This window comes from Zootoca vivipara, chromosome 4, assembly GCF_965207765.1.
Source record: "Zootoca vivipara chromosome 4, rZooViv2.hap1.1, whole genome shotgun sequence".
Lineage (NCBI taxonomy): Eukaryota > Metazoa > Chordata > Lepidosauria > Squamata > Lacertidae > Zootoca > Zootoca vivipara.
Window position 1 is genome coordinate 31,707,663 of NC_142587.1, and position 460,440 is coordinate 32,168,102.

Sequence of the window (460,440 nt, forward strand, 5' to 3'; positions counted from 1 at the left end):
CTCACAAACACTCAGGGCTATTTGAATGAACAACCTCTTGCCTACAGAACAGGGACTCCCTCAACTCAGATTCCTACTGTATCAGTCTGCCATATCACCCTGGCAAACTTGTGGCACTCTAGGTTTTCACCATACTGCCCTTCCTGTGTGACTCTAAGACACAAACTATCTCCTTTTCCTTAGGTAAGTTTTGCCCTTTTCTGAGTCTCCACCTCTGTGAGTTTTAATACGCTGCTGGAATAACCAAGACGATACTCTTTGGCAGAAAAAGAAGATGAATTTTACTTTCTTGAGAACATAGGTTTTTCTTTTCTTCATGATGCACAAGTTTACAAGCTTAGTTACTGTTATACATTAACACTGTCAGACTTTGACTTCAAGTTATCCTAAGCCTAACCTAAAACCACCACTATCCTGGCCTCACACTCTTCTTCTTCCCTCTTCGTCACCAACCTCCCACTCTTCCAACTGCCCAACTGCCAAAACGGTTATTTCCTCCTTTTTAAACTGGGCACCGTCCCGCCTCCTAAGGATGCGCTGTCAGTTAAGATGGAGGTGGGTTAACTCTTTCTAATCCAGGGTATAATAAATCTTCCACCCTGGGGCTAATCCGTTACAGAAGCCCAATGCCCCCCCTCAAAGAATTCTGGGCACTGTAGTCCCCTCTCATACCGTAGTTACAATTCCCAGTCACCCTACAGTCTTCTGAATACTTTGAGGGGGACAACGGGCTTCAATTTTGCTTTAAAGGTATAGCCCAGTTTAGTTTTAGCACAATTGTTATACTCAGCCAGTGCAGCAGTCCTTCACTTGATCCTACAGATGATTAGCAACAATCTTTTGCCTCTGCAGACAGGGTTGAATAATAGAACACTGATTCATTTTGAGAATTATGTTTCCTACATCTGAAGCTGCCGAGCTTCAGAAAACAACACGTGAGGTTGAATCAAGCATTAGTGGAACAACAAAGAAGCCATGTTGGGTACATGTAAGCATACAGAGTCCCTCCACCTGCTCAAAAAGTTCCTGCTTGATCTAATCCTACCAAACTAGTGTTCTTGACATTGCTGCTATTCTTTTCTGAATGGCCACATGTTGCTACTGATTCTAAGGTGATCACTTCAAATATGTAGGAAGGTGCACATTAGAAACCATGCTGAGGTACCTAATTATCCTCCTGCCTTTGCCAACAAAGCCATTATCCACACCCTCCCAAAAGAATGCTTACAGCTTACAGAATGCTACAAGATTCTGAAGTATAATGTAAAAATTACATTCACTCTCTGTGTGTTTTGATGATTTTTTTGTCTTCTTATAAAGAAGGCAAAAACAAAACCTCAAAACGCACAGTGGAATTTTTTTTCTTTTTTTGGTAGATTTATTTCGTCCCACAAATATGATATTCAGACTTAAAGGCCCCAAGACTCTAAAGTGTAAACAACACATGTAAAAGAATGAACTTGAACTAGAAATCACTTAAAGTTCTGTCCCCAAATAAATTTAATTCACAATTAGTTCAACCAGCAATTATGGCTATTACTTTCAGGTGTCCAGATATTTTTGAATTAGTTCAGTGAACTTTGTTGAACAGCACTAGTTCATTCCAGGCACTGATATATACATATTTTGTTTGCAGTCTCTGTCCACATCCTAGGCACTCTTATTTACTGTCCTCATTTGTCATGAGTGCAAACTATTTTAGCCATTTTTGTTTTGCTTGCCCAAATACTCCTCATATTTTAAATGAAGCTTTTAAAGACACTGTTCCCTTGAATATTGTCATAGTTCAGAAAGATACATTGCTATTTTAGCCTTTTTTGTTTTGCTTGCCCAAATACTCTTCATATTTTAAACGAAGTTTTTAAAGGCACTGTTCCCTTGAATATTGTGATAGTTCAGAAAGATACATTGCTTGAACACTAGGAAATCCTTTTAAAAAACTATTCTGTACACTATTTTTAAGTCAAACTATCTGCCAACAAATCTGAAGAAGTGTGCATGCACACGAAAGCTCATACCAAAATATAAACTTAGTTGGTCTTTAAGGTGCTACCGAAGGAATTTTTTTATCTGCCAACAAATCTAGTATGAAGAGATGTGGAATCATAGTTGCATAGAATTAAAAGATAGAATCACGGGGGAGATTGCTTGTCCACCGATAGAAATTTGGAGCTGAACAACACTAGCTGTAAGATAACATTCGACTGGAATTAAACGGATGTCAGAGATTGAGTTGACTGAGTTAAAATTTAATTTGTGATTCCTGAAGAAGTTTGTCATTCATGAAATGGTGCCACATCAGAATGCAAAGCATTAAGCAGTCTCAGTGTTATCAAGGTAATTTAGCACAGATCTTTATTCTATCGAGAGGAATTTATTAGTTTTCTCAGATATATCGCATGTGATTTGCTTGCTTGCTTAAAGGCATTTTTATCTCAACCTTCAATCACATTCACTTACAAGAAAGATTTTTTAAAAAATTAAGGGCACATTTTATGGTCTCTTACAAAGCATCCAGAGGCTATAGGATTTTGCAGATCTCTCTCTCCATGAAAAAAAAAGACTTTTTTAAAAATAATTTCATTTCATTTATTTATTATTACGGTCGAGGACCAGTTCATAGAAAAATATAAAATACAGATAAAAATAAAATACTGTGAGTCCCTTTTGAAAGAACAGTTTCAGGGAGCATAGCATGTATATGACATTTTGTGGAACATTTAAAATACATTGTTAATTATATATACAATGCTGAAAGTTTAACCCTTAAAATAGAAGCTGCAGAAAACTGAGCCTAACTCGCTCGGGTACCATATGTTGGGAAATTCAGGCGGACTCGGGAGAAAGTCTGTGTCTGCATAGTTGGGCACAGAATCTGGCAACCGCCCTGGTTATCTCCTGGTCTTTGCCTAGCAGGAGCATGTTGTATAATTGCTTTTCCGGCAGGCTTGCTAACCTCACCAGTATGGGATCCAGGATCTCCCTTCGAGCTTCTTCATAGAGGGGGCATCTGAAGAGGAAGTGCTCTGGGCTTCCTATTTCCCCTAGAGGGCATACGCAGAGTCTTTGGGCGTATGGGATTTTTTTGTAAAGCCCCTCCAGCACAGGCGTGGGCAATGCCGCACTTCTGGCAAGTGTAAAAGCCCTTCTTGCGTTTTTTGACAGGAGAAATGAGAAATAAGGTGCCGGGGCGGCTATGTATCTCTCAATTTCTCCAGATCTATATTCAGGACAACTTGAGCAGTCCTGTTGTCTTTCAATATCAATGAGTCGTTGTCTGACCATTGCTTTTGGCTTGTCTTAGATCCAATCTTAGAAGGGCTTGGGGGGCAAGGCCCATTTTCCGGAGAGAGTTCAGAACCGCTAGCTGCCAACCGGACTGGAACTGGTCGCGTAGGATCAAAGGCGCAATACCTTGGGGTCTCAGATTTAGAGCCAGCCATTTATAAATTGATGATAGGCAGATTAAGGCCTCCACTCTCATCGTTCCCGTTTCAAGTCTAACCCATGCGTTAGATACGCATCTGGGGACTTGTAGGAGGGCTCTGAGGAATTTCGATTGTACGAGCTCCAAGGGAGAGAAAGAGGAGGAGGGCGGGCCTAGAAAAGCTCCCTAAAGGAGCTGGGCCAATGTTTTGGCCTTAAATAGCTTAAGGGCCGCAGGAACAAAGAAGCCCCCTTGTGTTCTGTAAAATTTGAGAATGCAGTTTGCGGTTTTTTCCGCTGAGCTTCCGATAGAATTTATGTGCAGTTTGTTGGATCCTGTGGCCTGTACTGCCATTCCGAGGTATTTGTAGTTGGAAACTTGCTCTAATCTGTGTCCTTGCAGTTCCCAGCTTCTGGGCTTTGATTTTTTCCCAAACGCTATTACCTTAGTTTTTTGGTAATTTATTTTGAGGCGTTCTGTGTCACAGTAAGTGGCAAGCCTCCTTAGTGCCCTTTTGAGTCTGATAGGTGTTCTAGATAGAATGACCGCATCGTCGGCATATAATAAGACAGGGATGTGCCGGTTTGCGAGCTTTGGTGGATGGAAATCTAAATCAGTTAGTGCAGCTACTAGGTTATTTAAGTAAAAGTTAAAAAGTAGTGGAGCCAGAAGGCACCCTTGTCTGACGCCCTTGTGGGTTTTGATGGGATCTGTTAGGTGTCCTAGATGGCTGCACCTAACTCTGAGGGCCGTGTTTGCGTGGAGTGCCTGAATAAGTAATAGGAGCCGTTTGTCAATTGATGTGTCCTGCAGTCTGTCCCAGAGTCTGGTTCTGGACACGGTGTCAAAGGCTGCTTTTAAATCTACGAAGGCGGCATACAAAGAGGCCTGGTCTCTTGATTTATATTTGTCTATGAGATGTTGTAACGTTAGACAGTGATCCAACGTGGACCGGCCGGGTCGAAATCCCGCTTGTTCGATTGCCAGAATGTCTTCCTTCTCTAACCAGTCTGAGAACTTGGTGAGTAGGTGCTTTGCGTAGAGCTTACTGGTCACGCTTAGTAGGCTGATCGGCCTGTAGTTTGCTGGGTCCCTTCTATTGCCCTTTTTGAAGAATGGCACTATTATGGCTGTTCCCCGATCTCTGGGGATGCGCCCAGAGTCGTCTATATACGTAAAGAGGGCGGCTAGATACGGTGCCCACCAATCCACTTGTGCTTTTAGCATTTCTGGCGTAATGCCATCTAGGCCTGGGGCTTTGGCCGATTTCAGTTGGTTGATGTAGGTTTTCATTTCAGTTACTGTTACTGGGGGCCATTTTGCCAGTTGTTCTATTTTGCAGGTCTGGGGTGGTGGTTCAGTGTCCTCATAAAGAGATTGGAAATACGAAACCCAGAGATTTGGTGGGATTTGTGAGGTTAGGGGAGAGTTGGTCTTGCGGATGCCAGGGGCCGCCAGTTTCCAAAATAGGGTTTGGTTTTTGGATTTCGCCGCACTAATTAATTCAGTCCAGCATTTCATAATTTGACATTTGATATTTCAAAAAACCATTGAAGCATCTAAGTAGTCATTATAGGAAAATGAGAACTTGGTTAAGACTTCCATGCATTCCACTGCACATTCTTCTGTCCCCCCCTTTTTTTTACTACTTATCAGATCCCGTCATGTTACACATGACATACATTTCAGCATGCATGTAAGTTTTCTGTGTCATTTCAAACAATAACATTTTAGTTTATGGTTTAGTATGCATTCTATTCCCCCCCCCAATGATTTTTTATTGTTTTCTCAGATTTCTTTACATCAACAAATACAGTTTACATTTATACAGCAAATAACTTTGTCAAGCTTTGACTCCACCCCTCCCTTAAGCAGGTAATTTCTTTCGCTTTACTCGCACATTTTACAATTTTTCGATACTAAATACTAACTCAATACCAAATACTGTATCAATGCTGAATCAATATTGTAGGGTCTAATTTATACCCACCAGGGTCTTTAAGTTCTTATAATTCTCCTTTGCATAATCCATAAATTTACTCCATTCTTTTCTGAATTTTGTGTCCTCTTGATCTTGGATTCTGCATGTCAGTTTGGCCAACTCTAAATATTCCAAGCATGGATTCTATTTTGAATTACATATGAGGGACACCATAATCTTTTCAGTGCTTAGTGCCTCTAAAGGTCTTAATCCAGCTTTGTCTGTACCTTTCTCCTCTATAACTATCTCTCCTACATCATGGGGTTTTGATAGTGGGTAGTGAGAAAATGAGGTGTTCTGGAGGCAAGTTGGGGGGAGATCAGGGAAGGCTTTGGGTTTGCTAGATCTGAAAGGAAGGGTGAGGAGAGAGCTATGAGGAGAGAGCCAGTGTGGTGTAGTGGTTAAAAGCGGTAGACTTGTAATCTGGGGAACCGGGTTCGCATCTCCGCTCCTCCACATGCAGCTGCTGGGTGACCTTGGGCTAGTCACACTTCTCTGAAGTCTCTCAGCCCCACCCACCTCACAGGGTGTCTGTTGTGGAGGAGGAGGTGGAAAGGAGATTGTTAGCTGCTTTGAGACTCCTTCGGGTAGTGATAAAGTGGGATATCAAATCCAAACTCTTCTATGTCAGTTCTAGGACTGGCATACATATATATTCTCCCACTGAAACCTTTGGGGTGTCAGGGATTGGAGTCAAGAGGGCGAAATGGAAGAGGAGTGGTGGAGATCCCCTCCCCCCTTCTCCTGACGCTGGAGGAAAAGGGGGAAGGCAGCATTGATTTACGGCAGGGCTTTAAGGAGTTTGAGGGAACATAAGAGTTGGGGAAGTTTTAGAAGAGGGGGGGGGGATTGCGACACGGCAGCCTGCTGACATGTTGTCACTGGAGAGTATTTCAGACCCCCCCTTCTCCCAGAACTCAGCGTTCATTAAGGGTGCAGGAACAACGGAATCAGAGACTTTTGGCCACAAACAGCCACCGTAAGGAGACATGTTGCCGCTAGGAATGTGGGAGGTGGAGCCCAGTTTGGACCTACGCCATGTTAAGGCTTGTTGCGTTCTTTTGTCTCTCACTGTTAGGATTGAATAAAACTAATTAAAAATGACTCTTCTTGTTTTTTTAAGCTCTTGCTGCAACCGGGGGAGGAATAGCTTTCCTGAAGCCTTAGCAGAGCCTTGACATGGGGAGAAAACACTTTTTTAAAAAAGCTGAAGAAAGGGAATGGGGAAATACAAAATACCCTGCCCACCACTAAGGAATGGGGAGGAAATTCAGTACAGTTTATATAATGTAATTTACATTTCCAAAACCACTGGAAGGCAGCTAGCCTTTGAAATATGCACTTTTCTGAATGCGGTGATACAGTTCTGAATATATCTATCATCTATCTATCATCTATAGCACAAAAAATGTGTTTTAGGCAAAAGTGGGGTGTGCATGCATGTGTGTAAGTAGCATACAAAAATGCATAATATAGGGGGAAACTGAAAAAAACATATTTGCAAAATTGCATAGAAAAATATGTACGTAGACAGTGGTACCTCAGTTTACAAACCTGATCCATTCCGGAAGTCCGCTCTTAAACCGAAATCATTCTTAAATGAAGGCGCGCTTTCCCTAATGAGGCCTCCCACCGCCGGTGCCCTTCCACCATTCAGATTCCGTTCTTAGACCGAGGTAAAGTTGCAAACACTACTTCTGGTTTTGCGGAGTTTGTAAACCGAATCGTTCATAAACACGACTGTTCTTAAAACGAGGTACCACTGTATTAAGACAAACGCTAATATAGTTTTGTGAGATTTAATAAATAAATAAATAAATAAATCGTGAACTGATGTGGAAATGTAATGAACTGTACATTGGAAAAATGAGGAACTGAGAGAAATCATGAACTTTGTTTATCTCTATACACCACCTTTTGCCTTGTTGATGTGAGCTTGGCAGGCCTTTGGATTTGGCAGTTCTTTCATCTTGGGTCCTTTTTCCTCCTTTGCCTTTATAGATCCCGCTCCACAAAAGCCCATAATAAACTAAAATGCCACAAAATCATAAAGCAGCATAAAACAGTCATCAAGATGGTTGTTATCATGATCCTTTTTAATTAACATTATATGAGTACCTATTGAAGAACTGTTCTAAGACTGATTGTATGAAATCCAGGTGGCTTACAAAATAATAGGAAATACATGATATTTAAAGATACAAAATACAATCAGATTAAAATTGTACCTCTAAAGCTTAGGGAATTTTTTAAAAATGTTGCAAAAGCAAGCTACAGTGGTACCTCTGGTTACAAACAGGATCTGTTCCAGAGGCCCAGCCGCATCCCAAAAACTTTGTAACCGGAGGCACCCTTCTGAGCATGCGCATGGCATGATTGAGCACTTCTGCGCACAGAGCACTTCTGCGTGCACACATTGCACACAGAACGCTTCTGCATATGCACATGCGGGGAAACCCAGAAGTATACACTTCCGGGGTTGTCGCATTTGCAACCTGAGGTTTACGTTACCCGAAGGTAACTTAACCCGAGGGTCCACTGTACTGGGCAAAGTATTTGGGGGGGGGAGTGTTCTGTTACCTCTCTCTGCTAGTCACCTGCATCACCTCAGATGTCAAGGACACCCCATAGTTGGATCTCAACCAAAGATCTTAAGGGAGATATAGAGACAGATAGTCCCTGTTGGATCAATCCATCAATCTCTGATGGATGATTTAGAAGGATTGGGTCCGGCATCACTTTTGCTGCGTGTGTGTGTGCCAGTATCCATACTCAGCAGTTACAACTCAATGCAGCTCCTTCCTTGGAAGCATCTTCAAGGTTGAAAGTACACAGTAGGCAATAAAATAAAGATTCAGTCACGTGTAGAGGTTTGCTTGACAGGAATAAAAGCAAATTGGTAGCAAATATATACAGACATTCACCACTGCCATGGTCAAGGCATGCTTAGAGTCCAACAAGAGTCCAAGACTCTCTCTCTGCTTCTCTCACTGCACGACGCAAGCAAGAGACTCACCACAAGTTAAAGTGTATCAACCATATTTGCAGTTTTGAAAAGACTGCATTGGGGAGAAAATTCACTTTAAAATATTAGGTTCAGCATCCTCCCCCAGACAATACAATTAAGATATTAGATTCCAAACCTTAGTTTGGGGAAGTGAAGAGGACAGTACAGTATTTGCCAATTCAGTGGTGCGTTGGTCATTGGTTAGCAACTCCATTGATAATGCAGATTGCAAAATGTCAGGTTTAACATTCCATACTGCTGTTGGGGAAACCTCAGGCAAAGAAATGAATTTATAAAATAATTTCTTGGTAAATCAAACAACTGCAAGTCTGAATGCGCACTGAAGGAAGATTAAAGTTCTTATTTCAACCAAATGCTTTTCAGCATTGCAGGGTTATTACTGAAACAAAGTAGCCTTCAGATATGTCTCGCGTTGCGAAAGCACTTTCTGTGTTACTACAAGGGAAGATGACACACTTCGTGTTTGCAAAGGCTCTGATCTACCCACTGCTGAAGTTCATTCATGTGAGGGCACTTTTGTATCTCTTCTGTTACAACAATGGACTTGTAAGACTTCAAAAAGGGTCTGGCTTTTAGATGTCAACACTGACCCAGTTGCAAACCTCAGGAGTTGGTGGAAGTAGCTGTGAAAGCTTTACTTTCCCCTTTGAATGTGCTTCATATCTAAAGAGGCCAAGTTCTCAGGAAGTAGGAAGCACTCTTTTGAACTTGCATATGTTAGTGACTGGGGGGGGAGGTCTGACAACATCACACCCACTTGCCAAGTAACAGCATTTTTCAATGAGTATTTGGATGGATAGCCTACTTCTAACAAGATGTGGTTGTTTGCAGGTAACACATTCATTATTTTTTTCACAACAGATGGTGCTGTGTAAACAATGCCAGTGATAGATATGGCGTGGCACCTTTGCTGCAGCAACTGATGGGCTGGGTATTGTGTGGCGCTGCAGGGCATTGAAACTATGATGTAGTGCAGGGGTAGGCAGCCTAAGGCCCAGGGGCCAGATGAGGCCCAATCACCTTCTAAATCTGGCCCGCAGATGGTCCGGGAATCAGCGTGTTTTTACATGAGTAGAATGTGTCCTTAAAAAATAAAACAGTAATAATAAATTTTTATTAGTTTCTTTCTCTAAAAACATTGACACACAACATGTTTACAAAAAAAAATTCTACATACAAAAATCATTTACAATAGAAAAAGAAAAAAGGAACAAAAATATAAATTAAACCATCATTTACGTCTTCTCTATTCTTCTCTCTGTAATTTACATATATTTACCTTATTATATCGCACAATTCTTATTCTATTAGCAGATAATCTTCTAGCATATAATCTTCCCTTTAACTTCGATTTAGATTCAATTTTGTTCTGCCGTTTGGATTTAGGATATCCCATTATTCAATATATACTCATCAAAGATCCTCCATTCCTTTTTAATTTTTTGTTTTGTTTGTCCTCTAATTCTTCCAGTAAATTTTGCTAGCTGTGAATATTTTTTCATTAAGTAGAATGAGTAGAATGTGTCCTTTTATTTAAAATGCATCTCTGCATCTCTGGGTTATTTGTGGGGAATAGGAATTCGTTCATTTATATATAGATGATAGATAGATAGATGATAGATAGATAGATAGATAGATAGATAGATAGATAGATAGATAGATAGATGATAGATAGATAGATAATCTGGCCCACCACATGGTCTGAGGGATGGTAGACCGGCCCACGGCTGAAAAAGGTTGCTGACCCCCCTGATGTAGTGCACTGAGTGGAACAGAAGAGGAGAGGTGGGGAGGGGGTGCTGAATTTTGGCCTCACAGAGGCCGATGCTGAAATGTGAAATACCCAAGTCCACCCCTGCTCTGGGCTTTAATAGCATGTGCTTTCCAGTTTTCCAGCAAAATAGTATTGCCTCACGTTTAAATGCATACCAAACATGGAAAGCGTTAGAATGTAATTTGTATAAGGGCAATTAACAGATGAAAAAATGTACAGTAACCTTTCTCGACGAATGTAATCTGCATTTTTTATCATTCAACTTGTGCTTGTTTTCTTGTCACTATTATTGTATTGAATGCCCTTTCTTGACAATAAATTTACATGGCATTTGCCTGCCTTTGTTTGGGGATTTCAAAGAAGAAATAATTGCCTGTGTAATTAAATTATTTGAATTGCAGGTGTAATTAATAAATTAAATAATGTGGAGGGTATTAATTCTTCACACCTTTCTGAGAATGTTCCTGAGAATATTTAGAGTCAGCATTTAGTAGGGCTATGTGTTCTGTTTTGGTGGATCTGAAATCCCAAGCCAAATCCAGCCCCTTCAAAAAGATTTGGGGTTCTTCTTCTGAGATGAATCGGGTGTCCTCTGAGGTATCACAGACTGAACTGAGTTGCTCCTGAAGTCCTTGTGGCCATTCAGAGCTTTGTAGAGGAGTTCCGAGAGAACTTTAAAATGACTACAGTGGTACCTCTACTTACGAATTTAATGCGTTCCGAACGCACATTCGTAAGTCGGAAAAAATTGTAAGTCGAATCCCATAGGAATGCATTGGGAGAAAAAAAATTGTAAGTAGAAGCAACCCTATCTAAAAATTCGTAAGTAGAAAAAATCCAATCTAAACAGCATCTAAGATGGCAGACGGAGCTCCATTCGTAAGTAGAAACATTCGTAAGTAGAAACATTCGTAAGTAGAGGTACCACTGTACATATCTTCAAGCTCTCCATATGAAGACCAGGGGTGGAGGGGAAAGGGTGAGAAAGAAGAGGGCGGTGCAGTTTTATGAGTGAAAGTTTTGGCTTCCAACTAAGGGATAACTTAGTCATCCTTTCACTTGCAGTCAGAGTGCTTTAGGAAGGGATGCAGAAGAACTCAGCTTATCAGTTGGTGTCAATTAAGTAGACAACACAAAGAAAAGCCTCAAACTGATTTTTCATTCAGTATGGCTCCCTAACCCCTGCCCCAATCCTACTGAAATGTAGGTTATTTTAGCACAAGTGACTCACCCAGAGAAGTGGAGCCACAATGTTAGGCCAACACAATGTAAGTGCATCCGCAGGAGCAATGGATTGTCATCACCAATGTCCCTTCCTTCTCATCTCTCCCCAATGGTAAACAGCAGTGGCAGAACTGCTGCTAATCTTGCATTGTGAATCTGCCCCACCTCTGTTATTTACCAAGGGTCCCATTTAAGACAGATGCTATTTTCATAGAAATGACATTCAAACCACAACAAGTAAGCAAACCTCTTCACTCCATACTCATCCACAAAAACATTCAAAGTAATCATTCTGAACTTTTTCCTGTTACTTACCTAAGATCACCTCTACAGTCTTTGCTGTTTTCAAATAAATTGCCCCCAAGCCCACAGGGGGAGTAAGCAAGTCCCTTTCCACCAGAACTTTAACAGTTCTCCTTGCACACACATACATCTATCTGTCTGAAATTTGGCAGGCTTCATCTTCTCAAAAAGTGCTTCTATGCCAACAAATGTCATTCATTTTGTTATAAATTGTTATGGCTATTTGTTGTTCTCTCCACTACAGTTAAGTATCAGATTTTCCAAGGTGAAGTGAGGTTTTGAAAACCAATCGGAAATGACTATTGCTGAGGTGGTCTTTTCTGAAGCAACCAACCTTCCAAAATCTTGTCTTCAGCACATACTCCTAGTATTTAAGCTAGAGATGGGTGAACTACCCCCACTACCACCAGTTCAAGGTGGATTTCCTCAAACATAAGCTGGTTGATTTGCAAAGGGGGGGGAATCAGAAATTAGCTTGCCATATTTCCGAGACAATCCAAATCCACTCCACCCATCACCCACCATCCTGAGTTTCCAAACTTCCTTTCCCTTGTACACTTACTAAGTCCATTTCTCTTCCCTTATCCATCAAATCCCCAAACTGCTTTCCTTCAACTCCAGCCATCATGCTGGATATTCAACAACCTAGAACGTATTTTGTGGAGAACCTAAGAGTCTGCTAAGTTTGTTCATCACATACTGTTGCTGAGCAACCCAAATGTATTTCAAAGAGGTTTGTGGAGAAGCAACTAATCATTGTTTAAGCTCTTTAGCCCTGTTGATAATCCACAAAATGATTTTGTCTCAGAAATGAGAGCTCTGCTGTTGCTGTATCACATTTGTTTCCTCATATATTTTGAAATTTCCTTCCTGTCATGATATATCACCTCCCAATAAATCCTTGGCTGAATCCAGGTCTTAAGTATGCCATAAGGTTGACAACTCTTCCTATTTTGTACATTCTAACCCAGTTGGTGGGGTTTTCCTCCTCTTACTTAGAGAGGTGTCTAGGTGGGAATGAACATGTTACCAGTTACATAGTACAAAGAAATGAAATAAATCTGATTTCCCTGTTATCACTGATCCATTTTCTAAAAATTGTCTAGCTGAAATTGTCTTGGGGAGAAATCATTTTTTAAAAAAATAATGCACTGTTACGTTTCCCTAAATTCAGCTACCACCTAATTATTCCATCTCAGGTTACTGCTTTCATGCTAGTGCCGGTTTTCTCAGGCCAGGTATAGACAACTTTGATTTCCAATTTTAATTTATGACAATGAGGAAACACAAAGAAACAAAAACACAGAGCTTTCATTTATAAAGCAACAGAGAACTTCAGGGGACAGTTCCATGTGAAGTCTTTCTCTCTCTCTCTTTCCACCTGAATTAACATGAACTCTGAAATGTAATTTTGAAAGTAAAGCTGATGAGCGAATGTCTGTGTTTCTGCTAATTCTTCATAATTGCCCACATTTTTTTCCTGCAACAGGTATCATCTTTAAAAGCAAACACAAAAATGCAGTTTCTTCAAGCAGTACATGGAAAAATGGAATATTCTGGGAGTTGTAGTCTTTCAAACAGAGCTTTGCAAGTATATACCTGTATTGGAACACTACAGCTCCAGGAACTTCCTAGTGTCACAGGCTGTGAAACCAACTCCATCGTGACTAGAGTAGGGGGGAAGTTGAGGACAACCAGCACAGTGTTGGAGTAAGTGAGAACTGGAATGTACAGTCAGTGGTGTACCGTGCTTTGTGGGAACAAAGCAGAGTTTATCCTAGCCTTCCTGGTTCTTCTTCTTTTTTCTTTTCTTTTTTGCCATTTGAATGTGTACAGCTCAGCCTCAGAGCAAGGCAGAGGGGGCTTTTAAAAATGTGCATGCATTTGAATTAATTAAGATATGCAAATGAGTTCTGACTGCCTGGTTTCCTTTCTTTTGAGTGAGGTGAATTGTAAGATGGAGGGGGAAAACACTTGTTAAGCCATTGAACTCAGAGTATTTGCATTAGGCCAAAGCCTCTGTACAAATACGCTCCAGAGTTCCCTCAGCCGTTTGTCTGTTGGCTTTCTTCACAAAATGGCAGGAGACTTACGACATCCTTCCCTCTGTAACAGTTAATACATTCAATCTTAAAACTTGGAACTTCTGAACGTCTGTATAATGTGGATTGAGCAACTGGATTTAGAAATATGCCATGCACACAAAATGAATCTCTTGAGCTGGGAAGGCAGAACTGAGCAACTCATTCCTCTTATGAGCGCGGCTGGTCTCCCAGATATGACAAGGATATCATTCACTTGGAAAATAGACTTCATTTTTGAGAAATGCCACAGTGCAGCAAAATATGGAATTACAGAGTTCTGAACACTGTGTTTCTTTCTGAGCTTTGCATTTTACCATTGTGCGTCTCAAACTGCTGTCGTATGATAAGCGGGGTTAAGAGTGATATATCATAGCCAAAAAGGTTTCAAATCCCATCAGGTTCCATTGGCCATAGCGCCTGGAACTGATGAAGATGAGAGTCTAACAACTTCTGGAGGGTCATATGTTATCAAGCCTTGTCCTACAGCATCCCTAGTGCTGTCAACATATAGCAACCACAACAGAATACTGAGTTAGCTCAGAGATCCAAGGGCACACGATCAGGCCCCAATTGCCCATTCTTATGGACTGCTATTCCTATTCATCAGTTAATAAAATCAAGCTATTGGGTTATAGTTGGGTGGCAAAAATAGGGTCATTCCACAGATGATTTATATACCACATACTTTGAATTAGTGTTTTTTTTTTCTTTAAAAAATGTTTAGGGGTACTCTCATTCTGACTCAAGAAAACCACCATTTTATACTTCAAATCAGGGAAAATAAATACAGTAAATGGACAAAAATACAAAGATTCACAAAATGTTTAGGATACCCTGTGTACCCCCAGAAAAAAGCACTGCTTTGAATAAATACGTTGCAAACCAGAGGGTGGTCAAACTATAGTGAGGTTCATTCTTGGGAAAATCCAAGAATTTGTGTGCTTTCCACGTGCTTTCTCACTGTGAAACATGTCTGTCTGATGCTCACCTGGAGCTGATTTTGACCATGTGAAAGGTTCCGGAATAAAACATCTAATGTTTTGGTCTAATGCAGCTGGGAAAGAACTGACCCCCCCCAAAAAAAGAATGTTCCTCTGGAAGAACAGAACTGGTTCACTTGAGGTTGAGTAGGTATGCTTAAACATATACATTAGGCAACGTCAAGCTATGTGTTCAACTATTTTTGCCCTACATGCACGATGAATAAGCTCCATAACTACTGCACTTACATAGCAAAGGAAAGCTGTATTTACCATTAATACTCTGTTGAACTAGGAAACGTCAGTTTATGTTTGAAATGTGGCATGCTAGGTTTCAAGTAAACTGTGAGAGAAACTATAATGTGCTCACACAAACTGCATTTGGACTCTACATTTTTGAAATGCTAGAAACAATATGGCAGCCTACATTTGAAGCTCTGTTTCTGATAATTTCCAGGGTGTGTGGGTGTGTGTAACCTATTGTTTGAACAACAAGTGCTAACTGAAATTGTGGTGACTGAGATCCATAGGAAGGGCCTTAGTTTGGCAGAAAAGTATCTTTTTTGGTTCCAGCAGGTCCCAGGCTCAATCCCTGCCATACCCAGGTACGCGAGAGAGAGAGACCCCCTTCTAAAACTCCAGAGAATCACTGCTCCCCGTCAGTAGAGACAATGCTGAGCTAGATGTATCTACAGTTTGATTCAGTTTAAGGCAGGGGTAAGAAAACTCAGGCCCGTGGGCTGGATGCGGCCCAATCGCCTTCTCAATCCAGCCCACAGACGGTCCGGGAATCAGCGTGTTTTTACATGAGTAGAATGTGTGCTTTTATTTAAAATGCATCTCTGGGTTATTTGTGGGGCCTGCCTGGTGTTTTTACATGAATAGAATGTGTGCTTTTATTTAAAATGCATCTCTGGGTTATTTGTGGGGCATAGGAATTCATTCATTTCCCCCCCCCCCCAAAATATAGTCCGGCCCACCACATGGTCTGAGGGACAGTGGACCGGCCCACAGCTGAAAAAGGTCGCTGACCCCTGGTTTAAGGCAGCATTCTGCATTCTGTGTTTGGAATCGGAGCTCTTTCACATAATGCAAATGGGAGGATTTACTAGTGTGGGTAAGGAAACGACATTGGAAACTGCTGTCAAAAAAGGGATGTTCTAATGAATGTAAGAATATAAGAAAATAGTCTTGCTGAGGAGTAATGACACCACCAACAAATATGGAAGCTTAACTGACTCCCTGTCCCGGGACTGGCATGATATTTCGTAAATAACACCTAAAAGCTGAAGCCCCTCTTGTAAATTAAAGCCAAAAACTAAAAAAGGAATGCTAACTGCCTCATCTGTAACAAAAAACAAACTGAGATTTACATGATTATTTCAGAGAGAGAGCACTCCTCCTTCACAGGTGTTATAAGAAGAAACTGCTTCGCCACCCCCCCCAAGAGCCAGTATAGAGTCCGTATGTAGGTTCTCTATTGGTAGGAGAAAATAACAGAGGCCAACCAGAGAATTATTATCGTTATTATTATTATTATTAAAGATTTTCTTGATTCACAAAAATATGTGCAATGTCTCTCATAACATTTTTACAAATCAGTTTCATTTGTTGAGACATTGGGAAGAAAACGGGGAAAGGGGTAGATGGGGGAAAGATGGGCGGGGGTGGGGGTGTTTCTATGTTTCTACTTAATATATGTGGGTTTTTTGTCAGCTTCGCTTGTGTAGGTTCGCTTGTGTTCCTTTGGTGGTAAGAGATGTTGGGGTTGGCCTAGGATATGGCTGTTTATTTGTGGTTGGCTGTGGTGGTCTTTGTTTTGTGTGTGAGTGGGGTGGGTGGGTGGGTGTTTTGGATCAGGTTAGCCATATTGATTTGTACGCTGTTGATGGATTTTTGTCATTGTCTTGTTGGGCTGTGTATGTGATAAAGGGGAGCCATCCCAGGGTGAAGCTGTCTTCTTCTATTTGTCCCCATGTCAGTTTCAGCTTATTAGTTAGTTTTTCTAGTAAGGCTGTTTCCCATACTATTTGGTACCATTGGTCCATGCTTACTCCTGACAGGACTCTCCAGTGTCTGGTTATGGTGTTTCTGGCTGCTGAGAGTAAGTGGGTTATGAGTTCTTTATGATGTAGGTTAGGCATCCCCAACTGCGGCCCTCCAGATGTTTCGGCCTACAACTCCCATGATCTCTAGCTAACAGGACCAGCGGTCAGGGATGATGGGAATTGTAGTCCAAAACATCTGGAGGGCCGAAGTTTGGGGATGCCTGATGTAGGTGGTTGTCTTATGGTTGTTGTCCAGAATAGTTGGATTTTGGGGCACTCCCACCACATGTGGAAATATGTGCCTGCTGAGGTGCACCCTCTCCACAATATTGAGAAGCAGAGCAACTAGTAAGCATGATCTTTATTAAACTGTTGCAACAGGGTCCCTCGCTCACCCCACGCAGGGAGGGAGGAGAGGAACCCAGAACACTGATGTGCAAGCTCTTATATAGACTTTTGAAATTGCCTACCCTGTAGCTCGAAACACCCTCCCCCCCCCCAAAAAAAACACCATACATACATCACAGAAAGAGGTGGTCCGCAGCAGAAATTTGAGTGTGTTGCTTCTCTCCTGTCTGCCAGGATACCTGATAATGCCTTTATCTGATTGCCTTTTCTGGGTAGCCTGGCCATTCCTTTGAGATGGTAAATAGTTCCTGAATCTCATAGGCATATTGATAGTGTGCTCAGCTTAACAGATACTTGCCAGACTGTATTTACAGGGAGGTGAAAGCCCCTACAGTCCAAAGACAATTGGAAAGCTTTTCCCATTTCCTTCCTCTTTGCAGAGAAATATTTGAGGTCAATTTGGGAGAGTCAAAATGGCTTCAGGATTGTTCTCCTGTACTATTTCAGATACGTGCTCCATATACTTGCGTATGTGTTTGCCTTGTACATTTATGAACATTTATTATACTATATATATATATATATATATATATATATATATATATATATATATAATGTGTGTGTGTGTGTGTGTGTGTGTGTGTGTGACCTTAGAATTCCTATAACACAGGGAAATCTAGGAACTGTAGGGGCAGGGCTTCTTTTTTAGGCAGAACTAACCGGAACTCGTCTTCGGCACCCCTTGGGTGGACACAATTGCCATTATAAGAGAACAAGGGAGGCACTCCTTTGGAGAGTTCTGGCACCTCCTTTTCTAGAAAAATAGCACTGTGTAAGGGAATAGGGAAAACAATTTTCAGCACCCTTCACAAACTACAGTCCCCAAAATGACTATTTAAAGTGGAATGGTGTTTTAAAAGTGTGATGTTGCCTCAGTTTCCGTAAACATATGAGAAAATACACTGAAACTCATATAGACATGGCATCTTACCCCTAACAAATTAAATTATACTAGCAACACTTTAAATAAAAAGTGATATAGGGTATGAGATACATAAGGAAGATTGCGTAGCTATAAATCATTTAAATCATTTTGACATGAAGTATTTTGTGAAAGTGATAATAGGTCGGCAAATGCAATAAATTCCACAACTGGTTTTATTATCAATTTTTGATGGTTCAAATTCTATCTTGCATTCCAAGGATTCAATAACATTTCTGATGGTGGTTGCTTGTCAGTTGAAAAGTAAGCATGGGGTGGGGGGAATAGAAAAGGCTTAAGTTTAAATAGATGATATGTAAGAGTTTGGTAGCTTTCTTTACCTTTTAGCTTTTTGACAGGGCAAGTGAAGGAGACGCGAAGACACAAGGACACCTTGGGCATAACTGTCTCTGTTTCCTTAGCCATATCAATAAGTCACAACACCAGCATGAACCGCCATCTGCACACATGGTGATTTATTGAAAGACACTTTGGCTTAGACTTGGGGACAGTATGGCAAATGTAACCGTGAATGGATGTGCTGAGATATTATGTTGTTTTACACCTATCTCTGTATATTTGTAGTGGGGAAAATTAAATAAAAATATTCTAAGAAGAAGGCCCTTGCTGGATCAGAAGATCCATCTAGTCTTGCGTTCTGTTCCCCACATGATATTCTGTAGAATCCTCCAACTCAGGCTGTTAATGAACATAAGTGAAGAATAGCATCTACATATTTTGCCTAATATTTCTGATCCCACAAGAGTTAGGAACTTGAATGTTTGTTTGTTTGTTTGTTTGTTTGTATGAAATTAAAGCAGGGCTTCCAGGGCACCTAATGGTGCAGATAGTTAATAGTTGGCTGAGTCAGATTAGACCATTTAAGTGGTCTGATAAGGATAGAATCCAGGTTGAAGCTGGCTACCTGCTATACTCACAATGACTGGCAAAGGCATTTTTCTTTGTAGTAAAAAAAAAAAAAAAACCACCCTCCAATTCTGCAGTCCTACAAAAAGATTTCCTCTCTCCCAGAAGAAAAAAGATGAACACAGACAGCAAATTCCAAGGTGTGTGAAATAGAAATGAATTGCTTCTTGTCCTTTATCAATGAATTGTGAATTAAAGGCAGGGGAAGCTAGTGATGCTTTAAAAAAAAAAAGTTAAAGAGTTTTGAAGAATGGTAGGAAAATAAATAAATAAGCCCGGGGGGGGGGGGGATTCAGAATAACACAATCCATAATTTTGCTTGGCAGGCCATGTTTCCGCTCCATCAGATGGCAAAAACAAAGGCCTCCCACTTTAGCGAAATGATTTCTATACAGTACAGCCGAATATGGCAATTGCTAGGTCAGGTCAGCCTATTTAAGTGGCCTGCTTCCAGCACTTCTCAAAACCTTATAATTCCAGGAAGGTCATGTAGGTAATATTTATAAAGTCAGCTGTCCACAAAGGAAATTGCTTTCTATGCATTTATAGTGGCATTGCCACTATGGGGGTTATTGGGTTGTTGTTTTTATTTTGATTATAAATTTTGTGGTTTTATATTTTGATTTTGTTCTGTGAACCGTCCTGAGACCTCCGGGTATAGGGCAGTATATTATTATTATTATTATTATTATTATTATTATTATTCCTAAGATTTTGAATTCAGTCCCTCATATTTATAAAATTTCTGAGAACTGCTCTTTCACATGACAGCATAGCAACATAGCACCTAATTTTCTCCGACAAACCTTGGAAGGAGGGTGGTCTAGTTGCCACCCCCCCCAAAAGTATGTGCTCCGCCATTTGGCTAAGAAAAGATTAATTTTAAGAGAATGAGACTTCGTTATTAGAGGATTAGGAAATGTCTTGACATTTTATAGCTGCAGAGGATATTTTACAGTGGCAATTTTGCAACGAAGCACAGTTTGAAAAGTTTTTAGATATACTTTGATACACCTTTTTATACTTGTGACGGTGGTTGTGGTGGCGATTTTGGCTCAGAACAGAAGCAGTTTCGTTTAAAAATGCAAATTTGAAAGGCTCTTCCTAATGCTAGAGAAATGCTACCTTTACCTTTGAGACACTTGTATATAAATATTCACAGAAGTGATTTTTCACATGAAAAGGAATTCATGTGGGGAAAACATCACACCTGACTTGACTCTGCCTTGCAGGACTTCAAAAGTTATATAAATTAGGAGTGTTCCTACACGGAATTCAATGAATGTGCAATCTCTGTACCTGTATGCACAGATAGTTGAATTGTACAAAACAATAAGTGTACTTTATTTCATGCAAACACTTGTCCATGGCTCAAATAGGGATGTCAGAGAATTCTGACAAGAATAGAAATAGGAGCAGAATTTGCAGCTGTTCCCTTATTTGTCTCAAGTTTGGAATGGAGGTCAATCCATCTAATGAAATGGGGATTCACTCATGTTGTTTTCAGCTGCAAAACGTTTTATTGTATCTCAACCCTATTTGGAGTAAAACACCCCTTTTTCAGGACCTTTGGACAAAAACCATGGACATAATTAATCCAATTATTCTTTACAATACGACATAAGTAACAAAAATTAAATTCAACCATATCATACTTAAGAATTTCAGTGACAAATGTGGGACTATATAAAGTATGGTTGTTGATTGTTAAATCTGTCCGATATTAGACTTGCTATGTGGTGCTTTAAGTGCAGGTTGGTTTGTTTATTAATTCCATTTGTAGGCTGCTTTTCCATATAAATATGTTTAAAATGGCTCACAACACAACAGAAAATGCAAATCAATACATCATGATGATAGCGCTCAAATGCTAGATCACTTTCAAACATAATATGACAATCCAAAGAATTCCATTTGATAATATAAACTGTAGGAAAAGTTAAATTATTATAAAATAAACCATAAGTAAAATGTAGCAATATCAATCAAATATAATAAGCATACAGTAAGGTTGCATTCCCATTGAAGATAAATGGCTGTATATTGTTTAGAGAAATTAAGGTTTTAAAGCAGGCATAGTCAAACTACATTTGGGACTACAATCCCCATCACCCCTAGCTAACAGGACCAGTGGTCAGGGATGATGGGAATTGTAGTCCCAAACATCTGGAGGGCCGGAGTTTGCCTATGCTTGTTTTAAAGACTTCATGGTGAAGTGAGTTCCAAGCAAGTTTTGTCTCTCTTTCCTGCCTCTTTTTGCTGGTCTGTTCCTGGATGGAAAAGCACCTTGGAACCTTCCACATGGCAGAAGAAAGGCGGGCTGTAAACTTTATTTAAATAAAAAGAGTCATCACGCATGGAAACTTGTTTCCATATACTGGGTTTATTGGAAGGGCATAGCATTAGAAACTATCTCTGTTCTAGATAAAAGGTCATCTGAGCTCTATGGCAATATGAAGAATGCACAATTAAAGCCACATTTTGAAAGCCACCCAACTGTGAGCTACGGAACTTCGCATGGAAGTAGGTCCTATTTTATACATTGGGATGTACATACAAGTAAACATGCATATTCTCTGGGTACCAGAAGGCTTGGGCAGTTTATGAGTAACTTACTATTTCTCCTTACACCAGGCAGCTCCCAACAGATTTACATGGGTGATGCACTGGTACCTATTTCGCAGTCGTCTAAAGTGATAAAGAGCATGTGCTTTTTTTAATTTGGCGAACTCCTATCTCAGGTCTGAGGCTTAGCCAGCTTTAAAAATCCTTGGGTTTGTATCATCTGCAGAACCAGAAGCATTAGTCTCTCTTATCAGATAGTGAGTGTCAGAAGCAATTGGAGTCTTCTCATTTCTAAAATTCCCAGCCTCTTAGATTAGATCTCAGCCGGTCTCATTGTCCTCCTAAAACCAAAGCAAGCCCTGGTTTGTAGACAAGTTGTGCAAATATACATGCATATTCCCTTCCTAGTCATAAGATGAAGCAAGAGAAGCAATGTAACAGATTCTTAAACACACATATTCATGCCATCCAGGTAGGGGCGTAGGAAGGGGAGGGTGGGCACCCCAGGTGCCATCATGGAGGGGGGTGACAAATTATCAAGGAACAATTACTGCCCTACTAGGGCAGTTCATAAAAACCCTTTTTTTAAAAAAAAAATGCCTGCTCTAATGGTCTTATCTTACTACACTAGGGATTATATAGCTATATATGAAATTTCATGCATATCAGTTGATATCTTGACCCTCCTCCACGAAAATAGCTGTTTACTTGGCCATTTTCCTATGTCGTGAAGGCTGAAATTTCAATTCAGTGGAGCAGGGTCAAGATATTAACTGATATGCATGAAATTTCAGACATAGCTATATAATCCCTAGTTTAGTAAGATAAGACCTTTGGAGCAGGCTTTTTTTTAAAAAAAAAAAAGGGGGGGGGTTGAACTGCCCTACTCCCCTACCCTCTGCTGGGTTTCCCTCCCCCACCTCCAGTCTCCATTGTTGTGTCTTTATCCATTCTGTGTCCTGGCTGAGGGGAAAAACAGAAGAAGGATGTCCATCAGTCAGGGATGGTCTAGTTGTCAAAATTTATCTCCCCCCCCCACCTCCAATCTCCGTCGTTGTGTGTCCTGGCTGAGGGAGAAAACAGAAGGCAAATGGCCATCGGTCAGGGATGGTCTAGTTGAGATTCCTGCATTGCCCCAGGGGGTTGGCTAGATGACCCCCCAGGGGTCCCTTCCAACTCTACAATTCTCTGGCACAGGCTTGTGCAGAGTTTTAGGTACAAGTTGGATGCAAGGGGTGCATAGGATTGCAGCCCATTTTATGCACCGTCGGCTCAGGAATAAGTCCCACTGATCACGATGAGACTAGATTGCTGCTGTGCAGTCCTGTTTTTTAAATCAATGTTTTCCTCTTCAGATAATACAGAGCATGGTGAAATCACAATAAATAAAACCTCCCCTTCAGTAGTTACAAGCACTACTACAGGTTCCACATAATATCTGTACTGCGTTGTTTACTGTGACAGCACCTGTACTTTGTAACTCCCCGCCTATTACAACAAAGCATGTGCCTTTGCTAGACTCTTTCTGGGCACCTGCTAAAAGCATTCTTTAGGCAAGCATACCTAGATGCTTAGGAAGTTGAAGTAATTTTAATTTTAATATTTTAGCTTTTGTATGTTTTAAGGTAGGATTGTTAATTTTTCTTGATTTTACTGCTGGGGTTTTTTTGGGTTTTTTTGGTAAACCACTTTGCAGGTTTTTTGAAATAAATTTTATTAAATAAACAATAAAGGTAAATAAAATAACACAAGCCAAAACACAATCCATCCTGTAGATTTAAGTAACTGTCCATAGTCGAAACAAAAACAACCACAAAAAATTCCTTCCAGTAGCACCTTAGAGACCAACTAAGTCATTGGTATGAGCTTTCGTGTGCATGCACACTTCTTCAGATCCCTTCTTCAGGTATCTGAAGAAGTGTGCATGCACATGAAAGCTCATACCAATGACAAACTTAGTTGGTCTCTAAGGTGCTACTGGAAGGATTTATTTTTTTATTATTATTTTTGTTTCGACTACGTCAGACCAACACGGCTACCTACCTGTAACTGTCCATAGTCGCCTACCTGTTATCAGAGGCCCAGAATCCACATTCCTTTGTAGGAAAATATGAAATATCGTAAAACCGTTTTTGCAGGCAAAAAAAAAGTAAGATTTTTTTTTTAAAAAAATCAATGTGTGTGGGGGTGACAAGAAATTTTCCGCACCAGGTACCACCTGACCGTCCTACGCCTCTGCATCCAGAAACTACTTTTTGAATCACAGCAGTCTTAACTTCCATTTTAAAATATGGGAGCACATGCATGTGATTATCTGGATAACAGGGTGTTAGACGTTCTGTCCTCCCTTGAACAATAATCAGCTCCTTGCACCTACTTAACCTTTAAAATTCTGATATTTTTTAGTGGAAAAGGTGGGCGGCAAAAGGTGGAAAGGGTGATGGTTTCTCATCAGATCACATGGAATCCATCTCTATTCAGATAGCTAATTTACATACAGAACTTAAAAAAAACATTGGGGGAGGGCAGGGCACCTTCCAAGCATTAGATCCAACCCATCCAACCCACAGAGAAGACAAAATCAGAAATGTCAGAAACTGGAATTTATCACACTGAACAAATAAAAAATTTAGTTTGAGAGACTTGCTCCTAAAGCTGGCTGACTAGGCACCAGAAGATCCATATCTGTGGTTTAATTGGCCAGGCTAGGCAGAGAGCCTGATCAATTTTCTATTGGAAGGGTGGAAAAACTTGGTGCCATATGGGGAGACAGCCCAGATGGGCACTGAAAAGGCTCCTAGAAGCCTGGGTCTCTGCCCAAAAGAAAATGCTCTTCCCCAGGAAGAGCAAATATTGTATTCAGCCGCAGTTAAAGAAAAACTAACCAAGGTGTTAAGGGGAAAGGGACAGACTGCGGATGAAGGGAAACCAATACTATTTTTGCAAGACTTGAGTGTCGATGCATTCCATTGCAGGAAAGTCTGATACACATCCTGAACCTGAAAATTCTTTGGAAGAGGGCTGTCCTCAGAAGTAAGACACATGGCCACCCTAGCTACACCCCAGCTTTTCATGTCCAGGACAGCTGGCATATTAAGAGGACATTGATATCGCTCCATCCCTTGCCATGAGAAAGCCTCTGAACATAGTAAATGAGGCCTAGCACAGCCTATCCTCAAATGTTATCTGCCCTGCTTTGTAGCCTTTGCTACTCCAGAGCCATGGAAATTTGTGGCCGAGGGACATTCCAGTATGCCCATTCATATGCCGTTTGTAGAATAGGCCTGAAACCATCCACAAAGCAGGATTAATGCTCCAGAAGGTGGTGCTGGACTACAACTCCCATCATTCCTATCCAGCATGGCCAGTGGTTGGGGATGATGGGAGTTGTAGTCCAACAACATCTAAAGACCCAGTGTTGAAAAAGGCTAACCTATAGGGTCACAGGTAAGCTCTGTTCTAGCACTAAGGAGGCCCCAGTAGAGGGAAGTTGGAGGAGAAGCGATGGGACAAAGAGAAGGGATGTTACTCTATCCACCAGCAATTATCATAGGGCAACTCTTGTATATTCTGTATGGAATGGGCATAGCATTTAGTCTTAAAATTGTCTGAGTTTTCTCCATTTCCCCCAGTGCAATTGTCATTTTTTAAACTGAGCAACATGGTCTAAGTGGGCTATGGGTTTAATCCACATATATGAAGATTATGAATAGAAAAGTTAAATTGATGTTAGGAAATACTGTCTAGAAGAATTAAATCCATTACCTTTCTAAATTATAGGATTGCCATATATCTGATGAGTCCTTCTCTTCTAACCAAATTTAAGCCTTGTGTGTGTGTGTGTGTGAGAGAGAGAGAGAGAGAGAGAGAGAGAGAGAGAGAGAGAGAGAGAGAGAGAGAGAGAGAGAGAGAGAGAGAGAGAGAGAATTTTGGCATTTGGCTATCTAGCCATAATGGGTGTTAATACTCTTCTAAAGTCATCTTCGGTCACTAAATAACTTCCAACAAACCTTCCAAAAATATTAATTAAGGTGGATTAAATTCCACACAGCCATGTGTTAAGAGCAGAGATAGTGGCTAGTATCAACACTGTCTCCATTATACTGCCTTTCTCAAAAATATATCTCACATCTTTGTCTGCAAAGGAGTCATTGATCTTGAAATTTATTTTTGAACTTGCAACGTGACTGTAACCTCAATTTTGTTGCAGCACATTTCTCTGACAATGAATTCCCTGCTGTCTTAAATGAATGTCTGACAGTAACACCAAGGCCACCTTTCTTAAAATGTTCTTGATTAATCAAGCTGGTTTTCACACCTCTTTCCAGGGTTATTAACACCCACACTTTTAATCTTTATTAAGGCCATTTTTAAAACTATCATTTTAAAATAATAATAATAATAATGTACGTTGAATTTTCCATCAGCTGGCAGGGTTCCAAAATAAAGCTACCTCGAAACATCAGAGTTGCCCATTGAGACTCATATCACACCTATGAGTAAGAATGATGTCCCCCCAGAGGTCTTCTGGCTGGTCAAGTCACAATTTCTCATCCCTTCATAGAATGTTTCATGGAAAGATAAGGCTGCTAGGGATCAAGAAAAGGCAGGACTGTCTTTCTTCCTTTGTTGCTGTTTCCAGACAGAGGGGATGAAAATGCATCTTCATGTGAAGCTCAGCATGATTTCTTCCACATGCCCCTCTGCCCCCACCTCTCTATCATTCTGTTTGCAGTTGTGATGCCAAACTCAGAAACATAAAATACATTTGAGGGTTGTTTTCCTTATGCCACTTGCCTCTAGTCCCCTCTTGACTTTCGCTGCCATTTTGATCCCACCCAATTCCTCTTCACTCTTTTCTTCCCGACTTTCTGGGAAAGGCCAAGAGATGACAGAACAGAACAATATGAGAGGATGAGAATTCTCTTCTTTATCTGCCTCTCTAGTCATCCATCCTTTGCAATTCCGGGCTTGGAAATAGCTTAAGAAAGCAAGAGAAGATGGGGTGAGAGAAGGCCGGAGGGAGAAGGGGATGAGAGTTCTTCATTGTCTTTTCAAGCTAGAAATAGCTTGGATGGAACCGAGGTAGAGAGAGTTGTTTGCAGAATCCTGGTTTTGCAAGCGTCGTGTGGAGGGGCAAATGGATTGGCAACTGGCATGTGGTAGGGATGGGGGAGAGATGCAGTTCAAATTTAAATGCAAACCTACCATATAAAATAAAGTGAAACACAGTCACCCTCTGAAATTCAAACTTCTCTGGATTGTGCAATGCAATGGAGTTCTCAATGCAGTGCGCATATAAATGCATATATTAATGAATATAATAAACAAACCATATGGGGGAAATAATTTGCAAAATGTGTACATTAGTCAAAACTGCATACAAAAATAAGTTTGGAATCATGGAATTGCAGACTTGGAAGGGGCGCTTAGAATAAATTTAGTGTAAATTTAGTATAAATTTATTGTGTGGCAATGTCCCTCCCTCCCCGTGAAATAAGATACAAGACACAAAGAATAAGTTTAAGTGGGTGGAAAAGGCCACAACTTTATTGGTTTCGGATGTGGAGCGGTATTGGCTTAGGCATTGGAACCTAACCGGCTATATCCGACTGTAACCCGTGTGTTACAGTCTGGGAGAAATTAATGACCAGAAAGGAGCCCAGTGATGTACATCTACTGGGACACCTCCTGTGGCCACCGTTGGGGGGTGCCATAAGGCCCTGACCTCTGCAGGCTCAGGACAAAGCTACCGCCCCCGGAACCCCTTTAACAGAATTAATTCTCCAATTTCTGGGCAGAGGATGACGTAATCTGCCCCTCTTTCTTCTTTTATGCAAATTTCCAATGCCTAGCTGGGAGCCAGGGCAGAAGAGGTTGAGTTCCCGCCTCCAGCTTGCTTAAAAATAGTGAAACCCCGCCTCCCGGCCGACCCTATTGATCGGTCCGGGTCTGACAGAGGCGGGAACTCCCCCCTCGCGAGGGGGCTGAGCTCCCAGCCCCCATCGTGAGAGTTCGGTCGGGGCCAGCCCACAACACCACCTCCGTGGGAATGCGGAAGTGGTTTTATGGTGAATTTATACTAAAATGCTGGTGAATTTTCAGGCGGGTTTTTTTAATATAAAAAAATGCAATGCAGATAACTGAAGTTAAGATTGGGGGGGGGGAGAGAAACTCGAAGGTCCAAAATTGACAGATTTCTCCCTCCATATGTGGGGGTGGGAAAGTGAGTTTTCATAATCATGTCTGGGCGACATATGCAGCAAACAGGGGGGAAATGTGAGAATTTGAACTAGAATCTGGTGGTAAAAAGCATGGGAGCTCATAGGTGAATAATCCAAACACAAGCATGAAGGAACGTATATCTTTGCAAAGTAAAAGACACAAAAGACATGTGAAACAGTCTGCTGATTGTTGCTTGGTTTTTGTTCATTTTAAAAATGAAAAGTAGCTGACGGAGGCTACAAATCTGATCAGAGAAGGAGTGGGAGAAGGGCTGCTTCACCATTTTATCTGGTTGTTTCCCACTCAGATCCTACCCTCAACTGCTTTCCTATCTATATGATAAATGATAAAGGTACTCACATCTTCCATAGTTTAAAAGCAGCTTGATGATAGCAACTTTGATTAGCAAAGTAGCATAAGGAGGAAAGGTTAAGTGCTCCTCCCCTTTCTTGCTCCTAATCAAACCTGCATTCTCACAGTCTCCTGAGAATAGTTTTCCTGTTGGAACAATGAAAGGATGGTGTAGTCTATGTTTTTGAGACACCTCAAATATTTTTCTAGCATTACCAAAATAATAATTATTATTATCTATTCCGCTTCATCAAGGCTACATTTCATCCCCCTCTGTAGGAACAAATTTGTCATATGGTGTTTGTTGTTGTCAATTTACCGTTAATTAGCTAACAAGTGCCAGCACAAATGAACAGAAGTCAAAGGAAGGCGGAAGAGCTATATTAAACAATAGCTGCTATCTGCAAATGTGGAGAGAGAAACAATTTCAGCATCGGAAACTGCTTGATGGGTTTTTAAATTGCAGCATTAAGTGTTTCACGTAAAAAAATAAAATCTTCTTAATAAAAAAAATTAATGGAAAAAGACCAGCCAGGAACTCTGCTTAAGTTATAAGAACACAAGAATAGCCTGCTAGATCAGGCCAATGGCCCATCTAATCCAGCTTCCTGTTCTCCCAGTGGCCAGCCAGATACCCAGTGCTAGATTTAGAGTAGTGCGGCAGGTTCCCCATCACAGGGTGGCAAGCCAAGGAGCGCAAAATTGAGAAGATCCATTTGGGAGTGCCCAGTTTTGCCCTTTCCCATGGTGCCATATTATGTATACTTTTTATTAAGTTTTTCTATTTTACATTTTAGAATATTCATTTGAACAACCTTAAAATATCAATGACTTCCCTTCTTCTCCTTCCATGGTTCAATTTGCATGCCATCGATCCCTGCATATTTTACATAAACTAAACCATTCAGTATTCCATTTTTACTTCCATCAAAACTTATTTACACTGTTGAATTTATCTTAATGCTGCCAGCGTTTTCAAATTTACACAGTTTTCGCCCATTCATTAAACATTTTCCAATCTTCTTTAAAGGTATATTCTTCTTGTTCTCTTATTCTATAAGTTAAAGTCTGCCAGCTGCGCATATTCCATCAATTTAAGTTGCCATTCTTCTTTAGTTGGGACCTCACTCATTTTCCATTTTGGGGCTAACAAAACAAGGGCCACAGTAGTGGCAGACATAGCCTTTTTTGACACCTGGGAATTGCCATCTGAATTATCATCCAACTGTGGAGGCAGAGCATAACCATCATGACTAGTAGAAATTGATAGCCTTATACTCCATGAATTTCTTTAATCATCTTTTAAAGCCATCCAAACCAAATTGGTGGACATCACTGCCTCATAACAGGAGCAAGTTCCATAGTTCAATGTGCGCTGCTTGAAAGATGACTTTCTATTGTCTGTCCTGAATTTTCCAAAGTTCAACTTTATTGAATGTTGTTCACATATTTTAGTGTTATGAGAGAGAGAGAAACTTTTCTCTACCACCCTGTGTTGTTCATCCGCATATGACTTGCTTGTTTGCTTATACAGTCATTTGTATCCCACCTTTTCAGCTCTAAGCATGGCCCTTGAGGCACCTTGCAAGTCATATATAAGCAATATTAAAATGATCAATAAATCAAAATCCTAGAAGAGCAACACAGAAAAAAGCCTTCCACATCCCCATGCAACTACAAAACATCAGAAGTCAGAATCAAAAGATGCTTTATCCCAGGCATCCCCAACCTTCAGCCCTCCAGATGTTTTGGACTACAATTCCCATCATCCCTGACCACTGGTCCTGTTAGCTAGGGATCATGGGAGTTGTAGGCCAAAAGATCTGGAGGATCTATCCCTAAGCTATGGTCCTGCTCCTTGATGGACTAGGTTCTCCATCCCTGAATTTGAAAAATGGTCAGCAGAGAGGTTAGTTGTTGTTTTATAATAGGCATTCATTCATTCATTCATTCATTCATTTCCTGCCTTTTTCCTGGCTCAAAATGACTAAAAGCTAAAACAGAAACACCTAAAATTACATAAGGGAAAAGGTATAATTAAAAAAAACAATTAAACATTGATAGAATATTATTAATATCATTAATAGAATGTTAATGCTTAATATATCATAATGCAATACAATATATATGATCCATTAAAAAAATTAAATAGACCAACAGAAAAAAAATGAGTTGCATGCCAAGATGAAGTGATGTAATTATAAGAGAGCAGTAATGAAGAAAGGATGTAGAGATGGAATTAAGTCCAGTTTCCCTGTTATATTCCACACATCCCATTGTGTTTGCCTAGATTGCAATCCAGAATGCTATGCATCCCTCATTCTTTTCATTGGCAATATAAAAGTGCCCTGGCTCCCCCCTTTTTTTTAACATCTCACCAATTCAAATGTAAGCACCTCTCAAGCACATTCCTGCTTTTTAATGACTTACTTGCAGATTAAAAACCTCTGGTACCAGTTGGTGGGTACATGTTTTTTCAACTGGGGAGAGCAGCCTAATTTATTTGTCATGGAATGGATACATTTTCTGAAGAGCCGAACTCGGTAGCTAAGCTACCATAATTAAATCAGAGCAGTTGCAAAGTCTGCCTTCATTTGCATAGTTACAAAGGCAGATAACTTTTCTAGTGAAAGTTAGGGGTTGATGGTGTGGGCGAGTGTGCATCTCTTTCTGTAAGATCTTTAGCAAACAGGCTAAGTAAATGTTCATACTGCTAACAAAGAGCAATTTATAACCCAGCTATTCCCCCCCCCCCAATAATCTCAAAAAGGAGTAGGACAGTGACAGCTTTTGTAGAAATACCTGCTTTATTGCCAACCGCAAGGCTACAGCACAGTGAATTGATCTTGGAACCCATCTTCCATACTTGCAAACTTGTTTGTGACAGTGAAGTCTTAAAGATAGCTAAATTTATGCTCCCAAGGCAGCTTTGTGGTCTCAAAGCTAAGTGAACATTACTCCTGCAGGAAACGAACTGCACCTGAAAGTCCTAAAAGCTGCACTTTGCTGTCCCTTAAGTCTCGACACCAGTTCCCTTTCCATGCCAAGTTTCCAATCACTCTCTTTGATCACACTTTCCAGTGTTTTTCTTTCAAAATGGGCTTTCTGGTGTATCCCCAAACTCTGGGATAAATATCTCCCAATTGTATACTATAAGTTTAACAGATTTTTTTCAGTGAATCTGGGGACACTTTTCAACTTCAATGGATTTTGTATGGGGACTGATTTGTAAATCCGGGGACTGTCCCCAGGAAATGGGGACGTCTAGTAACCTTAGTATACTAGCCAATTCTAGCCAACAACTTCAGGCACCATTGAAACAGGGGTGTGTGCAAGACCCTCAAGTAGACACCACTCGTTTGACCTGATCATGGTTTCATCAAAATTAGTGGGGCAAAAGTGCACATTCAAAGGCATTGGGACCATTGACTGCAATGGAATTTAGTCGTGAATGAGCTGCTGACCAATAGATGATTTCCAACCCATTCCAATGTTGACTGATCACGTGGATTTGAGTTATGAATGTTTTCCTGGTGGACCTGAACACAGCCCCACTGAAAAATGTGGAACCTCAGTACAGTCATACCTCGGTTTAAGTACGCTTCGGTTTGAGTACTTTGAGTTTAAGTACTCTGTGGACCCATCTGGAACAGATTAATCCACTTTCCATTACTTTCAATGGGAAAGTTTGCTTCAGGTTAAGTACACTTCAGGTTAAGTATGGACTTCCAGAACCAATTACACTCATACTTTGGATTAAGTACGCTTCAGGTTGAGTACTTTGCGGACCCGTCGGGAACGGATTAATCCACTTTCCATTACTTTCAATGGGAAAGTTTGCTTCAGTTTATGAACACTTCAGTTAAAGTACTCCGCGGAGTGTCTGGAACAGATTAATCCACTTTCCATTACTTTCAATGGGAAAGTTTGCTTCAGTTTATGAACACTTCAGTTAAAGTACTCCGCGGAGTGTCTGGAACGGATTAATCCACTTTCCATTACTTTCAATGGGAAAGTTTGCTTCAGTTTATGAACACTTCAGTTAAAGTACTCCGCGGAGTGTCTGGAACGGATTAATCCACTTTCCATTACTTTCAATGGGAAAGTTTGCTTCAGTTTATGAACACTTCAGTTAAAGTACTCCGCGGAGTATCTGGAACGGATTAATCCACTTTCCATTACTTTCAATGGGAAAGTTTGCTTCAGTTTATGAACACTTCAGTTAAAGTACTCCGCGGAGTGTCTGGAACAGATTAATCCACTTTCCATTACTTTCAATGGGAAAGTTTGCTTCAGTTTATGAACACTTCAGTTAAAGTACTCCGCGGAGTGTCTGGAACGGATTAATCCACTTTCCATTACTTTCAATGGGAAAGTTTGCTTCAGTTTATGAACACTTCAGGTTAAGTACAGACTTCCAGAACCAATTGTGTACTTAAACCAAGGTTTTGGGTCCCACTGATTGCAATGACATTGAGTAGCAAAGAACATTCACTAGACTGAGCCCGAAGAATGCCATATTCTATTATTTTTTGTCTGGAATTTAATTTTTATTTTTGCCACAACCCCAGATGTTTTTTCAGCTCCTGTGCTGCTGATTTGTTTGGGGGGGTGGCAGTGGAGCCTATGTAATTTCTTGACTTCATCCATTTTATCATCCTCTACAGGAGGAAGAGAAGTCAAGAGATTATCACTTCACTTCACGAAGCTATATAGCCAAAATCAGTCCTCTACTTCTGCATAAAAGCTTCAGTTTCCATCGAAAATGTTTCAATGCAAGGGCAAAGGACATTAAATTTCTTTAAAATATATTGACCGAAATACACTGAAAGAAGCTGAGGGAGGTGTGCTGAATGCATGGCCTCAATTTTTACTCTAATGGAAAGGAAGCAAAAGGGGATGGGATAAATATCTGTGTTTCCTTGAAAATTGTGCAGCTATTTGCAGCAAGTTAATCTCAGGGGAAATTTGTAATAATAAAAAAATACAAAAATTGTATTTTATACTTAACAGCTCTTTTGCTGCTATATGGCTAGGGTTCCTGTAGTTTCTAAATCATAAATGTTTATACAGTACATAATTATATAGTGACATTTTAATATATATAAAGCTACGACTCACTGTGCCTCATTGGTTAAATAAAAATTTTCCCCTGGTTCTCAAAAGCCAGACAAATTCCTCTACCTACAGTCAATTGCTGGACACCCTCTTCAATTCAACTTTTATCTTTTAAAAATTTTTTTAAATCTTTTGTCTTTTTTTTTGTTTCAAATGTTTAAATATTTTCCTTTGCTATTATATTGTTTAATTTTCCTGTTGGATTTTTAGAAACTGCTTTGTGAATTACTCATTTGTTAAAATTAACAAATGGTTTAGGTCCAGGATACCTTAAAGACTCCTGCCAACCTAGCAGTTCGAAAGCATGTCAAAGTGCAAGTAGATAAATAGGTACTGCTACAGCGGGAAGGTAAACGGTGTTTCCGTGTGCTGCTCTGGTTCGCCAGAAGCGGCTTTGTCATGCTGGCCACATGACCCGGAAGCTGTACGCCGGCTACCTTGGACAGTAAAGGAAGATGAGCGCCACAACCCCAGAGTTGATCACGACTGGACCTAATGGTCAGGGGTCCCTTTACCTTTACCTTAAAGACTGTGTCCCAGGGTACTTTAATTGCCATATCATTCTGCCTCATGTTGGTAGATCCTAATAAAGCCATTGCCCAGTTCTGAATTTTAAAATGTTAACGACTGAGTTGGGTATAGATGGGTTTGTGGGTGGGAGGGTGAGAGAGAGCTGGTTAATTAACTGATAAGTTTGCCATCTTCTTTTATGGACAGTGGCTCTATGAATTAACAGCTGAAAAACAGGCAGTGCTTTGCTGGGGCTGACTTATTCAGCTTCTAATCTCTATCTTTGAACTAAATCCATAAGTTAGGGGATCGTCCACACTTCAGCATGACTGTGGTTTAGAAAGCATGAGTCCAAGGCGTTTTTCCACTTAGTCCACTTTCTAGGCACGGGTTCAAGCACTTTTGTCTTTGCCCTTCCACTGTCTCCTGGAAAATTTGCTCGCTAGCTCCAAATTGGAACAAACAGTAACCCCAATTGCTGTTTGTTCTGATTCAGGGCCATATGAGCCAGCTCCCAGGAGCCAAGGCAGTCCCCCCCCCCCCGCGATTATTATTTTTAGGGGTTGGGTCCTCTCAATGTTCAGAGAGCATTCAGCAATGCCCCTTCGCTCCTCACAACACTGTTCTTGCAGTGTCAAGAAGTTGTGTCAGGCCCCCTCAGTCAACTTGAGAAGACAGCACCCTTGTTCATCGTTAAAGATCGGGTTTCCCTGGGGGGAAGCAGTGGGGCAAACAGAAGGTTGAATAAGCCCTTAGTCTTGTGACTACAACATCCAGCCTATGATTGTAACAACAACAAAAAGAATTCTCACCTTTCACCAATCCCATGCTATCTGCAGCATGAGTGGAAGAGTTCTGAAGAACTCAAAGGCTTGCAACAAATTTTTGTGACATTTTAGTGGGTTCTTATAAAGGCATTTTCCACCTGTGGATTTTCTTAAGCCTTTGAAGCTTAAATAATCCTACAAAAAGTGAGGAATGTGGAAAATCAGTGTGGTGAATAGACAACGTTACATGCCCGTTGTGTGGCGCTATTACAGAGAATAATTTTTCAGCAGGCTTCATGTGGGGTATTAACATTTGAATTAGCTCCACAAATGAGTCGATCAAGTAGATGGAAAACATGGCAGTGGAATAAAGGCAGGATTTTCTCTCATTAACATTTTGACTGGCCACCCACCACACAAACTGCTTTATACTTACTGCAGAAAAGTTGAGATCTCTATCATTTGCCAGCAAGATATCAAAAATGATTGCAAATAAATACATGAAATCCATGAACCCAGCAAGCCTTCCACAGTTGGCAGGAGCTCATCGGCGCAGCCTTTGATTGTGAAGAAGGCAGAAATATTGCCAAGGTTTTGCTGTATGTTGTTTACCCAGCATGCCTGCGCAGCCCTTTCACACTCAAAGGAAGGTGAATAATATTTAACAGAACATTTAATTTTAACTGAGTGGAAATGGTCTTGTCTCCGTTACACCTGGTGCTCATGTGCATATAATTGTTTTTGGACTGGATGGTGCTGTATTATGGATATAGTAGGAAGGGTAATTATGCATATCGTCAGGATAATGCCCAATGGGCAAGTACTTGCCGGAGGGGAAATTCTATCTTTCATTATGTATGGTAATAACAAGCTACAATGAAACATCAAGGTAGAGAAGAATGTGTCAGCCCTTCACAAAAGCATCCCTTGCTTCTTTGTGAACTGTACAAAATATTCAGGGGAAGGGCTGTAGCTCAGTGGTAAAGCATTTGCCTTGGGTGCAAAGGGTCTTAGGTTCAATCCCTAACATCTCTAGGTAGGGCTAAAGTAGATCCTGGAGATCCACTGCCAATATTGATGAGTCTTGAGTGCAGCTTCCTATGTTCCTATGTAAAATATCGAGGTGGCAGGACAGGATCTGCTAATGGCCTGCCATGGATTCATGGTGGGAATGTGTCCTTCTCTGCAGGGACAATCCTCTGTTTGAATGGATCCTCTGTTGGACAGTTGTCTGGACAAAGTGCAGTTAAAGATAAGTAGGGCCTTGAAAGGACCATTAGTTGTTAGCATCTGGAATGAATAAGCACACCTGTCACTAGGTGACTATCTTCTGCATCATGGTGAGATCTGCTATATTCTATTTACATTATACAGTCATACCTCATGTTACGTCCACTGCAGGTTACGTCTTTTCAGGTTATGGACGCACCAAACCTAGAAGTCCTGGAACGGGTTACTTCCAGGTTCGGCATGCACGCACGCGCAGAAGCACTAAATCGTGCTTTGCACATGTGCAGAAGTGCCGAGTTGCGTCACACACATGCGCAGACGCGGCGCTTCAGGATGTGGCCTTTTCATGTTGCGAACGGGCCTCCAGAACGGATCCTGTTCACAACCAGCGGTACCACTGTAGTAATTATCTTTACATTTCCATCATTTTGTACAAATAAGCAGTCTGCGTCCTCTGTTTTTGGTGGCATGTAACTACCTACATGGAGTTTTGCGGTGGGTGGCACCTGTGCACTTCACAGCAAACTGACAACCTTGGAGTAGCTCAAAGACTGGCAAGTTGCTGGTAGGGTTAGGTAACTGCTTCCTTCACCCTAAGAGCCCAGTTCTTTTCAGGGCTAAAGATATGCATGAAAACCTATGACTCAGCTACACAGCTGCAAATAAAACATTTTAATTGTGTTGTGAAGTGCAATATACAAATGTGGCACTAGATGGTGACATTGAGCTATGCAAAAATCAATGTGTTTTTCAAAACTTTTCTTTTTTTTTTAAAGCATTTTCACAGCGTTTTTTATGTGTGTAGATTCCACCCTGGAAATAATGAGAAGCCTCCAGAAAGTAGCAGGAATATTATGTGCCAGAGCCATCTAGTCTTTTTCTCTCAGAGACTGGGTTCTTGCTACTTCTGTCCATTCGAGCCAATGGAAGAGAGGAGGTGTGCTCATCAAATAGTTTAATGCCAATACTAAGGATGATGTCCCTCAAGAGGTAATGGAAGGCTCTGGACGCTGGCTTGGGTGGAAGGCAAGAAATGAGACTGTTGTGTATTGCCAAAATGAAACCAGATAAGGGCTCAGTTCACACTTCTGAAACCCCTGATACAACTGACTGCATAACAACAGTATTGTGACTTCGTGTGCATGGATGGCTCTACACTGTTTCCTACTTGCAAGACTTGGAGTTTCATTTTTCAAGCAGTCACAATCTTGGGAATGCTGTTTCATAAAACAGGTTTGTCCACCCGATTGCCACTGAACTGTGAACCCACAGACTCCTACAGGTGATCATTTAGGGGCCAGCGAAGGACGAACCAAGCCAAACCATTAACTGGGCCAACTAATGAATGGCAAGAGAAAGATGCAATTTTCCACTGAAAATGGAAACAACTTCAAGCCCTAAAATCACTCACTCTTCTAGAAGTTGTGGACACGTTAAAGATTAATTCTTGCTTAACCGTGAATCCTTTAAAATAATCTGCCTGACAGAACAGTAAATTACCATCTCGGCCGTCTTGCCAATCAGCAGACTGTGAAACCATAAACAGTTTTCATTCACTTGAAAAAAAAAAGAAAATCCGTCATAACTGTGACTCGGGAACATTGATTGAAAATAAATGAATGCAGCAGTCCAAAAACACTTGTAAATTTAAAGAGATCACAGATTAACATGTTGTTGACATCTTTCATGCTGTAATGTTACTTGAGACAATGAATTAAAGGAAGGAAGATTTCATTAGAATATGGTAATGAATAATTGTGCTGAAAAGAAGGATAATATCATCACCACCACCACCATTATAATTATCTTCCAGAAGACTAGTGTGTTGGAACAAACACTTTAGAACTTTAAATAATATATATGCGTAAGTTTTAGTGGAATGATGGTGATTTGCTATTAAACATCCTCCTGCAACTGTTATCTGATGGTCTCTGATTGTACTTTTTAATGTGTTTTTAAAATTATACATAGATTTTATTGTGAACTGCTTTGATATTTTTATATATTTTAAGTGTTATATGTTCAAGACCACATAACACCGGTCTTGAAAGATCTACATTGGCTCCCAGTACGTTTCCGAGCACAGTTCAAAGTGTTGGTGCTGACCTTTAAAGCCCTAAATGGCCTCGGTCCAGTATACCTGAAGGAGCGTCTCCACCCCCATCGTTCTGCCCGGACACTGAGGTCCAGTACCGAGGGCCTTCTGGCGGTTCCCTCGTTGCGAGAAGCCAAGTTGCAGGGAACCAGGCAGAGGGCCTTCTCGGTGGTGGCGCCCGCCCTGTGGAATGCCCTCCCATCAGATGTCAAAGAAAAAAACAGCTACCAGATTTTTAGAAGACATCTGAAGGCAGCCCTCTTTAGGGAGGCTTTTAATGTTTAATAGATTATTTTATTTCATTTTTCTGTTGGAAGCCGGGGTATAAATATTATTATTATTATTATTATTATTATTATTATTATTATTATTATATTCTATATATATTAAAATGAAAATAGAGGCAGAGCTCCACCACTGCACCCGAACCACACCAACCTCCCCGCTGCCTTCCCCCCTCTCCATCCTGGTAAACCCATTGTAGGAAGGCAGCAATGCAGCTCCACCCCACCGGCATGTAACTATGTACACACAGGGCTCTGTACATAAATTAGAACCTGTAAGCTGCCTTGAGGTGGGGTATGTATAAACCAGGCATCCCCAAACTCTGCCCTCCAGATGTTTTGGGACTACAACTCCCATACTGTAATCTCTAGCTAACAGGACCAGTGGTCAGGGATGATGGGAAATGTAGTCCCAAAACATCTCGAGGGCCAAATTTGGGGGTGCCTGGTATAAACAAACAAGCCAATAAATAAATAAATGTCTATACACTGGTTTCACTTACTTGAGAGACCAGACCAGGTGATTTAGAAATCAAAAATCTGGAGACGAATTCTGTTGAGAAGTTCAAAAGCATCGTAGCCATTTTCAGTGGCAACTCTGGTATCACATGATGCTAAAGCTGGCTTGGTTCAAAAATTCATCATCACCAGAATGGTAACAACGACATTTATATAGTAGTATACTATTGATTGTGCTGGAGTTATATATAGTCAATAATGTTGAAGAGAAAGATTTCAAGATTTGTATGGCAGGGAAAGCCCCCAAGGATAAAGCACAAATTGTTAATAGACAAAAAAGAACGGGGAGGCTTTGCCCTGCCAGACTTAAAAACATATTATGAGGCCGCCTGTCTTGTCTGGGCTAGGGAATGGATGGCTTTAAAAGATGTTGACTTACTAGACCTGGAAGGTTTTAAGAACAGGTACGGGTGGCACTCGTACCTGTGGTATAATAAGGTAAAAAAGTGCACAAAGGATTCTTATCACACGTATTCATAAAGCCTATTTATGAAGTGTGGGAAAGGTATAAAAACTTACTAGAAAGAAAGACCCCTTTGTGGTTATCACCAACTGAAGCCTTGACAGTTAAGAAAAAAAATATGGAAACTAACTGGTTAACATATGGCGACATAATAATAAGATCAGATGAAGGCTGGAAAATTAGACCCTATGATCAATTAAAATCTAAAATAACCAGCTGGCTACAGTACTACCAGGTTGTAGACTTATTCAAGGAAGATAATAGGAGGAATGGTTTTGAAAGGGAGAAATCTAAATTTCAAATAGAAATCGTGGAAGGAAACAAAAAGATGTTGTCAAACATGTATGAATTTATTCTCGAATGGAATACCAAGGACGAAGAAACAAAAGACGTCATGATCAAATGGGCAAGGGACATCGGCCACAACATAGAAATTGATCTCTGGTTAAAACTATGGAATTCTAATATCAAGTTCACCGCGTGTACGATATTAAAAGAAAACATTATGAAACTTATGTACCGTTGGTATCTGACCCCAGTCAAGCTAGCGAGAATTTATAAGAAACAGGACAGGAAATGCTGGAAGTGCAGGGAGGAGGTTGGAGAAATATATCACATGTGGTGGCAATGCAAAACAGTTAAACCCTTTTGGGAGGCGATTTATAATGAGTTTAAAAAATTGTTAAAATACACATTCCCAAAGAAACCTGAATTATGTTTGTTGGGCTTAATTGGGAAGGAAATAAGAAAAGAAGATGTAAGAATATTTATGTATGCCACCACAGCAGCCAGGGTGCTCCTAGCCCAGAAATGGAAATCCACTATGGTACCATCAATAGCGGACTGGAAAGAGAAAATGGTAGAATATATAGAGCTAGCTAAGCTGACTGGAAGAGTAAGAGACCAAAAAGATCAGAAAATCGAGAAAGAATGGGGAAAATTTACGGAATATCTTAAAACACACTGCGAAACACCAATTGTATCTTTTGTGACTTCATGATACCTGCATCTGTAAATTATGGAGATTACATAGAGGATGATAAGATGTAAGAACACTAATAAGAATCTGTTTTATATGAGCGCAAGTCGTAAAAACCTGATTAATAAAACCAAGGATGGGAGAAAGGGGAAGCCGTGTTCGGCAGAACAAATGTAAAATATGTTGTAATTAAAGGAGATATCCCTAAAAAGGTATAATCAGGGATATATTTTTCAACTTAAGTTGTGATTATGTAAGAATATTTGATTATGTTTATTTATGAAGAAACAATAAAAATTATGGTTAAAAAAAAAATGTTGAAGAGCCATTAAGGCTGCATATCTATAAACCCACTTAAAAAGGGAGGAAACATCACCAAGTAGACATGCATTGCAAATCTGTGAAATCTTGTACATCTCTACTCAAAAGTAAGTCACATTGAATTCAATGGAGCATAGGATTGCAGCCTAAGGTATTAAAATTTATTCCGAAGTTATATGAAAAGTGTGACACGAATCTAATGCAAAAGTTTAACATCGTGGAATGTTTACCATGCATTTGATTAAAATAATCTTTTAATTTACAGATGGCTATCCTCAAGAAGAAATGATTTATAGATGGAGAAAAAACTCAGTAGAAGCTGCAGACCAGAAATCCTGGAGACTCTATCAGTTTGACTTCATGGGCCTCAGAAATACCTCTGATATCGTGCAAACATCTGCAGGTAGGTACAATGCGATAACAATGAACTTTCTGGTCTGAAGGTTTAGGGGTTCAGTACAGCCCTTTCCTACATCAATAAATGTGGAACATGGGTCAATATAACAAGCACAGTACTGAAAAGTAGTGGGCAGCCATTGCCTTTAGTAGCCCTCACATTATGCAACTGCCATCATGACTGCCAGGGCTGATAGGAGTTAGAGTCCAACAGGGTCATAGCTTCCCTCCCCGCAGAATAAGAGAAAATACTTCCCCGGGAAACAATTAACTTACTGAAATTACTGCTACAAGCTGCAGTGATGGCCCTTAGTGCATATTTTTTTTTAAAGAGTTGGATAAATTAATGGGAGATCAACCTATCAACTTGGAAGCTCAATGAATGAAGCTCCATTTACGGAGATAGTATGCCTTCAACAACCAGATGCTAGGCATGGCAACTATCTTTGTGTCCGATGTGTATGCTTCCAGAGGCATCTGGCTGGTTTCTGCTGGAACAGAATCCTGGATTCAATGGACATTGGTCAGACCCAGCAGGACTGTTCAAATGTTTCTGTGTTGTCAGCTTGACAGCCCTGGCCATCTGTCACATTGAAGGAGAGAGTTAGGATTCTCATACACAGTCTGTTGCTATACAGAAACATTTTCCCGCTGAAAGTGTCATGCCCAGTTGAATAGCCCAGTCTAATGAGATCTCCTAGCACTAGCCATTGGAACCCAGACACCTGTGGACCACATCACAATAGAGTCCTTGCACCTGCATCAAGATCCAATCCCAGCTCAATAGTTGGCGTACCAATAGACCTTTGCTGACATATCTAACAACATGCTTTTATGTTATAATGCTTGCCCTCTATGTGCCGTGTATGAGCTGCATAAGGATGCCTTTATGAGGTTGGCCAGGATAGGGCAAAACTGAGTCGTGTGGTGGGCTGTGCACAAGATATGTTTAGGGGTTGTTTAGCTATGACCAGGCTCAAAAGGGATTTCCCAGCTCTGCTAGGAATATCACAAACGAATTCCCAAGGCATTAATGCAAACAATAAATGTCCCACATGCTTCAACTGTAGGTCTTTTTCAGAGCATATCCATACACTGCATTGATATGAAATATATTATACATGGCAAAGCTTGTATATGAAATTGAAGTGTGGTGGTAGGGTTGCCAGACTCAATAGAGGACAGGACTTCTGTGCCTTCAATTGCCCTGCTCTCTTTTGAGTCTGGAAACCTTAAAGGGAAACCAGCAGACCCTTTGTTTAATTTCTAAGCAAAGGGTCTGCTGGTTTCTCTTTAAGGTTTCCAGACTCAAAAGAGAGCAGGGCAATTAAAGGCACAGAAATCCTGTCCTCTATTGAGTCTGGCAACCCTACGTGGTGGGCTTCACTGCTGCACCCTCCCAGCTTGGCCCCTTGGCCCCTTACCATACCTGACTTTAAGAGGGGCAGGATGATGCACCATCAGGGGGGGGGGAGTCAATCGCTGATGTTTGCACTGTCCATTTTAAATGTTCTCACAATCCCTCTGGACCCTCGATATAGTGTCACCCAGGAGTGAGGAAATTAAAATGGCAGGTGCCAGGCACATCACTGAGAAGAGGGCAGAGCCTGTGTGACGGTACTGTTATTTCGGATTAGCAGCAGGGTGATCAGTGGGTCCTCCTGAGAATTCAGTGGCAAAAGCAGCACCCACCCTTTCTTGGTAACCCGAAGGAACCCTGGCATTAGGGAAGCCTGCTAAGTAGCCTAGCCTCATCCCACCCTGCCCCACCGACTGCTACTGAGCCTAAGCTGATCGGTAGCAAAAAGTACCTTGCGAATAACTCCTAGGACTTAAAACTAATGTTGTGTAATGAAATATCTGCTGCACTTGGTAGACTGAAAAGCTCATTCAAGCTAAGCACCATCTAAAAGTTATAAATGACTCTGAAGTATGTTAGATGGATCAATATGTCACGGCAAGTCCTACAGCCATGCATTGTCAGTAACAGTCTGCTAATTTAATATGAAGTGATGGATTCTTCAAAGATGAAATTAAACAGATCAAGCTTTCCCTATTGGGACACATTGCACAGAAAGAACAAAACACCCATCTGCAAGCCAATGATTTATGGGTTACCCAGTCACATCAATAATGCATCTTTGTGGTTAAAGACCATTTCCTCACTAAAATGCAATTAACATACTGTATTACTAAATCTTGTGATCATATGGTTCAGTTGAAGCGATCATTAACAAATGAAGCCACTATAAAAGCAGAGTTCTAACATTTTGCGAGGAAATTCGAATGCCAGTATGTAAGGATGTGTTTCTGACCTGGAACATGAGCTCTGTATGTCTGTATCAAGATGGAGTCTAGCATTTTGAAAGCAGGGGGTATTCTCCTCCTCCCTGTCACTTACAGACCCTGTGTAGGGATGAGGAAGATTCCAGTTTGCTCTGTGTCTGGAGCAAACCTTCCATTCACAGATCAGAATATTGATCTGAATATTAAGCCACATGATCATTGGCCTGAGATATGCCTGGACCTGTACTTTACTCACAGCATGGTCTGAGGGCTGCCTCATTCTTTTAGCTTTTGGAGCAGCACCATGACTGCATTCTAAAGCATGTCTTTGAAATTGCTCCCAAGTAGTGATTGTATGCAGAAATGTAATTGAATTTAAGGTAGGAAAAACAAGAAACCAAAATTAACTGATTTGTCCATCTCTACTGGCTATAACCCATCAGCTCTAATGCAGGTAAAATATATGCAACCAATAGCTTCAAGCCTATGCATATTAACCCAGATTGTTCAGGTAAAGAAAAATGTGCCTATTATAGCAGCCCAAGTCCCTCTGAAAGCAATTTACTATTTGAAATTTACTTTTACCTGGACCAGTGTCTTTGTTTCTTTTCTTATCTGTGATGTATTTTTAAAATAATTAAAAACAAATGGCTGAGCCTTGTCCAAGGATGAAGAAATCATAGACAATGCCCAAAGAGCAAAGTTGTAAAGCTTTAAAAAGCAAAGAACATGAATTCTTCTCCTCCACCAGCTATGCAAACTGAGTGGATGTATTTATTCACATTCATGAATTCTGAAATGTTTTTCATGCATATGAAATGACTAGTTCGTTTCAGCTCTACTAAAGAGTTTTATGTGTGAAACTACTAGAATTTATAGGTTTAATTTATGGGGGCATGCCCAGATATATGTATGTCTAGTTAGCAGAGAAAAGGAATAATAAGATCGCTTGAATAATGCAAGCATAGAAATGATATCATTCAGGGCACACAGGTTCGCATTTTTTCATCTTGGTGTCCTAAACCAGTGTTTGCACATTAAAAAGTTCTTGTTTGGTTTACTCCTCCCTGCTTTTTTAAAGTTTGTAGACCACATGGCTTTTCCCCACAGAACATCATATTCTGAACCATCGAGCACTGCCCCTATTATAAGCAATAGTTTCCATTTAAATGGAAGTACAAGATGTTTTGTGTGAATTATCATTGCATGGTTTTTGTGATAATCTGTGAAGAATGGCCTAGCTCCTTCCCTGCCTCAATTGTATGCCGTTAGTTGCTCAAACATGTCATTATTTCATAGGAAATTGTGTGCTAAAGGAATTAGACACTATATGATATGATACATACATACATTTATTAACACAATTTATATACCGCTTCCTTGTCAAAAAGCCTTGAAGTGGTTTATAAGCATACATATATATGCAATTATATATATATATATATATATATATATATATATATATATATATATATATATATGTACTTCTGAATTGGCTTTCATACAGATCTGTCACAAAGCCAGACAGCCATATATGCCAGAGACATTTATTTTATGAATATTAGCTGGTCTCATCTACTTACAAATGTGCCTGACATATTTCAAAGCCACAGTGGCTCCCACTGAGTCCTGATGGTGCATTAGGAAAACTCCTGTCACAGGAATGCTCTTAAAAGGATCAACACTCTGGGGATTGCAGGGCTTTTTATATGGCATGATTTGAAAACTACAGCATGTGCCAGTAGCATCTTTGAGGTTAACAATTTTTTTTAACACATCCATTTGATGAGTCTAAAGTGGTGTTCACGTACATTTAAGTTCTAATCCAAGCAGTTGGCTGAGTTGTAAAATTGAAACTATAGTCTGTTTTAGCCACTTTTTTTACCCCTAGGGTCCACCCATACTAAAGCTCTCTTTTACTACTTTAACAGCTATGTTGTTGGTGTTGCTTAGTCATTTAGCCGTGTCTGACTCTTCGTGACCCCATGGACCAGAGCACGCCAGTCACTCCTGTCTTCCACTGCCTCCCACAGTTTGGTTAGACTCATGTTAGTAGCTTCGAGAACACTGTCCAACCATCTCATCCTCTTCTCCTTGTGCCCTCCATCTTTCCCAGCATCAGGGTCTTTTCCAGGGAGTCTTCTCTTCTCATGAGATGGCCAAAGTATTGGAGCCTCAGCTTCAGGATCTGTCCTTCCAGTGAGCACTCAGGGCTGATTTCCTTCAGAATGGATAGGTTTGATCTTCTTGCAGTCCATGGGACTCTCAAGAGTCTCCTCCAGCACTATTCTTCGGCGATCAGCCATCTTTATGTTCCAGCTATGACTTCCCCCAAAGAATCATGGGAGCTGTAGTTTGTCAAGGGTGTGATTTGTCAATGGGAGACCCCCTGTTTCCTTCACAGAGCTATACAGTGGTACCTCGCTAGACGAATTTAATTCGTTCCAGGACTCAATTCATCCTCCAAAAAATTCGTCTAGCGAGTCCCGGTTTCCCATAGGAATGCATTGAAACTTAATCAATGCATTCCTATGGGCTCTGGGGGACTGGCGGTGGGGAAGGCAGGCAGGCACTTGCTCTCTTGCCTGCCTGCCTTCCCCACCGCCTGTCACATGAAGATCGGCGGGCGCTGCTTGCCGGGGCTTGTCAACCCCGGCAAGCAGCGCCCTCCACTCTTCAACTCTAGGGGACAGAGCCGAAGAGTGGCGGACACTGCTTGCGGGGTTGACAAGCCCCGCAAGCAGCGCCCGCCAATCTTCATGTGACAGGCGGGGTGGGGAAAAGGCGGAGGATTGTTCCTCCGCCTTTCCCCCACACCGCCCAACAGAGCCGGGATTGGACGAGGGTCCTCCCGCGCTAGTGTTCCGCTGGTCTCTGCCGGTTGCCCCTCACTGCTCGCGGCAACCGGCAGAGACCAGCAGAACACAAAGGGGAACCAGCTGTAGCACAGGAAGAAGGCAAAGGAAGGTGAGAAGCGCTGACAGCTCATCTTCCTTTGCCTTCTTCTCACGCTACAGCTGGTTCCCCTTTTGCTAGAGGAATGCCCTGTAGGTTTTGTGATTGGAGGTTTTTATGGCCACGCTTCGCAAGACAAAGCGGTGGCCATAGAAAACCTCGTCGTCTTGCGAGGCAACCTCCAATTGCAAAATCTCTTCGTTAAGCAAAAAAATCGTCTAACAGGGCATTCGTCTAGCGAGGCACCACTGTAATTTCCATAGCAGTTTTATCAACCCATCTCTCTTCTCAGGGAACTCTGAGAGTTGTAGTACAGGCATCCCCCCCACTTATGTGGGGGTAATGTTCCTCGCCTTCATGCGCATAACTGAAATCCCTTAAAGCAGGGAGCATTCTCTTTTAAAGCCCCCCAATGCTGGATTTGGTCCCCAATCCTGACCAAAATATACTGAGTTAAAGCTCTTGGGCTGGGTGGAGTCTGAAGGATGTGTGGGAAAGTGGTTCTGACTGCGCTACCCTATGTGTCAGCTGTTAGGTGGGGTTGCTGAGCAGCCGAAACAAAGCCTCAGGTCTCCTCCACCACCACTGACATCCATTCCAGGCTCCAGGGAGTATCTCCTTGCAAGCCATGAGGACTCTCCAGCTCTCTTCTGCCATTTCTGGGTTTGAATTAAAGACAGTGGTGCCTCGCTAGACGAAATTAATTCGTTCCACGGGTCAATTCGTGTAACGAATTCTTCGTCTAGCGAGTCCCGGTTTCCCATAGGAATGCATTGAAACTTAATTAATGTGTTCCTATGGGCTCCAGGGGACTGGCGGCGGGGAAGGCAGGCAGGTGCTTGCTCTCTTGCCTGCCTGCCTGCCTTCCCCACCGCCTGTCACACGAAGATGGGGGGCGCTGCTTGCCGGGGCTTGTCAACCCCGGCAAACAGCGCCCACCGATGTTCGGATCTGTCCCCCAATGCACTATGGCTCGGAGAAGCAGGCAGGGAGACGGCAACAGCCCGCAGCTTCCCGGATTGTTGCTATCTCCCTGCCTGCTTCCCCGAGCCAAAGCGCATTGGGGGAGGGAGCCAAATTCCTCCCCTTCTTCCCGCTGCTGCCAAGCCAGTCCCTGAGCGGAAGTGCGGCGCGGGAGGGGGCTTTTCGTCGTTTGCCTCCCCCTTGGGGGAATGCAAACGGCGAAAAGCCCCCGCTGCTGACTGCCTTCGGCTGAGGGACTGGCTGGGCGACAGCGGGAAGAAGGGGAGGAATTTGGCTCTGCTTTCCCACACACACACTGCCCGGGGATCGGACGAGGCTTGAGAAGCCTTGTCCCATCCCCGCAGTGTCGGGCGGTGGGGGGGGGAGCCGGATGTCAAGCCCTCTACAATCCCCGCTGTGTGACAGGCAGGATGGGGGGGGAAGACAGGAAAGATCCTGCCTCCCCCCCCCATCCCGCCCAACACACAGCGGGGGATCGTAGGGGCGCCGGGCGGGTCTCTTTGCTGTGAGGGGGCAAAGCGTCGGCGGCGGCTCAGTGCACCCCGGGAAAAGAGACCCGCCGCCATAGACGCGGGTCTCTTTGCCCGGGGAGGTGCGCTTAGCCTCCAGGCGCCGCCATCGCTCCCTCACAGCGAAGCGGCGGCGGCTCAGCGCACCCCGGGCAAAGAGACCCGCCGCCATAGACGCGGGTCTCTTTGCCCAGGGAGGTGCGCTTAGCCTCCGGTCGCCGTCGCCGCCACCTGTCAGCTGTTGAGTGGCTTCAGGCCGCTCTCCAGAGGCACACACACGCCTCAGGATAGCGGCCTGAAGCCGCTCAGCAGGTGACAGGCGTAGTGGAGGCGCCCCCAGGCACCCCGGCTTTCTCAGGGAAGGCAAGCGGGGGACATGTAGCCCACCCACTTGCCTTCCCCGAGAAGGCAGTCAGCAGCGGGGGCTTTTCGTCGTTTGCGTTCCCCCAAGGGGGAGGCAAATGACGAACAACTCCTGCAGCTCACTGCCTTCGGCTTGGGGACTGGCTGGGTGACAGCGGGAAGAAGGGGAGGAATTCCTACCCTTCTTCCCGCTGTCGCCCAGCCAGTCCCCCAGCCGAAGTGTGATGCGGGAGGCGGCTTTTCATTGTTTGCCTCCCCCTTGGGGGAATGCAAACGGCGAAAAGCCCCCGCTGCTGACTGGCTTGGCGGTGGCGGGATGAAGGGGAGGAATTCCTCCCTTCTTCCCGCCGCCAAGCCAAAGCCGCCTTCCCTCGGCAGCAGCCACCACTTTGTGCCGGGCGGCGGCGGGAGAAGCGGTTCCTCTGCTTCTCCCGCCGCCGCCTGGCACAAAGCCGGTTTCACTTCCCTTGGCAGCCGCTGCCTGGCTTCAGACGACGGCTGCCAAGGGAAGCAGCTGTGTGCCAGGTGGCGGCGGGAGAAGCGGCTCCTCCCCTTCTCCCACTGCTGCCTGGCACAAAGCCGACAACGGACGGGGCTTCGGAGAGGCGCAGTGCTTCTCCGAAGCCCCGTCTGATGCTCCCGGGTGTCCATGGTGTGGTAGTGGGGGGAGAAGTGGGGGAACGGATCAGTTCCTCCACTTCCCCCCCTTCTTCCCGCGCTACAGCCCTTTGTATTCCGCTGGTCTCTGCCAGTTGCCCCTCACCGGCAGAGACCAGCGGAACACAAAGGGGAACGAACTGCAGCGCAGGAAGAAGGCAAAGGAAGATCAGCTGAGAGGCGGTGACAGCTGTCAGCGCCTATCAGCTGATCTTCCTTTGCCTTCTTCCTGTGCTGCAGCTCATTCCCCTTTGCTAGACGAATGCGCCTAGGTTTTGCAATCGGAGGTTTTTATGACCACATTTCGCAAGATGAAGCGGTGGCCATAAAAAATCTCATCGTCTTGCGAGGCAACCTCCGATCGCAAAACCTATTCGTATAGCGGAAAATTCGTCTTACAGGGCATTCGTCTAGCGAGGCACCACTATTTATTTCCCAGTGTCATGCATAAGTGTGGGAGGGGGAGAAACGCCTGCACTATGAAGGGAACTAGGGGGTCTCTTCACAATCCTCGGCACCCTTAACAAACTGCAGTTATGGAGGAAACCATAGCTGTTAAAGTGGTGCAAGAGTGTTTTAAATGGAAGGCCCAGTCCTAGTTGGAGCACTGAAATTTTTCACTGCAAATTAAACAGAAAACATAGTGAACTTAATTCAGACCATTCTACCAAGAAGTAAGACAGTATCACTTGATTTCATACATTTCTAAGGTCTTCCAATTAAGAACCTCCCACAAGTCTGTATCTCATTTAGAAATTTGAATTTATATTTATAAAAACAAAACAAAAACCTTCCATCCATTTAAACTCTTACGCATGGGTTTATCTCTCCCCAAGGGAAATCCAGCTGGAAGTGAAAAATAGAACAAATATGCTCTATTGAGGCTTTATTGAGCACAAGTGCTCTGTAACTGGGTGTTACCTATCACATTAGGCATGGCAGGTAGTTTCTGCCTAGACACAGTTCCAGAAGACTGGGCCAATGTAAACTTTGTCTAAATGAATGACTACTAGAGAAGCCCCACTGTACGACATGGAAATGATAGAGGAGCTTATTGCAAATAAAACACTTTTTCAGTTGCTGCAGTCTTCAGAGGGAGGGTAAAGAGAACTGCTCTGAAGTGGATCCAAAATGTACAGGATCCCCGATTTCTTTGCTTTTTTATTTACTACATTTATATTCCAGCTTTCCTCCAAGGAACTCACGGTGGCCTACGCGGTTCTGCTCCCCATTTTAACTTCACAACAAACCTGGGAGACAGTTTAGGCTGAGAGAGGTGTCTTGCCAAAGGCCACTCAACCTTCATAGCCATGTGGGGATTTGAACTTTGGGTTCCCAGGTCCTAATCTGAGAACCGAAGCACTACACCATGATGGCTCTCCTATCTAAATGAAGGGATAAGCTCTTTTTAAAATACAGCGCCAAATTAATGTTATATTTCCCTATTTCTTACCAGGTAAAGTGAACTCACCAATTAGGGGAAATCCTCTGGTCGGCGGATTTAGCAGGGCTCGCGGTAGATCCCACAGCCCTTAGCCAGCAGTACTGGAGTATATGATTCTGCCCTCGATCTGATCTCTACTTCACTGTCATAAGTAGCGAAACCATTGAGACCATCTCCTGTAAGAAACATATCAAATAGTAGTTAGTGGTCAGAACTAATGATCATTTTAATCTTGCCATTTTTCCAGCTTTGCAAAATGTAGCAAATCTCACCTTAATTTGCATTCTTATTAAAATTGTAATTCTCCACAATATCTTATTTCTACTTTGATATGTTTCTCATTCTTGGTGTCTTCTCTATAGAAGAATGTGCAATAAAAATGTAAATATGGAAGCATTTTAATCTATTAAGAAAAACTACAGTCTCTGAAAAATAATATTATTAAATACTAAAATTTACTAAACCATATGATTAAAGTAGCTGCATCGTGTGTGTGTGTGTTTCCCTACAATGTGATTTCTTCCATCTCACAAAGTAAATGCCTACTGAAGTTACGCATACCTAGCCAGAGTTGTTTTGGGGAGAATGGGGGGGGTAGCAAAGCCTATACTAAAATGGGGGATTGAGGAAGGGTCAGTTGTGGAGGGGAGTGAGAAATGTCCCTATTTTCATCTGAGGAAGGTACATCTATGAACTTTCTCTCTGTGCCTGCCCACCATCACTTCCTGGAATCACAAGCTATTTTCTTACACCTGACTCCTGACCTCCATTTCACCATTTTGGTTCAACTGTGCTGAGAAACTACAAAAGGCAAACAAAATAAGAATCGGCTTGGGCCAAAGTGTGGGCCCCTTTTCAGCAGCTTAAATGTACCACAAAAATTTATCAGTGCTGAAATGTACCACCCAAGCTCCCATAAAAAGGAAATTATCGTTTTATGATGGGTGTTTTCATAATAGCAAGAATAATAAAATAAAATTATTGACCATCATGCAATATGATCATTGAACTTTTACATGCTATGGCTGATCTGTTCCAAACAGATGACCTTGAGCAGTCATTAATATAAACCTGAATGCCCTCATTATCCTCCAAAGTAGCATTCTGAATAAATTGGTTAGCTGTATTTGCAGGGAGAAATAGGTCATCTAGATGAGTAAACATTCAAACAGCATAATCCAAAAAGGGGAGAGAAAAGGGAGAGGGGAAACCACTTAATTTTAGTAAGATTAGATGTGGAAGAAAAACCAGACTCTAAAACTCAATCGGGAATCAAAGCTCCATTGTGCTAGAAATTGTACACAATATATATATAATAACCCTTGCCTCAGAGTAACATATGAAATATAATTCTGCTCCAGGCAACATTTTTATTGACTTGTTACAGATTTGGACCATGATACAAAATGGATGATTTTGCAAACTATGCCACATTTTCAAATAAATCTTGTAACTGTTTCAAATCACTGAAAAACAAATTAGAAAGATGTTCCTGTGAAATGTATTCCAATGAAGGGCAAAGTCTCACACTGGCAGAGACCGGAATCTTTCTGTGACATTAGGTCACTCGTATGATAGCATCATTCTTGGATTGAAAGGGCTAATTACACTGTAATGTCACCACTGGAGATTATTCATACTTGTTTGATGAATCAGAGTGTAAACAGTTAGAAGGGATGGCTTTCTGCACCGGATGGCTTGGTGCATTTCAATCATAGTTGCGGATGGTGGTAATGTTGGCATGTGGAATCTGGTTTGAAGAAAGAACCCTGTTTTCTCAATCCTCATTAGGTTTATATTAGGGCACCTCTCAATTGCCAGTATTTTGTGGAATGTAACAAATCTACTTGAAAAAAGAAACACACTTTCTGAAGTTAGGAAAATGCAATGAAATGTACAGAATGAACAAATGATTAGTGAGAAGATTGCAAACACCCTGCAAGCAGTTAGGATGAATGCTCATTGTCATATAACCTCCCCACAAACCATACAGAATGAACCAGGCAGATGGCCTTCTCAGTAGTGGCACCCACCCTGTGGAATGCCCTCCCATCAGATGTCAAGGAAATAAACCACTACCTGACAAGACATCTGAAGGCAGCCCTGTTTAGAGAAGTTTTTGATGTTTGATGTTTTATTGCGTATTTATTATTATTATTATTATTATTATTATTATTATTATTATTATTATTATTTTGGGAGCCGCCCAGAGTGGCTGGGGGAACCCAGCCAAATGGGTGGGGTATAAATAATAAATTATTTATTTATTATTATTATTATTATTATTATTATTATTATTATTATTATGCTCAGCCAAATCTGGCTGTAATCTTACCTCTGTGTAAGTTTTGTGCAAGCAAATGAGGATGAATGTTTAATAAACAGGCTATCTGGAGGACCCCTTTCTTTAGCTCCTGGGGTCTTTCTATTGGTTCTCTGTTACATCTATCTCAGTATTGACACTCTATCAATCCCCATCAACACTATCTCATCTGTTACCACATAGTAGTGGGGTTTCCATAGCTTCCATTCCATATTTTTGCCCTCTCTACCGCTACAGCGGGAAGGTAAACGGCATTTCTGTGCGCTGCTCTGGTTCACCAGAAGCGGCTTAGTCATGCTGGCCACATGACCCGGAAGCTGTCTGCGGACGAATGCCGGCTCACTCAGCCTATAGAGCGAGATGAGCACTGCAACCCAGAGTCGTCCACGACTGGACCTAATGGTCAGGGGTACCTTTACCTTTACCTTTAAAACTGCAACCTAACCTTATACATGTCCACACAAACATCAGTTCACATTTCCTATGATGTGGATTCTTCTTGGTTTTTCATGCATCAATCCAAAATGGCAAAGACTTTCTAGAGAAAGCTTAACAAGGCCTGAATGGATGCTGAATGGATTTATAAAGCTGACCAGTCCACCTTTGGGGGGGGGGAAGCAGGGAGATGCTGACACATTCTAACTTGAATTATGCACCAGAGCCCCATTAAATTGCAAAAGCAAACAAAAAATAAGGGTGTCCTTGAGAGATCTGTCAATTTTCATTTGACATCCATCCATATTGTTGCCCCCATCTTTGGCAAGAAACCAACGAAAGCCAGGATTAAATATTGATGGGAAAAACAAACTTACTTATATTACAAGTGACTCTTCAAGGATGCAAGCCCAAGCACTTCGGAAGCTGAGCTCCATCAATTTCTACCTACTTCTTGCTACCTTCTGCTATTAGGCGCTGACCCTAGCATCTGAGGAATACATTTTACAGTATGCAGTAACACAATATGCCCTGGAGGATGCTCCCAGTTAACCATTGCTGCCACAAAGATCCTTGTTGAAAAAGCCAAGGGAAGGATGGAGGTGCAGCCCACAATGCTTTGCTCCTCAGCAATCTCTGTTCAAGTGGACTATAATAGTAGAATTTTGCCTTAGCTGTTACTGTGAGATGCAGAAATGATCAGCCAACAGAGGCAGATCAGTGAGAAAACTACCCATCAACATGATGCACTATCATTTCAATATACCACCAACTGATACATGTTAAACCTGCAAAATAAAATGAGTGGTGGTGGTGTTTTCCGTTTTCTTATTGTTATTTACATATATTTATTTATAGCATTCCTGCCAACCTAGCAGTTCGAAAGCACGTCAAAATGCAAGTAGATAAATAGGAACCGCTACAGCGGGAAGGTAAACGGCGTTTCCATGTGCTGCTCTGGTTTGCCAGAAGCGGCTTTGTCATGCTGGCCACATGACCTGGAAGCTATACGCCGGCTCCCTCGGCCAATAATGCGAGATGAGCGCGCAACCCCAGAGTCGGTCACGACTGGACCTAATGGTCAGGGGTCCCTTTACCTTTACCTTATTTAGAGCATAACAAAGTATAACAACAGATGCCATGTAAAAACAAAATAGAAAGAGCTAACTAAAACATATAGCAGCAAATTTTCAAACCAAAGCTGAACATAATAAATTATCTCCATAAGCTTCCAAGTAACACAAATGAGTTTCCATTATCCTAAATTTTATTGCTCCAGAAAGTTACTTATTACTTAAGACTCCATTTCACAAGAAATACACTATCTTGTTGTCTGCACTTTCTGGTTCTCACCGTGTGTGTAAGCTTAACCATGTGGACTATGCCCCAGATTTTAGTTATCCATTCACTGTTTGCTTGTTTGTTTTAAAAGGGGAAGTTTTGATGGAAAGCAAGACCTATATATATTAGGGATGTGTGCCAGGCTTGAGCCAAATGGGGTATATTTGGAGGAACTCAGGCATCAGGCAAGTTGCGTACAGACAGCCACAGATCACTATAAGTCAAGTTGGCTATGGCTGTGTGGACATGAATCAGTGAACCAAATGCAAAGTAAGGAAAAATGGCGGCATAAGAGAAGATTCTCTCTAGACAGAATAACACAGAGATATGGTTGCCATCTATTGGGTTTAATAAAGGGACACAGAATTTGTAATCCATCAAGTAACAAACAGGCCACCACTCACTAATGATGGTCCACCAGAGTCCAGTCAATGAATCTCCTGGGATTTGGTGTTTGCCTGGTGCTGCAAAACAGATGCATCATCAAGCCCCCAGCAAGTCATTGGGCTACAAGTCACCTTGGTGGATTTCAATAGTCATTGTCTATTAGAGACTTCCAGCATAAAGCATTTAGCTCAATCTCTCTGAGCAATCTCATCAGAAAATCAAACCATTCTTTAAAAAAAATGTTATTGGGTTTCCTTATCAATCCAGAATTAGCAAAGTGATCTCATGGAGCCATCGTAGTGAGACAGTGAAGGAAAGCTTCATTGCTGAAACATATGTCTTACCTGTCTTTCTTTCTCTTTCTAAATATAGGACTTCATTTTTCTTTCCTGTCAGTGAGCCCCTTTAGAAGGACCAATTTTACTGGAAGACTGAGTTAGTTGACTTTGTGCATCCGTAGCTTTCTCTTAATGGAAAGCTGCTTAATAAATCCTCTTGAGCAAATCAGGTCCATGCGCATTACACGTTTGCATGGTAACTCTCTGCATGTCCTTAAGGTTCCATTTAATCACCTTGCAAATTTGTAAGAGGTAAGGAAAGCCAGATTTCAGAGAGGTGGTTTTGTTAAGTTTTTTTTTAAAAAAAAGTGTGTCCTAATCTAACCTTTATCTCACAAGTTCCAAAGCATAGTAATATATTGTATATGCATTAGAGTTCATTTGAGAAACAATATGCCAGTATATCTCCTTTATTTATAGTTTACCTATACTTTTATTTATACTTACGCACCACCCAAGTTAAGGTAAGTAAGTTTTATACAAAACTGCATGGAGGTGTAATTCACAATAGCTGCAGTGTCCAGCCATTTTAGAATGCTAATGAAGAGGCAGCATCTGTGAAATGAATTGTCTCAGGGTGCGCATTTGTGTGTAGAACATGGAGTGGGGGACCTGTGGTCCACCAGACATAAGCCCCAGCCAGTATGATCAGTGGTCAGAGCCATTGTTCAAAAAAACAAGAACTGCCTACATGTATCCTGAAATTGTAATTTATGCTAGCCTGATGCCTGAGTTCCTCCAAATATACCCCTTTGGACTCAAGCCTGGCACACATCCCTAATATATATAGGTCTTGCTTTCCATCAAAACTTCCCCTTTAAAACAAGCAAGCAAACAGAGAAGGGATAACAAAAATCTGGGACATACAGTGGTACTTCGGTTTGCGAATGCAATCCATTCCGCGGAGGCATTCACTCACAGAGGTATTTGCTTGCCGAAGGCACGCTTCTGCGCGTGCGCAAAGCGCCAATAGAGCGCTTCTGCGCATGCACGCACTGCGCAGTTCACTTCTGCGCATGCGCGAGCTGCGCAGATCACGTCTGTGTATTCGGTGCCGCGGAACCCGGATGTAAACACTTCCGGGTCTGCGGCGTTTGTAAATGGAGGTTTTCGTAAACGGAGGTAGTCATAAACCGAGGTTCCACTGTAGTATACATGGTTAAGCTTACATATATGGTGAGAACCAGAGAGTGCAGACAACAAGATAGTGTATTTCTTGTGAAATGGATTATTAAGTAATATGTAACCTTCTGGAGCAATAAGATTCAGGATAATGGAAACTTTTTGTGTTATTAGGCTATCCTGCTAACCTGTTTACAGTGACTTTTAAAATAGTCTACAAATATTTTCCAATCTTCCTTATATATTCTATCATCTTGATCTCTTATTCTGCTAGAGTATGCTAACTCTACATACTCCAACATCTTAAGATGCCATTCCTCCTTCTCCAATATTTCCTCCGTTTTCCATTTGGGGGCGAATAACATCCGAACTGCCACAGTCGCATACAGAAGCAGATTCTTCTGACTCTTAGGGACCCTCAATGGGTTATGAGGGTGAGAGAAGCCAGCCTCTAAACTGAGCCTAGGATGTGTCACGGCCCATCTTCCCCCTGGGCCCATTAGGGACCCCCCGTTTACTATGTTGATCCTGCCCAATGTCATTTCCGTCATGACGCACAAGTCCCAACACCACCTAACAAAAGTAAGCCTTACATCACCATGGGACAAGTAAACAACATAACAACAAACAAACAAACAACTATAACCACCACGGGGCCAATTAAGGTTGGGGAGGGATTCTTTCTGGCCCTATCAACCAGTGACCCAAATAAACCAGTATAACACAGGGGGTGGGCAGGAAGCTCACTAGCGGCAAAATGGCCCCAGACACACGTGGGCAAGGCCTTTTATTGTCTTGGCACGCATGCAAAATCTTGTGGGACACCATCACCCTGTAAGAGATCACGGCGGAGGGACGGGACACAAACATGCCTCCTCCATCATTCTCTGGTCCCCATCCCAGCAAGCAAAGTCACCCCACACCCAGAGGCACCCAGAGCGAGGCTACTCAATAAACAGCCTCAGAAGAAAGCTGCTAACTTATGACAGGCTTTCCTTGCATTTTTTATTTCTAGGCAAGGTTGTTTCTCTCTGCCTCATGTGGCGTTTAACTATTCAAAGGAAGTGCTATATTGGGAACCACCTTTTCATCATTAAAGTATTAATATTTCAATAAGTGTAAATATTACAGCCAAAGAACAACTGGGACCTTTGAAGACATTTCAGAGGCACCGTTCCCAAGTTCAGCACTCTCTTTCAACTTAAAAGGTGAAAGGCATTTGACTACGTACAGGGGGAAAAACAGGCGGCCACTTTTGAAACCTTAGACGGTGTCATTCAAGAAAACATTGACATTTTCCTTGAGCCTGTGGAAATGCTAGTGCCCTCCCAAAGAAATGAAAGATTACTGCCTGCAGAAGAACAAATAGCATCAAATGTAAATTACTTGATACTGACTCATATCATATAAACAACATCTAGCTCCAAGTACAACTTCAGCTCTAAATGTCACAATTTTCTTCCTAATATTATTGCCCACGGGAAACGGCAGGTCTAAAAATAACCCGTAAATATTTAAACACAGAAACATTTCAATTCTGGTGTCTAATTTAGAGAGCAATTCCGCCCTTTGAAAGCCGCTGTAAATATTTCATCCACTTTTCAGTCATTAAACTTCTTTTACTGAGGTAAGAGGTTCAGTTCAGCCTGTTTATTCTGACCATTTGGTTAGAACTAAAGAAGCAGTTGTAATAAAATTAGAATAATTTATAAAGTTATAATGAAAGGAGGTGCAATATCTTTTTTCCATGAAAACAATCCATCATATGCTCATTTAAAACAATTTGTGAGATATCTGTAGCTGCAAATGCAAAAGAGGCCACTTTTTTCTCCAATATATTTCTCTCCCTTTTGGCAAACAGATATTTAATATTTTGCTGGTTTGACCAGCAGTTCTGCTTAGCAAGGAGATATTTCAAATACAGTACTGAGATCTCAGAATGAAGCCTATTCTGGAGAACTTCTTAAATTGCCATTTATTCCTCTTTTGCCTTCTCTCCAGAAAGCTGAAGATGCTCCCATCAACCATTTGTTTCAGAGAGTGGGGAAGAATCCCCAAATAGCAATAAGAGCTAACATGTCAAATTATCCAACTGCCAGTTGTCCAAACATGTTTTCAGGTTACCAGAAATCTAAGAAAGAAAAAAGTGATCTGTGTCTGTGTCCTTTAACAAGTGATGGCTAATTAGTCTTATTTCAAATGTTTCTTTGTGCAACCCACAAACATCTCAGGTTCACATGGGCAGAGAGAGAGAGAGAATTCATATAACAGAAATGATATTTTCCTAGGCCAATAGAGTGTGGGGGATTCTCATTGCTTAAATTAAGAATAACACCATTTATACAACAATTAAAATAGGAGGGGAGACCACCAGATATAGCCCTGTTCAATTCCTCTGGTGGCCACAGTATGCTTTGTTGACTAATCTGAAGAAGCCAGTCTTCATTTAACAAATACAACAATTAGCAGCAGCTTAAAGTGCTTTGATTAATCTAGTGCTTTTTAATGAACAGTCTAGCGAAGAATTTAGCCTACACTCTTAATTGATAGAACCAATTTATGGAGCCTTCAGGGTCTCAAAGTCTGCATATTCACTGCCCTTCTTAAAACAGGAAGGTTTGCAAAAGATTACCTGAAATGAAAAAAAAAAAATCCTGAATCAAGAAATCTGACACAATCCTTGCTTTGCTGTTTATTTATTTATATTTTATTTAATTAAGTTATCACAGGGAGGTTTACAGTATATTGTTTGCCGCAGTCAAAACCTTCTAGCCTCTAAGGAAGGAAAATGACTTTGCCATTAATACAAATTAGGCTGACAACACATTAATAGCTGGGTTGGTCTTTTCATCTCCTTTCTTAAAGATGATGACCATGATCTTCATATTCCCACCCTATGGTATATTTCCAGAGTAATTTATAACGTCAAAATCTTCAGCATTCATAGGAAGCCACCAGTCTCCAGATGATCTTTGAATAATTCAGTGGGAATACTATCTTCCTCCACCTCCAGGGTCTTATTGTATGCTAAAGATTCCAGAAGTTTAACAAGCTTCTTCTCTGAAATCCACTGCTAGAGGTCAAGTAAGTCTACTAGATCCTCATTAAAATCCAGGGCATTTTTAAAAGCTTTGAAAATGTTTTCTCCATATGCAATTAGACTCTTGTTCCTCATCTCCATGACTGATGATCTGATAAAGCTCTACAGCCTAGTGCTATTTCTTTCAGTTTCTTTTCAGATATGCATTTAGCTTATTGCAAGCGTTTAATCATCTTTCCTTCTATTGAAGCTTCTTCAGCTTCCCCTAAATCGGAAGGTGTAATCTCCTTAAAGATTGTTCAACTGATCTTTTAGCAGTCTTACACTTTTGGCGCTGTGGGTTAAACCACAGAGTCTAGGTCGGCGGTTCAAATCCCTGCAATGGGGTGAGTTCCCGTTGCTCGGTCCCAGCTCCTGCCCACCTAGCAGTTCGAAAGCACATTAAAGTGCAAGTAGATAAATAGGGACCACTCCGGCGGGAAGGTAAACGGCGTTTCCATGCGCTGCTCTGGTTCGCCAGAAGCAGCTTTGTCATGCTGGCTACATGACCCGGAAGCTGTCTGTGGACAAACGCCGGCTCCCTCGGCCTATAGAGCGAGATGAGTGCCGCAACCCCAGACACAACTGGACCTGATGTTCAGGGGCCCCTTTACCTTCACCTTTACACTTTTGGCTAAACCATTTTGTACCCTTTCTCAAAAGATCTAGAAGCATTATATAATAGCCCAGGCAAATATTTGACCTGTATTAAAAAATCATTGGAATAAATCCGTCAGATTTACAGGAGCATTAAGTTCCTAACCACAAAAGTTGTGGGTAGGTTTCTTCATCCTGCCGACTGACATTTGACCTGGAACTCCATGGTTAATTTGCCAACCCACCCACAACCTTTCTTTTTCTTTCTTTCTTTCTTTCTTTCTTTCTTTCTTTCTTTCTTTCTTTCTTTTGTACATGGTTTGAAGCAAAAAGGAGAACAAACAAATCAATCTGGTATTAAAAATAGGCACCATAAAATTAACTTTAATAGGTGGATGACTGCCACTTTCAATAGCAGAAACTCAAAATCAGAATGTTGGAAATATAAATTAATATAACCAAAGGCACCTGTACCTTTAGACAAAATAAAAGTGAAATTTACACATTGGCAAAGGAGTCTTGGCTGATGAATCAAAGCTTAGGCTGTCCTCAACCGCTCTCATAGGTGATCAGTGTTGTCAAAATTGATAAGTTGCAAGTAACATGCAAATGTTCATAGGAACTATCTGCACAATACCAAATACTGAAACTGCAGACCCAGCCTACAACCCATTTGTGCAGCTATGTTAGTGGACCTGATTCATGATCCAGTTTGGGTTAGTTTACGTGGTCCCTTAATATCAAGAAGTCCGCTCACCCTCTTTGGTGGGTGCCATTGCGGGCTGGCATTTCCCTGTGTGTTGGGATCCGATGTGAGAAGTAGCCTGTTTCCCAGGCAGGAAAGGAAGCCTCTGGGTCCAGTTTGCTGCCAGGATCATTGGTCCCACCCGCTTGCTTAATCAGTGAATTATGAGCTGGCATGGGCCATGGTGGGCAGGCTTAGCCTGCTCCTCCAGTATATAACATAGCCCCTGGCTTTCTCTGCAGCCACTTTTTGTTGGGTCTACCCAATGTATATGCCAAACGTCTTACATCTGTTGTCAATAAAGTTGTGGCCTAATTTCACCCAAATATTGGTTGTCATGTCTCTTATTCATATTATTGGGGAGGACTGAAGAGTAGGGAGGGATACCTTGCCACAGTCAAACATCAGGTCCTTGAACAAGGGTATGAATTCCAGTTAACAACCTAGTCCAGCTGAAGTTCATGGATTTAACCCATCATAGTTCCTTGAGTAAATCAGAAATAATTGAAGTCTAGGAAAGAAAAAGATCTTACAGGTGAAACTTGGAAAATTAGAATATCGTCGAAAAGTGCATTTATTTCAGTAATGCAACTTATTCCATTTATAATTGACCCGCCTAACAACAAATAATTACAATTACAACAAATAAAGGCTTGACATATCTTGCTTTGCATGTCATGCATCTATCTCATATATTGGTTCACCTTTTAAGTTGCGTTACTGAAATAAATCACTTTTCGGCGATATTCTAATTTTCCAAGTTTCACCTGTACATCTAAGTACAGTACTGTGTGATTTTCACCGCCCTGTAAAGGCTCTCCATGCCATTTAATCAGGATGGAGAACAACAACTCCCATCATCCCTGATCATTGGCCATGCTGGTTGCATGGGAGTTGGAGTCCAACAACGTCTGGAGGGCCAGGCATCTACAGGGCCACAGGTTCCCTATCCCTCTTAGATGTTGTGTGTGTGGTGTGTGGGTGTGGGTGTGGGTGTGTATTTAAGGTGAAATATTCATACTCCTAAGCACAAACTTGGGATCTACTTGGAGTTCAAATATATGATAGGTTTAGTCCTTCAACCAATGTAGTAAATCTGTACTTAAATGATAATTCTCTACAGTTTCAGGGCAGTGGGAGGCCTTTAATAAACACTTTTCCTCAGAGTGTGTGTTTATATCCTTTCGTGGAAGCCATCAAAAGATGAGGTGCCTTTCTTAAGGAATTTGAGTTTGAGCTAAATGGGAAGCAGCTACTAGCACAAGAGGTTGCCAGCGTGAAAATTGCAGCCCATTGTATAGAAGGAATGAAATAAGCAGTTATGTCAGAGAAAGACTGAACAGAAGGAGAATGTGCTTGTAAAAGGAAATTAGGAAAAATGGAAGATAGCCTTAGATACAATTGCCACTTGAGGATCTCCTCCTTGAATCAATTTAACTATTTACTGACAAGTGGATGGGTCATCAGAGGTCATATTGACCAGCCCTTTGTCAATGCAGGAAACCCATTACTGCAGCATCCCAAATAGGCTCAGCCTCTGCTTAAAAACCTTATCTTTGCCATCCTTTTCCTATATCACATCACAATAAAACACTGCCCCCACAAAAAAAAGTTATCTACTCTCTTCCTAGACCACTTCTTGGCCGTAGCAGCTTCCAATGTGATTTACAAGGAAAGTTGGGTTAAAGAGTTCACAATTCAATCAGTTAAAGTCTAATAACTAATCAGAAAGCTACCTTTTGCATAATTTTGTCTGGAAAGAGGCTGTCTGTAGAACTTCCAGTGCGAAGGAGTTCCAAAAAACAGGGGCCAGTAAAGAAAACACATTGTTCTCCAGGTGTTCAGAAAGAGGATAACCTACTGGGAAATGTTGGGGATTGAACCTGGAATCCTCTGTATGCAAGATGTTGTACCACTGAGCTATGGTCTGATATACTCAGGACCTAATTCATTTAGGGTTTGAAAGATCACTGCCACCACTTTGAACCCAATATGAAAAGGAACCGACAGCCACTGCTGACATTTCAAAGTAGATGTTTTCACTACAGCTTAGTCTTATCATCAAATAAGCAAACTCTTGAACCAGCTCAAGTTCTGATCACCGTTAATGGCAGCCCCGTGTAAAGGTGCAGTACAGCATTAATAATACAAACATAAGTGACTGCTGCTAGATCAGAATCGTAGAGTTGGAAGTAACCCCAAGGGTCACCTAATCCAACCCCCTGCAATGCAGGAATCTCAACTAGATTATACATGACGGATGGCCATCCAACCTCTGCTTAAAAACCTCAAAGGAAGGTGAACCCACAACCTCCCAAGGGAGTCCGTTCCACTGTCAAATAGCTCTTACCAGATGTTGAGTTACATTCTTCCTGATGCTGAGTTGGAATCTCCTTTCTTGTAACTTGAATCTGTTGGTTTGAGTTCTACCTTCCAGAGCCGGAGAAACCAATCTTCCATGTGACAGCCCTTTAGATATTTAGATACCATATTTCCTCTTAGTCGCCTCCTCTCCAAACTAAACATACCCAACTCCCTCAACTATTCCTCATAAGGCTTTGTTTCTAGACCCTTTATTGTCTTGGTCATCCTCCTCTGCACCCGTTCCAGCTTCTTAAATTATAGCGCCCAGAATGAAACACAGTATTTCAGGTGTGGCCCAAATAAGGCAGAATAGAGTAGATCTCTGCATGATTAAGAATCCTTGAAGATCAGAGTTCCATACCACACAATAAGCCTATTTGAGTAGAGCAGGCTTACCAGTGCAAAAATTTATCCCCACTGGTTCTCATTTAAATGACTTTAGAAGCTAATATTAATTGTGCTAGAAGGAAGCTAAGTAGTGAATAAGGATTATGTCCCACAATATTTCCATTCTGTCATTGTTGTTGAATCTGCACCATTAACTCAAAAGAGCTAGATTCAGGTAGGTAGGTAGTTGGTCTGACGCAGTCGAAATAAATAAAACAATTTTAAAAATTGTCCGGTAGCACCTTAGAGACCAATTAAGTTTGTTCTGGGTATGAGCTTTCGTGTGCATGCACAGTTCTTCAGATACACTGAAACAGAAGCCACCAGAACCTTATATATGGTGGGAGGGTGGGGAGGGGTATTACTCAGAAGGGTAGTGGGAGATGGGTGATTGACTCAATGGGTATGGTAAACCTGTTGATGACTGTTAATGACTGCAGTTAGTCCTACAGGTCATCTGCATACTATCCCTTGCTTTTTCCTAAGGTGCTGCTGGAAATTTTTTTGATTTTCTTCAAAAAATTATCCAGTAGCACCTTAGGATTTTTTAAATTTATTTCAAAAGAGCTAGTTGACATTCTTCTAGGAGCCACCTACTCTTTTTTTTTCTAATTAACATTATTCACTTGCTCTCTTTGCTCACCTTTCCTTATTTGTCAAACACTTGCCTCTTTCCTGGTCCCATGTACATCTCGTTCAAATCCTGCTACAAAGTCCTTCAGTCGTGTAATTGCATCCTCTCTGAATACGGTAGTCTTACTACGAGCTGACTTAATTTTATTTATAAGTTTCTTCAAAGCTGGGAACATGATCCCTTATTAAAAGGCACATTTTTATCAGTCAACTCATTTCCTGTGTTGTTTCTTTTGTGCTATAATGTTATCTCTATATATTACTGAGATCAATAACATGCTAAAAATGAAGAGAAGTGGTAAGAAGCCTGGGGCCACATTACATTATTCAAATAATACATTATTTAAATTTGTAAGCCTAAACATAATTCCTCCCTTTCAAGTTATTATTGAATCTCTCTCTCTCTCTCTCTCTCTCTCTCTCTCTCTCTCTCTCTCTCTCTCTCTCTCTCTCTTTCATTTTATATTTTGCCAGGTGAAGTAATTATTTCACACTTCTGTTGCACTTCATGTAAAGAGCTGCTTTGTCACATAATCAGAAAATACAAATTACATGTACTGCAAAAACTACACTGCATATTGTCTAAGCCTGGTGGATAAAACTCACTTTCTTTGACAACCTTCTGTTCAGTAATAAGGAATCAAGATTCTTGAAATTAAGCCCACTCATTTCAAAGAAAGCTTACTTTCACATAGTCTCTCACCACAATTCCATTGCGTTAGACTATACTGTTGCACAACCTATTTGAATCTATTGATTTAAAATTCATTTGCCTCTTAGACATCAGGCTCCAGAGACGAAAATAGAAAGCAGCACTTAGCAATTTCAGACATAAGGCCTGGGAGCCTGAGCAGACCCCTTGGGGAGTCCCCAGTGTGCCCTATGCCACCCACAACATTAAAAATACTTTACCAATGGTGGCGTTATCTTCAAGGCTACTGTGGGCTGGGGTGGGGACTGAGGCATACATCTGGTCTGATAGCAGCTTTGGAAGGGCACAGCAGTATTTTTCCTTAGGGTTCCAGGTCACATCCAGGACATTATGTATATACCTAGTAACTTTATGTTATTATATTTGTGCTGTACATGTTTCAGATTATATAAGTTGCCATATTCAAATACAGTGGTACCTCGGGTTACAAACGCTTCAGGTTACAAACGCTTCAGGTTACAAACCCTTCAGGTTACAGACTCCGCTAACCCAGAAATAGTACCTCGGGTTAAGAACTTTGCTTCAGGATGAGAACAGAAATCATGCTCCAGCGGCCCAGCGGCCCCATTAGCTAAAGTGGTGTCTTAGGTTAAGAACAGACCTCCGGAACGAATTAAGTTCTTAACCAGAGGTACCACTGTAGATCAAATTAGGGGTGGCTTGCCCATGAAGCGGGATGCGGCAGCTGCTTTGGGCAGCAAATCTGGACCCCCTGGGAAGAGTGGTGGATTTGCCCTGTGCTGCTTCAGCCGCCACCACCTGCTCCTCCTCTCCCCCTCCCCCCTTTCATTCCCAAGCTGATCTTCACTCCTCTGAACTGGTGGTAGTGCACTATTTTGTAGTTTGTCTCAGGTGCCAAAATGTGTTGGGCTTCCTGTGTTTCAAATTTTAGATTCTGCTGAACATAACGTTGATGTCAAATTCAGGAGTTGGGGTTTTTGTAGTAAAAAAAATTAATGGGTGTGGGCCCTGGAAAAGTTTGGAAAGTTTGGCTCTCCAACCCCAGTTGATCTTGCCATCACTGATATATATTCTATATTCCAAGCACTGTGTCGCCCATGAATGTTAACACTGTAAGTCATTACAGCAATGTTCTCTGTTTCCTTCTTCATGTGACCAGACTCCCACTGGATTCTACAAGCCAGTTACCAAATTATACAATTTCTTTATTCTTGCAGGTGATTATATAGTCATGACTATATACTTCGATTTAAGTAGAAGAATGGGGTACTTCACTATTCAAACATACATTCCCTGTATATTAACAGTTGTCTTATCCTGGGTATCGTTTTGGATTAAAAAGGATGCCACACCAGCAAGAACAGCCCTAGGTAAGTTCTTGGAATTTTTTTTGTGTCATGGTGGATTTGAATCCTGCCTGTGTTCTTTGTCACTGGAGAAATTCAATCTAATTTCCAGTGAACAATTGCTTCATGGCAAATATATATGTCAGAGAGAGAGAGAGATTGAGAAGTGGGGACGGGGGGGGGGGAGAAAAAGACAGCTTGCATCCTGCAAATTTGGATATTCTGTTCCTGCCTGAGTAGTTTAACCATCAATCCCTCTTCCTGGGGAACTCTGGGAACTGTAGCTCTGTGAGGGGAGTCTTCCTAAAAACTCTCAGCACCCTTAACAAACCAGTTTCCAGGACTTCTTAAAGTGGTATAATAGGGATTTAATAGTGCAGATTAGAACAGGGTTTCTTGGATTGCAAACTCTATCTTTCTCATTGTTTCTGAAGCGCTCTAAGAATTCTCATACAACAATGAATGTGTATATGACTGGGAACCCCATCCCTGGGTGATCGCTACACGATTTCTCTAGCACTGCTGCTGCTTTCACTGCCCCACACCAGTTCCCTGGGTTATAGATACAACCAGTCAATACATTTCATACATCTATGGGGCAGGGTATTGCATTTTGGGTAACTTAAAATGGCAGGCAGCCACCACAGATGGGAGCTGAGCTTGGCTCCCCTTCAAAAGTGGCACCACCACCCGCCATCGCTGCTGCTGCTGTAAAGCACCCAGGCTCCTAGCAGATAGGCAATGAATGGCAGTGTGGCCAGGCACACAGGTCGCTTGACCACGGACCAGTTTGGCCCAGTGCTGGTGCCAGATCTAGTTTAAAGTACCGTGGGACATGCAAAATGATGGTCACACTCACACAAACCCAAAATCCAAACCTTAGAAGAAAATGAAGTACTTTCACTGCTAATGGTGAGTTCAACCCCTTACCCCAAGAAAATGTTGGAGAATTTCTTCTCCTCCTAGGGAAATCCCCCATTAGTAAAAAATGTCCCCACAATTTATTTGCCCACACATAGGGTGGATCATTGTGCACACCTCTAGTTTGGATTTGTTGTGGTTAACTATGCAAATGTATTGGTGCAGTCTCCTCCTTACGATATTACACTGTCCGCGTTATTAATCCAAGCTGCTAAGACTACCATCGCAAGGTATCCTGAATGCAGCGTTCTTAGAACAAGTCCACGCAGGCAGATATGAATGAATGGGGCATGGTGGTAGATCCAACACAACAGGCGGAACTTTCAAATACTGTATCTCACCTCAAAGCACAATGAATGAGGTTTCTCCAATTCATCTACTCAGCTGTGAGTCATCAAACAATGAGAAATCAAAGTGAACCAACCCCAAGAGATTGGTCATCATGAGGGAGATCAAGCAGACTGGAAAGGAATCCTGATGCCCTTTATTACTTTGCTGAATGGGTCGCACTGTGAAAAGCACTAGCATTGTTGTAGCATGAAGTTATTAGGGGCAGTAGAAGGAGGACTCTGGACTGACTCGGAGCTCCTTTTCATGAACAGTGATGGCAAAGTACGGTAGTACCGTAGTTACTGCATTTGGGTAACTGTGAGAAACCAGAGCCACAAGCAGACACAATTTAATGGCATGCAAAATAAGGCTGTGCATCCATTCTGGACAAATCCCAAACCAATTGGTCCCAAACCAATTGCCCTTTCACGTGGTCAGGAAGCACCACTATCCATACACAGAGTTGTATGTACACGCAACCATTATACAACCACTCATGGCAGTTCACAAGCCCTGTAGATACCAAATCTTTCATCTCCTATACCAGTATCTAGCTCAAATGCAACCATCCAGTAAGCCCCCACTGTTCCCAGTTTCTCCTGCTGCTGCTCCTGCTTGCCTCTCCTTCCTGCAGAAGGACCATTTGTTGGTGAGGGAGGATTTCTTCCAGATAGCACTAATATCCCACACAATTTCACCCACTTATTAGAAAAGCCAATATATACAGATGGAGATTCTGCCTCCCTGTGGCTGCATCTTATCTGCAAAACAGTAAATCAGGGTGACTTAATATCTGATCTTCCAGATGTCTACGGGGCTATAGTCAGGGGTGATGGGAGCTGTCGTTCATAATATATAAGTCAAAGGGTAAAAAAAATCACACAGGAGGAACGGATTTAAAAATGCAGCCATCGGATAGCATCAAAAGTATAACATCTGTAGTGTATGTCATGGGTTTAATTTCAAGGTGAAGAAGTAGAACTTGTGGCATTCCAGATGATGCCAAACAACGATGCCCATCAGCCCCTGCCAGTATGACCAATGGGCAGGAGTGATGGGAGTTGTACTCCAACAATTTCTGGAGGAATTTTGGTTATCTACCCCCATGAAAGACTCTGATTTTCCAAGGGCTGCTAGTGCAATACATATGCAAAAAAACGCCACAAACACACAGTTCAGCATACATATGCATGTCACATTGGCTTACTTCTGGGTAATTATGTACAGGATTGCACACTTATGCCCCATATAAAGCATGTTTCACAGATATAGAAAGGGGAAGAGGTGTGTAATACTCTTGAGGGACAAATATTAAAACTTTGCTATTGCCACTACTGCGGTATTGAAGAGGGGGATGAGAAATAGGCATTGCTAAATTTCTGTTCCCCCCCCCAACTTTAGATTAGGCATAGTTTTAGAAATGAGAAATGATTGGGTACAGTTGTGAATAACATTTCTCTATCAAAAGTGTGATGGAATGATGAGAGAGCATGCTCTTGAATTAGATTTTCACAATGTTCAACTTTCTAGGGAAGAACAAAGATCGTGTAAATGTCAAGTGGTTTTTAGCAGGCAGCAAAGCCCTCTGGCCCTGGCTTTCCACAAGCAGCTTGCTTATCACTGCAAACCTCTGTTATCAGTCTGATCAAAGGGAGGCATGGGTTAGAAGTTTAATCAGAGGATACTATTATCTTTTAAACATTTGAATGCTCAAGGGGAAATGAGAAGGTTAGGAGATATTTGGCTGCAGAGGTGCAAATCAGAATTCAAGACTGCCCCGGGGAGATACCGGTATCTGCAGCAGATTTGTGGGGCAGGGTAATGTCCTGGTTATCAAGATCCCATCCTCAACCAAGAGCAGATATGTTAATCATTAGGTCTTGGACATCTTTTTGTAAGGAAATGTGCACCCTTCTTGTCCTGAGTCAATAGATGAGATCCAAAACCTGGATTGAAATAGGGTCACCACATAATGAATTGCAAACTTCAACATTGATCTACGAACCCTTTGTGCAAAAATCCAGACAGCATCTTGAGAACATTGCAGGCGAGGCTTGCATGCACACCCCTTCCCATCTCCAGTTCTGTCTTTTGCATGTTCAGGTGAATGTCTGAATGCAGTTTGAAGTGTTAAAGCCCTTGCTGTCTGCCTTCCCCCTGCCTCAAGACAGTAGGAAGCAGGAGGTTGCTAGGGTGGGTTGCAGGATCAGGGTGAACACAGTCCTGCTCACCCTACTTACATCAGCTGTGGACAGGGTTGTATTTTGGTATGAGCTTTCGTGTGCATGCACACTTCTTCAGATACACTAGAAACAGAAGTGTCAGACCCTATATATATACAGAGGGTGGTGGGGGTGGGTGGGAATGGGTGGTGGGCTGATGGGAGTGGTAAACCTGGAGATGGCTGTTAATGGCTGCTGATGGCTGCAATTAGTCCTGGGCTGAGGTGCTAAAGAGAGCTTGATCATGCATAATGAGATAAGAATCCGATGTCTCTATTCATCCCAGGTGCTTCCATGGTTTTAAGCTTGGTAATGATTTCCAATTCAGCAACTTCTCTTTCCAGTCTGTTCCTGAAATTTCTCTGTAATAAAACAGCTGCTTTATTGGACATAAATCTGACATCAGGAACCATAAGACTGAAAAACCAGTAGGAGAACACTTCAATCTCCCAGGACATTCTATACAAGATCTCAAAGCAGCTGTTTTATTACAGAGAAATTTCAGGAACAGACTGGAAAGAGAAGTTGCTGAATTGGAAATCATTACCAAGCTTAAAACCATGGAAGCACCTGGGATGAATAGAGACATCGGATTCTTATCTCATTATGCATGATCAAGCTCTCTTTAGCACCTCAGCCCAGGACTAATTGCAGCCATCAGCAGCCATTAACAGCCATCTCCAGGTTTACCACTCCCATCAGCCCACCACCCATTCCCACCCACTCCCACCACCCTCTGTATATATATAGGGTCTGACACTTCTGTTTCTAGTGTATCTGAAGAAGTGTGCATGCACACGAAAGCTCATACCAAAATATAAACTTAGTTGGTCTTTAAGGTGCTACTGAAGGAATTTTTTTATTTTGCTTTGACTCAGACCAACACAGCTACCTACCTGTAACTAGGACAGGGTTGTGTTCACCCCAGTCCTGCTCTGAAGCATTTGATCAGGGGTCCTTATGCTTGCATGTGCCCTTAACGGATCACTTGAGACACCCTTTCCTGTGTGTGGCCTGAATCAAGTCACTGTGTCCTCATTCTCCATCTGTAAAACAACAGTGAGAACAACATGGCTCCCGGGACCTGTGGGATGGCACACTAACCAATTACCATCAGTAGCCAAAAGCACATCTACATGAAACTGAACTTATAGGGATGAATCAGATTTTTATGTATGTATTTATTATTGCATTTATAGCCTGACTTTTTTCCAAGCATGTCAAGATGGCACACATGGTTCTCTTTCTTCCCATGTTATCCTCACAAGAACCCTGTGAGGTAACCTAGGCTGAGAGACTGTTCTTGGCCAAAGGTCATGTGGCGAGTTCCATGGCTGAATGGGGATTTGAACCCTGGTCTGCCTAGTCCTAGTGGTTCCCAAACTTTTTCAAGGCAGTGCCCCCTTGGCTCCATAAACTCATCCCCAGTGCCCCCTAACCTGCCTATAAAAGGCATTATTCAAACTGGCAAACGGAATGAACCACTAAGGAAGATAATAAAACAAGAACATTCAAAACAGTAGCAATTATTTGCACATTTGCTCAAAATCCAGTTGAAACTATTTAGTTCGATTAATTCCACAAAGCTGGTGAACTTGAACCAGTGATTCCAGCTTTTTGAAGTCTAATAGTCATCTCCTGTGCCCCACTGCTGCCCCCCCCCCGGCTTTCAGTGCTCCCCTAGGTAATCCCACCCCCCCAGGGGGCAGTACTGCCCACTTGGGGAGCCACTGTTTGAGTCCAATACTCTAAGCACAACATTATGTCGTGTAATCCAATACATACCCACTCAAAAGTAAGTCCCATTAAGTTCAGTGGCGCTTATTCCTGGGCAAATAGGGATAGAATGGCAGTCTAAAGGTCTTCTATTAAAGCACCCATCCACGATTCCACTGTGGTCATTTTCAGGCAAGCTTTTTTTTTAAAGGACAGCCATCAGTTCTGTTTGTTTCATAGTTGGGCATTTATTTAAGTCTGAAAGTGGAAACCCTCCCAGGTGAAATAGTAAAGAGTGCCTGATTCCAAAAATACATTTGTTTACAATACGGCCAAAGGCTACCTGCTGAAAACATCCTTATGCCTCTATATCATTAAAGTTAATTAGACAGAATGAATAGAGAGTCTCAGTGGGCCAAAAGCTCCCTGGGTGTAACTCCTATTAACCTCAGTTGAGATACATCAGAGAGAAATTTCGCTCAGTGAAATTAATTAGTGAAAATACCAGTGCTCTTGGCAGCTGCTCTTGGTGGTATGAAGAGAGGGCTTTATCCCCTTCAGCAAAGGTCTTAGTATGCGGTGCTTTTTATGATGAAATAATGAAGATAATCAGAAAGTGGATAGGGAGTAGGGGAGAGAAATGGGAAATAATTCATTTTATCTGGAGCTCTCAAATCATTTGATTAAGGTATAATACTACAGCAGGCATCCCCAAACTGCGGCCCTCCAGATGTTTTGGCCTACAACTCCCATGATCCCTAGCTAACAGGACCAGTGGTCAGGGAAGATGGGAATTGTAGTCCAAAACATCTGGAGGGCCGAAGCTTGGGGATGCCTGTACTACAGTATATGATACCTTGAGATCTTTGGCCATGGGCGTACCCAGGATCAAAACTAGGGGGGGCAAGGGGAGGGGCCAAGGCACGGAAGGGGAGGGGACACAAAGTGGGCGGGAACGGCGAACTCGCGCTCCGCCGGGCTGTGCCCCTCCCTAGAAGCAGGGCTGGTGGGCGGAGGCGGAGCCCAGCCCAGCGGAGCGCGAGTTCGGCGTTCCCGCCCGCCGCGCCGCGCTCTCTGGTTCCCCGCTGCGCTTGGCCTTGCCAGAGGGCACGACAGGGAGCTGGAGGGAGGGCGCAGCGCGACGGGCGGGAACGCCGAACTCGCGCTCCGCTGGGCTGGGCTCCGCCTCCCCTCACCAGCCCTGCTTCTAGGGAGGGGCACAGCCCAGCGGAGTGCGAGTTCGGCGTTCCCGCCCGCCGCGCCGCGCTCTCTGGTTCCCCGCTGCGCTTGGCCTTGCCAGAGGGCGCGACAGGGAGCTGGAGGGAGGGGGCAGCGCGGCGGGCGGGAACGGCGAACTCGCGCTCCGCCGGGCTGTGCCCCTCCCAAGAAGCAGGGCTGGTGGGCGGAGGCGGAGCCCAGCCCAGCGGAGCACGAGTTCGGCGTTCCCGCCCACCGCGCCGCGCTCCCTGGTTCCCCGCCGTGCTTGGCCTTGCCTGAGGGCGCGCCGGGGAGCTGGAGGGAGGGCGCGGCGCTGCGGGAATGGCGAACTCACGCTCTGCCGGGCTGTGCTCCGCCTCTGCCCACCAGCCCTGCTTCTAGAGTAGGGCAGCTGCCCTAACTTGCCCCGTGGTGGGTACGCCCTTGTCTTTGGCATATGTCAGAAGCAAGCAACATAAGACATGTAGGTTATACCTGATCTGTTGAGGCTTTCCACCAGAAAACCACCTGTTGCTCTTTTTCTGTTTTAGTAACATTGTAGCACCCACCGATTGGAACAACCAGTTTTTCCAGTGGAACCACAAGAGCTCAGAAACCTGCTCCACACTAACTTGGAGCAGGGCTTTTTCTATGCCTCCCCCTCTTCTGTTGAATAGCACTGCTGTTGAGATATCTGCGGGGGCCACTATTTGCACTGTCTGGAAACAATTGAAGACACTTCCCCCAAGTTGACAGGCTTCCCAAGCTAAATAAATGAACCTTTGCTATGAGCGTCCACTTGTTCTAGTTTTAGAAACTTTTGCTGTTTCATCATTTTTAACTGTTTCTAATTATCTTATGTGCAAATCGCCTTGGGATGGTGGCTTAGGCAGTGATTGATAAATCAACAGTAATAGTAATTGATTGTTTGTAATCCAGCCGCACAATTTAGACTGCGCAGATTGATGGGAAAGCCAATCAAAAAATGACATTTGCCAATCAAAAAATGACAAGTGGCACTGATTGTTTAAATAAAAAGGGGCAAATCCCTCCTTTCTGTTCTGTTTTGGCTCCACACTGATCTGCTTTTCTTTTCTTTACAAAAAAATATATATATATTGCGACCGTGAAACCCATGAAGAATGAAGTCATCTTTCTTCAAAGAGGGAACCATAATTGAATCACAGTTCTGTTCTGCATCTGGGTGTGTTTTCCTTTCAAAAACATGAAAAGACATGCTTTCACTTGCAGGTATCACCACCGTGTTAACCATGACCACTCTCAGCACCATTGCAAGAAACTCATTGCCCCGTGTTTCCTACGTCACTGCCATGGACCTCTTTGTGACTGTGTGCTTCTTATTTGTGTTTGCCGCTCTGATGGAATATGCCACCCTCAACTACTACTCGAGTTGCAGAAAGCCACATTGCACAAAGAAGAAAAAGTCGGTAATATGAGGTGGGGGGAAGTGGGGAACTAGACCTGAATTAACGGATGTTGAGTGGCACCCAACGTTTTCACTCCGCTGCAACATGCGGGAAATATTCAGATGCAGAAAATATTGTGCAGTTTTCCAAATTATTATGATAGTGCTTCTGTGCTGTTTTCCGATGTTCCTTTAACCCGTTGCATTATGGAAACGTAGCTTTTCGACTAATATGCTAGCATGTCACATTAAATTTCATTTGCACCAGTGAGTGTGCTGTGACACAACAATGAGCATTACTGAACATGAGAAACCAGGGCAGAAGGTTTGCATGGAAGTGTTGCTCCACTTGTTGGTATAATAATAACTCGTGCAATTCCCAGAGTGGTTTAACAGTCAGTACCTCTTTCTGGGGAACACTGGATAAGTGTAGCTCTGTGAGGTAAACAGAGGTCTCCTTACGACTCTCAAGACCTTTAGGAAACTACAGTCCCCAGAATTCTTTGGGGGGAATCCATGTCTGCTTAAAGTGGCACCACAGCTCTTTAAAAGGTGTGAAAGTGGCAGAAGAGAAGAATTGGAATACGGATTGCAACACGGTAGAACAGACGTTCCCAACCCGGTACTCTCCAGATGTTTTGTTCTACAACTCCTATCCTCCCTTGGCCATGTTGATTGGTGGATGGGAGTTGTAGTCCAGAACATCTGGCAGGCATAAAGTTGGTCAAATGCAGCAATTTTTCTATTCACAAGAGCATTTACACAGACCATATTGAAAATTTACAATTCTCACGGTTTTGTAGCCTTGGCTTTATATATATATATCTACATATATTACAAATAAAAAGGTATTGTGATCTTTTTTCCCCTCTAAGTCACAGGAGAGGGGTTAATATGTGCCTTTGCCTCCAGGCAGGACATTAATATGTAAAAGTTTCAAGTAGCTCAGTGATGTATTCATCCTTTTCTGAAGTAGTGATATCTATTCTTTCTTTAATGTTTTAATGCCATGGATGAATCATAGGAGCATCCCCATGTCACTAAACATAACAGCCTGATTCATGACCTGTGAATCCCATTGATTTTAAATTAAGCTCACATTTTATTGCTTCCCGTTGTAACCCATGGAAGTGAAAAGGGCTTAATTTGGGCTGGATCTTGCCTACAGACAGGATCTGGACAATTCAGTTTAGATACAGAATGTGAGGATCTTAGACATCTTATGGGATGTCTAAGATCCTCACATTCTGTATCGAAACTCCCCTCCTCTTTAATATTTGAGAAACTGGGGGGGGGAACGGTATAAACGTTTACACCATATTATGTGTATTCTAGTCATGTCATTTCTTCTAAGTTTTTCTTCTTATTCTCTGATTTCTTTTACCTGAGCTACCTGATGTCAGTTTTGGGCACATGATGGTGAGTATGGTTTTTAAACTTCTTTTAAAAAATTAATACAGCCTAACATGTTGCTATGAATGGAAATATTTTCTTCTGCTTTCTTCTTCCCCCGAGCTTTATGAATACAAATTGAAATAAAACTGAAGTCAATAAATGCTTCACCTTGATGCTTCTTTACACTTTGCCTTAATACAATAACACCGGTTTTTATTCAACAAAAAGAATGTGTCTATTAACCTTAAGACTTCAGTTGTTAGTATTCAGCATGAGCCCACTGTGCAGCTTTTCAACATGCAGAGTTTATCAATGAACGCTATGGACATGGTACAATTAATAATAATAATAATTTATTATTTATACCCCGCCCATCTGGCGCCCACTCTGGGCGGCTTCCAACAGAATAAAATAATTGATTAAAGATTAAAAGCCTCCCTAAACAGGGCTGCCTTCAGATGTCCTCTAAAAATCTGGTTGCTGTTTTTCTCTTTGACATCTGATGGGAGGGCGTTCCACAGGGTGGGCGCCACTACTGAGAAGGCCCTCTGCCTGCTTCCCTGCAACTTGGCTTCTTGCAACAAGGGAACCATCAGAAGGCCCTCGGTACTGGACCTCAGTGTCCAGGCAGAATGATGGGGGTGGAGACGACTCCTTCAAGTATACTGGACCGAGGCCATATAGGGCTTTAAAGGTCAGCACCAACACTTTGAACTGTGCTCGGAAACGTACTGGGAGCCAATGTAGATCTTTCAAGACCGGTGTTATGTGGTCTTGGCGGCCACTCCCAGTCACCAGTCTAGCTGCTGCATTCTGGATTAGTTGTAGTTTCCGGGTCACCTTCAAAGGTAGCCCCACGTAGAGCGCATTGTAAGCTGTAACATTCCTTCCTGAATGCTGAAGTGGTACAGTCCTAGGGGGATGTCTGCACTCCATGATTTCTCTGCTTTTCATAGACCAGCCCAAAGTATCTGCATGCCAAAACTCTGATGTCCCTATAGTTGCCAAGGTGCTATCTCTTCTGTCCTCTCTTTCCCCCCTAGAACTATTCTGTACTAGAGATGAGACCTCCTCCTACAGTCATCGCATTGAATAATGCCATGTACTGGCAAGAATTTGAAGACAATTGTATCTATGAATGTCTGGATGGGAAGGACTGCCAGAGCTTTTTCTGCTGTTACGAAGAATGTAAATCTGGTTCATGGCGGAAAGGAAGGATACACATAGACATCTTAGAACTAGACTCTTATTCGAGGGTCTTCTTCCCTACATCATTCCTGCTGTTTAACTTGGTGTACTGGGTTGGATACCTCTATCTCTAGAAACGGTGACGGAAACTGTGTTTTCACACTTCTTAGGGATGGAGAACATGTGGAAGATAAGGACCTGGCCAGTGTCATCGCACAGAGTAAAGGTCACCTTACACTTTGTCATCAGAGAAAGAGAAGATTTTATTTACACCTTTGCCTGAAAAAACAAAACAAAAATAAAATATTCATTTCAAGTATGAGATTATTAAAAAAAAATTTGCTAAGTACACCAGACACTATTGTATAACAAATGTTCATTTATTGTTCCTACATACCGTGTTTCTCATATTATAAGACATGTCTTATATTTATTTTTTCCTCAAAAAAACACACTAAGGCTTCTTTTCAAGGGATGTCTTATTTTTTTCCTCCTCCTCCTGCCGCGGCCGGCATTGCTGCTGCGCCTATCACTATGTCTTATTTTCGGGGTATGGCTTATATTCCTTGAATGCTTAAAAATCCTGCTATGGCTTATTTTATGGGTATGTCTTAAAATATGAGAAACAGGGTAATGGAGGATTTGCTGGTGTGCTGTTTTTTTCCTGGGTTACCAATTGCTATGTAGCGTTCAGGCAAGAAGGATGAAGACAAGTACTCATTCGTACATTAATCCCACCAACTTTTAAATACGTTCTGGGAGCAAATGTTTATTGGTGCGGACTATCCATGATGTTCATTGAAAAGCCACTGGTATTCGTTTCATGGGATTTATAATATTTTTGTCTTGGTTTTAATTTGAGGGTTTTTTTAAAAAAATGTATGATTGAATGGAAACCTAAACATTTGCTTCTCGTGAATATAGAGGTGTTGGTGTTACTAACGTAGCACCCCTTTAATACAAGGTGTGAAATTAATCTGACTGGTCGAACACTGCAGGAAATTATTTCTAGAATAACGTACTTGAATCTTGATAAGGCTTAGCTTGTTTATGGTAGTGTATCAGATTGTAGCTGATTGGGTGTACGGTTCACTATATAATAGCACTAGGGGGATGTAATTAATTGCAGGCTACCATTAAATTTCTTCCATACATTAGAGTTTCTTTTTCATGGATATTTAGGAGTAAGGGAAAGCTACTGATCCAGCCTGTTTTGTTTTATTCTGCCCAGGCAGAATAAAACTCATGTACCTCAGACTGCAATTCTATACCCGAGTTATGCCAGCTGACTGGACTTAGGAAGTGGCAAAAATGCCACTCTGACAGTGGAGATGACGTCATGCCAACAGATGACCAACATAAATGTGAGTATAGAATTGCTCTGGCTATCACCATTCCATGTGAGCTCAAATGTTATCCCTTGCACATTCAAGGGCCCCCATTCATTCTAGTGGAAAGCCCAATCTGTATGTGCTATCCTTTGAGTTCATGAATTGGATACGAATGGGGGGGGAGTGCTTGTTAGTGAGGAATTCCACACACTTTGGAGTAGCAGCACTGGTAAGCATTCCTCTGTATTGGCACAACAGAAGCCTTATGTGTTCAAACAGGATTTTCTTGGGAAAGAAGTGAAATACACTGCAGCTTCAGTTGTAATAAACAGTGAAGAGATATTGGGATTTTTTTAAAAAAACTACTAATAGATTTTAAACTGGAAATGTGTTTTGTACTTTTGGAACACAGACATTAAATTGCTGAAAGTGTCGCATTTTTTGTGTTGTGCAAACTGTTCATTATTGTGAAGCCCTTCATATCCCTTCCAAGAGTCCTGTATAAATGTGCCAAAATATCTACATTTTCTTTTTTAAAAGTTTTAAGTATTACTTCTGTCAAAAAAATTCCGCCAACTTTGAATTGAATGGCATTTTCAAAAGTGTACTCTCAATACCATCGAATGCCTTTTTCTGTCAATTTGTACCCTTAATTTTGCTTATTCCAAAATGGATATGATTGCCTGCAGTGCACAGTTCATATTGTTCTATTTATTTTCATTTTCTTCTGAAATTGGGAAGGAGAGAATGAGTCTCAAGAGCATGTTGGAAACAATAGTTTGAGAAATATAGGAAATGGAATTTTCTTGAATTAATTTTTTTAAGGAAGGAATACTTAATTTCAAACACCGTATTATTATTATTTTTACAAAATTAAGTGAAGTTCTGACATGGAAGCAGAGAAAATTAAGGGAAGGGCCACAGCTCAGTGGTAGAGCATTGTGGTCATTTTGCAAACAAAAGGTCCCAAGTTCAATCTGGCATCTCTTCAGGGTTTTACATAGGACCAGCTCCCATTGTGAAATCCCAGAGAACCATTACCAGTCATGGAAAATGATACTTGCTATTGGTCTGACTTGGTAAAAAGCAGCCTCCTACGTTTCTAATACGTTAAATGAATTCCGTTGTTGAGAGCAAAAACTCCATCACAAGGATAGAGTGTAGTTCAACACATACAATAGTCTTAATTATCTAGCTGGCTGGTTCAAGAATTTAGGAGTGCACTTCATTAAACTCTGTCCTAAAATAATCTGAAATATTTATCTTAGACCAAAATATTAATTTGTTTGGGTTATGCTACTGGTTTTTTAAAAAAATAATAATCAAAAGACTTCAGCCTTTTCTTCTTACGTAGGTTTATGGATGGGGATGTGTTTTTGAGTTCAGTTCATATTTTTCTTAAAGCTGTGAAATGTAGAAGAGTCTACACACATGTGTACTAAAAGTCATGCACATCTGGTAAGAACAACATGAGCCATCATTGAAAAAACAAAGAAATAAAAAAAACACCCCTGAATTGCTAACATAAGTATGAAAACCAAGCTAGTTATTGCCTAGCAACAGATCCTGCAAACACTCTATCCAATGAAAATCTGTGCATTTCAGTGGACCACATTAGATTCTGATCATTGGTAACTGCACTGAGCCTTTCTTTGAAAAAGTACAAAAATGTAATCTAGCTCCATGACCTTCAACAGAAATTTAGACATTCATTTGTATAGAAGGGCGGTAGTGAAGCTGTGGCACTTCAGATATTGCTGGACTATAAGTCTCATCACCCCTGACCATAAACTATGCTGGCTGGGGGCTGATGGGAGTTGAAATCCAACAGCAAATGGAGGGCCAAAGGCTTCTCACCTCTGTTATAGAAGGGGGAAAGACACACTCCCCCCCCCCAATTACATAAAAATATGTAAACAGAACTCTCATTTTATAGGACAGTAGTTTTATAGTCTAGCATTAGTTTTCTATTGGGATTCAGTCACAATACCGTGCCTTATCTGGACAATTAATTGTGCAATTAACAAACAACATCATTTGCGGCTTAAAATGCTCTTTTACCAAAGTACCTCATCTGATCAGAAGTGACTGATTTCCTAACTTTGGCACACACAAAAAAGAAACCTCACAGAAATCTTGGTCAGCCTGGGTGGTAAAGACCTGACCCCTGTGCCACACATTCATGCAAGGCATTTATCCTCTCTTGTTACAAAACAAGTGTGTTACGAAAATAGTGCAGACAATGAATCTACAGGCCAACATTTCAGGGGTCTGAAAGTCTCTTAAACCAATTTTCTTGTGAAAATTGGCTTTCAATTTTCATCCTTCACCCAATAAGAGAGATTTCTTCCTATGAATCATTGAGCATGGCAGATCTAAATTTGTACACATCCATAAACTGAGCTTTTAATATAACCAAATGTAGACAGGAATCCTCATCCTCAAAAATTCAACAATGCTTCCAAACACAGGTGGAAGCCAATGATAGCACCTGGAGAGAATTAAACTATTATTTGCATTGAAATCAATGAAACTTAAAAATATTTATCTTTGGCAGGATTGTGGTCATTCCCCTCCCTCCCCCCCAAATAAAACCCACCATGGCATCTGCCCTCTGAAAACAGTCATTGACTTGGTTTATGATACCATACTGGCATTTGTGTGGTAGACTGCTTATGAGATATGTTCTTCATTGCCCTCGTTTCCATTATTGACCCATTGAATTCATTACTGATTCCTTTGCTTGCCTTCCAAATTCCTGTGCCTGTATTTCTGGAACCAGATAGCTATTTCATGGCTTGAGTATAGCAAGACTTTGGCGATCTGCCACAGCTTAAAATAAATTGTTCGCTTTAAACAATAATGCACCTAGAGAAACTAGATTCAGGTAAGTGGTCATTGACCAAAACCCCACTTCCAACAAAACAGAACTCATAGAAACATTGCCTATTTTCCTTGTGTGTTATGAATTACCTCTGAATGGAGTATCAAGCACAACAAAACCACATGGAGACAAGCATGCAATTCACTTAATCTCAGTGGGATCAGCATGAAGTAAAATGATTTGCAATTTGGGTATGCAATGTCATAATTATAACAGCATGAGGATGCCCTCTTTAGGGAGTAATGGACAGTTCAAGGGCCTATGTAAGCTTCTCAGCTCTTCCCTAGCATTTTTCATAACTGTGCACTGTTAAGCTCGTGTTAGTTCTGGTAATTATTGTACACAAGAAGGCATGTCCAACCAACTCATATTCAAAGCTGACCCATTGAAATCAATGGGTTTCAGCTACTCCAATGTTTGATGTCACCCTGTGTGATAGGAATTTCCTTCAGTGAATGAAGTTTAGCCAATTGATCACTAGTGCTGGAGGACATTGAAACAACCACTTTCCCAGCCTTTCTTCTTTCCTAGGATGCATTCTTCAAGTAGCTTATAGAGAGATGTGAAAAAGCATATGGCCTTGAGCTAACTTTTGCCTTGATCTGTTTGTCCCAGAATTAAGCATGGGCCGCAGCTGACTTTGTGCCAGAACACTGACTTTTGCCAGGACTGAAACCATTTCTAGAATGGATCCGGGTCCTGTTGTTTTCCGGAGCATTAGACCTGATCTGGAAATTGTAGCGATGGAGCTACAGCCAGTGGTTCAGCGGACTGTTTGAATGATGCTGCAGTCAGAGATTACTGTGAGTGAGAAGAAAAATGCCTCTGGAATGACATGGATGTAACGTCATTTAAGCAGAGGCATAACAGGCTGTGACTATGGCAGGCTGTGAATTGCAACGCTGTTGCCATAAGCAGAGGTGCCCCCACCCCATTTCACTGCCTCACCCCTGTACTACTGCCCCTCCAACACCAAAAGCCTCGTTTATCAGGGTCACATGACAGCAGCACACTTGCCAGGCCAAGTGGAGCATCCGCGGGGGCCCTGCCCCATGTTATTCCATTGCCTAATGTGGCTGCTTCAGTGGGCCAATAAGCTAAAGGAAGAGCCCAACCCAGAGAAGCTGATGGCAGTGCCACCTACACTAATTATCATAGGAAGATCCCCTCCCACAATGAAACAAGCTTTTTTAAAATACAAAAAACCCGAGAACGGAGTAAAAAAAATGCTGCTCCACTTTCAGGGCTCACGTAGAGAAAATAGGGTTCAGCACTAAGAGCTCCAGCTTGCTGTATCCTACTGAAATGAAGATGCCTGTTTGGGCTTCCACGATCCATTCTAGTGATCTGGCTGAGTAAGAATATAAGACGAGCCTGCTGGATCAGGCCAATGGTCCATCTAGTCCAGCCTCCTGTTTTCACAGTGGTCAACTAGATGGCTGGCAAAATAATGCTACACCCTTCCCTGAAAATATTCAGTGGAAAGAAATGTAGCAGTAATTTTACCCCATATAAACATAACTGTGCAAGTCATTTATTTGGCTCATTCCCACTAATGACAAGGAGGTGCCATTTTAATCCAACTGTGATATTTGAGAATCCCTGTTGCAGTTCTAACTGGTGTTGTGATATCTCTTCCAAGCAACTGCTAACGCGTCCCTTGGCTTTTGAAAATAATGGAAGGAAAGAAACATAAATCGCAGGCATCGGTGACAATGCTTGTCCAAGTATTTTATATTTTATTTTGCCACATAGAAGCAATTAAAAGTTTTAAAGGAAAGGGGAAGTGGAATTCATTATGATAAAACCCTTGTTTTATCATTAAGATATGCTGCAAAATAAGCAACAAAGATCTTCTGCTCTTTATTGCCAATTTTTGTCCAGTAGAAGCGAACGTTTCACATATCAAAACTCCCCCCATTGTGGAACCTTATGTCAACTGGCAACCAGCAATCATGTTTCCCCATAATATTAAAAGCAGTATTTGTGTGGCATTTAGTGCCTTGTAGAAGCATTCTTGTTTTTATGGAATTCATCGCTCAATTATCCACCAATGCCAAATTCATTTTCCCCCCCCCCCATAAAAAAATAAACCCCATCCGCACTCACAGGCAGATGAACGTAACTGCACTTTACAATATTCTGTGGATCCAGCCCATTGACTGTAATTTACAAGCTGCACAAGAACTGCAGCTCCCCATGCCCTTGGTTCTCTTTTTTTTTTTTTTTTTAAATATTTTTATTAATTTTCCAATTAAAACCAATTATATCACATTCAATATTTCAAATTATACACATATATATATCAATCAGACCGAATGTTATGCCAAATCATCTAAAGAATTTTTTATTTGGGTTCCCATGCTTCAAGAAATTGGGAATTCCTCGCAACTGTCCACTGCCGTCTTTTTTCTAAAGTTCAAATCGTCCTTCAAGTTCATAATAATCCAGATCTTCCCCTTACAGTCACATAGATGTTTTCCACTTTCACGATTGTTTCCCAGCTGCTGATATAAATATCAAACAAAGTCTCACAGATGTTCTTTCTCCTGTGTGAGTTAATCAGTCCAGCCTCCCCATAAATCTTCTTAATGGAGCTCCTGTTGCGTTGAAGCAATTCGAAGTAGCGCCATCTTAAAAAGCTCAAATCACTTTCGCTTTCCTCTCATGGCCATGAAAATTTACGATCATTATAGAATTTACAGCTTTTCCAGGCAGGAGACCCAAACATCAAACCATAGACTCTTGGTAAATTAATGGATCTCCTTGCCCTATAGCTGAACTTAGCTTCAGGTCGCTGCTCCAATTTAAAGTGCGTCACAGCTCATAAATCCTCCGAACGCATTCAGAACTCCTTCCGTCCGACTAGGGGGGGGCTTTTCTCATCGGCAACTCCACATCTTTAAAAAAATATGCTCAGTAACAACAGTTATAAGGTTCAACTCACACAGTCTTTTGCTTCTCTTTCACTCCAAACAAGCCAGGACATCGCGTCCGGGAAGGTACGAGGCAACAATATGAAGAAAAAAAATAAAATAAAAACTCACTCCCCTTATCGCTCCGTCCCCATCAATCCTTCTTCCAGATGCAGTACAATCTTTGACTCCTCTCACTCGGCAGCATAAATTTCTCAGCAGTAAACAGCGCTTCTTTCCCTCCTTCTGAAGTATGTCCATAGATTTAAGCCTAATTATCTTCTTTAACCATGGAAATCCCCGCCATGCAGATTAGCGTCCGGGAGTCCTGGCCCCTGTAAGTGCTCAGCCCAAGCTCCCCCCACTCCAAAAACAGTCGGAGTGGGTCTGGGGGCATCGCGGGCCAGCGGCCCCTCTCCGTAACCCCCGGAGAGGGTAGGGGGTTGCCATTTACTCCCCTAGCAACCGCCAAATTCCTTACAAAGGTCAGAGAGATGGAAAACAGGTCCGCCATTCCTGCAGGCGGAAACCGGAACCAGCCCCCATGCCCTTGGTTCTCAAATAAGCAGCACTACACTAAGTGGTCCTTGTACTAGAGCCTTATGAGCTAAAATGCTATACAGCATGTCTGCATTAATTGGTGTATTGATTTCTCATTTGTTTCCATTTCCAACTATTCTTTGTCATTTATTTCTCCCAAGGAAATGAAGCCTCAGTGATCCCTTCAAAATGGGATTCGCAGGGGGAAATGTGTTCAAAGACACAGAAGCCAACTCAAATGATTTTAGAATATTATTTTTTATGCTCTTAATACGGTATATAGCATTTGGAACTAATCTCACTACTATAAGTGGACATAGGCCAAAATACATCCTTCTCCAAAAGGGGGAGGATAGTCAAAGGGCAGTTTTGCATGGCATTGTAAGCCTGCAGACTTCCTTGACTACAGCTTGGGGTTAGTGAGGCAATTGCTTAACCAGGAGCCCTAGTATGGAAGATGCTGAGCCAAAACATGAGCTCCTCTCTGGGAACCTGCATATTTATGCAGTCTTGTTAAACAATGGTTTGGTGACCGTGTCATGCAAATCAGATTAAACGCCGTAAAAGGAGCAGGTTGTAGAATACAATGTGACTCTGCTGAGTTGATCTACCGCAGCTTAATATAAATTGTTCAGAATTCAAGAAGCCCACTTCCTTACTATTATAGCTAGTTGACACAAATTTGTATGGCCTTTGTAATATCAATGGACCAAAAAGGTCTAGAGAGGGGAAGCTGTTCCCTTCTGCCTTCCCTCTAGAACTGACAACACCTCACAACTGACCTATAATGAGTGATAGAGCAGGGGCAGGAGGCAGGAGGCAGCTGTCAGTGTGGAAGTACTGGTGGCTGCTGTGGTGGGGGGACTGGAGTCCAGTTCCATCACCAACAGAAGGACGCCAGTATCAATGCCAGGATCTTAGTCCACAATTGTATGGGAAATTTTCTTAGCACAGTGATGAACAGAATTGGTCCAAACTTTTAAAACTATGCTTTAGGGGGAAATAATAATATTTGGACTACATATGAAACAATGACATTTTGTGCTGCTGTATTCCTGTGTAAAGTATGTGCAGGTAAACTTCACTTATTGGTTGAGCAGCATCTAAAGCAAGGTTGGGGAAACCTGTAGCCCTCCAGAGGTTGTTGCACTACAACTCCCATAATCCCTGAACATTTGGCATACTAACTGGGGCTGGTGGGAAGTTCTCCAGTCCTGTTATGTTATTCAAAGATAATCAGTGAAGTTCCTCTCGTAGAACATCTTCATTCAGTGAGGAAAGCTCAGATTATTCAGACATTTGATGACTACCATTATCCCAAAGTACGAAACTGAGATTTTCCTTCGGCCTTTATTTTTTGAAGCGATAAAGTATCCACATAGTAATTCCATGGTGATTCTTTCACTTTTAAAAAATGCTACTTAAGACAAAGGGACACAGGTGGCGCTGTGAGTTAAACCACAGAGCCCAGGGCTTGTCGATCAGAAGGTCGGCGGTTCGAATCCCCGTGACAGGGTGAGCTCCTGTTGCTCGGTCCCTGCTCCTGCCCACCTAGCAGTTCGAAAGCACTTCAAAGTGGAAGTAGATAAATAGGTACTACTCCGGCGGGAAAGTAAACGGTGTTTCCGTGCGCTGCTCTGGTTCACCAGAAGCGGCTTAGTCATGCTGGCCACATGACCCGGAAGCTGTACGCCGGCTCCCTCAGCCAATAAAGCAAGATCAGCGCCGCAACCCCAGAGCCATCCACGACTGGACCTAATGGTCAGGGGTCCCTTTACCTTTACTTTACTTTACTTTACTTGCTTTCAAGAGAAGAAATGTAAAAGTACTATAAAATATTTTTATATGCTGCCTACACACCTTACTTTGGATATGTGACTCATGTAGCTTGCAGAACTCACATTTCCCAGACCAAGATGTCTTTATGGACCATTGGAGGAAGAAGACAATCCAATTAGAACCACCCACCAACCTTTTCTCTTCCTCTTATTTTCAAATTGAATTAGTTTCTCATCCCCCACAAGACATGCACATATCCAAAAATGACCACAATGCCTCAAGACCTCATCATTAACCTTATCAATGCTAAAGTCCCAGGTAGAGATGAGCCAGTAGAAAAGGATTTGAAAGAAAGGAGGTGAATGACTGAGCTTTTCAGTTTTGTTTCAGAGTTCCGTGGGTAGTCCTCTCTTTTTCCTTCATTCCAAATATTTTTGCTCAGTCAAAGAGGTAGAAATTAGTGTTTGGCATTTCATCGTCACATTGATAATCTACCAAAGATGAATTAGGAAGTGTTGCAAGGCAGTTGTATAGACTGAAGATAGGTCTATCAAGAACTATCAGCCATGACAATGAAATGCAACCTTCCCATTCAGTGGCAGTAGAGCACTGACTATCAGATGGAAGAAACAAAGAATAAGATGGTGGTCATTTGCATCATAGCTTGTTGTGTACTCCCAGAAGCATCATCTAGCTCTTTTGAAGGCAGAAAATTGGGAACTGTTGGGAACAGAATGCTGAACTAGACTGACCTTGCTTAAATCCAGTGAGACAAGTCTTTCGTATGCCTGCCTCTGGATCACTGAGCAATGTGTCATGTCTACCCAATTTAATGGTCTATACAAAAGTTGTGCGAACTCTCTACAGCTTGCTACAAATTATTCTCTAAATTATCCACACTCAAAAAAAAACCCCTCCCCAAATTGCTTCAGTTGACTTGCAATATTACAAGGTTAAAGAAAATAATTTAACATCAGATCAGGAAGAAAAATCTGTCCACTCCCTTGTCAATTTTGACAGAGCCATATAATGTGCCAATATATTTATGGTTTAAGTACCCCAAAATGAAATTAAACTCTTGTGGAGGTTCTACATACACAGATTTTAAAATTAGTTATCAGGAAGAAGCCAAAAATACACTTCTGGATCTATCCATATTAAGGGATCTGACTCGCTTTTTAAATATCTTTGAAAGCCAATGTATGCATCTTCTTTTTACTGTGACACTTCAGAAAGAACCAAATAATCAAAATTGTACACAAAAGGAACAAACAGGCTTGAAAATATTCTTGGATGGAGAATTTGCAGGATCAAACTCTCTACTTGTGTTGTCATTCACTGCAAGATATTGTACCATAATAATACAACAATTAAAGTTATAGTTAACTTAGTCAAAAGAAAGCCACACACCTAACTGTACTGTTTCTTTTGCAGCTTACCTTATAGTCATTTTGATCTGGAATACTGTTGAACTACAACACATATTTTTCAAAAAATAATAATAATAATTACATACAAAAATTACAGAAGGTTCATTATTTTAAAACTGGTTTTCCCTTCTTCATTAGCAGTACAGCTTGTGATGTTTTAGTGAACTGAAAGTATAATTCTGTGCCCAAAATGTGCCTTGATTAATACAGGTAGCACTAGTGCCAGTATGCCATTTTAGCTTAGGTAGCAATTTTAGTAATGTCCACATAAAGACCCAACCAGTCCAATAAAGCCAGCCATCTTTTATTCCCTACACAAGCATTTCCAATAGAAAGCTGCCCTCTTAAAGACACATGCGTCCAATTTTGTGTTAAAGAGGTAGGGCTGTGCATCTAGACCAATATTTATATTTGTATTTTGATTCTAACATTTGTATTTCTGAATACAAATAAAAGCGCATATTATCAGAACTTGGTAATGTGTAACGTGGTTATTGATTCCTATGTCAGGCACACCATTTCTGGAGAACCATGTCACAGACGGAATAAAGGCAAACATCTGGGATGAGCCATGAGCTGTGGGATCAAGCTCCGAATCAGTCACAATTCAGGGGGCAGGGAGAGAGCATTGGGAACCAAGCTAGAAGTCAGGACTGAAGAGCAAACAAGGAGGAAGAAGGAAGAAGGAAGCGAGGAATATGACCACAAAACAAATCAGAGCTACAGGACAAACCAGGAGGCAGGAGGAAGGACCACAGAATAACCAAAGCTACAGAAATACACCGAAACAAGAAGCTTTCTTACACACCTTCCGGTCCAGAACTCTCAAATTGCCTGCCTGGTCGAGAACCTGAAAGTACTTTACAATTCTGTCCCTTGCAGTTCAATGGTTCACCATATGGAGGACAGATTTGGCTGCTCCCTGCACTCTGTGAATTTGGCCCTTAAGATTAAGTTGCTGGTTCTCTGTACCTTTAGGAAATATTACTTAGGGGGTACCTTATTCCTGCATTGCAGGGGATTGGACTAGATGACCCCCAAGGTCCCTACAGTTCTGTGATTCTGCAACCTTATCTTTGTTACCTAGCATTACAATGTCTGCAAATGGTTTTTCATATTTAGTTCAAGATTTCATTTAAAGGCAATCATGTCTGAGATAAAATGGATGAGAGATGAAACTATGTTCAACTATTTTATAAAGTCTATAAAAATACAGGCAACGTTATTGAAAGGTGCATATTTCCTCATTCTTTCTCTGCCTGGGATATATTCATACATAGGCAAGAACATTCTGCTTGCTACTTCAAAAATGGTCAAACGAAAATTCTGTCAATGCCTTTGCAACAAGTGAGAAAGCAATGTGGCGACTGGTGAAAAAAGGCCTGCAAAACTCATTCAATGCAACTCAGTTCAGATGCAGTTTCAGGTATGCCACTTACAGACTGTCAAATAACCCAAATAACTGGACACCAGTGGTCCCATCTGCACTATACATTGAAAGCACTATGGTACAACTTTAAATAGCCATGGCTTCCCCCAATGAATCCTGGAGATTGCAGTTTGTTAAGGATGCTCAGAGGAGACCCCTATTCCTCTCACGGAGTTACAATTCCAGAGATCTCTGGGAAGACAGACCGAATGTTAAACCACTCTGCAAATTACAGCCCTTTAAGACAAACAGAAATATAGATTGGTGTAATGGGCTTGATAAAGTTCTAAAATGGATTGTTTCTCTCATGGCCTTGAGAGAAAACCAAGATTGCACAGCCATAGTCTTCAGAAACGGACCACAAACACAGACTTAACTGGAGCATTTCTCTGGCAATGGTAGGTTGGCAAAGGTAGGTCACAAGCATGGCAATTAATGATTATGACCATTCCCTGTATGTATCTACTAAGGATTGTCCATCTAACTGTGGATCAATATTTATGATTATCTGTGGGGTTGTAGGAAAGAATAAGCACTATTTGTGTGAACCAACCCCTAGTTACAAAAACGTTAGCTGTTAAAATGTGGTTAATCATCAGGCTTTTGAGTGCCTGTTTTGGTTGAAAAATACACACGTGACCAGATGACTATTATTATTAGCCCTGCTTGGTGAACTGTCTTTTAATACAGTGGTACCTCGGAAGTTGAACAGAATCCGTTCCCGAAGTCCTTTCGACTTCCCAAAAATTCGGAAAACATTCTGATTGGTTTCCGATTGCGCAGGTGCACTGGAAACAATACAGGAAGCCATGCCAGATGTTCGGTTTCCAAAAATATATATACTGTATCCAAAAACCGGAACACTCACTTCCAGTTTTCGATCGTTCAGGAGCTGAAACATTCAACTCCCAAGGGTTTGAGAGCCGAGGTATGACTGTAATTCTATTTACATATTTTTCCATTAGATCACAACAATTTTAACAACTGCATTTTTATTTGCAGGTGTAGTTGCTTTTGACACACACACACATACACACACACACATTCATTGTTTGTTTTAAATTGTTTGCTGTACTGTATATGCCAAATAGTGTGTGTGTGTGTGTGTGTGTGTGTGTGTGTGTGTCTGTAAACAGAGACTACCGTATAGGGTTGAAACGCATTTGGTCATTATTCCATTTTGTTTTTTTGAGTAGTTTACAATCTATCTGTTTACAATCCCTCATTATTAGTTACATAAAACACTTGCATAACGCCAGCTCTATGCTAATTCAGTTGGCATCATTTGGAAGTTCAGATCCCGACTTGTTCATAATCACATCTCTTGGTTTGCTGGCACTTGCTTCCTTTTTATTTCACCTCATCATCTCCCAAAGCGGGGAAGATGTGATTTAAAAGATAGACCCTGTTTTAAGGCTCACAATCTAACAGATAAATAAAATAAGGGGAGAGAGGGAAGGGAGGGCTATGAAACTACAATACCAGTACATAAACAGGGCCTGCCCAATATCAGGGCTGTCCTTCCTATTGGGCTGACTGGTGTGGTGCGCCAGGGCACCCGCCCAGCAGGGGGCGCATCAAGGAGGCACACGGAGCCCCCGTGCCTCCGCCTCGCCTGCTCCGCTCCTTTCCCGGCAGCGGTGGCTGAAGCAAGGCGGCGGCGGCAGCGGAGCTGCCTCCTGGACCTGGGCTACCTTCCGCCCACACTCCTTCAAGTCACAGCGAGCACAGACAGTGCTGTTCCACAATGCTCCATGGGCACCTCATTTGCAGGTGGGCGGAGTGCGAGGGGCACCGGAGGAATCATCACAACACGGCACCTGGTACACTTAAGATGGCCCTGCCCAATATATTTTGCCACCAGAGGCAAAGGAGAAAATAGCAGCTTCTCCCATTTCTACATACATAATACAACTGGATTGGCAGATGGATTGTACTCCACCACTGTTCATGGGGTATCATCCTTCACCCCATCTGAGGCTGCAGGACAGATCAAGGGGACTAGGGAGTAGGATAAGGGAGAAGTTTGATTCAGTTTGCATTGAAAGGCAAAGTTACCTAATTCACACATTCCAAAACAATATCTGAACAGTATTCAATCAACTCACACTGATTTCAGTGGGAGAGTTAAGTGTGCACTCAAAATCTAACCCAATGAAACCAAGAGGAATGAAAAATCCTATGTTTCTACAAGTGTAATATTTTAGTTAAATGGAGAGCAACAGAGCAGGTCACACTATTTCTATCAGAAGCTCTTTTTGCAGACCTGGCTGCTCATTCTGCAAGGACCCAGTGGTTAGCACAATTGTCTGGGTTTCTGATCGCCATAAAATATGCCTATTAATAACAGCAGGTTGGCTCTGTGAATAGAAGCAGCAACATGAAAAACTGGTCCCCCGTGATCACCTGCATATTTTTACAAGGAGTTACCAAGTATATAATCTATTTCCTATGTGTTTTAAGTGGACAAATCATCTTGAAATGACATTAAAAGAATCAAGGAATAACACTTTCCATTGAACTAGTGATTTATTTCAATTTCATCCTTTTAAATATGCTTTCTTCTACCCCTTTTTCTTCTACCTGATTCCTTTTGCCATCAATACCATTGAACTCATTGGGTGGTGCTCACTGCTGTGTTTGATTATTCTGAGGTTTGCAAAAATTATCTCCATTTTTGTCAGGCCAGATTCTTTGCCCTGGGTCTCAGCCATTGTCGAGTTTCTGCAACACATGGGATAATTTCAAAATGAAGGCGATTATCTGTCTACAGTGATCTGTGCTTTGGTGACCTCCCAGTTGGATTACCATTATCCATTATATGTTTGGCTGCCCTTGAAGACAACGCAGAAGCTTCAATTAGTGAGAATTTGGCTGCCAGAATTTTAACAGGTACATATGGCCAGCCTCAGACATTTCACTCCCTGAAGCAGAGGATAAGATAGCACCCCCTCTTATCTCATCTACAAAGGGTGATAAGATCAGCGGTTGAATGCTTTGTCAACACTGGTCACAGGACCCCATACCTGGGGGCAGAAGGATGGCTTAGGACTTAGGTGTAGGACGACTTGTGCTGTACATACAGATTTGTCCTCAAGCCCCTCACTGCCACTCCAGCTCTTTAGCACCTGCCACCTAAGACAGCTGCTTTACTTTGCCTAGTGGTAGGGCTGGCCTTGCTGGTGCCACCAGGTTTGCTCATAATACTCAAATCATTGAAGAACCTCAATGGTTGCCTACACTGTTGGGTCCAATTGAAGGTGCTGAGATTTACATTTAAAATCTGTAACAAAATACCTGAGAGGGAGGCACCTCTTCCCATACCAGCCTGCCTACGTCTTAAGATCCTCAACACAGGCCCTGCCCTTCTCAAAAGTGCATGGTTTGAAGTACATATGAAGAAGAGGGTTTTTTCATTGGTGGTGCCTTTGCTTTGCAATATTTTTGGTACCAGGTTAAGATGTTTTTTATTTACCCAGACATTTTAATTTGTATAATCCCTCACCCAGTTTTTCACTAATGACTTCTGGCATAGTGGTTAATATTGTTGTTTTATTGTATTAGGATTTCAGTAATTTATAAGCTGAAGGTTGGATCCAGACTTAGGCAGTAAACCCATTTTTTTTTTTAAAGTCAGTTGCATAATATGACAGAGCACATGCAGCTTCCAGAAGTAGATGAAGATTGGCAGCTACTTTCTTCCAATGATGTCTGTCTCAATCCGAGCCAAAACAATATACCTCGTTTCATGTTCATTTTCGAAACTGTTGAAAAGAGTATTTCTTGATAATATTTTCTTCCATGCAAACTTCTCTCTCACTCAAAGCATATCCCTGATCTCTTTCTACTCTCCTTAGTTCCTCTGAACAACATACCATAACCAGGAACTGCTAGAAGTTGTAGTCCAAAACATATGGAGGGCACCAGGTTGGTCACTCCCTTAGAACAAAAAGAATCCACTATGTCTCTCACCAGGTAACTGAAGGTGCTACATATCACTTTCCTTCCTATAGTTTTCACTTTTCCTGCTAGTTGGTCACTGTGAAAACACGATGCTAGATTTGATAGGCCTTTGACCTGATCCATCAGAACTCTTCTCATGCCCTCAAGAAGGAGAAGTCAGAGAAGACTCCACACCAAACAATAACTCAGCAGATAGACCAGGAAAGGGAGCAGTGAGGCTATAATGTTACTTGGGCTCCTGCTTCCTACTGAATTTATTTGCCCAACTTCTGCTCCTGCTATGTATAGAGGTCTCTTGTTTGGCACCAACTCCAGACTAGATGCTGTCATGGACTGAAACGGTGGGAAGATTTCTCCTCTCGCTGGAGAAGTGTGGTGAAATGCCCCCCCCCCCAATTACTCTGCCCACAAACAGGGTGGGCGATTTGTAAAAGCCATCTGGACATAGCTAGGAACATAGGAAACTGCCTAACAATGAGTTGGTCCATCTACCTGCTACTGTCAAATAACCCAAATAACTGGACACCAGTGGTCCCATCTGCACTATACATTGAAAGCACTACAGTCTCTCTTCCTGCTACACTAACTGGTAGCAGCTGTCCAGAATTTCAGGCAGAAGTCGTTTCTGGTCCTCCTACCTGTGGATACTGAAGACTGAACCTAGGAGTTTCTGCATGCTGTGGAGCTGCTCTGCCACTAAGCTGTGGTCCTTCCCTTAAGAAAATCCAACTATCCATCACCATTGGCAATCTATGAAGATTTACGGTTTTATCATTTTAAGATACTGGAGAAAGCCTTCTTCTGGATCATTTAAGAGTTCAATCCTATGTCTGTTGACTCAGCTCAATTGAGTTTGATGGGTCTCACTGTGCAAAGCATTGCCCCTGAGTCAAATAGTCAAAGCACCCAATTTTTGTCTGATATTCAATCAAAACCAGGAATCAGGGGCGTAGCGAGGCACTGCAACACCTGGGGCGGCAAATTGCCATGCACCCAGGGGGTGCAGTGTCGCTAAGTAACGATGCATTCGTCACTATATTGCTGAGCGCCATGCTGAGCGGGCTTTCTACCTGGAGTTTTGTAGCTGGAGGCGCGCGGCTTTAGAGGCGCAGGGGGGCGGTGATACCCTGCTACGTAACACGCATGTACAGCGTAACGCATGCGTGTTACGTAGCGGGGTATCACCACCACCCCGGTGACTCCAATCCACGCGGTGCGGCGGGAGGGGTGCCACTTGGTGCCCCCATTCCCGTGACTCCCAAGCCGAGCCTCCAGCCTCCCGGTAAAAATTCCGCTTGTCGTGGACTTTTTACCGGGAGGCTGGAGGCTCGGCTTGGGACTCGCGGGGGTGGGGGCGCCAAGTGGCACACACCCCAGAGTGAAACCCGGGGTGGACCGCCCCCATTCCCCCCCCATTGCAATGCCCCTGCCAGGAATTTAATACATTAGGAAAGCGTCTTGCATTGTTTAGGCTACAATCCTTTGACTACTAAGCCGGGAAGGTTTACTTCTGAGTAAATATACATCTATTTGTGCCATAAATCCTTGTGTAACTGAAACTGAAAGCAGGAAAAAAATCCCAATCCTTGGGATCTGAAAATATTTTATGAAGAACAAAAAGACAGAAGGGAAAATGATATGACCATGATTTGTTAGTTTTTGTTTTTCACCTTTTGGGGGTGTTTTCGAAGGAAGCTTTGACAGCCAAATAACTTTTGGATTAGAGTAATATGAATTGTAGCTGTTTTGACAGCATGTTGCTTGAAGCTAATAAAAATATTGGAGCTGTGGTTGTCAGTAATATCGGGCTCTCTTCACCCTTCACCCCCTTCTCTCTCTCTGTCTCTTTACCTATCTGTTACATAATTTCATTCACTCTAAAAGCAAACTAGGATGATTCAAGGATTGGGGGAGGGGGATTGCATCCAGTTCACATTTAACAATGAACCTCGCTAATCCACACATTCCAAAACAAGAATCAAAACACAATCATCCTTTTGAAATGCACACCTTTTTTTCTGAATTTTTCAGTGCAATTCTCCATCCAAGTAATGTGTACAAAATGCACTGAGAAAGTGTGCATAAAGATGCATATGTATGTTAAATCACATACAAAATGCATTATATTGGGGAAAATTGCTTTGCAAAATTTTAGCCAAAATGGCTTAGAAGCATTTTTATATATGGGGAAATTGAACTCATTTCTAGGTCTCAAGCACCCCCCTTTTCCTATTCTAGACTGGATGCAGCCCTGAACAGATGCACTCCTCTAGGGGGCTGGGGATACCTTACATCGTCTTCCTGCCGGTCCCGCTAGTATATATGAATATCAGAAATCTCAGGCTCGCTGGAGATACTTTTAGCAGGGAATTTTTTAAAGCCAACTCTGTCTAACCAAGTGAATGGTGGACTTCTCAGGGGTGTTATTCAAAGTCTGGCAACAGGTTCTGGATAGGGGCATGCATCCTCAAACTTCAGCCCTCCAGATGTTTTGTACTACAATTCCCATCATCCCTGACCACTGGTCCTGTTAGCTAGGGATCATGGGAGCTGTAGGCCAAAACAACTGGAGGGCCGCAGTTTGGGGATGCCTGGGATAGGGCCTGCAACGGCCCTCCTGCAGTGTCAGAGAAGGGCAAACTCTGAAAGACAACTGCGTCCCTACCACTTAAATATTATCAGTTCATATCAGAATTTGCAAATATCAAATTCCTCATGCATCCCTACTTCCAGTTGCAGGAACTAATGCAGGAACACACCTTGATGCCCTTCTGCTCTTGAAAAGAAGAACTTTGAAGCCTGAATAGATGCACTCCATTGTGGCTCACAGTTATGTCCCGTTTTTGCACTCTGGATCTTTTTGTACAAGACCTGGAGTCTCTGACCCTTGTCTGATTCATGTCTCGATTCTAACCTGCTCTTCAAGCAGTTTGACCCTAACACAGTAGGTCCGGTATGTCTCCCTGCTGCCTTTGTGCTCCACTGCATAGCAAGAGGGTACCAGTTTTGCCTCTCCTTTTCATATATATACATACACATTGAAGTAGATATATTGATTTTCCAGGGCCAATTTCTTCCCGCCATCTCTCCCTTTCCTTCCCTCCCTCATTGCCATGGAAATTCTGCTGGGGAGAGAGCGAGAGCAGGGAGCCAAATCTGTTCAAATCTACACTGTTGCCACAAGCAGCACATACCATACTCTCACAGCAGAGGGTGCGGGGCAGGGGGAAGGAGGGAGAAAAGTGCCAGACGTTTTCTCCCATCCTATAACAAGTTCCGTTTAAAGAGCATGTGCACGACACAAGTTGCTGCTAACTCCATGGGGTTGGGTGGGAGAGACTTCCTTGATCAAAACAGTAGTCTTACGTGGGAACTTTGAAGAAAAACAACAGCAACAACCCTCAAAGCACAGTAAAATTTTGATCATGGATTGACCCAGGGCTGATTTCCCAAGTAAGTAGGCATTCAACTGTAGCCCCAGGGCTGGCAGGGAATCACAGGTCTTAAACAGTCTTCACTTCACAGCTGTAATCAGCTTCATTGCTGTTCTGCTTTTCCATGAGGGGTTTGTTCGCTATGCTGTGCGAGAGTGCACAACTCTCATATTCCATTCATTTTAATTCTTTGCTGCAAAGCTGAAAGCACACACAAAAATAAGCTCAAAGTTTCTCAGCATCTCATAGAACGACATAGCTGCCAAGTTATCCCCTTTTTTAAGGGATTTTCCCTTATGCTGAATAGGCTTCCTCGCGACAAAAGGGAAAACTTGGCAGCTATGTAGAACGAGAGCACTTTTTCAAGATTTGTGAACCAGAAGCTCAGCATTTAACTGAATGCATACCAGGAAGGAATTCATCTGGAGAAGCTTTTGGTGGAAAAGAAAGAGAACTTGCCGATTATCCGCCAGGTCTGCGATACTTCTGATCATCTTCTGAAAACAAATTTCAATGCAGGCTAAACCAAATAGCACCACAACTGGTAACAGACCACACACAACTACGCAAACGTATTAATAGTTCGCTCACTTCCCTACACTGTTACTCAAGTGTAGGGTCAGTGTAGGGTGGTGTGTTAACGCACTGCCAAAAAAGGAGACCGAAAGATGGCACCCATTTGCCTTAAATTTGCATATGGTAATTTATACTGCTAATCACAGCTTAAAGGCTTTGCGTGGAAAGTGGAACTTCATAGGAATGACGTCTATGCCCTTTGAGTCATTCTGAAGACTGGGTCAGTTTGGCTTATGAACCATAGATTGTTTTGTTTGTTTTGTTTTAAAATGTACACCCTACCGGAAAGTCATCCTCAAAGCAGCATACAAGACAACCAGTGAAGCTAAAGCCACAGTATATTAAGTTGGAATAGCACATTGGTGATGAGTGTAGTAAAGACATCTTACAACTTTTTTTTAAAAAAATGCAGGGACTGCTCATTCAAATGGTCTGAACAAGGATTAAGGCCATAGCTGCCAAGTTATCCCTTTTTTTAAGGGATTTCCCCTTATGCTGAATAGGCTTCCTCGCGAGAAAAGGGAAGACTTGGCAGCTATGATTAAGGCTGCAAATCAATCTTTATTGTACATGTTTTGTAAGATGTGATTGTCAATGACAAAATGCGTCTGTAAGGCAGTTTACTCTTTTCTATATAAAAAACCCCTTTGATCAGTGATTAAAAGTACTGTCATGTTTAAGAAAAAATACATTTCTACTAAAAGACTATGTAGACAGGAGACTAGGGACCCAGGTGGCGCTGTGGTTAAACCACTGAGCCTAGGGCTTGCTGATCAGAAGGTCGGCGGTTCGAATCCCTGTGACGGGGTGAGCTCCCGTTGCTTGGTCCCAGCTCCTGCCAACCTAGCAGTTCGAAAGCATGTCAAAATGCAAGTAGATAAATAGGAACCGCTACAGCGGGAAGGGAAACGGCGTTTCCATGTGCTGCTCTGGTTTGCCAGAAGCGGCTTTGTCATGCTGGCCACATGACCTGGAAGCTATACGCCAGCTCCCTCGGCCAATAATGCAAGATGAGCGCCGCAGCCCCAGAGTCGGTCACGACTGGACCTAATGGTCAGGGGTCCCTTTACCTTTACCTAGACAGGAGACTACAGGTGAAACTCGGAAAATTAGAATATCGAAAAGTGCATTTATTTCAGTAATGCAACTTATTATTTTTTATTTTTCTTTTAATTTTTACAAATCCTTTCTTTTGGAAATTCCACAGTAATAAAACAAATAGTTACAATAATAAACCTCGCTATTACATTTCATTAATTACATTCCATTTATAATTGACCCGCCTAATGACAAATAATTACAATCACAACAAATAAAGGCTTGACATATCTTGCTTTGCATGCCATGCATCTATCTCATATATTGGTTTCACCTTTTAAGTTGCATTACTGAAATAAATGCACTTTTCGACGATGTTCTAATATTCCGAGTTTCACCTGCATCATTTACTCTTATATTGAATCTTCTGTAAGAATGAAAGCAATAATAATGTTGATTGGATATCCACAGAACTGAATTATTGAATTCTTTAAGGAATATTACTGCTCCTGAGACATTGCTTCCCACTAAGTCAACAATTATAATTATAAATTAAAATCAGTGCCTGCTGTAAATAAATATCTAACTTCCCCAGAACACTTAAAACTCTTTCTCATTGACCTGGAGCCACTGCACACATGCAGCCATTCACTTCAATAGATAGAACATCTCCACATGCAAGAATGGGCATTCAAACACAGTTCTCTGCTTCACTGAAATTAACTGGACAGCACAGAGCACCTTCACCCACATCAGATCACCAGAATGGTGCACCCTGTGAGTAATTCATTGAAGGACCTTCTACTTGCATAAAATGCTTATGAAATAAGTAAGGAAAGTTTTGGTCAAAATTTCCTGTAGAATTTCAAATGAAACACTGTGAAATGGATGGCTGACTAAAGAGTCGCCATAATATATCAAGCCAAGTCACTTCCCCAACAGGTCATGTTTCATTAGTATTTTCACTGCAACCAGAAAAATAATTAGCTTCTAATATACTGTAGAACAAAATTGCTGAAGTACAAAGGATCAATAAAAGAGTCATTAGCAAGACCTCTTTCTGTCCCATTTTATTAATGTTGCTTGAATAAGCTGGGCTAAATTCAAAGAAATTCAGAACAGTCATACCCTTGCACCAAACAATTTTCTCCCATTTTGCACATTTCATTGGTGTGATCTATGATCAAATCTCAGTGTAGATCGTCTGGAAAAACTCACCTCATGTCTGACACCATTAGACAAAAAATAGTATGCATTTACTGATCCAAAGACTGATTTCCTCCTTTTATTTGAATCTGTGTAGACTGGTCAAACAGAAAATGGATGAAACTTATTCATCCATTCATTTATTCATTTAAAGAAAACAAAGTATGTATGAGACACCTTATCAGGAATGCAGTCAACATGCTTGCCAAATCTTTAACAGCTACCTTCACATTTCATATCTGTTAAGATTGTCGAGGTCAGATGAGATGATGGCGCTTTCCCCCCTACATTGATTAACAGTCTCTCTGACCATGGTTTTGAAGAAGAAAAATCACCTCCTTTGGAGTTATATAAAATAGGAATATGAAAGGCTCCCCACTGCTCCTGCCATAACAGAGGCAACAGTGTTCTTCTGGTAAACCTGTTTCTGTGAAAAGATGTTTGCTTCATTTTTAACTACAATACAGCTGTGGTGACTCTAGAGATCCCAGTGTCAATTAAATCCTATCCTTTAGGATCTTCAGCATTCGGAGAGGGGAGGGAGCAGTCATATTCCTTGCATGGTAAATGACAGTGAAATGTCATTTACTGATATTTAATTACTTTGGCCCCCAAACTTTTTCGATTTTGTACACCAGCATCGATACATCGGATTGGGCTCAATAGCATACCGGCAAGCAGTTCAAGAAATAATGATCCCATCTCATGTCCCCTTGGCATTCTGCAGCAGCTGCAACTTTCAGACCATCTTCAAGGGTAGCATGTGGAGCTACCCTTTGCAATAGTCCAATAGTGAGATTATCAGAGCATAGATTACTGAAGCCAGGGTATCCCTGTCCAGAAATCAATGCAACTGGTGAACCAGCCAGAGCTGGACATAGCCATTCCTCCTCAGACCACCTAGACCTCTAGTGTCATCCTAGAACCAAGGAGGACCTCAAAGCTACACACCTGGTCCTTCACAGAGAGTGCAACCCATCTAGCTTCAGAAAATGCTTTTTATAAGAATTCAGTCTCAGATTGTTGGCCTTTGCCACCCCATCTCTGCTGCAGGCATTGGTCCAGAACTTGCACACCTTGTCCTGATTCACATGAAATGGAGAGAGAGTTGGATACCACCAGCATACTGAATTACACCTTCCTGTGGTTTAGCATAGATATTAGTTGTAGCTAAACTATTTTTAAAGTACTTAGTGCCCCTCAATGCAGTCCCACAAGGCCGAAGCTCCAGGCCATTTATTCATGCTCTCTTTTTAACACACCTTGACTGAGCCCTTGCTCAAATGCGACACTGGTTGGTTGGTAGGGCCTTCTCGGTAGTGGCACCCGCCCTGTGGAACACCCTCTCACCAAATGTCAAAGATAAAAACAACTACCAGACTTTTAGAAGACATCTGAAGACAGTCCTGTTTAGGGAAGCTTTTAATGTTTAATATTCACTTGGAAGCCACCCAGAGTGGCTGGGGAAACCCAGCCAGATGGGTGGGGTATAAATTTATTATTATTATTATTATTAGTATTATTATTATTATTATTATTATATTGGTACAAGGGGATACGAAATTATTTTATTTTAGCTACAGAAAAGTTTGGTAATCTACTGCACATGGTGGTGGGTGAATCAAACCATGCATTCAGCCTCATCCTCCTGTTCCACATTTCAGCTTAACGGTAAAATATTTCACTTTGGTTTCCTAATGCAGCCATGCATTGTGGTCACCCTAGTGTGCTTTAAGACTGCATATTCTGCAAAGCCAAGCAAAACATACTGGTGTGACAAAGAAACAATAAAGCAATGAACAGGGTGGTGATACAATGACTACTGCAATCGACACCAGATAATATCACCAAGGCAACTATCTGTAAACAAACAATAAACATCAATAAAAATGGCAAAAGTAGTATCTTTCCAAAATAGGTTGTATCTTAAACAATTGCAAACACAGTAAATAGAGTTCACTTGTCATGTCAGCGGTTTCATCATTCCGGTAATCAGATTTTTTGTATTAGTGGGACTGAGGATATTAATTATGTATGGGCGAATAGACTAGTTATTGTCTCACCTTTATTCTTGTAGATATACCCCTGCTTTAAGTCATTTATATACTGTCTTCTCTTGTACATTATTTACTACAAAGGTATGTCTTAACTATGCATTCTCAATGTATTTTTAATCTTAATTTTCCTACTGTTTGTTTACAGATAGTTGCCATGGTGGTATTATCTTGTGTCGATTGGTGCGACAAAGAGGCACTCACTCCCATATGTTCCTTATGAGGCTCAAGGGGTGAGGTGTACACCCTTCTGAGATTCATTAAGTGGCTACCACAACCTCACTTGTTGCTCTTTCTCCCAAGCTGGGAGGTACTTAAGAACTGCACAAATCAATCTGATAGTTAAAAGGTAAACGGACCCCTGACCATTAGGTCCAGTCGTGACCGACTCTGGGGTTGCGGTGCTCATCTCGCGTTACTGGCCAAGGGAGCCGGCGTACAGCTTCCAGGTCATGTGGCCAGCGTGACAAAGCTGCTTCTGGCGAACCAGAGCAGCACACGGAAACGCCATTTACCTTCCCGCTGTAGCGGTTCCTATTTATCTACTTGCATTTTGACGTGCTTTCGAACTGCTCGGTTGGCAGGAGCTATCTTCTGAGAAGCTTGGCCTACATGAGTCAGTGTTATGGAAGGATGGAGTACTTGGCAGATATCGTGATTTTAAAAAGAAAGAGGATGGGAGCTATGGCATTTCATTGCATTTGTTCAAATGGGCATCCTATCCAATCAGAGCAACCTCATCAAGTTCTCTGGACTTGGGTTGGTTATTGAGATGCTTTTGAAGAAACTGATCCAATAATGAGTTTGCAATGTCTGCCAATGGATTTGGATTGTAGCACTTTGTCATAGTGTTGGAAATACATTTGCACAAAAAGGAAAAGGAAAACCTTTTGTTGTTGTTTCCATCATCATAATACTTATGGTACCTCCCTCTCCTAGCTAACTAGACTCCTTTCAGCAATAGTGTTCCTCCTGTATTTAGTTTTCATTTGTTCTTTCTAAATATTATGACTGTGTATGGCATGAAACATGACTGTCAGTAATTACAGAGTTTACGGGCATCCGTAATAATAACAAGGCAATTAGTACTTGATGATGCTAATTGAATTCCCTGGTTAATAACATTTCAGATGCTGTCCCAGCTCTTCGTGCTGAACATGCCAATAAAATACTGTATCCTAGTTTTATTCTTCATGTTATCAGAGGTGCCACTGCTGCCACATTAAGCTATTCTTTGCTATATAGCTGCCAATATCCCACATGAATCTCCCCACTGATGTTCACCTCTGATGCCCTGCTATGTCTCCCTTCACCTTCTGGAGTACAGTGGCAACCAAAAACAGGGCCTTCCCAGTTTAGCCCCCCATCTCTGGAATTCCCTCTTCAAAGAGGCTTACCTGCCATAGTGCTTGCAGATTGGTAGGGAGGAACAACTTCAGATGGAACCAGGGCCAATGAGAGGCAGAGCCACAGTGCTGATTGGTTATAAATAAGATAGCAGACAGGTGGGGGCTGGCTGAGGGCAGACTTAAATTGGGGAGAAAGTGCCACATTCCCCCTAATGGACCAGCCTCCACTGAGTTCTGGTTTTCTTTTCAGCCCCAGGCAAAGACCATTTTGATATTCTGGCCTTTTCTGTTTTCCAGTCTGCATATGTTGTTTTTATGCTGCTTTTAAAATCCAGTGTCCTTTGAGTTGCTTTGTCCAAGTGCCACTCCAGGGTGTTGTACTGTTTTACTTAATAAGTGACTCAGAGAGCTTTGGCTGAAAATCATCTCCATAAATCATTTCACAGTCACACTTAATGTTTAAATTGTGTTATGAAGGTTATTCCCATAGCTGCCAAGTTTTCCCTTTTCTCGCGAGGAAGCCTATTCAGCATAATGGAAAATCCCTTAAAAAAAGGGATAACTTGGCAGCTATGGTTATTCCTGGTCAGGGGTGGAGAACCCTCCAGATTTTTCTGTACTACTACAACTACCTGAATCTCTGTCCGTTCGCCACAATGGCTGAGGCTGAAGGGACTTAGATTCCAAAAAATAAAAAAAATAAAAAATCCAGAGGCCATAGATATTTTTTTAAGTCTGTTCCAGGCCACACTTCCAAGAGTGTATGACAGTCCTTTGCTATCTGAATTTGACTTCTTCAGGTAACAGGAGGAATGGGGTATGTTTAAATGCTAGGTGCTGACATAAGAGGATGGGTGACTGCTCTCTTTTAAAAGTCAGGACTTTTTCTGTTACCATTACATTTATTTTCACTACTGAGGAAGCATTTGATTTGGATTTTCTGCTTTAGATGTTATATATTTATTGCCCTGATTCTTAGAATCTAAGTCAAGGGTGGTCAACATGATGCCCTCAAGGTCTTTGGCCACGCTGATGGAAGCTGGAGTCCAAAAACATTTATAGGGCACTATGTTGGCTACCCGTATTATGGCTATTCGGTGTGAACATTAATTAACTAGGAAAATGGCCCTTCTGTTTGCTTAGAGGTTCTGGCTTCACTTACTCTTTTTACATTTCAGAAAAAGATTTTCTTTTTAAGCTAAAACTTGGCAAAAGCTGAACATTTTCTTGGCAGCCCTGTGATCTATTTGTTAATAATGTTCTGCTGCCTAAAATTCAGGACACTCATTCTCCTGCAAAGAGTTGACATTGGTTCAATTTTTGGAGATCTGTGTGAAAATATTTGAGTCTCTAGCTAAAGCACAAAACCATGTAGGACATTGCCAGAAATGAGAAAAACGAAGGCATGAGTCCAATCTTGTGAAGGGCATTGCAACATCCTAAGGCTAAGGAATGAGGCAGAACCCTCCAACTTTCTGCCCACCAAGGAGTCCCTCCAATCTCTTATAAATACCTAACACTTTAACAAACACAAGTTTCTTGGTATCTTATGAGGGGCGGGGTGGGGAGCTATGTCTATGGTTCCCTGCATGCATAGTCATCTTTCTTTCTTTCTTTCTTTCTTTCTTTCTTTCTTTCTTTCTTTCTTTCTTTCTTTTGCACTGTGTGTGTGCAGACTGAATGCAGATATGTACCTAAATGTGAAATGTGATTCCCCATCCTAGAATACACTACAAAGACGAAGGCTTATCTTCCCATTACTCTTGCAAATTGGACAGGGACATATGCATATACATATACCCATCTGAGCCAGAAATCACAAGCAACATCTTGTGCATAATCCACAGGACCAAGCACAATACAGAGAAAATTAAGTGCTGCAGTCCTCTCTGCATTCTTACCTGGATGTAAGCTCTGCTGTAAACAGTGGAACCTGCATAGGATTGTGATGCAGACATCTTGGAGAGTGAAGTCAAATGGGCCTTAGAAAGCACTGCTAATAACAAGGCCAGTGGAAGTGATGATATTCCAGCTGAACTATTTAAAATTTTAAAAGATGATGCTGTTAAGGTGCTACACCCAATATGCCAGCAAGTTTGGAAAACTCAGCAATGGCCAGAGGATTGGAGAAGATCAGTCTACATCCCAATCCCAAAGAAGGGCAGTGCCAAAGAATGCTCCAACTACCGCACAATTGCCCTCATTTCACACGCTAGCAAGGTTATGCTTAAAATTCTACAAGGCAGGCTTAGGCAGTATGTGGACCGAGAACTCCCAGAAGTGCAAGCTGGATTTCAAAAGGGCAGAGGAACCAGAGACCAAATAGCAAACATGCGCTGGATTATGGAGAAAGCTAGAGAGTTCCAGAAAAACGTCTACTTCTGCTTCATTGACTATGCAAAAGCCTTTGACTGCGTCGACCACAGCAAACTATGGCAAGTTCTTAAAGAAATGGGAGTGCCTGATCACCTCATCTGTCTCCTGAGAAATCTCTATGTGGGACAAGAAGCTACAGTTAGAACTGGATATGGAACAACTGATTGGTTCAAAATTGGGAAAGGAGTACGACAAGGTTGTATATTGTCTCCCTGTTTATTTAACTTATATGCAGAATTCATCATGCGAAAGGCTGGACTAGATGAATCCCAAGCCGGAATTAAGTTTGCCGGAAGAAATATCAACAACCTTAGATGTGCAGATGACACAACCTTGATGGCAGAAAGTGAGGAGGAATTAAAGAACCTATTAATGATTGTGAAAGAGGAGAGCAGAAAATATGGTCTGAAGCTCAACATCAAAAAAAACCAAGATGATGGCCACTGGTCCCATCACCTCCTGGCAAATAGAAGGGGAAGAAATGGAGGCAGTGAGAAATTTTACTTTCTTGGGCTCCTTGATCACTGCAGATGGTGACAGCAGTCACGAAATTAAAAGACGCCTGCTTCTTGGGAGAAAAGCAATGACAAACCTAGACAGCATCTTAAAAAGCAGTGACATCACCTTGCCGACAAAGGTCCGTATAGTTAAAGCTATGGTTTTCCCAGTAGTGATGTATAGAAGTGAGAGCTAGACCATAAAGAAGGCTGATCGCCAAAGAATTGATGCTTTTGAATTATGGTGCTGGAGGAGACTCTTGAGAGTCCCAAGGACTGCAAGAAGATCAAACCTATCCATTCTTAAGGAAATCAGCCCTGAGTGCTCCCTGGAAGGACAGATTGTGAAGCTGAGGCTCCAATACTTTGGCCACCTCATGAGAAGAGAAGAATCCTTGGAAAAGACCCTGATGTTGGGAAAGATTGAGGGCACTAGGAAAAGGGGACGACAGAGGGCGAGATGGTTGGACAGTGTTCTCGAAGCTACGAACATGACTTTGACCAAACTGCGGGAGGCAGTGGAAGACAGGAGTGCCTGGCGTGCTATGGTCCATGGGGTCACGAAGAGTCAGACACGACTAAACGACTAAACAACAAACAACAATAGTTGTGAAAGGGACGCGGGTGGCGCTGTGGGTTAAACCACTAAGCCTAGGGCTTGCTGATCAGAAGGTCAGTGGTTTGATTCCCCGCGACGGGGTGAGCTCCCATTGCTCGGTCACAGCTCCTGCCTACCTAGCAGTTCAAAAGCACGTCAAAGTGCAAGTAGATACAGCAGGGAAGGTTAACACCGTTTCCGTGCGCTGCTCTGGTTCACCAGAAGCGGCTTTGTCATGCTGGCCACATGACCTGGAAGCTGTACGCTAGCTCCCTCGGCCAAGAGTGCGAGATGAGCGCCGCAACCCCAGAGTCGGTCACGACTGGACCTAATGGCCAGGGGTCCCTTTTCCTTTACCTTATAGTTGTGAAAAGAAAGGGTCAATCCTCCCTGCTTAAAGGACCGGCTAGCAAAGATTCTGAAGACAAAAATCCCTACTTTCCTTTGTGGTTGACTCACTCCGGTGAACTTGCTAATGGGTGATGATGTCTATTGAAACAGCAATGCTTTGATCAGGCTGGCTCCATTTACCAGCAGATGCCCTGCACCTAAAGCCTCTGGGTGCAGCATAGCACACAGCCGAGCATCTTTCAGCCCCATTGAACAAGATTTACAGTTTCGTGTGCTGCTTCCTTCATAGCCAGATTACAGGGAGAGAATGTAGAGTGACATTTCTCATGCTGTTCATTAAACATGCCATTAATTTCCTGTTATTAACTGGTGAACCTCAGCTTCAGCTGAATTTCCACAGTATCCTTTCAATAAATGGCGCTGGTGTCACTTTTTACAAAAAAAAAAAAAAAGGATTTCCAAGTCTAATAACAGGAACTGAAATGTTGCTAGAGTGACAGGATTGCTCAGGTGGCATTTCCTGTACTCAACCTTGGGCTTCCTCCGAGGCAAGTAATGGACTAGTGGTGGGGCCTATGAACTGGATCTCACTCAGATCTTGATGGAAGCAAATCTTCTCTTGCTGGCATTTAGCAGTTGCCAGGCAACAGCTCCCACTGAGGTCCTCTGAAGCAAGGGAATGTCGGCTAAACAATTGGAAGTCATGTGACCCATGACAGAAGCATGTCTTCACTTGCTGGTATTTGCATAGCAACAGCTCCAACAAAAGGGCAATGGTTGGCATTCAAGTATGCCTTACTCAGAGCAGACTCATTGACATTAATGCACATAACCATGTTTGGTCCATTAATTTCAATAGTTCTGCTCTGAGTAAAACTTGAACACCACCCAATGCTTTCAACTCTCCCCATATGTTTCAAGCGTTGCACAATCTAGTCACATGAAGGCAATTAATTTTAAAATAATAATTATTGCACAAACAGGGCTGCTTATCAGCAAATGCTCTGTGGGTGGCTCACAGAAGAGTAAAATAAAATAAAATAAAATATGATAATTAAAATGCAATAAAAACGTGGCATACAATTTTCCTCCTAAAAGAGGAGAACAAAATCAAACATTTGCAGCTCAGAATATAACACCGAATCTCAGTCATTGAGAGGCCAGATTCCTACCCTCTCTCCCAGGTTTCCTTGAGCACATTGTTTAAAAGACTTTAAAGACAAATATTGAAGTCCCTCAATTATTATGTTCCCTTTGTGTGGAGCAAAGCTAGTGCATAATAATGTAAGAGGAGGCCTGCAGGCATTGGCAGAGCTTCATGCTCTGGCACCGGGGGGCAGAGAGCAGGCAGGGGCAGGGCTGGTGTGCATCCTGGGGGCGGGGCACGCCACCTGCAGGGGCGTGGCGCCCAGCACAGTCGGGGAAACTGCCCCGATGGCACCCTACCCCTGGCAGTGTGATCCCCCCCCCTACTCCTCTTCCTCCGCCAGTGCCTGCAGGATTGGGACCAGCCGGATGCCTATTGGAAGCCAGCAAACAAGTCCTGAGCACAAGAGCTCTATCCCAACTTGTGATTCCACATTGCCTCTGATACATAGCCATCGTGGCTTGTAGCCATCAATAGCTTCATCCTCCCTGAATTTAAGACTGTGTGAAAGAAATACAAGATGAATTTGAGCTGCAGCACAGACCGAACTCGCCACTGAAAATGGGACTCCCTAGGGTGAGCAATCTCTGCTGCTGCCTATAATGTCATCTACTCACTGCAATGACATCTGCCATCATCTTGTGTCTCAGCGCTCCAGCAAACATCAGGAGCAACGTTATAGCCAGTATGGGCATCCTGCACCACAGGGAGATCATTTTCTGTGTCATCCCTGTGTGATGAGAGAAACATGTAGCCCAGTCGTGTGGGTTTTTTTTTTTAAGTGCTTTGCATGAGCCAACTGCAACAGTGATATTTTTTTCCTTCCCAGGAATGCATGGCGCATTCTGTCTGAGACTAGAAAAGGAACACCACCAGACAGCTGGGAGAAGCCTAGACACAGCTTGAAGCAGCAGCAAAGCTGTCTGCCCCCATGTAATGTTGAAAGAAAGTTGTTCTGTAGCAGCCAAGGGATTTGAGTGGACTTGTGGCCTTTGACTAATTCTAGGGCCACTGCTGAGTGTCTTCAGACAGATCCATTATTCCAGTTTCTTGGGGTTCTGATTTTGAATCACAAAAGCTTTCTAGTCAGAGTGTATCTGCCCTGATCAATTTTAAGAGTAGAATTGAACTACAGTCATACCTCGGTTTATGTATGCCTCGGTTTGAGTATTTTCAGTTTAAGTACTCCGCGGACCTGTCTGGAACGGATTACAGTAATCCACTTTCCATTACTTTCAATGGGAAAGTTCGCTTCAGGTTAAGTACGCTTCAGGTTAAGTACAGACTTCTGGAACCAATTACACTCATACCTCGGGTTAAGTACACTTCAGGTTGAGTACTCCGCGGACCCTTCTGGAACGGATTAATCCACTTTCCATTACTTTCAATGGGAAAATTCGCTTCAGGTTAAGTACGCTTCAGGTTAAGTACAGACTTCCGGAACCAATTGTGTTTGTAAACTGAGGTACCACTATACAGTGGTGCCTCGCTAGACGAAATTAATTCGTTCCACGGGTCTTTTCTTGTAGCGAAAAATTCGTCTAGCGAATCCCATAGGAATGCACTGAATTTTTTTGACTTTTTTTTGCCCATAGGAGCGCATTAATTGAATTTCGATGCATTCCTATGGGAGAGCGCGATTCGCTAGACGAATTTTTCGTAAAACGCATTTGTCTAGCGAAGCAAGCTCCGCTCGAAAAATCCTTTCGTTAAGCGGAAATTTCGTTAAGCAGGGCATTCGTTAAGCGAGGCACCACTGTATATGTATATCTGCCTGTGCAAATTATTTTTCAACAGACTTTCCTTGGGAAAGTGTTTTGGAAAGGCTAGCAGCCGAAATTTAATTATCCTTTGGGAGGTTGCAAGGTAAGCGTTGTGCTGTTCCTGTGCATACTCTAAAGGGAACCTAATCGTATTTAGTTATTAATGGATTTTTCATGACAACCTTACTTCAGTTCCATACTTGGGTTATGAGCAACTGCCTGTAACAACAACTTTAAAAATCAATCTGAAATAATTGAGGCTATCCTGAAAACTTTAGTCAAGTGCTTTCACTTTCCATCGACCCTACCGGCATCTATGGGAACTCTGCCTTAGGTACTTCCTTCGCAGATTCTTGTCAGCTTTGCAAAATGATTCATACTGCAAGTCATTCCCCCACCGCCACCCCCGCTTTCTGGTTCCTATTTATAAAATTACATCAACTGCAGGAGATTAAAAGGTAAGTTTTATTTAATATTATAAATGCCCATGGTATTTGCAGGACATTTATAGGGTTATTTAAAATGCCTGCAGAGAAACCTGCGCAGCAGTAGGAAATCAGAGATGCTTTAATGGGCACAGGTGGCCTTTGCCGAAATTGTTAGAAACAACATTCCAAGCAGGCAGGACAAAAGCATTCAAAGGTACAAGATTCCTTGTCTAGAGATTCAGAAGGAATGACAAGAGGGAGAAGAGCAGTCCTAACCACCAAGGCAGCTGTACTCAAGGTATTTAGGCCTACAAGAATGTTGAGGGAAACTGAGGCTCTCCAGACATTGTTGGGTTAAACTCACATCATCCACAATGATGATGATTTTATACCCCACCCATCTGGTTGGGTTGATCAATGACAGGGGTGTGTTTCACTTGATGAATCTGTCAATATTGGGACGGATCTACACTCATGGTTTATAACGTTAAGGGTTAAGGAACATAGATCAGGGGTCCCCAAACTACGGCGCAGCGACGATCTAAAAAATACGATCTAAAACTACGGCGCAGCGCCGATCTAAAAAATCGGCAAAAAATTGCAGAAAATCCTTTGTGCGCATGCGTATGGGCCTCTCCCGACCCGGAAGAGGTCATTTCTGGTGCACTTCCGGGTCGGGGGAGGCCCATACGCATGCGCACAAGCGATTTTCGGCGATTTTTTTCCCGCCCGTGTGCGTGTGCGTGTGCGCATGCGCACGGGCGCGCACTCCCCCGCCCTCCGGCCCGCTGCGCACGCACTCCCCTACCCTCCAGCCCACCGTGCGGTCGGCGCGGTGGGCACCGGCCCGCCGCGCGGTAATTCTGGGGACCCCTGACATAGATGGACACATTACGTACGTTTTGCTTTTAACGTTCATAAGACAATATTAAAATGGGACACCAGAGGGTGATGTAGAGCAACCAGGAACTAGCAGTAGGGAAACAGCATTTCGACAGACAAAACAAGGTAAGAAGCGATTTAAAATTACAAGTCTGCCCTGTGACGTTTTGGAACGATATCTGTAATATCACCCTAACAACATTAAACAGGTCCGTGTAGATCCAGCCTTGGTTTCTCTCAGTTACTCATTTCTTCCAAACCTTATTTTGTTCTGTTTTCACATCACAGTTTATGGGTTTTTAAAATGAAAAGTCCACATGAAGATTTGTATGGCTTTATGTGCAGAGGAATATATGCATTTATGAATGCAGCACTGTCTAATATGAACTGGCCTGGACCCTGCAATAATCACCTTTGTGTGCCTCCTCCATGAGAGATCCGGAGGGAGCCAACATGAGAATGGGCCTTTTCTGAGATGGCTCCCCATTTGTGAAATGCTCTTCCCAGGGAGAATTACCTGATGCCTTCATTTTGGTGCCAGGCAAAACCATTCCTCTTTTTTCCAAACCTTTGCCTAATTAAAAAAAATATCTATGGCCTTTTAAAGGTGTTAATGGGAATGAGATTATTAATTTGCCGGGGGGGGTTGTTACCGTATGCATTTTGTGTTCTCATTTTGTATTTTTATGCTGTAGGCCACCCTGTGATCGTTGGGTGAAGGGCTGTATATATATAAATAAATAATATCTATATTGTTGCAAGCAATTTTTCCCTAATGCCATGCATTCTTGTGCAATGCATTTTTTTTACCAATATACACTCTTTTTTACCAATATACAGCCTCTGATCCCAAGTTGGACAGTTCTTATGCCTAGCCTTCCCCCCCCCAAAAAAAAAATAATGATATATTTTTTACAAGCTCTATAGGTTGGTGATCATCACCCCATCTTGTGGGGCACTCATGCTTTTTAGAGGAGAAAAGCTTGCTGCAGAGCACACTGCAGTCTTTTGGAGAAGTGGAAAGACATATTAATTTGGAAGCATAAATAATTCAGTCCTTTGGAAGACTTTGGCTAACTTCCAGCTGCTATTATAGATAGTAGTAGCTGCTTCCGAAAAAAAAGAGAGGCTTAAATTGCTTATAAATGTCAAGTTTACATAATGAAGTTATCCTGCTCTGAGTTCCGCTTCTTTATGCTTTTCTTTTTTGTAACGCCACCTGTTTTTCAGAGCACCCCATTTCCACCATGTCAACCCTCCCACTCACCCATGCCCCCAAATACCCCATAAAAGTCGAGTTCCTGCCACCACAATTCTGCAAGTAATCTTCTCACTGCACAGAAGGGATTTAGTCAATGTTCTTTTTGCCGCTTTAATTCAATTTAAAAGGGATAAGCTGAGAAGGAATGAAAGGTCCATCTTTCTCAAGTCTGGCACAAAAAGTGTCTTTCTCAAGACACAAAATAGGCATAATCTCTCTCTTTTATACTTAACACTACTATTTCCCAATGAAATACTGCAGGTCCTCTTTAAGAACTTCATGATAAAACAAACACCCAAATCTACTAAAAATCTGATTTTAAGGAATATGCAAAACACAAGTATGTTGACCATTATGGAGGGAAGAGGGAGAGAGGGAGAGAGGGAGAGAGAGAGAGAGAATTTCTGGCTTTTCTAGTACTGTATATGAAACTGCACAAGCAGGGTGGGGGAGAGGGAGGGGATTTGTGAAACATTTATAGATTTGTAACCAGGATATAGTCTTAACAAACCAAGATGGAAGATTCAAAAGCATTGGATGGCCAGGGGCAACTAGACAAGCCTACCCCCCTTTTTTCAAACATATTTAGACAGGGGTGAGGCCACATTCCATTCTGGGCAACTTTCTGAGGAAGCGTGCAGAGCAATTAATGTAAATTTTACCTTTACATAATAGCACACACCTCTCTCTGTCCTTCATCGAGATATGCAAGGGCAGCGGTGGGTGTGGCTTACAGACCAGTGTGTGGTTTTGGACGAGTCCTGGGGACCAAGGTAGAGAGACCCGGAGGGTGATATTTGAACCCTGGGGAGACCCCTGAGTGAGAAAATTGGGCTTGGAGGTGGGGAACCTCCATTCAGATCCCACTCACCTGTGTACCTCTCTAGGCTCTTTTCAGGAAAGTCACAAAGTAATTTTATTACACTTGTATCCCATTTAGGGCCCCATCCACACTATGCATTTAAAGCAGTATCATCACACTTTAAATAGTCATGGCTTTCCCCCCACAGAATCCTGGGAAATGTGGTTCATTAAGGGTGTGGAAGTGCGCGCTGGACCACAAAAAAAGGCTGATCACCGAAGAATTGATGCTTTTGAATTATGGTGTTGGAGGAGACTCTTGAGCAGGGCCGGCTCATCGTAGACCCCCAGTGGCGCAGGGCACCATGGCGCTGGCCCGTCGGTCCGCTGCGCAGCTGCGCGCGGCGCCCACCTGCCTACCGCGCTGGGAAACGGGGGCGGGAGGGCGCTGGAGAGATCGCGCTGTGTCTGCCCGCCCGCCGCGCAGTAGCACCATGCCCACCCGCCCACCGCACTGGGAAACGGGGCGGAAGGGCGCCAGAGAGATCCGGCGCACCATGGCGACAGGGGCGCTTAAGACGGCACTGCTCTTGAGAGTCCCATGGACTGCAAGAAGATCAAACCTATCCATTCTTAAGGAAATCAGCCCTGAGTGCTCCCTGGAAGGACAGATCGTGAAGCTGAGGCTCCAATACTTTGGCCACCTCATGAGAAGAGAAGAATCCTTGGAAAAGACCCTGATGTTGGGAAAGATTGAGGGCACTAGGAGAAGGGGACGACAGAGGACGAGATGGTTGGACAGTGTTCTCGAAGCTACGAACATGACTTTGACCAAACTGCGGGAGGCAGTGCAAGACAGGAGTGCCTGGTGTGCTATGGTCCATGGGGTCACGAAGAGTCGGACACGACTAAACAACAACAACAAGGGTGCTGAGTTGTTAGGAGGCTCTCATTCCCTCCACAGAGGTGCATTTCTCACAGTGGTTGAACAAATCAATCCCTCAGTGAACTCTGGGAATTGTAGTTCTGTGAGAAGCATGTGGGTCTCAAAATTATTCTCAAGCTACAGTTCTCAGGATTCTTTGTGGGAAGCCATGACTTGCTTAAAGTGGTATTATACTGCTATAAATGTATACTACAGGTGCAACCTAGGCTGCAAGCTGATATCCACCCCATGCCTTTTAAATCTAGCTCTGAACTGGGAACAAAGCATTAGTGGTGGTGTTTTCCAGTCAGCTTCCTGTCCTTGTTGAGACCAGTCATCTTCCCCTTCTTTGTGTCCTTCTCCTTTCAGTAGATGAGACTCCAGAAGAATCAACAGGTTACAGAACTAGGGTGTGCAAAGGGAATAAGGGACGACTACCTAGTCTCCCGATTCAGTGGTAAATTGAAAGATACAGGAGAAATTTTCAGGTTGCAACTGAACACACCTAAGTAAGGATGGAGCAAAACTGTGTTTCCTCCATATTTTTAAGCAAACCAACCTATTTCACGGTATGCATACAAAGGACATAATTATCCTTTGAATGTCACACTTTTGCAACGCATTCTTGGCTTTAGAAATGTAACCAAAAAAGGGTTTTAAAATGCATATTTTAGGGATTTCTTTTTAGAAATGCCAACATGGAGATAAAATACATATTTTAAAATGTTGCGATAAACTTGTTGGCCTCCATCTGTCTTGGGAGGAGTGCGCCTTTGGAAGTGAAGTCAGACTATTGGAATATTCAGCTCCTGCTATGTCTGTAGAGACCAACACAAAAGAGATGTTTTGTTGCAGCTGGGGCAGGGGAAGATGAACTATATGTATTTAAATACTTTTTTTTCTATTGATTTTCTAAAATAAAAAAGAATCCCAGATTAATGCAGAAATGGAACAGAAAGGATTTATGAATGAACACATGCAAAACTGACACAGACTGGAAATATACTAAACTGCCCATCCCTATTTTATACCTGAATGGAGCCTGATAAGTAGCTGCATCCATAGATAGATAGATAGATAGATAGATAGATAGATAGATAGATAGATAGAGATTAGATAGATACAGTCGTGCCTTGGTTCTCGAACAGAATCCATTCCGAAGTCCGTTCAATTTCCAAAAACGTTCTGAAACCAAGGCACAGCTTCTCAATCGGACGCCGCAGAAGCTGCTTCAGACGTTCAGCTTCCAAAAAATGTTCACAAACCGGAACAGTTACTTCCAGGTTTGCGGTGTTCGGGAGCCAAAACATTCAAGTCACAAGGCGTTCGAGAACCAAGGTGTGTGTGTGTGTGTGTGTGTGTGTGTGTGTGTGTGTGTGTGTGTGTGTGCATCCAGATATATATATGGATGCTGCATCCATATAGATTCCATTTAATGGGGTGCTGATCCCTCCCCCTAATATTTGTGTCTGAGTCACTGTTGACAGCAACAGGGCTGCTTCTTCTTCCTCATGCATATTTTTGATAATTATATTGTGCTCTCTTCACAGATGACACTGCCTTTTATAATTGTGTCCTACTCTCTCTAAAATAAACAAGCAAACAGATGGAACAAGACACCCTATTATGAAGAATATTTTTATAGTGTCATTGTTTTTGCATCCATCGCTGGCCCCTAAATAGTTGCCAGCCAATGCACTTGGTGCTCCCACTTGTTTATTTGAGCATTAAAAAATTGTTACGCTCACACCGCTATTTAATCCTTCTCTAAAATTACTGAAAACAGCAACATGAGCAAATGGATTGCAATGTGGAATTGCCAAACTTTTCACTGTCTTGATTTTGCATTCACATTTTGAAAGTTATCTCCCAAAATCCATTGGTTTTAGGCCGCAGTTGCTAGGAAATTGTGTATATCCTACCTTGCAGAGAGATGCACAAAGGATTGTTTCAGAGATCTAGTGCGTGGGAAATTAATCATGTTCTTTGTTGAGAGCCCAAGTGATCATCATTCAGCACATACACCAATGGAAATGGTGGTTTGTGCCCATTAAGACTGGTAGGGTGGAAGGCAGGGAGCCTAAGAGGGCATGGAGCCAGAGCCAGCCAACAAATTCTAGCGTTGTCCCCATCCTGCTCCCTTTGAGTTCTACAAGGGGCAGAAGAGTTCCAGAAGAGGGCAACCAAAATGGTCAAAGGCCTGGAAACGATGCCTTATGAGGAACGGCTTAGGGAGCTGGGTATGTTTAGCCTGGAGAAGAGAAGGTTAAGGGGTGATATGATAGCCATGTTCAAATATATAAAAGGATGTCATATAGAGGAGGGAGAAAGGTTGTTTTCTGCTGCTCCAGAGAAGCGGACACGGAGCAATGGATTCAAACTACAAGAAAGAAGATTCCACCTAAACATTAGGAAGAACTTCCTGACAGTAAGAGCTGTTCGGCAGTGGAATTTGCTGCCAAGGAGTGTGGTGGAGTCTCCTTCTTTGGAGGTCTTTAAGCAGAGGCTTGACAGGCATATGTCAAGAATGCTTTGGTGGTGTTTCCTGCTCGGCAGGGGGTTGGACTGGATGGCTCTTGTGGTCTCTTCCAACTCTATGATTCTATGATTCTAAGGGCAACTAAGGAGGATGAAACTGACAAGCAGTGCTGCTTTCTAAACTGGTTGTAAGTAAGAAGTCATACAAATAGGGGCCAACTGAAGGCAGACTAAGGTTGGTGAGAGTGTCTCCCCTTCATCCTACTGGACCGGCCCCACTGCCCAATGGAGCAATATGAATTAAACTGCTCTTCAGTCTTCTCAGTTTGACTCCATCGTGTTATATTCAAACATAGCTTGATAACTCAAAATACAGTGGTACCTTGGTTTTCAAACGTAATCCGTTCCAGAAGACCGCTTGAGTTTTAAATCGTTCAAAAACCGTAAACTTAATAGCTGACAGCTAGGCCTCAGGATCTTGCACTCAGCAGAAGCCATGTGCCATGCTCAACTTCCGAGGCGTGTTCAAAAACCAAAGCATTTACTTCTGGGTTTACGGTGTTTGAAAACTGAAATGTTCGTCAATGGAGACGTTCTAAAACCGAGGTACCACTGTATGTAGAGGTAGGAAGGATTGCTAAAATAAACCCTGTTGTTCCAGCAGGAATTTGGGTGCAGAATCCTGCTCTCCCTGTGCTTAAATCTATTAATGCACCAAACTAAAAGGCCAAATGGAAACACATAGCAGATACCCAAAGGCTACATGGGAGCTCTGCTCAAGAAGACCGGGATGCAAAGCTAAGATGTTGTCATTGTGGTTGTCATTTTGTTATCATTGTTGTTTTGTTATTATTATTTGAATTTATATACCACCCTATACCCGGAGGTATCAGGGCAGAATATAATCAAAATATGAAATATAAAATATTTATCACTTGGTAATATTGTTATATTCATATTGTTATATTCATATTATTTATTAAATTTGTATACTGCCCTATACCCGCAGGTCTCAATATAAAAGCACAAAATACATAATCAAAATAAAAACAACCCAATAACACCCCCCAAAACATTTTTTTAAGGGCATTGGATGTCAATCAGCCAAAGGCCTGGTTAAAAAGAAATGTTTTGGCCCGGCTCCTAAAGGTAGATGATGAAGGCGCCAGGCGAACCTCCCTGGGGAGAGCTTTCCACAAACAGAGAGCCACTGCAGAAAAGGCCTGTTCTCGTGTTGCCGCCCTCTGGACCTCTTGTAGTATGATATATATATTGCTTGACTATTTAGGTATGTGGTATACAGAACTGATTTTTTTGTGAACAGAATATCACAATCAAACATTCTCACTGTGTATGTTGTATTTCTATATCACAAGATCAAGTTCTATTGCAGCTACGGTTCAATGGATTGGGTTCCCTTCCTTCTTCTGCGATTTCTATCGCAGAAAGAGTCCTGTTAGAGGAAGGTAGATAGTATAAATACAACAGGTTTCTTTCCTATGTTCTAATTATTAGCTTTTCCTCTGTATTTTGGTCCTTGGAGATGGCATTTGTGATTATAATTGAAGATGCTTTTGGCGAGTGAGAATTATGCATCTCTGATGATAACTTGTCCTCTGTACTTTGGGTCCTCACCATGTCCCCAGGATCAGAATGCAAATACTCATTAGTGCTACAACGCAATCCTGTGCAGAATTAGGCTGCAACCTTCACAACCAGGAGTAGCCAATGTGGTGCCTTCCAGGTGTTTTGGACTACAACTCCCATCAGCCATCATGGTCAATGGTCTGGGATGATAGGAGTTGTAGTTCAAAACCTCATGAGAAAACCATGTTGGCTACCCCTACCATTTGCACTTACCGGTACTAGGGAATATGTCCAGTTTCTCTCTGTGGGGCTTACTTCTGAGCAGGCCTTATTAAGTGTGTACTGTTGAGGACGTAGCACTAAAGAAATACTGTAGCCCTTTATAAAAACCCAGCAGCACTAGGCAAGGGGGGGAGACTATTGCTGCAACCACAGCATGAGGGAAGGTTTATTTATTTATTTATCTGTGCAAAATTAATGGGTTGGACATGGTAAAGTCCACAATTAAGAAAGCACACTCCCAGGGGGTGAGTGGGTTTCAAGGAGGTAAAGCTTTGGTGGTGGTCTTTATTCACCTTGCAGACTTGTCACTTTCCTAGCAGGTATTGGCAAGCTACTTCATTATAGTAATGAGTTGAATTTCCACCCTGTTTCTGATCCACATGCCACTGGCCAGCCTCTGTTAATACATGCATGGCACCAAGCAGTTTGCAAAGATCATTTGTCTTTGTTGCAAAGTAATTAATGTCAAGGCAGCAGTGTGTGAGAATTAATGTTGTTGTAAAAGCACACAAAAAAAATATCTAGCATAGTAAATCAGTTCAAAAGTGCTCCATGGAATTAAACTCAGTCCAGTTCTCTTCTGCTTGCAGCAATACACACAACACTCCTGTAGATTATAATTTGTCCTTTTAGACATTGCACCGGAATAGAAATATATATTTCAAATTGAGATGGAACCAGTGTTGGTCAATGTTCGCAGCAAAGTCGAAGGAGAGGAAGGGCCATAGCTCAGTGGCTGAGCACATGCCTTGCAAGCAGAAAATCCCACGTTCGATTCTCAATGGCATCTCCAAGTGTGGCTGGGAAACAACCCTGCCTGAAGAGCTGCTGCCAGTCAGTGTAGACAATACACCGAGTCAATGATCAGACTCAGTATAATGCAGCTTCCTCCCACGGTATTTGAGTAGATGTCCCTGAGCGGCCCTGCATCAAAAGCTACCCAATGAGTGATATTGACTAGACTGTAGTCAGCTGTTTGAGATGAGTGAGGAGCCAGGAAGCAGGAGCTAGGAAATTGAGGGAGGAGTCAGGAATGAAGAGCAAAGCCAAAGGCAGGACGGAGAAATAAGGAAGAAGTTAGGGCTAAACAGGAAGCCAATACACCCACCTGAGCTCAGAAAGAACTCAGGTAAGGTATAACATGCACAAGTTTGGATCCAGGGGCGTAGCCAGGATGAAAATCAGGGAGGCAAGGGGCGGGGCCAAGGGGCGGGGGAGGGGCCACAGCGGGGCAAGGAAAGCTCCCTTCTCCCTTGCCAGCTTTCCCTCCTCACGCCCCGGCGATCGCGGAGGGGGAGGAGGGGATTGGAGCAGCCCGATTTTGGGCTGCTCCGACTCCCTCCTCCCCCTCCTCGAACGGCAGGGGCGAGGGGGCGCCGGGATCAGCCCGAAATCGGGCTGCTCCGACTCCCTCCTCCCCCTCTGCAATCGCCGGGGCAGGTGGAGGGAAAGCCCCAGAGCCGCGCAAAGCGGTTGCCTGGCTTTCCCTCCACCTCCCTTCTCCCTTGCTGGCTGTGGGGAGACGGCACCGGGCAGGCAGCGGGGCAGGCTGGCCAGCGGCCCTGCTTCTAGGGGGGGCAATTGCCCCCTCCTGCCCCCCCTGCCTACGCCCATGTTTGGATCCCTTCACAGAGATCATGGATCTTGTGCATTGGGTCTGTTTAGGCCATGAGATCGAAGTATACAGGTGATTAGATGATGATACATGTGGTAAATACACATAAAAAGAAATTACCATATATTGAGTGAAAGGATCTATCCTTCTTCCTACATCTAACATTGAATGTTTTAGTAGTCATCCTGACATTCATTGTAAAGATGAGCATTTCCTTGTTTTTTTTCTAGTGAGATACAATCACAAAATGCCACCAGAGAAGAAGTATGTTTCAATGTAAGTTATGGAAGCTCCATTGCTGAGCACCATTGAAACTTTATGGGGGAAATATCACTAATAGATTAATGATTAAAGGGAAACTGTGCTGCCCTACCAAGCAAGATGAATTAGGTGTCAAAGAAAGTATTTTCCCTCTCTAGATTTTATGATTTTCGTGTTAAGAAAACAAATTGCAAGTAATTTACTGGTCAATAAAGAAAAATCACAGGCTTCTTGATTGACAGATTAGTGCAATCTAGTATTCCTCATGGGGGAAATATCTGTGTGCAGCAATGCCAACATTCAAAGCTCATAAATTATAAAGCAAATCATAAAAGGCTCAGCTGCTTCAGAATGAAATAATATTTTTTTATATAGTCTAATCCTATGAGACTATCAGCCAAAAAGCCTTGGGGCCTCTATTCATCCAGGATTTCTCTTCAGAGTGCCACTGTCCACCCCACCATTCAGCCTAGTCTGGGATTGATTGATTTAGGTATGTTAGGGTGACTGCCTGCCCCACTCTGTAGAAGGCAGTCCTCTATTTGAAATATCTGCCCACTCCACATCTCGTCAAAGAAACATAAGATGGAAGAGCAGACGCCTTGACATTGCCCCGCCACACTTAGCAGTCCCCGGGCAGCAGAACAAGAAGATACAGGTCACCTGGGCTGGATCTAGACACATCAAAAAAGCGTTTCAGTTACCTTTGTATGAGAAATCGGGTTGGCAAAAATGGAACTCCACAGCGCCATCTGGCGTCACAGTGTTAGAATGCATATACAACGCATATAAAATGCTTTTCCTTTACCAATCAGGCTGAGTCTCTCGTTACAGCCTTCTTAACCACACTGCCACAGATCTGTTTAAATGATAGCAAATGTAAATCATTTCTAAATTTTCATAAATCAGCATAAAATACAAATGATTGCTTTTAATGCAAATCTATGTCCTCTTTTGTCCTTATTTTCAGCCTTTCCAGCTTTATTATTGAACAGCTTAGCTCGGTTTGTGTGGAACCCTTTGGAGCTCCCTTATATTCTTATTGTCTTCCATTATCCCTCTCTCATAAACCATTCCTTGTACCTGACCCTCATACAGTACCTATATCTGAAAACTGTTCCATTTCACTAGTCATCTGTCTTCCCCCTGCCTTCATATACCTTTTCTAAATCTATTATATCTTCCCAAGATGAGATCACCAGCCTTTTAAAGCACCTGTGTTAAATGCAGCAGAGTTATATTTGAGAGTATGGATGTTCTTTGCTAACCTTATCGTTTCATTGGACTTTATTTTTATGGTTATTTTGAAACTGAACAGCGGAAGGTTGAAAATTGCTTTTCACCATTTAGGAAAATGTATGTGCCAGCTCTTAGGTACCTTTCCACTCTTGTTTATTTGCCATTTTTCCTCTTTATTTCTTATTAGAGAGAGGGGTTGAAGCCAAATCAAGACCATCATTAGACTGCCTCTACATTTATTTTTTAGATGAAAACAAAACTTGTTTTTGTTTATCCAGGTAAAAGCTATGCAAAATTGATGGCCAGTCATCAGTAACAACACATTACGCTTTCAAAAATAAAGATCTTTGGTGTAGACAAAAAAGACGAAGGTTTATTCTCTCACTTTCCTTAAGGTTAATTATGCAGTCACACTTCATAAGGAAGCCTACATTTCAAAACTGAATCAGATTATAGGTTCTAATTGAAATAGAACATCCTAAATCCTGAGGGGTTTAGTTGCCCACATCTAAGTCCAGGTACTTGCAACTGACTTAATTGCAACAAATGTTTTTAGGACTAGGGGGAAAACCCAGTAGTCTATCCTAAACTGGTCTTATTAGCTTCAAAATGATTTCAGTAACCTAATGAGGGGCTAATCTTAAGAAACTGTGCACTAGCAAAACCGCCAATAACATCACATCAATGCCCACATTTTGCCTTTGTGTGGTGTAGCTAATGTGGTTCTCTCCAGATGTTGCAGGATTACAACTCCATCATCTTTGACTTTGGGCCATCCTGACTGGGGCTGATAGGAGTTGGGAGTCCAGCATCATCTGGCATGATGTTGGCTATTGTGGCATCACCTCCAGGAACATTCATGCACCTTCTGCTTACTCTCTTCCACATGTGTACCTGCTTTCCTGATCTCTATTTCAAACAGACTGTGGTACACAAATCTCAACCTTAAATGGCCAGCATGAGGCAGTCCTGCCAACATCTTGTACAAGCAACATTAAATCCAAGAACCCACCAATGGAACAAATTTGTGGATTAAGTACAAAACCCTAAATTTAGGTTACAGGTAATATACAAAATGGTGGGGAAATTGCATACCTATTGCTTGACAGAGCATTTGTGTCGATTGAGGTAGCTTTCTGAATGCTTCAACACAAACCACTAACTGCTGTCTCCTGCAATTCTTCAAGAAGTAGTTTGTATCATAATCTAGACCTGCATTGTCACATTCGTAGGACCAATTTTACGACTAGTAAAACCATAACAGGAAGTGATGGAAGCTGCTAGCTTTTGGAATAATGCAATATCAGCACAAAATTGTGCCTCTCCACATATGTGGAAAATTTCACAGGTTCTCAATTGTGTTATTTTCTTTAATTTTAAAATGAGTCTTAGGAGAAGAGGCTGCTGCATTCTGAATTCCATGGTTACCTGGGAGATGGCAGCACAAGGGACTTCATTTCAGAAGCAACAATGTGCCCTTTTTAATGTTGCAACAGTAATTGAGCTTCTTGATGAATCTGCCTATTTTCTTTTACAGTTCCTTGCAGTAGGGATTAATCCAAAGAACCAACTTCTTCCCCAGCCATCGTCACACAGATACAAATCAGTATGTGCAGCTACAGCATTTGAATAAATGTCTGCTTCCACTCTGGTGGCACAACTGCTCGCCATGTACCGTAGCTTAGCTGACACAGCTGGAACAACTATAAGTGACTTGAATGAATTAGATGGGAAATACGATATCCAACATCTTGTTTACCTGGTCCTCCTCATTCTCCTCAAACCACACCCCTCCCTCAAGCAAGACCTCTCACATCACCATGTTTGGGCCTGGCTGGAAAGTGTTCTGGAAGTCTTGCTTGTCTGGATGGAGGTTAGGGAAAAGGGTGTGTGCAGGAACCAGCCTAGGGTACAGAGGTAAAAAATGCTCTGCCACAACATTTGTTCTGGAACACCCTTTGTTCCTTAGCCAGCAAGGCAGTGCTGCAGAGTTACAAACATTATTCCTTTCCCTGATCTGTACAGAGATGAGAGGCACTGAATGGGGGAGCTTTTGCAGGAAAAGCAGGAGCTCAGTCAGTAGAGCATGAGAATCTCAGGGTCGTGGGTTCGAGCCCCACATTGGGCAAAAGATTCTTGCAATGCAGTGGGTTAAACTAAATCAGGGATCAGCAACCTTTTTCAGCCATGGGCCGGCCCACTGTCCCTCAGACCATGTGGTGGGCCAGACTATATTTTGGCGGGGAAATGAACGAATTCCTATGCCTCACAAATAACTCAGAGATGCATTTTAAATAAAAGGACACATTCTACTCATGAACAACACACTGATTCCCAGACTGTCCACGGGCCGTATTTAGGTGGCCATTGGGCCGCATCCGGCCCCTGGGCCTTAGGTTGCCTACCCCTGAACTAAATGACCCTCAAGCTCTACAATTCTATGAGTCTATGAGACAGAAGAAAATCTATGAGTCTGTGAGGTTGTGGGAGCTGGAAGAACAAAGATCAGTTCTCTAGCCCATCTAACCTCTGGTCCAGAAATGTCAGAGAATGTAGACAACTTGCGAAAATGCGAAGGTTCTAGGTTCGATAGTGGTTAAAAAGTACACCCCAACAGCAGTGCCGGGAAACCCAACAGCAGTGCTGGGAAACCTTTCTACCAGATGCAATGGAGAGGTGCTTCCCATAAGAAGAAAGAGGAATTAGATGGACTAATGCAGGCATCCCCAAACTGTGGCCCTCCAGATGTTTTGGCCTACAACTCCCATGATCCCTAGCTAACAGGACCAGTGGTCAGGGATGATGGGGATTGTAGTCCAAAACATCTGGAGTGTTGAAGTTTGGGGATGCCTGAACTAATGGTCTGCTTCAATATAGTGCAACCTCTTATTGTAGTGAGTGCTTCAGTCCCAAGCAAACTGCCCAGTAAAGCATTTGTCCTCTTCAGGCATTCTAGTTCCACATTAGGCAAGCATGGGGGGGGGGTTGCTCTCAATCACATTCCAGTCACCTTCCACAAATTGGAGGGCCAACCTCTGGAGCACGGAGTACTCACAGATGTTCCCTGTGCAATTTAGTACCCTGGAACATCAGGGCTCAAAAATGCACAGGGAGGCTCCACCGTCTTGACTGTTGACATTGTGGAACTGAGTTCTCGCTGAAAGCAATGGGTCTTATGTGAGTTTGTGACTGTCTTGCCCAGTTGATTTCAATGGTACCTAAGATTGTGAAGCTTGAGATTTGGGCCAAGTCCTGTCTCTCCATCAAATCTACATCATGTGATTGTTGTGAGGGTAAATAGGAATGAAGAAGAATCAGGCACCGCACTTTGAATTCCTTGAAGGAAAGGTGAAGATATAAGTGTAAAAGTGAAATAGAAAGAGAACTTCTGGATCCAACCCTAGCTCCAGCATTCAGTCACTTCAAAATGGAAGACATTGTGCACAGCAAATTAATATAATCACAAATAAGGCAGATATTCAATATACATGCACCTTCTACTAATTTCCCTTAGAACTGCAAAGGAAATTGTGATTTTGCTCCTGGAATGAGAAAGCAGGAGAAACATCAAAAGAGGTTCCAAATTCATCAATTAAATGATTGCTTTCTGATCTTAGCTTGGCTAGAGATACGAAGACTCTCTAAATAGAAACGAAACCTGCATGATTGCCAGCCAAATGGAAGATGACTTTTGTCCCCCTCAGCCATTGTTACTTAGGCAGTAAATTAGCACAGCACTATCACTGAGAGGCTTAGGTTCCTGCTACCATATGACTTTATATAACGGATGTCGGCTGCCTAAAGTTGATCAAATTTATGTGCTGCTAGTTTGAGATATGAAAGGTCTCTGCACACTAATCACTTGAGCTGTCAGATGGAGATAGCATGATTAATTTTCCATGTACTGTACCGGGCCTCTTCTGCAACCCCGTGTGTACCACCATGCATAAGAGATTTAAAAGTTCATTCTTGCCGCCGAGTTGGAAGGACAGTTTTTAATCTCTCTCTCCCTCCTCTAAGTATTTTCCAGCTACAAATTAGCCTTGTTGAAATTTAATTCTCTTAGAAATCCATAATGCACTTTCAAAAAAAAGTTTTGAAAAGTTATAATTAAACACAAGAAGAAAAAGGAGCAGCCCACTCTTTCTGATCCTCTTCTGTACAGAGACAGTGGCAGGCAATTATGATTCAGTTTTATAATTCAGGAATGCTGTGGCAAACTAAGTCCTTGAAGTAAAGGGTTACCCTAGAGCAGAAACTAAAATCTATAGATATTGGTGAATTTTCATTCTTGCTTCCCATTCAAATCGTTTCAATGAGAAATGATGGGGGGGATCAATTGTTTATACAGAATGTGAAATCTGCATATAAATACAATTACCTGATGTACATAGACATCTCTTGATGGTTTGATTTTGACAAACTTCTAATATGTAATCTCATCAACAGCCAGCTGTCAGTACTGTACCTTGTATTACGTTTACAAGCCCCAAACAAGTTAGGTCCAAGGGTACTTTAGAGGCCACCTGAGCCCTTATATTTCAGTCTCTGAGATCGTCTGCAGGAGCATCACAGGTAATTCCTTGAATTGGAAAGTTTCATTTGACAAGAATCTGAACTGTTAGTGTCACTGTCCCAGTTTTGTGCAATATTCTGCCAATAGAGATTCGGCAGGCACTTTCTGTTTCAACTTTTAAACACCTGCTGAAAAGTTTTCTACCTTGTCAGGCTTCTGCAGGCAATTAAGAATATATATATTTCCATAACAGCTGGTTGATTATTTTAAATTTTAAATTTCTTTATGGGGTCAGCCATTTACGTACAAATGGCTGTTACGGTACAGCTGGCCAAAGCCAGCATGGGGCAGGCGAGCCATAGGGCTTCCAACAGTGGCCTTAGGACGGCCACCTCAGTAGATTGATGTCTTGCAGAGGCCATTATGTGGGATGTAAAACTGCAGTCAAGTACAACATTCCTACAGTGGACATGTTAGGGCAGGCATCCCCAAACTGCGGCCCTCCAGATGTTTTGTCCTACAACTCCCATGATCCGTAGCTAACAGGACCAGTGGTCAGGGATGATGGGAATTGTAGTCCAAAACATCTGGAGGGCCGAAGTTTGGGGATGCCTGTGTTAGGGGATGTTTTGTACCACTCAGGAAAAAACTTCCTGTTTACTCATGAGCTGGGACAGACTTCCACTACATGTGGTCTGTTGTACTGTACTAGCATGGAGGAACACAAGGCCTCCGTGTTCTGATCAGTGTGTGTTCTCCATTTTGTATGTTGCTGTGTCTTTGGAGAAGTGACTGCTTAGTCGCAGTCACTTGGAACTAACTTCTTTATGGAATAGTTCTAGTTGTTATGTAACCTAAGCCTGCCTTCAGTCTGTGAACCTGAATGAATCTGTGAGTAAACTACTTTTACAGTAAGGTCAATCAGATTCTTATGTTTATTCTTTTTAAGAGGGATTAGAAGGGATTTTACCAGGAAGGAATCTTTAATAGTCAGACTCAGACGAGTCAGCAACAAGCTTATCGCTGCGTAATTTAAAAGGGGGCTGTTTGGAACTCTGCTAGAATATGGAACTTGCCAGCGCAAGTTAGGAAGGATATCATTAAATAATACATCCTCTCCTGCCTCCCTAATCATTCCCACACATAATGCACAGCAAGACCCTGAAGCAGTTCCAGCCCTCTGGCAAGAGGCTGAAATGGATGTACACCCAATGTCTAAGCCAAAGTTCCACCTATACCTATAATCAATAAAGTTGTGGCCATTTTTAATCCCGGCCATTTTGTGCTCTGCCTGAGTTTCTCCTGTCATAGAATTAGACCAGGGGAGATGGGGAGGCATTGCGACTGGGACCGCAATGAGAAATATCATGCAGTTGTTTGGCAATGTGTTGCTGCCTTCCTTCTGTTCAGTACAACCCCCAGAGGCACGATGAACTCACAGGCTCCAAAACATCCCAAGGCCATTCATTTATTTAAAGTCTTGGGATGGAGATTTTTTTAAAAAAAAATTGGGAAGGAAGGTTGTAATTAGTGACTCAAGTACAATTTTAACAGAGGGTCGTTTGAGCATCATTAGCGGATGGTTCTTCATTAGAAGCTTCTGTTATGGAGAGAGAGCAGCTCATTTTGGGAGGCAGGGTGTGCACTGCAAATGTGGGCTTTGATGATGGCTTTACTCCCCAGAGCGTCAACAAGAGTTCCTTCCCTAGACAATTGGTTTGCATTCATTCGGAGTGATGGAACAGGAGATGCATCCACCTCCTCGTGTCGCTTTGTGCTTGTTTTCCTCACTTAAAGCTGCAAATGTTCAAAATATTATTTCAGATTCTGCCAGTACTGAGAAAAAGCACCTGCTTCCAGTGGGAAATGTATTTAAATAGTGTCTTTGAGGCTTCTTGTGCCCCAGGGGATGGACGCCTCTCCCAACACCACAGAGAGAAAGAGAGAGACGGTGATAATCAGAAAACGGTGGAATTGCATTTTATGCATTCCTCTTAGGTTGGAAAAGGAACCTGGCTCTCACCTGCAGTTTGCCTGGCAGTCTGGCACTCGCTTGCCCATGGAATGTGAGGGCAGGCAAAGGCACTGGGTGCATGGAGCACTCTGACTGCCGTGACACACACACACACACACACACACACACACACACACACACACTCACACACCATCCCATTCCTGGAAGCACCAGTTACCCTGCTAATTAGTTTTTTTGGTTTTTTGGTTTTTAATTGGATTAAACTACAGGCCCGTGCTGGAGATGATGAGATAAGAAACTGTGAAAATGTTTTAGGATTTAAAAGGTTTGGATTGAGAGGGGATTTCCATCAGGAAAAGAGATGATGGGGGGAGAGGAGCCTACGGTTTGCTTATATCAAAGTTTTTCTCTACAGTGGTACCTCGACAAAGACAAAAATAAGTTTGTGTCTTTGAAATAATAGCAGAAAAAGGAGCTTGCCATTTTGAGTCGGGGTGTGTGAGAGTTCACAGAGCTGCAGGGGGACCCTTTTAAATTAAAATGAATGCTCCAGATCTAAATGGGAAAGTTCAGAGCATCCCTAATATATATTGAATGGCATGGAATGATTTTAGCTTTGTTCCCTAATACAGATGTGATGTACAATGACATGCATGGAGAACGTCATAAAACTTCTGCTCTGCCTGCTGTTGATATTCTATTACTCTGCCACGGAGGGAAAATCTGTTGCCCTTTTCTGATAGAAAAACATTCATTTTCTTGCACACCTAAGGCTATTGATATATGTATGTATGTTTGCCTTACTTGTGTGACTTCAGAAGGTGTTGAGAACATAAAGGATACGAGCACCTGTTATCCTTACAGTAATTAGCACAACATTTGTTGATTGACTGTGCTATGCATGTTTATGGAAACCACAAGCAAAAGCAGCGTACTCATTCTCAATTTTTAAATGGAAAAAACCCTGTAGCATGAAAAAAAAATGTATGAAGAATGAAATGCATATATTGTCTGGCTAAATATATATGACACATGGCTTGCATTTCGATTTATTACATACAATGAGTCAGCCTTCCCCAACATCTAAGTACCTTCCAGATGTTATAATAATTTTATACCCCGCCCATCTGGCCGGGTTGCTCCAGCCACTCTGGATGGCTTCCAACACATATAAAAACATAATCAAACATTAAAAAGTACCCCAAACATAGTTGCCTTCAGATGTGGCCAAGACTACACTTATTTTCATCTCCCCTCATAAGTATAGAAAGAAAGAAAGAAAGAAAGAAAGAAAGAAAGAAAGAAAGAAAGAAAGAAAGAAAGAAAGAGTTTTAAGTTCTGTAATTCTGTACAGTACACATAACAGCACAAACTACAGCATGAGACCCTTAATCTCAGGGTTGGGGGTTCATGCCCCACATTGGGCAAAAGATTCCTGAATTGCAGGGGGTTGGACTAGATGACCCTCATGGTCCCTTCAAACACTACAATTCTATGACTCTAGGACACAGGCATCCCCAAACTTCGGCCCTCCAGATGTTTTGGACTACAATTCCCATCTTCCCCAACCACTGGTCCTGCTAGCTAGGGATCATGGGAGTTGTAGGCCAAAACATCTGGAGGGCCGCAGTTTGGGGATGCCTACTCTAGGATTCTAACTCCAATCATTAGCCTCACAGGTTGGAGCTGATCAGAGTAGTAGGACATAACATTTGGTGGGCACCTTGTTGAGGAAGCTTGCAACAGATTGCATCCAATGATGATTTTGCATCTGGGGAAAACATATCTGTTTACTCAAGGATGAGCACCCAACATGTGACACTGTGTCTCTCATGCACTGCAGTCCCCCAAAGCAGCTTCTGGGGGTTGGGGGACACTTCAGAAAAGCAAGGGATATGGTGCAGACAGTTGCCTTTGATGAGGGAGATGGTTGAAAATCCAATGTCACGTCTTGCAGAAGGGGCAGTGCTTTCTACTAGAGCAGGCATCCCCAAACTTCAGCCCTCCAGATGTTCTGGACTATAATTCCCATCACCCCTGACCACTGGTCCTCTTAGCTAGGGATCATGGGAGTTGTCGCCCAAAACATCTGGAGGGCTACAGTTTGGGGGTGCCTGTACTAGAGGAAAGCCACTGCTGGGTATCTAACCTAATCAAATAGTTACTCCTAACCTGTTCCAGGTACAGAAGCTTAAGTACACATTCAGCTCCCCCAATTTCCTCCCCCTTATGCACCAACCAGTATTTGCTCTGGGGGTTGGAAGGACAGCACGTTGGGGGAGAGGAGAGATTTTTCTGTCTGCAAGTTGAAATGCTTGCAGATAGATTGACCGGAAGAGTGCAAAGTTGCATTCCACCCATGGCGATTTACTAGGTTTTACTTAGTGTACACCCACTTAAATCAATGGACCTAATTTAGTCATGTCCATTGATGTCAATGGATCTATATCCGAGTAAAACTGAATGTGACCTCTAGAAACATCTTCCTTGTGTATTCCAATGCAGGGAGTCAGTTTACAGATGGAAATTACCTAACAGTTTCAATTCAGCTTTCTGCATTAAAATAAATGTAGAAGAGATGTATTGTATGCACCTATGAGCACCTATGGATCTGGACTGATGTGATTATCATTAGACAGATCTTTTGAAAGGGGAGGAAGTGTCCCCCAGACTGAAATAAATAATTTCAAGCACGGTAATTGGTTTTCAGTTACCAGGTTAATATTTATTGGCTTAATATTTTATAACCCTGGGAGGAAATGTGCTGTATAAGCAAAACAAAATAAGTCTAAATTTTGCGTCTTGTTTTGTTCTTTAAAAGTACCATAGCGGCTACTTTGACTCAAATGTTTCAGATGCTAAACTTGAGAGAGTTGTATCAGTGTGTTGCCAATGGGCTTATTGAAACCATTTTCAGCGGGGTAGCCATGTGAAAACAGAAAAGAGTTTGGTGACACCTCAAAGCAGAGCTTTCCAAACTGTGTGTTGCAACCATAGCTGCCAAGTCCGGGTCGTAAAGATCCGGGATCGGCAGCGCGCGCATGACCGGAAGTTGCGTGACGCATGACCGGAAGTAGCGCTTCGCCCTTCTATGGGCATCAGAAAATGGCGGCGCCAGCGCCGGAAGTCGCTTCCGCGCATGACCGGAAACACGTAAAAGCGACTTCGGCGCAGGCGTCGCCATTTTCTGATGCCCATAGAAGGTCGAAGCGCCACCGGAAGTCGCGTCACGCAACTTCCGGTCATGCGCGGAAGCGACTTCCGGCGCCAGCGTCGCCATTTTCTGGTGCCCATAGAAGGGCAAAGCGGCACCAGAAAAATGGCCGCCGGGAAGAAGCGAATTTAAGGGAGAATGCCGGGATTTATCGCCAAACGGGATACCGCCGGGAAACAGTAAGAAAAAAGGGGTTTTCCCGGCGGATACGGGATACTTGGCAGCTATGGTTGCAACACATTAGTGTATTGGCTGCAGTGTGTAGGTGTGTCGCACAAACACTCCCCACGCTTCTTCCAGGACTGGAAAGGGAGTTAGTTTAACCTCCGGTTTGCTAGTAAAACTGAATTACTGTGTTCTGAAATGATGCATGTACCAAAGTGTGTCACCAACGGGAAAAGTTTGGAAAGCTCTGCCTTAAAGACTAGCAAAATTATTATGGCATAAGAGGCTGTTGCCTGCAGTCCACTTCATCGGCTTCATGAAGTGTTACCCTAAGATTCAGATACATAGGTTTGGTTGGGATGGGGTTTGTAAACAGTGAGATCAGAAACAAAATGAAATGAAGAAGAGTACAGAACATGACAATTACACATTGAACTGTGACCATTCACACACACACACAATTGCTAAAGGTGCTACAAGATTCCTTATTGTTAACCAATTGCCTTAGTCTGTGGTGCCACAAGTCAGTCTGTTGTGGAAAAGGCAAACACATTTTCGCTGTACCCTAAGCTCTCAAGAACCAGAAGCCACTTCATTTGATGCCTGCTACAGGTAAGATTTTAATGCTTGTATATTATTGCCATCAATACAAAGTAATGGGAAGTAAACATGCTTAATTATATTCAGTTATCACATTTCCATATATTGATGATTCAGACTGTCTTTCTTGTCTTTGGAAATGAAGTTATACCAAATTAAGACTTACACCTCTCTCTCCCTCCCTCCCTCCCTCTCTCTCTCTCTCAGTCCTCATCATAGTAATAGCGGCAAGTCGCTCTTGACAGTCAATACCTTTTACCTCTCCTGAGAAATAGTTGTGCCTGGTGCATCCTTTTGAAAATGAGGTTTTAATACAATTATGCCTTGTACATTTTTCCCCCCTGATAGTAAACGATAGACACATTACTAAGGAAAGGCACAAGCATCAGTGCAGCTCAGGGTAATATAATTTGCTGTGGGTCACTTCCCTGAACAGGCCTCCATAAAAAATGTTGCATGAAGAAGTTGGATTGTAGAACAGACCCACAGTGTGTAAAATAACTTCAGAACATTTTGAGGTTTTACATTTTAACTGCATAAAATGCAAAGGCTTGAATGTGTTTTTCCACAAGAACATAAGAACCACCATGCTGGATTGGGCCAAATCCTGCCCAGCATCTTGTTCTCACAATGGCCAAACAAATGATGGGAACCCTGCAAGTCGGATGCGAGTACAATAGCCCCCCCCCCTGTAATTTCCAGCATTTCCCCATTTATGTACGTTTTGCCACCAGATAAATAGGGGAAATTATTTCTACAAGGCTGCACTTTATCAGTCCACCTGAAGACTTCCCTGGGGCCTCCCTTAAGCCAATCAAGGTAGTGCATTTTTAGCTTTAGGGAGTAAGTAAAAGCTAAAAGTTTACTGTGGGGGACGGGACATGGAGTTGTAGGAGAAATATATTACAAGGGGAAATTACAGGAATCTTGCCAATTCCCAAATGGAACAAAACAACAAAATTAAGTAGATTAAAACACCATCTACTTTCCCTGAACTCAAACGGTCACTCACTTTATCAGATTCTGGGGGGGGGGGGGGAATCTCCTTTGTTAGTATCTCTGATGCTTTTTCATAACACACTGAGTTCTACCCTGAACTGCCCACTTCCAGACTAACTACATTTTTAAAGCCTTTTGACTATCTCCTCACTGCCAACATCACACTCCAATAATATTTCCCTATTTTCATCAGAGAAATTTTGGAGGGTGTGCACCCCTTGGGTTACAAAGCTCCTGGAAGTTTGGTGCTTTTCATTTTTCTGCCCTCAGACAAAACTAAGAAGGTCATAAGCTTAAAAAATAAATAGAAAGTTGGAACAGAATTTTTAAAAATAAACAATGCCAAACCTATGTCAGTATAAAATAAAATTAAAAAGCACAACTACGTACAAGGTGAGACTGTTACAACTTTTTGCAATACTCAGTATTGCCTACCTTCTCATTTCATCAATTATGTCAAAAGGGATACAAAGATTATGCTTAATTGCTTAATGGGTTGAATCCGGGTTGAATGTTTAGAGCAGACCTGTTGAAATCAATGGGAGTTATTTTTGTCTTGACTAACTTCACAAACTTGACTAATTTCAATGGATCTACTCTAAATCTGGATTCCACCTACAATGCCCTGGGGAAATGAAGACCTACTTTATTAGTAGCGTTCAAAAGTCACATTTCTGTATGGCACAGTCCATGACAATAAAAGCATAAAGAAAATCCAATGCATTCTTAGTGCATTATTACATATTATTTCCTGGATAAAAGGGGTTGTGATGGCATTAACACCTTTTCTTCTCCATTAAGAAGCCATAGTCTGAAATCTTCCTACACTCTTATGAGATGTCTTTTATCCTCACCAACTACCCATAAGACCACTTGTGCTTATGCTGATTTTGTCCCATGTTTAACTCCTCTTAAGTAGCCTGTGTGATCTTAACTTATTTCATCAGTTCTGATCCCACTATTCACCAGAGTCACAATGCAGAACAAAGTTGGGCACAAGTTACAATAGAATTTAGTATTGTGCATATGAATATGTAACTTTTCCTCCATCAATGACTTCCTATTTTATTAGAAACTGGTGCCAAGGAGTGACTTCATCATGAACCTGTGCAAAGGAGTCAGTAGTTTCTAGAGGCAATGCCATTTTCCTACTTCCAGCCTCCATCTCTGTGTGTCATTAACAATGTGACATGGTGTAATATCATTTCAGCTCTTTGCTTCAGGTGGAAAGCACTGCAAAGGTTGGTGAGCATTCTTTTTTTAACAGTATTGTGCTACATTAGGCCCTTTGCATCTATGAACAAGCTGCCATTGCTCTACATAAAAGCCCATCTCCTCACTAGATAGTTCCATAGACAAAAGAAGCTATCCTCTTATCTTAGCTGAATTTGCTTTGCTATCCACTTTCAGCCCACAATCTTGCTCATGGAACTATAATAAATCCAGTTCTGTTCTTATTTCTCCCATTTGGCTCATCACCCTTGGCACCCATTGCAGCTGACAGGTTCAAGTCTGGAGATGTGAGTGATTCTTGCTTTGGCAAAGATCCTCTAAGTCACACATCACAGAGGCTGACAGCAAAACTCTGCACTTGGGGCTGATGAATTATATTCAGTTCCACAGGCTCACTTTTAGTTTGAAGCCTGGAAATTCCCACAGATGCCTGTGTGAGGCTTTCTAACAGGTCCAGGAGCAGGGATTGGGAACCTGTGGCCTTCCAGATGTTGTTGAACAGCAACTCCCATCATTGGGGCATCCCTGACTATTGGCCATGCGGATGGGAGTTGAGTCCAGCAATGTCTGTCAGGACAGAGGTTTCCCAATCCTGGATTAGAGTGTGGGGTCTGATGAAGGTCTCTGTCCAACTCAGCAAAGACCCATGTCCTTTCATATCAGGTGTGGGGAACCTTTGCCCCTCCAGATGTTGCTCATCTACAACCCCCATTGTCCACAGTCATTGGCCATGCTTGCTGGGAGAGATGTTGAGTTGCAGTTCAGTAATATCTGGAGGGCCAAAGGTTCCCTACCACTGCCATAAAGGAATTGTTTTCAGAATGAGAGCCCTGGTTGGAACTTGAAGCTTGGCATATGGACAAAACACTTACTAGTGTGTGGTTTCACCTGGCCACCATCATATATAAACGCCAGTGCAGGACACACTGGTGCCACAGAGCCCTGTGATGCTGCCACTGTACTTGCAGAGTAGGGTAGGCTCCCACATGTGGTGGACAACAGTTCCCACCATCCCTGGCAATTGGCCATGTTGGCTGGGGCTGATGGGAGTTGTAGTCCTGGACATCTGGAGGTCAAACGTTTGGGTACCTCTGTACTTAAATGTGACACCCAGCATTGTAATGTTGTTGTTGTTTTAAAAAAGGATGTATGACCAAATCTGGACTAGTATGCATATGTAACTGGAACACAAGATTATTGGAGCATCATTTAATAGGAGATGACCAAATGCCTGTTTGATTTATATTTGGTATGGCAGTTTCCATGACATAATGATTAGCACACTATTAATTGCTATTAAATTTCTTTTTTCCTTTTTGCATACATGTGACACCAGGGCGTGAAGTGAAAAGTAAGGTTACCCCCATCGAGGGCCTATTATCAAGCATCATTAGTCTCCATTTAGGGTACTGTTCTTGACACTGCATATATTAATTCTCTGCACTAATTGCATGAATGAGGAAAGTGGTGTTGCTAACTCACACAATTGTTCCCAGAGCACAAACTGAAGCTGATGTGTTTTCCAAGACAGGCATTCATACAGTAATGGGCCAACTTCATAATTGCTAGATTCATTACAGTTTCGTTTCCCTAGTTTGTTAAATTCTCACCCAAATCTTCACTTTCTGTAGAATTAGGTGGAAAGCAACCAGCACTAATGAAAGAGGCAGAGGGGTTATGGCAATGGTGCCTAGGTTCAGAAAGCAATACAATGGCAGGAGCAAGCCTGAGGTCCAAAATAAGAGGCAACAATACAGGAAACACCAGAGCTTAGTCAGACCTGCTTGTTTATGCAAAGCTAAACAGAATAGGAAGTCATCTTTTGCTCCTTCCTTTCCAGGCAGGTTCAACAGCCAGTCTGGGTGGGCAAGAGTTAGTCCAGAGGCTGGAAGTACTTCACTGAGAAGCTGCTACCTGCAGTCCAAAGGTTTATTTATGAATTTCATTTATGAATTGCTTCCTATACAAAACATCCCAAAGCTCCGTGTGTCAATCAAAAGCATATAGGAAAACCATTCAAGTCCAGTACAGACACAAATTGGGATGAAAACCTTCACTTGAAAGGCTTGTTAGAAAAGGAAGATCTTCAAGAGGATAATAGACACAGTATCTAGTTACAGGTAGGTAGCCGTGTTGGTCTGAGTCAAAGCGAAATTTAAAAATTCTGACGAAGTGTGCATGCATGCACACGAAAGCTCATACCAAAATAAAAACTTAGTTGGTCTTTAAGGTGCAACTGAAGACACAGTATCTGTGCAATATGCCACTATATTAAAGGCACAATTCCTGCACCATATCATATCCTTCAACATCCCTCATATGAAAATAGGGACATTTCTCACTCCCCCACCAACTGACCCTCCTTGACTCCCCCCTCCCCATTTTAATCCCTGTCCCCACTGAGCATTTACTATTGGAAGAAGGGCAAGTACCTATACCACCTCACGAATAGGGCACAGCATACACATCCTCCACCATCCTGAGAAAACCCCTTAATCCCGGTTTTATTTTATTCTTTGGTAGATTTAGAAAAAGAAAAGCACCCAACTTTTAGAGACGGCCTAGCTTAGAGGCAGATGGACAAATATGATTCTTCTTCTTTTTAATCAAGACTCCTTGCGTTCTGTTCCACTTCGACTTCCTTCCCACCCAGGGTGCCCCTTCCCTCTGCCTGCCCCCCTGGAGCTGGTGCATCACACGCAGCTAGTCCTCGGTGGCCGCAGCCTCCCCTCCTCCTCCGCTCTCCAGCAGCCATTGCAAGTTGCCCAAGGGATGATTGAGAGGCAACGGGATGCTCCTTCTCAGCCGCTGCAGCTGCTGTTGCTCGGGACAAGCTCATCCTCCTCCTCAGGCTCAGACATGGTGGCACTGGTGGGGGAAATAGGTGCATTCTGACTTCAAATCAGAAACCAAGGTGGCTTTTGTAATTCCAGGACTGTCCCTGGAAAATCACCAGGGACCAGGGACCCTGTTGAGATGGTTTCTGCGGGAGGTCCTCTTCTGCAGAGTACATTGATTGGTTTGGTAAATAAAGAGTGAGGCCATCTTTTAGGTTCACCGCATTAGGGAACTACCTGGACACAGAACTTGCAGCTCCTGACAAATTAACCTCAGGCTGGTGACTGTCTGTTTAATAATAATAATAATTTATTATTTATACCCTGCCCACCTGGCTGTTTATTTCCTATGTAGCAGCCTGTTGAATGGGTTTATTCCTCAGCAATAATAATAATAATAATAATAATAATAATAATAATAATAATAATAATAATGCAGGTTCTCCTCTGCATAGATCTCCTTTGGTGAATCAGACCATCCATGTAGTACTCAAAGTATGAAGTACCTTCACGTTTTAATAAGGTTAAAAACTATCTTGAGTGATTACTACGAAGTTACTCAGCCTTTTTATTTATGGAGCTGTGGCTTGCAAACTATAAAAAGTCCTTGTAACATATTTTCATTTGATTAGAAGTAAACTCTGTTCTAAAAATAGCAGCAGAAAATGTGATAGAGTCACTCTTATTGATGGCTGGCCTGCCAGCTTTTTAAATGCTGTTGGCAAACCAATTTGACTTTTATGATAATTCATGATAATATCCCATCAACATCAAAAAAATAAGAGTATGTTGTGTATTATGCAGAGCGAGCAACTAAGCAATCAGGTTTTTTTTACAGGGGCTTGCCAATTTTTTGTCCCCAGCACATTAACAGAATTATTCAAAGTGCTCACAATCCAGTAGCAGCCTCATTAGCATTTGCATTCCTCCAAAATTTATGACCTTATTTTCAATAAAAAGCCATTTTTAAAATTAAAAAAATATTCCTGCCTATTGTCTTTTATTTTTTGTTTGCTGTGTGGGAGCTCATTATCCTTTGCCGATTTTACCCTTGGGAGAAGTTCAAGGGCCGTATTCACATTGGTCTGTGATGTTAGAGAATACAGAATTAATCACATCACACGGATACATTTTACTGCAAGTGACTCTCTGGGTGGGGCAGAGCTGCTATGCTAGCTTCCTGGCAGTTGAGTCACTGTTGCTTATCAAGAGGTAGAGGTGAAGGGCAGAGGTGGCGGACAGGTCCATATGGTGTATGTAAACATGCCAACAGGAGCATCAGATTGGCTCCACTGGTACATTTGTACCCAGTGACCCACCCTCCAACAAGGCTCTGCCCTACTTTGCAGTGGCTCTGCCCTACTCAGTGCAATGCTTCTGCCTTTTATCCCACATGTTGGATGAGCTAGTTATAGCATACCCATCAACCGTCCCGGGGAAAAACAGGACATCCAATATTTTTCCTCATTAGAAGACAGCAGCCAAAATGTCTGCCACAATCTCTCATAATTTCAGGCCACACTCGAGCTCATTTTGGGGCACTGTCCCTGGAAGAAGCACTTGGGGGGGGGCACATTCTAACATGAGTCACGTGATTCACACAAGAGTATGGCCCCAAAAGATGGCATCCCAGTATGGGGCTGCTTCATATTGGAGGGTATGTTATAGAATATAATGGGGTTAGCCTGGCATACTTACTGTGTCCTTGACTGACTGACTGACTGACTGACTGACTGACTGGACTGACTATATTTATTACCAGTCCTTCACCCAAAGGCCCCGGGATGGGTTACGTCAGAAGATGAAACCAGAAAAACGCAATATATCGTGTCCTCCCTCAAAGAGGGCACGTGTTGCGGTGAGACCTGGAAACTGACACCCTGTGTTGTAGGTGGGTAAGATTGGTCAGCCACAACACCCGATTGGTAGGTCCCTCAATGTTGGGTTCAATCTGACCAATGGGGCGCAGTCCAAACGGATCAAGGGACCTATATATGCCAATGCACATGACCCAGAGCTTTCTCTTTCGGTTTGTGCATTTGGAACAGCAACAGCATGTCCTCTGTGCAACTGAGAGCGCGAGTAATTTACTTTTGACTGATCGTCCCAGTGATCTCTTTCCTTTATTACCCCCTTTCCCCCTTGTTTTTCCCCAGTAGTTATTCTTCCCTCCTTGGTTAATTCCCTTCCTTGCCTTTCCCTTCCCCCCAGAAGGGCTTCGGCCCCTCGAGCGCTCCCGGTCTGTCGAGCTTGCCGCTGCTGTTTAATTGCCATGGGGCTTTTGTGCAGCAGCTTTTCCTTCTCCCAGCTGTGGCTGCAGCTTCGGGGCTTGGAAATTTGCTTTTATTTCTGTCCTACTTAAGGGGCTGGTGGGGAATTTGCAGGGCCGGGAACCACCACCACAACCACAACCACCACCACCCCCGCTTTAACGCGATCACCATTTTCTACCTTCTTGGGGTAGGGGAGGTCTTCACCCAGCTAATTTTGCTGAGAGCACCATCTTGTTTTGGTGGGAGCGCCATTTTGATTGTGGGGTGCTTTTCTGACTCCATTTGTATTTTCTGTAATTCCCCTTGTTTTCTGCATGCGCAGAACAGGCGCTTTGACATCTGAAGACCTCAACTTACGAAGACGATCCGTTCCGCGGTGCTCTTCGTAAGTCGAGGTACCACTGTACCTATTAAGAGGAATCCCAGTCCTGCTCTCCCTTCCAAAGGGTGATCAGAGGCCCTTTCTCAGTCACTGCGTTAAGCGCCCCCCCCCCAGTGGTTCCCCAGCATATGCTGGATCACTTGGGTGCAATTATGATCTGGAGTCTTTGGCTCAGCAGTTTGGAAGGCAGCCTGTTTCTCAACCTGGCCCTTCCTCATCCACTGGCAGAGCATTCCGGGGGTGGGGCACGCTGCCCGGAGGGGCGGGGCACACATTCTGGGGGCGGGGCGGGCAGCCGCCATGGTGCCCTCAGGATCATGCTGCCCGGGGCAGAGCGCCCCCATCGCCCCTCCCTTCCCTTCCATGTGTGAATTTATTTAGGGGGGAGGTTTCTGGGTCAGAACACGCAACTAAAATTACAGTAAAAATTATCGCAGCGGCATTATACAGTAGAGAAGGTAGCGATACAGAAGAGGGTGTAAAATGTCACCTCACCTCACTCCTCTTAAAGCCTGGACAAAGAAGTGCAACTTGACCTGCCAATGAAAACCGTACAATTCGACAACCTGGGAGCTGTCACTGAAAAGCTCCTCCCATGCACCACTGTCCCTCTTTTCACAGTGGCACCAGAAGCAAGGCTTCCTCAACACTCAGGCAGGCCTGTCAGTAGAGTTTATGAGTGGCTGCATGGTATTCCTCTCTCTCATTTGTCATAGTAATAAACCTTCACTTCTTGGATCCATTTCCAATTGACATGACATCCATTTGACACAGTCTGTGGAGTCTACAGCGTTGTGTGTGCACTGGAAACTGGAAAGCCGAGCATCAGTGGATGCCATTGGAAAACTTTATTGAACAAGGGTCAAAACTTGTATGAGATTAGTAAAAGAAACCTAGATATATGGGGGGGGGGGAACCAAACTTCTTATTGCAGAAAGTGGAAAGGTACTTACAGAAGGGCAGGTACTAAAGTTCACGTTTGCATTTGATTGTGAAAATCTGCCTTTGGGCAGATTTAAATTCTTGCCTGACTTTATCTTGCTCTCTGTAATAAGCTACCAAAATCCATGCACAGCTTTTCACTTGCTTTAAATTTCCACTGCCTAAAAGAATACCAATTTAACTATATATTTTTTTACTACTCCATAAGTAAAGGAGAAGTAGGAGGTAGGGACATTGGAAATTCAACCCTAAGTGGGTCTGAAAGCCTTCACTTCCTTGAGCCGATGAACTCACTGACCACACGGCAAGTTGCAAAACAAAGCGTAATAGAAGATGCTTGCAACAGAAATTGTTGGAGAGTGCTTTGCAATCTCCGATGAAAGCTACAATACTCCCAAATGGCACCAATAATTTGGCTTAGCAGAGAAGCTTTATACAGAATTAAGGACTACAAGGCTTATATCCTGCCAGATGCCAGACACTCATTTAATTAACAATATGCTAATTTAAACACCCAGAAAACAAATTACCAACAATTTTAAATACCTGTCCCTGAGTTCCATGCACACAAACACACAAAACTCGCCATCAAATCCCTATGAAAATATAAAATAATTAAACTTCTTCTAACTAGGTCTAGTCAGAAGCTCCAAGATTGCCAGCAGAAAAAATTAAGCGTAAAAGAGCTGAGAGGAATACCTAGCTTCTCAAATGAAAAGAAATGAAATGAAATAATGCACTTTTCATTTTTGAACTTCAGGCAACTGAAAGAGACTGAGGATCACCAGCTAACATAGGCAGCCTCAACAATATGCACAGTCATGGGTATTTAGGACTGTATTGCAGGGAAGCGTTGCACCTATAGGCTGAATTGCAGCCACATAGGGAAATAAGGAGGCAAGACACAAAGGTTAGGTGAACTGGGCCTGACTTATTTAATGCAACAGATCTGCAGTGCAGAAGCAAGGTGCACAAAGCAGACTGGGCGAGTCAACCCTGCCAAGGACAAGAGGCAATATTTAATCTACCCCTTCCCTTAAGCCCCACCCTTTCTGGTGACCAGAGAGACCTTCCAGGGCACCGCAACTCCAGGCAGGTGTTACAAAGCTGCTCCTTACCTTGCCAGGAAGTCCCATAGTACTGAAGGCAAGTCTTGGGATTACTACCCATCACCCTAAGGGTGCTCACCAAACCTTGATTACCTGATAACTTCCCACAACTTCCTGCCGAACTGGCCAACTAACCTATTTAAGAGTGACTACCTGCTAAAGGCAGGCTGGTGGCACTGTGGGTTAAAGCACAGAGCCTAGGGCTTGCCGATCAGAAGGTCGGTGGTTCGAATCCCCGCGACAGGGTGAGCTCCCGTTGCTTGGTCCCTGCTCCTGCCCACCTAGCAGTTCAAAAGCACCTCAAAGTGCAAGTAGATAAATAGGTACCGCTCCGGCGGGAAGGTAAATGGCGTTTCCATGCGCTGCTCTGGTTCGCCAGAAGCGGCTTAGTCATGCTGGCCACATGACCTGGAAGCTGTATGCCGGCTCCCTTGGCCAATAAGGTGAGATGAGCGCCACAACCCCAGAGTCGGTCTCGACTGGACCCAATGGTCAGGGATCCCTTTACCTTTTAACTATCAGTTTGATTTGTGCAGTTCTTAAGTACCTTTACCTTTACCTGCTAAAGGCACCGGTCACCAAACCAGTGCAGAGTAGACAAAAATCCAGCCAGCAAGGGCAATCAGCTGACAGCACCCCCCATAAAAAAAAATCCTACCCAACTTTTAAAAGGCAACTAAGCATTACCTATGCACTGAATACAGGGCTGGAAAGTGGGTGCCACAAAAATGCAGAAGACAGAGAAAAATGAGCAATGGGCTTAAGTAGCCCAGTGTCCAGCTCTCCCCGCCCCCTTTGGCACTGCCACAGTGCATGGATGAGGCAAGATGCCAGGCTGCATTTCCTACAAATGCTGTCTCGAGCCACAGCCATCTTTGGAGCAACAGCAGCAGAAGAAGAAGCTGGAGTCCTCTTTCCCCCAGTCCTAGACAACCAGCTTCCATATGCAGTGGCCCTATCTGTTTGAACCAAGTTTTTCCCATTTCTGTTACTACTGAACAAGTAGCTCTAACATCTGGAGCCCTCAACTAAATTCAGCTGCTCCCAACCATACAGGTTGGAACCTACTAAATCTGGTAGTCCTGGTTCAGAAATAATTCCTTTCCAGCCTGGATCCCTGAATCTGGCTTGGATTCTGATTGGGAAAGATATCCTTCCCATTCTGCTCTTTTATTCCGATTACTTCACATGCTTCCACACATTTTGTCAATTATAAATTTCACGAAATTGGCCACAGTAGAACGATGGCTAGTAATTGTTACAAACGGTATCATCTCATCAGGATTTCAGATACTCCATTTTATTTCTCATCCCTCTACTGCTTTCCACCACTGCATACTTAGCATTCAGTGCCCATTGAGCATGCTCATTCCTCATTAAGTATTGTGTGTGTGTGTGTGGCTGGGGTTTCCCCTGGGGATATTTTTTTACAAAGATTTCCCCCCCCCCTTGTCATCCAAAACACAGACTGCTTCTGCAAAATATTAGGATTCCTCCTCCACCCCACACACCTGTTAATACCTCCCTCTCTTGTGCATGCAAAATGCTGTTTTGTCTAGTAGCATACAGACAACTTAGAGCACTATCAATATATATGATTCTCCTACTTCAGCAAAGTGATCTAGAATGTTTTTGAAGGGATAAAGAAACACCATGATTAACAACAATTCCTCACTTGGCATTTAAATATAATTTCAAAAATTGCATATGTACTTACACACATATGCAGTGGTACCTTGGGTTACAAACGCTTCGTGTTACAAACACTTCAGGTTACAGACTCCGCTAACCCAGAAGTAGTACCTCGGGTTAAGAACTTTACCTCAGGATGAGAACAGGAATCGTGTGGCGGCAGCAGGAGGTGCCATTAGCTAAAGTGGTACCTCAGGTTAAGAACAGTTTCAGGTTAAGAACGGACCTCCGGAACGAATTAAGTTCTTTACCAGAGGTACCACTGTATTCATTAATTACAGGGTTAAACGTCAATCTGGTTATTTTTCTTTCCATCTATTTGTCCATAAACGTAGCTTTAATCCTCCCAATGAAGTACAGTGGTACCTCGGTTTTCGAACATAATCCATTCCGGAAGACCGTTTGAGTTCCAAAATGTCCGAAACCCAAAAACTCAAAATGGAAGCCTCAATACAGAAATCTCAATACGGAAGCCGCATGGCGTGTTCAACTTCCGAGGCACGTTCAAAAACCGAAGCACTTACTTCCAGGTTTACGGTATTCGAAAACCGAAATGTTTGTCAACGGAGACGTTCGAAAACCGAGGTACCACTGTAATGTGCTTGTTGTAATTTGCCTAAAGGAAATTAATGAATAAAACTAAATACACAAGGTTCAAGTTCCCTTCCCTGAGAAACATCAGATCAATCCATATACACAACAACTACAATAGTGTTTCCATGTTGATAGAAAATGAGCTTTTTCATATGCCCATTGACATGGCAACATGAAAACTGAGCCTAACTTTTTTTTCCCCATAGAAAGCATATGCTGTGCTACTGAGCTGCACCCCCTGCCCAGTCATAGTTGTTAACTAGATTCTGAGTTACAACAGTGGGACCAGCTTTTTAAAGCCAAATCAGAGCAAACAGCTATTCGGGTTTTCTGTGCATTGCCATTTGCTCCAATTCAGCTTTAAAGAGCAGGTTTTCATGGGAAAAGCTCCAGAGCAAGAAAAAAAGGGGGGATCATGGAGCTTTAAAATGCAGGCCATGCCTGGAAAGTGTGGAAGAAAGGGAAGTGTGGATAAGGTCAGTGTCTTTGTTTGAGCCTGGCCCTCACTCGACACCTTCCTTGCACCCCCAAATAAATAGCTGTGGGTGGTAAAAGGTGTAGTACTCAAAGGAAGCCCATGATGTTAAAACAGAGTCCTGTTGTTGTTATTTTTCCTTTGCAGGCAACCAGTGTAGTCAACCAGTGTGGGCAAATGGCATTTGAATAACCATTTGCAAAGAATGGTTATACATTACCATTTGTCTGCTCGTGCCACCACTGCTTCCCCACACCCCACAAATTAAATCTGTACCAAGTTAGAGGACAGCATGCATGTATCATTGAAACTAGACTGCGTCCTCTATAATAAGCTGTTGTTAATGATCTCTGCACTGCAAAGTTCTCATCAATTCTACTTAGGCTCCCATCTTCCAATATGCATGCGGTATTAATCACTCGCATTGCCGAGTTATCTCATTCTAAATATTGTTGCTTGACACTCTCACCCTTTGGAATGAGGCACAGCAGAGACTGTGGTGTCTTTAGGATATATGGTTTATCTATACATAATATATACACAACCTGAGCCCACGGTGGAGGGGTTCGCAGCATTAACACCCCAAGAGGGCTTTGCTTCTCCATAGCCGCAGCCTTGGATTCCAACAGAAATCAGGCATAGCTCTGTCTCTCAGCTGCCCAGGCTTCAGCCTTGCCAGCTTGCAGCTCACATAACTCAACCATCTGCCTTGGCCTTTGTCCTTCTAAGTACCAGCAAGTTGAGGGAGGGAACCCAGCCTATTTGTCCCCTGGCACAGAGCTACTTCCTTTGTTACCTTAATGGCCCATACTTAAGAGTGCCATTACCTCACCAGGAAGCTAGCCTGGCTCTTCCAGGAATTAGAAGAGCACCCAAGCATATAGCTGGTCCCCCCCACCCACCCAAGCTCATAACAACATGTCTCTGGCTGAAAGAAACGAGTGGTTCCAACTGCAGATGGAGTTTCAGCGAGCCTTTAATGCAAGGTGGGAATAACAGATTTCCAGGAAGCACTTCAGAAAACGTGTGTGTGGGGAGGGTGAATCAACAATTTCACAAAAGGTGCAGTCATCCCTTTCCACTCCTCCGGAAACATTCCTGGACAGCACAGGGAGGAGAGGTGGGGGTGAGGGTGAAGCTCACAATACGTGCCCACACCCCTCCCCTCCCCTCCCCTAGCAAGTCAGGATAGGGAAGAAATTTGGTCTGGGTCACATTTAAAGACGAACCTACCTAAGACTGCATTCAAACATGAGGTTTATTGCATTAGCTTTCCTGGTTGTATTACTAGTGCTTCTGTCCCGGTTTCTAACATTATTCTGAGGGTGTATTCAAATGTGGGGAATTAGTTAGTGTACCCGATTACAACGCTAATGCTTCTGTCCCATTTTCTAACTGCAGTAACTGTTGTGTTATGGACTATGGCTTTTTGACCATGTTGTGCTGAATCTCATTCACGCCAGTGTGTGTGGTGTGACACAACAATGGATGTCCTTGGACAATGTTGCTACTCTCTCACCCTTTCTGCATGTTTTTGCTTCTGTTCCACCATGAAAACAGCAGGAGAGAACTGTATGCTGCTATACCACCCCAAAGTTTGTCACGTTACTACCACAATTTTCTGAGTTAAGGGGGCTGGAAATGGATTTTTATTTTTGCAATCAAATAACATGGAAATGAGCACTGAACTTGTGCTATAGTCCATTAATTTTCCAGAAGTGGCTTGTACATGTGAAAGTTCAAATATAATGTGGAGATACCGTAAACAGGGAAATGTAAGGGAAATAGAATAAACTGCCAGGCGAGGCCAGCCTAACCCTGTTGCTCATTTCAGAACTGTGACTTTTTGACCACTGAACCAGTTTCTAGACTGTTGCCTATCAATGCAACTTTCAGAAACAATACTGTTTAGCTTCGGCAGCACAAGAGCTTCATGTGTCTCCAGAAATCAAATTTATCCCATTTGATTTTGCTCAGTATGTCTAACTAGCTACTGAGTTGTAATCTTACCGTTAAATCTATATTGGTTATGGGACAATGCAGCACAAAAAGAAAAAGGGAGCGCCGATGGAAAACCAAATCATCATCATCAACAACAACAACTGAAGAACTGCAAAAGAACAATCAGACTGCTTCTGGAATCTGAACAAAACACAGCAAAGGAAGACAAATGGACTTTATACAGTGTTCTTTTGCTAGATTAATCACTATGAAGTACTATGGCAAAAGACAGGGATTGGCTTGGTTCTCACAACAAAGACAATTCATTTGGAGGCGATCAATAATGTACTGTACCCACATCCATAAGTTACAGCTTCATTCACTGGAAAGAGACAGTTGTTTTTCATTCTTTGAAATGCTTCACCAAGCTGATGTCAATGCAAGGGCCTCCAGAGTTTGTTATTAAACTGACATTTGCAAATGTCAAAGCATTTGTTTCACATATGGGCAACCAAATGCAGAGCTTATCCATTCAGAGAGAGAGAGAACAAAATGAAGAATGGAAAGGAAGATATTTACAGACAGTGGCTGATGAAATCCAATGCCAAGCTTCCATCACTGGGTGTCTTACTCTGCTGTGCCAGACTTTGCAACGTTTCAAAGTAGAAATGTGTGCTTGGAACACCCCTACGCCTACAGATGGGATCCCCGCCCTCCCCATCAATTAGCTATAGCTAAAAATTCTTTTCCGCATGCTATATTTGGTATCCGTCATGCACTAATTTAAAAGCTGTGTGTGTGTGCTTCTATTGGGGGGGGGGAGAGACATAATCATCATGTTATTAGCATTTCAAACTGGGGAAATGCCATGGCTTAGCGACAGAGCATCCTCTTTGCATGAAGAAGATCTCAGGTTCAGTTGCCATTCTCCAGGTAAGGTTGGGGATGCCCCCATCTGAAACCCAGCAGAGCTGCTGTCAGACAGTGTGCAGACAATACTGAGGTAACTGGACCAATGGTCTGACTCGGCATGTAGCTTCCTATGTTCTTATGCAACCTCAGCAGCTGTGATGTGCAAAATCAAATGGCATTGTTTACATATAAAAGGATGTCATATAGAGGAGGGAGAAAGGTTGTTTTCTGCTGTTCCAGAGAAGCGGACACGGAGCAATGGATTCAAACTACAACAAAGAAGATTCCACCTAAACATTAGGAAGAACTTCCTGACAGTAAGAGCTGTTTGGCAGTAGAATTTACTGCCAAGGAGTGTGGTGGAGTCTCCTTCTTTGGAGGTCTTTAAGCAGAGGCTTGACAGGCATATGTCAAGAATGCTTTGATGGTGTTTCCTGCTTGGCAGGGGGTTGGACTGGATGGCCCTTGTGGTCTCTTCCAACGCTATGATATATATATTTGCAGCAAATTCAAGATGCAGCCCTATTTGCACATACTTGGATATTTAATTCCTAAAGACATGGTGGACATGGAGTCGGGAGACATGACAGCTCAGATATAAAGTTCACCAGGGTTATATTCACATGGCAGTTTATTCCACTTTTGTGACATTTCCCCAACTGTTAAGTTTCGCGATCTATTTGAGCTTTCACACAATGTAGATGTCACTTCCGAAAGTACAGTGGAAACATTAACCCTGCTCTGTCAAAATCCCTCGCAGATGACCGCAGTGTCTGTAGACAGACAGACAGACAGACAGGTTGTGCAATCCATAGCAGTGACCAGAAGAGGAATGACTGCTGAGAAAGGCACAGAGAGACAAAACGCCATGGTGCATCTGCAGCAGCACAACCGGATGCCTTTGTCTGCCCCAGCTGCAACAAAGCGCGTTCTCCAATCCGGGAGAGTGCGGGTTGAGGAAGGGTTAAAAAGACATCTCCCTGCGTTGGGGGCGGTGTTGGTTGAGAGGGAGTGCGTGTGATAGGACCCCTCTGGGTTGCTGGGGAAATTAGCATCTGGCAACTTTTGATTGACAGGAAGGGCTCCTTAAAACCTCAGCGTCCAGCTGTTAGTTTCACTTTGCAAAGTGCTTCAGATCTCCCTCCCACCCACCTCCTTTCCTCTAATGGTTTTGCCTGTCATGGGGTTGCTTGCTTTGCAAGGGCCCAGTAGGAATTTTGCCATTCGGCTGATTTGCTCTTGCCATTGGTTTTTGCCTACTGCTTAGCAAATCGTCACAACTTGCTAGGTTGGCGGCAGGGCCGACTAAAGCATGTCGGGCACCCGGGCACCGTGGTGCGGAGATCACTCCAGCGCGCCCCCGCCCCGCTTCTCACCGTGGCTGGTGGGCGGGCGCAGCGCCGCCCTGGTGCCCTGCGCCACCCAGCCTTCCCTTAGAGCCGGCCCTGGTTGGCGGTTAGGCATTGGTCAATAATTCTGGTTGGTGGAGGGGTATGGCATGGAGGTGCCTACCCCTCATAAAAATGCTGCTCCACAAAGTAGTATTCCATTAAAGGAACCCTGGGGCTCCGGGGCTCTAGTCCATACACCCCCACAACAGGCGGGACTGGGGCCATTACAGAGCACGAGCCTTGGGGAGCATTTCTGGTTGAAGGGAGAGTGCCTGGCCACAGCTACCTCCTCTCCCATGGGGTGTTTACTTGACTTCCCTATATGGCTAGGGAAGTCGGAGCTGATCTGTCCCAGGCGGGGGACAGATGGTTTAACCAATGCCTAAGCCAACACTCACATTTAATTGTATTTAAATAAAGTTGTGGCCAAATTAATGCCAAAACCCAAACTAAAAGTCTGTGTGTGGTGTGAGTTATTTGGGGGGGGGTGTCTGTGTGTGGTGTGAGTTATTTGGGGGGGGGTCTGGTAACCTCGTCACGCAAAGCAAATCCCTCCCATATTGGTCTCTACAGCCACAGCAAGCGCTGCAGCTTTATGACAGCTTGACTTCACTCCCAAAGCTGCACTCCTTCATTGTCCCCCAATATAGATGGATGCCAGCAACGTTCAGCAATAGTGGAATATAGCACACGTTTTGCACTCATTTCCATATTATTTGCAGATAGATTTCTTCCTTCCCCCCCCCCCCACCACCACTATAGTCCCAGAAGTGGTTTAATTTTGTGTGAATACTTAAATATAATGTAGACCTTAACAGCTGGAGAAGAGTAATGAAAACAGAATAAACCGCCATGTAAATACAGCCCAGGTGACCTTTGGCTGCCATTTTATTTCTCTCAGTGTCTCTCAGCCTATTTTACCATAGAAGGCTGTGGGAAAAAGGAGATGAATCCCATTTGTGCAACCATGGGCTGATTTGAGTGGATTTGGGGGGTGGGGTAGGGGACACATAATAAAACATTAGGAATGGGACATAGGAGGCTGCCTTGTACTTGGACAGACCAATTACCCATCTAGCTCAGTACTGTTGACTAGCAGTGGCTCTCAAGGGTTTCAGGTAGGGTACCCTCTCAGTCCTACCTAGTGATACCAAAGTTTGAACTTCCTACCTTCTTCATGAAAAGAAGATTCTCTACCACCAAGCTACAGCCTTCAGCTATGGAACCATTGGAGGTTATTATATCTGCAACTGACTCGGGACCTGGTGATAGCGATTCAGCAAATACTCTTGGTCACTGGCTCAGCATCACATCCTCTGTGCGACGCTTGTTCCTTCTGTTGTCGATGTGTTGTATTCCTTAGGGCCTACTTTATGTTCACATTATGGCTGTGAGGTTGCGTTGCTTAGCAACGCTACAGTTATGAGCTCTTGGAGCACGCCTCTTCAGAGAGACTTGTATACAAATATCTATTTATTACTAAGTAGAGCAATCAGATTTTCTCCCAAGCCATTTAACAACGTGAACATGCTTTTTCTTTTTCCCGGGACTAATTGAGCAAGCTTTGATCCCTCGTTCTGACATTTGTTCTAGAACCTACTAAAGGAAACAAAATTTAAAAACCACACCTCCTCGTAGGCCCCCCGAAGCTTGGCTATTAACAGAAAGAGCATAACCCTTGAGACAGCTTCAATTAAGAACATGTGCTTGCTTTCCTGTGATTAGCACTCTGTTTTAGTACCCCAACACTATCCAGCACTTCAGTAATTTTCCTAAAGAAGAGAGAATTATTTAAATCTTCTACTCCTAGCCCTGGTAAGTCAGTTTTCTGACTGCTTGTGAGACGTTTTCTGGAATTCGTGAGGTACTTGATACATGACATCTTCTTTAACGTAAATGTAATTAAAATAAATTATGTAGATTATTAGAAAGCAATGGGATGTGACTTCTCAGATCTTCCATTGACAATTCTTTGGAGGCTGAGGCAGCACAGCCAGCAATGGGAAGATATTCTGCAGAGATCAGAATAGGTATGCATCCCACACAGGGTATTGTGGTTAGACTTGTAATCCTGAAGCAGAAATCCTGTGCTGTAGGTTAATATTCCCCATGCTGCAGAATGAGCAGAAGAGTTGAGAGTGTGTGTGTGTGCCTTATTTTTAATTACTTTTCAAGTTTATGCCACAAGTTTTAAGTTACTGAATTATTCTCTCTCAGCCCTCCTTATACCTATATGCAGACTTAACTCAAATGAAAGGTAAAGGAAAAGGACCCCTGGACAGTTAAGTCCAGTCAAAGGCGACTCTGGGGTTGCGACGCTCATCTCGCTTTCAGGCCGAGGGAGCTGGCGTTTGTCTACAGACAGCTTTCCGGGTCATGTGGCCAGCATGACTAAACCGCTTCTGGTGCAATGGAACACTGTGACGGAAACCAGAGCGCATGGAAACGCTGTTTACCTTCCTGCCACAGCGGCACCTATTTATCTACTTGCACTTCGTGCTTTCGAACTGCTAGGTTGGCAGGAGCCGGGACAGAGAAACTGGATCTCACCGCATTGTGCGGATTCGAACTGCTGACCTTCTGATCGGCAAGCCCAAGAGGCTCAGTAGTTTAGACCACAGACCCACCTGCATCCTCAAACGTTACTCAAATGTAAGCCATATGTGAGCACTGGGGGTAGGAAAGAGTAGCTCTCTATAATATTGCAGTGGTAGCTCCTGTCATTGGCATGTCAGTTGTAAGACTTGCTTTAAGGTAATGTATATAAAGGACTCTGAACAACTGCATGTATCTTATACAATGATTTCTCTTCCTAAATTCACACAATGATTTCTCTTCCTAAATTCACACAATGCTCATCTCCACCCTAATATCAGCTGAAATGGGGAAGAAAGAGAAGGGGAGGGTATATCGGTATCAAGTTTATTGCTTATAGCCAAAGGCTGCTGCAATGTATACAATGTCATTTAGTAAAATATATACAAATTTGGAGAAGGGGAGGGGAAAAAATACCAGGAATGAAGCAGCAACACACCAGAATTATTTTTCTATTCTTAAATGGCGTATCTGCTCTTAAAATAAAAAAGACAGTTTTAGGGGTCAGAACCTTGTAAGTAAAGTGCACTCTCTGATCTGATAACCTACTCCATAGAGTATCCTGGTGACTCATTTGGAAATAAACTCCACTCTGCACATGTTCAAACAGCTGAAAGAACCTTTCTGCATGCCATAAGCAGACATTCCTGTTAAGAGTTGTTCAGTGGAATCCTGATTTGGACCTTGTGTAGAAACAAATTATCTCCACCACAACAAAAATGTGCTTCAAAGCTTTCAGACAACCTAAATACTAGTTACGATAAGACAGATGTTACAAAACAACAAAGTAGCACATTGCACACAAGCAATGAGGTCCAGTCTTTTATGCAGTTCAGAGGGAGATCCTAAGCTTGCGCAAAATTGCTGCTTCTTCTACTGTTGTTGTTTAGTCATTTATTCCTGTCCGACTCTTCGTGGCCCCATGGACCGGAGCACACCAGCTACTCCAGTCACTTCCAACAATCAAACAAAGGCTCCTCAAGTTTCAGCTTCCTGCTGTGGAAGCTCATGTTTCTGGAGATGAGTCACCAGGTAGCTTATCTCACTCTAATGAAAAAAATACCAACTTTCTCTGACGCTTTTGCCAGAATGCAACCCTTCCACCCAAGGTAAACTTCCTATCATAGCATCTTAAATACAGTGCATTCAAACACAGGTTTTTATGCACTTTAAATTTCTAATTTTAACACTTCCCAGTTTCATTCAGGAATTCCAAACTCAGAACTGTCAAGATGAACTTTAATGACAGGCAGCTTAGAAGTCTATCCAAAGTGAATAGAGATTCTGCTTACACTGCAACCCCAACTTTGCAACTTTCCTTGCACATACATTCCAGTAAGGTGACCACTGGTTCAACCATCAGTTTCCCCATTAATGCTAGCTTCCTTTTGGTGGTGGTGGAATTTTAATGATTTGTGTGTGGTCATTTTTCACCTAGGGACATGGGAGTAGCCAAGGGGGAGAAGGGAGGCAGTTCCCCCCCCCTTAATCAGTAACAATCAATACAAATCAATACAAATCTGAGGTTCTTGGGGAGGGGCAACAAAAATTCTATCTATGTCCATGCCTGGGGAGGAGGGCATTTGAAAAACAATTGCAAAGCTGTTCTAGATATCCACAACCATGCCAATGATGATGCCATAGGAATCATCTAATGAGCACCTTGCCCAGACAGCTGTTCCCCTGTTAAATCTGAGCCACACTGGAAAACTGCATACATGCATAGCTGCAGAAATCTACTCTGATGAGTGCCTTAACTGCTACACCTTTCTTTAACACTGGGATGAAAGACCGTAATGTAATTCCCTTCCAAATTATTCAATGGGGCATCTATTCGAACATGGTTCATTAATGTCTAGTGCTCATCTCTAAAGGCATTAGAAAAATCCAGGTGCATTGCAGAGCATTTCTTTCTCATCTATTTCTCACAGCAGAAATGTGTCAAGATGATGTATTACAGTTCCAAAAAATGGCATGAGACAAATAGATCAATCCAATAATTCCCCTTTTATCCCCCCCCCCTTGTCATCTTCAAAAGTGACCGAGTATCAAGTCAAAATCAGCCTGCGGTTAAAGAATGGCTTTGGCCCAAGGTATTTTCCAGGTTCCCTTGGGAGGTCACAACGATGAAAGGAAGTTGTCTTCCCTAAACACTAGCTTTTGAGGGTTTAGTCAGGTATAAAACCTGTAAGTACTATAGGCCAATATTTCAGCACCCTGTACTTGAATACGGTGCTATATACTCGCAGTGAAAATTGTTTAGTTTTGAATCACTCCTCAGTTTTGTACAGGTCTCAGCTTACATAAGTTTCAAGGCTGACGAAAATGCATTATTAGTTTTAAGAAGGATTGTTCTTTTGCACCCTATACCACAGTACAGAAACTAGGGTGCCCTCTGATGCAGCCAGTCCTAGTGCATGGTTGAGGATTTTTGTTTTGTTCTACAGTTTTCTCTACCTGCTGGCAGGGGAAACATCAGATTTCCCCATAGGCAGAACCAGGCTTTTCTAAGAAGTTAGAAATAAAATAAAACTATGAAGCTGAAAACCCCAGAGCAAGCAAAACTAGCTCTATCTTTACCAAAAAGAAGAAAAAGTGTGGAGTCCGCCCCCCCCCACCGCCACATATTCATTTAGTTTCCTTGTATCTTTGACACCTACACCAAAAAAAATCTTTAAACTTATTACAAATGATGCTTTAAACTTTATGACGAGAGCAATCCAAGCAAATTAGATGCTGCTTTTAAAAATAACCAGGAGCAATGGAACAATCAAAGTCAACTGTCTCCAGTTCTTCTGCTGGTCAAGATAATATATTATACAACTCATACTCATTCAGAGGTGCTCAGAAAATCCCAAAGCCAATAGGACTGTCGACTGATTACAAGTTGTAACTCATAATAGGCTCTACAGCCAAACCAGTCTATTCCCCTCCCACTCTCAAAAATGATCGGCAAGGAGGCACCACAATTTCTGGAGGGACAGGGATGAAATTTATGATGATGCAATTATGCAGCAAGATTAGCTCCACTGTTATTGCCAGATTGGTCCTCAAAAAAAACAAAAACAGGATTATGGTTTGACAAGAGCTGCGCCAGCAAATAAATGCTTAGGGGGAGGTTTCCCAACTGCTGTTATGTCAGCAGCACTGAAGGTAGAACCAACAGTTTTGGGAAAGGATATAAAGGACTTTTCTGGACAAATTTGTTAAGGAAACCGAAAGCTTCAGAGGTTGTCAGGCAAAAATGGGCGGTTCAGTGAAGGATGCTCATCAGCTGTCAAATCTTTTATGGTGCCTGGGAAGTGATCTGCATGAAAACATGCCCATTCCATGTCGATATTTGGTAGCAAATGATGATACCTTAAGGTGGTTGCAGTACAGTGCACCACTGTTTAATTTTAGAACACTGCATGGGTGGAATGCCTTTTTAATTCCTCCAGTCTTATATTCCTCCTGTCTTCCCGTGCTCTAGCATGTTTTTTACTTCTCTAGCCTTTCAAAGTTAATATGGAAAGGCTAGTTGAGTTGGACTTAAAATTAAATGTCCTTAGGTGGTTCATCAACTACAGTCCTTCCTAGACCCGGAGCCCATAGTCAGAGTCACCCATGCTAGCAATCTTCCAATTAAGACTACTATAGCATGCTCTATTTGGGGCATGACAGCAAGCAGGCAGTGCAGACCCTGGGTATTGAAGAACAGCAGCATGCTCTCAACTTCTTCAAAATCTCAACTATTTCTCATTGCAACCTGTGGGCGGGGCAGAGCAGAAACACTTGGATTGGTGGGAAAGGAACAAGGGTAATCTTACTGAGAATTATCCCTGGTTGCTGGCCCATCCAGGCCCAGGATTTGCCCGAGGAGAATATACAGTCCCAAGCACTTACAGTATTCAGGTTTCTGTTGCAAAAGTGTTTCTTCCATAATCATTCCTGTTTGTCTCCGAGACCCTCCGTGGGAGGCCGGCCCTTAGCTGGTTTTATATATGAATTAAGAAATAATCTCCAAATATGTCCCAGGAAGAGACACTTCTATGTCCCCTGGTGACCGGGGGGGGGGGGGAGAGAGAGAGAGAGATTAGGCTTTTAGTGTGCTAAAAGGGGTTTAGCCGAGAGATTCCCATTAACAATAGTGGGAGGCACATTGCAGAAATCTTATTACTTAAATAGAAATGGAACCGGGACACATTCTCTGCTAGAAAAGTAATATCTTAGCCCTTCAGGGGCACGAAGACTCAGCAGCAGAAAGTAACCACTGACCGAAGGACTTGTTTATACATGCAGCTGTGGGAAAGCTCCCTTTTAATGATGAGTGTGTTCTTATTCCACTGGCACAGAAATAAACTTTTTCTTCTCTGCATCTCTACAGACCTGACCTTTGCTATTATGCAGGAATGAGGGAGAAACATGAATTTTTCCATCATCACTCTTCCTACAACTGATAGGAGGAGCACTGCAGAAATCTGATCTATGCCTAGAAGTGTAATACAGTGGTGTTTATTTATTTTAATAAAATTTTAATAAAAATTATTAAATTATTTTAATATAATTAAAATAAAACACCAGGCATGTCATTTTCTTTTTTTTCTTGTTTGTGGTGCCACTCTATAATAAATAATAATAATAATAATAATAATAATAATAATAATAATAATAATAATTTATTTATACCCCGCCCATCTGGCTGGGTTTCCCCAGCCACTCTGGGCGGCTTCCAACAGAAAAATAAAACACAGTAATCTTTTAAACATTAAAAGCCTCCCTGAACAGGGCTGCCTTCAGATGTCTTCTAAAAGTCTGGTAGGTAGTTGTTTTCCTCTTTGACATCTGTTGGGAGGGTGTTCCACAGGGCAGGCGCCACCACCGAGAAGGCCCTCTGCCTAGTTCCCTGCAACTTGGCTTCTCGCAACGAGGGAACCGCCAGAAGGCCCTCGGTGCTGGACCTCAGTGTCCGGGCAGAATGATGGAGGTGGAGACGCTCCTTCTCTCTCTCTCTCTCTCTCTCTCTCACACACACACACACACACACACACACACAACACAGCCCTTGAACAGCACTAGCATATGCTCCAACATTTTCTATTCCAAATCTAGGGCACACACACACCCCTCATGCTGCCACCACCTCCAACCCTCACCAGCCCTGGCCACCTTGACCTCCTGTCACCCACAAACGTGCCCAGGCTGCCTTAGCCCACCACGCCCCAACCCACCCAGGTCAACTCAGCTTGCCACTGCCACCCAGCACCCTCCCATGCCTGCTGCCCACTGCCTTACCTTTACTGGCTCACCACTGCCATGAAGCCAAGGCTACCTTGAGTGGCTAGGGAAACTCAGCCAGGCGGGTGGGGTGGAAATAATAAATTATTATTTGGCATGTCCCTTTCGGATTACCAGTGTGCCTTCCCAGAAGGCGTCTTGGCAATCGTCAAAGGACACACCGGGGCAAAGGTCCTTCACCCTGGCACATTCCTACCAATGCCAAAGCGATCCCAGAAGGCACTCTGGAACTCATCAGCAGGGTCAGGCACAACTCTGCTGACTGATGCCAGGGTGCCAGTCTTAAACAGGACATTCCATAATCCAAACAGAAGCCGGGATTGGCTTCTGTGATCCGGGATGTCCCAGTTAAAATGGGGCAGTTGAGGGTATGCATTAGGCCCTAGACATTGTGAAAGCCGCAAAATGGCAGCAAGGCTCCCAACACAATGTCTGCTTCTGCCCCATTCAGCAGAAAACACAAACAAACAAACCTTGGGGGGGGGGGGGACAAAGCAGCTGTGCTACTGCCACTACTAATGTTGAGTTCCTCACCTGAGAAACTATTGAAGAATTCTGCCCCTGAGGAAATTGTCCTTCTAATTTCTCTGACCACAAATAGGTTGGAGAATTTCAAGAGGCTATTTACACACAAGTCTATAAAACAATTACCACAACTTGACCACCTCTGACCAGACTCACATGTGTGCTAAAGTTTTCCCATTGTGTGGGTAAAGGGAAAGAGACCCTTGACAGTTAAGGCCAGTCGCGAACGACTGATGTTGTGACACTCATCTTGCTTTACAGGCCGAGGGAGCCAGCATTTTTCCGCTCTGAGACAGTTTTTCTGGGTCATGTGGCCAGCATGACTAAGCCGCTTCTGGCGCAACGGAACACCAACACCAGAGCAGTGCACAGAAACACCGTTTAACTTCCTGCTGGAGTGGTACCTATTAATCTACTTCTTTGCACTTTTTCCTGCTAGGTTGGCAGGAACTGGGACCGAGCAACAGGAGCTCACCCCGTCACAGGGATTTGAACCGCCAACCTTTTGATCGGAAAGCCCAAGGCTCAGTGCTTTAGACCACAGTGCCACCCGCATCCCTGCATTGTGTGGGCAATACCAATTGCCTGCTTTACAAGTGGTTACATGCTTACCAGGGATAAGTGACCATGGGGTAAGTGGCTGTGTGTTGTGTCCTGTTACTCCCAACAGTAAATATCAGTATAAACTACGGCAACAAAGCAGAAACCATTTTTCAGCCATCCTTGATGTCCTTATCTAGTTTAAGCCAGAAAACACTTTTCAGTCTGACTAGGCCAGGATGTTCCAGCAAATATTGAAGCTCAAAAAGGATGAGCTAGAAATCTTAAGGCTTTGTTATATGAAACCCATATACTACATAATCCTTCCTGGCAGACAAAATCTGGCCACCTTATGAAATATGGCTCTCTGTCAACAGAAGAGACCTGTTTGGAAAAGTTTCGTGCATTCCAAAGTACAAAACCTTTGAGAGCACTGAAGCACTTTCTGTTGCCACAGCAATCTTCCCCCGTTGAGACATCTATCAAAAGATACCTACTAATGTTTTTTTTTTAATAGCCTGAGCACCTAAGCTATTGGATACGGGGGGGGGGGGCTGTTTCTGCATCCTTTCTGGCCAATGAAGCTTCTTGAATAAACCAAGGCTCCCTGCCAACAATATATAATATATAAAATAATATATAAAATGTAGAGTTGGAAGGGACCCTGAGGATCATCTAATCCAACCCCTTGCAATGCAGGAATGTACAGCTGTTCCATATGGGAATCGAACCTGTGACCTTGGTGTTATCAGAAACCTTGCTCTAACCAACTGAGCTATCCAATTGCCCAATCACATAGGCCACATCAGATGTGCCTAGATGGGTTGCCTGTTTGAAAACACCACTATGGGGGGGGGGGGTTTCCTATTTGTACAAAACTGCACATCAGCTAAGGGAATGCTTCTAGGTTTCGTAAGTGATGTTTATTTTATTTACATGTTTTATTTTTTTAAAAATATATATATATCACCTGATGGGCAATTATTTGCCCACAGTTCTGTTTAACCAGACAACCATGGACATCATACCTGAGGAAGGACCTCCATGGTGTTTGACCTTTATAATACCTTATTTGGCTTAAGACATTGGTCCTTGAGAAGTATTGCTACGACAAGAAGTATTGCTAATACAACTACAATTAGTAGTTCTAACGTGCAGCCCATGGACCCCCAATTTCAGTTATAACTTCATTTCAATGCAGACGCATGTTTACAATTAAATCTACACCCATATCTGCAGATCACCCTTACTTGGGGCGAATCTACCCTCATTGTTTAACTTTAAGGAAGGGTTAAGGAAGGATTTTGATAATGTAGGACGGACACTTGATGTCCTACTTTTTACATTCAATGATGTGTTATTACCATGTCTTTTTATTGCTTACTTTTTAATCGTTTTACATCAGTGAAAAACAGCTCCCTATGTAATGTTTTCGGTTGTTTTTTTTACTGCATTCAAACTCCGGACCCCCTCCAATAGTTTTCAAAGGGTGGTGTTCAGGGAGGGAGGGAGAGAGAGAGGATTAAAATGTGACACCAGAGGGCAGAGCAACTAGCCACACTGCCCTGTGACGTTTTAGAACGACATATCTAATATCGTTCTTATAGGGGGAAATAACATTAAACAGATCAGTGTAGATCCAGCCTCAATTAGAGAAATTGTAATTGTGGGTGGTGCTCTTTTCCTGTTACTGACCAGGCTGTTTTTATGACAATATTTATCCTGTGGACCAAGATGCTACTATAACACCAGGCCTGATCTAATATACATATGCCTCCCTCCTTGTGTAAGAGTGTGTTTTAAGAGAATAGTTATCAAAATAGTCTGCAAATATTTACTGGGGTTATGCTTTGCAACTGCATATGTATCAACAAAGCCTTCTGTTCATGTCCATGCCCTTTTCTAAAAAGAAGACTTTTAATTCTCTGATGTGAATCAGCTTAATGAAGTCAATCTATCGCCAGCAAGAGCTGTCATCTTCCAAAAGTGCTGCGGAATGTTCATAAGATAAACAAGGGCTTATTGTCGCAACTTGGAAGCAGAAGATTCTCTGTGGAGCAATGAGTTCTGCAAAATCTGAGCTGGCACATGCTTGCCCTTGGTTTCAGAGCAGCAGCAAAACCTCCAATGTTTGCTGGAGGGAATTTGGTGTGCTGCAGATGCAATATATTGTGATATAATTATATATAATTATTCATGGCTTCTAGGTACATTGTGATAGCCCACTTCCTATCCATGTTTAAAACCTTTACTGGATTTCCTGCGCTGCCTTAGCTGGTCCGCCATACTGTAGATAGTCTTGTTACAAATACAAAGAAGCTGGTTGTCTTCTAATGCAGAGGTGTCAGGAGGCCATCCTGAACAAATTGTCCTCAATACAAAAATAAATAAATAAAAATGAACATCCCAGCACATGAGATATAGACCTCCTATATTATGTATGTGCATTTTAACCTCTTTGTAACAGAGGCTTTGCAAGTACTTAGGTGTGAACAACTATTTTTTTGTATAGTAAGTTCTCTTTATATGGACACAATGCAACCTTTTGCACCTTTACTCGGATGTAAGTCCCTGTACTTTTAATCGGGCTTACTTGAGAGTAACTGTCTTACATTTGCAGCTTTATCAAAGGAGTTATTATTGTCCTAGGGAATGTTTGTGCTATTCCAGGATGCTTTGTGAATGGTGACTGTAATTATTTTCATATATATTTAAGCTTTAATACAATTATCATCATTGCTAACATTTTATTCCTCACCGTTTCGCTAAATCTGCATTGTGTGTGTGTGTGTGTGTGCGTGCGTGCGTGCGTGCAAGGTAGCATTATAACATTCCCTGAAACTGACAATGGGAAGGGCCAGCTGTGCGGGGGGGGGGGTTAGAGTGCTGCAAAGTGCTCAGTGGTAGAACACACACTCTGCATGCTCAAATCCTGGTAACGAGGTAGCATTGGAAAGATTCCTGCCCGACACCCTGGAGAGCTGTAGCCATTCACTGCCAACAGTACTGAGCTAAATGGAGCAACGGTGTGACTCACTGAAAGAAGGCAGCTTCTGGTGAAGTCCACAAAAAGCTGTGCTATAATAAATGTCTTATAGCACAATCCTAGCCAAGACTATTCAGATGCAAGTTGCACTGAATTCACGTAAGTGGAGTTAGGATTGCCGCTTAAGTCTTTTAGGCACGACATGGGTCTTTGTTGTTGTTTTTCCTAGAGGAAGATAATGCAAGAGCAGAAAGGTATTGTAGGTGCCATGACACTGTTGGCCCAATCCCTACATCATACAGAATGGACCTCCTGATGAGGATGGCATCTAAAGGCAGCCCTCACCCGTAGAGCACAGTGAACAATGTGGTATATAAGAGGCGAGGTAATTTTTCAGGTGTCCAGATCCCAAGCTATATAAGGCTTTAGACACCAAACCCAGCACTGGGAACTAAGCCCAGTTGTTCATTCGTAGCCAGTGCAATTCTTTCAGCTTGCTCTATGCTGCCATGTTAGCCTTTATCAAAACTTATCCAGAGATCTCAGTGTTGCCTGAGGGGTGCTCAGAGATATGCTTCTTGTCTGCCACTCCAGTTACCTGCCAATTTTATTCTGTTTGCTTTACTACATTTATATCCTTCCTGCCTTCCTATGAGCTAAATGTATCATATATGGTTTTCTTCTTCCCCATTGTAGATTAGCTGAGAAATGGGGACTGGTTCAAGGTGATCCAGTGACATCGTGGCTGAGTGGGAATTTGAACCCTGATCTCCCAGGTCCTATTCTAACACTAACCACTATACCACACTGTCTAGCTGCAGTGAATTAAGGACTAAATATAATTTCATTCTGTAGCATGCACTGATGCCAAGATTACGCGAGGAGAAGCTCAATTTCCACATCTAAGCTCTGCCTATAAAACTTGCTTTTGGCCACCAAAACCCAAAATTTGCTTCCTTGTATCCCATTTCTGGATTCAGTTGTTGATCAGAGGAGGGTGTCAAATCTACATAATACAACAATATTTCTCAATTATAGGGCATATTTTACTTATAAGGCTGTGAATTTGGAAGCCTGAATCACATGATACGATAGATATTTAACCTAAGAACAGCCCTCTCCCATTAAAAGTCGGTGTACAGACCTGCTTAGTGCCTGGATTAGTTTTAAAGCACATGTGAGTTCATTAACAAACAATTCCTTTCCTAATACACCTCCTTGCTTTGTAGTACCAATTATGAAGCGTTGGCTACAATCTGCCGCTGCCAGATGTAAAAGGTAAAAAATGCTAAAGGTTTGGACACTATTACTTAAGCTATACACACTGCCAGTGTTTTGATAATCCTGACGTTATCCAAAGAGGATTATGAGACAAACCCAAGTGCAAAGCCTCTGTTCGCCAACGTACAGCGTTGAAGGTGATGTATATTTGTAGGGGGCTGGCTGTCACTGAATTAATTTGGCCTGATTTTTTGTTTGAGCATATGAGACTTCTCAAAAGGAAGTGCCTTGTCTTTTGAGATGAAAGCAATTCAGCACCTCTGATCTCTGGGATGTTGTTTCCAAAGGATCTCCACTTTGCTTCCTGCTTGCTTTTTCTGTAGCACCTCCAGCAATGATCTCCCCCCCACCCCCCCACCACACGGAACCATGTTCTATTTTTGTAGCCTGACAAAGATTTGGCAACCTATTATTCGATTACTTCACCCTGCAGTGCCTTTCAAGATGATCTCTTAGCTTGTTATTTTCAGGCTAATGTACTTTGCCTGAGTTCTGCACAAATAAGTGCTCCTTAATGGTGGGGGGAGGGGGTAAGGATTGACATTATTACAAACACCAGCTTCCTGTTTCCAACGATTCTCAGATCAACTAGAAATACCTACAGAAGCTTTTGTACTGGACAGATTGTGGAATTGCTCATCACTTTAGAATCACAGCAGAAGCTAAAAAAACCAACAACAACATGAAGCATTTCAACCACCCTGTGTGGTTAAGAGCATAAGATAAGTCCTTCTGGATCAAACAAAAGACCCATTTAGTCTGCCATCCTGTTCCCACAGAGGCCAACCATAAATCTATGGGTAGCCAACAAGCAGGACATCAGGACATGAGCACAATAGTACTCTCACACATGTGATCCCCAGTAGTTGGTGTTCAGAAGTGTCCTGCCTCTGTTGTAACACTGATAGCCTTTATCCTGCATGAATTTGTCTAATGCTCTTTTAAAGTCGCCCAAGTTGATGGCCATCAATATATATTGGAGTAGCAAATTCCACAACTGAACTGTGCTTTGTGTGAAGAAGTACTTTGTTATGTCTGTCCTCAATCTCCTAACGTCCAGTCTCATTGAATGACACCTTTGCATGCTGGTTACATGCAGGCCTGTTCACAAAACTATAACTTTACTACAGATCATTGAAGGGAACACTATTCCTTTAGAAAAGATGGTACTTTGGGGGAGTTGTGTGGCTCTTGCTAAAGTAGCAAGATGCTTAGCTCTTGCTATCAAGAAACACCCAGAAAAAGAGTTTGCAAGGTGATGGGGTGGCCACAGGTAAGCTAGCCAACCATCATAGGTCACCCTTGAACGAAATCTGTTCACTACCCTGGGCTGCTCAGAACCCTCCTAATAATTTCAAAAATACAAAAAGCTTCGTTTTGGGATGGCACTAGCTTGTGTTTCTGGCAAAGGCCATGACTTATCTGAGAGGGGAAACAAACATGGCTGAGAAACAGGAAGGTGAGGAGAGACCGCAAAGGTCTTCATCTTGTTATGATGAAGTCTGGTTCTTGCAGGCATTCATAAGGTCAGAGCAGACTTGAAGAATAACGTGGAGCAGTCCAGCAAGCATAATAGCCAAAGGATGTAACCAGAGCAACATGACACTATGTCCCAGGCAGAAGACTGAACAAATTGGAACTGAGAGGTGCCTAATTATAGGAAAGAAGGTTCCAGAGAGGTGGTAACTTTAACACACAGGGTGATGTTGTTAAGGTCAGGGCTGGGCATAAAAGGCATTAAATGACAAAGAGTAGCAGGCTGTCAGCAGACATCACACTACACTTTTCCCCACTGTGGAGTGGAAAGATGGCCACAAGGGGTCACAGCCATATGACCAAAATGTTTCTCAAGGGGAAAGGTAGAAACCTTTCAAGGAAATCTATATTTAGGCAATTCAACTACTGATGAAAGAGATTGCTGCAAACCTTGGGTGCTATTCAAGGGCAAACCAATAAAGATTAATAGGTTAGGCTGATTAATTTCAATAGGTCTATTGTAAGTAAAACATAGTTGACTACCGTGCCTTATTGTTATTTTTCTAGAGTCAAATGAGCTAGATGGTGACATCTACTTGCGTTAGATATGATCAACATTTTGAGGATTTACAGAGCAACCCAGAAAACCCTTGTGCTAGATTGGAGGGGGGCGGGAGTCTGGATTAGGCAGACATGTCTCTCAGCTCTCCTAGCCAAATTGGCCTCCTGATTGCTGCTGAACATGGGAGGCCTGCTTTCAAAGTCTCATTATGCACAGCTGTTCTGGTGGGGAAATTCCCTGTATGGTAGCTACTGTGGAGGAAAGTATTGGTGGGAATCCCAAGGACTTTCCTTGCTAGGAAGTATCAAGGCAACTCAGGTATTTCAAACCCACAGTTGCCACCAATTCATCACAGAGGTTCCTGTTGTGGTTTGCTTATCCCGCCTTGTATTCGAGAACCCTACTATGTACAACAGATTAAAAGTACCTACTTGTGTTATGTCTGTTGTGTTCCCATCTCATCACTATTTCAACTAAACAATCTTAGTACTCCATTTGCACATAGAGTTTGCTGGGTCTAGGCAGGTCTAGGAGGGGGGTTTCCCAAGGATCTACAGAATGTACAGTTATGGAATCTGACAGATGTCCTTGTGTACATCTATTCTGCTGGATGAGGTAAGGTTACTCCTCGAGGATACTCTAAATCAGCGGTGGCCAAACTTGGCCCTCCAGCTGTTTTTGGACTACAACTCCCATTATCCCTAGCTAACAGGACCAGTGGCCAGGGATGATGGGAATTGTAGTCCCAAAACAGCTGGAGGGCCTGCTTGGAAGTCCTTGGACACACACAGACATACCCCGAACAATGTACAATTATGGAATCAGGTCTAGGCATGGGACAAACACACCAAGAGACTGGGCATTCAAAGTCAAAACAAATACATTATAATTTATTAAAGTTCACTGTAATATAAAGTAATAGGTTTATTTGTTCTACCAAAGGACTGTTGCTGACATTCCTTTGTCCCCTTGTAGACCTTCTGCCTTTCGTGAATTATGCTATTTAATAAGCTTCTGGCTACCACAAGAATCCCTCGGCACTCTTTCTCTGGATTGTAGCTAATCCCCCAGCAACAACAGCTGATCTCAACCCCAGATTCCTTCCAGACTTGCATGTCACCTCTTCTTAAGTCCCTTCTTAAGCTCCCCGATGATCCTTTTCATAAGACTGCCCAACTAACACCCTAAACACCTTTATTTTCTCCAGTCAGAACCCTCCAATCACTAGATTGTTATTGGAATTTTGCGACCTCATTGGCCTATAGCTATGGACCAATACGTTTGAACGAAATCTCTTCAAAATAACCTATTCTGGCTTTTCTGTATTCCGCTCCATCATATAAAAACCATGTTTTCCAGTCAACAGTCACAACTGAAACACCACAAGTTGCATAATAATCTATTCAACAACAGAACTAACTTGACTACGACTTGATAATAAACCCCAATTCACTGTATATCTTTTGGGCTTTAGATAGAAGATAAACATTTCCCTTTCACACAGGGAAAGGAAAATCCAACACTGTTTACAATCCAACAGTGTTTCTTACATTTAAATTTCTCCTCATACTCATATTGTTTCTTCACATTACTAATAAATGCTTTTTTGGATGGTAAGAAATAATGAGTAAACTTATTGAGCACAGAAGGCTAATTTAATCAGGCAATAAATCAGCATTTGTTTTTACCTCCTAGGGGTTTATATTCCTGCAACCACCTCTGTGTCAATTATTGCCATGCAGCATTTTAGTACATAATAAAATATGCTCTGTGTTAATATAAATGTTTTTTAAAAGGCAGCTTGGTGAAAGTCCTTCAGTATTGTGTTAATTTTTTTCCAGAAAGAGAAGATGGTAAATTATACTTACAAAATGAAACTTTTGAAGTAAACACGCTCCAATAATTGTCCAACAAAACTGATTTATGTTTAAAATCCAATTTGGATAATTAGGGATAATACTGTGAATATTAAATATGTATCACGGAGACTCTGCTAAACCAGAAATGATTTATATGTCTAGATTTAATTTTTCTTCCTTTCTTTTAGCCTGAGGATACTTTTTTTTGGAAATCAAAGAGCTTCTTGAACTTCTGCATTGTGAAGAAAAATGTCACTATATCTTGGTTTACCTTGAACACAGCTGACAAAATCAACCCAAATGTACAGTGGGAATTTCAATGAAATAGCTCCAGCTACAAAGCCACCCAGAACATCCTGAGTGAATTGGTTAGTTATATATGCAAGTTATCCTTTCTCCAAGGAGATCAGGGCATTGTTTAAGCCCCCAGACAATTCTTTTGCATAGTTGCTTAAGCAATTGGTCCTTCATGGATTTCAGTACAAAATGACCCAATCCTTTTCTTAGACAAATGTGCAGGTTGGAACTTAGCTATACGCCAACTTTCACACTTCCTGAGCATTTAAATACAGTTCTTGATACAATGAAGTATATAAAAAAAAATATTTTAAAACATGTATGCTGAGAGAAAATACATTTATAAATAGGTAGGTTGAGAGAAAGTGCTTTAAAAATGTTTTTTAAAAAAATCACAGATAAATGCCACAGAATGGGCTAAGAGTGAACATAAATTTCAACAGAATTATAATGATTCATCCATCACTATGACTTAGTGACATCTCCAATGAACTTCAAAACTACTTAGAGAATCTGAAGCTATATTTCCCGACACCAAAACCCAACACTTTGGCCACTGAATCATACAGCCCCCCCCCCAAAAAAAATAACTACTTTCCTACTCTCTGCCCCTATCCTGTTGTCAGGGTACAGCCCTGCCTGAACTGTGAACCTGAGGTCTCCTCAAATGAAGTTCAAAGGAAGCTGAACCCTCCAACAGATCTCCACACTGCCAATGAACCTGAGAAGCCGTCTGCATCTGAGCATCCCTGCTCCAAGATTAGAGGTCCCCAAACCAGCTGCATTGGTTTCTGGTTGCCTCTCAAGAGTATGTCAGACTCTCTCCCCCACTGCCACAGGAGCAGAGGAGACCATGAGCCAGTCAAGGATTTCAGAACCGCCACCAAAGTGCTCATGGGGCTACTCAAGAACAGACAAGAGCTCAACGAAACACCTGCATAAATTAGGGCCTGACTGGGAGTCAGGAAAGAGTAACGCCTCCAGCTGCTATCCAAGCTCCCAGCCTAAACTGCTTCCTTGCTAAAGTAATGGTTCCCATCATATTTCCAGTCAGTCTCTCTTGGGGAAACTGGGAATGAATACTGGACTCATGGGAGGGTTGTGTCTAGGACTAAGATAAAACTATGACATTCCCTTGTTGCTTTAACTATTGGATGTTAGTGTCATAGTCCCGTTGCTGAGCAACAACATGCAATGCAATAGGAGGCCAGCCAACCATAAAGGTCTCTGAGGTGTACTTACCTGGAGGCAGAGTCAGGTCCAGTCCTAGGGTCAAGCAAACAGCAATCCACATGGCCAGATGGTCCAGGGATCAGGGAATCCGATAATCATGCGGCTAAGGGTCACGATGAGCAAGGAGCAGCAAGGTAGGGCCAGCAACTACAAAATTTGTTTCCAGCCTCTGACTGCTGTTGGAAGCTCTGCTTTAGAAGGCTGAAGCCAGCTGGTTCTCATCAGCACTTTGTGTCCTTGAAGGCTGATCAGCTGCAGGTGGAGTCACTCTGCCTTCTCCCCCTTCAGGCTGCTGTTCAGCAAAAACTGACTCCTGACCCATGGCAGCTGCATGTTTAAGTAATCTTACTATATTTATAGTATTGAAATGTACTGATTTGTTGGTTTTTTGTATGTTGCGTGTGGAGACCCTTTAACCTGACCTAGAAATAAATTTAAACAGGACTCAAATTTTTGGTTTGGTTTTTGGCAGAATTTAGGCCACAACTTTATTGATTACAAATCAAATGAGTGGTTGCATAGGCTCTGGTTTGGCTAGCTTCCTGCAGCATTGCAGGCCGCGCTGACTCTGGGCAGCAGCCATCAGTCAGCCTTGGGTGAACACCTGGGACAGAGGCAGGCAGGGGTGTCTGCCACGCCTCCCCCAGATGAGCCCTGAACTCAGGCTCAGGGCACAACCCGGCCCGGGGAAGACCAACCACGAGTCCTTGGATTCCTTTTAAAGGAATACCCATTGCATAGGGATGGTTAGGCATCCTGCCACCCCTATCAACAAGAACCAGAGCCTATCCGCCAACAATTTGCTACGTGGCAGGCGAAACCCAAGTGGCACCAGCCAATCAGCCAAGTGGGGGAGATTCCTGCTGTGCCCCTGTCCCAAAGACAGCATAGCAAGGTTAAGCGCAAGCCCTAAAATTAGGGAGAGGTGGGCGGGTGATCTGGTGCACTGAGACCCGAAAGAGAATCTCAGGGTCACGTGCAGCAGTTAAATAGTGGTCCCTCTAACTACTTGACTGGCATGCCCTTAGCCCAATTGCTCTCCTGTTAAAGGGACCACCAATAGGGTGTTGTGGCTGCTCCAATGGTCCCGCCCCAACACCTAGGCCTGATTACTGGGTCCCACCGCAAAGCGTGCCGTCTTGTTAGGGAGGACCCGTTTTAGTATTTTTTGGGGGGGAAATGCTATGTTACAAAATGGCTAATATGTGATTGTTTTGCTATATTATGAAACTCGCTATGTTTTTATGAAATTGTTCTTGTAGTGTTTGTTTGAAATCGTATTCATTATTGTTGTTGGAGGCCACTTTGAGCATGATTCTTTTAAAAGAATGAATAAAATGAATGAATGAATTACATTAGTGACATGGGTGAAAAGTATAGATACGAAACCTGGTTTTGGATGCATGAATATAACAGAGGTGTAGTTAGGAGGTTGTATTTCAGCTGAGTTTCCTACTAGGTAAATGTGTATAGGATTGCAGCCCCAGGTACAGATGCACAGGCATGCATATTGTAGCATTGTGATCAGTTCTACTTTGTTTTGAATACATATACTAGCTTGCGTTCCTCATGCTCAAAAGGTAATGAGCTGACATTTTCAGTTTGCTCACCACAATATAACCCCACAGTTTCCTCGAACCATTACAGACCATTCCAAAGCAATTACTTTCTTAGTCTGGTTCGCTTACTATTACTCAGCTTCACGCAACATTTTCAACCTAGTATCACATTTCAGAGATCTCTATTAAAACTTTTCACAGTCTCCTTTAGGCTCGATTGTCTGGAATCCTTCATTGCCGTCCACAAACTTTACGTACCGCCATTCTCTCGTGTACTTTTTTAACTCCTCTTGTCAATGGTTCTGGAAATGAACAATTTTCTCCCTTTTCTGAAGCAATCTTTTGATGCTGGGAAATGGCTGTCTCATCCCAACTTCACTTTTCTGCAGAGCATCGGGAACCTTTATCCTACTTTATTGCAGCTATTTTATGGGTTGCCTTAGAAAGCAAGTCTTTAAAAAATATAATAATTCCCCCCAAAACTCACATTTGTTGGAAGCATAAAGGAAGGGGAAAGAATAACCTATCTTAGTTTGTGTGTGCGCGCACAGGGTGTACTCTTTAAAATGTATTTTAAAAGGATCCTGATTCTTTTTAACGGAAAGTAGTTCATTTTTTGCCTCATTTTTAATGCTTGTTTCATTACCATGTTCCATCCTAAAGTATAAAAACTGTATTTGACAGCAGCACCAAAAACTCTGAAATCAGAACATTCCAAAGAGTTAAGTGTATAAATCTGTCTTTGTGCAAGGTGAAAACTACATGACATTTTCCTTTCTGGTGACCTTTGCTTTATGTTCCACAGCAGACCTCCAGTAACCTCTCCCAGCCCTTCTGCTACCAGCCTCTGAGTTTCCATGACTTAATTTGTCAGAACAGTGTATGTTCCTAGACTTCCTATTTGAAAAGCTGTCTTGGCAAGGAACTAGTCTCTTTTCCCTCCAGTTTAATAAATCTGCTACCTAGCAAATGATTTTGATATATAGTTTGTCTGCCCTTCTCCTGCCTTTTATTGCGGGGGCTCGGAGGCAGGCCGGTGGAAGGGAGGTATCAGCTGAGTCACACTATTAAGGACATATCTGCCCTACCTTGAGCTCCTTGTTATAAACTCTGCTCCTCTTTTTACTCATTAGAAATTTGTTTAATTTCCAAGCAAAGGGTCTGCTGGTTTCTCTTTAAGGTTTCCAGACTCAAAAGAGAGCAGGGCAATTAAAGGCACAGAAGTCCTGTCCTCTATTGAGTCTGGCAACCCTAAGTGGGATTGTAGACCAGCGCTCTGCAATTTGGTGCAAGTTGTGGCAAATTAAATCATCATCCTCTTTGGTAAGGCTCTGCCACTATGTAGTCATTAACATCTTCTGGGTTCAGTTAAGGTTTGTTCGTGAGTCATGGCCTCTTGTAAAGAAGCTGGGGGTCACTCCCGGTCTAAAGGAAACAATTACAATATCACCTAAGAAACCCACATCTAGAGATTGTCTTGATGCATGAGTTGGACTGATGTTGTGTTGGAACAGTCCCATGCTTATCATAGCAGCCATGAAATCCTGAGCTTCCTCAAATAAGGCAGTCCCAGCAAGTGCCCCAGAAAAACTTTCCCCTACCAGATCTGAGACTCTCTCCATTGGCTCAGTCAGAGAAACCGCACGGCCGAAGTTCCTATCTCTCTTAGGTTTGTCTTAGTGGGTGGTGCAAACTGGGACTTGTGGTTAAACTCCATCCTCTATAACCCTGAGCTGTGAGGGAAAACAGCCACTGAATGCAGACTGCACCACTGAATGAGATGCACCAGTATAAAGGACCAGGGAGGACCAAGGCAGCTAAGCCATACTTTGGACTGCCATGCAAATATCTGTCCCAGCTTTCTAGGTTTTAGTCATTCATTTCATAAAATTTATGCACCTCTTGATTATAAAAAACAGCCCCCAAAGTAGTTTACAGAACTGGACTGAATAGAACTGAAACCATGATAACTAACGGCTTCACATGATATCTCTAGGGCTGCAGTCATATGTTTTTATGCACAATAAAGCCCAATTGCAATTAATGGGATTTTTATGTCTTTGGAAATAATGAGTAATTGCAAGCCAAATCAGCTGGGGAGATGTCAAGAAATGTTTACATCATGAAACAGCAGCAAACTCTGTTCAGTACTCAATCTGTCAATCAAGCATACATCAATCCAAGGACTGATTTCAGAGACCATGTGTGAGTCAGATGCTTTGCATTATACAGAGAGATAGAAACAGACAAAGAGACAGATGGATGGATTCTTCTACTGTTTGCCAGTGTTGCTACCAGTTGCAATTCTCTTGCAGTTGCAATCCATTCTAACTGTTTCAAACCTTGCACAGCTTCAACTGAGAACTTTTGACTTGAGCATCCCCAAGCTCATGTAAATGGCTGGAGGCCTTAAAGGATTCCAAATCTTATTGAGGGAACTATTAACCGTCTTTAAAATAGCTTTTTATGCCGGGTCTTCTTTGCAACTCAGTTTAGAAGCAGGTTGTTCTGTGTGCTAATAGGGGCAGCTCTCAGAAATCTGCTGCAGGCTTTTCCTGAGCAGAATGCAAGAGGACGTGGCACAAATACTAAACTCTGAATTACAGCTATTCTGTACACTCGCACACAAACATCATAATAGTTTTCAACTAAAATAAAATAGAGGAATTCGTGTCTGAAATGCGTCTCCTATTGTAAAACCTTAGCCTGGATTGCAGCACCTTTAGAGCGCTATAATGTGAGTTTAGAAAACATTATATGATTGTCCTTCCTCCTGTTTCCAAATGCTTGTTTTCTGTCATAAATTAGGCTATCTTCTCACATAGCATGGTAAACTAAAAACATTAGCATGTTCACATTTGCCCATCATTTGTACAAAGCAGCCATTTATCTGGAATGCTCCCTGCCACTACCGTTTGACTAAAAACCCATTTTGCAGAACTCTTAAAAGGTAAGCCTTTTGTAGGAGAAGGCCAAGTCTGGATTGCACAGCATCAAAGTACATGTATAAGAAATGCCCACTGCACCAAATTTATGGGCGAAAGTCATCTCATGGCCAGGGTGGCAAGCAGGAAGAGGTAGCAGCTAATCAGTGACAGCCTTCTACCCACATCCATATCAGGGTGGGAATAGGAAGCAATAGGGAGATATTAAAAGGGGGAGAAGAGTAAAAATACAAGTCAGCTAGGGACACAAAGTCAGACATCAATCTCCCAACACCATAAAACATGTACCTGAGAGACTTGTCTACATCTGAACATTATTTAGCTGTTAATCCACTTCCCTGCCCCCATTCAAATAAAAACAGAGTACTGTAGTCTTAAGGAAACAGTTTACTGTATAAGAAGTAAATAAGGGGGGCAGATACAGGATAAAGGAAGTGTTTTATATGGTTGTTTGTATTGTTGTATGTTATGTTCACTGTATGTTATGTTCATGTTTAATGAGGGTGGATTTGTGTATTGGGGGGAGGGGATTTGTGTTGTGTTGTAAATAAAATTCCAATAAAATTTAAAAAAATAAAAAAGAACAGAGTAGTCTTCACCTACACACATCTTCTAAGCACTGCAAGCTAGCAAGTCTCAAGTGCCATAATTTTTACTGCAAGACCAAACTTGGTGATTGACCCAAGGCTACTGTCTCACAATGGCACAGAAACACTTTCATTGAGACTAGCATGTTTTGCATAGCAATCCTTTTCTAGGAGTGCTCTTAATCCTTAAGCTAACTTGAACCTTTGCGTTTCAAATCTGTTGCAAAAGACAGAAATTGGTTCTGCTTGAGAGTACCCCAGAAGAGGAGTTCCTAATCAACATGGCTCAATAAACATAACTCTCTGTATCCCTTATTTTTTTATCTATTTAACTCTCTTTATCCCCTTTCCTGTATTTGGTGCTATCCTGTTTTTCATTTTTACAGCACAGCCTTCAACTTTTTTAATAGTCACACTTGCTCTCCAGGAAAACTAGAGAATTGCACATTCATCACCTAACAATTCCCAGGATTCTTTGATGGAAGCCATGACAGTGAATCTGCTATAAAAGCCAATATAAATTGATGGTTCAGATGTGCACCAATGACTTGGTCACTTAGGTCTCATATAACCCAAGAATGTTCAAATCAAATTTCACAGAACAGGAAGAGACATGATGAAATATATTTCCTTGTTTGTCCCCCAAACCACTTTCTGCTCAAGATAAGGTACTATATGTGGGATAAGAACAGCACTGAGCTTTTAAATGCAACCATCTCACAAGCAGTAATCAAATCACAGTAGTTTTCATTTTATAAAAATCAGAAGAAGAAAAATTGCAGTCTGCTGCTTGCCCACTTGAAAGCTTCTCGTCACATAGGAAATTCAATCTGGTGGCTGTAGTTCTTAGCGCTCTTTGCTCAATTGTCAACAGTACAAGAAACATCCCAGAGCATTAGTGCTCCCGAGTCTAGTCCATGAGAAACTTTTGCATTCAATTTACACTTCCAAGTAACTTGGTTCCAGACTTGCTGTGCTTTGGAATCTTTGCATGTCTAGCTTTGTAGCTTTGCACTTTTCAGAATGAACGATAGAACTGGCAGACAGAGAAGAATAGAAAACAATGCCAAGTTTTGCTTTGAAGTTCCTGGCACTAGCTGCCGTTCTTCAGAGCCTGCCTGGCTTTTGTTGCTACAAAGCCTACTGAATATTTTCTGCTCTCGAAGGCTGCTAAAAAAATATATCTTCCAAGTGGATGATAGAATGGACCATTTTTGTTTCAAAGAAAGCAAAAGATGTTAAAGGGCATCATGCTCCCATTAGAAAGCAATTATAGGGGAAAGTTGTAGGGTTGGTGGGGGGAAGGTAGATTGGAAACAAATGGAAATTATTCTGCTGATGGGCAGCTTATTTAGCACCATGTTGTATACAAGCAATGAGTTATATTGCTTAATTCATTATCTGTAAGAATTATAGCACTGCACACTGATGATGCTCAGCTTCAGCTAATTGGTGTGGGGAAGGTCTTCTATAATCTTTTGTTATGGGAATAGGACCAGCCAGTGTTCTAGAAAAGAACACAGTGTTGCTATTTTCTTGAGAAACTAGCAATAGGTCTACCACTCTGACTGCAAGAGGGTATCAGCTGGATGACCAGGAATAAGCACTGAAAATAATTACTTTTGATTACTGATTCATCAGGAAAAGAGTTGATTGAAAATCCTACAGCAAAACAGCTGATGCCTGCCATAGCAACAATAATGGCAGACCATAGCATCATTGTAATCAAGCTTGTACAACACAAGTTCTTTCCATGTCCGCAATGAATGACTGCCAAATATTTCTCTCACTCTGTGGTATAAAAGTGTTCTCCATCTTCTGATAATGGCCGCTCCACACAACAATGGGGGGCAACTTTTGCGTGGACATGTGCAGCCCCCTGATCCCAGAGGCGGCTGGCTCCCTGGTAGTTCGGGGCTGGCATCGCCTTCCCAGGTAGGATGCCAGGGGTCTCCGCCTACCCAAGCCCAGCATCCAATCCTGCCTGGGGAGGTGTTGCCAGGGGATGGCCAGGTAACGGGAGGGACTGCCTGGTTCACACAAGAGAATTTGAATCTTACCTCCAAGCACCAGTCGGTTCCAGAGCTTCTCCCACCCTCCACACCCTCATTCATGTTCTTTTGCAGGTTAACCTTTTCTCCACAGGTTCACAGGCGCTGCTATGTCAAGGCCACTGTTGAAGGGTTGGAAAGGAATTTTCCTGCCTCAGCAGGTTTCGCCTTTCCCGTAGCAATACGTCACAACTTTGGCGGTGTCAGGCCTTGGGCGGAAATCTTTGGCGATTTTCCTAGAGGGAGGGGCGTGAGGCGGAGACCTCACCCCCTTTATGGCAACAAGATTGGGGTATTGGGGGAAGCTTTGACCATGCCAATAGGCACCATCACTTCCCCCTTCCAGCGGCGGTGAACAGGGGGCGGGCTCTCTCTGCTTGAACATATGTTCTCCGGAGCCAGCCCCAACCCCCATACATTTAGATAACCCCAAAGCCTCCCAGAACCCCGGCTGGGGACTGGGAAGGATAACGCCCAATGCCTGAGCCAAGGTCTCCCTACATCTGAATCTTAATAAAGTTGTGGCCAATTTGAATCCCATAGCACGTTGTTATGTGTCTTTATTCCACTCAGCAGATTGCCTGGGGGTTTGGGGAACTCCGCCTGTCCACGCAAATACCAGACCCGCCTACCGTAAATGACCCTTAGGCTTTTCCTGTATAGCTTCTGTTTGTGGCATTCCAGCATGCAAGGGGAGTTTTTGAGGTGCTTACACCTTGAAAAGGGCAAATGATACACAGTGATATCACTCTGGGCTGGCTCTGAACTGCAGAAACATGATTGCCCTTTATCTGCACTGCAACAGGGCAAAAATTACAACAGATAAGTCCAGATGATATCACCGAAGCCCCACCTACCACCAAGAGGCCCCATTGTATCAACAGTCTGCTTTCATTCAAGACAGTGAGGGCCACAGTTATCTCATACAGTGGGCGGATTTTTTTATATATTGTAAATGCCTTTCAGAAATATTAATTTACTGCCTCAGTACTTCCATTATCTTCCAAACACTATCTCTTTGGTTTACTATTTGAACACCAATTGTCATTCATGTTAGAGAATTTTCATTTTTATAAAAGAGTTTTTGTCACAGTTCTTCCTTTACACCGAGAATAAAGCCAGAACAAGAGGCAACCACTGGATTTGCAGGCTATATATCTATATAACCATAATGCAGGGCAACATGCTGTTACTAGTGTGTCATAGAATCATAGAACTGTGGAGCTGGAAGGGACTCCATGGGTCATCTAGTCCAACCTCTTATAATGCAGGAATCTCAAAGCATTTGTGACAGATGGCCATCCAACCTCTGCTTAAATATCTCCAATGCAGGGCAGCTAAGCAATGGTTTTTTGCAGCTAAAACAGAATTTCTGCAGAAATTTGTGATTAAAAAAAATCCTCCTGAAAATTCTTCAGAATTTTAGTGCAAATTTATCCTAGTAAACATATTTTAATGGAGTTTTGGCTAATGTACACATATTTGCAAACAGTTTCTCCTATGCACATTTCCCCCTAATATATAGATTTTTGTAAGCATTGTTTGGTCGGAAAACTGCATTACAAAACTCAGATTTGTTACAGGCAGATTTTGATGGACGGTTGTGTTTTGGTTCTCTCATTGTTTCAGAAAGGGCACATTTGAAAACTTCAGCCTTAAATGCAAACTGAATCACATCCCAACTGTGGAGTAATAGGTGTTCTATCAATTGTTTTTTTAAAAAATAATAATAATAAGAGGGGTCGGGTGAGAAAGGGAGAGGGGGCGAGAATCTGAGAGTCCAATATAAAGAGCAAACCTGGGTTGCCAAAACAATTTTCTCTTGGTTGGCTGTTTTTCAATACAGGAGCTATATTAAAGCATTTTGCTCTCTTTAGGCAGCGGTTAGGGCAAAATACTTGTTTTTAAGCCTTTAATCATTTTGAATGATCTCACAGAGAATAGGCTTCAAAAATGGCTCAGTTCAGGCTGTTATGCCTTATATGCCACAAGGTAATTAATGGAATGACCTAGCTTCATAAATCCTTTTATCATGATATGCCCACTCTGCTTGTTATGGCCACGTTCCAATGTACTTTTGAAGTCAGTAGGCCTGCAGTGTTTTGTGCTCACCTAGAGACTGTGCTCAGATGCCCGGAGCCAGAGATGCATGGATACAGCATAAAAAAATTCCTTCCAGTAGCACCTTAGAGACCAACTAAGTTTGTCGTTGGTATGAGCTTTCGTGTGCAGTAGCAGACTGCATAACCACAGCTGGCATGAAGTGCATCTACTATTGCCTGGCCATCAAATGATCAAATCTGATAGCTCTGATCAGCTACTGGGTCAGAGATGGGGAACCTCAGGTCCAGGGAGCAAATGTGGCCCTCTATATGTCTTTGTCTGGCCCTCAGAAGTCTCCCCAGGTCACACACCTCTTCAGCCCTGCATTTCTCTCATCTTGGATAATTTGTGTACATTCTTTAACCATGGTTAGTAGCCATTGGCAGCCTTACCCTCCCCGAATTTGTGTAATCCTCTTTGTTACATGTTACCAATATCAAGTTAATAGAATCGTAGAATTGTAAAGTTGGAAGGAACCATGAGGGTTATCTAGTCCAACCCCCTGCAATGCAGAAGTATTTTGCCCAATGTGGGCCTCAAACCCACAACCCTGAGATTAAATGTCTCATGTTCTGCTAACTGAGCTATCTATAGATAACTAATTTCTTTCTCCCTCTATCTCTTTGGCTTACGTGTTCTCCCAGATCCATGTATAGTATTATATAATCTTCACTTACATTCCTTTACGTTGAATTCCCCAGATCAGAATTTTGATTGCTACAGTTGATCTGACCTTTTTTTAAAAAATGAGACATTTATTGCAACATGTTATAGTGCTGACAGCAGAAAATTGAACTTATACTTTGCTTTAAAAAAAATGATCTCCCACAAGAAACTACCCCCGACACAGCCTAATCTACTATTAAATGTAATTTATACATGAAACGATTCAAGTGTCTGATGTTGGTAAGGAATATTATCCTTGATGCTTAAAAATCTGTAGGTCAAGTGTAGCGAGGCCTCACAAACGTCAGTCTTTTCTGTCTGGCTTAACATGCCAAGGCAAATCATGTAAAAATTACAAGAAAATTGTTCTTGACACACTAAGCTGGATTTTTAAGCTTTCAATTTTTATTTTTATTTTTAAATGAACTTCAAACAAAGCTTTAAAATGGATGGCCATTCCTGAGCTGATATGCTTGCAAACTCAAAGTTAGAATTTGGTAAGGGAGGTGATGAACCCTCCAGAGAAATTTGATGTGTTTTAACAAAAATATTTTTTTTATATCCCTTGGAATTCCTCAAATTTTCATCTAAAGAGAACTGCCAGGTCCACCTCTGGTACCAGTTACCTTCTGGGTGATCCCCTCACAGAATTGTTTTCATTTGGACACCTCAGAGGGAGGGAGAAAAAGTATGTTGTGCTGTGTGAAATTGCACCTCCAAGAAATATATCCTCAATGAATATTATTCTCGCATACTCACAAGAGGATTTCTCTGCCTTTTCATCTGTTGCAGCAGAGATTTGGATTTAGTTAAACCTGTTGTGTGATTGAATCTTTTTAGAACAGGAACACGGAACTTGTGACCCTCCAGACATTGTTGAAATCCAAGTCCCATCTGGAATGGTCAGGGATAAAGGAAGTTTTAGTCCAAAAACATATGGACAGCCCCATCCCTTTTCTAGAAATGCTGGCCAAGGTGGCAGAGTTCAGGTTCAGATATGTGCTTCAGAGATTTGAAAAGATCCTATCAAAGAAGGGGAGAGCTTTACAAACCCTTCAAATTATTATTTGGCTGAGATTAAAATCATTGATAAATCTGTGAAATTGATTTTCTCTGTTTCTTCTTTTTCCGCTCTGAAGTTCAGTTCACTGCATCTTTACATTGGTTTGTGAATTATTATTATTTTAATCCTCATGAGAATTCTTAAGCATTTGAGTGCAAATTTCTCCTAAAACTCTCCCCCCTCCCATTTTCACTAATATGTAAATTTCCATTCACACTTTTGTTGTTGTTGTTTTTACATATTACTTGGCTAGAAAACTGCACTGCAAAATTCAGATAAGTGTTTTGGAGATTATAGTGGTACCTCTGGTTAAGAACTTAATTCGTTCCAGAGGTCCATTATTAACCTGAAACCATTCTTAACCTGAGCTACCACTTTAGCTAATGGGGCCTCGCGCCACTGACACACGATTTCTATTCTCATCCTGGGGCAAAGTTCTTAACCCGCGGTACTACTTCCAAGTTAGCAGAGTCTGTAACCCAAAGTGTTTGTAACCCGAGGTGTTTGTAACCCGAGGTACCACTGTACATATTAGGTATGGCCACCTCTTAAATACAAATTGAATCAAATTTCTTACCATAGAATCATAGAGTTGGAAGAGACCACAAGGGCCATCCAGTCCAACTCCCTGCCAAGCAGGAAACACCATCAAAGCATTTTTGACAGATGGCTGTCAAGCCTCTGCTTAAAGACCTCCAAAGAAGGAGACTCCACCACACTCCTTGGCAGCAAATTCCACTGCCGAACAGCTCTTACTGTCAGGAAGTTCTTCCTCATATTTAGGTGGAATCTTCTTTCTGGTAGTTTGAAGCCATTGCTCAGTGTCCGCTTCTCTGGAGCAGCAGAAAACAACCTTTCTCCCTCCTCTATATGACATCCTTTTATATATTTGAACATGGCTATCAATATCACCCCTTAACCTTCTCTTCTCCAGGCTAAACATACCCAGCTCCCCAAGCCGTTCATCATAAGGCATCATTTCCAGGCCTTTGACCATTTTGATTGCCCTCTTCTGGACACATTCCAGCTTGTCAGTATCCTTCTTGAACTGTGGTGCCCAGAACTGGACACAGTACTCCAGGTGAGGTCTGACCAGAGCACCTATCACTGTTCTTAGTTTACCACCACCCCTCCCTGCTACTCCACTAAAAAGCTCTCCCTACCAACCAGCCACACCCTGAACTGTCTCTCTCTTCACCATGAATACTTACTGGCCAGCAGCAATGGTGGGAAGGGAATGAAAAAGACCTGTCTGCTCGCTCTCTCGCTCTCTTTTTGCCCTCCTTCATTTCCAATCAAAACGGATGTGGGTGGTAACAGGAGGGAAGTTTTCCCATCTCTAATTCTGATACTGTCTCCCCCCCCCCACCCAATGTTTGGGGCTGTTGACATACTTAACAATTGGCATTTATTTTCAGATTTGCTGTTACCTAACTAAAAAGTTAAGCTGGCATCCAATTAATGTGTCCTGATAGTGCAAGGGCTTTCCTATTGCACTTTCCAACCCCACATGCTCCCCCAATCTGTTTGGGGTGTGAGTGTGTTGAAGCATCCCCCAAAACAGATTTAAAGAATGTGTGGGGAGAGGGGGGAGTCCCGTTGTGCAAATGAAATTCTTGTGTGGGAGAAAAGCTTATTTAGCACTGTGTTGGATACAACCAATGAGTTATATTGCTTAATTCATGATCTGTAAGAATTATAGCACAGAACACTGGGGATTCTCGGCTTCAGCTAATAGGCATATTACCATTACAATGGAATTTGTAGTTACATTCAGTTTGCAAACTGCATTTTGCTGCATTATCTTGAATTGTTTGAAGCACATTGTATCTTTGTTTTGGTGTACTTCAAGAACCAAGCATCACAGATAAGGAGGGTTGTGGTGTACATGTTCATATATCCTTCTCCAGGCTTCTTTCAGTCACTGAAAGTTAGATTTTAATTGGAGCGGGGGAAGATCCTATGCAAAGAAACAGCTTCATCTTATGCATCTATTTGTCTTGACATAGAGGCTTCGAATAAGCCTATTTTCACCATTATGAAACAGCAAGGATGCTTCGGGAATCACACTAGTTTACTTTCAAGGGAAATAGCAGGAGGAAAAACAGTTATTTGGAAAATGGACCAAAATTATTTCCGAGAGCTTGCCTCCAAAACAAGGGCCCCTTCTGTAACTTTCAGTCATTATGCCCGCTGCTTCAGACATTTTCTTGCTGAATAAATTGAGATTTTCAAGCAGCTATATCGTTAGTTAAATATCATTTGATTATCCAGTTGAATTAAACAGAGTATCTCCAACTGAAGGCACACACAACTGCCATGGCAGTAACAGCAGCTGTAAATTTCAACCTGGGGCAATTTAGGACTATAAGAATTGCCTGGCTTGATCAGGTCTAGCATTCTGCCTCTACGGTTGGGGTGGGGAACTTCTGGTCGTGGCCTCTCTGGCTCTCATAACTCTTCTCAGGTCCCATCCCGCTATGGTCCTGCTTGGCTATCTCCTCAAGAACTTTTTTGTACCTGGAACAATTTGGGTTTTTTAAAAATTCTTAAGAGACATACTGAAATTGACATTCACAGTGCCCCTGGAATTTACAACACAGTTGTCTACATCTGGTGGATGTTGCAGAGAGACTAGAAGTGTGTTTAGCTGCTACTTCTTTGTTTAACTCTTTTGAGTTTTAAGTGCCAGCTGGAAACACTGCTCTTTGCTCAGGCATTTGCTAGGCATTATTGCCTAAGCCTCACTGCTAATGATTATGGATTGACGTGTTATTTTATTAGATGTACAGTAATTAAACTTTTATGTGCACTGTTCTGAGATTGTTGCTGCAATGAAGAGTAACGACTATTTTAAATTAAAGAAAATATATAAAAGATTGACTCAAGATAGCATCCACCTCTCACATTAATAGGAACATTATAAGGAGTGTCATTAATGACCATTTCAATAATCCTGCTTGGTCAGAGTAGGAATATTAAGTGCTAAACCTCTTTTGTTTATCAATGAATCATTTCCTCTTGCAGCTTCCTTTCTTGTGAAGCCCCTGCAGAGGAACAGAATCCCAGAATTCTAAAAGGCTATAATAGAGGGAAATAGTGATTTTGGAAGACATGGTATGAAGAACATATATTGGAATTCTGTTTAGTCTTTCACAGGGGAATGCTAAGCTTTTGAGTGGCAAGTGTGCTTGATTCTGATACATGGAGATAAAATTGCTGGAATTATATGCAGAAAGGCTGGTTCAGCTGAAGTCACGTTCTGCAAATGCGATAAGGGTTGCTTTAGCTTTTGTGTGCTGTGTGTTGTATGTGTTGAACTAGTGTCAGGTCTCATCAAAGGCCAGGCTCCAGGACCGAGTGGAGGTGGCTGTCCATCTAAGTGGACCAGAAGCAGGTGTGTGGTCCAAAACTGGCAAGTTCCAAAGCAGCAAACAAGGATCAGAGGGGCAGGAGGTAAATGTGTAGTCAAAGCCAGACATGATCATGATCCAAGGCAACCATCACAAAAAGGGGGAAGGAACATAGGTTGTGCCCTCGCACCAAGTACAAGTTGCTTGGACTAAGGTGCAAGCTCTGGGGCTGTAGATTTATGGGGGACAGGTATTGATCCTTAGGGTCAGCTGACAATGCTCAGCCAGGCTGGTACTGCAGTCTAGATCCAGGTTGTAGAATGTGTGGCCCTCCAGATGCTGGCAATTCTGGCTGGGGCTGATGGCAGCCATAGTTTCCCCATCTATGGTCCAGATGATATCCCCCCCCCCCAACTGCAAACTTTGGCCTCTCAGACTTTCAGTGAAACCAGGGCTCTAGTATCACAGGAAGCAACATACCAACACCTGATCAATGGAAATCCCATTTGACACACACCAGCACTACTTCAAACTACTTACAGTTTCATGTTTGCTTTTACGTCTACTTGCTGAGAATATGTTTCCATTGTTTTTGGTGTTATTTAGCACCCTTTCGTTCACTTAGTTCTTGTTGCTTCTCGGCACCATTTCCTTTCTTCTTTCCTGTCACTGCAAAGAAGAACTCTCAGTTGTTCTTACTGCCATTTGACTTGTGAACCATGTGATTTTGTTAACGGTCTCACAGCGCTACATTTGCTACAATGTCACAGGTGCCCATAAAAAAGAACAACAGATATGTCCATCTGTGCTATAGCCATTAAACAGATGGTGCCAATGACGAGCACTTAATAAAGGGGTTAGAAAGAGCAGGCCTCCAGTCAGTACCACCCACCCTTCTTCCCCTCTCAAAACCAAAGTGATCGTTCTGTTCTGACCACACCAAATATTTGTTAGACATAGGTGGGCAGATGCTTGCCCAAATCTCACTCAAAGCCCACTGCCATTACTCAAGCTATGCACACTCTTCCATCATGGATCTCTGTATGTGTAGCTTTGGTTGTGGTGAGGCAGCGCTTTCCCACAGCATGGTTTTACATGCACTTTACATGCATTAGCCCTCACCAACCCAGACGAAATGCATGCATAAATTTGTACCCATGTGCATATTGTGCTTTTTGGATTTTTGCATGAGCTACATAAAACAAAGGAGTACTTGTAAATCAATAAGCTACTTCAAACTTTGCTATTTTTATCAAGTGAATGTTGGCAGAGTTAATGCTGTTAAAATGATAGTTTCAGATATATTACATACTCAGATATCGACAGACCATTCAAATTGCCAGTAACCATTTAGAAGGATCCATATGATTTTTAAAGTGCACACACACACACACACACACACACTGTTAATTCCACTCCCATGGCAAGTAGGAAAAATTGTTAAAAATGCTGGAATCCATCACATGCCAATCAGCCAAGCATATTAGTATGTGTCTTCCCACCATAATGAAGTTCTTTGAGTGTCTTATTTGACAGCTGCTTTGCCCCGATGAGTTCCAGGGGGAAATCTGAGGAACTGTCAAGTGAAGTGCATTTTCCCTGAGTTTAACTGAAGTAGGATGACACAAATTGAGTTTTAACATTGTGGAATATAATAAAGCAATACAGAAGCTATGCTTGGAATGATCATCATGCCTGCTTTCAAAAATTATGTTTATTGAATGACACACATTTGAATGAAAAATTAATTTTCCATTTGACTTGTTTCTTTCTCATCTTTTGAGCAAAAACAAAACCCAACAATCCCCAATATATTTGGTGTGGTGGCAAAGACAGAAATAAAAAGTCACACACATTTTGGGATATGCACCATGTATATTGTTATGCCAGACTATTTCATCTATAGTGATGAGGGCGGACATTTCTAGGATAACTACAAGGGATGTCAAAGGGAAATATATTCCATTTTCGTGAAAAGTATGTTGGTAGACGACTTACATAGGTTACAATGAGAAACTAATGCATGTATTCAGCATGCCTCTTGAGCTTGTCAGACTAACGTTTACTAGACTATTAAGCCCTCAGTAAAAAAAAGAGACAATATTCAGCATTTGTTTTATATAACTACTAGTATCATGAAGCCCGTTAAATTAACGGGTGCTAGAACAGACCTGTTGCTCTAGCAACCTCGGGGACATGCGCAGAGCGCATCCCGCCATGTGCCCGCGCACACCCGCCACTTCAACAGTTCCGCCCGTCCGTCCAAAGTCTCTGCGCTCCAAGTCCCAACGGCACATGTGCAGTAGCGCAATCCCATGGACACAGGGACTGGACACAGAGACACTTGCACTTTATTATAAAGGATCTGCGTTTCATCCAGAGATCAATGTGGGGTTTTTTTTAATAAAAGAAAGAAAGAAATGAACTAATACTAAACTTAGTATTAGTAAGTATCAATGGGTTGGATTTGCCTTCCACAACGAAGAATTCCTTTCATCTGCAAAAGGCTTCTACAGTAAAGGAACCCCACTGGCAGAACTGGGGAGAAGGCTAGTTTCATTTATTCCCCTGCCCCTTGCAGCCCTCTATGACCCCACTGAAATAAATCTGCTTCTGAAGTTTGAGGGACCCTCCAGAACAATGGGAGGTGATGTGGGGGGCAGGAGTGGCATAGGGAAATGAAAATCAGTGAAAATGCTTCTCATCTCTCTATCCACCAGCATCCCAAGCAGAACTCCATTCAATTGATGCTGCAAACTCTAAATCCAACCCAATAGGTTTTGGTCCCTATTACATGGAACAAGTAAAACCTCCCACATTTAAAAATAAAATATTTTGGAGGTTGTCAGTTCCAGTAAGCTATTTTTAATGGACAGGAAGAGGTGGTAACTTGCTATCTCAACCAATCAGAGAAATAAATGCAAGTTCAAAAACTGAATGGAGACCCAAGCCAGTATGGTGTCTCACAGATACTTCAGAGTACAACCTCCATCATCCCTGAGAACTGGCAGCTGGAGCTGATGGTGGTTGTAAACCAAAACATCTGGTGAGCACCATGCTGGCTACCCCTCCCATAATCAAGGGGCTTAACAGACAGTAATCTACTTGATTTCTTCAAGCAGCCATTGTGTGTGTGTTTGTCACACCATGATAGTAAAAGATACCAAAGCATAGACAATTCATAATTTCGCTGTTGAGGTAGTATCTCTTTTATAAAATGGTTTAATAACCAACAGACTGCAGTAGAATCCTTATTAAATGAAATTACATTTGCTAGTTCTTTACTCTTCATACACAGAGTTTTTCATCTCAGGGTGCCACAGTAATAGGAAACAGTGCCTACTTTGGATTTCTCCCTAGGTAAAGGTAAAAAAGGTAAATGAGCTCTGGACTGTTAAATGCTGTCAAAGGCAACTATGGGGTTGCAGCGCTTATCTCGCTTTCAAGTCGAGGGAGCCGGCATTTGTCCACAGACAGCTTTCCGGGTCATGTGGCCAGCATGACTAAACCGCTTCTGGTGCAACAGAATACTGTGACAGAAAACAGAGCGCACGGAAATGCCATTTACCTTCCCGCCGCAGTGGTACCTATTTATCTACTTGCACTGGCATGCTTTCAAACTGCTAGGTTTGCAGGAGCTGGGACAGAGCAACGGGAGCTCACCTCGTCATGCGGATTTGAAGTGCCAACCTTCCGACTGGCAAACCCAAGAGGCTCAGCAGTTTAGACCACAACACCACCAGTGTCCCCTCGATTTCTCCCTATCATACAGCTGTTAAAAGCCTCTGGGCACAGTCCAAAGGAGGGCGGTGTACGTAGGGCAAAACTACACATGCTGAATACTGTTTTATTGTGAAAAGAACAGCAGCTTATCTCAGGATTGGCAGCTTACTCCTTCTTTGAATTGTGGCAGTTAGAAAATGAGATGGCAAGCTTTTCAAAATATTGGGAAGTATTTACAAGAAGATGTTCTTTTATTCCAGATGCACTCATTCTCTCTATACCTGCCCTGGTTCTATATTTGCAATCACATTACCCATAAGATTGCACTCAGATAGTGGGAACTGATCAGCAACACCAAAAACAAGTATGTACATATCCTTGACTACTACCAAAAATACTGAAATCACTGTATCCCCCACATAGGTAAACAGTTCTGAAATTTACCTAACAGACTAATTTATCCTCATTTAATTTATATAAACCCGTCTAAGTGTCGAATGATAATATTTCCCATGAAAATACTTAGTTGCAGATAACCATGAGCCAGATTAAAGGGGATTATTGTTTCCACTCCAAATCTTCCTTTGGATGTGTTTATTTTAAAACACAGACAATGATGTATCATTTATTATGCACAGTTTGCCTATTTACTTATCTACTAAAGCAAACAATGGCTGATTATCAGATGCTTTCATACAATTAGAGAATATATCGACAGGCAAATTGACAACCGAAAGAAAAACTACTGAACATCTGCCATAGCAAGTGGGGTTTTCATCTGGCGGTACATGCAGACCATAGCAAACATAATTTTGGGATAAAAATATGGCCCCTTGTGAATACTCCTATCTCAACAAGCATTTATTTGGATATTAATTAGGGCTGAGCTGAAAAGGGACACCACTTTCACAAGGATCATTATCGGAATTGAAAGAAGTCTCCCTCTTTCTGCAGTTTCTGGTGAATCATTGCTAAGGGGCTGCAAAAGTGTTCATTTTCAAAGAGTTGGGCAGGACAGCAAAGGTCCATCCATCTGCTGATGCAGGACATTTGTTCAAATCTCATTGTTAAAACCACCACTTAAAAACTTACTATGGAGCCGAGTGTACCATTTTCTGATGAAGTCTGTTCCAGTATCCAAACAACTCATACTAACCAGAGACTCTGGTTTGTTTGTTTGTTTGTTTGTTTGTTGTTTTTTAAAAAAGTTAAGTAACAATATCCCCTCTTCATTTGAACCTAATGCTTTGGGGTTCTACCTTCCTGGGCAATAATTGTCTTTATTTAATTGTCTTTAATTAATACCACAGTATTATTGGTTACAGCAAATAGTCAAATCTGATTTACTACCTAGTATTCTGATGTCATTGTGCCCATTGTGTGGTCTCAAGTAAGAATGAAACACAGTGGAACTCAAGTGGGTTATGTGCATGAAGTACAAGGTCCACTCATGCAATGGCACTTTCCCCCTCCTCCTCCTCCTGTTCACCCCTTAAAACTGTTCTGGGGGGGTTCCCCCCCCCAACTCTCCAGAACAGGCTTAGAAGGCATGGGTGGAAGGAGAGGCTGGAATTTCATCGCATGAGCTGACGTTGTTCTGCACATGAAACAACTCTGTTGAATCCCACCAGGAGTTGTTTCCTTAAGAAGTCCACTGAAGTGGGAGCAAAGGAGAAGTAAAGTACCTCTGAGGGGTATCAGACAGTAGTAGTAGTAGTAGGATTAAAGCTCTGGGAGGAATCATCCTCACAAAATCACTACTTTCGAGCTGAAAAATGAACCTAAAGAAATTTGGTTCCACCATAAGACCATTTGTGCATCTTAAATCACAATATTCTGCTCTATATAAGCTGGTCAAAGAACATAAGCCCACAATGACGTCAATTAAGGATGGAAGCACATTATCTAAAGGGTCATATGGTGCATTCTTTCCTCTGCTATACAATTTTAGACTGCAGGTGGGGGGATTCACATTTGAATGCTTCTTCATATATAAAACTAATAAGTAAGGATCTAACTCTCGCTTTTTCTCTTGACACACTAGTTTCTATTCTGTATGGCATTCGCACCACAATTCTTCCACCTTTAATCTAAAATGGTACAGCCCATCAAATTGTGCATTATGACATGTTTTTGATTTTGTGTCTCAGCTGTTTAGCTGCCAGTTATTAAATACAGCTGTGGCCCAGAGCTTCCTGTGCATTAGATATGAGCACATATCTCTCTTGCATTCGCAATGGTCCCTGTCAATATTTCAGCAGAGGTAGGCAATTCACACACAGACACACACACACACACACACACACACACACACACACACACAATAATATGCACAGAAATTGGTTCTCTCAACTGAAATGAATGTGGGCATCATTTCCAAGTGGAGAAATTCCATATAGGCATCAGATGAATTCCCATGTTCATAACAGAAAGCTGGACAAGGGTAGCAATGTGAATGATTCCCCTCCCCCCTCCCCCCCAAAAGCTTTTTGTTTGTTGTAAAAATGCAACAGAGGTTGAAAAAAATGAAAAAAAAATGTCTTTTGATCTTCAGTATATATATACACATTCTTAGGTCCAACCCAATACAACGTGAGCAACAAGGAGATAGCACATTCCAATGATGCAGCTCATAATCATCATGGGAAAACCCAACCTGAAACAACAAGAAAAGATAATTGAAGAAACATCACTTTCTTGCTGAAATTCTAAAATCATTTAATCAGCCACAAATACACATAGTAACTTTCAGACCCAAGGTATTATTAATCACATAATTGATATTCATTGTTAGCCAGAGTAAACTCATTGAAATCAATGTAGTAGCTAAAATCAAATGGTTTCAACTGGTTTACTCTGGGTTTGACTTGATGAGGTATCACCTACATTTTCTAAAAATGCTGAATAAGAAGGCAATGCGCGTTTCACATTAAATCTAAAGAAGAGGTGGATGCATGACTCCTTCACAGAGTTTTTACAGATGCAAGAGTCATTCATACATCTACAATCCATCAAATCTCTCTAAAAACTACAAGTGGGCAAAATGTGGCTTGAACTGTCATGACTAATAGCCATTGAAAACAATGCCCTGGGAATTGGTCTCATCTAAAGTACCATTGCGGGAGGCAGTGCAAGACAGGAGTGCCTGGCGTGCTCTGGTCCATGGGGTCACGAAGAGTCGGACACGACTAAACGACTAAACAACAACAACAAAAGTACCATTGATTCCAAGGGGCTTAGCCTTAGCAAACTTGTGCTGGATTGTGCCAGTAATTTGGAATGCAGTAACTCGTGGATTTCATTTAGATGTCACCAAGGCATGTACTAGGTTTACCGGTGTTCCTCAACAGAAGAATTCTAGAACTGCCGAACCGTCTCTTTGGTTTTGCCAGTTTATGAGGAAAAGGGAAGAAAACTATAAAAATGCATGGTATCTGAAGAAGTGTGCATGCACACGAAAGCTCATACCTATGACAAACTTAGTTGGTCTCTAAGGTGCTACTGGAAGGAAATTTTTTATTTTTTTATAAAAAATGGAATTTTTATATGGGGTGCTATGGTCCATGGGGTCACGAAGAGTCGGACACGACTAAATGACTAAACAACAGCATAAAAATGGAATTAGCCATCAGCATTATGGTATATTTATCCAAGACTTCTGAAAGGATTGCCCAGATTGAAATGTGTTTCTGCACCCCAACTGTGGGGAACCTTTGGTCCTTCAAAGGCTACTGAACTACAGCTCCTGTCATCCTTGGTCACTGACCATTCTTGCTGGAGCTGATGCAAAGTCATAGTTCAGCAATATCTGGAGTGCCAAAGTTTCCCCAGCTCTGATCTACCCTTCCACATGTCAGATTATTTCTTGATTTGGTGTCTTCCCAATCATAGACTAATTTCTTTCACGTGCTGCATAAGATGGAGGAATTTGAAATGGGGGTGGGGAGCAAGGGGACCTAAAGGGTGTGTTGCATACCCTCCAACATTTCTCCAATGAAAATAGGGATGTCCCATTCCCTAATGATAATGTTACTGTTTATACCCCACCCATCTTACTGGGTTGCCCCAGCCACTCTGGGCAGCTTCCAACATATATAAAAAACATAATAAAACATTAAACATTTTTTAAAAAAACCTTCTTTGTACAGGACTGCCTTCAAATGGCTCGGGGGTCAGATAACTCTATACCCTCCAACATTTCTCCAATGAAAATAGGGACATCCTAAGGGAAAGTGGGACATTCCAGGATCAAATCAGAAACTGGGACGGCTTCTCTAAATCAGGGATGTCCCTGAAAAATAGGGACACTTGGAGGGTCTGGTGTTGCACAAAGGCCTCGTCACCATGTTCAGGAGGGATATGCTTTTAAAATTTGTACAGGGCTTATTAGGAGTGACTGGACCAAACAGATAAAGTCTGGAAAGATGATTATATTGAATCCTGCTGCCTTTTGTTTCATTGATTATATTCCACTCTGAGAGACCTTTATGTATTTTTAGTGATCCTAGGATATTTGCCTTTCATGACAAAGAATAAAAATTTATAGCCTTCAGGCTCTGTAAATCTGAGTTTTGATTAATTTAGTTTTAAGAGGAAAGCTATATAAAAATGGCATGCATCATTTTAACTATGGAAAATGTATTTTAATTATGTGTGTGTGGATATTGGCATCTAAGTAGCGTATAAGTTAAATTATAATAATGTGATGCCAATTTTTTTCTCATAATTTGAATTAATTACATAAACTTCAAGTAATTTTAATGAAAATAAAGTTGCTTGTCACCTGGTTTAATCATTAAGAAGCTTCATCTTTTTATGCCTTTTTAATGCTAAGTATAGTTTTTGTGCTTTTTTTTATTCAGTTGAAACATGTAGTGATTTTTAAGTAGAAAGTCCTTACATTTCCTTATCTCTCAGGTCACTTCCTGGCTTCCAATTGGTAATCTGCTTTATCTTTTCACAAAATTATGACTAAAATAATGCAATTATTAAACACCATTTTCAAATGTGAGAGAGGTGACTGTATGGAGCTAAAGATTAATTAAATGGTTACATCTGACTACTTTTCTCACAAGAAAAATTATTGCCATCTATCTCATAGCCTACTTTTTCTCTCTCTAAAGCATGCTTTTTTCGTTTTAACCAAATGAGACGAGAGGAAAATCTAACAAAAAGGCAAACCATAGCCATTTAAAGACATTCAAATAGAGCAATGTACATGGAGGGGGGAAGATGTAAATGTATTGGCAGTTGTGCCACGAATTCTTTTTCTTATGATGCCTTGCCTTGATATACAAGCAGTTGTATCATTTGAGGATGGGACAATATATATATATATATATATATATCTGCAAGCACATGCACCTAGATCAGGGATGCAGAAGCTGTGGACCTTCAGATGTTGTTGGAAGGTCCAATTCCCAAGGAACCCCAGTCAGCATGAACAATGGTCAGGGATGATGTGAGCTGTATCCCAACAACAAATGGGAGGGTGAAGGGTTCGCCATCCCCACTGTCTGCTTGTTCTCCATCCTCTGACATCCACTTCCTATCCCCGGATGCTTTAACCTTTGATACTGGTCTTGGAATTTATGCTGCCACAGAGTTGGGACCTCAGACCTGTATATGTGTCCTTCTACCAAACCCAAACGTACCTGACAACCTGAGGATCTCCCGGGTAGTGTTTAGACATGTGTGCATCCTCAGTGGCTTCTGCTGAGCCTTACCACTGGTACATCTAATCCAGGAGCAACCAACATGGTACCCTCTTGGTGGTGCTGGATTAACAGCTCCCATCACCCCTAACCATTGGCCATGCTAACTGAAGCTAATTGAAGATGTAGAGTAGACCAACAGTATCAAGATGACACCTCTCCACTATTCTTAACTCACATCAGCTTTCCCAGGAATCAGGCAGAGACCTCCTCTTGGGATACACTACTTGGAAAATATCACAGGGATTGAATCTAGGCTTTTACCCTGAGCCATGAGCCCTCTGACATACAATAGATGCCCGCAGCCCAATAGCAACAAACCACTGCTGCTGTATTTTGAGGATAAGACTTTATGCTACATATATCATGCTTTGAAGTCCAACCAATTTCCTGGACAGAGACTGAAACAGCACAGAATTCTTCAGATTACTTTTTAATGTCTGCCATGACTCACCTAAAAGCTGGGCAAGGGGGAAAGAGACAGTCCGTTCATTGTATATCACTGGTTTGTTCAGAGTTTATGTTCTCTCTCTCACTCACTCACTCACTCTCTCTCTCTCTCTCTCTCTCTCTCTCACTCACTCACTCTCTCTCTCACACACACAATTATAAAAAGCAACTATATACATTTTGAATACTCCTAAAATCTACATTATCTACTCAAACTTAAATGTTTCTGTATCTACTTGTTTCTAGCACTTCATACAGCTAGAAGTGTATACTTTACAACTTATGGCCTGGATCCTAAGATAAATTAACTTAAGCAAATTCATAGAAGGGAAGTTTCCAGTTCTCCCTCTCCCTCTCTGCAAGTCACCTATGGCTGCTGAAAAAGCTAGCTTGGGGTTTCAGGGCCCCTTGTAAAGAACATGAGATGGGCCTCAGAAGTTGTTGTGGAAGAGGAAGAAACAGGGAGCTTTCATTTTTGTGCAGCATAAAATTAAGTTTACGTGCAGCATAAACAAGCAAGCATTATACATATCTGCACTGTAAATGACCAAGATAGCCTATGTGCATGTGCTTTCAGATCCAAATTTCAAGCTGTTGTGGCGTCATTATCTTGGCAACAACAACTGCAAACAGGCAAAGCAAACATAGGCTTGGATCCTCAGACAGAGGTTTTCCATCCCATCCTCCTCCTTGTTCTGCTGGAATCCTCCTCTCTGGAGAAGCACATCCTCGGCAATGTGGATGAGGCTACCAAGCATGGAGGGAATGATCCCCAATGAGACTTGGAATATGTAGTGTTGGCCACCCACAGCTTTAAAGGGCAATTTGACAAATTAACAAAGGATGAGGCTATCAAGGGACTCCTAGTCATGATGGCTATATTACCTCCAGAATCAGATGCAGAATGTCTCTTATTACCAGTTGTTAGGGATCTGCTAATAGGGAGACTGCTTTTGTGCTTGTGGCCTTCCCATGAGCATCTATGGGATATGGGCATCTATGGGATGTGGGCATCTAGGCTCTGACAGCAGGATGCTGGACTGAATGGGCTTCTGATCTGATTCAGAAGGGCTCTTTGTATGTTCTAATTTTTGTATCTCATATATCAAATTGTAGTACAAATCATAGACATATCTCATAAAACACCTATTTCCAGCAACATACATACAGACCATCCCCCAACTGCCCCTACATTTTAGAGATGTCCAGAACATCCACTAAATTTTGGGCACCTGTTGTGCCAGACACAGCAGGTGGCTAAATTTGCTTTGTGATCCTTAATGCCACATCAAAATTGCTGTGGATTCCAGATAGCCTAGATTTGCATGAGAATTACTGCGTGCTTACCTACCAGTAATCATACACGGCAGTCACCAAGGATCTGAAAACACTGAATAAAACCTATAATCCTATTTTGCTCCGATTGCTAAAATTACAAGAATTACTTCTGGATTTCTGTGTCTTGAGTCTGTGCCCAGATTTTTACATTTAGCTGCTGTTAGCAATAACCCACACATCAGGGGTGGGGTGGGGTGGAAGAATAGATCTCAAGAAAGACAAATTAAAAGCTAGGTTTTGCTCTTCAAATTTGGAAAATCCTGCTGGATTTATTTTGTTGAAATCTGCACTCATTTTTTCAAACAAAATATGTGCTAAACATTATACTGACCTTCTAGAGAATGAACAGCTGCCAGATGCTTCCTATTAAGACAGTAAACTTTTGAGCCTCATAAATGCACACATTTTCTTTCCCAGAAAGCGTTATCTCTTCTACTATCCTTTTCCACAGATAACTTTCTGAGTCCTCATGAAAGCATTTCCCATTGCACACTGTCAGGTATCAAGTCTTGAACTTTGGTTCCTATCAAATGGCCACCAGTTTCCTACTACAAGTGGTAAGGGAGGACTTTCAACTGCTTCATTTAATTTGTAGATTAGCCTTGTAGATTAGCCTTCCCCAACCTGATGGTAGCATCATCATTATCACATAGAAGCAGTCACCAAGATGGTGCCCAGGTGAACAATGATACAACGATGGATGCCCTTCAGCTCGTCCCTTAGAGCAGGGGTGCCCAAACTTTTTTCAAAGAGGGCCAGATTTGATGATGTGAACATGCGTGAATCCTTTTGGGGGGGATTTTACCCCAGGGGGAAAACTGCTGCAGGGGAAGGATTAAACCGACCGGTGGACCTTGGACGTGCCTGCCTTAGAGCAAAGCAAGGCCTCTGAGACAAACATACCCTCACCGTCCCATTGGTCATGAGATGGTGAGCATGATTATTTTCTCTCTTAAGAAATACATAGAGCAGGCATCCCCAAAATTCGGCCCTCCAGATGTTTTGGACTACAGTTCCCATCTTCCCCGACCACTGGTTCTGTTAGCTAGGGATCATGGGAGTTGTAGGCCAAAACCTCTGGAGGGTCGCAGTTTGGGGATGCCTGACATAGAGCTAAAGGAGGGAGTTGGAAGAAGGACTTATTCTTTCAGCTCTAGGCCTATGTGCTTTCAGAGGCTCAGATTAATTCTCCTGGATCTTACTTTTATTCAGATTGCTTGGAAAAGCTCTGTGTGTGTGCGCGCGCGCACGCGCGCACGCACATTCTCTTTTTGTGTCTTGCAAGGCAGACCAATCTAGGGAGAGGGAAGGTAAGTGACCACAGGAGGTAGTGCCCATGGCACTTACTCCAAAATCCAAATGTGTTCACAGGCCTAAAAAGGTTGGCGACCTGAAGGAGCGTCTCCACCCCCATCGTTCAGCCAGGACACTGAGGTCCAGCTCCGAGGGCCTTCTGGCGGTTCCCTCACTGCAAGAAGTGAGATTACAGGGAACCAGGCAGAGGGCCTTCTCAGTAGTGGCACCTGCCCTGTGGAACGCCCTCCCATCAGATGTCAGGGAAATAAACAACTATCTGACTTTTAGAAGACACCTGAAGACAGCCCTGTTTAGGGAAGTTTTCAGGGCCATCTTAAGCCCACCCAGTGCCCTGGTGCTAGGTCCCTCCAGCGCCCCCCTCCAGCGCCTCTCCAAGGGACCGGGAGTGCCAAGCGGACCGTGGCAGCAGCGGGAGGCCACCTCTGAGGACTCCGTGCTGCGCCTCCTTCTTGTTTCCCCAGCGCTGGGTTCCGCTCAGTCAAGCTTGGCCACCAGCGCGCGCACCGCGGGACCAGCAAGAGATGCTTGGGCGCTGTGCGCGCGCTGGTGGCAAAGCTCAACTGAGCGGAACCCAGCGCTGGGGAAACGAGAAGGAGGCGCAGCGCTGAGTTCTCAGAGAAGGAGCACAGTCCTGGCCAGATCGCCAGAACCCTGCGCTCACTTGGCGCCCTTCCAGCGTCCGGCGCCGTGGTTCTCCACGCCACTAGCCTCTATGGCTAGGACAGGCCTGGAGGTTTTAATGTTCAATGTTTTATCACTTTATTATTATTATTATTATTATTATTATTATTATTATTCTGTTGGGAGCCACCTAGAGTGGCTGGAGAACCCCAGCCAGATGGGTGGGGTATAAATATATTATTATTAGCATCAGTATTATTCTCTAAAGTCCTAATGTACTGTTCATCCACCAGACAATGGGAGAAATGCAACACTATAAAATACAGCCATACACTGAAAGTGATCAAATAATAAAATCAAAATTTTAAAAACCACCCCTCTTCACTATGTCATTAAGACCACCAATTGAACAGTCATGTAAAAAACCACCAAGCTCCAAATAACAAACTTAACTGTCAATAAAATTAGCAGCAAACTGCCTGGGTGTTGAGCTTTCATCCTTAAAGATGTTGCCAAACCAGAACTCCCATATTCTCTGGCAGTACTGCCATGCTGGCAGGGGTTAGCGAGACCTGCAGGCTAAGATATATGGAGGTTATCAGCTTGGGGAAGGTTGTAGACTTCCCTTATGCACAGTAATGCTTTGGTAACCAAGAGGATTGATTACTGCATCATGCTCTCCATTAGGATGTCCAGGACAGAAGCTACAGCTGGTGCAAAGCACAGCAACACACCCCTCAAGAAGAATAGGGAGATAGGAACAGGTGTACTCTAGTCTAGGTGAGCTGCAAGGAATTTGCAGTTGCTTCGGGTACTATTTGAAATATTAGTTTCATCCTTTGAACCTCTATGCAGCCTGAGCACAGCGTAGTCCAGGGACTGCCTGTTCCAGCATGAGATTTTAAGAACTTCAAAGGAGGACCTGCTTTGACTTCCTTTCATCAAAGTAGTTAAACCTGCTGCGGTGTGAAGTAAGGCTCAATTCTAGGTCTTTGGAATAATATGCTGCCCCAGGATATCTACCTCTGCCTCAGCTTTTCTTTGTTTAGGAAATATCATAAGGGCTAATCAATGTGTATCACTAAATGTTACTGTATTTAACATGCACATTTGTGAAACAGAAATAGTTACTAAAGCAGTATCAGAACCACAGTAGGCAGGAAGGGGGAACTGAGCACTTTCCTCCTTACTATGATTCCAGTGGAAATTCTTTCATCCTGCCACCACCCCACAACACTGATTATTTCTGGTGGGTAAGTTCTTATGGGCACCCATGTGAAAGGAGGGCAGTTTTTGTCAGGACAGTGGCAAGGGGAAAAGGTCAAGCTTTCCCTCCCTAGTCACCAGGAGCCCAGTCCAGTACTGAGCCGTAGTCAATGCTATTTAAAAAAAAAATCATATTAAATTCCAGTGTAGTGTCATGGTTAGAGTGTTATGCACACTCATAACCCTCTTGAGCCCAGCCCAATTATTTTTCTTCTCCTCCGCTCCCTCCCACCACTAAGTCCTGGCGATGGAGGTTAATTGGGAAAGGGGAGAAGGAAATGGACAAGGAAATACCCTCCAGAAAGGGTTCGTCCACACTTCACTTGTCCCGTGCCTGGAAAGCATGGGTCCGACAGGCTTTCTGCTTCTCCTGTGCGTACTATCAATCAATAGATTTTAATTGTTTATAGCCAATGGCCATCACAATACAATATCCAGGGCCGTCTTAAGCGCCCCTGGCGCCGTGGAGCGACAGATCCCTCCGGCGCCCCCCTGCCCCGTTTCCCAACACGGCGGGCGGGCGGGCACAGCGCGGTTGTCGAACTGGCAGGCCAGCGGGCCAGTGGGCGCAGCTCGCGGCGCCCTCCTGGCGGGCCGGTGCCATGGTGCCCTGCGCCACCGGGGGTCTACCTAGAGCCGGCCCTGACAATATCAGTACACATTACACAACTATAGAATAAAAGACATTACATGCATTGCATGTGCTTACTGGGCATGAGTCTGATCTGAGCAGTTTTCCATTTGCCCCACTGCTTTCCCCAGGAAAACCCACTCTGTACCCCAGAATCCGTGCAGAAAACCCAATTAATGTTTGCTCCAATTCTGTGATAAAGAGTGGGTTTTCCCAAAGCCGAAGTGTGTATGAGCCCACCATCCATGCTTGCAAGCTGCGTACACAGTAGTAGTAGTAGTAGTAGTAATAATATTTCTATGGAACTCTTGGCCACCTGGAGATTCAAGGCTTCCCCTTGCCACATGCAGGGGACCAGGCAAACCTGGAGACTTTCCAGTCAGCTTAGGACACCTGGTAACACTATTCACAATGATTTGAAAGCTCTTAAACATTCCACAAAGAATTTTTAAAAATGTAGTTCATGCGATTCAGAAATCAAACATAGTACAAGGGCACCAAGTTAAAGCATGAAGAAACTCACAGTAGGTGCAACTTCAAAAGCAAGCAAGCAAAAAAAAGAGAGAGAGAAGACGATGACGAAATGGCAACTGCAGCTGGGGAATAAAATGACCTTAGTGTGAAATTAAAATCTGCAGTCCCCATACAAAATGAATGAATCCAGCTGATAACGATGAAGTTAAAAATTAAGGCGCAGCAAACTGTGATTCAAACATGTGCACAAAGCAACAAGAATTTGATAGCACAGAACGTAATTCAACAGAATGCCATTGGTCATCCGAATTAATTTATTATACGTTTTCAGAGAAGTGTACATAATTCACCAAATAAAAACCCAACGCTGTGATGGATAATGATTTCATGCTGCAAGCTTGAATGTTATAGAACAGTTTTAGCAGACTGTTGAATGCGGTATCAACTAAACCTAGTCTCAATTGCTTAGAGGTTTTCCAGAGGGCATTCCTCAACTTATTAACTGGCTTATTTACACCAGATGGTGCACACTAATATGTTTTGACCACTACAGCATCCTGGCACTACTGTTATTTATTTTACTTTCAATATGTTTAATTAAGAGAGTCACTGGCAGTTATTGTGGGCAATGCTGAGCATATGTGGTCTGATTTGGTAAAGGGCATCTCCCCACGTCCCTATGTAACAGAAAGGCCAGAAATGGGGGTCCTAACAGCATGCAGTGGGCGCTCCTTAACATACACAGGCCTAATAAGCCCATAGCTGCTGCATTTTGAGGGTACTAATTCATGTTATGTCATATATCACACTTCAGCATCACACCAATCTCCTATACACAGTCTGAAACAGTGCAGAATTTTTCAGATTATCTTAAATGTGATGTCGTAGCTCACCTGAAAGCTATGGCGAAGAAAACCCAAGCTGTTGCAGCCATTGGTTATATTTTTTCCATCACACACGGCTTTAGGGATTCTTCAAGCAATTTTACCAGGCAGCTATCTGCCATAAGTAGCTTTTCCCGAGTTTCAATACTGCGGAAATCTACTGAGTCCTCTAAAACTAAGATTGCTCTATATCTACTTGTTTCTAGTACTTCATTCAGCTGAGTGCACTTAAAAGACTATATTTTTCTTGCTCCAGAGGAAAAGAAAAACCCCAAAGAAGGGGGCAATACTACTGGAACATGTTGTGACTCAAAAATGAACTGCCAGAAGCCTAGAAATGCATAGTCAAGACAGATATTTAATACTTAAGCAGTCAATTGTGCATGCCTACCTATACTGCAAGTGCCTAGAGGCAGTTTTATATACCATATGCTGGTGTATCAGAGCAGGTCAAGGACTTTTTTTTTAGTTAGTGGGTTTCCCAGCTGTTCCTTTTGATGCCACACATTACTCAATAAGTTTGCAGCAACTTTCTCAGGATACACGCAAACTTGAAATAACACAGGACTGGCCGCATTTAAATCCCCACGCGTACAGCAAGGACTTCTTCATGTGTGCTGCAACTCAGTGCAGAAATAGCCTAAAATGTGCCCCAAAATCACCAGCAGCAACAACCTATACACCAGAAACACAAACGCAGGGACCAAACCTTTCAAGAAACCCACATGCCAACTCTGTCCCCATATCCACTCAGGCATCAACAGGACCTAACATCATCAGGCAGAATATCAAGTGTTTCATTTCCTGTTTTGGTTACTAAGAATAGTATATCTGAGCCAGCAAATACCTGGGTGTTTTTAAATGCCTCCTGGAAGTTCATGGTGAGGGAGACGGATGCAACAGCATTCCACAAACAGGGAACTGCTCCCAAGAAGGCTCTGTCATTGCTCAGTGCCAACCTGGCAGCACCTAATGGTGGTCTCCCTCACTGATCACAGGAAACTGAGATGGTTGATACTGGGGAGAGGCATTCTTCAAATTACCGTATTTTGGTCCCAACCTGTTTTGGCTTTGTATGCTAGTACTGGTGGTCTACGCTAGTGTTTCCATCATTCACTTTCAGGGGAAAAAATGTTCTTGTTTACACAAACACCTGGTGGCTGAAGATTATCATTCCTGGCAACCTCAAGATCATTTGGTAGTGTTTTTAAGTGTAACTGTTTTTAGATGTTTTTGGGAAGTTTTGACTGTTTAGAATGTTCTTGATTGGCTTTTTTGTTTTTAAATGTGGATCAGTTTGCCATCCTGGGCACCTCCAGGAGGTGAGTTTGGACAGAGTATAAATCAGATAGATAGATGATAGATAGATAGATAGATAGATAGATAGATAGATAGATAGATAGATAGATAGATAGATAAGATAGACAGACCACTTTGAATTGGGCCCAGGAACTCACTGGCAGCCAATCACTAACCTAGCAACCTCATTCTGTGCAAACAACAGCTTCCAGGTTGTATCTTGTTTTTCTTTAACTAATTTAATAAGGATTTCTTTCTGGGGCCAAGAACATAGATTTTGATTTATTGGCTGAAATAAACTGTTTTGATTTTCTAAGGGGATTGTTACTAGGGAGGGTTTTAAACCTATTTGGATGCTACTAAATCTTAGGACTAAATCTGTCCTTGAGTCTTACATCATTTTCAAGTATCAATTACAAAATATCATGAATAATTTAACTTTAAGATACACCAGAGGGAAATAGTCTCTAACTAGTATGATTCAGGGGAAAGGCATGTTTTTTCTTGCTGCTAAAGATTTCATCATTATGTTTTACAAGATGATCTGTTAAAAGTACCTTTGCAAGCCTCCCCCAAGCTATTCTCCCTCTCTCTTTTCATGCAAGCTGATTTGTTTTTTCACAGCAAGCTAAGGCAACTTTGGCTTTCATGAAAACCTAAACTGACAGGGCTTCCAACATTTCCCTTGTTTATTAGGCATGGCTGTGTGCTTCTAATGCTTTCCTAATAACAACATAACCCTATACAAACTCGGTGTGATTTATGTAATTATTATTTTGACACATGACAGCTATTATAAGGATGGGTGAAGCTTTGTCTGTGGAAGGAATTTCTAAATCCAAACTGCAAAGGTATGAAAAGAATGTTTGAATTAAGATGTTATCACATAAGCGCTCCATGCCTTTAAAGCTTTGCAGATTAATGTAGTACCTGTGTGAACACTGAAAGAAAAGAACCTAAGATTTCATGTACATCCTGGGATGGCACTTTAACAGCAGTTGATATGACTTGCTTTGTGGGGGCTGGAGAATGCTCCACAAGTTCACCTTGATCAAAATCCTACCAGGTACATCTTGACCCAAAAAGGCCCAAATTTCAAAGACATGGGGGTTTAGTCTCATCTTGTAATATTTTGCAATTAAGTAGACAATAGACCAAGAATTAAACTAAGAGTGAAAGGAAAGAGACTAAAACCTCAGCAAAAGCAGCCAAAGATTACCTGGATCCCAGCCATCTTTCCAATGCAGCTGCTCAATAAAGAAGACCTCTTTTTAACAAGGCAGGGCAATTCTGTATCTATTCACTGAAGTGCAAGTTCCACAGCTGACAGCAGGACCCTCCCCATGATTATTTTAGTAGTTTGGTGGAAACAGGGGAAGTGTTGTTGTTGCTGTTGTTGTTAAGTGATCCATGGGATTAAATAATACAGGGGCACCACGATGAGCAATAACTAACGGCTAGCTTGGAAGAGGAAACCTTATATAGAGTGGCAGCAATTCTTTGGCTAGTAAAATTGTTGAGAAATAGCAGGTGCCAACTGACCAACTGGAAGTTCTCGTGACTTTGTGACTTGCCATGGAATGAGACCTTAAACTACGTAGAGCAAATCCTGACCTGCAACTTTTAATAGAAAAGTTGCTGTGAAGGATGCCTCCTGGTTATGAAGAAAATCCTAAGAATATTCCCTGTGGTTGAGCTAAATCCAGAGTAGCTAATGCAGAGCTTCCCAGATACTGTTGGGACTACAAGACTGAGCATAGCCAACGCACAGGGATTATGGGAGTTGTAGTCCACAACTTCTGGGGGGGCTCCACATTGGCAACACTTTCTCTAGATGCTACCGTAAGAACTGCCTACATCATACTAATAATATGTTTATGCTAAGGGCAGAGCAACAGAGACAACACAATTATGTAGGAATGGATTTTGACACTAGAAGTGGATACTGTATATTGTTTTGTAACTTTAGTTATTATCCTTCATTGCTCACATTAGTGAGATCAGGAGAATACAGTGGAACCTCGGTTTATGAACACCTCGGTTTATGAATTTTCGGTTTATGAACGCCGCGGACCCATCTGGAACGGATTAATTCATTTTCCATTACTTTCAATGGGAAAGTTTGCTTCAGTTTATGAACGCTTCAGTTTATGAACAGACTTCCGGAACCAATTACACCCATGCTTCAGTTTATGAACGCTTCAGTTTAAGTACTCCGCGGACCCGTCTGGAACGGATTAATTCACTTTCCATTACTTTCAATGGGAAAGTTTGCTTCAGTTTATGAACGCTTACTCCGCGGACCGTCTGGAACGGATTAATTCACTTTCCATTACTTTCAATGGGAAAATTCGCTTCAGTTTATGAACGCTTCAGTTTATGAACAGACTTCCGGAACCAATTGTGTTCATAAACCGAGGTACCACTGTACTATCATTTGCAGGTTAAACTTGGAAGCTAAGAAAAGGTTGATTTAACCTTCTAGGAACAATAATCCAGGATGCTTTAAAGTAGACTGGATTTTCCTGGTATTACCCTTTTTCTCTCCAATAATAATAGTAATAATAATGCACACATTGTTTTGTGAAGAAATAAAAGTAGTATTTACTTACATAATCTAGGCATGGAAGCAGCAATCACAGCAGCAAAATGAAGGCAGGTTTATAATTTCTATCTAAGTTACTAAAGTACAAAATGCAAATTCAGAAATGGTGTCTGAGCTTCAGAGCTCAGACATTCACATGTGGTCAGCTTGAAAGCATGATAAAGAGGAGAGTGTCCAGGCAAGAAGGAAGTATGTAGTGTTAGACCTTCCTGCCAAGACAGACAAAGGAAGTGATTTCACAGAATCATCTCTAGGAAATTTACAGGAAAGCTCTGTGAGCCTCAGATTCGTGTGCCTAACTGGAAAACACAAATTGTTGGTTTAACTGCAATAATGTCCCACAAATTAAACAAATAACTTCTGGATGTTTCAAATCAAAGTGCTTTGTGTGACATTTCAAAACTTGTCTGCCTAGTTCCTCTGTTCTCAAGCGCATATCAGCCCCTTACATCATGGGCCCCTTCTACATAAGCCCTTGACATTACAAAATCTAAAACTGTGTGAATGAAAAGGGGGGAATTGAATTTTACATCAAACCAGCAGAGCAGAAGCGGCTGTACTGAGATATTGATTTTATATTTAATTTATTTTAAACTTCTGTGGATTTTATTTCTAAATTGAATTCCTCCTACAGAATAGTTGCAGCACTTAGCTCCAAGGTACAGCTGCCAGATCAAATGGGGGGTGGGGGGGGAGGAAAAGACACAGTGTGATTATTCTCTTTCTTCTGTTGAGAACTGTAGAGTTGGGACATTCTAAAGTGACTAGAATTTATCACAATCTTTGAAAAGAGGCAAGTCTTCCTTAGGATGGTGTGTGTAATACAGTCATACCTCGGTTTAAGTACGCCTCGGTTTGAGTATTTTCAGTTTAAGTACTCCGGAACGGATTAATCCACTTTTCATTACTTTCAATGGGAAAGTTCGCTTCAGGTTAAGTACGCTTCAGGTTAAGTACGGACTTCCAGAACCAATTACACTCATACCTCGGGTTAAGTACGCTTCAGGTTGAGTACTCCGCGGACCCGCCTGGAACAGATTAATCCACTTTCCATTATTTTCAATGGGAAAGTTTGCTTCAGGTTAAGTACGCTTCAGTTTAAGTACTCCACGGACCGTCTGGAACGGATTAATCCACTTTCCATTACTTTCAATGGGAAAGTTCGCTTCAGGTTAAGTACGCTTCAGATTAAGTACAGACTTCCAGAACCAATCGTGTTTGTAAACCGAGGTACCACTATATTTATACACTCTCTCTCTCTCTCTCGTGTGTGTGTGTGTGTGTGTGTGTGTACACACACACACAACAACAACAACAACAACAACAACAACAACAACAACAACAAGTAGTTTCACAAACCAAATTTCTGAGGTTTGAGCAAATCCTGTACACACACCACAGTGCAGGAACTCTTGAGTGTACCTCTAAAACCAATGGTCGTTTGGGAAACAGTTAATCCCATACACGACTGAAAATAGAGGCACATCTCATAGCCAGTGGTGGCGGTACTCAAGAAAATGGGTAAGGGTGAGGCAGGGAGACCAAATGGGGAAGAACCAGAGCCAAAGACAGGCAGAACCAACTAATTCTTGTTTTGTTTCTATTCTCGTGAGTTAAGGTAAAGGAAAAGGACCCCTGGACGGTTAAGTCCAGTCAAAGGTGACTATGGGGTATGGCACTCATCTTGCTTTTCAGCCCGAAGGAACCAGTATTTGTCCACAGGCAGCTTTCTGGGTCATGTGGCCAGCATGACTAAACCGCTTCTGGCGCAATGGAACACTGTGACGAGTGCCAGAGCACGCAGAAATGCCATTTCCCTTTCTGATGCAGTGGTACCTATTCATCCACTTGCACTGGCATGCTTTTGAACTGCTAGGTTGGCAGAATCTGGGACAGTGCAACGGGAGCTCACCCCGTTGCAAGGATTTGAACCACCGACCCCCTGCCCCATCAACAAGTGCAAGAAGCTCAGTGGTTTTGACCACAGCGCCACCCGCGTCCCTGGGACTAAGGAGGAGGAAGCTGACAGCCATTGCCACTCACTGAACTGATTGCAGGTATGAAAGGCAGCAAGTTAGAGGTTAGTGGGGCAGCAGCTCATTTGCCCACATGGATAAGCTTTCACTGTTCATAACAGCCCTATACCTATTACTCTGCTACTGCCACACCACTAGTATTACATGTTGCTAGAGTCTCTAGACTGCCTGCTGCATCCCTATAACCTGCAATAGCTGGAATGTGTCCTTGAACTGGGATAAATGCCTTCTGCTTGCTTGGACTGGATAGATGATGGAGATGTAGGTGCATGTGTAGAGAAACCTTTGACATTTTGGAACTGTACAAAAGCAAGACCCACCTCCATTGGTTCTCCCCTTTTGATTCCAGCCCTGCCAGCCCCTGGCATGTCACCTTCAGAAAGTTGCTGATAAGGAAATGCACATCTCAGGATGAAAAAGGTGTCCCTCAGTTTACATGAACTTCCTTTAGTTAGCTCACCTCAGCGCTGGAGGAAGCCACTTGGGCATCCAGAGCAGCAAACAGGAGGTGCACCTGGGGTGGGGCGTTGCTACGTAGCACGCATGCACGGCATTGCTACGTACAATGCATGCGTCTTACGTAGCAATGCTGCACATGCGCGCTATGTAGCGGTTTGCTGGCAGCGGCGCTCTAGCACCGTACGGATGGTGCTGGAGCAGTGCCGCCAGCAAACCCCTGCTCGCGCCGCCACAGTGGGGTGCTGCCTTGTCACCCCTGGAGACGTGGCACTGGGAGCACACCGCCCCCACCGGCCCCATGTTGTGACGCCCCTGGCTCACCTAAGGATCTAAGCCATAGACTGTTGTTCATATTACCATAGCCCCACAGTATATTTTAAAGTCAGTGTCGTACACGAAGAGTCATTACCTCTCTCATCGACCATTACCTGTTTATGTCTGAAACTTCACACATGAGGGGAGAGGGGAAAGTGTGACTAACACATGAGAAGCACAGACAAGCAAAAACATTTGCCTGACAAGTCGGGCCAATACTGCCAATGTCTAGAACACACATTTTGGCAGAGAATAGGGGTAAACAGGAAGTCAGCTACAACTAGGGCAGATGCAAAGGTCTACAGATAGACGGGGACATTCCAACTGTGTTATGCTACAGTGAGGGCCACCCACTTAAAAGCAGAGGTTATCTTCCTAAAGAAAGATTTGGCAGGAGTCAGCAACAAATGAAGGGATGTTAATACCGACACTATAGTATGCTGAGCTAGACAACAATTCCAGGCAACTGCCTAGAAGAACTGTGTGTTGAATTATAAGCAGCCCAGCCAATTTGCCACTAATCAAGTTCTGCTTCCACTGGCAACAGCAATTGGGGGGGAGAGTATTCTCTTACAGTTATTGTCTCACTTCCTGGGTTATATCATTCCACTAATCCAGGGGTTGTCAACCTGGTCCCTACCGCTGGGCATTTCAGGATTCTAGCTGGGCGGGAGGGGGTTCTACAGCACAAGCTGAATCCTCCTTCCATCGAGCACTGGTGGGCAGTAAGGAAATTTTACCATCAAGAAAGATGCATTAGTGGGCGTTAGGTGTAAAAAGGTTGACTACCCCTGCACTAAGCCAACACAGAGTCACTCTTAACAAACCTTCAGTAAGTGAAGAGGAAGAACCACAAGGACCAGCAACAAAAAGGAAAATGGAAAAAGAAATAAGTGGCAGCTTATCACGTCGCCAGAAAAAGAGAAAACACATCCACCTGAGGAAACAGGACAAAAGGAGGCATATCTATATCTTTCTTTCTATCTATATATGAAAATAATAAATACTTTCTGTAATTTAAATGCAAATATATTAGATCTCAACTGTGGCTTGTGGGCCTACTGCATCTGCTGCCCAAGTGTCACTGGGCAACTTGAAGGCATCTCCTGCTGTCCTTTCTTATGCTTTAAACTGGATTTGGGATGGGCAGCTGTGTGTGTCTTCCTTCCCCCACCCCCATTGTTTCTGCTATGATCAGAAAAATGGTGGGGCTAGAGGAGAGGGCAATTTAGTTTGCTACTAAATCCACTATTGTCCGTCTCTTTAAATGTTCCAATGTCCATTTGTGAATAATGGATGCCCTACCTGTGCTCAGAGGAATGTTTGGGGACTGTATCCAAGGGTAGTGTTTCCCAGAGCAGACCCACCAAAATGAATGAATAGGTTCATTTATTTCAGTGAGTCTTCTCTGAGTAGGGCAAACATTCGATGCAACCCATTTCGGGCAGAGGCTGCTCTTTGTTCCATCAGGAGGGGAAAGGTACAGTACTTAACACTCAGTGGCAAAAATATTTAAATCGACAGATAACAACTCTATTAGCATCTATCTTTTCTGTGGGTGATATGCCCAGATCAAGGCCTGTAGGTTGCCAGCAAAGGAAGAGGAAACAGGTAAACTTTAATCAGCCTTGTTTTCCCTGAGGACTAGAATGTCTCTTGAGTAGCCTGGATGTCAAATTACTGCCAGCTGGAAACAATATATATTAAGATAACAGGATGGCAAGTTAAAGTAAGCAAAGCACATTTGATTTGCAGAAACATTAATCACTCCATTAGGTTCACTAGAGTGCACTTTCTTTCAAAGCCAGCCTCACAAACAAGATAAATTATGGCTGTCAACGAATTCAGAAATAAGACCTCTTCCTCTCACCACCTATTTTTAAAAGATATATTAGATAATTAGAAATCCCAGTATCTAATAAGCAAAAATCCCATTTTGAAACTTGCTCTTCCTACACACCAATCTTATTAAGTGTTTCCAAGAAGAGCAGGCATTACAGAGGTAGGCTGCAGAAAGCCATGTTATCTGACCCTGACGTACTGACTACATCTGGTCCCCGTTTTCAAGGGCATCTTTTGTCACAAGCTGTTCACTGAATTCTAGAAAGTACAGTGGAACCTCGATTTGCGAATTTTTCGTTTACGAACGCCGCGGACCCATCCAGAACAGATTAATTCACTTTCCATTACTTTCAATGGGAAAGTTCGCTTCAGTTTATGAACGCTTCAGTTTATGAACAGACTTCCGGAACCAATTACACCCATGCTTCGGGTTAAGTACGCTTCAGGTTGAGTACTCCACGGACCCGTCTAGAACGGATTAATCCACTTTCCATTACTTTCAATGGGAAAGTTCACTTCAGTTTATGAACGCTTCAGTTTAAGTACTCCGTGGACTGTCTGGAACAGATTAATCCACTTTCCATCACTTTCAATGGGAAAGTTCTCTTCAGTTTATGAACAGACTTCCGGAACCAATTGTGTTCATAAACCGAGGTACCACTGTATTGGGGTTACTGTGTTAATGAGAAGAAAAATTAAATTGAGTTTTTTGGTGTGTGTTTTAAAATAGTATTTAACACAGGAGTGGAGAACTATCAACCTCTGGGCCAAATTAGGCTTGCAGAGCCTTTTGATCCAGTTCACTGACATATATGCCCCTCTACACTGACACAGACCTCGTCAACCAAACAACAGGTGTATCCAGTGGACATTGGGTCCCCATGTATATATGTCAGCTAAGTGTGCCATCCTATACATGTCTACTTGGAAGCAAATGCCATTGAATTCAACTGAATATTTCGAGTTTGGGTGTGATGTTTACAGCACAAAACTAGCACTCAAAATTCCAACCAGTCACACTTCAGGCAACACCTGCAGTTTAGTTTCTAGCATTGCCATTTCCATTAAGAAACTAGTTCCATCTAGAAACAGGAACTATTTGGCCCAGGAGAACTTCCTATTTACAATTTTCACTCAGCCCAGTACTAAGTACCTTGCAGAATACAGTTTTCCTGACTGAAATTGAAAAATCCAGTTTTGTTGGCAACCCTACTCTCACTCTTAATTGATCTGATCTTACAGCAGCCATTATTATTATTATTACTACTAGTAGTAGTAGTCATTGTTGTCGTAGTGTTTGTTAAATTTCTATACTGCCCTTCATCCGAAGATCACAAGGTGTTTTACAATATAAAAACACAAAAATAACCCACAAAAATAACAATAAGCTGAGCATCAAAAACCCCAAAGTAAATTTAAGTCGCAAAAGTAGGGTTGTTGTTTTTACTGTGTATTACTAGTTGCTGAAGAAAAGGACGCACTTTTAGGTGACTGTGGGCAAGTCTGTCAATTTCAGTTTCTCATTTTTCCATTGCTAACACACCCAAGAAGACTCCAGACAAAAAAGATGGGAAGGGGGAAGGAAGCTTGTTGCACCAAGAGAGTAGGACCCCCATGACTCATCTCTGCCTCTTGGCCTCCCTCCTTCCACTCACTTCAGCTTCTGTCTCTGATTCTGGACACCTCTCTGCCACAGATTCTCCCAGCTCACTAAGCCCTGTTACCTCTTCAGCTTCTGACACCTCTTCCTCCCAGTCTTCTCCCTCTGACCACTCATTGTTGTCATACCACCACTTCCCAGGCTCTGAGCCTCCTTCATGTGATGGTTCCCCAGCTGGTTCCTCCCACCATTCATCTACATCCATGCAGTCCATGACATTGTGGTTGCCCCTGCGGGAGAGCCCATCTCTACTCTTCTTTCAGGGCAGGAGGGTGCGGCAAATGTGCCCTCCCCCCCAGAAAGAAACAATTGAAATATTAAATTCAGTTCTCCATATTTCCACATCAGTTTGCAATTTAAAAATCAGGGTTACCCACCAACAGCTAAAACACAATTTCCCTAATAGACACATTTTTGCAATACAATAAATTTTGGGTGTTATTTTCACTAATATATGCATTTTAATGCACACTTTACCAAAGTATGTGGATTTGTGTAAAGGTAAAAGGAAAAGGACCCCTGGATGGTTAAGTCCAGTCAAAGGCAACTATGGGGTGTGGAGCTCATCTTGGTTCAGGCTGAGAGAGCCAGCGTTTGTCCACAGACAGCTTTCCGGGTCACATGGCCAGCATGACAAAACCGCTTCTGGTGCAATGAAACACCGTGACGGAAGCCAGAGCACACAGAACTGGCATTTTTCTTCCTGCCACAGTGGTACATATTTATCTACTTGCACTGGCATGCTTTCGAACTGCTAGGTTGGCAGGAGCTGGGACAGAGCAACGAAAGATCCGTTGCACGGATTTGAACCACCAACCTTCTGATCAACAAGCCCAATAGGTTCAGTGGTTTATACCGCAGCAGCACCCACTCCACTTGTGTACATATTTGTGTGCATATTAATTGTCAGGAGACAAAATTCAGAAAGAGCGAATTTCAAAGGATGGTGGTGTTTCAGTTTATATATTGTTTTGGAAACTGCATATTATGTGATGTAGCATTTAAATGTGAACTGAATCAATTTTCTCTCCATCCCTATTTTAGGTGACATATCTGGCCTGTGGCAACTTCATTAAGAAAATACTTTTCTCTGTTTCCCATCTTCTTTCTAAAGCAAGTTCTTTCTTATCCCCCTCCCCTTTGGTATGTGATTGTGTTGATATTTGTCTCCGACCATTTTTCTTTTGTTGTTATGAGCTCCAAACTGCCCCCACTCCCCGATCTCAGGTAGATTCATCCCATCTTATAAAAGCAAGCAGCTAACCCAACCATCGAAATGGATCTTTCATTTTCTTGGCCTTCAGTATGATAAAAGCTAGTTTCTCCTTTGATCTCAATTTAAGCTCCTAGAATTTTTCTTTTGAAACACTTGTACCAAATGTAGGAAATGGCACAGCTAAAAGAATAAACCCGCAGGAGGGCCTTTTAACAAAAACTCTGAAGCATTATTCCTGAGCATAAGAGGGCTTCTGACATCTCTAATATTACATGGACATGCGATTAATCAGACCTGTGACAGATCTGCAATACATACACACAGCTGGATGTGTGTAAAGACAGTTATTCTTTGTACAGGCTTTAATGTGCCATGTTCTTTCAGACAGGTATTGGCATATTTGCAGTACAAATCTTGTCCATAAAAAGCTTTCGTTTCTATTCAGAAGCATCTGATTGCTGTCACATAAAGCCCTCGACTATTCACTGTAAAATCTTAAATATTTTAAAAATAAAATTAAGCACCCAAGAACACAGCCCTGAAAGTATTTCAGCTTGGCAAAGCAGTGGTCCTCATTTTCCACCATAATAGAGTGGGGAAAGAGGAAGCAGTTAAGCCCACAAAGATCTACATAGTACAAGGATTCTATTTAGGGTTCCATATGTTAGTTGATCGGGACCCAGGTGCCGCTGTGGGTTAAACCACAGAGTCTAGGGCTTGCTGATCAGAAGGTCAGTGGTTCGAATCCCTGCAATGGGGTGAGCTCCCGTTGCTCGGTCCCAGCTCCTGCCAACCTAGCAGTTCGAAAGCACATCAAAGTGCAAGTATATAAATAGGGACCGCTCCGGCAGGAAGGTAAACGGCGTTTCCGTGTGCTGCTCTGGTTCACCAGAAGCAACTTTGTCATGCTGGCCACATGACCCAGAAGCTGTCTGCGGACAAATGCCGGCTCCCTCGGCCTATAGAGCGAGATGAGCGCCGCAACCCCAGAGTCGGACACGACTGGACCTGATGGTCAGGGGCCCCTTTACCTTTATGTTAGTTGAGGCCTTGATGGGAATAGCCTCTTAAAGAAGAACTTGATCTGCCAGATCAATATGACGCTATTTATTTTACATAATATGATGTTGCCAATTATCTTCAAATAGTTTATCACCTTAGCTTCATTTATTAAAAAAATTAAAAAAACTTGGGTGTCCCGACATGGGCGTACCCAGCGCGGGGCAGCTGCCCCCCCTAGAAGTAGGGCCGGCGCACGAGAACGGCACTGCCGGCGGGGCTGGTGGGCAGAGGTGGAGGCGGAGCACAGCCCGGCGGAGCGCAAGTTTGGCATTCCCGCCCACTGCGCCAGGCCCTCCCTCCAGCTCCCCATCGCGCCCTCCAGCAAGGCCGAGCGCGGTGGGGAACCAGAGAGCGTGACGGGAGGCTGGAGGGCGCGGCGGACGGGAACGCCGAATTCGTGCTCCGCTGGGCTGTGCTTCTCCGCCACCGCCTGCCTCTGGAGACTCCCCTGCTGCTGCCGATCCTGCTGCTGCACCAAAAATAACCTGCAAATCTAAGCGTATCTTTGGAGGAAGCAAGTCCGGCTGAGTTCAATGGGACTTGCTCCCAGGGAACAGCGCACAAGAGGGTAAGCTTCTTAGCGCCCGCTCCGCCAAGCGGCACTAATGTGGTGGTCTTTTAAGGTGCCCCGCATGCTCAGAGGCACTCTCCTTTTTTATTTTCCCCTCCTCTGAACGCAGGATCCCGCTGCCGCCGATCCTGCCACTGAACTGCGTTCAGAGGAAGGGAAAAGAAAAAAGGAGTGTGCCTCTGGGCATGCGGGGCACCTTAAAAGACCACCACATTAGTGCCGCTTGGCGGAGCGGGCGCTAAGAAGCTTGCCCTCTTGTGTGCTGTTCCCTGGGAGCAAGTCCCATTGAACCCCGCATCTCCTGCTGCTGCCGCCGCCGGCCCCCTCTCCCGGCAGCCATCGCGCTCTGGCTCCTCCTCCCTTCCCTCCCGTGTCTTGGCCCCACCCCTTGGCCCACCCCTAGTTTTGATCCTGGGTACGCCCCTATGTCCCGGAAATATTTTAAGTAGGAATGGACTGGGGTGGCATATTTTCAAAATATAAAAACTCCATTTTTAATGGAATACAGCATTATAATTTATAACAGTCCCTTAATCCAGATGAGACAGAAGTGTCCTTAGCTAGGAAGACCAAGTAGATTCAGCCTCTCTTGGATGGGGCAGCACTGCCTTTGAAAATCAGGTTAACAACAGTATTGCACCAATTGCAAGGAAAGATGGACTTGGCTGTGGTTACACATTGCCTTGGTTACATCACATGCCTTGTAGGTAGTTTGCAGACCAGGACCAGGTTTTAGGATCATGAACTCGATTATCCGTTGCACTGGTTGCTGGGCTTTACTTTTAGAGCTCTCACGCCCTTGGGATCAGGATGCCTACAGGACTGCCTCCTCCTAATTGATCCTACTTGTCCACTAATGTCATCAGGAGAGCCTGAGATGCACTTAGCACAAGCACTTTTAAGGGCTGTCTTCATTGTAGTGTCTACTCTCAGGAGAGCTGTTTTGACCACCTATGATGTAAACACCAGAAACCCTTTTTTGTTTGTTTGTTTTTTAAGCTTTTTACTTCAGTCTTGGCTAACTTTCTTTGGCTGGTTCATCCTCTTTTTGCTACAGATCTTGTGGTTTCCTATATTTTTATCTGATGCATATTTCTTGTGTTTTTGTCTTGTAATATTAGCAGTTTTGAACTAGAAAGGGATTTTCCTCAAGATGAAAGCAGCGCTCTAATCCCATTAATTATCAGTCCCACCACCACCAGTTGATATAATTTGAATTTTAAACACACACACACACACACACACACACACACACACACACACACAATTGCATGTTAGATGCAAAAGCATAGTTTGGGAGTAAGTGGTTTCTTAAAAGAGTTGACCTCCTTTTGACTAAAAGCAAAAACCTTTCTTCTCTTTCAACAGACTTTTCTCTTTGCTTGTGATCATAAATGATAGTAATGACGTGCACATTGGTGTAATGATCCACATGACCTTTACTGTTTGCCTATGCATCATTTAACAAAAAAAACACGTTTACTCCAAATGCAGAATCACAGGGGAGAATCGCCTTTTCTGACATGAGTTTTTTTTTTTTGTCCATGGAAGTGCTTATGAAAGTATTCTCATGAAAGCATACATACGGAAAAGGTTATATCCAAACTGACTGTCTGCATAGCTATTTCAGAAAGTATCCTAAAGCAGAGGCTAGCAGCAATTTGGTATTCTACACCTTTTGTGAGAAAGGCATATGGAGGACCAATCGTAGTGCTCCAGTTTCTGTGCACATGTCTCTTACGTTAACTGGGTAAGAGAAAATGCACTTCACAATGGCAGGAGGCAGAACTAGGTAACCATGAGGTCCCCTTCCAACACTATCCTTCTCGCAAGATAGTACTGCTTACCAGTAGGGTGCTTGTGACCCAAAATGGTAGCTTCAGTTGCATGGACTTCATTCCAGTAAATGGACAAAACTGGGACTTGGGTCTGTCAGAGACAGCCACCCACTTCCAGGAAGTGATGAAACAGAAGGTAACCGTGAGATTTGACACCACATCTTTAACACCTTGAAAGTAGGGATCCAACGGTGGTCCTATAATATTATTGTATGCTATCATCTGATAAACACTGTGATTCCAAAACTTCAGCATAACATATGAAAACTGATGACAATGCGGAAACAAGTGCCCAAACGTAACTCTCTAAAGAAAAGTGTTTACGGTGGCCGTCATCCAAAAATAAATCAAAATATTATTACACGTCTATTTCCCTGGTGGAGTATATTTAGAAAGGATGGCTGAGAACATGCTTCGTTAAACGCATCAATAATCTTCTCATACTTTATAACAACTGTGCACTGATTTTTTTTTAAGAGTTGGAATGCATAAATGAATGCAATTTTTAATTTCTAAGCAAACAAATATGGTAAACTGTTCATATCTCATCATGTACCAAATGCTGTTTGGCACAACAACCTAGCATACATCAACAGCTACAGTATGTGCAGCTGACAGGGGGGTTTTCCCCAGAGACTTAGTGGTAAGATATACTAGCATAGTGGTAAGATATACTAGCATTATTTGTGCAGAATTTCTGGCACACATGTTCATTGGTCCACAGTTGTCCACAGTAAAACAGAATCCATAGATTTTTGAAGCACTACAAGGGAGCTACTGGGAAAGGGGACTGTATACTGTGGGTATCATACTCAGAAAAGCTATCTTCTGTATACAGCTAAGCAAATCTAATTTTGCAGTGCTTAGCACCTAATAGTCTACCATCTTTGGGAGGTTTTTTGTTTTTGTTTTTTGATTGTGTGGCATAGTTAAGGCATTCATTGATCATTGATCATAAGGCAGCAGTAGCGATGCAAGCCACTGATAAACATTATCATCTTAGAGGACTGCTGCATTAAACTAAATCAGGTATTCTGTGCCAAACACCACTGAAATCTTTTAAGTTATGCCGAAAGAGAGATCCATTTAGATTGTAAATAATTCAGCCCTCGTTATGATCTCGTGAATTTGCTATCCCACCCTTCCATGTTTATGATTGACAATATTTTCAAAATATTAAAATATATATTTTATAGATTTTTTTTAACGTTAGCAATGAGAATCCTGTGTTATAACAACTCATGCGGAAAAAACAATTACATGAAAAGGGTTCACCCCCTCCATTTACTGTTATTCTCATTAGAGAGATGAAGGCGTTTCAATTGTCAAACACAATCCCTGCAATAAATGCCATTTGTGTCACCAAAATGGATTTATATCTGATTGGCATTTTATTTTATTTTATTATTTTTTATTTTTTGCTTAAATACTATATCAGAACTAGGGAATTTGTGGCCCACCTGTTAATACTGACCTACAACTTCCATCATCATGATAGTTGGGGCTTATGGGAGTCAAAGTCAAATACAGTCCAAAAGGCTACGGATTTCCCACCCCTGTGTCATATGGGCTATTCTGCCTGACACATTTTGGTTTGAGGAGCAAATCCCCACTTTTTTAGAGGCAAGCTTAAACACAGATTCGTTTTGAGTCTAAAATGTACCTGAAAAATTCCATGAAAGAGAAGCCATAGCCATGCTGCTCTGCAATTCCTGCACAAACAACATTTGCAGATGCTCCGATCAATGTCCCATTACCTGTAATTCAAAACAAAAACAAATTCCAGCTGATATCGAGGATCTTTATCTTTTGGCTTTGCCACTCAATTAGATCAGCTTGCAGGGGGAAAGGAGGGGGAAATCAATCACTTCACATGCACCTGAAAGGATATCACCTGAACAATAACCTCCCTGTCTATAAATAGCTGAAGGTTTTCAGAGGCAGACCTGTCTTTGTCCTCAATGAAGGAAGAGAGAAAGAGAGAGAGAGAGAGCACTGTGTTGTCAAAATGACATCTTATGCAAATATTCTGAGAAACCTGCTGATTGTTTGTTTCAGACACAAAAATGTATGAGTAAGATAAAATGAAAGTGAGAAGAGGAAGCATAAGGGGGGGGGGTACACATCTCTGCTGATAGCAAGTTGAGCTATTGATTGAAGGAATAATGAAAATTAATGGGCTGATCCTTCCCTCTCCCCCCCCCCAAAAAAAAAAAATTGCATGCAAGAACAATAAAATGAGGTGCTTATTTTTAAAATGTGTCATTTATAGTTACAATTAGTTGCCTAAAGTGACAAGAGTTCTGGGACCCAATGCAGAAAACCAGGGGTCCAAGCCTTTCTGGGCTACTCCAACACACACAGCCTTGCTGCACGGGCAAATGTACTTTGCGCTAACCAACAATGTGCAGTATGACCCTGAGGCCCCTCTAACTGAACTGAATTGTTTTAACCCTGTTGTAATTTTGCTTCCATGGTTTTCCATGTGAAAATCTGTATGGGCTGCTGATGTGAGCTGTAGATCAGGCATAGGCAACCTTGGCTCTCCAGATGTTTTGGAACTACAACTCCCATGATCCTTGACCACTGGCCCTGTTAGCTAGGGATCATGGGAGTTGAAGTTCCAAAACATCTGGAGAGCCAACGTTACCGGTGCCAGCTGTAGATCTAAGTGTCTGGTGTTTCTTTTTCTACTTGAAGAAGAATAAGGTTGCAGCAGCACAAGCTTTCTCCCCTTTTTAGTTTCTTTTTTTCCTTTCATTTTTTTATTAAATCAAATTTAATACCGTGTCCACAGAAAAAAATAATAAACATAGCATTAAGAGCCTAGTGACATTTAACACAATCTTAGGGCATAAGTGGTCAACCTAGGCTCTCCACAGACATGTTTGCGAAACTGGTGGGAGAAAATTGCTATGGTGTCTCTCTTTATAACACCTTTTGCTACACAGTTAGTCACTCTGAAATGGACCTGTCCCAGATATTGGGTTTTTTTTAATTAAAAACATATTTTTATTAAAGATTTCTTGGTTTACAAAAGTATGTAATGTCTCTTTTTTCAAATTACATTTCTACAGATCAGTTTCATTTGTTGAGACATTAATGTTACCTTAGGAAGAAAAGGGGGAAAGAGGTGGAGGGGGAGAGAGGTTGGGGTTGGCCTAGGGTGTGGTTGTTTGTTTGTGATTGGCTGTGGTGAACTTTGTTTTCATGTGTGAGTGGGGTGGGTGGGTGTTTTTGTATCAGGATAGCCAGATTGATTTGTATGCGGTTGGCGGAATTTTTCCATCCCAGATATTGTTTAGTCGTTTAGTCGTTTAGTCGTGTCCGCCTCTTCGTGACCCCATGGACCAGAGCACACCAGATGTGTAGCCGTCAGTAAAAAGAAAGTTAGATATTTATGTTGAAGAGTAAGATCAGAATCTAGGTTTAATGAGAGCAGGGCTAAAGCTGGATTTGGTGAGAGAGGTTGTTTAATAATTCTGGAACTGATATTGAAGACCCTTGTCCAGAATGTGTGGACAAATTTACATTCCCACCAAGCATGAAAAACAATATGTTCCTATATTACCACATCCCCTCCAACTTCTTAGTTTCAACACATCTGATTCTATTGTGAAGGTGATTATGACTATTAATATTGCTATTACTATTATTATTTCTAAAAGCTACTTTGGGGTAAAATGCAAATAAATAGAAGCCCTGACTTTTTCCTTAAATCAAAAGCTGCTGTAAGGAGTAACTTTAAGGAGTAACAAAAAAAAAAGGATAGGAATACTTTCCCCTACAGAATCCCCCCCCCTCCCCTCAAACCTATCACATTGCTGCTTGGGCATTTTAGAAGACCAAACACCACAACAATCGTGGAGATTGTGCCAGTGCCTCCATCATTTCCAAATTGGTGAAAGACTACAGTCATCCACCTCTGAACTTCCAGATGAGCTGTGTCATTCGTTCATTGCTGTCTGAACAGGCTGCTTTTGACTTAGATTAAGGGAGCACTGGAATGAAATCTGAAATAAGGGCCTTTGCCATGATCTTGACACGAGCAGGGAAGTCTTGGACCAGAAACTAGCAATTTGTGACATGAAATGAAGGGCAGCTACAGCATCTCATCTTGCAAAGAAATTGTGACTGGAACACTAAGATCAGCAAGAGGTTAGCACCATGGCAGCTGTGCTTGTGAAAAGTCTGTGACAGCTTGAGAATAGCACTAATCCCAGTAGTAATTGAAAATCTATTACATCCAATTTGGTTTCCCTACTCTGTAGCCTCTGGACAGAATTTGAACATTATTCTCTTGCAAGCTGGAAAAAGCTGAAGTTGGCGAACCTCTCAATAGGCCTCTGCAATGGGGACTAAAATAAGGTAGGATGGGGTAAACTCGTTCAGCTTCCCCTACTTTTCCCTGTGGCAAGCATCTCTGAGCTACAACTGAGTAAGCCTGAAAAGGAGAATGAAAGCGTGCAGGAGCTGGGGGTAAAGTTAAAATGAGGTAGCAGCAAGAAATGAGGGTCCCAAAGTTGAGATGGACATGATGTAAAAGTTGGGCCAAAACCAAATGAGAAAGGAAATTGGAACTGACAAATATTCATCCACACAGCTTTAAGACCATCTTCATGCTCACATTTACATATGAATTCTAGCAATTTGGCAGGGAATTTGCTAACATGAAATATTTTCCCAATGCTTCATGGTGACTGTACACTTGACATGTTTCATTTGCGGTCTCACTATTATTCTATCTTCATCTGGTTTCCAGTTGTTATCCATCATGATCTCCACCAGTCCATTATGGATGGATGCTTTCTCATCATCTTTCCTGCTCTCATTTTTGAAATCTGCAAATATGTGTTACATCTGGCATCTTACCATCTCAACACTTTGAAGTTTCCACTATCAGGATTGATTGATGCCAGGTACAGTGGCGGAGCTTCATGTTCTGGCACTGGGGGCTGGAGAGCAGGTGGGGGCGGGGCTGGCGTGTGTCCTGGGTGCATGATACGCCGCCTGCAGGGGTGCGGCGCATGCCCTAGGGGCATGGCATATGGCCTGCGGGGGCGTAGTGCCCAGCACAGGGGGGGCAGCCATGATGACACCCCACTGGGATCACGCTGCCGGGGGTGGTGTGCTCCCCCCCGTACTCCTCTTCCTCCGCCAGTGGCCAAGTATCACTTGGCTTTGACTGGAAACAAATTCCATCTCTGCTCTCTTGCAGTCTTCCTCTTTTCGTAATGCAAAGCACCTTAATGTATCAGAAGATAGCCGGGCATGGCTATGTACATACTAACAGCAGCAACACTTTCTCATCATTGCATCAATAACTGGCAATACTTGGTGCAATAGGCCAAAGCCATGGGTAGTCAAGCTTGAATGCAGACCTGATGTGCACAGTGCTGTTTTTCTAGAAAAGGAGGTGCTGGAACTCATCATGAACGCCTACCTTGTTCTCTTAGAATGGCAATGGCACCCACCTGAGAGGTACCAGAACTGAGTTTCAGTGAGTTCCAGTTGGGGGGAAAGCCCTGGAGGTGCATATTCTCTAACTCAGGGCCCCAGAAGTCAATTAGGAGAGTTGCAGATGGGGAGGACAGAGTTTCCACTGTAGACTGAATAATGGCTGTAGACTGTGTTGTAATATAGAGTTACTGACCACTTGCGCACATGAAAGTGTTAACCAGAGATCAGGTTGACAGTGAGGATGGAGCTTAGCAGGTTTCCTTCTCTCTGGGCTTCCAGGAACACGCAAGGAGCTATGCGGCCATTGGCTTCCAGCTACAAGAGAAACCAAGCAAACAAAATCTCTCCAAAAGAGAAATTGTACAGCCTGCACTTTGTGAACCTAAAGATTGCATGATCCTTTTGGTAAGGAAGCCAAGTTATTTTCCTTTTAAAGTTATTTGGCAGTAAAAGAGAGGGGGGGGGATGTTCTAGATAGGTTCTGAAATGGCCAGAGTAAAAACATGCATCTTCAGCATACACTAAAAATTACATACTGAAGTTACTAGACACATCAGGAAAATTCAACAACTCTGGGGGCTGACACAGAGGATTCAAGATAGTTCTAGATAGAATCCCAGCCACTAATCTGGCCGTTGCCAGTTTATGGGCCATTAGTTTCCAAGTCTTCAAGGGCGGCCCCACATTGTGTTCTAGAAAGAATACAATATGGCAGAGCAAAATACTGAAGCTTGCTCAAAGCACAGCTGGCTGCATATTACAGAAATTCAAAGCTTGCAGACAAGATCCCAGATGCACTATGGCCTTCAAAGCAGGTAACAGGTTGGCTAAACTGGAAGCAAATTATTGTTGAGATGATGAATGGCTTCTTGAGGTGGAGAGGCAAGAACAAGGTTATACCTCGAACTGAAAGAATAACTGATAGGTAGAAAGGATGGGCATTAAATAAGGAGCAAATTAAATTTTAAAACATGGGCAGAACACCATTAGGTAAATGGAGTACCTTGAAAAATGGATGAGAAAGCACAGATGCAAACAAGGAATTCTTATATTCAGATGGTAGGGGAGTATTAAAAGACAGAAGCAGCAAACATGTAAGAGAGGTTTGAAGAATTTACTAAATAGGCACCAGCCAAGTACTGGACCATGAAGTTTCATTTTTAGGCAAAAAACTGAGAACAAAGGAAGAGCAAGATAGGTTACAAAAGGAGAATTGTGATGTTAGCTTAAGTACCACTACAGAAACAGGGAGCGAGACGGTCAGTGCAAACACAGATCCTTTGATGGATCTTTTATTGGCAGGATTTAAGCAGGCACAGAGAATCTAGAAAGAAAGTTGGATTTTTCAAATATATATATATATTTGAATAAACCAAGACAAACTGGTGGATATGAGCCAGGGAACAGAGAGTAATGCTGACATCAACAAAATTCTTTCCTTATTCTGTGAATAAATATGCAAAATATGTATTATATCTCTGTAGCTGTGAAGAATAGCAGAATTCGTAAAAGCAATTGCCAACTCTGGCACAAGTATTTCATTCTCACTTCCCTGAGAGATGGAAAATCCAGGACAGACTTTTCAGCAACCTTTCAAATGCACTGGAAACTTAATGGCTTTGGGGAAAACATAGGGAGATTTTTGCAAGAACATTTATTTTGTAAAATGCGAGATGCAATAGATGGGATGATGGTTCTTCTGGGGCTTTATTATGCCCCATAAACAACTAGGAGATCAGGCACAAGATAGCTCTCACTCCCCGCTGCCGCAAGCCAAATGTGACCGGTGGGTGTGGTCACCTACTTGCCACTCACTTGATGCCATTATAACATCAGGTGACAACTTCAAAGGGGCTCACTTTCAGCTGAGCGGCACTGAGGGTGAGCCTCATTGGCTTCAGTAAAAGGTTGCTGATGGGCATTACATATGACATCAGGTGGGTGTGGCTTGGGGAAAACAGCCTTGTGAGATTAATTTAGCCCAGGCATCCCCAAACTGCGGCCCTCCAGATGTTTTGGCCTACAACTCCCATGATCCCTAGCTAACAGGACCAGTGGTCAGGGATGATGGGAATTGTAGTCCAAAACATCTGGAGGGCCGAAGTTTGGGGGTGCCTGATTTAGCCCATGGACCAGAAGTTCCCCACTGTTGCAGGAGATGATGGCCTTACCAGCCTTTCTCCTTACCAAGCACAGCCCAGCAGATAAAATGTGGCTTAATCTTTCCTTACCTACTAGGAATAGCCTGCTATTAAAATGCAACTACTCATCGTAAACCATAGCAGCTATAAATTAGAGTACTGGTAAATGTAAATTTTAACATGTGCAAACACATATAATCAGTGGGAAGGGGCTAAGAAGAAGGAATTTATACACTAGGAGCTAGGAAACAGAAATATAGAAGAAAAAGGCATTAACTGGTCCAGATATTTATTCCATGGACGAGGCCACATTGTTGACCACTTTATTAATGGAGGGACATTTTGTTTATTTCACATTTAGCGCCCAGCCTCCCTGAGGAGTAAACTCACTTCTGGAATGCAGCTGCCTGTTTGGCACAAGTGCTAGAAAAATGAGCCCAGAGAGTATCTGTTTTTCCATCAACATTTCCACAAAGTAGGACTAGGCATGGAGGAAATAATAACAATAATAAAGGAATATGCAAGTGCCCAACCTCCTGATGTGATAATGCACAGGCACTGACTGAGGTGTGAGGAGAAGGAAGCTGTGAGGAAAACAGTTAGCAGGGACTGACTGAGCAGAGCTGAGAGGAAGGGACTCTTAAAAATGGCTGCTCAGAGCTGCTGGCTTACCTGTGGAAGAATAACAGTGTAGGCAAAAAAGTTATGAAGGAAATAAAGGTACAGGAGAAAAGAACACATAGTACATACATATTTATACCACTAAACTAATATCACCAGATATCATTTTAGAATATACTGTATATTTTATGGTATGCTGCCACCATATAATATCTCTGCCCAGAAATCTTCACTGGTCTCACGGCCAGTTTGTTTTCAGGACAAGTTCAAGGTGTTATTATTAATTGGGACCAGTTTACTTGTAAGATCACCTTACCCCAACCACACTGATCTGCAGAACTCATTCCACAGTTGTAAGAAGTCAATATTTTACTATTGCATCAGCTAAACTTTGGAACTCCTTACCTATTGACATTAGACAGGTACCTTAGCTCAAAGCATTTTTGTTTAGGCAAGCCTATCCTGACATGTAGAATGCTGGCATGTGTTTTTGCTTACTGTTTATTTTAATTATCTTTTGAATGTTTTTAAATGCCCATTTTCAACTGTTTTAGTTGATTGCTTTAATGCTTATTTTGTAAACCGCTTAGAGGTTTTATTACAATCAGGTGGCATGTAAATGTAAAATAAATAAATCCACTTTCAACAGATTTCTCCAACATCCCTACAGTGAACTCTGAAGAAAGAATATTTCAGTGAAAATTGGTGGTCATAATCTGATTTCAAATGAATGAATGGTGAATGAAACATTGAGTGAGATGTTGCTCTTTTGTATTGGGGAGAAGGGACAAAATAATTCAAAAACATTTCAGAATGTGTCATTAAACTCACAAAACATAATAGTAATTATTATTTCTTCTAAAAGCAGCATCCAGCTCACTGTTTTACTTCTTACTTGGAGAGAGGCCGGGTGGGGGGGGGGACTTCTTACGTGTTTTGTCCTAGCAAGTTTTTCTGTTCTAACTTATTCATAGCCAATATTCATGGAATATGAAAGAGAATAATCAGCATGAAGATGAATTAAAAAGCAACCAGATGGCTCTTCTATATTGTTCTTCTAAATTGCAAATGAACTCAAACCCACAACGCTCCTTTTGTGGGATTGCTCGAATAACAAAATCAGGCAGAGTAAAAAAAATCCACTTACTCTAAAGCTCTGGCCCAGCAAGCAGTGAGATCCTACAAACTAAACAGGTCAAAAGATTTTGGCAGGTTTAAGTTTAATTCGAAAAATTACACCCTTCCTTGCTCAGGGTTTATTCAGTGGGCCTCTGGGGATAAGTCACAGCATCATAGGGAAATGCTTGGTGGGGATGGCTGCTTAACGGGGTGACTGACTGGCTGTTGCGGCCAGGTGCAGTGGTTTCCAGTTTGCCCAGGAGCAATGCTAGGCTCAAGCGGGCAGCAGATGGGGAATCTATGTGCTGGCTGCTCTGATTGGCAGGTTTTCCTTCCGGCTCACTTTTGAATTATGGGCCAATCCAGGCCAAGGTGAGTGGGTGGGACTTCGGAGCAGACTGGAGAAGAGCAGGCCTCACTCTGGTTAACCCCCAGCAGATAAAGGTCGGCTGCGCCCAACCTCAGAAATCGCAGTCAGCCGAAGTACACCTATCCCATACAACAGTCCCAATCTGTCTCATGCAGCTCCTCTTTTGTTTTGTTTTGTCAAAGAAAGAAGCATTCACACTGGAGGTGGCGTTTTCCAAAGAACTGTGTCCATCATATCCACACAGGGTGGTATCCAACTAACGTGTTCTTTCAATGCAAGGATTTACACCTGTGCAATGGAACTCAACTTCTCCCTGCCATGTGTTCCCTAAACCTGTTCTAAAAGTTCACCCAACCCTCCAGAGCAGGCATGTCAAACCTGCGGCCCTCCAGATGTTTTGGCCTACAACTCCCATGATCCCTAGCTAGCAGGACCAGTGGTTGGGGAAGATGGGAATTGTAGTCCAAAACATCTGGAGGGCCACAGGTTAGACATGCCTGCTCCAGAGGAAATCTGAGGAGGACACGGGCTGCGTGCAGAGGAAAATTTCCATTGTGCTAATGGGAATAGCTTTAGAAATGTTTCTGAACATGGCTACATTTCCCCCACCCCTTTGTCTCCCATTGTTTTGAATGTGGGGGGAAATGTAAACAAGCAAACAAACAAACCAGGAAGCATACAAACACACCATCATCCTTCCACCCCTCCTTCTCCATGGCTATCTCAAGTCCATCAGGATGTGGGATAAGACAGTAGAATCACCTCTGTACAGGATCACAGCCTGATATCAAAGCTTACCTCCAAGACAAGCACCCATAGCCAGTGAAAAGATTAGGGGCTTCACAGGTAGGTTAACATCAGGATCCTGACTGAGGTTGAGAAGTACAGGAATCTGTAGGCAATAAGTGGAAAATATTGATTAAAATATTCCATATTAATGTAATATTTAACAAATGACTAACTACTCCACTCTATATAGTTGTATTTTACTTGTTTTGTCCTTATTGGTACTGTATTTTAAATTGTTATGATTTGCCCTGAGATCACATGATGATGGCAAAGGGATTTAAATTATATACATTAAATAAACAATATTATTACACATTGATCACACCTGATGGCCAGTTACAGCACAATTGAGTAGAGGCGAGTTGTTTCAGAATGAGCTTGGTGTCTAACTATTTATTCCTTTTTTAAAAAAAAGTGATGGTGTTTCTGTTTGCATTGGCTCAAACATTCAGGGGAAAATCATGGAAGGCTTCTTTTACGGAAATTCTGGGAGGATCCCAAATGCGAATGAATGTTCTCCCTAGTCCAAATGCTAACAAAGCACCATAACTTGGAGAAAGGCTATGTTTGAATCCTTGATCCTGACAGGAAAATGGGGAACATTTTATCCTATGGTTAGTATTTTTTCATGGACTGAGCATTTAAGCGGTGGAGCAAGCTGATTGGGCGGGGCCAGCCATCTGTGGGGCGGGGTGAGCCGAGGCAGGACGCTCCGCGGGGCCTCCAAATAGTCTGCCTGCCTCCTCCCACTCAGCTGCCCTACAGGCACAGGCGCCCAAGCCACTGCGTCACTGCCAGGAGAGACTCGTGGCTCGGGCGCGCTGCAGGCCCTGCGGTGACTGCCGCCAAACATTTTGTCACACACCCCCACTGATGACACCCAGGGTGGCCCGCCCCCACCGCACTCCCCTTCCTCTGCCCCTGAGACCAGTAGTCCCTCAGCAAATACTATCACAAAAGAGACTGCACTCAAAAGAAGGGCTCCTCATGTAAACTCAGGTTTAACATTTGAGTAGAAAGCAAGCAGGACATCCTATCATGGCTATAAGGAAGACAGTCCAGATTAGGGTCTGCACTGGAGGTTAAAGCTGTTGGAAGTGCAACAGTGGGGATCATGGATGCTTCCTGTTTAGTAGGAAATCACAGGAAATGCACTAGGAATGCTATACGCCTCCTGCCCATTGATGACAGGGTATATACAATGACTGGGCCTACACAATGGGGAGGAGGAATAAAACTGATTTGCAATGGCCATTCTGTTTTAAAATGTGTTTTCTCTTTTCTCTCTCTCTCTCTCTCTCTCCATGTGTCTTATTGTTTATAGCTTGCTCTTGGAAGGCTTTCTGTATCAGTTGATCAATCTCTGTTTATCTGAAAAATTGATTTTCTCTGAGGCACTAGGCTTAGGGTCCTTAAGGCGGGCTGCTCTAACTACGTATCCAACACTGCAATTATGTGTCAGACTTCTCAATGCGATGCTAGTTGCTGTTAGCCTTTAATCCCCCTCCTTCTGCAAGCAACGGAAACAGCACTGTTTAAAATTCTGCATTATGAAGTTATAGCTGCCCTCTAAACGCATTTTCATACATTTAAAAACAATACAAACGTCACAGCAATACTGCCTCCAAGCCACAATTTCGTCTTTGTCACTATGTGAAATAGAGCTGTAATCAGCATCGGGAAGGTAGCCTTGACCTGAACATGATTTAGTACTGAACTGGAAATGAATCATAGAATCATAGAGTTGGAAGAGACCACAAGGGCCATCCAGTCCAACCCCCTGCCAAGCAGGAAACACCATCAAAGCATTCCTGACAGATGGCTGTCAAGCCTCTGCTTAAAGACCTCCAAAGAAGGAGACTCCACCACACTCCTTGGCAGCAAGTTCCACTGTCGAACAGCTCTTACTGTCAGGAAGTTCTTCCTAATGTTTAGGTGGAATCTTCTTTCTTGTACGTAGCTTGAATCCATTGCTCTGTGTCCGCTTCTCTGGAGCAGCAGAAAACAACCTTTCACCCTCTTCTATATGATATCATTGTATATATTTGGACATGGCTAAATGCACGGAGGGGTACCGCACATGCAAACACATGAATAGGAAAAGAAGTTGCATGGTCCAAAGAAGTATTGGTCTTCTGATCCAAGGGATGATCCTGTGACTCCTTGTACTCTGCCGAGGAGTACTTAAACTGAAGCGTACTTAACCTGAAGTGAACTTTCCCATTGGAAGTAATGGAAAGTGGATTAATCCGTTCCAGACAGGTCCGCGGAGTACTCAACCTGAAGCGTACTTAACCCAAAGTATGAGTGTAATTGGTTCTGTAAGTCCGTACTTAACCTGAAGCGTACTTAACCTGAAGCGAACTTTCCCATTGAAAGTAATGGAAAGTGGATTAATCTGTTCCAGACGGGTCCGCGGAGTACTTGAACTGAAAGTACTCAAACCGAAGCGTACTTAAACCGAGGTATGACTGTAATCATATTAGAATCATATTAGTTCTGATTTGGTGCTAAAGGAATCACTGCATAGATCTTTCCACTGCAAACGCTCTTAATTCATTACTGGTACTGGATACTAAAACCAACTGGGTTACCAATAAAAGATCCAACAGTTGCTTCAACTATACCCATGGAAATGTTTAAAAGAGGCAGTGGGTATAATCCAATAAGTATTTGGCTTATAATTTCCGCTGTAGCAATGACCCTCAAATGCAGCAGCATCCTTCTTTTCCTACACACTGGAAGGCATCATATGTTAGCCGGGTTCGGAATAGCAACTCCATTCATTTAAGTGGAAATAAAGGAACAAACTCATGTTTCTTTCATTTGACTTTTGTATCCCACCTGGCATGTTTACCATCTCCAACACTAGATTGTCCCTTTGTGGCATTTGGCATGTCTTAAATAAATCTTGAATAGGTATAGCCATTGATTTCCTCATTTTGACTTTATACTGCTTTTCCTTTGTATTTACAACAATCTTTATGCTTTGCTTATCTGTCATTCCCTGACTGATGCAGTGCTTCAGGTAAGTAATTTTAGACTCTGAACTTCATGGTCCTGGCGACTTCATGGTCTTATGGGACACTCTCTGTGTTAGAAAGCTGTGTGTATTACTTCATATTCTTCAAAACATGGCAGGCCACCCTGGTTGCATCTGGGGGTGCTACTGCTCATCCTGCAAAGTGAGGTTCTGGACTTCTGCTCCCAAATCCTTCCCTAACAGCACCACTGCTTTGATGTGCTCCGAAAAACTGGTGGTGATCAGAGTGATGGTTCTCCTAATTCTAATTCACCATGTTGTTGTTGTTTTAACCAAACCAGCATTGCAATGGACATTGACCCTGAAAGAGTTTTTGCTCCATTTCCACCATGTTTTTAATCAACTGCTTGAGCTGTATCCAACCACACTGCCCAGCTGACAATAAGGTTTTCACCAGCAGAATGGGAAAGGAAGCAATTTTCAGCAATTCTTGTTGCGCTCCACTTTTTCTGACATCTGTTCTGAAACAGATTTAGGGTATGGGGAGATTGCAAGGGGAAGGAAGATTCATTGAAAATTGCTCCCTTCCCTGCTCTTCTGAAGGGAGCCTTACCAGCTGAGGGACATCATTGGCTGCCACACCTTATTTCTTCATTTTCTCCATTACATTTCAGATTTGGAATATCTGTTTCTTGTTATTTTTGAAAGACACTGTCTCACTGACACTGGAATTTCTGACCCTTAGCCCAAGGTTAAAAGAGCATAATTAAAAGTACTGGAAGTCTGCAGGTGAAATTGTATGGTGTGAGATGCAGTTTTTCAAGGTAGCCTAGAGAAGAAAGACACCAAGCTTGCGTCTCAAACTCTTTTCTTTTTATTGTACCATAACTTTTAAATCTGGCGCCCCAAAGCATTATCAAAAGGGACCCCTTGGCAACAAAGAAACAGGCTTTTGTAAACTGATATTAGTGAGGACTGGAAGGAAACCATCACTGGCCCAGGTATACACTACTGTTTTTGTACTTCTCTCCCCTACAGCCCCTTAACAGAAGAAAATGCAACTTACCATTGCAGCAGTGAATGGAATATTATCAATGAGGGATGATGCCAGGGCAGAGACCCAGAGTACTAAAATGATGGCAACTGTCAAGCGTTGGTCTTCAGGCACCACCTGGTATTTAGAAAGAAAGAAAGAAAGAAAGAAAGAAAGAAAGAAAGAAAGAAAGAAAGAAAGAAAGAAAGAAAGAAAGAAATTTAGAGTCCCCTTTGCCCTGAAAGCTATTATTTTGTGACCCAAATTGCCACACTGGTTTCTCTTTTTTAACTAAAGCCAAAATTGTGCAGATTTCCCACATAAATCAACCCCAATGCTTTAAAACAGATGTGACCTGCAAGTGCATAAAAAAGTAAAAACAGTGCAATAATTGTCTGACTAAACTGCCTCCTCTGGAGAAAGGGGGAAATTCCAGTTTGTAAATGGAGATTTTTCTTATTCTTCTATTGCCAGGGGTAGTGACTTAGATTTAAAGGGCTCAAGGAAGGACTTTGAATTCAAGTGACATCTTCCAGTCCCTTCAACTGCACTAGGAAGTTCCTGGTGGACCCAGACAACCCCTGTTGATTATCAAGGCTGGTCTCCGAAGCCCCAACAGGCAGGCAGTGCTGGATGTGTTGAGCTCTCTTCAAGCACCAACAATCCCAGGCATCCCCAGGGCCTCCAGATGTTTTGGAACTACAATTCCCAACATCCCTGACCACTGGTCCTGTTAGCTAGGGATGATGGGAGTTGTAGTCCCAAAACATCTGGAGGGCCGAGTTTGGGGGTGCTTGAACAATCCACTCATTATCAGTGCTTGCACAGAGCCCTGCACTGCACTTTGAAGACCCAACAATCAGCTGATAGTTAGGCCTTCAAAGCACCTTAACAAGGGGAGTTGCAGGTGCCACCGCAACTTTAACAGCCCCACATCTGAAGGCAGTTGGGTAAGGTGTGGCCATAATGGCCTCGTGGGCCATACAGGGAGACATAGCAGGCCTAATGAAGCCTGTAGGTGTGAAGTTCTCCACCTCTGATCAAGGTCTTAACAGCTCTCTCTAAGTGACTCTACAGTCAATGTGAGCTCCTGTTTCAGGGAAGGGGGAGCAGCCCCAAGTCTTCCACTTTGCTATTGTGCAGACATTTCCTTCTGGGTTCCATCTACAGCACCAACAAGATGGAGAGGAAAAGGTCTGTTAAGGTTGATGCTTCTCCTTGCTCTCTCACTCTCTCTTGAAGAGGGCAGGGTATCGGATAGCAAAGCAAGGAGCAGAAGGGACGTATTTGGGTTTTCAGAGGACAGGTGTCCTCCGAGTTGTGGCACAGGATGCATTGGATTCCCAACAGTGCAGACTCCTGACATTGGCTCTCTGCACAATTGCACTGATACTCTCCTAGTGCTAAATACCACTAATGTCATCTGTGATGGGAAACAGTCTGTATCTCTTTGTAATGAGCTTGCTTTATTGAACACATTACAATCACATATCCAAAAGGGGGGAATCCATTATTTCACTGCTGAAGGTGTTCATAATTTTGTTGCATCCAGGGTCAGATGGGAGAAATGTAACACATAAAAGAGCCCAAGGCATACTCTTTGTATCCCTGACATCAGAATGCACACTGTAGTTTAATAATACAATACTTTGTATATATGCAACAAAGAAGTTTCTCCATTTCTGCATGGCAAGATGTTATTATAAATGGTACCTTTATTAATAAAGCTGTCTGTTCTCCAATGTATTCTATTAAATGAAGGTGAGCCAAAGCCTAGATGCGGGGAGGAAAAATCAACATTTATTTAATGCACACTTTAAATGTTTATATAAAATAGCCCTTAGTACAGAGTTGGAAAGACCGTTTTGGTGGCTCACTCCTCCCTTCAAAACAGATCTACCAATAAGCAAGGAAATATTTGATCCACTAACTTTTATTACAATTCTTACCAAGAGAAGTTGGTTCAATTAAACTTCCATCGAACAAACTTCTCATGGTAAGAATTATACTAAAAGTTGGTTACTTAATTATTAACTATCAATTATTAATATAATTATTAAAGCTATAACTTTGCCTATTTTGTCCCTCACAAAATAACTGTGACAGTCCACATTTACCTTGTCCCTTAACTGAGCCAGAAAGCAACCAATAAGCTTTTCAGTTTAGCCAAAATAGGGTCCTATTCTGGCCACCTTAAGAGGAATCCATGAGGCACTATGCCACACATTATAGGCACTGACCTTCAATTGCACTCAACCAGTAGCAGTTGGCAGGTGCTGGCAGTAGGCAAATGTTACGGGTAACTGACTCAGGTTCTGCAGGACCATGGAGAGCTCCCCAGAGAGTCTTAAAGTTATGGGTAAAAAGGAACTGCGAGATAAGTGTGAGAAATAAAGCCAAATGATGGGAGGGAGGGAAGTCACAGCTTGGCAGAGCCAAATGAACTGAGATGGGTGAATATAAGATGAATTGTATAAAAAATGTTTTTTGTTTGGTTTGTTTATTTGGAAAAAGTTAATAAAAAATTATTATAAAAAGAGAGAGAGTCTGAAAGTTATGGGGTTCTCCTCTTAGCTTCAGAGCCAGTTATCTCGTCAACAACTTCGGAGAAGATTTCAGAGTTCAGGCTCAGTTTCCAGATCCAGTAAACAGAAAGGCCATAGAACCTTCAGGACAAATAGCCCCGGCTTGGGGTCATCAGGACTTGAAGTTTCACTAACAAAAGGATGGGGGCTTGGTCATATTAAATCAAGTTAAATGTGCACTTAAGAGCCCCTGAATAATGGGGGGGCTCCTGCCTTTCTTTTGTTTTCATCTCTTTGGGCAGGTCCACCTCAGTGTGGGCAAAAATTCACAACAAGAACTTGGAAGCTGCATCTATGATTATGTGATGAAGTTGTCGATTTGGCATAACCCAGGAAGGTAGAAACTTCAGAACAGCAAAAAAACAAATTGTTACCTACATTGCTATATATCAGCCTAAAATGTAGCATAACTAGCAGAGTTGACGAGATTAGTACTCCTAGCAGAAAATACACTGGTTTGTACTTGTTGCTCTGGAAACCACATTTAATCAAAAGGCAATAACGCAGACATTTTATTCCCATTTGAAGCAATGCTTCAAAGTTTAAAAATCACATCTCTTCTTCTAGGAACACTGTTTGAAATTTAATCACTGGGGAGTCGCGTAGAGTTCCACCTTTGAAAATAACCCAGGCAGTCCCACCTGACCAAATCCCATTCATGTACCAGGAAGAACCATCAGCAGATCTGTATTCCTACCCAAGGACTCTGGGAGATTATATTCTTTCTTATTTTATTTTTTATTAGTTGGCTTTTAGGGGGCTTTTCCCCATTTCTTGTTAATATAGTTTGGTGTGAGGGTTCCCACTCCTTGCTAAAACTAATAAGAGCATGGATTTCCAGGATAGAGATCGTTATAATGTCTTCATGTGGTCTGTAGTTTTTAGGAGATACTCCTAAAGATGACCTGCATTCTCTACATAGCCCTTTCTGTTCCAGTATTTTTGTTATGCACAAGTGGTTTCAGGCATCATAGTTGTTTCAAGTAATCCCAGTTGTGTAGCTCAGCAGTTGTGCCAAAGCTTTTACATCTGTAAAGGTAGCTAGTGGTCTGTAGCAAAAAAAAAAAAAGAATATACCGGTAACTAGTTACTTTTTTGGAATTAGTATTTGAAATGCAGACCCTCACAAATCTCAAATATCATCCTCTTCTAAACAAAAGAACTTTCCGCATCCCTCAAGACAGCTCCATCAACTTGAAACGTTCTATTACTGACTCTTCTTTCATCCTCAGTCAGAATGTTCTTTACCATTTTTTGATATCTCAGGCACCCAAACAATGGTGTTTTGAATGTTTGTTTGTTTGTTTGTTAAGGGGGTCGTCCATTTTGAATACACTGCTGTGAATCTGCTGCAATAACATGCACCCAGTGTTTTCAGGCAGCCCTGTATCGGGAAGTTTTTAATGCTTGATGTTTTCATGATGTTTTTGGATATGCTGTAAGCCACTCAGAGTAGCTAAGGAAACTCAGCCAGATGGGTGGGGTATCATCATCATCATCAAGTATTCAATGGGAATTAACATGTATGCTCTTTCCAGCTGTTGCCTATGTTGGAAATAACAGCGGAATCATGCTTTAGACTTTATATGGCAGACTGGGTTCACAGGTGTTTCTATGACACATGTCCACCAAGTCTATGGTGATATGCATCTCCTGCTTATAGAATCATGGCTACAGGTTTACTGCAGCAAATACAGGTGGAACAGTAGCACACCCAAGCCACCACCTAAATGTGAATCAGAAAGTGCATTCTCCTCAAGTTTCCAAGGCACAGTACACATTCAACTGTCTGCTTGTTTCAAGCATTAACTGCTCTAGTGGGTAAACCAAAAGCACATAAAATAAAGAGCAAACATCATGTTTGCAGTGTCATAAAAGACAGGAGGAGTATATAGTACAGATGCCTCTGACAGAACCACCAAAATAACCTTAATTCCCAGTAGCTCAAACCTGTTGAACTTCCTTTCTCTGTTTCACTGTTAAGTCAAGGGCTGAATACTCAGTGAGGAATGGCACTGAAAACACCACCATAAGTCACAACTGAGCGCCATAAGCGTCAGACCTATAGAGAATGTCTGCCAAAAAAAAATCAGCTAAAAGCCATTAGTGTGGCTTAGCTGGTAATATAGACTCTCAAGGTTCCATCTTCAAAATTCCTAGATAAAAATTAGGGTTGAAGGTCATATCCAGATTCAAAGATGATTCAAGAACAATGGAGGAAAGCACTCTAAATTGGCTTTCTCATGCTGTCACCCCTGCAAGAATAAGATGCAGTAGCATCTCTCTAGTCTTTTATCTTTGGGTAGGGTGGGGTGCAACTGAATTTGTTTTTATATCTCTCTCTCTTACTTGTCAATTTTAGGTTGTTTTATACTTGTTTTTATACTAGTTTTTCAAGTTCATTTTTGTAAGTCACTTTGAATTTCATTTCAAAACATGGATTGGGTCCTGAATAATATTTCTGGGGGAAGCACACAGCCCTAATATACTCCACCTGCTGGAGTTGTATACAGTTACAGGTAGGTAGCCGTGTTGGTCTGAGTCGAAGCAAAATAAAAAAATTCCTTCAGTAGCACCTTAAAGACCAACTAAGTTTATATTTTGGTATGAGCTTTCGTGTGCATGCACACTTCTTCAGATACACTAGAAACAGAAGTGTCAGACCCTATATATATACAGAGGGTGGTGGGGGTGGGTGGGAATGGGAGATGGGCTGATGGGAGTGGTAAACCTGTAGATGGGTGTTAATGGCTGCTGATGGCTGCAATTAGTCCTGGGCTGAGGTGCTAAAGAAAGCTTGATCATGCATAATGAGATAAGAATCCGATATCTCTATTCATCCCAGATGCTTCCATGGTTTTAAGCTTGGTAATGATTTCCAATTCAGCAACTTCCCTTTCCAGTCTGTTCCTGAAATTTCTCTGTAATAAAACAGCTGCTTTGAGATCTTGTATAGAATGTCCTGGGAGATTGAAGTGTTCTCCTACTGGTTTTTCAGTCTTATGGTTCCTGATGTCAGATTTATGTCCATTTATCCTTTGGCGTAGGGTTTGGCCTGTTTGTCCAATATAGAGAGCTGAAGGGCACCGTTGGCATTTGATGGCATACACAATGTTAGAAGATGAGCAATTAAATAGTCCTGAGATGGTATGTTGGATGTTGTTGGGGCCAGTAATGATTGTTGGAGTTGTATAGACACACATACTGATTCCGTCTCCTTGAACCAACTTATTTCTCAAGGATAGAACTAGACACTGCAAGGAAAATACTGAATTCGTAGCCCTGTGCTGCTCTCCTAACACCAGTCTAGGTAATCAATGACTCTTAAAGGTGAGAATCAGCAGAGTGGTTAACTGCTCCCCCTGAAAAATGCTTCACCCTTGCTGGTTTTAATTAATTTTTTTCTCATTGGAGACATAGGAATGGAACACTGGCAAGCACAGGAAAAGTTTCTATTTCTACTAAACATCTATAGCCAATGTCCTGCATTGTCTCTGAGCTCTGTTTCGCAAGCTGGCTATATGATTGTGCAAATAATATTTCCTGAAACTGGTAAATCTACTGTGAAGAAATTGCTCTTTCAAGCCTGAACAGACATTATCCTGCAGTCTAACTTAGGTTGATGACACTAAAGGGTATAGACTCCTTTTAAGGGTCACCATCCTTTTATCAGGAGACAGTGATATGCTGCAAACTCCTTTATGCCGCAACTGGATGTGTGGTCTTCAGAACGACATATGCAGCTGTGGCCAATTGAGACTTCTCTAGTCACTTCAGTGGAGATGACAGTTCCACATGCACAACGAGGAATCTCTGTTTCTGTTTCAACAAGGAATCTTGCATATGTTTTGTGTGTACATCAGAGCTACTACACTTGCTAAGGTCTCACGAACACACACACACACACACGAGGTATGCACTGAGCACAGTTCTATTCAGGCCCCGTTTCAGCATTTGGGGAAACAAAATGGTCCCTTGGTCCATGCATCCATACAGTAGAAACATGAGTGAACATGATACGTAGGCCATGGATAACAAACAGTTGAGGTCACTTGGAAAAGATGTAGCCTCTGTCTCAGTTCTGTCCTATCTATCCTCCTCTACTTTCTCCATGAAAACAGTGCACTGTGGTTAAGCAAACGTGTTGCAGTAAAGCACATGCTGGCACTCAGTGACAAAGATTCTGGCATTTGTACAATGTGCCCCTCCATACACCTTCCTCCCTTCCTGAAAGGTATTTACAACATGATTTCTCTTTTTCTCTCGGGTTCTTAAAACCCAGATACTATGGCACCAAGAAAGAAAACAAAGATAAATATGCAGGTGAAGGCTTCCTTTTTTCTCAGTGGCTTCCACCGAATTCAAAGTCAATGGGATGCAATCTGGCACACAGGTGGCAGAGGGAGGTAACCTATCCCAGACACTTGATTTACCAGAAGCAAAGAAAGCCTTAGCCCTACCTTAGTGGATCCCTGACTAGGGGTGGAGGAAGGGGGTGCAGTGGGGGGGTGCCCCGGGTGTCACCACTGAGGGGGGTGACAAAATGGTGGGGGGGGCACTCACCGCAGGGCCTGCAGCTTGCCTGAGCCATGTGCCTCTCCTAGGAGTGGCGCGGTGGCTTGAGCACCCGCAGGCTCCGCGCTGCCCCAAACGGTCCGCCCACCGCCTCCCCCTCAGCTATAGGGCAGCTGAGTGGGAGGAGGCAGGCAGACTCCTCGGAGGCCCTGAGGAGTGTCCCGCCCTGACCCATGGAAGGCTGCCCCCACCCCTGTGGGCGGCTGGCCCTGCCCCTGGGCACAGGGCACGCATGCCACCCCAGGCTCCCAATCAGCTTGCTCTGCCACTGTCCCTGACTGCACCCATTTACTCTCTACAGTATAAATAAATGGCTGGTATTTCACTTCTGATGAAGAATGAGGCACCGGTGCATAGCAATCTGCAATATACAAACCCTCTGCCCACACATGTTCCACTTGTGATAACAATCAGCATTTAAGTAGCATATACAATGGAATCTAGAAACTCATGTTAACAAAAGAGACCTGTAGCATTCATGTCTCTGTCATTTCAAAGCAATGGATTAATGAGAAGCAGCAAAAGCAAAGCCTTGGCCTTGCTTTACCATGTCACTGACTTCATCCGGTTACTTTCTGCAATGCAAATGAATGGTTGCCATTCCCTTCTAAGGAATAGTAATGGTAACATTGTGAGGGTGGTCAAAGCTTTCTTTTTCACTCCTGGGCTAAAGGGTAACAGTAAAGGCTACACTGACTGGGACCCAATGGATGGGTACACAAGACTTCCTTCCACACATATTCCACTTGTCATAGTAATAGGCACTGAAGTTGCATATACAATGAAATCTAGAATCTCATCTTAACCAGAGTGCTGCAGCATACACGCCTCTTCAATTTCAAAGGAACGGCCTATTGCAATCTCCTCTCCTGTGTGAGTGTGCAAAGATTTCCTCTGTTATTCTACCATCTACTTCAAGGCATCAAAACTTACAGGGATTTTATTTTATTTTATTTGTAACTCTTCTTCTTACCTCCATTAAAACAAACAGTGCTGCAAAGAAAAGGAGTGTTGCCCATTCCACTCTACTCAGAATCATCTCAAAATCCTGAATGTTGGCTAACACGAGAAGCCATATTGCTCCCAGCATAGCAATCCACCCTGCATAAAAGGAGGGGAGAAACAGCATGAATACAGCCTTATTGACTTTCAAGCATTTACCTGAATTTCTTCAAGAGGCAATTCTTAATTTTATTTGTGGGTGTATTAAAGCATGTTTATGTTGTGCAGTAGCACATACTCAGAAGCAGTTTGCTACAATTGTTTTGGTTAATTGTCAGGGCTCTTTCACATCTAGCAATAATTCAACAAATGGAACTTCTCCCATCTCTGCATCTCCATACTAATCCTGTTGAATAGCTGCCTATTGGAGGCAAGGGAACCAGGAAACTGGCAGCAACCTTAAACTTGTCCTACTCTTGTATTTAACCCGATATCCAATGTCTCTGGCTGTGAACCAAAACCGAACACCTATGAGGGCTGCACTTGAATAAAGAGGCTCATATTTGACCATAACTATGATTCTCCAGCTGGCAGAGCCAATAGATTGACTTGGTGTATTCTGCATCTACAAAGAAGGCACAGGGATGCATTCCACAGTGTCAGTCAACAGTAAGACTTCCATCAACAGAACAGAGGACCAGAAGCTGTTGTCAGTAATTCCTCCTCCCACCTCCAGCCTCCTATGCTCCCCTAAATTTGTTCTGGAGACCCTCCAGTACAGATATATAGGGGTGGAGCTACAGGTGGGAAGGGGGTTGAATGAAAATGGCTTCCCTCCCCAATTCACAGGCGGAAGCCTTACCATCCGCTAAGCAACACCGTTTGATCCAATCCCTTATCTTTCATAAAAGGTTTGGTTCACAAATATAGTTTCCAGCTGTGCTGAAGCCCCTGGAGGAAGCTCTACAATAAGACAGCTGTCTTTAATATACAGCACTAACTTCATTTGATAATTGCAAGTTTACACCCAGCTGGATATAAAAGCGAAAGGCAATATATATACATCGCACAATTTGCGTTGCCCATTTAAAACTGTGCTGTCTTCGGTTTCTGGGGGAAACACAACATTTCCTTATCATAAATATCCCATCCTGAGGAGAGTAAGGGGTTGCATTCATAGTCCTTTGGGATTCCTCCCACACAGACCAGTTACCAAGCGGATTCCACCACATGCTGGAAAACATTGTGGTAGTGCATGGCACTCTGTGGCTGTTGCCAGTATTCATTTTTATGGAACTGGTATATATAAGTTTCAGTGACAGTTTCCAATGAGTGTCAAGAAAAGAGGAATTCTAGCAACATTTATTATGTTGTGCTTTATGTGAAATTCTAAAATACCTCCTCCACAGGGAGTTTCCATATACTGTGCAGTCTCAGAGGAAATAAATAGGTAACAGAAATAGCAAGCGTGCTTTTGAGACTTTTGTATTTTTAATATGTTGTGGTTTTCTTACCCAGAAAAAAAAAATAAGGTTTCTGAAGATATCAATGTCAACACTGAATTTATGAAGGAAAATGTCTAAACAAGGACTGTGCAAGCAAAGAACATCAAAATTCAAATAAAGGGTAAACAAAAGATTGTGGGAACAGCTGCAGTCTTTCAAGATGACTAATAATGAAAGCCTGCCTCCTTTAATATGGTGACTCTTGGTTGGCTCATATGAAAAGCTCCGGAGGGGGGGGGGGTCTGAAATAGTTAGAAAGCTTTACAACTTTAAATGAATTATTTTTTGTGGAAAATATCAAATATGCGCTCATGGTGCCACCTGTTAAAATCCTAAATGTACTTCATATACCACTAAGCACACATAGCCGGATAATAATGAGATTATTAGGAGGGATAATCTGAATGCAAAAAAAAAATAGTGCAACTGGTCACTTGGGGCAGCGATATTTTACAAGTGCCAGTGAATTGGTATTCAAATGAAGAGATGCACTCCAGAATCCTCTGCGATGTCACAGAGCAGGCATCCCCACACTCTGCCCTCCAGCTGTTTTGGGACTACAACTCTCATCATCCCTAGCTAACAGACTCCTATGATGCAAGTAATGGGCCCCGCCTGCTAGCCTGCTCCCTAAAATATCACTGGTTTGCTCATTCCTATATATAGGGTGCCTACATTCTGCATGGACTGGTTGCATGGCAACATGTGCAAATGTCTTCCGATCATAGCTGCCAAGTTTTCCCTTTTCTCGCGAGGAAGCCTATTCAGCATAAGGGAAAATCCCTTTAAAAAAGGGATAACTTGGCAGCTATGCTTCCGATACCTATTAGGTCCATAAATTACCATATAGCATACATTCAACACAAAAAGCAGTGACAATTTGTCGTTGACAAAGGACAGCTGGACATATAAAGGGCCCCATTACCTTCAGTAGCTTACGGCCTCATCAAACCTAAATCTGGCCCTGCACACAGACCACACCACACCACCTGCTCTTACAACGGGGCACAAACTCACTGCCTGCTTTATATGTGACTAGGGTAGACTCCCACTCACAGAAGACGCAGAGCCATCTTTGGTGAGATGGGACCCAGCATCTTCAGTGCACACTCTCTTTGATGGATCAGCTTCTCAGGCAGATGCATGGAAGTAAACTACCCATCCTAGTGATTACTGACAACGACTAGAGCTAATTTATGACTGTCTCTTTCTGTCCAGAATATTAGCCCATGATTCCCAATAACAAATATGGGTGCATTGCTTATAAAATATTTGGGCCTTCATACATTTCTTTAAACTGCCCTTTTAATGATGCCAGAAACTTTCTGTTTGAACCAAGCATGCCTGCATCTTCAGAAACCACTGCAGTTTTAAACACAAATGTTCTGTCCAAGGTGATTTTTTTAAAAAAAGATGCTTAGGTAATGGATCGATAATAAAAAGGAGGATTGTGCCAGCCTGCATGCTGCTCCCCCCCCCCTCCAAAATGTTTGGCAAGTGGTTTGAAATAAATTATTTAAAGTTGGGGAAGTTACTATAGGGGAAATCTTCATCAAATATTCTGTAAAAGCCTGTAGCAATTCTGCCTGTTTGACATGGGTTAAAGAAGGTTAGAGCTTTTTGCCAAAGAGGAAAAAAATCCCCCAGGTTCTTTCAGTATTCATATCCTATTTCCATATACAGCATTATGTAAAAAGTGATATAGACTCTTTAATCTTTTACAGAGTATAAGGCTTTCTTCCATGCTATCCAGGGGTATAATAATAGTCATCACCTCCAGCAGAAGCACATCTATAGGCTTTGTCTGTGAAATAACTTTTCACAAGGCACTAAACTCTCAATGGTATGTGAATTAATTGCTGCGAATACTCCTTCCGGAATCATCCTTCTTGCTCATGCCTCTCCATGGAACTTGGGGCCAATTAGAGGGCTGGTCACAAACTTATTTAGTAAATATATTTAGACTGGTTTTCAGAGGCGCCAGTGAGGTGTAGAACACAGTGTAATGATAGTTAACCCTGCTCCATCGTGACTGCGATTTTTGCCTCATTGTGCTTACAATAATGAGCACTTCACTGTAAATGGTAATTGCTTCTGCCTGCGAGCACAGTGATAGCATTAAGTGCACCGGGCTTTAATATGGTTCTAAAACTCATATTGGTACACAGCAGATCTTTTGAGCAAACTCATGAGAGTTCCAGGAAGAACAAAAACTTAGGGCAGAACTACTCGTTACAAGAAGCAGAGGCCTGTCACTGTAAACAGCCTCACAATGAGTTCTCTCCTTCACATCTGTAATGTGCATCTGATGGACTTCATGTCCTGGCATCATTAACTGAGCTTTTCCTCAGCCCCACCATTGCCCACCACGTTGTGGGAATGCTTCGAGTCAGCAGGATACAAGGTTAAGTGACTGCTGGACTAGATGTTCCAAGGAGAGCATGATTTCCCCTTACATTTGCCCTGTGATACAGACCAAGGTCCTGATTTGTGTGTCATTTGTGTGATGTGGGAGTCACTGTTCTATAGCTTCTTTCCTTGCTATACTCTGGTCAAGTCTAAATGGAAACAATCAGATGGGTTGGCCAGCTGCCACAATTAGTCCCCATGCCGCCATTGATCACCCAAAGATTCTGTAGGCCTCAGCACAGTAAACTAATGATCTGGAAATGCCCAGTGTTGCATTTGCATCCTTCGTTTGCCAGCACTCACACAAGCACACAGAGATAGGCCGAAGTCTCAAAATCATTCATATGGCCGGGCAGTTACTTTGTGCCTCACTCGAGCAACATTTTCCCCTGAATGAAAACAAATCCTGTTTTCATGGCATGTGATAAGAGAAAGCTGTTCTTTTGAGCACTGGGGAATTTCTTTGTTTACTTTCTAAAATCAATTATTTCACGTAATTTCATTTTTACAGTCTCAACACTTCTCAATCAACTTATCGCATGAAAAAGGTAATGAGAAAACCAGTTATAATGTTGAACATAAAAGATTAAAAAGCAAAAAGAGAGAGAGAAGAAAATCTACCTCAACAGATGGTCTAGTAGGTCTGTTCCCATTTCACCAGTATGGTGTCTTTTTCTTATTTTATTTTTATACATAGATGATCTTGTTCTTCAAAAATTCTTGCTAGGGAATTTTGTTGTTGTTGTTGACTGGGGAGGAGAGGGGTAAAACTCCCCTTTCTATGTGCTGTGCTCCCAATGAAAATTGCCTCCCATATATGTTATTAATTTTATATAAAAATAAAACTGAGATGGTTGCCAATGACGCATTTAGTATCATGTCCAGTTTGAGCCTAATTCATCACAGATTGGATTTCTGTACTCAGCTGAGCCTGAGCCTGTTAGAACAAGTGCAAAAAAAATCTGATCCAGGCTGAGTTTGCCATGTGGAGACAGCAGTCACAACACTGGCTCACCCTGTGGCAGTACAACAAAACCTCACATAGCTCAGGGAGTAAGAGGGTAACATGAATGCTCTGGCTCTCGCTCCCACACAACCCCGCCACCTTCCTCTTACACCAGATGGTAATGGCCAGATCAGCTGCCACATTCACTCTACTGTATATTTAGCAATAAGGTTCATCTAGACTTAATGGCTCCCATCCCAGTTTCAGAGAACATAATTCTGCTACACAAAGCTCTAAACCAGAGGCCTGGTTTATATCAAAGAATCAAGGAATTACATGTAACATGCAGGTTCAAATCACAACCTTAATGGTCTTATCGTGTTTGTGTGTGTGCGTGCGCATACACACAATTAAGTCATTAAAGTTGTTTGTTTGAATCTGCCAGAAGACAGAAAATGAGAATGATAGTAATCTTTTTACTCTGCACAGGTGCTTTTAAAAACAGGAAGTTATGATGCTCCCTCATTTCCAGGGAGCCCCGGAGAAAGCAAAAGATTGCTGCCATTTCCATGATCTGTTTCAGTCTTACAATCTAGGCAAGGGAAGCAGATCAGCTCAGCCAGGAAGTTTTTTATTTTTTTATTTTTACGACTGAAGAGCTGAACAGCAGCGGAGCTGTCCAGCAGCACCAACTGGATTATCAAGAGCAGGCACCCCCAAACTGCGGCCCTCCAGATGTTTTGGCCTACAACTCCCATGATCCCTAGCTAACAGGACCAGTGGTCGGGGAAGATGGAAATTGTAGTCCAAAACATCTGGAGGGCCGAAGTTTGGGCATGCCTGATCAAGAGTCAGAAGCCTACAGGGCCAAGGCCAAAACGGAAGGGATGCTCTCCAGAAGGTCATTAGGACTAGAAACCAGGACCTGATTGTAGCACCAGCAGCTTCCAAGTCACAATGGCCAGGTTTCGAAATCAGTCTGGCTGCCACACCATCCTTGTGCCTTAGTGAGATCTTGATTCTCACCAAACTTAAGACAACAACAACAACAACAACAACAACAACAACAACAACAACAACTGCACCCCACCTATCTGGCTGGGTTTCCCCAGCCTCCTTCCAAGAAGGACTCTGAAATAGGATGGATGATGCTGCCAAGTGAACATGCCACCAATCTTCAGCTCAGACTTCGTTTCCATTTGAGGATGGGCCATAGTTCAGCAGTGGAGGATCTGCTTTGCTTATAGAAGGTCCCAGGTTCAGGTTTTATTTAGTGGAAGGCAGTTCCCTATGTTCCTATCTCTACTATTGAGCTGTGAGGGGTAGCAAAACTAGGGAGAAGAGTTTAGTCAGGAGGCATCAGGCGGAAGTCCTGGTCCTCCATTTGATTTTTGTTCTGTTCCTGGCACCATGTGATATGCAGGGGGGTAGGCACCAGTCCTGATTCTTCCATCTTTTTCAGGGAACCTGAAAAAAACTGTATCCTCCTTCTCTATCTTACAAGCAGCTCAATGCAGGTAACAAACAGTATCACAAAATATGAATTCTAGCAAGGAGCTAATTTTAAGCAAGACAAGCACTGCTACAGCTCTCGCTACACCCCATTTTAAAACTTCAGAAGTAATTTCAGTTTGAGTGTATGAGACACCCCAGAGTAATGTAAACATTTTATCACTGCTAGACAGTACTCCAGGCAAGGGTCACACATGGCTACTCAGCTACCAGCCTGTTATGTTCATTCATTTAAGCATGGAAGTCACTGCTAAAGCCAGCAATCCTGCTTGACTACCTAAGCATCAACAAACAGAGAAATAAAGAGGAATTACATGTGCAAATCCTGCCACTTCCTCAGGTGTCATTTGTTTGTGTTTTAAGATGCAATTTCCCTGGCAATTTACATAATGCATTTCAATGTCATTTGTTTAAGGAACTGGAAGTGCTGCCTGAGGGGGTTCTGTTGCTGCCCTTTGCAATTAGGGTGGTTAATTTCTCTGGTGTATTTTTTTCCAGAAATTCTTACATATTATGCAAATTACAAAAAGGAATAACAATAAAACAGGGGGGCTTCTAATCAGAGTGGTACAATGAAATTCTAGTTGAATGCTCTGGCAATAATGCATTTTGCTGAAGAATTGGATGTCAGATTAAGTAAAATAAAGACATATTGCAGTGCTGAAGTCACATATTTAAAATGCAACCCAAATAAGAAAGGTTCCAATGGCAGTTTATAAACACATGCTTATGTACATCAGTGGTAGCCAACATGTTACCTTCAGAATTCACAAAGAGAAAATTCCTGAAGAATTCCTACTTTTCCACCATCATTCATGTCACTCTACCACCTGAATGTCAAGTCCACAATTCTGAGGTTGTCATTTTTTAAGAGTAAACCCTATTTAACACAGTGGGGCTTACTTCTGAGTAAACATGCCTAGAGTTGCATTGCCACTGTCTTCCAGCACAACCCATATGATAGGTTAAAAAAATGCCCTTCTGTTTCCACTGTCAATAAGTTTAGATGTGCACACCCATCTCTTAATTTCTGTACACTACACGATGATTTGCATGTGCAAAACCTCCAGCTCAAACCATCACAGATCAAACACTATAGAAATAACTTCCTTATCACTACAAGTTATATCAGACAAAATACTTTTAAACCGTGAAGACCACACATTTAGTTGTATGCCATCTGAGATGAAGAGATTTCTAATGATGTGTATGAGTTATGGTTCAGACCTAAAATTACACTTCAAATGCCAAAGATAAAATGAGTGTAGGCAGTTTGCAAGCTGGAAGGGATATGTGTTAACATGTCACTTTCAGTAACCCAGCAACAGCCAAATAAAGTGAGAAACTGGAACAATCCATATGATATAGAATCAGTCCGCACAACACAGCAAGCTAAGAGTAGCTTGTCAGACATAACAAGTCATTCACATCCTCCTTATTTTTACAGTCAAAGACAGGCAGAAAACTCGGCAGATTATCAAACCCCAATGGACTGCATTCAGCATGATGGGTGACAAATTGTGCTGACCAGACCTACAAGAGCGGCACCAGAAACAATACTCTCATGTCACTGCGCAGCTGGTTCACACTTAATGCCAGATAGCCATTAATGAATAACCAAAATTGCCCAGAACACCCAGAATGCTGTGAGATATTTGCTGTGAGATATTTTCACAGGGAATACTCAACATGTTAATCAACCATTTGGGAGGGAGATGCACCTTAACTAAGCTATTGTAGCCTCCCATCCAGTTCTCTACTATGTAAACATCCATCAGTACTATATGAGACTTCTATGATGAGCCTACCCAATAGTGACCTTTACATCAGTGGCTTCCATTTTCAAAATACAAAGCTCCATTTTAGGAGACAACCTAACAGGCAAGATCAATGAGGATTTGGGTTCTTCTCTGGTTTGGATTTCAGGGCCGTGACATTTGGCTTTATATTTGAATCAAACATATTTATAAACAGCTGAGATTCAGATTTCCGAGCTAGGAAATGTGAAATTCAGCAACAGAATTAGCCCAACTTAGCATGCAGAAACCAGAAATCTGTATGGATTTCAAAAAGGAATGTCATGAACCTTAGGGTATTTGTCGTCGTCCCCCACCAGCTGTGCTTGTTTAAGAATGTCCAGGGCACCTGCCAAAATAGTGAGAAATAGGCCTTTCTAACAGATCAAACTGCAGAACATGCTTAGACTGTTTCACCCTTGTGCAACAGCACCCAGTGGTTTAACAAGAGCATTGAGCGAGGCAACTCAAAGGCCTACAACATTCTCACAGGCTTGATTACCTACTTGACAGAGCAAAAATGACCATTCTGTTAAAGCAGGGGTAATGAACCGTCTTCAGCCTGAATATCACATTTCCTTCTGGACTATCTGCCAAGGGGCATGTGGCAGCAGTGGGTAGGTTCTACAAACCAAATTGGGTGGAGCAACAAATGTATGTTTTACCTTTATACAGTAGGGTAGTACACTTTCACACAAAAAAACCTTCTATAGTCCTTCCAGGCACAAGCATGAGGTATTATTAGACTTCAATGGCACATTTCAGTCGGCCAGGGAGGGCTCTGGCCTGGGGAGAGGTGTTGCCTAGGGTGAGTTCCAGATATAGAGGCCCTGAGCTCCACATTTGTTGCCTGGCCTGAGATTTCCCACCCATGAACAAAAAAACACAAAAAACCACCCCATAGGTATTTCTAAGTGCACAGAACTTCTTTTGGAGGAAGGCACCAATCCTGAACAAGATTATGATTCTTTTCCAGGCTCCTCCATTTCACTGTTTCCCCAGGCACCCATGTACTTCTCAGGCCATTAAACCACTTCTTCTTAAATTCAAATGATTTGTTGTATTGGCTGCACTAAAAGAAAATAATTGATCAAAGTTTGATTATCCCCCCAGTTCCTGTAAGCAGTAAAAAATTTAACAGTCTGAGCCATGTAAAAGCAAGATAACAAAGGCACTGGGGAGAAAGTTGGTATTAAATGAAGGTCTTTACTCAAAGTGCTTATTGCTATAGATCACAGAATTAGAGGAATACACAGCTAGACAGCATATCAGCATATTTGTTTTCCATTAGTTTCGTATACTTTTGTTACCTAGGATGCTGCTGTATAATCATAATCAGTTCACACATAGGCTGTGTTGTTTCATGGGGCATGATGCCCACAATCTTTTCCATTGGAAAGATTTCAAGGAAAAACGGACCAAAGACTTGTGTCTCCCAATATAATGTTCTTCTCCTAAAAGCAGTGGCAGAAGCTCCCTTGGATCCCTTGTATAGGGAGATGAGTCTAAGCCCATCTACTCATTCTGTGCCATGGCCCTGATCCAAATCCTTCTCCCTAAGCTACTATTAGCTACAGAGAGGAAAACATACAGACAACTATTCAATCCGCTTGTTTTCCACACTTCAGCTAATAGCAGCTTGGAGTTGGCACTGCAGCGTATGGGGAAAGGTTAGGGTCTTCACTCCCCTGCCACTTTTAGAAGACAGAAAGTTACTGGGCAATGCATTCCTCAATCTTCCATGAAGCATCTAGTACATGAAACGCTTTAAACCTTCTAAAATTCTATATAAATTCCTGAAACCCAGTGCTATTGCATGTTAATGTAGAAGTCATACTAATTACTGGGGTTTACATTCAGGTACTGGGGTTTTCATTCAGGGACCCAGGTGGCGCTGTGGGTTAAACTACTGAGCCTAGGGCTTGCTGATCAGAAGGTCGGCAGTTCGAATCCCCACGACGGGGTGAGCTCCCGTTGCTTGGTCCCAGCTCCTGCCAACCAAGCAGTTCGAAAGCACGTCAAAGTGCAAGTAGATAAATAGGAACCGCTACAGCGGGAAGGTAAACGGCGTTTCCGTGTGCTGCTCTGGTTCGCCAGAAGAGGCTTTGTCATGCTGGCCACATGACCTGGAAGCTATACACCGGCTCCCTTGGCCAATAATGCGAGATGAGCACGCAACCCCAGAGTCGGTCCCCTTTACCCTTTACCTTTACATTCAGGTTAAGCATTCATAGAACTGCAGATTCTATTAATTTTCCCAACGCCCCTCTCATTTGGGGGGGGTCTCTTTTAAAGGAGCAACATGGCACTGTTGGGAAGGGGTTTGCATTTCATGAGCAGTCTTCAATTGTATACTTTCTGAGTTCCCAGCAACAAAAGCGGAGGTATCCGGAGGGAAGCCATCATGAGCGCAGAGTTACAAATATGCCATTATTGTTAAAAAAAAATTTGAAATATCTGTACAGGCCTTTAGACTGCATGGTAAAGATGTCTAAGTACCTCTGCAAAAAGCTGCATGAAACACTGTTATGTACTGAGCTGAATCCTAGAACAATAGGATTCAGATTCAGCGGGAGCTACCCAATCCAACTCCAGGTGGAAGTGAATCCGCAACCTGATTGGCCTGCTGGAGCAGCCAATCAGGCGGCTGGCAGAAGTGAATCTGCTACCTGATTGGCCTGTAGGAGCAGCCAATCAGGCTGCAGGCAAAAGTCAATCCACAATATAATTGGCCCACAGGTGTAGCCCTGAAGTAGCCAATCACGCAAGGCCCATTGTGTAAATAATGTATATAAGCAGATGGTTTTGGGAAAAGAGCCATTCGTCTTCTCTTCTCCTCCTTGATGACTATGAGCTGAATAAAGAGCATGAAATTCACTCTTGACTCCGAGTATATTTCACTGGCGACGAAGATGGGATCCTGCTGAGCTGACCGCCACCACGCACTGCACCGCAGCACCGCCACCTGCTGCACCGCTGCATCGCACCGTGCATCCAGGCTTCAGCTCCAGGACCCAAGGAACCCAGAATGGCAACCGACAGCAGCTTCTCGCCATTCAAACCAGCATCAGGAGACTGGGAAGGGTACGCCGCCCGTTTCAACTTCCTCCTGCAAGCGAAAGAAGTCACCAACGATGCCATGAAGAGGGCGACATTCTTCAGCGTCTGTGGAGAGGAGACGTTTGAAATCGCCCGGGCTCTCCTTGCACCTAGAGATGTCGCTACCGTCTCTTACAAAACAATAATGGAACGGCTGAAGGAGCACTTCTCACCACAGCCCTCGGTGGTAGCTTGCCGAAATGCCTTCTACGCAAAGCGGCAAGCCCCGGGGGAAACCATAACTGGGTTTGTGACCTCCCTCCGCCAAGCCGCCCGGTTATGCAACTTCTCAGAATTGGAGAACATGCTTCGTGACCGCCTCGTCGGTGGCCTGAGGGACGAGATGTTGCAACGATGCCTCTACACCAAAAAAGACCTCACGTTCCAGATTGCTCTGGAGGAAGCCCTGGCAACCGAAGCCGCCGAGAGGTCAACGCAAGAGGCACGACCGGCCCCGCCATCCCAACCGAGGGTCTACCACGAAGACCTCACCGACGAATCCGAATCTGACAGGGAGGAAGTACACCGAGTACAGCGGCGCACTCAAGCAGCACACACACCACAGCAGCCTCGACGAGAAGGAGGGAACTGTGCAAGCTGCGGGGAGAACCACGAGAGGAGGACCTGTCGTTTCCGCAACGCAGAGTGCAGGCAGTGCAGAAAATTGGGACACATCGCCCGGGTGTGTCGGGCTCGACTCACCCGTCGACAAGCATCAGATGACCGACCCAGGAGCCCCAGGTCACACGGCACCATGCACCAAGGCAACTCGACGGAGATCACGGACTACCAGGTATTCCAGTTGCCCCATCCCAGCACAGAGAAAATTTATATAGAGGTACAGATAGAGGGAGCCCCATGCCGCATGGAGCTGGACACGGGTTCAACTCTATCCATAATCTCGGCCCGAACATTAAGGGAACTGTGCCCTAATGGGGGTCCCAAACTAAGGCCGGCCCCATTCACCCTCCGGGACTTCCAGAAACGTACCGTGTTTCCCCTTTTTTAATACGTAGTCAAAAAGTAAGCCAGGGCAACAATTTTAAGCATTTGAGAAATATAAGACATACCCTGAAAATAAGACATACCCCCATGCCTGCCAACTGGGGGCCTGGAACCAGGAGGTAAAATGGCGTTTAAAAACGCCGTTTGAAGTGATTTCAGCTTGCCTCCCCGCCGCCTGGAACCGGCTGCTGCAGCGCGCAGCAGCGCCGGGCGGAGCGCCCAGCAACACGGACGGAGCGCTCAGCAGCACCAGGAGGAGCGTCCCACCGTGCCAGGCGGCGGGGTGGCAGGCCTCCTTGGCATGGCGAGGAAGAGACGAGGCCGCTGGCTCGGGCGCTCCTGAGTCCTGACCCCAGCCGCTTCTACGCGGCAGCAGCAAAAGAGACGTGCGGCCACATGGAGAGGCGAGCGCCCGAGCGGGAGACGCGCTCTCTGCAAAGCTCTGCACTCACTTCATCCGCCCGACGGGAAAGCGAAGTGGGGAAGAGAAAAAGAGAAAAAACCGAAGCGGCTCTTTTTCTCTTCCCCACTTCGCTTTCCCGTCGGGTGGATGAAGTGAGTGCAGAGCTTTGCAGAGAGCGCGTCTCCCGCTCAGGCGCTCGCCTCTCCATGTGGCCGAGCGGGAGACGCGATCTCTGCAAAGCTCTGCACTCACTTCATCCGCCCGACGGGAAAGTGAAGTGGGGAAGAGAAAAAGAGCCGCTTCGGTTTTTTCTCTTTTTCTCTTCCCCACTTCGCTTTCCCGTCGGGCGGATGAAGTGAGTGCAGAGCTTTGCAGAGAGCGCGTCTCCCGCTCAGGCGCTCGCCTCTCCATGTGGCCGAGCGGGAGACGCGATCTCTGCAAAGCTCTGCACTCACTTCATCCGCCCGACGGGAAAGTGAAGTGGGGAAGAGAAAAAGAGCCGCTTCGGTTTTTTCTCTTTTTCTCTTCCCCACTTCGCTTTCCCGTCGGGCGGATGAAGTGAGTGCAGAGCTTTGCAGAGATCGCGTCTCCCGCTCGGGCGCTAGCCTCTCCATGTGGCCGCATGGCTCTTTTGCTGCTGCCGCGTAGAAGCGGCTGGGGTCAGGACTCAGGAGCGCCCGAGCCAGCGGCCTCGTCTCTTCCTCGCCATGCCAAGGTGGCCTGCCACCCCGCCGCCTGGCACGGTGGGACGCTCCTCCTGGTGCTGCTGAGCGCTCTGTCCGTGTTGCTGGGCGCTCCCCCCGGGCGCTGCTGGGCGCTCCGCGCTGCGGCAGCCGGTTCTGGGCGACAGGCTAAAATCACTTCAAATGGCATTTTTAAATGCCATTTTCCCTTCTCAGGGCTGACTTCGCTGGGCGCGCGCTACACCTGAACCAGGAACAGCTGATTTCAGCGCTACAGCTGATCTGTATCTGCATGTGCCAGAAAGTGTCATGTGTGATTGCACAGAGCACCAAGCCTTAAGACATCCCCTGAAAATAAGACACCGTGGTTTTTTTTGAGGAAAAAAAGTTATAAGACGGTGTCTTAAAAAGGGGGAAACACGGTAAGGTCCCTACAATGGGGGTGGGGACCTTCAGGGTGCAATATTGAGGGCGAAAGCAACAATTGGACTTGCTGGTAGTTAAGGGCCCCTACGTTAGCTTACTGGGACTGGCATGGTTTGGACCTCTGGGGCTAGCCGTTACCGGGGTGAACCGCACTAGCTTACAAGTGGACGTGGACGCCATATGCAAAGAGTTTCCAGGGGTTTTCGATGGGGCATTGGGACGATATACAGGACCCCCCATTGCCCTACAGCTAGACCCCGCTGTACGACCCATCAGGCACAAGGCCCGCCGGGTCCCGTTCGCCCTGAAACCCCGCATAGACGAGGAATTGGACCGGCTCGTGGAGCAAGGAGTGCTGGAGCCGGTGCCCAACGCCCCCTGGGAAACTCCAATTGTCACACCCGTCAAGCCTAACGGTTCGGTCCGCATCTGTGCAGACTACAAATGCACCATAAACAAGGCTCTCACGGCCCATGCATACCCAGTGCCAGTGGTCAGCCATGTCCTCGCCACCCTGGCTGGGTCAAAAATCTTTGGCAAACTGGACTTGGCCCAAGCGTATCAACAGTTGCCTGTGGACGAAGCCACAGCAGAGGCTCAGACGATTGTGACGCACAGAGGGGCATTCAGAGTAAAGCGGCTGCAATTTGGCGTTAGCGTGGCACCAGGCATATTCCAGAATCTAATGGACTCTCTCCTTAAAGGGATTCCTGGCGTCACCCCCTTCTTCGATGATGTACTGATCGCCGGGCCCACACCAGAGGAATTTGAGGACCGCCTCCGCTCCGTCCTGCACCGTTTCCAGACGGCGGGCCTCAAGGTGAAGCGGGAAAAGTGTTTACTGGGAGTGCCGCAGGTGGACTTTCTGGGATTTAAGGTGGATGCAGAAGGGGTCCATCCAACCGGTGACAAGGTACGGGCCATTTGTGAGGCCCCAGCGCCCAAGAGCAAGCCCGAACTTCAGTCATTCTTGGGACTATTGAACTTTTACCATGCCTTCCTTCCCCATAAGGCAGCGGTAGCGGAGCCCCTACACAGACTCCTAGATAAAAGGGCCCCTTGGGTGTGGGGCCAGCGACAAAGGGCCGCATTCCAGGCAGTCAAGGACTTGCTCGTCTCGAACTCGGTCTTGGCACACTTCGACGAGAGGCTGCCAGTGGTGCTGGCATGCGACGCCTCTCCCTATGGCATCGGCGCTGTCCTGGGACACCAACTCCCGGATGGAAGAGAGGTGCCGGTGGCATACTTCTCCCAGACGCTTGCTGCAGCCGAACGAAACTACTCACAGATTGACAAGGAGGGTCTGGCAATCGTGAAGGGCGTAAAAAAATTCCATGATTTCTTGTACGGGCGGCCCTTTACCATAGTGACTGACCACAAGCCGTTGCTTGGCCTGTTTGCCCCCGAGAAGCAGACCCCCCAAGTGTTGTCTCCACGTGTCCTCAGGTGGTCAATTTTCCTTGCCGGCTACCAGTATGCACTAATCCACCGCCCTGGGAAGGCGATGGGCCACGCAGACGCACTCAGCAGGCTACCACTACCAGAAACAGGCCCCGACCCAGCGCCTGCGCAAGAGGTTATGACCCTGGAGCTGCTTCCCGACCGACCCATTCAGGCACAAGAAGTTGCGCACCATTCCACAAAAGATAGGGTCATCTCCCGGGTCCTGGACTGGGTGTGGCGAGGATGGCCCAGCAGCAGCCCCGGGCCAGAATTCGCTGGCTACACAAACCGCAAACATGAACTGTCGGCCCACAAGGGGTGCCTGTTATGGGGAAGCAGGGTTGTTGTTCCCCAGCCCCTCCGCAAAAGGGTCCTCACAGCCCTACACGAGACACACCCAGGGGTAGTGAGGATGAAGGCCCTTGCCAGGAGTTATGTGTGGTGGCCGGGGATTGACAGAGAGATAGAGGCCTGGGTCCAACACTGCCAGACCTGCCAAGAATCCCGCCCGGATCCCCCAAGGGCCCCAGTCCAGCCCTGGGAGTCCGCCCGACATCCATGGTCACGCTTGCACGTGGACTTCGCTGGCCCCTTCCAGGGAAAAACATTCTTCATAGTGGTGGATTCCTACACCAAATGGCTGGAGGTCGCACTGGTACCATCCACTTCTACGGCGGCAGCCATCCGGGTACTACGTAAGCTGTTTGCGACCCACGGGCTCCCTGACACCCTCGTCTCGGACAATGGAACCGCATTCACGTCAGAGGAGTTCCAGACCTTCACAGCGCAGAACGCCATCCGCCACATCCGCTCAGCACCATTCCACCCTGCCACCAATGGCCAAGCGGAGCGCATGGTGCGGACCACCAAGGACAGCCTCCGCCGCATGACACAAGGGGACTGGGAATACCGCCTTGCCGCATTTCTTCTAGCACAGCACAGCACCCCAAGCACAACGACGGGCCGGAGCCCAGCTGAATTACTAATGGGCCGGCGCCTTGCAACTAGACTGGACCGACTTCACCCCGACAGAGCTCAGGATGAGGTAGTGGTGGGGAAAGGCAGGAACCCCCGGACATTTGTGGCCCAGGACCCAGTGTATGCAAAGAATTTTGGGGCAGGCCCAGCATGGGTACCCGCCACAGTCACCAAGGTGACCGGTCCCGTGTCGTACGAGGTACTAACGGAAGGGGGGCAATGTTGGCGCCGCCACTGCGACCAGATACGGCGACGATTCCCAGGAGGAACCCGGGAGGAGAGCGGGACAGAGGGGTCCCAAGGGGACAGCAGGGCAGTGAGGCCTGTAGAGCGAGAGGGGTGGGCAGAGGAAGCAGAAGCAGTAGGCACAGAGGGGCACCCCGAGGCTGGAAGGACACCGGAACCAGAGCTACAACCTAGTGGTTCAGTGGCGCCAGACCAGACAGCCCCGGCACAGCCAGCAGCCTCGGAACACGAGCCAGAACCAGAACCCCTGACCAAGGAACACCCCAGGCCACAACGCACACGGAGGCGGCCAGCAGACCTTGGGGACTACGAATGCAACTTCCCGGGCAGGACTGGAACTTAGAGGGGAGGGGTGTTATGTACTGAGCTGAATCCTAGAACAATAGGATTCAGATTCAGCGGGAGCTACCCAATCCAACTCCAGGTGGAAGTGAATCCGCAACCTGATTGGCCTGCTGGAGCAGCCAATCAGGCGGCTGGCAGAAGTGAATCTGCTACCTGATTGGCCTGTAGGAGCAGCCAATCAGGCTGCAGGCAAAAGTCAATCCACAATATAATTGGCCCACAGGTGTAGCCCTGAAGTAGCCAATCACGCAAGGCCCATTGTGTAAATAATGTATATAAGCAGATGGTTTTGGGAAAAGAGCCATTCGTCTTCTCTTCTCCTCCTTGATGACTATGAGCTGAATAAAGAGCATGAAATTCACTCTTGACTCCGAGTATATTTCACACTCCATGTTCAAATGCAGCTTTTTCTATCCCCAACAATGAAAGAAGAGGAGCTGAGCTTACCAAGATCCAGGTGAATCCCTGGAACAAACGAATTGAGAAAGAACATGAGGATAACAACTCCCAAAACAGTCAGGCATTTGATGAGAAGCACCTTGTCTGTTATTCTGTGCTGTTGGAAAGGAGAAAATACAGAAACCATATCAACAAGAAGAAGCACCCTTCAGATATATCAGCATCAGCATGCTTTAAATATATATTATTTGAAATACAGTTTTTAGCAACAATACGGTCGAATCCATTAAAATGAGAGAGGAAATGCCTGAGGTGTGAAACAATATCTTAAATTTAGAAAGGAACTGTGTCTTGTTTCCACAAATGTTAACACGTTTTTCAGAACAATACTGTTTACAGTCTAAGGAACAGTACGGAGGCAGATGCAGCGACCCTAAGGTGCAGTTTCATCTTAGTTACACAAATAAAAGGAAGCTTTATGTCTTATCAGTTACAGGGCCTGGAAGTAAACGTGTTTATTAAATTTGTTTCTTCTTATAACGGGAGCAGTGAGGCTGGAATGCAATTTCCACCATAAATACTTGATACCTTGATAGGCTCGGATTGGGTGCCCCAACGGGCTCTGTTCTTAGCATCAGTCTTTTTCTGTTTCTTTATAGCCCTTACTATTTCATCCCATTCTCAAGATCACTTCACTCATTACAGTTTCCAACTTCTTGTCTAGGAAACAGTGTGAAACTCACAAACTCACATATGGCTATCCTACACCTAAACACTGTACAGTGTAGACTTTGGCTGCGTACATACCGTATGATGTTCACTCTTCATTGAACATTTATTCTGATTAGTTTGTGGGGAGGTTATACAACAATCAGCATCCAACCTGATTTTCTTGCAAAGTGTTTGTAAGTTTTCCTGCCAATGACCGCTTACCTGGACAGGCAGTTGCGGCCTGTCACAGGGCTTTCCCTAGTCCCCCCTGGCAGGTGAAAGACTATGCTCGTGGCCAGCTATTATATCCATCCCTGGTCAACTGCTGTGCATGGCAAGATAGCCGGCCTAAACCAAATATCTGAACTTCCCAATCAGGGGCAGGTGGGTGGGTGGAGCTGGAGCAGCAGACCAGAGTGCCGAAGTCTTCACTCCAGTCCATCACTTGTAGATATAAGCCGGCTGCGTTTGCCTCTTGCATTACTTTCCAAACCATAAAAAGTCAGTTTCCTTTTTTTATAGTGGATTTGTTTCACCCAGGCACATCAATCAACCTAGGTATGCACTTGCATCCCTCCAGGAAAATACTGGTAGTCTGGAGGAACCCTTTATCAAGCCAAGGTAGTTTAAGTACTGTTCCAAGTCATCTTTGTTCTGTGACATTTGGTTTTTCTGTAAGGCACAAGTCAAAAGTTCACATTTTAATTTCTATATGGCGATACTTCTAAACCCTGAAAGCGGAGGATCATGGTAGATTTTCAAACAGAAGATTTATGTTCCTATCTGGCTTCATACATGAAGTCCAACCTAAAGTACATAAAACCAGTTGTTTGGAAGTTATGAACTGCAGAGCAGTTTGTGCACTGAAAGGCACACAGTGTTACAGTAAAATGAATGTAATAGAATATAGTGGGCAATGTTTTGCAATGATATGAAAGCAATACATTACCGTACCTTTTTTTGGAGCTCCTGGATATTTGTCTCCCAATTTTTATCTTCTTGTGAGATTTGTCTGAAATAAAAATCCACAGGGAGATTCATATGGATGGGAGAGCTCTTGTAGAACTACAGTTGCAATTCTGTACCCACTTATGCTTAGCAAAATCATATCAAAATTAATCTGAGTCTCTTTATTAGTGCTCAGCCCTAGATCATTTTGTTACAAAGGGAGTTGTAATGTGAAGTTTCCAGGGTCTGTTAACTCCATCTGTTTTCTTCCAAAGAGAGAGAGGGAGCCCTCAATGGAGACTTAACCTGGTCTTCGAAAATCTGTGTATTCTTAAATTATACAAGCAAAACATAACAGAAATGAGATTTGCTTAAAAGTGGTAATGTTGCCAATTTGCAACTAATTAAAAAAAAATAATCAAAGCATGGTAATGATTTTCATCATCACCATTATCACTAAATAATGATACTTTATGTATTTAGTGCCGTCAATGTGCATGGCACTTCACAAAGTACAAGGGGACAGGTCTCCTCCCCGGGGAAATTACAATCTAATCTTTGGCAAAGGAGAAAACAGAGGAAGGGGAGATCGTGAAAAAGCCTTACTTTTTCTTATATGCAAGTGTCTAAACCACGTTGCTATGCATGTGTCCAGGGGTTCTTGCGACTACTCTAGAGTAACGACGTTCCGCATAACGGTTTTTAAACAGTTTTTATAAGTGCAGTCTATTTACAGTGAGACAGGTGTGTAAAAGCATGTCTGCTCATCCCGATGCAGAATCCGGCACTGAACCGCCCCGTGACTTCCTCCAACATAAGAGTCTTGGGACAGCAAACCTCCTTCCCCTCCTTCTCCTGCGTAATTCCGGAACTGGAGGAAAGGGTCTACGCTCCATGTTTTCCTTCTCCCCCCTTTCCCCCCCTCTCTCTTCCTCCCTCCTGTGTAGCAGGGGCTCTCCCATGCTGCCAGAGCCCTGGCCCTCTCTCCCCATTTCCTGACTGGTCTCCTCAGCGTCCTCGCTGCCATCGCTGCTTGGGGAGGAGCTGCTTCTGATGAGAGGGGGAGGTTCTCTATACTCTCTTCCCCTTACAGCATGACCTCCCATGAGCTCAGTGACCTTTTGTAAAATGTCGCATTAAGTGTCATGGGCCCTACCTGTGGAATGTTTTCAGCATTTTCCTCAGCAAAATCTCCAGAGTGAGAACTTTTTGCATTAGGAGGCACTTTACAGCTGTTTCTTCTCTGCTGGCAGGGTTGATCCTCTGTGCTGTCAGTCTCCAAACGTGGATTTCATGTTTCAGCTCTGTGGGGGGGGGGAATATAATTATTTAGCTGAAAGTGAAGACACAACATATTAAATCACACCAAAATAGCTGATGGCACGCGCGCGCACACACACACAAAAACAGTATCCTGGGTCAAAAAGTGAAGCTTCTAAAGCAAAATTGTATAGTGGCTAACATCGGTTCATTGAAAGATTTATACATCAGGGGTGTGATCCAGAGTTGCACTTAGCAGAGGAGGCCGGGTGAAGCAGTAAGACCTCCCTACTCACCTGAAAGGGTGGGTCTGAGAGGAAGTTGTAGGTGACACATTGCCTCTTCCCCTTGATAGGGTTAGCTCGCCCAGTTTGTTATGTGCAATTTACTATCCTACACCTAAGTTCCCTTCCGAAGACCTTATGTTAAGTTTTAAAAATGTGGCTGAATTCACCCAGCCCTTGTGTCTTGCCTTCTTACTTCCCCGTGTGAACGCAAACGGTTATATCAATAATATATGTCAATAATATATTACACAACCAAGGCTTTGGAGTTAGATATCAAGCGGCAGGGCAGAGGCCAGTTCATCCAGTACAGAGTAGTTGATTGCCTAGAGGTTTGCAGCACCTTTCAGACATAGGAGAAATACAGGCTGTCCTTTCCCACTATGTCTATAAACCATTTTATAAGGGTGTTCTGCACTCAGTTGCCAAACACTGGGGATCACATGTACCGAAATTCAAATGTACATCTAGGAAACTTTTGAAGCTGGAAGAGGCGGCGCTCAACTATGGTTTCGAGCGTTTTCAGCACTAATATGCTCTGACAGGCATTTTGCTGATAGGTATACTTAATTCTTAATCTCAGATAGGTTAAATATTCATGGAACCATTATTCTTAGCTATGTCAACTTGTGTAATTACTTTACCAAAAGAGCACTGAGACTCCGAAATCTTATTCAACATTTAAATCCTTGTCTTTCTCCCAGCACCTGATCATTCCAATGTATAAAAGATTAATGTGCAGTTTAGTCTAACACAGATCTATCCTTGGTTAATCAAATATAATGCCATTGTCAATATAATAAGGTCGCATATAAGCAATAGACTTGGGTTGTGTGTATTTTTTTATTTAAAAAATGCCTCAGCTACGACTTTTATGATGCTGAAAGCAAGTCCCACTGTTATTCAAGTTATTCAAGTGAGAATAACTTCTGGATAGACATGTATAGTATTGCACTGTTAGAATCTGCAAAACTATCCAATAGTACATAAATGGACCCTTTTTATATATAAAAAATGTGGCCAATTATATTTATTTATGTTAGATGCTGTGATAGATAAGGTCTTTTATAAACAGTCTGCATATATTCTCCCAGTGATTTTTCAAGCTTTCCGCCTTCAAAGCACCTTGTCATATTAACTTGTCTGGCATGAAGCCCTTCAATGTGTTCTCCACCTATTGCAGAGAATTTTCAGACATGTTCTAAAACAGGGATGGATTTTTTTTTATGTAAAATCCCCAATATGATGGGATTATTACCAACTAGCTGAAAAAAGGAGCTTCAGCTTGTCTCTTGAATCATTATTACTAAGCAAGCAGTGCTGGTTTCCTGTTCGGCACAATTCAAGACGCTGGTTTTGACCTATAAAAATGGTTTAGCACACGCATGCAGCTCTTCCCATATAAATCTGCCTGCTGAAAAGGAAATACCCGTTTCAAAATCCCACCCCTTCAATGTATAGACATGGGCCTTCTGGGGTACAATTCCAGTATTCTAAGCTAAGCTACAGGATTTCAGAAGGAAGTTGTGGGACTACTTCAAAACTTCTGCACAAACAGCATTTGGAAGCAAGATCACATATAACCGCTCCAATAGCATTATCATGAAACCATAATAATATTTTTTTTTCTTTATATCCCGCCCTTGCCGGTTCAAAAACTCGGGCTCAGGGTGGCTAACAACAAATTTAAAACACTTAATTGTAATACAACATAAAAGCAGCATAAAATATTGTATAAAAGCATGAATAACAATAAAATTCAAGAATCAATTTGGGGGAAATCCATCCGATAAACATTAGATAGTCACCAGGGCCAGCTGGCTAAATTAGACCTACTTGGGTCAGCGAGGAGGCCAGGGGAGAATTAGCTGTGGGGTCCCAGACCGGGTAATCTTAATAAAAGTGGGGGGGGGGAGAGAAGGGAAATAAAAGGCTCAGTTCAAATTAAAGGTCAGCCAGAATAGCTCTGTCTTACAGGCCCGGCAGAAGGAGGTTAAATCCTGTAGGGCCCTAGTCTCATGGGACAGAGCATTCCACCAGGTCGGAGCATCACTGAAAAGGCCCTGATCCTGGTGGAGGATAGTCTGACTTCCTTAGGGCTTGGGACCTCTAAACTATGGTTATTCATGGACCTAAAGGTCCTCTGTGGGGCATACCAGGAGAGGCTGTCCCATAAATACAATATGTCACATTTCTAGACTTTTTTTGGATTAAATGTTTCTAATAAGGAAGGGGGGGCATTATAAAGAATTGTAACTGCTGCCAGCCTTTCCCCATAGTCTCCCATATAGTTGTGGGCAGCACTTTCATTCAGGACTGAGGATGTTGTGGGGCTCCAACTCTCAACTGCCTCAGCTAACATGGTCTATAGTCAGGGATAATGGGAGCTGGAGTTTGACAACATCTGGCAGGTTCTCCATCCACTACAGTGGAACCTCAGGTATCGAACGCTTCGGAAGTCAAAGCCAACAACCTGGAAGTGAATGCTTCTGTTTCTGAACACACCTCAGAAGTTGAACGGCTTCCTAGGCACATTTCTCCATTGCAATTGCTGACCAGCAATTGCGTCTCGGTTGTCGAACGTTTCAGAAGTCGAACGGTCTTCTGAAACGGATTACATTCGACAACCGAGTTTCCACTGTGTATATAATTTTCCCTTCTTTGGTTTATAAAACTCCAACATAGTATCAGTAATACAATATACATTGTTCATTCATGTTTGAAGGTATGCCTATTATGTACCTAATCCCTATTACCACTGAATATTTACCTCAGGCAGGAAATATCTGTGGATAAAAGAAAAAGCAGACTGCTTCACCACCTATTTACCTACCAATCACTTCTATTCACAATAGTATTGTATATTTAATGTCCTTTTACATCGTCAGAAGAGCAAGTTCAAAATCACAAATTACTGCTCTTCACTCAACTAAAGTCCTGACAATGTAATTTGTTGCTGAGAAAATTGCATCAAGCTTTGAAATCTATCAAAACAATTTCCATTTACTCCCTACCAAGACACCGTAACTCAAAGTGTCAGGCTTCTAGGTCAACAACATTTCCAAAATCAAGTTAGCCAACATTTTTCATTAAAGGATAGGCTTACACTTTGCCAACTGTCCAGAGAAAAAGAAATCTCTCCGTAATTCATTATACTTGTTTCAGAAGTACATATACATTTTTCACCCTGCTTTCTTTAAAAAAACAAAATCACAATTAAAACTGATGGGGGGGTCAGGTAAAGAATGCTTGATGCAACCAGCTGTCTGCACTTGATATACACAATAGCCAATAGCCTATTATGAAGTGTGGAATTGCTCTCAGAAGGAGAGTTTGAAAATCATTTCAGTAATATCTTGAGAAATTGATATTTCACTTAATGCTTTTAGCATAACTATACCTTGTTAATATTGACATTTCCTTGGGATATAAATAACATTAATTAAATTAATTATAATGGAAACACAAATACAGGGATATATGTGTTGAACAGAATCAGGATGGTAAGACTTGGAAGGAACCTGGGATCCTCTAGACCAGAGGTTCCCAAACTCATTTGGCCTTCCACCCACTTTTCAGGGGGGGAAATGAATCAGAGCTCCCCTGGAAATCTATTTTCTTTAAGCAAACAAACAGAAAGACGCAGTGACAAACTTCCGTTCTTTTATGTATCTATATTTCTAACTACATCCTCCAACGTAGTAAAGAAAGATGTTGTTGTAAAGAAGACCCTTGAAATTGAAATTATAAAGGAGGTGGACTAAGTCCTGGGATTAAAAAGCTGCCAGATCAGTCTGCAACACAGCTCACCTGTCATTGGCCAAGCGGACAAGCTGCGATCCACTTCCCAGTCCTAGGTGAAGCTAAAAGGGGTTCACTCAAGCCCAGAAAAAGCCCTTTCCTCCAGCACGACTGCCAGGTCCAGGGGAGGTGTTGTTGCCATCCCACAATAGTGCCCAGCCTGGCAGTAAATGCCATTAAACAGATGATACATGTACACATGGGTGTAACCAGGATTTTTGTTAGGGGGACAGAACCTCAGTTAGCTAAGTATTTTTACTGGTTTTTATTGATTGGGGGGCAGCTGCCCCTCCCTGGCTACACCCATGCATGTACAAATGATTTTTCAAAAATTTATTCTCTTCTTTCTTTATGCTTCCACCACCACCCCTTATTTTTATTCAATGCATCCGAGGCTACTACTGCCCCCTGGATCATCCCAGTGCCCCCCTGGTGGGTTGCCCACTTTGGGAAAGACTGTTCTGGTCCAACTCTTTTTTCAGAATCTACAATCCAGAACACAATCACAGCGTCCCTGTCCGATGCCTATCTTGAACTGCATCTCCCATCAACCCCAGCCCAGCATGACCAATGGTCAGGGATAATGGGAGCCGGAACCCAGTGACATTGGAAGGGGCACAGCTTCCCCATCCCTGAATTAGTGTCACACAGTGTCTGAAGAAAGAAAGTTGACATTCTCCTGGCGTGCTGATGTGTATTACCTTTCTCTACATCTAAAATTCCTCCTTCAGAAGTTTACACCAGAAACACAAAGAATGGATTCGCAACTTATATTTCCACTCTCTCCACTATGCTGTCAGGGGTAGGAGAAGGATGATTTTGCAGGTGAAGGGGGCAGCTTCTACATCACTGGAAGAATCTGGGAGAACCTAGATGCACAGTGCAGGCTTGCCGTATAGCCAGTTCCCTCTCATTATCCAGTGAATTTCCCCATGCCCCACCTTGTCAAATTATTTTTCATCCATGACAGAATTAGGATGAAATATGAAGGATCTCTAAAGATGCTCAGTTGTCCTCTTGCAAAAGAGAAGTTGTTGGGGGGTTTTCCTCCAAAAGGCGGCTATGTATCCCTGGTGGAATTTGGAAACATCACAGGAAAAAGAGATGTACCCATCATTATCAGCTCACTAAAGCAGCTGAAGGGGGGGGGTTAAAAGACACTGTGAACTGCAGTACTGCCAGATCCTCAGATTTCGAGATGATTGCAAAGCTGCAGCCTTCAGCTGAGCAAACAAGAACGTTCAGTGGGGAAATCAGAGCATTTATTTGAAGCTCATTAATTTCAACAGAGTTGCCATATGTTCTGCAGCACAAACAGTGCCCAGTCATCATCTCTCAGGGGCCAATACAAACTTGTAACATGGCCCCCTTCTCACCACCACTACCAATCACTTGTCTGTTTTGAAATATTAGAGCTCCCTTTAGTTTCTTTTAGTTCCACCTGTTTCAACTCCCAAAATACCCCAGTGCCTGATTTGTATTTATAGCCAGACATGCTGCATGTATATTAAGTACAGTGGTACCTTGGGTTGCAGATCCGATCCATTCCAGGGTGCTGTTTGCACCCCAAAAAGTCCGCAACCGAGCAGTGCTTTTGCGCGTGTGTGAAAGCGCAATAGAGTGCTTCTGCACATGCACAAAGCATGCAGAATGCTTCTGCGCATGCTCACGTGGCGAAATCTGGAAGTAAACACTTCTGGGTCTTCCAGTAAGCTGGAAAAACGCAACCCACAGTGGACGCAACATGAGGTATGGCTGTATATGCTAGCACCCTTTAAACACTGATCCCTGGCACCGGAATCAGGTTTGGCACAAGACCTGGCATTGCACAAGGTGCCAGGTTGCTGCTGCTGCCGCCACCTCCCTCTCCTCCTACCGTACTGCTGCAGAACCCGCTTCCCCTTTTAGCTGTTTTGCTACATCTAATGAAGTGGGAGCACCACCGCTCTGTCTGAGACTCAGTTCTTGAGGGAGCATATCACATTAGGTTACTATATATGCTTATTCTCTGCTTAAAACTGTATTTTTGGCGCTGTGTTAAGTATTGGTTTCATTCGATTCTGAATTGCATCGCCGTTCCCCATGGGGAACTTGATTTATGCATCAGATCTACTGAACAAAGCAGGCTTGAATCTGATAGGTAGTGATTTCAACCCTGCTGATCAGCGACACTTCAAAGCAATGCTCAGGGCTCTTGGCACGTCTTGGGTGGTGCTTTGAAGTCCTGGTGTCATTGTTACATCAGATGGTTGACAGGTGGGCCTCTCCATGCACAAGGAGTAGCAGGGGTAAGGATCTTGGCCCACTGGCCAAAGGATGTTCCCCACCCTGGTCTATATTGACTGGTGGTGGGTCTCCAGCCCTATCTGAAGATGCCAGGAATTGAACCAGTGACCATCTGCATGCAGGTGACCTACCGGGTACAAACCCTATAAATGAAATTGTTTGATTAGGACAAGAGGGAAAAGGCAGCTGTGGAAATATAGCCAACTTTCTGCAAAGGAGCGACAACCATGGAGTACTGGGGGTCTTAGAGGCCACAAGGTTAACATGAGTCAACAATGTGATGCTGCAGCAGCAACAAACAAACAAAAATGCTATTCTAGGCTGTATCAACAGAGGCCTTGTGCCCAGATCAAGGGAAGCAATTATACCATTCTATTCTGCCTTAGGAGAAGGGGACGACAGAGGACGAGATGGTTGGACAGTGTTCTCGAAGCTACGAACATGAGTTTGACCAAACTGCGGCAGGCAGTGCAAGACAGGAGTGCCTGGCGTGCTATGGTCCATGGGGTCACGAAGAGTCGGACACGACTAAACGACTAAACAACAACAACATTCTGCCTTGGTCAGACAACACTTGGAATACTGTGTCCAATTCTGGGCACCGCAATTTAAGAAGGATGTTGACAAGCTGGAACGTGTGCAGAGGAGGGTAACCAAGATGATCAAGGGTATGGAAACCAAGCCTTATGAGGAACGGTTGAAGGAGCTGGATATGCTTAGCCTGGAAAAGAGGAGACTGAGAGGAGATATTGATAGCTATCTTCAGATATCTCAAGGGCTGTCACGTGGAAGCTTGTTTTCTCTTGCTGTGGAGGGTAGGAATCGAACCAATGGCTTCAAATTACAAGAAAGGAGATTCCAACTAAACATCAGGAAGAACCTTCTGACAGTAAGAGCTGTGTGACAGTGGAATGGTCTCTGACTTAGGAAATTGTGGACTCTCCTTCTTTGGAGGTTTTTAAGCAGAGGTTCGGTGGCAATCTGATGCGTTAGTTGAGCTTCCTGCATTGCAGGGGGTTGTACTAGAAGACCCTTGGTGTCCCTTCCAACTCTACAATTCTATGATTCTGTACTCTGTCAAAATTTGAAAAGCCTTCATTAACAGTTAATTAAAAAAGAAAAGTCTGCAATACATATGAACATCCCTACAGAGTGCAAGTAGTCTCATTACAGTGGGAAAGATCAGTCTTGTGAATCCTTTCTAATTTAAGCAGCTGAATAGCAACACGCAGTACTCAAAAGGATATGACAAGGAGGGAAATCAAAGCAGTGGAGAACAGTAAACTGGTCCTTTATAAATATATACATTCAGTGCTTGTTTGATTGGTAATCAGAGGGCACCAAGCTGATTGAAACAGCTGCTTCAAACAATCTATTGAAGGTTATCGCAAAACCACAGCAATTAGAGATCGAAAAGACACATTAAAACATCTTGCAGACATTCTGTTACTTCTCTGAAGCCAAATTACCCCAGCTCCCTTTTAATGAAATGTTCTTTGATCACCTCTCCCATCCCATTTTAAAGAAAGTGTTAATAGAACTAGTACTTTAGTATTTGCTTTTATTGAGCAGGTACTGATTGGCTCCCATCATGATGTAGCTTGTTGCTGATTATAGGGGAAAAAGAAGATCACTTGCTAATTACGAGAACTGCTGAATCTGACTATAGTAGTCGGCAGAGTACCACAGATGACAAGTCTAATTTGAGCCTGAATATGCTTGTTTCTTCAAGGGCAGCAGAATTTTGGCTAGTTAAATATACCATTTTTGTATGGGTGATTATGCTATTTTTAAACAACAGCGTGTCCTTTCATTTCTTTTCTGTTTTTCAATAAATAACGCAAGCTTGAGGAAGAGTTCAACCCTCCTTTTGTTTCCAGGGGGACTTGCTTCCAAGTAAATGCCTTGGGATTTTAGCCTTGTGTCTCATTGCCAATTAAATGAATGTCGTTTCTTACAATGCCTTGTACTCGGGTACAGATCCCCAGTGCAAAATTTGCATATGGCAAATCAGAAATGAAGGCTGCATGTGTGTCAAAATCTATGCTAGCCGCTGGAGACGGAATTCAATTCCACTGAAAAGCAAGCCTATCAAATTTGCGCTTTCTAAACAATACACAAACAATAACACAGGCATCTTTTGAAATTCACACTGTTAATGCCAAATTACAAGTCACGTGTACAAAAATGTGTATACCAAAGTATGCATATATTAACAAATCTAACATGCAAAATATGCATCCTATTAGGGAAATTTGCTTTGCAAAAATGTGCATATTGTAATATATCGCATACAAAAATGTGTCTATTCAGAGAAATTCACACTAAAATGATGAGGAGTTTCCATGAAGAGTTTTCTATTAAAAATGCAAACTGATGTGGAAATGTGGAGGACTGAATTCAATGCTGGGGGGAAACGAGAAACTGAGAAAAACCAAAATTGGCAAATTTGCTCATCCTTACCAGACATTTTACAATACCATTTATTGCACACACATAAAATTGTAAACAAACAAACAAACCTTAAAGCAGTATAAAATCTCTAAGTAGAAAACCTCAAAACCTATAATCAAATAAGTTGTATAATCAAACCTATAATCAAACAGTTGTACATACCCCAATTGCGTTAAGGCACTGAAATCCTGTGCATATTACATGCCCATCAATGGGTATGTACAACTATTCCCCACAATCCTCATGAAAGGTTTACGAGGACCATGGAAATCTATGGTTTTTGCCGGATGTATGCACATATAGCTACATCACATATTGCATCCTCATATGTGGGGGAGGGGCATCATTAGCCCCTTGTTCCACTCAATGTACAGTATTTAAAGATCTGCAATTGTGTGAACTAGGCTCTAGGGATTCGCCAGTTTTCAAAGTTTGCCGTGAAATTGTTGTTGTTTAGTCGTTTAGTCGTGTCCGACTCTTCGTGACCCCATGGACCAGAGCACGCCAGGCACTCCTGTCTTGCACTGCCTCCCGCAGTTTGGTCAAACTCATGTTGGTAGCTTCGAGAACACTGTCCAACCATCTTGTCCTCTGTCGTCCCCTTCTCCTAGTGCCCTCAATCTTTCCCAACATCAGGGTCTTTTCCAAGGATTCTTCTCTTCTCATGAGGTGGCCAAAGTATTGGAGCCTCAGCTTCACGATCTGTCCTTCCAGGGAGCACTCAGGGCTGATTTCCTTAAGAATGGATAGGTTTGATCTTCTTGCAGTCCATGGGACTCTCAAGAGTCTCCTCCAGCACCATAATTCAAAAGCATCAATTCTTCGGCGATCAGCCTTCTTTATGGTCCAACTCTCACTTCCATACATCACTACTGGGAAAACCATAGCTTTAACTATACGGACCTTTGTCGGCAAGGTGATGTCTCTGCTTTTTAAGATGCTGTCTAGGTTTGTCATTGCTTTTCTCCCAAGAAGCAGGCGTCTTTTAATTTCGTGACTGCTGTCACCATCTGCAGTGATCAAGGAGCCCAAGAAAGTAAAATCTCTCACTGCCTCCATTTCTTCCCCTTCTATTTGCCAGGAGGTGATGGGACCAGTGGCCATGATCTTGGTTTTTTTGATGTTGAGCTTCAGACCATATTTTGCGCTCTCCTCTTTCACCCTCATTAAAAGGTTCTTTAATTCCTCCTCGCTTTCTGCCATCAAGGTTGTGTCATCTGCATATCTGAGGTTGTTGATATTTCTTCCGGCAATCTTAATTCCGGCTTGGGATTCATCTAGTCCAGCCTTTCGCATGATGAATTCTGCATATAAGTTAAATAAGCAGGGAGACAATATACAACCTTGTCGTACTCCTTTCCCAATTTTGAACCAATCAGTTGTTCCATATCCAGTTCTAACTGTAGCTTCTTGTCCCACATAGAGATTTCTCAGGAGACAGATGAGGTGATCAGGCACTCCCATTTCTTTAAGAACTTGCCATAGTTTGCTGTGGTCGACACAGTCAAAGGCTTTTGCATAGTCAATGAAGCAAAAGTAGACGTTTTTCTGGAACTCTCTAGCTTTCTCCATAATCCAGCGCATGTTTGCTATTTGGTCTCTGGTTCCTCTGCCCTTTCGAAATCCAGCTTGCACTTCTGGGAGTTCTCGGTCCACATACTGCCTAAGCCTGCCTTGTAGAATTTTAAGCATAACCTTGCTAGCGTGTGAAATGAGCGCAATTGTGCGGTAGTTGCAGCATTCTTTGGCACTGCCCTTCTTTGGAATTGGGATGTAGACTGATCTTCTCCAATCCTCTGGCCATTGCTGAGTTTTCCAAACTTGCTGGCATATTGGGTGTAGCACCTTAACAGCATCATCTTTTAAAATTTTAAACAGTTCAGCTGGAATATCATCACTTCCACTGGCCTTGTTATTAGCAATGCTTTCTAAGGCCCATTTGACTTCACTCTCCAAGATGTCTGGCTCAAGGTCAGCAACCACACTACCTGAGGTGTACGAGATCTCCATATCTTTCTGGTATAATTCCTCTGTGTATTCTTGCCACCTCTTCTTGATGTCTTCTGCTTCTGTTAGGTCCTTACCACTTTTGTCCTTGATTATGGTAATCTTTGTACGAAATGTTCCTTTCATATCTCCAATTTTCTTGAACAGATCTCTGGTTTTCCCCATTCTATTGTTTTCCTCTATTTCTTTGCATTGCTCATTTAAGAAGACCCTCTTGTCTCTCCTTGCTGTTTTTTGGAAATCTGCATTCAGTTTCCTGTATCTTTCCCTATCTCCCTTGCATTTTGCTTGCCTCCTCTCCTCCGCTATTTGTAAGGCCTCATTGGACAGCCATTTTGCTTTCTTGCATTTCCTTTTCCTTGGGATGGTTTTCATTGCTGCCTCCTGTATAATGTTACGAGCCTCCATCCATAGTTCTTCAGGCACTCTGTCCACCAAATCTAAATCCTTAAACCTGTTCCTCACTTCCACTGTGTATTCATAAGGGATTTGATTCAGATTGTATCTTACTGGCCCAGTGGTTTTTCCTACTTTCTTCAGTTTAAGCTGGAATTTTGCTATAAGAAGCTGATGATCTGAGTTACAGTCAGCTCCAGGTCTTGTTTTTGCTGACTGTATAGAGCTTCTCCATCTTTGGCTGCAGAGAATATAATCAATCTGATTTTGATGCTGTCCATTTGGTGATATCCATGTGTAGAGTCGTCTCTTGTGTTGTTGGAATAGAGTGTTTGTGATGACCAGCTTGTTCTCTTGACAGAACTCTATTAGCCTTTGCCCTGCTTCATTTTGAACTCCAAGGCCAAACTTGCCAGTTGTTCCTTTTATCTCTTGATTCCCTACTTTAGCATTCCAGTCCCCTGTAATGAGAAGAACATCCTTCTTTGGTGTCATTTCTAGAAGGTGTTGTAGGTCTTCATAGAATTGGTCAATTTCACTTTCTTCAGCACCGGTAGTTGGTGCATAAACTTGGATTACTGTGATGTTAAAAGGTCTGCCTTGGATTCGTATCGAGATCATTCTGTCATTTTTGAGATTGCATCCCATTACAGCTTTTGCCACTCTTTTGTTGACTATGAGGGCCACTCCATTTCTGCTACAGGATTCTTGCCCACAGTAGTAGATATGATAGTCATCCGAACTGAATTCGCCCATTCCCTTCCATTTTAGTTCACTGATGCCCAGGATGTCGATATTTATTCTTGTCATCTCATTTTTTACCACATCCAGCTTACCTCTATTCATGGTTCTTACATTCCAGGTTCCTATGCAATATTTTTCTTTACAGCATCGGACTTTCCTTTCGCTTCCAGGCATATCCGCAACTGAGCGTCCTTTCGGCTTTGGCCCAGCCGCTTCATCAGCTCTGAATCTACTTGTACTTGTCCTCCGCTCTTCCTCAGTAGCATGTTGGACGCCTTCCGACCTGAGGGGCTCATCTTCCAGCGTCATAACTTTTATATGCCTGTTGTCTTTGTCCATGGAGTTTTCTTGGCAGGGATACTGGAGTGGCTTGCCAGTTCCTTCTCCAGGTGGATCACGTTTAGTCAAAACTCTCCACTATGACCTGTCCATCTTGGGTGGCCCTGCATGGCATAGCTCATAGCTTCTCTGAGTTATTCAAGCCCCTTCGCCACGACAAGGCATTGATCCATGAAGGGGTTGCCGTGAAATATTTACTATTAAATGCATTTTTTAAAAAAACTTGCAGTGAAATGGCCAGAATTTTTAAGTTAGAAAAGATCTGAAGGTATTGATTGCCAAAGATGTTTTCTACAACCTAGTTGGAATATTGTTGTTGTTGTTGTTGTTGTTGTTGTTGTTGTTGTTGTTGTTGCCCTATATTGAAAAGGCTTAATGGCCTTTCATGAAGTGTTTTTAAATCTGGTTGTTGTTGTTGAAGAGACCCACATACAGATTTTTATATGTTTATTTTCAGAACTTCTGTTCCGCTTTTCCATTCAATAACCAAGGCAGCCTGGGACAGAAAGATTTCTCCGTGGGGTGGGATTACTTTCGAATGTTTATATTTTAATGTTTGTATAACTAGCTTTGTATTTTATAAACTGCTTAGAACTCTATTAAGCATCATATAAATTTAACAAAATAGACTGGAACAGGTCCAATTCCCAAGACTCTGATTCATTATATCTGATACACTTTGCACAATGTGCTCTCCGCTGCAAATCTCTGATGTAAGAAGGGGAAATAATGCCTTGAGGGCTAAAGAAAACAAGCAATGGTCCATTAGTATTACAAAGAGGGAAAGGGACTTGGCATGTAGACTAAGCCATTTCATAGGATTAAAAAACACAAGGGTGTTATGAGTTCGTTTGGTTATTGCATCTATTCCCCTTCCCCAATATATAATTTGAAGCTCAAACTCACCAACAATGTCACTTGGCTCTTTGTTGTATAGCTTTTTGTTCCAGTAGAGAAGTCTTAGGAAGGGAATGGAGACAAGAAGCACGAGGCAAATCCCAACAAACATGTGCCCTGTAAATGCTGCAAAGTCCACTCCCTGGGAATAAAAGATATATAATTGAAGTAGAATCAATTACAGCAACTCTCAGTGCCATGCATAAAACAGCACTGAATATTATTGTAGTGTCTTCTTAGCAGAACAGTGCATATCTCCTTCTGTACTTGGCAATATAATCCAGCCAAGACATAGCACTACGTTTAACACCTTGGTTTCAGTTGAGAAGTTAGGTGTATGCTCAGCAAATTTCCACTGACATCAACCCCATACATTTGAAGTACATTTATACCACTTAAAACATTCCCAGCATCCTCCAAAGAATCCTAGGAACCTTAACAAACTACAGCTTATTATTGGGGGGGGACCATGTAGATTAAATGTGCTTTAAATGCATGGTGTGGATGTGACCAGAAAGGATGGCGAAATTTATTTATTTATTTATTTATTTATTTATTTATTTATTTATTTATTTGCAGTAATCAAACTTGGTATTTCACTGAACTCTGTTTTACTGAGATGATGGTGGTAGCAATTAACATTTATTATTATGTTTCTTATCCTGTCTTCCAACTTAAATAGCTCTTCATTGCATGGTGAGGGGGATGAAGGTAGTAACGATTAATCACAGAATCACAGAATTGTAGAGTTGGAAAGCCCTCCAAGGGTCATCTAGTCCAACCCCCTGCAATGCAGGAATCTCAGCTAAAAGAATTTTTTGACAAATTGTTTCTGGCCACGCCTACGAGTCAATGGTGGATGTTCCAATTGTAACCCTTTTTTACATATAAAATTACTAACTTCAACTAAATAAATAATTTATAATTAATTCATTTCCCTCCTTTTGTGTTTTCGATCAGCTTTCAGAAAGTGTGAATTTGTTGCATTCATCTTTAAATACATGCTGAACTGAATTTCCTCTCCATCCCTAGAAGCTTCTGATCCTCTTGAGGCTGCACCAGCGGAAGGGAAGACTCACCCAGCAAAGTCTCATTCATGTAGCACTAAATTAAACTTTTGAACTCTTGCTGGCACATGAATCTCTTGCTGATTAAGATGTGTTACACGATTTCAAGCATCCAGCACTCTCTGAAGTCAGTGCTTCCCTTTATATCACCTAAGAAAGTAGCATCTACCAAGATTTTGTAACTTACCCTGTTTCTCATATTTTAAGACATACCCATAAAATAAGCCATAACAGGATTTTTAAGCATTCAAGGAATATAAGCCATACCCCGAAAATAAGACATAGTGATAGGTGCAGCAGCAATGCCAGTCGCAGCAGGAGGAGGAGGAAAAAAATAAGACATCCCTTGAAAATAAGCCATAGTGTGTTTTTTTGAGGAAAAAATAAATATAAGACATGTCTTATAATATGAGAAACACGGTACTCGTCCCACAATTATCTCAAGAGCCCTATACTACATACATAAGTAAAATAATCCCATCTTGTGTGTGACAGTCCTTTGGCTATATAGAGGTGGCTGCTAATATTAGGAAAACGTTCTTGCTTCCATGTGAAACAGAACCAGAAATATGCTTAATTTGAAAAGGAAACATATTGAAATGAGCTAAAAATCATAGCTGTTGCTTTTTGCAAAAATGGAAATCATGACAAGCAAGTCAAGAAAATTCAGACTACTCAAGACAAGAACATTTAAAAAAAAAGAAATAACAGCGCTTAAGCTTTAAAAGGTTTCAGTAAACTTTATGGAGTTATCCGGGGGTGGGGGGATGCTCTGAAACTTTAGGCGACATTTTTACGTTATGGTCTACTAGTTTATGACCGCTCAGGCCATGTAAAGCTAAGATAGGAAATTGTTATAAACTCTGAAGTCTCAAAGTCACAAATGTTGAAAATTTATGGGTACAAAGGTGCTACTCTTCTAGTCAATCCTACACCACAAAAATAAAAATCATTTGGTTGTGTGTGTTTTAAAAAAATTAAAATAAAATTTAACCAGGCAACTTTTTACCTAAGATTCCTGGGGAAATGTTTTAAAGTGTTACAGAAATAAACTTTGTAGCATTCCAATACAGTCATACCTCAGGTTACAGACACTTCAGGTTGTGTCCCGCACCGAACCCGGAAGTATCCGAATGGGTTACTTCCAGGTTTCAGCACTTGCGCATGCACAGAAGCACCGAATCACGACCCACGCGTGCGCAGACGCTGCACTGCGGGTTGCGAACACTGTGGGTTGCGGACGTGCCTCCCGCACGGATCACATTCACAACCCGAGTGTCCACTGTACTACATTGACAAAGCTTCTTTGAGAAGATGTTGAAATAATTAAATAATAGACTTTTGGTTTCCCAAGACATATGCAGCCCAGAGCCATATACAGAGAACTACTACCAGGTGCTTGATTTTTTACCTTAATGCTAAATCATGGCGAGAATGATGTGACAATCCTATTCATAACCTGAAAACCTTAATGCAAGCAGAGGTCCTGGCATCTGCCCAATTACAACAACACTGAAGACAGATCTTACGCCCCATCTAGTTAATGTTGGCTGAGCTGGTGCACACTGGATTACAGTTTGGGCATTGTCAGGTTAAAACATTTTATTCTCCCAGGAATTTGAATAGCTTGTATTTTAAATGACTCTGTAACAGGTGGCGCTGTGGGTTAAACCACTGAGCCTAGGGCTTGTCGATCAGAAGGTTGGCAGTTCGAATCCCCACAACGGGGTGAGCTCCCGTTGCTTGGTCCCAGCTCCTGCCAACCTAGCAGTTTGAAAGCACGTCAAAGTGCAAGTAGATAAATAGGTACTGCTGCAGCAGGAAGGTAAACAGCGTTTCCGTGTGCTGCTCTGGTTTGCCAGAAGTGGCTTGGTCATGCTGGCCACATGACCTGGAAGCTGTACCGGCTCCCTTAGCCAATAACGCGAGATGAGCTCCACAACCCCAGAGTCGGTCACGACTGGACCTAATGGTCAGGAGTCCCTTTACCTTTTTAACTAAGTAAAATATTGTCATAGTATGTCGTCCTCGATTGGCTTGGAATGCCTGGGCAACACTCCCTGCTTCTAGAGTCTTAAAACATGGCCCGGCCAGATTGGCCAGGATTCAAAATATGCCTGTGGCGGGAAAGCCCAACAATCCACAGTGGCCGGCCTGGGAATTACCCACGACTGGCTGCCTAGCCCCCTGACATTGCTCCCATAGGGGGTTGAGGGACCCACGACAGGCCGCAACAGCCGCCCACCTCCGTGACTGGGTAAGCGGCCATTGCTGACTCTAGAAGATCAAGCTGATAGACTTATTGTCAAATGCATATTCCCCATCTAAGCAATGAAGAAACAAAGAGAACAAGAAATATACCTCTTCTGTTATGTAAATAGGGTACCAATAATTTTTATTCGTTTGCAGAGTGGGAATAAATGGGTATTAATCACTGCTGGGACATATTTCCCATTTTAGTTCACTTGCATTTTTCTACAAAGTACATCCTTATCACTGTGTTTTTAAATGAACAAATTGTGGTAAGTTTAAATGCATTCAAACAGTCTTTGAGCTGAGCAAGAGATGGAGTCTATAAAGGAGAGAAAGAGATCTATCAAGCACAGTAAACCAATGCCTAACATAAAATACTGTACAGCAAGTGTATTTTTTTATTTCTGTTTGAGGCAATAAGCTGCTTTTCAGATTTCCATTGCCAATGTTTAAAAATCTAGTCTTGAAGACTGTATTTCATCTGTCTGGGGAAAACATTAGAAGAAGAAAAAACCCACAACCCAATGTATTTCTGGAACAATCAGGATCTCCAGGAGAAGTATATTCATCTGCCACACATACATAGAGAAGTGACCTCCCCCCCCAAAAAAAAAGACCAGTTGGGGTTGTATTAAATTAATGCACCATGTTACTGGGGGTCAGTCCAGCCAGCCTTTACTAGGTCCCAAGCCTCACCCACATAGCCAAGCTGGATTGGCCAGGTTTCAAATAACAGATGGCGGGAAAGCCTGCCAGTCTCCAGTGGCCGGCCTGGGAATTCCCTAACGGCTGACTGCCTAGCCCTGGCATTGCTCCTAAGAAGGAGGAGTTTGGTATGATGGACCACATCTGCTGCCTTCCATGTGACCGGGTGGTTGTTGTTGTTTAGTCGTGTCCGACTCTTCGTGACCCCATGGACCATAGCACGCCAGGCACTCCTGTCTTACACTGCCTCCCGCAGCTTGGTCAAACTCATGTCCGTAGCTTCGAGAACACTGTCCCCTTCTCCTTATGCCCTCAATCTTTCCCAACATCAGGGTCTTTTCCAGGGAATCTTCTCTTCTCATGAGGTGGCCAAAGTATTGGAGCCTCAGCTTCACGATCTGTCCTTCCAGTGAGCACTCAGGGCTGATTTCCTTCAGAATGAATGGGTTTGATCTTCTTGCAGTCCATGGGACTCTCAAGAGTCTCCTCCAGCACCATAATTCAAAAGCATCCATTCTTCGGCGATCAGCCTTCTTTATGGTCCAGCTCTCACTTCCATACATCACTACTGGGAAAACCATAGCTTTAACTATACGGACCTTTGTCGGGTAAGCAGCCATTATCCACCATTTTGTTCACCCAGTGTCAGTGCAAGCTGAGGTTAACACTGGAAGAAGCTTCAGTAGCCAATAAAAATGTCCATGACCGTGATAGACCTCTTTCAAGTATAAATGGCATCAAGTTGAGATATTTTGGGGAGTCACTGGTCTTCAAAATCATGTTTTAAATGTTAAAAAGAAGGGGATATCCTCAAGCAAATGAGACGAGTCTTAACATTTCGCAAGTCATACAAAGCTCAACAGTGGGAAAGAAAGACAAGGGGAAATCCCAGGACAGCAACAAATCCCTCCATCCGTATATTCATGACATGGCAATAAAAGTGCGTCTCTGCGCAAGAGCAACAAACCAGAAGTTATAATGCTGGTGATATATTAAAGCTACTGTTATGTTTATAAAAACCAGAAGGTGCATATGGAACGCATACAGAGTATCTGATGTTTAAGGGGAAAGTGTATTCTGTACATTAAGTATTCAATGTTTAAGGAAAATAAATATTTTTAAACTGTTCCCATATCAATACTGCATCCATAATGTCGTTTGTTGTTCAATTCTCCAAAGGGAAAGGGGGGAATTGTTTGTTGTTTTGGATTTGTATGCTTGAAAAATAAAAATCTGTATGTGTGTGTGTGTGCATGCGCGTGTGCGCACACGCACACATACCCAGATTAAGGAGAAGGAAGAAAACAAGGCAATGGTCAATACAACTAAAAAGCCTGATTAAATGGATGGCAAAATCACAAACAAACAAACCAATTACCCAGCTGCAAACCCCATAATTTCCATCACTTACAGTGCAAGCCTATGTGTATCTACTCGGAAGTAAGTTCCAGTGAATTCAACAGAACTTACTTCCAGGTAAGTGTGTATATGGAACTGCAGCCTTTATACTAAAGTAGAATTTATATTAATCAGAGATTAGATGCATATGTATTATGTATTAGTGTGAGGTGTTTTTCTTTCTTTCCTCAGGTTTGCATTATCGCTTACAGCATCAGTCTGGGGGGGAAATAACAACTGGTTCTGTGCCAGAACAGGTGCAGTCTTTTATCTTTCAACACAGTGGGAAGAACAGATAAGCACTGCTGAATAGAGCATCTGTATTTATTTTCCATTTGCACAATAGGCAGCAATACATACCTCGTTCCTGAGCTCCTGCTTTGAAACAATAATCACATTGGGTGGGTCCCCAATAGCTGTAGAGGCCCCTCCAATGTTTGTGAAGATTACTTCCGCAATCAGGACATGCCTGGGATCTAGGTTAAGCACCTCACATAACCTGCAAAGACACAGATCAAAAATACAATCTGATCTTTTTCATATGATTTCTAAAATCGCTGGTTTATGTTTCCAAAGCTAGCTCAAACTATACGCCAGAAAGAGAGCCCATTTATATTTGTGATAGATAAAAATAAATATCGTGTCCCACACTCCAATGAGCAAATCATTTTTCACTCTTATCATAAGAAGAGCATTCACATAATGGTTTCTCACTTTGCTGAATATTAGATTGCAGCTTTCTTGTACAGACCTGATTTGCAAAGCACAGACAAACAGTTCAACCAGCGGAATCTAACAGAAATTATAATAGATGCAGATCTGCTTTCTTTTTGCTTGGGTTGCTCCTCCACTTCCTCTCCTTAAATCCCTTTTCCTATTGACAAAAGCAAGACGACTAGTATTCACAACAAAATGTTGCGAAGTGGGATGCTCCTGTTCCAGGGATCGAGCCAGCCATGCCTCTTCCGAGGCATTCCATTCCATTTCCTCCCAAACTCGGCCCATGTTTTCCTCTCAGCCTTGTGGTGTAGTGGTTAAGAGCGATAGACTCTCGTAATCTGGTGAACCGGGTTCGCGTCTCCGCTCCTCCACATGCAGCTGCTGGGTGACCTTGGGCTAGTCACACTTCTTTGAAGTCCCACTCACCTCACAGAGTGTTTGTTGTGGAGGAGGAAGGGAAAGCAGAATGTTAGCCACTTTGAGATGCCTTCGGGTAGTGATAAAGCAGGATATCAAATCCAAACTCCTCCTCCTCTTCTTCTTCTCCTCAACAGTCAAGTCAGTATTCCATGGCCACTAGGCATGCTCAGGCCTAGCTGGACTGGTTTGGGGTTTGTTTGTACTTCTGCAAACCAGCTTGCCTTGTGTATTGATGGCGCTGTTCAAGCTATATGGAGAATCACCACCACCACCCCACTTAGAGAATGGGTTGGTATATAACAGGGATGAGGACCCTTTTTCAGCAGAGAGGCCACAAGCCAGTGGTAGGCGAGGCCAGAGGCAAACGTGACGGGGTCAAATGCAAAAGTGATCAGAGCAACTGGTGGGAGCTACATTCCAGCCACAGAAAAAGCTAAAGGTTTCTACTCTACACATCCATCCAGGCAAACAGGGCGCAGTCAGGTAGTTTAAGGACACTTAGCTCTGCCAAGCACATAAAAGCACTTGAGATGGATGTAGAGCAGGAATGGTGACTGGTGTGGCCCAGGAAAGGGACACTGGCTGGGGACAAACCCGGGGGCCAGACAGAAATGCCTGGAGGGCCACATCTGGCTCCTGGACCTGAGGTTGTCCACCCCTGGTATATAGGATTGGGATTCATCTTGGTAACTCCTGCAAAGTACTGAGTTCGCCACAAAATGTGACAAGAAAATAAGATCATATTTCATGCACCGCTGGTAAAGGGCTAAAGCCTTATTGTCAAGGAATCAGGAGAATTTTCTACTAAGCTGCATCACCATGGTAATAGCAGCTTAGAATACCATTTTAAAATTGGACTGAAGAAGTCTGAGGAAGACAGCAACAAAATAAAGTGAATGACTAACACAGCAGTGAGAGAGGGGAGGGGAGGAAACAGAGCCTGTTTAAAACAGTGTGTGTGAGAGAGAGAGAGTGAGAGGGAGAGAGAGGGAGGGGGAAAGGGAGGGAGAGAGAGAGGTTCCAGATAATGAAATTAAAAAGTCATGTCACTGTGACATCTGCATATGAAAAATATATGCGCACATAAATTATTACCAGTTAAGTCAACTTCCACATTTTGCCGCATATCTGAAACAACCAATACTTTAGCAATATTTATTTTACTCAGGGACAACTCTACCATTATGGGCTGAAAGGTGGAGCTCTGCCTAATAAAATATCAGAGAGAGGGGAAAGTACAATTACTTTTGTTTGGGCTTCAAGAGTAATTTCCAGCTGAAGACTCACAAACCAGCAGGCAGGGGAAAGGAGTGTCAGTATATTGAGGGTGTGCATCTGTATATGTGATGGGGACAGTCCTCAAATAAAGCTAGGGGTGGAAGTCAAATTTTTATTATGCAGTGGTGAGGACAACTGAAAACTCATCATTGCAGGCACTTTGCTTCAGTTTTGAAGTGGGCTGCACTTCAGAACTGAAGCAAGAATAAAGCAGAACTGTCTGAAAGAATAAAGCACAGAGAGATAAGGTTGGGTTCAGCTGCCATCACGCATACAAATGCCTGGTTGTCTAAGGTCAACCCTCCACCTCCACCTTTATGCATGAATGGGGCAAGCACATGAATAAATAAATGTAGCTGCCCACACCATGCTCTGAGTCACATGATGACTCATCTCTCTCTGGGAGGTCTCCAGGTAAATCCCTCCCTGGGTCTGTTTATTCCCAACCATTGTTTTGTTACAAAAATCCCAGTGACCCACAGGCTGCCTGTTACGTCTATCCTCCTCCTGCCTGCCTGCCTGCCTTGCTTCCTCCAGTAAAGACAAACACAATCCCAGCCTCCTGGGACTGTAAGAAAACAGCCCACATTGGAGCTGACCATATGGGGAAGGGGGTCAGAAAGAGGTGAGGCAACCTGAGTGAACACATGGTCAGGGTGACCTCCTACCTGCCTGTGTTTAGACGGCATATTAGGACACTCAAGATGGTTTGAATCCCCTGCCCACTCCAACTTTATGGGGGTTTGTTTGTTTGTTTGTTTGTTTGTTTGTTTGTTTGTTTGTTGAAGAACTACCTTATGGTGACTGGGGTAAAGAGGAGCATTGTAGTAACGTTGTCCAAGAAGGCTGAGAGAATCGCAGCAATAAGACAGAGAATGATAATCATGGCCCACACTTTGCCTCGAGAGAGTCTGTAAGCCTAATGAAAAACAGACACACAGAAAATATGATGGAATTGATTAGCACAGTGGACAACATCACAGTTCTTGCTAAGCAACTCGATGTGGAGCTGTTGTTCAGCATCACCTCATACCAAGAGGTACGGTGTTTATTAAGCTGTGGTAACTGGGCAAAGTGAATGTAAGTATTTCAGAAGACAAAAGCCAGTGTTATCATACATTCCCCTAAGATATAATGAGGCCAAAGCGAATTGTGCCTAACATTAAAATTTATGAGTACATGTAAAATGCTGCAAAGGTGTGTTTTATTGTCATTTCTTTGAAATCAAAAACATATTCCGCTCTTCCTCCCAAGGAATCCATTTTATACAGTATTATAGCAATGCACACGCACTGAAACTGATAGTACATGCTACAGCAGGCGTTCTCATTTGCCACTACTTAATGTGAGAAGTGTTCCTCTTTGCCTTATTGATACTAATGGCATTTAAGTACCATTAATTTAAACAGGGTTTAAGAGAGTCTAAGTTGAGCACTGTGCCTACAGCCCTTCCCCATCACTTCTAAGATAATTTTGCCAAAAGTGTCATCCATCTGCTAAAACCTTTAGAAAATTACAGGATGAATGTTGCTGCTTTTTTTTTTTTTTGCAAGGTCTGCCAGTAATGATCAAAGCACAAATAGGCTAGAAATAAGTAATTGACCTGAGAGGGGAAGAGAGACAGTCAAATGGACTCAAGCATGCTTTTTTTTTTGTTCTGTATAGCACAGGTGCCAAAGTATTATTAAATTCTCATGCTAAATAGTATATAAATGCTTTCCACTATAAAGAAGGGAGGAACAGACCTACCTTTACTGCACAATAATCAAAAAATCCAGTTTCAGAAAAGATGGCAACTAAAAGCATCTATGGAGGTTAAAAAAAAGAAAATAATTTACTATTCATACAGTTAGTTTTTATCAATAAAGAATGGTTTAATGCACCCACCCCTTTAGTAGTTGTCCCGATATGCTTCCCCAGTGTCACTACATTACTTGAAATCTGGAACTACAGTGCAACAATAAATAAATAAATTGCGGTGTTTGTGGTATAAAAAGCTACAGAATGTAACCAGGAAATTACAGGACATGCACTCGTCGGAAATGAAGCAGTATATCCAGTCCAAATATTTTGCAAGTGCACAAGTAATCATGGATGCACAATATATATATAATAAAAAAATCTGGAGGGGCCCCCAAACTTAATCTTTACTAGATCAAAAATGATCGGAGGTTCAGTGCAAACTGCTTCCCAGTTTTTAAGGATCTATTTATTGCTTGTCACTTGATAGTCAGTACCAGGGCTAGAAAAAGAGGTGCTAGAAGTTGTTGAGCTTTTTTAAAAAGGGGGGACCCTTACGCTGCCCTCTGCAATACCACTTGCAGCCTCCGTCATGCAACACAGAGTACCATGCCACCCACAGCTTCTGTTGCACAGCCCCCAGCGACGTGCTGATGTGCCGGCATGAGAGGTGCTGGAATGCACCAAAAAAGTGCCGGAACTCAGTTTTGGTGAGTTGTGGCTGAAAAAAAGCCCTGGTCAGTACTAACAAAGCAAAAACTGGGAGTCATATCTGTTGGAATGCATGCTTCCCTGCATTGTGAAATTATTTCTCCTACTGCAAAAGCCAATGGAGGCTACACCATTTTGCACAAAATGATTTCAAAATCTGCCAACCCTAAATTTGCCCAGAAGCTTCCAGTCACATTAAGAGGCATTAGATTTCCAAATTCCTACACCGGAAAAGCTTCAAAGGGAACTAATATGAATGTAGCTGCTCTCAAATGTAGCATATTTTTTAACATTTAGCAACAATTAAGTTCGATATAATATAATTCCAGAACATTTAAGGCACAAGGTGTATATATAGAAGTTTTTAATTACCATTCCGAACAAAAGCGCCAGAGTTTCATAATCAATCCATGCCACTACTTTGACCAGGCTTGGCTTCTGCAATTAGAGAGTGCAATTATCATTTAATCCCTTAGATCTCCTACCTAGTGATTAGCTCTGCAAATGCAAACTCTTTTTAAAAAACCTATTAAAATGCACTTTGACGGAAATTAGTTAGTCTTTTTGCAAGAATTTCTCCGTTGGCACTGTAAAAAGCAGACAACTTGAAGGGCTCATTTACAAGGTGCCTACATTAAGCATGTTCGGTTGTCTTATTATTTTTGTTTTTCTACACCTTACTGCACCTTTATAGACATAAATGAAAACTGAAATACTGGGCTCCTTTATTTGCTGTTTTGCTGACAGGATAATATCATGCAGGTTCTTTCTGTGGACAGTTCAAAATGAGTTCAGGGAGAAACAATTTTCAAGTTTAAGAACCGAGATACAAAACTGAATAGTTTTTTTTTCTTTAAAACAATGTTGATTTGGCAAGGATTTTTCCGCTGTGCTAAGAATGTTTATAATAATTTAAAGAACTGAACAGATCATGAAGAGGAAGAAGAAAATCACAACAAAAAGGGTATTGTTAAGAACATAAGAGCACTCCTGCTGGATCAGACCAAAGGCTTTTCTTGTCCAGCATCCTCTTTCCTACAGTGACCAGACAGAAGGTTGTGGGCTTCCACTTTTATTACCCAGTAACAGGAATTCTGAGGCATGCTGCCTGGAAGTATTATAGAGCTATTAAGAGCATTGATAGTCTCATCCACCATGAATGACATGGTGGATGCAGAGAAATAGTGGGTGGCACCAGCTGGGGAACCCCATGGGGAAGAAGGCTCAGAGCCAGGGGATTGGTGGTGGGACAGCAGTGAAGGGTCAGAGGGAGAAGAGGGAGAAGACTAGGAGGAGGAGGTGTAAGAAACTGAAGAGGCGACGGGGTTTAGTGAGCAGGAAGGGGCTGTGGTGGAGAGCAGTCCAGACTCAGAGGCAGGAGAGGAGGAGGTCCAGGAGACAGAGGTGAGGCAGGCTGCTGAAGAATCCTAGGGGTCTCCCTGTCCTGCTGCGACCATCTCCCTCTCCTCCTCTTCCCCCCCCCCCCTGACGCTGGTCTCACAGAACACACAGAGAAATGAAGAGGGTGGAGCAATGTGAGACAAGATGATGAAGCCTTAGGCTGCTGACCTATGCCTGACTCCAGCTCCTGACAATGAATTCATCTCATTATCACATGGCTATCAAGATCTTAACAGCTTGTGGCCAGCACATCTCAGAGATGCTTTCCTCCTATGTCCCATCATCATGCATAGTACATCAAATGAAGATTGACTTCAGGAAGCCTTCTTAAGTGTGCCATCTATATGAGGCAATCATATATATATATGGCAGACTTAATAACTATATAACTCTGTGTGTGTGTGTGTGTGTGTGTGTGGTTCTTACGCCTGCAAAGAACTATCAGGGTCCCTGTCCTGATTCACACATGCAAACACACAACACAAGCCGTTTTGTGCCTACGCTAAATAGTGTGGCTGACTACAGGCACTTTCACTGAAATGTTTTCTCCCCTCCAAAGATGGCTGCTGATCATGGCAAGTGGATTTAGGAATCGGGAGTTTGTAAAAGAAACATATGAGATTTTGCTACTTACATCACCGATCACAGCAAGGGCAGCTAAGGCAGCCAGGGAGCCCAGCATCGCCGCTAATGTCCTGTGAACAATCTGCAACAACAGGAGGGACCAACCCTATTAGTCCAGTTGTTGTCCTTTTAAGTCTTATTCCATATGATGTAAAGATCTAGTCACATCTTCCCTTCTTGGTCCTTTGAACATGCTGCTTAGAGATGTCTTCAAGGCAAATACTGGCACGTCAACATCAGAAGTGACTGGCCCACAGTCCATAAGCTATATCCACCTGGAAAGGTTTTACTGCCTGCTTTTACACTTTGGCCACACCCATTTTAATGCTTGGCCCACAACCACTTCAACATGCAGCCCCATCCTGAGGGTCCTGAATCACCTATTTGGTAGCTTAGGGTTCATGTTTCCAATTTAATTTGCTAACTAGTAGCTAATTGAGTTCAAAGGAAGTTGTGAGAGAGGAAGCATAATTTACTTGTGTCATGCTTCACTTCAGGGTTTCATCCTTAGATCTACAAGGAGATGCACGTTTTGTACCCACATTGGAAGAATGTCAAATCCCCCTATTTTTGACGAAACCTTGAATTGGGGGGGAGACACTTTGCAAGCCACATTTCCTCTCTCACAACCACATTCTAGTGGCTGGAGTGTTGTAATTGCAACAATTGGATCACTTTTACATAGATGTTCCCCCTGTGGAAACAAAGATAAAGCATTTCATGCAGTTTTCATTACTTTGCTGCCTGTTTGCAAATACCGTATTTAAGAGGGAAGTGGCAAGATGGAATATCTCAATAAATGTTTAAGGCCTCCATGCCAACTTGATTAAGGATGTCCACAAGATTGGTTCTACAAAACAATCTTCTTCTTCTTTAGCCATCAAATGGGTAATTTCATTAAATGAAATGCAATTGCAAAAGGTTTAATATAATTGAAAGAATTTACTGTTATCACTGAATCACCTTCAAACGAGTTAGCAATACTTAAAATATTACTCAGGTTTATTTTCTGATGAAAGCATCATTCCACAAAAGCTCATTCACTGCTAATTTCATTAGAATGTCTTTGGCTGAACGGAAAGGAATAAAGCAACCCCTGTGACTCTTTTTTTGTTTCTGTCACAATAGGGTGAAAACTTGATAAAAGATTTAGCTTCTGTTGCCCCTTTTATCTGAATTCAGATTTCAGCAGTATTCCATTGTAATCCTAGACAGAGACCCATCACAGAATGCACAGCAGCTGAACTCAACAGAGACTCTCTAAACTCATTACACATACAAGCATGGGTACAAAACACATTGTAGGGGTTATCTCTGCCCCCCAAACACCAATACACACAATGGCCATGGCTCTTTGCACTTGAATATGCATGGAGAGCACCAGTCTGTTGTGCACCACAAGCTCCCTCCATGGCCTCATGAACCCTGTAAACTCAAGTTAGTGTGGGGAATAAATTTCTCCCTGGCCCCAAACACAGCGAACGAAAGTTGCATAGCAAGGTCATACCAAAGGCAACACTGTCAATAGTAAGTGGTGTGAGCCATATAGCAAAGGAGGGTGGCTGGGAGATCCAAAGATGACTGTGGTGCTGTCGTCCAGGAGGTGGTTCTTATTTAAGCCCATGGAATGTGCTTGAGTGAAGGCTCTAGCAGGAGTCCCAGTCAGCTCTACCCATTCAAAACCTGCCTCACGGCCCTCCTGCAAATGGCCCAGTTTGCAGGCAGGCCAAATTCTAATGTCTGGAGGGAGATGTTGGGACATCTCCCACCGGCCATTGAGAACTGGCCCAAGGACCACGGCAATGGCAGCAGGGCAGTGCTGTGCTGCAACTGCTATCTCACAGAGGAGGCTGAGCGGACTTATACGGTAGACAATACCAAACTCAATGGACCGAGGGTTTGACTTAGTATGGCAGTAACATAATGATCTAAGTCAAACCCTTGGTTCATCAAGTTTGGTACTGTGTATAAGTCCGCTCAGCCTCCTCTGTGAGATGGCAGCTGCAGCACAGCACTGCCCCGCATACTAAGGGTTTGACTTAGTATAGCAGTAACATAACTATCCGGGACACGGGTGGTGCTGTGGGTTAAACCACTGAGCCTAGGGCTTACCGATCAGAAGGTCGGAGGTTCAATTCCCCGCGACGGGGTGAGCTCCTGTTGCTCGGTCCCAGCTCCTTCCCACCAAGCAGTTCGAAAGCACATCAAAGTGCAAGTAGATAAATAGGTACCGCTCCGGCGGGAAGGTAAACAGCATTTCCGTGCCCTGCTCTGGTTCGCCAGAAGTGGCTTTGTCATGCTGGCCACATGACCCGGAAACTGCATACCAGCTCCCTCAGCCAGTAAAGCAATATGAGCGCCGCAACCCCAGAGTCGTCCACGACTGGACCTAATGTTCAGGGGTCCCTTTACCTTTACCAACATAATGATCAAGATACGGTGTCAAACATCCTACGTCATCCACAGCATTTCCTTTGCTATTTCAGAATCCACTGGTGTTTGGACTGTCGGTGGTAACAGTCAACAGCTAGTTCTTTGTAAAAATAAATAAATAAATAAATAAATAAATACTGCAAAGATGTACTTTTAGACCTCTCCTCAAGCGAAATTCCCTGACATGAAGAAACGTCTTCTCACAAGGCCTTTTGAGGAACAGAACACGAATTTGAAAAGGACATTTAACATGCCATAAATCACTTGCAGTAAGGTAAGACTTCGGATATCTGAAAGCTACTGTGCTGCTGTTGTTTTGTCCACTCTACGTAAAGTTTTGCAGTGTTTTGTTATCAACAGTTAATTTATTCTTTTCTGGTGACTTGTGCCAAACAGTGTGGGATTACATAGTTTCTAAAAAATAGGACAGACTGAAGCAGAAATTCAGAAATCTAGAATTAGATTTCTACTCCTTTGGAGAAAGAGATTGAGTGGATGTTGTTAGACAATTCCATACATTGTTGGGGATGTTTCATTCTAAAATTCATAGTGCTAAGGCTGTGGCACTGGGGAGTTTCAGGAGGGGAAGGGCTGTTTAAGAACCAAACCAAGAATAGTCTCATAATTTAAAACAATGAATGCCTTCCCAGCCCAAATCCAGAAAATATATGATTTTGATAGTCCACTCAGTTTTTTATTCAAAGACTAAGAACTATAAGGAAGTTGATTGCTGATTTCTGAAGTTATGCTTTAAGTCTGCACTCACTATGTTGAAGAAGTATGCTATACTGTGCCATCTGGCAGAGGACACCAGAAGGGGTCAAAACAGTTGCTGATGGCAACAAAACCGAAAAAATGTTACACACTGTGGCGTATACAGTGGAACCTCAGTTAACGAACACGATGCGTTCCACGGAGGCATTCATAAACGAAGGCATTCGCTACCCGAAGGCATGCTTCTGCGTGTGTGTGACGCGCCGATAGAGCGCTTCTGCACACACACGCAACGCTGTGCAGATCACGTCTGTGCATCCGACGCCGCGGAACCTGGATGTAAACACTTCCAGGTCCGAGGTGTTCGTAAATGGAGGCGTTCGTAAACGGGACTGTTTGTAAACCGAGGTACTACTGTAGTGTACTTGAACATGGATTGTTCCATTTTAACTAAATAAGCACCAGTACTCTGAGATATGACACAACCTTGATGGAAGAAAGTGAGGAGGAATTAAAGAACCTTTTAATGAGGGTGAAAGAGGAGAGCGCAAAATATGGTCTGAAGCTCAACATTAAAAAAAACTAAGATCATGGGAACTGGTCCCATCACCTCCTGGCAAATAGAAGGGGAAGAAATGGAGGCAGTGAGAGATTTTACTTTCTTGGGTTCCATGATCACTGCAGATGGTGACAGCAGTCACGAAATTAAAAGACGCCTGCTTCTTGGGAGAAAAGCAATGACAAACCTAGACAGCATCTTAAAAAGCAGAGACATCACCTTGCCGACAAAGGTCCGTATAGTTAAAGCTATGGTTTTCCCAGTAGTGATGTATGGAAGTGAGAGCTGGACCATAAAGAAGGCTGATCGCTGAAGAATTGATGCTTTTGAATTATGGTGCTGGAGGAGACTCTTGAGAGTCCCATGGACTGTAAGAAGATCAAACCTATCAATTCTGAAGAAAATCAGCCCCGAGTGCTCACTGGAAGAAGAGATCCTGAAGCTGAGGCTCCAATATTTTGGCCACCTCATGAGAAGAGAAGACTCCCTGGAAAAGCCCCTGATGCTGGGAAAGATTGAGGCATTGAAAGCATGTCGGGCGCCCGGGCGCCATGGTGCAGAGATCGCTCCGCCGCCCCTGCCCCGTCCTGTTTATTGCCGTGGCAGGTGGCCGGGCCCAGCGCGCAGCACGGCTCCGCCGCGCTGCACCCGCCTGCCGGCCCGGCGCCCTGCTTCCCCACAACACCCAGCCTGGCCCTGAGTGCTCACTGTAAGGACAGATCCTGAAACTGAGGCTCCAATACTTTGGCCACCTCATGAGAAGACTCCCTGGAAAAGACCCTGATGTTGGGAAAGATGGGGGGCACAAGGAGAAGGGGACGACAGAGGACGAGATGGTTGGAAAGTGTTCTCGAAGCTACCAACATGAGTCTGACCAAACTGCGGGAGGCAGTGAAAGACAGGAGTGCCTGGCGTGCTATGGTCCATGGGGTCACGAAGAGTCGGACACGACTAAACGACTAAACAACAACAACAACTCTGAGATAGAAGAGATAATCCAGAAGGCGGTTTAAAAAAGAACATTTCCCCTTCATTTATGATTGCATTTGCCATTACTAAAGAGAAAGTAATGCAAAAGGTTCAATGGATTTTTGACAATTAGTACTGTATTTAAGGAAAGTTCTCCTGTTTACTCTGTTTCAATATTCTACCCCAGGCATCCCCAAACTGTGGCCCTCCAGATGTTTTGGCCTACAACTCCCATGATCCCTAGCTAACAGGACCAGTGATCGGGGAAGATGGGAATTGTAGTCCAAAACATCTGGAGGGCCGAAGTTTGGGGATGCCTGTTCTACCCTATATCCATTTGATTAATGAGCAAATTAACAGGGCCAGCCCTACTGTTTGTTTAGCAGTGCAACAGCTTCAGGTAGCAAGTACTAGGGGGCAGGGAACAACACCAGGATGTTAGCAGAAAGGAACTGTGTGTACCACCAGACCCACTAAGCTAGACAGGTTTCCTCAGTAATGGTGGACCACTCTGTCCAATCGAAAAGTCAACTGCTAGCCTAGTTGCCTTGTTGTCCTTTGCCTCAGGCAGATATAGATAGGGCTGCCATACATCCAGGTTTTCCCAGACACATCCAGGAATCAAGCTGGAAAATATCGTCTAGGCGGAAAACCCGGATGTATGGCAAGTAGGGTGATTTTTTAAAAAATGCTTAAGAAATCCCCCAAAAGCCCCAAAACTTCTTTTTTTTTATGAGATGTCCCCCAAAAATAAAAGCTCAACTACTTTGTCCGGATTTTCACTTTGGGGAATATGGCAACCCTACTCATAGAGAACATTTTCTAATGAACATCATTTTAGGCTTCTTTTGGTAGAGTATGAATAAATAACATACTATGTTTTATTCATTTTGTTTCTCTATTACAGGCAGTGGAGCATGGTATATAAAAGTACCCAGGAAATAAATAAAACCAACAACCTAAGTGGATGACCCCAAACACAAAAGAGATACTCTTGAGAAAGTAGTCATAGAAACAAAACCTGAGAAGATTGTGCTGTTTTGCTCTGACAAGCGTTTCATGTACTCATAGACCGGTAAATACAGAGCCCTTTTCAAACAAAAAATTGAGATCCCCCACACACACAAAAACCAATTGTATGGGCAGTAATAACATCTATGCGGTATTTATATTGACTAAAGATCACTGCGGTATACCTACAGGGCTGTGTTTAAGTGTTAGCAAGTTGACCCTTTGGGCTGAATTTTGAGCAAATGATGGGAACCCCTTGAGCTCACTCAGAAACATATTTTGTTTACTTCTTCTGTAACTTTTTACAAATATTGCAGCCACAGAAAACAAAGGGGGGTGGATTTCCATATGTTCTAGCACTGTAAAAGACAATTTAGATAATAGTGTGTTTCCCTAACTTCCTGTGCTGTACTGCAAAGTACAGTGAATATTATTCAGTTGCCCAGACAATATATTTTCTTGTGTTGTGGCTGTGTCCCATGACCCATATTATGGATGTCCCCACGATCTTATTATAAAGTAGTTGTGTTCTGTAATATAAACAAGCACTGCTAAGGAGTTGTTTCTTTTCCTTTTCCAATGTATTTCTTATCAATAAAAAAATTCAGTGTGGCGCAAGCAAATTTTTATGTGGCTCAGAGGAAAAAAGTTTGAGAACCACTGCTGTATATTAAGAAAAATAAAATTATCCCTCTCACAAAGACACTCGCATGCAAGCCCTTTCTGTGAGAATGAGCCTGCAAAAGGTCAAAGCAGAACTGGTCTCTGGTAGGTGTGTAATGATTTTTTTAGAAACCTGGGAAAAAATTATAGAGAGGACTAAGGAAACAGGATGGAAATATCTAAACCAACAATGTCAGCTTACATTCTATAAATTTTATGTTGTTTGTTCAATGCTCTTTCACCATAAAGAAAAAAGCAGCTGATCCCGCAAGGTTTATTCAACAACTTAATTTATTCAGGAAATCTAATGACTGAAGCTCTGATGGAATTTATCTTTGTAACAGAATTCACAGAAAACATATTTTCTTGGGAGTAAGCCCCATTGAGCCCATTGGGACTGACTAACAAGTAAGCATGCATTCAATTGATTGGGGGGGGAGGGACAAAAATAAGCAACACTTGAGCAATTCTCAAACAAAGAACCATAGATGTATTCCATCTAGAGAATTTAAATCCCTGCTCAGAATTCATACCAAGTTACTCACACTCAATATCAGTCAAACCACTGCCTGAAGAAAAATGCAGGAAAGGCATAGGTTTGTCACATTCCGAGTGCACTGTATGTGCTAAAAAGAAGTTTAATGGAACAAAAAGTAATGTCGATTTGTGCCCCCAAAACACGAAGTTCTTATAGCTATATACAAAGCAGAAACATCCTGACCAGCCTATGGAACTACTGTATCCTTTGAATGTTGCTTGGAAATACCACTGAAGGAAAGTAGACTTGTGAGCAATGATAATGTGGCGAATGAATTCAGTGTGACTTGGGGTGGATCTATACACAGGGGAAAAACTCTCTAGAAATTAAATTGTCAGAGCAAAACGGGCGGAAACGCCATGTAAAATCGCATAAAAACGTTTTCTGCTCTACAGCGCCAGCTGGTGTTGCATGTTTTTAACACATTCAAAACACTGTTTTTTGACTAAGGCAGCTGAGTTCCTGCTTCCTAACAGCCATGCTTAAAATAGCAGCAATAATTTATGGATCCTACAGATCTCTGGTTGGCCTTGACCCATGGCAGGGCCTTTTCAGTGGCAGTTCCCCATTTGTAGAATGCTCTCCCTGTTGATATATCCGTCTCCACCATTATTGACTTTCAGGAGGAATAAAAAATCATTCCTGTTCACTCTGACATTTGAAGGTTGGAAGATACTGTCCACAACAACAACAACAACAGTCAAATAATGTGAATGACCAGTTTACCAGGTGGCACATAGAGACCACAAACTGAACCTATTTTCTATTTACATCTCCTATATCCTCCGGTATTATATTTAATAGGAACATTTCTGGTTTTTTCGTAATTTTACATTTTAACATTCTCTTTAACTCTTCATAGATCTTCTCCCAGTATGTCCTTATCTCTGCACACTTCCACCACATGTGCATTTGAGTTCCTATTTCTTTCTCACATCTCCAACATGTAGGTGATTTATTTTTATACATTTTTGCTAATTTTTCAGGTGTCTATTAATGTATGGTATTGTAGCCGCGAGGATGCTGATCGCTAGGAATTGGAAAAGTAGAAACATCCCTAGTATAACAGATTGGCAAATACTAATGAAAGAATATTCACAGCTAGCCAGAACCACAGGGAGAATTAGAGGGCAAACAAGACAAAAAATAAAAGAGGAATGGAGGATTTTTGATGAGTATATAAAAACAATTAAGTAAATAACACTCAAAGCAGACAAAACCGAACCAAGGTGAAGGGTCAAGAGATAGACAACAACAAAAAATTATTTTGCGGATGATGAAAACGAATAGTACTAGCTACAGAGAGATGATTGGAAGTTGTTGGTATTTTATGTATTGTTTGTAATTTTTGTAAACTTTTCTTTGCTCTTTTTTTTTCTTATTCTTTCCTCTTCCTTTTTTCTTTTTCCTTTTCCGAATCTCCTTATTTTTTGATTGCTGAGATGTAAAACAAATGATATATTGTATCTTTGGTGTCTTTTTTTTTCTTTTGTCTTAACTTGTATGTAAATATATGTATGTTTTTTAATGACTGAAATAAATAAAAAACATTAAAAAAAAACAAACTGAACCTATTTTGATTACATTCTGCAACAATCTAAAGCAACTTGGTAAAAATTCTTCCAGAGAATCTTCATCACGTCATTGCACTGTTCAATGGACTGCCATATTATATCCCAGGGGTTGAGAACCCTTTTGGACCAGTGGGCACATTTTGAATTTTGAGAAAGTGCTGTAGATGCCACCCATAGGGTTGGTGAACCATGTGAAGGGGAAACAATCTCAGAGCTAAAACGTTACCAGGTTTAACGTTACCAGTGAAAAATGCTAATTTCAAGAATTCAGAAGCCTTCCATATCCATAAGGGCGCTTTACTTCATTTACAACAGATTCTAAAAGCGCTAATTCAACAGAGGAACTGACAATTATGTTCAACTCATCTCCATAAAGCAGGCTCAACCCACCAAATTCCACATAAAAAGAACACTACTTTGTGATATAGTCAATATTGCAGCTTCAGATTGCTTTGGGCAAAGAAGGCGAACCTTTAGGGGGGGAAGAGAAGCAAGTCTCACTAACCAAATATATCTTGAGAAAAAACTCATTTTCAGACTTATTCAGAGCTATTCTCAGACATTCAGAACCCAAAGTTTCATTTGCTTGCAAGAGGAGCACAAACAAAACCTGTTAAAGGAGACTTTCATTGGTGAACATTTGAGCAACATCCAGCTGAAAAAATCAGATAGGCAGCCCTGCTTGTGATCAACAACAGTTCTGCTGGAGAGACTTGGTACATGGGATTTACTCCAAAGTTTGACTGATCACCAAGAGAAGCTCATCCAGTGGGGCAGCAGACTCTAGCAGCTGCACTGCTGTCACTTACCAGGAGGAGCAAGGGTTGGGGGGGTTGAATAAGTGCCCCCGAACAAGTGCCAGATTGGCTCTGCTGGTGTGCTCACACAGTCCCAAACTCAGCAACACTTCTGCTGGGAGGCTATTGCTGCAGCTCCATCTAACTAGGCTCTCAATCCTCATTCTACCAATCACCAGTGCTTTCGTTCTACAAAAAAATGTTTAGGGGTACTCTAATTTTCCTACTCATATTGAAATACTGCCCCTCAATGAGGCCAAACTTAGATTCACAAAATGTTTAGGGGTATGCAGAAAAAAGCACTGCCAGTCACTATATTTCAGGTTTGTACAACAGGCAATCCACTACCTACATGTGGCAGTTGATGAAAGGCCTAAGGTTGGGGGGGGGAGGAAGAAGAGGAATGTGCTTTCTACTGAGTCAATTGGACCAGGTCCACCCAAATCAATACCTTCTGCACTGACAGTGACTCTCCTGGGTTTCAGGCAAGGAGCATTCCCAGTCCTACCTGGAAATGTCAAGGGTTGAACTTGGGACCTTCTGCATGAAAAGCAGCTGCCCTACCACTGAACTGCAGCCCTTCCCTGAATTGCCAATCATCTGGTGAGCCAAAATCCTTGGCTGGTGGGCTGCAGTTGGGTTGGTAAAACAAGTTGTTCAGGTCTACCATATTTGGTGGTGGGGTGAACCTTTGTTCTGTCAGAGCCACTTCAATAAAAGCACAGTTGTTTGTGACAAGCAGGCCAGTATATAAAGCTGAACTGGCATCTCAGTTTTGTTTGTTTTGTTTTGTGTGGGTTTTTTTCTGCTATGGGGTAGCCTAAGCTACTGAAACACTTCTGGGTCAAAACTCAGCTGGTTGCACTTGTAAGCAAGAGTGGACAGAAAAATACAAGCTGGCCAAGATCCAAGCTACAAGGAAGGGTATTCAAGGAAATTGCAAAATAAAACTGCTTCCTAATAAATGAAAACAGAGGGCCTAACATTTTAAAACACCGGTCCTGAAAGACCTACATTGGCTCCCAGTACGTTTCCAAGCACAATTCAAAGTGTTAGTGTTGACCTTTAAAGCCCTAAACGGCCTCGGTCCAGTATACCTGAAGGAGCGTCTCCACTCCCCATTGTTCTGCCCGGACACTGAGGTCCAGCTCCGAGAGCCTTCTGGCAGTTCCCTCGCTATGAGAAGCCAAGTTACAGGGAACCAGGCAGAGGGCCTTCTCGGTAGTGGCACCCACCCTGTGGAATGCCCTCCCACTAGAGGTCAAAGAGAACAACAATTACCAGACCTTTAGAAGGCATCTCAAGGCAGCCCTGTTTAGGGAAGCTTTTAATGTTTGATGGATTTCTGTATTTTAGTGTTTTGTTGGAAGCCGCCCAGAGTGGCTGGGGGAACCCAGCCAGACGGGCGGGGTATAAATATATTATTATTATTATTATTATTATTATTATTATTATTATTATTATTATTAAAACATCCCCAACCTCACTCCCCCCTTAAAAAAAAAATACATCAAGCACGGCTGCATACCAAGTATGCATCTTCGGCCAAAAAAAACCAAATAAGAACAGCAAGATTTCAAAAAGCTAAACATCTGTATTTAATTAATCTTGTATCATCAAGACACACAATTTTAGTAGTTCCTTTGGAATGCTGTGTGTTCTACTGAGCTACAACAGATGCAGTGTTGTTTGCTCTTATAGGTTTTACGTGAAATTCAGTTTTACGTGAAATGCCTGCTCTCTGTTTTTTAATGTACTGCCTTTCTTCAGTTCAGCCGGTTTGCCTATGTACCTTTTAGCTTTATTGCCAAGTCTTTTATCATCTCATTTCCTCTGCAGCTATTCATTTTACTACCGTTTATTCTTCTACCCCAGAGAAAATGTATGCTGCCAAATAAACAAGTACTGAAAGTTTGGATGCATGGGAATACTGCACAAACATGCATACATATGCACATGCATGTGCCGAAGAGTATTCCTGCACTTTGTTACGTTTTTAAGACTTTGCAGCTCCCTTTCCCCTAGGCAGCCTTGGGCAGGCTGCAAGCAGTACAGTAGCATTCAATTAACCCAGCTTAATATTCCACAGCTGCCTCCATCAGAACAAGAAAACACAAATATGATGCAAGACAGGTCACGTTTTGATATGAGCACGGCTCATATCGAAACGTGGCCCTTCTCAATATTTCATAAGGCAGGAGAGGATATAAAAATGGGACACTCTTGAAAGTTGGTTTTCAGCTTCCCTGCACAAAGAAATGGCACCTCGCTGATTGTTGCCAGAAAACAACAGCCTCTGTGTGAGAAAGCCTGGCTAAAGCTTACAGTGAGATCTGAAAGCAGCATCCAAGATTTAAGAACAGCAAGCAGCGCCACCCAGTGGTTAAATGCATTCTGAATTTTCAGCCTGAGTCAGGGCTACCATCCTAATTATAGAGCAGAAAAATCTTGCATCTACTTATAGAGTCAGGAGGATGGGCTGCTGAAAAAAGCTGTGAGGTGCCCAGACAAATAATAACACAACCGGGGTGGGGGGGGATGTAGAACTTAGAGGGGCACTAGGTAGGTAGGTAGGTAGGTAGGTAGGTAGGTAGGTAGGTAGGTAGGTAGGTATAAGTGAAACAGCACCAACTATACCAAAATAAAAACTTAGTTGGTCTTTAAGGTGCTACTGAAGGAATTTTTTTTATTTTAGCACCAACTAATTTAACATTCCCTTCCCCTGCTACCCCTGTAATCAAAATACCTCTCAGAGTTCAGGGACCAGATTCTGTATATTCCAAAGTCTCTTCAGCCAAAAAGGAGAATTCCTTGGTACAGAGTTGAAGGAGGGGATTTTGATTTTGAAACCAAAGAAGAAACTAGGCCCTGCTTCACTACTCTTCAGGGGGGCATTTTGGCAGATTCTGGCCAGCTACCCATTTACAGTGGTGCCTCTGCTTACGAATGTTTCTACTTACGAACGGAGCTCCGTCCTCCATCTTGGATGTGGTTTAGATAGGATTTTTTTCTACTTACAAATTTTTAGATAGGGTTGCTTTGACTTGCAATTTTTTTTCTCCCAATGCATTCCTATGGGATTCGACTTACACATTTTTTTTCGACTTACGAACGTGCGTTCGGAACGCATTAAATTCATAAGTAGAGGTACCACTGTATTTCATTTCGGCCCGTAGGTGCATTTAGCAGAAGACCTGCCCTTACTGTGGTAATGAAACAAAAGGGCAGCCCTTGCCAGATGCAGCCTCCTATACTCCACAGCAGATATTCAAAGGGATAGGGAACCTGCACCCCTCCAGATGTTGTTGGGCTCCACTTCCCATCAGCCTTGGACAATGATGATGGGAGTTGTATTCCAACAACATCTGGAGAGCCAGAGGTTGCCCAGTCCCAGGGGAAGCCCACAAGCAAGACAAGAAACAAGCCTACTCCCACAGTTGTTTCCCAGATACTGATGGGTAGTTCATCTTCACACAGCTTCCTAAAAGCCTAGTCAAACCTTGCAGTATCCTCCCTCTTATGCTGTACTGCAGGGCTGGCCAACATGGTGCCCTTCATACCATCGAATTATGGCATTGGAAGAGACTCCAGGGGGTCATCTGGTTCAAACCCCTACAATGGAGGAATACGCAGGTGGCCCGTATGGGAACCAAACCCATGGCCTTGGCGTTATCAGCACCACACTCTGAGCTAACTGAGTTATGGGACTACAATTCCACAATGGTTAAATGGTGTCTGGTTTTACCTCTTTTTTGTATGGTTTTTATGGCATGCTTTATGTATTACTGCTGTGAACTGCTTCCATATTCTTCTCTTTATGTTATAGCAGTATCTAAATAGTATCTGTGCATTGGTCATGCTGGTTGGGCTGATGGGATTTGTAGTCCCACAATTTCTGGAGGTCACCATGTTGGCTATCCCTGATCCATTTGTCCTGCCTTGATGCAGAAATGCTCAAAAATAGCAAACTGTGCTCTGGATACCTCAGCTTCAAGCCTCATGCAGGTACCAGAGGAGAGCCATTGCTCCCTACATCAAGTAGATTATGACATGCTATGAGCAGAGAGGCAAGGCACAAGCAACATGGTTTCTTGACGCAGGTATCTTCGTTTGCCCTCATCATGGACTTGCAATACAACTTTGACACCCTTCTGGTCCATAAAAGGTAAAGGGACCCCTGACCGTTAGGTCCAGTTGCGAACGACTCTGGGGTTGCAGCACGCATCTTGCTTTACTGGCCAAGGGAGCTGGTGTACAGCTTCCAGGTGATGTGGCCAGCATGACTAAGCTGCTTCTGGCAAACCAGAGCAGCTCACGGAAACACTGTTTACCTTCCTGCCAGAGCGGTACCTATTTATCTATTTGCACTTTGATGTGTGTTCGAACTGCTAGGTTGGCAGGAGCAGGACCAATCAATGGGAGCTCATCCCACCGCGGAGATTTGAACCGCCGACCTTCTGATCAGTAAGCCCTAGGCTCTGTGGTTTAGACCACAGCGCTAAAAACCAAAACAGATTCCAGTGTGACTATAAGCAGGCAGAGGTGTTTAAGCAAATTCTCATTTAGTCACTGTGTTCCTGTCAAAGATGTGTGGGATTATGCCAGGACTCAATCAACGCTTTTTAAGTTGAGTATAATTTGTCATGGAATTGAGATCTGATATTACATTCAAGTTTCAAATCCCATAGAAATGGCGGATTTAAAAACTGAATGGTTACTGGAATTGAATTGGTGCTATGATGAAAATTGGCTGAGCCCAATATAACGCAGTAGATGTGCTTAGTAGCAATGAACTGACAGGCGACTTTTCTGCTTGGTATTTCTGAAATACATTAACTATTCAAAACAATTCTATTCCTATTTCTCATCTCGACTATTTGGAGTTTTTTTATATTAAAAAAAATCTTCTTACCTCAAATATGATGAGCACATAAACACCTGCTAAAATGACTGAAGCAATTGTGACTTGAGTCTCTACATTTGCATGAAGATATTGATGAGTCATGGAAAGAGGAACGATTTCCAATTCCTGGAGAAAAGCTTGAATACTTATGGATGTTTCTTTACTGTTGAAAGATTTTTTTTAAATTAAAAAAAACACTGTTTGACAGAACGAAGTGGCAATGCTAGAAAGCATTATCATTATTTTATTTTTTTACACTTTCAGATAGCTTTCTCGAAGCTATTATGGGCAACATCATGACTTAAATTGAGATCATAAAATATTAAGGATTTGATTTAGTTCACTTTCACAAATGATGCAAACACCTCATAGTCCAGAACACAAAACTTCTGAAAGCCACAAATGTGGGATAGAAGTCATATAGAAAATGCAAACACATACAAACACTTTAAGCATCACTCATGAAGACAGATTTCTTTTCTTTTTCTGTTGCCTGAAGCATTCACTATTATTGGGTTAGGGAAATAGAAGAAGGTGCCTGGGTGGCAAATCTTCTTCCCAAGAGGAAGAACAGTGAGGGAAAGGTCCCATAAGACAGGGTCCTGCTACAACTGGTTACCTGGACTGAATTCCCTCTGAAGCAGGCTTCCTCAACTTCGGCCCTCCAGATGTTTTTTGGCCTACAACTCCCATGATCCCTAGCTAGCAGGATCAGTGGTCAGGGATGATGGGAATTGTAGTCTCAAAACATCTGGAGGGCCGAGGTTGAGGAAGCCTGCTCTGAAGATTTGCTGTACATATGAGTGGATGGGATATTATGCACACACCTTTTTAATTCAAGAAATCTTTAATAAAAAATATTTTAAAAAATGAAAGACAAGACCCATGGGTGAAATCCAATGTCACTCTGTGAGATGCAATGAGATTCCCCTTCCTCAACCTCTCACACTTCTTACAATCTACTCTGGATGATGATCCCCCAACTCTCCAGAACAGATTTTTCGGGGTTCAGAACAGATTGCCACACAAGGAAGTCTATTGTGCAAGCAGGGATCCACAATTGGATATGCCCCGCTGTTTCCGTGATTTGAGCACCTAGTAAATTAACATTAAAAAATAAAATAAAGTGGGTTTTTTTCTGGATTCACAAACCAACCTGCTTAACATCTCAAAAGTTCGCGACACAATAACTTGTTTGTTATTTCTCAGATTTAAAGGCAGGGTCCAATTATATAAGATCTGCAAAAAAAGAAAAGAAAGAAAAGACGTAGCATGAATAAATTAGAGATTAATGCTGTTGCTTGATTTTCACTACCACAGTGTATTTTTACGAGTTGCTAATTTGATGGGGGAGATTCTTTATAAATGGACACTTTCTGAGAACTTTTAAACCACTGGGTGTTATTCAGCTTTTTGTGTTATCACGAGGATTATTGTTTTTGTGTTATCACGAGGAAATACAAGGTACAGTGTGTCAAAGGGCCCAACGCTTATGCATGTTCATTAAACATCTGTTTTCTTGCTGCTCTATAAAACATGGGTGAGGTCTACTTTTTATATCAAAAGCAGCATTCAGGGGAGAGGAACGAACACTGACCTCCTCTGCTTTAACTTGACACCATCTAAGTAACTTTCCCCCAAGCATGTAAGTGAATTAGGCTGGAGAACAACATCTTAACAAAGCCAAATATGGTGATGAGGTACAGTTCCCAGGATCTGGTGGAGGAAGCCATGGCTGGCAAACAGCCATAGGAGGGCTTTAGGCATATAGTGTGCAAATGTGACCATAGTTAATGGCTTGTTGCAAATGTGCTTATCTCAGCTACGTTATTTCTCCCAGTGACATAGCGTGGGTTACCAATGTCCAGGGGCACACAGGGGGTGGGAGGAGCATCCACATCACCAAGGAGATCACAGCCACAGAGATAAGGGAAGAAGAGTTGTTCCGTTGTCTGGAGAAACTACTTCCTGGTCTGCACAGAGAAGCCATTTTCGACAGAAGCGCACAAAGGCAGTGCTTGGTGTTGAAATTGTGCACCCCTAACAACCTTGCACCTGGGGCAACTGCCTCTGTGTGCCCCCTGCTACGCCACTGACTCCTCCTTGCTAGTGCGTGGGAGAAACAAAACCATGACCCCTGGCTTAGAATTCACTCCAAAGCAGAGATCATGGTTTGTTTCGTGCAAGCAGTCCGTGATTAGTAAGCAAAAAACAAACAAACCTTGGATACAGAACACACAAACCTTCCTCTGAAATAGATATAGATTTCAACCTGTCTCGCAAAGGGAATTTAAACATAATAGTGAAATAAGAAAGATTTCCTTTTGTCTTGTGAACATAAAATGAAAGCAGTCCAGGGTATTTGAACTTCACCTGCTGCTGACGTCTCCTTCTTGGACCAGAGTCTTCTGCCTGTCCAATCTGAACTACAACGTAGTCCTCTGGTTGCCGACCAGCCACATCTGCCACAAAGGGCCCTGCCAGTTCTACCTTTAGAAGGGCAGAATCTCGAATATTGCTGAAGTTCATAGCTGTTGGCAAGACAGTTAAGGACTGCAATTCTGTCTCTGAAGGGAAGAGCCTGCCGTCTTTGGGGGTTATCTCATCCATGATGCCACAATTAAAAACAACAGCAGTGCCTGCATTCTACAGTAATGCCAACTAATTCAACATGGCTTGAATACCTATGTAGCTATGCAAGAGGTTGAAAAACCAAAGAGCTCTCATTTCAAAGGATTCAAAATAAGAACATCCTAAAAGGCCTATATAAAAACATGCTATGCTAAACCTTATTGACCAATCCTTGGTGAATGGATATGAACATTTAAAGCATGTGTTTGCAACCTGGTACTCATGTTAAAGCATGTGTTTGCAACCTGGTACTCATGTTAATGTCCAAATAAGGACTCAGTGAAATTCAGACAGGACTGTTGAAATTTATTGCAATACTAATTTTCTCACCAGACCAACATCATGGCTTTTCATAGTGGATATTGTTTTGATCTTTTTTTGCTTGAAGAAGCAAAATAAATAGCTTGAAAACTTTAAAAAGCACCACTTACCAGCAATGTAGCTCAATAAGGAAGAGACTGTTTTAAATTGTTTTAAATTGGGACCCAGGTGGCGCTGTGGTTAAACCACTGAGCCTAGGGCTTGCTGATCAGAAGGTCGGCGGTTCAAATCCCTGTGACGGGGTGAGCTCCCGTTGCTTGGTCACAGCTCCTGCCAACCTAGCAGTTCGAAAGCACATCAAAGTGCAAGTAGATAAGTAGATAAATAGGAACCGCTACAGCGGGAAGGTAAACGGCATTTCCGTGCGCTGCTCTGGTTTGCCAGAAGCGGCTTTGTTATGCTGGCCACATGACCTGGAAGCTATACGCCGGCTCCCTCGGCCAATAATGCGAGATGAGCGCGCAACCCCAGAGTTGGTCACGACTGGACCTAATGGTCAGGGGTCCCTTTACCTTTTACTCATGTTATTGGAATCCAAGTAGAGATCATTTGGAGGGATCATTTTCAGTTTTTTCCAGTATTTGTTACTTGCAGCACTGCTTGCATTCCGCTGCAATTCATCTTCCTTCAAAAACTACGCCATTTGTCTTGCTGTCTGCTGTGGTAAAATTACATACCTTATGTAATTTCCATAACTGATTAAGTAAATTATGTAATTGCATAGTGATTACATTGTTCCATCCCATCCATTTCAACACAAATGAAAAGCAATGCAGATTAGGGGGGTGGGGATATAATTATGTATCATTTGCAGACTATAGGCAATGACAGTGAACACATACCATCCAACATTTCTCCAATGAAAATAGGGACGTCCCATTCCATAATGATAATTTTACTACAGTCATACCTCAGGTTACAGAAGCTTCAGGTTGCGTCTTTTCAGGTTGTGTCCTGTGCCAAACCCGGAAGTACCCAAGCTTCTGGGTTTCGGCACTCGAGCATGCGCGGAAGCACTAAATCATGCTTTGCGCATGCGCAGAAGCGCCAAATTGACGCAGCACTGCAGGTTGCAAACACTGCGGGTTGCGAACGTGCCTCCCACACGTTCGCAACCCGAGCACCCACTGTATTTATACCCCACACACCTTACTGGGTTGCCCCAGCCACAATGGGCAACTTCCAAAATATATAAAAACATAATAAAACATAAAACTTTTTTTTAAAAAAAAAAACCCTATACAGGATTGCCTTCTGATAGCTCGAGGGTCATTCCGGGATCAAATCAGAAACTGGGACAGCTTCTCTAAATCATGGACGTCCCTGGAAAATAGGGACACTTGGAGGGTCTGTGAACACCACTGGTATTCTCCAGATTCATTTCTATCCCAGACATGAGACAAGTAGGTGAACACTGGCAATTTCCACTCCCATTTCCATTTTTGTCAGAATTCTCCAACATCCCAAACTCCAGCTCCCACCAGTCCCAGCCAACATGGCCCTAAGCTCCTGAGAGTAAAAAGTGGGATATATAAATAACAAAAATAAAACCACCAGCTGTGTGGAGTCAAGTCTGATGTTGCATGTCCCAAGGTTGCCTAAATGAGACAAAAAGCAATTTAAAACAGTCTCTTCCTTATTGAGCTACATTGCTGGTAAGTGATGCTTTTTTAAAGTTTTCAAGCTATTTATTTTGCTTCTTCAAGCCAAAAAAGATCAAAACAATATCCACTATGAAAAACCATGATGTTGGCCTGGGTGAGAAAATTAGTATAGCAATAAATTCCAACAGTCCTGTCTGAATTTCACTGAGTCCTTATTTGGACATTAATATGGTGGGAAATCATTCTGTTATTATCATTTTTTTATGTCACCTCTTTTCCATTATATTCAATAAAATATGTTTAAAAGTACCACCAGAGGAGTGTGGAGCACAGAATTAGACTGTATATTTAAAGCACATATAATCCACAGACATTTTATATAAAGCTATGCACTTTAAATGTATGGTGTGGATGTAGTCAAATATTTTCATTCTGAAAAATTGAATTGCTATATTTAAAAAAATTAAGAATGCAGCCAGGCAGCAATAATTATACCCATTTTGAAAAACTGTCCACCATAAAAGTTTAATCTTGCAATATTTAAGAGGGGTAGGAATAATTGCTACATTTTCTAGGGCCAGATGAGTTGGAGACTACACGGTTCAAATCCCATCTCAGCTTTGAATTGTGCTTCAGAATGGTTCACTGGCCTATATTAATTAACCTAATGGCCTGGGAAACTTTGACAGCCTGTAGCCAGTTTTATGAGTACAGCCAATAATTTGTATCTGCAAAAAGCTTCAGGTGCACATAATTACAGCCGCTTCCTTTTTCACAATATGACTAAAATATACCCTGTAATTACACAAATGGCACGTTCAGAAGCCATAACAAAGGAAACTTAAAATTACAGGAAGAAAAGCAAACTTCATTTTCACAATATCTTACACATATAGAACAAAGTGGTCAATACAGAGTGAGCTGAAAGCTCTTACCTTATAACACATATAAAATGATCTGTCCTTTGCAGACCTACTTTGAAATGCTTAACCAGTACGCCCATTGGTTAAGTGTTAAATGAGACAAGTTTAGGGTTGCCATGTTTCAAAAAGTTAGATTCCTGAATGATGTATTGTTTTGCATTCATGACTCTATGGGACATAACCTTTGCATTCCCCATTGTCCTGCTTCCTTATAACCCCCAGATATTTAAGAGCCTCTCAGATCTTCCCACATAGAGGGAGGTAACAGGATCCTATGATGTCCCTGCACCTTTACTTTGACATATTCAGCTGAATGGCTGGATACAACAATCTATGCATGCACCACTGTGTATGGTGATTCTGTACAGCGGGGCTTTCCAGACCATCAAGGTAGGTTCACTGAGTGCATATAGAAGTGGAACAAATAGCCCCATCCCTGAAGGCTAGCATTTATTTGCTTAATATACAGACTGCAAAAAGCAGAATCCCTAACCCTGCAAACAAGCCTGTAAGTCTGCACATACAGTCAGGCCTTATTAACAAACAATAATCCTTATTACCTTCTCTTTTCAGAGAGTCTATTTCTAATATGGCAATTTGGCTTGTTCCAGCCCTCGGTCCTCCATTTGCCTGCATAAAATATTATAATTTAGCATAGATTAGAGCAGAAGTTATTAGGCACACAGCATGAAAGGAAGTGCGGTAATGGATAGGAAAGCAGACCAAGTAATTCCGAACAAGCCAATAAAACTAAAAATTGCTTTCATTATGGCAGAAAGCAGATATATTTTACAGTCTCCTCTAATTCATTTGCCCAAAGCATTTGAGGCACTGGTGGTGATTTTAAATCTACCAGCCCTGAGATCACTGAGGATTATCAGTTGATCATATCCTGTGAGGGAAAATCTGATCTTGTCTAAAGGGGAGAATTGGGATCTCCTTCCAATTCTCAGAGATGCTTCCTTTCTTGGTTACTGGTGCTTCATGTTCAGCATAGATACTTGGATTGATCTGTCCAAAAAATACTTTATAAATGACACGCCTAGCGCAAGCTCTCTGTCCAGTAAAAGCATTTGCTTGCAGTTGTGCACACTGGAACCAAACACTTCCCATCATAAAGTCTTTGAGCTTTTAAGCCAATAAGTCACAGATGAAAAGAGGAACAACAGCAACCTCACCATTTCAGAAAATTACACTAAAGCTATTTAATTTGAATCACTGCCAAGGTGGAACTCAAATGCATTTGCGATCAAAATAGATTCAGAGCAAAATCTTAATAGACATGGAAAATTCCCATCGGTTCAAGGTAGCATTTGTAGGCCAGAGTCAGAGGAGGCGTGGCTCGCTGGCTTCACATTGGAGAGCAGCAGCCAAGCCACCTCAGCACTGAGGACCAAGCATGCATTAAAGGGATGGCAAATCAATGAAGATTGATAATAGTGGGGGGAGGAGAAGGGAACAAGGTGATTTGATGCCGTGCCAGATTAATCATGGCACAAATGGATGATCTCCCACAGTGATGTTGGCTGAAGGTAAATGTTCCAGAAGATCACTCTCGGTTAAAAACAAAACAGTGATTAGCAAACATTTTTTAAAAAACAAATCTTCAGCCAACACGTTTCTCTGTATGTAACCATTTCGAGAGCAGTAGCTATGTTGGTCAGTTGCAGCTAAAACAATGAAGTGATTTGTTGGCACCATTAACAAACTTTATTACAGTAGTCCCTGGATACTTATGCCATAATAACATGTCTTAGAACATCCATGCAAGAACATAAGAAGAGCGTCTTGGATCAGGCCAGGGGCCTACTTGATCCAGCATCCTGTTCTCACAGTGGCCAACCGGATGCCCGTGGGAAGCCCACAAGCCATGTTAGTCTTTAAGGTGCCATAAGACTCTTTGACGGTTCTACCTCTCTGGGTTATTCTTGCCATATCCTCAGGAATATTGGCTTCCTCAATTCAACTACTCAACCCCACTGATCCACAAAACAGAAGAAGAGGGAGAAACAACAACATTAAAAGTATGTAGGGGGGAGGATTACTTATGAGTGAAAGAAACTGTTGGTTTAGCATAGAGGAATGCTGGGATGCCAACGTGAATAAAATATTCATGAATAAAAAAATTGATCACAGAACATGGCACATGAACACCATTTGAATGGCAAAACTCATTAACTAGGGGGGGGGGCTCAAATATTTCATGAGGGGGTGAAGGGACCTCGACCCCTAGGAGTTGGCTTCTATGGAGGGGTGTGTCAGATCCGCAAACTCTATGGGGAGCACAAGGTAGGATGGAAGACAGCAACACTCAGTATAGATCACTGTATCAAGAAGAAGGCTCTCATCTGTGGGGCTAACTTTACAAAACACTTTTGTTCAAAATGAAGACATTCAGTATGCTTATGAACTTGCCCTCTCACATGTTGAAGCTGGATTTGGGTCCCCTACCAGCCCCACCACAGCCTGCTCAGATTCCTATCAAACTGGCAGGTTGCCATTGCTAATTAGTGAGTGAAGGGACTCAAGGAGGAAGAGGGATAAACTTTACAGTGCCGTGTTGACCACACATCCAAGTCACAGGCTCCAGCAGCCAAAGGGGGACAAGCCAGTGTTCCGATCAAATCATTAGAAGCCACTGCTACACAGATTCAACACGTGTGTTTCATGGCTTGGCTGTCCCAGTTCTCCATAACTGTTCAGCCTCCAGGATGTGCACAAACTCTCTTCTTTTCCCCCATCACCCACCACGACTTAGCAATGGCAGCCCTGCTACCAGTAGCCAACCCATATGCAGAGACTGTAACCATGTAGATCTTGTGCCTGATGTGAGAGTAGCCTATTCAGCAGCATGGTTCATAGGATTCTGGTTAGCTTAACATCTGTCCCAAGAAAACTGGTGGAAAGCATTGTTAAAAATAAAACAACCAGGCATATGAGGGGTTCTGGGTGTTATACCGTATAAAGCATAGACAAATTAAAACTGCATGCTGTTCCCATTTGTTTTGTTGCTCTCACCCAAACTTACAACCAACCTCACAAAATTTACACTCCTGGAATTTCACTTCATTTTTTACCCACTTTACTTTCCTACGGAGATGCAGGAGGCATCTAAAGGAGATATAACAGGAAAAAACAGGCCTTTGCAGTCTTCATTATCACTTGGATAGCAAACTTGGGAAACAGATTTGCAAATGAATTAATTTGCTGGTTTAGAAGCAGTCCCACGAGGCAGTATCAGGGCCTCACAAGAAATATATCACTGTCAGGATTTAATTTAGCAAGCAACGAGTCAGCCATTTCGTATCAACCATCTTGAAATCACCCTACTGTCAGTGATTCTTTACTAAGCTGCTCCACCGTTTCGTTTTAAAAACAACAACAAAAGTAATTGGTAAAGGATACTGTAGACGTCCATAGGTGACACAGCCAGCATCTGCCAAGGTGTTCCATTTTCAGGGTGAATGCTAAATAAAATCTGAGGGCACATTAAAAGGTTGTGTGGGAAATTGCCGAACTGTTAAACAAACTGCCTCTAAAAATGTTAAGACCTGCAAAAAGGAGTTGTTGCTTTTATTATAAGCTCCTAATGTCGGGGTCCTGTTGCTTAGCCTTACATCCCAAACTTACAAGATTGTACCCAATATTAGTCATACTCAGAGAAGGCCTATTGAAATAAATAGATAGAACTCACTTGGGTCTGCTAATTTCAGTGGGTCTCTTCTGAATAGAAGTTACTTAGATGCAACCCATACATACAAAATTGGCATGTGAATGAAGGAGGATTCCACGCATTATTTATTATTATTATTATCATCATCATTAGTTAACTTTCTATATAACATTAAGAGCACCTTTAAGCCTCTTGCATACACACTCTTTGAGTTCACACATGAGTCTTACGAACAAGGGATTAAAAGCAGAGGAGAGTCATTTTTATATATTCTAGCCAATAAAGTTTTTATGTTCAAATGACAGAATCCGGAAAAGCAAAGTGGATTTCAGTGTCGTGCATGAAAACACTCCTAGGTTCCTTACCCAGATCTCATTTTCTCCCTTCCTTCATAACCCCTTAGTAACAGTAAAGTACAGGAAGTTAGAAAAGCCATTTTGATATTATCCATATAAAGTTCCTAGTGCTATGTTTAAAGGAAAAGGAGGGGGAACTATACATTGTATTTTATATACAGATTTATTTATTTTTGTATTTGTAATTCTCATCTGAACTGACTAGCAACTAATCTCTTGTGTCACTTGAAAATTTATCTTAACTTACACATCTAATAAAGTATCAGTTGAATCTAGCAGTTCAGTCTTTTGAAATGCATTTTAAATTAATCAGTTGTATTGTCCTGTACCAGGGATTCAGCTATACAGCTGCAAATAAAATGTTTTTAAGTGTGTTGTAAAGCACAATATACAAATGTGACACTAGATGGCAAAGTGAGCTACGGCAAATTCAATGTATTTTTCAAAACTTTTTTTAAAAAAAACCATTTTCGTAGCAGGTGTGTGTGTGTGTGTGTGTGTGAATGTTTCTGCCTAATTTAGCTTGTCATCCCTATCCCCTAGTCCAAACCAGGTGTTTAGAAAGATATAAATTTGTGGGAAAGAGCTAAAAGGATGTTTCAGACCAGGGTGAACCAACACAGTGCCCTCCAGATGAAGTTGGACTACAACTCCTATGATCCCTCATTGTTGGTCATCTTGGCTGGGGAGGAGGGGAATTGGAGTTCAACAACATCTGGAGGGCATCATATTTGGTACCTCCATTTTAGGTTGTCTGCCTTTAGGGGAATTGAGACATCCAGTTCTCCTGTGTGGTTAATCTTAACTTGCATCAGTTCAGACAGATCAGAAAGGCAAGGGGAAAGGCCACTGCATTGGTAAAGTAACACTTTTCCAGCATTAACTGAGAGTGTGAAGAACAGGTAGCCATGCTCCTGGGCTAATAATAATAATAATAATAATAATAATTTATTATTTATATCCCGCCCATCCAGCACTCTGTGCGGCTTCCAACAGAAAAATAAAATATGACATGTTATATCCTGTTTAAAATCATGCTCCTACTTCCAATGTTCAGTCTGAGTGCAGAAGCCTTTGAATAGCCAAAACAGCACCAACAATGCACAAAAGAGAACCTTTACAGTTTTGCAGATTGGGGGGGGGGGGGAAACCCTAAGGAGAAACTCAAGCACAGACCAATGAGAACTGAGCATGCCCAGTATCCATGGAATGTTGACTGACTAGGGCAGGGAAGAATGGAAGAGTGGGTGGAAAGGAGGGGGAATTGAATGGAATATCACAGAGATGGGCACTGCTGACTGACTATAGCAAGAGCACACTGCAACGTTTTTGCTGTATGTCCTATTGTATTATCAGGGTCAACTTTGGTAAGTACTACCAAATTACTCTGGAACTTTGGGAACCCAGTACTTACAGAGCATACAACTACAAAGATGAAAAGCCCAGAAACTTTTAGGAATCTTAAACAGCATCTGAAAAAAGAAGAAAAAAACAAGGGAGAAAAGTTTCAGAGAAAGAATACGAGATGTGGGTATTATTCTATTAATCACAAACTTGTAAGGCCAGCAGACAGAGTTTAGGTCATAAAAGGATTCTTTGGGGAAAGCAAAGTGTTTTAAATGTACAAAGTGTATGCAGCCATATATTAAAATTACATGCAACAGTTCTTCTGGTTATAGAGTTGCTTGCCTTCATTTTGTGTCAAGGTTCCCTCTCATATATTTACTGTAAGCATTTGCTTTTATTATAATTGTATGGGTTTTCCCCCACATTTAAAGTATTTATTTTACAAATTTCATTGTGTGAACTACAACTGCATGCAGTATATTAAAAACAAGGCTGACTTAATCTTTTCAAAATAAGACTAAAATTATGGTTACTAAAAGAGGCACCCAAAATGACAATAAAAGCTAGGAACCATTACATTAATCCTTTAAAACTCCAGAAGCACTTGTCCTTAAACAACTAAGTCATCTTGGCAAATTGACACAATGCCATGCAGAGCTCACACTGGGAGAGGGGGGATGCAATTGTATTAATAAACTGCAGCACTTAGAGCCTTTTTCCCCAGCAACAACAACCACCACCCTTTGGTGCTTAGACTTTTATGGATTCGGTGCTTTTAACAGCTTAGCAAACTAGCCATGGTCAGACCTTGACTTGCACACATTTGCTTTCCCCATGACCTTCACAGCAATTCTAATCTGACATAGCATTGCAACCCTATGACAAGAGCTAGGGAAATTTTAAAAGCCAATGGAGCATCTGCAGTTTAAGTGAGATGCGGCAAAAAGGGGTTGCACATCCACATTTTTTTTATTTCCAAGTTAAGTGCAAGTTGGGAACTTGCATGACTCTCCACAGCAGGACGCCCAACCGCAGAAATTGTCTCTTCTTCAGACCTCCACAGGGAAACGTGGGGGCAAGCAGGCAGAGTTCTCATGTGTTATAAATAAACTTGGCCAGCTTTATTCAAAGTATTCCACTGCAGAATGAAGTCAATATACAGTTTTCCATATCTCTAGCACCAACTTGCGTCCTGCTTTGGAATATGCTGGTCAGCTTTTCTATTGAAATTACATGTATGCCCTTGCTATATATATATATATATATATGTAATCTGTAAGTAAGAACTGTGTTCTTGAGCAACAAGTCTGAAAAATGTTTTCTGCTAAGCAGCATATTTGTATATGAATTTAAGAATGTAGTGTGGGAAGCCCTCAACTTTGTTTGCTTTTGGTTTGCATTAGCATATAGCCAAATCTGATAATCTATGCAGTATTGTGATACCATCACATTCATCATGTGATCCCTGACTGGCTGGGATCGCTTTAGGAAGGATTGGGGGAAACTCTAACCTAAAAGTCTTGCTTAAAGAACGAAAAGGGAGGAAGCCAAGATTATTGAAGGGGGGTGCAAAGGTGTCAATGGTTTCCTCAATTTTTGTCTGAACTGGCTCTAAATTTTATGACCTTGAAATTATATGATATAGATAAGCCAGAATCTCCAAAAAATTTTAAAAAATAATAATGTATTGGATCATCATGCATAACATATCATGTAAAGTCCCATTTATCACATACATGCCAGCATTTTCTAAACAAGGTTCAAAACAAAATGCTTCACTTTAGGTTGGGAATAAGTTTTTTATCTGTGATGCTCACCGTAATGGCCTTGAAGATACAAAATTATTGTCGCTATGCGACCATGCTAGCAAGCATTATTATTGACAATACTTAAGCTCCTTAAAAGTCTTTCCTTACTCTTCCAGAGATAGGAATAAAACAAGTGAATTGCAGATAAATAAATATCTAACTATGTTGACTAGGCAGGCTGCTTAGGCAGCAAAGAATTTTCCAAGGTTCATTTTAACAAAATGGAATGATGCATTAAGCATGAGCAGAGAGACTTCTGGGATCATAATAGCCAATCTATTTTTCTCTAATATCCATGGCAGCACTTTTAAGAGGTTTGGGGCTGACATTTCTTCCCGCTCCTGAAAGTACTACTTTAGACTTCAAAATATGAGCCAGCAAGACATTAAACCTGCAGGAGAGATAAGAACAGATGTCCAAGTCACCCTTATCCTTGCACACCAACAATACATGTTTCCCCATCTTATCTTTTCCCATTTGTATGGGTATAGTTCTCCTGAGCCTGCTATAACAGGTAGGAATCCTTCCCTTGCCCTTCCCATTGAACTGTTCTCCGCAGAAAGGCACACGCCTGCTCATCTGAGGTGCTTGGACTCAGGCATTAACCCTGCTTGCTCTGCCCCTCTGATCTCTAGTTAATATTCTTGTTCTTTAGGCCTTCAGCATGCATGGCTCAGAGCACTCAATCGAGTTTTGCAGATTTAGGCCATCTCAGCAGCTGCCAGCTCCAGTATGTTTATTCAATAATACGGGATCGAAAATATTTTGGGGAGCAATTTGTCAGGAGCACCTTTCTGCTGCGGCATAAAGGAAACAATGCCAGTGTAGCTGCCAACTGCTCTACATAACTAGAGCAATTGCCTCTCACTGTGCTTACACAGCAATGATACAGAACAAGGAAATAGCCTGCTGCTTCCAATGCATTCACATATCCATAATGAAAATAGAAAAGTGAAGGTTAAGAAGGAAAGGTACCAACACACACAAATATTGGGCACATTACATATCATTAACAGATGGTAGGGGGTTTTAATCTTCCTTCTTGATAACTGGGTGTGTGGGTGTGTGTGTGTGTGTGTGTGGCAGCAATTAACCAAATTAAATATTAGCTGCTGCATTTATTATATCTGAATGGAGTACGGACTGTATTCTGGTTAGTTCATCAAATGTGGTAGAGTCCGCTCTTGCTGCTCAGATTAAAAATGAGGGGGTGTATTGTTTGGAACCATCCCACTATATCAAGTGTGGGAAGTCTGCGGCTTTCTGAAGTGTAGGTGGGTTCCCACGAGGCAAGACATGGTGATAACAGCAAGAACCTTTATTGAACTACATAACTGGGAAACAGGGGCAAAGCAACTGCTTATATACATTCCTGAAAGCCTGGGCCCCTCCCACTCCTAATGTGATTGGCTGTGAATCACCACTCAAGAGTTCAAGGGCCAATGGCAGAGGCCCAAACACAGGAGCTCAGAATCTTTAGTCCAAACACAGACCACTGAATGCATAACACTTTCCAAATGTTTTTGGACTCCATGGATTGTATGTATCCAATAGGGAGTGAGCAGCAGTCCACCTCCCCTTCTCTCCCTGCACAACCACCACCACCACCCAAATCTGCTCCAAAGGGTCCCCCCAACCACCTGGAGCAGATTTTCAGTGGGGGCAGCAGGGAAGAGGAGAGCAGGGCAAAGTTATCTTGAGAGAGCAGGACCCTGTCGTGCAAGCAGAAAGCCAGTATTGGATACAACCCCATCTCTCACCAGACTCAGCCATCATGGCCAATAGTCAAGGATGCTCCAATTACATCTCGAGGACCACAGGCTCCCCCACCCCCATCTCTGAACTAGATGCATGAAAACTTCCTGCTTCAAAAGGCTGTTCACTAGCCCTTTGTCTTATACATGTATCTCCTCCCTTCATGAGTTATAGACACTTTTGTGCAAGAAAGCTAAGAAGCTGAGTTCTAAACAGAAGCATAAAGTGACAGATCACAAGATGAAATACAGACAGCAGTACTTCCAAACATGAAAATCTGCAGTGAACCAGGTTTTCTAGTCACATAAACTATCATGGCTTAGAAGTGATTGCCTGCTTAGCCCCTATTGTTGCATGGACCTATAAATCTGAACAGATTTTATCATCAGTTTCATTGGTGCAATATCCTTGAAATCAATGGCAAAATATCACACAAAAATATGGAGCGTTATTTTACTCATTGGTTGAAACGGGGGGAAATCCATTTCTTGGCAATTTCCCTTAGCCCTCAATACTGGCAAAACAACACAAAAACGGTTTGGCTCATACCTCATCTTGGTTAAATTGAATTTGACATGGAAGTTGTCCAACATTTCACATTTCTCTGAGGAGGAAGCAGATCTGGACAAGCTGGGCATTTCACTTCCCAGATGGGACCTTCGCTCAAACTCAGCAGAGCTGTTTTCCCAAGAGTCATCATCTGTGGTGAAATCTGTGTTATGAATAGCCATGCATCTTAACCTGAAAAACACCATTGACGAATATCAACACACACCATAGGCTCTGCTGTTCCAAGAGTCCATGCCATTGGTAAGATGTGAATCCCGAGAGACCGAGGAACAGCAAAAAGCTGATCTCCTACCCACCCATTTTCTTCAGGGGAAACTTTCAGCAGAGGCGTCCTCTCCGTAAAGCATCTATCTTTGGATCTTGTGCTGAAGAATTTGGGCAAAGAGAAGTGATACCTAAAAAAGAAAAGAAAAGTAGTTAATTTCCATTGGATTCACCTCCACAAAGCTGTACAAATGGTTGGTTTTTTAACCATTGCTTGTGGTTAGTGAGCAGAGAACTTAACCACTAGTCTTGGTTTAGATGACACATAAGAATAGGGAACAGCCCCAGGCACTCACTGTTGCGGGGCCAGGTTGGCACTTCGGTATGGATCCAGATTTGGCACTTTGCAAAGCAGCTTGCCTAGGACAAAGGTGCTACATAGGCCATCCGATTTGACTCATCCACCTCTTCATTTCCCCTCCACACATTCACTATTGAGAGCCAGTGTGGTATAGTGGTTAAGAGAGGTAGACTCGTAATCTAGGGAACCGGGTTCATGTCTCCGCTCCTCCACATACAGCTGCTGGGTGACCTTGGGCTAGTCACACTTCTTTGAAGTCTCTCAGCCCCACTCACCTCACAGAGTGCTTGTTGTGGAGGAGGAAGGGAAAGGAGAATGTTGGCCACTTTGAGACTCCTTCGGGTAGTGATAAAGCGGGATATCAAATCCAAACTCTTCTTCTTCTACTATTGCGACATTTTAGAATTTTTGCTTACAGCTTTTCCCGCTTTTGATAGAAGTATGCAGAGGGGAGGGATAGTGGCTAGAAAGAAGTGGTGAAAGTAAGAGATGGAGGAGAAGGGAGGAAAGAGGGGTAATTGAAGGGTGGAGCGGGGGAAGAGTAGCAAAAAGATGAAAAGTAAGCGTGAGATGGAGGGAACAAGGAATTAAATGGAGCTAAGGGAAGCTGAGGAAAAGAAAAGAGAAGAGACAGGAAAGGTAACTGGGGGGGGGGGCAGGAGGAGGATGCTGTGCCCCCTGGCAACCCTAGAAATAGACCCCCTCCTACTTGGTCCACTGCTCCCGCAGGACCTGCACAAGTAAAACTAATAATGATCATTATTAGCATTAATATAGAGTTAATGAATACAGGCAAAAGATAAATACCTACTGTAGGGATAAACTGCCCCTTTACTTTTTTGGTACACCCCCATACTTTTACTGAAGGTGGGCTTTATTTATACATTTTTAGAATGGCAAAAATGGAGACATGGGACATAGGAAGCCCTGTGCTTCTTATCCGTTGCTCTAAAACTAATCTGAAAATCGATTTCATTCAGCTGGTAAAGGTAAAGGACCCCTGGACAGTTAAGTCCAGTCAGAGGCGACTATGGGGTTGCGGCGCTCATCTCACTTTCAGGCCGAGGGACCTATTACGCTGACAAACATGCAAAACATATGAATTCAATTCTATATGCTTTACTGAATTTGAAATATTTTTACCATAATATTATATATATATATATATATATATATATATATATATATATATATATACACACACACACACATACATATACATATATATATATATATATACATACAGTGGAACCTCGGTTTATGAACACCTCGGTTTATGAATTTTCGGTTTATGAACGCCGCGCGGACCCATCTGGAACGGATTAATTATTTTTCCATTACTTTCAATGGGAAAGTTCGCTTCAGTTTATGAACGCTTCAGTTTATGAACAGACTTCCGGAACCAATTACACCCATGCTTCAGTTTATGAATGCTTCAGTTTAAGTACTCCGCGGACTGTCTGGAACAGATTAATCCACTTTCCATTACTTTCAATGGGAAAGTTTGCTTCAGTTTATGAACGCTTCAGTTTATGAACAGACTTCCGGAACCAATTGTGTTCATAAACTGAGGTACCACTGTGTGTGTATATATATATATATATATATATATATATATATATATATATATATATATATACATATACATATACATATACATATACATATATACACATATACCATCAGAAAATGTGTTCGAAACTTGGTTTCAGAATATTGATCCATTTGAAGACAATTTTGAGCATTGGCTTGCTGAAATTAATTTATCGGCATCAGCCCTTTGGCCTTGGAAAGGAGTGAGGAAGAGACTTTCCAGACTCTGCAGGGTGGGAAAATGCTTTTCTTGCTTCTCCATGTTAACATTAGCTACATGAAGCAATCTATTATTCCCCTTGGAAGAGGGGGCAGGCAGATAGCTTGGTTGTTTTGTTGCTTTTCCAGGTGTGTTTTCAAGCCCTCCTCCAAATGAATCATTTAAAAAGACCTTAATGGAGCTTGCATTACAACTCCTAATATATGAAAACCATCTAATCATGAGCTGGTCATTTGCAGGCCTTATAAATTAATCCAGCATTCTTCACATGTCAGAACTCAGGAACTGCCTGAGCGTGAACAAAAACCCTAAACACAACCTCAGCACAGAGTCTGCTCCTCGGCTTTATAACATCACCTTTTAAAATGCTTATTCAACAAACTGGTTCAAGGATTCTGACAGAACATTAATCATATTCACAGCCTTTGTTCCTCGGCAGATGGAGTCAGAGACCTTTCGCTATACTCAGAATCGCTAGGGCTGTTGTTTGGACTGAGGGGATGGGGTAAGATTCAAGTGCCTACCGGTAGGAAACGCAAGCCTTGATAAAGCTCACGGACAATGTGCACAGTGTTCTGTTGACTTGAAGGGCAGCTGGATGAAACTAGAAAGCAGAAAGGAAATTCAAGAGGACTAGAAATCTTCAAAACTTTTCCACTCCATTTCAGATGAATCTGGCAGGCAGCATGAGAACCTTATCCTACAATGGGGGTCGTGTTAAAGCTGTGCACACCAAATGGGAGACCAGGAACTTTGTCTCTTGGTCTTGGGAGTGGGGAGTGTTCCCAGCCTCTGGCAGGACATGAAGCTTTGTGTGAAGACAACTATGTATTGTCTTATGCTTCGGCTTCTTTGGGAAGTGGCTGCTGTGATCATCTTTCTAGTTCTCTGGGCAGAGAAGAGGGAGGGGAGGTCTTGTCTTCTGTAGGAACTCAAACCAGCAATCTCGGGAGCATGTTTCTGGGTTGCATGTGTACTTTTGGCAAACATCTAGAGTGAGTAGCTGTCCAGTGGGGTTGCTGCATTGCCTGGCATGTCTTGTTTGTGTTGTGGGGGGGGGCGCTGAAATCAGGAATAACTTTCTGACAGTAAGAGCTGTTTGATAGTGGAACGGACTCCTTTGAATGGTTGTTGACTCTCTTTCACTGGAGATTTTAAAGCAGAGTTTGGATGGCCATCAGTCTTGGATGCTTTAGCTGAGATTTCTGCATTGCAGGGAGTTGTAGTAGATGACCCTGGAAGTCTCCTCCAACTCTTTGATTCTATGAAATCACAGTCATGTCCCTGCATAGACCCTCTTGGAGCATGATGCTGGGGACCCCTCCATCGGAGGCTCAAGTTGTATATGTGTGTAAATAAACCATATATTATAAAGATACCACAGTCTCTGCTGTGCCTCATTTCCAAAAGGAAACACAGACCCTGGGTGAACCGCTTCTGGAGCTCTCAGGAATCATGCACTGCTCAGAGATTGGGAGTGGCATATAACAATAGAATTTGGTGAACATTGCACCAGGGAGTGCATCTCCTCAGTGTAACTGATGTGTAGGATTGTTCACTTCACACTATTCGGATTACAAGTTCATCAAAGATAGGTGACTCTCTCCCCTGCAACTTTGTAGCAGACAAGGGGTGGGGGTTGGGAGAATATATGACAAGAAACAACCGTTACGTATAATTGTAGCTGTCTGTCACGTTTAAAACTGATTTTAAACGTGGCATAAAATCAATCCATACTTCCTCCGGGGCAAAACACAAGGCTAAACTAGAATACTTTATTGTGGCTGTAACACTTGCCACTTGGGCTAAACAGACAAAGGCAAAAATCAATTCCTAACGTCAGCATGGGAAATTGCCTCATATTGAGTCAGATCACTAGTTCCATCTAGTTGTCTACACTGACCGGCAGAAGTTCTTCAGTGTTTCTGACAGGAGACATTCCCCAACCCCAGCTGAGGGGCTGATTGATTCTGGGACACTCTGCATGCAAGCTTACAGACTTTCTCCTTAAAAGAACTTAACAGGGACCCATTCCAAGCCCAGTTTTATACAAACCGATATATATCCATTATCCCCCTGACTTTTACATGACTATATAGAACCTCCAAGGGTCTTCTGGCTGTTCCCTCACTGCAAGAAGTGAAGTTACAGGGAACCAGGCAGTGGAATGGCCTCCCATCAGGTGTCAAGGAGATAAATAACTACGCAACTTTTAGAAGACATCTGAAGGCAACCCTGTATTAGGAAGTTTTTAATGTTTGATGTTTTATTATGTTTTTGTAAGTGCTGGAAGCCACACAGAGTTGCTGGGGAAAGACAGCCGGATGAGAGGGGTATAAATTATATATATATATATATATATATATATATATATATATATATATATATATTATTAGGAAAAGGTGCACAGCTAACCTGTACCATTTCTGCACCAAAGCAAACAAGCCCATTTCATGTATCGTTTTTCTGCTTCTGTGTGACAGCAAAAATGGGGCCAACCAAGCACTTAGGCTTGGTGGGTCACACATGCACTTTCAAGCCAAGTTTACAGCTGAATATCAGCCGTTGCGCTGAGCTGCATAAGGAAACTCAACAACCTCTTAAAATACGATTTAAAAGTTGAGCTCGAGATGCACTGTTGTTGCTGTTAATAATTTGGTGCCAAGCAAAAGGTATATGCTCCTCTCAGATGAGGCACAAGATGTTGATCTAAATCACAGGTCGTTGCTTTAATGTCACCTCTGCAGTATCAGTGACACAAATCTAATTAATGTCTCTGGAAGTCATTGAAGAGTGAGCTAAAGAGGTCAGGTGGGAAGGAGACTAAGCAGCAAACTGGCTCAACACAATATTGGGAATTTATTTATAGAGTAAATGGCGAGCTGGCAAAGCAGGTGTTCAATGTTACAAAATGTGCCAGCTCTAAAATATTCATAATTCACAGTCCTCTGTTCCCAATTTCACCTACCATTCACCAAAACAGCTGCCGGCATTGGCACACCCAGTAAATGGGACATGTGCAGTGCCACCAACTTTCCAACTATTCAGTTTCCATTTTTGTTCCCCCACCCTGCCATGTTGGCTGAATTGTTCTAAAACACCCCATGTACCATTCCTCACATCTGGAATGATGTGAAAGCAACGGAGCACTAAGTGAAGAAAGCAGATCCAAAGCAGCATTTTGATTGACTAGGCCAGGGTTTCCCAAACTCGGCCCTCCAGCTGGTTTTGGACTACAACTCCCATCATCCCTAGCTAACAGGACCAGTGGTCAGGGATGATGGGAACTGTAGCCCAAAAACAGCTGGAGACCCAAGTTTGGGAAACACTCCTTTAGAGAGACACACAGTTCATCCAATGAACCCTCATGTTTTTTTCTTATTAGTTGGTGGTTTATAAAGTACCATTATAAATAAAATTAATGATGCAATAGTAATGCCATTTTGCAGAGAGCATCGTCTCAAACTGGGGCAACTGTAAACAAAAACAGAGTTAGGTCCAAGGGAAGCCAACAACACTGGCATTCAAATCCCGCCAAAGTCCCTAGATGATCCTGGGTGAGTCACCAGCTTCTGCATTATAGCCAATAAGTAGTTAAGCAAGCCAGGATTATACGTAACACAGCACAGTCCTCAGTTCTAAAATGAGAAATTGCAAAGTTCAGGCTGCACTGGAAGCCATAGCCTGCCCAGGAAGCCTTTACAATTAGATGAATTGGAACTAGTTGTAATAATAATGCAAATGAAAAGAAATGCACTCTGCACATACTCATGTCCCAAGGCTCAGCTAACCTCTGGATCCAGATCTTTCCCTTGACTTCACACAACTCAGTTAGGTTTACATGTATTTGAAAGGTGACGCCCTGTGTGTTGCAGGGAAGGGGAGAGGTGTTGTCTATAGATTAAATAAATGTGTAAAATGTATAAAAATTGGCCATATTTCTTGTAATATGGGCTATGAGATATTCTGATTTCTAACTAAATAGACAAGAGAAAATATTTCTGGCTCTATAATCCTCTTTAAAGCTGTTATACAACTATGAACAGATTTGGAATAGCAACCTTCTGGATACACATTGCTATTCAACCTGTGGTAAAAGAAACAGAAGCTCCTTAAAAGGTTGCTCTAAGGATTTGTCATTAAAACATTTCTTTCCTTTTCGCCCTGTAAGTTTACCCAACATGTTTGGGGTATAGGTACTGCAGTTTCCAATGCACTTCATAATCCATTAAAGAAAGAAGAGTAATTAAAAAAGCAGAAAACAAACTGGGGCTATAATAATAATAATAATAATAATAATAATAATAATAATAATAATAATAATAAGGCTATGTTGAATCCAGACAAGAGACGTGAAAAGAGGGGAAAGGATTCTCTTTTAAATTTAATCCAACTTCTTTGGATGAAAGAGGACAAGCTTTCAAATCACACTCTTATTTGGCCAGCCTTAGTAGCATCCGTTCTGCATTTTCTCTTGGAAATTGAAGCAAATGTAGCTGTCCTGTATCATGAGGGGAAATGCCCTAGCAATGTGTAAAACACAGAGAGAATGAGGGGAGAGAGGGAGGGAGGAGAGAGAGAGAGAGAGAGAGAGAGAGAGAGAGAGAGAGAGAGAGAGAGAGAGAGAGAGAGAGAGAGAGAGATCCTCTGGATCTTTACTGATCCTATCTGTATATTCCTTGCAGCGCTGATCATTTAAAAAAAAAACAACATAAATACAACTAATAATTCAAAGGAAAACTGCTTTTCCAACTCTCCTCCTCCCACCCCACCTTGGCTTTACTATTCCTTTTATCAGACATATTCATTAAAATCACGTTCATGGTTTTCACTCTAAGAGGTTTACATGATGAAACAGCTGTCAATAAAACCCTAAAGAGGATTGGTGCTCACATGTCAGTGGCATGACTGAAGCGGGTGAAGTTGCTCCTATTGCTCCTATAAAGATTAATGTCTGGATCTATCTGAGGCTGCTGGTATTATTATTATTATTATTATTATTATTATTATTATTATTTCTTTAAAACCTTGGGAAATGCACATTACATAAATCAACAATAGCGGCTGAAGGACTCATCCTAAGAATATAGAAAAGATGAATTAATTCAGGCTTGCAGATCCTTTGTTGGACCTTTCTACTACACAGAACATTCTTCACAAGGGACAAGAGTAATGGCTCACCTCTCATGCAAGCAACAACAACAAAAAACATTGAGGAAATGTCTCATTGGTGATGCTACTGGCATCTGTTGCATACGAATTGCCATGCAGGACCATCTAGTCATGCAGTCAGCCTCCCAACTTGAGCAGCCAGATATCTTTAGGGAGGCTTAGGGGAGGGACAGCCGCAGTGAAATGCTGGAGAATACAGCTTTGCATTTCTGTTTTCATCAGAGAACATAAATAGTCAGATTTTATTCACAGAAATGAATCAAGGTTAGCAAACCTGTTTGCTAGATACGTATTTATTTCAGCGCAAAGAAGAAAAGTTGCACGCAGGAAACATATTACGTTTGGCAAACCGACAAATTAAAGCAACTGGCATTTTATTCTCTCATATATCCCCCTGAATGCCTCTCAAATGCTCACAAAACAAATAAATCGTCTCTGCAGAAGGCATGAAGATTTTGCTCCATTTCTCCGCTAGCTCATCCACTTGCCAGCCCAGGTGCTATTGCCCCCAAGATCCAGTGTCCCAGAGTGGCTAGCACTGTCACTGGTCACCTTCCCCCTCCGTGGCCAGTGTGGTGATCCACTGCTGTTTTTGTCACCTCACCCCAAGAAGTCAATTAGGAAGGTGACCAGAAACAGTGGGCACTGCTACTACATTCCAAACAGCACACATAAGTCAGTAGCATACAGGGAAAGGGAGCGTGTCTCAGGAATGGCACCACCTCTGCCTGAAGAGACACCCCCAAAGTCCCAAGACCACACTTCAGCCCCTCCACAGCCTTTTTCTGACTCACTGCTGAGACCCAAGGTGGGCACAGGAAAGTCATGCCTCTTCCTCGCCACCATTGCATGTTGGCCAACTTCCAATCCAACCCTTCTGCTGTCAAGTCTAAGGGGAGTAGGAAGCTGGTGAGGTCAGTAAGGAGGTGGAGGCTTTGATGAGGTCTAAGAGAAGCTGGGAAAGGTCTATGGGGAATGGGGGGGTTGTTGAGCGGGTGCAAGTAGCATGGGGTGGCAAGGGAAGAAATCAGGGACACAGCCCCTGGCATATGGCATGTTTGAGAGAGAGTCAGTTCTGAGCACTGCTAGGAGAATGTGTCTCTCCAGGCATTTGATTGTTACATTTCCCTAGCAATGTCACTTTCCCACTCCTTACGCTGCAGGAAAATATGAAACAAAACATTCATTTATTATTGAACCCAACAAAATACTTTTTGCTCTTGGTTTTGCCTCCCTTGAATGGCAAGGCAATGGCTCAAAATCTAGTTGTAATCCCCTTTTAAGTCCGTGTAAATCTATTGTCAATACCACATCTTGTGGCAGTAAATTATGTGTTGTGGATCCTCCTCACTAATACTGTACAAGAAGCTGCTGTATATCAAACTAAAATGTTTGTCCATCCAGTCCAGTATTGTCTATTCTGGCTTTCCAGGCTCTGTGCCAGAGAGAGGCCTTTTCAGTCTCTTGCTCCCAATCCTTTAATCTGGAGGTGCCAGGGATCAAACCTGGACAGAGGCAGTCAGTAGAGAGGGGCAGCGTTGGACAACAAAACGGTGTCAGAAGTTCAAGGGGCTGATAATGATGATAGCAGCACCGTTTGGTTGTCTTGTCTAAAACTAAAAAAAGACCCAAGGGACTTAACTTTTTCTCATAAGGAAGGTGAACTACCCTCCTGAACATTTTGTGTTCCCCCTTTTTCGCATCTTTCACCTAAGGCAACAAAATGTTTGAACTCTATCATCCTTTGTGAGATGGAAGGCACTCTACATGGTTTCAAATACAGGCACATCAATGTTTACTAAGCCAAGTTTTCAAGCCAAGTTCAAAATGCCAGCCTTCAGCAACCTGGTGTCTTCCAACTGTTTTGGACTACAACTCCCAGCAGTCTGGTGGAAGTTCACAACTTCAAAATATCTGGAGGGTACCAGGTTTGTAAAGGGTGTAGTAAATAATAAAATAGGCAAGACTTACTGGGGAGAGGGGAAAGATGTGTGCAAGTTCCCACACACGTACACAAATCCTCAGATTTTCAGATGTACTTTCTGAGCTGAGATGTAATTTCTGAGCTATCGCTCCAAGAGAATTGCTGATCTCAAAGAAGATGGATGCTAGATCAGGCAGATACTAGTACTTCACACAGCAAGGCTTTCTCACTTTAAGACTGCATCCCACCATACATTTAAAGTACATTTCTAGCACATGGCGTTTCCTCCAGAAAATCCTGTGAATTCTTGTTTGTTAAGGGTGCTGGGCTGGAATTTTTTGGACTGAGTGGGTGCTCCTTAGACTGTCACTGTTCATGTGGTTCCTGTCCCTTGATGGAAGACCCAAGAGAAGCTAGAAGAGCAAAAGTGTCTTGCATCCTCTCCAAGTCCTCAGGTGTTCAAACTGCCATCCTCCTCCTGAATTGCAGGTGAAATATACTCGGAGTCGAGAGTGAATTTCATGCTCTTTATTCAGCTCATATTCATCAAGGAGAAGAAGAGAAGACGAATGGCTCTTTTCCCAAAACCATCTGCTTATATACATTATTTACACAATGGGCCTTGCGTGATTGGCTACTTCAGGGCTACACCTGTGGGCCAATTATATTGTGGATTGACTTCTGCCTGCAGCCTGATTGGCTGCTCCTACAGGCCAATCAGGTAGCAGATTCACTTCTGCCAGCCGCCTGATTGGCTGCTCCAGCAGGCCAATCAGGTTGCGGATTCACTTCCACCTGGAGTTGGATTGGGTAGCTCCCGCTGATTCTGAATCCTATTGTTCTAGGATTCAGCTCAGTACATAACACCCCTCCCCTCTAAGTTCCAGTCCTGCCCGGGAAGTTGCATTCGTAGTCCCCAAGGTCTGCTGGCCGCCTCCGTGTGCGTTGTGGCCTGGGGTGTTCCTTGGTCAGGGGTTCTGGTTCTGGCTCGTGTTCCGAGGCTGCTGGCTGTGCCGGGGCTGTCTGGTCTGGCACCACTGAACCACTAGGTTGTGACTCTGGTTCCGGTGTCCTTCCAGCCTCGGGGCGCCCCTCTGTGCCTACTGCTTCTGCTTCCCCTGCCCACCCCTCTCGCTCTACAGGCCTCACTGCCCTGCTGTCCCCTTGGGACCCCTCTGTCCCGCTCTCCTCCCGGGTTCCTCCTGGGAATCGTCGCCGTAGCTGGTCGCAGTGGCGGCGCCAACATTGCCCCCCTTCCGTTAGTACCTCGTACGACACGGGACCGGTCACCTTGGTGACTGTGGCGGGTACCCATGCTGGGCCTGCCCCAAAATTCTTTGCATACACTGGGTCCTGGGCCACAAATGTCCGGGGGTTCCTGCCTTTCCCCACCACTACCTCATCCTGAGCTCTGTCGGGGTGAAGTCGGTCCAGTCTAGTTGCAAGGCGCCGGCCCATGAGTAGTTCAGCTGGGCTCCGGCCCGTCGTTGTGCTTGGGGTGCTGTGCTGTGCTAGAAGAAATGCGGCAAGGCGGTATTCCCAGTCCCCTTGTGTTATGCGGCGGAGGCTGTCCTTGGTGGTCCGCACCATGCGCTCCGCTTGGCCATTGGTGGCAGGGTGGAATGGTGCTGAGCGGATGTGGCGGATGGCGTTCTGCGCTGTGAAGGTCTGGAACTCCTCTGACGTGAATGCGGTTCCATTGTCCGAGACGAGGGTGTCAGGGAGCCCGTGGGTTGCAAACAGCTTACGTAGTACCCGGATGGCTGCCGCCGTAGAAGTGGACGGTACCAGTGCGACCTCCAGCCATTTGGTGTAGGAATCCACCACTATGAAGAATGTTTTTCCCTGGAAGGGGCCAGCGAAGTCCACGTGCAAGCGTGACCATGGATGTCGGGCGGACTCCCAGGGCTGGACTGGGGCCCTTGGGGGATCCGGGCGGGATTCTTGGCAGGTCTGGCAGTGTTGGACCCAGGCCTCTATCTCTCTGTCAATCCCCGGCCACCACACATAACTCCTGGCAAGGGCCTTCATCCTCACTACCCCTGGGTGTGTCTCGTGTAGGGCTGTGAGGACCCTTTTGCGGAGGGGCTGGGGAACAACAACCCTGCTTCCCCATAACAGGCACCCCTTGTGGGCCGACAGTTCATGTTTGCGGTTTGTGTAGCCAGCGAATTCTGGCCCGGGGCTGCTGCTGGGCCATCCTCGCCACACCCAGTCCAGGACCCGGGAGATGACCCTATCTTTTGTGGAATGGTGCGCAACTTCTTGTGCCTGATGGGTCGTACAGCGGGGTCTAGCTGCGTGGCCCATCGCCTTCCCAGGGCGGTGGATTAGTGCATACTGGTAGCCGGCAAGGAAAATTGACCACCTGAGGACACGTGGAGACAACACTTGGGGGGTCTGCTTCTCGGGGGCAAACAGGCCAAGCAACGGCTTGTGGTCAGTCACTATGGTAAAGGGCCGCCCGTACAAGAAATCATGGAATTTTTTTACGCCCTTCACGATTGCCAGACCCTCCTTGTCAATCTGTGAGTAGTTTCGTTCGGCTGCAGCAAGCGTCTGGGAGAAGTAGGCCACCGGCACCTCTCTTCCATCCGGGAGTTGGTGTCCCAGGACAGCGCCGATGCCATAGGGAGAGGCGTCGCATGCCAGCACCACTGGCAGCCTCTCGTCGAAGTGTGCCAAGACCGAGTTTGAGACGAGCAAGTCCTTGACTGCCTGGAATGCGGCCCTTTGTCGCTGGCCCCACACCCAAGGGGCCCTTTTATCTAGGAGTCTGTGTAGGGGCTCCGCTACCGCTGCCTTATAGGGAAGGAAGGCATGGTAAAAGTTCAATAGTCCCAAGAATGACTGAAGTTCGGGCTTGCTCTTGGGCGCTGGGGCCTCACAAATGGCCCGTACCTTGTCACCGGTTGGATGGACCCCTTCTGCGTCCACCTTAAATCCCAGAAAGTCCACCTGCGGCACTCCCAGTAAACACTTTTCCCGCTTCACCTTGAGGCCCGCCGTCTGGAAACGGTGCAGGACGGAGCGGAGGCGGTCCTCAAATTCCTCTGGTGTGGGCCCGGCGATCAGTACATCATCGAAGAAGGGGGTGACGCCAGGAATCCCTTTAAGGAGAGAGTCCATTAGATTCTGGAATATGCCTGGTGCCACGCTAACGCCAAATTGCAGCCACTTTACTCTGAATGCCCCTCTGTGCGTCACAATCGTCTGAGCCTCTGCTGTGGCTTCGTCCACAGGCAACTGTTGATACGCTTGGGCCAAGTCCCGGAGGGTGAATGGGGCCGGCCTTAGTTTGGGACCCCCATTAGGGCACAGTTCCCTTAATGTTCGGGCCGAGATTATGGATAGAGTTGAACCCGTGTCCAGCTCCATGCGGCATGGGGCTCCCTCTATCTGTACCTCTATATAAATTTTCTCTGTGCTGGGATGGGGCAACTGGAATACCTGGTAGTCCGTGATCTCCGTCGAGTTGCCTTGGTGCATGGTGCCGTGTGACCTGGGGCTCCTGGGTCGGTCATCTGATGCTTGTCGACGGGTGAGTCGAGCCCGACACACCCGGGCGATGTGTCCCAATTTTCTGCACTGCCTGCACTCTGCGTTGCGGAAACGACAGGTCCTCCTCTCGTGGTTCTCCCCGCAGCTTGCACAGTTCCCTCCTTCTCGTCGAGGCTGCTGTGGTGTGTGTGCTGCTTGAGTGCGCCGCTGTACTCGGTGTACTTCCTCCCTGTCAGATTCGGATTCGTCGGTGAGGTCTTCGTGGTAGACCCTCGGTTGGGATGGCGGGGCCGGTCGTGCCTCTTGCGTTGACCTCTCGGCGGCTTCGGTTGCCAGGGCTTCCTCCAGAGCAATCTGGAACGTGAGGTCTTTTTTGGCGTAGAGGCGTCGTTGCAACATCTCGTCCCTCAGGCCACCGACGAGGCGGTCACGAAGCATGTTCTCCAACTCTGAGAAGTTGCATAACCGGGCGGCTTGGCGGAGGGAGGTCACAAACCCAGTTATGGTTTCCCCCGGGGCTTGCCGCTTTGCGTAGAAGGCATTTCGGCAAGCTACCACCGAGGGCTGTGGTGAAAAGTGCTCCTTCAGCCGTTCCATTATTGTTTTGTAAGAGACGGTAGCGACATCTCTAGGTGCAAGGAGAGCCCGGGCGATTTCAAACGTCTCCTCTCCACAGACGCTGAAGAATGTTGCCCTCTTCATGGCATCGTTGGTGACTTCTTTCGCTTGCAGGAGGAAGTTGAAACGGGCGGCGTACCCTTCCCAGTCTCCTGATGCTGGTTTGAATGGCAAGAAGCTGCTGTCGGTTGCCATTCTGGGTTCCTTGGGTCCTGGAGCTGAAGCCTGGATGCACGGTGCGATGCAGCGGTGCAGCAGGTGGCGGTGCTGCGGTGCAGTGCGTGGTGGCGGTCAGCTCAGCAGGATCCCACCTTCGTCGCCAGTGAAATATACTCGGAGTCGAGAGTGAATTTCATGCTCTTTATTCAGCTCATATTCATCAAGGAGAAGAAGAGAAGACGAATGGCTCTTTTCCCAAAACCATCTGCTTATATACATTATTTACACAATGGGCCTTGCGTGATTGGCTACTTCAGGGCTACACCTGTGGGCCAATTATATTGTGGATTGACTTCTGCCTGCAGCCTGATTGGCTGCTCCTACAGGCCAATCAGGTAGCAGATTCACTTCTGCCAGCCGCCTGATTGGCTGCTCCAGCAGGCCAATCAGGTTGCGGATTCACTTCCACCTGGAGTTGGATTGGGTAGCTCCCGCTGATTCTGAATCCTATTGTTCTAGGATCCAGCTCAGTACATAACAGCAGGGCTACACGAAGGAAAGAACCCCATCCCAGAAATGCCTGTGAGACTAGCCAGGGGACTAGTCCATCACAAGGTGGGACACCCTTGCCAGGGCTGCTCCTCCTCCTCCTGGTGACAGAGGGAAGAGAGACTGGGGGAGCAGAGGCATTTACAAGCCTGCCTCCTATCTTCAGATGCTCTCATTGTGACTCTGTACCTCAGATTTCCTTCAGGGTACTACGTATTTCGCATTCCACTCCCTTTTCTAATAGGGAATTGCCTTCTTTCTGTTCACAGGTAGACGTGGAATTGCCGCTTATATTAAGTTATCCCACATGACACCAATATATTTTTCCTTTTAGTATTTTTTTTCCCCTTTTCATATCCCACTCATCTATTTGTGAAGTTGCGGTTTCCTTGTTTGTTTGCTCCACTATGTATTGCTTGGCATCACTGGGCATCACTTGCCAGTGGAATGAGATCTACCTGCTCTCCCACCTTCCACTGGTTGACTTTACCTGGAGGATGTTCCTCTTCTGCGGCAGAGACCAGTTAAGTGGCAAGAGCTAGGTGGCAGCAGAGTGTATTTTGTGCTGATGTGTATTATGCAGTAATTCTATAACCAGGCTTTTTATTATGATATGCATTTTGTATTTTCCAGTTTCTCTTTTTATGCTGTAAACCACCCTGTGACCCAGTTGGGAGAGATCCTTTGGAGCACTTCACAGTCTCGTTGGATTTTCATCAATCTGACTAATCTGGTGTCATTGACGAACTTGGCTACCATACCAATCAGCCCTAGGGGGAGGCACCATAGATACACTTTGCCCCATGTAATCGAACTCTGAAAGAATGGATGTTGTTCAATTTTTTGTAACCGGAGTACAATGCATCATTTTTATGTCTAGAGCAGTCAACCATAATTAGAGTTAATTCCTTTACTTTGGCCATTTATGTTTCAACTTTAAGCAGTACAAAGGAATTCTTTTTGTGAGCATTTGGTTTAAATAAAACATCAGTAAGGAAAACAAGATATTGGAAAACATCACTCCCTATATATATATATATATATATATATATATATATATATATATATACACACACACACACACACACACACACACACACACACACATGCAACACAGCTGCTATAAAAGCAGATATTAGTTCTGAAACCTGCTGAGAGAATATCCCTTCCCAGCAATTGGCCACTCCAGCCTCCTAACTAAGCCTCTTTCCCATTAATTATATTGCAGGAAGACATTAAATAAAACATTTATCGACTGAGTCAGAGAATAAAAACAACCCACACCAATATGCCATCAGATGAAGCAGACTCTGTTGACTCTGGTTTTCCTTACCTTCCCTGCATAGAGAGTGGGCTGAAATCTTTCCCCAGGGTAATGCAACATTCCTGTTCTGGAGCACTGCTTGGGTAGGGCTTGTGTGGTTCTCCCTGAACAGCCATCATCTCCTTCAACAGCTCCAGCTCACTGAAATTGTTGGGAATCGGTTCTGCTGCTACACCTCCGAGCAAGTCCACGTGGTGTGGGATAGGGGCCTGGGTCAGCTCCATATCTACTTTTCTAGACATGGCACTGTCATCTTTGTTGTCCAAGTACATAGCTCTGTTGCCTGATGAATTCTGTGTTCTTGCCTGAAAAGGAACAAAAATAAAACAATCAGGAGTCAATAAATACAGAAGTCTGTTGCAAGTACATAAACCTAGAGTGTTGTGCCTGCATAAGGCTGTGCAGTTCTTAAAAATGATCCATCACCTTCCCGAAGCCAAGTGCAGAGTACCTTTGCATACACCCTAGTAAAGAGAAAGTCATGGCATCATCAGTTTTCTACCTGCTTGTCAGCTTTGATCCATTTTCACTAAAATCAGTGGCTGTGTAGAATTCCTACAGGCTTCAAAAACTCCAAGGCTTCCCTGAGATCTGAAGTCTAAAACAGAACAAGCATTTGCACATAGATGAGCCATTTATCTACATTTAACCTAATAATATTCCTTTGGATATCCATTTGTACCCAAATGTACAAGTGGTGTGTGTGAATTAAGGCTGCATTGCCTTTGTAGACATAAATTGTGATGTGCATTGGTAAACCATGAATTAAGTGTTGCACTGCAATGATAGAACATTAAAAAAAAGATATTTGGGCCATCATCAGGTGGGGAGTTGACCATTTCCAGGATGTCTAGTATTGCTTTTAGAACTGAAATCTCACATTGGACTTGAGTGTGCTTCTTGCCAGTCAGCATGTGTCATGCAATCACCTCCTTCCTCAGCTATGCCTGTTCAACTGGATAGTGCAAGTTGCAGGTCTGCATGTACGACCATGCTCATGGAATACAACAGTTATTTACTACATGCTATAAGTGCTTGGACTACAACCATCACTTAGAGGTAGATCATCTGCTTGCATACAGAAATTCCTAAATTCATCCTGTGGAATCTCCAGTAGACAGGACTTAGAGAAATCCCTGGAATCCTGGTAGATGCTCCGCCAACCCATGTAGACAATACTGAACTAGACCAATGGCCTGACTCAATACAGTATAAGGCAATCCTATGTTCCTATGCTTTGGTTCTGGCCAAGTCTGGATTCCTTGGTGCAGAAGCAATGCACACTGGATGCTTTGGCAGGTACATCTTGAGGACAACGATGTTGGCGCATTTGCAAGTAATCCAATTTTAGCATAGGCTATAGAAATGTAAGGGTCTCCTTCCACTATCATCTCCAACCAAATAAATTTGAAAAGATTTGACCATGCATGAAAACCTTCAAAGCCTGTTTGGTCTGAGATGATAGCTGAACAAAACAAATGGGTGTGCAGGTCCTGGACAACGATGGCTTTATCATACCACCTACAACTTTGAGGGGAAAAGCACAATTTCATAGCCTAACCCTGATGTCTTGGGAATAGGCCAGGGCCCTCTAGAACTGTAAGTCCCATCAGCACCAACCAACATGGCCAATGGTCAGGGATGGTGATAATTATAGTCCAACAACATCAAGAAGGCACCATGTTGGTTCCCCTTCTATTTACGGTATGTTCCCTCAGGGTCAAAGGAAACATTATGGGGAATGTGTTGCTTCTGTCAATCCCTATCACCCCCATAGTAGCATATAGTAGCAAGAAAGACAGAATCACATACAGCATTTCCTTGATCCAGATCCAGTTTCTTGGCTGTTGTGGGACAGCAAACACTACCCATTCCTTGTAATAGAGCCCACAAGCTCAATGGGACTTATTCCCTCCCAGGAAAGCACGGGTGGTTGCAAAGCGTTAACATCACATCTGAAAATGACTTAACGAAGCTCCCAGTTCACACATAATCTGGCAATATTCCTGTATTCATTATTCACAGGGAAAATGAAAAGGTATGAAGTTGCCCAGGAGGTGAGCAGGACCCCAGAGTGAGGGAAGCTGGCCGTATGGATCGTATAGTAAATGCTGGCCATGTGTGCATTGCCTCGATAGCTATCAGGACTGACACATTCTTGTAGATCTTAGCTGAATCAATGTCCCTGCTCCCTGAAACCAGAAGTAGTTGGATCTATGTATGCATATGCTAATGAAATGCTCACTTTTCCCCTCTCTTTCACACATGCGCACGCACAATGTTGGGAATGGATTGCTTAAGAAGGAGTTGTGTTGCATGAGAAATATGTGTGTATGTGTGTGCCTGTGCCTGTCAGTATATCTGAGGGCACATACAATGCTTAACAGATGTGCATGTGTGGGCGAGTAAACTGATTGCCACAGCTAAGTAGTATTTTATTAAGCTTGTCCATTTTACAAGGCAGCATTAAATACACATTTAAGCAATGATTCACAGAAAGGGCTTCCAGGCACAGTGGCATTCTGAAAGGCATGAAATGCTATAAATTTGGAACTGTGATGTTTTTCACCCACCTCGCAGTGTGTGTCGTTCATTAATGTCATCATACACTGTAGCAATGTGATTTTTAAATAAAACCACACACACACACACACACACAAGCATACACTGACCTCTTGTGGCAAATACTGTAAGCAAAGGTTTCTTTAACTCCCCACTCCCGGTAAGAGGCATGTGTAAAAGGTTTCTCTGCAAAATGGGTACAATAATAACATTTTCATACACATGTTTAATAATCAAAGCAAAACCCCACAGTGTTCAGTGGAGTTTACTCCAAGGTAAGCATGCATTAAAATTGTAGCTTTATGTTTGTAGTGCCTTTCCACAACAACAACAACAACAACAACAGCAAAGGGCAGATGCCTACCCTGACAATCTGACAACTTAAATTTTAGATGGGATGGGGGAAGGGGAAAATATGTCCCTGTGTTTGGCTTAGCAGAAGATTTTGGCCCAGCCCCTCTACTGATCCAGATCTGCGGGGCACTTTTTGAATTCATTTTGGACTTTAAATTACTGGGTTGAGTAATCTTACATTGTGCAGAGGTATAAATCTTAGAAAGAAACTCATGGAAGAGATCATATTTTGGTGGAGTGAACCATACTTTGCATGCAGAGAAATAATTACCTGGGAGAACATGAACTCAGTATATACTTTGGGCTTTTAAAAATAATAATATAGAGAGATATAACATAAGACAGAATTTAAAAACAAAAAAGCAAATGGGAATAGATATTGCAGCCGCCTCTGGTTTGCCCATAGTAAAACATGGTAACTGTTCAGATAAGGCTGGCAATATTGACTTTTTCAAATTTCTCCTCCAAATGGGGCATGCAGCAATCAGTGGAAACGAGTGTCTTATGTTTGGTACTGGGAACTTCTGGAAAGAAAGCAGCTACCTATATGTTTTGCTCAGGTGAGGAGCAAATAGAAATAGGGGTGTAGCATTAGAGATCAGTCACATGACAATTGACCATCCAAACAACATTGCACAATGAAGCGTCCTCACTAGCAGTGACTGACTGCAGACATTTCATAGTTACTTTGACTTTTCAGATTTTCTACTGTAAAGTGAAATCTGGATTAAACTTCTTCTTTTTTAAGTGTTAGCTGTGGGTGTTTTTTAACATCGTGGACATGAGCAGTACTGTTTCCTGGAATCATCCCCAGTCCCAAGAACAAATAAAAATAAGTCCTAAAAAGTAGCACCATAAAAACACAACATTGAAACAAGATAAAGTTTCCCTTGTTTATTGGGTGGACAGGACTCTGGCCTTGCCCATGTCAGCTATGAAATTTCAAATAAATAGCTATGAAATACCGTCTCTAGTATCTGTAAACCTTACTGTAGCCCAGACATTGCTAGAACTGGGAAATGCATTTCTCCCGCTCCCTGTTCCTGTGGGAAATTGCAGTCAAACATAACTGTGTGTAAATGCTAGATAGTGCATGAAGGGGTTAAGACCAGAGAGGTCTGTTCCTAGACTCAGCTAGGTCACACACCCTTAACCTCCATGAAGGAGGAAATGAAGCTGCTTCTCTTACTATTCCTCACTCTTTTCCAGCCATGTAATCCACCAGGATGGACATGTCTGAACTTGATACAATCTCATATTTGAAACTACATACTGTATTTTGCACCCAACAGTAATCTACCTGTGTTCTCCTTGCTGCTACATGGAATAACACATGAACCAGACCTTTGGATTTAGTAAGTCACTTAACAGTGTGTGGTCTCTTCATTGCAAGAGGGGTAAAGAGACGGGGCAAGAGCTTTAAAGCAGACTAAATGGGATATGTGAATGGGTTTAACAACCTATGTTCCATGCTATAAGGTAAAGGGACCCCGACCATTAGGTCCAGTCGTGGATGACTCTGGGGTTGCGGCGCTCATCTCACTTTACTGGCCAAGGGAGCCAGCGTACAGCTTCCAGGTCATGTGGCCAGCATGACTCAGCCACTTCTGGTGAAACCAGAGCAGCACACGGAAACACCGTTTACCTTCCCGCCAGAGTGGTACCTATTCAGCTACTTGCACTTTGACGTGCTTTCAAACTGCTAGGTTGACATGAGCTGAGACCGAACAATGGGAGCTCACCCCGTCGTGGGGATTTGAACCGCCAACCTTCTGATTGGCAAGCCCTAGGCTCTGTGGTTTAGACCACAGTGCCACCCACATCTTGTTCCACGCTATACTGCTACATAATTCTGAGAGTGTTTTTAACTCTGCTGGTGGCACAAAGCCCTGCATTTTGAATCTAGGCACCAGCTGATTCTTTTGTTAATTACCAACATGTGGATCAGATCTATTTCCACCACTACATACCATATTTTTCCGTGTATAACATGCCCCCATGTATAAGACGACCCCTATTTTGGGGGGACTCCAAATTGAGGAAATGGGGAGAGATTGCCCAGACTTGTTGAGCTTTCTTCGGGAGAAATTGATGACAATTGCTCACCCGCCTGACCACCAATCGCACACATTGACGAACCCACCAATCGTCTGCCCGCTAGCCGCCAGCAGCCACCAATCGACCATCCAATTGCCGCAGCAGCAATGTGGCTGGCTGCTACTGCTGCTGCCATGGCTTGCTGGGAAGTTGTACAAAATACCAAAATGGCATGATCTCTCTGCCTTGTGGGTACATTAATGTGAACAGCCACTTTGCCAACTAAGTTCAGTTTAACACAACCATCACAAAGCACTAATCTTCAAATGGTGGGTCACCCTCCAACTCCCAGATTGAAAAATCCGGGATCAGCGGCGGCGCGGCACTGGATGTCGCTTCTATGCGGTGGCGCGGAACCGGAAGTCGCTTCTACGCATGTTCAGACATGTGTAGAAGTGACTTCCGGTGCCAGCGCCGCCCGATTTCCGGTGCCCAGACATGGGCAGAGCAGAACCGGAAGTCACTTCTACACATGTCCGGACATGCGTAGAAGCGACTTCTGGTGCCAGGCTGCCCGTGTCTGCATGTCTGGGCACCAGAAATCGCTTCTGCGCATGTCCAGACATGTGCAGACAGCCGGGACCCGGGACATGGCCACCAGCAGGAGCTTTACGGGATATTTATGGGATATAATCAATTCGTGATAACAGCGGGAAACGGTAACAAAATAGGGGGTTTCCTGCAAAAAACGGGAGACTTGGCAGCTATGCTAAGTGGCAATCTTAGTGGAGATGGGTCACATTGTCTGTCCCATAATCATCTTTTTGGAGGAAAAAAACCATTGAGCAAGCAGGTGGGCTAAACAGATAGATACAGCAAAGGTAAAAATAATATATAAAATTAACAAATAAAAGTGGTTCATATCTTGTCAGTTGATATTAAAATTGGACCGCGAATCTAGAAATCAGTAAGGTTAGCTTCTTCTCTTCCCCACACCCCACCTACTCCTTGTAACTTTGTGTTAGAGAATTTTGCTTGTTATGTTTCTCTGATTTCTGTTCTGCCATGTAGTCTGCATGGACTCCCTGGACTGCCTGTATACTTAAAGAGCTTAAACTGGTTGAGAAAAGTATGGATTTCAATAAGATCTCAATCCGTGGTTTAAATTACACCTCATAAAACAAGATAATGCAACCCAGCAGAAGAAGCAGTAAGACTTATGAAGAGAACATCCACCTCGCCTTGCGAACACGCTAAAATAAAGTACATTAAACTCCCTCACCCAATGTATTTTTACAATGCTATGTTATTTATGTTTTGTGAACTGCTTAGAGCCCTCTTGCTATTAAGATAGATAGATACATGCAAAGCAGCAGTCTGGGCTACAGATGAAGGGAGCTTAATAATAGTAAACTAAAGCCCTAAGAAGTACCTCTCAGCATGGAAACAGGAAGCAGCAGGGGCTGATGCCAACCCTTCATTCTCCTCCTGTGCATCCAACAGTTAAGTCTTTATCACTTTTATAAGCAGCCCTGGCAGAGAGAACTGTGTTTGCTATTTCTATGTGCACACAGACTTCTACATACTGCCAAGGATACTCGCGTTGGGAACCCAGTGTGCCAGAGCGGCTAGAGCATGGATGGAGAAGTTGTGGCCTTCTGGATACTGCTGGACCACAACTCTCCATCAGCCCTGACCATTGGCTAGGCTGGCTGGGAACAATGGAAGTTGAAGTCCAACATCATCTGGACACGTTCCCCATCCCAGGGCTAGAACACCAGGCTTAGTCTAGGGAGATCTTGGTGTGAATCGCTCATCAGCTGCAAAGCTCACTGGGTGGCTTGAAGCCACTCCTGTATGTGGTAATGTGTATTACTTCACACACAAATCCAGTGAACCCTCAGTCTTGCAGTTAGCACCCCAACTGCTCGTTCTGCTGAATGAGGCCCTGAACTTCTTCCCAGAAGTCCTACCCCGAGTGCACCATTGGGGTCCCCCAACATCAGGGAGTAGAGAAAACAACTTCCAGGTCGGGGTGGGTGGGTTTAATTTATTGCCAGGCAGGCTTGAGCCCTGCCATTTTCTTCTTCTAGAAGTTAAGCTCTGCCGAAATATAAAATCAGTGTCAGTTCCCTCCCACCCATTTTGTTTTTAATGCTTTAGGCTTCCAAGAGAACAATGACTTTAAAACCTATCTAGAAGCTACCCAGCAGCCTTTCAAGCTGAGAACCAAGCTTTCTAAAACACATCTCAGAAAAAATGTGTTATTGTACCCAGAGTGACATCTCCAGATTATTGTTATTCAGTGATGTCAATCTTTCTTATGTCTAAGTTGATAAACGGCAGGTGCTTCAAGTCTGCAGCTCCACAGCAGCATACTAATGAATAGCAACAGTTCACATTGCACATCCCCTGCCTGATAGAGGCTATGTTTCCTTTTCAGGAGTGTAGGAACACAGGGTCTGTCTTTGGCTGCACACGCACTATACCTTTAAAGCACACTCAAAACACATTTCCCACCTCAAAGAACTCTGGGTACTGTAGTTTGCTAAGGGTTGCTTGGAACTGTAACTCTGTGAGAAGCAAATGACAGTGCCCAGAATTCTTTGAGGAGGGGAAATGCGCTTCAGATATGTTTTAAAGGTATAGTGTGTTTGCAGTTTTGTACAGTCAAATCATTGGTCCACCTAGCTTCATATACTGACTGGCAACAGCTCTCATGGTTTCAGGCAGGTGTCACTCCTAGTACAGTAATAGCTGGAGATACCAAGAACTATACTTGGGATTTTCTGGCCACTGCTAGAGCTCTTCCCTTTTCACAGAAGTGACATTGGGAGACAAACACTTCATCCCCAAAAGATTCAATTCACAGAGTGATTTCCCATCTTTTTCATGGGCTATCTCATCATATGCTGATGGAACCAGGTATGTTCTGCTGTTTTAATACCATGTTTCCATACTCAATCTTTAGGGGGCTATTATAATTGATATGGGGGGGGCGGAACCAGCACATTGTTCTTCATGTTGTTCAGGCGGCAGCCCAAGATTGCTGTTTGCAAAGGGGATTTCCTTGAACCTCTGGTTTTCTTTGAACCTCCAGACTGAGGGTTCAATCCCATTGGCAAAGCAGCCCCCAGCAGCATTGAAGCTTCTGCTCATCAGCTGGTGAGCGAAGAGTGCAAATCTGCTGTCTGCAAGGTCTGCTTTGCCAGTGAACTCCCCACAGGGAATGTTCTGGTGAAGCAGATCCCAGCAGGATTGAAACTTCTGCTCTGCAGCTGATGACCAGAGGGTTCAGTCCTGAGGGCTGCAGGGGTCTTTGTCATAAGTGTATTCATTGGTTTTGTCTTCTATCTCTGTTACAGGTGCTATAGTCCAGGCATAGGCAAACTCACCCCTCCAGGTGTTGTGGGGTTACAACTCCAATCATCCCTAGCCCTCCAGATGTTTTGGGACTACAACTCCCATAATCCCTGACCATCGGTCCTGATAGCTAGGGGTGATGGGAGGTGTAGTCCCAAAACATCTGGAGGGCTAGGGATGATTGGAGTTGTCATCCCAAAACATCTGGAGGGCCGAGTTTGCCTATGCCTGCTATAAGCAATGTACTGGGTGCTATAAATGTGCTTTGATTATCCCATATTGTTAATCCAACATTAACTATTTAACTTTGTCCACTGTACCAATTCTTCCTGTTCTTTCTTGGACACCTATAGAAGGTTTGAGATGCTTGTCCATAACAGCCTTCTAAGTTGAGGATATCCAGTCCATAGCTCCCACAATTCTCTCTCCCTACAGATGTAGCCAGCCTTGCTTTCTTCCCTTGCCAAGATATCTGTTTATTATTCTTGTAAGGCAGAGCTTTACAAACTTTTCAAGTTGGTGACACACTTTTTAGACATGCGTCATTTCGCAACACGGTAATTCAGTTTTACTGGCAAACCAGAGGTTTAACTAACCCCTTTCCAGCCCCAGGAGGAGCACAGGGAGTGTTCGCACGACACATCTACACACTGCAGCCGACACACTAATGCATTGTGACACACAGTTTGGAAAGGTCTGTTGTAAAGTCTTGGCTGTCAAGTCTTGCTTGGTTCGCTCTTTGCAATGGAAGGCAATTATATAATTCTGGTAATCTCACTTTTTTTTTCTTCATCGAGATGTAATTATCATGCCTCACATACTGGGACAAGATTTCCCTTTCTGTTAGCTTAAATTTAAGTCAAGCCACTTGTCTACAGTTCTTAGACTTTTCTCAAGTTTCATGGCTGACTCCTTGCTATTTTATAGGAAAATCTGCTTTCATGATATACTCTACACCATATACATAAAGGTAAAGGGACCCCTGACCATTAGGTCCAGTCGTGACCGACTCTGGGGTTGCGCGCTCATCTCGCATTATTGGCCGAGGGAGCCGGCGTATAGCTTCCAGGTCATGTGGCCGGCATGACAAAGCCACTTCTGGCGAACCAGAGCAGCACACGGAAACGCCGTTTACCTTTCCGCTGTAGCGGTTCCTATTTATCTACTTGCATTTTGACATGCTTTCGAACTGCTACCCTGTTTCTCATATTTTAAGACATACCCATAAAATAAGCCATAGCAGGATTTTTAAGCATTCAAGGAATATAAGCCATACCCCGAAAATAAGACATAGTGATAGGCGCAGCAGCAATGCTGGCCACGGCAGGAGGAGGAGGAAAAAAATAAGACATCCCTTGAAAATAAGCCATAGTGTGTTTTTTTGAGGAAAAAATAAATATAAGACATGTCTTATAATATGAGAAACACGGTAGGTTGGCAGGAGCTGGGACCAAGCAACGGGAGCTCACCCCGTCACAGGGATTCGAACCGCCGACCTTCTGATCGGCAAGCCCTAGGCTCAGTGGTTTAACCACAGCGCCACCTGGGTCCCTACACCATATACATAAGTATGTATATATATATGTAAATGAACATATACATTATGCCTTACATGTAAATGGTTAGTGATGTGGGTGGAGCAGAAGGAGTCAGATCACCTTGTTCTGCACACCTGGGCTAGTGGAGTGGGTCAGCCACAGAGAGTAAAAACCTCTCTTCTGGAAGAGCCAGGCCATGCTTAGGTTCACTTCAGTTTAGCATGGAGTAAGCAGAAGAACACAAGAACATTGCATTATGCTGGTGTAAGAGCTGCTGGTACAGCAGAACTATGAAAATGGTCAGCCTGATGGGACCAAGTAAAAACACCAGGTGGTTGGGTTTTATATTCCTGAGTTCTCCTTCTTCATTTTTAGGTAGTTTTATATTCCTGAGTTCTCCTTCTTCATTTTTAGGTGTGTTTCTTTTTAAATTCATGAATTGGGGGGGGGGGGCATAGCCTTAACTTCTCTTGAGGAGAAATTGCAGTCTGGCATTGTTTATTAAACCCACTCCCCCCACCACCACTTTGAAATAGTCATTTTAACATGTAAGTAAGGAATCCTTTCTGCACCGATTCTCTATCAGAGGAAATGAATAAAAAGCTGGAAGAGGTTCTGGGGCAAAGCTGCTCAGCTGAGCAGAACCGCACGACTGCTGAACCTCCTTCCCAAACAGCAGGAATGAGTGGTGATGGGCAGGGAAACGATCTTGCTGCAGAACTGGAATGCAAGACTAATCACCTCCATCAGCATGTGATCCTAAATTGCAGGGGTGCTCTGCATTAAAGAGAACTCAGGAATATTCCATGATTGTGTTGCAGTTCAGTTCAGATTGCACTTTGAAAACTGGAGCAAATATTGCCCATTTGATACAAATATAATCATAAGAAATGCCTTGCTCTTTCATAGCAAGATCCATTTACGGTAGTCCAGTATTATATTATATTATATTATATTATATTATATTATATTATATTAATTATATTATATTATATTATATTATATTATTGCCACCTTTCCTCCAAGAAGCTCAGGGAGCTCAAAATGTACATGCTGAGAGGAAGTGACTGGCCCAAGGTTACACAATGAGCTTCACAACTCAGTAAGAATTTGAATGCTGGTTTCCCAAGTCGCAGTCAGGGCCGGCTCTAGGTAGACCCCCGGTGGCGCAGGGCACCATGGCGCCGGCCCGCCAGGAGGGCGCCGCGAGCTGTGCCCGCCCGCCGGTTCGACAACCGAGCTGTGCCTGCCCGCCCGCCGCGGTGCTGCACAGCAGCGCCTGTGGCAGCCGCACTGCGCCCGCCCACCCGCCCACCGCGCTGGGAAACGGGGCGGGGGCACGCCGGAGGGATCAGTCGCTCCACGGCGCCAGGGATGCTTAAGACGGCCCTGGTCCCAGTCCAACACTCTACTGCAGGCATCCCCAAACTTCAGCCCTCCAGATGTTTTGGACTACAATTCCCATCTTCCCTGACCACTGGTCCTGCTAGCTAGGGATCATGGGAGTTGTAGGCCAAAACATCTGGAGGGCCACAGTTTGGGGGTGCCTGCTCTACTGCACTGCAATGGCTCCCATCAACAGCCAACCAAATGCTTCTAGAAGCTCACTAGCAAGGCCCAGTTCTTCCCCCCTCCTCCCCCCCACCAATCCTTTGTCATGGCTAATTGCCATTGGTACACACATACTACATGAATTTACTTTTTTTCTCTTCTTCCTTTTGCTTCTGTTTTAAATAAGAAAACAACCCTACAAGTGGGCCCTGCAACAAAATGTTGCCATTTGGAGTGTTTTTGTTCAGCTTACCAACCAGCCAGCTAGCTAGCTACTTTGCCCTCCTTCCAGGATAGAAACCAAGGAAGCTGCTTTGTGCAGGGTTCTATCTAGCTCAGTAATGCTTACACTGACTGGCAGCATCTCTTGAAGGTTTCAAACAGGTCACATTCCCAACCCTACCTTAAGATTCCAGGGGTTGGACCTGGGACATTCTGTGTGCAGTGCAGAGGCTCTACTACCAAGCAACAGCTCTTTCTGCTCCACCCAGTTTCCCATTCCACCACCGACCCAAGCCCTGTCCTGTTTTGGTAGGGTCTGTAGGGTCCCCCCCCCCTCCTGCACACCTCAAGTTCCAAACAAGCCTGCTGAAATCTCCCCTCTTGCACACGGGTGGTGACATTTTAGCTCTGACCTGGAGAACGAGAAGACCTATTAATTACGTGTTCATCCTGATTTTGCAGGGAGATCGATCAGATGATGTTGGCTTGAGCACCCTGTCTGATTTGTTTGTGGGGAGGCTCGACAATGTTGCAAAGCAAGTCTTTTCCAAAACTTTTGGCTACATTTCCCTTTCATTTTCCTTATCATAAAAAACCCCAATCTTTGTGAGGAAATGGCTTTGTTGTGCAAGACCTTCCAGTTAGCTGTAATTTGCAGGTATGTGATTGAAATCCCACCGCAAAATAGCAGCAACCGGAAAGTGCCCTGAGCTTGCTATTAGTGTTATAGGATAATATTACATAAACCAGTCTGTGGCCCTTCAAGATGCTCCTGAACTACAGTGAGTGATGGGCAAATCTATCCATTTTGGGTTCTCCAGTGGTTCTCCAGTGGTTTCTCAAATTCTGGTCTCAGCATTCCCACATTTTTTCTTGATTTGTTTCTTTAAAGTCCGCTTGAAAATTCATCAGCATTTTAGTGCTAATTTTTCATAATATACACATTTGTATTCAATTTTGCTTAATAAGCTTTTTTTTAAGTAAAGCAATTTCCCCTGATATAATGCTTCTTACATGTTATTTTCACCAATATATGTATTTCTACGCACACTTTCCCACAGTCTGTGAATTTGTGCACACATTACTTGGCTGGCAAACTTCATTGCAAAATTCAGAGTTGTACAAATTTTGGAAGATTGCTGTGTTTCAGTTTTCAGATGGTTTTCCAAAAAAAAGGGTGAATTAGGTAGATTTCCCATTAAATGTAAACTGGATTTAATTTCTACCCCATCTCTATAGCTCCCATCATCCCTGTCACCTGGAGAGATACAGTTTCCACATCCTTCTAATAGAGGGTTAAAAAAGAAATCATGGGTTAGGAGGTAATCTACTGGGGCCCTATTTAGAGTACAAAATGTGTCTAGAAGACTAATATCAAAGCACACTAAAAGAGAAAGATTTATCCAGAGCTTTGATAGTAGCATAGATACCACATTTTTTGGCTTCCCGTGTCTCTCAGCTGACTGACTTGGGGCTTAAATAAAGTTGCCAGAGATTTTAATTAGAATTCCCAGACAGACAAGGGAGTGCTCTGAATAACAGCTGGCTATTCATATTGCTTCATGAGAGGGTTAGCTAGCCTGCCTTGCATCTACGTTACCCCAAAACTGAAAACCAGTTGCTGTCTTCCACTTGCATAGTTGTAAAAATTTGTCACATGAAGAGTCATCCAAAAAAACAGGAAGCCCTGCCAGCTATCAGTTCAGAGAAGGCAGATTGTTCAACTCCACATTCAATTCAGATGTAATTGTGTGTGTGTGTGTGTGTGTGTGTGTGTGTGTACCACTTCGCTTCTTAGTTTTAATTTGCCGTGGAAAAATAATTTGCAGCAGAAAATTGTATTTGCAGTGTTAAACATACATTAGCTGTCTGAGCATGGCATTGTAAAACAAACTCACTGGGATAAAACAAAAATCCAAAAGATTGGGATTGTTCTTTAATTATCCCAGTGAGTTGTTTAAGCCCCTTGAAACCAGCTTTCCAAGTATTCAGTTAAATGCGCCAGTGAAAAATAGTGAATGTTAAATTTTTTAATTTGACCGAGGTTGATAATGTAAAAGTACAAATATGGCGAAACTCATTTTGGGTGATCACTCTTTAGAACGTGGTTGTTTGTATATGGATTAAGGGAAGGGCTATAGTTTAGTGGGGCATACTCTGCCTGGCTTGCATGCATAAGACTTTGGATTCCATCCCAAGTAGAGTTGTGAAAGTCTCTTGCCTGAAATCCTGGAGAGCTGTTGCCAGTCAGTGTAGATCAGGGTTTCCCAAACTGCTGTTGTTGGACTACAACTCCCATCATCCCTCACCACTGGTCCTGCTAGCTAGGGATAATGGGAGTTGTAGTCCAAAAACCAATGGAGACCCAAGTTTGGGAAACCCTGGTGTAGACAATTCTGAGCCAGTGTTGCCAGCATTCCTAAACAATTCTATTTCCAGTGTTTCTAAACTAAACTGAAGTTTCCATTAAAGTTTTCCATTAAAATTAACTGTGATCATATAAGCATTCTTATCTGGCAAGTGTGCTCTATTAACACCACTAAAACATTATTCCCTGTGGTTTAAACTTGGTGTGTAAGGGCCACTTTTCAAGTAGGATGCTCAGTGTGAATGTGGCAAGCTAAAATGCAAAACATGAATGCGAGTTTACAAGCGTGTGTATAGGAACATGCGGAGCTGACTACTACTAGATTGGGCAGGTTGTCTATCTATCCTAATATTCCCACACTTTGATTGCCTCACAGCAAAAGGTCTCTCACATCAGTCATTCCTTTTAACTGGAGATATCAAGGGTTGGACCAGAGGCCTTTTGCACACAACACTTGCCCTCTTTTTGCTAACAAGGAACATTGATCAAGATGCAGCCAGTCTTTGATGACCTTGTTGTCATAGGTGGAAGCTGAGTTGCTGCTGTCACCAATTACATTGAGTTTATTTCATTCCATGTAAAAAAGGTAAAGTTAAAGGACCCCTGGATTGTTAAGTCCAGTCAAAGGCAACTACGGGATTGTGGCGCTCATCTCGCTTTCAGGCCGAGGGAGCCCAGTGTTTGTCCACAGACAGCTTTCCGGGTCATGTGGCCAGCATGACTAAACCGCTTCTGGTGCACACTGTGACATAAGCCAGAGCACAGGGAAACACTGTTTAACTTCCCGTCGCAGTGGTACCTATTTATCTAGCGTGCTTTCGAACTGCTAGGTTGGCAGGAGATGGGACAGAGCAATGGGAGCTCAACCTCATTCCGGGGATTCGAACCGCCGACCTTCCAATTGGCATGGCCAGAAGGCTCAGTGGTTTAGACCACAGCGCCACCCGCATCCCTATAATTCCTACATTCCATGTAGCCCATGGAGACACAGCTGAGCAAGGAGGGCAAAATCTATACTCAAACCCTTGTGCTGGTGACGCCATAGGGCACAAAGGCATATTGAGCTCCTCAAATGCATTCCCTACAGGTCATAGCAATGGGGGGGGGGGCTTCACTATACATGCTGCAATTCATTGCTCTCTGTCCTGTTATTAAGAGTTATACAACTATTTTCTATAGGTTATAACTCAAAGTTAATTTCTAGCCAAGAATGAACAGAATGTTTTTTTAAAAAATCACACAAGAGAAATTTCATAGATATCAATGGAAGTCTTGTACACAAAACAAAGGAAAACATATGCCCTTGAATGTTTTAAGACCATGCTTTGATCACAAGATTCCCGTTTCAAGTGAGTTAGCTCTAACTCTCCATAAAGTATCTGTCCACATTAATAAAGCTAAATCAGCATAATCTAAAAAAAGGAGGGAAAGTAATCAGAGCATAGGTGTCAGGAGTATGGGCAGGAGTCAGGCTCTGGGGCCTGTAGTGCTTTGCAGGAATGGGGCCTGCCTCAGCTTGTGCTGGGGAAGCAAGGCGTGGCCACACAGATGAAGACATCAGCTTGTGCTGGAGAGGCAAGGAGTAGTCACTCAGGTGAGGCCACTTGATACCTCACAGGAGCTGGGAGGGATAAAAGCTCAGCATTTCCCTTCAGCTCTTTGCCACAGCAACGCTATCCCTGCCTGGTTGCATCTGGCCTCTTGATCCTTGATCCTTGGACCCTTGCCTTGCCGACGTCTTGATTCTTGCTCCTTGGACCCTTGCCTTGCCGACGTCTTGATCCTTGCTCCGTGGACCCTTGCCTTGCTGACGTCTTGATCCTTGCTCCTTGGACCCTTGCCTTGCCGACGCCTTGCTCCTTGCTCCTTGGACCCTTGCTTCGCCTTCGCCTTGCTCTTGCCCCGTGGACCTTTGCCTTGCTTCTTGTTCCTGGACCCTTCGCCTTGCTCCTTGCTCCTTGGACCCTTGCTTTGCCTTTGCCTTGCTTCGTGCCCCGTGGACCTTCGCCTCTGCCTTGCTCCTCGACCCTGCTTCTTCACCACCATCTTGCCTCTGGTCCTGACGCCCGCCGACCGGACCGTGACAATAGGTGCCAACTCCCAGATTGAAAAATCCGTGATCAGCACCGGAAGTCGCGCTGTGGCCATTTTGGAACTGGGCAGAGCAGCACCAGAAGTCACTTCTACGCATGCTCTGCCCATTTCCAAAATGGCCGAAACGCCAGAAATCGCTTCTGCACATGTCCAGAGACTCCAGACATGCTCAGAAGGAGCCTCCCCAGGCCAGTACGAATTCAGGGGATTTACGGGTTGTTTTTTTAAATCCGGGCTGCCAGCAGGAAACGGATGGAAAAACGGGGGTTTCCGGGGAATACGGGAGACTTGGCAGCTATGAATCAGAGCAGAAAAACTCAGGAGGCCTGATGTCATGGACTGGTTGGACGCAGAGGAATGGTGGGAAGAAACAGTTGGCTTGGAACCCCCGGAGTGGTGGTGGGACAACAATGAGTGGTCAGAGTGAAAAGAGGGAGACGACTGAGGAGATGAGGTGTCAGAAACTAAAGTGGCAAAGTGAGCTTCGAGAGTATGTGGCAAAGTGCAGGCCAGAATCAGAGGCAGAAGCTGGCAAGTGGGATGAGGGAGGCCAAGAGGCAGAGTTGGGTTATGCTGGTGAAGAGTCACTGATGTCTCCCCCTCCTGCTGTAACAATCTCCCCTCCCCTACTTGTCTCCCCAAACCAGAAGAGGCATGAAAAGTGCAAAGGAGAGGTTGGTTGGGTGCATGCAGGCATAGTCTCCAATTGCTTGGGGAAAGCCGAGGAGATGGGAGTCTCAGCAACTGATTTTTATGGAGGAAGACCACTGGGAATGAGCTGCTCTGCTCATTAGGCATGACACTCAGTCATGGAGTGTGGATATTGTGCTTTTGCTAATAAGAGTTAAATCCATCTTTGAACTGTGTGATTACTGACCAGCTCCTGTGACACCTATGTATATGCAAATATTATATTGGCTTTATACTATTGTTTCATTGAAAGACTAGTGGGGAGCTCCTGGCACTGCCCAGGAATTTTAATAAACCGAAAATATAATTAAAAACCACAGCATTAAATCCCAGGTTAATAATGCAAGTATGAACAGAAGCTAAATATCACAATCACACATAAACGGGGCGGGGAGCGATACTGACATGAGTAGATGCAATTGGAAGCATTGGTTTATACGTAGTTCATTATCTAGTGGTTAGGAAAGCAAAATGTGTCTTAAGGAGTACTAAGGAGAAGACAAAAATAAACTAGTAAGGCCATTGTTCGGCTTTGACTACAAATGTTGCTGCTTGAAAATTTTCTCAAGGCATGTTAGGGTTGCATGGATTTGAAATAATTTTGAGAAAGAAGCAAAGTGATTAGCAAATGGGTTGTACAGTGCATATTTTGGGGTTTTTAGCTACACTTTTTTACTTCTTTCGGTTTGAAGCAGCAGCTAGGTGCCCGCAAGCACTCTGCTCACTTTTCACCATCCAATCCAAATTCAAGTGCACAAGCTATGCAGCAACTTTGGGTCAAAATACTATAGATTTTTTTTTAAAAAAAACCTCTGCTATGTGAAACAGATGTTTTTAAATCTTCAGGATTAATCCCTAATCAGTTTCTGCCATTAATGGGACTTAGCACTAACTTTTAATTGGTGGTTCAGAGTTAATCACCTGAGTTAAAAGGGAAGGGGAAAGCACTCCTACTTGCTCCTCTTTCTGTACACTTGATGCATGTGCTTTAAAAAGTGATGAAATATTTGCTGTACTGTCCTGAAATACCACAACTTTTCAGAAGCAGTAGTTCATAAACTTCTTCCTAAGGGGTCTGCCCAGTGGACTTCTTTCTCCCTGCCTCTTCAGGATCCATGTAATGATCCCATCTAACAGGCCTGGTCTCCACCTACAGCAAGTATCGAAGTGATAGAATGCTTCAGAGTTAGAAGAATCTCACATACAGCCAACTTCCTCCCCCACTCCCAAACTCATAACAGTATACAGTTGTACGCTGGATCCCAAACGCCTTGCGAGTCAATCGTTTTGGCTCCCGAATACTGCAAATCTGGAAGTGAGTGTTCCAGTTTGCGAATGTTCTTTGGAACCTGAACATCTGACACAGCTTCCATGGCTTCCAATTGGCTGCAGGAGCTTCCTGCAGCCAATTGGAAGCCGCGCCTTGGTTTCCAAGCCCTTGGGGTGAGGGAAATCTGAGCAATTTCAACCCTGTATTAGACCCAATTTGGGCACTTGATCTGGGCTCCTGATGCAACAACAACAAGAATTACACATCCGAATCTGGTGGCTAGATATCAATCCAGACCAGCAATCATGTTTTCCACCACCAGTGCTTCAGTCTGTCATGGCTATACATCATATGCAGGTGTTTTATAAGCTTACTAGTGTATTCGGTCACTTCGCTGATCTTCTGCTCAGGAAAGCATACACCGCTGTCATGGAAACCAGGTATCCTAGCAAAGTAATTACTCGACTCCTGTTCAAACACACCAGGGATGTTTCCTTAAAAACCAGATTAGAAAAGCAACTGACACAAAACCCAGAGTAATACGCTAACACTAGCTTCCCGTTTTGCACTCAGCCTAATAGCTACCTGGAAACTAACAAATAAGGGTAATTTGGGACTGACACGAGTTCTAAGCACTGCTTCCCATTTAAACAGCGGGGTGTTGTTATTGTTTCCTTATATCACCAACTCCAGTCCTTTAGAGTGTAAAATTAATGCTCTGTGGCCTTTACCCACCTAAACGGTAAAGGAAAATATAGGCGGTGACAAATTTATTCCACAATAAGCCTGGGGCACAAAAGTTTGACCCAAAAAAGGCATAATTTTTAGAAACACAAGCAGAATGGAGTGAAACATTTCTGTGAAAAGAAACTCTGTCCATTCAATATATTGGATCCACCCATTATTGTTAATACTGTTTCACACCACTTCAATCTCTGAGTGGTATGAGATTCCTGGAGTTCAAAGTGATTACCTAGGGTTCATGTTTCCTTTTGGAAATGAGGCAGAGAAGAGACTGTGGTGTCTTTCTGATATATGGGTTATTTACACATATCTGCAACCTGAGCCTGAGATGTTCAAGGCATCAATGCACCAAAAGGATCTTGTTTCTCCCATGGCCGCAGCCTTGGATTCAAACAGAGATCTCAAATACTGTTCTGACTCTCTTTCTCCTCTAGTTCACATCACTGCAAACTCCCAACTCTAAACTCGTGCTTTGTCCTTCTCACTATCTCTGAGTTGAGAGAGGGGCTCCACCCATTTGCCGCCTCACACGAAGCCCCCATTCCTCTGCTTCCCTTAATGGCCCATCACTCAGGCACTCAGCTCAACTCAGGAAGCTAGCCTGGCTTATATTTTAATGCTTGCTGGATCCAGGGCTTAGAAGAATCTCACATATAGCCTATTTCCTCCCCCATCCCCAAACTCATAACACTATATTTTAAACTGCTGTGGAAATTTTTAATCAAAAGACCAGTTCTAAATATTTTAAACTGACAAACATAGGACATGGCATGCAGGCTGAGGCTGCAATCCTCGCCCCATTTACCTCTGTGTAAGCCCCACTGAACTGAAAGGCAGGGTGGTGTAGTGGTTAGAGTGTAAGACTAGGATCTGGGAGACCAGGGTTCAAATCCCAACTCAGCCATGCAAGCTCCCTGGGTGACCTTGGGCCACTCACCGTCTCTCAGCCTAACCTACCTCACAGGGTCATTTCAAGGACAAAACGGAGAGGGAAGGTATGCCAACTTTGTTTGGATATAAATGCAACAAAATAAAATAATAATAATAATAATATTTATACCCCGCCCATCTGGCTAGGTTTCCCCAGCCACTCTGGTCGGCTTCCAACAGAATATTAAAATACAATAATCTATTAAACATTAAAAGCTTCCCTAAACAGGGAAATAAATAACTTCCAAGTCAATAGGACTTCCTTCTGAGTGGCCATAAGTTAGGACTTTGCTGTTAGCTAGGTGGCATTTTTCGAACCCAATTGTGATACAAGGGATGCTTTCTATGCCAAAAATATCTCCTACACAATCATTTATCTGCAGCTCATCTGCAGTGCAAACACAATCCTATACAAGTCTACTCAGAAGTATGTCCTATTGGTATCAAACACCATAAGATCTGAGTCATCTACTTTGAAAACCTAAAAAGAAAGAGCTAACATTCCCAACACTCCATTAACCTCTACTATACAGCATTTCAATTAAAAAAAGTCTAAAGCTGTTTGTTCCAATCCAGCTATTTCAGAGTAACTCCAAATAGTTATCATAATCATGTTTTTTTCAAGGAAGGAACATTGCTGCCTAATTTTTCTCAAATTAAGTTTGAGTTGCCTAGGGGGGCTGAAAAAAATTAATTCCTTTCATTTCAGTGTGCATGACAGTCAAAGAAGTGGAACACATTTATAAGTGCATTCAAACTATCAAACAGTCAACATAACATGCACTTTCAAGTGTTTGTATCAGGGCAACCTTTACCAGTGTGTAGTTGTCTCAGAATATTTAACAGTACATTTTAAAGAATATGCTATCAGTGACATAACAAAAAAAAGAGTGTTTTACCTGTAACCTGTAGATTTCTTGCCGTCTTCTCAAAAAATGCCACAAAAAATTGGAGGTTCTAAGTTCATTATCAGATTTCGTCAGTTAAAAGAGCAATAAGCAACTCAAAACTTTCCATTCGTGTAAAGGCTGTGTCTAAATTAAATGGCTTGCGGAAGAACTGGGTTCAGCATCTGCGACTCTACAAGTGTCCATCCCATGCACTGCACACAGGAATGAAACATAAATTCCTAGGTTCACCATCATGTGACACCAAACATAGAAGCTGGCGCTTGCTTTGACTGCTATTAGCAATTTTCACTGCATTAACAAGGCTCTTTTTAATCCTCCCTCAGTTGATGCAAAGGTCAACGGAGGAAAAGAGCGAATGGATAGTTCTGTCAGGAGGTGGAGAAACCCCACACCCAACTTAGGTTCATGATACGATTGTACTTTAGGAGAAAGTACTGAATAGCACACAAGAGTCCCTTCAGAGTCTCCACCATAACTGAAATTCTGAGCAAATATTCTTTTGACAGCAGCTGTTTGTGTAAGAACAAAAACCTGAGGTAAATTAGGGGAGGCAGTATGAGTGTACTTAATTCTGGGGTAATTTTTTTCACCTGGGACAGTTCTAAGGTCTTAAATCAGGACAAGCTGTGAGGATAATTTCCCTAAGAAGGATGTACTGTATTATTTGGTCTTGATAAAACTTCCTGGGCTAGATCAGCAGAGAATGGCTGAGCCCTTTCAGAAATAGTGAAAAGTAAGAGGAGGGAGCAGGGAGCAGGGCTCACTGTGAACTGGTCCCAATTGTACCTTATGGCAAACATGCCAGGGGGTGGAGTGAAAACACTTTGTCTGCATTCCTAAGAGACTTTTGAGTTCTGTGCCTTGAAGCAGAAAGGATAAAGAGGAGGGAGGAGAGAAGCGGAGAAACCTACAGGCCCCACCATGTTTACATCCTTCCAGAAAAGTAATAATTATTATTACGGAATATGCATGTGTAAGAGAGCCACTTCATAGGACAGTCTCAACAAAGCACACATCAATGGTTGGCAGTCGTATTAAAGTATTTTCATGGCTGGGGGTGTGAGTTTGTCATTTTCATAGCTGTCAAGTTCTCCCTTTGTTATGTACTGAGCTGAATCCTAGAACAATAGGATTCAGAATCAGCGGGAGCTACCCAATCCAACTCCAGGTGGAAGTGAATCCGCAACCTGATTGGCCTGCTGGAGCAGCCAATCAGGCGGCTGGCAGAAGTGAATCTGCTACCTGATTGGCCTGTAGGAGCAGCCAATCAGGCTGCAGGCAGAAGTCAATCCACAATATAATTGGCCCACAGGTGTAGCCCTGAAGTAGCCAATCACGCAAGGCCCATTGTGTAAATAATGTATATAAGCAGATGGTTTTGGGAAAAGAGCGATTCGTCTTCTCTTCTTCTCCTTGATGAATATGAGCTGAATAAAGAGCATGAAATTCACTCTCGACTCCGAGTATATTTCACTGGCGACGAGGGTGGGATCCTGCTGAGCTGACCGCCACCACGCACTGCACCGCAGCACCGCCACCTGCTGCACCGCTGCATCGCACCGTGCATCCAGGCTTCAGCTCCAGGACCCAAGGAACCCAGAATGGCAACCGACAGCAGCTTCTTGCCATTCAAACCAGCATCAGGAGACTGGGAAGGGTACGCCGCCCGTTTCAACTTCCTTCTGCAAGCGAAAGAAGTCACCAACGATGCCATGAAGAGGGCGACATTCTTCAGCGTCTGTGGAGAGGAGACGTTTGAAATCGCCCGGGCTCTCCTTGCACCTAGAGATGTCGCTACCGTCTCTTACAAAACAATAATGGAACGGCTGAAGGAGCACTTTTCACCACAGCCCTCGGTGGTAGCTTGCCGAAATGCCTTCTACGCAAAGCGGCAAGCCCCGGGGAAAACCATAACTGGGTTTGTGACCTCCCTCCGCCAAGCCGCCCGGTTATGCAACTTCTCAGAGTTGGAGAACATGCTTCGTGACCGCCTCGTCGGTGGCCTGAGGGACGAGATGTTGCAACGACGCCTCTACGCCAAAAAAGACCTCACGTTCCAGATTGCTCTGGAGGAAGCCCTGGCAACCGAAGCCGCCGAGAGGTCAACGCAAGAGGCACGACCGGCCCCGCCATCCCAACCGAGGGTCTACCACGAAGACCTCACCGACGAATCCGAATCTGACAGGGAGGAAGTACACCGAGTACAGCGGCGCACTCAAGCAGCACACACACCACAGCAGCCTCGACGAGAAGGAGGGAACTGTGCAAGCTGCGGGGAGAACCACGAGAGGAGGACCTGTCGTTTCCGCAACGCAGAGTGCAGGCAGTGCAGAAAATTGGGACACATCGCCCGGGTGTGTCGGGCTCGACTCACCCGTCGACAAGCATCAGATGACCGACCCAGGAGCCCCAGGTCACACGGCACCATGCACCAAGGCAACTCGACGGAGATCACGGACTACCAGGTATTCCAGTTGCCCCATCCCAGCACAGAGAAAATTTATATAGAGGTACAGATAGAGGGAGCCCCATGCCGCATGGAGCTGGACACGGGTTCAACTCTATCCATAATCTCGGCCCGAACATTAAGGGAACTGTGCCCTAATGGGGGTCCCAAACTAAGGCCGGCCCCATTCACCCTCCGGGACTTCCAGAAACGTAAGGTCCCTACAATGGGGGTGGGGACCTTCAGGGTGCAATATCGAGGGCGAAAGCAACAATTGGACTTGCTGGTAGTTAAGGGCCCCTACGTTAGCTTACTGGGACTGGCATGGTTTGGACCTCTGGGGCTAGCCGTTACCGGGGTGAACCGCACTAGCTTACAAGTGGACGTGGACGCCATATGCAAAGAGTTTCCAGGGGTTTTCGATGGGGCATTGGGACGATATACAGGACCCCCCATTGCCCTACAGCTAGACCCCGCTGTACGACCCATCAGGCACAAGGCCCGCCGGGTCCCGTTCGCCCTGAAACCCCGCATAGACGAGGAATTGGACCGGCTCGTGGAGCAAGGAGTGCTGGAGCCGGTGCCCAACGCCCCCTGGGAAACTCCAATTGTCACACCCGTCAAGCCTAACGGTTCGGTCCGCATCTGTGCAGACTACAAATGCACCATAAACAAGGCTCTCACGGCCCATGCATACCCAGTGCCAGTGGTCAGCCATGTCCTCGCCACCCTGGCTGGGTCAAAAATCTTTGGCAAACTGGACTTGGCCCAAGCGTATCAACAGTTGCCTGTGGACGAAGCCACAGCAGAGGCTCAGACGATTGTGACGCACAGAGGGGCATTCAGAGTAAAGCGGCTGCAATTTGGCGTTAGCGTGGCACCAGGCATATTCCAGAATCTAATGGACTCTCTCCTTAAAGGGATTCCTGGCGTCACCCCCTTCTTCGATGATGTACTGATCGCCGGGCCCACACCAGAGGAATTTGAGGACCGCCTCCGCTCCGTCCTGCACCGTTTCCAGACGGCGGGCCTCAAGGTGAAGCGGGAAAAGTGTTTACTGGGAGTGCCGCAGGTGGACTTTCTGGGATTTAAGGTGGACGCAGAAGGGGTCCATCCAACCGGTGACAAGGTACGGGCCATTTGTGAGGCCCCAGCGCCCAAGAGCAAGCCCGAACTTCAGTCATTCTTGGGACTATTGAACTTTTACCATGCCTTCCTTCCCCATAAGGCAGCGGTAGCGGAGCCCCTACACAGACTCCTAGATAAAAGGGCCCCTTGGGTGTGGGGCCAGCGACAAAGGGCCGCATTCCAGGCAGTCAAGGACTTGCTCGTCTCAAACTCGGTCTTGGCACACTTCGACGAGAGGCTGCCAGTGGTGCTGGCATGCGACGCCTCTCCCTATGGCATCGGCGCTGTCCTGGGACACCAACTCCCGGATGGAAGAGAGGTGCCGGTGGCATACTTCTCCCAGACGCTTGTTGCAGCCGAACGAAACTACTCACAGATTGACAAGGAGGGTCTGGCAATCGTGAAGGGCGTAAAAAAATTCCATGATTTCTTGTACGGGCGGCCCTTTACCATAGTGACTGACCACAAGCCATTGCTTGGCCTGTTTGCCCCCGAGAAGCAGACCCCCCAAGTGTTGTCTCCACGTGTCCTCAGGTGGTCAATTTTCCTTGCCGGCTACCAGTATGCACTAATCCACCGCCCTGGGAAGGCGATGGGCCACGCAGACGCACTCAGCAGGCTACCACTACCAGAAACAGGCCCCGACCCAGCGCCTGCGCAAGAGGTTATGACCCTGGAGCTGCTTCCCGACCGACCCATTCAGGCACAAGAAGTTGCGCACCATTCCACAAAAGATAGGGTCATCTCCCGGGTCCTGGACTGGGTGTGGCGAGGATGGCCCAGCAGCAGCCCCGGGCCAGAATTCGCTGGCTACACAAACCGCAAACATGAACTGTCGGCCCACAAGGGGTGCCTGTTATGGGGAAGCAGGGTTGTTGTTCCCCAGCCCCTCCGCAAAAGGGTCCTCACAGCCCTACACGAGACACACCCAGGGGTAGTGAGGATGAAGGCCCTTGCCAGGAGTTATGTGTGGTGGCCGGGGATTGACAGAGAGATAGAGGCCTGGGTCCAACACTGCCAGACCTGCCAAGAATCCCGCCCGGATCCCCCAAGGGCCCCAGTCCAGCCCTGGGAGTCCGCCCGACATCCATGGTCACGCTTGCACGTGGACTTCGCTGGCCCCTTCCAGGGAAAAACATTCTTCATAGTGGTGGATTCCTACACCAAATGGCTGGAGGTCGCACTGGTACCGTCCACTTCTACGGCGGCAGCCATCCGGGTACTACGTAAGCTGTTTGCAACCCACGGGCTCCCTGACACCCTCGTCTCGGACAATGGAACCGCATTCACGTCAGAGGAGTTCCAGACCTTCACAGCGCAGAACGCCATCCGCCACATCCGCTCAGCACCATTCCACCCTGCCACCAATGGCCAAGCGGAGCGCATGGTGCGGACCACCAAGGACAGCCTCCGCCGCATAACACAAGGGGACTGGGAATACCGCCTTGCCGCATTTCTTCTAGCACAGCACAGCACCCCAAGCACAACGACGGGCCGGAGCCCAGCTGAACTACTCATGGGCCGGCGCCTTGCAACTAGACTGGACCGACTTCACCCCGACAGAGCTCAGGATGAGGTAGTGGTGGGGAAAGGCAGGAACCCCCGGACATTTGTGGCCCAGGACCCAGTGTATGCAAAGAATTTTGGGGCAGGCCCAGCATGGGTACCCGCCACAGTCACCAAGGTGACCGGTCCCGTGTCGTACGAGGTACTAACGGAAGGGGGGCAATGTTGGCGCCGCCACTGCGACCAGCTACGGCGACGATTCCCAGGAGGAACCCGGGAGGAGAGCGGGACAGAGGGGTCCCAAGGGGACAGCAGGGCAGTGAGGCCTGTAGAGCGAGAGGGGTGGGCAGAGGAAGCAGAAGCAGTAGGCACAGAGGGGCGCCCCGAGGCTGGAAGGACACCGGAACCAGAGCTACAACCTAGTGGTTCAGTGGCGCCAGACCAGACAGCCCCGGCACAGCCAGCAGCCTCGGAACACGAGCCAGAACCAGAACCCCTGACCAAGGAACACCCCAGGCCACAACGCACACGGAGGCGGCCAGCAGACCTTGGGGACTACGAATGCAACTTCCCGGGCAGGACTGGAACTTAGAGGGGAGGGGTGTTATGTACTGAGCTGAATCCTAGAACAATAGGATTCAGAATCAGCGGGAGCTACCCAATCCAACTCCAGGTGGAAGTGAATCCGCAACCTGATTGGCCTGCTGGAGCAGCCAATCAGGCGGCTGGCAGAAGTGAATCTGCTACCTGATTGGCCTGTAGGAGCAGCCAATCAGGCTGCAGGCAGAAGTCAATCCACAATATAATTGGCCCACAGGTGTAGCCCTGAAGTAGCCAATCACGCAAGGCCCATTGTGTAAATAATGTATATAAGCAGATGGTTTTGGGAAAAGAGCGATTCGTCTTCTCTTCTTCTCCTTGATGAATATGAGCTGAATAAAGAGCATGAAATTCACTCTCGACTCCGAGTATATTTCACCCTTTTTTAAAGAGAAATTCCTTTATGCTGAATAGGCTTCCTCACGAGAAAAGGGAAAACTTGACAGCATTTTTCTGATGAGTGGCAAGCATGGCTTTGCATTTGTCTTAGGAAATTAAACGGTCTCAGCTAGTTAAGAGGCCAGGGGTACCCACCTGAATAAAATACTGTGGGGGCCCAGGTAAGCCCTGCCTCACATAATCAATCACATGATGCAGTGAACACACGCCATTTGAATGGGAATACCTGTCAGCTGGGGGGGGGCAGCCGCCTCAAATATTTCATTGTGGGGGCCAAAGCCCCCATGTCCCCTAGGCGGTTATGTTAGAGGCAGTAGCTGGTCCCTGTAAGTACCAGGAAAAATTTCTGTGAATAAGGCTTCTTCATATGCAGGAAGTCGTCATCGTTGTCGTCAATTTATTACAGTCAACAGGCTAGAAATAAGACCAAAGTGGCAGAAAGTTAATAATGCAGTGGCTAAGCCCTGAAAGTTTCCCATGGGAGTGACCTTGGGGAAACCCACATCGCGTCTGCCAACCCTAAAGAAAATCACATACAAAATGGAATTATTTGGACATATAACAAAATTTGGATAGAAAGGCGATACATCTTCCTAAACATCAGTATTTTCAACTATAGAAGGAATAGGGCTTAGCTTATAACTTACTCCAGTTAGGTATGGATAGAATTTATGAGAGCTGCCTATGAATGTGTGTGCTTAGGTATCCTCAGGAACAGAATAGGGGCGTGCCGTTTCAGGTGTAGCCAGATCAGGTATTAAAAAATATCCAGAGCCTGGTCTCTCACTACCCTTGCTCGTATTTTCTGCCTGCAACACTTCAGCTCCAGCCTACAACTAAAGCCCAGGCCTGTCTCTTCCAACTTGCAAACTCCCTCCTCTACTCCACTAGTAGGTGACCAGAAACTCTGGGGTGAAAAAACACGTACCTGAACTCTGGATGCAGATGGGAAGCATTGGCCTAGTTCAAACATTACAACAAGAAGATGGCTAAATGGTCCTGTTTCAGTTCTCTAACTGAACTCCATTAACCACCAGTGTTGTGTGGTGGTTAAAAGTGTCAGACTAGGACCTGGAAGACTAGGGTTCAAATGAAGCTCACTGGATGAGTTTGGGCCAGTAACCTACTTCACAGCATTATTTTGGGAATTAAATGAGGTGAAGAACCATGTATGCCGCCTTGAGCTCTTTAGAGAAAAAGCTGGCATATAAATGCAATAAATAAGTAAATAGCAATATTAAAAGGTACCTCCTTTCATGGCTCAATGTGCCATATACAAAAACAGTAATAATCACAATAATAATAATAATAATAATAATAATAATAATAATAATAATAATAATAATACAGCATCAAATTGCTTTATCAAAGAGGAGAGTGAAGTGTGACATTTTCTATTCAAAAGTCTCCTCATGAAGTGACAGGAAATTCAAGACAAGACGAAAGGAAGCACATTACAACGCACACTGAGTTCACAGAATTCGTACAATTCTATGATCACTCTGAAATGAGGTTTGGGAAGGGGTGGTTGCTAGATTACAATTCCCATCATCCCCAACCATTGATCATGCTATGTGGGCCTGATGGGAGTTGTGAGTCCAGCATCTAGAGCAGGCACCCCCAAACTTCGCCCTCCAGATGTTTTGGACTACAATTCCCATCTTCCCTGACCACTGGTCCTGTTAGCTAGGGATCATGGGAGTTGTAGGCCAAAACATCTGGAGGGCTGCAGTTTGGAGATGCCTGATCTAGAGCCACAGGCTCCCCAACCCTGCTTAAGTGATCTTTACTCACTTAAATAGCTTTTAAAGAAGAATTAAGACAAATAATAAAAAGTAGGCCTACAAATAGTTATTAGCCATGCTATCTAAAAGTTGTCTCCTGCTTTCATTGGGATTACATTTCCATTACCAGATGTTGCAGACACACAGGATAGCTTTGCCCACAAGTTTACGAGCTTCCCAGCCACTCTTCAAAGCACACCACCTTTGGACTAATCCGTCAGGAAGTGGTATTATGACTGATATTAGCAACACTTCTTCCAAGAGCAATCTCTGCAGCAGATCCAGCTGCTACCAAAATGGTCATCTCTCTCCCTTCTGTGCCACTTTGAATTTTCAACTAAGTGTTCCACAATTTAAGGCCCGGAAGTTTCCTTTGCAAAGCTGAAACTGAACAGGCATTGTTTTGTTTTGTTTTAAGTTAATGCATTTAAAAAGCCAGAGGAAGTTGCCCTTATAGTGAATGCAGGGGCCTCACATTGCTTGGCCCAATATCAAAATTTGTGTGTGTGTGTGTGTGTGTGTGTGTGTGTGAGAGAGAGAGAGAGAGAGAGAGAGAGAGAGAGAGAGAGAGAGAGAGAGAGAGAGAGAGAGAGAGAGAAGAATGAGAGAAGAATGTCATAATCTAAGATGGTTAGGGAAACTCTTACTGCATGGCTTCCAGTTTTGCCTCAAAATAACAGCACCCCTTCTTGCAAAATAATCCAAAACAGTGACAAGTCAAATGATAGACACTAATTAGCAAGCTTTAAAGGAGCTCTTAGGAAGCTCATTGCAATGTACCAGAAGTGAACAAGGCAAGAATTATTAAAGCAGAACTTTGTCAATGAAGCCTAATTAAGGATCAGCCTTCTGGGATACGATAAGGCTGTTTTCAGATAAGGCAAATTTTAACAATAAAAAAGAAGAACTCTCACCAAGATTAAAACACTGTTCCACTTTTCAAATAATCAAGGGATCCTTTTTATTTTCCAACAATGCTGAGTTCTAATTGACCTGACAGCATATTTCTTTGAGGTTGTCTTTGATTTAAAAAAATATTACAAATCACGACTTTGACACATAGCAGATGCACTGCTTTGTGTATATATAATTTTTTGAAGCTGTGGGAGCCAGTTTTTTAAAAAAATTCTTTTTTTAGCACATGCTACAATTGCAACACATTTTAGGGTGCATTCACAAGAATTCTCTTTGACTAAATGTCTTACTGCATTTCATTGTTTTCAGGTGATTTTAAATGTTTTAAAAGTTTTGATTATGTTTTTATTACATGTGGTTTGCCACCCAGGGTTCCCCTGGAAGGACAAGATATAATAAATTTTATAAATAATACCCTTTTGTCAACACTTTGAGTTAATTGGAAAAAATATGCAAGGCTACCATGGATTGTATCCAACTAAGTTATACTCAGCATAGGCCCATTCAAATGAATGGACCCTAATAAATCATGCCCTTTGATTCAGTGGGTCTACTCTGAGTATGAAAACATAGTAACCTACATTCCACAAACCCACCATTCCCACCATAGCTGCCAAGTTTTCCCTTTTCTCGCGAGGAAGCCTATTCAGCATAAGGGAAAATCCCTTAAAAAAAGGGATAACTTGGCAGCTATGATTCCCACAATACTATAGAGTAAAATAGAATACATTCTACTATAGAGATCAGACTCCTGATCAACAATCACAGCTTCTTTATCCAAAGAGTCTAAATAGAAAAATTGTTTAGTTCATCAGAACAGCAGTCCAATATTCCTGTGCCCAAACTACAGAAAATTAAGAGAAACTGTTATTGAAAGCACAGGTTCAGAATCAATTGAGATGATGAAGCTAGGACAGTGTGATTTATATACCAGCTAAGTGTCCATTTGACAGCTCTAGGCAAATCACTGATAATGGCCAAATTACAGTTCCTTAAAAAACCAAAAAGAAAAACTTGAAATATGGATTAAGTAGAAGATCTGATTTTGCCATGTGACCGATGTGCAAGACTTAAAAAGAAACACGCAAAATCATAGCTTAGGAGCACAACTGCCTCAAATTTAGCTGAATAAACCTTGGTGAAAGATTAATCCAGACTCTTGTACTACTTGGGTAGTACAAAGTAGTAGCGGTATGGATAAAAAAAATTAATAACAACTTTATCAAAACAGTGCTCCCTTAAAAACTCTGTTTTAGAAGAAGTCAAAACAATTGGGGAGTGGGAGCTCACCAGTTCACAGCTAAGTCAACCATAACCTTTTAGTCTGGGAGCTAACCTCAAGAATAAGCTTGGATTTGTCCCATTCTTTTAAGTTTTAGCTTAGCAATCTGACTTGTCTTATGTAGGCACCTAGTGATTCTTTAGAAGCCATCTTTAAGTACTTCAAAATCCCGTGGAAGGTTTCTCACATTAAAAAGCCCTACTAAACTGTTTGTGACAGATGTTTTATTCAGCGGGAAATTATAATTTTTGCATATACATTGCACGATTATGTACAGTAAATTTCCCATGTTAAGAATTCTGGAGTGCACAGAAAGTTATCAGTCCAAGATACATTATATATATATATTTATGTATATATTTAGAAGCTAAAATATAGACACTGGAAAGTGGAGTGAGTTTAATGAGGCGTTGGGTTTGTGAATGTAAGGAATACTGATAACGGAGTGTTCCAAAAAGTTTCTTTAATAAACAAAACAACTAGTAAAGTTAATTGAAATATTTATAATACTATTCAGTCATTGCACAGTAGTTCCAATATACAATCAAGAAGATGCAGAGAACACAACACTTAATTTGGAAGGGAAAAAAAAATCTATTGCACCCACAATTTAAAAATTTTCAATTTTTTGGAATTCTACTCTAGTAATATTTTATAAACATTTACAACACATCAGTAAACACAAAGTTCTACCTGCAGTGCAGCATTAAGGGGGGGAGAGAAGGGGACCCTTCAGCTATCAAAATAGACAGTTTGGTGCCCGTTCACGGCACCCATTTACTCTAAAAGGAAGTTACTTCATTTATCAGCCATCATTCCTACAATGAGTAACGCAAGCTCCCTGTGTTCAGTTAATAATTAGTAGTTCTCTGGTTATTATATGCCTTTCTGCTCTCTTCACTACCACGGCCTGCCGCTCAATGCTACGTGTTGTGGCCCTTTGCCTCAGTGCTCGTAACATCAAGCTCTGGCAAGGAGCACCCCCCCTCCTCAGTGGCCTGTCAGGTAGTCCTGTGTTGAATCCGAAGCAAAAGAGTCTGCATCCTCGTTGTCGGAGTCATCGCTACTATCGTCAGCGGTCGGCTCTCCCGTCAGCGCTATTCGGGCATAGTCGTCAGTGTCTATAGATTTACAGAAATGGATGGCGTATTTCAGTTTCTCTTCCAGCACCTGTTTGCAAGAATACCTAGGCAGCTTCAGCAGAAAGAAGCACGTATAAGACTCTGGCAGGAAGTGGTCTGGAGGATTGTATTTATCGAGAACCTGTCGGGTCAAAAGAGAAACGGAAACGTCAGTTTTGCTGAATCAGCCACCACAAACAGCACCTTTACAGCAAATCATATGAACATACTTTGGTGATTGATTGATTGATTGATTGATTGATTACGGTTCTTGACCAGCACACATAAATATGCAATACATAAAACAATAAAAGAAAAACAGTAATAATCTAAAAATAGGCAATAAATATAGGTTTTAACAATTGTTTAAAAGAAAACTGATTAAACAGAGTGTTACTACTTAGGGAGGTAGACTACAGCACTTAATAACACTGGGTCCTCTTTAGCTAGTCCTGAAGATGTTCTGAAGATATTTGGACACTGCTAATTAGATTAGACTGAATTTTTATGACTCTAGCACAGAATTTGGCTACCTTCTCTGACACATTAGAGTTAGCGTCAGAAAGAAGCCACTCTATATAGAAATTATCCGAGTGTCCAGGTAGCTCTGCCAGAATAGTGTGGATAAGCTTGCCTCGCACCTCCTCGTAGAAGCAGCATCACAAAAGTATATGGCCGATAGATTCCATTTCTCCTGATCCGCACAGGCACCATCTCTCACATAAAGGGATCGCTTCTCGGCCTTTTGGCTAAGATCAAGTGTAGTATCTGTTCTTAACATACTTTGGTGTTTTTCCCTCTCCCTCTTGCCAAGAAAATCAACCCCCTTACCATTTGTATTTTCACTTCCTTATTATGTGGATCATACGCCTTCTTAAACGTTGTTTTAAATACTGAATTTTTTAGGCCTACACTATCTTGCCATCCTCTCTCTCTCTCTCTCTCTCTCTCTCTCTCTCTCTCTCTCTCTCTCCTTGTCACTGGCTGACTTAAGCCATTAATATGAAAAAATAATAATCCTTTCACACACAAAATTTAACTTTTTAAGTTCACCTCAAAGTAGGCAACTGTTGCCAGTGGAAACACAAGTCACCTATTCAGTAGAAAAATCATAAGATCAAGAAATGTCTGTTAATGCTGTAATCACAAACAATGCATTGTACAGTAAGTTTGGAGCAAGCTAGTGCATTCAGGCTAAATTTAAACAGCAGTTATAGAGGAAAGGGCAAACTGCAACTGTAGCAAGAAAATCTCTAAAAGTACAAATTTTCCAGGCAATTTTGGAGGATAAGAGTTTCCTGGTCTCTTCTTGTAGAGCACCATGCACACACAAGGATTCCGTACAGTACATGCAGAATCCAAGAGAAAAAGGAGCAATGTTAATCAAAAAATAAAATAAAAATGGTTGGAAATTCATTAGAGCCCACTGCAGTCCACAATCAATCTGGAATTCTCCATGTCGTACCTGGATGACAAAGTCCCTGCCTCTGAAATCTGCAATTGTTCGAGGTAGCCTGGTCCTGCCCCACACAAAGCGCAGAAAGAGAGAGCGTTCTGTGTTGGAAAAGGACTCCATCACCTCCCAGAACCACTGTATAAGAGAAGCAGTGGGCTCGATCCCTTTATACGTGGCCACAGATTTCAGAAGATGAAGAGGGATATCTGGACTTCCACAGACCTGCAGGGGGAAAGCAGAGAACAGAAGAATGCCATAAATGTGTGTGTGCTCTTGCTGGGTTTTTTCCCAGGGGGGACCTTACTACTTACTATTATGCATCAGCACGACTGAGTTTTAAAGCACATTAGAAATGGAGAGCTTTTAGCATTTGATAACAATGATTAGTCTGCAGTGATGCATTAAGATCAGGTGAGTATGAGTGATACTGTTGTGTACATGAAATGGCCCCAGTCCCCAAAATTTGGAGCTGTTTCTACAAACCATTGGTAGCGGAAGAATTCTCTTTCAACAAATGCATTAAACAACATTTTATATTGTATTTTTTTATGTGTCTAAGCATTCAAATTGTGTACGCACATTTACACATGTGTACACTGAACCCACAAGTGTCTAGGAAACATCACAAAAAGGGGTGGAATGGGGCAGGGGGCAGGTGTTCACAGGCTTTTCCAATGGTGGTTCAAATGTACACAATTTCACTGACTGAGTTGGGGGTTGTCTGTATTTGTGACTTTTTTAAAATTTTGTTTCTTAATTTTTAATCACTCAAAATATAGCAAAAACAAAAGAGCCTGCTAAAAGAAATAGCGCCCCACTATCTCCTGAAATCCTGTAATGTTAAAGGTAAACATGGATTTTTAGCACCACTGAACAGAGAATGTATATTCTTAATACTGCATGTTAAAACATGGAGGATCAGAGTTCAAAGTAGCATCTAACCTAACTCAATTTTATTCTTCACATTTTGCATTTTTTTCCTGAAGCTGGCGTGTCATGTTCCATTTTTAGAGCCCAGGAATTGAGTGGTTTGCTGCCGTTAGTCCTACCAGGTCCTTAGTTTTAGTTCCTCACCTCACCTGTCAGTATGTGCAAGCTAGTGCATATTTAGAGCTATCTGTTGTTGCCATTTTCAAACATATCTGCAAAGCTGTATTACACTTTAGCTGTACTAGCACTGCACAGAAACAGTCATAAGCATACCTCACCTTTGAGGATGGCCGACAAACCGAAAGGAGCAAAAAGGAATTCACTGTTCCCAACAGAAGGGAAGTGACCTGGGCCAATTCTCCCCCACTCTTCTTTATATAGCAGCCGCTAAGATTGCAAGCCAATGACTTGGCCCAAATTTTAATCCATGCTTTTTTAAAAAAAAAAAGTGCACAAAGCAACCCTTGTAGCACATGCCGATGGGGCAATTATGTAAGTCAGAGTAATCTTAACCTTTGGCCAATAACAAGGCATAACCTACTGCAACTCTTTTGCTACATAACAAGTTCAAGGACATGTCCCGATTCACATACTTTGGGCTCTCAAATTTCATTGGCACCCTGTGCGCCATTAAATTCTGCGCCCCCACCCGTATCTCACAGTCTGCTCCGCCAGCGCTGTTGTGACACCCCCTGCAGCTGAACTAGCCGTGCAGCCCTAAAACCGCCTCTACACATATAGGCAGCCCCGCCCCAAATGTACGTGTGTTCAAGTCATGTGTCACGCCAGGAAGCTGGAAGTGTGGAGGGGAGACTTGGAGAGCCCCAACAAAGCTCCACTACACCTCCAGCCCATGAGAAGACCCTCCCCAAAGCCCAAAGAGGATGTCCCCTTTGGGCTCTGAGGAAGATCTCTGCACAAGAGGTACAGTAGGATGCTCCCCGTTTACATACATTTCACTTTCATACGAAGGCCGGAATGTAAACCCCATGTAAATGGGGAGTCACCTGTACTAATATTTGGCCTGTCTTCCGCTTTTTTACTAAGTTCCGAAGAAGAAGAAGAAGTGGTGTTTGGATTTGATATCCCGCTTTATCTCTACCCTAAGGAGTCTCAAAGTGGCTAACATTAAATAGTGATGGCTGCACATACATACCATTGTTTCCAGCTCATATCCTGTGAAAAGGGAAAGAAGAGGAACAGGAACGACGCGAGCCATCCCTTCCCGAACTGCCGCGACTTGCTCATCGAATTCATGAAGTCTGCCAAAATACACACATTTCATGAGTGAAAGGGATAGTGACTGACATGCTTGTTAATTATATGGATCTATAGAAGGAATGAAAAGAGGCTTAAAAGAATTCTGGAGCGAGTATTCATAATAAACTGGTCTATGATCCCGAGAGCTTTTAGGAACATAGGAAGGTGCCTTATATATCAGGTCAGGTCAGGGTTTCCCAAACTTGGGTCTCCAACTGTTTTTGGACTACAACTCCCAACATCCCTAGCTAGCAGGACCAGTGGTCAGGGATGGTGGGAACTGGAGCTGGAGACCCAAATTTGAGAAACTCTGTGTCACATCAATGGTCCACCTAGGTGAACATTATTTACACTGAATGACAGCAGCTCTCCATGATTCCAGGCAGGAGTGTCTCAGCACCACACGGAGATGGCAGTGACTGAATCTCTGTCTCTTTGCATGCAAGACAGGAGGCTTTGCCACTGAGCTACAGACTTCTCCCGTGATAACCCATGATCAGGGCTCTAGGGGAAATGCAAATGATCACGGGAGGAAAGCAGGAGAATAGTATTCCACAAACCTATAGTTTATCGCCAGCCGCACATACTCCGCACGATTATCCAGTGTAATATGGGCGTATTTGGAACTAAGCTGAATGTCTTGACCACTTGCATTTGGCACTGTGAAAGGCAGGCTCATGGCTTCAAATTCTTCGGAAGTAGCTTCATTGTCTCGGATGTACATAAGCCCAGGAATGAAATCCTTATCAACCTTTCAAACGGAAAAAAAAACACCACGTAAAGCCTTTCCCACAAAATACTTCTAAATCCAACATGGGCTATTCATGGTTCTGTAAGCAAGCCTGCACGTTTGCAGAATCGCAGGAAATAGTGGAAAATTACTTCTAAATACCAGCCAGAGATGTTATAAAGCCCTGTTTTTGCGAGTCACCTGAAGATTCCTACCTGGGAAGTGTTGGTACTGAAGATTACAGAAGAGCTATTCTGGGCTCCACCGTTAAGTATAACAGGAGAATGAAAATACACATAGGAGAGAGATGAGCAAAATAGAAAATCAACAAAAAGAAATTATTTCATAAGGAAATTCTTTCCTAAGAAATGACATCCAGAGGACACAGTGGATGTGTGTTCACCAAGGGTTGCCAACCCAGCACCACATAGTGCCCCTGGAAAGGTGCCCCAGACTCTGAACTTTATTTTCTTTTTTTTAAAAAAGCGAGCTTTTAGTCCTCCTAGAAAGAAAGTTATGGGACAAGATGTGCAGGTTCTTTTTAAGCAACTTCTGTGAAATGGGAGTGGCATGGACACCTTGTATATATTTCCCGTTACTAAGGAATGTTCCCTGTTGTTCTTGTTAAGGCAGCAGCAGCAGCAGCAGCAGGTGTCTGTCTTTGTGTCTGTGTGATCTCCATAATCAGAACAACAGGGCATAACTGACCTTTCACAGTAAGCATAAAGTTGTCCGATTTTGTGCTATCCTACATTCTCCATGGCAGCCATTTTGTGTTATAAAAGTTGGTGTGCAGCTACCATCTTCTCCACCCAGAAAGGCACCAGGGGCAGAACCACCAGCAGAAACATACAGAGTAGGCTTCTGGCAATAAATATGCCCCCCAGCTGTAGTAATAAGCAGTCCAAGCAAAGGTCTTACATTTCACTAATATTTACACGGATGAACATAAGTTTATGCTTGCCTCACTGAGATCAGCAATGGTTAAGTTCATTCCTGCCAACTGTTTCCACACAGGTTCTGCAAGGTTGAGGCTCAGAGGACTCCCGGTCCGAATGGCGATCCCCAGCAAAACCCCTTTTTTTAAGACAAAGAGAGAGGTTTGTATGTGTTATTCAATGAAAGCTTTGCACAGACTTTATAAAGATGTTGCACTTTCGATGTGGCAATTACCCAGGAAACGAAACATGTTCATGTGCAACAAAGACTTTGCTGCAGGGTTTAAGAGAAAGCAATCTCTGTTTGCTCCCGATTCATCCCGTCCATTGGGAGTCACAATCAGAAGTGGCGTCAGCCCGTTCTGAAGTTCCTCGCACATTTCTGCTATTGATTCGCTGTAGCCTCCACCGCAATCATCTACAGATTCACCTAAGGCAAAAAGAAAAAGAAAAAAATAGGGAGGAAACGGAATAAACTTCAGTGTTAAGGATAAATTAATTTGAGAGCCACTTACAGCTATGTCAGGTTGCAGGTGGGGATTACATGCAGTGCAAATGAGTAATTCCCAAATGTGTTGTTTTTTGTTTGTTTTTGCCTCACTTCCAATCTCCAGGGACAGAACAGGTCACATATTTCAAATACATTAGTCCTACCAGGGCTCATATGTTGCAGAAGTATTTGTTTGTTATTATTTATTTCATTAGCAAACAGCTTCCCATAAGACAAAACAACAACAAGAAGCTGTAACTATGAAGAATCCTTGGGTATAGCCCATAATTAATGAGGAAACGACTTATCCACGATGTTTGGGACAACATACTAAGCCAAACCTTGGTTTAGCTAAACACAGGGTTGCAGAAAGAAGGGCAGGTTGGGGGTGGGAAGCAAAGCTTCTTCCACTTTCATGCAGCTTTCCACACTGCATGAACCAGATCAACATATTAAATAAAATCACCAAAGGAAAACTTTACAATATGAATAATTGATTTCAACATGGCTATAAGAATCCGAATTCAGCCCTAAATTAAATTAATTTCAGATTTAATCTGAAATTCATTTCCCCCCACCATTAGTACAAAGTGAAATACAATTCATAAGGCACTGTACATTTGTGCTGAGAGTTTGATTTCTACAACTATTGTTTAGCTGGCATGGCTTTCTATTTGAGTATGACAAGTATGGAATCATTTTGATTGATAACTAGTTTACAAAATTTTAGTACAATTGCCAGGGGTGGGGTGGGGACTTGTTCATGCATTTTTTTACGTTTCGTCTTTCCTATTGCAAAACACACTATTGAAGAAAAGGGGGGGGAATGCTGCACAAGTTAAGGCATATGAAAAAAAAATACTTACCGACAAATTTGACTTTCCAAACACGATGAGGTAGGAGAAGACTGTCTGGGCTGAAGGAGCTCATTTTAGCACACATCTGTCCAAAAACAGATTTTGTACCATCTGGGCCAGCCAAACCTCCTTTACTTCTGGAACGCTTTACCTGATAGTAAAAAGAACGAAAGCACACCTTAATCACACAATTCAAATTTCACAGACCAAACACTTAATGCTTATTGAACAGTACTGGGATACTTGTAGTAATGTGGAAACTCTGTGTGTGCGTGCATCTCAAAGGAGTGACTTTATTTCAGAAGGAATTTTTGAAAGCATACATGTTATAGAAAAAAATAACAAAGAGCTCAGCACCTACATAGAGGAAATTGTGACCAAAAAGAGGTAGTGAATCGATGAAGTGATAACCCCTAGAACTTCTTTTGGGAGAGTACAAGAGTTGCTTTTTAATCCTGCAACTTCCCCTGAACTGTAATAAATGCTCCGCAATTGTTTGGACTCCAGGTTCAACATTCCCAGTTAAGAATGATGGCTCCAGAGATGGATTGAAAACCTCTGCCCAAGATTCAGGAGCATCACTTCTGGATAGAGTCAACAATACGTATACAGTCGTACCTTGGAAGTCAAACAGAATCCGTTCCGGAAGTCCGTTCGACTTCCAAAATGTTCGGAAACCAAAGTGTGGCTTCCGATTGGCTGCAGGAAGCTGCTACAGCCAATTGGAAGCTGCGTAAGCCCTGTCGGACGTTTGGCTTCCAAAAATAGTTCGCAAGCCAGAACAGTCACTTCCGGGTTTGCGGCATTAAGGAGTCAAAACGTTCGAGAACTAAGCTGTTCGAAAACCAAGGTACAACTGTAGAGGGATACAGACAGAGGTAGAGATCTTTAGTGTTCTGCAGTTCCTTAGAACATTCACGTTTTCCTACGGAAAAAAGCTTTTTCCATCTCATATCTTAGACCTCTCCTTGAAAACCACAGTAAGGCTATTACAATGTTTAAACTTCATGACAGACCAAATCCCAATGCAGTGTTGGTGTTAAAATATTCCTCTACACTTAACAGCATATGCATAATTTAGGGCATTTCCCACCATGCCCCGGCCATAAATTCAATCCTCCCACACCTCCCTATGCCACAAAGGCAGGCAGGCAGGCAGGCAGGCAGACTACTCTGTCATTCAGGTAGACCTGGCAATATGCTCCACATTATCACAAAACCAAGCCAAGCTTCCTTTCTACGCTTTAGTCAGTGTATTAAAACAACACTTCATATTCAGCCTTTGAAGAAATTTCTTTTGAAAAGGCAGATTTGGCCTGAGGCTTGGCATTCAGCTTTCCCGCGTCACTGGAAGTTCTTCTCCTAACCCACATCCTCCTCAATGTGACCCCATGTGATGCCCAAATGTTTGTTTCCTGGACCTTAATAGTACTCAAGGCAATTTGAAGTTCTCCCGAGCTATGTAAGCAAAGGCAGCCCAAGATCATGTGGGAATAAAATGTACAAAGATGAGAGAAAGCGTGCTTTTCAAATCATATCCGACTCCTGGGCTTTAACAAAAAAAAAAAAGCTACACAGAGAGATGCGCAGTACAGGAGTGGCTGTTTGATGGCTCCCCTGGTTCTTTTTCAGGTTAGCTTTCCTTTTAAAAAACAGAAACAAAGAACAAGCACACTAAAAACCAACACGACAAATGAACTTCACAAATAAGTAAAGAATACTACACAAACAGTAGAAAATTCATGGAAGAAAAGTTTGCCCATTTGCTCCTCCCTGCCGTGAGATTTTAGAGGTTGCTGACAGAGGGAGGAACCATTCAAAATTGGGAGGAGCCCCATGAGATTTGGGGGCAACTCCCTCTTGATCCACCTCATCACATGTTGTGAACATATTCTGTAAGCCGCCGCCAGAGTGGCTGGAGAAACCCAGCCAGATGGGCGGGGTATAAATAATAAAATTATGATTATTATTGTCTACCCAACTGCATATTTTCCAGGATACTCCTCATCCCCCGCACCTCTAGAAGTTAACTCAGGGAGCAAAATGGCTGCATGGGAGAGGAAGGAATGGCAAGCTTTGCCCTTGTTCACTTATATTTTAAGATCCAAGCCATTCAATGGATATTGGTTAAGAAGCACTCTCTTCAGCATGTTAACTCAATGCGTTAAGTACTTTATAAGTCAGGGTTGGGACCCTTCCCTACCCCCACCCCTACAAAAAAATGGCTGCATTCCCTCGGAAGAAATCTGTTGTGGGGGCAGCATGCCAATGGTGATAGGGGACACAGCCATCCCACCCCTCTCTCACATCCCCATCAATCCATTCCATTCTCTATCACCCTTCCTCACATTCACCTCTCCCGGTATAACAATTAAGCTTTGGGGGAGTGGGGAGCACATTGTTTTCCTCCAAACAAATCTAATTGCTGCACTTGGGGGGGATTTGGGGGGCATGTAGAAGGATAACCTTCCCCAGCTGTAAAACACACACACACACACACACACACACACACACACACACACATTAACACCTATACAACAATTAGTCGTTGAAAAAATTCCTATTGGCACTAAGGAAGCTTTTCTTAAAAGCCTAATTGCCTTGCAGGGGGGAGATTTTCAAAGAGGAGGTCATAATTAGGCTTGGAAGAAAAGGTTCCATCTCACAAACACTGAAATTATATTTGGTGAAAGATCAGGTCTGCATTCACCTGCCACAGGCCGCTTGGTGCCGCATGTCTGTTGAACATCACTTTTGAGGAGATACCCCGGCACGACAACCTAACTTTTGAAAGCCTGATCTGCACAATCTTTACCTTTCACAACCACTGAGGTGCATCACTGATAAAGATGGGCTTCATTTTTATCAGTTTCACCAGCTGACGAAGCCTTTGTTGGCCCAGCCATTTGCCAGCTGGTTAAGGCTGAGAATATATTTGTTGGGATTTTACTATAGGTGTTTTATTTCATAATGCTTTGTGTACCCTGCTCTGGGCCTGTTGTACAACGAAGAGCAGATGAGAATATTTTAACAAAATGAATTAAGTTCAGGCTGTATATGTACATAAAGCCCTATCAATGGGGCATAAGGTAGCCACAATTTCAGTCCTTTATCACACATAAATGGAGTTGGAATCACATCTGCGTAGGTGTCTTATTGCCGCCAAAACATTTTTTAATATACAACTAGGAGCTTTTCCAAAGGACCATAACGTGGCTGTCGTCATAATTAGCTAGAAAAGAGCAACACACAAAGTTATTAGCATTACAAGTGCTCAGTCCACACACACACACCCCCAACTGAGCACTTGTAATGCTAATAACTTTTTGGGCCGTTTTTTTTCTAACCAGTTATGATGACAACTACCATGCCTACTGCCTGAGCACAAAGCCCTGGAAAGCCTGGCAAAGTTTTTGCGCAATAACAGATTCATATTCAAGGCACTCAGATAGCACAGCATTCTGACCTGAATTCTGTTGAGTTCTACCACAGGCCCATGTTGCCGATCTCTCACCATAGTTGCTTGCACAACCTTTCTGAAAGCCGCCTCCTAGAAAAAGGAGAAAATAAGGTGTTGAGAATGCGATCCTATTCTTCGAGTTGTGTTTGCCGGGTGGGATTGGCATTGCTACTGAAACCTCCTTGCGCTGGGATCAGCCCACAGCCATTATCAAGCAGCATAAACATTATGTCAGCAAAAGAGGCAGCAACATGTTTTTTTTAAAAAAATAAATAAATAAACAAACTCCCATTGTTCAATTGGAAGCTCCATACAACTGCCCTCATCCCAACTGTGCAGCCACAAATGACTGTCCCCATGTCCCTGTCCCCATGTGTCAGGAAAAAACAAGGAGCAAGCAGATAGGAACTCAGTGACAGAAGATATAGCGACAAGGGTTCCATCTCCAAACAGCCAACATGTGAGAGTGGAAAACAAAACAAAAAGGAGCAGCATGTGAACAACACTTCATTTCTCAGAATCCTTACAGGCACCCTGTCTCAGGACTCCGGACACGAACACCTACAAGATACCTCAACCGTTACAATTATGATTTCATGTATCATAAGTAAGTAAGCAAAGCAATGACAATCACATTTTGAAGATGCAAATTTCCCCTTAGCGTCTGACTTGCTCAGGAGGAAAAGATGCAGTCCGCTTTCTGGTAAAAATGTGAAATGCTGTTAAGCAGATATGGACAGAAATGCAACAGGGAAAAACTTTGTCATTAGATTCCCTGCATCTGCACCCGTGAAGTTCATACAGAAGATAATTGGGTCTGAAGAGAACTTAGGGCACCGTTTCTTAGAAGGTCATTTTTAGTGGAGAAGTTGAAGTTGGGATAGATACCTTTCCTTGAGAGATCAAAATTCCACGTAACGTATCAAAGCCCACGGAAGGACCTTGGCCAGTTTCATCAAGGCGTCCCTCAAGATCAAACATGGGAATGCAAGGACAAAAGAGTTCGGAGATGTGGTGAAGGAGCAGCAATCTGTTTCTTAAAGCAATGATAGGAATTTCCTGTAGATGGTTGTACTCCATAGGAACCTAGAACAAGCACATTGTTAGGGTTTAATGAGAACTGAATAAGTCATACGCTAAATGAGATATCAGGCACAGTCAATTTTGCTAGCCTATCTACTGAACATCCAGATATTGCCTTTGCTTGAGATTTGTTATCTCCAAAGGTTTATACATGGCATAGCCAAGAAGGAATTTTTGAATGTCATTAGGGGCCAGAAAATGTATCCTATCAATTAGTGAAATTGATCAAGTAGTGAAATTACTACTACGCTGCATAATGCAGCATGTTTTTAAAAAACCAAAAAACAATCCTTCTGCTCTCCCTCACAATATCCATCCCATATTTCATTGATATATTCATGGCTCTTGTAGTAAAATTTAAGCATCCTTCTGGCACCTTTCTAATTTCTTACTATCGAAGGGCACGGATGTTGCTCCTCCCATCATATTAGTCATTGCAAAGCAGCTTGGATTGGCAGACAGAAGCTCACTTTTGATTTATGCAAGTTTTCAGGAAGTTTTTCCATGGCTTTACAGTGTGAAGAGGTATAAAACTCGCAAGAGGGGCTGCAGGAAACACACAGCAGAGCCCAAGCTATTCACTGTACCTATTATTGCAATATCAAAAAAAAAAAACCAACCCACGCACAGCCTTTCAGTGGGTTTTCACCAATGTCTCCAAAATTCTGAACTAGTTCATTTACCCTCAGCATCACTTGCTACTCAGTGAAGTCGCCACAAAGCCAAATATGATTGACTATTGGAGCACTGCAATTGTATCCTGTTAGGCATGTGGCTCCTGACTGGGAACAACAATGCACTGCTCTCATTTTCAAATGGCTTTGTCCTCAGTGGTGTAACAAAACCACATCTCATACCGGCGTAGCAGCATGGTGCCGCCTCACTCCTAGGGTTTTCAACCACTTAAAAAGAAAATCTACTTTTGATCCAAAAAGCTGAAACAGGAAAATACTCGGTGTAGCCTTAACCACCACGCTAGGCAACCGCTAAGAAGATGTTACCGATGGGTAAGTGGGGGGATGGGACCAATAATTACTAACATAGAGCCACTGAGTGCTAACAGTTTATACATTTTCCCAAGAGTCTGAACCAGATGTGGGGAATATTTGGTTGCCCAGATGTTGCTGAGCCCACCCCATCCCTGGACATTGGGCCATGCTTGCTGGGGCTGATGGGAATTGCAGTTCAGCAACAAAGGGATAGTCAAAGGGTCCCCACACCTGTCTTAAATATATGGTTTAAAAGGCATAATTTTACCTGGGTAGGGAGCTTGCCTGCATTAGCAGGCTTGCTGGTGGACCAGGCTAAGGTATGTGCCGAGCCACAGGCCACTCTGTTGATTTTTTTACCCTGAAGTGCTGCAACCAAGCGTGGCCTTTGGATAGCATTAGTTGTTCCATCTCCAAGCTGCCCTTCATCGTTATCTCCCCAAGTATATACTTCACCTAAGACAATCAAAATCATTATTTCGCCACTGAATCATGACCAGTATAAAAAGACACAATAATAGACTGACAACGTAAATCAGTTCAACATACCAATATCAACATTCAAACTTTTTTTATTATTAAAAAAAAAGCACAATCTTTTAAAAGGTAATTCGGAGCTACTTAGCGCTTAATATATTCCTATGTGGAAAACAAACTGAAATAAACAGTTGAATGCAGAGAAAGGATTTGCAGAGCAATCCTAACTACAGGAAGCTGGTGTAACTTAGGCTTTTACCCTAGGAGCTACCGTCAGCTGAGCCAACAGGCGAGTGTGGGTCCAAATTTTGATGATAAGGTCATAGGTTGCATGACTGAACTGAACCACATTTGGAATAGGTGTACTTCTCTCTTTGCCATGTCCCAGAGCACTTCTTTATTGGGACTTATGCCAGTGTAAAGTTCCTGCAGCTTCTGTTCTAGTGGCTAAGCCCCTGCTGAACTGGGGGGGGGGGGAGAGACATAGCCCGGTGTAGCTCTGGCTCAGCTGGGGTGAGGGACATATAACAGCTCAGCCAAGAAAGCACAAGATCTGCTGAATCAAAACTTTATTACCTCCGTGGAGCCCAGGTGTGGATTGTGCTGGGAGAGTGCTAATCAAGTGGGAATAACATAATGGCGTTTGCATATCTGGGAGATATCTGGGCATGAAATGTTCAAATGGGCCACATCTGCATTACTTATTTATTTGTGCATGTGAGTACATACATTTATTTGTGGAAGAGCCTCCATTCAGCGGCAGAGCACCTGCTTTGCATGCAAAAGCTCCTAGACTCAATCCCTGGCATCTCCAGGTAAATTTGGGAGGGATTCCTGCCCAAAAGCCATGGACAGGTCCTGCCAGTTTGTGTGGGCAATACTGAGCTACATGGACAGTTGGTCTGAATCAGTATAAGATAGTATCCCATGTATGCTTGTTAAATAGCCGTCCTCCTCTTTCCTGTCACAGCCTCCTAATTCTGCTTTTAATTTAAAAAGCCAACCCCAACCCATTAAGATATTGATACAAAACTTGCCAGATAATGTCTGCTTTGGTCCCCCCTTGAGAGCTTAGAGCACCTACTGGATCAGATCAAGGAATATCTCAGTCAAATCTGGCATGTTGCTGGGAAGCCTACAAAGCAAGAATTGAAGGCGTCCTTCCTCCCTCAACATTTTATCTCGTAGCAACTGTTAATCAGAGGTACACTGTTCTCTTATATCACAATTACATATTTGCAACAAAGATGCTTCGTTATTCGTAATTGGAACATCTTTTCCTTTCTCCCTTCCACATTCAAAATAAAAGCAGTCATTGGGGGGTGGGGGAATGGAAGAGGATGGGGTGTGTTTTTTTGTTTTGTTTTTTACATACCATCTTCAGTGCAACAGACACAGTGTAAAGAGCCAGTTGCAATAGCAATGACTTTCTTTCCTTGCAACCCCTGGACCTGTCGAGGTCTCCGGACATGATCATCTGATCCATGCCCTAATCGATGGTAATCTCCTTTGCCCCTGTAATCGCAACACAAATTTCAATCAGTGCATTTGTTTTCTCTTCAATCAATTGGCAATTCTTAGTTAGACTAGCCTGACTGGGTGAATTAGGGCACTCAGATCTTAATTTTCCTCTCCTAGAATTAACCAGCAAGATGCTAGATAGGTTATTCACAAAAGCCTCTTAGTTGTTGTATTAAATAAAAATGGCTTTGCAGTGCAATATCTCTTGGGAACAAATTTAAGATAAAGTAACACTTGTTCTTTAAGGTTTTCTTTTCAAAATAGCATTTTTTAAAAAATTGAAGTTAAGTGAAATCAAAACCAGTATAACCTGATGGTACTTTTGCAGAAAGAAAACCAAGAACCACAAAGAACAATTTTTACATTTCTAATCCGCAATCACTGATTCACTTACCAGGTATAGACTGCTCCAGACTTAGTAAGGGCTACAGAAAACTGTGAGCCACATTCCACTTTGACTACTCCAACTCCTGTGAGAGAATCGATCTAGGGAAGAAATGTTTGAGCATAACTCAAAGGATAGGATAACTTCATAGCCCAGAGCATTCTTAGTCAGATAATGGTTTTAATGCTGACTAAAATAAGTTTTTATTATAGTAACTTAAGAGAAATACAGTGGTACCTTGCTAGACGAATGCCTCACAAGACGAATTTTTCACAAGACGAATGCGTTTTGCGATTTCAATGAAGACTCGCAAGACGAAGTTTCCTATGGCGCGCTTCGCAAGAATTTTGTGGTCCCATAGGGTGCCTCGCAAGATGAATTTTTTTCCCGTCTTGCAAGGCACCCTATGGGAAACCGCACTTCAATGCGTTCCTATGGGAGCCGCTTCGCAAAACGAATTTTTCGCTATACGAAGCGACTCACGGGACGAATTAAATTCGTCTTGCAAGGCACCACTGTAATTTTAAATGTTCTGATTCTCACCACTCTAAGATAACTATTTTCTCCTGAGGGCTTGTTTTAAAGAGGTACTATTCAATCACCCATAGAAAAAATAAACTAAAGGAAATGAAATCAACATCTGGAGACAACTGCCAATGTTGTTCTCCCAAAGAGATCTCCAAACAGGTTGGCGATAGCACATGGTAAAATCTCACAAATAAACTTGACAAGAAGTGCATTAGAGATTTGGAAAGAGAAGGATACGCTTGACTTTACTGAAGTAGTGGGAATATAACAAGCAAAATATACCAAAAACAAGGAAAATTTTGTGACTACTTTAACTAGACGCTAGGTTGGATTTTGAAATTTTGATTTAAACTTTTTAGAGAGGGTTGTACAGGGCCAAAGGGACAAAATATTGTAATGCCAAAAAAAAGGAGGATGAAACCCTCGAGAGACTTCTGCAGTCTCTTAGAATTTGCTGAAATGGTAACAGATTGGTGTACAGATGTTTTTTCTGATGGAAATGACATTGTGCCTCTCTTAAGACTTCCTCTTATGTGTATTGTTTAAGAAATGGAAGTAAACATCTTGGTAACTATGCCGGTGGAACAATAAATTCCCACTGGATGTCAGTATGTCAAAATTCATGCTGTTAAAGACACTTGCATAACTTTTGATTTGTAACAGCTAACGGATCATTCTAACCTAAAAAGTAATATATAGCAGAGTGCTTCTTAACCATGGCGCAAAAGTTATGGTCCCTTTTATCAAGGGCATGGCAATTTCATACTCAAACATGAATAGGAAGTTTTGAAATGTGAGCAAAGCATCTAAAAAAAATTAAAATATTTTCATGGAATCCTTTTAACTCAACAGCACATATAAAAGTCATAGCATTCAATATAATTCCCTAACTCAGCTAGCTTATGCTAAACGTAAAATAAAATCTGTTCTATTTACAGGTTGTCAAGTTCTTTCTCTCTTATTTCAGAAGTTTGAAACTCAAAATACCTTCATCGGTACTTTGCAGCCATCACTGCCCCCTCTCCCAAGTTTCCCATAGTCTCCATCTCCCCATGACCAAACAGTATCATCATCCGTCAAGCAGAGCGTCTGTGCATCTCCACTGCCACAGGCTATGTCAATCACACGGTAGCCCTGGAGTGCTTCCACCTAGAAGATAGGCAAGGAGGGTTTTTTTAGTAAAGAAATCTCAATAACCTGAGCTTTAGGCAGCAAGAAATAAAACAAGATGTACACTAACTTATGTAGGTCCCCTCATCATTAGGTCTTTCTTGTAAGGCAAGTTTATTCTAAAGGTAAAGGGGCCCCTGACCATCAGGTCCAGTCGTGTCCGACACTGGGGTTGCAGTGCTCATCTCGGTCTATAGGCCAAGGGAGCCAGCGTTTGTCCGCAGACAGTTTCCGGGTCATGTGGCCAGCATGACAAAGCTGCTTCTGGCGAACCAGAGCAGCACACGGAAACACCGTTTACCTTCCCGCCGGAGCGGTCCCTATTTATCTACTTGCACTTTGATGTGCTTTCGAACTGCTAGGTGGGCAGGAGCTGGGACCAAGCAACGGGAGCTCCCCCCGTTGCAGGGATTCGAACCGCTGACCTTCTGATCAGCAAGCCCTAGACTCTGTGGTTTAACCCACAGCGCCACCTGGGTCCCTGAGTTTATTCTAGGAATAATGAATAATCCAGAATACTTGTATCAAGTAAACTAAATGTGTAAAGTATAGATCTTGGGGGTATGCAGCAGGTTCAGATGAATCCCAAATTCCCTGAATGAAGCGGAGTGCCTTGGAGAGATTCTTTCTTTCTCTGAGACAAAGCAAGAGCTGTATAAAATGTCATGAATCAAAGTAAGGATGCCCTCCCCCCACATATGCCTCATGCCACCTCAGTGACTTGGACATTGAACAAACTCTGCTGTCTATGAAAAAGGAAACGTTTCATAGACCCTATAGGAAACCTGAAAGGCACAGGGGAGTTAAGTCTCATTGTCTGCACTAGGCCAGGGCTGTGGAAGCTTCACCTGTGAAGCCATTTCCCCACCAAACCACGCCCACCTGCCAATCAGCTGGTGTCACTTATGTCAGCTGGTGAGCGGGTGGGAGGCCAGGGTTCAATTCTGCATTGGCTCCAGCTGCCCGTTCCCAGCAAGGGGCAGGTGCCTGCAGCCCAAACAGCAGGATTTAACCCCCACTTGACAGCTATGTGCAGGAGTTAAAATCCGGCTTGGCCGTGTGTGCATATTCCCAACAGCAAAAGGAGCATGCGACCAAAGGGAGCCTAGAAGATGCATTATTCCCCAAAGTGCTGAGCACAGGGCTGAAGTTCCCACACACCTAAAAGCCAGCAGGCTTTTCGTTGAAGTAAATGGCCATTTAACTGCCAAAGTGGCAATGGCAGGCAAAGAAGGAGAAGGAACGAAGAAAATAAATAAAAGAAACGATAAAGGGACTGAAATAAGAAATGGGAGGAAATCAATAAACCCAGGATGGTGAAAGACGTACAGTAGGGAGGAAAGTTTTGTTGTTGTTTTTGTTTTAAATTTTACCTCAGCGGTGGACAATTGTAAGGAAAGACACAGAAGGGAGCCAAAATACATGCAAAGTAACAGAGAAAGAAAGAAAGAAAGAAAGAAAGAAAGAAAGAAAGAAAGAAAGAAAGAAAGAAAGAAAGAAGGAAGGAAAGAGGAAGGAAGGAAGGAAGGGAGGGAGGGAGGGAGGGAGGGAGGGAGGGAGGGAGGGAGGGAGGGAGGGAGGAAGGAAGGAAGGAAGGAAGGAAGGAAGGAAGGAAGGAAGGAAGGAAGGAAGGAAGGAAGGAAGGAAGGAAGGAAGGGGAATATCAGAAAAGAAGAAGACTTAACTGATCAAAAAACAGTAAAATAGTGAGAGCCAGGAATGTTGAACTGCTCCGTCCAGGCAGGAGGAAAAAATTGAGGAGAAGCAGTCTACCTCCCACAATTCTTTGCTCCTGCCTGAGTCTTGTGCAAGAGGAATAGCCCAATCCAAAAACTTCATCGTCCACCGTAATAAATAGGAGGCATTTGTAACCATTTTTTTTAAAAAAATTACTGAATTATATGACACTATCTCACCAATTTCGGTTTCAGCTGATCCTCACTATCCCCATGGCCAAGTCGTCCGTATCTTCCCTTGCCCCACGTGTAAAGATCCCCTGCGGCAGTAATGCATGCACTGTGCGCTCCGCCTGCTGCAATGTCGACAACCTCTATGCCCCGCAAGGATTCAATGACTCGAGGACGGTCGCAAGGACTAAAAAAGAAAACAAAATGAAAATGAGGACACAGCTTATTTTTATAGTGTAAATATAGCAAAGAAACTGACAGCGATAGGAGTCATTAAATCATAGCTTGAAAAAATCTCACAGCATAAACCACCCCCTAAACAAGCGTTTTGCCTGCAAATAAGAGGACCGTAACACAGAGGGCAAATGTTTTATTCTATTCCCATCCTGTGAAAGGGCATGAGAGACTGTGTGGAGCAGGAGTCCATTCAGTCAAAGTTCCACACAGAGGCCCACATTTTCCTCTGTTTTAAGATTCTGCAATGCCTCCCACCCATGTGCTTATAATATATTCTCTAGTTAAAAATTTACTGCATTACCTTCGGTTGCCGTGACCCAGCTTGCCATCCTCTGCCTCTCCCCAGGAATAGACTTCTCCTTCAGAAGACAGAGCCAGGCAGTGCTTTCCTCCAGAATTAACAGCAACTTTCTTTATAAACACGTGCTGAATGGACTCTAGTAACGTTGGAGTAGAAACAGACTCTGTCCCCCCAATTCCAAGCCTTCCACCTGCCCCGTATCCTGTGGCATATAACTAAACAGAAGATAGGATTTTGTCAATCATATGGGTTTGTTATATCATTCATTCTGTTTCTGCTATTCAAGCTTTGAGTGCTGTTGTTTATGCAGCAAAAACAGCACAACATCCCACTGGGGAGCAAGCGCCCAAAACAATAACAATTGAGCACACTCAGTGGCCCCAGACTGCTGAATGACTGTAGGCAGTGGGAGGCAGACAGAAAACAAGAGTGACGGGAATTTGAAAAAGCGACATTCCCCACTGCAACATTTTGCTGTAGGTCCTACTTGCATGAATACAGTTCTATGGAGACCTGCATTGTTATTCACATGGAAAGGATGAGCTTTGCAGCTATTTGTTTACAAAATTATCTATGTGTTGTGCAGACGCTCTCAGCCTTCTTACGCTACATATTTTGGGCTGATTCTTAGGTTCTCTGTGGAGCACACTAAACCCTTCTGCATGGTCAAGTTTCAGACAGAAACAGTAAGGAATAGATGGGAGTATTTGGTTCTTCCCCGACACCACTGCTACACTGCTAACTTTGTCTTTCACCTGATTGCTTTTTTAAAAATATTAATTGATACAGCAAGGGAATTAAATCACACAAAATGTGCAATCACACCGCACAGGCAACAAAAGAAATGGCTCTAATGTTCTATGAACTGCTTTCCTCTTTTTGTGATTCTCAAGAATCCGCTTTTATGGTGCATTTATTTATTTATACCTCACCCTCACCCTTCTCCCAGCACAGAACTCAAGGCAGCTCACGTGAATTAAAGCACGTACAACTAAAAACACACTAATCAATATAAATATTTTTAAACCAAATAAGTAAGTTACCCTGTTAAAACAGCACTGAATTTGAACACTTAAAACCATTTAAAAACATAAAAAGATAAAATGCACTACATTCACCCTCATAAGACCCTGCCACAACCACCAGTTAGTGGCTTGTGGCCTGTCTAAACAAAACAAAACAAAACAAAAACTATGACTATAGTTCTAGCAGCTTAGAGTTTTCAATATACAATCTGCATATTCATGATACAACTAGAGCTCTAAACGAATTGTGCGGTGACTTTTGCCTCATGCTTAATTGCCAATATTGCTGCAGAGTTTGGAACTTAGTGGGCTTTCCTGTGTTTGATACTGGCTTTTGCAGCTCTGATCTCACATAACAAACTCTGCCAAATAAGCCAGCGTTTTTCTTTACAAGTTTGCAAATCTTTCTTTTCATTCACTGAGCATGTCCCCTTCCCGCTTCACATACAATTTCAATGTCAACGGCTCAGCTTGACATTAACATAGTCTTACCTTCCCATCAGCAGTCACTGCAAAAAGTGTCTGCTCTCCACCAATCAACTGCACTGGCCGAAGCGTGGCAAGGGCTTCACATGGAGTGGGAACTTTGACCTTAGCACCTTCTATGCCTCCAAGCTGTCCTCTGTGATTATGGCCCCAGCCATAAATAGTTCCACTGCCTCCAGCAGAAAGCGTCCAATCATCCGGTCGCCTGTTGAGAAGAGAAGTCCTGTGAATGGGCTGAAATTCCGTGTTCCCTCAAACTTTTCATATATTCAAAAGAAGAAATGCAGTCCCAACACTTTTAACACCCTTACCCCACCTCACACACACACACACCCAAAAACTATAACGTTTTCAGGTTACCTGTTCATCCACTGTACAAGCTGTTCATCTTGCTCTCGCTTAAAAACATCATGGCTCTCGTGCAGAACATCCATGTTTTCATTATCTGCCATTAGTTCTCGAATTTTCTTGGCCACCTGCAATATAAACCGTAGCATTTAGTGATTGGTTAAAGTAAGTGCAGCTTTCTTCATGGTTTGAATTTTCCTTGACAGTATCAATAGCCAATCAAGCACTGGAATCTCCACTGAAAGGGTGCAGGAGCTGTTAACTAGGCCAAATGTTGGAAGGTCACAAACTATATATCCTGGTGGCCTTATTTGGCACACATACTTTAATGTCTGCATGCTTGCACCATTGTCCATGATAATATTTTTTGATGTGTGTGTACACTCTCTCTCTCTCTCTCTCTCACACACACACACACACACACACTCTCTCTCTCTCTCTAGCATGAAGTTGAACCAGTTCTCCAAGTACCTCATCAAGGAAGAGGCGAGGCATTGGTGTCCTCTTATCAAGGGCTACAGCAACTCTTGAAGCCATGCAGTATCTCCTAAACCAAGCCCATTTGTGTGTCTCTGCACAGCAGGGAAGGGTATCCAATTCCAGGTCACAAGCAAGAGCTACAAGCACCTACAAATAAAAACAACATAGTTCGAAAGCACAAGGCTTCAGCCAGACCAGGCAGTAATATGCTGGCTGTTCTTCAAGTTAAAGTATTTTTTAAAATTCTCTTTAAAAGATACGACTTTCTTCTTTTCTTGTAGGAACATCTCTCCCCCCCCCTCTCCCTTTATCCACGTAGCATAATTAGGATTGTAATGACAAATTTCCCCTTAAGTAATGCTAAGGAGACCCCACTCTGGGCTTCTATGGTTTGTACCCCATGCCATCCTACCTTAAAGAAAGGACTGTGGAGAAGTTGTTTGCCACCTCTGACAATGGGATCTTCATAATCAAACTGCCTCTGCAATGCTTCAGGAAGGCCTTTAACAAGAGCAGCTAAGGCACTGCCTGTGAAACTCTAGGGTGGGGGGGGAGAAGCAGAATAAATAAAGGAGTATTAGTTTCTAAGCACCACTTGACAATGGTTGCACTTTTGTAATGAAGAAGTTGTAAACCTAATCTGCCAAACGTCACTAGATTGGGGGCAGGATGGGGTGAATGAACTCATCTGTGTAACTATAAAATATTTGCTGGTACAGTGGTACCTCGACAACCGAACGACTCAACTTCCGAAGGTTTCGACTTCCGAAGTCAACAACCCCGGAAGTCTTTTCGCCGCACGCACAGTCGGCGCATACGCAGAAGCGTGAAAGCGCGCTTCACGCATGCGCAGAACGGGCGCTTCGAGAACCGAAGACTTCGACTTACGAAGATGGCCGCGGAACGGATCGTCTTCGTAAGTCAAGGTACCACTGTACTGCCTAACCAACTCTAATGAAGTTTTGTTTCCTGTTTAAAGTGTTTTTACACTATTCTAGGGGGGGAAAGGCTCCCAGAGCAGGTTATAAATATCAGTAATATAATAAAACATATCAATAATAGTATCTCCCCCCCCCCCCGGTTACGTGGCTGCTATCACAGAATTCATCGTGATTTGTACAAAAGGAAGGAAATTCTCCTGACTGCTGCTTGCTAAATGGTGTGAAAACCATCAGTTAAGTATCCAAAAGACAAGCGAAACATTACTCAAAGCATTGCTAGAGCTTTAAAAAGCCCCAGAAGGTGTGGTATTACATGTTTGATTAATGACAGGAAGGTTGCTGTGAGCTATTCGTGTCTTACAATTTACGCCGGTATTAGAGCAATCTCAAGAACTCATGTTGCTACTGGAAATCTGAGCTTCTTACCATAGCTCGTGCTTCGCCATCATTGTCTCCCAGTATTCGGTTGATGTTAATTGATTGGCCAAATTCAGTAGTTAGCAACTTCCGCAGTCTCTGTAAGGCCCACATTCTGTGACTGGCAGCTAAAAATGCATAAGAAACATAAGCAGATCGGCCTAGCAATCCATTAAACATACAAATCAGAAACTTTTCCAAAACTGCACCTACCCAGAGCACTCAGCTGAGCGCATGCTGCCAGCGAGGCTGCCAAGCGAGGAACTATGCTCCTGTTGGAAGCAAAATTCAAACGGAAATCCAGCAAACATGTTACCAAATCCATTGATGGGCAAGAAAGAATGCAGCGATCTGAAAGGAGGTCTTTGGGACCTACGGGCAGAAAGAGGAGTAATATTAGCCATTCCTCCATCTAACACTTGGGCTTGTACTATTTATTGGAGACCTGGCCTTCTGATGTAAATAAACCACTTTGAGGCACCTTACAACTTAAAAAATAAGACAATTATCAGCTCAACCTAGAGTCCAGATTTTCTTTAACACAAACTTAAGCTCTCTCTTTCCTCCTAGCTTAAGTTGTTTCTTAGCTTGCTAGCACAACTATCTCTGATCCCTGTGAAAAACAAAGGAACAAATATACTAGTGCAATTAAGCAATTAAAACATTCACCGGCCGCCGGCATGATGGGATAAACTGTGAAGCGCCAGCCCCATCCATTCACAGAGCCATCGCTGATGAATTTCCATTTTAATTCATCGCCTGGAATGCGCAGTTCACTAGACCAGTCAGACCATTCACGACCTACAAGTTTGGATGAGACAAAGAGTTAACAAACGGCTGCTTAGTTTGCTGTATGTCACCTACTGAAGCACCACACACAATGATGGTACCCACTGCCAATAAAATTCAATTTCACTAGGGAATACTAATAACTACTAGTATCTACTACTACTAAAACACAATGTGGCTGTTGAACAAAGCGGCACTGTGACTCTATCTGCAGCAGATCAGTAAGAATTAATATGAACCCAGAATCTATTATTACTGGTTCTGTCATTGGAGATGCAAAGGAAACAGCCTTACAAAGCCTAAAAGCTGTCCTCGGATCCAAGCGGTTGTTTTGTTTCCCAACTAAGCACAATGAGAGCATGAAGAATGAAACTAGAAACTAAAAGCTAGTACAAACTGCCAAAAGAAATCAATACAAATAGTAGGACATGCTAGAAGCATTGGGTGGAAATATTCAACTCCAGTGCTCACAATCTATCAAACTGATTGTGGATCATGCTTCTGTTTTCATGTTATTAGTTTTCCAGGTATTGTTTCCCAAAAATCAACCTATCATTCCAGTAGTGAGGAATGTGAGGCTCAAGTGATGAATGTGGCCAACTGCGTCCAGCCCAGACTGCCACCCTTTTTGATGGAACGCATAAGAGAGGGCAGCAAAGGATGAAAGCCCAAATGCACTCTGTGCAGCTTTGGGATCTAGGGCTAACCAAGACGTGCTCCCTGCACCCAGTCTTTCTCTCTGGGTGCAGTGCGAGCATTGGGTGTTGTTGCCTAAAGGCACTCTCCCAGCTCCTTGGGAAACAGCAGCCAACGATGTGTGCTTCCAGTCGCCCAACTTTCCCCTTGGGAGCTGCAAATTACCCAGCAGGCACAGAGACAAGCTCTCATGTCATCCCATCTGCAGAGGAAGGATAGAGGTGTATCCCTGTTGGGCAGCTGGAGCGCTAACTGCCTGGAAGTCAGAAAAGCAGCAACGAAGAAAGAGAAAGGGGTGTCAGAAAGAACAGATAATGGGGGAGAGAAGAGGTGCGTCTGCTCATTTTTGGTTCTCGGCTTTGCCTACCATTAGCTGTAGTCCCCAATGTAGCTTTCCCATAGGCCTACCACCCTCCTTACATAAAGGTTTCTCACCCCTGTTAAGAGACCAAACTGCAATACATCTTTTTGCTGATACAACACAAAGAACAATAAAGCATTTGGCACAGCGCTAATCTGATATTTTGTCTCATTACCTGATCGGACAGAAACTATCCGGTTGACTCCATCCATGACAGTGAGTGGGTCATGGCGTCGTTCTGTGGAACACTGACGGTCAAATTCTACTCGAAGCCCTTCAGCACCTAAAGGGTGAAAGCCACAAAAGTAAAGCCCCTTTTAAAAAAAATAAAAATGATTTTCAACTTTCTGACAGGATAGTTTAAAACCCTGCAGGTTAAGCATCTGGTGTACAAAGCATTCCTAGGTTTGCGTGTACCTTTTACTGTAGCCTTATCAGCTACTAAGGGTCCTTTAAGTTGCACCCAGGCAGGACAGAGATAGTCCAAACTCCAAACATGAATTTCAGCTGTATAGCTAAGCATACTAGCACTTGCAACAAAAATTATTATTATTATTATTTCACTAAAATATGCTATGATTTCAATGGAAAATATGGACACAGCTACTTCTGAATGAATCTAAAACATCCACCAAACAGTTATGTCCTAACAGATATAAAAGCCATTGTGTTGCAAAAAAACATTAGTGAAACTATGATGGAAGTATTGCCCTCTATCATTACATCTGTGTGCCCAGGGATAATCAAGCAATCTTTGCACAATCTTAAGAACAAACTGCACTGCTTTTGTTGTTGTTGTTTATATACATTAGAGAAATTTAAGCCCCGTCAGCAGCTACAAACATGCATGATTTACTACCTTAACAAAACTTCATGAAACCACACACTTTTTCAGTAGCCCATATTCATTTGGTGTATAAATTTTACTGAAGGCGTAGAATCCATTTCCACCTATGAGTTTATACCCTATGAGAATTTAGTACCTGGTATTTTAACAGTGCCACTGGTAGAAGTATCGTCTGTATACGGATGACTACTTTCCACCACCACCGGTTGCGAAGACAGGCGGCCACTTTGTGAATCTGTTGCCACATCTTCCAGCTCCGTAACGCACAGCTCCAGCAGCATATCAGCAACCTGAAAATACAAATCTCGCAAGATTTATTTTTTGCATACATAGATGCTCCTCATTCTTTTTGCAGGTCAATCGCATTCCAAAGATAGCATGCTAAAACCAAACATTAAGGTTGCTATCAGAAGTGGCATGTAAATTTTAAAAATTCGCAATAGTTCTTTCAAGCAAGATCTATAGTACAAAGGAAGGTGAAACAGTCCCTAAATGCAGGGGCATAGCACTGTCTGCCAGCGCCTGGGGCGGAAGCGCACTTACCCAACCCTTGCTGCTGCTGGCCAGGTCCTAGCCAACCCCCCCAAAAAAAGATTCTGGGTCCTGGGCCGCATTCCCCCTGCCCCCCCCCAATGCTATGCCAGTGCCTAAATGTCAAGGAGGCGTTGGGTAGGAGGTAAGCTTCAGTCCAGGAGTGAAGCTGCCTCTGAGAAGTAATTTGCTGGCAACAAGAAAAAGGTGCAGAATAAAGGAAACGCTAAATAAATAAATCACACTGAAGAGAGATGGGGGTGGCCAGCAAATCCACCCAGACATCATTACCCAGCAGCCGTTACTGACTTTCAGGCCTTTATTTTGTTAAATTGGAAATACTAATTTATGCTGTTACAATTTTGCTTGTTTACCTTATGGCAGAATTGTTTCATTGTTTATTGGCCCTGTTTATGGGATTTTGTATATTCTTTTTCAGTTTATTTTTATTACTGTGTTCCCTTGCTCTGGGACTGAAAACATTCAGTGAAGAGTGGGCTACGAATACTGTAAATAATTTAAAAATAAAATAAAATAGAGGAGACAAGGACCAGGTTTCTCCAACAACTTGCTATGCATGTATGCACCTGCCCTACAAAATTTCAATCTTGCCAGCTCGTTCAATAAATTAACTTCTTTCCAGTTCTAAAGTTTCATCTCAATTCAGTTAACAGATTGCAAGGACTACTGAAAAATACTATGAAAACATCTTTAGCCATCTCAGGTGTGTACGTGTGTGTGTGTATATAAATGTTCACTGATGTTCCTAGATATTTTCAGCAGTCTTTAACTTCTCAGCTGTGTAGTAACCACATTAGGAATGTCAGTCTACTTAAGAAGCATTACAAGTATAGGGCAACCGATGAAACAAAATCCAAGGTCACTCTGACCAACCTGAGGGTAAGCGGTGCCCATGCCGGACAGCACAGCTGAAAGGACGTCCTTGCCCTTCTCTCCAGCGCGGCTGGACACGGCCAGCTTCAAGAGGTCCACCATGACTCGGGTGTCATCTGGCACCAGAAGACCAGTGAACTCATCCAAGTACTGGGGCTCCGGACCAGAGACTTTGCTTTGGCTTTCTGCATCCTTCAAAACAAAATGGAAGAAAAGGCAGGTGAAGATAATACACAGAAGTTTAAAGGAGGTGCCTAAAGACAGAAGCACGCACTGGACAAGCCCATCATTGAAAGCGAATCTCTGGGCCTGGATTCTGTGGTCTCAAGGGCTTATTTTCAGCCTACCTGCTAAATGTGTATTTTTAGCACTTCAGAAATGACAGACATGGTGAAGGTTTTAGAGGGGACAAGTTCAGGGATCCAAAACAGGTAATACTGTTAGATCAGGCATCCTCAAATTGCGGCCCTCCAGATGTTTTGGCCTACAACTCCCATGATCCCTAGCTAACAGGACCAGTGGTCAGGGATGATGGGAATTGTAGTCCAAAACATCTGGAGGGCTGAAGTTTGGGGGTGCCTGTGTTAGATTGTGGTGTAGTGCATTATTGTCCCAACAATTCTAAGTTGCATTTACCTCTAGGGCAGGCATAGGTAAACCTGGCCCTCCAGATATTTTGGGACTACAACTCCCATCATGCCTAGTTAACAGGACCAGTGGTCAGGGATGATGGGAATTATAGTCTCAAAACATCTGGAGGGCTGAGTTTGCCTATGCCTGCTCCAGGGTCTACGGAATGCCATTAACTAAAATTTGGTATTTTGCATAAATATAGACTAGTGCATAAAGAGGTAGATTACTGTGATGATCATAGGAGCACAGATTCTATAGCACCTGGCTGCCCAACAACCCAGCCTGCACATGCTTGAGAGAGTTCTGCATAAACTCTCTCAAGCACCACCCAAATTCAGTTACTTTCAGGGAAATGCAATCAGCATATATCAGTGGGGGGGGGCACAGAAACAGTACCTCTTTGGTTTTGGTCATGGTCTCTGCTATTATACTGGCTGCTCCAGGATCATCCGTAACAGGAATAAAAGGACGAGATGAGGCTGCAGAAGCCGAAGGTGTTACAGCAGAAGGAGTCACAGCATCGTCCGTAGAAGCCACCTAGCCAAGCAGAGTTGTGTGACAGTAAGAAAGCTTGTTTAATCAGATACAGCAGGACTTTGCAAAGCATTTGCATCTTGTTTAAGCAGTATAAAAAACAGGTCAATAACCACAACAGTAATATACACAACTACCCTAAACTAACATTTTACAGAAGTTCCCCTTTGCCCAAATATTTTCATTGCTCCAAAGGATTGTAGCCATGGCAAGAGCTTACCAACTGAAACGCTGGGCTTGCCAGCTTCTTCAGCGGCCTTTCTTCCACTAAAAATTCCCTTCTGGAGTCCTTCCATAGGATAAATGCTTGAGATGGCCTTTTTCAAACAATTATGTAAGATGTGGAAATTTAAATGTGTATCCTTAGCATCTACTATGTGGGCTAGCTCTTAGTGTCTTAAAAAGTTTGCTAGTTTACTTATCCGGGTGTACTTTGATTCACCCCGCAAGTGACTACAGTGGTACTCGAATGGTTCTCAAACGGCTTGGCTCCCGAACGCGGCAAACCCTGAAGTGTGAGCTCCAGTTTGCGAACATTTTTCAGAAGCCGAATGTTCGACACAGCTTCCACTTCAGTGCAGGAAGCTCCTGCAGCCAATCGGAACCCATGCCTTGGTTTTTGATGGGTTCCGGGAGTCGAACAGACTCCCGGAATGGATTAAGTTTGAGAACCAAGGTACCACTGTATTTTTAAATCTTGCAAGCTGGATGGCAAACAATACATAACCTTCTATGCTGAAATGTAAAAATGCAGGCAAACAAACCTAGACAATCAATTGAAAGTTTTCTACTACCCATCTTTCTAATAATTCAGTCGAGGGGGGGGATTACCTCCACTCTCCTGTCTTGCCATGGGGTTGGGCTCAGTCTCTCTTCTGCATCTACCACTAGCATACTATCTTCCCCATTGGGTGCATTGCCCGTAGAAGAAAGGTCTGGAGGGGCAGGAGAGGAAGACAAACATTCCACTGGTGCAATCATACTTGCAGGCATTAGTGCTCCAACCACAGCATCCCTAAAATAAAAAAAGGAAAGCATTCAGAATATTATTGTGTTACATTACACTTGCCTCACTGGGCAGAAAAGACATCAGATTCATTATTAGCCTTTAAAAAAAATGCATTGTGATAAAGTCGCACAGAATCATGGCACTTGATTCCAGCAGTAGCACAAATAAAGAACCCTCTTAGTTCAAGCATACCTAACAGGAGAGGCCACAAAACAGAATATAGCCTATCATTCTTTTTTTAAACAAAATACAGGATAAGCAGGAAAGACTAAGTCAAAAGAGACGGGGGACAAGTAAAAAATTTCAAAACTTAAAACAAAGATACCCTAAGTAAGTTAGCAATATCTTCGCTAGGTCTGCTTTGGCTATGGAAAACTACACATACACGTGTGCTTTTTTGCTTCTTCTTTTTTTAACCAACTAAAAACTGACCAGTTAACAAGTTTAACACCCAACAGAAAACTCATTTTATGTGAACTGTCCAATCTGCATGGACAGGGCTGCATCACACACACACACACACACACACACACACACACACACACACACACACACACCAAAAAAACCAACTACACTCCAGATGAAAAGCGACCAACAACCTTCTGAAGCAAATGGTGTACTTATATAATTTGTGAAATGAGCTATTTCCTTTCACAGCATCCAACAGGCATCAGAAAACCTGAGTGTAAGAGCCAAGCCCCATTAGATACTAAAAGAAAATGTACTTAGCCATGCATCCTTACGCACAAGCTTACCTGGCATACATGATCTGTAATGCTGTCAGTATATGAGACAATGCCTGCTGTTTGGCAAGGTTGCCATCTAGTGACAAGAGGATCTTGGCAAGTGAAGGCCGATTAGGTTTAGAGCTGTTTGCACCATTGATTTTGTTACTAGCAGCAGAAGAATCGGCATCTGATGGGACACCTGCAGGAAATAAAAAGATTTCCGGGTTTCCCATTAGGACAAATTTAGACACAGAATTCTCAGCCACAGAAGAGCAAGCAGGGAAGCCCAAAGCTAGTTTGGCTCACAGCCCTTGGGACCAAATATAACCTAGGCAAGATATTTGGCTCCGTCCTTGATTGTTTATAGATTTCCATTCCCCGTCTCCCTGCCCCCTCATACACATACAATCTCGTTCGCCCTTCCTTTCTCACACACACACCTTTGTCTTTTGCTACGTTCAGTATTTTTAAGATGACACTGTGGAAAAAACTTATTTTTTACCATTAGAGTGACTCATTCTAATTTAATTAATTCAGTCCTGTTTGCATGTCAAATTTCAGTTCAAATTAGTACCAGCAGGCCTTTTCTAGGGGGCGGGGGGTGGAGAGACTGCACAAAATATATTTGCATCAAATGCATCCTTGCGCACTATGCTGACACTGGCACTCCTTTCTTTCTCTATGGCCCTGGTTAGCAACCCTCTTTTAAAAAGGTAAAGAGACCCCTGACCATTAGGTCCAGTTGCGGATGACTCTGGGGTTGCGGCGCTCATCTTGCGTTATTGGCCGAGGGAGCCGGCGTACAGCTTCTAGGTCATGTGGTCATGTGGCATACAGCTTCTAGGTCATGTGGTCAGCATGACTAAGCCGCTTCTGGCAAACCAGAGCAGCACACGGAAACACCATTTACCTTCCCGCTTGGAGCGGTACCTATTTATCTACTTGCACTTTGACGTACTTTCGAACTGCTAGGTTGGCAGGAACTGGGACCGAGCAACGGGAGCTCACTCCGTCGCAGGGATTCGAACCGCCGACCTTCTGATCGGCAAGCCCTAGGCTCAGTGGTTTAACCCACAGTGCCACCTGCATCCCAAGAAAGTAGGGAGGAATTAAAACCAGATAACTAGGAGTGGGTTTTTGTGTGGAAGGCGGGTTAACACCGTTCACAGTTTGGCTCCTCAAAACTAAATCCTGGGCTCGGAATTCTTCAACCCCAAGTGTCTGCCTTTTGTTCTTGGGTCCAGTAGATCCTGCCCAGCTGTCTGACCACTAGCTTTCTCTCTATGGTGATACTATTTTGCTAAACACACACAGCAGCAATCATGCTACCACACCGCTTTCCTCTCTTACGCATATTTGTAAAGCAAAGATATGCTATGATTTATATTACCCAAATAGGATGCTCCTAAAGGGTCTCTAGCTGTTTGAAAGAGAACAGGTTCATGCACAGAAGGTGTAGCTACGTCCATGGTTGTCCAAGCCACGCTATGGGAAGACCCACAAGCAACACGAGTGATTTTCTGGCCTTCCAAACCTTGCACCAGAGTGGGCTTTCTGTTGACTGTAGTAGTCCCATTGCCTTGCTGTCCGTGATCATTATCTCCCCAAGCATAAACCTGCCAATAAATCAAATCATTCTGTGCATCACTCCTTTTCAGTGAAAATTTCATATACAGCACACTCAAAAGTAATATAAATTATTGAGCCACGGAATATCTAACAGATGCAAAATCTTGTTCTGAACTCAGTTGTGTAGAGGCAATCCTTGTTTTGTGTGGGGGTTACACTCTGGACCCCCACGCGTGTCAGCAGAGCAAACGTAAGCCCGTTCCACCCCATTGTGTGACGTCTTTATTATATTTTGGGGCCATTTTCAGGTTCTGCATTGTGCTCACATCCGTGATCACACATCATTCAGACCCGCCTAAATTAAGCTGCTGCTTGTATCCATACGCCCCATTATCTTTACTGAAATTCAATCTATTGGAGGTTAAGTTTCAGTCTAAATGGAACTGGACCAAATGGCTTGACTCTAGAAAGGCACAGTTCATCGCACATGCCACTACACTTCCTGACTGCTTCACCAGCAATGTTGATGTATTTATTCTAGTGTTTCAAAATGCAATTAAAATTCCTGGCAAAATAATTTCATAAAGTGTAGCTTCCTTGCGGCTATTTCTGAAGCAAAGTGAGTGGCAATGAGGAATAGGGACTTCACAGCACCTTCATTAGGCTCCCTCGTTGCTGACTTTTTAAGGCACCCAAATATATTACTCTTCTAAGATGAACTGATGCTTCTACTATATTTGGTTTCTGTTGCCAAATGTCACCTTTGTGGAAGTTTTCTGTGGTTTTGTATTTGCCGAGTGCCTCATAAATTCCACTGATTAAGAGGGCGGCATAAATATTCTAAGCAAACAAAGATAATCATTTTACAATAGCTGCATTTGCTAAATGAAGACTGTAAACAAAACACACTGTTTGTTTGTTCTTTCTTACTGTCTTAAGGGAAAAGGACGAGGACGAGGACAAACATTATTCCATTTGCTGAGATAGATCCACTTAATATAATGGATAATGTGGCAAAAACTGTGAAATGTAAATTGCACTGGAAAACATCCTACAACACTATTGGAAGCAGAAGTACAACCAAAGAAGTGCCAATAATGGCGATGATTTTAAGTGATTCATCACACAATTCCATTGCTGTATTCCATGCTCCAGCACTTACCTATTCATTGCCAGGAGCTCAAAATTCAATCCAGAACAAGTTATGGGAAGTAGATCCCATAGAACTTACTGCCATGTAATGGTCTTGTGAGTGGACTGACAAATGGTTCTTACCTGCCCTGTGTCAGTTACTGCTAGGCAATGGAGTGCACCTACGGCCACATGCACTATCTTCTTCGCCCTCAACCCTTCTACCACTTGGGGTTTTCGTACATGGACATCAGTTCCATGTCCTAGTCTGAAGTAGTCACCTTTGCCCCTGAAGACGAAACAATAACATTGTTAGGATGATTATCAGGATGCAACCCTACGATTCCATTCTTCCTATCAGTTTGGCTGGTTTTATGACAACTGGGGTGGGGGGGGGATGCAATTTGTTAAACATGACATACCATGTCCAAACCACCCCAGACTTGGTTAGAGCCAAAGAGAACTGAGCTCCGCACTCTATCTGGCAGACTCCCTGGCCATTCAGCCTTTCAATGTTCTGAGGAATGTTACATCCTTCGCTTCCTCCTCGACCGAGTTTTCCAAAGTCTCCATCTCCCCAGGAAAATACGAGCCCTAAGGAAAACAGGCTTGTGTTAATTGCTGCAACAGCCATACAGTATTAAAGTGGCAATAAGGAGGAGAGGTTTCTTACCCTCATCGGTCAAGGCCAGCGTCTGAGCATCTCTGCTCCCACAAGCAACCTGAATGACCCTATGACCAAGGAGCACTTTGACCTACAAGGCAGAAAACACAGGAGGTTCATTCATTTTGAACTGTGTGCAATTTGCTCACAATTTAAAAGATACAGTTGATCTACGGATACCAGTTTAGGCCAGTAATTCAATTTGGCACAGTGAACTTAAAAAAAAAGTTGATTTCAGCCCCACCCTGCCCACACCTAAAAAGAAGCTCCGCACGCTCTCATTCCACATCTCAAGAATGGAAGACTAAGAGAGGAAGAAGGAAGAGTGGCTGAGCGCTTTGATATCTGTGATTGCAATCAAAAAACTTGGGTCTGTGTAAGCTGCAATTGATTAAAGAAAGCAACAACACTGAATCATCTCCTGATCCAGTGAAGAAGAAAGAAGCTTACCATTTTATTTATTCATTATCTCAGGGTGGATTTCAAAATAGCACATAGGTAAGAGATCCGGTTTAATAGCCAATATGACAAAAAATACATATTCACGTAGCAGGCAATGCATCCATCAGCAGCTGCACTTACTAAATTAACACCCTCCCAAAGGGCAATGTGACAGAAAGGGAAACAATGCTGGCACCAGCCAGATCTCAGAGGGGAGGGCATTCCATAAATGGGGGTGTACACTTCTCACCTCATTAGGTAGGTCCATCTTACACTCTGATCCAGACACCCGGAGCATTATTTTAAAATGTCACCTCTACTATATACTGAGTGAGGGCATTTGGGCTGTTTTCCTACTTTTGCTGCATTTCAGCAAGCCTATGCGCTGCAGTGACCTAAGGTGGGAAAACATATTCTGATTTTACCATCTTTGGCTTAAGTTGTGTAGTGTTGTCCCCGTGTCCCAGTCGACCATATTCGCCGAGGCCCCATGTATACAATTCACCGCTGGAGGTGATGGCAGCACTGTGAGAACTACCACAGGCAATATCTCGGATACGCTTTGTCTTCAGTGCTTCTATCAGCCTTGGTTTATCACAGTTCCTGAAAACAAAAACCAAACCCAAAATGCATTGTGTTTGTTTAGTCGGCTTATTTAATTAAACTTTAAATGAAGTATCACAAGCTAAATGAACTGGGAGTGTTCAAAATCCAGCAAGCTCAGAGCAACAGCAAAAATGACATCCTTACATTCTACTGAAGTGTCCAAGTTTCCCATCATCTCCTTCGCCCCAAGAGAATACTTTCCCATCAACAGTTAAAGCCATAGCATGGCGGCCACCTGGAATGGATAAGAATATGAGAAGGTTGACAAGGTAACACACCAAGATTAGGGGGGGGGATCAAACAGTAGAAAGAAACCTCTTCAGAAAAGTTCATAGCAACAGTGACTTCCCTCCACTCCCTTCCGTGACAAAATGTCTTGTGTATGTCTCTAATATTAAATTATCTAACCGAAACTTATTGCAACCCGCATTGCATTTTTGCTTTTACACAAAAACAGAACACACTCTCAACAGCTCGTTTGAAATTATTGGTTGAACCCAAAGCAGAACAGGAAGATCATGTTCAAATCAGAGCCAAGGGTTAGCTGTAAATGAAACTGGGTTTAGTGATTCCAACCAGAAAACATAGTGGCTCCAATCATGAAAGTTGTTTTAAAGTGTATGGTTTAATGCGATAGTGGAACAGATGGACTGCATGTAGAATGTGACAGCCTCCTTTCTGTAGCAGGCAAGTCCAAGGAACTAGAGACCGCTGTGTGCAGCATCTCAGTTTGCTAACGAACACCACAATGTGATTACAGCAGATTTAAGTATTTTCCACCCTGCTAAACGAGGAAATGGGGGAAACTCAAAACAACAACTCTTTTAGCTTATTTTCACACTGTACTTTCAGCCCATCACATGGCTGCACACATTCAAACCCTAATTGACGTTTCACAATATTACTTACTTACTTCACCAAACTTTATTAGGCATTACAAATATAGGCTATCATAAAACATCCATATGTAAAAATTTAAAATATATACAAATAAAGAGCCAAGTAAAAATATGCAATAACGAGGATTTTCAATGGCGTTTCCTTCCTGCTAAATAGTGGCATTCACCACTGTAAGAGATGCTATTGATAAAAACTCAGTGAATGTATGTAAATATACCGAAACTTTGAGAGAGAATTCTCTGAAGCAAGTGATCAAGCATATGAATTGTAAGCATTGTTCTTTGTATTTGTCTGTTCAGATATTAATTAGAAATTTTGTTCAAACACTAATAAGGTTTGGTTTATACCACCAGTGAATGTATATATATATATATATATATCAAAAACTAGAGAGAGAATTTACTGAAGAAGCCCGAAACTCTTCATGGGCGAAACAGATGACAAACGCCGGCACCCTGTCTAACTCTTGTGCGCAACACTGTTGATACTCTGTTTGATCAACTTCACCTCCGCTGATATCTACAGGAGCCTGGCTAAAGGAATTCTAAAGACTGAAATTTCCTTTTGGACCAAATTTATATACGTTGTCTATTTGTGGCTTCTGTTTCAGTTTTTGTACACTGTTCTCTCTTTTTGGACTATTAACACTAGATTTAGAACATGAAATAGTGTGGCAGCTTTTTGTGTGCCGTCTATGTGCTGCTTATTTTATACTGGTCCATTGCTAAAAACTCAGCAGTTACTTTCACAATCTTCATCCCAGTATTAGCACAGAGAAAGTGCTTCACAAGATACGACACTTGCCCTTTCACACGTAACATTTCCCTATGCAGAGTACTGTGCAGAGAGAAAGCATGAAGAATACTGACGTGCAAAGTAGTTTTAACCAAGCATAGATAAGAAGCCTATTTCAATTTGACACAATAATCTTACTGATCCCCACAGATAGGAAAGTACAGATTTGGTACCTGAGTGAACAGCAACTTTCTTGACTACATAATTACTGAGAGCAGTAATCTGCCGGGGAATGGGAACAGTTCCACTCGATAGGCCTAATCCCAGTCTTCCATTGGTGGCCTCTCCGCAGGCATACACTTTACCCTCCACAGTCACTAAAAGACAGGAGAAACTCGGAGTTCCATTATGGAGAAATTGGGACAGCCAAAAGCAGCTTCATTTCTTAAAACAAATGCAATGGCTTACATATCAATAGATTTAAAAAGCTGCGTGACAGAGCGCTCCCCTACCTGCAAAAAGGCTTTTGGATCCCCCAGCTACCTGCACCACGTTCAAGGCAGAGAGGGTCTCGGAAAATGAAGGAACCTTTATCTGTAAAATGCAAATTATACAGAACATAAACAAACATAAGGTGTTTCAAAAGCACTGATTTGCCTATGGCATACCGAAAACCGTTTTCTCAATCTTAGCAATCATCTTCTGATCATCGAGTGAATGCTTACCGCATGTTCAAAGAATACTCTTTTTATTCAAAAGGTTTTTCAGTTGTGAATTAAGTGTCCCTGCATCTCATTTAGCACCACCATTCACATCTCCTTCTTGGCCAAATACGTATTTCCTGGCCGTCAGGAAATATGCACAGTTGCCAGGTTGACACGATATGTGCTAATCTTGTTCACATTGCTCAGACCCTGTAAGCCACTCCACACACTGTATTGTCTAGCTATTGAACAGGGTAGAAATAAGTTGCCAGTTGAAACTTATTTCAAGTTTGGGTCATATGCTTTCAAGTAACAGAAGCCAATGCTTTCTGAAAGAAGCCCAAGAATAAAACCGCAACAACCCTTCTTTTCAAGTCTATTAAGAACAGAAGTCCGGCCAGATGAGACCAAAGGATATCTATGTTCAGCATCCTGTACTCATATTGGCCAAGCCCATGAGCAGTGAGTGAATAAAACAAGTGCTCTCCTTGCTTGTCCTTCTCAAGAGCTGAGATTCAGAGCCATACTGACAGTAAACAATGTTCTACTATGTCATATTGTTTATAGGATTTTAGGTGTTCCAGTCCTGACCACTGCATAGAGCCAAGTTTTTTTTAACAAGGATGGCCTCCTCCGTAACACAGCTGAAGCTGCTGCATGGATGTTAAATCTGCGGCAACCGGCAGCTGTTAAGAAGAGGCCTAATCCTTGGCTGAAGGGCAGTACGTCAATTTAATAAATAAGCTAATGATCCAGGGGAAAAGAGGCATGACAAGACGTTTGGTGGTATTTCCTCGCAACACATGCCGAGACACACATAGAAGAAAGGAAGCACAACGTTATTTTCATATATTTCAATTTAAAAAAAAACAAAACACTCAATACCTTGGAACCTTTCAATCCTCCTAGTTGGTCTTTGTCATTCAGGCCCCAAACAAAAACTTTGGTCCTTATTGTCGCTGCTGATTCCAGGCCTGACGTCTTCTTTCTAACAAGGCTAAGCAAGCAAGCAATGAGTTAACTTACCAATTTTTATATTGGGATTGTCCCCAGAATTTTATTTGTCACCCACCTAATAATGAATTGAAATTGAGATATACAGTGGTACCTCGCAAGACGAATGCGTCTTGCGATCTGATGGTGACTAATTTTTCGCAAGACGAATGCGTCTTGCGATCTGATGGTGACTCGCAAGACAAATTCATTTTGCGAAAAATTCATCTTGTGAATCGCGGTTTCCCATAGGAATGCATTGAAATTTAATTAATGCATTCCCATGGGCAAAAAACGAAATTTCAATGCATTCCTATGGGAAACCACGATTCGCAAGACGAATTTTTCGCAAAACGAATTGACTCGCGGAACAAATTAAATTCGTCTTGTGAGGTACCACTGTATGTAGTAGCTTTGTACTAATGTAACATTTTAATAATCAATAATCTGTTAAAAAAAATAAAAATGAGGAATATTTGGGACAAAGTATTCCTAATTCTGAACTTGAAAGTCCCAACAAGTTCAGCAGTATGCAATTACACGTTGTGTTTTACAAGAGATCTTTGCTCTAATATTCCATACCTCCCGGTGTTAGCTTTATCATCTTCATCTTCTTCGTTATCCGAAGCAAGAAAGGGGACTGCAGCCAAGTCTTCATCCTCTGCCCGAATACGCCCCAATATGCTGAGACCGTGTATTTTGCAATCAATGCCAGAGCTCCTGCACTGCTTTATAGCCACTTCAATATACCTATGATACTAAAATGAAAAAGGATCAAGTCTATGTGTTGGTTCTTAATATACTTAATGCCACAAATATAAGAAAATACGTGACAAAAGGATAGGAAACAAACGTGTGTCAAAATGCTCTAGAGCAGGGGTGTCCAACAGGTCAATCGCGATCTACTTGTCGATCCCCGGGAGGTTTTGGTAGATCACGGTTGATCGCTGGCTCCCTTTCCTTTGCGGTGGCAAAAGAGCATCTGGCCCCGCTCCCTCAGCCTGTCCTCCATTCGCTAGAACGGAAGGTGCTGTTTTCGCTCTGAGGGTGATTGTCCCCTCAGTGATATTTTGGTGAGTGACTTTATCCCTTCCCCCTGTATTGAAGTTCAATGTTTTTTAATCTCCTCCCCCAAAATAGGTCAGCAACTGTAACCTGAACCCCTAAAAATGGGATCTTCCTCTCTTAAAAAAAAAGCTCAACAACTTTGACCTGAACCCTGAAAAAAGGGGTAGATCACTGCCAGTTTTTAATTCTGTGAGTAGATCGCAGTCTCTTGGGAGCTGGACATCCCTGCTCTAGAGAACTGCCTACCTGCCTGCCTGCTTTAATATTATGATTGGGACTAGGAAAAGGGACATGAATTATATATTGTATGGACTTGTATCCATTTTTACCTACCATACTTCTGACCTTTCTGCTCCCTCCTGTTTCATTAGTATAAAAAGGAATATTTTTTTAATAATAAAAGCCTGAATAAATGAAAGAACCACTCCTGTTCTTAATTTTGCTCAGGTGTGCTCTGCAATGAGCCATCCTAACTTGGTAAGACCTTTATTGCTTTGGGAAAACCTGAGGCACTCTTACTTGTCAGAGAGAGACCCTCACCCACATAGGAGGTCTAACCTCTTGACAGACCACTGGGATTCTGACAAGCATCTTCCTGCATTCCAATGGATTTTTACTTTTTCTTTAGACATGGCATCTGCATTGTGTGCATATGCAACTATACCCAACAAAATGAGGGGATGGGCCTCACAAAAACATTAATTTTGTTCATTAATGTCAAGATTTAAACAACAGATACATAAACTCCAGCCAGTTTCCTCATTAAGCAACATCATTGTGGAAATATCACAGCATGGTTTCTTGGCAAACAAAAAAATTCCTCATGCACCCAAAAAAGTAAGTGAAGAAAAGAACCCTTCATAATAACAGCGGGCATTTAAATCCGACACCTTGTAGCTGAAAGCCATGGGGGAAACGTGAAGAATATACATCTTACATGGGTTTGATGCACAACTTTCTTAATTAGTCTTCCCTATAACCAGCAATAACCTACCTCTGCGCAATCACCGAGAAGAGGAACTGTGGTGTCTGTAGGATTAATGTTGATTGTCTTCAGCTCTATGAGGTTGTTTAAAGAACTTCCACCTGCAGCATAAGGAAAGAGACGCATGCTGAATTATTTTGATATTAAAGAGTTTTGGTTTTTTTCCAGTACAGGCAACTCCCAATTTATGCAGGGGTTACGTTCCAAGGCACCGCATGTTAAGTGAAATTGTGTATATTTGAAACCATTGTAAAAGCCTGCAAACACACCCTGTTCTGACCAAGCCCTGCTCCACCCCTTTCTGTGATATTTTCGGGTCACTTCCGGGTTTGGAATGCACATATTGGATGCACCTAAAACAGACACTGCCTATATTACCATACTGCGAGTAAACAAAGTAAGTTGCTCAATAATGAAACCAATTCCCTGTAGTCAACACTGACAGTCCCATACCTGAAACCACAACCAACGAGGGCATGTAGCTACTGTCTGCAGGATCCACAATCATTTTCAGTCTGTGCACAAGGACGTCAGGGAAGATCTCCAAACGGATCCAGTGCTGGGGGGAAATGACTGCAATTATCTAAAATTCTCTGGAGGCACGATGGACTATAGTTACATGTGAACATGACTACTACTTCTTAGAATACAATACTTGCAAGTACCATAGTTTAAGATTATAAAAACAGTATTGCTTTTAATAATAATAATAATAATAATAATAAGTGCAGGTACAGTTCTACTTTTATCAAATGATGATGACAGCAAAGAGAACATTACACTAAAATGTGAGGGAAGCTCACGAACGACTTCTTTAAAACTCACCTTTCCTTGGGAGCCAGAAGATTGCCAGCACTGGTCCCCACCATCAATCAAACGTGAGGCCTGATTCACGGAAGATGACACATTCAAATTTTTAACGATTCTTGACCAATCATCCAATAGCATCCCTCTCTGGCTACTGTGACGCCTCTTCAGTTGCTTTCCGGAGCGGCCACAAAATACTGGAGATTGACCTATTGTAAACAGTTAGTATTGTAGATTTGAAGACAACTATATTCAATTCAGCAGCATGCTATCCTAAAGGCTGGAGCGTTATACTGAATGGTATTTGTAGAGTTACAGCACAAAGCTCTTTTTACAAGCTTTGTTCACAATAAAGAATTCTGCTGAGTTTATTAGAAAGAGGAGGTCCAATGAAAGTTAATCAGAAGCAGTTTTAGAAAACGGGGTTTCCAAAAACTTTACCCACAACAAGGAGTTATGCAGAAACGTCTCAGACTTCATTAAGCTATAACATATAATACCTGGCTCGTTTATTCTTCCGAAAGTGTGTCGTGTGTTATGTTTCCTGGTTTTGAAACAGGTTTCACAGAAATCAAAGTCATCACAGTTTCTGCATTTAAATCTGGGTCCATTGATGGGAAACATCTGACAGCCATCACACCTAATTGAAACAAAAATTCAATTATCACATTAGCTTTTCTATTCCATTCACAGAATTTAATCCAAACAAATTCTCATTCTATATCATCTACTACAAAAATGCCTACTCTTTCAGGGTTTTTACCTGTTGCATCTTTGGGGGGGGGAGCAGGCCATGTTTTATGTTATAGAAACACTATAACAAAAAAGATGCAACTTAAGGGAAAAGCCACAATAAAATGGTTAAAGGATTTTTTATTATTTAAAAAAACACACTCACGTAACCCCTGGATGAATACTGGGAACCAGTTCCATTTCTGACAATAATCCAGTCCAATGAGACTGCTGAGGAAAGTCAACAATGACATCTTTACCATTGGCACTAAAAGCTGTGACAAGAGAAGAAATGGAAAATATAAAAAGTACTTGTGAGATATACACATACTTCAGTGACTGTTGTACTGATATTTCCTACTTATGAAACTTCTGGTATAAAATATTTAGTGGTATACTCAATTCCTTGCTCTAAAACAATGAGCTTTTTTTGAACCCGAAAAACAGTATTTAATCCAGATTTTTAGATCGCCTTTTCGTAACTTGCGTCAAATATTTAATGCATGAACACTAACCAGCACTTCTAACTCGAGAACAAGCGGAATAGCTATTGCTTTATCCTGAAAATAAATCAAATCCAAAATGTGATGCAGGCATATGTGACACTCTGCCACTATTTGAAAGCTCATGTCAAAAACACAACAAACTGCCTTCCGTTTCCTGGTGCGATCTGACCTGTCAGGTGGAGGACAATAAATACAACATGACTTTCAGAATGACCAAGTAATTTTTAATGCTGCAATGCTCTTTTTTAACAGCTCCTTCAGATGAAATGGAATTATGGGAATATCAAGCTCCATGCCATTACATCCCCCCAACCCGCCAAGCGCTTATGTCTTATGTCAAGACTGTTTACCAAAAAACTTTGACCCTAAATTCTGTGACTGAAGCATTGCTCACAAAACAGGGCTTTCCAACCTCCCCGCTTCCTGCTGCTGGTCCCTATTCCCCCCCCCTCCCCCCAAAAAGAACCCGAGGATTCAGAGACACAGTGGCCTAGTCCATATGTGACACTAAGCCATACTATGACTTAGCATGAGCAGACAGGCTCCTGGGGAGGTTTGCTCTTGGTTATGGTTAGTCTTCAGAGAGCTCAACCATGAGCCCTAATTCAGTACAGACACTAAATTAAGTAATGGCTCACAATAGCGAGGCAGAAAAATGATAAGGGAGAAGCGCAGTTTCTAGGACCTCTTTCCTGGTAACGCATGCATTCACACTAACCCATAGTTTGGCTTAGAGTGACATGTGAACCAGGTCTTTGGGACAGTGCAAGGGATGCCATGAGGAGCTCCAATGGGAAAGCATAACTGGCAATACTGTTGACATTTACATGGGCAGAAGTGCCTCCCACTCGCACAACAACATACTTAGATCCAAGCCAATACAGTCGTACCTTGGTTGTCAAATGAGTGTTCCAGTTTGCAAACGTTCTTTGGAAGCCGAACGTCCAACACGGCTTCCAATTGAGTGCAGGAAGCTCCTGCAGCCAATCGGAAGCCACGGCCTGGTTTTCGAACGTTTTCGGAAGTTGAACGGACTTCCAGAACGGATTCCGTTCAACAACCAAGGTACAACTGTAATTCCGGCGTGTCTCGTCAGAATTTGCTATAAAAAGGCAAAGCATTCCAACAGTTCAATACTGTATTAACATTGCAGGCAATGCTAAAATTCTACAAACAACAAATTCCGTAATTCTGTGCAACCCATCCAACAAACATTTTCTTTTAGAGAATACAGATTACCTTTCACAACTCCCACGCTCCTGTGGGTAACAGATCCCCACTTGTACTTGGGTGTAGTCACAGAAGTTTTTACTCGCACTTTGTCGCCAATCTTTATGTGTGATGGAGAGCTCTGTGGTGGGAATCCTATTTTAAAAATGCAAAAAGCAATGAAATTAAAGTCTTTGGATTTTGAGCATGTAAAAGATAGCATTAGAATAATGAATGAAGTAACTGACTTGCCTATAAGTTCAACGTGGATATATCTGACCCAGTAAGTGCCACCTTTCTGTTGCCAATCGCATTGCACATTGAGATCATGCAGTCCATCACGGTCCAATTTGATAACTTTGCCCACGTCACCCTCACAAACCTCCTCATATGTCCTGCAGCATCTAACCATCATTCCCACCTAGGAGGAGGGAAAAATGGATCAATATTTACCACCTGAAGTTTCAACAGAAATGCAATGTCAAAGTAACTATCCACCATGAACAAGACAGACCCTGTGATTTAGGAGAATTTGCCAACATTGGCCCAGTTAATGGCTTGCCATAAACATGCAAGAAGTGAAGTTATAGGGAACCAGGCAGAGGGCCTTCTCGGTAGTGGCACCCACTACCACAAAACCTTCTAAAGACATCTGAAGGCAGCCTGTATTTTTGCCTGCTGTACTCCTCCCTGCTAGTGCACAGGGGGGTAAACACATGATTCCCAGGTTATACAACCAAACTGGGGGCATGGTTTGCTTCTATTATTTTGAACCAGGCCTGCACAAGTAGAATGCAATCACCCACACAATCACTGCCCTCAATAAAATAAAATAAAAACTAGAGAAGAAATAGGTGATGATCATGTATTGGGTTATAGTTCACACGTACAATGATGCATTCAATGTCTGCAAGCCAGACATGCCATCGCTGCACAAGCAAACACCTTTGGAGCATTGTGTGAATCATCCCAATATGGCTTAAGTGTATGTAACCACACCACATGCTGGAGGGCAAAAAGGAGGACTCCAGAGCTAAGTTTGGGATGAAGACTTCATCCAAATTCCAAAGGTGGAGAGCCAAACGGGATCAATTCAGACCTATACTTGGTCCCTAGCGAGAGCACCTCACACAGTGCTGTGATGACCGCACGCTAATGGCTTTCTAATCCAATGAAAATGTTAGGAACAGAGGAAGCTGCCTTATTCAGAGTCAGAGGCCACTGGTCCATCCAGCTTAGTACTTTTTATACTGATTGGTAGTGGCTCTCAGGATTTCAGGCATGAGTCTTTCCCAGCTCTGCCAGGAGATGCCAGTAATTTTGGAACCTTTTGCATGTAAAACAGACGCTGTACAAGTCAGTTACATCCCTGAAAACACACTGTGGAAGGAGGAAGTAGCCCCTTGACGTTACTGTTACCATGAAACAAAGAACATCAATGCCTTCTATGAATAGAGCAAAGCAACAACAGATTGCAACAGCTGGGAGATTAAATAAAGCAGCTTTTTGCCGTTATCAAAGCAATTTGCAGCTTCTGTGTTTATCTTCTCCTCCCACGTGCATCCACGTCAGCATTTCAGCCCCATCCATATCATCCTTTTCAAATAGGGAACATTACAGTTCAAATGCAGGCTTCATAGTCAAGCTTACCTGAATGTTCTCTCGCACATACACAGCATAATCATCATTACTTAAGAAATCAGCTCGTTTCTTGTAAGTCTGGCTTTCTGTTACAACGGCACCAGTAGACTGCAATAAAATAAAATTTGAAAATCCATAACAGTAATACACATTATAAATGCTAAGTGCTCTGCTGTGTAGACTCCCCAAATGATTGCAAAGAATATTCATTTTGGTTTCCTGGCCCAAAGTTGTGACTAACGTATCAGAAACACTGGCCTCTCTACATGTTGTTTCAGAATCCTAAGATCCCATTCCTAATGCTTACCACAGGATACGCAGCTTCTGCTTCTTCTACATCCTCCACCACTTCCTCATCTGAATACTCGTCAGATACGGTGTCGCCATCTGAGAGGTCAGTAATTTGAACATCCGGATGGTCCAAAAGCCAGCCCACCAAGGCTTCTACTCCTACAGCAAGACATAAAATAAATACAGGCATCAACAGTTACCGTGTTTCTCATATTATAAGACATGTCTTATATTTATTTTTTCCTCAAAAAAACACACTATGGCTTATTTTCAAGGGATGTCTTATTTTTTTCCTCCTCCTCCTGCCGTGGCCAGCATTGCTGCTGCGCCTATCACTATGTCTTATTTTCGGGGTATGGCTTATATTCCTTGAATGCTTAAAAATCCTGCTATGGCTTATTTTATGGGTATGTCTTAAAATATGAGAAACAGGGTATTCACTAGACCTGAAGTTCAAGAAAAAGTAATTTTTCCCCTTCTGTGCTTCGCCGTCCCTACAGTCACTCCGGCTGCAGCAAATCATTCCCCCAGATTTAATATTCAATCCTTGTTTTTCAGGCAACTTTTCACAACCTCTCTCCAATTTCATCTCTTAAGACCATTTCTAGTCAATCACCCAACGACAAAAAGTGTGGGGAAGGTGTAGCTCTGTGCATTTTCTGTGATATCCTCCTATCCCTTTTCACTGTGAGTTAACCCTTAGTTAGTTTCTAAGGTATGCAACCTTGGGGTCACCTATTTTTCTTCCCTTCCTTCTGGCTACCTTCAATTTAGTCCTTTTTGCTGCCTCTTCCCTTTCTCACATTCTCTTTTCCATCATATTACCCTGTTTCCACAATCTCTCATTCACCAAACATCAAAGCACTTCCCAGCCTCTCAAAATCTTAATGCAGGCATCCTCAAACTGCGGCCCTCCAGATGTTTTGGCCTACAACTCCCATGATCCCTAGCTAACAGTACCAGTGGTCAGGGATGATGGGAATTGTAGTCCAAAACATCTGGAGGGCCGAAGTCTGGGGATGCCTGTCTTAATGCAACATGTTCTTCCTTGGACCTCAAACAAACAAAAGCAAAGTACCTGGTAACCCAGAAGCACTTCCAGAGGTCCCCGAAAGCGATTTCAGTGCAAACTCAATATTCTTCCTGGGGAATCCCATTTCCATAAGCTGCACCACAATAGGGAGCGGTGGAATAGGGGAAACTTTGCGCTTTTTCACTTTTGCAGGTCTGATGTGCTGGACTGTAACAGGCGTTGTGGCTTCACTGGAACTGCAGTCTTCAAAGACTGGAGTTGAGGGATGTGCAGACTCGACTGCCAGGTACTGACACACAGCCAGTGCAGCAGCCTATAAGAAGATAGACATAAATCTTTTTGCAGCTGTAATACATTTACAAAATACAGTCGTACTTCGGATCCCGAACGCCTTGCAAGTCAAACGTTTTGGCTCCCAAACGCTGCAAACCCAAAAGTGAGTGTTCCGGTTTGCGAACGTTCTTTGGAACCCGAACGTCCAACACAGATTCCGAATTGGAAGCTGCACCTTGGTTTCTGAATGTTTTGAAAGTCGAACAGACTTCCGGAACAGATTCCGTTTGACTTCCGAGGTACCACTATACAACATTTATAGGATTTATTATTTACTCCAGGTCTTGTGGCACATTCAAACTAACAAAGCACCAAGAGATCTAGGGCTTGACCCAGGAACCTTGTAGCCCAGGCACCCCCAAACTTCGGCCCCCCAGATGTTTTGGACTACAATTCCCATCCTCCCTGGCCACTGGTCCTGTTAGCTAGGGATCATGGGAGTTGTAGGCCAAAACATCTGGAGGGCCGCAGTTTGGGGGTGCCTGTTGTAGCCTGAGGCTGTGACCAGCATTGGATGCTGTGATTAGAGGCTGTAGGCAGTCTCTGAGATAAACATGATCAGGAAGGGAAAGCCTATTATATTACAAGCCACTGCTTTAAACTATGAATTGCCTTGGGAGAAAGTTTTTATTCTATTATTCCCTATCTAAATAAAACAGATACTATTTCTCCTTCATGGGAGAAAGCCAAGATCTTACCTCAAGTTCCTGCTTATCAAAAATGGCCTTCACAGGTGATGGCTGTGTTGCTGCCGTCAGCAGTTGTTGCAAGAGGATCATGGGTGGCTGAGGTCCCTCAGGAGACATGTCTCCAACATCAGGCGATGCCACTACGCCATCATCTTAAGCCAAGGAAAGTGGATTTAAGTTTCAGAAACTACCAGAAACTGAAATAGTCTACCAATAACATTACTTTTCAATGGTGTCTCATTTCAGATACAAACACCTCTTTAAAAAAAACAAAAACATGAAAAAAAATGAAGTTTTGAATTCTGAGAAGATGTTTTGTATTTAAATGTCTACTTCCAGAACTCTCTTTATCTCTATTATGTTGGTACATAAAAATGTTAAAACTGAAATGGAAAAAGAGCTTCAACTCTTAACAGTGACTGAAATCGCTCACAGCGAAAGCTTGAGGAAAATTTCAACTAACCACTGATTAGTTTATACCATCTGAGATTTTATTCAATTATTTAAAAATAATAATAATCTAGGGAAAATAACAGGCAATGAGACAATAATCATTAACACTGGGTAAGTATCAGATTTCTTGAAGAAACCTTAATTTCCTAGTTTCAGTGGAACAGGGTAACTCATTGCTGAATACTCTCCATATCAAACACAATAATATCAATTCCCTAGAAGTAAAATGGCCCCTACATAGCTCTCTTTGTTGCTGTATCCTTTCAGTGTTTCTGCTTTCAGATGCAATTATTAAACAATATGAAAATGCACAGAGAACATTACTGTTGGGAAGAAATTGCTTGTTACAGACAGAAAATGCTTCTACTTTCACCTTTTTGACTTTCAACATTTAAAAACAAAACACCATGTATGTCCTGCCAGAAAGGAACTCACGGTAAGTGAAGACAATCATGCACAAAACCAAAAACACAGATAAGAACTGGTCCTTTCCTCTATTCGTCTGCCTACTTCAACAGTAGAAAAAAAGAAAGAAAACCCTTACCAACCTTGTAATCAAGCAGAATATTATTACCTGTGGGAAGTGAGCCACCATCTTGCACTGCAGGCTGAGATAGGATTTGTCTTAATTTATCCTGGTGAGAAAGCAGAGCTCGGCCTGCTTTTAGTATGTATAGTTTTAACTGCTGGCATCTGAGCAGATCCAAGTCTATTTGGCCTGTCCAAAACATATGATAGGCATTGCTTAGCAAAATAAATAGGAAGAATTGATCTACAAATACTTATTTTGGAAAGTGGTTTGTCTGTCTGTGCCAAACTCTGCACAAGGGTTCTCAAAGTGGGGGTCGCAGGCTTCATTGGTGTTTGGACACCGGACAGGAATTTGAATCAAAGATGGTGGACTGAAACATCACTTTGGCATGACTTTGCCCATTTGGGGGCATAGTTTCTGCCAGCTCTCAATATATCATTACCGAACTTGGCACAAGAGTTCTTAAGGTGGGGGCCACAGCCTTGGATGCTGAGCACCATTTTGAATCAAGGTGGTAGACCAAAACATGACTTTGGTGTGACTCCACTCCCTACCCCTCCCAATTTTACTTGGGGCCAAGTCAAGTGTTCCCCGGATCATGTTGTACCCCTGGGTTGGAGGGAACAGCCCTAAAACTCACAAATTACACTGTTCATTTAAAAATCACAGTGCTTGTTTCTTTCTTCCCATTCCTGCTAGAATGCTTATTAATAGAAACTTTTTATATTTTAATACACAGTTAAAATAAAGCTTGAAGATATGAAGAAACAGGAAAATAAATAAATACTGAACTGTATTTTTATCATAGCCAAGAAGCACTACCGTTTCAGTCACAGTGTTAGTTTTATATATTCCTCATTAATGCCGTTCACTTCTTCCATTCATTCTTATCATTCAGCATACAAACCTTTGACTCTACTGACTGAAAACAGATGTTTTCAAGTCTCCAAGTGGTATACAATAAAGGTACAATAGGGATAAAAATTAAACATAAAACACCACCAATTAAGAAACATTCTTTAAATCAACATACTTTGCCATAATCTTTTTAAGAGCAGCATCCTTTTAGAGAGAGCACAGTATTTACAAATCAAGAATAACATACCCGAAACACCCTGATTTGGAGTCTTTATTCTGTGTTTTTCAACTTTACTTCCAGCCAAGTTCACCAGCTGAGCCCAGACAGAGAGCATTGGTTCAGTGAATGGCAAATTATTCACATTAAAAGGAATGACTGGGAGCTATAGAAAAACAGACATTTTAAATATACATTTTAGTATAAATTCCTTGTAAGTTGTGTTCATTACTTTGCTTCCAACCTGAAAGAATTCCCTCCGGATGCTTGTAAAAGGCAGACATGCCCCAAGACCAATGCAGAAGGGGCTGACAAAATTTCCTTTCCCAGAGTGAAACAACAATGAGGTAAAGAAAACAGAAAAGTTTTGGTACATTACCTTATCCGAGCAGTGATGAATGGCACTTGAAAGAAAAATATCAGCTTTTTGGCGGGATGCGCAAATTGCTGCTTGCCAGCCAGGAGAATATTTCCCAAAATGAACAAACAAACAGTCCACGTAAAATGCATTGCACTCAGCTTACACCTTAAGCAAGGCGTCACTTAAATACACTTACTGGTTTTAGCTGACTGAGGGGACAGACTCTACAGGTTCTCATGTCATAAAACTGCACTGTGATTTTTCCTTTCGGGGTGATTCGTGTCACTGTGCCTTCTCCAAATTCATCATGGATGACTTGGCCACCTAACCGCAAGCGACTATCTATTCCGCCAATGACTGCCAGGACAGCCATCAAGCCTCCCACTTCTGGATTCTCAGAGTCAGGAAAGAAGTCTTCCAAAACAGCCTAGGGGGGGGGGGGAGGAGAAAAGGCACAATGTAGCGGGGGCTTCCCTTTTGGCAAATATTCGCAGTTCAAGAAAAACAACATGCAGTAATATTTGATATTATTTCACATTAAAGAAGGCAATCACTTCACAAAAAATATATCATAGCTTTTAAATAGTTTGACAGAATCCATTTAACGATTACTAGATTTAAAACAAAAATGAGTTGATTTTAAGATGCGGGAACTACCCCTTCTGACTGTTTTCCTGCAAAGATGTGGGTGATGGAGGTTAGCTGAGAGTTGATGTACTTGTTTATGAGTCCATTCCACTGGCTCAGTGAATGCAATGTCCTCAGCAGTGCCACTATCTCCTCTGCCAAAGTACTGCTGTGAGTGGCCGTGAGAGAGGCCTGAGGCCTTGCCTTCCTCCTCCTCAGAGTAGATTCTGCCAAAAAAATTGGAAAAAGAGAAAAACTCATAGAAAGACATCAATATGGTTAAAAATATAAGAATACAACACTGAAGACATAATATTCTCCTACCTCTGAGCAGTGGGATATCTGAAGAGCAAGTGGTAAGCAGGCAGCCAAGGAAACCAAACAATTTTTCCACTAGGAATTTCATATCCCTTGACCTTTCGCTTTTATCCCAGGAAGGAAGGACTGCTTGTAGTAAGTGCACTGCAAGAATCTAAAAGATGAAAGGAGAAAACATATACCGGTATATTTTAAAGAAGTCTCTCGAGCTACTAGAAAAGAACACTTAGTTCTGCAAGTAGGAAGACGCTCTTATGCCTCCTTGCACAAAATAAGCTCCTCTTTCTAAAAAAAAATATGGAGCCATTTTCTCATGTGTTACAATTAAAAATGAGTTTTAATAAAGACTTTAGGTATGTAAGCTGCGGGAGACAGTGGAAGACAGGAGTGCCTGGCGTGCTCTGGTCCATGGGGTCATGAAGAGTCGGACACGACTAAACAACTAAACAACATGTAACCTGTAATGTTATGTATATAAGCTGCAAATAACTGCCTAATGTCAACCCAGTGTGTGGAAAAAAATCCCCCTGCTAGGGACCCAACAAGCCACATTTCCACTTCCTCTTTCACATCTAGGCAAAATGCAGCAATGAAACCGTTCTACATCTTCTTCCTGCTTCATCGCTTTCAAGAGAAAGGTGCCTGATCTCGAATCGAGCCACAGATACGAAGTGCGGCTTTCAAACCCTATTATGACTCAGCTGTAGCCCACTAGATACTTCCAGCAATGAAAGGCATTACCTGTCGTTGCAGAGATGCAGCAGTAAACGATTCATGTCCCTCGACGATTTTCATTAGGAGCGTTATCCATTGCGACGTACTAAGAGTGCTGCACATCTGAGGCATGAGGGCTATACTTCGGATGAATCCCAGTGAACACCAGCTCCTGTGCTGTTCTTTATTAACCAATGTATTTGGTAAAGAAGCTGGAATTTATTTTTTAAAAAAGAAACACTCTTAAGTGCTCTTAGTTGCCCAAGGTTACTACATTTGTGCATTTAGACCTGAATTATTTGCCACAAAGCATCTAAAGCAAACCGGCTTTTTCAATAAATGGCTTTCGTGTTGCAGAATAGCTGGTTTTATTTATCAGCTTCAGAAAGCATGCACAATATCATGTACTTTTGCCTGTTTTAGTTGACCGCAACAGGATAACTATGAAAACCTAAGGAAAACAACAAAACACGGATGAAAGCGAAGCACCGGAAATCGCTCTGCAACAAAGGCCTGTTTGCTCTGTTAACAAATGGAAAAGCTCTTTTAAATATGCTTTTTAAAAATGCACTGCTGCAGACATGGAATGAGGCAAATCATTCTAAGTTGAGGAGCCACAATAGGTTCCACTGATATGAGGATGAAGGACTCGGCACACAAAACAAGACTTTGATCTGGTGCATGAATCTACCTGTTTTGTCCACGGTCCCGCTCTCGACTAGCATGCGCAGCAGCCCACACAAAGTTCTTGTTGCTTCGTTCTGCATGACTTCAGCGTGGACTCCAGCCGAGAGGCAGAGAGTCTGCAGCAGATTCACTGTGCTTGTCAGCATCATGGAAGTGGGGTGGAGATTTCTTTCAACTTGTTCTCCTTCTGAAACAAGAGTCAAAATAAATGACAGAAGACAATGAAATGGATGTGCTCCGTTGCAACCTCCTTATTTTCACAATCGAATTAATTCAGGTCTCCGAACACTGGGTGACAGCAAGCACTGTGTAAGGCGATTTCGGCTCAGGGATTCCCTTTTCTCTCCCTCCTCCCCAGTACAGCCCTACCCCAATGCTCCCAAATGTGTTCTAGAGGGTCCCCCCCAACCCTCCTGTGTGCATATTTGGAAGACACACAGTAGGCCGAAGAGGAGGGAGAGAATCCATTCCACTAACTGTGCCTGTTCCACTGGTGGATAGACACCCCTGGATATTGACTTTCACTTTAAACCTACAAGTATTTTTTTAAAAATGCCAGAATTTCCTTAACCTTGGACAAACCCGTCAAAGAAAGGGAAATCAGAAATATCCAATTTAATGTTGTTTTTCCAAACAAATTAATCTTCCACAGGTTCAGAATGGCATGATGAAGAAAAATAATAACTGGACCAATATTACAATATGATCGAGTCTTGAGTGGGGGTTTACATACCGGGGATAACATGCATACATAGAAATGCATACACCCGAACTGCCCCCATGCAGCCATCCTTACCTTCCAAGCAAGGTGGAGAACTTTTAAGAGCTTTTAAGAGTTTACTGGGTTCTGGAATGTTCTCTTGCAAGATGTTGCAGGGCTGTCCACGTTTCCACAAGTTCTCACAAGAGCCTTCCAGAGCTTGGTAAGCAAGCCTAAGAGCTTAAAAGCTCTTTGAGCACCAGGAACACCCGGTGCAAAAGAAGCTTTTTGAGCTCTCCGCCTTGTGTGCAATTAATCTGCGAGATTTCAACTGAGCTAGGTTGACATTGCACAGGTTAACTGCATGCAAGATGTGGTGCTACCGTATACCAACATGCCACTCAAGTACCAGCACTGGAAGGGAAATTAACCAAAAATTAACTAAACTCCACATTCTGTTCCCAGCAGCTGGAGCAATGTTAGTAAGTTCAGCAAGTTAAAAGGTGGTTAATAATAATAGTAAGGTTATTATTTAAACCCTACCCATCTGGCTAGGTTGCCCCAGCCACTCTTATAATGTCAATGCCCAGAATAGCTAGGTTTTTAACCTCTCTACATCCCTGACGTCTTATGACTGGAAGAGGAGAATGCATATTCTAGGAATACCTATAACTACAAAACTACCAAGTGTTCTCTAAATTAGTTGGATCTCTTTCTTGAAAAACGAGGTGAGAGTAGAACAAGACCTATTTGTTCAAACCACTTACTTACTGCATGGTAGCTACATTACCACTTGTTCAGCACAAAAACACCTTACCAGAATCATCCTCTGTGTCCGAGTCTTCTGTTGTAGGCTGAGAAGCAGGTGGTGGCTCAGCCAGCTTGAGATCATATTTTCCCTCTTTCCCCATCCTGTAAGAATTGGTGCTGCCAGTGTCCCACTGAACTCGAATCCAGCCGTCTTCACCCAACTCTCCAATCACACGCCCCAAGCCTGGAGGAGGGCCATCCTGAAGGGAAGAGCAGCAGTAATACAGGAAAGTTTAAAAAACAGATGGCCAATAATTAAGATCATAGAGTGAACTGATATCCAGCAAATAAAATATATGGCAGACATAGGCAAGCAGTACCTGATCTCCCCACTTCCAGTCCACCCCCCTCATCACTCTGGTGCCAATCTTCATCATGGATGCCAACTCTGGCCCTGACACAGGAAGCTGAACTGGAGTAGTCTCCTTCCTGGACTCTTCTAGGACTGTAGCAGAAACGCCACGGGACGAAGCAAGCATATCTTCCTCGATGTTGTCTGAACTAGGCCCTAATTTAATGAGAGGTATCTTGAGATATTGCAGCTGTTAACAGATAACTAATATCAAAAGTAGTAACTTATTCCAGCTTTCCAAAGCAGTCTCCACAATAATGTAATATCTTTGTTCAATGTGCAAAGCCAAAAAGGCATAGTTCTATGGTAGGAAATATTCTATTTTTAAAATTATTTTTAAAAAGTTTTTATTTATACTTTTCAAGTTTATACATTTCATTAGTTTTACAATCAATTTAACATCTCAGAGTTTTAATATCTTCTGCATATCCAAATTCATTTAATTTGCTCATTTAATTATCTATTTCAAATATATACTCTTATGAAACTGCAGGTTATTACAATAATCCTGCTAACGCTTTTATCTGTTTGCAATTTATCTGTAAATATTCAATAAACCATTTCCATTCGTTTATAAAAAGTTTGTTATCTTGATTTCTTATTCCATTAAGTTTCGCCATTTCTGCATATTCCATAAGTTTTTGTATCCATTCTTTCTTTACTGGGACTTCTGCTTCTTTCCACTTTTGGGCAAGTAGCATTCTTGCTACTGTAGTAGCGAACATGAGTAAGTTTCTATACAATTTATGTAGTTCTGTCCCTATTCCCAAAAGAAAAGCTTCTGGGGTTTTTTACAAAAGGTATTTTGAACATTCTTTTCAATTCATTGTATATCATTTCCCAGTAAGCTTTAAGCTTCCTACAAGACCACCTCCAGTAGGAAATATTCTAAGGGTTCTAAAGCAGACCAAACATTTTGTTCCCAACAGTGAAATGACAGGTAATATGGGTCTTTCCCAAGTAGCAAATGTACCTATCAGTCGCAACGTGGTTTGCGTCAGTGCCAACATGCCAGAATTGAGAAGAAGGTTCATGGTGTTTGCGCCATGCTGTAGGGTTAGCATATTAAGCATGACCAATAAGAAACGCGCTTGTGGAATAGTCCCAATGCTTGGTCCCGCAGGGTTCTCATTGGTAATGGTTTGCAGGGGAACAGGTTGGATTCCTAGCAGAGAAATAGGACATATTTTAACATACACACGCAAAGCAATGGCTGCTTATCGGTTCAAGTAAATAACCTTGAGATGACTGTTAGTTTGCTTCTGGAACTGGTTTACTAGTTAAGTTGCCTCTGTTTTCAGACATTCCCAGCAGGCTCTCCAAGGAAAGAACAGATGCACTTGACAGCACTTCATCTAAGTAAGGCTTGCAAATACAAAACCACATTTCACTGGATGTATTGTCACTAACAAGATTTGCTTGATAGCCAAATCTTCAAAGGAGGAACAAGATTATGAGCCAAAGCCAAAAGTACTACCCAGAATGTGCACCTCAGGAGAGAGGCCTCACTTCCTTCCATCTTTCTCCCAAGAAACTAAACTCCCCAGAAGCAACATGGAAGAGCGTTAAGAACAACCCCAACAACATCCCTGAATACGCCATGTCCCCACAGCCAGCTTTGGATAGGTGGTTTAGGGGGAGAAAGGAGCATCAAATCCACAGGCACGATTTGGTGGCTACAAGATGTGCAAAAAGTACTTTTGTAACTTGGTGGAAATTCAACAACTTGCACCCAACTAACAGACACAAAAGAAAAGTAAACAAATTGTGGAGTTTTTATTTTTTAATTTTAAATTACAGAACAGTATTGGTAATGCTCACCTAGTTCTTTGAACCTGCTGTTAGCATCAAGCAAGATGTTCCGAATGTTCTGAATAGCCCATGAGTACAACTTCCCAAAAGTAACTTCCAGGAGCATACGATTGAAGGGCGGAATCAGATCCACATCCTTTAAGCAGTCCGTTAAGGGTTCCCTATGTGGATAACAAGCAAGTGATGATTTCCAGCGCTTTCAGAATTGTAACCTACCTTAACTCCTATTTTGCATCACAAGTGGATACTGCTGCAAAGTGCGACAGCAGTGTTGGGGGCCACACGCAAGCCAGAAAAAGCTGCCCACCTGCTGTTCAAACCCTCTCAGAACCCCACCTTCTGTGTCTTTGCAAGACTTTCCCAGTACACATTTGCATTAGCTCGATGAGAAGGGTAGGATCTGGTCAGGGGGCTGAACCCAGATCTGGACCACTCTGCATGCAGCTGCCCCCACCTGACCATCACCTAATGTCATATGTCATGACATCTGGCGATTCAAATTTAAACCTGCGACTGCAAAGGAAGAAGTGGGGATGCAGACTCATACTTTGGAATTTGGTGCTGCAGCTTTAACTGTCCTGCACCTGACATTATATTATTAGTGATGGGCAAGTGGCTATAGTTTGAGCCAAAATACAATGCAGGCCAAATGGGGGGGGGGCGCCTGGCAGGCTGGAGGTTTCCCACCTCTACTACTATAAGAAACAAGTTCCTATGACACATAAATGCCACACCAGGACCATGAACATCATCACCTCATGCTCCACCTGTGCCATAGTGGAGCTTTTGTTCACCATCAAAGTTCCCAAGGTCCTCCTGTGAAACCCCTATGTTTCACCATCCTAAACACAGCACAATGAAGAACCAGATTAGGTATGAAGAAGCAAGTGTGAGATGCAAGGGAGAACGAAAATTACCCTATGTTGGTTCCTTCCGGAATAAGTCTTTGCCATCCACAGAACATAGCGTATTGTGCAGAAGGCAACAGAAAACTCTTGGTTGCCAGCTTTAGGATTGTATCAATGCCCTCTAAACGAACCTCGGCTCTTTCTAGCTGCAAAACGAGAGACAAAGGAGGTAACTATTTTCTCTGTGTAAGATCTTTACGCAGTAAGGCCCTGCCACATGAAGCGAGCCATGTCTTACCTGCTTTAGTAAGCACTTCCTCATTTTTTCAACATCAATGGGCTCTTCTTTTAAAGCAAATTCAACTATAGTATTGAGAAGAGCAGACTGGGGATATAAGCCCTGGACGTTCTGTTTCAGCCATTTGTATTTGTGAACACCTGTAACTGTGTTGATCAGCGGCTGCCATTTATCCTAGAAAAAACAAAATGCACATTTACACTCGAATTAATAACCTAAGGAATCAGTCTGAAAATAGTGCTTGCCCCACAGTGGCACGTTAATATAGAAAAAATTAGAGCATTAAGTTCTACGACCAAGAAGGGTTTTACAAATGTTACCTATTATGTACACTGCATTTATTCATGTGCAACACTTTTTAACTTAAAAAGGTAGAATTCACCAGGCAGAAGGAATTACAGTCATAGCTCAGGTTGCGATCGCTGCAGGTTGCGCGTTTTCAGGTTACGGACTCACCAAACCCAGAAGTACTGGAACGGGTTACTTCCAGGTTTTGGGCGCTCACGCATACACAGAAATGCTAAATTGCACTTTGCACATGCGCAGAAACACTGAATTGTGTCACAAGCGTCCGCAGGCGCGGCACTGTAGGTTGCGAACATGCCTCCCGCACAGATCACTTTCGCAACCCGAGGTTCCACTGTACTTTTAGCTACAAAGGAAGGCCAATGCTGACATTTAAAATCTACATTTATGACACAAAGGAAGTTCATCCAAGACTTGGAGCCATTTCACTTAAACACTCTCTGTGTGACTGTGAGGAAATCCTTGCACACTTGCGTATCATGTACTGTATATACAAAGTAAGGTTCAGCAAGGATATCCAAATGCACAACTTTCCTCTACAGAGAGTGCCTGTGAAATCACTGGGCATCAGTACAGCACGTATGCCACAAAGATGAAACCTATTGTGTTATCTACTCTTTTGTGAACGACCACTGTTAATAATGTAATTCATTTCTCTCTTTGCGCAGCTGCTTTTGCAGCAACAGACTAACATGACTACCACTCTGATAAACATACTTTTATATATTTTATATACATACTTAATATTTTGTTGGAAGCCGCCCAGAGTGGCTGGGGGAACCCGGCCAGATGGGTGGGGTATAAATAATAAATTTATTATTATTATTATTATTATTATTATTATTATTATTATTATTATTATTATTATTATTGCCTGGCACTCAGCTGCCACGTTCACATATTCTGAATGGCCGTCAGCTACGGTGCAGCTGGCCCATATTTACTACCTGATACTCTGCATACCTTGGGCGATTTGGCTGACAAGGGCCTTTTATCAGCTGTCACAGGGCTGTGAGGTATGACACAGGGCTCTTCCAAATCACTTTCCTCATTCCCAATTTTGGACTCTTCCACATCAGACGGCTCGGATTTTTTAGGGACTAGCAGCAAGACATAAAGCAAACATACTTTATCTATCTATCTATCTATCTATCATCTATCTATATTTATAGTGCCCCCCCCTTCACCCTTGGGCCCCAGGGTGGGTTACACACAGTTTCAAAATACAGTTAAAATGTTACTTCAATACAGTGGTACCTTGGTTCTCAAACTTAATCCATTCTGGGAGTCCGTTTGACTCCCAAAACCCTTCGAAAACCAAGGCGCAGCTTCCAATTGGCTGCAGGAGCTTCCTGCACTCAAGCAGAAGGCACGTCAGAGGTTCGGCTTCCGAAAAACGTTCACAAACGGGAGCACCGATTTGTTTGACAACTAAGCTGTTCAAGAACCAAGGTGCCACTGTACATCAAATTTGTGTCACCTTTGTCCACTTCCAAAAGCATGAGCAGAACTACTTTTTAAAAATTTACCAAGAAAAAGGGGAGCTTCCATAGAAAACACTGCTTAACAAAAATGTAAAGAATTCAGAGTGACATGCAACTGCAAGTAGACACCCCTTCTTTTCCCCTCTCCCTGAACTGTGCCCCTCCAATTCCTAATTACACTATGTCTTTTGCAATTAGATGGAGCCCTAGGTGAAATCTAGCAAGATATACATTTATGGAATCTTTTTTTAATGAGATGCAAAAGTCTTGCTTGAGAATGTTGTATTCTACCTCACAAGCCAACTGACAAAATGCATAATAGTCTCTTGCCCTTCAACAAGAAATTGTATTTCAAAACATTTACCTCTCTTTTTTCTTCGCTCTCTAATTATCTTCTGAACTACCCTTCTCCATCGGGGCAAAGAACTTAGACTTTTAAGCTTGGACATAATGGAGAGGTCATTACACACTGCCGGACGCAATTCATTGAAGAGGAACCTCAAACGCTCAATAACAGGGGCACAAACCTCTTTGTAAGATCTTCCTTGTTCCTGGTGAGTCTTAAAACAACAATGCAAACAGATCCCTCTGTTAGTAAGGCAACAGTAACACCTGATGTCTCAAGAAAGGGTAACAGTGATTCCCTGGTCTGATGCTTACCTTGATCAGCGAGCATTTTGCTTGGTAGACAACACGACACACATCTGCTACAGATTTTGGAAGTACACGATGTTTAACTTGGTCAACTCCTAGCATAGCAGGATGAACAAGCGAGAGCGCTATATGACCTTTAAGGGGAGAATGAGAGAGAAGATCTCATTGCATCATCGGAAGAAAAAAAATTCAAAATAATACAGTAAGAAATTTACAACAATTGTGTGTCAAATGTAGATACCTAAATCCTCATGCTTTAGAAGGCAACATAGCAACAGACGTCCTACTTCCTCTACTGGGTGCTCTGGAGGGAACGTAATTGGTGTTGTCAAGTGGCACTGTTTGCAATACCTCTCCACTTGACATAAAAAGTCCTGCACAAAAATAAACACACTTAGTTGAAATATCACTGCAGTATCCATACATTGCAGTGGACTTTACTTTTTATAATAATAATAATAATAATAATAATAATAATAATAATAATAAATTAACAAATATTTGCAAGCTTGTTCTGATAATCATTTCAAACTCTGTCCCTATGAGCTACTAAGAGTCCCTGATAGTGCTATAATGCTGTGTGTACATTACGCAAGAAAAACCTGAGCAAAGAGTTGCGGCATACTGAAGATTTACTGTGGGATCTATATCTATATCTATATCTATATAACTACATTTATCTAATCCTTCACAAGCAGACACATATGCAGAGAGAGAAAATATTGTAAAACAGTGGGGCCAAAAAAAACCCTCTTGCAAACAATGCAAGTTTAAGAAAAGGGGCGGGGAACTGAAAATGGGAGCAGCATCAAATCACTATAAAAGCAGATGTGGAGAACTTTTGGCCCTCCAAATTTGCTGGACTAAAAGTCTCATCATTCATGAGTATTGGCAGCACTGAATGTGTCTGTTGAGAGATGGAGCCCATCCAGAGGGCCACAGGTCTCCCCCTGCCCCCCGAAAGGCAGTAATAGCCCCAAATTCTTCTGGCAGGATGATAAAATACAGTGATAGGTCTTTCCAGTGGTAGCTCTCAGGATCTGGGTAACCCACCTGACACATTTCTGATCATGACATTACCTGAAGTAAGGCCTTAAATGAAGAATGAAGCACTCAGGCAGCTTCATATAGGAGGAGGAGATTCTTTAAATATTTTGCCCCGAACCTTTCATCATGTGTGGGCACCCTTGGCCCCTCCGAATGTCGCTGAGCTATGACTTCGAGAGTCCCTACCACTGAATGGCTGTGCTTGCTGGAGCTGGTGGGAGTTGTGGTTCAGCAACCTCTGGAGAACCAAAGTCTCTTTCACCCCCCACTCCAATTTAGGACTTTGGCGAGTTGACTGAACCCAAGAGCAATCAGGCAAAGAGTCAAAACGCTGGAAGCCAAATTTCAAAACCATTTCAGTTTCTGGATTCAAGAGGCAGTGCCCTTATATTGCATTACAGAAGTAAAACCTGGAGGTCATTAGAACATGAATGGCCAAGTCTGGCCCTGAAGCAAAAAATCTCAGCTCCTCTCCTTACATTTTCCTGTATGCTATACTTTCAAATAAGGTCATTTCAAATAAAGGCTCCACAAAGCTACAAGTCTCCAAAAGTTACTAATTATAACCCATCCCTCGTAGGCCACAGGATGCTAGTTTCCTTTGCCTTCTATGGTATAATCCCAAGAGACAACATTTTTTCGAGGCGTTATTTAAGAAGCATTCTTAGATGTGCTTCTCCATCTGTGGGAAATCCACAATCCATTTTTCCTCACCCAAAGCAAGCCACACTGGTAACCAATTAGGATAAAAAGATAATATAATACACAAACATAAGGAAAAAGTGGCAGCTAGATGAACAGCGTACTGTACTTCATATTTCACACATGGTTTTATTTATGTTATTAGGCAGAATTTTGCAGGGGTGGTTGGTTTGGTGGTGGTGGTGTTTTTTTAGATGGCAGATGCTATTTTCCTGGCATGCTCAGAAGAGAAAGGGTTTGGGGGTGGGAGGGAGGAGAGATGAATTAGAGCTGCTGTAGTAGCTCCAACACCCTCAATGAGTAGTATGGGATCAAGGCAACAATCAGCAAAACTAAAAGCAGCCGCCAGCCAAAAAGAGAACTGAAAAATGCCCTGAGGAGAAATAGGAAGAAAAACCCAACCAGAGGCCTTTTATATGATTTGCTACACATACACTATTTGAATTATTCAGGTGATCCTATTCCTATTAGCAAGGTAAGACTTTGCCCTGCTATGATTTATTGACAAGGAGGCCAGGAACTACTCAGCTCACAATGGAGAGGGGGGGGGGTGTAACAAAAATCTGCATTAGCAGGGGTGGGAAATCTTGCCCTCCCCTGAGATTGTTGGACTCCCATAAGCTTCAGCCAGCAAAGCCAACTGTCAGTGATAATGGCAGCTAAGTAGCAACTGGAGGGCTTCAGGCTCCCCATCTCTGGTTAATAAAAAATACTGAGAGTCAAATGTTCCCAAATACAAAGTCCACTGCCGGTTGATAAAAGTGCAGATCCTGGCCCAATGCACAGAGGTCAATTGCATAATAATCCCTGATATTCCTATAAACTAAGACAGTGGTCCTCAACCTTGGGCCTCCAGATGTTTTTGGCCTACAACTTCCATGATCCCTAGCTAGCAGGACCAGTGGTCAGGGATGATGGGAATTGTAGTCTCAAAACATCTGGAGGCCCAGGGTTGAGGACCATTGAACTAAGAGACTCAAGGTTCCCGGCTGCCAAGAATCCCACCAACCATTTCAATGGCTAGAGTGAGATAATCCATCCAACTTTGTCTCCTTAGAGCAGTGTTTCCCAACCTTGTGCCTCCAGATGTTTTGGGACTACAACTCCCATCATCCCTAGCTAGCAAGACCAGTGGTCAGGAATGATGGGTATTGTAGTCCGAAAACAGCTGGAGGCACAAGGTTGGGAAACACTGCCTTAGAGGGCTATGGCCACTGGGAAGGGTAGGAAGCACCAGCCTGTGTCCTTCACATAGTGCACTGTTACCTTCACCGTGTGGTCCTGGATGTTGTTGTCTGCGATCGCTTGCAGAAATGGCTGTGAGTGGTCACTCAAGGTCAGTCGATGGGAATACAGCTTTGATTTGTTGGGGGTGGTATTGCCAGGGGAGCTGCAGTGGTCTTCATCCTTCTCCTCGTTGTAACTGTAATGTATTTGACTAGTTTGCAAGCCTCCAGAGAAAATAGAAGACTTCAACCATTCTACAAGAAGAACAGAAATACATTAAAAGAGTGTGTTACAAGATTTTATTTTATTTTAAGGGAATAGTTTGAAAGGAATAGGAGGACATTGAAGCACGTTGCTTTTGCAGTTTTGTTATGCAGGTAAAAGTGTAATTCTTCTGCTTAAGAAAAGAGGATTCAATAGTCTACCCTGAAGTTATATGCAATATTTGATGCATGTATGTTTTAGAGAATTCCTTCAGAAACAGTTTTGTGGAAGTTCCCTTTCTGCCTCAAATAATTAAAAAATAATTAGTTTCAGATACTGAACAAGAAAAATAGTTAACCCATCTAGATCAATAAAATCTCCTCCAATTGGCAGTGCTCTCCAGTCTTGGGAAGCAGGTCTTTTCCCTACTACCTGAACTTAAGTTTTATTGAAGATGGAGATGCTAAAGACTGAACTGGGACCTTTTGCAAGCAAAGCAGGTGCATTACTGAGCTTCGGCCACACCTTGATATAGTTCATCTTAATCAATAGCTGTAATTTAGCCCCATATTTTCAACAAATTTTAGCACATTATTTCACTCCACCTTGAGCACAAAAATTTAAAATGCAACAAAAGCAAACTATCGTTTTAAAAAATGTTAAGACAGCAGCAATGCACGTCAATCTATACTCGAACTAAGCTACTTTTGGGAATCAGATACCTGTTATTTCATTATTCAGCCTTGCCCATGCATTTACTCATGCATGGAAAGCAATAATTTCTCCCAAGTCAGACCATCTGCCAGTTTTGAAACAAAGTAGTATACTAAGTGTTTTATTGAAGAATTATCCTTCTCCAAGATTGTTTGCTTCTTGTTTTCACTTCATTGCATAAGTACTTAACTTGCTGCACATACGTAGAGTTCTATCCAAAAAATTACTGAACTGAATTATGCTTCAAATAGAAATTGTTTTGCAGCTTTACATACTGGCCCACAGAAATGATGGGCAAGTTGTGTAATAAAGGCTTCAAAGCTATAAACACTTACCCCAGAGTAAGTTCCACTGAACTCAGTGGGGCTTATTTTTGAGTAAACATGTATATCAGCGGTTTTCAACCAGTGTGCCATGGCACCCTGAATGATGGCCTCGAATGATGGTCAGGGGTGCCGCTGGCAACATTGGCCTCTGTCCCTCTTTCTTTCCTTCCCTCCTCTGATGCCCTATTGCATCTCTGCCTCCCCAAGGTTTGCACAGTTGTTTATTGCAGCGGCCCTGGCTACAAGCTCCCCAGGTGAATGGTGTCTCTGGGAGGCACCTCTCTTTGGGACGGGGTGGGGTGGGGGGCAGCTCAGAGACCAGGGACAGCTGCAACAGCTGTCCAGACAACTCCTAAGGAGAGGAGGCTAACGGAACACTCCACAAGGGAGGGTGCTCAAAACAAGGTGAGAGGTTGCCAGCTCTGCAGGCAAGGGGTGATGTAACTGGGCTCTTGAGCCCCACGGGGGTGCCGCAGAAAAAAATGTAGGTGGTACAGGAAGCCATGGACTCAAAAAGGTTGAAAACCTCTGATGTATAGCATTAAATCACTCACTGTGGTTAGAGGGTTACCATTAAAACATGGACCTAAAACTATGAGCACACCCCCAATTTCATATTAGTTACATTTAATTGGAATAAAGATATTCTTACTGGCACATTCAACCTCCACAGGAGAAAGGGGTGTACTCAATGCCAGATATGAAGCATGCAGACCAAGAAGCAGCCCTAAATTTCTTTCAGTGTCTATGAGAGGCGATGATAGGCTACCAGTATCTGGCGTAGTAATCACTTCTTGGTCAGGCTAGAACAAAAAAAGAAAAGAACAAAAGAGCTGTGATAGCATACTGAATGACAGATTTCAAGACTAATACCAAATTTCCCGATCCATGAAGTAGAAAAAACAACCTCTTCGTAATCAAGTGATGTGCAGGTACTTGAAGAGTTTTGAGTTTAACAAAAGCATCATCAGGAACCTGAACATGGTATTCAATTGTAACGTGAGAGAGACACAGGAAGGGCAAAGGACTGGAAGGGATCCAACCATAGAGAAAAACTAATAACTGTCCTATCCCACAGTCACAGCTGAACGCCAGAAATGTAGCTCTGTTGTCTCTGTACATTCCCTAAGAGGGAAATCAACAAGTGGCTTGGAAAAGGGTGGGGAAGGCTGAGGTGGGTGGGTCTTTCCTTTCCTAAAAACTAAGAAAACAACCAGACCTCAACATCAGGAATTCATAAAAACTGGATAGGTTGTCTAATCACAAAGGTAATTAATTAAGAGCAGTGCTATTTTTCTAGAAAAAGAGGTGCCGGAACTCACCATGAATGCTTCCCTTGTTCTCTTATAACAGAAATGGCGCCCGCCTGAGAGGTGCCGGAACTGAGTGAGTTCCGGCTGAAAAAAGCCCTGATTAAGAGTGAGTAGGTGTGAAGACCCTGCCTCAAGCAACAGGAGGAACATAATTCCACCTGGTGGTGTCCTTTGTGCCCGCTAGCAATTGTTTGGAAAACTCTCTTACCTCCATATATTGGCCGACACAGAAGGCATGCATCGATTCTCTTGTATCCTCGAACTGCAGAGCTGCTTCCAAAGCTACAACTGGGTCCTCTCCAGCAAACTGAGCTAAAAGAAACCAGGGAACAAACTGTTAAGGAGGCAACTGAACAAGACAGGACTCTGTTTGGTATCTGTTTTGTTAGCAAAGTGACATCTCACCGAGTATACTGCTTCCTGTTAAGGACTGGGTTTGGAAATCCTTTATATCGTATACTTTGCCATCAATCACTGTCCAGAAGCCGCCATCTTTATTGTGGTTCTCCAAGTCGGCTTTCCGTATTAGTGTCACTTCCTCGTTGTTCCTGCAATTCTGTCCTGTAAAAAATGAACCTAACAGGTGAAAAAAATACATGTTATTGCTATGGTTCACAACCAAAAGGTCCGACCAAAAGAGTGAGGAATCGAAGAGCAAGAAAAATACTACATAATTGTGTAACCTGTCCAAAGTAGTTTTTGTGCCAAGACAAAGCTTTTGAAGCCTACCTGCAAAGACAAGCTAGAAGCTCTGCTAGAAAGATCCAGCAAGGATTCTAAACGTTTGCAAGAAAGAACATACCCATTATTCCTGGCCAAGCCAAGTCTTCATTGTCATCTCTCTCTTTACCAGGAGCCAAATGGTTGAATCTGTCCAAATGCTCTAGTAGACCAGCCAGCAAAGGAATCGCACCGGCTTCCTGGATGAGCCCAGCATTCTTACTGAGAAGAAGTACTATAGATACGACCAACTCTGGAAGGAGGACACCTAAGTGGAAATAGAGACGTTCAGCAAAACTCTGGAAAACTTAACCCTGTAGACAGGCTCTAAAACGAAGGACAAGACAAGTCGGTACCTGTTAGGTCTCCATCTACAATGCGAGATACTTCTGCAAAATGCCTGTGACTGGTGGATGCAATGCTAGTCGCTACAGGCAGTATGTCTCCAATATGTGTACACAAAAGGGCTGTGTATTTCTTCAACAGAGAACCAACTCCTAAAAGCTCAGGACCTGTCAAAAAATAAAACAACCATTTTATTTTTAAATATCATAAGCAACATCTAGAAAGTCGAAACCTGAAAAAGGCTTGTTATTATTAACTATTAAAGCATTTAAACACAGCTAACTTGCAGAGTTATGGTGCTGGAGGAGACTCTTGAGAGTCCCATGGACTGCAAGAAGAATAAAACCTATCCATTCTGAAGGCAATCAGCCCTGAGTGCTCACTGGAAGGACAGATCCTGAAGCTGAGGCTCCAATACTTTGGCCACCTCATGAGAAGAGAAGACTCCCTGGAAAAGACCCTGATGTTGGGAAAGATTGAGGGCACTAGGAGAAGGGGATGACAGAGGATGAGATGGTTGGACAGTATTCTCGAAGCTACAAACAGTAGTCTGACCAAACTGCGGGAAGCAGTGGAAGACAGGAGTGCCTGGCGTGCTATGGTCCATGGGGTCACAAAGAGGCAGACACGACTAAATGACTAAACAACAACAAACTTGCAGAGTAAAGTAGCAATTTGAAAAATTATTTAACACAGTTTTTAAATGGACGTCAACAGCATGCTAGCAATAGCCATTTCTAAAAAAGAAGTACTACTTACTGTATGTATTCAGGATCTGGCCAACACTATCGCCTGGATACAGCTTACTCACAAGCAAACGCTGAAAACGCAGCAGCAAGTCTAGAGAAGCAGACCTCTCTTTACTGTAATGTTCATGATCTAAGCAGGAAGAAATACGGCGAGCCACATCTTTCAGTTTAGCTATCGTCTGGGAAGCAATATTCCTGATGGGAATAATGTTTTAAAGAAGGTTTTAAAAGACATCTTGAATAAACAGGTAACAACTAATTAGGCACAAACTAAGATTTTGTTGTAATTCTTGGGAGTCAGGAAGCTCATGCATTTTGATTGGCTACATTGACACCTTTACAGTCTCAGAAGAGCAATTTGTTTTGTATTCCTAAAAAATGAAGATTATTTTTCTATGTCATCCCCAGTTCAATCGGTGTTGACAAAATAAACTGCTGTAAAAGAAGTACTGTGCTGAAGTGTTGGGCAATATGATATTCTTACTTAAATCTATTGCATTAATGTAGGATATGTGTTCTTAGGTACAAAATAGTATCAAACTGGAAAATATAAAGAACACTGGCCAAAAGCCAAAAAGCTACTTTAGGTATGCTTAGGGCTTGGCTATTCTCAGGACAGTTCTTCCATTTTAAAATGGCTAACCCCGACACCATATTACAATCTGCTTTTGAAAATCCTCTCTGTTTCAAAAGCAGCAAGAAAACTGTCCATGCAGTTTAGCCACTCAAAATGGCAGACTAGCACATACACCCTTAAATATGTGCTCACAAATGTGTCTGCTGTTTTGCCATGCTGAGTTTCTTATACCTTGATTATACCTTCTTATACCTCGATTATTACCACACAGTAAACTTTTTTTTAAAAAAAAAAAAAGACTGCCCAAGGAAGCAGCATAGGAGGAAACAGAGGCCAGAGGCTTTCTGTTTTGTTTTTTAAAAGAATAAAATGTGGGAAAGGGTAATGATTCAGTAAACAGCCTTGCTGAAAAACTACCTTAATAATTGCTGAATTAGCTGAACCAGAGGTAAGCTCTGCTTTCCTGCAGATTCATAGATCCCAGTATTAATGAGGTCTTTGTCCAATGGTGTTCTACTCCTGTGAAGTGTCGATGCGTTTGCTTCCTGTTCATCGATTTCTTTTTCTTTCTGGGCTTCTTTTTTTGCCTCTATATCCTACAAAATGAAAAGTTGAAAGTGAAACCAGAAAACATTCTGTACTGATGAAACGGATGGGAGTCATGTCCACTAAAAAAAGACACAGAATGTTCCACCACGGAAGCCTGAATTAATGTCATTCCTGCACACTACAGTATATTCTATTGGATTCTTCCTTCTGCAGTAAAGTTAGCAGTCCGGCACTGGTATTAGGACCATGTGGCTGGTTCATGGACAGAAAGCAACAGAGACTGCACTGGAAATAATTTGAGTAGAATGAGCAGCTGAACCCAACGACACAAAGATACTGAATGAATAAGTCACTGCTCAAAGAATCCTGAACCCACCGTAGGTTGGATAAATGTGGAAATGAAAGCATCAGGCACAGAGGAACTATTTGTCATTGAAAAGATGCTGTCCCATCTTTTCCCATCACTTCCTCAAAGTGAACAATATGGATGTAATGGAGAAACTTGTCCAAAAAGATAGCTGCGTTAATTTCTTCATCTGAAGAACGATGGCTATGGTTTTATAAGCCACACATTTCTCAATATCAACAAGAGGTGTAAAAATGGAAAACAGCCTTCCACTAAAGGGCAACGCCAACTATCCAGGCCATAAGAAGTTAAGATTTTCAGAATTACTGATCTACTATCCACTTTATTTAATTTATTTATTTATTATTTTATTATTAAAAGTCATGACCAACTTCTTCTATTAAGGAAGAGAACAGCGGGATAGAGCTGAGATGGAAGCACAAGCTGCCATTTCCCTCCTCACAAGACACAGCAATGCCAGTGATAGATTTCAAAGCAGCTGCAGAAGAGGCTTTGCTATGTGTAATATGCAGCTATTACATGGCTATTAGCCTCATGCACAAGTCTAAGCTTTTGAGGGCTTGAGGCACCAAATTCTAGGCAGGGTCAGACTACACACAGAGAAAGCCTCTTAAACAAAAAAGTTACAAGTGATACAGTTACCTCTGGATATTTTCAATCAATAGAAAAGCAAGGTTGATCTGGAATGACACTGCCAGCTTTCTAATCTACTACATGAAATGCCCACCTACTTATGCAGTCTTTTCTAGTCCTTTCAAAACAAAATGAATATTCACGCCACTCTTTTATATTACAATAGTTAAACAAAGAACAGGGGCAAGTTTGAAACTACCAGTAACTGGTTTCCAACAGTAATCTTTTCCATTTCATCAGAATGTACAAGTTGTACAAAGTAAACATACCTGGATTTCTGCAGTGATCGCAGCATTCAGTGCAGACTCAAGACCCCCATCAGCCATTAAGCTTCCAACCAGAAGATCAATCATGAATCTACGGCCTGGACTTACATTTGTTTCATTCCCTGAAACTAAACATTGACAGAACTCTTACTTGATTAGAACGCCAACACACACACACACACACACACACACACACATGTGCATATGGGGGAGCAGGAAACAGTTTAGGCAACATCTTCCTTCCCCACCCACGTGACCATGCACAAAACATACCTGCACTTGGTAGAAGTGCCGAAAGAGCCCTTGCTCGTTCCTCGGCTGTTGGCAGCAACACAGACCACCCACTTTGCAACACTGCTTGGGCAGCTGTCTGAACGGTGTTGAGCACACCTGCATTACTTGCTAAAGTCACTACTGTCTGCTTCAAGCTGTTGAGTAAGACACTGCCCAACCCCAAACCAAGACATTCTGGGTCCACTTGGTGGCTGATTGCAGCATGAAGCTGAAAGACAAAACACAGAGAGGCTTCTTTATCAGTGATAAAGCTGAAACCCATTCAGGGGGGAACGAAATAGTATTCCGAAGCATTTTCTATTTCCAAGTTTCAAACACTTGCTGAAGCACAACAGTTTGGCAACACCAAATATATATTTCCATCGTCTGTAAAAGTTATTTAGCAAATGAAAGCAGAATATCCAAACTGTCCAGTAAGGCATGGTAAAGCAAATGTAGTGTTAGCCTTGAGTTATGCAGATCTAGGTTCAGCTTCCAATCCCAGCTCAGTAATAAATTCCCTAGCTGAACATATTCGCTGCTATTTGAACTGCACTCCACTCTTTAACTATTTTAACTATTTTAACTACTTAAAATATTTAAACTATTTAAATTCTGCAGTTTGCAGAAAGGAAAACTGATGTAACAACCAACTCCTTCTGAACTGATTAGCACTACAAAGTATTTGGCAAATTACAGGGGGGGGTTGTAATAAATGAATCAACAGTCAACACAAAATACAATGGCCATTGCACTTTTAAAAGTCAATGTGATCTGCACAATTGTTCAGCTTTTGTAATTTCAGTCTTAGTTCAGCAACCATTAAGATACCTGAAGTCTCAGAAGGTTCAGAGTAGCCACAGCCATACATTCTTTCTCTTGCGGAGGGGGCCAGTCCGAAGTGCCATCCATTCCTTCCGTCACTTGTCTCAGTAAGAGATCCAGTTGTTCAAACGTCATTGGACAAACATCTACCACAAAAGGCACTCGTAAACCGATAGACCATTCGGAACAAGATGACCAAGCAAAGCTCTAGAAGGAAATACAAAAAGATATATATGCAGCAATGTTAAACTTAAGACCAAGCCCGGGGGGGGGGGGGGTGGACTAGAATTAAAGGCAAATAGTAACTGAGAAGAGAAACTGCATCACAAAAGGGACTTCCATAATCAAGGATTCCCACTCTAACGGGAATATCTAAAGATATTTTTATATTTTATTTTATATTTTTATGTATCTAAAAATATATAAAAAACAGTAAAATTGAAGCCTACCTGGGCTGGCCCACTAGCGATGCCAACAATGTGCTTAGAATCTAGTCCAGGAAGAGCAGTAGGCTCAGGTTTAGTGATCCTCAGGGTATCAAAATGCTGGCACTGATCATTGCTTCCCCAGCTATATACTTCACTGTCTTCTGTGAGTGCTAAACAGTGGGTGGATCCAGCTGCTACATCTATTACTTTTTTCCCTGGGGGGGAGTGGAACACACATGCAGATGATGAGAAATATCAGTGTTGCAACCACATCTGAAAGCCTGGCTAGAGGAGGAGAGCTCTCTCTTTAGCAATGTCTACAAAACAAGAAATCAGCAAGGGATGGTGGTGTTTGTTGCACCAATAACCAAAATTTCCAAGTGTCTCACTTTTTTAAAAATGAAGTTAACATAAGGGCAGCCCTTCTAGATCAGGTCAAAAGCCTACCTAGTCCAACATTCTGTTCTCACAGAAGCCAATCAAATGACAGCAAAAGCCCACAAGACAATGTGGTGTAGTGGTTTCAAGCACAGGACTAGGACCTGGGAGACCAGGGTTCAAATACAGGGTGAGTCCTTTAAAAGAGGCCCCGTGGATACAGAGTACACATGTTCCATGGGGCCTCTTAAAAGATTCACCCTGTATTAAAAATATTTTCCCCACCAATTTGCACAGAATGGGTGCTAAGCTCATCCTTTTCTCAAAATTACAATATTCTAGTTAACACAGCTGGTAGTTGCCTCTTCACCTACCTTGCAAACCTTCGAGCAGTTTGGGATATCGAACATGTTCCTCTGTTCCATGCCCAAGCCTCTGATTGTCACCCTTTCCCCAAGAGTAGACCTGCCCGTCTTTCGTAAGCGCAACGGAAAACTGGCTCCCACAGCGAACTTTGACAACGTCCAAGTCTTGAAGTTTTTCTATCAGTTTTGGAGTTTTGCAACCATCGCTGCCGCCTCTTCCCAGCTTTCCATAATCTCCATCACCCCAGGACCACACCTGACCTGGAAAAGTAAATTGCATTAGACGTAGCAACAGCTTTGTATCTTTAGACCATGAGCCATAACAAAATAAACATAACCGGGGGGGGGGGATAAAAAACAGAAATAATCTACCCAGATGGATAGCTAGAAATTAATACTGCACACCTGGCTTCACAATATTCTGAGAATAGAGATAATTAATCTGGCACCCATTGTGCATATTTGGCTAACAATTTTATTAACACTTGGGCACACAGTTCAAGCTAGCACACAAATACAAACAGAAACAAGAAAGAGACACATGGCTTCCCAAATATCCCAAGTGTAACTAAAAGCTGGTAAGTCTAATTATGCTATTGGCTGTTCCACTAACCATTTTCAGTCACAGCCAGAGTCTGAGCATCGCCACTCCCACAAGAGACATCAATGACTTTCAGTCCTTTCAGCCCAGTAACCAACATTGGGATCGTCTGGTCTTCACTGGAGCCTTTGAAACAAAATAAAAATTAGATGCTTCTGTGCTAGATATATACCAAGTCTAGTTTAAACCTTGGGGCTTCGCAACAAACAGGCTAAAGAAAGAAAAGCACATACCATGACCTAGCCTGCCATAGTTTCCTCGCCCCCATGTGTACAGCTCTCCTTCAGCAGTGATGGCAGCACTATAGGTGCTTCCACAGGCAATGTGTACAACATGCTTTCCAGCCTGTTTCCCAGACAAAGCAGAAATCATCTTCGGTTCTTCTAAAGGTCTGTGGGGAAGAGGGGGGGACCAGTAAAGCATTGAAAGTCATTATTGTAAGAAGGCAATATATACTATGTACACAGTGCCAGGTACAGAAAAATCAACCCACCCCAATTTCCAGTGACGTCTGAACCAGGCCAGGCCAATGAGATGCCCAGACAAATGGGCCATAAACAAGTCTCGTGCTTGCATAGGGAGTCTCTTTTCACTGAAATCCAGAAGATTTCACTTAAACATAGTTTCCCATTATGTCTGAACCAAGAAACTATGGTACCTGGGTTCAGAACAAGCAAGGATTCTAGCTTGTTCCAAACCCAGGAAGCATCATTTCATGGATTGGATGTAACAGAAAAACACAATTGACTGAAGACTCTTGAGATTAAACATAGTGTGCAGAGAAGGGAGCAAGTTTTAGAGTGAGGCCAAATTCAAATTCCTACTCAATCTTGGGCCAGTCACTCAGCCTCAGCCTGAAATACCTCACAGAGTCTATATGAAAATAAATGGGGGGGGAACCCCATGGAGCTTCATGGAGAAAAGGCAGAATAGAAATATAATTAACAAATATTAAGGAAGGGAGGGAGGGAGGGAGGAGGGAGGGAAGGAAGGAAGGAAGCCAAAGGTGGTATCAGAACAACCCATGAATGCAGAACTATCAAGCTGAAATATCAACTAAGCCATCAAAATCACTTAGTCATACACACATACAAACATACATTCATTCATTCACTCACTCTCTATCTGGCTAGCTGTCTTCCAGACTGTTACCTCTTCTCTACAAAGAAAATAGAAATTTGATAGCTACTGGATTATTGAACCATTCAGAATGAAGGCTTCCTGGCGAGTCTACTGTAGATCAATATGCATCAGAACCACAAAATAAAGAGACAGCTGCAATTTAGCATGCTCAATACAGAAAAGAAACGGGGAAAGGGGTGATGGGGGGGGCAAGTGAAATGAAGTTTTAAAAGGAATGCCACCCAATTCACAGCAGAAGCAGAACAAATATCCTACTCTATTTTATTTCATTATACATATAAGTCATCAGCATCCTAGGATACTTACACAGTGTCTCCATGGCCGAGTCGCCCACCATCTCCACACCCCCAAGAGAAAACTTCGCCACTTGCTGCCAGGGCAAGGTAGTGGTGGCCATCTGAATGTGCGGCAATCTTGACAATGTTTCTAGAAGCAAGACTCTGCACCAGCTGAGGTCCCTATGAAGTTCAACAACAACTCAACATGCATACATGTTACGACTTACAGAAAAAATGGAAGCAAACGGACGAGCATTAAGAAACCTTATACAAAGAAGTTATAGGTCATATCTTTTTTTGGTTTTGGTTTTTTAGAAAATGAGTTTCAATTGAATTAATAAGGCAAGAAGTTTCAATAGCTGAACGTTCTGAGAAACTATTATATTTAGAAACCTTAAGATCCAAACTACATGGGAAATCCATGAACCCAGGCCTCAAACTGGATCAGGACTGCACCCACTGGGGGATATTGTTTGTTTCTTTCCCTCTGAACTGCTTCCCCTATTTCACTCCTGCTATTCACCAACTTATGAGAAGACAAGCCGGAGGCCTTTTTGTTGGGACTCTTAGACAAAGAAATAGCAAAAACTGACCAAAATTTCTTTTTGTACGCCACTACGGCGGCAAGAATTCTAATAGCCCAGAAATGGAAAATTAATGAAATGCCATCAATTAATGAGTGGCAGTCGAAAATTCTGGAATCCCTCTGAACTGCTTCCCCTATTTCACTCCTGCTATTCACCAACTTATGAGAAGACAGGTATATATAGTATTGCATCTTTGATCCTTCCCATAGCTAAAAGTAGAGTACTGGTGGCAGCAGGAGGGTTTAACTTAACTGGAAAGTGAAGGGGAAGCTTACACCTCCTCCCACAAACCAACTGGGAGACTGGAGATGCATGAAGGTAATAAATAAATAAATAATAGTAATAATAATAATGGTATTGGTAATAATGTACACTTCTTCCACATCATGTCAAGCTTGGAAGGAAGGAAGAAAACACATCCACTGATCAAAATCAGCTTTGCAAAAGGCATTTCATACACTCAATTACAAAGGCAGAAGTGGTACAGTAAGCTGTGCCCAGGAAACAGTTCAGGGCAGCATTCATTAACACCAGAAATGAAACACTAGTGTTTGTTTAAAAACAGATATGAATACTGCATTGCCAGGAAAAGTGGAAAAAAGGAGATTTTGCTATCATGAGCTCCACCATACCTGCAACAAGAACATTATTTTAATAGCTACAGTTATTTTTTTAAAATAAATAAATTAGGAAGTAATCAGAAGTCACCTACCAGTGTATCACTATTGTATGCTTGTGTGTAAACACGTCCATTTCTGGATAAGATTAAGAAGCGCTTTTCTGCGCAAGCAACTTGAATCACTCCAAGATTGGCAAGTCCTTCGCACTGAATTGGACCACTCACGTTGGCATAATATTTCCATCCTATTAAACCCCACGCAATAACTTCTTGCAAAGAGCCCTGGAAAGCAATTCATAATTTAAGAACTTTTATCAAACATCTGTCTAAACTTAGAATCTCTAGAAATTACAATGCTTCAACTAATTTTTCAACTGGCTCCAGATTTATGGACTCAAAGCTACCTAAAGAAAACAGAGAATGTAAGTAAATATTGTTTTGTTTTTTAAAGTTGGTGAAAGCTTTGGAACAACAGATAAAAGATTTAAAGTATTTGCACTGTGTTAGTTCAATTTAATTGCTTTAGATGTACTTCGCAATAGCATTTTACTCTCTGGAAATTGGTATGCACATTTAAAAACTTGATGACACTGTTAAGCTACAAGGGGCCATATTTGATTGCTTTGTCTATCTATTAGGATTTGGAAGGGAAGCAGGCAGAGATTCAACCCATACTTCAGCACTTCCAAGCCTTTTCAATGCCATCCCTCATTCACTCTAGTCCCTCAACCTTCTCCAGAAAACTATGAGACCCTCCAATGCGGAACGATCAGCAGCAGAACAAGAAATTCAAGGAGCTTTCTATGCTGTGTGACAAACTAATTTGGAAGCTACAAAAGCAGGTTCTGGTAGCAGAAGCCAGATGCTCAAAGTAAAAAAAAAAGTCACTGGGCTAAACTGAGCCCCTTGCATGGCCATAAGCGCCTCTTGAGATCCCAATCAGATTTGTAAAGTTTTAATATACCAGTTAACTTTATCCACAGAAAGCTGTTAGTAGACAGCATATGCAAGTTACCTTATGTGATGTTGGAGAACTGCACTGTGGAGGCATACAGGGAGTAGCCAGGCGGTCTAAGTGAGCCATAATCACAACTGCAGTTTGCCTTAAATCAATGGCCAGCTCATTGTCCTGTGGCAATATTAGATACCTTAGGAAGTTTTCATTTGGACTCAACGGGTAGGACAGCATCTAAAGCAAAAATGAAAAGTTAGCTAGATAGCTCAGTTGGCTAGAGTGTGGTGCTGATAATGCCAAGGCTGCAGGTTCGGTATCCCCGACCCCGTAAAGGAAAGCTACATAAATACATTCCCTTAACATCAATTAAATATTGTTCCACATTGCACAGGTCTGGGTGTGCAGACTCACAGGCTAAATGAACTCATCATAAAAGTACATACCTGAAGTTCTTCTTCGGTATTGCTGATCTCTTTATTGCAAATGATGCTCTGAAACCTTTGCAGCAAAGGAAGGAGGGGGGCACTGGTTCCCTGCGCTGATCGCTCATTATCCGTTTCCCGTGTACCACTGTCCCAGAGTTGGAGCAATAGCATGACAGCAGACAACATTTGGCTGAGAGGGGGAGGGAAACGACCAAAGTTGGAAATGTTGTAGAAGAAACCTCACATTGCTACCATTTTCACCTTGCTCATATTTCACGAAGAACTCCCCACTGCTAACAATGGTGAAATCAAGACTGTAGCGTTGATGTAACTTATGAACAGATTTTGAACTTATGACATCCTTGCATTACTCACCTTAGTGTGCCTCTCTGGACAGCCAATTCTAGTAGTATAGCAAGTGCTAAGTGCTGGTCTTGCAACGGAATGTTTCCAGATCCTTTTGTTCCTGGAGCTCCATGGATGTCCCTAATTTAAAAGCAGAAAAAATTAAAAGGTAAATATTCCAATATATGAAAGTAAAAAACCAGTTTGTATTCCGTGCTTTGACAAAAGACACCTTTCTCAGCATAATTAAGTGACTTTACTGATTTTATTCTTTCCCAGTTTAGAGAAAGGGCCATAACTCAGCCCATGGAGCACATACAGCAGGCCCAAGGTTCAATCCTGGCATTCATCATGTACCAAAAGGAAATATGCTTCTTCAACACCCGGGAAAGCCACTGCCAGTCATTGTAGGCAATACTGAATCAGATGGATTAAAGGTCTGATTTGGTGTAAGGCAGGTGTTTTTTTCATTCCTCCATTACTAATTTCTTTATACGCAAACTTTAAATGCAGCAAGGCTATTACTCCACATTGACCTGTGTTTAGAAATATATATATATATATTTATCTTCTATGAATAAGCCAAGGGTACGCCATTTTAAAAAGAAAGAAGTATAAGCCATAGTTTATATTCATCGTATTGCCGTTTCAAGACATTAAAAAAGTGATGCCCAAATGCTTAACTCTAGTTTCCTTATAGAGATCATAGAATTGTAGAGTTGGAAGGGACCCCGAGGATCATCTAGTCCAACCCCCTGCAATGCAGGAATATGCAGCAGTCCCATACAGGGACTGAACCTACAACCTTGGAGTTATCAGCACTGTGCTCTAACCAACTGAGCTATCTAGGTATTCAAGAAAAGAACACAGGAACTATTGTTCAGTGTGAAACCTTGAATGTGGCTTAAAAAAAAAAAGTTCAAGCACTCTTTTAGAGAAAGACTTACCCAGTTACAACAGACCTTAGAAATTTGGTTGCTCGCTCCACAACTTCCAGCCATACAGATGATACTGTTCCTTCATCAAAGAGGGATGCTTCTGGCAATGCTCGTAGGGCATCAAGGGATTCTTGTAGCAGTTCACTGCAAAGATCTGCATCCTCACCTAACAACATTAGCCATGTTAGGGTGTTTCGTAGTACAGTGCAATTCAGGTTAATGGCAATCCCTCACAACTGATCTGCACATAAAGGTAAAGGTAAAGGCGCCCCTGACCATCAGGTCCAGTCGTGTCCAACTCTGGGGTTGCGGCGCTCATCTCACTCTATAGGCCGAGGGAGCCGGCGTTTGTCCGCAGACAGCTTCCGGGTCATGTGGCCAGCATGACAAAGCTGCTTCTGGTGAACCTTCTCGCCGGAGCGGTCCCTATTTATCTACTTGGACTTTGATGTTCTTTCGAACTTCTAGGTGGGCAGGAGCTGGGACAGAGCAATGGGAGCTCACCCTGTTGCAGGGATTCGAACCGCCGACCTTCTGATCAGCAAGCCCTAGACTCTGTGGTTTAACCCACAGCGCCACCTGGGCCCACATACATAGATCTGCACATACACAGTGGAAATCCAGACCATAAACTGAATTGCCACATCATTGCTATAACCCTGCATCTATAAAATGGAAGTAATAGAAACCTTCTTTCCGGGAAGCTGAGAAAATGAAGATCACCCACAAACCACTTTGCAAACAAGGCTAAGGAGCCAAAGTAACCAGTTCCGCATATGCAAGGCTTGTGCTTGTCAAAGCAGAACTGTAGCTCAATGGTAGAGCTTCTACTCCGCATGCATAAGGTCCCAGGTTCAATTGCCAGCATGTTTGGGCCGGGCTGGGAGAGAACCCCATCTGAAACCCTGGACAGCTGCTGCTAGACAACACTGAGCTAGATGGATAACTGGTCTGACTCAATTTTAAGTCCGCTTCCTCTGTTCCTATACTCATTCTGCAACTTGAGAGATGTCCCCAAACCAGCAGACTTATGAGTGCACAACTTCTCAAGTAGTCATCATTCAGTGTCTGCTAATGAGAATGAACTTAACTGGGGGTAAATCTGATTAACACAATGGAAATTACTCTGAGTAGATGATAGACTGACACAGACAGACAGACATAGATAGCCCTGAAAAATACCTAAATGCAACACAACAGTTAGATGGCAAAATGTTTACCAGCCTAATAAGATACACAGCATCTTCCAACAATACCTGATCTCCAAGCTCTCCGAAGGAATGCAAAGGCAAACGAAAGGGCAGCTCTGGATCCTACACGGGCAAGACCTTCTACTCCTTTGCCTACAGGTCTGGGACTGTAACCAGCAAAAAGATGATTAGAGAATAATGTACCTCTTGCTTAAAACTAAGCGTCTATACAAATGTTCTTCAAAATGTTAAGACCCAGAAATCAATCCTGACTACCCCAAAATATCCAAACAGTGCACTAACATCTTTGGTATATGGCCAGGAAACTGCCGCTCTACCACTCTGCAACCAATTTGGTTTCAACAGCTCCCTAACACATTAATATTCTTGTCCATACAAAAAGAAAGATTATAAGCAGCGGATATTTCCCCACACTGAGGAACCAAAACTGTAGCGAAATAGTAACCAATAAGTGATGGGGAAAAGGCAGGCAATACTACAAGGGGAAGAGATTTCTTTGAGAAAGACACTACCTTTTCTTGTCCACTGCAGGCAGGGGGAGATTGCTGCTCTTCCACTTAACCTTGACATTCTCCTGAAGAACAGTCCTATTTAATGCAATAAAATAGCGCTCTAAGATAGCAAGCCTCTGCTTCAGCTTCAGAGCAGAGAGTGTGGTGGTGGCTGTTTTCTTGGCTAGAGCTTGCTGCTCCTTCACAAGTACATAAAGGCACTCTTTAAGCTCATTCGCATCTAGAAGAAACAGAAGAACTATATTACTCATCTGAAACATTCAGCGTGATGCATACAACTGATTTATGGCAAAGGAAAGAAATAAGACACCCTCCGTTTTACAAACAGCAATTTTCCACATTTGATGTGCAATGCTGTATACAGTACAGCCAAGATTCTGAAAGGGCACATACTTCATTATTTTCATTTATATCCTACATTTCTTCCAGCAAGGTGAAACACAGGAAGTTATGAGACATTTTTCATTTAGGCACTGGCCAGATGCAAACCTGCTTAGCTTCAGCATCTGCCTTCATTAAATAGTAACATGCCTGAAATACTACTCACTCCTTAATAAAAAGGATTACACAAATCTCAAGAGAAAATTTCAATACGACTCCATGTATATTTGGGAATATGTGAATAGATGTTGCATGACTTACTTTACATGCACTCCCCAATTAATCTTAATCGTAGGTACTGAACGGCTGGATGAGTCAGGTATAGTAACTGTCTTTCATATTAGCTAACCACCACCCCCATCTAGACAAATTAAGAAGTATATTTTAATAGCTCCTATGAACACCAAACACACTAGAGATCTGCTCCCCATTAGTGACAAGAAATCCACTCAAGACATAAGGATATCTGGCAGGCTCAAAGTACCAGAAAAACCACTACACAAGAACAAAAGCAATTTGTTTTGTTTGATTATCATTTTTATGCTTTCCCCAATCTATTACAGTTTGTTGATCTGGGCATTCAGGTACTTCAAACCCAGTAAAGGTAGTTTGCAAAACGCGTGCCATAGCGGTTCTTACTAGTTTAACTAGAACATTAAGCATTTTAGCAAGGCAAGGAATGAGACTGGGCGACTTACAAGCAAGCTGCAGTGCCCCCTCTCCCACCTCAGAGTCATTGAGCCAAGTAGCACTGACTGGGTAGGCAGAAATGTGGGCCTAATTCCCTGCCACAACCAGCAAGGACTTGTCATCTGCTCTCGAGGTGTCCCACAAGAATCTACTTGCTGTGTATCTTGCAGCACCCATGCTGCGACTTGGCCACCTGTGAGAAAATTTGCTTGTTCTTTTAAAGGGGTTGCTAAAGCAAAGCTGTTCACCCCTTCCAAGCAGTCGTTTAATGTGTTCACATTTATATTTTCGCTGCCATTGCCCGACTGCCCTGAATGGTATATATGAGCTACTATTCGAGAAGGAGGGACAAGAGGGCATACAGCTGGCCAGGACGCCAACACATGATGGGTGAGTGCAATTTTACCGTCAAGGCTGCTGCCATTTCAAATTTTTGCACTATAGCAAGCTGTAACAGCAAAGTTGGCCCTACTTCAAGTGGTATAATCTGAAACAAAAATAAGTCCAAATGGCATTTATATCAATTCCCAGGTGCTCTTCAATGTAGATACTGAATGACTGATCAATTTCAATTCAGCAATGACACACACAGTAAATCCTTAAGACTAGACCTTTCTCATTTCACTTATGATTTCTGTTTGTCACCATCTCCTCCAGCATTCAAGCACTCTAAAATTACACAGCAGGTTCTTTATCACTGGCAGACACTAAAAGACACTGCTAAGAGCCCTGCTTATGTGGGGACAATAAGCATTACTTGCATTTTATACGATGATGTTAATTATCTTAAGTTCTCTGTTACTTAAAAGGCAACTCTAAAAAGCTTCAGAACAGAGCCCATGATTGTAGACTACACAAACATATTCATAATTTAAGTTTAAACCTGAAGACGTTACGGAAAAGAAACCAGAGGGGACTCGTCATTTATATATGAAGGCCAGCTCTCCCACCACCACCCCATTCTTAAGAAATAAATTAAAGAGAGACACGAGCTTCTGTTTCATTTAGTTTGACCCCAGAAGCACTTGCTATCGGAAAAACATTAAGCATGATTTTAGTTAATCCTGACCAACTGATCCATATTTTGGAAAAACTCCACACCTCAAAATATTAGTCTAGAACAGTTACATGATTCATCTGAAGCTAAAAATGAAACAATTAAAACTGCTTCTCTTGTAACTTTAAATATAGATCTTCAGATTACACAAATTATGTTTCCAAGGGGAATTTCCAGTCATGCTGATTGAGTTCTCTACCCAAATTTGTCAAGTGACTAAAGGATTTTAATCTCATTGTTCAACACCCAAGACTTATGCAATGCTGCTCATATTTCCTATCTTGTGAAACGAAGCAAACTATTCAATGTCAATTTATGCAGGGGAACCCTTGCAACAGGATTTTTCTGCTCAAGCAACTTTCAATTTGTCCTTTCCACTGCTGTGTTTAGGTATAGGCTGTGTCTTTTTACAACCGTGGCCCCAAAAATGAAACCAGAATTGTATACAGTACTCAGAATTATTAGCAGTCACATAAACCAGATTCCTGGATTCCAAGACACATGACTGAGCTTAATGGAAAGTACAAAATAAGGTGTGAGGCATCCACACTTCAACGAGATCAGGAAGAACGTGATATTTTCCTTGAATTTAGCATAGTAAACATTAAAACTGATGCAAATCCTTTGTAAGGGACATTTCAAAACATCCAGTGAAATTTAACTGTATGAAAGAACAGAGCCAGTTTATTTGTAGCCATAGCATCAGCAGACTATTTTGTAAACAGAATCCCAAGGGAACAGAGTGCAGCACATGGCATTCTGCATTTCTGCATGTCAGTGTTTCGTAACAGTAGATTCCTGTCCGGTATCAGCAGCAGGCCTGGGTTGCTTCAAATCTACTGCGAGCAGCCCAGCTGTATCAGCATTGGCTTGGCTTGCCCCCTCAAAAAACAAACAAACAACCCTATCCATTTACAGTATGCATTGAAAACATAGCTGCAAACGCCAGTCTCTACTCTCATGATTTTAGAAGCTATTTACAAGAGATTGCATCCTACTAAGTCATATTCAAAGTAGACCAATTGAAATCAATAGATTAATGCAATTCCACTGATTTCCAAAGGTCTACTCAAAGTATGACAAATCAGGTAAACCCTACCTGAAGTATCACCAACCATTTTCCAGGTCACTAAAGACCATCAAAGAGAAGCATGTTTCTTAGCTAAAGCAGGCATATCACTCCAGCATGGAGAAGAACTGTCACTACATTAAAACCCAGGCAAAAGTCTTAGACTTGTGTTGGTCAACCTTGGGTCCACAGCGGTTGCTCAGTTTTACAACTCCCATCATGCCCAGCCAACTTAGACAATAGTCAGGCATGATGGGACTTGTGGCCCAACACCTGGGTACTTGAGATGGAAGAACACTGCCTTAGACTATAACCTTTCTGAGAATTCAAATGCAGGTCAATTCAATGTAGTGGGCATCACCTGGCATACTACAGACACCAAGTGTTACATACTATTGTTACTCGAGAGCTCGATTCAGCTGGCACTCTGCACATGCCGCAGCAAAGTCCAGTGACTCCTTTCCCTTCAGTCAACTGGGGACTATGCAAGGAGTAGAAACCTTTGCAAGTTAACCAAGCAAGCAACCCTTGGCTGCCCTCACTGAAAAGAATTCACTTGTACTGTACTCATGGGATTGAAAGGTGCCTTCCCCAAATCCTCTCTGGAGGGTTGGAAAGAGTATACAAGGGGAGAAAAGGGGAGATCACTAAAAATCGGACATGCAGATATGCTTCCACTGACGGAACAATCTCCTTAGTGCTATGATGAATTCTATCCAATATTTTCAAAGCAGAGCTGCATAAACATCACAAGTGAAGCAGCCTCTACATTTGTTTTAGGAAGTGAAGAAAATGGACCGGTCCATACCATTGCAAGCTAATAATTGCTGACTCAAAGTTCCTGTGTGGTACACATAGGATGCCACACATAGGATTCCAAGCTCAAACTTTTCAGCACTTCAAAAGTGAACAGCAAAAGAAAAGCAATTCAATTTGTGTTAATTGCCTAAAAAAAAAAACCTGGCCCTACAACCTAGCTCAGGGGTCCCCAAACTTACCTTGCCGAGGGCTGCTGCCGCCAGCGCTGATCGTGCTGTGGGCCAGAGCACACACCCATACACGTGTGCATACGCGATTTCCGGCACACTTCCAGGTCGCCGGAACACTGGAAATAGCTTGTGTGCACGCGCCTAGGCCTCCTCCAGCCCGGAACGGCGCCGGAAATGACACTTGCGCATGCGCCCAAGCTATTTCCGACGCTCTGGTGACCCAGAAGTGGGCAGCGGCAGCAGGCGGCGGGGGTCGCCGGGGGCCACATAAAAGAGTCTTGGCGGCCACATCCAGCCCCTGGGCCTTAGTTTGGGGAAGCCTGACCTACCTAAAGCCCAGAGTACAACATGCCCATTTCCTAGCAACAGAGCACAAAAAAATTACATAAATTACTTAAATAGCTACTGTATTAGTAGTAGCAAGTGAGTTTGGACTTTTAAATGGCAGCGGTGAGAATTGGATAATTTCACTTCAACATAATGTATTTGTATTGAATACTTTAATTGATGTGCTTTGTCATACTAGAATTATTTAGTCCTACCTACCTCTGACATCAGATTAGTATTTTTTTTACAAACAACAACAACACTATGTATCCTATTCCTGAGCAAGATAAAATAATAAAATAATTTAATTGGGAAAATAATGCAGTTTAATTCATAAATTTGTTCTTAGTGACCATGTATTTTTATATAAGCTGTTTTTAACTGGGATTCCAATTCTAAAAAACATTTACTTGACCCCACTGGTTGTAGTAGAAATTGTAGCTCCAATCTATTGAATATAGGCTACCTTGAAATTGCTTCAAGGCCAATAATGTGAGATGAGCACGCAACCCCAGAGTCGGTCATGACTGGACCTAATGGTCCCTTTACCTTTTTAACCTTAAAATACAGTATTTCAATTACAGCTGGTATGCTAATTGCTTACAATGCCTTCATAGAACTACTTTGTTAAAATGGGGCGCTTACAGTGATTTCCTGATATGTACTATTTGTTTTGTTTAGCAACAGGAAGAGAAACCAAAATAGTATGTAGCCAAAAGAAAGCCCACTTCTATCCTGTCAAATCGAAGACTTCATGAGCTGCTGTGTTGCAACACTATCAACAAAACCTGCATTTTATTAACAAAACCAATTCTGACTATGTAGCCATGTACTGAGAATTTTATCTCCACTGTACTGCCATTAAATCCTGCAGAGAAGTAAAACACTGAGCTCAGACCCATTTTTGTCATTTCATCAGGTAGCAAGGGCTTTTCCCAAAACTGTCATTGTTGAACTACTATTAACGGCAACTTGGACACCACAAAACTGATCATGCAATAATATCTGCTGCTAGTACTACTCCTTCAAAGTCGACGATCACCTTTCCTTGCTAACTTGTACATGAAGCCGTTTTACAGGAAGTATGTTATCAAGTAGTCTCTTTCATAAAAGATATACGTAAAGTTGATGCCCTTAGGACTCAGTAAAACCAAAGTGCTTTTTAACAGAGAAGTAAACTAGTTTAAAAAGTAGCAAAAAAAAAAAACCTTTAGGGAAAAGGCCTTCACAGGTTGTCTTAGGTGGCAGTTTTAAGCAAGACTGGAGACTTGACTGTTACAATAGGTCTTGGTTCAGGCCATATCTCAAGAGTTCAAGATGATACGGTACTCACATCAGGGTCTTAAGGCATACCAGCCCCTTGATTACCTGTTCACTCATCAGACAGAATCCTAAAACATCTCACCCTGGCAACAAGACCACATAGTTCAATGCTTCCAGAAATCTCGGCCAAGTCATAACTGAAACGCCCCAGAGCTGAGCAACCAAATTGCTGTCTACTTAAATAAAGGAGAAGAAGCTTTAATTTTATTCAAACAACTGTCAGTGCCAAGGACTGTCTGCATCCCTTCTGCTACCTCTCATCACTCCCAACTGCCAATTGACAGCCAGTTGTCAATTTTCTGTTTTGTATTGATTTATAAATCTCTTTGCACAACACCAACAGTATTAGCTGCCTTCTGCATATTAAATGAAGATGTATAGAAGTTTGTAAATTAAAGGTGTTTTTTTTAATGGTCCAGTAAAAACTTATCAGCAAAATCCGAAGACTTTATTAAGAAACAAGTGACCTTTGTGACATACATACTGGGCACCATATCACACAGTAATACAACAGTAAATTCCATGTTGAAAGAAAACCAGAAAGACCTTACCTGGCTGCTTGCCCCAAACCCAACTTTCAACAATTGATTTGGCTCTATATGTAGGTAATGGTGCATCTTCTTCATCTTTCCTCTCTTTGTCATTCTGATCGTCTTTCTTTGATCCAGACTGACCTTCAATGCTTTCATCTATAGAACAAACAAAAAAAAAGAACATAAATGCAACGGAGTAAATCATTTTTGTAAAGCCATTCCTTTTGCATAAAAATTCTGAGCCCCAGTACTGAATAAGGTCATCTTATGCTCTCAGATGCACTCTAATATTATAGTTATATGGAGAAGAAAAGAAAACACTAACGACTGGCACAGGTGTTATAGCTCTTGTTTTACTGGGTCACATTGTGACCTCTTCTACTTAGAAACCCGAGGCTTCATTGGCCTAGTTTGCATGTCACATTAAACCACAGTTTAAAACAAATGATGGTTTAATGAGAAAGACTTGCTTCTCTCCTCTTCTTGCTGGTAATGTCACAGGCAAGACAAGCCAGAGCATGGTTTGTCATGTTGCTCCAACCCAAGCTCATGATTTGCTGCACCAAAAAACTGCAACAATAATAATAAGTTGTTGTTGTTGTTGTTGTTGCTGTTGTTGTTGTTATATTTATACCCCAACCATCTGGCTAGGTTTCCATAGCCACTCTGGGCAGCTTACAGCATATATATATAAAATTATAGCACATCAGACATTAAAAATTTCCTGATACTGTAAGCAAAGAACAAACCTTGGTTACTGGTTGTGGGTTTTGGGGGTTAAGAAACCACAAGACCCAGTTGGTTTTGAAACCGAGGCTGCCATCAAAAGTAGTTTGCAATATGGCATGGGGGGATCTGCTCCTTCACCCACACACAAAGGCAGAAGATTATACTGGACTACTTGCAAATCATTTTGATCTTGGGTAGTATAAATTACTGCAGATAGGCATAAATTCATAATGCAATGACAATGACATTACCATATCATGTACAGCTACAAACATATATGACACTAGGAAAGAAAATTCTTTTACTTCAGTTCCCAGAAAAAAATTACCACAATCAGAAATACTGAAGACGTTTGTCGGAATTATAATGTTTAGAAATGATAAACCATGATAATGAGTAGGAATGCACTTCTTACTGGCAAAGGAGGTGTTTGGGTTTTTTTAAATTTAACCTCTACATAAAGGGCAAAATAGCAGTTCTATTCTATTGCCAAAATGTTAATAGCATCATTCCCAGAAAGGATTTATTTCTGATCAAAAACTTGGTATGCCCCCTCACCACATGAGTTAATATGCTCTTAAATCATAGTTATACCATTTGTCATTACAGTCATAATAGTGCAAGCATTTAAGGGATTAGTAACTGAAGGACAAGTCTTCAGGACATACTACTTAGCCTGCCAAGTTCAGATTCTGAAAAATTCAGTAGGCTTGCTTGCCAATGATGTTGGTATGGATCTGAGAAATGAAACAGTACTGTGGGCATGCTTCAGTAAAGTTTATCTCACATAAGTCTAACTTAAATGAGCATACTTTCTATTTTATGCAGCAGCATCTTACCCACTTTGATCTGCAAATCACATTAGTTGATAAAGCTCTGATACAAACTGTGTAACTTGATGTACGTTTACTCAAACGTCCCATTTATTTCAGTGGGGCTTACTCCCACACAAGTGAGCACAGGATTGCAGTCTTAATCTTATACTGTTGTCAGAAAGGGGATTTCAACTCTGTCTCAACACCCAATAGATAGATAGATAGATAGATAGATAGATAGATAGATAGATAGATAGCCAGATGATTGATATCTCAGATAAGATTTAACTAAGTTCTACTCAGATAGACCGACTAAAATTAATAACCATGACAATTCAGTCTGCTCTGAATACACCTTAGTTGAATGCCCCCCCCCTAGATTTCCAACATTTTAAAGCAATGACAGACACAAAAAAAACCTTGAGGAAACTGTGCCTTTACATCAAGCACTGCATCTCTACATCCCGTTAATAATATACCTACCCTCTTCCCAATAATGTTTGGATATGCTTTACAGAAATAGTATTTTGCAATGGGACCTAACACAAAGCATTATACTAAACACTGTTGTCATTCATTAGAAATGTCAAGCTCTTCAAACTAAAAAGTTATGGTTGGCATGCATACCAAAAGTAAGAGATGGATTACAAAGCCACCATACAAAGAGTGCAACATAGGTTGCAGGAAGGCATAGCCCCCAAACCCTTTGAATTCATTACAAATAAACCCTCAATAAAAATTTAGGCACATTTGTCTTTACTGAACTATACAGATACACAACACAATGAAACCCACCTTTCCGTGGAGAAGCTTCAGCATTTTGGGAGGGTTCTGTTCCAGTGTATACGATTTCCCCATCTTTGACCATTTCATTCCAAAGGCCACAGAGTCCATCTCGGGTGAAAGCAAGCTTTTAGAGGAAAAGGGGGGGGTGTGATATCATAAGCATGATGTTTTTTTACCCTTTCCACCAAATAGTGTTCAAGGTGACTAACAATGATGCAGACAATACCATAAAACAGCAAGAGAATAATAAAAAGGCACATAAAATCATCAATAAAAGCAACTGTTTTAAACTTTGTCTGCCTGCAATTCAAGGGGTTGGGAAGACATTTATCTATAGAAATTTAAAGATTCAAGTCTAGTGGGTATAGTTCCACCTCTCCTTTTGGACTAGCACCAAGAATTCAAGCATGCTAATGATTTGGATGAATACATCCAACCTAGACAATCTCCTGGCAAGGCTGCAACACAAATGCCTATGAGGGCCACTGCATGTGGCAATTTTGTTACACAGATTTTATCTGTGTGCAAGCAATTTCCGGCATTATGCAAATAGTACAGTGGTACCTCTGGTTGCGAACAGGATCCATTCCGAAGCCCCCTTGGCAACATGAGCAGTACACAACCTGCGTTAGCGCTTCTGCACACGTGCGGGTCACAATTCGACGCTTCTGCGCATGCGCGAACCGCCGAACCCGGAAGTAACCCGTTCCGTTACTTCTAGGTTAAGCACGTTCATAACCGGTGTTGTATGCAACCCACAGCATTCGTATCCAGAGGTATGACTGTACAAAACTCCAATGAATGACTTCCAGCGACTGATTTCCAGAGCAGGTCCAGTAGCAAAACGGACCCATGCACGCTCATCACATCACGTGGTATGGATAGCATAAATATGAGATACACAGAATGTCCTACACCAGCAGTTCCCAATTGGTGGTCCGTGGACTCCAGGGGGTTTATGTAACCCACCCAGGGGGTTCATGGCACACACCCAGCAATTGTCTGGGATATCCCATTTTGGGGGTCTGTGCTCTCACTCAGCACGGCGCCCCAAAACATGAGAAATTGCAGCTAGATGCACATCTCATGTGAGACCATGGCACCCAAAAATGCACATCCCAGTTTTGTACTGGAACATATTAGAGGGCATGGTGGAACCATTCACATAACAAAAACTACCAAAGAGATAACAACATTTTCAAAAGTAGGGGGTCCATGACTCGGCTTTGAAAAACAGGGCTCCGCAGTACTTAGCTAATTGGGAGCAACTGCCCTACACACAAGAAAATTACACGTCAGAAATATGTATAGGATATAGCCTTTTCCACTGTAACAAATAAATCCACAAAAATTATCAGCCCACCTTCTCACTTGTTTGCAACACACTGCTAGCCTGAAAGAGAAACAAATCTCTTCCTATTTACAAAAGCTGCTTTTACCTGGTCACCTTGCTCATGGAGGGAATCTAGAAGTCAAGCCTCTCAATACTCAAAGAACATTAAAGCTTTCTACAATGAGAATAAGCTCATTAGGCATCACTGTTCTAACATTTTTAGAGCCTATGATACAAGACGGATACAAAGTTTAGAATCCTGAATGGTTACATTTCGAAAACAAGGCTACAGTATAGTAAAATAAGTTAAATTTAGAACTGAGCTGTCAATCTACACCACAGGAGTCATCAGCGTTCCACTAACCTCAGCGATATGAGGAATTTAAAAATAAATGTGTTATGGTAGATGTAGCAGCAGCTAAGCTTACTTTTGCAAGCAGCAAATGAGGTGATAAACCTGTGTCTCAAGTGTACCACCAGTGTGCAGATGAAGGCTCCCATAATTGAAAGCATCCCCACCCCCTCAAAAAACGTACAAAGTGAATGGGGACAATATCCATAATAGGGAGAACCAAAATTCATACAACCATTCTCACACACAATCATGCCCCCCCTGCTCACTCACTCTTTCTCTCTCTCTCACACACACACACACAATACACAAATGAATTTACTCATTTTCTCTCCCTTGAGAAATGTGAGTTCTTCACTTTCTCTCTGAGCTGAGAAAGGGAATTGTTTCAGAGCCAGATTGCAAACCACTTAGGTTGCAACAAAGGTCAATTGAAAAATGGTCCCCCTGACTAAATCAAGCCATCAATTGCATGCAGAGGCCTCATGCTCCATTGACTTGCAAGCACCTTTAAATGATAAAAAAATTAAAATTAAAATTAAAAAACAGACACAAGAAGTAAACCTACATTAGAGCAGGGACTTCTGTCTTTGAAGGTAACATCTGGGTTTTATTTCAACCCCCTTGGGTAACAAACAAACACACATATGCCACAGATACATTGCAACAGTTTGTTGTGAGGCCCTGCATGTTCACCCCTATTACTTAACCACATTGCAATAGCTTCAGCTTTATTTTTCAAGGGTTTTATACTTCCTAGTGCATTTGAGAAATAAGAAATGTTGTTTCTTCTGCAGGAAACAGTGCAAGCGGTCAAACAGAAAAGCACAATATTTTAGATTAGTGTTTAGTCCATTCAAATGTAACACATTTGCCTATGGCTCTTCCCATATTAGCCATCCAAATCAACTTGAAATCAATTTTCTACATCATTTGTGAGCTTCTATCTACTGACTTGGTTGTCCAAAATTCATCCCTACCAGATAATTACAGTAGCTGGGCATTAAAGCTCTCTCCTGCTTAATGTAATAGATATATTGGCATCTCTATTCTTATTCAGGGACACATGGCCAAGCCTGCCTTAAGTTATGATGCAACTATTAGTCCTTTATAATCTTCAGCAGGTTGGTAATTAACCCACTTGTCTAGTCATCCACGATGGATGAAAATTTTCTGACCACCTTGAAGTAAATTACAGTGGATTAAGGCATATGCACCTCATTCTCCCTTCTAACATGAAAATGCTACAGGATCTTTAAAGCTAAGCGGCAAAATAAAAGTCTAACCCATTCATGGCTGTGAATGGGGCAGTGCATGCAATTCTGAGGCCACAAAGCAGATGAGTAAGTCCTATAGGATTGTGGCCTATAGTCTCAGACTGCACAGTAATGCATTTAATTCACTCCGTGATTTTTTGCATCTCCATTTGTCTATTTAAGACCAATCTGGGTTTTATTTAAGCGACGCAAATGCTTGCAGTTTAAAACCTACCAAGAAAGTAGCCCTCACCATATGGTAAGCTTGACTATATATCAGCAGTAGGCTCTCTTATTTGAGGAACATAGTACACTTCCATACAACAGGTCAAACTTGTTATTGTTGGCATCCCTCTGGTCTCGATAATTGGAGTGCGCCTTCAGGGGTGGAGTCAAACCACTGCATTAGCTGCACAAAAGTGACCTCCTCAGGGCACGAGCCTGGCCAGAGTATATGGAAGTCCTGAGCTGCCCACACAACAAGACCTCTCCCTCTCAGCCTCCAAAGCAGAGCAAGTGACCACCTCCCAAAGATATCCTGGAAGGCAGAGGAGGTTTAGGATCAGAGTTTTCATTCTCCTAGATGGGCTACCTTCCCAAGTTGACAAGCCTCATTTGCCCCTCACTTCTCTCTACAGCACGTGCAGAAACCGCCTTCTGATTGTTGAAACAACCACTGATCTTGTCCACTCAATATGCCACAGCTTGTCTTCACATACAGTCCCTAACTCACCGAGGGTTTGGAACCCATTGGCTACCCTGGTTTAGCCAGGGTGTGGCTGCTGTCGCATGGTGACAGCTTCTAGAAGCTACAGAGAAGAGCAGAGTGGAGGGAGGGGACCAAAGGTGGACATACTACCCCAGAAGAAGCACAACATGTCTCCCACTAGAGGTATTACTCCTCACCTAACACCCCACAGTTCCAACTCAGTATTATCTACTTCACTGGAATTGTTTATCCAGGATCTCTTTCACCACCTGCTTTTCCATCCTTCTTTCTACCTGGAGATACCAGAGACTGAACTTGGGATCTTCTGCACACAAAATATATAGTTTGTCATTTACCTAGTCTCTCATCTGACCTTTAATCTTCTTATCATCTCAAACACAAACCTGAAATCTAATAACAAATCTCAATGAACTTCCCACATCTCATTAATTTCAAGCTCACACTAATATATTCCTTCATAAACAAAAGAGATAAGGAGGACTCATTGTAAAACATTCTATCACTGAAAAAGGATTTGCTTCATCCCACGAGCCCAGCAAAGTGAAACCTTTCTCATTTTAGCTACCATAAAGTCATCGGGATGCTATAAAGCACAAAAATACATAGGACATCAATGAATTCTCTTTCATTCTCAAGCAGATCACACTAAACTTGATTTAAGAGTCAAAACCTACAGTTCGCATTCAGGACAGACATCACATTCAGACACCATTCAGGTTACAGTACACCCTGCATCCTTTATTAGAAGGAAAATTTCCTCCTATCCTGTCCACGATACATGGAAGCACTAAGTAGAAAGGACTATGGCAATTTATCCATCACGACTAAACAACAACAAAAGTGATGTCCATTGCTGTAGAAACTGACCCAGCCTCTACTCAGAAAGCGAAAAATGCATAGAATAGAGGAGCACAATGCAACTTTTAAGTTCTGCTCCACTCACCAGCACAACAAATTTAAAAAGCACTTGCCCAATCCCCAATCTCACTCTTCTAATTTTATGCAATGGGGGTGAGGAAAGGACTAAAAGAAGGGTTGTATCCAATAATGTATGAACAGAGTTCCATTTGTGCAACAGAACTTCCCCTTCCTCTCATCTCACGTGCCCCTGAATCTCCCCAAACCTCCTGGAGCAGATTCTGGGTGTGCACAGAAGGCAGCAGAGTAGGGAAAACCACATTGTACAAGTGGAAGTCTGCTGTGTGAGTGCAAAAACAGCACTGGATATAACCCAATGACTGTTACATGGAATATAATGAAACAATACAAATAAAAAAATAAAAACAGATATTCAGCAAGACTTTTATTATTGTGTAAATCCATAGCATTCCAGCCATCTCAGTTTTTGTCAAATTTTTAAGAAGACCAAATATCAACTAACACAGAAAGAGGGAGTCTCTAGTGGGGCAATATTCCACCTTTCTTAACCCATACAAATTCACAGCCCATCCAAGACTACCCAGTTCTAATGAGGATCACTCAAAAAGACTCCTGTTTAGACAGTTGAAGTCTCTTGCCACTAACTATTCATCAGATTTCCACAGTCTACAGTAGCATAGAGTTTCTATATATAAATCAAGTTAGCAGTACACCAAAACTATTTATAGTAATCTTATGGTGCATACCTTAAGATACCATCTACTTTAGAAAGAACTAGCCATTTGAAACATTCAGCAGAAAACATTGAATGTAATTAAATCCAGCTGTAAACAAAATTCTACATATCCAATATCACAAAAAGATATTTCACCTCTGTTGTGCAATTGTCAGGTCAGTAAGAAATTAACAAGTGAATTATACATAATCTCCTGGCTCTGTTTTTTAATTTTTTTTATTAGCAGAATAGATTGCATTGTGTTTGAACAGAGAGTATCAAGTTACACAGACACACATACACAGTAAAGAGGAGTTCTTACCTGTAAGTCTGTCTTCAGCCATTTGGAATCAAACCGGGTCTGAGCAGCCAGACAAAAAGATTCAGAAGACATCTTCCCTTTTCAAATCAGTCTTTTCAGCTGGCTGGACAACCTGTCACAAAATGTTTGTGTGTGTGTGTTACTAAAAGCAATGTAAATACAGTATCTACATATAACTGTATCTGCACACACACAACCATATGGTTTCCATCTTCCTTTAACAACCATTATTCACAGAAAGAGAAGACTCACTACAACAGGCTGGAGCTATGAAATACAAAGCATTTATAGGCAGGGAAACAAGAGCATTAATACTCTGTTTACAAGAGTGCTGTTTACACCATACAAGCCTCCTCCCAGACCAGAAGTCGAAAACATCCTCCGCTATTGCACCATGCTACACTATGAGAGACCTGTGCTGCTGCTATCATTCGGACTTGTGACTGGTGCATGAAATAAATAATTGATCTACGATTATACAAGCCAACCAACCCAAACCATTCATCCATCCACACCCTGAAAAAAGCATGTTGAAGGAGTAGTAAAGGGAGATAGCCAGTTTATATGGCAAGATGAAGAAAAAACTCTCCATGTCTCTCCTCCCACCCCTAATTATTTTCTGAACTACACCAATGAACTTCCATGACAAGCAGGACCTACTGTCACTATAAACACACATTTTGCTGTCTGTCTCCAGCTGCCTCTCTGCTAGCCAGAAACTAACCAAAAATGTGTTATTTTGGGGGAGGGGGGTGATCTAAAATCCTGGACAGCAACCAGCAAGGCTACAACTTAACAGTTTTCTGCTTGCCTGCTCTGAGGCCATCTCTGAAAACAAAAGAATAAAACCAACAACGGTGGACCGGAGGAGGAGGGGGCAGTTTGTGGATCAATATGCACCAAAGCCCCTCTCTCTTCTCTAAGAGGGAGCCATGAACATATATATATTTCCCCATACGCATACACTCACACACACCCGTTTGCACCCTTAAATCTTCTCGCCTTTCAAAAGCAGGCGCAAAATCCCTCCTTGTATCCATTGCCCGCAAGCCCACCCACCATAAAAAAGGAGCCCAACATGCGACCCTGCCCAAACTCCCTTCGAAAAGGGGAGCCACCACGTTCAAGCGTCGTCCCCGTCGTTGCTTATGCGAGATTATTTTATGTTGTGCGTGTCAGGAGAGAACAAGGAGTCCGAGGAGGAACGGGGATCTCTGCTTGCTTGCATGCGTGAAAGCATGCTTGAGCAGGTTATCTCTAAATACACCGAAGCCACACATGCACGTACCTAAACCATGCACAGACCCCGCAGCCTCCTCCTCCTCTCCTCCATCCCAAGGACGCCCCCAGCCTCCGAACAGGGAGGTGAACTGGCCGCCCTCCCAACCTCTATCGATGCACAGAGGCCCAGCTTGCCCCTCCCTCTCTTGCTGCTGCTTTTCGGGCTCCAGGGAGACGGCGGGGGGTGTCTACGGGGGCCTCCGGGCGCTGCTGCCGCCGCCGCCGCCCCCGGGACCCGCAGCTCCCACACTCACCTGCCCAGCAGCCTCGCCTGCTCCGCGCGGGGGTTGGCGGCGGCGGCGGCGGCTCCTCTCGCTGTCCTGTCAGGCCCCCGCGCAGCTCCGGCTAATCCCCCCCCTTCCTCCTCCTTGTCCGCTCTCCCCCTCCCCACATCCCTGGCTAAACCGGATGGAGCTAGGGGGGCGGGATGAAAGGGAAACACCGCTGAGTCCCCTTCCGCCCAATCAGGTCGCAGCTGCCGGGCAAGCTCCAGCCAATCCGCTCCCAGGGATTTCCTCTCGGGAGCCGAGCGGGTGGGGGAAGCCATAGAGAGGAAATGGCGAGAAGGGCGCCTTGGTTACCATAGAAGTTGCTTGCTTTTGCGGCGGCAGCAGGGGGCGAAGGCGGGTAGGGGAGCGGCTGCAGGAGCGCTCGTTCGGTGCTGGTTTTCCGACGGCGGGTCTTTCTTTTCAGGTGTATTGCAGTGGCTTTCTCTAGTGCTGCCCCCAGTTCTGCGGATTTTACGTTGGAATAGTGCTATCGTGTTCATATATTATATATATTGGGCTTGCCTTTCATAGGACGGATTGTGGGACAATGGAGGCGCATATTTCAGCCCAAGAAAATGGGGAGGGGAAATCCCCATTGCATGCTAAGCGCAGAAGGCGTTGCATGTATATAATTCTGAACAGGAAAAGAGAAAAGAACGCTCCACAATTATTATATAGAACAGTTAGTTAGTCTTGATGGTAGCAGTGATACTCTTAGATGCAAGTTGTTTCATCACTGAAGTCCTCTAATTTCTCCCATTTTTGGTGGCTAACGTTTAGTATGCCATTTAACATAAATTCCAAGAGCAAAACGGCATAAGGCTACATTTGGGGGTTATTTTTCACACTCAGCAAATGTATGCAATAGCATACAGAAATACTGTATTTTCGCTCCATAAGACGCACTTTTTCCCTCCTAAAAACAAAGTAAGCATGGACTTACTTCTGAGTAATCATGGATAGAATAGCTTGTTGCCATTTGCTTTCACCTGAAATAAAGGATATTAATTTTTAATTTACCTTAGATCACATGAGTGTTCACCAGTGTTTGTAATGGAAGCTAAGGTTCTGGGAATAATTTTTATAGATTAGCAAGCTATTTTTATTGACAGTGGAATGGTGCTTAGTGGCCACACTGATAGATGTACCAGAAACAAGCATTGAAATTATGAAATAGGACCAAAGTACAGATAATCTCTTTTGCTTTAGCAGAGGGTACTGATAATTATATGGTGAGTGAAGGCAAAACAAAGCAACTTCTGTAACAGCAAGGCAGAACTATTCATTCCAGAACAAGGCGCACATTGTTCTCTTGTTTTAGGACCATTTTGCCATTTTAAACTCTAGAGCATTTGAAAGAAAATGGCATTTGACTTGGAACATTAGAAATCAACCTTGGTGATAATTAAAATCTGGTGCAATCTTCCATGGCATTTACCTGATGTCAGTTCTGTAGTTTTTAGTTCATGCTGATCCTTATTAATCAAAATAATATTTGCTTCCCCAACTCTCTCTCTCTCCCTCTTTGTCTCTCAGCAGATGGAACCTAATTCTCTCTCGGCTCCCTGCCCACTATTGTGTTCAGTTCTGTGACTCTACAATTTGCAGGCCACAAATCTGTTCTCAGATAAAACACAAAATTTTACTGGAACTGATAGCATCAGGAACAAAACAGTCTGGGATCCACATACCTAAAAACACCTTCTCCTGTTAAAGCATGCGGAAATATGTTAATTTATTAACGTCCTAAGAGCTACCAAACAACACTGCAAATAGGTTTTGGCACCTAGGAGGATACTGACAGATTCAAAGTAATAAAATATGAAACTAACTGAAGGAGCAAACAGAGATAGATTTAGCATTGTTTAGTTAAACATTTATTGGACAGCTTCAAATAAAAATTCTGCATTTAAGTTCAATCCAAAGCCATAAAAATACAAAACCAGTATCAAAATAAATTAGGTATATCGATAAATGAACAAATAGATCTTTAAAACTTTAGAATTACAAAACCCTACAAAACCCTTGAAATCTTCAGGAATGTAAGAGTATTAATACTACTACTACTACTGTTTTAATAAGTACCCAGGGTTCATATTTCCTTTGGAATGAGGAATAGCAGAGATACTGGCGTCTTTATGATATATGGTTTATTTACACATATATACAACCTGAACCTACAATGGAGGGATTCACAGCTTTCACATCCCAAGAGGGCCTTGGATTCAAACAAAAATCAAGCATCACTCTAACTATTGTTTCCCAGCCTGTTGCCTCCCAGAAATTAGAAGGATCTTGGCATACAATCTACTCCATCACCACCCCTAAAAACTCATGACAATATCACGTGGGAAAGACCATCTTCAAGTTCCATATATGTATGAAGATACAGAACTGGGCATTTTGAGCAGTGCACAATAATTTTGAGCAGTACACTATCTGCAAGGAAGTTTTCCAGAGTATATATTTTCTACTCGGGAAGCATGTGAAAACTGAACGGTTTAGGACAATGTTCACTTTTAACTCATGACATTTGATTTAATGGCTTGACAATAGCTACCGGGGGGGGGGGTAAATGGAGATGTATTGTTTGGTTGGGGTCATTTTTGTGTTGTATATATTTTTGAAATTGCAATAAACTTTGAACTTCCTTTTAAGGATGGAAAAGCAGACTATGGTACAGTAAATGAAATAAAAGTAAGCCCATGAGCATTTCCAAGACAAATCTGAAAAACTCAAGAGAATATTTTCTTCAATATGCTGTTCTTGTCCTGTTTGAAAAAGAGCTGGCTTTTTTCATTGCATTATTTATTTTTATTCACATTAAGGATGTTTTCAGGATGACTGGAGTTTCTGTGTCAGGGACAAAACTTCTACAAATTATGATACTCTACTTTTGTAGCTTGGTAAAATGGTGAAGGACACACAAATTGCACATACTGCATAACCATCTGGGTGACTTTCAAAAAATACCATGACAAATAACAGGGAGAAATTCCCTGCGTCATGAAAACAAGCTGACTAAACCTTAAAACACATTTCTGGAGTGAAAAATGACTCAATTTGTGTATTGGATTGTTTACTGATGATGATAAAAGTCTGAGGGATCAATCCACCAAGCTGTCTGCTGTGCCATTTCCATTCATTTTAATGGGCTTCCCAGTCTGAGATGCACTGACAACTTTTTGATGATATAGCTCTTCAACTGTTCAATTATGGTTATTGGTTTGTTAGTTATAAATATGTTTCTGCATCTTTCAGAAATTACTTTTTAAACTCAGATTGGGTTTTTCTACATTGTTGCTTTGCCTTTTATTTCTGGGATCACATTCTACTTATGAAACCTCAGTGCAGTGTTGGAAGATTCAGAACAGACAAACGGAAGTGCTACTTCATACATTCTGGACGCAGTGAAGATAGCTCAGTTTGAGCCCTGCGTGAGCCAAAAGATTCCTACATTGCGTCAGGCAAAAGATTCCTACATTGCAGGCGGTTCGACTAGATGACCTTGTGGTCCCTTCCAACTCTACAATTCTATGATTCTTTGACTATATCAGCCCTCGGTTCAGCACAGTTCTTCTTGCATTCTTATCTTAGAGTACTGTTATGAGTTTGGGTGCCAGAGTTTGTGGGTGCAAGGCACCTATAATTCCTGAATTTAGTAAGTGTTAGAATTTAATCAATGATTGAAGGGTTAATTTAGAAGTCAGACTCTTAAGAGTTGTAGATTGCTTGAGAGGTGAGCCATTAGCAGAGAATAAAGACAGAGAATGGCCATCAGCACAACAGAGACTCTGCCAGCCAGCAGATGGATGAAGCCCCACCCAGAGCTCTGAGATAGTCAGAAATGCCAGAATTTTTGTTAGGAGAAAGTTTCAGGTAGCTGTGGCATGATTCTAGGGGAAAAGGTGTCAGTCTGTTAAATGCAGCAATTACAGGGGGCAGAACACAATGTGGGCTGCCTGTTTGAATCGGAGACCTCAGCAGTGGAAGAAATGGGGATCTCTTTTAACCCCTCCATTGTAAGCTCGTATATATGAGAAAATAAACCATGTATCACAAAGACACCACAGTCTTTCCAAAGGAAACACAAACTCTGGCTAAGTGCTTGGACCCTTAGATTCTCACATCGCTCAAAGGTTGGAGTGGCGTGTAACAGTATTATCATTATTGACCTTGAGAATACAATAAATCCACTGTTCAAAAGTGGAGTAGGATTCTGTGAACTGTCATCCCACTTCAGAGGATATAACTAAGTCTGGCACAATTTGGAACAAAACCATCCTACCGCTACTCCCCTCCCAATGTAAGCACTGGATAAGTCCCCAGGGAAAGAACCAATTGGAGATGGAGCAGAATAGAGATGACTACATAGCTTCTCCAGCCAGTGCCAAGGACAAATGTTTTGTTCGTCCAACAGGCTGGCACTGTTGACACAGTGCTTAATGTGTGTAACATATATCAGAATCCTCTTCAGACTGAAAACAGCAATACAAATGCAGCTTCTAGGTAGATATCTGGCCAACATTTTAATTAACTTCCCCTTCCAGGCAGGCAATATTAGCTCTATCTTCTAGAATGAGCAGTTAAGAAAGTAAAATACATTGCTTTTCCAGCCTCCAAAGTAGCACCTGGATGGATTGCCAAAGACTTAGCTCTTCTTGCCATAATTGCACAAGCAAAACACATAGGGCACAATGCAGTCGAAATAATATGTGCCTTATTCCTGTTAATACTGATGGATTTAGCATAACTATGTTCTAAAGTCCTATTGATTTCAACTAGTGCTACAATCTTAGACACACTTACTTGGAATTAATGTATTTTAAATTGATGAGACTTTGATCTAAACCCCCCTTTACATCCTTATCAACGAAAAGGAAAGAACTCACTCTAAAACTCACCTACAGGCGGTACCTAACACCAAGGAAATTAGCGCTATACGCCCAGGAACCTCACCGAAATGCTGGGGAGGGTATACCTCCACAGGCACATACTTTCACATGTGGTGGGAATGCCCCAAAATCCAACTATTCCGGACAACAGCCATAAAAGAAATATGCAAAATAACTAAGCAAATATTAGAAATCACCCCAGAATTGCCCTACTAAACATCTTCCAAGACAATAATGCCCACTCACATCTTAAATAACTCATAGCCCACCTACCCTCAGCAACCAGAAACATCATAACCAGACACCAGAGAAACCTGCCAGGAGTAAGCATGGACCAATGGTACCAAATAGTATGGGAAACAGCCTTATTAGAAAAACTAACCAACAAACTGAAACTGACATGGGGACAAATAGACGAAGACGCCTTCACCCTGGTATGGCTCCCCTTTATCACATATCACAGCCCAACAAGACAACGACAAGAATCCACCAACAGCATACGAATCAATATGGCTAACTTGATCCAAAAACACCTACCCACCCACCTCACTCACACATTAAAACAAAATTCACCACAACCAATCACAAATGAACAATCACACCCTAGGCCAGGGGTGTCAAACTCAAATTCATCGGGGGCCGCATCAGCAGTTTGGTCACCCTCAAAGGGCCGGTTGCGTCTGTAGGACTATGTGCCCACTCTTTATTATCATAAATTATTGTCACTGCATTCAATTATTACTGTTATTTGTAATAATGTAAGCTCATTCCCGCCCCCACGCGGATCCCATTCCTGCGTCGTGGCGCGTGTGTGGGAGGGGATGTAAACGAGGGAAATTTGAACAAAAGGTGGGGATCGATGGCTTCGGGGGGGGGGGCTCAACTAAACCTTCGGCAGGAAGGAGAAAGCCACTGCTGGGATTAAAAACCTGCAGATGGAAAGAGGGCTTCCCTCTCCCGCCCTGCGCACACCCAAACCCCGCTAGGCAGGATGCCACACGCTGCAACCCACCCCATGCTTTGGAGAGGGGCAGGAACATGCGGTGCAGTGCCAACTCCCTGCTTTGCTTTCGCATCCTCCTTCCTCAGCGCCAGAGTCCCTTCCCCTCGCGCTGAGGGAGGGCAGCGGATTTCCCGAGGAGGAAGGCGGCGGCAGCCCCAGCGGACGTGCATCTTCACCTCAGAGCTGCTCTTTCCCCCACCCGCGCTGTTGTCGTCTTCGCCGCCGCCTCTCCCTACCGGGACTGCAGGCAGAGGAGGCTTGAAAACCTCCCCCCCCCCAAGAAAATTCCCCTCCCACCTACTCAAACCGCGAGGCGACTCCATCTGGAGCCCTACATCACGAGGGGCTGAGAGGAGGCGGCGGCAGAGCGGGAAGAGCAGGAACCCGTGCCGTCGTCGCCCCCGCCCCGGGAGCAGCTCCGCCGGAACTGAGAAGCCAAAGGGGGGGCAGAGCAAAAGCCAGGCACCCTCCCGAGTGTCTATGAGGAGAAAACGGGGGAAGAGGGAAGAGAAACCCGGCTCCATCAAGAGAGCGGCTGTTGCGCTTCGCCTACTTCCCCCTCAGGCTCACTCCGCGTCCCTTTCGCCCGCTCGCTCGCCCACCTCCCGGATGCAGCCGAGGAGAGGAAGGGAAGTGGCGGGCGGCGGCTCCCCAGTGCCGCCTCACTCACTCTTGGAGACAACAGCAAAGCCCGCCAAAAAAAAATCCAACGCTGCTCCGTCCCGGCACCAACTTTGCCGGCGGCGCCTGTAGGGCTTTCCTACCTCCTCGGCGGGCTTCCTCCTCCTCCTCCTGCATCTCACTTCCCCATCTGGCCGCTGTGCCACCGCCTCCCTCAGCCTCATTCGAAATTGAAATTCCCTGGCCAAGGCCGTCAGCGCGGCTCCAGCGCCCCGGCCTCCGCCTGCAGCCCCGCCCCCGGTTTTGACCCTTGGCCAATCGCAGGCTCCAGAACTACTGTCAGCGGATTATGTCGGCGGCTACGCGGGCCACATGACGAGGTCTGGCGGGCCGGATTAGGCCCCCGGGCCTTGTGTTTGACACCCGTGCCCTAGGCCAACGCCAACCTCTCTCACCACAAGCAAATAGCAAAGAGAACCTGCACAAGCGACGCTGACACAAAACCCCACACATACATTAAGCAAAATAGAAACATCGCCAGCTGAGCCCACCCCCACTCACCATGCCCCCCTCCACCTCTTTCCCCCTTTTCTTCCTAATGTAACACTAATGTCTCAACAAATGAAACTGATCTGTAGAAAATGTAACTTGAGAAAAGAGACATTGCACATACTTTTGTAAACCAAGAAATCTTTAATAAAAATACATTTAAAATATTTTTTGAAATATTGGTGAGACTTACTTCTAAGTAATCCTGTGTAAGATTCGGCTCCAAATATAACTTCTCATAATATGGTCACTGTATGGTGACTCTTGAAATTCCTTAATATAGCAGCTATTCACAGCAAGCTTTTCATGTATCCTGGACCCATCTCTATGATGTGATTCATTTCTATGCCACTGACACCACCAAACATTGTTAGCAACACCTAATGGAGGCTAACTTTGTGGTGAAAGCTGATCTGTGCATGCTGGTAGAACCGAAAGGCCTACTGTGGGAAACAGCCACCAAGTAGAGACACTTCTACCTGCAATATTGTGGGAATCCACTTTGCTCTGGTTTGCACTAAGGATCAAACTTTTTCATACTTTTCAAAATGGTTGTGTTTAAGTGGCTAGAACTGGTGGAAATCAGCCAAATGTTCTGGACTGGTGCATGCATTACTGTTGCCAAATGTTGGGATCAGTGCTCTGACCTCTAATTTACTTTAGGCAAATTAATTTGCTTGATGGAAGAAAACGTCACTGCAATCATTTCTTTCTGGCAGCAACGGCATCATACCAGTATTTTGTAGGGAACAAGCGCATATTGGGTGGGATTGCTAAATTGTCTGAAAGGCTTGCTCATGTGCATTTGCCCTTGCTGTTGTGTTGCTAGATCCGAATTATGACAGCAGGCTGACATACGTCAGTGCTGGGGAACCTGGTGCCCTTCAACTCGCATAATTATTGACCATTGGCCATGAGGGCTGAGGCTGGTGGGAGCTGGATTCAGACAACATCAGGAAGCCAACAGCGTTTCCATTCCTGTTAAACATGGTTCTCTTTCCGTTCCCTATTTCATCATCACAGCAGCTATGTGAGGCACGTAAGGCTGAGATAAAGTTAACTTTATGGCTAAGCGGGAATTTTAACTTGGGTTATCTCAGTTCTAGTTTGAAACTAACCACTATATCATTCTGGCAAATCAAATTAAATTTCGAACTGCTAGGTTGGCAGGAGCAGGGACCGAGCAACGGGAGCTCACCCCGTCATGGGGATTCGAACCGCCGACCTTCTGATCGGCAAGCCCTAGGGTCTGTGGCTTAACCCACAGAGTCACCCACATACTCTCTCATATCAAAAGCCTTGTGCATATAGAACACTTTGCAAGTGAGGGACACAACTGCTTTTTTTTTATTCAGTTGTAGTGGAACAATGGAGGCAAGTTTTTCCTACTGTCTGTGGATAAGCAATTTGTGGTAATATCACGGGTTTTATGGGTTTTTTTTTAAAGTATACCTAAAATCTTTTGCTTATTAGGGGCCAGGCCACATTTTCTTCCAAAAAAATTGCTTTGCACAGGTAGCTACACTACAGTACAGTTATCAAAAATTTCAAAAGTGGCTTGGCTTTTGAAAAATAGGGGATCCTCCGTAATTAGCTAATTGGGAACCATTGCTATAAGGAGTTTTTTTATTGGTTGTGGATTACTTTCAATAACCTTATGGAAAGACCCTACCAGCACAATACTATGCATGTCTATTGGGAAGCAAGTTCCATTAAGTTTTATGGAACTAATTCTCAGGTAAGTGGATATAGCCTGAGCCTCAATCAATAACAAATAGCTTAATTGCACTGGCATTCCTAAGGGCTTCTTTTGCATTGTATTCATTTTGTGAGCACCATTAATTCAAGAAGGATGTTGACAAATTGGGAAAGATGCAGGAAAGGGAGAGGAGTGCCTACATTAATTACTGGAAGAAAGCATGAACAGTACAGTAATAAAAAAGAACACTGAGACAAATTTAATACAGATCAAGTCATTCAGACATTATAATAAACTGTTCAGCACAGCAGCAGATAATCTAAAGTAATCAAAGGAAGCTATCAGGTAAGTGAGCACTTTGTAACTAGGTTAGTTTCAGTGAAAGAGGCAGTAACTGATCCAAAGTCACCCAATGAGCTTTGTAGCTGAGTGGAACCCCACTTACTTAAGATACGTAGAGCATGTTATAAGCATAGTCTTCTGATTTATGGCTGGTTGACCCATGGGAACCCCTCCCCCCCCGAAAAAAAACCCCTTGGTCAATGAAAGTTTTGTTTTTACCAAGGTTTTTTTTAAATGCAAATAAAAAAGTATGCGTCAGGTATTTCTGCCTGTGAATTATT

The 460,440-nt window shown here is 42.9% G+C and overlaps 3 protein-coding genes, 1 non-coding gene and 1 pseudogene across 8 annotated transcripts; 3 read left to right on the forward strand and 2 right to left on the reverse strand.

The window, feature by feature from the left end:
- The first annotated feature begins 35,605 nt into the window (after positions 1-35,605).
- TRNAP-UGG (transfer RNA proline (anticodon UGG)) lies at positions 35,606-35,677 on the forward strand. The gene has a single exon. It is a non-coding gene; the product is annotated as a tRNA-Pro (tRNA).
- A 3,896-nt stretch (positions 35,678-39,573) lies between these two features.
- GABRG3 (gamma-aminobutyric acid type A receptor subunit gamma3) lies at positions 39,574-76,426 on the forward strand. The gene is made up of 5 exons (XM_088668689.1): positions 39,574-39,715; positions 40,799-40,936; positions 65,769-65,921; positions 73,535-73,731; positions 76,148-76,426. The coding sequence occupies exons 1-5, from the start codon at positions 39,574-39,576 to the stop codon at positions 76,424-76,426; spliced, it is 909 nt and encodes a 302-aa protein (XP_088524815.1).
- A 110,732-nt stretch (positions 76,427-187,158) lies between these two features.
- Positions 187,159-346,075, reverse strand: OCA2 (OCA2 melanosomal transmembrane protein). The gene is made up of 24 exons (XM_035115521.3): positions 345,894-346,075; positions 325,281-325,576; positions 309,943-310,041; positions 309,626-309,817; positions 305,581-305,638; positions 303,543-303,615; positions 297,032-297,189; positions 295,815-295,897; positions 294,668-294,821; positions 280,508-280,579; positions 278,845-278,910; positions 277,771-277,827; positions 276,816-276,940; positions 273,964-274,102; positions 268,190-268,322; positions 254,869-255,016; positions 253,719-253,776; positions 252,102-252,210; positions 234,890-235,017; positions 228,470-228,529; positions 226,790-226,894; positions 222,750-222,843; positions 213,904-213,997; positions 187,159-187,298 (listed from the first exon to the last, which is right to left on the reverse strand). The coding sequence occupies exons 2-24, from the start codon at positions 325,541-325,543 to the stop codon at positions 187,214-187,216; spliced, it is 2,553 nt and encodes an 850-aa protein (XP_034971412.1). The 5' UTR covers positions 325,544-325,576; positions 345,894-346,075; the 3' UTR covers positions 187,159-187,213.
- A 10,336-nt stretch (positions 346,076-356,411) lies between these two features.
- Positions 356,412-451,187, reverse strand: HERC2 (HECT and RLD domain containing E3 ubiquitin protein ligase 2). 5 transcript variants are annotated; one of them, XM_035116815.3, is made up of 93 exons: positions 451,036-451,187; positions 449,501-449,612; positions 443,923-444,037; positions 441,602-441,739; positions 435,215-435,434; positions 434,748-434,848; positions 433,501-433,657; positions 432,584-432,694; positions 432,227-432,398; positions 431,844-432,017; positions 430,922-431,110; positions 429,651-429,802; positions 428,435-428,592; positions 428,214-428,327; positions 427,610-427,861; positions 426,879-427,072; positions 426,436-426,636; positions 425,605-425,833; positions 425,335-425,459; positions 423,934-424,112; positions 422,950-423,134; positions 422,202-422,357; positions 421,928-422,113; positions 421,531-421,686; positions 421,334-421,437; positions 420,465-420,615; positions 418,608-418,822; positions 415,834-415,966; positions 415,599-415,726; positions 415,303-415,498; positions 414,418-414,554; positions 413,149-413,322; positions 412,920-413,056; positions 412,012-412,163; positions 411,164-411,355; positions 410,159-410,346; positions 409,846-410,038; positions 408,333-408,515; positions 407,669-407,853; positions 406,934-407,081; positions 406,640-406,836; positions 406,179-406,409; positions 405,652-405,787; positions 404,589-404,732; positions 403,571-403,713; positions 402,585-402,852; positions 401,523-401,665; positions 401,225-401,323; positions 399,827-399,995; positions 399,605-399,730; positions 398,026-398,134; positions 397,628-397,767; positions 397,146-397,336; positions 396,774-396,879; positions 396,330-396,421; positions 394,850-395,025; positions 394,160-394,271; positions 393,083-393,164; positions 392,804-392,947; positions 391,080-391,170; positions 390,755-390,932; positions 389,898-389,979; positions 389,647-389,818; positions 389,369-389,513; positions 387,915-388,140; positions 386,552-386,723; positions 385,619-385,802; positions 384,650-384,790; positions 383,621-383,812; positions 382,332-382,485; positions 381,524-381,631; positions 380,172-380,303; positions 379,716-379,874; positions 379,512-379,630; positions 378,557-378,682; positions 378,136-378,291; positions 377,677-377,792; positions 377,323-377,521; positions 375,806-376,020; positions 375,277-375,454; positions 373,178-373,339; positions 371,672-371,763; positions 371,132-371,271; positions 369,548-369,735; positions 368,096-368,293; positions 367,214-367,297; positions 363,757-363,898; positions 362,636-362,830; positions 362,427-362,539; positions 361,293-361,483; positions 360,629-360,734; positions 358,552-358,764; positions 356,412-357,228 (listed from the first exon to the last, which is right to left on the reverse strand). In XM_035116815.3, the coding sequence occupies exons 2-93, from the start codon at positions 449,570-449,572 to the stop codon at positions 356,956-356,958; spliced, it is 14,502 nt and encodes a 4,833-aa protein (XP_034972706.1). In that variant the 5' UTR covers positions 449,573-449,612; positions 451,036-451,187; the 3' UTR covers positions 356,412-356,955. The 5 variants fall into 5 exon arrangements, with proteins under 5 accessions (XP_034972706.1, XP_034972705.1, XP_034972703.1 ...); XM_035116814.3 differs by having other exon boundaries at positions 408,333-408,512; positions 421,531-421,701; XM_035116812.3 differs by having other exon boundaries at positions 421,531-421,701.
- On the forward strand, positions 357,816-357,954 carry LOC118085801 (U2 spliceosomal RNA; annotated as a pseudogene).
- Positions 451,188-460,440: the final 9,253 nt, after the last annotated feature.

Coding starts and splice junctions, on each gene's coding strand:
- GABRG3 (XM_088668689.1), top strand. CDS start 39,574: ATGTATGAATTTATTCTCGAATGGAATACCAAGGACGAAGAAACAAAA. Junction 40,937..65,768: donor TATCGTGCAAACATCTGCAG/GTAGGTACAATG, acceptor TTATTCTTGCAG/GTGATTATATAGTCATGACT. Junction 73,732..76,147: donor GCACAAAGAAGAAAAAGTCG/GTAATATGAGGT, acceptor TTTCCCCCCTAG/AACTATTCTGTACTAGAGAT.
- OCA2 (XM_035115521.3), bottom strand. CDS start 325,543: ATGTACTTGGACAACAAAGATGACAGTGCCATGTCTAGAAAAGTAGAT. Junction 228,530..234,889: donor CACTGTTTGTTTTAATGGAG/GTAAGAAGAAGA, acceptor CCCCGCATCTAG/GCTTTGGCTCACCTTCATTT. Junction 222,844..226,789: donor TTCCATTCACTGCTGCAATG/GTAAGTTGCATT, acceptor TATTGCCTACAG/ATTCCTGTACTTCTCAACCT.
- HERC2 (XM_035116812.3), bottom strand. CDS start 449,572: ATGTCTTCTGAATCTTTTTGTCTGGCTGCTCAGACCCGGTTTGATTCC. Junction 435,435..441,601: donor GGTTTGGGGCAAGCAGCCAG/GTAAGGTCTTTC, acceptor TGTTTCTTCTAG/ATGCGAATGAGCTTAAAGAG. Junction 368,294..369,547: donor CAGGCAAGCTCCCTACCCAG/GTAAAATTATGC, acceptor TGCTTGTTCTAG/GTTCCTATGGAGTACAACCA.